Here is a 527638-nt window from a genome sequence, read left to right as displayed (position 1 = left end):
TCCTTGGTCTAGGTGCTACTTCCTAGACATCATTTGTCATGAAAGAGTTGTACTCTTATACCATGAAATCCACCCAAACTTGGTGGTTGAATGAATTCTAGAAATCTAAAGGGTTCTTCAACCTAAGATACCAATGCCTGGTATCTGTCAGGTTGTCTAGCTGCCTTTTCTCAGTTCTAGGAGCTCCAAAAAACTCCTCTACGTCCCTCAGTGTCTGTTGTACTTATCTGTTGGTTCTACCACTAGTGGTGGGAGGCTCAATCAACTCCTCCCTCTAATCCTGTTGTTCCATCTACTGAGAACTGTCTGGATTTCTTCCTTCTAAGTAAATATTGTTACTGGTCACTGTACTCGATCTAGGTGTATGTCCTCCTTCCTGTCCTCCTTGTTGCCCCTGCTGCTCCTGGTCTAGTGGAACATCCATTGAATGGCCTTCTGTTGGAATCTCTGAGAGAAAGCTCTTTCCATGAACTTTGCATCTCGTCTCACTACAATATTCCTGTTGCTAGGAATGTAGTTTTTTATGACTTTGAGGTCTCGCTATATTCTACGAGATACCCCTTTCTGCAGTTTGATCCAGTTTAATGCGCTTCTCATCCGGAATGGCACAATATTCCACACTTCTTAATATCCTAAGATGACTGACTTTTGGCTTCTTCCCTATGAATACTCCTTCGGGCATTTTCTTCCCCAATGCTTTATGAGGAGTTCTATTCTAGATATACATAAAAACTTAGCTAGATCCTGATCATACAATATAGCTTTGGCTGCCACAACAATAGTTTTGTTTTTCCGCTCTGCTACTCCATTCTGCTCCATATTATACGGAATTGTCCACTCTCTTTTGATGCCCTCCTTTGTGCAAAAATATGTGAAGTCTTTGTCCATATATTCAAAACCATTATCTGAAGACAATTCCTATCTTTTTTTCCTTGTCATGTTTTCAACAAGAACCTTAAACTCTCTGAATCAATCAAAGACCTCATGTAATGACCCTTAATTAATATAGAGAGCACAAGAATATTAGCATGCATACGATGCATGCATATGATAGCTACATATGCATGCATCACACTAGTAACTATATTCTAAATTAACTAAAAATATTAAATATCCTGACACTCCTTCAAATAGAAAAGTCGCATTCACCCATCAGCACACATATTAATTAATGCATCAAGATTAATGAGAAATTACCAATGATATTAAGTTAAGAAGTATAAATTAAAAGGGTTATAAAAGAAATAGATGTAAAAATTAAGTGAAATCTTAAAAAAGGTTATATAATTATCTACCCCAAAATTTTAATAAAGTATATTAATAAATTATTAAAAGGATAAATTAAACCAAAATAAAGTTCCTATGTATGAACTTAGGACATTTTAATTAAACAAATAAAATCTTTAATCAAGATAAAAACACACATGTCAATATATCTTTAAAAGAAAGATAAGACTCATGTTACATTCAAGAGGTGTCACCAGAAAGAGAAGGCGGTGGGCTCGCTGGTCGAGAGAGCGAGCACCACCAAGGAAAAGTACATAAGGAGAGGCCGAAGTTGAAGACGGGGGAGAAGAAACAGGTAGAAAATTTGTACACAGTTTATCATCAGGAACAATTGAGCCTTGCTTGTTCTGAGGTTTCTGGGCACGGGGGAACAGTCTGCTTCGATTGAGAAGCTTACTGGACTGAGTATCGAGTTTATGCTCAGTTTGGTTGGGTGGTTTCGGTCTTTTGGTAATAGAAGTGGGAAGCAAGCGCAGTTTCAGGCACCATCAACCGCCAGAATACAGGTAGGTACTCCATACCAAACTGAGTAATTCAGTTATATGAATGTTGGATAAGTCATTTAAGCTGCAAACAGGTTTGAAGAAAACACATATTATGTTTTAAAACTTTACATTTCTGGTTAAATATTTCAGAGCCTTACACCTTATCCTTGGTCTTTAGGAAATAGATCCAAGTTTTTCTAGAGTGATCATCAATGAAAGTTATGAAGTATCCATCACCACTAAGAGCTCTTGTGGACATTGGACCACAGATATCTAAGTGTATCAATCCCAATACACATTCTACTCTATTGTTACTTTTGGAAAAAGTTGCTTTAGCATACTTCCCTAGTACGCATCCTCGGCATAAGTCATCATGCTCACTACTAAGAGTCGGTACTCCTGTAATAGTCTCTCTAAGCATCCTCAATTCTCCATGGTGTAAGTGTCTCATTCACCTGTGTCATAATCCATTTCGTTCATTTTCACCATTATAGCTGCTACATATCAGTTCCATTGGAGACTCAAGTTGAAACCTATACAATTTTTTGCTTCGATTCTCAATTTGTCTCTTCTTCTTCCAGATTAAATGCTTGACATATACTTTATTTCCTATGAAGTATACCTCATATCCCTTATCATGTAACTGGGACACTGAAATCAAATTCATTCATAATCTTGGAACATGAAGAACATTGGTGGCTCGGATGTTGGTCCCTGCTTCCATCTGAAATTCTATGGTGCCTCTCCCAACTGGAGTACATTTCATTCTTTTCCCATAGTAATCTGGAAGTCCATGTGTTCGTCTTTATAGCTCAAGAAATGTTCTCGTACTCCATTCATATGAGATGAAGCCCCTCTATCAATGTACCAAACATCTTTTGACGTTGAATTTTCCAGCCATGCAAATTCTTCTTCTAGTCTGGTAGATAATTCTAAAACACTTTGAGTATCCATCTTTGTGATATTTTCAACCGATTTCTGACACTACCCTGCCCCAACAACTGCTCCAGGAAAAAATTGCGTCCCATCTTTGTTGAATCTTTGTTGTGCTATTCCTTCTGCTATTGACAAATTTCGATCAGAAAATATTACCTCTCTATCGACTCACTCAGAGAGAGATTTACAACAAAAATTTAGTCTTCTTGGCTTGAACTGTGCAAACCCCTTGGGGATTTGAATTACTAGCCCCTGCAAGAATTTTGAATTCCTTTCTTCCTTCAATGTTGGGTCTTCTGGCTCTTTTCTCCTTGCTTTACCTTTGCTCGATACCATGTGAAAATTTCTAAATAGAAATCCAACCACAGAGATTAATATTATTTCTTCTACTTATTAACTCATAAATAAGTTATTCACAGTGTTCTTACGTAAAATATTGAAATAAATTCTACTGCATCCCTCACAATTAAAAATACTACGGAAAGTAAATGCAAAGAAAAATACTGGCACAATTACAATCACAATAACACAGATATTTTGGACAATCATCCCGGGAAAAACCCAATGTGGGAAAATCGATGTAGCAGATAAGATTTTATTTATTATTCTTCAACAAAATATCATATACAAGTTAATGCCAATAGAAAAAAAGTGAGAAAATTTACAGACGCTTCCTAACAAATCTCTGATCCTGGAGAAGTACTCATTTTCCCTTTGAATCCCCATGCATCCCTCTGCGTCAATTTTCCCATGCTGGCCGAACGTAAAACTGCCCATGCAGTCCCAACATCAAACTACCTTTGCACTACCTCTTTATGCATCATAGCTTCTACGTTGTCTCTTCCTGCTTTGCGTCTTCTTGCCTTTCACTCTTGACTGATGTTGATGCCCTCTCTTTCTTTCACACCTGCAACTCTCCCTCTGATTTGATTTTCTCTTGCCGAACTTTGACCAGTGAGAAAATCGATCTTACTCAAGTAACTGAGTATCTGCCTCTAGTGTGTTCTCCAAGTGACCATCAAGCCTCCTATTATAATCCTCTCGTTGATCAATCAACAGCCCAAATTAGATCCTAAGCAATGGTTAGGATCATATTGACTTGATCTTCGCCTTCTTCTAGAAGTTTCACCCACATTTTAGATTAATACTGTCGATCTAGATTTTCATTGATGTCAATATGGAAATATTTTGCATAGTAAATAATAATGTGAAGCAAAGCAGGGCAGATCCCTGAATCAATAGGAGCAGGAAGAGTTCATCGGAAGCCATTAAACAAGAGCTATCGAAAGAAGAGCTATCAGATCAGTGTATCAAAAGTCATAGGAATAAAGAGAAACCACAGGAGCGACGAGCCAAGACAATTTAGATCTATCACATATGCCAAGAGTAAGAGCCATATCGGAGGAAGTAATAAAACATGGGAACCCTTTTTGTAGACATTATCGGTGGTTCTATTATATTAAGTTATGTAAACACTACTCAAACCCCTGATTACGATATGAGTTGCGGACCCACTAGACCATTATATTACACCTTAATGAAATATCGCATCCACATTGGAAGTTATGTATCACAAAGGAATTCCACTTGAAAACTATGATTGCATTATCATTACGGACCCACTGCACCATTGGAATACAACTCAATATCATATCGCATCCATCGCATAATTGCAAACCAACCATTATATTCACATAAACATGTTCCATTCAAAACGTCGATTGCGATATAATACGCGGACCCGATAGCTCCATTAAAATATACCTTTATGTAATATCGTGTCCAGGTATCGGGGAAGTTATGCAAATCATAAGGGTTGTCACCATGGACCACCGATTGCGATAAGACTTGTGAACCCTACCGTCGATTGCAATAAGACTTGTGAATCCTACCGCTGATTGCGATAAGACTTGTGAACCCAACCGCCGATTGTGATATTAGCTGTGGACCTGACGGATCTATTGACGATGGTTTAATATTATATCGCGTCTGTTTCATCGGTAGTATGAATATCAGCCATGTTACATCGGTGATGTTAAGAGTTGCGATTGCGTGACCTTTGAAAGTTGCGATTGCGATTGATGATGTGGATGTGGGACCTCTTTGGGTACGGTCTCTCCTATGAAATCTTCCATAAATAAAATAAGTTTATGAGTAATTGGATGAATATCCATAAGTCGGTCTCTCCTTTAAATGAATGTGTCTTTTGAGTATTGGGGAAACGCGTATAAATACAAGTTATAAAACCTCACCTCAAGCATCTATTAGGCATTGAAACAGAGAAGAATTAAAGAAGTTCACAACTCATGAACTTGAAAATATAGAGGAAATCAAAGGTCGAGAAGCCAAAGGTCTAGTAGATGATGAAGGTGCAGTAGAAGCCGAAGGCTGAGCAAAGAAGGAAGAAGAAGACAGAGCGGGAGGAAAATCTTTTGAACTGATTCATCTTGGAAGGTTCGGACCCAAAGTGAAGCCATAGTGCAGACAAGAAACCTGTTGCAAAGACTACAAGGACAGGATTTTGTAAAGAAGTCCTTGGAAGCAGTATATTACAATCAAACATTTCTTGACAGAATAAATCTATAGGGTCGAAGCCCTTGGGGTTGGTGCCTCAGAATTGGAAGGATTGGTGTCCTTGGAGTTGGTGCTCCTAAATTCAAGGTTGGTGCCTTGGTAAGATAGGGTCGGAGCCCTAAAGGTGGAGCCTCATCAAAGTCCAAGTTGGTGCTTGGAAAATCTCATTAGATATTGTTTTAAATCTTTTTCTATATTTAATAAAATCATTTCTTTGATTAAAATTGTAAACAATATAAACTGGTAATAATAACAATTGAAGATAAATATTGATTCACCCCCCCCCAGTATTTCCAACAATTGGTATCAGAGCCAACTTCTTTAGAATCATCCTAACAGCTGGAAGAAGGATTCTTAGTTACAATGAAGAATCAAGAAATGACAGCAGGAAGGCTTCCCTTGTTTGATGGTACTAATTTTGGTTTTTGGAAAAAGAGAATATTTACTACTTAATTTCCCTTGGACCTGAAGTTTGGAATGTTGTTCTGAATGGGTAAAATGCCCCTCCCACTCTTCCTACTGATCAAGATGAAAGGAAAGCATACATTGCCAATGCCAAAGCTCTAAATTCCATTACCAGTGGAATTATTGATTCTGAGTTTATGAAAGTCTTGAATTGTGACTCGGCCAAAGAAGTATGGGATAAACTGGTTAGCTTATATGATGGGGACTCCAAGGTTAAGAAGGAAAAGCTTCAAACTTATAGGAGGTAGTTTGAAAGTCTGAAAATGGATGATGAAGAACATATTGCATCATACTCCCTCCAGTAGCTGAAGTAGACAACTCTCTTAAAGGATTGGGAGAAAATATTGAAGAAAGCATTGTTGTTCAAAAGGTATTAAAATCTCTCCCAGACAGTTTTGACTCCAAAATGAGTGCTATAGAAGAAATGAAGGAATTATACACTCTCAAAATGGATGAACTTCATGGAATCCTCACTACATATGAGATGTGAAAAGGAATCCAAAGTTCCAAAAATGTAGCATTCAAAGCCTCAAAATAAAAAAAGGGAAAAGGATGGAATACCAGCAGTGATGACTCCAATGTTGAATCCGAATTGGCGCAATTTGTATGAAGACTAAAGAAAGGATCCAAGCTAAAAGGTAAGCATCCTCTTATTTGTTTCAACTTTGGACGAATAGGCCATTACGCTGAAAAATGTCCTCATAAGCATGATGGTGATAATGAGGAAGGAAGGATATAAAAAAGAAAGGATTTACTAAGAAGAATTTCCTCTCTAAACAAGATGCACCTGATGAGGATGAATATGTGGTCATCAACAAGAAATCATCCAAAGATATCTTCCATCACAAAGAAAGTAATGATGAATTAGATGAAGAGAATGACTATGCTAGAAGCAAGGAAGTACTATTTATGGCATTCACTAAAGATGATTAACCAAATAGGAAAACGAGGAAGATACAAATGATTATTGAAAAGTACCATTGAAGAAAATGAGGAGTTGTGAAAGAAGGTTATATGTCTTAAAACGGACAAAGAGGAAGCTAAAAGAGGGAGGACATTATATGTGAAAGACATGAAGCTGAAATAGTATCTCCCAAAAAGGAAGTAGAACAAATCAAAAGAATTTTGCAAAGTTCTCAAACACTCGATCACATTTTCAACACCAGAAATATCAAAGTGACAAGGCTAGAATCAGTTTTTCATCAAGTGCCAAGGATAATACAAGAATCTATGCTGAAGTACTTTGCAAAATCCAAAAGAAGAAAAATTATCTCATCAAAGGTCCGACTCAAATCCAAAGAATGAAGAAAGAGAAACTCCAGGGAAGAAGGTTTATTCAAATCATTGCTATTATAACAAGTACCAAACTATCTTTCTTGGACAGTGTTATTATTGTAAAAATTTTGTTCATCAAGCTAAACATTGCATGGCTCGTAAGAATGAAGCACCAAGATTGAAGAATCAGACAAACAAACCATGTAGTCTCAAAGGGCAAGGACAAATCAAGACCTTCAACTCTTTTGATCCTTTGGCCAAATTTGATCCAATTGCTTATTATGCAATGATAATGGACATAGCAAACAAAATTGCCCCCTCAAAAATAAAGAAGAAAAAGATGAAAATCCCAATATGGATAAATGTGATCTGGCTTTATGTGCTCAAAGTGAAGAAAATCTTTGGTTTGTGGATAGTGGGTGCTCTAGACCTATGACAAGAGACAAAAGGAAGTTTGTCTCATTAAACAAAAAGGAAGGAAATGTATCCTTTGGGAGTGGGTCTACCAAAATTGCTGGAAAAGGAACTGTTACCCTTATTAATGTAAAGGAAAGGCTCAAAATGCTTTGCTAGTAGATGGGCTCAAACACAATCTCTTGAGTGTTAGCCAAATCTGTGATCAAGGACATAGTGTTGTCTTCGGCACTAAAAATTGTGAAATAAGGAACGCTTCCTCAAGAGAACTTGTGGAAAAAGGAGTTAGAACATTAGATAATGTATACATTCTGAACAAAATTCAAGAAAATAAATGTTATTTATGTCAAACAAGTGAAAGTTGGTTGTGGCATAAACGACTGTGGCATACAAGTTTTGATAAATTGATGAATATCATAAAAATCAATGGAGTAAGGGAAATTCCAAATATGTGAAAACTAGATCAAGTTGTATGTGTCCCATGTCAACATGACAAGCAAACTAGAACCAACCACAAGAAAAATGAGTTCTCCACATCAAAACCTCTAGAGATCATTCATGCAAATTTATGTGGACCAACCAGAACTCCAACAATCCAAGGAGAAAGGTAATTTTCTTTACTTGTTGATGACTATACTAGAGTGATGTGGGCATATTTCATAAAATATAAATCTGAATCATTTGAATGTTTTAAGAATATTAAAGCTCTTGTAGAAAATGAAAAGGATTCCAAAATTAAATGTCTTAGAACAGAGAGAGGAGGAGAATTCACATCGAAATAATTTGATGAATTCTGTAAGGAACATGGAATCAAAAGATAGCTCTCTGTTGCTAGAACACCTAAACAAAATGGGGTAGTTGAAAGGAGAAACCGAACTGTTCAAGAAATGGCCAGAACTATGCTACTAGTAGTTGACTTGCAGCCAAAATTTGGAAGGAAGCAGTCGGGACAACAGTTTATACCTTGAATCGAAGTCAATTAAGACCAAATAACGAGAAGAATCCTTATGAATTATGGAAAGGAAGACCTTATTCAGTAAAATAATTCGGGATTTTTGGAATCAAATGCTTCATAAAGATCAATGACGACTCACCAGGAAAATTTGATTCTCAGGTTGACAAAGGAATATTTCTTGGGTATTCTACCAGAAGAAAAGCTTACAACTGCTACAATAATCGACTACAAAAATAGTGGAAAGTATTGATGTGAAGATTGATGAAGGACTTCCAGACAGGAAAATTGAAGATCATGAAATTGATCCCTTTATTGAAGAAAGTGAAGAATAACCTGAAAAGGAAGAAAAAGATCAAGAAAAACAAAAAGAAAAAGAATCATCTCAAACTCCTTTAAAAGTGAAAATCCTCCAAAAGAATCACCCAGAAGAGCAGATTATTGGCAATGTAGATGAAGGAATACAAACCTGAAGAAGGATGACAAGTACACCAAAGAGAAATGATGTTGCTCTCCTATCTATGATAGAACCAGAAACTTTTACTCAAGCAAGTAAGGATCCTCATTGGGTGGAAGCCATGGGAGAAGAAATGTATCAAACTGAGAAAAATGAGACATGCGGTAGGTGCCTCGTCCAAAGGATAAAAATATAATTGGAACTAAGTGGGTGTTCAAAAACAAAATGAATGAAGATGGACAAATCATCATAAATAAGGCAAGACTTGTCTGTAAAGGTTATTCACAAATTGAAGGAATCGATTTTGAAGAAACCTTTGCATCGGTAGCTTATATGGAAGCTATAAGGATGTTCTTGGAATTTGCATGCTCAAAAGGATTCAAATTCTATCAAATGGATGTAAAATCGACATTTCTGAATGGGGAACTCAAGGAAGAAGTCTACATGGAGCAACCAGAAGGTTTTGATCTAGCAGAAGGAAAAGATTTGTATGTAAGTTGAAAAAGGCATTATACGGTTTGAAACAAGCTCCTAAAGCATGGTACGCAAGATTGGATCACTATCTACAACAACAAAACTTCAAAAAGGGGGTGGCAGGAAGTAATCTCTACATGAAGATGGATGAGGATAAATTACTAATCACCCTTGTATATGTTGATGATCTGATTTTTGCTAGCAATAATGATGAAATGAGCCATGAGTTTGCTCAAAATATGTCAAAAGAATTCGAAATGTCAATGATTGGTGAGCTATCCTACTTCCTTGGACTACAAGTATCACAAACCACAGTAGGCATGTTTATCTCTCAAACAAAATATCTCAAAGATATGCTTAAAAGATATGGAATGGAAGAATGTGCACCTATGAGCACATCGATGACCACAAACTGCAAACTAAGCAAATATGATGATTCCCCCGGTAGATGCAACTCTTTACAGGTCAATAATTGGAGTTCTCTTATACTTAACGGCTACAAGGCCCGACATTATGCAAGCAGTGGGAATGGTGGGAAGATTTCAATCAACTCCTAAGCAATCCCACATGTTGGCTGTGAAAAGAATTCTCAGATACTTGAAAGGAACCCCTAACTTTGGTCTTTGGTATCCCAAAAGCACAAATACTACAGTGACAACTTATACCGATGTTGATTGGGCTGGAAGCATGGATGATCGTAAAAGCACCAATGGAAATGAATTTTTTATGGGAGATTGCCTAGTAGCTTGGCTCAGCAAAAAACAATCATCTATATCTCTCTCTACAGCTGAAGCTGAATATATAGCTGCAACTGACTGTTGTACACAAATACTATGGATGAAGGAAGCTTTGAAGGATGTCAACATAGAAACTAAACAACCAATCACCATCCATTATGATAACAAGTGCTATTAGTCTTAGTAAAAATCCAATGATGCACTCAAAAACCAAACATATACCAATCAAGTATCATTTTCTCCTTGAACAGGTGGCTGAACAAAACATCAAGTTGGAATATATCAATACCAAGGAACAGATTGTAGATATTTTCACCAAACCTCTTCCTCGAGAAGCATTTGAACATCTCTGTCAAAAGATGGGGGTTATTGCTTTAGCATCATACTAAATAAGATTCCACATAACATGGGGAGAAGTTTGACAGGGAGAGCATTTTGACAGGGAGAGTCCTTGTGCACTCCTTTGCCATTGATGTCAAAGGGGGAGAGAAGAAGAATATTACCACCAATGTCAAAGGGGGAGATTGTTGATATAGATTTTCATTGATGTCAATATGGAAATATTCTGAATAGTAAATAATAATGTGAAGCCAAGCAAAGCAGATCCATGAAGCAACAGGAGCAAGAAGAGTTCATTGAAATCCATCAAAGAAGAGCTATCAGAAGAGAGCTATCAGAGTAGTTTATCAAAATTCATAGGAGTAAAGAGAAACCACAGGAGTGATGAGCCAAGCCAATGCAGAACTATCGCATGTGCCAAGAGTAAGATCCATAACGGAGGAAGTAATAAACCATGAGAACCCTTTTGATAGTATATAATATCGACATAAATGTTATTGGAAGTTCTATTATATTAAGTTATGTAAACACTGCTCAAACCCTCGATTACATTATGAGTTGTGGATCCCTAGACCATTATATTACACCTTAATGAAATATTGCATACACATTGGAAGTTATGTATCACAAAGGAATGCCACTTGAAATTTGTGATTGCGATATCATTATTGACCCGTTGCACCATTGCAATACAACTCAATATCATATCGCATCCATTGCATAATCGCAAACCAACCATTATACTCACATAAACATGTTCCATTCAAAACACTGATTGTGATATAATACACGGACCTGATAGCTCCATTAAAATATACCTTTATGTAGTATCGTGTCCAGGTATTGAGGAAGTTATCCAAATCATAAGGGTTGTCACCGCCGAGCCACCGATTGCAATAAGACTTGTGAACCCGACCGTCGATTCTGATAAGACTTGTGAACCCGACCGTCGATTGCGATATTAGATGTTGACCAGATGGATCTATTAATGATGGTTTAATATTATATCACGTTTGTTTCAACGGTAGTATGAATATCGGCCATGTTACATAGTGATGTTAAGAGTTGCAATTGCGGGACCTCCGAAAGTTGTGATTGTGATTGATGACATGGATGTGGGACCTCTTTTGGTACGGTCTCTCCTATGAAATATTCTATAAATAAAACAATTTTATGAGTAATTGGATGAATATCCATAAGTTGGCCTCTCCTTTCAAATGAATGTGTCTTTTGAGTATTGGGGAAACCCATATAAATACAAGTTATAAAACCTCACCTTAAGCATTGATTGGGCATCAGCACAGAGAAGAATTAAAGAAGTTCACAACTCATGAACTTGAAAAGACAGAGGAAGCTGAAGGTCAAGAAGTCGAAGGTCTAGCAGACGATGAAGGTGCAGTAGAAGCCAAACGCTGAGTGAAGAACAAAGCAAAAGACAGATCGGGAGGAAAATATTTTGAACTAATTCTTCTTGGAAGATTTGGACCCAAAGTGAAGCCATAGCGCAGACAAGTGACCTATTGCAAAGACTACAAGGACAAGATTTTGTAAAGAAGTCCTTGGAAGCAATATATTACAATCAAAACATTTCTTGAGCCCTTGGGGTTGGTGCCTCAGAATTGGAAGGATTGGTGTCCTTGGAGTTGGTGCTCCTAAATCCAAGGTTGTTGCCTTGGTAAGATAGGGTCGGAGCCCTAAAGGTTGGAGCCTTATCAAATTCCAAGTTGGTGCTTGGAAAAACTCATTAGATATTGTATTCAATCTTTTTCTATATTTAACAAAATCATTTCTTTGATTAAAATTGTAAATAATCTAAACTAGTAATAATAACAATTGAAAAGAAATACTAATTCACCCCCCTCTTAGTATTTCCAACAAATACCCATTAATTATTTTAATTTCCTAAGTTTAGACTTAGGGTCCCATTAAAAATAATTAATTATTTTACTAAAATTGTCTCCAGGCGGAATATCCCAAAACGATTTCTAGGTATTGGAGAATGCATGTGTCTAAGCTTCCCTGCAAAATTTGAGACTTAGAGCACATCCGATGTTACCATAATTTAACACGAAATAAGTATGTTTTTTGTTAATTTGGACATTGCAACTCACTAGGTGTTATGTATGGTACTTGGAACATTATTGATTTCATGTTTATGTTTAGTATTGGGAAATGAATTTTAATATCAAATTCCATGTATATTCTACCTATCCTCTTTGGTTAGAAATCCCTACCCTTCCAATGGATATGATCATGTTTGTTGATTTGTTTGCCTATAGGTTTGGTAAAGTTTTCATCCTTGACAACCAATATAATTCATTCATAACTAACTCATGGGTGTGTGTGGAAATATGCTTGCAACAAAAGATTCCTCTTTTCATTTCAACTTGCACTATTGATGTAGTCAAACATCAAAAATATTGGTATCAATGTGTTGAATTCCTTGGTATCAAAAATCTTGCTTGCAAACTCTGGAAAATCCATAGTTCCCTCTTCCCAAGCCCAAGCACAAGGATTGTACAAGAAATGGTGCAAGTGTGACACCCTCTTCTCAAGACAAAATGGCGGGGCTTCCTATGTGGCCTCAAAGTTGGGTGTTAGTGGAAGTAGTTCTTTAGGGTGTGCAAGCACTAGAGGATATGGTTCCTCAAGTAGAGGTATAGGTTCAAGGGTAGATGGAAGTATTTTTGGTGGTTCTGATGGTGACCTTGATGGTTAGGCTATGGTGGATTAAGCGTCGATGTAGATGATTAAACAATTTACTACCATCATTCTAGTGTTTAAGTAATTTAATACTTGATTCCTAGTACTTCATTTGTGATTAGGTGACCACACTTACCTTGACCTTCATATCTTGAGAACTTGGAAATTGTTATGCATCAAGGGTCCAATAGGATGGATATTAAGCAATATTGGCAAGTCAATTCTCAAAAGAAAAATGGGTTTTCCACCCTCACTTATGCGTAGGAGCCAATGAAGCCCTTAACAATGAATGAAATCCTATAAGGATGTGATTATTCACTTACCAAATCATTGAATTCCCAAGGGTTTTGAGATGGCCAACCAATATAGTAGATTAGGACTTCATTTTCCTTTAGAATGAAGCTTAGGAATTATTTGTTTCAAGCAATTTGTTAGAGGATATGTATTACATTAGTGTCATTTGAATGTGGGCATATGACATGAGATCAAGTCAATGGAATTCAAGCTTCAAAATTGAATTAATTAGTATGAAAATGGACCTTCCAAGCTTTAGAGATTTATCAAGGAAGTGGAGTAGTCGTGGTTTCACTTTATTCATCTTTCAATATTTCATGATTGATTCTAGGTCAAACCCTAAGGATTGATGTGTTTGGCCCACTCTTTTAATCCATGTTTCGGTTGTTAGTTTTCATGTAGTGTATTCCCATAATCTCAATTATGGGAGGTGTCACTTGTTGGATTGAATGGCCTTGTCCCTTTCAACTAAAAAATGGATGGTGGGAAGGATTTTTAATATGGTGAAGTGGAATCAAGATTGTAGTAGATGTAAGGGTTCAATGATAAGTGGTTTTGAGAAGCAGGATTGGTGTTGATGCAAGGTAATGCTTCAACCTTTGCACCCTCACTAGAGAAAAAATCATCTATACTATGGGATTGGTTCACTTGGGAAAAAAAATAGTGTAGGATCCACTTGATTGTTGTTATGGATCTCAAGAGGAGATATCTATTCCTAGCAAAATTCACCTAGTGGATTTGTTGATGGAGGTGACTAAATCAAACCATATTTCAATTCAAACCTTTATTTCTTTATGAAAATCAATTAATACATATCCATCATCAATTTTCAAACTAAATGTGTCAAATTTAGAATCTAAGGATTCCCAACCTATTTTTCATCAATTTTGGAACCTTTCTATGCAACTACTATGCACACAAAGGTGAATCCTTTGGTGGGACATTGTTGTATGTTGTAATGTGAAGTTTGTGAGAGGTTAGGGTTGGACGATGGCTTGCAAAAGGATAAAAGAGTTTTAGGTATCTTAATATAACATAGAGAGTTTACACGTTTCTCTAAGAGGACATTCATAATGTTTCTCATTGATCTGTAAACTAGTGTGGATATTCCACTGAACAATATATCACAACAAACCTACTAAATATATAATGGAAATACAAGATCTACACTATGAAGAGTATTTTTTTCTTATAATTTTGGATTCGTTAATTAATGTGTTATCTTTATGCATGCAATATATGAAATATGGAAAAAAGGGAACAAACACAAATATAATCACTTACAACCATAATAACACAAGATACAAACTAGGAAAACCTTACAAGAGAAAACCCAAACTAAAAGTTGAGGTTTCTCTGCTCTCTCTTTCTCCAAATGGAAATGGATGCAAGTACAAAGAATTGATATTTGTGACCCTTGGTCTGCAAAAACACACAAACTCTCTTTGTTTGCATTCTCTCTATCTACTCTCAGTTACTTTTTTCATCTATGGAATAAAAATGACTCAAATAGAATGAAACCCTTTTTCATTCTAGTGGTCCGGTTACCGTAACGAATAAATTTCATACTCAGTTGAATATTCAAAACATTGTAATGAGTAATAAAAAATTATAATTGAAATATATATAAAATATGAATGAATATAAGCTCGCCAACAAGATTGGAAAAATAAATGAATAAAATACTTTATTCCCTTCATGTCTCCAACATTGTATTTATCAAAACATAGCAGACATGTAGTTAACTCCTCCCTTTGTGCTTATTTAGTCTCATGTTTTTTGTCGAGATGTGAAAATAATCCCATAGCTTTCCTCATCTACAAACCATTAGTCGTTTGCATTATTAGAATTCCAATCGAAATGATACAAAATAATACATGCCTCGGCCTCATAGACAAAAAGCACATTATAAACGCTTTATATATCATTGTGCTGACGCCCATGAATGTCATTTAGACTTAATACAATGTAGTTCATAGGCGTTGAAAAGTGTAAATAGGTTCTGTCTTCATAATGACGTGTAATTGTGATTTTATGTAATTGATGAATATAAGAAAAAATAAATTATTATTGTAATGTTGTCTCATGGGTTCATGAGAAAGGAACTTTATTTTTAGTAATCGCTCGCATTACAAGCCTTTAGGTTTTGTCATCTAGTCATAAAATTCAAATTGATTCAATGTCATGTATGAAGGACCCTTCTTGGGCATGTCACATTTTGTATGAGTCATTAGATAAGTATAAATAGCCCTCCAAGACAAGCACAAGCATCTCCCTTCAAGTCGACTTCAAAAGGAATAACAATATCTCTCCAAATGACATGTCAGCCTAGTTGTATGACAAGTTGGCTTATTATCATGGAAAACAACTATAAATAGGACACTCAGCCTCATTTTAGAGCAAAGATTTTTGGTTATGTTCTAAAGTTAGTAAGTAGTGTGAAGGTTAGCGAAAGGAAGCCTCCTATCCAGCATCAAGAAAGAAATAAGAGCGAAGTTGGCTTGGGTACCATTTGGATATGTTTTAGGACATACATTCGAAGAAATAAGAGGACACTTGTTGTAGCAAGAACCGGGAAGAATAATAGTCCTCTTTGGGCAATCGAGTTGGAAGAAGTCAAGACAAGGTAACTGAGTCAAGCTAGAATAAGACCCTATCCAAAGCGAATAAAGTGAAGGCATAAGATAAGGTCTTGTGCACAAGATAGGGTTTTTGAAATAGGATTGCATACCTAATTCAAGGATGCTAAAGCTTTGAAGCGAAAGGAGGTCAAAGTGGAAGAGGATCTGAGAAAGGGGAAGGAGAAGAAAGTTAACTATCGTTTTATAAGGATCTCATCAAGGGAACTTGTGTCTTGGTATTGGAGTGGAAAATAGGTCAAGGGTCTTGGTCTTGGTATTTGTCAATCGGAATCTCTATAAGAAGAAGAATTTGTTCAAGTTTTCCTCTCAAGTGGGAGAGGTTTTGGACCTAGATGATAGCCTATATTCTTTGTCTCTTGTCTCTTTGTGGATTATGAATTGGTAGTTGTTTGATGAATAAGAACACTAATAACCTAAGAAAAAGAAGATCTTAATCTAAAGAAGTAAAACTCACTCACAATCAGTTACTAATAGAATAGAAATCACTTAATTTCTATGCCCTGGATTTCTCAACATGGTTTCAGAGCTAAGGTGACTAAGTCAAGGAAGGGCATCTTATCAAGGGACACTCAAGGATAAAATATCAAGGAATGCATCAAAGAAGATATCATCTTGAATTCAAGATCTATGAAGAAAAATCATCAAGAAGTCATCATTGATCTTCATCAACAAGACTTCGCCATCAAAAGGGATCTCCCTCTCTGTGAGATCAAGGATAATTATTGAAGAAAATTGTCTTCATCAAAGAGAAATATTATATTCTCTATATCATCGTCAACATAAAGGAAACAACAAGGAGAAAGAGGATCCTATCAAGTAAGTATATTTATGTCCACATCTAAATATGTCAAAATATATTTTTGCAATGAAAGCAACTAAATGGTTGGGGCTTCAAACTATCTTGCATGGAAGAAAATGACAAATCTGAATCTCATTGAAAATGAGGTTATGGAACATGTTAAAGGATCTATTACGAAACCAAGAAAGGAATATCCTCAAGCTCTTTCCAAGTATATGAAAGGGGAAGTTAGGGCTCAAAGGATTCTCATAGAAACCATCAAGGATCCCCTAATCCCATATGTATCTAAACTCGAAACTTGAAAAGAAATCTATGAAAAACCGGTAAAGTTATATTCCGTAAGAAATATTGGAGAAGTCACCTAATTAAGGAAATAAATATAAAATTTGAAAATGTCAAGGGAAGATGGAATAGCCTCCTACTTTATGAGGATATCTGAAATCCAGGATCAACTACAAGATATGGGAGAAGTCATGTCTGATAGAGAAATGACAACAATGGTATTAAATGCACTACCAAAAGAGTATTACTTCAAGTATTTATGGGAAGAAAGAAGATACTCCATTCTAGGATCTATGGTCACTGTGAAATATTGGAGAATATAGACTAAAGCACAAATTTGATGTGGGAGCAAGAAAGAAAAATCAAGCTTATGCTGCAATGACAAAAAGAAAGGGAAAAATTTGATAGTTTGGTCCTTGGAAAAGGAATAAGAACATGGCTAAAATACAATGTTATGGGTGTAAATAATATGGGCACTATAAGATAGATTGTTCTAAGCTCAATAAGGAAAATAAAAAAATAGGAAGAGAAGAAGCTCACATCACCAAGGAAGTGGAGGAACCTGAAAAGAAGAAATCCAAGAAGGAGGAACTAATAGATCTCCACTATTAAGATAGTCTTCCTCACCTAAGTTATTTTCAAGTTCCTAAGTATTCTTTTGTATGATATGGCTATCATGATTCACTAAATGGGATGCATCAAGGCATCATAGAAGCATTGAAATCAAGAGCTCGGGACATCATCATAGAGAAGCATGAAAGATGGCTAGAATCGATGGAAGTCAAGGATATAGCTCTTGGAAATATCATTGGAAACATAAGTGGCAAGGTCATCTAGTTCAAGGTTCATCATAAGATCATTTAAAAGGAAACATCTATTGATGGGGGTACTTTAGATCCTCAAATATTCTCTGATAGAATCTTCATTGAAAGGTTCAGCGATCATGAGGGGAAGCAAGTGTTTCATCAAGAATTCCAAACTTGTGGAATTCATGAGATGAAGACATAAAAGTGAAGCGGATCAAGGGATTGAAGTTCTTTCAATCAAGGAAGTTGTTGCAGGAAGTCTGGATGACCCAAAGAAAATATGAGATATGTGTGCTTACACTTGATATTCTGTAACTCATGAACCAATGCTTTATCTTAAGAGCATTATCAAAGTAAAGGATATCCTCCCTCAAATGGATGTAGGAATGCATGGGCCACACATTCACTAGATGAAATCAATATAATATGACCTCATATGAAGTATAAGGTGGTTGACCACAATTGAGGAACTCGGATTGGAAGCTCTTGGGGATAAAATGTGTGAAGAAAGGAAGGAAGAGATCGTGGAATATGTAACGTGGTAAAGGCAATCAACATCCGAAAGACCTAGAATATTTGATTAGGATATCTCCATGGGAGATATGAAGACATTGATGGAATCTAAAAAAGAAAGAGACCCTTGGAAATATATATCTTTAGGATATGTTTCGATATGTATGTAGGATGTTGATGCAAACTAGAAGATGTCATGATGAAAGAGCATCACAAAGGTAATGTTTATTTTAATATCTATTCCTTTATTTTTGAACAAATATATGGATGGGTTTATGGAGGGATGCCAAGGGAAGATCTATGGATGTCTTCCACCACTGATGCACATGTAGTAGGATGAAAGATCCTTAAGGAAACATGGCATGAAGAAGGCAACATGGAATGAAGGAAGTCCAAATATGAAATGATGAATCACTTTCTGATGATGACATGGTTGACTCATGAATTAAAGTGATGGATGGTCCATGCCCTATGAAGAAGTCCCAAATATGAAGACTCTTAGATAATGAAAAGAATTCATGACATCATAAGGAGGAGTTCTTCAAGCAATTGGTTGTCCCATCATCTCCACCTAAGGAGCTGATGTAGCTCCCTAATTAAGAGGGAGCATGGAAACAAGTTTCTTACTTGGAAGAAACTTGCAATCGAAATTCCAAATCTAAGAGGGAGCTTAGGTACATTCCTTCTGTATGAATGAGTACATTTGTTTGTTGGAATAGATATGTCCTCCTTAATTAAGAGGGAGCGATAGATGCATCATTCTTATATTCACCCGGGAAGACAGAATGGAGAATTGGGTAAACATCCGGCATCTGATGCTCTTTGAGTATGAGTTAGGGCATCCAAGATAAGAGTAGTCGTAGAGGACCGATATTCTTTGAGGACTGGGAATCCAAGATAAGAATAGTCCTAGTGGAACACACCCTGAGAACCTGGGTGGGGTATGTTTCGAGAGAGACAATGATGAGGGTGTCTATACATCATTGGTCTTGCCAGCATTATGCTCAAATCTTATGGAGAGATAGAGTTGTTAGTCAATGCCTTTCTATGTGGCAATGTTGGTTGATATGATTCTATACAGATGGGTTACCAATCCGACTCTTCTTATGAGAAATTCTTCAAATTGACAATGACAAAGTACCATTATGAATACATCCCTAGTTAAGAGGGAGTGTTGAAAAGTGTAACTAGGTTCGGTCTTCGTAATGACATGTGTAATTGTGATTCTATGTAATTGATGAAAAGAAAAAAAATAAAATTATTATTGTAATGCTTGTCTTATGGTTTTCATGAGCAAGGAATTTTATTTTTAATAATGGCTCCCATTGTGAGCCTTTAGGTTTTTTCATCTAGTCATAAAAGTCAAATTGATTCAATGTCATATATGAAGGACCCTTCTTGGGCATGCTACATTTTGTATGAGACATTAGATAAGTATAAATAGCCCTCCAATACAAGAAAAATCATTGCCCTTCAAGTCAGCTTCAAAAGGAATAACAATATCTCTCCAAATGACACGTCGACCCAGCTGGATGACAATTCGGCCTATTACCATTGCCAACAACTATAATTAGGCCACTCAGCCTCATTTTAGAGTAGATATTTTCAATTGTGTTATGAAGTTAGTAAGTAGTGCAAAGGTCAACAAAAGGAAGCCTCCTATCCATCATGAACAAAGAAAGAAGATCGAAGTTGTCTTGGGTATCATTTGGATATGTTTTGGGTCTCTTTTAGGACACACATGAAAAGAAAGAAGATGACACTAGTTGCGTAAAGTACCGAGAAGAATAATAGTCCTCATTGGGTAGTCGAGTTGGAAGAAGGTCAAGCCAAGAAGGGAGTCGAGTCATGCTAGAAGAATACCCTATCTAAAGTGAAGAAAGTGAAGGCATAAGATAAGTGTTGATCAATGGTTGTCATTGATGTCAACCCAAGCAACACCATGGGCTACCCCAATCTTGCATGGGAATTTTTACTTGAAAACTCATATTATTTTTCATCAAATATCTTCTCGATGGATTCTACTCGTCAAGATGTTTCCATTGATATATGGTATGCCTCCCAGTTCTTCACAGTTTGAGAGTTATCTGCGTTTGAAGTCGAAAACCCCCATTAGTGGGCTAAAACCCCAAGGGTTGAGACATCACCTTATTCCCCAACGATTGTCAATATATGACAGGGATTCTCACCATAATCTCACCTCGTATAAGTTGAATAAATTGAAAATCCAAAGATAGTAAACCAATCATTGACTTTACTCTCGGGTAGGACCATATGCACTAAGCCAATCATTGACTTCAAAATTTTAGTGGACAAATATTAATAAGCATTAGTAATTAATTAAATTAAGGGTAATTATGAAAGCATCATCTTAGGAAGCATTTTAAATTAATTCTATCCCATAAAAAGTATCCCTCCTACCTTAACAAATACTATCTCTTCCCATAAGGCTCACGACCTCCCTTCCTTAGTACACAAGACAAATCAATTTAATAAGTTAATTCCTATATGAAACCCTCTCTAATATCTAACGGTCACCTATAATGTCCCTTCCTAAACCTTAACGTCATCCTTACCAACCAGCATATGACTATAAAAACAAACCCTTATCACCACTTGAGAGACAAGCTTTTGAACGAATAATCTAAGGTATTATCTCTCTGAAATTATTCGGTCACCCTGAGGAGCAATTAACGTAGGCATCTAAAATTCAATAGGGGTCAAGGTTTGGTTCGGTTGAGGATTTATTTCATGGGCAGTTACCTTGCAAAGGAGAACGAAGATCCATACTTCCGGACCTGTCATATAGACCTGTAGCAAGTATTCTACTTCGGATCTGTGGTGAAGGTTGCCTTACATAAGAAGAAAGAAGAACATCAAGAAGCATAAGCAAGAGTAATTCTGTAATTTTCTTTTGTATATTCCCTATTAAGTCATGGTCTATGTCCTTCTTACTTTGTATTTAAATAGAGCCTTATGCTGAAGTAAAATTATAAGTGCGGACACAAACAATTCCTCTAGCCCAATAGAGGGTTTAGCCACAACCGAGACATTCTATGGAAGATTTCCTTAGGTTAGAACCAATTAAGAGGGCCTACCTCTCAGTACTCTTATCCCATTTGGTGATGACCTTGCTCGCTCACTTCATCTATCTCCCGTTTCCTTCTTCAAACACCTGAAACAAGTAAACAACAAGAAACAACAACCGTGATAATAGACAAATTGTAATTCAACTTACTTAACAAGTCAAGAAACATTAACCCATAAACATGTGAGATGACACATTATGTAGGAAATCAATTGATAGTTTCATATATATTAAATCAAGAAGAGATTACAACCATTGTCTTGACGTTGTTGTTCTCCTCCGATAGAACCAGGTTCCCACACACTTCCATTAGCATTCCATGATGGCCTCAACAACGATAGTTTTAAGGCTTTTCCCTTTAGGCTTCACGCTAAACAAAATTCACACTTCTCCCTCACACACAACTAGAGAGCTACAACTATGAATAACTTGTTGTTTACTCCAAACTTAATTAGCACTAGCACACCAACATTAACACTAGCTTGTGCTTGGGAAAAATGAAGGTTTATATAGCATGAATGGATGGGAGATGGTTCCTCTTCTCATGGGAGAAGGTCTTATCTCTTGAGGTAGTTCCATCCTTATAGGGGAAAGGAGCCCAAACTAACATCCTTGACTCCATCTGGCTCAACCATTTACCAGACTTCTGTTACAAAGCTTCTAGAGCTGGAAGCTTTGGCTCCTTATTTAAAAACTTTCCAAAAGAGGATCGATGCGACCAAAAGAAATCTCAGTCGCTACAGTCGGCGCTAGGGACAATGTTAATCCCTACATATAAGTGTGAGGAGGACAAGGGTCATTAGCATCGGTCTTGTAAACTGGGAAAAACATAAGATTTTTGGGAAATGATGCAAAAGGAATTGATCTACTCATGAAGAGGGACACAATGGAAGTTTCTTCATGAACGGGAATTATGTAGGGGTTCACTATAGAGGTCCTCCAAGATCATGGAACGTGGAGTACAGGAACAGTGACACAATGCCGTGTAAAATATGCCCCCTAAAGCGTGAAGACCGAACTAGAATGAGGGATGAAATTCTTTATGAATCAGTGCGGGGAACCGGAGTCTGCCATCGGAAAACCTGCAAGAAAGTACATATACATATACATAACTGAAAACTTTGTCAAATGATACATGAATTGTGGAATGGATGTAGCCATCCAGAGAATGATCATGTGAATGGATCCAGGCATGGGCACATCCATATGATAAAGAGAATCATATCAAAACCAAGGTATGGTTGCAACCATCCAATAATGAGAAGGATCACATATGATAACTCATGGTATGATCACAACCATCCATCTAAGAAAGACATGTCTATCAACATAACCATGTCACATCACCTTGCAACCTGAACCTTTGTAATCTGAGCCTAGGGTCTTGCGCTCCAACACGACCCGATCAAAGTACAAATTCTAACATGTGAATAGATGTGTTGACATCGAACATGCTAGAAAATTGCTTGATTACCAGTCGATGATGTAAATTGTTAACAAGCGCGAGAGAAACCACCAATAATGATAATGGTCCTCAAGGTATTATCCACACAATTCACAGAATGTAATAGAGGAACTGAATTCGAACACATGTGAAATCACCCGATCAAAAGCCAATGATGTGAACTTGTCATTGAGTGCGAAGAACTTGCCATTAGGGCATGCAAGCTCTAAGGTACTGGAAGGGAGTCTCTCAGTCAACTTCTTGGATAATGAGCTGAAGTCAACAGGAAGCGACCATGTCGAAGGAGGGCCATAATGTATCCCACATCATCGACACGAGACAAAGGGATGCAAAATGATTTGGATGATACAGAGAATTAGGGGTAAGTGTAACTGCAGAAGGACAACTCTTGAACATATCGGTGACACGACTAGAAGTTTGGCAGCTTTTGGATCCATAGGATCGGTGGTCATGATGACATGGCAGAGATCAAATGGAAGGCAAAAATGAATGGCCCAACCCAAGAAGGTCAATGATAAAAAGGAGGATATCCCATCCCGACATGAAGCAGAAAGTGTCATGTTCAAGAGTGAGTTGCCGACACAACTAATTAGATTTCCAAATTTCCCCCCACCATTCTTGGCAGGTACCCCAATTATTTTTTTAATCACAAGATTGAAGGGGATAGCATATGCTTGCACTGTAAGTTCATCCTTCGGACGAATCAGACTAGCAAGTTTAACGAGCCCTAGGAAGGATAAGCTCATGTTCGTCATGGAGACGAATCTGATGTCGTTTAGTATTTTAACGATTCTGACAAAGGTGTAACTCGGTATCTTTTTCATGTTTAGAGAGTTTGAAAAAGACACAGAAAAGACAACTCCACATGGTCCCTTTTCGTACATTTGTGTCTCTCGAGCCCGAAAAAGTAGAAAATAATTCTTGAGAGGACCGCTTGACCATTTCAGTAAAGGAGTAGTTTTTCCTAAATAGTTCATCCCAGCTCGAAAAAGGGGTAAACGTATATTGGGTGCATGACGTTTCGCATCCATTAACGAGTTCGAAATGACAAGGGCTCAGCTATCTTTTCGTGTTTAAAGGGTCGGAAAAGAGCTTGAAAGTGGACCCCCCATTTTATTCTCTTTTACGAGTCAAAAGGGAAAAATACTCGGAAATCTTTTCATTTGAGTTTTACGAGTCAAGAAAAGAACTAAAACGTGACTCGGCATCATCATCGAACATCCATCACCTGTTGTTGCACAAAAGGGTAAAGTGCATTATCCAATTCTTGAGGCAAAATAGGTCAAAATACTTAAAAAACCCTAATATTTCATGAAAAACTGAATAAAAGGGAGGAAAAGTAAATATTTTTTACCATTTACCATTTTACCTTGCTGTGAAAAAATTTTCACCCACTTTTGCCCTAATTTTTCCGGAGCAGATTGCGGGAGATCTGGGAGGTCATTCGTTGAGCCGCTAGTTGCAGGTAAGAGCCAAGTCCCTAAGCTCCATTTCTATACTATTTATTCCTGTTTTCATCCATTTTTTGGATTTCTAAGGGAGGTTTTGGAAAAAAAATAAAAAAATAAAAAATCACCTTCGGTCAGCACGAGTTTTGGGCATGGAATCGCGCTGGTCGAGGGTAATTAAAACGCCCAACCGCGCCGTCGGCGCAACTGTTTTTAAAACAGGCACGCTGATGCCGTGAACAAGGAAAAAATCATTTTCCTCTTAAAACCACCATTTGAATCCAAATTTTACTTGCCAAAAATGATTATTGACTTGAATACATGGTTTTTGCAGGAAAGAATCATCGAAAATGGTAGACTGGAAAGAACGTAAGCATGAAGATGTGGACACCCAGGCACTAAATGATCCAAATTGCCTGAACACTTTGAGGAACTGTGGGCTCCTCAAGTTCTTTCTCACACCAGGGATGCGGGCTCAACCTAAGCTGCTTCAATACCTGATTAGTCTCTGGGACATAAATCGGGAAATATTCATCATTGGTGACCAGGAGCTGGAGTTAGAAACTTCAGACATATATTTCATCACAGGACTGTCCTGGAGAGGGGAACCAGTCAACCTATATGGGTCATGACCGATTGGGGCAAGCATATCCATGCTACTTGCTGAACATTTCCCTGAAGCCCTCAAATCCAAGAGCGGCAAGATTGAGATTGCCACTGTGCGAGATCTGACACTAAGAGTGCTATTGTTGACTATCAACAGAGTGGTGGGGTCCCAAGCAGTGCACGAGACTAACAAGTCGAAATTTCTATATGTTATCGACTGTACAGCACCAACGATCTTCAATTGGGTGGAAGCCATGAAGATCAACATAAAACGCCAGCTGACAAAAGCTAAGGCGGGGAATCTGAAGCAATTTTGCTTTAGATCTATACTAGTGACCTTTTTCTTGGAACGGGTGTCGCTGTTCCAGTACCAGCTAATTGAGGTAGATCCGTCGATGCCATGAGACCCACGGATGGCCCGTTGGAGTCGTTTGATGCCTAGGATCACTAGGGGCCAGCATATGTCCTACATGCCCACCTTCTTTTCATGGCTATGACGACAGTTGATCGTAGTGGAGGATTGGCCATACAACGGTATCGAATTCCGCGGAGATCCGGACATGCCACTACCAGATGGCGAAGATTTTGACAACGAAGGTAAAAAATCAATTTTTAGTTTTGTGATTTTTTTAATTGTTTTTTATATATATGTATTTATAACATTTTGTTTTATCAATGCAGATGTTGGACCAGAGCGTCCTGCTGGGATGTCCCCGATAGCCAGGCACATCACTCACCAGTTTGATGTTGCTCCTTATCAGGAGGGGAGTGACAATGAGGAGGAGATCGTGAGGAACCTTGAGGGGTTGACTCATGGTATCCCAGAGTATGCCCGAGTGGGAGACATCCCGAGCCAATACTAGAGGCATGCGGTGGGAGTATCAGACCGGATCCGTCAATTGATGACTCGTGTTGCACGAGCAATTTCATGTTACCACGATCACCATGCTGATTAGTTCCTAGGTCCAGCATTTACATTTTTTAGGCCTACGTGCCACGGATATATGAGGCTTGCGAGCTGCCAATGTTATTTGAACACACATATTATTTTTTGGGGTTTTGATGTATCAAACATTATCACCAGATTATATATATGTGTGTTGTATTTTCTTGTTTACTATGGTACAAATGGTTTGTTTTGGCTTTTCACATTTTTCATAAATGTTTATCCAACACATAATTAGCTAATGCATCTGTCAATGTACTCATGCATCTAGGAATATGATGATATGTAATGTAATAAAAATTCCTTTCCAATAGACGAATACGTAGATACATTCTCAATATTTGAAGGTTTCTGACAGAATATTGCTCATTGAGTTGAAGGACAACAAGCTGTGAATCCAGGTTGACAACCAATTCCCAAATGTCAAGAGCAATGGCTTCTGACAATAATTCAATGACTGCGTTGTATTCAACAATGTTATTAGTTGTGCGACCTAAAAAAATACCTTGAAGATCAATCAACTCACCATGGGTATCATAAATGGCCCATGTTGTGGAGGATAGATTCTGGGTACTACGGCAAGCACCATTAGCGAAACCGATGTGAGGAGTGACAGACATCTGCAAAGCAAAGAAAACATAGTAAACAGGAAAGCTTCTTGAAAACTAACACACCAAACCACACTGCACAAAAATGGATGACTCACTAATGTACATAAGTAACCATGCAAGATGAACTAAGCATAGTACCTTTTAGAGAGAGTCCATGCTGGGACTCGGGTAATCAATCAACACATATGAACACCAGATTTTTACCATTAACATGACGAGTAAGCATCAACTCGGTCAAATAATAGAGTAGAACTCATATTAGGGTTTTCCCCCATGCCCCCTAGGCAAGGGAGGGTTACGATTCAGATGGCAACTCCATTGCAATAATGGGAAATTGATAAAATCTCAGGGAGGGAGAAAAATATTGAATCCATGAAGGGATAAAGGTGCCCTTAGTGGAGAAGAGAACTTCTTAAGAAACATAGACATGGTCGTTGAGCTAGGAAAGAACGAGGAACGATGATGAGTATCATTCCAAGGTGGTTCCTCAAGAGACATTACTTCCATGATACTCTCGTCAGCAAGAAAAGTCTCGGCTAAGGGATCAGGATATTCTGAAGCACCAAGCCACGGGGATTGAGAATACGTATCGAGAGAAGTCTTCGAAACAGGAGAATCAGAGGATACAAAACTTGAGGCTGAAACAATTTCCACGTAATTGATTTCGGAAAGACTAAGTGGCATAACCTCGCCCCAGCTATCAAAAAGATCTGGCGAAGGAGTGACCTAAGGATATTTTACCGAGAGCAAGTTGATAGAGGCAACATGAGGAGGTGGGAGCAAAAAAATTCCCATGAAGGTAGAATCTTTAAAAATACTTGCCCCCACACTCTCATAAGGAGCACCAGTGTGCTTGACATACGGAACATTGGCATTCGAGAAGGAAGACGCAAAGAAGGATAGTTGGTCAACTATGATGATATTCCCTTGATGGGGAAAAGAATCATGCGAAATAGGGAGGAGGCTAAAACATGCATGGCATGGGTCCAGCTCCATCCGAGTAGAAGATTATAATTGAGATTAGCGTCAACAATCTCTACCTCGACGTGTACTGTCTTTCCCTCCAAAGTAATGGCAAGGTTGGGTAAGACACTGAAGGGTCATGAATCGCGCTCATCGAAACCTTCCAATGTGTTAGGGGATTGTTTCAAAGTAGGAGAGTCAATTGCCTTCCAGCAAGCGACCGACATGATGCAGGTAGAAGCACATTCATCAATAACATTCATATGAATTGTGTTCTCATTAATGATTACCTGAATGAGAAAGGCAATCTGATGAGGTAGGTACGGAATGTGGTTCTCTAGATCAAAACATATCAAATTAGAATCGGTAGGATCAATACCCCCAATAGCTGACAGCAAGGATTTCCGCTGAGATGGACAACTTTGGAGTACCTCGAGAGCAGACATAGTTGATGGAACCTGAGCCAAATCATCAACAATATTATAGTGCTAAGTGACTCGAGCGTTGGGATTGTACGAGGATTTCCTTGGTACACCTCAAGAAGGTGGTCGAATGGCGAAATCAGGGTTAGGGTGCTCGATATGAAGAGGAACAGAACTCGGGGTAGAAGAAGAAGGGGTGGCCACTTTCTCTTTCCCGACTGTCGGAATAGGAGTTTGGTAATATTTTGATCTAGTAGCCACATTAATACGTGTACTCATCATGAACACTTGAGATCCTGAGGAAGCAGATGATTGAGGTTGGTCTACCATTTGAGTATGCTGAGATGGAAAAGGCTCTTTTAGGACAGATGGGGTCCTTAGTATAATGATCCTCCTACCAAATCAGGCACGAATACTTAGGCTTCCATTGTGAAGAATCATCGGCAGACAACTTAGGAGGACCCTATTTTGAGGCATCAGCTTTACCCTTTCCTTTGCCTTTCTTCTTACCTTTCAAGGATTTTTCCACTGTGGTAGACTGAACAACGTGGACCTCTGAGGTTTTACCAGGGCCAAGTGGATTTTGGGAGGAACTATTGGAAGCAATGTTCGAGGCCAACTTCTATTTGGAAGAATATTTGATAGGGGTCTGGGACACTAAACTAATTACTCCATCAACATGAAGTGTAGCCTATGACTTCGATGTCGTGGGATTAGATGAGGGTCGCAGAGCATCAGGTAATAACTCATACAAAGTGCTAGACTAAGAATAAACGAGATCTAAGTACTGGGCACGAAAAATTGCTTATTCTTCAGTAAAGCATCCACCAATAGCTATATTGCCAGCAATTGGAGCGATGAATGACTTGGTAAACCATTCAGTGAGCAACTGGTCAACAATCTCAAAATTGATCAGGCGATGTCTACATCTCCGTTCATAGATGTGATCAGAGATGTGTGTCGTAGTATCTTGCTTAAGCGATGTGAGAAAATAGGTGCCAATTTCATATCGAATCGACAACTGGAAATGCATCAAGAAGACCATGACTAAAGAGTTGAAGTCATGGTAAGTACTTCGAGGAAGCTCGATGTACCACTTGGCTACAGCACCTGTGAGGGTTCGTTGGAAAAGACAGAGACGAATAGAATCATCAACGTAGGAATTTGAAGAGCACCAGAGGTGATATGTCATCACATGGGCTTGAGGATCTTCTTTTGTTTTACCATTGAACTTAGGACAATCGCTTAGGATATTGGATGGAACTAGAGGCTAGTATGGCGAATGAAGAATTGGATCATTCGTGAGTCGAGACACATCTCACAACTCTAGCGTGGCCAAGAACATAAATTGCGTATTAAAATGCATTGGAAGTCGATAACAGGGTCCAGCTGGAGGAGCCCATCCCTGCTGGTAAGGATTTTGGCCCCATAGTGGAGGGTTTTGGCCATATGGCATTTGATTCTACCCCCACTATAGGTTACCTTGGTTGTAGGGAGGATTTTGACCTTGAACACCTTGAAATTGTCCAGTCATAGGTTGTTGATAAGCAACATATGGGTTAAGAGGCTATTGAGCCTGTTGACCTTGGACATATGGATATTTCACCTATTGTCCCTGAACATACGGGTTTTGAACCTGTTTCCCCTGAACAAGAGGATTCTCTGACCTGTTGTCCTAGGACATAAGGATTGTACACTTTCTGCCCTTGGAAATAGGGATTATGTACCTGCTGCCCTTGGACAAAAGGATTCTGGTCCTGTTGCCCTAGGACATTAGGATTTTCGGCCTGTTATTGCAGTACTTGACCCTCACCTTGTCCTTGCAAGGGTTGACCCTATTGATATGTATATAAGGGTTTTTATTGCTTGGGTTGGCCCTGCTACTGCAAGGATTGACCTTGCGGTTACAAAGGCTATCCTTGCGGATGTAGAGGTTGGCCCTGCGAAGACATATGCTGGGAAGTTTGCGGAGCATACTGCATCTATTGTTGCACGGTTTATTGCAACTGTTGCGAGGGTTACCCCTGTGGTTGTTGCAGTTGGTACTGGACATTGCTTGATCTAGTAGGACCAGCAAGATTTTGGATAATACCAGAAGAAGGTTGGTTCATGCCCACCATGTGAGCCTATGAGCTACTCACATTGGTGGTGCCTGAAACCATAAAAACACTCAGATTCTGCCCCCCAGGTAGTGGCATAGCTTGTCCACTTACTGGAGAGATTGAAGAACTGACAGTAACGTTCTTCGAGACTGTCAGTTGAACTGGACGGGTGACTAGGACGGATGAGACAAGAGGGTTCGGAATGGTGGGTTGCATCGGGACTGAGGTAATGGCCCGTTGGGAGGTCGGGTTCGCAATGAATGAACCTGTTGTAGGCATGGCACTGAACGCTCAAACAGGGTTGTGATAAAGTGATGAGGCACTAGGTGTACCTGAGACCAATTCTACCAAAGTCACATAATTAGGCAGTAAATCCCGATACACACTGATGGGAATGATCACTGTATAGGGGAAACCTTCAAGAGGAAATTGATGTTCTCCCTCTTCGATAGTGTGTGGAGTAGAAACCTCTGAGTCATCCAGAGAGGTAACTGGAGCATCGCCTTCAGGTTCCATAGCTAGGAACAAACGACGATGAACGACCGAAGATGTATGAGGGGATAATTCCAAAGGAACACCCAGCTAATCGTACGGACTGTACAGACATTGTGGTGATATCACAACAGGTTCGAACAAAGGATTCAAAAGGTATATAACCAGTCCAAGCTCATCGTCAGTAGTCGGCAAACTCTCAAGAGTCTGGACAAGATTGTCCAAAGATTCCGATCCAATATCAGCAGGTGACCTAATATCTGAAGTAGGCGGAGGATGAGATGACAAAGGTTGAATGCTCAGAACAATTCCGAGTTCAACACCTTGGTCCTCAAGTGACTCTGGTAATTCAGGAAAAGGCTCCTCAGACAATCTTTCAGACGGAGGAGAGGAAGAGGAACTAGGTGAACCAGATGGTTCAGCCACGATGACCTTGTCTTAGTTAATAGGAAAAGAGAGATAAACTTCAAGGCTTTAAAATGTTCTTTAGGGAAAACTCACGATTTGGTCTAGAAAATACTAACAGGATGTTATAAGATTGTGGGAAATCAATTTTTTAAGACGCATAAATAAAATGGTTCTCTTTCAAGTTTTAAGATGAAAAAGAAGCAAAGATGACTCTATCACTTTCGATTGGAGATGAGCTCGAAAGGACAAGCACTCGAAATATATTTTAAGTTTAATGAGTCAAAAAGATCAAATGACTACTCTGGATGATCTAGGTAAAAAGGATTACCAAGCAACCATGAACTACATAATACCTCCCGGCGAATCGAGAAGTACGGGCAGGCAATCTCCCCGAATGTTGTGTTTGGTGTATCACGTTTGCAAGGCGGTAGACTCGGCTTCCTATGGATAAAGGATTGCAGCCTAGAGGGGTCTCCCATTATATACTCGACGGTATGGGGAGCACAAATCTGTACTAGCGTTGTCTAGTGCTGAAGCTAACGACAACTGCTAGGTTTAAAGACGTCGGAACACGTCTCTAGCCTAGACCTTCTAGATGTGATTGTTAGGTTTCAAATGCACCTTAGGTTAATTGAGTTCATTTTAAAGTTTATCTTGAATTATGTCTCAGTTTTCAGGCCTTAGTGATGTGACTCAGAAAACCCTAAATGCAGCTAAATGAGACAAGACCCTTTCAATTCGATGAATTGTCTACACTAGAGAGGGTAGAAAATACAATCAAATGCAAACAAACCAAGCAACTGAAAGAAAAATGATTTTTCACTACTTCACTTTTCGAGAAAATAAACTAATGAAAAATACATTCCAATTCCTAATTTCCTAACAAGTACACTCTAACAATCCTTTCAAAAGCAAAGAGAATTCTTTTTCTTTTCAAATGCCAATGCAATCCTAGCCTTCAATGATGCTAACTACCATAACATATTGATGCAGCAAACTAGAATTTTGTACTTTTCATGAAATGACAAAATGAATTTCTCATAAAACACTTCAATGAAAAAGACTTCAATGAAAAAGTTTCGAGGCAATCGACTCTCAAGCAAATGAAAAATACGAAAAGTGAATCTCTTTCAAACTAATGAAACAGCGACTTTACCAAAAACAAGACAAGAAATGTGATCTCTGCTAGAAAAGAGATGTTTAGACAAGCAAAAGAAAACTTTTCAAAGTTGTGTAATGGAGGTCAAAGCCGTAGAAGGACCATAAACAAGAATGCAAGGAGTAAATGCACCAACAACTTGACTCACTGAGTTCACAATCAAATGAATGAATGGAAATCTACATGCCCTAGTGCCACTAACCATCCAATGACCCAAGAAATCAAGCGCAAAAATGGCAAACCAACAAGCAAACAAACCAAATGAAAATGAGCTTTCTAGTCAAGGAGAAGACAGTCTAAACAGCTTACAGGGTAAAAATCATGAGAGAAAAACACACTAGCCAAGATCTGGGGTAAACCCTAATCTTCACTTACAGGCATCAGTGTGACTTCCTAACTGACAACAAGCACCAGAAGGGGGTCGACGTGACTGTTTCTCAACATATCATGTTGATCGGCACGACTGTCAGCGAATTAAGCGCGCTGAGCAAGGATGCAAAGAAAAAAATAAAAATTTTCAAAAGTTGGGACCAAACTTGCTACTATGAATTTCAAACCCAAAGCAGTAAGCAAAGAAAAGAAAACAGAACTAAAGGGAAATGGAGAAACTAGAAAAGTTCACACAAAACCATGAAATTCCAAGCAAACAAACAGAAGGATTGGTTCCCCAGTGGAGTCGCCAATTTGTGGTGAAGTAAAATTATAAGTGTGGACACAAACAATTCCTCTAGCTCGATAGTGGGTCTAGCCACAACCAAGACATTCTATGGAATATTTCCTTAGGTTAGAACCAATTAAGAGGGCCTACCTCTTAGTACGTTTATCTTGTTTGGTAATGACCTTGCTTGCTTGCTTCAGTGATCTCCTGTTTCCTTCTTCGAACACCTGAAACAAGTAAACAACAAAAAACAACAACTGTGATAATAGAAAAATTGTAATTCAAATTACTTAACAAGTCAAGAAACATTAACCCATAAACATGTGAGATGACACATTATGTAGGAAATCAATCAATAATTGCATATATACTAAATCAAGAAGAGATTACAACCACTGTCTTGACATTGTTGTTATCCTTTGACAAAACCAGGTTTCCACACACTTCCATTAGCACTCCATGATGGCCTCAACAATGATAGCTTTAAGGCTCTTCCCTTTAGGCTTCATATTAAACCAAATTCACACTTCTCCCTCACACACAACTAGAGAGCTACAACTATGAATAGCTTGTTGTTTACTCCAAACTTAATTAGCACTAGCACACCAAAATTAACACTAGCTTGTGCTTGAAAAAAATGGAGGTTTATATAGCATGAATGGATGGGAGATGGTTCCTCTTCTCATGGGAGGTGGTCTTATCTCTTGAGGTAGTTCCATCCTTATAGGGGAAAGGAGCCGAAACTGACATCCTCGACTCCATCCAGCTCAACCACTTATCAAACTTTCATTACGAAGCTTCGGCTCCTTATTTAAAAACTTTCCAAAAGAGGATTGGCACGAATAAAACAAATCTCAGTCACTCTAGTCGGCACTAGGGATAGTGTTAATCCCTACATATCAATGCGAGGAGGACAAGGGTCATTAGCGTCGGTCTTGTAAACTCGGAAAAACAAAATATTTTTGGGAAATGATGCAAAAGGGAATTGTTCTGCCCATGAAGAGGGACACAATGGGAGTTTCTTCATGAAGGAGAAGCATGTAGGGGTTCACTATATAATATCTAGCTCAAGACAAAGGTTTAGGTCCTAGTGTGTCAGTTAGTCAAAGAAAATCATTGTAATATCATTGCAATGTGGAACATTGTCCCTGGTAATGGAGTCCACACTTTTGTATTTACTTTTGTCTTTATAGGGTGGAAGAGAAGTGCTAGGCAGGTGCATGAAGTCCCCTACAGGTTGGAGCCTATGAACACTTCAGGAAGGTAGGTTGTTCTAGGGTGTTGGGGCATCCATTCAGTTGATTACTGAAGAAACCAGGGCGTTGGGGCGTCCTTCCAGTGGGAGCTGGAGAAGAATAATTTTATAGAATTCTAGGAAGTTGTTGCTTTCATTTCAGTTCAGGCTGAAGATTAACGAATTTATTAGAAAATCGCTCAGTGGTTTTTGACCGGGAGGGGGTTTCCCACCTAAAATTTTTGTGCCTACTATGTTCTTTTATTTACTATTATTACTGCATAAACATTAATAATAATTGAAGATTAACTAATGCTCTAAAAAGATTTAAAAGTGTTAATTGCTAAGGAATACTGGTTCACCACCCGCCCCCCCCCCCCCCCCCCCAGTATTTCCAACAATTGGTATCAGAGCTTGGTTCCTTCAATATCAGTCTAACCACTGGAAGGAGATCATGGAGTATACTAATAATAGATTTCCTTTGTTCAATGGAAATAACTATGCACTAAAGATCTTATTATCAATGGGCTTATCGAGTCTGCTTATCTTAAGGTATTGAGTTGCAAAACTTCTAAAGAGGTATGGGGCAAGCTTGAAAATATATATGCAGGTGACTCAAAGGTGAAAGAAGAAAAGCTTCAAATTTTCAGGGCAAAATTTGAGCAACTCAAAATGAGGGAAGATGAAGATATTGCTGCATACTTTCAGCGTGTTGATGAAACAAAAAATACATTGGAAGTTTTGGGAGAACCTGTTGAAACGAAAATTGTTGTCTGAAATATCCTCAGAACCTTACTAGCAAGATTTAACCCTAAGTTATATGTCTTGGAAGATAGATCGAATCTAACCAATCTCAGCATAGATGGAATTTTTACGGCATATTAAATGAGGATTGAAGAAGAGGATGGCACATCTCACTTAGAAACAACATTTTCCGCATCCAATAAGAATAGTAAGGACAAGCAAACTCCAAAAGGAAAAACTTGCAATTGTAAGGATGAGGAAAAGGAAGAAGTTGAAGAAGAATTCTCAGATAAAGAGTTTGCATATTTCACATGGAAAATGAGAACATATACGGTAAAATTCAAAGGCGAGCTTCCATTAATATGTTTTGATTGTGGTGAGGTTGGGCATTTTGCAGCTAAATGTCCTCACAAAAATGAGGTTGTTACAAAGGAAAGAAAAGTCCTAGGAAGTTCAACAAGAAAGGCAAGAAGAAATGGTTTAAGAAAAGTTTATTCTCCAAAGAAGATAGCTCCTCATCCGAAGAAGACAGTGATAATGAAGAAGAATTCAATGGAAGAGTATTGTTTATGGCCAAGCACAATAAGAAAGAGGCACCTGACGAAGAAGGAGACGAAGAAGAAGAAATGACTGAGGTTGAATTTCAAAACAAAGTGATCAGGGTTATCAAAGAGCTCAAGGCCAAGAAGAAGCATGTCAACACTCTTGAAGACGAATTAAAGACAGAAAGGGAACAGGTCCTAAATCTTAAAATCAAGGTTGAAGAATACAAACGAATTGAAGAATCGCTCAGGAAAGAATTAAAGGAAAGCAACAAGGAAAGAGAAGCATTGGAAGCTAAAATTGTTTCTTTATGAAAGGAAGTAAAAAATGGAAAAACTATTCAAAACTATGCCAACAGCTCAAAGACTTTGGATGAACTCATCAGCAACCAATGATCATGCAATGACAAGGCTGGTCTTGGTTACAATTTAAAATTCGAAAATGAGTCAAGTCCTTCTATGACAACTAAAGAAGATGGATATGAAAATCCTACCAAGCAGGTAGATCTTCCAGCTAGATTGAGAGATCAAGGCTCATAGGAAGAACCTTGGAAGACAATTCCTCGAAGAAGATTTCCTCCCAAGTATCAACCTATCTTTTATGGTCATTGTTATTCATGTGGAAGGTTTGGACATAGAGCTGCAGAATGTCGCATGTATGTTTGGAATGAATATAATTCCAGGAGATCTCTCAGAAATGGATATTCCAAAACTCAACAGAATATCAACAGATTTGATCATTTGAGAGATGATGTCGAATGTTACAAATGTAACAATTTTGGACACTTGGCCAAAGATTGCAGACTTGGAAGTTCTTCAAAAGAATTCTTGCAAAATCAGAATGAACAAGTATGGAAAAGGAAAACTGAAAGGTGTGCTCTCGCTCTCAAGGCTCAAAGCAACAGAAACGTATGGTATGTTGACAGTGGTTTCTCAATGCATATGACTGGAGATAGAAATAAGTTCATATCCTTGAAATAAAAGAAGGATGGAACAATGTCTTTTGGAAATGACGGGTCTTCAAACACCAAAGGAGCAGGTACGGTCACTCTTGGAAGAAAGGATGCATTAGCAAGGGATGTGTTGCTAGTTGAAAATATGAATCACAATTTGCTCAGTGTTGGAAATATGTGTGATCAAGGATACACGATGTTATTCAACTCGAAGAAATGTGAAATTAGGAAAGGAAAGTTTACTAAAATTGTGGCTACAGCCAGCAGAGCTCCAAACGACATATATATTTTGGATGAGACACCTAAAGGGTGTTTCTTAGCAAAATAAGATGAGAGTTGGTTATGGCACAAATGAATGGGACATATAAATTTCAACAATTTGGTCAAGATCAGCAAAAAGGAAGTAGTTAGAGAAATGCTAAAAATCTCAAAACCTACCAATATGATATGTGAATCTTGTTGGCACAGCAAACAGACAAAAGTCGAGTTCAAGACAAAGGAACATTTTGCGTCACGTCCATTGGAATTAATACATATTGATTTATGTGGTCCTATGAGAACAAAAGGTTTAGACGATGAATTATACTTTATGTTAATGATAGATGATTACACCAGAATGACAGCCATCAGTTTCCTGAAGAAAAAGTCTGAGGCATTCGAATGTTTCAAAATCTACAAGGAATTGGTCGAAAATGAAACCGATTTGAAGATCAAATGTCTAAGATCAGATAATGGCGGAGAATTCACATCCAAATCATTTCAGCAATATTGTGATGAACATGGAATAAAAAGGCAATTCTCAACAGCCAGAACACCACAACAGAATGGAGTAGCTGAAAGAAAAAACAGAACCATACAGGAAATGGCTAGAACCATGTTAAAAGACTCAAACTTAGACGATAAATTATGGGTTCAAGCAATTGATACTGCCATATTCATTATAAACAGAGGCCTGCTCAGGAACAATTGTAACATGACTCCATACGAACTATGGAAAGGAAGACCAGCTAACGTCAAATACTTCAAAATATTTGGAATTAAATGCTACATCAAAAGAGAAGACCAAAAATTGGGCAAGTTCAATTCGTTTGTTGATGAAGGTATTTTCATTGGTTATAAAAGAAAGGCTTATAGATGCTACAATCTACGGCAAAACAAATAGTTGAAAGTACAAATGTTACTTTTGACGAAGACTGTGTTCTAAAGGATAACAATGAGATCGTCTCTTCAACAAAATCTAAGGGGCTTGAGGTAGAATCTATGAAGAATGAAGAAGAAGCTCTAGAACAATACCAAACAAATAAGGAAGCACCTGTCAACCAAGAAGAAATAAGAAATGATCAGCAGGATGTACAAGAAGTTTCTCTAAAAGGTTCAAAAGAATGGTATCAAAATAATCACCCGTGAAATCAAATCATCAACAACATAAATGAAGGAATTGGAACCAGAAGAAGTCGACAGATTCGTTCATCACAACAAGCCCATCTTTCCCTTTTAGTGACTTTTGAGCCTAGCAATTTTGAGGAAGCTAGTTAAAATGAACACTGGGTAGCAGTTATGAATGAAGAACTAGATCAAATTGAGAAGAACGACACTTGGGAATTGGTTCCACAACCAAAGGATAAAAATGTTATTGGAACTAAATGGGTCTTATAAACAAATTGAATGAGGATGGATAGGCTACCAGGAATAAGGCAAGATTAGTCTGCAAAGGATATCCACAAGTTGAGGGAATCAATTTTGAAGAAACATTTGCTCCCGTTGCCAGAATGGAATCTATCAGGATGTTTCTCACTTATGCATGCTCAAGAAAAATCAAGGTCTACCAAATGGATTTTAAGTCAACCTTTCTAAATGGTGAATTGGAAGAAGAAGTTTACATTTCTGCTCACTGACAAAGAAAACTACGTTTGCAGATTAAAGAAGGCACTATATGGTCTCAAGCAAGCTCCTAGGCTTGGTATGATCGTCTTGATAGGTACCTACATCAACAATGATTCAAGAAAGGAAGCGCTGAAAACAATCTCTATGTGAAATTAGATCAATATAACCTAACGATTATCGAAGTATATGTGGATGATATAATCTTTGGAAGCAATGATGACAGATTAAGTAAAGACTTTGCCACAAAAATGAAAAGTGAGTTTGAAATGTCTATGCTTGGCGAGCTGACATACTTTTTGGGGCTTCAAATTTCTCAGCAAGATAAAGGAATATTCATATATCAAAACAAGTACATCAAGGAAATGCTCAAAAAATTCCAAATGGAAGATTGCAAGTCAGTCATTACCCCCATGATAACAAGTTTCAAGTTAAGCTTAGAAGATTCGTCAAAGGATGTGGACCAAAGATTGTATAGATCCATGATTGATAGTCTCCTATATGTGACAGCCTCCCGACCTGATGTGATCCAGGTAGTTGGACAAGTAGCAAGATTCCAAGCAACACCAAAAGAATCTCATATTATTGTTGTTAAAAGAATTCTTCGAAATCTTAAGGGCACCGCAAAATATGGTCTATGGTATCCCAAAGGAAATGATCTAGTTATCCAAGCTTATACAGATGCAGATTGGGCAGGAAGTGTTGATGATCATAAGAGTACCAATGAAGCAGTGTTCTATCTAGGTGGTTGTATTGTTTCATGGTTAAGTAAAAAGCAGTCTTCAATCTTGTTATCCACAACAGAAGAAGAATATGTTGCGATAGCAGCTTATTGTACACAAGTTCTCTATATGAAGTAAACTTTGCAAGATCTTCAAGTCAAGTTTGATGAGCCTATTCCCATATTTTGTGATAACACCAACGCCATCAGTATCTCCAAGAATCTTGTGATGCATTCCAAAACGAAGCACATTCTAATTAAATATCATTTCGTTAGAGAGCAGGTCGTCGAAAGGAATATCAAGATTGAATATGTTGGCACGAAGGAACAAATCGTTGACATCTTTACCAAACCATTACCTCATGAAGCATTTGAGTATCTTCACCAAAATCTTGGGATTCTCCCAAGTTTTCATTAGACTCTTTCTCTTATCTACTCGAGTAGAAAGGGGGAGTGGAGGTGTGTACAGGTCCGCAGGATGGTTGTTTGTCAGGGGGAGTTACCCTTTGCCATTGATGACAAAGGGGGAGAGAAGGCAGTAGGAAGAGGTGTCATGATCGCAGGGGAAGTACTTGTGTTGCCATCAATGCCAAAGGGGGAGTTGTTGTTCAGTGGTTGTCATTGATGTCAACCCAAGCAGTACCATGGGCTAGCACTGATATTGCATGGGAATTTTGACTTGACAACTCATATTATTTTGCATCAAAGATCTTCTGGATGAATTCTACTCGTTGATTTGTTTCCGTCGATATATGGTACGCCTCCCAGTTCTTCAAAGTTTGAGAGCTATCTGCGTTTGAAGTCGACAACCCCCATCAGTGGGCTAAAACCCCAGGGGTTGAGACATCACCTTATTCCCCAACGATTGTCAATATATGATAGGGATTCTCACCGTAATCTCACCTTGTATAAGTTGAATAAATTGAAAATCCAAAGATAGTAAACCAATCATTGACTTTACTCTCGGGTAGGACCATATCCACTAAACCAACTATTGACTTCAAAATTTTAGTGGCCAAATATTAATAAGCATTAGTAATTAATTAAATTAAGGGTAATTATGAAAGCATCATCTTAGGAAGCATTTTAAATTAATTATATCCCATAAAAAGTATCCCTCCTACCTTAACAAATACTATCTCTTCCCATAAGGCTCACGACCTCCCTTCCTTAGCACACAAGACAAATAAATTTAATATTTTAATAAGTTAATTCCTATATGAAACCCTCTCTAATATCTAACGGTCACCTATAAAGTCCCTTCCTAAACCTTAACGTCATCCTTACAAACCAACGTATGACTATAAAAAAAAAAACCCTTATCAATACTTCAGAGACAAGATTTTGAATGAATAATCTAAGGAATTATCTCTCTGAAGTTATTCGGTCACTGTGAGGAGCACTTAACGTTGGCATCTAAAAATTCAATAGGGGTCAGGGTTTGGTTTGGTTTAGGATTTATTTCATGGGAAGTTACCTTGCAAAGGAGAACACAGATCCATACTTTCAGCCATGTCATATAGACCTGTATCAAGTATTCTACTTCGAATTTGTGGTGGAGGTTGCCTTACATAAGAAGAACGAAGAACAACAAGAAGGATAAGCAAGAGTAAGTCTGTAATTTCCTTTCGTATATTCCCTTTTAACTCACGGTCTAGGTCCTTCCTACTTTGTATTTAAATAGAGCATGTAAAGTCACCTTTTATGTCTTGGACCTGAGGTATAAAAGAACCAAAAGGGTTGATCTCTTATTGGTTTAGGCCCATACTTAGGTTAGTTTTGAGTTTTTTTTTTTTAAGTCTAGTTTAGGCTAGTACCATGTCTGGTTGGGGCTAGTGTTTAGGCCTGTTTGTAAAAGAATGTCCAGCTTCAATGGTTCAGCGCTATAGCATCTTTCAAGTCTCAAATTGACCACAACATTAAGGTAACATTGCAATATCTTAGGCTTATTTCATTTAAGTTTCAGATCTATATTTATACCTTGTGTTCAGACCTGGTTAGGGCTCATTTCAGATTTGTGGATAAGGCATATCATCAAGGTAAGTAGTAAGGATTGCAGTTTTAAGAGCCGGTTTTAGGACTGTATAATATCTAGCTCATGTCAGCTATGGTGTCATCAAAGGGATCAAGTGTAGGTTTGTCTAGTGTCTAGCAAAAGTTTTAGGATCACCCAAGAAGAGTGAAGTCTGAGCATCATTAAGATTTCAGTGCCATCAAGAAAAGAGACAGGTATGTATTGTTATATTTCTTTTGTTGCATATCTATTTCTGCTAACATAAATTTTTAGTATGTTTATTACTATTGTACTAATTCTCTTTGCAGGCAGAGGTAAGTATCATTGAAGGGTATTTTTGTTATTTTTGGGATTGGGTCTTCGTTTGGGCTTGTTTCATTGCAGGTTTAACATAATTCAAGCACCCTCAACTGCTGCAATAGAACAATTGCATGAAGATAATGTTTACCAATGACATCAAGTAAGGCAGCAAGACATCAAACCGTGAGACCTACAGGATTGTCTTCAGTTCAGTACAACTTCATCATCAAGGACAGTATAAACATATTATTAAAGGACAGATTGTTGCGGGACAGTGCAAAATATTGGCATCTCTCAGTGTTGTAGTACATCAGATACATCGGTTTCATCACCAAGTTTAAAATCAGCAACAAGGCAGAAGAGACAGGTCATTAAACAAGTCATTGTATAAACATTGTAAGTCTTGTAAGTAGTTTGTCCAAGAGTCGGTGTATTTGTCAAACATTATACGTCATTGTAAATGGGTCAATATCCCCTGTAAGGGAGCCCACATTTGTAAGGAATTTGTGTCATTGCCTAGAGTTGAAGAAGGCAAATTTGTTTTGGGAAAAGGGCTTTGGTTTGTTGTTGGGACAATTGTTCTTAGTTTGTCGGGACAAAGGTTTAGGTCCTAGTGTGTCAATTAGTCAAATAAAATCATTGTAATATCATTGTAACATGGATCATTGTCCCTGGCAACGGAGTCCACACTTTTGTATTTACTTTTATCTTTATAGGGTGGCAAGGAGGTGCTAGGCAGGTGCATGAATTCGCCTACAGGTTGGAGCCTATGAACACTTCAGGTTGGTAGGTTGGTCCAGGGTGTTGGGGCATCCATTCAGTTGATTACTTAAGAAACCAGGGCGTTGGGGCGTCCTTTCAGTGGGAGCTGCAAACGAATGCTTTTATAAAATTCTAGAAAGTTGTTGCTTTCATTTTAGTTGGGGCTGAAAATTAAAGAATTTATTAGAAAAGAGTTTGGTGGTTTTTGACCCGGAGGGGGTTTTCCACCTAAATTTTTTGTGCCTACTGTGTTCTTTTATTTACTGTTATCACTACATAAACATTAATAATAATTGAAGACTAACTAATGCTATCAAATTATTTATAAGTACTAATTGCTAAGGAATACTGATTCACCCCCCCCCCAGTATTTCCAACAATAAGGTTTTGTGCATAAGCTAGGGCTTCTGAAATGGATTGCAGACCTAATTCAAGGAGGTAGAAGGTTTGAAGTAGAAGGAGGTCGAAGTGGAAGAGAAGTCGAGAAAAGGGAAGGAGTACAAAGTTGACTATCGTTGTCTTAAGGATCTCATCCAGGGAACTTGTGTCTTGGTCTTGGAGTGGCAAATAGGTCAAGGGTCTTGGTCTTGGTATTCATCAATTGGAATCTCTATAAGAAGAAGAATTTGTTTGAGTTTTCCTCTCCAGTGGGAGAGGTTTTGGCCCTGGTTGATAGCCTATATTATGTGTCTCTTGTCACTTTATGGTTTATGTATTGATAGTTGCTTGATGAAGAATAAAACTAATAACCTAAGAAAAAGAAGATCCTAATCTAAAGAAGTAAAAAATCACTCACAAGCGGTTAGTTACAAATAGAAGAGAAATCTCTTAATTACTATGCCCTAGATTTCTCAACAATAGGTATGTTATTAGCATCACTACTTTTTATGTCCATACCCACTATTGAGGGTACTACAATAATTCTATTAGAGTTTCTAGATGGAGCTCGAATAGATCATCATAATGGTGCAGAAGATGGATGAGAAGATTCTAAAGATATAGAGGGTCAATGATAGGACTAAAATAGTACATAGGGCCCATAATGGTGCAGAAGATGGACGAGAAGATTGTAAAGATATAGAGGGTCAATGATTGGACTAAACTGGTACAGAGGTCCCATAATGGTGCAAAAGGCCAATGAGAAGAGATCAGAGGTGCAAATGGCATTTCTTCTTTATTTTAAGGAGAAACGATGTTCTTTTTGCTTCCTCTATGCAAACTAAAATGTCGGTATCTAAGACCTCAGGTGGACTAACCATTTCCTCCTTATCTTGGTCATCTAAACCCTTCAACCATCCAATAATTATTTCTCTTATTCACTGCAACAGTGCCAATTGATATTTATGAGAACCCTTTAATGGTAGCCTAACGTGGTTTTGACCAGTTGATCAAAAAACGCAGCAGAAAACAGATCTAGTGGTGGCCTTTCGGGAGGGAGCTATGGTGGTGGTCATGGAATGTTGTTGGAGTTGGTGGTAGTGGTGGTTGTGGTGGCCCGCTAGGCGACAGTTGTGGCAACATTTTTCTTTTCTTCTTTGTTTTAATCATATTATTAATTTGTTTTTTTTTTTATTTATTATTATTCTTTTTTAATATATATATATATTCAGTATTTTTTTTTGTTGCTCTTCTTTTTCAAATGGAAAAAGGCTTAATTTTCTTTTGTTGCTTCATCACAAAATTCATCACTAGAGAAACTCCAAAAAAATTGAGTGTTGTTAAACCCTGACCAAAGGCCTGGTGATCAAAAAACACGACTTTGATACCAAAATAATGAAAAGAGTTCATACTCAGTCAAATATTCGGGATATTCGACACATGTAAATATTCAGTATATGACAAGTAATATATTTGCATAAGAATGTTTGAATGTACAACTAATATATGGTTCCAAATGAGGGCCTTTCTTATCTACTAGGAAAACTGTCTATTCACAAATAGTCATGTCCTTTAGGACATGTCTCTTCAATATGCTAATCAATTATTATTTATTAATCATATATTATGTTCATAACAATTAAAACATAACTCGATAGCCTACCAGTGGTTAAGTTTGAATCATTCAACTCCTTCATGATCACAGGGATAACCCATTTCCCATGAATAATTGGGGCTAGCATGGTAGCCTCTCGATTCATGGTGGTCTAAACAGGAAGGTCAACTTTTGGGTGGCATAACTTTTGCATGTGGACTTTGTTTGAGGTATTTCCTGTGTTGTTGGAGGTATTCGTGTGTATAGTAGTGGCAAGGGGCGTAACACTTAAGAGGAAAAATTTTGACCTCCCCCCTTCCCTCCCCCCAAACAAAAACATTGTTTAATACCCCCAATTACTTCTGGAATATTTCAAACCCCAATTTGCAAAACTAAGACCGGCCAATAAAAACCATCCTCTGAGTTGATTCCTTCACTTGTTCCACTCCAAAAGCATCAAGATGGATGAAAATTGATATAATGATCCAATCCAGATCATACCTCCCCATTTTGGGAAGATCTTGGTCACCTAAAGCTTCTATTGAATGAGGTGAGAATATTTTTCCTCCACCTCCCAGGTGTACAATTTAGCCTTGCTTGGAAGATGTCATTTCAACCCAATCTACCAAAGGCCATGCTACTTCTGTCATGTAGTTTTGGACCTATTCTTCAAAATTGTATCCTTTGTCAAATCTCCCTGAGCATCTATGGCTAAGTCCTCTATAAAAGGAAGGACTTGTTCCTCTTCCTGATTTAGCACGGAAGGCTCATATCTACATCACCATAGAGTAAATGTGCATGTATGGGGATAGGTTGAGTCTAAGGCATTATCTCCCACCTTCTTTAGTATCTCAAATGGACCATATCATAGAGCCTTCATTTTCTTACCAGGACCCTAAAAGCTCTCCTTGTTCAATTGCAATCATACCGAGTCTCCCACCTTGAATGACTTCTCTATTATGTGGTGATCTTGCACGACCTTGTAATTTCGTGTGAATTCTATATATGGATTTGCTTCATATTCTTGAAAAAAAAATCTCCTCTTAAGGCATCCCCTCTAAGATCCCCCATCACTCCATGTTACCCATATGAAACATCCAAAGGTGAAGGTGGTAAATATCTAAAATGAGTTTCGAGTGGGGATTTACCAATAGAAGTGTGGACTGCTCTATTGTAAGAGTATTGTATATATACCATATTTTCATCCCAAGTCTTCAAATGTTTTTAATTGTAACCCCACAAAATTATTACCAAATTCCTTTTGATTACTTCTATTTGTCCGTCTGTTTGTGGATAAATGTTGTAGACCTCTTCAACTATGTTTCCATATTCTCCCACAATGTAGTCCAAAATGCACTAAGAAATCTTGTGTCCCTCTCTGAAATGATGTTCCTTGGCATCCCAAAGTGTGCCCAAACCTATCCAAAGAACAAGTTCAATGCTTCCTATCTGTTAATGGTCTGTTTACAGGGCATTAGAATGCAGATCTTATTGAACTTATCACTACCACAAATAGGTAGCCATGTCCCTTTATGTTTGTTGGTATACCTCCCACAAGGTCAATGGAAATGCTTTTCCAAGGATGAGTTGGTACAAGCAATTGATGATATAGACCATGTTTCTTGTTACTAGGCTTGCTGGTACAACAAAGCATGCATCCTCCTATGAACCTAGCTACCTCTTCTTACATCCTGGGTCAATACATACCTCTGCAAGTTGGCCATTGTCTTCCATACACGAAAATTCCTTGCAACCTTAGAGGTGTCAACCTTTCTGATCAGTTGCATCCGCACACCATTAGAAACACAACTAATCTAACCTATAAAGTAACCCATTCTTAATATGGTAATCAACTGTGTTGTCACCATCATGCACATGACTTTGTTTTTGCAACTGTTGAAACACCTCCTTGAAGTCATTTTCCTCTATGTATGCCTCTTTACGCATCATTGGTGAAAGGATCCATGTGCATAAGAGCTCCCAAAGTTGTGATATTTGATGTAGGTGGCCTTAAAAGCATTTCAACCAATTTTTTTGTGCTACACTTCTTGTACTTCATCACCAAATGAAACTATTGCAAAAGCCCCATCCACTTGTAATGTTTGGTCTCTTGTAACTTACTCTAACCCTGCAAGTACTGTAGTGGTTGGTGATTTTTGTGGATTACTATTTCCTTTCCCATTAGATAGTGTTTCCACTTCTTCACAGCTTGCACCAAGGCATAGAGATCCTTGTCATAAGTAGGGTATTTGAGAATTGCCCATGAAATATTTCAAAATGGTAGCATACGAGCCTTCCTTCTTGCATTAAAACTGCTCCCATAGCATACCCACTTGCATTTTTCTCCACTTTGAAGGGCCATTGCAAGTTCGATAATGCCAAAATTGATGCTTGAATGATCTTCTTCTTTAAACCATCAAAGTCCCTCTATTGACCATTTACCCACTTAAAACTCTTGCCACTCTCTATTATGGCATGGAGCAGTGTTGCTATGGCTGAAAATGAGGCTATGAATTTACTTATGTATTATGTTGTCCCAATGAAACTATTGACCTCAGAAACATTAGTAGGCACTAGTAATTTCATATGGCCTCCATCTTGATAGTATTTATCGTAAACTCTCCTCCACCTATCACATACCCTAAACACACCACGAATTGTTATGCAAACTAACACTTCTTGAGAATTTCCAACATTTGGTGCTTCTTCAATGTCTCTAGCACTTACATCAAATGTGAAATGTGCTCCTCCTAGGTAGCATGGTATACCAATATATCATCCAAATAAAAAATAACAAATAAATCTATAAAATGACGCAGTACATCATTCATTAACCTCATAAATGTAGCTAGTGCAGTTCAAATGCATATGTCATGACTAGGCACTCAAAAAAACTATGTCTTCTTTTGAAGGTGATCTTCAGGGCATCTTCTTCTCTGGCCTGAACCTAGTGATATCATGACTTTAAGTCCATCTTGGTGAAGTATTTGGCTTGCTATAACTGATCCAACTAATCATCTATCCTAGGTAGGGGGTATACATTTTGTAGTGTAATTTTGTTTAAAGCCCTATAATCAATGCACATACTCCAAGTCACATCTTTCTTAGGCAAAATTATAATAGCTCATCCACATGGTGAGGTACTTTATTGAATAACACCTTGTTCCAATAGTTTCTATAATTGTTTCTTCACGTCATTTGCCTCTATAACGAATTACCTACACATCCCAATGTTTAGAAACAAAGAGTTTGGAAATAACTAGATATCGTGCTCCACTTCCCTCTTAGGTGGTATCCCTTTGGGCTCCTAGAACACATCCCTATACGCCAGTATCAACTCTTCCAATTTTTTTTATGTTCCTTAGTATGCCTCTCTAGGGATGACTTAGCTCTCATGGACTCTTCCACAAACGAATTTTCTCTTCAAAATAACAAAAACATATTTCTTTTTAGAACTAATCAACTTTTTGGCTTAGTTAGCACTTACTAGTGAGATCTTTGACTTTCCCTTGTACACGTAGATGGTGAATGGTTTTTCATCCTTGATGGTACAGTGGTCGTTGGCTCACCACATGAAGACCACATCCCACATGCATATAGGGAGTCTCAAATACAACACCACATACATCTAATGAAACTACATCAAATTCTACTTCATCAATAAAGTCAACATTGATAGCAAATTTGATCATGCACTTTTTGGTTACTTTTAACTTTGCCTCTTTGTTGACTCGTCCCAATGCATATGGGCTAAGATGGTCATGAGTCTCCATTCCCAGTTCTTGACCAAATTTGTTGCGACGAGATTCGCCTGTGATCCCGAGTCAAACAGAGAATCAATTTTCGTTGTCTTGACCTATATTTTATATGGAAGAGTCAGGTCATTTCTTTCTTTCCCTATTGTCGAAGGTTACTTGGATTCACCTTCTTCTACGTTGATATACAAACAATTTTTTAATTTGTCTGAGTTACTTTTCACCTCATTACTCCACTCTACAACCATGAGATTTTTCAACTTTCCATCTTTCTTTTTGTTCTTCATGTTGAGTTTTGGATGCAACTTCCCACACTTCTCCTCTATATGACCATCAAAGTGGCAGTAGTTGCAATGGTTGTTGGGATATTTGCACTAGTGTGTTGTAATTGTTGTCTTTTTATCTTTTCCCCCTTTCCACTGTTTCTTCCCCTCCATTGAAGTTTCATGGTGCTCCTTCTTCTTTGACTCACTTGACTTCCCTTTCTTCTAGCCTTTGTTATCTAGGTATTGTTCTTGTGCTCAACCATTGTCCATCGTTCTAAGTTTGAATAACATCACTTGCTTCTGCAAATGGCTATGTAGACCTCTAGATACTTGAGGAGTATGTTTGGGTTTTTTGGGGAGATATGCAACATTATGGCCATCTTTCTAATTTATGTGGTAGACTCCCATACACTCTACCCCTGTCTCTCCTTGAAGTTATGTGACCAGATCCACTAGTCGTCCACATACCCAATAGGGTAAAACTATGACCTTATGAATGTTTTGAAATCCTCCCACTTAGTCACTGGAGGATTTCCCTCCAAACTCAAGGATTTTGTGTGTGTTTCCCACCAAGTCAAGGCATGGCCCTCTAATTTTAGAAGAGCAAATGAAACTCTATGTTCTTCCTCTATGTGGTGAACACTAAAATAAACATCTAACTATTAAACCCATTGATTTAACTTCAAAGTATCAATCACATCTTGATATGGCTTAATTTCAACCTTCACTTCCATTTTAAATAGGCACTATGAATGGTTCATGGCACGAGTTGGATTGTTCCTTTTTGGGTTCTTTCTTAGATTCCCTCTCTAGTTCTTCTTGATCCCTCAATTTCCCCTCAAATCTAATATTTGAGTTGCAACCTCCATCTTCTCCAATTTCCAACTTGTTAGTCAAAGCCACCATAAGGAGAATCATGTTATGATTGATATCTATGACATATTCTTTCAACCTTGAGAACCTCTCCTCTGCAGGATCTCGATGGATATTAAAGGTTTGTTGGCCGTAGCTAGGATTTTACGACTTTCTACCAATAATTACTTGGATCCCCTACAATTTCCCACAAAATACCTAAAGACGCTCTAATACCAATATGATTTGTAAACTAACGTGGATATTCCACTAGACAGGTCGTCGAAATGGATCTACTAAAGATATAATGAAAACTCAAAATCTACACTATCAGGGCTAATTTTTCCTTAGATTCTTAGATTCGTTAATTATTGTGTTATGCTTATGCATGCAATATATGTAATATGGAAAATAGAGAATAGACACAAATACAATCACTCGGCCATAATAACACAAGATATATCCTAGGAAGCCCTAAAAGGAGAAAACCCAACTAGAAGATGAGGTTGCCCTACTCTCTCTAAATGGAAATGGATGCAAGTACAAAGAAGTGAGACAACTGGCATATGGGATGCTATAGTACATAAACCATCTTTTTATGCTCTCTCTACCTACTCTTAGCTACCCTGTTCATCCATGGAACAAATGCAGTGAAAAGAATGGAACCCATTTTCGTCCTAATGGCTCAGTGATAACACAACTCGATAGCCTATTATTTGTTAATTTTGTCTCCAAGTCTTAACTAGAGATGCAATATTGACTCTTCTAGAGTCTTCCTCGTCATTATCAGATGGCTAGCCCCTTTCCTATGAATAATGGGGGCTAACATGGATACCAATAATTACTTGTATCCCCTACAATTTCCCACAAAATACCTAAAGACACATGCTCTGATACCAATATGATTTGTAAACTAACGGGGATATTCCACTGGACAGTTCGTCGGAATGTATCTACTAAAGATATAATGAAAACTCAAAATCTACACTATGAGGGTTAATTTTTCCTTAGATTCCTAAATTCGTTAATTATTGTGTTATGCTACCATGCTCTCCATGGAACAAAATGCAGTGAATAGAATGGAACCCATTTTCCTCCTAATGGCTCAGTTATAACACAACTCGATAGCCTATTATTTGTTAATTTTGACTCCAACTCTTAACTAGAGTTACAATATTGGCTCTTCTAGAGTCTTCCTCATCATGATCACATGGGTAGCCCCTTTTCCATGAATAATGGGGGCTAACATGGATACCAATAATTACTTGGATCCCCTACAATTTCCCACAAAATACCTAAAGACACATGCTTTGATACCAATATGATTTGTAAACTAACGTGGATATTCCACTGGATAGTTCATCGAAATGGATCTATTAAATATATAATGAAAACCCAAAATCTACACTATGAGGGCTAATTTTTCCTTAGATTCTTAAATTCGTTAATTATTGTGTTATGGTTATGCATGCAATATATGTAATATGGAAAATAGAGAATAGACACATACAATCACTCATGACCATAATAACAAAAGATATGTCCTAGGAAGACCTTATAGGGGAAAACACAACTAGAAGATGAGGTTACTCTACTCTATCTCTAAATGGAAATGGATGCAAGTACAAAGAAGTGAGACATCTGGCCTGTGGGATGCTATAGTACACAAACCATATTTTTTTGCTCTCTATCTACTCTTAGCTACCCTGCTCATCCATGGAACAAAATGTAGTGAATAGAATGGAACCCATTTTCCTCCTAATGGCTCAGTTATAACACAACTCGATAGCCTATTATTTGTTAATTTTCACTCCAACACTTAACAAGAGTTACAATATTGACTCTTCTGGAGTCTTCCTCATCATGATCACATGACTAGCCCCTTTTCTATGAATAATGGGGGTTAACATGGCACCCTCTTAAATCATGGTGGTCAAAATAAGAAGGTCAACTTCTGGGTGGCATAACTTTTGTATATGAATATCGTTTGAGGTTTTCCTTATGCCATTGGAAAGATATTTGTATGTAGAATAGCACTAGCCATTGTGTCACTTAAGAAACAAAGTTTTACCCCCAAAAAGAGTCATTTAATGTCTCAAAGTACTTCCAAAAGGTTTTAGACCCCAATTTTTCAACCTAGCACCCATCAATAAAAATGGTCATGTAAGTTGATTCCTCCACTTTTCCACTCTGAAAGCATCAAGATGGATGGAGAATAATATGTTGATCCAATCCATATCACTCACCACGAGGAGGGTATGAAATTGGATATGGAAGTGAGACAAAGAGATGATTATATAGATCGAAGAGTCAGGGTTCATTCTTGTCATCAAGAGTGGGATGAGGGGTCCAAGTTTTATATTGACTCCCTGACATAGAAGGTGACCAAAAACAAGGTGCTTAGACTTCATCAATCAAATGATTCTCTTGTTGAGGATCCATCACAGGTTCGTGATATCTCTAGTTTTCATTTCCAGTCTAGTTTTGCTCCTTCTGGTTTGATGGATGGTGTGGTTGCTACTTGGGATGCTTGTTGCAAAGCTATCCATTAAAACGTCTCTCACGGTGACAAGGACGGGTTGGATCAAAACTTTTTTAGGGATAAGTTCTTTTTTTCCTTTAACCTCTATGCAAAGTAGTAAGACACCTAAGTTTTATTGTTTGCCTTATGATTTTTGTAAGGTTGTGTGAACTCCAATGGTGATGATTTATATAGTCCAACTTCAGAGACATTTGCCTCTAATGGCCTTTCTAAGCTTCTTAATCAAGGGTTGATTAAGCTCATCCCCAAAAAATTTGTGAGATACCTTTAGGGGTTGTGGTCTATCACCTTACAATTGTTTAAAAATTATACCTAAGGCCTTGAGTATGAGCATTTAGTTAGTTGCTAGGCTTATAATTTGACTAGAGTACATTGTGTTTGTTAAAGGGAGATTCATTCTCGATATTATGGTTTCAACTTGGGAGGATATGAAGTGAACCCAAAACACTAGTAAGTGGTTCCCTATGTTGAAGATTGACTTCATTAAGTCTTATGATTGAGTTGATCGATCCTTGAGGCTTTCATTGATTGCTATTTGGGATTGGTGCCTTTAGAGACTATAGAGTGAGTTACATATTTGGTATCATAAGGACCTCCCCTTTAAAGGAAGTCAACTATGGTTGGATGCATCCTTCAAGCATCACATGTGAGTCATGTTTTTAATTAGTGCCACAACAAGACCAAGTTCAATGGTTTAAGCAACTCTTCATGAAATTCTTGTGGTCAAAGTATGCAGGATGAGGAATGCCTATGGTTCCTTGGGATGTTTATAGTATGCCTAAGGGTGAATGGATCTTACCTTAATTTATACCACTTCTCAAAACAATATTTTTTGTATTTAAGTGCGTTGTGTGGTGTTTGAAGGGTTCAACACCTTGACATGTTCTATTTTGACACTGGGTGAGGTAAGCATAACATATGCGCCGAGTTCGTGGGACATTTAATATGTGACATTACTTTCACTCTCCACCTCTTTCAAGTTTTGAGTTCGCTAATGTTCACAAGCATTTACTCTGCTTGGAGGGTTGTAACAAGGTTAGTTCCATGGCATTGGGAGGACAATTGAGTCAATTGGGATTCAACTTGCTAGTCAATTTGGAGTTGGAGGTAGTAGGAGGTTTGTATTGCAAAGATGTTGTACTTTTAGGAACATAAGCTAGAAGAGCATCTACATTTGGTGTGACCTATGGGATCTTAATGCATGCTCTTGGAATGAGTAAAGTCTTCTTGAGTAGGAGCACAAGCTTCTCATCACTAATTGTCTCTCGAGGATGGAGTTGCATGCCCTAATTACAGAATCCAAATTACTTAATACGAACATTGATATGCCAAGGCTATTCTGAAAAAGATTGTCAATGTAGTTTTGATCCATTATTGCGAGATTATTCCCATCACTTGCATTTAGTTTTTCATTTAAAACATCCTCTTTCCTTGGTTCTTAATACTCGTTCGATATCTAAGGACCCAAAGAAACGTTGAGTATCACAGTATTTGTGTTAACTTCTAAATTCCAAATCTGATTTTTGTTCCTAGTAATTTTTTATAACCCAACAAACTTATTTCTGCAATTACTAAATAAAACTCATTGGAATTTTTAACTCAGAAAATTAAATAGCGGAAGCAAACACAAGAACTCAATCACATAGAAAATCCTCCTCACACTAAATTTCGCTTAATTTCTCAAAACAATGAGGGCTCCCTACTCAGAATGGCCCATTGAAAAAATTAAAAGTTACAACAATTTTTCTGAAATAAATTACACATTTGGCCCATACAACCCTCAGAAAATTCCGAGATACAAACCCCCAACAAACAACCCTGCTCCACGAACCTGTACAACCCCTTGTGCAAGTTTAAACTCAACTTGTGTGTGTCATACGACTGGATCTGATGCATGTGTGAGGCCATGGCTTCTCCAAATCGACCTCTTTCCACAGGTGGCAAAGCCCTGCAGAAATCAGTTGTACAATCAGCGCTAGGGAACTTCCTTGTTGCAAATATATATCGTCAATTTTCCTCTCTTGGCCTTGAGTGTCACACTCAATGAGAAAATCACCCTCTCAAAATAGTGACTTTCTCCTCTCTCCTCTCTCCTCCTTTTAGGTTTGCTCTTGTAATTTATCATTGAAATAAATCCCTAATCTTAATCTCAAAATAGTGACTTTCTCCTCTCCTCTTTTTAGGTTTGCTCTTGTAATTTATCATTGAACTAAATCCCTAATCTTAATCTCCAAAGTGATGGATGGTTGGGATTAAATCTTAAACCACTTGAGATCAACAATTGAAATTAAAACAAATTCACTAATGTAATTAAAATCGCATTTCCTTAATTTTCCTTGCTCAATAGCAAATATTAGTTAATTAAATTAATTAATGTGTTTTTCCTAAGTGAGACTCCGGCTAAATCATAAAGACAACTTAACAAATTGAGCAATTTCACTAAGAAGGCTTTGGACGGTTCCTCATGCTTGACACAACCAAAGCAGAAATATCTATCCACTGTTACAGACATCAACAGTTTGGATATACAAAATTTTGTATAAGTTGAAAGCATTTGTTTGGCTTGTCATTTATTAAGGGATTCAATATAAGGTTAGGTTGGCCAATATTGGTCTCTCAAATGGCCTTTATTTTGTTTTTTTAGTGCCTAGAAACATTTAGGTATATCCTCTAGGACTACCGGTTTGCTAGGCGTTGTTAGAGTTGATTTGAGGATCATCATTTGATGCTTATTCAAAGCAGGGTTCATTAGTGAGCAACATTGTATGGGAATGGTTGCGCTCTTGTTTCTACTGGTTTTTATCGGCTTTGGCATAACTTGAGGATAGTGGCAATATTTGTTTTGTGGAAACTGACATGTAAAATTGTTTCAGAACAAGTCCATTCTTTGTCTACTTTCAATTCGATATGGAATGATGATATTGATTATTAGTGGTTGGCAAAAGGAGCTTTGTTAGTTTCTGAACAAGTCCACTCTTTGTCTACTTTCAATTTGATATGGAATGATGATATTGATTATTAGTGGTTAGCAAAAGGTGCTTTGTTGATCAAAGATGACCAATCTTTGGATCGCACAAAGTACTCTACTTTTATCTCTGCTTCACTAACTCTACCGAAGAGATTATAAATCTCAATATATATACCATTCCCTTTCTTGTTTTTGCACCACTGTAAATATAAGACATTTCTCAAAAAAATGTCTACTTATTGCCACAATGCAATACCGTACAGCATTGCATGCCCCACGGAATATTTTCCTTGCTTCTTAAAAAGGGCCACCATTCATAGTTAAGAGAACATAATTATTCTTTCTTCCGACTTCATACAAGTTTTTACCTTGGTTCATTCCATATCATTCCATAGTTCATTCCATCTTAAGAATCCCGTCAAATTCATCAACAGTCGACCTAACCCAAGCCACCTTACCTCCCTACCTGAACTGATTTCAACAAACCATACAAGCTATCTATCCTTACAAGCCATACATCCAAGCTAGTTAACCCCATACCCCCCTATCCATCTCACTAGACCTACTACCAATAGATATTCTCCCTATCTTATACATACCAATGGATAAAAGCATGTGCATATTCTTGTTCAGTCCCAGGCAGTAGGGTAAGCAAACCATTCAACCAGCATTATCTCTTGCAAACAGTAAGTGAATACCACATGACTAATCAATTTGGAATCCAGAACCAATGAACTGTTTAGAGAGAAATTACAGGAGACACTTGTTAACATTAACAATTATCTCCTATTATCAGTTATCAATCTTGCACAAGGATATTTTCTCAATTTAGTATCTTCCATAAAAATACATGCTATGAAACCATAAACTCTCCTGCCAATATACATTGATCCCAGTTAATATTAAATAAGGGACTGTAAACATTTTAAATAAAACAAAACCATTGCCAATATATAAAGATATTAGTTGCCTGACCTATCTGAACATGATAGAAAGTATACAGGATATAAAGATGATACAGAGCACAAAAGGTTTGATGTCTTAATATATGTATTTTTTCTTCAAATAAATTACATATTTGAGGACATCAGACTGGCAAATTCCAAACTTTCAATCAACCCATACACCATCATATCATAAGTGTATTACCATAAATTGGTTAAAGTATAGTCGTCATTTTATATCAAGTACAGACTCCACCACACTCTTCAGTGACTGAATAACTTGTAACAGATCAGATTTTTTGTGAGCAGCAGATACGAACAATTGAATACCAGCTGGCAGTTTGCAGTTGTCTAGCAAAGATCGTTTAGGCACAGTCAACAGTACTGCCTCATCCTCCAACATCTGCACATCATCAATAATGAATTTAAAAGATTAGCATAAGGGAAATTTCATTTACTCAATCAAAAGCATTTAAAAACAGAGTGACACAAATGCCAACCAAATGAAACCATACATACATGATCAACAATCTCCTGAAGCAACATTGAGTCACTCTTAAATGAACCAGATGTATTTTCCAGTTGTAGAAAGACCAACGGTGACAAGGCATTACTCATAACTTTTAGACCCCGTACTTGTGACAAACCTGCAACTTTATGTTGAAGTGTGAGAATATTGCATGAAATTTAAGTTGATAATACAAATATTAGAGTGATAACAATAGAAAAGAAATAAAATTGCAAGTAATGTCAAAAGAAAGGTTTTCACAAAGGGGGTTTGTTGGATAGGGTCTCCACTCTCAAGCCAATAGCTTCATTGAGGAACCCTCAACTGATCTCACAGGCTCCAAACCATGGGTAATGCCGTATATACTGCTCTATGTCAGATATTCCTGGATAGTAGTGCGATTAAGTTAAACTTGACTGCTCAAGAAACTTTATGGAAAAATTGGAAATGATCAAGGGATGATCCTTACGGAAACTTGGTCACAATATGCTCTCGATCATAATAGTCTAAATCGGTATTGGAACCTTCAAGATCATCAAAGAATATCAATTGGGCATTGCTAAGGTATCTGGAACAACGTGAAGATATCTGGAAGATGCAAGTTTCTTTTAAATCCAGTTTTCTGTGATAGCTTGTGCTTCATAACAATATAGCCATAAAAGATCAGCTATGTCACAATGGCCTTACAGATGGATGTTATGTAGTTTGCAACAAATAAAAAATGTAAGCATGTTATGTGGAACTGGGAGGTTGCCAGTGTTTTGGGCATGGATTGCTTGAGAGTATGGCATTCTTTTTGTCATCCCCTTCGTTGGAAATGGTTGCTTTCACAGGATAGTTAAATGATCTGAGAATAGATGGTGTCAAGCAATCTTTCATGGCGCATTTACTCTATTCCAGTTGGAAAAGTTAGCAACTATTAGGTTCGACTTGTCCATGCAGATCTTAGACAGGGCGGGTAGTTTTAGGAAAGAAGTAGGATCCTTATATGTTGGAGCAATACAGACATGCTTGTCCTCTTACCTTATGTCAGAAGGGGGCACTTATGTGACCACCATTTGGGTCCCCGATGTATCATCATTGATCTCTCTTTATTGTTCAGTAATGTAATATTAGATGCATTTCTCAAAATAATAAATAAACAAATGCATGGGATTCTATTTTCATTGGCAACAAAAATAGACATAACGGTTTGCCTGATAGGGGAAGCAAAACCCTTCCAAAAAGATTGCTGGTGGACCTAGCAGACTCTTTCAAAGTTCTGCTGCGAACCACATTGTTAGAAGGTTTTGGATAAAGTAAAGTTTATAAAGGTTAACAGAAACCATAGCAGTACCTAAGAAGGGGAAAGATGCTATGTCTCGTCAGCATGCACGACTTTTGGTATTATTCTGGACCAAAAAGGAACAAACCATTACACAGAGTGGAAGAGAAAACCCAAGAGGGAAGAGTGTGTTATGCATTAGTACTTTCTATGGCAGAGAATTTTATAAATATGCAGCAGAAGGTTCAAGAATTTTCAATAACAACCAGGACAAAAAGTCGACAAACAAACAAACATTAAAAAGAATAAATACAAAGGAACAAATAGAATGAGAATGCACACATGAAGAAAATCAAGAATCATAGTAAGAACAATATGCGTGGATCTACATATCTTAGTGTTGTATTTGTTGAAATGGTGGTGTAATTATCACATATGGCCATGGGCAACCTCACTTTGTAATAATTATTATTGTTTATGAGGGTGTTTTTAGGGTTCACCCTAAAGCCAACCTAGTCAACACCCATTTATCATAGTCCAAGGTGGTTAAGGGAAACCTAGTCATTATCGAGTCTGTAGCCCCTCTTGGGAGGGCACCCTACCCAAGGCTACAGCAGAGTGCTCCCCCTCCCCTTCTCCTTCATTCTTGAATCGTGCTCCTTGCCCTTTAAGAGCACTCCCTACCACTATGGGGAGCATTCCCTGCATGCTCCTAGGAAGGTGAAAACGAGCATTTTTTCTTGCTTGTGAGAACCAAGCAAGATTCCAAAAGGTTGCTTAATACATGGATAGAGTTCTTTGATGGATCGAAATAGTCACCTATTGCATTTGCTCTCATTCTATTTCTAATTTCATCCATTTCACTCATCTTTGCTAGGGTTTTGAGTGGGCTTCTTGCCCATTGTTGAGAAGCAAGTTACTTAGAACTTGGAAGGGAGATTGAAGTTTGCCATTTCTAATAGCTTGGAAGGGAGATTGAAAGTTGTCGTAGTTACATTCAACGACCATTGGAGAGCTAAAGAGGTAGGTGTTAAAACTCATTCTTGTTTGTTTCTTCCTTGTTGTAAACTAGTATATTCCATCTGTTGTTAACTACTATAACTTTTATCTTAAATAGTTTGATTTCTTCTCCTCCTTTTTCATTGTTCTCCTTCCCTATCATTCTATTGCAGGCAAAGTCACTTTTTTCGCCAAATTTTAAGGATCAAATTGGAAATTCAACATATTTAATCAACAGTCATAAAAATCCAATGGCTCATCTAGTCCATCGTTCAATTGTATGGTTGCCTTCAGAAATTTGATCACAGGTGCTCTTTCGCAGGAATGGTTGTCATCGCCAGGATGCCTCTACGCACTAACATATCTTGGAATGATTGCCTCACATACATTATTTTATATTTATTAAATTTAATAAGTACTTTTTTATTATCCTATATAAAAATTTGCAATATATATATATATATATATATATTCATTCAAATTTCATAGCGAATTTTATCAAAGACTTGTGAGTTTCTATTGAATGTCATTGTTGTTGAATTCGAACACGAATAGAAACTAGGTAACTAAGATTACAAGCAACAAGCTATTCTCAAGAAGTATGATGAGTATGTGATTTATCCTTTTGGTACCATTTTCTATTATGATGGTGGTGTTGGGAAATCAAATTTCCCAAAATACTAGTGATGACAAGGAAGAAGTAAGAAATAATACATACCATGGAGAGGAGGGAGAAATGGAAGCAAATGATGATCATGAAACTAACAATGATTATGGAAAAATAAGATAAGATAATTTTATTAATGTCCAAGATCAATGGGACTAAAGGATACATCCAGTACGAGTCCAATGTGCGAATGCAAACGCAACTCCTAGAAAATGCCAAAGCTAAATCTAGGATAAAATGGAGTAAAGAAGCAAGCCTCATAAACATGTATAGAACTAAGTTGCACAGAGTGCTGAAACGTTTCAGAGTTTCCAAAACGGGTACGTTTAGAAATGTCACCTCCCAAAAATGTAAACGTCAGTCGAAACGTTGTCTAAAATGTCATGTATGTATATATATAAAAAAATAAATTTATAAATAAATGAATAACACATTATCGTGCAAGAAAAAATGGAATAATACCCATAGATGACAATTTAGAAGGAATTCCAAGCCTATATTAATTCTCATAGATGATTACATGATGGTCAAGTTTCGGGGGAGTTTCAGCTAAGTTTCAGAGTTTCGGGTATGGTTACAATGCGAAACGTTGGGTTCCTAGAAGTTTTGTGCAACATAGGTATAGAACCAAATCAAAGGCCCCTAGTGATGTAGAAAACTAAGTGAATAAGTTCAGGGCTGGAGTTTGGTGACGTCAAGAATGCCAAAGTTTGATACCTGACGGGGAGGAGGGTGACAATGGCGTTGGCTCGCTATCGAAGTCCTTTGGATCCAACTAGGTGTCTGGATGCATGATCCTAGGGGGAATGTAGTTGTGAAGGATACTCCTAACATCCAAAGCCAAAAAAAAAAAAAAAGCTCTAGATAAGTCTATAGTTGCTCTGCCAGGGTTGGGGAGGACTCTAGAACTAATCCCTCTGACGCTCTGGGTGTTGTTCAACACCTTTGAAACAATTTCGAGGAAACTAGTTGGCCTCCCAAAGGGGTCGCTGAGGGGAGACCCGAGGTCTCATTGTTCTACTATCTGAAATACTCTGGAACTCAGATATTATGAATATAAACCATTAATAGTTAAAATAATGATTAGTATATTGAAGAGGCATGTGTCAGAAGACAACCATTTACGAAGGGGTACCAACCTAGATATATATATGGGACCCTCGGTTGTAACTAAATCATATTATTCATATTCTCATTCATACATTATATATATATATATATATATATATATATATACACACACATATACTTGTATCCTCAATGGATGTCTTCATATTCCAAGTGTTCTGAAGATTATTGTGAAGTACGAACTTTGTTTGTAACGCTTGGTATCAAAGTTGTTCGATCCTCTAGTCACTCAATCGTTGCACAGAGCCAATCTGATCCAGTCTTTGGCCATTGAAAAAATAAAATAAAGAGAAAAAAAGAAAAGAAAAAAGGTAATATATATATAAAAGAAAAATGAAAAAAAAAACGATAGAATTTCTTTTATTAAAGGGGTATTATTAGTATAAAAAAAGGGTATAATTATCATAGAAGGAAAAGGTAGTTATAAAAGTTAAAAGAGAGTTGATTTGAAAAAAGGGGTAATTAATTAAAAAGAAGGGAATGTTTCATTAAAAAAGGGATATTTTTAGGTCATAAATAATAATAAGAATAATAATAAAGTAAAAAGAGAAAATATTCTTATATTCTCAAAGCTCATATAAAAATGAAAAAAAGGAGAAAAAAGAAAGTAAAAAAGGATTTTGATGGACAGTCTGAAGGATCATGTGGTTCCTCAAGTGAGAGGAAACATAGATGCATATTAGATGTCGACAGCTCTAACCACTCTCCATCAGAGTATCAATGAGAGCAGGAAGATGGTACTCAAAGAACAATTGAAGAATATCAAGATGACAAAGGTTGAAAGTGTAGTTCATTATCTTGGTAGGGTCAAACAAGTACGTGATGATTTGACTGCTATTAGTGAGACAGTTGCACCCACAGAATTAGTCAGGATAGCTATAGCAGGACTTCCTGAGTCTTGGGAGGTTTTTGGAGAAGTTGTTACCTCTAGGAAGAATCTTCCCAATTGGGATAAATTCTGGGATGATTGTGTACAGCATGAGATACGAAACAGTGGCAGTGGTGGGGTGAAGATAGCAGATGAGTAGGATGTAGCCTTGACAGCGAGGGGGAAGAATAAAGGAAAGGCCAGGAAAGGGGCCTCAATAGATGGGGCTAAGGGAAGGGAGAAGAAGAAGAAGAAGAAGAAAGATATGCATATGTCCAAAGTCAAATGTTGGGCATGTCAAAAGATGGGACACTATGCTTCTACATGTCCTGAGAGGAAGAACAAGGGAAAGAAGGGTACTGCAGCCTCAACAAAGGTGGAGCAGTTTGCTTCACAGTTTGACCAGGACTTTGCATTTATTACTTCTACATCTAATAGGAGTACATCATCCGATGTGTGGTATATAGACAGTGGGGCTTCCCGCCATATGACAGGTGCACGGGAGTTCTTTTCAGAGGGTGCTACAAGGGGCAGCAACATAGTAAATAGGACAGCAATGACATTGCGCAGCAATGGCACAATGGGACAGCAGCAACAACAAGGTGTAGCAAGCACATGGTGGCAAGCATGGCGCTGCAAACACATTGGGACAGCTAGGCTATGATGCTTGGTGGAGCATGGTAAATGGGACAGCAAGCAATTATGGTACAACAATGAGATGCAACATGATGGGCACAATGAGGTACAGGATGAGGCAGCGCTAGTGGGTGCAGCAAGATGTTGCAGTATAAGAAGGTGCAACATAAGGCGCAACAGTATGATAATGAGGTCCAGCATAGTGATGATGGGAGCAGCATGGTGCAACACAGTGAGGAGCAGCATGATGACGAGGTGCAGCGCTATGATGAATGATGAAGTCACCTGGGAGAATCAGTTGAAGCAACATGTCTTCAACTGAGCTCAACTACCTTATGTATCATCTACTTAGAGATGATCTATGCTCTTATTTAGATAAGTCAAAGTGTTGACTTCTGTTGTGAATGTACTCTCTCTCTCTCTCTCTCTCTCTCTCTCTCTCTCTGTGTTGAACTATTGAAGAACATATAAGAAGAATTGATCAAGGGTTTCCCCACATTGGGGTTTGTCCCTGGCTAGCGCCACATCTTGTGTCCTCTTGTCTTGGCTTGTCTTCTGTGATTTATGTTTATGTTCTATTTGCAATTTACTATTATGTTGATGTGATTGCTAATCTAGAAAAGATATTGAGCGAACTGTGAAAATTGAAATAAATTTCTCTAAGCATAGAGCATACCTAAAATTAACATGGTATCAAAGCTGAGGTGAAGATAAAGCCCAAGCAAGAGTGAAAGAGCAATCATCAAAGACAGTTGGGAAAGGACAAAAGACTCAATGGGTTCCTCATCCCTCTTCAAATTCACCAAAGGTGAAGACGAAGCAAAGAATATTATCAGAATGGCACAGCGGAAGCATCTGATGGCCTACCTAGAGATCACTTCAATGGGAAGTCTGGATCTAAGGGTGGAAGGAAAGGCAGATGCCTTGCTTGCTATAAGTTCGACCATTATGCGAAAGAGTGTCCGAATGATAGGGACACATCACTTGATGATGATAACAATCATTCCAAGGACGTCTTCAATGATCGGAGGAATGACAGGTAATGCAAGTCATCAAGGAAACGACTGACTCTTCAAAGAAAGAAAGGAACTCTAGGTATGAAGAATCGATTGTTATTTCTGACAAGATAAAGCAGCATTATCTTATATTGGTCCTCTCCTCCAGACTCTTTGGGAATCTGTCTTATTAATTATAGTACTTCAAGGCACTTCATCGGATAGAAGGGTGCACTCTCTAATTTGGTAGAGATGGAAACAATCATGAGATTTTACTTGGAGGCAATGCCACCTATCCCGGAAAGAGTGTAGGGAATGTTACCCCTCAATTGAATGAGGGTAACTCGATTCATTTACGAGAATCTCTTTATGTACCCGATCACAAGAAGAACCTGGTGTCCATTTCGGTAATGGAAGTCAAAGGTTTCAGGGTGGCATTCATCAATGGAAAGGTACGTGTTTGAAAATGAAATTTTCAAAGATGCTTTTACTCATGGGTTAAGGGTTGGCAATTTGTATCTAGTTGCAAGAAGTCCATTGGGGACCATGTCAGTTGACACATCTCATCTATAGCACTAGAGGTCTACTTTATGGGGCCCTACCCGACGTGAGTTAGATGGTGACAAAGATGCCTGAATTCAAAAAGAGCATGAAGGTACATGTCTAAGATGTACCGAAGTAAAATCTTACATGGGGACCATTCCCCTCATGTCGCAGGTCTACAGGTTTGGAACAACCCGAGGGGTTTGAGATTCATGATCGGGAATCTCATGTATGAAGGTGGAAGAAAGCCCTCTATGGCTTGAAGCAAAACACCATGGGCATAGTATGAGAGGATTGATAGTTGTCTGATGAAGCTGAGATTCACTAGGAGTGAACCCGATCCAAACCATTGCTTGAAGGTTGTGGATGATAGACCTCTCATACCGGCACCTTCTAAGGACGACCTCTTTCTAACAGGTGTAGACCCTCTCATTTGCAAAAGTAAGAGGGAGTTGGATTCCAGATTTGGAATGGTAAACTACAAGCCTATGACTACGTCAATGGAGCTTAACTTTCAGAAGTTATGTGGTAGTGATGTCGGACCAAATTTGGGAAATGCCTCTAAGTTCCATAAACTCATTCGCATTAATGTTCTTGGTGAACTTTTGTCCAGATACATGTTTTGCAGTTAGCATGTTGGGCTCATATTTTGGTTGAGCCTCATTGGATTGCTGACAAGAATCTTCTCATATATCTTCGGGGCACAATCCCTCATGGATTGAGATTCGCTGCCGGAAATATGAAGCTGCATAATTATTCGAATGTTGACTGGGCAGGAAGTGTGAAGGATCTCAAGAGCACTTCTGAGTTCTGATTCTCTTTGGGTTTTGCTCGATATCCTGGATGAGCAGGAAGCAGAAGATGGTTTCTTTGGGCACCGTTGAGACCAAATACATAGCTACGAGTATGACCTCATGTGAAGCTGCTTGGTTGCGGAAGCTCTTCAGTGAGTTATTTATACACATGACGGATACCGCCATGATCTTTTGTGTCAACCAAAGGGCGATTCGATTGTTGAGGAATCTCGTATTCTATGATTGCTCTAGCATATAGACATCAGATACTACCTTATCTAGGATATGGTACATCAATGAGCAAGAAGGCTCCATCGCATTGGGATTGATGTGCAAGTCGCAAACATTCTGTCGAAGCCCCGAGGAAAGGTCAAATTTGTGACTTTCCAGAACAACTTGGAGTCGTTGAGAGACCCTCTTATGAGGGTCTTGCACGATGCATGCATTGAGCTATAGGAGCTCCGGGGGGCTTGGGGTACTTCTTGGAGTGACAAGCGACCATAGGGCGACTCACCCTCCCCTAGTGGTGCGTTGTGTACAGGGTGAAAGGTTCATCCTTCCCCTGTGATACCAAGTGGCAACTTATGGACAAGATGAGTAGTTCTCCTATCGAGGCATCCTACCCATGTAGTCTGGGACTCATGGGAAGTACCTCTCATCTGGCCAATGAGTAGGGAAATGGGGTTAGGTGTGAAAATTCTATCAATCCAACAACTGATTTATTTTTCCTACTTATTCCACAATAAGTTATTTATGAAATTACTTTAATAAACATTAAACTAAATATTGTTGTAGATATCACACTATAATTCAGAAACAAACATATGCACAAGCATTAACACATTGACATAGATATTTTGGACAACAGTCCCCGAAAACCCCAATGTGGGAAAACCGGTGCAACAAGCGAGGATTTTATTATTCAGCAATTCTTCTGTACAACAGGGTGCCAAACTGGCATACCCACAGAGACATAATTCTCCAGCACTTCTCCCAATCCCAGTGTCAGCCCAACTGACCTCTGCGTGGCTCTCAAACCCTCTGTGTCATCCCCTGCTTGACTGTGTCAACCTTGGGCCTCTTTGCATCACTCACGCAGGCCCAGCAAGTGACTACGCAATCTTCTGCTGCCTCTGCTTCTGCCTGAAAAGCCCTACATTTGCCTATCCTGCCTCAACACTGATCTCCAGTGGCTGATCCCGCTTCTCTGCTCCATACTTGCTGCCTCCTGACTGCTCACTAGACCACTGGTTCAATTTCTCAGCTAATCCCGCTCCAGAAATTGAACTCACTGGTCTCCCTCAGTGTGTTCTCTAGGTGACCCTCAAGCCTCTTCTTATACTTTTCTCGTTAGCAAATCAACAGTCGAGATTAAGTCCTTAATCAACGGCTAAGATTAGATTTGGCTTGATCCATGACTTTTGGACCATTCTATCTCCCAAATTGTTCAGAATCTCCCCAAACCCTTTCTAGCTATTGGAGATCTCATGTGCCTTAGCCTCTCCACCAATTTTCGTGGCTAGAGCACATCCGATGCTACCCCAAATCAACATTAGGGACCATAGTACTACTATCGATGGACGTATCGTTGTATCTACTGTACTCCCTATGCTAGGATGACCTCCATTGATCTGAGATCAATGAAACTAATTTGGGATCAATATGAGTGGTTTGAGACTCTCTTTTGATATTGAACTGGGATCAATGAAACTGACTTCGGGTCAGTAAGAGTGACATAACTCACTCTCTTTTGGAACTGATCTGGGATCTGTAAGAGTGGTATGACACACTCTTCATATGGAACTGACTTCGAGTCAGTAGAGAATGGTATGAGACATTCTCAATCAATTCTTCTTCTTCATGGTTCAGCAGAGCATAGCAATACAGGGCACTGGTAGAGATAGTACAGTCTAGCAAATGGATCAACGGATGGAGTTCTCCCTAGTTGAGAAGGAGTGTTAAAATTGGCAACTAGGGCCAAACTCCATGTGGGTCATCTTATTTATGGCAGCTGATATTTTTCTTGGACTCCTCTCATCGAAAGGTGTAGGATTGATCTAAAGATCATCCGATTCTGATAAGTATTCATGGAGTTATGAATTTATTTGTGTTATAAGACAATTCATCAAGGTTGGCCAACAACCAAATAACCCACAGATGTGCTCAATGTTCTAGTATAAAAGGAGGTGACTTGATAGTCATTTCTACACACTTCACTCTTGATTTCTCTCCACTTGTTATGGGTTTTAGTGGCAAGAGAAATCTAGAGAGGAAGCCATAGAGACAGGAGGAAAGGAGGTTGTCCTAGTCGCAACAAGGAGACAGGCCAGCGAGATTTTGAAGGGACGTTGGAGGTCAGCTTCAAGTGATCGAGCGCTGGAAGGAGGGTTTATCTACGCCGCTAGGAAAAGCCTTCTATAGGCTGTCTAAGGAACCCTCATACACTGCCCTAACCTTGTTGTTCTAAAGCCTACTCACGCTGCCCATACATGCCCTAGACGCAGTCCTATGGTGCCCTAGACACGAGCCTAATGTGGTTGTCCTAGACCCTAGACACAGTCACTAAATGAGGACTGTTAGAGAGGCCAAGTTTGGAAAGAAGAATTGTAGATTGGTTGAGGGCAACAAGAGGTAAGGTAAGCCTGTTTCGAAAGGTTGTTAGTATGCAGCGGAGGTTTGTGGTAGGCCACAGGCCTAGCCACTCCAAGACATGCCAGCATGGAAGTGTTAGGGGCTGCCATATGCCCAGAACAACAGCATGAGGAGGCAGCCATCTACCTTGACTAGGCCGCAGTTCATTAGGTTGCTCAAGGTATGTTTTAGGCATGATTGTTGGGACAGCAGCTACAACAATATGACTGGGACAACAACAATACCATTGGGACAGCAGTATGGTAAGCTAGGTGTAGCAATGCCACATAGGAGCAGCAAAAGCACATTGGGACAGCAATGGCAAGCATGGTGTTGCAAGGGATAACAGCATGGTAAATAGGACAGCAATGGCACAATGGGATAACAACAACAGCAAGGTGCAACAAACACATGGTGGCAACCATGGTGCTGCAAACACATTGGGACAGCTAGGCTATGATGCTTGGTGGAGCATGGTAAATGGGACAACAAGGACATGGTGCTTGGTGGAGCATGGTACATGGGACAGCAAGCAATTATGGTACAACAATGAGATGCAGCATAATGGGCACGGTGAGGTACAAGATGAGGCAACATTGGTGGGTGCAGCAAGATGATAAGGTACAACAAAATGTTACAATACAGGAAGGTGCAGCATAAGGCGCAGCAGTATGATGACGAGGTCCAGCATAGTAATGATGGGTGCAGCATGGTGCAACACAGTGAGGTGTAGCATGATGACGAGGTGCAACACTATGATGGGTGATGAAGTCACCTAGGAGAATCAATTGAAGCAGCATGTCTTCATCTGAGCTCAGCTACCTTATATACCATTTAGATAGAGATGATCTATGTTCTTATTTAGATAAGTCAAAGTGTTGACTTCCGTTGTAAATGTACTATCTCTCTCTCTGTGCTGAACTATTGAAGAACATATAAGAAGAATTGATCAAGGGTTTCCCCACATTGGGGTTTGTCCCTGGCTAGTGCCACATCTTGCGTCCTCTTGTCTTGGCTTGTCTTCTGCGATTTATGTTTATGTTCTATCTGCAATTTACTATTATGTTGATGCGATTGCTAATGTGCAAAAGATATTGAGCTAACTATGAAAATTGAAATAAATTGCTCTAAGCATAGAACATACCTAAAATTAACAAGATTGTACTAGGAGATGACTGCACTGTGAGAGTTATTGGTGTGGGGACTGTGACCTTTGAGAGGGAGTCTTTGCCTCCTTTGAAGGTCATGGATGTTTTGTATGTTCTGAGGATGAAGAAGGAACTTGATTTCAATGTCTGCTATGGAGGAGAAGGGGTCTGACATCACCTTCTCAAGAGGGTAGGTATTGACACATCCCAGGGGAGCTTCCATTACTTCGATCAAAGTGATTGGAGTCCTCTCTGGGAAACTATACAAGTTCAATTTTCAATCAACAGGTGCATTGGTGAGAGCACATCTGGTAGCACTCACACTAGTACCACCAGCAGTAGAGACTTGTGCGAGTTATGGCACCGGAGGATGGCGCATATGCATCATGGAGCTTTGAGAGTACTGAGGGAGATCACTACTGGAGTCCCTGATTTCAGTGTCGAGCATTACGAGGTCTGCAGAGGGTTTGCTTTGGGAAAGTACACCATGTTACCATTCCCAGCGAGCGACAACAGATCTACAGGTATACTAGACTTGATTCATACTGATGTTAGTGGTCGTATGTTTCATGTGTCTTTGCGTGATTATGAGTCTTATGTTATATTCATTGATGACTACTCTAGGAGGACTTGGATATATTTCTTGAAGACCAAGGGTTAGGTCTTCAATCGCTTTAAAGAGTTCAAAGCTCTTGTGGAGAAGCAAACAGGTAGGAAGATTCGGGTCTTGAGGTCAGACAATGGTGGTGAGTAAACGGATGGTGGGTTTTCTGACTTCTATGCACGGGAGGGCATTAGGAGAGAGTTCACAGTTCCTTACAAACCCCAGCAGAATGGGGTGTCTGAAAGGAAGAACAGAGTTATTGTTGGGGCTGCTAGAGCGATGATTCATGATCAGCGGTTGCATTTGCTTTTGTGGGCTGAGGCCTACAATACTATTGTTTATCTTCAGAACGGGAGTCTTCACAGAGTATTGGGGAATATGACTTCGAAGGAGGCTTTCACTGGAGAGAAGCCTCATGTGGGACATCTTCGTATCTTTGGATGTCTCACATATTCTTATATCCCCAAGGAGCAGAGGAAGATGCTGGAACCCATGGCAGAGAACAGTATCTTTATGGGTCACAGCGAGACTTTGAAGGCCTATTGGATCTTCATTCCTTCTAAACGGAGAGTGGTGATTAGGAGGGATGTGAAGTTCGAGGAGGAGAGGACCTATCGGAGATCACAGGAGTATGACGAGAGAGAGTCACAGACTTCTCCTCAGCAAGGAGGTCAAGTACAGGGAGCAGGATCTCAAGGTTCTAGATCGATTGGTGCAGGAGATACTTCAGCGTCAGTGACATCTAGGGCACCAGTGGCGAGTTCACCGAGCACTTCTTTAGGGAGTCCCTGGTTGAGAGGGAGTGAGGAACTCCTCCTTGGTTAAGAGGGAGCGAGGATCTCCTCCCTGGTTGAGAGGGAGTGAGGAACTCCTCCTTGGTTAAGAGGGAGCAAGGATCTCCTCCCTGGTTGAGAGGGAGTGAGGGTGGACATCGTGTTCTCCATGTGTCATGTACTATGGCCAGGACTAACAGTCGTAAGCCTAGTGCATGAACACTGGTAGGGAGAATGGTGGATTGGATAAGCATTTGGGACCGATATTCTTTGAAGATTTGTACTATGACCAAGACTAACCGTCGTAAGTCAAGTACATTGATCTAAGATAAGAATAGTCCTGAGGACCGACATTTCCTAGTGTCAAGTATTGTGACAGTGGATTAGGAAATGGTCCTGTGAGGACATACCCACTGAACACCTGCGTGGGGTATGTGCCTTGAGAGGTGATGGTGTCCAAATTTGTTGCTCCCAGCATTGTGCTCTAATCTAGTGGAGAGATCGAGTGTCTTTGCTTGGTGAACACCCGGGTGGGGTATGTGCCTTGAGAGGTGGTGGTGTCCAAATTTGTTGCTCCCAACATTGTGCTCTAATCTAGTGGAGAGATAGAGTGTATTTACCTAGGACATTGATGTTTTGACAATGCTGGCTATGATGATGTAAAATATTATTGATGCTTATCAATCTAGATCCTTCCTTATATGAATATTTCAACTTGAGAGTATCATGTTGTGTCATTATGAATACCTCCCTAGCTAAGAGAGAGTGTTGAAGATGTAACTAGTGTCGATCTTCATAATGTAGTATCATCAATGTATTCGTTAAATTCATTATTATTGTTTTATTTTTGGTCAAAGCAAGTTCTTCATGCTTATAGAGTCAAAGAGTCGAAAAGAATTTATTACAAGTCAAAAACAAAAATATATTTGAGTCAAGTCCCATTTGAACTTTTTGTAAGAAAAGAGAGAATTTTATTTTGATTCAAAGTCGACCAAAATAGTCAAAGTCGACCCTCCTTGGGAACAAGTTGGCCTTGGCCTCCAAGGGCCATCCACTCAACCTCCTGGGCAGATATATATATAGAGGACATTTCAACCTATTGGCACATCAATCAAGCACAATTCAAGGAGCAATTTTCTGAACTAGCAAAGGAGAAAGGGAGCCAAATTAAAGGAGAAAAGATCTAGCATATGTGGAGGATAATTCCTGAAAAAGAGGACTACTTTCGAGGCAACGACAGACATATTTTCATCCTTCTAGTATGGACCCAAAATTTAAGGACGTTGACCAGAAGAGGACTAAAATTTCAAGAAGAAGATCAAATTTGGACCAGTTTTGACCTGTGTTGACTTTGATGCTTGGAGGTGACTTGGAGGAGGGTTGGACTTGATGTTTTGGTGGCAGTTTTGGTCTTGGGTCTTGGATATCTCATTTTGATTTGATTCTATAAGAGAACGATTGTTGGGTTTTGCCCTAGCTTGGAGCCTAATTTCTGATGTCTCTTATCTCTCTATGATCTTTATGTTTTGAACATTTGTATAATCGTTGATGAAGAACATTTAAGAAGTAATAAGAAGCCATTAATCATTCACAAGTAATTATCAAGAAGAGGAATCAAGTTTTAATCTACACTATACATGGTTTCTCAACACCCATCTAAGTAATTTGTTGGTTGATGATTTATGGTGGGTTGGTTAAGCCCTGGAAGTTGTTATAGCTATGTGATCAGATGGTTGTATCGTTCGGTGGTAAAGGATAACTAGTGATTGAGGGCAAATGAGAGCCTGATGGACTAGGCCTCAACCTAAGTTGCACAAAACGGGGAAACGGGTACGAGTTTCTGAAACGGGAAGCGATACGAAACGCGACCTCCCCAAATTTTGGAAACGGGGAAACGCGAATATATATATATATATATATATATATCTTGAAAATATTTAAATATATATATATATATATTTGCAATCATAAAGCATAAATGATACATTATAATTTATTACACTTAAATATTAAGATTTAATTTACATCACATTTACTCATGAATGATCACATAATGAAAATAAAAATATCGGAATATGCAAAAGCAATGTTTATTATATATCCAAATCTCAAAATCAGCCTTTATTTATATTAATATATGAGGCTGCAAGTACAATAAAGACTATAAGGCTGCAAGAGAGAGATCCAAATCAGGATTTTCTGCATCCACATCCCATTCTTTAGAAGGACCACTGTTGTATTGGGAGTCTCCTCCTACATAGTCGAACGACCTTAGTGTTCTTGATTAAATACACGTTTCATACCCTAGTACCCTACATGATCTTGATTATTGGGAGTTTCCCCTGCATAGAGGGCTTGATTCTCTTGATTAAATACAAGTTCCATACCTTAGTACATGATAAAATCCAATGGAAACATTACAATCCCCCCAATCCTGAAATCCTGAAAAACAAATAAGTCTGTTGGATTTTGAGTGAGATCTAAAATTCTACTTTCTCCATATGAAATCCAATGAGGGCGAAACCACTCTCAAACATCCTGAGTCATTTCATGGTAATGTTAAAAATTTAAGTAAAAGGATGAAAATGAAAAATAAAGGAGAATATCACTTTTACTTTAAGAATTTAACATTACCATGAACTGCATATGCCTTAAACTTCCTGATGAACTGCATATCAACACTAGGGCAAAAATTCACTTTTATAACTTTAGACACACATCTAGAAGTCACTAACATACCCTAAAAGTAAATAAAAAAACAAATTAAATTAAAAAAAAAAAAAAAAAACACAACTTAATGAGGAAACATGGGTCGTACGGCCCTGAAACGCGTTTCCGGCCGCACTGGCCATGTTTCCTTTTCGGGAAATGTGGCAGTACGACTAAAAACGCGTTTCACGGCCGTACCAAACGCGTTTCCGCGTTTCGTACTCGTTTCCGTACGGAAACGGACCTCTATGCCACGTTTCCTGCAACATAGGCCTCAACCCAAGTTACTAACTATGTATTATAGCTTTGTATAGGGGTTGTAAAGTGCCATGATCCTTGGTACAAGGCCCTATGATTTTCTTAGGGTTGAACTGATAAGAACATGTTTTGGGCCATAAATTCTTGTGTATTGTCATTGATCCAACAGTTGTTATAATTTTGTTGTGCAAGTTATTTTGAAGTTAGGCATTGCTAGTGTGTTTATGCTTCTAGTTAAGACATAGATCAGAGCTAGGGTGTGTGGGATTTTTAACATGGGATCAAAGCTTCTTTGAAGGGTAGTGGGATCAGAGTGTGCACAAGTGTAAGCTCTAGGAAGTAGTTGTGAGACTGTTGCAGGAAGCAGCAATGTTTCCAAGACAGTTGGCCAAACATGGAGCAAAAGGTTCAACTAAGAACATGGAGATGCAGTCTTGACTGGTTTGGTGATGAGATAGGGTGGGAGTTCTAGTGGATTGGTGGAGAAATCGGTGCACAACAGTATGTTGAGTGGCAGGTTGTCGACACCATTGATGGTCTTCCGTTGGCATGTGAAAGTATGTTGAGACAATTCAGGTGCCTTGGTAAAGACTGCTTTGGCATGGACGAGGTAGCTTTGTGTGGATGGCAGGTTATCGTGAGATAGTACCTTCATTGGGCTGCAGAGTTGCACATCTGACAGTGGAGCCATGTGCATATTGATGGAAAATGTAACAAAATTCAGTCTTCATAATTGTCATTGTACTTATGTCATTATATATTTCATGTAAGAAGCAAAAGAAAGAAAAAGAAATGTAATTTACAAGCATGGGTTTCATGCTCAAGTCAAATTGCTTTCTAGGTCAAGCATGTTCTTAATGCTTCTAGGATTTTCTAAGTCAAAGGTATATTTTTCATGAGTCAAATTATTGTACTAGAGTCAAGTGCCATTTGGACTTTGAAAAGCAAATGGAAAACAAATTTTATTTGAGTCAAAAATGTCAATTTTGTCCCCACAAGACCAAGTCAGCCCTAGAAGGGACCCATTCGACCTCCTAGATGTGTATAAATAAAGGACAATCCGACCACATTTAGAGCATCTCAAGCAAGTTTCGATTTATGTGCCAAGAAGAGAAAAATACAAATTAACAAGTGAAAGAAGTCAAGGGAGAGAGCGGAGATCAAGAAAGAAGAAGAAAAGAACTTTATGCCCTAAATCTCTCACACGTGGGAAGTTGCAAGGGTTATTGTAGGGACCAAAATTGCAGACCTACTGCAGATCCGAAATTCGGTTGTAGGAACCGAAAATTTCAGATTTAACTAGATTTGGAAGGCTTTGACTTGTTAGAAGAGCATGGAAGGAAGGTTGACTTGGGTCTTGTGATTCGTCTTGGTCTGGGTGCTAGGGTCTTGGATTTCTCATTTGATCTGATTCTATAAGAAGAGAAGTTTTTACTGGGATTTACCCTTGGAGCGGTTTTTCCCTGGCTTGGAGCCTACATCTTGTGTTCATTGTCTTTTTGTGATCTTCATGGGTTACAGTTTTGGTAATTGTTTGTTGAAAAGCATAATAAAAGTACTAAGAAGCCAACATAATTTTGCAAGCAATTATCAAGTAAGGAGAGATAACCACAATTGTTGCCCTATTGAATTTTCAACACATATGAGGTATTTGACCTAGGAGGATGAGGACACTTGCACGAGACTGACCTTGAAAGTATTGGAAAATTCAAAGTGGTATCTCATTAAACCAATTTTCCTTTAACCTTAATATTTGCTTGTGAACTTAGTTAGTCTTCTTGTGTTCTTTATTTAACTCTTTGTCATCAAACAAATATCAAAAACAGAAATAATAACAACAGAGGACACATGAATTAGGCTCTCAGCTAAGGCAAAACCCCTTCAAGTAGGAAACCCAGCAAACTCTTCTCTTCTTATAGAATATGCTTCAATTGAGACAACAAAGAACCAAACCCTATGTTGCACAAAACTTCAAGGAACTCGACGCTTCAAGCCGTACCCTACCCGAAACGACGAAACTTGGCCGAAACTCTGCTGAAACTCGACCATCATGTAATTATCTATTAGAGTTAATATAGACTTTTTTTCCTTCTAAATTGTCATCTATGGGTCTTAATCCTTTTTTTCTTGCAAGATAATGTGTTATTCACTTATTTATATATATATATATATATACATATATGACGTTTCGGCTTACGTTTCGACAAACATTTCCATTTTTGGGAGGTGACATTTCTAAACGCACCCGTTAAACCCTAGACCAAGTCCTCATCCAAGTACCAAGTCAGCCCTTCCAATCAAGTCGTCCTTGATCTAGTACTAACCAGCTTCAAACTACTACTTCTACCAACTTCAATATTGCTTCTTCGACCTGCACTTTTGTTCTACCATTTCTGCCTTGTCGTTGTTGTAGAAACCCTAATCCAATTTCGTCTTGAAACCTTCCTTGAGCAAGACAACTCCTCCCAAGGTCAATGAGGTCAAGATAGAGTATTCTTCCTTCCAACAACAAGAGATTGCACTTCATCCTACTGCAAATTAGATCTGCAATTTTGGCCTCCTTTGTAGTTGTAGAAACCCTATACTTTCACACCTGTGTGAGAGAGATAGTCCAAAACCAAGTCTTCTTATTCTTCTAGACCTTCGCTCTTCTTGTTTTTTTGCTTCCCAGCTATAGATCGAAATTTTTCCTTAAGATCGAACTTCTTGGTGATTGAGTCACAAATGAGGTCGAACAGCTCCTTTATATAGCCTTTCCAAGTGGTCAAATTCCCTCCTTTAGGCCGACTTGAAGTTGTTAGCGCTGACTTGTACTTTTGGGGTTTCCAGGACCTTTTAGACTCAAAAATAATTCTTTTCTCACTTACATTTTGCTCGGAAGGGTCTTATAAACATGAGGTTGACTTTGTTGCCTCATGACAATAAATCCTAAGACCTAACAAACCCTAGAAGCATGAAGAACATATTTTTACCTAGAAGACCATCAACAAGAAGCATGAAACCCATGCTTTGATAATAACTTTTTCTTTTATTCTTTTGCTTGTTACATAAGATACATATTGAAATGAGTACAACAACAATTATGAAGACCGAAACTAGTTACATTTTCAACAGAAAGGACACAAGTTCAATTGCAACACTTTTAGAGAAGGAAAGCAAAGTGAGCCATGAGGAGGTTCTATAGTCTCGAAGGGCATCTGGCTTCAAAGGGACACTGTGAAGGAGAATCAGCGACCCAATGGAAGTTGAACCAAGCAAAAGAGTGGAATCTTCAAAGCAATACAGGAAAGTCACATACCATACTAGGACAGTCATGGTGGTGCAAGAAAAGTCATAGCCCATGCGAGAACAATTATGGTGCACGCAAGGAAAGTCATGGTACATGCAAGGACAATCATAAGCCATGCAAGGAAAGTCATGATCATGCAAAAGGAAGATGTGGTGCATGCAAGGACAGTAGTGGCCATGCAAGGAAAGGTCATGTAGTTGGAGATTTCAATGAGTATGGTATCTTTGAAGAGTCAGGTCTTCCAAAAGGACATAGATGAGGATCAAATTCAAATGCAGGGCCACTTCTAGGTAGGGGTGGAAACACCTTACTAAGAGGGAGTATTAAAATTTGGGTAGCTTGGAAGGTATTTCCAAGTGGATAAAACACACAAAAAGAGAGTTTATGAGCAAAGTACCCAAGTTTGGGGTTTTGACTCAAAGGAGAGGGCTTAGAAACCAAGTAAATGAATTTAATATTCTATTTATTTGTTAAGCGGTGAAGTGTGGTATCTTGACAGACAAAGAGGGCTCCTAAGTCACCTAATGGAAAAGAATAAATATGGAGCCAAAGGAGAGGCTAACCACAAGTGGAGAAGGACATTTCATCTTGTGTAGAGAGGCTAAAATAGACCTAGCCGCAAATCTAAGGAAAAAGGACAAGTCGCAAGAGAAAACGACAGTTGAAAGGGGAGTCTTTTGTTTTGGTATACTAAAGGAGCCGCAGCCAAGGAAGAAGACAAACTGAGTTCTGTTGATAGAAGAAGGCCAAGTTGAGGTATGTTTTGTGAGCTAGAACAAGGAAACTGAAGTCTGTTAGAGGGCCACAGGCCACAGAGGACTGCAAGTTGCAGGGTCGAGGGTCGAAGGCCACAGGGACGCAAGTCGCAATGCTAAGGGTCACAGGGCTACAAGCAGTAGGGCCAAGGGTCACATGCCTATAACAGCAAATTGGCAAGGCCAAAGTCCATTGAAAAGGAAGTCGAGGAAAGATCAAAGGAAATTGAGGCCTGTTGTGAAGACTGAAAGCCTAGAAGAGTGAACCGAGATCTGGACAAAGCTTGTAGAGGTTGGCTAAGTAGGAAATAAGGTTGCTAACAAGCGTTGGTAGAGGCTAGTTTGAAGGCTGAGGTGCTAAGGAGGCCTACCAAAGATCTCGTTAGGGTGGCAGCAAGATTAGCAAGTGGATGAATGTGTTAAAGGAGCAGTCTACTAGTGGACAACAAGGCTACAAGCAAGTGGAACAAAGGTTTAAAGGAGAAGACCTTGTGGACAGCAAGGTACTATGGGCTAAAGGACCATGACCAAGTAAGTAGTTTGTTGGGTGACGATTTATGGTGGGCCGATTAAGCCTTAATATTTGTTACAGTTGTGTGATTAGATAGTTGTATGGTTTGGTGGCAAAGGACAGCTAGTGTTTGAATGCAGAAAAGAGCCTGATGGACTAGGCCTCAACCCTAGTTGTATTTGGTCAAAGGACTGACTATGTATTATTGTTGAAATTTCCTTGCACCCTAGGTTGGGTATATACTCTCGCTAAAAACACAAACACACTAGAAATGGTCAACAATAAAGTACTTTGCATAGCGGAATATAACAGCTAACAAATCAACAACAGTACACAATATTTTTGGCCCAAATCACATTCCTTATTAGTCCATCAATAAGAAAACCTTAGGGCTCTCATACCATGGATCGTGGCCCTTTAGAAACCCTGATACAATGCTATAGTACAAAATATACAAGTATGTATTTCGACTAGATACCCTAGGGCTGAGGCTTAATTCGTCAGGTCCCCATCTGCCCAACTATAAATACAAATCATTGTCCTTCGCCTACAAATCACAATCAGTACAATCAACAAGATTTGACTTACCTGGGCTTCCTCTTTCTAGCCCTCGGTACACTACAGACTTGTTGTACCTTGTTGTAGCCCAATTCCTTTTGTTGCTACAAACTTCTTTTAACACGTGGTTTTCTCCTTTAGACCACAGTCAGCCTTGCTTCCCACCAGACAGACTTCTTGCCTTGTTGTTCAACTGTTGCTCTTACTATTTAATCTCCAACAAGTTGCTTAAGTTGGGATGATCCTTTAGCCCATGGACCAGCTCCTTTTCAACTCGGAAGCCTCTTGTAGGTTTTGTTCAACCTAACTAGCCCTTATCGCAGCCTGCCTTCCACAAACCTCAATGTCCAAACAAACCCTCCACCGTTCCATACTGGTTGTGGTTGCCCCAACAGGCCCTGTGACCTACGCCCTACTTAATCTAAGCTTCATTCTCTCTAACCAGACCCTCAGCGACCTTTTAGGCACTAGCCCCCTCCACAGATACCTCAAACATAGCTTGACAGCCTCTACTTTTTGGCCTTCGATTTTCCTTAGCCAACCACAGAACTCGGCCTACTTATCTAGCTCTACTAGCCCTCGAACTATGGTTCAGTTCTCCTTCACTAGGTCTCGACCTCATCCAACATACTTTTTTTTTCCCTAAACTATGACCAGGGCCTCTCTAGCTCAGATTGCAACTCTTATAGGAATCTATCTGGTCAATGTTGCACCAAATATTCGTTTCGCAGTCAACACATTGAACCAGTTTATGATGGAGCCCAGGAGGGTGCACTGGGTGGTTGTGAAACATGTTTTACAGTAGGCGGGGATGGAGTTAGGTTGGTCGGTTGTCTAGACTCAGACTGGGCAGGCAATCCTAGAGATAGGAAGAGTACATCTGGATCAGTTGTTTTATGTTGGGTTCCACAATGGGTGTCGTGGTTCAACAGGAAACAGAGATCAGTGGCACTAAGTTCCTCAAAGGATGAGTACATTGCAGCAACTCAAGCCAGTTGCAATGCTATTTGGCTTCGCAAGATGTTGTGTGGCTTATTTTGTCAAGGGTTAAGACCAACTACGATATACTATGATAATTAGAGTTGTGTTAAACTCACAAAGGATCCATTATTTCATGACTCGTCAAAGCATATTGAGATCAAATACCACTTCATCCTGGATTATGTTTAGAGAGGGTAAGTGAAACTAGAGTACATACCCACTCATGAACAGGTTGCAGACATTCTCACCAAGTCCTTGCCAAGGGGCAAACATGTCTATTTCAAGGACAAGAGGGAGTGGTGAGGAACACCTTCCTCAATAAGAGAGAGTGTTGAAAAAGGTACCAAGGAGGTGTTTCCTAGTGCTTTTAGCCTTTGGCATGGGAAAACATGAGAACCCACCTTTTTAGTGTGAATTTATGAGTTATTAAAGTTATGTGACCCTTTAGTCACTTTATGAGGTACAAAAAGTACATTGTAGTGTATAATATTGAAGTGACTTTATGAAAAAAAGTACATAGTACAAAAACAAGTTATTAAAGTGACTACAATGGCTCATTAATGAAGGGGAAAACATAAGAGGGGTTCAATGGGAGATTAGATCTCCACCCTTGATCAATGATATCTGAGATCTAATCTCAGCCCTTGATGCTAGGGATAGACCTTCACATCATTATGATACTAAAAAGGAGGCAAAAGGCAAAGAGTTAATTCATTCTTCATGTGCAAGTGTTGGAGAAGTGAAGAAGAGAAGAGGACAAGGTTGAGATATCGAAGTGTTCTTCAAGGAGAGACCTACTGCAGCAAGGAGAAGTCAACTACAGCAGGAATTCCTAAGTTGTGACACTGCCATGAATAACAAGGAAAAGGGAAGAGGCTCCAGCACTGAAATCGAGGAAGCTACAGCAGTCCTATCAATCCAAAAATCGAGGATCTTCAGCACAAATTTCGAGGGTGGAAATCATTAGTTTCAGGCACGAATTTCAGTGAAGAATTTGTTGCACTGACAGGATCGAAATTCGAGCAGTTACCAAAGCTCTATCTGTGCATTTTTGAAGGAGATATTCCTTAAATGAGAACGTGAATTTCGAGGGAGAAAAACTACTATAAGAGGCACGAAATTTGAGATGTTGTGTGCTTAGCAGTGGCATGAATTTCCAAATCTGCAAAGTTCGTACAGTGGTCTGATTTTCAAGGCAGAGAGTGTTGGACCTGTAGCACGCATTTCCAAAACAGTTGTACAAATTTCTAGGAAGATTGGCACGATTTTCATGGAAGAGATAAGTACCCTTGATTTGCATTTATTGTTGTGTAAATTCTCTGAGATAAGCAAATAAAATCCCCTTCTAACTGGTTTTCCCTTCAAGGTTTTTCCATGGTCTGTGGTTGACCAAAAACTAGTGTCCAAAATTGTGTTTATGTTTATGAATTGTTTATCAGCTGAAAGTGAAAGTGAAATGTAGAGCTAGCTCTTTAGTGTTTCAGACTTCAGTTGCAGTTTAATATTCATGTTTAAATCAGCAAATGGACCAAGGGGTTGGGCATTGAACATGATATGTAAAACAAATTGAAATTGGGGTGGGCTATAGGAACTAAAATTTCTACATGAAGATATTGTCTCTCGATCAACCTACCATGCACACGGAACTACCTTGCCCATGCCAAAGCATGGCCTTGCCAAGGCACCTAAACTGTCTCAACATACTTTGACAAGTCAACGAAAGTCCAGCATCAGCTACCTCCCACACAATATACTGTTGTGCACCAAGTTCTCCACCAATCTACCAGAACTCCCATCCGATCTCACCACCAAACCAGTCAATACCACATTTCCATGTTCTCAGTTCAACCTTTGACTCCATGTCTAGGCCACATAGTTGCCTCCTACAACAATCTCACAGCTCCCTCCTAGAGCTGACACCTGCGCACACTTTCATCTAGTTACCCTTCAAAGTAGCTCTGATCCCATGATGAAATTTCCTTACACCCTAGGTCAGGTCTATGCCATAGCTATGGACACAAACACACTAGAGATACCCAACAATAAAGTACTTTGCACAGCAAAATATAACAACAAACAAGTCAACAATAGTACACAATATTTTTGGCCCTAATCATGTTCCTTATTAGTCCATCAATAAGAAAAGCTTAAGGCTCCTGTACCAGGGATCATGGCCCTTTAGAAACCCTGTTACAATGCTATAGTACACAATATACGAGTTTGTCCTTCGACTAGATACCCTAGGGTTGAGGCCTAATCCATCAAGTCCCATCTGCCCAACTACAAATACAAATGGTTGTCCTTTGCCTACAAATCACAATCAGTACAATCAACAATATCTGACTTACCTGGGCTTGCTCCTTTTAGGCCACGGTACACTACAACCTTGTTGTACCTTGTTATAGCCCACTTCCTTCTACTACTACAAAATTCTTCTAGCATATGCTTTGCTCCTTTAGACCACAGTTGTTGGAATATTCACCAGTACTAAGAGGGAATGTGAATTAGTATTGGGCACTTTTTAACAATTTTAATATATCATGTGAACATTAAACAGTGAAGAACACTATTCAATAATGCATAGCATCATAGACAGTACACAAGAGAGTGGAAACCCTTCCTAGAGAAAAACCAGCTTTTAATATAAGACTTAAAGATTATATCAACAGTGAGATCCAACTTCCAAGATTCATCAACGATAACTGGAAGGAGGCTCCAACTCCTTGGTTTATCAGAGCTAGCTGAGAGGATGCTCCAACACCCTGGTTTTATCAGTGCTAACTAAAAGGATGCTCCAACACCCTAGTTTTATCAGCTTCAACTGAAAGGATGCTCCAACACTTTGCAAGCTCCAACTTGTCCTATAACCACCCTACCACCCTTAAGTGTTCTCAAGCTCCAACCAGAAGAAGACTCCAATCTTCGCCTTGCACCACCCTGCCACCCTACTCAGCAAACCACCACTTTACCTGAAAGAGACTCCAATCTCTGCCTTGCACCACCTTGCCACCCTACCCAACAAGCCACCGCTTGCTCTTAAGCATCCGACCTTCAATTCATCACAGTGAACCATGCTTCATATATTTTTAGACTAGATCCACCTCTGCTCAAAATCAACATAAACAACATCAAAGCAATCTATTGACTCTGTCAATCTGTAATATTGGCACAACGTCGTCAGCAGCAATATCCGTGCTAACAATTCAATGTTTCACTTTTCAGGGTTATTTTGGCTTTCCATTTGAAAGCATTTTACTTCATTTTAAGCAAAATACAATTTCATTTCTTAAAGAGAAAATACTTGGAAGGCACTCGTTGTTTATGTATTTCATGCTTATCTTATAATTTTTATTCTCCTTATCAGTCGAGCAACTCAAGTTCCTCTCCCGTTGGTCGAGTCACTAACATACCTCTCCTTATCAGTCGAGCAACTCAAGTTCCTCTCCTGCTGGTCGAGTCACTAACGTACCTCTCCTTATCAGTCGAGCAACTCAAGTTCCTCTCCCTTGGTCGAGCCTGCTTACACATCCTCACTCTAAAGCCTAACCCTCAAAGAAAAGGTAAAGTGTCGTTCTGTCCGATTATTCATTCATTTCAGCGCTCCGGGGCAAATATCAATTTGTTGCCTATAAATCTTAAAGAGATAATCTATTTAACTCTAACAATTCTCTTAGAAACTCACATCCTTTTTAAATTAACTTTTCATTAGGGACCACCCCCCTTAGCTAACCTAGGAGATAGCTCAAACGGAGAGAGTTCGGATTAGTGTGAAAGCCCCTTCTCTGAGTTCCCTACCACCTTGTGGGGTTGCAGGCTTTTCTCACTGACTTGTAGGTAGGTGTAGGTGGTAGGGTCAACACCTTGAACTTGAAAAATCGTGACGTATCTATCCTCGAATATCCACGAATTTCAATCAGCAACTATCCATGCACATCAGCAGATTTAGCAACAAGTAGACAGGTGTTAATATGGAGGGGCAAAAGTATGGTGGTATCTAGTAGAACGCAATGAAAATGGCGGCTGATGGAGTGGTTGTAATGTTGACAGTGCAGTCGCTGAGAAGAAGGGAATGCCAGAAGGCTAATGGGAGTGGAGCGGGTTGGCAAAGTGGCACACTACAATGTTGGAAATGTTCCTTGCAGCGGTGGTTCTGCAGCCAATCGGTGTTGGCGGCCATGCAACCTATCGGGCGACGGTTGGAGGCTAATGATGGACATCAGTTGATGCGGAGGCAAGGACATGGTTGCGGCCTGGTGAAGCAATAGCGGGTTGGCTAAGGTGATAGTTGGATGACAAGCAAGCTATCAGTGGCCAGCAGAGGAGGTGGCGAACAACTCTAATACCAAATGTTATGAACAATGTTCATATACAATGCAAAATACTCAGAAGATCTGAAATATATAAATGTCCATGATAGGAAAAATATATTTACATAAGAGATGTACAGAAAATATGAGATGATGTTGTTGTTGCAAATGAGAGCCCACTTATATACCTAGGCAGGTGCCCCTTCATGAATGGTCATGTCCTTAGAGACACGACTCTTCTATACTAAGCACTAATTAATCATCATTATGGTATATATATATATATATATATATATATATATATATCATCAAGGCCCAGAGTTCTCCATATTGCTAAGAGGTGCTTCATTATTAATAAGAGTTTGTGTTGAAATGGTCCAGAGAGAATCAAGGCCTACATTGCTCCCCCAGTCAGAAGGTTTTGATCATATTGCCAATAGGTGCTTGGCTAGTGGGTAGAGTGAATGCCTTTAGCATCGGGGAAGTGTATTACCATTCAATTAGCAAGCAGGAATGGTATTTTCTCAGGGTTTCACCATAGGTCAAAGGTGTTGAACAAGTTCCAAGTGATGACTTGAATAATTAGAGACCTAGGACTAGTCAGTGGATCCCAGAAGGCCAAAAACAAAGGATTTTGACTAGTGGGTGACTAGATGATACTGATGTAGCATGTTTTCCACATGAAGTGGATAGATACATCAACATAGCAAGCTCATTCAATCGTTTCTAGAGAAGAATAAATTTTCAACAAGGTGGACATTTGAAGAATTCAAGATACATACATCCCTAGCTAAGAGGAAATGTTGATTTTTGACAGCTACGGTCGCTATTCAAATCAGCAATTTATAAGAAATTAAACTTATTATTTACAAGTTCATGTAGGCTCCACACTGTCAGGTTGGCCCCACCAGTTGAATGGGTTCAACCTTTGGTCAAAACCCACATGATTTGACCACTATAAATAGACCATTCGACCTCCTCCATTTGGCATCAAATCAATTTGGATCATCAAGGCCCAGAGTTCTCCATTCACATGTGCAAAGGAGAGAGGAGATCTAAAGTTGACCAGCAAAGTTTGACCAATTTTAGAGTTAGTTTCATCAATGTTGACCAAGTCTATATCTAATATGCTTGAATGCATCTTTGACTGCTCTGCTTGACTGAAATTTTGGAGGGTTGACCGAACTTCTTTTTCGTTGAGTAGACTGCAAAGTTGACCAAATTTCTGAAGCACAAAAATTTTTTTGAGGCATAGGCATTGAGAAGTCAAGCTTTGGACCAACTACCAAATGAGGCAGAGATTAATTTTTCAGGCATCAGGAGACACATAGGTTCATTCCGTACATTGCATAGGAGGCAGAAATTAAGTAATAAATAATAATTAAAAAAAAAAATTGAGTGGAAGTTGTATGGTGTAGGAGCGACTAAAGAGAAATTTTTAAAAAATAAATTACAACTTTGTAAGTGAGGAACCAAAGGACAAACGCTGAAGACAAAAATTAAATTTAAAAAAAAATGTGGGCCCTGAGTGACCTATAAGACTGTCAACCCCCCTAGTGGCTAGTCTATCAAGTACTAGCATCCATTGCCATCACGCTGCGAGGTTTGCAACATGTTGGGTAAAGGAAAATGCCAGTAGGACCATGGAGCCACTAGTCGTCAACAGGAGTGGATGCTACAACGGCAGACATAGGAGTCACAGTAGCCATCAGGGCAGAGAGAGACACGTTAAAGCCCGCAAAGGAAGTGACCGCCAAAGAATAAACTAAAAAGCCACCAACAGCTTTGGGACAGTTGTAGGTAGCTAAGGATTTGTTAGCATGTTCCAAAAGCACAAAGGCAACCAATAAAATTCATCATAGGTTATGGACATGAGCCGTCAAGTAGACACCAGAAGTGTACAACCACCACCGTAGGAGGTTGTACATGACCATACAATGTTGCATAGCAACCTATAATTGCACAACAATTATACAAGCAGTGTACAAGAGTGCAAAATTGGTGGGTACAAAGGATAATATCAGGTTTTCCAACGTGATTAGTGGAGGTCAACGATCATAACAAGAGGACATCTAACTAGTTGGGGGATTGGCAAGAGAGTAATTACATGGGTGTTTTAAAGGACCAAGACACAGACCCATCAGGGAGATCCTAGAAGATCTACAAACCAATAATTTATTCTTGTGGGTGCTTGAAGGCCTAGGCACACATCAGTTGATCAGAACAAATATGGTAGCGACCAGTGTTATTGGATGGAACATTAAATTTCCAACCCTATAAATCAAGGGTTACCTTGCTACTGAAGGAGAATAACCGTTAGGAGATTGTGGATAAGAAGAGCCCATGACCAACAGATCCAACACAATTGGAAACACACAAAAAGGACATTAGAGCTCAACTTTTCATCATAGATGTCGTGAAGGATTGTTCGATTCTTCACTTGGCAGAAAAGAAGACGGCCAAGGAGACATATAAAGCTCTAGTAGACCCATTCCAAAGCAACAACACGAATAGGAAGATGATCTTGAGAAATAAGCTCAGATCCATACAGATATCAAAGTCTGATAACGTTACCAATTACTTCACAAGGACTACCCAAACACAGGATTAGATGCAACCATTGGGGAGAATGTGGAGGGCGTATATCTCATGAATGTGGTACTAAATGGTCTTCCCAAGTCATGGCAACCATTTTTCAAAGCAATCTGCACCCGAAAGCACCTTCTTAAATGGGAGAGGCTTTGGGATAACTGCATCCAAGAAGAGACTCGCGAAGAGTCTAAGGTCAGCAAGCAAGAAGATGAAGAGGAGAACTTGGCCTTGGCTGATATGGCCAATAATGGTAAAGGAAAGGGTTCCAAAGGTAACAGTGAGGGGGAAACCTTTCAGCCAAGGAAGAAAAAGGTCCTGACTAAGGTCAAGTGCTTCAGTTTCCACAAGAGTGGGCACTATACATCAATGTTGCACTAATCGTTATCAGGATTAATTCGGTGCGGGGAAAAAATCGGAAAAATTCATAAAAATCGGGAAAAATTGGTAAAAATCAGGAAAAAATCGTAACATACAAATATATTCTTTTTTTTTCAATTTTTTTAATATCTAAAGCGTCTACAACGTAAAATAAATACATTGACAAATAAATATGATAAAAGAACTAATATATAAGATGTTTAATATCATTTCTAGTGCCACATCACACATAACAATCTAAGTCACCTGACACGGGGATTCGGGATTCGTAGGATACGGGGATTCGAGTGTTGGATTTGAACACGTTGACCCCCGAGACAGGGCACGTAGGATTCGTTATATATTATTTTGTTAAATATATAGATATATATATAGTAAAAATTAGATATTTCTTACACAAATTGTAATTAATGATACAAATTCATTGATTTCAAACATAGATCTTCATCTATAGCATGCATAGTAGATACAAAATTCAAATACATTAGATATCATTTTTGGGATTCAACTGCGTTAAGTCATTCAAATACATGTCAGTGGTCACATAAATCTTGATTCATAAATGAAAGACAACTTACAACTACAAGATAGTAAGATAAAGACACTGACAGTTGTAGTTTTCTCATTAAGTCATGAAATCAAAATGTGTTACATAGGTAGTGTTGGTAGCCTAGTGCAATGCCAATGGCAAATAGAAATAAAAAATATAAAACAACTACAGGTATACAAGCCTCAAGGCAACAGGTAGTCGTCAATCCTCAGAGTCATCATCAGAATCAGCATCAATGTCCTCATCATCATGGTCACCACTGCTCTCATCTGCATCCTCCTCCTCCCCTGTATCCATAGTCACCTCTGCATCTGCTGGTGTGGAGGATGACCCCTCTAAGATATCACTGTCATCAAATCTAACAAGCTCTAGCACTAGATCATTGAGATCCATGTTGGCCAATGCCAACTCAACACTGTTGTCCAGACCCATATCATCAGGAAATACATCCCACATCTTTGTATTTCCCCTCAACCACTCTTCCCTCCAATGTTTTAAAACTCCGACTCGGCTGAGGGTCGACTCCGACTCGGTATCAACTCGGCCGGCTCGATTTCAATGACTCGGTCATTGTAAAAAATACATTAAATATTTATTTTTTATAAAAACACATAATTTTCAAGATTTTCATTCATGTTTGCAAACACACAGCATTAGAATATAGATAGAAGACAACATATGATCAAAGTAGGCTCATGAATATATCCATTATATCAAAATGGCACCCAATGCATTGTCCAATACATACACGATGATGATATAGAGATCAAAACAAAAACACATAACCAAGGAGGCTATAAATGGCCTCTACAACAAAAGTCTGTGACCACTAGTACTGGCTACTGCTAGAGTTGCCAACATCATCTGGCTCAGTGTTACTTGGAAGTTGGGAGCAGGAGCGAAAGTGGGGAGCGAGAGCGAAAACAAGAGCGGGAGCGACATTTTCAGAAGCTCCTGGTTTGGGAGCGAATCCCAGAGGAGTTCGACAACCAATGTCACTAACATCAAGGTACATAGAGGGATTGGTGCTCTTGATTAAATACGAGTTCCATACCCTAATACATGACAAAATTCAATGGAAACATTGCAATCCTCCAATCCTGAAATCCTGAAAAACTGATAAATCTGCTGGATTTTGAATGAAATCTAAAATTCTACTTTCTCCATATGAAATCCAATGAGGCCGAAACCACTCTCAAACATCCTGAGTCATTTCATGGTAATGTTAAAAATTTAAGTAAAAGGATGAAAATGAAGATTAAGGAGAATGTCACTTTTACTTTAAGAATTTAACATTACCATGAAATTTGAATAGCATATCAATAGTAGAGAGCATTTGAGTGTGTTAAATAGGGTTTGGGAGGGGGAAATGGACCCCAAATAACATTTAACTAATTCATAAAACACATTGGAGTTCAAACCAATCAGCAAACACTTCAAAATTTCATTAAAAAAATGTCAAATCGCTATTTTGATGGGGTTACAGGCCACTGGTTATGACTCGGCCGAATCAATACAGAAACGGCCGAGTTGGCCGAGTCAGCCATGACTCGGCCAGTCGAACCGTTCCAAGGGTCGGGTCACAGCAGAGGGTAATGGCTCGAATCAACCCAGCCGTTTCGGTATCGAAACGGCCGTTTCTTAAAACAATGCTTCCCTCTGCCTCTAAATAAGACGAAGGTTGGTGTGCACATACACCATTGTCTCTGCCTTGGACTACTCAAGCCTGCTCTTCTTCACACTATACAAATTCCCATATGTGCTCCAATTCCTCTCGCAACAAAAGGATGAAGTCACCTGAGAGAGGAGCCTCATGGCTAATTGCTGAAGAGGAGGGCTTGTTGCCCCATGATTTGCCCACCAAGAATAGGGCTTCTTAGTCCCCCTGTCTCTAATCACATCATATCCTGCAAATCGACCAGTGCCAGTGGAAAACTCTGCAAATGCATCCTCCACCTCATCAAGCAATGCTCTATCCTGAAAAACCTGCCTGAATGCCTCTTTCCTCCCCTGTGAGATTTCACCATCCATGTGAGGAGGGAATCTGCAAGAAGGTCCACCATTAAGCCACTCATGGCTGTAGTATTTTGGGTTCAATCAGTGAGCCAAACAATGTAAAGGTGTACAATTCTTGTCCCATCTAGTGACAAGAATATCATATATAGTATCACAGAAGGCCTCTTGTGATGTCTCATACTCGGGGCACTCACTCTGTAGAGTAATGCTCCTCACAGACTCAATCATGGAATCCCATCCCTCATAAACCTCTCCTAGGATGGGTGTGTCTGTATCTGCAAATCGAAGCAAAGAAATGATAGTGTCCATGATCTAAATAATTAGATCTACCCTCTCCCACCAAGCATCATCTAGCACTGTGTCCTTCACTCTTTTAGAGGCGGCTACTTGATCTGTCTTTCTCCAAAAAGACCAAAACTCAGAAATAACCATGGACCCAAGAGTGGTCTTGACCTCCCTCAACCTCTTCAACATCATGAATGAAGAAGCAAACCGTGCATCAACAATCTTCTACAATGATATATTGGTGTACTCCTTGTAGATAGTGAGGGCATTTGTATGATTTTGCACAAAATTACAGATATGTCATGCATCCTCAATAATGTTACCAATCCAAAGCACATCAGAAGCAATGGATTTCAGTGCTAAGTTCAATGAATGGACAATGCAAGGTGTCCAAAACACTTGTGGATATTCAGCTTCCACAATCATGCCAGCAGCCTTGCAAACAGGTGCATTATCTGTAATGATTTTCACACAAGAATCAACACCTACATCTTCAATAACTTTAATAAATAACTCACCAATAAATTGTGCATCCTTGTATTCTCCATGTGTATCCACTGCTTTCAAGAAAATTGGACCATTCAAGGAAGACACCATGAATTTGATGATTGGGTGTCATGCTGGATCTGTCCATCCATCAGAAACAATGCTAACCCCATATGTTGGCCATGATGCTACAACAGGATCAAGCATTTTTTGCACCTCTTTTTTTTCCTTCGTCAACAATGTGGCTCTAAGCTTCTCTGAACCAAGAAGCACATACCATGATGGAGACCCGTGAGTTAGAGCTCGACACATCTCAATAAATAGAGGTGAGCGTGCAACATTAAATGATATGAAGTTTTGATAGAAAAAGAAGGCAATGGTGAGATCAAGCTCTTCCCGTTTCTCTTTTTGAAAAATCTTGTCCATTGGACCAAGTGTAATTGCTCTTCTTTTTGCTGCTTGTCCCCCAATAGAACTCTCAAATGGAAATTTGGTGGTGCCTTTCCTCAAAAATGGAAGGGGGTCTTCATTCTTGGTTTTCCTTCATTTTGCAGCCACATTTTCCATACCAACAGTGGACTCCTTTTCCATTTCTTTCCTCTTTTGTAAAGGAACAGCGTTACAAGCTCCAATTCCACAACCTGGTAAAGCCAACAAATGGCCTTTCACACAAAAATATGTGCTTTTGAAAGAAATGTGACAAAGGTTGCATCTCCATTGCACATTGCCTCCTCCCTTCCCCTTGGTGCTTGTCCCATCCTCTCTTGTGACATATTTCCACAAGGGATATTTCTCAATGTTGTCTTTAGGTCCTCCTCTTCCCTCAACATTACTAGCAGCAGACTCTGGTGATATTGGGGGAGGAGGGGCATCCCCAATGGATACATTCTTCCCCTTCCTTTGTCCCCTAACTGCTGCCTTTGATTGAGCCATGAATACTGTAAAAAAAAAAACAAAACATGCACAAATTTGTAAAACAAATCATATACAAACTGTCGTAATAGAAATGCAAAAAATAGCGCTGAAATGCACTTACCTGGTGCTTGAATCTCCTTGTCGAACGCTCCACACCCTTAGCTCCTTGCTCCAAACCCTTAGCTCCTTGCCCACAACTCAAAGTATGCAAAACTGAAAGAGAAATAAGGTGAAAAACATAAGTAACAACGTGTTTTTAAAGTGCGCGAATTTCATTTTAGGGGATTCGAATCCCAGAACGGGACACGACGTGTCCGTACGGGATTCATACGCGGATTTCATTTTAGGGGATTTGAATACCAGAATCGGGACACAATGTGTCCGTACGAGATTCGTACGAATCCCGTATGGACACATCGTGTCCCATTCTGGGATTCGAATTCCTAGCGAATCGTGTCCGATTCGCATGATTCAGACTCGTGGGGGGTTTCAAACGAATCTGGTTACTTAGATAACAGTGAATCATGTCCTCAATAGTAAGTCCTGACTCATGACTCCCAACTTAGCCTCAAAATATCAACAAAAAATATAATAATGTATCTCATATCATGAGTCATAATGTCATATACAATGAAATGAACCAAATAACTAAAGTCTAATACTACTAATTTCCTTTGCCCCTCTAGATGTAGATGTTGGTGGAGTTGGCAGTAGACTCTGTTGTGCTCTAGACACTGAAAACTAGGAGCTACATGAGGTAGACAATGTCCTCTACTGGTGACGGGGGTAGCTTGGGTCACCTCCTCCTCCTCATAAAAAAATTAGGTATATATAAATATAAATATATATATATATATATATTCAAAAAATCGCGATTTTTTCATAAAAATCACTGAAAAAAATTTGCGACTTAATCGACCGATAATATCGTCGATTTGAAAAAATCGCGATTAGTGCAACACTGCTATACATCATAGAGTCTAGAGAAGAAGAAGGGGAAGGGGAAGTCACAACAGACAGCAGTATTACTAGAGGTTCATCACGATCAGTTTGCAGCAAAGTTTGAGAATGACTTCTCATTTGTCTCCTATATATCTACTAGCACTATCACAAGGAGTGCTTAGTGGCTAGATAGTGGTGCATGATGTCATATGACAAAGGCACAAGAGTTATTTAACATTTTGACAGAGACTGACTCAGATTTACATGTGGAGCTTGCTAATCACACCAAGTATGCAGTGAAGCGGGTTAGAACTATTAAGTTTCAACTAGAGTCAAGAGGCATGTTGGAATCCAAAGGCATGTTATTCATACCAGGACTAAAGAAGAACTTGTTGTCAGTATCAATAATGGAGAACAAAGTATTTGAGGTTAGAGTCAAGAATGATTAGGTTCTCATTGATCTAGAGATTCTAGCCCAAACATAACATTGGCCATCGGAGTTAGAGAGAGAAACTTATACAAATTGACGGGAAAACCTATTCAGACATTGAGGAATGCTCAGGAACATGTGGAGGCTCGAAGAAGCACATGCGGGGAGAGCAGGCCCCTGAAGAAGGACAATGTACTAGGACCAGAGGGACAATCAGTTCCAGGTGGTTCATTAAGAAATACATCCCTCACTAAGAGGGAGTGTTGATTTTTGTGGCTCAAGCAGGTGCTTTTTCACAGGCCTAAGTCTCTATGCATGCGGAAGCCGCATAACACACCCCTAACCTTACCAATTGCTTTAGTGATTAAAGTATTTTATTTTTACAAGATAAAGGAGTTAATCTAATGAAATGTAAAGATTTTTTTTGCATTAGTGAAATAGACGAATCTCAATCGTTGACCTCAAGTGAGATGAGAACTAATCTCAACCGTCAATAACTTTGGAAATTAGGTTAGTGGATTCAGTAATAACTCAAGCTTAGCTATGGGAGAAGACACACAACAAAATTGAGTGAGTATAAGACATTGAGAGAAGGACATCTTAGTGATTGAGTAGAAAAGGACTTCCATTCAAGTGTATTGGGTCTAAGGAAGGTGGAAGGAGCAGCAAGGGAGATCCAGATCAGCCAGGACATATCTAGGCCTTGATCAATTGCATCAGATTCAGGTCATTGTTGTATATGTAAATTCCTTAGAGTGCCATTATCTTTGTAAGGGAGCCCTAGTAGGCTTTGGAGTTATTCTTAATGAGGAACTGTTTGATTGGGAAAAAAAATTGTGTAATGTTTGGTTGAGATTGATTGTCATTTTGCTTATGTTGTTTAAGTTTTTTAAAGATCCTAGTCATTATTTTATTTGAAGGATTTGTAATTTTCTAGGTAGTAAATCAGTCAAGTGCTAGGGTTAGAAATTAACAGAACCTACTCTTAGAATATATTCAAGATTTCTCAAGAGTATTTGAGTTAGGTATCCATAAACCCATTTTCAAACTATATTCAATCGTTATTTGGTGAATTCACGCTCTATCAGATATATTTGAGTTTGGCATACATAAACCCATTCTCTTTTGTATTTAAACCAAGGTTGACCCTATATTGAGTTGGGTCTCTATAAATTCCCTCTCCCATTTGTATTTCATCATTCTCTATGGTATGATGCTCAAGTTAAGTAAGGAGTTGAAACTTTTAATCATGGTGTATCTTCATAGACAACAATGATTGACCTCACTTTTGTTAATTCTCATGCAAACCTAACACTTGGCAATCCATTGACCTAGCAGATTATAAATTCTACCAAATAATTGCACAGTTAAGTTCTCAACATTAATTAGCAGAAGCAAAAACATAACCAATCTCACAAAAATGACACAACAGGTTTTGCCTAATCAAATCAGTTATTCATTAAAATGTTTCCAAAACCTACTTGGGCTATAATCCTAGGATAATATCCCAACTGAGGAAATCACATGTACAACAATTGGATCTGATCTAGTTTATCAAGCCCTCCTTGGCGAATCGATATCTCCTTGCTTCCCTCTTCCTCAGACCCAACACACTAAAGTATCACACTACTCACTAAGATGCCTCTCAATATTCTGTTTGTTATATGGTGTGCCTTCTCCTTCTCCTTAACCTTGTCTTCATAATTTTTTGTTGAGCTAAATCCCTAAGACTAATCTCCAAAGTGATTGACAATCGAAATTAGATCTCGCCTCACTCGAGATCAACAATTAGATTTAAACATAATCATTAAAGAAAATAGTTTACTTTTCCTAATATTTCTTTAGCTCAGTTAGCCAACATAATGATTGTGCTTTTCCTAAGTTAAAACTAAGGCTAAGATACAAATGCAACTTGCTCACAGTAGAGATAGTGTCTAAGAAGATCTTGGGTGACTTTTGCACCCTTAGAAATTTAGGCCGCTATAAAAGTACCTAGCCGAGCTACAAACAACAACAGCATTCTAATCATAATTATTGATTGTTTGTGTGTTTTTCGGATTTGGCATAGAGTCAAACCTAGTCAAGACTCGTTTATTATATTCCTAGGTGGTTAAGACTAACCTAGTCAATATATGAGCATATAACCCATCTTGGAGAGGGCATCCTACACACTCAAGACTCACTTGTAATATCATCTTGAGCTATTGCAGTTTGCTCTCTTATACAAGTACCTCATTCTTTTAGCCTATGGGCAACATATCTAACATTACGCTCTCTTTCATGGTGTGATCTATTGTTCAAAGATTCTCTCTCAAGTGTTGTCCTCTAGTGTTATTGGGTAATTTCTCTATAAAGGTGCACTTGTTGGTTTCTTATATTGCACACTAGAGTATATTTTTCTGTTACACTGGTGCTGGTTTACCTTCTCTTTGTGTAGATTTAGAGTCTTCTGATTTAGGGCTGCTAGTCAGATCCATTTGATCCTTTCTCTCTTATGGATCTCAACAGCATTTTCTAAGCATGCTTTAGAAGATAAATAATGAGGTGATGCCATGTGCATATTTGCTGTTCGTAAAAACTTTATAATAACAGGAATATGAATTTTTTGAGCCTTTCCTCACCATAAGGCCTTGGAATTTTCCTTCTACGTAGCTATAATTCCCACCCCATGCTCCCACATCATACAACTATTTTCCTATTTTTCTACTGAAGAGAGGAGATATTTACAAACCTTTCCATAGAAGAGTAACATTTTCTTGTAGTCAGATTTCTACTGAAGAGAGGAGATAAGTACAAACCGTTCCATAGAAGAGTAACATTTTCTTGTAATCTGACAAGAAGCTCATGACTTTCTTCCAAAACATCAATTGCTTTAATAGCAGCACTTGCTAGATAAGGTGGCAAGGATGCGGAAAAGCAGTAACCTGCACCACTGAGACGCTGCAATACAGATGTAAGATCCCATGTTAGTTAAAAACATACGAGGAAAACAAAATTCAGCATCTTTGGATTGTATTGAATATCTACACAAAAACTAGAAATGCTCAATTTATTCTTTTATGCACTCTCATGAATAGGATATGCTATACTTAACATTTGGTCCATTTCTTTTTAAGTTCCCCATAAAACAGAAAAATATCAGCAAGCTAGAGAACATCAAGGATTTCCAGCAATGTGGAGAATTCATCAGCAAGCAACAATGTAGAAACAAGAAATGTTCACGATGATACAAATAAAATGAAAGCATCATACCATGCCATATTTCAATAATAATGATAAAGTACAATGTGAATGTGACACCTACCACACTCTATCCATATAAATATTTCCACCTGGATTGAGGGACAGCAAGTCAGTTCCAAACTCCATCTAGGAGTCAAATTATTCAAAACATTGTGGAAGAAGGAACCAATGTTATCAGATCCAGACTGAAACCAGTCAAACTGGCTGGTCTAACAATTTTGGTGCCTAAACCAGCCTCACCGGTGGCACAGAACTGCAAAAGGCCAGTTCGGTACCAAACCAGCCTTTTTCCACCCAACTGAGCAGTTTTGTACAATGCAACCAAGAACCCTCTAGACATAATTTAAGAAAAAGTAATTTATAAGTAGGGCAGCCTAATATTCAACCCTAGGGCCCTAATAATGCTATGTAACTAATAGTAATGTTAAATTCTTAAAGTAAAACTGACATTCTAAATTTTGTAAATTACCCTAAGTTACCAGGATTCGGATACGGATACCGATTCAGATATGGATCCGGATCCACTTGATTTTTGAAAAGCTAGGATTCGGATATGGAAAGGAAACGGCGAGTATGATTAATATAAATATATTTTTATAATAAAAATTTTGATATTAATGTCCAAATTTATTGTGATCACTATCCATCAACAACAATAGAGTTTATATTATTATTATTATTATTATTATCCAGTTTTAAAGTCACAGCCAAGCCAGACACCAAATTGGTGTATGAGACCCCCTTGTTTGTGGGACAAGGGACCCACCTCTGTGTAGCGATTTCACTGCTAAGTCTACAAAGGCATACATACTCTACCCCCTCTAGTTTTGAACCTGTGACCTCATAGGAGGAAACACATACTCTTAACCATCAGACCCACTCAAGCTGAATTGTGTAGATGAATTTCATGAAAAAACATACAATACTTCATAATTAAAGTAGTATTAATTATTTTATAAAAAATAAATTATAAACTATAATATATTACAAAACTATTTAAATGAAAAATTATAATAATTTAATAGTATAATACACATATTACTTTATATGAATTAAATTATAAGCTTATAATATATAAAAGTTTAATATAAAATATAATCTACAAATTTTAAAACTTGTACATAACAAATTTGATATATTTTAAATAATTTTAATTTATAATATATATGGACAATAAAGTAACAAATTTTTTATATTTTGAATAATTAATTTATAATATATATACACAAGAAAATTACTTTATAAAATTATAACATTTCTAAACTAATATAAATAAAGTATAACATATTTAAAAAGTTTTAATTAAGTTAATGTGAATAAAATATAGCATAGCTATAAAAGTATAATTAAATTAATATAAATAAAATATAGCATATTTATAATTAAATTATAATATTATAACATATCTAAAATATAAACACCATATAATTATACGTGTTCTTTTATAACATTTCCAAACTAATGTCAATAACATATAACAGATTTATAAAGTTATAATTAAGTTAATGTAAATAAAATATAACATATTTATCATTAAATTAATATTATAACATATCCAAAATATAATATGAATTCAAATGTGTAAAACTACATATGCCTCGCACATAAATAAAAAACCCAGTAGCGGCGTCATACTACCAAGTCTGTAGATGCCAAAACCAATGATATTAATACCAATTGCATCATTCTGGTCGTCTTATTCGTTGCACGTGCACATATTGTCTGAGCTTCTAGCGAGCAGCTATCAGGGTTAGAGTGCAATGCATTGTCGACTTATAGCAAATTGCCAGGTCAAGGCATTACCAAGATATTTTCACTCGTTAAAAACTGTTTTCTACCGTATCCAAGTGAATCCAGATCTGAATCCGTTTCTGATCCGGGGATCCGTGAATCCATTTCCAAGGGTGGATGGATCCGGTAACATAGAAATTACCATTAATTGAGTAAGGATGTTTGAGAGTGGTTCTGACCTCATTGGATTTCATATGGAGAGAGTAGAATTTTAGATCCCACTCAAATCCCAGTAGACTTAATAGTTTCTAGGATTTCAAGATTGGGGGATAGCAATATTTCCATTGGATTTTGTTGTGGAAGAAGGAACCAACGTTATCAAATCCAGGCTGAAACCAGTGAAACTGGCTAGTCTAACAATTTTGGTGCCTAAACTAGCCTGACCGGTGGCACAAAACTTCGAACCAACATTTTTCCACAAAACTGGGTAGTTTTGTACAATGCAACCAAGAACCCTCTAGACATAATTAACTTTTAAGAAAAAGTAATTTATAAGTAGGGCAGCTTAATATTCAACCCTAAGGCCCTACTAATGCTATGTAACTAATAGTAACTAGTTGGTTCGAAACGTGTCGACAAATGATTCTCTATGTGATTTTGCTTAAATCATCCTCACAATCAAAGTATGGATCACAGAAATCTAAACTCTTTAATAATTTCCCTGCACGGAGAAGCCACTACAAAAAAGGTTCATCATTTCAAAAGGGCATGCATGCAGGTCTCGAAGTTGAAGTCAAATCTAGCGTTTCTAAGGCGTTGCAGGGATTCCTCGGTTATTCCGGCATTTGCCCGGATTAAGCATAACCTTAATATCCCTAGTAATCTTGGCATTTTTCTGAAAGCTAGCTTAGGATTGGTTAGAGCTGAGATTTGTAAAGTAAGAAAAAGTCTCAACCTAGTATCCCGGTCCCTTCTGGCTTCGCATTTGGAACTTTCTAGTTTTTTCACCGCGTCCCTCTGGGCAAGGATAGATGCATGTTCTGCTCTGAAATCTCAGCGCTTGGAGGAGTTACTCAAGCAGCAGCAATCCGCTAAATTTCTCAAACTCTCCAGGTGTTACACTTCATCCCAGGGTTTTGATCCTCCATCAAGCAGCCAGGTTTCGAAGAACCAGGTTTCGGCCCTCCGTTCTTGGGTCTCGGGCTTTCCCCTGAAGATCTACGCGGATTCACATGGCCCCAGCGATTTGGAAATCTATCTGGTGGATAGATCTCCATCCCTGCTGTCCAGCATGGATCGGGATGTATCGAGCACCTCGGCCTTACCTGCTCGACAACGAAAGAACGGTGAGAGCTTGCTAGCTCATGCAGATATAGCGGTTTTCGGTGAGCCTCCAGGTGAGAATCCCTTGTGCGTGCCTTATTTGAGTGTTGTCTCAAGTTCTTATGGTAATAATAAGGTTTACAATAATAGGAACGTGATAAACCAAGGCTAGGTTTGTAGTAATAGGTGCAGCATAAACATGGACGTGAATAAGGATGGTAATAAAAATAATAACTTTGAAAATAATGGTATTAATTATAATAATTATAATATCAACGTCGATAATAATAATAATAACAATAATGATATTAATAATAATAATATTGTGTACGATAATAATAATAATAATAATAAGGTGTACGATATAGAACAGAATCTGAATAATGATAACATTAATAATAATAATAGGGGAGGAAATAATAATATTAATATCGATAATAATAATAATAATAGTAGCAGCCTTGATCCTGGGAGTAATTCTCGCCCTCTGCCTCCTAGCAATAAAGTGGTCAATCTCTCTAGCTTTTCCTTTCCCCCGTCTGTTTTCAGTCTCTTAAGTAAGGGTCTTAATTTTGCCTTAGCTCCGAAGAAAATTCCGGTTGAAGACATCATCTACAGCGTGGAATTTGTTATTAAGAACCTTCCTGATAAAACCCAGGACACGATTAGGCAAGATTGTGTCGTGGCCCTTAGGAAGGCAAAACCACCCCGAAGTAATATCAGCAAAGCAGAGTTTGAGGCTCTAAAAACCTTAAACCAGAACCACGATATTGTTGTCCTTAAAGCCGATAAAGGAGGGGCAGCAGTCATCCTTAACAAGGATGATTACCGCTCCAAGATGTTGGATCATCTTAGCAATAATGGAAGCTACAAAAAGCTTCCCAAGAATCCTTTAAAGAAGGTTTCAAGGGCAGTTGCTCTTGCTATCAAGTCCTGTAATTCTACTGATTCTTTATCCCAGAAGCTCATAGAAAGCAACCCCATCACCCCTAGGATCTATGGCCTTCCAAAGATCCACAAAGAGGGGGTTCCCTTAAGACCTATTGTCAATACCATCGATGATCCTACTTACCTTCTTGCAAAACTCCTTGCCTTAAAGCTTAGACCATTGGTTGGTCACACAGAGTCCTTCGTCAAAGACTCTGCGTCGTTTGTTGATGATCTTAAGAAGGTAAAGCTTGACCTAGATGATATTTTGGTTAGTTTCGACGTGGTTTCCCTTTATACTTGTATTCCCATCAATGAGGCCATGGAGGTTATCAACAGGCTCATGGACCCAGATACCGCTCGGTTAGTTGAGTTGTGTCTTACTTCCACCTTTTTCAGCTTCGAAGGAGAGTTCTATGAGCAAACCTGTGGGGTGGCCATGGGCTCCCCCCTATCCCCGATCGTCGCAAATCTTTTTATGGAGGATTTCGAGTCTAGAGCTTTGTCCTCAGCCCGTCTCTTACCAAAGCTTTGGAAGCGATTTGTAGATGACACTGGTGTCGTTTGGTCTCATGGTCATGATGAGTTGGATCTCTTCTTCCATCATCTCAATGAGCAATCCTCCGCCATTAAGTTCACTATGGAAAAGGAAGTCAACGGTTGTCTTCCCTTCCTTGATGTTCTCATCTCTAAGAATAATGATGGTTCCTTCTCCCACCAGGTATTTCGAAAAAAGACTCATACTGATCAATATCTCCATGCTAGCGCTCATCATTTCCCTGCCAGTTCTCAACACGCTTGCTACTCGTGCATTAAGAATCTCTGATGAGAAAAACTTGGCAAAGGAGAAGGCTCATCTCCTAGATGTCTTCGTTAAAAATGGTTACAGTAGACACCTAGGTCAGAAAAGCTTTCCTCAATGTTCGGAAGGAGCACTTTGTCCATAAAGATCCTAAAGACCAGATCCTGGGGGTACACCTCCCCTACATCCAAGGAACCACTGATTGGATCGCCAGGATTCTTAAGAAGCACAATATTCCCTCGACCTTTAGACCTCTTAACACCATCCATAGCTCTCTTAGATCTGTTAAAGATCTTGTCGACCCTAAAGACATGAAAGGGGTCTATGTCATTCCCTGTTCCTGTGGGACCCCATACATTGGTGAAACTGATCGTTCTATTAATTAGAGGATTAGTAAACACTCAGCAGACTTGAAGCATGGAAGGGCCAAGTCCTCAACCCTTGCAGAGCATGCCGAGAAAACTAAACATCATGTATGTATCGAAGAGGCTCAAGTTATCGCAAGAGTTGCGCAGTTTCACCATCGTAAATTTAGGGAAGCCCTTGAGATCAAGAAAAGACCTATGAATCTCAATAGGGATGACGGCTGGAATATTAGTAGGTGTTGGATCCCAACCCTTTTACCTTAGCCTCTTCTTCGCCTGACCCCTCTGTATTTTTTTAGATGTAAGCTGTTTTCTTATGATAACAATGGTTTAGTGTTAAATTTGGACAACTAGGTCCAAACTCCATGTTCTGATGCTCAGATTAAGAGGCTAATATTTTTGTTGGATTCCTCTTTCTGAGAGGTGTAAAATCCATATAAAAATAGTCTTAATCCGATGAGCAGAACTTATATTTTGAATTTATTATTCTTAATAAATTATATGTGCAAAGGTCAGCCAGTTTTGTAATGTAGGCTCACATGCCCAACAGATGTGTCACACACCCTCATTGATGGATATATATATACAGGAAAAGTTGGAGAGAATTTGATCACACAAACAACTCACATCTTCCTCTCTCATCCTAAAAAGTACGAGCTACCTGGAGGACGAATTTCAGCCACACGTGGGAAGGACGAAGAGGATTTTTTTTGCTGCTAGGGTTTCGCAGAAGTTTGACCAGCGTTGACTTTGGTCAACGCTTGGTCCAAACAAGCTGAAAACTTGTGGGAGGTTCGATTTTTGAAGGCCATACTACCTGGCACAAAAATCGAGGTCAAAGGGTTGACCGTTTTGCTGCTGCGTTGACTTTTAGCTTGCTGCCCCTGCGTTGACTTTTCAGGACAGCGTTGACTTTTGTAGAACTGACTTGGGTTGACTCATCTACTGGTTGGAGGGTTGTTGTGACACATGCTGGGCTGGCTGACCAAAGGAGACTTTGCTGGTTGAAGCATCCTGTTGACCGCCGAAACAAACACATACATTTTTCTTGTTTCTGATTTGTCTTCTGTAAGATCTGCTTATATGTTCTATCTGCATTTTGCTTATCTACTTGTATGATTGCTGTGAGAAAAGTGAAATTGCTCTTAGCATAGAACATCTACAAAACTTTACATGGTATCAGAGCTGAGGTGAAGACAAACTCTATCTATAGCAATCATCATCGAAGGAAATGGATTCCTCTAAGCTTGAATTCAGGGAGAATGACAAGCTGACTGGAAGTGATGACTTCCATGCCTGGAAGATGTTATTAGATCTCAAATTAGAAGATCATGATCTCCTAGATCATGTGACAGGGAAGATTCAAGAACCTCCATCAAATGCCTCTGCTGTTGTTAAACACAAGTATAAGAAGGGAGAAATCAGAGCAAAAAAACTGCTGATCAGGGAATCCATTAATAAGAGTCTGGTTGCCTACATATCTGAACTAGGCACATCCAAGGAGATGTATGACAAACTGATACTTATGTTCCGAGTAAACAATGTGAACCAAGTGCTATTCCTCAAGAACAAGTTGAAGAATATGAAGAAGGGCCGAGACGAGTCTATTCAAACTTTCTTTATGAAGTTGACCGAAACCAGGAACAATCTGCTAGCTATTGGGGAGACAATAGCTGATCGTGAGATGGTTCTCACCGCACTTGGAGGACTTCCATATGAATGGCAAGTATTCACAACTACCATTCTCAACAATAATACCATCCCTAACTTTGATGAGCTTCTGTCTAGATGTATGCAAGAAGAAACAAGGATGAAGGAATTTGATAATGAAAGAAATGCTGCCTATGTTGCTCATTCCCGAAAGAAGAACTCTGGTGGTTCCAAGGACAAAGGAAGGACTAAGACTCAAAAGAAGAAGGGTAAATGTTTCACCTGCCATAGGACTGGACACTATGCTAGAGAATGCCCCTTCCAGAAGAATTCTCCCGATAGTGACGACAACAACAACAACCGAAGGAATGGGAATCAAAGAAATGACAAATCCAAAGGAAAGAGGAAGGCTCACTTTGAAGGAAACCATCCACCTTCTAAAAGGACCAGAAATACCAGGTATGAGGAGTCTAATGTTGTTGATAAAAGAAATGAGTATATTCTAATATCTGCTCTCTCAGCTGCATCTCCGCCCGACACTATGGATGTCTGGCTAATCGATAGTGGTGCCTCAAGACACATCACCGGATTCAAGGAAGCACTTTCTGACATGGTTGAAAGGGATACTAATCTAGAAATTACCCTTGGGGATAATGCCACTTATCCTGTGAAAGGGACCGGGACTGTGACCCTCCACTTGTCTCAAGGACAAGTCCTCCATCTACAAGATGTACTCTATGTACCCAAATTGAAGAAGAACCTTGTGTCTGTATCTGCCATGGAAGACAAAGGATTCAATGTAACTTTCTCTGATGGAAAGGTACTCATGTGGAAGAAGAGCTTCAAGGAAGCTATCTCAATTGGTTTTAGAGTTGGTACACTCTACCAGGTTGGAGGGAGTCCGTTGGGAGCTATGACTTGTGATACTATCCGTCAAACCGAACTATGGCACCGAAGATTTGGACACCTTCATTACAAGGCTCTTCCCGAAGCAAGGAAGGTGGTGACAGGGATGCCTGATTTTGGAAATAATCATAAAGGTGTATGTAAGGGCTGTGCTGAAGGAAAACATACAAGGGGACCTTTCCCCTCAAGTGTCACAAAGACATCTGAGATATTGCAACTGGTCCATTCTGATCTTTCCGGTATGTTGCCTGTAACATCCCTGGGGGGATGTTCTTACTATATGACATTTACTGATGACTTCTCTCGCAAAACCTGGATATACTTCTTGAAGAAGAAGGATGAAGCTTTCATGTGGTTCCGTACCTTCAAAGCCTTGGTGGAAAATATGACCGGAAAGAAGATCAAGATTTTGAGGACTGACAATGGCACTGAATATGAGTCAAATGAGTTCAAAGACTTTTGCAGAGAAGCTGGCATTAAGAGGGAGACTACCACTGCATATACTCCTGAGCAGAATGGTGTTGCTGAACGCAAGAATAGGACTATTGTGGAAGCTGCCCGTGCCATGCTATGTGACCAGGGTCTTCCAAAGTTTCTGTGGGGAGAAGCTGCAAATACTGCTGTGTACATTCAAAACCGATGCCCTCATTCCGCTTTGGACTCCAAAACTCCCGAAGAGGTTTTCTCTGGTAAGAAACCTGATGTCTCACATTTTAGAATTTTTGGATGTCCTGTCTATTTTCATGTGCCGAAAGAAAAGAGAAGTAAGCTGGACGCTACTGGGAAGAAAGGAATGTTTGTGGGCTACAGTGAGACTTCTAAGGCATATAGAGTCTATGTACCTGGTCAAAGGGAAGTAGAGATAAGCCATGATGTCACTTTTGACGAAGATGCTTCCCTGAAGAAAGTAGTAGATCTTCCTAGATCTGAAGAAAACCATGAAGAAAGACCTGGAAATCTGGAAGAACCCCAGGATGAGACTATGCCTGATGTTGAAGAGCCAATGGACCCTATTGATCCTTCCCCTTCTCTAGGAAAGAGGCCATCATGGCTCAGGGACACCCTCGAAGATGCTGAGGGTCATGCTGCCCCAAGGGGAACATTCCGAGAAAGCAAGAAGCCGTGTAGATACCAAGGGTATCTAGCTGCCATGAGTACTATTAATACAATCTGAACCTGGATCTTTTGAAGAAGCCATCAAGCATCAAGTCTGGAAGGATGCTATGCATGAAGAATATGAGGCTATTATGAAGAATGATGTCTGGGATGTGGTCCCGAGACCGAAGGACAAATCTGTTGTCACCGCTAAATGGCTCTACAAGATTAAACATGGATCTGATGGGAGTGCTGAAAAGTTTAAGGCAAGATTTGTTGCCCGTGGCTTCTCTCAAAAGGAAGGAATTGACTATGACGATATATTTGCACCTGTGGCTCGATATACCACCATCCGATCCATCATAGCCCTTGCTGCTATGCAAGGATGGAGTCTTCATCAGATGGATGTCAAGACTGCTTTTCTGCATGGTGCAATAAAGGAAGAGGTGTATGTAGAACAACCTCTGGGATTTGAAGTTCAAGATCGAGACACTTATGTCTGCAGGTTGAAGAAAGCCCTCTATGGGTTAAAGCAAGCACCCAGAGCTTGGTATGAGAGGATGGATAGTTACTTGATGAAGCTGGGCTTCACTCGAAGCAATGCTGATCCAAACCTTTACTTTAAGGTTGAGGAAGGAAAGCCTCTCATTCTAGTGCTGTATGTGGACGACCTCTTCCTGACAAGTGATGACCCTCTCATTCATCAATGTAAGAGGGAGCTTGCTGCTGAGTTCGAGATGAAAGACCTAGGACTGATGCACTATTTCCTAGGCCAGGAGGTCTGGCAGAGACCTGGAGAGATTTTCCTTTCTCAAGGAAAGTATATTGTGAAGCTTCTGGAAAGATTTGGGATGGTGGACTGTAAGTCCGTGTCGACACCAATGGAACTCAACTTTAAGAAGTTGAGTGGCAGCGCTGCAGGGCCTATCTTGGTCAATCCTACTGAGTATCGTCAACTCATAGGAGCTTTGATGTTCTTAGTGAACACCCGTCCGGACATATGTTTTGCAGTGAATACTTTGAGTCAACAGATGGTTGAGCCTCATCATTTTCACTGGGTTGGTGCCAAGAATCTTTTGAGATATCTTCGGGGCACGATAAACCATGGGCTAAGATACACTGCCGGGAGTGTGATACTCCGGGGATATACTGATGCCGATTGGGCTGGCAGTGTGGTGGATCGTAAGAGCACATCTGGATGCTGTTTCAATCTTGGTTCTGCTTCGATCTCATGGATGAGCAGGAAGCAGAAGTCGATGGCTTTGAGCACCGCGGAGGCCGAATACATTGCTGCTAGTATGGCCTGTTGTGAAGCAGTTTGGTTGAGGAAGCTCTTTAGAGAGCTGTTCCAACATGTGCTAGATACCACTGTAATACTCTGTGATAATCAGAGTGGGATTCGTATGACTGAGAATTCTGTGTTCCACGACCGATCCAAGCATATTGATATCAGGTACCACTTTATCCGGGATATGGTACAGCGAGGCGCCGTAAGGCTCGATCATATAGGAACTGATGAGCAGGTCGCGGATATTCTCAATAAGCCCCTGGGGAAGGTCAAGTTCCTAACCTTCCGTGAGAGTCTTGGTGTCGTGGAAAGACCCTATGATGTGGGTCATGTTGGACAATGAGCTCTGGGAGCTCTGGGGGGCTTTGGGGATAGCTTCTCGGAGCTATAAGCACTCATAATGCTTCTGCCCCACCCTTGTGATTATTGAGCTGGTTCGCCACTCATTTAATCTGTGCCCCGTATGCATCCTACCCATTGAGTTCAGGGCTCATGGGAAGTACCTCTCATTTGGCCAATGAGGTGTGGAAAAGCTAGAGACTATTAGCAAAGACTGATGGACGCATCAGAGATTGCCGTACTCTCTATCTAGGATGGCATGGTCCAACCACTTGATCTGGGATCAAGATTTGTGAGGTCTGGGACCTCTGGACTGATTATGTCAGTCGGGGAATGATGTCTTTGTGACTGACCCACTTCTGTTCTGAAATAAAGAAGCCAGCAAAGCAAGTTTCGGCGGGATGACTCACGATGTTAATTGCACTAATAGATGGAGTTCTCCCTAGTTGAGAGGGAGTGTTAAATTTGGACAACTAGGTCCAAACTCCATGTTCTGATGCTCAGATTAAGAGGCTAATATTTTTGTTGGATTCCTCTTTCTGAGAGGTGTAAAATCCATATAAAAATAGTCTTAATCCGATGAGCAGAACTTATATTTTGAATTTATTATTCTTAATAAATTATATGTGCAAAGGTCAGCCAGTTTTGTAATGTAGGCTCACATGCCCAATAGATGTGTCACACACCCTCATTGATGGATATATATATACAGGAAAAGTTGGAGAGAATTTGATCACACAAACAACTCACATCTTCCTCTCTCATCCTAAAAAGTACGAGCTACCTGGAGGACGAATTTCAGCCACACGTGGGAAGGACGAAGAGGATTTTTTCTGCTGCTAGGGTTTCTGCTGCTAGGGTTTCGCAGAAGTTTGACCAGCGTTGACTTTGGTCAACGCTTGGTCCAAACAAGCTGAAAACTTGTGGGAGGTTCGATTTTTGAAGGCCATACTACCTGGCACAAAAATCGAGGTCAAAGGGTTGACCGTTTTGCTGCTGCGTTGACTTTTAGCTTGCTGCCCCTGCGTTGACTTTTCAGGACAGCGTTGACTTTTGTAGAACTGACTTGGGTTGGCTCATCTACTGGTTGGAGGGTTGTTGTGACACATGCTGGGCTGGCTGACCAAAGGAGACTTTGCTGGTTGAAGCATCCTGTTGACCGCCGAAACAAACACATACATTTTTCTTGTTTCTGATTTGTCTTCTGTAAGATCTGCTTATATGTTCTATCTGCATTTTGCTTATCTACTTGTATGATTGCTGTGAGAAAAGTGAAATTGCTCTTAGCATAGAACATCTACAAAACTTTACATTTAGTAATAATAATATCGCTCTTTTAATAACATTAGTCTCTTTATTAATTAATAATCTTTAATTATTCACCCTAGACCAGTATTATTAGTAATTAAGTCTCTTTTAATATAGCGAGTATCATCAAACAACAAAGTAGCAATTGTAATATTATTCATATTACTCATATATTAGAAAATTTACCCTAGGCTAATATTATTAATAATATTAATTTGAAATTAATATAATAGTATTACTATTAGCAATAACAATATTTTAATAAAAATTTGATGTATTGAACCATGGTCTCTTTAATTATGATTAGAAATTATAATACTATTTGAATAATTTAACGAACCTTGACCCTTTACCCTAGGCCCTGGTAATCTAGACGTTAAGGGTCTTTTTAACGGTTGCCCGTTCATATAGTCGTTGAAGGACCTGCGTGTACTATTTAACTGATCACTCAAAATTGTTCCTCAACTTGTCATGACGATGAACCACACTAGTTGGTTGGAAACGCGTCGACAAATGATTCTCTATTTGATTTTGTTGAAATCATTCTCACAATAAAAGTGACATTCTAAATTTTTTAAATTACTATTAATTGAGTAAGGATGTTTGAGAGTGGTTCTGACCTCATGGGATTTCATATGGAGAGAGTAGAATTTTAGATCCCACTCAAATCCCAATAGACTTAACAGTTTCTAAGATTTCAAGATTGGGGGGATTGCAATATTTCCATTGGATTCTAGTGTGTACAAGGGCATACATCTAGCATTTAATCAAGAGAACCCAATTATCTATGTACCCTGATATTACTAGCATTCACTGTTGAACTCCTCTATCATGACCCTAGTAAAAATGTACCCATCACCCAGAGAAAATCTCAATTTAAAATGTATAATTTTTTCTATCTTATTTTAATAGGGTGGTATTGATGATCAGGATCCCAATATAGGCAATGATTTTGATGATATGTAGGTATTTGCTGTAGCATGATTTTTTTGGACACTAGAGGCCATCTGGAGCCCCTTTGTTGATGTATTTTTGGTTCAATAATGTATTGCACTAAATGTTATTTTGGTTATATGCACTCTTAGTGGGAAGTGGGGGCCACCCAAGAGGAATACACACCCCTTGGGAAAGGCGTACTTGTGGAACAGAGAGAAGGAGAGAGGTCGATGTATGGGACCCACGCGGTGAAAGGGGAGCTCAAGGATAAATAGGAGAAGAAGACTTCATTTGGGGGATTTTGAACCTTTAACAAACAAACTCATCTAGTACGCTTGAGCTGTTGAGCCAAGTCTACAACTGTTCTTCAGCACATGAGATTTATGAGGGGAAATCTCAACTCTTTCTTTGGTGGACTTCAAGTGCCACTCAAGGGGAGCCATTGTTGCATTGTGGAGTTGTTCCGAAGGGCTTTCTATAGGTGAACTAATGTTGTTCTAGAGCAGACTAGGTGCAGAAAGGGACCATGCACTCTTCAGGGGAGTGAGCTACAGAGCAGCACTATTTCTGGGAATTTAGGAGCATATTCCTTGGGGGTCTAACAACATTTTTGCAGAGGTTTGACTAGAGGTTGGAGGGGCTATACTACAAGCCGAATTTTCTTCTCTTGGGCTTGCGTAAAAGTGACTGGACTGGGCCTGCTGTTGAATTTTGATTAACATGTTCTTTGCATAGGACAATTACTTCAATCTTCCATATAGCCCAATTATCAATCCATTTCTTATAGTAGCAATCACATCAATTATTATCACATTGAGAGTAACTGAGGAAAGAACATAAATAAATAATGCAGAGGACAAGCCAAGACAAGAGGACACATGAATATGGCTCAAGCTAGGGAAAACCCCCATGATCAGCAAAGAGAGAGAGAGAGAGAGAAAGTAAAATAAACGGTCAAGATTGACTTGCCAATTTGAACATCCAAAGGCACACTGTTAATTTTAGTTAACAATGGTATGTTCTACCCTTAGCACAATTTACTTCAATGTTCCTTTAGTAGCCCAATAACAATTTCCAATTTCCAATAGCAATCACAACAATCACATTGACAATAAAGGCAAATAAAACATAAAGTAAACTGCAAAAGACAAGCCAAGACAAGAAGAGGACACCAAATTTGGTGGATGCCAAGGGAAAACCCCAATGTGGGGAAAACCCTTTGATCAATTATTCTTATTATTAAATCAAATGTTCAGCAGAGAGAGAGAGTACAAAAGTCAAATAGACTTGCCCAATACAAAGTCAAAACAGCCCTGTATATTTCTGCAATCAAACTTCAGCCCTAACCAGAAAGTCAACGTTGGTCAAAAAAGCAATCAAACACCTCCTTTGAAGCTTGGTCACAGGAAGTCAAACTTGGTCTCCAACAATAGTCAAAGTCAACTCAAACAGAGAAAATTTCTAGTCAAACTCGATCAACCTGCAGTCAACTCTATTGTCAAACAAGCCTGCGAACAACACAGGTCAAACAGCCTAGAAAACCTCGATTTCTATGCCAGTCAATGCGGCCTAAGAAAATCGAACTTCCGCCCCAAACCGCAATCAACACTGTTCAAAATCACCTCGATCAATGCTAGTCAAACTGTCTGAAATTCTGCAATTTCAGTTTTGCCATTTCGCACAAAAATTTTGTTCTCCTACCCGCACATGTGAGAGAGAGAGAGGTTGCCCAAGTTGTATGAACCAATCTGATGAAGAGAGAGAGAAGAATTTGTGAGTGATGGACGTCCAATGAGGTGTGAGGTCTCTTGTATTTATACACTTCGTTGTGGGTGAAGAGACACATCCATTGGGCTTCTTGAGCCTACAAAATGATGAAGTCGACGTGATCAATTTGCCAATGTGTGGGCATAAATTCAAAATCACACCTTTGCTTGTCCGAATGAGATGATCTTTATATCAATCTTGGACCTCTTGAAAAGAGGAATCAAATGCAATCATCATCTCCATCAAATGAGTTGTCCCAAGGTGGAATTTGGCCCTCGTTGTCAATTTTAACACTCCCTCTCAACTAGGGAGAATTTCACCTGCCAATCCATATGTCGTCATGTACCATCTTTGTCATCTCATCACTACATTGTTAAACCATGAAGTAATAATGAAGAAGAATCAATCAAGAGTGAGTCACAAGACCTTACCACTCTCCATTGAAAAAATTCAGCTCAGAAGTAGAACCTCAAATGATCCTAGATCAAGTTGTTGAACACCATGCATCCTAGACATAGGGAGTATGGTAGTACATGGTGCATCCATCAGTAGTGCTATGGTCCCTATCCACATTTCCCAACTCATTGGCCAAATGAGTGGTATTTACCATGAGTACCGAACTCCATGGGTAGGATGTATGTTGAGGCATCAGCAAGAGAAGGTGAACCACTCATCCTATGCATGTGTCAATCCGTAGGGGAAGGTGAACCACTCACCCTACACGCATGTATCTAGAAAGGGAAGGTGAACCACTCACCCTACACGCATGTATCTAGTAAGGGAAGGTGAACCACTCACCCTACACACGTCACCATGGGGTATCACAGAGGAAGGTGAACCACTCACCCTATACATAGAGCACCAGATTGGGGAAGGTGAACCACTCACCCTACACACAACGCACCACATTGGGGAAGGTGAACCACTCACCCTATGGTCGCACATAGCTCCAAGAAGTACCCCAAGGCCCCAGGAGCTCCCAGAGCTCAGTGTCCAACTCAATATGGACCCTCATGGGAGAGTCTTTCCACGACTCCTGGTCTCTCTCAGAAGGTTAAGAATTTGATCTTCCCCAAGGGCTTCGTTAGGATATCTACGACCTGCTCATCAAACCTGATGTGTTGGAGCCTTATTTCTCCCCGTTGTACCATATCTCAAATAAAGTGGTACTTGATATCAATGTGCTTGGAGCGGTCATAGAACAGGAGATTCTCTGAAAGGAAAATCCCACTCTGTTTGTCGCGGAAGATCACGGTGGTATCCAGATCATGCTCAAATAGCTCACTGAAGTGCTTCCTCACCCAAACAGATTCACAACAGGACATACTTGCTGCAATGTATTCGGACTCAACGGTGCTTACTGTAACCAATTTCTGCTTCCTGCTCATACAAGAAATTGAAGCAGACCCCAATGAGAAACAACATCCAAGTGTGCTCTTACAATCCACCACACTGCCAACCCAGTCAGCATTTGTATATCCATGCAGCCTCAAATTTCCGGCAGTGTATCTCAGTCCATAATAGATTGTGCCCCGGAGATATCTCAAGAGATTCTTAGCAGCAATCCAATGTATGTGATGAGGCTCGACCATAAATTGATTCAACGTGTTCACAGAGAAGCATATCTCAGGACATGAGTTTACCAAAAACATCAGAGCCCCCACAAGTTGTCTATATTCGGAAGGGTTCGCTAATTCGGGCCCAGCAACACTTCCACATAGCTTCTTGAAGTTGAGTTCCATTGGAGTAGACATGGACTTGCAATTGACCATCCCACATCTCTCAAGTAGCTTCAAAATGTATTTTCCCTGATAAAGGAAAATCTCACTTGGATTTTGCCAGACCTCCAGGCCTAGGAAGTAGTGCATCAGTCCTAAGTCCTTCATTTCGAACTCGAAAGCCAACTCCCTTTTGCATTGATAAATGAGAGGGTATGCACCTATCAGAAAGAGATCATCCACATAAAGGACTAAAATGAGAGGCCAGTCATTCTCAACCTTGAAATATAGGTTAGGGTCAGCATCGCTCCTTGTAAATCCCAGCTTCATTAGATAGCTATCAATCCTCTCATACCAAGCCCTAGGGGCTTACTTCAACCCTTGGAGGGCTTTCTTCAACCTGCATATGTGTGTCCTTCAATCCTGCACATCGAACCCCTCAGGTTGTTCCCAGTAGACTTCCTCCTTAAGCGAGCCATGCAACAAAGCAGTCTTAATGTCCATTTGGGGTAGCCTCCATCCTTGAGACGCAGCAAGAGCTATAATCAAATGGATAGTGATATATCGGGCAACTGGTGCAAATATATCATCATAGTCAACCACTTCCTTTCGAGAGAAGCCTCAAGCAACAAACCTGGGCTTGTATTTTTCAGCACTTCCATCAGCTCCATGCTTGATTTTGTAAAGCCATTTAGAGGTGACCACAGATTTGTCCTTGGGTCTAGGAACCACATCACAGACATCATTCTTCATGATGGAATCGTACACCTCATTCATCGCATCCTTCCACACTTGGTGTTTCATGGCTTCTTCGAACGTACAAGGCTCAGATTGAACAATGGTAATCATGGCAGCAAGGTATCCTTGATACCTGGTGGGCTCCAAACTTTCACGAAATGTCCCTCTTGGAGCAATATGCTCCTCAACATCTTCGAGAGTGTCTTTGAGCCACAACGATCTTTTCCTTAAGGTAGAGGCATCACTAGGAGGTGGATCAATGGGATCCATTGGACCTTCAACATCGAGCATAGGCTCATCGGACGAAGGTTCTTCCTGCTTTCCTATAGCATCATCATTTTCTTTTCCCGGAATGGGGAGATCTTTGGCTTTCCCAAGAGTAGTGTCTTCATCGAATGTGACATCATGGCTTACTTACACATCTCATTGACGAGGAACATAAATTCTATATGCCTTTAAGTTTTCATTGTAGCCCACAAAATTTCCTTTCTTCCGCATGCTCCCAACTTGTTTCTTTTCTCTTTAGGCACATTAAAATATACAGGACAACCAAATATTCTAAAATGAGAAACATTAGGTTTCTTACCTGTGAAAACTTCTTCAGGTGTTTTGAAATTCAATGCTTGATGTGGATACCTATTTTGAACATATAAGGCGGTATTTGCAACTTCTCCCCATAAGAATTTCAGTAGAACTAGATCATGAAGCATGGCACAAGTGGCTTCCATGATCGTTCGATTCTTTCTTTCGGCAACTTCATTTTGCTCGGGTGTGTATGCAACGGTTGTCTCCCTCTTAATGCCTACAATAGTCATTGAATTCATTTGATTCATATTTGGTCCCATTGTCGGTCCTCAATATTTTGATCTTCTTCCCTGTTTGATTCTCCACCAAGGCTTTGAAAGCACGAAACCATTTGAATACTTCATCCTTCTTCAAGAAATAAATCCATGTTTTGCGAGAGAAGTCATCCACAAAATTAGCATACTTTAAGTACCCTCCTAATTATGTTACTGGAAACATACCAGATAGGTCAGAATGGACAAGTTGAAGAATATCAGAAGTTTGACTCTCGCTTGAGGGGAATGGTCTCCTTGTAAGTTTCCCAGTTGCATAACCCTGACAAACACCTTCATGATTCATGTTGAAATCGGGCATACCTGTGACCATCTTCTTTACCCTAGAGGTAAGGCATTGTAATGAAGGTGGGCAAATCTTCAGTGCCATAATTCAGATTGAAGAGAAGTGTCACAAGACATGGTTCCCAAAGGACTTCCTCCAACTTGATAAAGACCATCAACCCTAAATCCAAGTGTAAATACATCTTTAAGGTTTCTTTGCCAATGACATACCTTTCCATCAACGAATCCTACCTTGAAGCCTTTATCTTCCATCACAGAAATAGATACTGGGTACTTCTTCAAATCGGCCACATACAATACTTCTTGTAGATGGATGGTTTGACCTTGATTCAAGTGAAGAGTGAAAGTACCTATTCCTTTCATGGGATAGGTGGCATTATCTCCAAGTATGATTTGCAAGTTAGTCTTCTTCTCAACCAAATTCGAGAGAGCCTTGAGGCTCCACTAACAATCAGCTAATGATCCAATGTATCTGGAGGAGAGGCAGTAGATAAAGCGGAAATAAGATAAAATTCATTTTGTTTTTCTACAACATTACTTTCCTCATACCTGGAATTTCTTGATCCTTTGGGAGAATGACCATTTCCATATCAAGCAGCGAGAGCATTCCTCTTTCCTTTGTTGTTGAACCTGTTGTTCCTTTGATTGTTGTTGCCTTTGTAGTTGGTGTGGTTGTTGTTGTCATCATCCCTTGGACTATCCTTCTTGTGAGGACACTCTAGCATAATGGCCAAACCTATTGCAATTGTAACATCTTCCCCTTCTTCCTTCTTTGAATCTCGGCTTAAATCCTTGACCTTGTCTTCTTGGACAAGCGTTGTTCTTCCTTTTAGCATGAGCAGAGAAAGCGGCATGATTATTTCCATTTGAGAGCTTATCTCTTTCCATCATCCTTATTTCTTCTTGAATGCATCTAGCCAATAATTCATTAAAACCCAGAATCCTATCATTGTTGAGGATGGTCATGTTAAACACATCCCATTCTCTTGTAAAACCTCCAAGTGCAATAAGAGTGAGCTCCCTGTCACCAACAACTTCTCCAATAGATAGAAGATCATTCTTGATTTCGGTAATCCTCATGAAGTAGGATTGAATGGACTCTCCTCTATCCATCTTGATGTCTTCAAACTTGTTCTTGAGAAAGAGAACATGACTTGCATTGTTTACTTTGAACATCCCAACCAGCATGTCATACATCTCCTTAGATGTTTCCAAATCAGAAATATAAGCAACCAATGGCTTGTGAATGGAATCTACAATAATTTTCTTAGCTTTGACCTCACCTTTCTTGTACTTTGTTTTTGCAGCAGCGGGTGCATTTGAAGGAGGCTCCACCACTCTTCCCTTTACATTGTCCATAGCATCATTCTCTTCCAAAGTCAAATCCAGAGATATCTTCCATGCATGATAGTCAGGTTTGTCCTTAAGTTTATCCTCGGATTTGAAGTATGATGTAGTCATCATTGAAGCTAGCTCAAAATTTTTGTCCAACAACTTTTCTTAGTGATTACTTTTCTCACTCTTGCTTGGGCTTTATCTTCACCTGGCCTTTGATACCATATTAATTTTAGCTAACAATGGTATGTTCTATGCTTAGCACAATTTACTTCGATGTTCCTTTAGGAACCCAATAACAATTTCCAATAGCAATCACAATAATCACATTGACGGTAAAGGCAGATAGAACATAAATAAACTACAGAAAACAAGCCAAGACAAGAAGACACCAGATTTCGCGGATGCCAGGGAAAAACCCCAACGTGGGGAAAACCCTTTGATCAATTCTTCTTATTATTAAATCAAATGTTCAGCAGAAAGAGAGAGTACGAAAGTCAAATAGACTTGCCCAATACAACGTCAAAACAGCCATGTAAATTTTTGCAACCAAACTTCAACCCTAACCAGAAAGTCAGCATTGGTCAAAACAACAGCGAAACACCTCCTTTGAAGCTTAATCAAAGGTAGACAAACTCGGTCTCTAGCAGTGGTCAAAGTCCACTCAAAACAGTCACAAAAGTTCTAGTCAAACTCAGTCAACCTGCGGCCAACTCTATAGTCAAACAGGCATGCGGTCAACATTAGTCAAACAGGCCAGAAAACCTCGATTTTTGTGCCAGTCAAAGCGGCCTATGAAAATTGAAAGTCTGCCCCAAAAACTGCATTCAAAACATTTCAAAAGCACCTCGGTCAACGCTGGTCAAAGTGTCTGAAATTCTACAATTTTGGGTCTGCAATTTAGCCTAGAAATTTTGTCCTCCTAGTCTCACATGAGAGAGAGAGAGAGAGGTTGCCCAAGCTATATGAACCAATCTGATGAAGAGAGAGAGAAGAATGTGTGAGTGATGGATGTCTAAATGAGGTGTGAGGTCCCTTGTATTTATACACTTCGTTGTGGGTGAAGAGACACATCCAATGGGCTTCTTGAGCCTACATGTCTGGTCATAAATTCAAAATCACACTTCTGCTAGTCCAAATGAGATGATCTTTATATCAAACTTGGACCTTTCGAAAAGAGGAATCCAATGCAATCACCATTCCATCAAATGAACTGTCCCTAGTTGGAATTTGGCCCTAGTTGCCAATTTTAACACACACCCCTTAGATCAATAGATAGCCCAATCACAATAGAAATTTTGAAGCAGTCAAGTTGTTTCTGATGTCATACAGTTGAAGAGGCTTGGACTGGTTAAGTCTGCTTGCAAATAATATCATTTTTGTACATGCCCTTGCTGCTCCTCATTAGGGCTTGTGGCATACAACCCTCATAAACACATCCACAACATCCAAATGTTGTGAGCTCTATTCAAGTCAATTTGTCCTTCTTCTAGTTTGAGTCTTCACTTAATTCACCACACAAACTTGCATGCCAACCAACTTTCATGAAGATGAGTCTGTAGTTAACCTAGGTTCATGATCATCCTCTCGTCCCTCTGATCAACAAGATAATTCTTGCAGCTAGCATGAGGTGCACCCCTTGAGAATGTGACCCACCAAGGAGAGAATTTTCACACCACAAGCTCACACCCAAACCCTCCTTATGCTTGCGGTCATCCTCCATGACAGGTCAGATATGTGATAGGAGATAAGGGAGCCCAGATCAGTACTCGTATAAACCCAAACTTGCCTTTAGCAGACTCTGCCTCCAGCCTAAGGAACTCAACCCATTAGGCAGCCCAAACAAGACGTCAAACTCTCCCTTCCTTCTTCATTACAGCTAACCTTCCTTCTGCGGCCATTTCAGAGAGAGAAATGTGTGATATGTTGTGTGTAAATGAGGTTGTAGGCACCTCTATATATACAACTCGTTGGGGTCAAGAGATCTGACCATTGGGCTTGATGAGCCCACATAGAGTTGAGGGCGACCTTGATAATTTACATGTGAGAGAACATAAATTCAAAAATAATTTTTTCTTTGACCAAATTTGATGATCTTTAGGTTGATTTAGAGGAATTTAATGCAATAATATTCTTCATTAAATGAGTTGTCCAAAGTGGAATTTGACCATAGTTGCCAATTTTAACACCTACGCAGTCGTTTGTGAAGGCCTCTCATTGTGGGGGCTTGATCCAGGATTTTGGGGCTCAATTCGCTTGGGGACATAAGGAGGCTATTGGGTGAGATTACTAAGCATTTTGAAAGTCTTGGGCAGCAGTATTTCCTAGTGGTTCGAATCATTGTGCTGATTGAGGAGCACGCCATAGTTGGGGATAATTTCAGAGGTTGGACCTAGGCCCAACCCTTTCTTGGCCTTTGTAGGTTTGTTGAGGAGAGGCCAAGGCTAATTTCTCATAATATTCTAAGCACTCTAGAGGGGCTAAACGATAGTCCCTTTCCAGCCAGTAGTTGCAGATTTCTAGGGCCAGCACAGAAATTGAAGAGGAAGTGCTTCTTAGCATCCCGGCAACACAATTTCTCACCTGGGCTTTGTCAAGCTTGCTTTAGCTAGCCTAGGTGCACACATTTCATATAGATTTTGTACTTTCTTCTCATATAATAAAATGGCTCAGTTCTGCGTAGTTTTTGGCTGAATTTGTGGGTGTCTAATTGCATGTTAAATCTTATGTGTTGCATGTGGAATTTTGCTTTGTTTATCACTGTCATTTCCTAGTAGGAATATTACAGTGGAATCAGAGCTCCAGTCTTGGCTCAGTCCTGGGGACACTTCTATGACCACAGAGGAAAAGTGTAACATTACGTACCGGAGGCAAAGATACAGGAGTCGGGAGAGGCAGTTGGAGATCACACCTGATGCTGAGATCCTAGAACAGGAGGTAGAGGAAATAGGCATGGTGGAGCCCAAGAGCAAAGAGGAGGCAGCATTTGATAGCCTCTTGAGGGCCCTAAATGACTTGGCCAGGGGACAGAAGGAGATGTTGGAAGAGATTAAGCAACAAAACTGGGACAAGGGCATTCACCAAGATTTCTTGTTTGGGGAAACTTCAGGGGCTTCCCACCAGTATGACCATCATTCCCCCTTGACTCACCCACACGCTTTTAGTGGGCCAACCAAGACTACATTGCCCACATTTTTGCCCTCAGGAGCAGGTGAGCAGGTTGGTCAAGATGATATGCCTATGGGAGAATATTTTCGGGAGTGGCAGTCTATGGGGGAGGATTTTCGAGCTGCGCTATCCTTCCAGGATTTCTGCCAGCTCAAGCAGAATGACAAGGGCAAGGGCATAGGGGCTCAGGCATGTAGAATTCGGAGTTGCAACATACTATTGGGAGGATGTATCTCCCCACTTTTGATGGGTCATCCAAGTGCACGGCTAGGGCATGGGTAGAGAAGTTGGACACATACTTTCAGCTTAGTCGGATGACTGAGGTGGAAGCCATCAAAATGGCTACCTTACACTTGGAGGGGGCAACACATGATTGGTGGTTCCATGGGTTGACCACACTAGGGCATGCTAGCGTGACTTCCTACGAGGACTTCACATGGAGGGTTGTGGAGCATTTTGATAGGAGGGATCCAGAGGCACATTTCAGAGAGCTGACACAGCTCACGCAGATAGGCAACCCCGAGCACTACATATTGGAGTTTTTGAGCGTATCAGTGATGGTGTCAGACTTGTCAGATGCCAAGAGGGTCTATACCTTTGTTAAGGGCTTGATTGAGCCTCTATGTGGGCTAGTGAGGTCCCGCAAATCCACCACTTTACAGGAGGCAGTATCTTGCGCCAGCGATTTGCAGGATGCAATTACCAAGGCTAGGGTACTAGCTCCACCATGACCTTCTTACCCACAAAGGGGTCGTGACACTAGGCCTCCTCCATAGCAAGACATTCAGGAGCATGGGTAGTTCGACGATGAGACCTAGAGAGACCTCTGTAGGAGGAAGTTGTGCTTCACTTGCCAAGAGCCATGGGCACCAAGGCACAGGTGTACCAAGGGAAAGGCACACTACATAGAGGTGTTTTCTGATAGTGAGCCAAAGGATGATGTAGAGCAGGAGATGGGCGTTGGTGATGATGAACCACAGGTGACAAGAGGAGGAGGAGGAGGAGGCCCACCACCCCCACCAGGAGGAGTTCCTTTCTTGCCTGCAGTAGGAGTTATCGCTTCACTTTGGGGAGTGTCAAAGTACCTCACTTTGAGGATCAGGGGCACTTTGCAGCGACAACGTGTTTCAGTGCTAGTAGACAGTCTGGCAACCTACAATATCGTAGATGCCCAGATGGTGGAGAGGAGGGGCATACACACAGAGTCCTTTGAGGGCTTCTTCGTCTTGGTGTCAGGAGACCATACCATGTAATGTACTAGATACGTTTCCGAGATGACAGTGGTGATGGGGAACTATTCGATGACAAACCATTTCTTTGTCGTTGATGTTCCTGACACCAATGTGGTGCTTGGTGTTCAGTAGCTCTACCCTCTGGGGCGCGTTACCACTGATTGGCAGAAATTGGAGATGCAGTTCACAGGGCTAGATGGAAGCTAGTTTTGTTGAGAGGCATGCACTCATATCCCCCAATAGACAGTGTCAACGCACAGGATGGAGGCAGACTTGAGACAAGGCGATATAGAGTGGGTTGTAGATCTCAGGATATCTAATGCAGGGGGCGGGCCCAAACCACCACACTCAAACATCTAGGCCATTCTATACAAGTACCCAACCGTGTTTAGAGACATCCCACCGAGGTGACCACCTGACAGGGGTACAAGCAATCATCACGACCCCATATAGACATCCCAAGGCCTATCGGGATGAGATTGAGCGAGCTATCCAAGAGTTTTTGGCATTGGGGTACATTAGGCCCAACACTAGTCCCTTCGCTTTATCAGTTGTTCTGGTGAAGAAGAAGCATGGTACGTTGTGGATGTGCATTGACTACAAAGCTCTTAATAAGAAGACGTTGAAGAACCATCACATCATCCCCCGCATATATGAGCTTATGGATGAGCTTAGAGGAGCCAAGTACTTCTCTAAGATAGACTTACGTTTGGGATACCATCAAATTCGGGTGAGAGATCAGGATATCCCTAAGACAACTTTAAGGTGTTAAAATGGCCACTTCGAGTTTTTAGTTATGCTGTTTGGGCTGACAAATGTACCTACTACTTTCTAGTCTTGCATGAACCATGTGTTCCACAAGCAGTTGCACAGGTTCATGTGGGTGTTCTTTGAAAGCATATTGATTTACATCATTACATGGGAGGAGAACCTACAACATTTAGAGGAGTTTCTATGTATTTTGGGGGGGGCGGCAGTTTTATACAAAGTTGTCCAACTGTCAGATTGGGTTGACTGAGATGCTCTACTTGGGGCACATTATTGGAGAGGATGGAGTGCGAGTGCATGAGGAGAATATTAGAGCCATCTGGGACTAGCCAGTTCCCCGAAATGTGACTGAGTTGAGGGGATTTGTGGGCATTTTCACATACTATAGGAAGTTCGTACAGGGCTTCTCACAGCTAGCAACACCCCTCACAGACTTGACTAAGAAGGTGGCATTTGCATGGGTGGACAGGATACAGGCAGCATTTGAGCACCTCAAGAAGATGATGAGCAGTTGTCCGTTGTTGGCTTTGCCTGATTTTACACAGCCATTCACCTTGGAGGGTGATGCATCAGGTGAGGGCATTGATGTAGTGTTGTCACAGGGAGGCCACCCGATAGCTTCTGAGAGTCAAAAGCTTCTCAATCATGAGAGGTTGTACTCTATCTACAACAAGGAGATGTTGGCCATTATGCATGCATTGCCCAAATTCTGACAGTACTTGGTGGGAAAGTTGAAACAGGTTCAAAGTGAAAGACTAATCATAACAATGCTCACCACTTCTTGGAGCAAAAGGGCCTCAATGAGAAGCAACAGAAGTGGGTCAACAAGATTCAGATCTATGATTTTGACATAGAATATGTCAAGGGAAAGTAGAACATAGTGGCAAATGCCATATCTAAGACTCTCGCAACACTTTCACTCATGAGCATCTGCCATGATTGGAAGGCGCAGCTTTTCATGGAGTACTCCAAGGATCGACAAGCATGTGAGATCTTGAATGGTACTCATGGGGATGAGCGCTACCAGTGATGGATGATGTCATTTACTAAAAGGGGTGCATATATCTAGTACCTGGTTCACAGTTGAGGGGGAAGATTCTCATGCAACACATGATTCGCCACTATCAAGACATTAGGGGTTCCTGAAGACTTACAGGACAGTTAGGGAGCGCTTCACTTGGAGGGGCCTCAAGGGGGATGTGTTGAGGCATGTGTAGGAGTGTGAGGCCTGCTAAAGGAACAAGGGGGAGTTGACTCATCCCGTTGGGTTACTGCAGTCACTTCCCATTCTTGAGAGGAACTGGAAGAGCATTTCGATCGACTTCATCACAAGACTTCCCATGGTGTTAGGTTGTGATTGTATATATGTAGTGGTGGACCGGTTGACGAAGTATGCCCACTTCTTTGCTATTCCCACCAGGTAAACTACTTGGCAAGTTGTGTAGCTATTCTTCAAGGATATTTTCAGGTTGCATGGTCTCCCCAACACCATAGTCAGTGAACGGGATAGTCACTTCATGGGGGCATTTTGGCAGGAGCTCTTCAGGTTGGTGGGCACAGAGCTCACTCCCAGTGTCTGCTACCACCCTCAGGCAGATGCATAGACCGAGATAGTTAATAAGTGGTTGGAGAAGTATTTGCAGAACTATGTGACAGGACAGCAGCGAGCTTGGATGAGATGGTTGCACCCGGGAGAGTATTGCTACAATACTACCTACCATATGTTTATTGGTATGTCACCTTTTCGTGCTTTGTATTGATATGATGCGTTATCTTTCACTGACCTTGTTTATTGAGACAGCAGGGCCCCAAGGGCCAAAGATTGGATACAAGAGAACCAAAACATCCTTAATGCTCTCAAAGACAATTTGCAAATACTCCAAAATCAGCAAAAAACTTATGCAAACAAGCAGAGGGTTGAAAGACATTTTGAGGTGGGGGACTTGGTTTTCTTGTGTCTCCAACCATACAAATAGACCACGCTGAAGCAAAAGGGGGCCGAGAAGTTACAACCACGTTTCTACGGGCCCCACAGGGTGATCAAGAGGATTGGAGAGGTGGCATATGAGTTGGAGCTTCCACTTGGAAGCAAGGTACACAATGTCTTTCATATCTCATACCTCAAGAAGGTATCGGGACAACATGTGACAACAGCTACCGAGCTACCCTCGTTGCATGATGATAGGCATTTGGTTCTTGAGCCTGAGGCTATTTTGGATACCAGAGAGAGGAAATTCAGGAGCAGAGTTATTAAGGAATTTTTAATGAGTTGGAAAAACTTGTCTCGTGAAGATACCACTTGGGAGGGTGAACAGATAGTCCAACACCCATTACTACAGTTGGTTGAGGGCAAGCAACATTTTGGCGGGGAGGACTGTGATATTCCACTTAGCAAATATTGCTAAGTGAAAAGAAATTTGCTCAATTTTGACATTTTTGGCTCACAACTTAGGAAGAGTGGGTTAGGAGGACCCAACTTGGCAATTTTTATTTGATGTGGCTCCAACATAGGAGAAAGGAAGGAAAATCAAACTTCTAGTGGGAAGTGGGGGCCACCCAAGAGGAACACGCAGCCCTTAGAGAAAGGAGTACTTGTGGAAGAGAGAGAGGGAAAGAGGTCGATGTATGGGGCCCACTTGGTGAAGGGGAAGCTCAAGGATAAATAGGACAAGAAGACTTCATTTGGGAGATTTTGAACCTTTAACAAACAAACTCACCTATGCTTGATTTGTTGAGCCAAGTCTACAAGTGTTGTTCAACACATGAGATTTCCAAGGGGAAATCCCAACTCTTTTTTCGGTGGACTTCGAGTGCCACCCAAGGGGAGCCATTGTTGCATTGTGGAGTTATTTCGAAGGGTTTTCTACAGGTGAACTCAGGTTATTCTGGAGCAAACTAAGCGCAGAAAGGGACCATGCACTTTTGAGGCGAGTGAGCTACAGAGCAGCACTATTTCCAGGAATTTAGGAGCATATTCCCTGGGGGTCTAACAACATTTTTGCAGAGGTTTGACTGGAAGTTGTAGGGGCTATACTAAAAGCCTAATTTTCTTCTCCTGGGCTTGTGCAAAAGTAACTAGACTGGGCCTTCACAGTCATTTGTGAAGGCCACTAGTTGTGGGGGCTTGAACCGGGATTTTGGGGCTGAGTTGGCTTGGAGATATAAGGCAATATTGGGTGAGATTACCCAGCGTTTTGGAGGTCTTGAGCAGCAGTATTTCTTGGTGGTTCGAATTACCCAGCTGATTGAGGAGCATACCATAATTCGGGGTAATTTCGGAGGTTGGAACTAGGCCCAACCCTTTCTGGGTCTTTGTGGGTTTGTTGAGGAGAGGCCAAGTCTAATTTCTCAGAACCTTCTGAGCACTCTAGAGGGGCCAAACAGCAGTCTCTTTCCAGCCAGCAGTTGTAGATTTCTAGGGCCAGAGCAAAATATGAACAGGAAGTGCTTCCTAGCATTCGGGCAACACAATTTCTCACCTGGGGTTTGTCAAGCTTGCCTTAGCAAGCCCGGGTGCACACATTTCATACAGATTTTGTACTTTCCTCTCATATAATAAAATGGCTCATTCTGTTCAGTTTTTGGCTGAATTTGTGGGTATCTCATTGCATGTTAAATTTCATGTGTTGCACTTAGAATTTTTCTTTGTTTATCACTGTCATTTCCTAGTAGGAATATTACACCTTTTGCTAAGGCTAGATATACCTGTCCTTTCAATGAACGTATTCTTGGAGTGTTTAGACATACTTAAAAGTACAGGAGCTATTTCAGTTAAACGTACAATTAAAAAAGCAGCTCATGGGTTATAACCCTGGTCCCACTATAAACAAAGAATATGTCAGAAAATAAAGATTTCAAACATAAAAGCACCTTACAGCAAAGGTCACTCTTATAGATGCTAGGAGTTGTGATTTCCGAGGTCAAACTATCACAAGGACCTTTTTGTTCTCCTTTAGAAAAATGTGAGCCGACATACTTTGTATTATAATTTATTGTTAATGCAAGAAGCAATTTTTCCAAAAAGTAATGCATAACACTATCTTCTGAGCTCTATTACCAGAGTGACCTATGTCTAAGGAAGCTCACTAAAAATGAAGGCATTAGCTATTAGAATTTAATGCAGTATTTCTTGCAAGCAACCCCATCAAGAGTATAAACATCAATAGTTTTGGATGAGACAATTTCTGCAGCAAGAAATATACTGATGGTTACACCTCCTTGAAAACATTTTGCTGGAATCCGCCACTATATAAACATTGAATTACCTGAACCTTCCTTTTCGATTTTTCCTTTTCATCAACTTAGATTCATTATGCAATTCCAGACTGCAGAACTGAGGGAAGATGAAAGTCAGATGATTCACAAAATAAGCATACCTGGTGATCAACAACTTTTGCACTTCCTGTACAAAAGCCTCCAGTAGTTGCCAAAGCATATCCCATACCAGCAGTTATAATATCAACTTTTTGAATCTGCATTCAGAATGTAACAGATATCATTTGGCACCAAAGCACTTGACTAGGACCACAATACATATACCGATTGAATTCTACTCTGGATTATAGTGTATACCGGAATTCCATAATGTTCTGTAAGACCTCTTCCAGTTTTACCCAGCACACCAAATGAGTTGCTTTCATCAACCAATACTCTGAACTTATACTTCTCTTTCAATCTTATAATTTCATCCAAGGGAACCATTTGACCTGAATTCTGCAATAAAATCAAGCAAACAAATTTCTCTAGCAGCAGAGCAACAAAATAATTAAAACAATTGCCTAAGTGAAAAAAACAGGTGAATTTCTAGGAATATTTCAGGAAAGACTATAGCAGTGCTTAATCAACAAACAAAGGTTTTATACTAGTTATACTATTAGCATTTTGGACAATGTGAATGTGATGAGCTTATTCCTTCCAAAGACTGAGTTCTCACAAATGACAAGAATATAGTGAATACTAAAGGACAAGATTGAGAAATAGCTAATCAATAAAGAACATTCAAAAGCTATGACAAAGAACGGATAATGTTAAGAGTAGTACCACTCAATAACTTTAGTCTTTCTGTTTAGAAGTCATTAATGTTTATCACACAAAATGTGTTAGAGCCATGTGACCAATGCAATGCAATGTTAGATATTGACGTTAGATGTTAGGAGTGTCATTAATATGTCATCTATGGTGATTCAATGAGGGTGAGAGAGATGTAGCATTGAATTGCAACATTATCAATGAAAATATTTCTTTTCTTTTCTCTCCACCATCCATGCAGCTTATTCTGCCACATGGTATCAAAGTACCACAAGACCCTCAGAGGCAATAATGAGTATTGTTGAGCCGAAGTTCATCAAAAATTATTCACATTTGGCATAAAGGGAAAGAGACACCATAAGAAATTGAAATGGAAGTTACGAACATGGAAAACCAGAAAGATTTTAAATTAAAGGAAAAGGCTATAAGGGTGTACAACATTGTTTTACAAAACTCAAATGAGATTATTGAATGGTAGATTTTGTTGCGTGAATCACAAAGCACAATTCATGGCAGACAGACCAAGAAGCAGTGAAATTTGGTTGCGTATAGGATAAATGATGGTCAGGAAAAGAATAAACAATTGGCCTGGGACACCCCAACACAGGTGTCAAAACACATCCTGCAGAAAGATGCAGCGAATGTGTCAATACAAGACTCTTAACTTGGAAAAGAGCAAAGCACAAAGAACAGGACCAAAGAGAAGTAGAAAACTTGCCAAGAAATTCATAGGTGCACACATCTACACACAAAACAAGCAAAGAAACAGATTTTTTCCAGTAAATAATAACACCCAGAAAAATTGCGGCATGCCTGCAACACATCTAGGGTGTGGAATCATAACACAAACACATGGAAAAAGAGAGGCTCATTTGTTTCTAATGCAAGCATGCATTATGGCAAGAAATACATGATGTACACATCATGTCCAATCAAACACTAACCCAAACAAAAGAACTACTATAAAAATAAACAAAAATGATCTATAATTCTCTAATCTCCTATGAGAAAGCATCATTAAATAAGCAAGTCAACAGAAGAAAATACAAGAAGCAGGAGCTCTGGGAATTATAGTGGTAAATACATCTTGAGCACAAGACACGATGTAATAGTGAGATCTCAGTGATTGGGTGGAAAATGACATTCATCCAAGTGTACGGGGTTCGAAGAGTACAAGGGGCAGCAAGGCAAGGATCTAGATCAACAAGTAAGAAGGACAGGTGTAAGATACCAGATTGTAACGATGTTCATTTTGTTAAAAATTTCTGAGCTTTTGTTTTGGATTTTCAATGATAAATTTCTTCAAAAATATTGTCTACACTCTGTTGTAGGTGCACTTCATAATTTTTATTTCTTGAGTAATGCCTTCAGTATTTATATGTACCAATCAACTTCCAAAAGACAAACATGCATTCCATTTATCAACTCAGAAATTTAAATTACCACTAATAAGTGACAATATAACTCAGAATAGTTTTTCTCATTGAAAATTTGAATACATAGCGAAGGAATCAGAGATTTGGAACCTAATATTTAGCGACAGCCATTAGCAAAGGTACACGGCTACCCCAGCAACGAGACAAGCATAGGATACTCTTACCAGTCAAATAAAATGAGTGCAGACTCCTCTAGTTAAGGAACTCGGCCCCTATTCAGCATATACCTTCAGTCACCAGCAAGTATAGTCCAACAAAACTCATCCAGGGTATGAGAATGATACTTCATCCCTTTTCCAGCAGAGCAAATCATTCAATAAAGGCCCAAATTTGGCACTTCGACCTCTAGAAATTAATGCCTTCAACTCACTGATTCGAATCTCCCTCTTTAAGTAAGATTTGAAAAGATTCTAACTTGGTAACTTGACCCTCCATCGTTTTCCCTTCAACCTAAAAGATGCAATAGAAAAAATACCCAATAAGTTAATAAATCAACTAATAACACCTGAGTACCTCAGTATGTCTTGTAAATCTTGTTCTCCATTGAAACTCAATGGTGATATCTATATGATTTCACTCTCAAATCCAACTAGGGTGTATAATTTCAACATCGAAGTCAGCTATGGTGGCTAGGGTTCCAAAGCCCTAATCTTCTCCTTAAGAATACTCTCCAAGAGCTCCTCTCCAAAACTCAAATACATGAATGAGGAGAGTCTACTCATTTTACTTCTTTTATAAACTTAGGGTCACCATTTTGCCTTCCTTTTTATTAAATTAGCTTTTATAAAGTCACTTTGTGATATTTCACTTTATAAATTTAATGTGACCTTTCACTTGCCTAGACAATATCACCCTTTCTCCTTTTTAGACTTTATAATGTTTTCCTTAGGTGATTTAAGTCCCCTTTATTAAATATTTCCCTGCTTTAGCCTATGGGAACCACATTAAGCTAGCAGACTCCGTCATAAGCTTCCTAAGTTTTTCAGGGACATTATTGTCCTCCCTACCAAGATTATGTTATGTAAAAAATTAATAGTTTTGTAATTATAGATTAATTAGGCAAAAGGGCAGGACCAGAAGATCATGCCCTTTCACCAAGAGGCACCCGAGGCAGTATATAAACCAGGGGGCCTTTTATGTAACAATGATCATTCAAGTTATTCATAAAAAATATATGGTTATTTAAATTACTGAGCATAGTTGCTCCATCTAGTATCAGAGCAGGTTCAATCCTCTAGTCGGGGTCCATAAAGATTGTGCTAAATTGTTCCATAAAACAGTCTTCCGTCCACTATTCCACACTAGGCCCACTCAATCATTCCCTATTTTGTCACTATCTTGTTGTCACCTCATTCTCACATTTTCCATTGTTCCTTCCCGCTGGAAACATTGTCGTCTCCCCTGTACTTCGGCCATTTCTTCCAACCTCTATCTTGTCGTCTGCAATGTTATTCCCCAATCTTCTTTTGTCACCATGTCGTGATTTCGGTTGGTCCGCTCACATATGGTCTGTAGGTCACTTGCCGCTGCCAAAATCTTGTCCCAGTTCGTCTACCTGTCGACATCCTGCAATCTTGTGTGCTTCATTGTTTTTGTTTCCATCTGCCACAATCCACTAGTCGGGTCCCCATCGTATTCATCGTAATCAACTAACATACGTCACCTGTGGTCAACTGTAGCATCTTTTGAAATCAACAAATTATACGTTTGGAAATCAATGACGATGGTTGATTTTAATTAAAAACTGATAGATCATGAGAATACGGTTACCGGACATTCTAATGAAATCAAGGAGCTCCAGGATACAACGAAGAGAATAGAGAATCAGCTCGAGCAGAATCACAATGAATTTAAAAAGGATCGTGCAATTCTTTCAAATAAGTTGGATCGAAATCATAATGCAGCATTACTAGCTCATAATCAAGCAATGGTGATGTTGAACTGTATTTGTGAAAAGTTGAAAATTACACCTGATCAACTACCCTAGAATAATGAAGCTACTCAACATCCAGATTCTTCGGATACATCAAACTCATCAGACTCACATCAGATCCCCAGGTCTCCAAAAGCATCTTCTATGCCCAATCAACAAAATAGTAACACAAATTTACAAAATATGCAATGCTAGAATCAATACTCAAATATGCAGATCTTGAATCAATACCCCTTCTTCACTCCACCAGCTGCTACATATCAACAAAGAGCAAAACTTGAGCTCTCCAAATTTAACGGTAACGAGAAATATAATGTTGCATGGTTGAAAAAAGGAGAAGTATTCTTCAAAATTTACGATATTGACAATGATGATGAAAAGATCAGGCATGCATCCATGCAAATGGAAGGCAAAACATATAATTGGTGTATGTGGTGGAAAAAAACAACACAAGTTATCAGTTGGAAGAAATTCAAAAATGCATTCTTTAAGAGGTTCCAAGGTGTCAAAGAAGAAGAGTTCTTCGCAACACTCACCAAGCTGCAACAAAAAGGAGATGTGGACGAATACATTAGAGAATGGGAAACTCTAGCTACACGAGTACCTGGGTTGTCAGAGACTCGTCTTATTCAATAATACATCATGGGACTTAAACCACATCTCCAGGTGGAGCTTAAACTTCATGACATCACTTCTATAGAAGAAGCAAGACAGGAATAAAAAGCTACAGAAAAGAAGCTCGAAGGGATACAGTGTCCAAAAGTTGAAAGAGTATATTCGAGATGAAGATTTCCCCAAACTATTAACACGGATAATACAAAATATGTTCCACCACATCTACGTGAAGGAGGAAAAACTAATTTGGAAAAGCAAATAATGAAAGAAGGTAAGTGCAAACGTTGTGGCGAAAAATGGGATTCTAAACATAAATGTGCTGAGTGAAAAGAGACTAAGATCATGTATACATCTGAAGCAACCAATGATTCAAATAGTGAAGAATCATACGTAGAAGAAGTTGAATATTCTCCACAATTTTCTCCAAAATCAGATAACGAGAATATTCCACTAGTGTCATTATCGGCCATGACAGGTATATCTCAACCCCAAACAATAAAGTTAAAAGGACATATCAAAAAGAGCAATGCAATGATTCTAACAGATACCAGCAACATCGACAGCTTTTTGAACTCAAATATGGCAAAAAGGCTCAACATTTTCTCATATTCCATGCCCAACATGAAAGTGATGGTAGCTGACGAAAAGAAAATTGAAAAAGAAGGAAAATGACATAAAGTCAAATTGCAGATTCAAGACTACAATCTAGAATCTTTATTCTACATTGTACCATTAGGAGGAGTGGATGTCGTCCTAGGTATCCAATGGCCACAAACCCTATGCACTTACTCTACCAACTATCAAAAGCAATTTATAAAGATTAGAATCAAATTGTATCGTCATACTAGATGATGAAGCTGATATGGAAGGGAGCACCAGCGTATGTAGTGCAGTGTCATCAAATGGAGATGTTGGCTTTAGCCTTTAACATTAGTTAGCGAAGAAACACTTGAAGTTCAAGAGCTACCACCTGAAATTCAAAAACTAATTCAAAAACAAAAAAAGGTGTTCCAAGATCTTCCTATGAAGATGCAACCTAAAAGAGAAATCCAACACATAATCAAAGTCAAATCAGGGTCAAACCTTGTCAATATCAAGCCCTATAGATATCCACATCATCAAAAAACTGAAATCGAACGATTAGTCCAAGATCATTTGAAGTGTGGAATCATCTCAAAGAGTAGAAGCCCCCCTTGTGATGCTCCAGTGGTTCTAGTCCGAAAGGACGGATCCTTTAGACTATGTGTAGATTATCGAGGACTGAACAAGGTAATGATTAAGAACAAGTTTTTGATCCCCTTTATAGATGAAAACCTAGATGAACTTCATGGAGCAAAATATTTTTCAAAATTGGACTTGATATCAAGAAAATACCAAATTAGAATAAGGCTAGACATAGCAAAGACTGCTTTTCGAACACATGAAGGTCATTCTGAATTTCAGGTAATGCCCTTCGGATTAACTAATGCTCTAGCAACCCTCCAAGCTACCATGAATGAGGTATTTCGTCCGTATTTAAGGAAGTTTGTGTTAGTGTTCTTTGACGATATTCTAATTTATAATAAAACCTGGAAGGAGCATCTACAACATCTGGAGCAAGTTTTCACTATATTAGAAGAACATCAGTTCTATGCAAAGATGTCCAAGTGCACCTTTGGAAAAGAAGAGGTAGAGTACCTCGGACACAATATCCAAGGAAGGAGTAAAAGTAGATCCTAATAAGATTAGGGCTATAAAAGAATGGCCCAAACCAGTTAGCATTTCCAAATTAAGAGGATTTTTAGGGTTGACTAGGTACTATCGAAGGTTTATTAAAAGTTATGCCCATGTAATCGCACCCCTAACAAACATTCTAAAAAAGAACTCATTTCGATGGGATGATGAGGTAGAAAAGTGTTTTGAAGAATTAAAGCAAATTATACCTAATGCACCTGTATTGGCAACTCTAGACTTTTCCAAGCCATTTGTAATTGAACGTGATGCTTCAGGATTTGGCATAGGAGCAGTGTTAATGCAGGATGGTCACCCAATCACGTCTAAAAGCAAGAAGCTCAACAAGCGAGAACATCTCAAGTCTACATACAACAAGGAAATGCTCGCCATTATGCACGCATTAGCCAAGTGGAGACAATATCTATTGGGAAGTAAATTCTTAATATGAACAAACCATAATAGTCTTCAACACCTCCTCCAGCAGAAAACACTCTCTACAGAACAACAAAAATGGATCGAAAAAATTGTTGCCTTCGACATGGATATATTACATAAGAAAGGGAAAGACAACGTAGTAGCTGATGCTTTGTCCAGGAAAGACAAAGAATCATCATTACTTGCAATTTCAGTTGTTGTCCCAGAATGGCTTAACGAAATTCGAAGTGAGTATGCAAAAGATCCCAAAACAAGAGTTATAATCAAAAAGCCTCCTCATAATTCAAAATATGAATGGAAAATAGAATTTTGTGGTTCAAGGGGAGAATTTACCTAAGCCCAAATTCTAAATTTACAGCCAACGTTCTCAAAGAGTCCCATGATTCACTATTAGTGGGACATGTGGGTTTATTTAAAACCTACTATAATGCACACCAATCATTTTTATGGAAGGGAATGAATAATCATATTCAAAAATATGTAGAAGAATGCAATAAATGTTAGAGAAATAAAAATGAGAACATTATGACCCCCGGGTTGCTCCATCCCTTAAATGTTCCAAATCAGAAGTAGGAGGAAATATCAATGGAATTTATCGAATGATTACATGTGTCTAATAGCAAGGACAAAATTCTCATAGTAGTCGACAGACTCACTAAGTATGCACACTTCATTGGAATGAGGAAATCAAACTCAGCAAAACAAATCGTCGAGATATTTTGCAAGAATGTCTACAAATTACATGGGTTTCCCAAGGTCATTGTTAGCGATAGAGACACCAAATTCAAAATTAATTTCGGGAAAGAATTTTTCAAAGATATAGTAACCTACCTCAACATGAGTTCAGCATACCATCCTCAAACAAATGGTCAAACAGATGTTGTCAATAAATGTTTAAAAGCCTACCTATATTGTTATGCAACAGACAAACAAAATAAGTGGGCTCAATGATTACATCTCGCCAAATGGTGGTACAATTCCACTTACCACACTTTAGCAAAAATGACTCCATTTCAAGCTTTGTACGGTTACAAACCTCCTAAATGGAAGGACCTTGCCATTATGGAGACAAAAAGTCCAATAGTTAAAGTTCAATTAGAAGAAACCCAAAAGGTCGTCCAAGCACTAAAGTAAAATTTAAATATTGCAAGAAATCATTTTAAGTAGTAGGCTGACTAAAACAAAGAAGAGAGAGAATTTGAAGTTGGAGAATGCATATTTGTTAAACGTCAGCCTTACAAGCAGTTATCCTTAAAACAAAAGGGAAAAAACAAATTGGCACCAAAATTCTATGGACCATACCAGATTTAACAAAAAGATCAGCCAAGTAGCATTTAGCTCAAGTCTTCATGATAAAAGTCGTGTTCACAACATTTTCCATGTATCTTACCTTAAAAAGGCACTTGGCAAACACTTATCAGCACAAACAACACTTTCGACAATAGATGACGAAGGGAGAATCATTTTAGAACCAAAAAGTTTCGTCTCCACAAGGGAAAAGAAGTTGCAATCACAAGTAATCAAGGAATACATGATTAAGTGGAAAGACCTACCAAAAGAAGAAGCTTTTTGGGAGACAGAAGTATCTCATCAACAACACTTGTCGTTACATATGCTTTGAGGACAAAGCATCTTTTCGAGAGGAAGGAAATGTTATGTAAAAAATTAATAGTTTTGTAATTATAGATTAATTAGGCAAAAGAGCACGAACAGAAGATCATGCCCTTTGACGAAGAGGCACCCAAGGCGGTATATAAGCCAGGGCCCTTCTACGTAACAATGATCATTCAAGTTATTAATAAAAAAAATCTATTTTTGTCAATTATTGAGCATAGTTGCTCCACATTACTTGCCCTCAAGAAATTCCAATTCAAGATGTTTGAGCACCTATTCACCTTCCCAGGTAGCATCTTCTACCAACAAATCTTTCCACTTTACCAAGTACTCCTTGATTGTCCTGTTCCATAGCTTCCTCTCCCTTGTATCTAGGATCTTTTCAAGAACCAAGATCAATTCTCCTTCCTCATCCAATGGTGGGAGTTCTGTGGAAATAACAACATGTTGCCCCAAGGCCTTTTTGAGGCACGAGACATGAAAGACGTGAATTTTACATCCTTTTGGAAGCTCGAGTTCATAGGCCACTTCTCCTACTCGTCTCAAAATCTTGAATGGCCCATAGAACCTGGGTTTTAGGGTTTTTCCCCCTTTGTTTTCAGTGATGATTGTCTGTGGGGCTGAAGACGGAGGTACACCATATCTCCCACTTCAAAGTTGCGCTCCACCCTATGCTTGTCTGCATACAGTTTTTGTTGATTCTGAGCCATATGTAGATTGTCCTTGAGAATTTTTAAAATGTCCTGGCTCTCCTTAATCCAGCCTCTAGCCAGTGGTGCCCAATTGTCCCCAAATATCCTGCCTACAAATGTTGGAGCGTCATACCCATATAATGCTTTGAAGGGAGTCATGCCAATGGACATGTGGAAAGTGGTATTGTAGCAATGCTCTCCCAGATGCAACCACTTTACCCATGCCTTTTGTTGGTTAGTTACATAATTCCTAAGATACCCTTCTAAACAATTGTTGACTATCTTTGTTTGCCCATCAGTCTGTGGGTGGTAGCTGGTGCTCAGAGTTACCTCAGTCCCCACAAGTCTGAAAAGCTCCTGCTAGAAGCCGCCCATGAACCTGCTATCTCTATCACTGACAATGGTTTTCAGTAACCCATGTAATCTGAATACCTCCTTGAAAAATAGCTTGGCCACCTACAAAGCTAAATATTTTGATGATATGGCAAAGAAATGAGCAAGTTTTGTGAGTCGATCTACCACCACATATATGCAATCTTTGCCCTACACCAGAGGTAAGCCAATGATAAAGTCCATGGAAACGCTCTCCCATTTCTGCTTCGAGATTTTTTAAGGGTTGCAGTAAACCTGCTGAATGAGTGTGTTATGTCTTGTTTTGCTGGCAAATGTTGTACTCCCTCACAAATCTCAGCACATTCATCTTGAGGCCTTTCTAGGTGAACCTCTCCCTAATCTTCCTGTAGGTATTTAGATATCTTGGATGTCCTGCAAAGGGTGAGTTGTGAGTTGCCTACAGAATTCTCTCTTTGAGTTTTGATTCAAGCACGAGATAGATCTAGCCCTTGTAGTAAATAATGCCATTCATAACCCAATACTTATCATCACAGATCAACCCCTTGAGTATCTCACAACCAAATTTATTCTTTGAATACTCTACCAACAACAGCGACTTCCAATCTTTTTCCATCTCTATGAGTGAGAAAGTGGGTGGCATCCTCGATAGAGCGTCAGTCACTATGTTGTTTTTACCCTTCACGTACTCTATCTCGAAGTCATCCTCCTACAACTTACTTATCCACTTTTGTTGCCTCTCACTCAATTATTTTTGTTCCATGAGGAACCTCAGGCTGTTGTGCTATGTTTTTACCTTAAATCAGTTCCCCACCAGATACTACCTAAATTTGGCCAATGCATGCATTATGGCCAACATCTCCTTGTCATAGATCGAATAGTGCAACTCATAATCTCTGAGCTTGCGACTTTCGAACACTATGGGGTGTTGATTCTACATAAGAACTGCTCCTATCCCTGTCCTCGAAGCGTCGCATTCCAGCACGAATGGTTGGGTGAAATCTGGTAAAGCAAGCACAGGGCATGTGCTCATCACCTCCTTCATCCTCTCGAATGTTTCCTATGCATTTTCTGACCAGATGAAAGCTCCCTTCTTGGTGAGGTCAGCAAGGGGAGTTGTTAACTACGAAAGCCCCTTAACAAATTTCCTATAATAAGTACATCGACCAAGGAAGCTCTTCAATTCTGTAACATTCTTTGGGGTGGGCCACTCAATGATTGCCCATATTTCCCCTGATGCACCTATACCCCACCATGACAAATCACATGCTAAAGATAGAGCATATCAGTCATGCCAAATTCACACTTGGAATCCTTTGCATATAACTCCTCCAAAATTCCCAACACCTCGTCCAAGTGCCTCAAGTGGTCTTCCCATGTCTTGTTGTAGACCAATATGTCATCAAAGAAGACCAACAAGTACTTCCGCAACTGCTTATTGAACACATGGTTCATATAGGATTGGAAAGATGCAGGAGCATTGGTTAGCCCAAATGGCATAACCAAAAACTTGTAGTGTGCATAGTGGCACCTAAAAGTTGTCTTTGAGATGTCTTTGAGATGTCTTACTCCTGAACATAAATCTAATGATAGACAAAACAAAGATCAATCTTCAAAAATATTTAGTCCCTTTCAAGTCATCGATCCTGGGAATAGGATATTGGTTCTTAATTGTTTTCTTGTTGAGAACCTAGTAGTCTATACACATCCACAAGGTGTCGTCCTTCTTCTTAGCCATCACTACCAAAGAAGCAAACGGACTAGAGCTTGATCAGATATGGCCCAACCTCAACAACTCCTTTATGGCCTTCTCTATCTCATCTTTATAAACCTTGGGATGTTGAAAAGGAATGGTTATTACTACCTGCACACCCTCCTCGAGCAACCTCTGTCTAGTGGTCTACCTAGAGGAATGTCAGCAAAAACTTTTTGATGTTTACAAAGTAATCCTTGAATGTCATCTTAGTGTTGTCGTGGCTGCTCTGCCTGCTTGTTATCTGTAATAAGGCACTCTACTACCCACTCAATATTGCCTCACCTCAAGACTGTCTCCATGTGGTTAGATGAAACTAGCTTTGGTGGGAACTGATGCATGGCCCTCAAAACTACCCTCCTACCATCTACAGGGTCATTAAAATCCATTTACATGTTCCACTGGTTCGTGGTATACTTCTCGATGTAGTAAAGCCACTGACAACCCAACACCACATTAGTGTCTGGTACATCCATCACAAAGAAGTCCTTTGTCACTGTATAGTTACCCATGGTGAGTTGTAATTTGGGGATGTATCTGTTACAGTCCATTTGATGTTTCCTGGGAATGACAATTATAAATCCATCGAACTCCTGAGTAGGAATCCCTCTCTGCTCCACCATCTCTGCATCTATAAAATTGTGGGAAGCCCCATTGTCAATCAATATTGTCACCTTGTGCCCTGCTATAACCCCTCTGACTCTGAAGGTGTGATATCTAGGGAATCCTAACATAGAGGCAATAGTAGGAGCTTTTCCCTCTGCATGTGAAGACTTGCCCCCAGCTGTCTGGTGCATCTATCCCTGTACTGGCTCCTCATCCCCATCATCACTATCACTTTACGAATATACCTCAATGTAGTCGCCTTTCCAGCACACTTGTGCCCTGGTGCCCATGGCTCCTGACAGCTGAAACAAAGTTTCTTCTTCCTTAGCTCTTTATGGGTCTCCTCATCCATCTTCGGCTTCCTGATAAACTCCTTCTAAAAGGGCTTGACTTCTTTTCCCATTTGGGGGAAGGAAGGTTAGGAGTGAATTTATTCTTGGAAGCGACAATTAGTAAGTACCTAGTTTTGTTGATAGTCACACGAAAAGTGGTGGGTTCAAAGCCTTTGACCCATCCACGTAGAGGTTTTGCCAACCCCTCTACAAAAATCATCACCAATCTGGCCTCTAAGATGTCTGTGACCATGACTGCCATCCTCTAAAACTCTGCAATATAAGCCTTCGGACTACCTGTCTGCTTGAGTTGTGCCAGCTCTCTAAAATGAAGCTTTGAAATTTGAATCCTTCTTCTCAAACCACTCAATAAGTCTTTGAGTTAACTTTGTGTATGAGGTGATGTTGCTATGGCCCATAGTCACCAACACATGGTACCAACTCTCATGGGCCTCACCATCCAAGTGCAAGGTGGCTAGTTTGATAGCTTCCTCCTTTGTCATCTAATGCAGCGAAAAGTCCAATATCTGTACCCATGATCAACAACCCATCAAAACAGGGGATGGTCACCTTCCCTAACGTTTTTTATAGCTCTCGATTCTCCCTTGGGACCCTCTAAAATGGTTTAGGCCTGCGCTTCAACTGAAGGTGCCAGAAATCAATAAAATTCATAGCAGCACGGAAATCCCATCCCAGAGCTTGGTACTGCTCCATATAATCTGCATAAGGGATCCCAAAATTAGCCTGCTCTATTACGTCCTTTATTGCCTCCTATACAAACTGAGGCATATTGGGTCTAGACATTTTACTAGCAGTGTGTGAATGGCTCTACAAATGTGTACCTCCTTCAAACAATTGAAACGTCTAGTGGGACATCACCTCTAATTGAGTGTTTTGAGCAATGTAAAAGTTAATTTCTTGTATTCACTTGGACTCCAGGCATTTTTTGGACGTCAAGTCACCTTTTTGTAAGGATCAAATTGGGGGGGAGGTGTTGAGAGCCTCATCTATAAATACAAGGCTCGCTCTCCTCCCAAATTGTTTTGAATTGTTGAGATCATTATGCCATAAAGAGAATATTTTCATGAAAAAGCTTTGGTGTTGACATTGGAGTCCCTTTTTCTTGGTTGTTCTAAATAATTTTCAAAGACAAATTTTTTATTAATTCAAGACTACTACAAGGCTAGCAAGATTGATCCATTTAAAGGGCAACTTTGTCACTTGGAGACGGATGTCTAGGGTTTTTTTCTCTCACTTCCCTCATGTTGGTCGAAGGTAAGAATTAAATCTCCTTCTTAGGCTATAACTAAGGTTTCTCAACAAGGGTTTCATTTTATTTCATGTTGTAATTGACCTTGTGGTTGAAGGATTTCCCCTTGAGAAGGATCCCTTCAAGTAGGACTTGGTTTCATATCTTGTTTTGATTAGACAAAGAGGTAATTCAACTTATGAGGTTCTACCTCTTTGCCCTAATCCACAAGCATTGGGCAACCAACTTAAGAGGGGCATCTATCTTGACCCTAATAGCACTACTGGAGATAGTGGAAATAAGGCACTTAAGCCCTAATCCAACAACCAACCAATTTTTACAATCATCCTTTTATTTATTTATATTGTTCAAAAAAAACTAAAAAGAGGAAGATAGAAGAACAAAATAAATAAATAAACAAAGAAAAAAAAATTAACCATCAAAAATAGCAAGTAATCCATCGATTTCTCGTCTAGGAAAAAGTTAACAGACTACATTTTTTAGTCTAGGCTTTTTTCTTGGAAATAGTGCCATAATGAAGCTCCAAAGGCCTAAGGAAAACAACCCTCTTATTTTGAGCAATTCAAGATCATCTATATTTGAGAGTTTTGGAGGTGTTTTACTTTTCATTAATCTGTTATTTATCTTCAGCAATATATATAAGAATAACAGTGAGGCTGCTTGCTTAGGGCCTTGTGAAATGTTGTCTCTAACCCATCCAACGCCCTTATTACATTTTTGAAGTGACTTCATTGCATATCATCCATATTTGTTAGTGTTTAAAGTTGTCCTAAATGCTACAACAGATTTTACTTTGCTTAGGACATCTTTACGTTTTGACCCTAAGGTGATTGGAACCCTTTTGGATCAGATTGTTGTACCTTACTTGCATTTTCTTCATAGTTTGGCTGTATTTTCACTCTTATTCAGTCCTCTGGCTCAAGCACCCAAGGATCTATCATCCTAGTGTGCTTTCCACACTTCTAGGTTGCTTTAAGGACACTCCAAATCTGGTTTTCTGCATTTTTTGTATTATCTTGCAGATCTGGAAGTGTAGGACAGCAGCGAGCCTGTCCCCATCAGGTGCAAATCAAGCAATAATCAAGTGTAAATCATCTCACTTGAATTTTGTACCTTTACCTCACTCTTAAGCTTCCAACATAACTAGTCATTGAATATTTTGAGTGAATTTTGCTTGTTGTTTTGTATTTTCTGCAGTAGAATATCATATATCAGACTTAGCATTTATTCTATTTTAACTCCTAACCTTCATCATATTGAATGTTTATAGGCACTAGTCTTGTAGGATTGTTGGTGAAAACAGTGTAGATTGGGATACCCCTCATGGCATTTTAGGAGTTGGCCTAAAGTGAGGAGAGTCCGTTGAGGTGACAGTGGGTGCATCTCATGTGCTTACCATTTAACACTTTGACCAAACCTCGTTAAGGCTGCTAATTCAGGTGGTAATAAGTTGCATGCAAGTCGAATGGCACTCTAATCATAACATCTCAACTCAATGGGATCACTTTGTAACAGTCCAATTCACACTCTTCCAAGCCCTATTGTATCCATAGAACTCCATGCATTTCGCTTCACAAGAAGAAAGAGAGGTGGCTTCAACTCCTTCATACATCAAGTATTACACCTCAACCAAGATGAAACACATAGCCTACAATGGATTTCCTAAGAAGTATCTCTTGCCCAAACAAAGTCTATAGAACCAACAAGTGACACTTTTTCTCCTTTAGCATAATGAATACCAAAATTATAAGCACCCTTAAGGTATCTCAAGATTTTATCAGTTTCCTTTTAATGAATTTCATGAGGTTTTTGCATGAATCTCAAAGCCAAACTGACAACAAAAGAGAAATCAAACCTATTGTGAGTTAAATAAATCAAGCTACCAACAGTTGGCAATAAGAATGGCATCAACAAGAGGAGTTGAACTTTCAACAATCAGCTAAACTCCAAACAGAAATGGTATAGGAGAATTTAAAGTCACTCAAATCTTAAATCTGTCAAGCAAATCCAAAGCATACTTAGCGTATAAAAAAAATTCCATCGCACAATTACCAAACTTATAAGCCATGAAAATAATGCAGTAGACTGAAATCTATCATCGCAAATGTGTTTTTATAATCAAGAATCAAAAGACCACTAATACTACTAAATTCAAACCATTGGCTACAATTAGGACACCATAATTAATGAATTAGACATATAATTTAGGGTCATACTTGTTGAGAATTCAATAGGGCAGTAAGTATGTTAATTCTCTTTTCTTGGTAACTGTTTGTGTTACCTTTTTCTTTATTAAGTTGTTCCTTATTACTACAGTGTGAGATACATCAAACAGCTATCAAAAGTTCAAAACAATAAGAACAGTGACACAGCATATAGGCTGCAAGCCAGGGCCAAAAGCCCTCCTCTTGAAGGGAAAACCCTTAAATCTCTTCTCTTCTTATAGATCTTTCAATTGACGAATACCAAGACCTAGTGACTCAGACAAATACCCTCCCAGATCAAGATCAACTTGGCCTCCCACTGCAAGGACTTCGACCTCCTACTGTAAATCCAAAATTCTGTCTTCCGACAACAGCTGCAACTGTTGCTTCTCCTCTTAGAGACTTCAATCTCCTTCGTATAGCCTTCTCTTCCCTTCACTTGCCTTTTCTTGAGACTTAGGGCTAGTGAGACACCCTAAGCGACCTTCACTTGCCTTCCCTTCTCTCTTTCTTCCAAAATCAAACTAGAGATAGTCCTAGCACAGAAAACCTAACTTCATCTTTCACAAGAGAGAGAACTAGCCCAAGCACTTTGACTTCTTTGACTTCCTCTTCATACCTTCTTTTACCTTTCTTCTTCCTATTCTTCGCATAGAATGAGATGAGTGAGTGTGTCTAATGGAGGATGAGTGGCTCTTCATGTAGCCTGACTTGACAGCTTCTAGGCTGACTTGATCTTGGAGGTATTTCGACACTTTAAAGACAAAACAATTTTTTCTTTACAAGATACAATGTCCCATAGGATCTTCAATATATGACAATGACTCTTAAACCTAGGACAAACCCTAGGAGCACTCAATGGGTGCTTGATCTATAAAGTAAAAAAACTTGAGCATGAAACCCATGCTCCAATAGTAATAATTTCTTTTCATTTTATTATTTACAAGAGTACATTTCATACTTATGAAGACCGAACCTAGTTACACATTTTTCAACAATACTTGCATCTTCTAGAACCAACTAATTCCATGTCCCTCTTTTCATAACAAGCCCTATGTGTTTGTTTAAGAAAATAAAAGGACTTGGGGGAACCAATAACATCATTCAAATTGGTCACTCTTCAACTAAGCGACTGCAAGCAAAAGGTATCTACTCCACCAAAGTTTCCCAAGTTCTACACTTAACCCAACTATTGTTGCAAGTGCAGATATACATCCACAAGCATAAGCATAAGGGCTATGTTAGCTACCTGCTTTCACTAAACTGGCAAGCCACCATTAAATGATGACAAAATCCATACAAGGACTTCTTCAACTTCCAGAATAAACTTGAAGTTTCAGAGATTTCTTCACAAAGATCTGTTAAAATATCTATTCCAGCAACCTAGGTAAACTAATTTCTTATGATTTCCTTGTTGAAATATTAATTTAGATTGAATTCTTCCGCTCATAGAATAAAATAAACTTGTTGGAAATTTAACTGTAAATAGAAAAATCAATGAAAATTACAGGAAACCAATCTCCAAAATAGACAGAATTTTCTTCCCTTCAATATCAGCTTTTCATTAAACTTACTCCAAACTTCAAGGGCTACCAAATTGGGAAAATAACCCACTAAGAAAGCAAGAAAAAATTACAGCAAAACCTGGCTATTCTAGTGCATCATCCAACATGTCCAGCCTTGCCAAAACTTGCTGTAAAAACCCTCCTGCTGTTATTGAAATCTGTCCCAAAAAATTGTACGGGCACCCTTATTGTTTGTTGGGTTGTCCAACCTCTTACAGTTTCCTTTGCACCTATTGTGTGCGACCACTTCTATCTCTGATCGTTGTGTTAATCTCCTTTTGCTACTCACACTATTTCCTTTTTTCCCCTTTAGACTTGCAAACTTAGTGAAAATCCTTTATCATTCTCTCCTCTATGTTTTTATATGTGTCTTTTCCTTTCACTTTGTCTTTCTTTTATAACATTGTGTTGATGACCGAGTCTCCATAACCCTAATCTCTCAATGAGATTGATGGTTGAGATTAAATCCCAATTGTCTGTGGATATTAAATCTAAATCGATAATGTAAATAATTTAAATTTTATTAGACATTAAACGACTCACTAATAAAAGACTCTTCACTTTGATAATTAACATTAATTAAAGTGAATTACAAAATAGAAAGCACCTTTGTAGATCACTTCCACACATCCGACAATAGACTTGTGTGGAAGTACTTGTCCAATGCTACAACCATCAACACTCCCTCTTAGCAAGCAATTAACTTCAAGAAGAGCCACCTTGGACTAGGTTTCTCTAGTCTTGGCACAATGTTCGACACATCATCCTCCACTATGGCATTCCTCCAAACACGTTGGTCTATTGTTTCTAAATGATGTTTTTATTAGTGCTATATAGCGCGAAAACTTCTTCAAAGAGTTGCTCTCCTTGGATGCACTCCTAGGACCTTCCATATGCTCCTAAGCATCTCTCAATGTCTGCATGAACCATCTAGGTCTCCTTACAAAAATAGGTGCTGATCTATCCTCCTTACATGAAGGTTGACTTCCTGAACTAGAAACTGCTAATCTATACTCAACCTTAAAAGCTTCCTACTTCTCATCCTCTATGAGTGGTAAAGTCACATGTGACTTCTTGGATGCAAGGTCCTCCTCAAACTTCACATCTTGGCTCACCCCAATCCTCTGTTGTGCTAGAATGGAAATCCTATAAGCCTACAAAGTCTCACTATATCCCATAAACACGCCCTTTTTGTTGGAGGTCACCATCTTGGTCCTCTTCTCTTCTGGTACATGTATATACACTAGACAACCAAAGATATGTAAGTGGATCACCTCTGGCTTCACACCAATGAATGCTTCCTCTGGTTTCTTGTCCTACAAGATCCTATGAGGACTCCTATTCTAGATGTAGACTGTCATAATGCATGCCTTCGTCCAAAGGAACATGGTAAAATCTCTCTATTCCTGCCTCCTTAAAAAAATCTTGAAATCATTAGAGGTATACTTGTTGAGAAATCATAATGCATGTAGATTTAGGGTAGATTTCTCTTTCATGATAATTACTCGTGAGTGTTTGTTGGATTTTTATTATTATGTTATGTTCTTTTTCATCAAGCAATTACCAAAATGCACATGAAAAGCACAAAGAAACAAAAGAACACAAGATGTAGGCTCTCCAAGCCAGGGCCTGTTACCCACCACTTCGTGGGTGATATCCCCAGGAGAAATTTTTCTCCATGATGAGCCTCAGCTAGCAGCGAACAACCCCTTGCAGCCTCCTACTAGTTAGCTGTGCCATTTCTCTGCTACCCGAGCCAGCCATGTGGTCCCTTACCTACCTATATTGATCATATGTTTGAAGGTGGGCCTCCCGAATCTAAAGGTATGTCTTATCATTTGGTAATTGAGTATTGGGTTTATTTATCATGGATACTTCTAGGTATGGATTGATGGGAGGATTTGGCGGGAAGAGTGGGCTTAGTATGTGCTCTTATCCCCTTGATCTCTTTTAGTTGTTACCCTTGGATCTTAGTCCCGTGGGATCTCCTTTATTGACCATTTGGTTCTAGGGTGGTACTACTTGGGAAACCTTGACTTTGGGTGTGTGGTCCCGCTCCTTCACTCGCACATATTACTCCCTTTACCCACACATATTACCCCCATTCATCATTTCTCCCACCTGGGTCCACATTCCCATTCTGGGTCGACATAGGGCTAGCCTCCCTATCCCCTTGCCCCCACCTTGGGTCAAGCCTGGAATGATGCCCCGAAGGTTTTAGCAATTAAAAGAAAAAGAAAAAGCATAATTGGCCACATTTAACAAGTAGTTGTACCACAAAATGCAAAAGATGGTCAGGACAAAATAATCAACACATGGGCAAAAGCCAATGCATGATCTCTACCCCAATCCATGGCCATCACCCTGGTTCCATAGGCCCTAGATGAGCCTCCTTTATCATTCAAGAACCCATGATTGTCCCAACCCCTAGAGGGCAATGAACCGCCCTACCTAAAAGGGGGTAATCACTGCTATATCTTACACATCATGCTCTTGTCCTTTGAGCCCCGGGCAGTTAATTAAAAACATTCATAAAAGGCAAAAGGTATATAAAGAAGGGTGGAAAAATCAAGGTCAAGGCACCTCATGTACCATGATTGCTCCCTCCTACACATTACATACCCAGGTGTGGGCTCCCACTTATCTAGCTACCCCTATGCCCCACTATGTGGCCCAAGATTGCCCCTCTCATTCCCTATTCCAATCCACTTATTTGTCACTTGCCACCCCCATTAGAGGGATGTACCTTGGACATAATATCCCAATTAAGGGTTGAAACTACCCAATAAGGTACTTGGCTAACCCCCTTTGAAGCTTGGAGACACTAGCACATGCCAAACCCACTACAGAAGGGCATGCCATTATGAAGTGCCCACGTTGTTATCCATGATTTGTAAGCTCTTTTACTCTATTATTTTAATGACTGGTTGTATTGGAAGCCTAGGGTACGCATTGGATCTTATGCAGGATTATAGGTGTTTTGCATTTGGGTTTGGTCTCCCTATATTGGGTCCTAACCCCCAGAGGTCTACATTGGCACATGTAGGGTGTGCATAGAGAGCCATTGGCCTCCATAGCAACAGACAGCAATCCACCGATCTTCATGTATGCTCAGAGATTACTAGCGATCCACTTTTGGGATGATGATGATATGCTTGGTACATTATGCCTAGCAGGCCCTTTTAGATGTGCATTCAAACCTACACCTTGTATCTCGTAGGGATGACGAATATAAAGATGGACATCATAAAGATTGGGACGTGGATGCAGAATGTCTAGACTTAGAGCTCTCTCTTTTTGCTCTTGATATTAGTGTTAGTGGTGATGCAAGTGCAAGTGGAAGTACTATTAGAGTGCCACTTCTACTGAACAAGCATCTTGTTCTATCGTTGTTGATGAGGATGAGGATTTTTATTGAAATGTTAATGTAGCCAATAATTGTCTTTAGCTCATGTTTTATTTCATTTTTACCACATATGGCCTGATGTATAAAGGTTGATTTTGGAGCCTTCAATGTAAAGCCTCATCTATAAAGGCTAATTTTGGATTTTTGCATCATGTAATCATCTATTGGAGTTAATATAGACTTGGTTTTCCTTCTAAAACATCATTTATATGTCTCATTCTTTCTTTTCTTGCAAGATAATGTGTTATTAACTCATTTATAAAAAAATATATATATAATTTTATATGTGTGTGTGCGTGTGATGTTTCAACCAACATTTCCATTTTCTAGGGTTACGTTTCATGCCGTACCCATTTCGGAAACTTCTAGACGTTTCAGTGTTTCGTGCAACTTAGGTCCTGCTCCATAAAACTCATAAATAGCTTCCATGCTAATGTCATATGGCGAGAAGCACCATTGTCCATGTACCATGCACTCCTAGAAACTATGCTAGTAGAAAGGCAAGAAACAAATGAGAAATCCTTCTCAAATTTTGCAACAAACTCGTTCATTTGAGTTTCTGTTGAGGCTACTATCTCCTTCTACTATGAATTTCCTTTTCCCTTCTTCTTATCTAGACATTATGATGCATAATGTCCTTGCTTATGACATATAAAGCACTTAATCTTACTCAAACCTTCCTTCTTCCCCATCTATTAGGCTAACTCCTTAATCTTTCATTTACCAAAGCCCTTTCATCTGCCCTTCCTTATCTGCCTGACAAGGGTCGTGTTCTTGTCACCTTTCATGCCTACTAGCTTCAGACTCCTCTAGAATCTCTTCCTAGACAATCATCTCAAACCCTCTCAAAAGTGAGAAGGTTCTTCCATGCACAAATACCCTAAACAAGTAGTTCCCAAGGCTTTGACAATCCATTCACTGCCTTATTTACAAATTCTAGGTCACCTCCCCAACTGCTGCAAGCTAATCACGGATCTAAGTGATCTTCATGAGGTAACAGATAACTAAGTCTGATCTAGACATTTGCATAGATCTAAGCTTATTCCTTAAGACCCAATTCCTATTTATCTTCTCGGTCTAGCAAAGAATTACTAGGGCTCAAACATCTCCTTGGTTGTCTTCTTCTCAGACAAGTGAGGAATCAGATGATCCTTCGCTGCAGCCAAGATTACCACATGGCTCTAATCTCCCCCTCATGAGCCGCCAATTGTTGTGGATCTGTCGGTGAAGGAACTACTTTGTCAACAATCTTCCAAAGATCATTTTCCTTCAAAAGCAAAGTAACTCTCGCTTTCCAGGACATGAAGTTTGAAGTTCTATAAAATCCATCTTTAAACATGAGACTAGCTACTACCATCTTCCAGATCTAAACATAATTGGCCTACAAATGTGCTTATATCGTCAAAAACCCAATAAAAAATAATTACTAGTCACCAAATATATTAGATCTGCTTGTTGTATGATCATATCTACACTAGATCTATCTATTGGCCACTCAAATTTGCAAGATATACATGTATACCCAGACATGCACTAGATCTTTCTCCTAGTCACTCGGATTTGCAAGATATACATGTATACCCAAATTTGCGCTGGACCCATCTCTTGGTCACTCAAATATGTAAGATCTACTTGTATTCCAAGATCTGCTATAGATCTGTATTCCTATATCTGCTATAGATTTGTCTGTTGGAAACTCATATTCACAAGATCTGCCTACTATAGACCCAGATCTGCAGTCATTGCCTTCAGATTTACTGTTTAAACCTTCAAATTTGTTGTTGTAGCTACTTAGGAATTGACTTCTCTCAAAGATTGGGGTCTAATACCATGTTAAAATCTCTACTCCAACAACCTACGTAAATTAATTCCTTATGATTACCTTACTAGAAAATTAATTTAGATTTGACTTCTTCCACTCATAGAATAAAATACATTTGCTGATAATTTAACTAGAAAATAAAAAAATCAATGGAAATTACAGGAAACCAATCTACAAAATACAAGCTGAAATTTCTTCCCTGCAAGTATCAGCTTTTGATTGAACTTACAACAAGCTTACAAGGGTTCCCAAATTGGGAAAATAATCCACTAAGAAAACGAAGAAAAATTGCAACAAAACCTTATTGTTCTATTGCATCATCCAGCCTATAAAGCATATCAAAACCTGTTGTAAAACGTGTTATCAAAACCAGATCAGTCATCAACCCGATAGACCCTCCCAAACCAGGAACCGGTCGGAAGCTGACCAAAACTAATAAAAAAACCGATTGACCAAAAGTACATCAAATAATCAAATTTTAAAGAAAAACATATATATGCATGTGCATCCATATAAAATTATAAATTCAAACCATTTATACTCAAATATGACAAATTTCTCATTTATATAGCAAGAGTGCATAATACCAAAATAGCACATAGTGCAATACATCTTTGAAACAAAATACATCAAGATACACACTCTAAATGGTCTCTAGGGTCCAAAAATAAGCATAGTTCTAAACTGCAATACTACTAGTATTAATCAAAATCATCATCCTCATCCTCCCCCTCATCTTCATCCTTAGGATTAGAGTTGCGGGGGAGTGCTCCCCCCCCTTCGAACCCGCTCTCAATCCGCACTTCGGGCGGGAGCGGCTCGGGAGCAGGTCGAGAGAGCGCTCCCGAACAGGAGCGATTTCGGGAGCGTGCTCCCGATAAAAAAAATTCCGCTCCTTGCCAAAATCAGGGGCGAGTTCGGGAGCATCGCTCCAGTCGCTCCCGGAGCAAAAATTAAAGCTCGGGAGCGATCGCTCCTGATCGCTCCCGAGCTTTTAATTTTCGCTCCAGGAGCAATTCGCGCGAAAAAAATTCTGCGGACGCGAACCAAAAAAAAAAAAATTGTTTTAAAACGACTTGGGGGGAAAAAAAATATTTCATTGTGACTTGAATGAGTTGAGGAGAGCAAAGGAGCGAGGAGCGAGCGCCGAGGAGCAAGGAGCAAGCCTGCAAGGAGGTTAGTAACTTAGTAATTTAGTATTTTAAACCTTAGTTAGGTAGTAATTTAATAATTTAGTTTAGTTTAGTTAGTTAAATTTAGTTTAGTTTAGTTTATTTAGTAAAAAAATCATGAATCTAAATAAATTAAATTAATTTTCTCATTCCTATTCCCATTCCCATTCCCATTAAATTTTGCAGATTCAAAAGCCTACAAATATCAAACATCATGGACCTGGCTATATTTCTTGGCATTTTCCTCTTCTTGGTCCCTTTTCTAGTTATTATGGTGCTGGAGAGTAGGAAACGAAGGGGCCAAAATGAAAAGGGGGATGAAGAAGCTAGAGAATGTGGATTTGATGAAAACCCCGGTGAGGAGGAGGGTGAACATCACTCTCAAAAAACTAAACAAGACCAAACCCCATTGTGGAAATATGTTAATAGACCTAAAGCAGGGAAAGGGGGTGGAACCACTAAATTTCATTGCCCCCATTGCAACAATAATTACACAGGTTCATACACCCGTGCGAGAAAACACCTCTGCGGGAAAAGGCCATGGGATGGAGATAAACAAATAGGAATCAAAACTTGTGCAGCTGTGTCAATAGCAGATAGAGCCAAATACATAAGGGAAGAGGAGGAAGCCCAATACAAATCTAAAAAATCAAGGGGTTTCTTTGAACCAAGCTCACAATCACAAGCACCAAGAACTCCTTCAGCATCCTCCCAAGGCAGTGGATATGGAGGCACAGGGTCACCAGCTTTAAGGCGTAGAACCATATCAGATTTCCATGATGAGGGTGTAGGAATGATGTGGATTCAAAGGTTTATAGGTTTCTCTATGCATGTGGGATACCATTCAATGTTCTTCGCTCACCTTATTGGCACGAAATGGTTTCTGCCATAAATGATGCCTCTAAAGGATACAAGAGCCCTGGGTATGACAAGGCAAGAACCGTTGGACTTGATCATGAAAAAGCAAAAATATCACATTCTTTGAATAGAATGACAAGTTCTTGGACTGAACATGGGGTGTCCATTGTATCTGATGGATGGACAAATGTAAAAGGCAAGCCATTGATAAGTGCTCTCGATGTGTCTGTTAGTGGTGCCATCTTTCTAAATGCATATGATTACTCAGACAAGTTCAAGACCGCCATCAACATTATAGAAGCATTACTTGAAACAATTGACCTTATTGAGCCATACAATGTCATCCAATTCATCACTGATAATGCTCCTAATTGTAAGGCAGCGGGAGCAATTATTGAGGATAAATACCCCAACATATTTTGGTCCGGGTGTTTGGTTCACACATTGAACCTTCTGATGCATGATGTTGTCAAGAACAAAAATGCACAATACAAATGGATTGGTGATTTGTACAAGAAAGGCAAACAAATGATAAAATTTATTACAAATCATAGCAATACCCATGGCCTTTTCTGCAATCACTCAAGATTGGAGTTGTTGAAGATTGCGAAGACCAAATTTGGTAGTTATTACCTCACCTTCAGGCGCCTTTTGAAGGTAAGAGAGTCATTGGCTAGCATGGTATCAAGTCCACATTGGCAGGTATTAAAGGAAAGGGCTACAAATGCAACTGACAAGTGAGGTTTTGAATTGGTGGAGGAGGCCACTCTTGATGGTATGTTTTGGTCAAGTGTGAGGCAAGCATTGGATTTCACCAAGCCCATTTATCACATGATTCGGTTTGCAGATACAGATAAACCAGTGATTGGTGAGGTGTATGAGCAGATCGATACCATGTTGGGGCAAATAAAAGATATTTTTCATAACAAAGATCCCGACTTGTACAAAGTGATTCACAATTGTGTGTGTACGGTGGAATAAACTTAATCTTCCACTACATTGCTTGGCGTATATCCTTACGCCAAAATACTACTCTACATCTTGGTTGGGCCAACCTGCACCAAGGGGTGGGATTAGGACCAAACCCCATTTAGATGCAGAGGTAACTAGAGGATATTTGGAAGCATTAAAAAAGTTGATACTTGACAGGGAGGAATGTGCAGCTGTGCACCTTGAAATAGGCAGATACTTCAGTGGCACTAGTTTGTTTGGTAACTTCCATGCAATGGAAGATAGAGACAGATTTGATTCTCTCACATGGTGGGAAACATATGACGGCCAGGGACTTTTGCCAAAATTGGCAAAAAAAGTTCTATCACAGGTTGTAACTACTTCTGCAGAGAGGTGTTGGAGCACCTACAGCTTCATACATAATGTTAAAAGAAACGGACTCAATGAAAACCGGGCAGAAAGCTTGGTTTATGTGCACTACAACTTGAGGTTGTTGAGTCATTACTGTGATCGGGCTTATGAGGATCCCACATATAAAATTTGGGACAACCACCCAGAGGATGACAATTTGGAGGATGGCACTATAAATCTTGAAGAACTAGAAGAGGACCTTATAAGGGATGAAGACGAAGCAGCTACAACAGCCATGCCACCTCCACCATCCAGTAGCAGTGCTCGAGTTCTGAGTCTTGTTCCTTTGCTGTCGCCACTTCCATCTACACCCTCACGTGGAGGGCATGTGCCTTCTAGTTCTGGTCGTCGATCTGTGCGGGAGACTCCTAGAAGACCACCACGACCTGCTCATACAGGAGACTCTCGTGGCAAGGTCCACATGTAGATTTACAGTTTACTTGTCCTTTCTAGTTTCTATTTGTTTTCATCACTGTTGAGTCTTGAGTCCTTGACTCTTGACTCTTGACTCTTTCATATCATAATGATATTTTTTGTAAAAATATATGACTGTGACAATGAAAGTTTGAAGTTTGAAGTTGCCAAGTTGGCAATTATAACTCATTGGTAATGAATGTGAATTATAACATTTCATTTCATGTTAACAGTTAGAACTTAGAACTTAGAAATATCTAAGATATTATTTCTTGTAATGGTTTAACTTAGCTTACAAGTACAACTTTGGTGATCAATGATGATAAATGTTATATATTAAATTTTCAATTTTAAAAGCTTGAAGTTGAAACATTAAGATTGAATTTGATGAATCATGATTCACGAGACTCAATATGTTGCAATTGTAATATGTATGTTACTAACTTGTGGACATGGTTGATGAAGATTATAACTTCTAGATGATTAATGTGATATGGTTCAATGATCAATCTATGTTTTTTTATGTTTTTTATATCTAATTCATCATTCTACATGTTTTTGTTGACATATATGTATCAAAAATTAGAAAATATAAAAAATATATATATTTTTAAAAAATCGCTCCGGGATTCGCTCCCAAACCAGGAGCTTCTGAAAATGTCGCTCCCACTCCCGTTTTCACTCCCGCTCCCCGCTTTCGCTCCCGTTCCCAAGTAACATTGCTTAGGATTAGTAGACCGAGAATCTATAGTGAGATTTCAACTTGATTCACCTGGCCTTGAAGGTGGGGTGGGTTCAAGTCCATCCAACAGAAAATTTCATTGTCAAATGTTGGCTCCTGTGTCTCCACAACCCACTCAAATGATAAATCAAAGTCATCCAAAATTATGTTGCTTGATTTCGTTGTCTTGTTCAGCAACTGGTTTTGCCTCAACCTGAGGTTGTACCGAACATTGTAGGAAACACTAAAAGGGGGGGTGAACCAGTGTTTCACTTCAATTAGTTAATTAACTTCACATAGCATTAATTATCATTAGAATTAGATCAAAACATGTATTAGCAACACCCATTCAACAATGCACAACATCTAGACAGTACATGAGATTTTTAGGTGGAAACCCTTCTGGGAGAAATAAAACCACAAAACGCCTTTAATATAGATCTTCAATGATTACATCAACAGGAAACTCCAACTTCCAAGATACTCCAGCAACTAGAAGAATGCTCCAACCTAAGTCACCAAGTTCGTGTTCGAGTTCGAGTTCGGCGACCTTGAAATTTGAATAAAGTTCAGCAACTAAAATTTTGCCGATAAAGTTCAACATAAAATTTGACATATAGAAATTCGAAAGAAAAAAAATGTATATATATAAAAAAAATCAATTTAAAGTCAAATTCAAAGTCCATAATGCACATTGCAAAGACATAAGATTATTGCTCAAACATTTAAATCATTTCGACATAATTTTATAAACCATGAAAGCGAGTGCCAAATTCCAATAAAGAACCAAGTTCCAACTTCCATACATAGTAAACAAGGTGAGAAATTCATCATAGACATTGGCAATTTGGCACACATATCAAATTCAACAAAACCATGGGCCATATCAGATTTCATATATTGAAAAACAATCTGATAAAAAAGTATTCAAAATATATAAACTCGAAAGTTTAAAGTAGCTTGGCAGTTTTAGAAAATTGTTCATGCAAAAAGTAAACTAGAAATCTAAAACAGGAACACAAGTTTTATTCTTGATGTTCCTATGGCCCACTTGTTATATCAAAAAGTTCTATATCATCAAGAGCAGTAGGAGTTGTGAATCCGCTAGATGCTTCAACATTAGATTCATCAGTCAATTCCCTGTCAATGTCACTATCAATGTACAAATCAGCTTCATCCATTGATGCATTTGGAACAGGATCGATCCACGAAGTAGAGGAATTGGATGAATCTTTAGCCACATTCTTCAATGCCAACTACAAGTTACTACGAACATAAACAAGATCTTCTAATCTTCTAGATAAAAATCTATTTCTTTTCTTGGAATGAATGTGGTCAAAGGAACTCCAATTCCTTTCACACTCTGATGCACTTGATCCCTGGCTTAAGATGCGAATTGCAAAATTTTGCAATTATGGTGCCCCTGAACCATAAAATTCCCACCATACTACTGGATCACTTCTGCTCCTATCATACTTTGTTGATTGTGTTCCAAATAACCCTTCTTCTAACCTGTATTCCCTCAACTGACTTCTGATCAAACCTACAATTTTTGGATCTGGATTTAGCTTCTCAATAGCCTGGATAAGTCCATTCATGATTTCTTCATCCCTATGTCTTGGTAACCCAAACAATCTAGGGTCCAAATAGCATGTTGCGGCATGTAATGGACTATGCATCATCTTCCATCCTTGATCAATTAAATCCCATATCTCCTCGTAATCAGCTTCCACATTATTAAAAGCAGTTGCAATGGTCTCTTTGCAACGATCAATGCTTTCATAAACAAAACCCATACAGGGTTTGTCACCATCAACCATGCGGAGTACATTAACAATTGGGCCATAAATTTTTAAAACCTTGTTTGCATTTTCCCAAAAGCCATTATTGAGCACTATTTGTTCAACATTTTTCCCCTTAGTTTCTTTTGAAAGGGTAGATCTCTCCCACTCAGTGTTGCAAAAAACAGCTCTTAGGCTCGCCTTTTCCTCAACAACTCTTTTCAGAGTAATATAAAAAGTGGCAAACCTTGTATCACAAGGCCTCAACAACTCTTTTGATGCATTCTTCCTGTATATGCTCAAAGTGAGACGATGGTTGATGATGAAGTTTGCAATTCTTTTCGCTCTTCGGATTGTCTCATTGACCCAAAGAAATTTGGCTAAGTCATGCAACATTAAATCCAAGCAGTGAGCTGCACAAGGGGTCCAATAAATCTGATTATACTTTTCCATAATCAGCTTCCCTGCACCAACACAATTTGATGCATTATCTGTAATAACATGGACAACATTTTCCTCCCCAACCTCTTGAATCGCTTCATCCAAAATTCCAAAAATAAATTCTGATGTCTTCACTTGATCCATTGCATTTACTGCCTTCAAGAAAAGTACCCCTTGAGGACTCTAAACAAGCACATTGATCAATGGGCGATGACACAAATCTAACCAACCATCACTCAAAATTGTGCATCTTGTAAGCTTCCAAGACTCTTTAATCTCAACCAACTTTCCTATCACTCTGTCTTTTGTTTTCTTTAGCAAAGTTGTCCTTAAAGCTTCAGATCCGGGAGGAACATAGCCCTTCCCAAAATCAATGGCCTTTTTGATTACATTTTTAAAATATGGACTCCTCGCCTCATTAAAGGGAGTTGCACATGCATAAAAGAATTCTGCAACAGTATCATCAACTTCTTGTTTCTCAACAGGTTTCCAAAATTGATTTAATGTTTTGGTTCCACCTGTTTTTGCTTGAGTAGAACTTGATCCACCAATGTTTGAGATTGAATTAATGGTGTTGGAGGAAGACATGGCAATCTCCCTCTCAATTCGCTGCCTCTTATTTACCCTTTTCTCCTTTTGCATCTTTGAATTGGAATGGTCTTTCTGCACTGTGGCTTTTTGTTCATCAGAGATCTTAGTGCAGGCTTCAACACCACCTCCACTTCCATTGCTAATACCGAGAAGGTGATCCACTGCTCTAGTTAAAGTGCCAGTGAAATCATGTCCACACAGCTGACATGAAAGATTATAACCATCTTTTTTGACAAAATTCCAAGCTACAGCAGTTGATTTTGGGGGTGCCATTGAAATTTGAAGGTTTTGAACCTCTGATTGTTGAAAACTGGTGAAGGCTTGAAGTCTGAAATGTCTGCAATTTTTTTTGAATTTACATTTTCATTAGTTTTATTTTTTTGCAGAATAAAATTATGAAAATTTGAAACTATATTTTATAAAAAAAAAAAATTATCAATTCAAAATTCAGCCTGAGCCTCTTTAAATACTGATAAATTGTATTTAAGTTTTAACTGATAAAAACTAGTAAATTTTATTGAATTGATAAAAAAAATGTGTATTTTAATTTTTGACTTACCTGGACAGTGGAGGCTGGACAGTCTGGACAGTGCGGCTTGCTGGAAACTTGAGGCAGCTTGAAAGTTGAAGGCTCACTGCTCTTAGGCTTTGTCAGGACTCAGAACTTCAAAAAAAAAAATTGAGCTATCTCACAGTCACCACTACTCAGATTTCACAATTATAATTTATACCAATCAATGATATTGATTGCAGCCTGCAGGGTTTGAGGAGAGGAGTCAAGACAGATCAATATCAACACAGGTTACCGAAACATAATAAAAAAAAAATCATCACAGCCTACAGCCTACAGGTTTATCAAATCACTGAACTTTGATTAGCCCAGGTCTCATCATTGAACACTGATTATCTCATTAAAATCCCTTCATTGATCTTTTGTAAAACATAGAAACATGCATTCATTTCTATAAACTTACAGTGTAAAGTCTGTAATGTTTATGTGCCACGGCCCACTGTGCACTGTGCAGGCAGCAGGAGTCAAGACTAGCGGCTAGCCGAGCTGTGTATCAGTATGTCGGCGCGTTGGTGCTGCACGAAAACTCCACAAGTCGTCGATGTTGTCAATGCCACAAGCCACGGCCCACAACCCGTCGAAAAAGCCGTCTGAATCCTGTTGAAAACCCTGTTGAACGATGAAAACCCGTGGCCCGTCACTGTATGTTGCTCACGCAGACTGGTAGTGGTCACTGGGTCAGTGGTCGTCGGTCGCTCGGTGGTAGTGTGTCGCTTTATGATTTTGCAAACAATGAAACCAAAACCAAAACTTGCCCGCAATTCATTTCAAATTTTTTTTAAAACAGGAAAAAAAATCAAACCAAAACAAATTTAATCGAACCAAAACGAATTTAATCGATTTTGTTCGCCTTTAAATTCGAGTTCACCTTTCTGTTCGAGTTCGCCATAAAGTTCGGCGAACTTGAACGAATAAGTTCGAACTCGTTTGCAATTCGGCGAATTTCGAATTTATTCATTCAAATTCGCCGAACCTAGTGACTGAGGCTCCAATGCCCTTATTTACCAACTCCAACTGGAAGGATACTCTAATGCCTTGGTTTTATCAGCTCCTACTGAAAGGATGCTCCAACACCTTGCACAGGCTCCAACCTACCCTAGCACCACCTAGCTGCCCTAAAGTGTTCAGACTCCAACCTAAAGGAGACTCCACTCCCCACCTTGCACCACCCTATCACCATATTCAACAAACCACCACATGCCCTAAAGGCTCTGAGTCTCCAACCTTCTATTCACCACAGTGGAGCACAATTTCATCTCATTTTCAAATTGGATCCACCTGTGCTTAATATCAACTTAAAAATATCAACCAGCTCTCTCTGCTTACCAGAAAGATCAGACCCTAGCAGCAAATCCCACTCTAACCAGCAGCACCAAGATCAATCTTGCTCAATAGCTTTCTCTGCTCAGCACACACACATTCCATAGCAATTCTGCTCAACTCCAGTATCAAACCCTAGGCAGCAACCTTGCTCAACAATATTCTCATTAGCAATGGTCAACAGCATATGAATAAAACCCTAGCAACTTCTTGACAACAGTCTGACCAGCAATGATACAAAATACACCAACTGCTCAATACTTCATCAAATCCTAACAATGGCATATGATAACGTCAGTAACATAACTACACTATATAGCCAACACAATCTCTGCAGTGGCAGATCAACAAGACAACTTCACTGCACATGTGTTTAATCAATCATCATGTAAATGCAAGGCAATTTTACAAGGTAAACCCTCTGGAATGCTTCAGCAACAAGTGGTCATTAGCTCTGATATAGAATGATCAAAACAATTTGGTTCTGTCCCTGCTTATATATACATTCTGCTCCTTGTATACTTTTATTAACAACTACTTGAACATAACATGTCTCATACCTCAAGATGCTTGATATGAAGAGTGTCATTGACTGCCAAGTGTTGCACCTGAAGATGCCCCTGAAGATTGCGCAGCACTCAATAACCTACTTCTTTATGATGATCTTCTTACTCTGCTATAGGAATTAATCAATTGTACTGCCCAGAAAAAAGTCACGGACTTACTGGGTATGCCTCTGAGAGATCAGTTCTGAAATGGCTTGATTGAATTCCCTGACTATGGTCAATACTCATGTTGTCACTGATAGTTCCAAACTTCACCTCTGCTACAGGAATCGAGTGTCATTACTGTAGCCTTCCCTTGAAGATGCCTCAGCAATGGTTTTCTGATGAAAGAAGTCCTTTTTTGCCTTCTGTCAAGATTGGGTCTTTTCTGCCAGTATTTGCTCCAGATTCATCCATTGAGATGCCTCTAATAACTATTCATTGTGATCTTCAACAACGCCCAAAAACTCTTACAACTGTTACAAATTTTCCTTCGAAATTCAGTGAAATATGCCAAGGAATGCTCTTAAAACAGAGCCAAATGGTTCCTCAAATGATGATGTATTTAGCCTCAGATTGATCTTGCATTAAGCCTCAGGAAGGCCGAGTTTAGGCCTCAGATTTGCCCTTCGGACCTGCATTAGAAAGGGGCCTTAGAGAAAGAGCGAATTACCTCACATTTTGCGCAAATATACCCACGAAATGCCTCAGAAAGTAGTGTGAATTAGGATTCAGAGATTTGTGCCGAGGAGACCAGAATTAAGCCATAGAATGACTGCCTTGGACAATCGAAATTCTGCCTGAAGTGAGGCAAACCAATGCATAGTAAACCCTACTTAAACCCTGTGAAAAACCATTCATCAAAGGCAAAAATAATTCACCCAAACTGTCTCAAAATTTAACTGCTTCTTCAGATGAGCGTCACAAAGGCCTCAGAAACTGCAGCTGATCTTTCAAATCATGTGCATGAGCTTGTGTCCTTTGGAGGGCTAACGAGCCCTATATATATAATGGATAAACAAACATCTAGGAGGGGTACGACATGCTCAAGGGTATGGGGCCGACCCTCCAAAATTTAAATTTGAAATCAATTTTTGAATCATTTTGGAGAAAAAAGTAATTTATTTTTTAGAAGCCGACTTGATTTCCAATTTAAATCAATTTACCCTTGACAAAGACCTCTTTTGCAAGTGATTTTAACTAGGATAGGACCATCAAATTTATTTTTTTTTTCTTGAAATAAAATGCCACATACAATAAGCTGCTTATAGCATCTCCTTTGGAGCTGCTTGACCACAAAATGGAGTTCCGACTTTGACGAGGCATATCTCCTCAACTATGAGGAGTTATGGAGTGCGCCACCTACCGTTGGAATCAGCACAAGGAGAATTAAATGAAGATGGTCTTGAGCCCAACCATACTGATCTTCCCAATCAATTTCCTCAATGAAAGCAGGGCTTCTTCTTGCTGCTGCTTGGGTTGACATCAATGAACCAAATTCCAACAAAGATGAGCTATGTCATTCAACTGTTTTGGCTACAAAAGATTCCTCTTCTTGGTGTGCATCCACTCAAAAACATTCCAATTTTGTTCACACCCCAAAGCACTACATGTTTTGTTGAAGAAAGCGTAACTAGGTTCAGTCTCCATAGATGTAATTTTGATCTTTGTACTTGTAAAAGAAAAAAAATATTACTTTTGTAAATTATAGAAACGAGTTTCTTGCTCATTGCATGGGTCTAGCACATGTCAAAGTGCTATAGGGTAGTCAAAGAGTCAAAAGAAAATATTGAAGACCCTTAAGGGCATGCTACACCATGTATATTTATGTATTAGAGTCCAAGAAATACCTCCAAGCAAAGTCACAAGCCTCCTCCACATGTCGGCAGCATAAAAGGAAGCAATCCAAATTATAGAGATCACGTCGGCCTCGAGTCATCAAGTCGGCCTTAAGTCGGCCTAATAGGAGGGGCAGACTCCTATATAAAGGGTCATACAACATCACAAAAGAACCATCATCTCATCTCTGAAATCAGCAAAGAAGGAAGACGAGTAAAGGGTATAAGAAGGACGAAGAAAGGTGTCTCTAGTGCAGCGAAGAAGGAAGGAAGAAAACCAAGTTTTATAGGGCTGTCTTAAGGCCTATTACAGTCACACGTGTGAAGGCAGGGAGGCTCTCTCTGCTGTCATAACAGCCCTCCTATTGCGTTCATGCAAAGAGAATTGGTTGGGCTAGGAAAGAGTGCCTATTAGGCTTCTTACTCAAGCGAAGGAGGAGACTACTCAAGCGAAGGAAAGAGGAGTCAAGCACCATTTCGTGAAGAAATCCTCTCACACGTGCGAAGAATTAGGGCCACACTGCTGCCACATCAGATCTGCAACTATATCAAAAGAAAGAGCTTGATTGGATAAAGTATAAGGTCCTCTTCCTAAGTGAGAAAGTCTACAAAGGAACAAAGAGAAATATCTCTTCTAAGGCAAGCATAACTAGGGTTGCTATCAGTTGCCGGAAGAAGAACATAGTGAGAGGACGAAGTGCTGGAAGGAGGAGGACAAAGTGCTGCAAAAGGAAGTGATCTCGGATCAAAGGAAAAAGGCTTGACTTGTGCTTGGAGGATCTTCTTGTCAAGGGTCTAGGGTTTGGCATTTGTCAATTGAAGCTTCAATAAGAGAAATTTGAAGGGTTTTCCTCTTTAGGAGAAAGAGGTTTTGCCCTAACTAAGAGCCAACATCTTCTGTTCTTGTCTCGTGTTTTTGGTAATTGTTTGATGAAGTTAGAGAACATACAATAATAATAATAAGAAGAAGATCATGTTAACAAGAAAAGTAAAAGTACTTCACAAATTGTTATCATTGCTAGAAGAATCTCATCATAACTCAGATGCCCTAGATTCTTCAACATGGTATCAGAGCTAAGGTGACACATCAAGGAAGGGCATCTCAAGAACACATACAAGGTTGAAGCATCAGATCTACAAGCTAAGGGTTTCAAATCCATAAAAGACAAGGAGGTCTACCATCTACCATTCTAGATCCATCAAGAAGGACTACAAAGAAAGAAGAAGAGCCTTTCATATAAAGGCACCTACAAGAAGATCCATTCAAAGAAGAATTTACATCAAGATACATCATCTTCAAGAAAAGGAAAGCACTCCAATTCAAGCCTCACACACTAAGAAGTCTTCATCACCAAGCAATCTCTTTCAAAGCACCTTGAAGGAGGCAATTTGAAGATCTCTAATATCCAAGAAGACAAATCATCAAATCTTCAAGGAAGTAGCAAGACTTCTTCATCACCAACAATATCAAGTAAGTATTTGTATGTCCTCTTCTAAACATATCACAATGTCTTTTTGCAAGGAAAGCAACAAATTGGTTGGGACTGCTAATTTCCTTGCATGGAAAAAGAGGACTGATTTACTTCTCAAGGAGAATGAACTTCTAGACCACATCAAAGGGAGTATCACTATCCCTGCTAAGGAACAAACTCAAGCCCTAGCAAAGTATAATAAGGATGAAACAAGGGCTCAAAGAGTTCTAATAGAATCCATCAAGGACTCTCTCATTCCTTATGTTTCCAAACTTGAAACATTGATAAACTAGTGGAACTATTCTCAGTTAGCACAGTTGGAGAAGTGATATCATTGCGTAATGAATTGTATAAGATGAAGATATCCAAGGAAGGAATAGCTCCCTACTTCATGAAAATCTCTGAGATGAGAGATCAACTACAAGAGCTAGGAGAAGTTATGTCTGATAGAGAAATGACAATTGTAGTACTCAATGCTCTACCTAAGGAATGGGGCAACTTCACATCAAGTATATATGCCAAGAAGGAAGCTACCCCACTAAATGAACTTTGGTCTCTATGCAAAATTGAGGAGACTAGACTCAAAGCCAAAGATGATGTGGGATCAAAGGAGCAAGCATTTGCTACTATGGCCAAGAGAAGAGGAAAATTTGGCAAGTTTGGTCCACGAAGGAAGGGTAACAGAGATATGTCCAAAGTCCAATGCTTTGGCTGTCAAGAATATGGACACTATAAGAGGGATTGTCCCAAATTTAAGAAGGACAACAATAAGAGGAAACGAGAAGAAGCTCACATTACCCAAGAAGTGAAAGAAGAAGAGAAGAAGCAGAAAAAGGAGGACCCTCCAGATCTCTACTATGATTAAAGTCAACTTCTTCACATAAGTCTTCTTTCAAGGTTTTGGGTATCATAGGAACATGTAAAAATAGGATAGAATGCATGGTTTATGAAAATTGGCATCTTCAGGAATATAGGAGCATTATGTAGAGATAGCTCAGATAAAGATATTCATGTAGGAAGGATGTAGCTATTGAATGACCTCATCAATGCAGAAAGGAATGATCATGATCAAATCTTAGAAGGCCACTATTATCAACAAGAAGGAGCATTTGCAGGATGAGGACTACTAGGATCCTCCGGTGGAATCTTCAATAGAAGGTTCATGACTTTCAGGAAAAGCAGATGTCTCGATAGGAATTCCACTCATATGGATTCAAGAAAGGATGATATGCAGGCAAGAAAAGATGAAGCAAAACAAAGGGAATTGAGGCAATCTCAATCTAGGAAGCTGTCAAAGGAAGCTGAGATGATCAAGAAAAGAACTAAGATGAGGTATATATGCATCTATGTTTTCAGTTTAAAAGTCATGTCATCATATGTATTAATGAGCATGAGGAATGGCTCTAAAAACATGGTCAAGAATGGCAAAGATCTCTTTCATTAATAATATGCTCAAAGGCATGATTCACACACCAATAAAGGTCAACATGAGAAATGTCCTCATAAGGAGTATGAGGTGGTTGACTAAACAACATATGAAGAAGCATATGGGAAAAGAGATCAGAGATGAAAGGACACCATGGTCACTAGGAATCATCATCTGACAGATTTGTTAAAGACATCTCCCAGAAGAAGGCACGAGAACTCTAACAAAGGAAGAAAAAGATCAAAGGACCCTTGACACCTAGAAAGGCCTTGGAGATATGAAAATGCACGATACTGATTCAAGCCAACAAGATTACTTGATGGAAAGACATCTAGCAAGGTACTAATTAATTTAATTGAGTAATATCTGGATGAAGTCATGCAGGGCATACTAGAACAAAAAGTTGTAAAGTGCAAGTACAACTAAGCATTCATATGATGAATGGAAATTCCAGAAAGAAGCATGATGAAAAAGAAGTAGCTATATGAAAAAATTTCCAGACATGTACCAAGAAGGCCACTTTCCATGAAGAAAGGAAGGACATGACAAACCAAGAAGGAAAGTGATCAATGGCTGATGCCCTACAAGGAAGAAGCACGACAAAATTCATGACATCAAGAAAAGAAATTGATCAAGCAGTTGAAGGACCCACGAAGAAGAAGTTGTTGATGTAAGAAGAGTCCCTAGTTCAGAAGGAGCTCGGTCAAGTCCCTGGTCAGAGGGAGCTTGGATACATTCCTTCACAGGAATGGGCTTATCTACCCTAGTTGAGAGGGAGAGATAGACACAACATTCTTTTCTTCACTTGGGAAGAAAGAATGGAAGGATTGGGTAATCATCTGGCATTCGATGCTCTTTGACGATGTATAGGGCCTCCAAGATAAGAGTAAGCAAGAGGACCGATATTCGTTGAGGGTTGGGAACCCAAGATAAGAATAGCCCTCGAAGTTCATACTCAGTGAACACCCTGGTGGGTATGTACCTTGAGAGATAATGATGAAGGTGTCTATAGTCATTGGTCTCGCCAACATTGTGCTCTGATCTAATGAGAGATAGAGCTATCAGGCAAAGCCTTGTTGTGGAAACAATGTTGGTTTCTATGATGCTATAACAGATGGATTGCCAATCCGATTTCTATTATGTGAATTCTTCCGATTGAAAATGGCCAAACATCTTAAGTGTAACTAGGTTTGGTCTTCATAAATGTAATTTTGATTTTTGTAATTGTAAAGGAAAAGAAATATTATTTTTGTAAATTATAGAAATTAGTTTCTTACTCATTGCATAGGTGTAGCACATGTCAAAGTGCTATAGGGTAGTCAAAGAGTCAAAAGAAAATATTGAAGACCCTTAAGGGCATGCTAAACCATGTATAATACAGAAATGCCTCCAAGCAAAGTCACAAGCCTCCTCTATATGTCGGCATCATAAAAGGAAGCAATCTGAACTATAGAGATCAAGTCGGCCTCAAGTTGGCCTAATAGGAGGGGTAGACTCCTATATAAAGGGTCATACGACATCACAAAAGAACCATCATCTCATCTATGAAATTAGCGAAGAAGGAAGATGAGTAAAGGGTATAAGAAGGACGAAGAAAGGTGTCTCTAGTGCAGCAAAGAAGGAAGGAAGAAAACCGAGTTTTATAGGGTCGTCTTAAGGCCTATATGCGAAGGAAGGGAGGCTCTCTCTGAGGACATAACAGGCCTCCTATTGCAGTCATACAAAGAGAATTGGTTAGGCTAAGAAAGAGTGCCTATTAGCCCTCTTACTCAAGCGAAGAAGGAGACAACTCAAGTGAAGGAAAGAGAAGGAGTCAAGCACCATTTTGTGAAGAAATCCACTCACGCGTGCGAAGAATTAGGGCCACACTGCTGCCACATCAGATCTGCAACTATATCAAAAGAAAGAGCTCGATTGGATAAAGTATAAGGTCCTCTTCCTAAATGAGAAAGTCTACAAAGGAACAAAGAGAAATATCTCTTCTAAGGCAAGCATAACTAGGGTTGCTATCAGTTGCCGGAAGAAGAACATAGTGAGAGGACGAAGTACCAGAAGGAGGACAAAGTGCTGCAAAAGGAAGTGATCTCAGATCAAAGGAAAAAGGCTTGACTTGTGCTTAGAGGATCTTCTTGTCAAGGGTCTAGGGTTTGGCATTTGTCAATTGAAGCTTCAATAAGAGAAATTTGAAGAAGGGTTTTCCTCTCTAGGAGAGAGGTTTTGCCCTAGCTGAGAGCCAACATATTGTGTTCTTGTCTCTTGTGTTTTTGGTAATGGTTTGATGAAGTTAGAGAGCATACAATAATAATAACAAGAAGAAGATCATGTTAACAAATTGTTATCATTGCTAGAAGACTCTCATCATAACTCAGATGCCCTAGATTCTTCAACATGTTTGGCTCAATGTCCAAATTGCAAATCTTTACAAATCAAGGAATTGGCTACCAAATTGTTGCCACCAATAAGCTACAATAACAGTTTAAGGAAAATAACTATTAGCAAATGACTTTTAAGGTTTGATACTTGGACTGAATCCTTTTAATGAGCAAGATAATTTCAAAACTTTGACAGTGTTAATCAATGTTGTCATTGATGTCAATATGGCATTGGCCGAGATGGCAGATATTCTTGTTATGCTTAATGAATATCGTGAAACCCTAGAATGAGATGATAAGGTTGAAGACAATAGATGCTTGGTTCCATATGATGATGTCGTAACTCTTGTTTGATAAGAATGTTATCAATTAATATGTCAAGTCACTGACGAAGAAGTCTTAAGAAGTGCCAAGTCCCAAGTATTTAGAAGCCCTTGATGACATATGGAGGACTACATTTGATGATGTCATATTCTTGATGAATGACCATAATTGATGATGGCACTTGATGAGGTCTTGATAACATGGTTGGAGATCATTTGATGGTTGGAAGATTATTTTGGAGTTCTCCTAATGATGTTGCACTATGACTACACTAATATATGATGACATTGTTCATGCGTCATGCTACATGGATGTTGCACTCCTACATAATGACTCTATGATCCTATGATGACATTGATAACAATGAAGAAGCCACGTTGTCCCAAACATTCCTCATGTTATCCCAAAATTTTTATGCATAAAATTTAAGGACAATCACAAAGAAAAATTATTTTGACAACCTTGGAGGAATCCTTTCAAAATGGATCCTAGACCATCATAAAGAGGATTTTTTCCTCTTTCTAACGAGCCTTTATTTGCCCCGAAACTCCCAATAGTTTGTGAGATATTGAATTTTTAAGTTAAAGAAATTATTCCTAGCAGTGAGCCGACCTACACTCAGTCATACAAGTCAGCCTAACTTCAAATAGACGTGTCCCTTCAGTTATAAACGAAATATCTATAAATAGACATCTAAACACTTCATTTTGATAAGCAATTCAGGCAAGAATTCAGAGATACGAAGTATAGAAGAAGACAGAAGACCGAGGAGACCTACACTCAGTCATACAAGTCAGCCTCACTTCAAATAGATATGTCCCTACAGTTATAAATGAAATATCTATAAATAGACATCTAAACACTTCATTTTGATAAGCAATTCAAGCAAGAATTCAAAGATACGAAGTATAGAAGAAGACAGAAGGCCGAGGAGAACAAGGAGACTATTGTTTAGGATGAAAAAAAGGATAATTCTGTTTGGGCATAAAATCTTGGTTGAAATTGTCGTAGTTGTCATAGTCGAAGCTGTTGTAGTTGTCGTGGTCGAAGCTGCCGTAGTTGCTATGGTCGAAGCTGCCATAGTTACCGTGGTCGAAGCTGCCATAGTTACCGTGGTCGGAACTGCCGTAGTTGCCATGGTCGAAGTTGTCATAGTTGACGTGGTCGAAGCTGCCGTAGTTGACATGGTCGAAGCTGTCGTAGTTGACATGGTCGAAGCTACCATAGTTACCATAGTCGAAGCTGTCGTAGTTGTCGTGGTCGAAGTTGTCATAGTTGTTGTGGTTGAAACTGTTGTGGTCGAAGTTGTCATAGTTGTCATGGTCGAAGTGTTGATTTATTGGGATTGGACAAATAGAGCTTGTTGAAGTCTTCTCTTCAGAACATAATAGGGCAGAGTTGGAGAACTTTGTGAAGCAGCATATTGAAGATTTGTGGAGATCATTAAAGACCATGATGCATTGAAGCCATTATGAGGTGACCTTGAATAATTTTTGTTTGGGTAACATGAAGAGCAGTGGTGACACCTTCATGTGAAGAACAAGGTTGTCATTAATGATGTGACGTGGAGACTAAGTGAAGGCGTAGCTGAAGATTGATAGGGCTTGTTGAAGAAAACATTGGGAGCCATGAAGTATAACCAAACATACCTTGACAAAGTGACGCTATAGGGTTGGATCCCTTGGGGTTGGTGCCTCAAAATTGACAAGGTTGGTGCCTTGGAAAGTCCAAGTTGGTGCTTGCAAATATAGGATTGGTGTCCTTGGAGTTGGTGCTCCTAAACTCAAGGTTGGTGCCTTGGATAAGATAGGGTTGGAACCCTAGAGGATTGGAGTCCTCAAGAAACCAGATCAGAGCCTGAACCAAATATAGGGTTGGAGCCCTTAAGGTTGGTGCCTCAAAATTGACAAGTTTGGAGCCTTGGAAGTCCAAGTCAATGCTTGGCAAATACAGGTTGGACCCTGGAAGATTGAAGATCGATGTCTTCACCTAGGGTTGGAGCCCTACATATATTGTACTTGATTTATTGAAGAAATTAATAAAAGCATTTATTCTTATTGTTCATTTTGTGTTCTAAATATAAGTGATCTAATTGGTAAAAGTAACAATTGAAAAGAAATAATGATTCACCCCCCTCTTAGTATTTCCAACAATTGGAATCAGAGCCAGTACCTTCGCTCAAAGCCTAACAGCTTGAAGGTTGATCATTAGAACACAAATGGCAAAGCCAAGGAAGAAAGTCTCCAATCCTCCGAAAGATGTGTCTCCTCAACCATCGAAATTGATGTCAATCAATTTGTGAAGGCTCCATTGTTCAATAGAAACTTTGATATATGGGAAGCAAGAATGAGGAATTTCTTAAAGACTCAAGGCATTGGAGTTTAGAAATTGGTGATTGTTGATAGCATGATGGATGGAGAATCCAAGGAACATAATACAAGAGCAATGAAAGCAATCTTGAATGGGCTACCTGATTCTATGAAGGCCAATTTTGAAAAATATTCGTCAACAAAAGGCATATGGGATAAACTTCATGATCTTCACTCAAAAGGAGCATTGACAATGATCTCTAGTCAAGAAAATGATGGAAAACAAGAAGGAAATCCAGAGCCCATCAAGGAAGCTGAAGATAAGAGTGATAACATCAAGGCTAAAGAAGATCTAGAAGATGAACAAAATGAAGAAGATTTTGAAGAATATCTCTTCACTAAACTTATGGCTACCATGGAAGAGATTAACAATTTGAAAAAGGAAAATGAGGAACTTAAGAAGAAAGTGCAATTTGGTGACCAGGACAAGACAAAGAAGGAAGTTGACCTTGTCAAGCTTCAAGTACAAGAAAAAGATGAGGAGCTCACCAAGATTAAGGAAGAATTTCATCAAAACAAGAGAAAGCATCATGAAAAAGTCATATCCATGACAAATCAATTGGATAAGGCAAAGAAATGGGAAGATACCTTGTCAAGACATCTTGAACAAAGGCACAAAATCTTGAACAAACTTGAAGCAGAGATTGGTCAATACAAGGAAGAGGTCTCCTCCCTTAGATCTCAACTACAAGAAGCAAGGAAACAAGCACAAGGAGCTGAGAAGGTTATGGAAGATTTCACATTCATAGAAGGACAAGTTGATGAAGAAGAAAAGGAGAGAAACACCATGATATGCCAGCTAGAAGAAAAGGATGATGACATCACCAAGTTAAAATTAGAAATCACTTCTCTTAAGGCCCAATTGTCTGAGGCAACCAAGATGATGGAAGAAATGAAAAAGCAACTAGTTATGAAAGATGAAGATTGTGAAAAGTTGAAAGGAGAAATTGTCTTTCTTAGAAAGGAAGTTGACTTGCTGAATAAGAACTTGAAAAGTTCTCAAACCCTAGATGACATCTTAAATCATCAAAGGTCTCCCCTTGATAAATCAGGTCTTGGCTATGTAGGTGAATCCTCAACAAAGAATGATGAAAACCCTAATGCTTCAAACAACAAGGATGTGAGGAAGCCTGGAAGAAATGTTTATGCTCCCAGTTCCAGCAAAGGCAAGGAGAAGAGTCAAGACAACTATGGAAGAAACATTCCTCCAAGAAGAAATGCAAATGGTGTCAAGCATCCAAGAAGAAATGGTTATCATCAAAGGATCCCAAGGCAAAAAGACTTCAGAAGTACATCAAGGAAACCTTCTTCTCCCAGGTACCAAAGTATATTTCTTGGTTATTGCTATTCTTGTACAAACTTTGGGCACATGGCAAAAGATTGCAGGGCATATCACAAAGATAATTATAATGTTCCCCGTCAATATCCGAGAAGCAATTTTGCAAGAAGTCATGAATTCTTATTCATGAACAACATAGAGTGCTTCAAGTGTCATAACATTGGACATATGGCACGTAATTGTAACTTGACTTGGGCACCTACTCAAGATAGAACTATGCCAAAAAAGAAATTTACACAAGTATGGAGAAGGAAGCAAATACAATCTGAAAATCTCTTGAACTCTCTAGCCAACAACACATGTTGTTGACCTGATCTTCGACAATCTAAGCATTTGATGGGGAAACTTTGCCAAAAGGAATACCATGCATATAGTTAGGGGGAGCTTATGATGATTAGGCATTCTTACAGAAGCCATCCGTGAATGAGTCTTATGAAATCCTTGATGAGCTATATGGACAATCATTCTTTGATAGATCATCTCTCAGGAACACTCCTTGAAGAATATAATCCTTATTCATCCGATGGATTATTATTGAAGATCTCTTCCACTTGATCATTAGCAGGTAATCTTTCATGAGGGGGAGTTGGTTCATCATATGAAGGAATTTAAGCACATCTATCATGGACCACATTGCCAGAAAGAAGAGCACCATGACAGGGGGAGTAACATACCTATGAAGAACTACTATTCATAAAGAAAAGAAGCAACTTGACAGGGGGAGTACTTGGGCACCCCGTTTGCCATTGATGTCAAAGGGGGAGAGAATGTTGGAAGGGAAAAAAATATTGTCATCAATGACAAAGGGGGAGATTGTTAATCAATGTTGTCATTGATGTCAATATGGCATTGTCCGAGATGGTGAATATTCTTGATTTGCCTAATGAATATCGTGAAACCCTAGAATGAGATGATAAGGTTGAAGACAATAGATAACTGGTTCCATATGATGATGTCGTAACTCTTGTTTGATAAGAATGTCATCAATTAATATGTCAAGTCACTAATGAAGAAGTCTTAAGAAGTGCCAAGTGCCAAGTATTTAGAAGCCCTAAATGACATATCGAGGACTACATTTGATGATGTCATATTCTTGATGAATGACCACAATTGATGATGGCACTTGATGAGGTCTTGATAACATGGTTGGAGATCATTTGATGGTTGGAAGATTATTTTGGAGTTCTCCTAATGATGTTGCACTATGACTGCACTAGTATATGATGACATTGTTCATGCGTCATGCTACATGGATGTTGCACTCCTACATAATGACTCTATGATCCTATGATGACATTGATAACAATGAAGAAGCCAAAGAATGAAGAAGCCACGCTGTCCCAAACATTCCTCATGCTGTCCCAAACTTTTTATGCATAAAATTTAAGGACAATCACAAAGAAAAATTATTTTGGACACCTTGGAGGAATCCTTTCAAAATGGATCCTAGACCATCTTAAAGAGGATTTTTTCCTCTTTCTAACGAGCCTTTATTTGCCCCAAAACTCCCAATAGTTTGTGAGATATTGAATTTTTAAGTTAAGGAAATTATTCCTAGCAGTGAGCTGACCTACACTCAGTCATACAAGTCGGCCTCACTTCAAATAGACATGTCCCTTCAGTTATAAACGAAATATCTATAAATAGACATCTAAACACTTCATTTTGATAAGCAATTCGGGAAGGACTTCAGAGATACAAAGTATACAAGAAGACAAAAGGCCGAGGAGAACGAGGAGACTATTGTTTAGGACAAAAAAAAGGATAATTCTGTTTGGGCATAAAATCTTGGTTGAAGCTGTCGTAGTTGCCGTAGTCGAAGTTGCCATGGTTGTCGTAGTTGTCGTGGTCGAAGTTTCCATAGTTACCGTGGTCAAAACTATCGTAGTTGCCGTGGTCGAAGTTGTCGTAGTTGCTGTGGTCGAAGCTATTGTAGCTGCCGTGGTCGAAGCTACCGTAGTTTCTGTGGTTGAAGTTGTCGTAGTTGCCATGGACGAAGCTACCGTAGTTGTTGTGCTTGAAACTATTGTGGTCGAAGTTGTCATAGTTGTCATGGTCGAAGTGTTGATTTATTGGGATTGGACAAATAGAGCTTGTTGAAGTCTTCCCTTGAGAACATAATAGGGCAGAGTTGGAGAAATTTGTGAAGCAACATATTAAAGATTTGTGGAGATCATTGAAGACCATGATGCATTGAAACCATTATGAGGTGACCTTGAAGAACTTTTGTTTAGGTAACATGAAGAGCAGTGGTGACACCTTCATGTGAAGAACAAGGTTGTCATTGATGATGTGACGTGGAGACTAAGTGAAGGCATAGCTGAAGATTGATAGGGCTTGTTGAAGAAAACATTGGGAGCCGTGAAGTATAGCCAAACATACCTTGACAAAGTGAAGCTATAGGGTTGGATCCCTTGGGGTTGGTGCCTCAAAATTGAAAAGGTTGGTGCCTTGGAAATTCCAAGTTGGTGCTTGGCAAATATAGGATTGGTGTCCTTAGAGTTGGTGCTCCTAAACTCAAGGTTGGTGCATTGGATAAGATAGGGTTGGAGACCAAGAGGATCAGAGCCCTCAAGAAACCAGGTCGGAGCCTGAACCAGATATAGGGTTGGAGCCCTTGAGGTTGGTGCCTCAAAATTAACAAGGTTGGATCCTTGGAAGTCCAAGTCAATGCTTGGCAAATACAGGTTGGAGCCTGGGAGATTGAAGATCGGTGTCTTCACCTCGGGTTGGATCCCTACATATATTGTACTTGATTTATTGAAGAAATTAATAAAAGCATTTATTCTTATTGTTCATTTTGTGTTCTAAATATAAGTGATCTAATTGGTAAAACTAACAATTGAAAAGAAATATTGATTCACCCCCCTCTCAGAAATTCCAACAGTCCTTACCTGGTGGTTTCTTTGGTCTACTTCTGATAGCCATTGACATGGCAAAGGTACCAATACTCTCATTGAAATTGAAGAGTTAGCTATATTTTTAGTCCTGAGTCCTAGAATTTTGGATCATGAGCTCAATGGATTTGTACAATCCCTCTTTTACCTCCCCATCTACTTCAAAATCTTTACCGTAAGGTACCTTCAAACTTCAAAAGACAAAAAACATTCATCAATTGATTTTGAATGTTTGGCAAAGCTTTTCTAAATTCTAATAAGTAATAAAACTTATTAACCTTAAAAAGATTAAAATTCCATACCTTGGATTTAAATAATAGCCAACTGCATGAAAGGTCAGTTGTTTATTTCATCATTCATCAATGATACTCCATAGAGGAAGATACTTTTGTCTTTTATCCCCATATGTTGCCTTTATTGCCTCTTTGGCATGATTCATGGCCTCATAAACAAAACCCATCGCGGGTTTATCACCACCCATCATTTGTAACACTCTCACAAGAGGCTCAATAAATAGCAATATCTCTTCTTCCTTTCTCCAAAAATATTTTTCAAACGCTTTGTCAACCACCTCTTTCCCTTCAACCTTTTTGCTTCACTCAAATTCATTCCATTCATCACAAGCAAACATCTTCCGCAAGTTGCCTTTTTGTTAAACAAGGGAGTGCAACGAAAGCAAGTTTGTTGCAAATCATGCAATGGCTGACCAAACATGCTCTTTACCCTCAGTGTGTTTCCTCATAAAGTTGAAAACCTGAGAGTGGTGGTAGATGTATCTAGTGACGGATATTGCGTCTTTCAAACACTTTTTCACCCAATCAATTTTACCAATGTCCTCAAGCAGGAGGTTCAAACAATGGGTTGCACATGGAGTCCACCAAATGGTGGGGTGCTTTTCCTCCAACATCCTTGCAGCTACAACATAGTTGTAGGCATTATCTATGATCACTGGTACACCTACTCAATTTTACCAATATCCTCAAGCATGAGGTCTAAACAATGGGTTGTGTTGACCACTACGTGTCAACAACCCATACCAGTACACCCCCTTTTTTCACAAAAGGGATAGCACTCGATAGATGTGTCTGTGTCGTCCAGCTATCATCATTAGCTTGACTTCCAAAATATTACGTAAACCCTTTTTGCATGTGTATAATGTAAATAATCTTAGCAGATATGTGTCATATATGTAACGACCTAGGTAAACCTACTTTTCTAATGATGATCTCCATTCTGAGAAGTTTTTTGTCTCACCGATCCATTCTTGAATGGTCGGCAGAGTTTTCCTCCAGTCTTACCACAAAGCTGGAATGGATTTTGTCGCTAGGACCTTATGCGAGTCCTAGTGTTCTCGATCGAGTCTATGTGTGATTTGGGAATGATCCTAACTATTTGGTTAGGTTATTTTATTACAAATTGTTTGATCTGTTGAATTATATTTGTGTCCCAGAAATGGGTGGTCCGTGAGGGTCTTTTACAAATGGGTTTTCCACCTTATGGTGTAAAAAATATGAAAATCATGATGTAAAGTGTCTTGAGGGTTAGAAAAATAATTTATCCCCTCATAGGTTAATTAATTAAATTTTCTAGCCAAAAATTAATTAAAATCATAAGCCAGAAAGTTAATTAATTTTAGGTCATAGGTAAATTTAAATTCTCCAAAGGCAAAATTCGTCGGTCCTTAAAAAATAAACTTTAAAAGGTCCCGAGACTAAGGTAAATTAATTATTTTGCTAAATTTTAAACCTTTGATCCCTGGGGTTAAGTCAAAGTCAAATTTTTTGGGAAATTAACTCAAAAAAATTATTTTTGAGTTAATTAAAATGCATTTAATTAAAAATTTCGAATTTCCCAAAAAATTTAAATATTTCGAAGGATGGGATTAAAAGAAAATTTAATCTTCATCAACGGTCGAGATTTCTTTAACAAAGATCACTCAAACTAGCCGTTGGAGGATTTATCTTTAAATAGGATGTCATTTGTGAGTTTTGAGTCATGTGCCTAGCGAAAAGCTCTGGTGTAATCTTTTTCTGGATAATAAAGAAAGACTTTGGGGTTAATTTTTGTTGGTGTTACTCTTCATGGGAATGTTATAAAATGTTTTTTATTTCATGCATATTTTTTCTAAAGCCATTGATGATAGCTTCGGAAGAGTGATTTGAGTACAGGTATCTTGCTCAGTTGTTGAGGTTTGAATAATAATCTAAATTTTGAACATAATAGCAAGTATCTCTATTTGTTTAAATTTTATTATTATTTTCTCGCTCTATTTTGATGGTTGGATTGAGTTTTGCAGAGAAATATTGATTTTTGGATCCCATTAGTGGAAGTTTTCAGTTGGACCAGCCAACTCCCGATCCATGTTTTATGAAGAGTTCAGCTAAATTAGCTCTAGGCTTATCATAAGATTTTATTGGTGATACACAAAGGGTTTTGAGTTAACACCTCCTTTAAAATTTAAAAATTTTAATTCTTTTTTTTTGTGCGGCATAAAGATAGATCTAGCTTATTAGAGCCTGTAGTTTGTAAATTTTGTAATTATTTTTCTAACGTAGATTTTTCTAGGTTTTAGTTTTTATCATTGTATATATCGTTTGGGTGTTTTCTTGTTGTCATGCAACTACAGATCTGAGGAAGAAATTTGTGTAGAGTCTAGATCTAGACCCTGGAGGGTAAGATCTGGATCTCTGGGGTTTATCAACATAATTTTCCAGAGATATTATTCAAATTTTTTGCAGTCCAAGGGTTTAAAATTTCTTGGATCTGGAAATTTTCACAAAGGGTTTTGAGTTAGCACCTCCTTTAAAATTTAAAAATTTAATTTTTTGTGTGGAAAATTGATAGATCTGGCTATTGAGAGCCTTAGATTATCAGATCTGGGAGCGGAGTTGGACTCATACTCCTCAGATCTGATAGATCTACCATTTTTGTGCATAGATCTGTAATTTTTTTGGTTTCTGACTTGGGTTTTTGAGGTTTTATTTATTTTTGTATATCTGGGTTCTGGGTTGTTTTTTTCTTTATTTTTATGACTTTGTGTTTTGATTTTTTTATTTTCATTTTTTATTTCATTCAAAAAATATTTAAAAAACATTAAAAATCTAAAAAATTAAAAAAATTCAATTTTTTTGGGTGACTTTGATTGCTAATGAAATAAATCAAAAGCAGAGCTTAAGCCCTCACATTTAAAAAAAGAAAAAAGAAAAAAGGCCTATGGCCCAAAAAAATTTAGATTTAATTAAGTACTTTTCATTTATTTATTTTTTTGGTCACATTAAAAAATTTAATTGCCACATTAAACTTTGCCTCATAACCTTAGCGCATTAAACTTACCTAAGGGATAATTAAATTCTAATTTAAAGTTCCTCGTGTCTTTTGTGTTAAGTGTAAAATTTTAAATTTTGTGGTAGTGATTTCTATATTGTCAAGTGCGATTAATGTTTTAAAATCATTGACTATAGAAGAAAGATAATTAATTCCATATCTGGGTTATTGAAGAAAATCATTTTTAATCTAGATAATTCTTCATGGGATTTAATTGCTAGAATATGTTGCAGTTTTGGGCGTTTACATTTAATCATCATGATCGTCACTTTCACCACATTTAAAAATTGCTCTGGTAACTTGTTTTTATCTATTTTATGGTTAATTGAATATAAGGCACTAGTCTAAAATCATTTTTATCTTGTGGTTGTGTCTTATTTTATTATATCTATCCATCTCAATTAACCAGGACTCATTTACATTCATCATGTCCATCTTTGAGTCTCCTAGAGCCTGTGTTTCACAGACTATCCTTATTCATTCACCCCAAGGACTACCCCCTTTGACATGTCTAGGAGAGAGTCTAAATGAAGTGAGTAAGGATTAGAGTGATAGCCCTTACTCTGAGCCTTCTCGCAGTGCCTAGACACCTTGTGCGACAATAGGCTGCAAATGGAGTCCACCAAATGGCAAGTTGTTTTTCCTCCAACATCCTTCCAATTGCAACATAGTTGTAGGCATTACCCGTGATCACTTGTACAACATTGTCAACCCCTACTACTTCATCCTATTGAAGAAAGTGTAACTAGGTTCGGTCTTCAAAATGACACGTAATTATGACTAATGTAAATTCTGTAATAAAGAGAACAAAATTTTGTAATACTTGCATCATGGGTTTCATGAGCAAGGAGTTTTTATTATAGGTCAAAGACTTCTTCATGTCTTTAGGGGTTTGTCATCTTGTCATAAATGTATAATTTAGAGTCATGTATGTGAAGTGTTGTTACACTTGTAAAGAAGTCAAAATGTCTATGTAAAAGTCCTCCAATCTAGAGAAGCACAATCATCCTATGTCGGCTTCAATATATATATATATATGATGAAGACTTCATGCCGGCTTCGAATGGAGACACACCCTTTGGATAAATATCGGCCTCAATATAAATATATTTATAAATGACATGTCGCCTTGCTTATGAGACACGTCGGTTCACAAAGGACAGGTCAGCTTAAATATAGTCACCAACAACTATATATAGGAGCCTCTACCCTCGCATTTCCACAGTCAGACAGATTCAATATATCTCTGAGATTTCGGATCGGTATAACAGAGATAAAATGTGGATCATCCACAACAAACTTCTTGGCATATTTCCAAGGTTCTCAGTGGTCAAGACAACAGGGAATTCGGTTATCACAGTGATTACAATAGAGACTAATTTGGGGTGACATTACAGTGACATCATCCTCACTTTCTCATGAATATATTCATTGTAATACAGATGGACAATGGTACAGTTTGGATAAGGCTCAGTGTTGTACTCAGTGATGCTCGGTGCTATATCTCAGTGATAACAGGTGTTGTGCTCGGTGGTGACATGATGATTAGTGATGCTTGGTGCTACATGATGCAACTAGGAGTTACATGGTGCAACTCGATGCTAGTAACCGTATGAAGAAATTGAAGAATCATGGAAGAAGGATGATTGTGTCTTGGCCTGGGATTGGTAACAAACGTCAAGGGTCATGGTCTTGGTCTTGGTCTTGGTACTTGTCAATTGGAATCTCTATAAGAAGAATTTTGTGTGGGTTTTCCTCTCAAAGAGTGAAAGGTTTTGGCCCTGGCAAAAAACCAACATCTTGTGTTCTTGTCTCTTTTGTTTTGGTAACTATTTGATGAAATAAGAAGACACACTCTAATAATAATAAGAGAAGATTGTGCTAATGAGAAAAAGTAAAAAGTAACTCACAAATAGTTATCATACTGAGAAGAATCTTATTAACCTAATTTCCCTAGATTCTTCAACATGGTGTCAAAGCTAAGGTGTTGAAGCTAATGGAAGGGCATAAAAGAGACATTCAAGGATCAAGTTTCAAGAAAGGCTTCTAAAGTTATGGTTACAGTCTAAGGAAAAGAAGGGCATCAAAGTCAAGGTAACAATGACATCAAGCTCAGATCACAGCATTAATGTCTCAGCACAATCACAGTAGTTCAAAGGCTCTACAATACATACCTTTATAATTAGACGATGTACCACAGATGTGCCAAATAGTGATTGGTTCAACCTAGATAATAGTACACAGAACTTGGACAAAGTTTCGATGCTAAATCACAATGCACAGAAGTGGATTACAATAAGGATAATAAAACAAAGTTTTGGTGACATATTAGAGTATGGTTCAGTGCTGAAGTTATCAACACAAAAAGGACATCAATATCATCATAGTCACATGTTCTTGATCCTACATTTTGGTGATACAATCTCGATGGAATCCTGGTAAGAGTCTCGATGCTATCTCAGTCAAGCATAAGGGCACAAGTAATCTCGGTTCAGTGCAGAATGGTACAAATAATGCCACAATAATATGCCTCAAGGATCTACAAATCAAAGTATCTAGGATTCTATACCAGCAAGAAGGATTAAACTCTATAACAAGACCACAAGGATCTACAATGTATAGAGAAACAAAATCACATCAACTCGAAGATCACCCAGAGGAAGCATCAGTGCATCTTCAACGTGATCAAGGTGAAGATTTCATCTTCACTTGCCAAGTAAGTATTTTTCATTCTATAATCAAGTTTGGTTAAATGACTTCGTGTTTGCAAGGAGATCTATAAATTGGTTGGGTCATCGAAATTCCTTGCATGAGAAAGGAGGATAGATATAGTCCCCGAAAGAGAAGTCATTGATATATATGGAAAAGTCTTTGAAGGTCAAGCATTGTTTGAATGCATCAAAGGACTCATGAAATTACAATGAAATCAGTCAAAGGTTCTCTCATCCCTATGAAATGCTTGAAGATATATTCTCTAGAAATGTAGAAAAGAAGGTCATATCTTTTAGACCTGATCTACACAAAAGGAAAGGTATCAAAGAATGAAGGGATATCTTCACAAGATCTCAATTAAGAGATCTGGGGGATATGATAAGAAGATAATCATAATTTATAAGTAGAACTTCGGCGTAAATCACATAAAGAGAGACATTTGTCAACGTGTTTCGAACCAACCAGTGTGGTTCATCGTCAGGACAAGTTAATTGTTCTTTAATACACTAACTGATAAGCAAGGTAACAAGTGTCCTTGGGACAAGAAAGTTACCTCATTTAACAACTTGTGGTATCTATGCAAGATAGAAAAAGGACAAGTTGTGGGCAAAAGTGTTAAAGGCTAAAGGACTCAAACATTTGTAGAAAGGAAAGGGAAGTTTCGTCCTCAAGCAAGACAGAACAGTATAGCTAAGATTCAACGCTATGGAAAGATTATGGAAAGAAAGCTCATATCACCGAAAAGATGGAGGTAGCTGAAAAGGACCAAGGAAAGAGGGAGTAACAGATCTCTACTATGTTTGAGATGGTCTCCTTCACAAAAGGGTCTTATCATAAGCTCCTAAATCTTTTGTTATGGATATGACCATGATAAATAATAAGATGCATTACGGCATCATGAAAGCATTGGAAGCAAGAGCTCGTGATATCACCATGGGGAATCATGAAGGACAGAAGGATCAAAAATCCATGGCAGTCAAACATGAAGGATATAGCTCTTGGGAACCTCATTGGACATTGAAGGAAAGGAAGAAGTCATCAAGGCTCATCATACATCAAGTCAAAAAGGAAACATCTACCAGATGGGGATATGCAAGATCCTCAAGATTCTCTGATGGAATCCTCATCGAAGGGTTCATTAATATAGAAAGGAAGCAAGTGTTTCATCAAAAACTCCAACTTGTGGAATTCATGGATGATGTTATGATGACGTAAGAGTTGAATCAGATCAAGGGGTTGAAGACACTTTAATCAAGAAAGTTGTTGAAAGAAGCATAGATGATCTAAAGCTAAAATGAGGTATGTATGCTTGTATTTAATATTATAATGTCATGTAGTATGGTTGCAGGTAACATGGATCACTACTTCTATCTTGAGAAGCATGATCAAAGGCAAAAGGGATCTCCTCCTATAATAGGTTGTCAAAAGGCATGAATCACACTAGATGAAATCAACATAATATGTCCTCATATGAAGTATCAGGAGGTTGAATACAATTAAGGAACTCTGATTGGAAGCTCCTGGGAAAAGAATGTGTGAAGAAAGAAAGGAAGAGATCGTGAGATATGCAACCATGATGAAGGCTATCAACATCTAAAAGACCGAGAAGATTTGACTAGGAAATCTTTCGGAAAGATATGAAGACTCTAATAAAAAGATGGAGACCCTTGACAATGGATATCTTTGGGAGATGTGTCAACATGTATGCAAGATGTTGATACCTACAGGAAGATGTCATGATGAAGAGCCATCTTGTAAGGTACTATTTGATTTGATGTTATGTTTTGATTTCTTGAATAATATCTGGATGAGTTCATGCAGGGCTACTGGAACAAGAGTTGTAAGCGCAAGTACAACTAGCATTCATGTGGTGAATGGAAATTCCTAAAAGAAGCATGATGAGAAAGAAGTAGCCATATGAAGAAGGTTCCAAATATGTACCAAGAAAGCCACTTTCCATGAAGAAAGGAATGACATGACGAACCAAGGAGGAAAGTGATCGATGGCTAATGCCCTACAAGGAAGAAGCTTGAATAAATTTCATGACATCAAGGAAAGAAATTGATCAAGCAGTTGAAGGACCCACGAAGAAGAAGTTGCTGATGAAAAGAGTCCCCAGTTGAGAGGGAGCTCTGACAAGTCCCTAATTAAGAGGGAGCTTGGGCAAGTCCTTGATCAGAGGGAGCTTGGGTACATTCCTTTACAGGAATGGGCATATCTTCCCTAGTTGAGAGGGAGAGATAGACACAACATTCTTGTCTTCACTTGGGAAGAAAGAATGGAGGATTGGGTAATCATCTTGCATCTGATGCTCTTTGAGGATGTCTAGGCATCCATGACAAGAGTAGGCAAGAGGGCCGATATTCTTTGAGGGTTGGGAACCCAAGATAAGAATAGTCCTAGAAGGTCATACTCAATGAACACTCGGGCGGGTACGTACCTTGAGTGACAATGATGAAGGTGTCTATAGTCATTGGTCTCGCCAACATTGTGCTCTGATCTAATGAAAGATAGAGCTATCAATCAAGGCCTTGTTGTGGAAACAATATTGGTTACTATGATGCTATACAGATGGGTTACCAATCTGATTCTTCTTATGAGAAATTCTTCAGATTGAGAATGACCAAGTACCATTATGAATACATCCCTAGTTAAGAGGGAGTGTTGAAGAAAGTGCAACTAGGTTCGGTCTTCATAATGACATGTAATTATGATTGACGTAAATTCCGTAATAAAGAGAACAAAATTTTGTAATACTTGCATCATGGGTTTCATGAGCAAGGAGTTTTTATTATAGGTCAAAGACTTTTTATCGATGTCTTTAGGGGTTTGTCATCATGTTATAAATGTATAATTTAGAGTCACGTATATGAAGTGTTGTTACACTTGTAATGAAGTCAAAATGTCTATGTAAAAGTCCTCCAATCTAGACAAGCACGGTCATCCTATGCTGGCTTCAATATATATATATGATGAAGACTTCATGTCGGCTTCGAATGGAGATACACCCTTTGGATAAATATCGGTCTCAATATATATATATATATATATATAAATATATAAGTGACATATTGGCTTGCTTATGAGACATGTCAGTTCACAAAGGACAAGTTGGCTTAAATATAGGCACCAACAACTATATATAGGAGCATGTACCCTCGCATTTCCACAGTGATACAGATTCAATATATCTTTGAGATTTCGGATGGGTACAGCAGAGATAAAATGTGGATCATCCACAGCAAACTTCTCAGCATATTTTCTGAGGTTCTTGGTGGTCAAGACAACAGGGAATTCGGTTATCACAGTGATTACAGTGCAGACTAATTTGGGGTGACATTACAATGACATCGTCCTCACTTTCTCAAGCATATATTCACTGTAATACGGATGGACAGTGGTACAGTTTGGATAAGGTCTCGGTGTTGTACTCAGTGATGCTCGATGCTAGATCTCGGTGATACCAAGTGATGTGCTCAGTAGTGACATGATGATCAGTGATGCTAGGTGCTACATGATGCAACTAGGAGTTACATGGTGCAACTCGGTGCTAGTAACAATATGAAGAAATCGAAGAATCAAGGAAGAAGGATGACTGTGTCTTGGTCTGGGAGTGGCAACATAGGTCAAGGGTCATGGTCTTGGTATTCGTCAATTGGAATCTCTATAAGAAGAATTTTGTGCGGGTTTTCCTCTCAAAGAGTGAGAGGTTTTGGCTCGGGCAGAAATCCAACATCTTGTGTTCTTGTCTCTTTTGTTTTGGTAACTATTTGATGAAGTAAGAAAACACACTCTAATAATAATAACAAGAGAAGATTGTGCTAATGAGAAAAAGTAAAAAATACCTCACAGATAGTTATCATTGTGAGAAGAATCTTATTAACTTAATTTCCCTAGATTCTTCAACACATCCAAAAGACATAATAGTAATTGTGCATCCTTGCCCTGCTCAGATGCATCCATGGATTTCGAAAACATGGTGCCTTTTGGGCAAGCAATTAAGAAATTTAAAATGGTGTGGGATCTTCCATCAGTCCATCCATCAGACATAATTGTGCACCCTATTTTGGTCCATGAGTGCTTGAACTCTGTAAGGTACTCTTTTATTCTTTGGACCTCATTTTGTAAAAGTGACCCCCTAATATCATGAAAACTAGGGCCTTTGAAGCTCGAACCACATGCAGCTATAGCATCAATCATAGGTTCATAATATGGAGAATTAGCAGCGCTGAAAGGAATGCATGCATCATACCATCTAGCAATGCACTTCCAAATAGCATCCCTCTCTATTCCCTGCACATGCCCTTTTCAAACTCGAAAAACTAGGGCCAGAAGCATGCTCATCTCTAAGTTTAACAGGGAAACTAGAGGAATCATCAAAACTTCGGATATGCACTTCAAGATTAGGGTCCATGAAAGGAGAATCTTCTTTACTTTTGCCCAAGTCCTTTCTAACTTTCGTGTTCTTGCTCTTTTCTAATAGGAAGGCTTCAAGCAAACCCATCATATAACTTTTTAAGTCATTAGAAACTTTCTCACAAGGTTCTACTTGGCCTCTCAAATAAGCTAAGTGTTCCTTAATCCTATGGATCCCTTAGTCCTATGTATCCCCCCACCTTTAATGACCTTCCCACAATAGTTGCAAAAAAATTTCCCATCATCATTCAAATGGCAATCTAACCATGCCGGATCATTCTTACTTTTAGGGGCCAATGCAACCTCTACAACAACAAATAAAAATTTGAATACAAAGCCCTAGCAATTCCTACTTTTTAGGGGGGGGAATAAAAAAATAAAAATTAAGAGAGAAATACAAGAAAAATTAAAATAGAAATTTTCATAACAAACCCTACCAATTCTTACTTTCTAGGAGAAAAAATTAAGAGAGATACAAAGAAAAATTTAAGTAGAGATCTGCATAAAAAGCCCTAGCTTTTTTTAATTTTTAGGGAATCAAATAGCATTTTTTAACAAACAAACAAAAAGCTTAGTTGTCTTGGCATACCTGAAGAAGCCTTCCAAAAGTTGGCAACAATAGCAGCTCCAAAAAGAAACTCCGAAAAACAACCCAAAAACCCCCTCAGTCACCTCCAAAAAAAGCTAAAAGCCATCCCACAATCTTTGACAAAAAATATCTTGAACCAGCTATGAATCTTTCCAATAAACACTCTCCAGCTTTGCCCTTCAACCAACTCTCCAAATCTGCGCAAGAACCTCTTGAGAACAGCCCTAGAAAATAGCAAATATCTCTCCAAAACCCACTCAAAAATCTCAGCTCAAGAAATACAAGAAGCTCGAATGAATAGTGTGAGTGAGGGGGAGGGTCTTTAAATAACTTTCAGAGGGGCCTGGGTTTCCTTTTTTGTGAGCCAACTAAGAGAGAAAATAAAAAATAAAAACAAAAATTATGTTTTGGCCCCACGGGATGTGTCATGTGCAGCTATACAAAACCAGCCAGTTTGGTACACGGTCTGGTTAACCGGTCCAAACCGGTTTGGCCCTCCAACCGGTCGGACCGGCCAACTCTGACCGGTCCAGTTCAGTTCTGATACCATTGGTTGTAAAAACCCTTCTGCTACTACTGAAATCTGTCCCAAAAATTTGTACAACCGCCCTTCTCTTTTGTTGGGTTGTATGGCCACCTAAAGCTGCCTTTGCATCTGTTGTGTACAACCCATTCAAATTCTGAGAGCTAGGTTAATTTCCTTTACTTGCTCACACTGTTTCCTCTTTTCTCCTTTGGACTTGCACACTTAATGAATATTCTTTAGCACTCTCTTACTTATGTTCTCCTAACGCTCTCTTTGTCTTTTCCTTTCACTTTGTCTTCCTTTTATAACATTGAGTTGATGACAAAGTCTCCATCACCCTAATCTCTCAATGAGATTGACGGTTGACATTAACTCCCAATCAACGATGGAAATTATATCTAAATCACTAATGTAAATATTTTACATATTATCAGGTATTAATCAACTCACTAACAAAAGACTATTCACTTTAATAATTAACTTTAATTAAAGTGAATTACAAAATTGAAAGGACATTTTTGGATGGCTTCCATACGTCCATCACTAGACCTGTGAGGAAGTTCCTGTATGATGCTATAAACATCAACATGAAATATGGACATGAAAGGAGAACTAATAAAAAAAACAAGCTAATGCAACTTTGGTGTCCTCTAAAATTGTTGGACTTGTGTCAATTAGAATGTAGTCTTATTGAATACAAAAAGAAGATGGGCAATCTATACCATACAACCTGAACAATTTTAAGCATAAAATTGAGAGACTCAAAAACATGCAGGTAGATAAAAACTAAAACAGTTTAGGCAGTAAAAGAACTAGGAGGAAGTCCACATTTAAAAGAAATGATAGTGTAATACAAATCAGCTATTTCTCAGATCCATTATTAATAAGTCCTAATCCTTGGCACAACATACCTGATAAATAGCTTCTACTACTATAAATCGCCGGTTCAAAACCTTTTTAACTCGTTTGTCTTCCAACGCAATCTCTTCTAAGATATTTTGCAAGGATTTCATATCATTATGTTTGAACAGTTTCACAGTGCTTCTTGAAAGAAAAAGTCCATTTTGAATTCCCCAATGCACACCTTCATCACTGCACAAAAGGGTTGCCAGCAAGAACACACGAAAAGATGAAGCTCAATCACATAACAGTTTCATATATGATCTCTTCAAATACAGTATCACAATCTTCATACCTTAAAGAGTATTCTGATTCCCTAGTTTACACTGTTTGAAATTCGAGTATGGAAGTAAGTATAAACTTGATAACTTCATTGTAGAGAGATGCTGTCCCTTTAATTAATTGTTCATACAAGAGAAATAATAGGCACATTTTTCTGAAACAGCTTTTGCACTTAAAATACACCATGCAGAGAAGGTATTATTGTACACTAGTGATGTGCACAACTGCTTCCTGGTAAATAATCCCAATCTTGAGGTTTCCATTTCCTTTATCATCTCATCGAATTTCGGGGTGATGATGAACATGATTGTTTAATCATCATGAAAAACACAATATGTCATAACAGAGTAGGACACTGGAGAAGGTGGCATAGGAATAAGGACAAACACTCACGCAATAATTATATCTCCTCGCTTACAAAATGCTGGAATTACACTAGCGGTAGTTGCAAGCCCATATGAATAGAGAATTGAATCTGGAGTTCCCAAAAATTTTGAAATTCTGGCTTCACAGTCAAGATGGACATCTGCCAAAAAATCCAGAGACGATACTAAGTAAAAACAAATAAATAGAATCTCACTTTCCTTTCCCCCTCCTCTCTAGAATGACACACCAACATCCATGTACTAGAATGAGATGTTACAAACATTCTGATTTTATTGACCAGTTGAAAAATACTCCCTCCTTCTCACTTCCAAATAAAATGCTAAACAAAATCTCAACTCCCATAAAGGGAGGATCTATTTATCACAATTAAAATTGCCATGTAATTCTTACCAATAGTTCCATAAAAGCCACGAGGACCACAAGATCCCACTCCATATTTTTTCAAAGCTGTATTGCATGCCTCCTGAAACAAATTTATGGAATTAATGAATCTTGCATCTCTTAGCAGGAATGTGATTACTTCTAAATAGACAAACAAAACTCAGGTTAGGTCTTTTGTCATTTACTCACTGTTATCTTCCCTTCTCCTATTAGCCCAAGATAGTTCGCTGACGCTAGATTAATAACTTCTTTACCACTGACTATGGTACGTGGTCCTGCATCACTACATCAGCCAAAAGATTTCCAAATAAAAATTATTATATATAACATGACAACTTTTCAAACTGAATTGCCTATTTCAGAGAAATCAAGCCAGAGCAAATTAACTACCAATAATCTCAAGCTATAGGAGAAAATCCTATTGTGTGGAGTTAATAAACACTGAACAAGTGTTCTCTGTGAGACTAAGCAAACAAAGTTAAACAGAGCCTAGGAATGAAGCAGCCTTAATCATTAGGATATGGATACTCATGCAAATAAGGATACCGATATGGATGTGAATACAGGGAGAGATATGGATGCATCAACATTGTCAAAAAATTGGGTATAATAGAGCTGGAAAAAACATATACAGAAAGACACAATATATGTAGAATAATTGGTTTAATATATGAAACTAATTCTAAATGACATCCACAAAGAAGCAGAGTCAGTTGTCAAAACAATCCTACATACCCTATAAAAAGGGATTTCATGCATGAACATTGATGCAGTTTTATGTAGTTTTAACCAGTGAAGTTGTAAAATGACCATTGAATCAATGGGAAATAGAGTTTGCCTAGCATATCTCACTATTGCCATATCAAATGTTCCCTGTCAAACAAGATTCAAAAATAGTTGGATAACTTATTAAATTTCTTTTAGACACAAGGCTGTCAATTCACATGTATGTGTATATCAAATTTCTCACATAAAGGAAGCTCCAGTAGATGGGAACCATTGCAGCACAGACTGACATATATACAGTTGTCTAGTTGTTGAAATCACTGTGAATGGTGATCTGTTCAATATGCTTCTGTGTTCTCTTTGTTGTTGCCTTTCCTGGAGAATATGGCATGGGCAGCCATCACAGAAGTGTTGAATTTTCTACAGGATGCACAGTAGAAACCAATCTTCTGATGTGATAATTATTACCTAATGATCTTCAAACAATTTATCTCATGCCACTGATATCATTGAGCAATTATACACAGAAAATCTCAACAGTAAATGCAGTGGAAACAGTAAAGATCATAAAGAAACAACCATGCACAATAGAGACAATATTTTTTCCCTAGGAAACACAAACTTGAGAGAAAACCCAGCAACTTTTCTTAGGAGAAATTATTCTTCAGTAATGTTTACGAATCAATAATTTGTCTAGAAATCTATGTCAATACCCAAGTCAAAACACTAGACAAATCTGGTCAAACTTCCCAAAACAATCAGAAGTCAATGCTGGTCAAAACACCCAAAATCTGTAGTCACGGACCTGCAGCCAGCTTTGTGGTCAAATTCGGCACTGCAGCTCCTATGGTCAACCGTGGTTGACTGCGGTCAAATTCAGCCCTGTTCTATGGTCAGTGCCCAGTTAAATAGTTCGGTCAAACAGCAGATAAACTTGGTCAACAGAAGAATCAATTCTTGGTCAATCATCTCGATCAAAGATAATCAAAAGTGTCCTTCTCCTCACATGCAACTGTCCAAGAAAGAGAAATAGGCCTCAAAAAACAGATCAGACTTGCTTCTTCATTGGTGGAGAAAATGAGCCATCATATCTTCTATTTATACTTGTCGAAATTGTTGAGAAATCAAGGGCAGCTAGATTAGGGTGATTTCTCTTACTTTGATGACTGCTTGTGATGTTCTATTACTCAACAAGATGTACCTGTAGTTAGCTTCTTCTTTACTTGATTATTATAGTGTTCTTTTATCATCAAACATCTACCAAACTACGAAGATCAATAGAACAAGAGGACACAAGATATAGGCTACTAGCGAGGGCCAAGACCTCTCCTCTTGAGAGGAAAACCCACAAGAATTCTTCTCTTCTGATACTCTTCAAATGACGAATTCCAAGACCTAAGACCCTTGACAAAGACCCCTCCAAGACCAAGTCAACTTCTCCTTTGATGAGACTTCTCTTCCACCAAGTTAACCCAAGTCAAACTAGCTTCACACTTCAGATTTCAGCTTCTACTTCATATTTTCAGTCACTGCTTCAGGTCTGCAATTTTCGGCCTCTATTGCAGAAACCCTAACTCGCATGTGTGGGAAATGATGGTGAATTTTGCCTTCTCTCTCCTTCGCTGGGTTTTCTCTTCTTTCCTTCATAACTCGGCCTTCAAACTTTATCTCTTTTGTCCCAAACATCAACTTCTCTTGGCAGGTCTGCAATTCAATCTTGCTGTGATGAGATGATGCCCTAGTTCCTCGCATGTGTGAGATAATGTGGCCCAAAACAGTCCTAAAAACTTCGCTTTCTCTTCTTCACTCACCTTTGTGATCTCTCTTTTGTCCTTTTTATTGAGCTTCTTGAATGATCTTGGATGTCTCCTAATGAGATCGAGTTCTTCCTTATATATAGGCTCCTTGTGGAGGTTGAATGGCCCTTATGAATTGGACTTGTGTCTGCTAGGCCAACTCCTTATCTTGTAGGCCGACTTGGTCTTGGAAGGACTTTATGACACAAATAAATTCTTCTTACATGATACAAGATGCCCAATAGGATCTTTTACAATTGACAATGACTCTTTGACTCCTATACTTTATGACAACGCCCTAGAAGCACTCAATGGGTTCTTGACCTATAAATAAATGACCTTGAGCATGAAACCCATGCTACAAAATAACAATAATAAATTTTCTCTCTTTGCATCAAATACATAAAATCATGATTACTTAAGACATTATGAAGACCGAACCTAGTTACATATTTCAACAGAAATGGGTGTGACACTGCAAGGGACACGTCCCTTCACTTGGCAGGCCAACTTGACTTTTTTGGGGCGACTTGCACTCAAAAATAAATTTTTATTTTAACTTTCTTAGGCCGACTAGGAGACCTCTTGGGCATGCGGGAATACCTCCCGATGCTACACAAAAATCAACACTCCCTCTTAGCAAGAGAGATATTCTCCTTAGCTACAACAGATTTCCCCTTAGCAAAAATTTCTCCTCCACAAGGAAAGATCATGGGCTTGCTATGTTGATGCATGTTTCCGGATTACTCCATCTTGGAGTAGTCAATGTGACTCCTCATATACACGTTTATAAATCACTCCATCCTAGAGTAGGCAATATGAGTATCCTAGGCCATTTACCTCTAGCCAAATCAGCACGGCCTGGCCAAAGTCCTTTGTGGCTCCTTAGGTAAATGTATCAATCTCCTCGAGTCAAAATAGCATGACCTATCCAAATTCCTTCATGGCTTCTCAAGAGAGGATCTGTTCCTGGACCATTCACCCCTAACCAAATCAACATGCCCAAGCCAAAGTCATTTATGGCATTTCAAGTGAATTTCATCCATCTCCTCTAGTCAAATCAGCATGACCTAGCTAAATTCCTTCATGGCTTCTCAGGAGAAGATCTATCCAATCTGATAATGCCTTAGGCCATTCACCCCTGACCAAATTAGCATGGTCCAACCAAAGTCCTTCGTGGCTTCTAAGGTGAATGTATCCATCTACCCTGGTCAAATCAACATGGTCCAGCCAAGTACGTCTAGTTGCTCAGGAGATCGTCTGCCCGATCCTACAAAGACATCAACACTCCCTCACAACGAGGGATATATTCGGCATCATGCCAAGCTTGCCTCTAAAGTATGCAAACTTTGCTCTAGACAGAGGCTTGGTGAGAATATCATCAATCTACTCGTCTGTGAATATATATTGGAGCTTCATTGCTCCCTTCTACACCATGTCTCGAATAAAGTGACCTGATCAAATAATGTTGCAAGAAGCTTCCCAAACCACTTTGCTTCACACCTTGTGGCAATTGTTGTGATATACTCTACCTTTATTATGCTAAGTGCGACAGAAGTCTGATTCCTGCTAAACAAGGATATCATAGTTGGTCCCAAGTTGAAGTAGTACACTGAAGTTCTCTTTCTATCATCTACACTCTCGGCACAATCTGAATATGTAAATCCCTGCAGCTTCACTTCACCACCTGAGAAATATCTCAAACCATGTCCAATTGTACCACGCAGGCACCTCCACACATGCTTTGTTGCAACCCAATGTATCTACCTCAGCTCAACCATATACTGACTCAAGGTGTTGAATGCAAAGCAAGTATCAAGCCTAGTGTTAACCAAGTACATTAAGGATCCAATAAATTGCTTGTACATCATGGGAACCACCAAATCTGAATCTAAAGTGGAATCACTCAGCTTCTTCAGATTGGTCATCATAGGTGTAGCCATGGACTTGTAATCCTCATACTGAATCTCCTCAAAATCTAAACAATGTACTTCCATGTTCGAGGAAAATTTCACCAGATCTCTGCCACACCTCCAACCCCGAGAAAGAATGCATCAAGCCAAGATTCTTTGTCTCAAACTCCAAGGTCAACTCCCTCTGACATTGAAGCAAATCCTTTTGTATGTCACGTAATCATGTCCTTCTGTTGTATGGTATGGTCCCTTCAAAGAGGGCACGCTACTCCTAGAGACCTACTATCTGTGAGCATCTCAACCCATGGCATTCTCTTGAAAGTTTGCTCGTTCCACTCTGCTTGATTGTTTGCCTCCTCGGAACTAGAATCTCTTTCGGTCATCTAGCATGATCCTAGATGTCCTAGCAATCTATATAATCTCTCCCTCTCGAATACCAATCAATCTTGTTGAGTCTATGCTTGAGCCCTTAGGTCATATAAGAACCTTACCATTTGGTAACTGGAGCAAAAATTTCCTTTTAGTCCACTCCCTCTTTTAGGAGAACCCTCTTGCCACAAATTTCTCGATGTTGCCAACTGCTGCATGAATCATTGCATTGGTACAATGTACCCATTCTTCCTTTCTACAAAACTCCATTTAGGAGGCCATGGAAGAAAAAATCATAACCAAGCAAAAAATACAAGGACAAGAAGCTGAACACAAGATAAAAATAATAATAATAATCGAGGGAAAAAATATGAAGTACTTATCTCTGGATTAAGGAAGAAATTGTTGAGGATTGTAGGAACTTTGTCAACCACCTCTTGATCCCTGCCTCCTTGAAGAAATCACTTAAGTCCATCTACAATCTCATCAACTTTAGATTCCATTGTCTTCTTCTAAGATGGATGCTCGTCCTTGTTATCAACATCAGTTGCTGATACGTGCTATTTATCTTTCCTTTTCCTTGCATGAGCTACAAGGACTACGGTTACTCCATTCTGAGAACTCTGCAAGCTATTCCTGGACAGAAATCTAACCTCCTCTTGGACACCATCATCCCATAGCTTATCAACCTTGGGCAGCTCAGTCCGTGCATAAAGACCCTGCACAAATTGATCTCATGAAGAAGGAAATCCATTAAGAACCATTGTCACAACCTTTGCATCAGTTACATTATCCTCAATGGCTCTAAGCTCATCTCTCAACCGAGATACTCTCATAAGATAAGAGAATTAAATTTGATCTAGTCATCATGACATTTCAAAGACGATTTCTCAAGGTTAACTTCCTACTAGTGTTGTTGTTCTCATATAATCCTATCATAGCATCATATACTTCCTTGGAAGTCTTCAATGCACCAACATGAGGAATCAAAATGTACTTTATGGAATCTACCAAGATTCTCTTAGCCTTGGTTTCATCCTTCTTATGCTTACCTTTCTCCTCAGCTCCCTCTAGCTCTGCAATAACTTCCTTCTGAAGATTGGTAACACTATTCAACTTGTCTTCCATTCTGATACTTAGCACCATTTGGCAAGAGATCTAAAATCTAGTCAAGTTGTTGAACACTTGTCTCAAAGGCTGACTTCAATGGATACTTTTTCAACAAAGCTCTGATACCATGTTGAATTTTCTACATGATGCATAGTAGAAACCAATCTTCTGATCTAATAATTACTACCTAATGATCTTCAAAAAATTTATCTCATGCCACTGATATCATTGAGCAACTATACAAAAAAAATCTCAACTGAAAATGCAGCAGAAACAATAAAGATCATAAAGAGACAACCATGCACAACAGCAGTGTTGCAATAATCGCAATCGGGATTAAATCGGCGAGGGTCTGAAATCGGTAAAATCGGGAAAAAATCGGTAAAAATCAGCAAAAGATCGGCAAATACCAAAAAAAAAACATTTTTTCGATTTTTTTAATAACTAAAGCATCCACAACATAAAATAAATGCATTGACACATAATATGAAAAGAGAACTAATATATAAGACGTGTAATATGTATAGTGCTACATCACACATAAGAGTGAATCATGTTCTAAATACTAAGTCCTAAGTCCTGAATCAACCTCAAAATATCAAAAAAAATATAATAATGTATTTCATATCATGAGTCATAATATCACATACAATGAAATGAACCAAATAACTTGTACTACTAATTTCCTCTGCCCCTCTTGTGAGAAAATATAATAGCTTTCCCTCTAGATGAAGAAAGCCCTGGGGCTAGCAGTGGACTTTGTTGTGCTATAGAAGCTGAAGAACTAGGAGCTATAGGAGGTAGACCACTTCCTATACTGGTGACCATGGTAGGTGGTGTCACCTCCTCCACCTGTTTTTCCTCCTCCTCCTCTGCAACTGTTACTCCCTCCACTACCTCCTCCTCTAACCAATCAGGGGCCAACTCATGATAGACCTCTCGGCCTCAACCCCACATCAAGTGTCCTCTCAAGTTACCTCAACCACAATCGGAGATTGTAGTAGACGTAGACCATGTCATTAAGGCATTGGGACTCCAACATGTATAAGGGTCATAAATTAATAAATTATAAATAATAAATTAATAGTTATAAAAAAATTGAAATAATAAATTATATTGTTTATTATTTAATGAATTCAAAAAATTAATAGAAAAAATTTATTATTTAACCTGTTGTGTTTCTTAGTGTGTATTTTTTCAAATACACTTCAGTTGCAGTCGCGTCCGGAGGAGCTACATGTTTGGCTCAACACTTGAATGGCAAGCCTTTGGAGATTGGGTAGTCTGCCACCATAGCTTCTCCACCATGCATCTACAACACGAAAGATAAACAAAAGAAAAAAATTGAAATTTGAAAGTTGAAGCAAAGTATGAAGAGACAATAAAATTTGAAACAAACTAAAGCTTACCTACCATTTTTGTCTTCCTATCCACAATAGCCATGTCAAAGCTAAATGTGCCACCTGCCATCATGTATATCTCCATTTCCTTGGATATTTTTGCACGTACTGTTGGATATGGCACCATCTTCTTAACACAAGTGAAGAATCCATCCATGACCTCAGCATCAAATAAGTAACCACAGGAGTAAGAAAATGTGGTGTTCAAGTAGATCCCTGCAGCATGAATGGGACAATGGAGTGTATTGTTCCATCGCTCATCAATCACTTCCCATATCAGTTTTTATTTCTCAAACTGTTATGTAAAAATTAGTTAGATTAGATTTATTATTTAATTTTCAGTTAAATTAGACGAAAGGGCACAATCACAAGATCATGCCCTTTCCCCAAAGGGTGTCCATGGCGATATACAACCCCATTTGTAAACACTCATCATCTGTAATTTCGTCTTTTAATAAATATTTATATAAATAAGTTTGTTGTCAAGAAATTTCTGCATTATCTGGTATCAGAGCGGTTGTTTTCTCGGCAGATAGCTGCACAGCTCACTATGCCTATCATACTAGGCTCACTCATCTTTCTGATTCACTATACGTCAATTCCTTGGACCCCGCATTCACCCACGCCCCACACTATTCTTGCGCATACGTTAAAATCCCATCCTCTGCAATCTGCTGTCCAGGCTTATTCAGACGCGTGCCACTGCCTCCATCCATACCACCGTTCCTACCGCACATCATTAGTGGCTCCACCGTTCCCTATATACACCGTCGTTCAAATCTGTGGTAACAGTCCTCAAGTTCTGAACCGTCTGGAAGTCCTTCAGTCATCTTCATTGTTCATCGTGACTGTCGGGGTAGTGATATATATTTATATCAGTGGTCTCCTTCTCTTGCGGTGGACGTATAACCAGCCGTGACCAATTTCAGGGACGCGACTGTCCGTTTTCAAATTATATAACATACGTTTAAATATTACATATATAATTAAACGTTTATATATATATATATATATATATATATATATATATATATATATTATAAAATATAATTATATATGTAAGTTATATATAATACATAACTATAATTTAATTATAAGTTATAAAGTTATATATAACATTATTTAAAAAAAAAAATTAAGCTGGCAGATAAATACACACCCCCGCAAACCCGCTCAATGTCGACAATGACAATGGCGGATTTCCAAAAAAAATTGTTGGACTCGGAGCATAAGATAAATAGCAACCACGATGAGGTCAATAAAAGATTAGATGAATTCAAGATCAAGCTCGAGGGGCAGGCTGACAATATCAAAAAACAAGCTGACAATATTAAAAATCAGGATGACAAAATAAAAAATCTTCAGGATACGACAAATCGAATAGAAATAAAGATGGAAAATCAACATGCCCAAACAAAAGTAGACATCAGAGAGGCCTTAACAATGCTGAAAATTCTGTGTAAAAGGTCGAATTGTACACCCGAACAACTACTAAAAGAAAGTGAAGAGAATCAAGAACACATCTCATCAGATTCTACAAAGTCAACAAACTCTCATGAAAAAGTTGAATCCCCAAAAATATCAGCGACACCCCACCAAGTAGTGAGTAACACAACGTTTACAAACAAGCAACTCTGGGATAATTTTACCAATCAACACCCTTTTTTCTCTCAACCATTAGCAACATACCAGCGAAGGGCAAAAGTCGAGATGCCTAAATTCGATGGAAACGAAAAAAAACAATGTTGCATGGATAAATAAAGCAGAAGAGTACTTTGAGATATATGACATCAATGACGATGACGAAAAGCTCAGGCATGCATCCATGAAAATGGAAGGAGAAGCATATAACTGGTATATGTGGTGGAAAAAAACAACACACGTCATTAGCTGGAGAAAATTTAAAGATGCCTTCTTTAAAAGATTCCAAGGTGTAAGAGAAGAAGAGTTCTTTTCAAAACTCATCAAGTTATGACAAAAAGGAAGTGTGGAAGAATACACTCAAGAATGGGAGACCTTAGTAACACGAGTACCTGGGTTATCAGAATCTCGTTTGATTCAATCATACATCTCAGGACTCAAAACCCATTTACAAGTAGAACTTGAGATGCATGACATTTCATCAATAGAAGTAGCAAGACGAAAAGCAAAAATAGTCGAAAAGAAATTCGAACAAATATTTTGGTCAAAATCCGAAAAAACATATTCAAGACGAAGAACACCTCAGTATGCGGACGCAAAAAATACAAAATATGTTCCACCACATTGACGTGAATATGAAAAATCTAATGTGGAAATGCAAAGGATAAAAGAGCGTAAATGCAAGCGCTGTGGTGAGAAGTGGGACCCCAAGCATAGGTGTGCTAAAGGAAAAGAACCAAAGAACCTATATAATTGTGAAGCAACCAATGATTCAAACAGTGAAGATTCTGACATAGAAGAAACAGAAGATGCCCCAGAATTCTCACAAGAATTAGATGACGAAAGAATTCCGCAAGTGTCATTATTAGCCATGACAGGTATATCACAACCTCAAACCTTAACGTTAAAAGGACACATAAACAAGAACAACGTAGTGGTTCTCATCGACTCTGGTAGCACACACAAGTTTTTAGATGCAACTGTGGCAAAGAGACTCAATATTTTTTCATTTCCCTTACCAAACATGAAGGTGATGGTAGCTAACGGTAAGAAGATTGAAAAGGTGGGGAAATGCCATAAGGTTAAATTACAGATTCAAGACTTCAGTTTAGAATCTCTGTTTTTCACAGTACCATTAGGAGGAGTAGATGTAGTCTTAGGTATCCAGTGGTTACGAACTTTAAGTACTTATGCCGCCAACCACCAAGTACAGTTTATAGAATTCAAATGGGGAGGTCAGAAGTACAAATTACACGGATTCCAAGCACCAGAAAATCAAATTGTATCATCATCACAGATGATGAAGATGATTCGAAAGGGAGCACCCGCTTATGTAGTACAATATCATCAGTTAGAAATGTTATCTACAAATATGACCAGTGAAGAGTCACCAGAGATACAAGCTCTTATTAGGAAACATGAAAAAGTATTTCAAGACCTACCTATGAAGATGTCGCCTAATAGGGAAATTGAGCATACAATAGAAGTCAAGGCACGATCAGACCCGGTCAACATCAAGCCATACCGATATCCACATCACCAAAAGACAGAAATCGAGAGATTAATCCAAGGCCTCTTAAAGTGTGGAATCATCTCGAAAAGTAAAAGTCCTTACGCTGCTCCAGTGGTGTTGGTAAGGAAGAAAGATGGGTCATTCAGGCTATGTATTGACTATAGGGGATTAAACAAAATAGCAATTAAAAACAAGTTCCCAATCCCCTTTATCGACGAAATGTTGGATGAGCTACATGGCGCAAGGTATTTCTCAAAATTGGACTTAAGATCAGGCTACTATCAAATTAAAATCAGATTAGAGGAAATACCAAAAACGGCATTCCGAACACACGAAGGTCACTATGAATTTAAAGTAATGCCGTTTGGATTGACCAATGCACCAGCAACGTTTCAAGCAACCATGAACGAGTTATTTCACCCACATCTTAGAAATTTTGTGTTAGTATTTTTTGACAATATTCTAATTTACAGTAAAACTTGGAAGGAGCACTTGCAACATTTGGACAAAATTCTTACACTACTTAAAGAACACCAATTTTACGCAAAAAAAATCCAAATGCACCTTCGGAAAGGAAGAAGTAGAATACCTTGGACACATTATATCCCATGAAGGCATAAAGGTGGACCCTAACAAAATCAAAGCTATAAAAGAATGGGCCAAACCTGCTAATATATCCAAGCTAAGAGGGTTCTTAGGTTTGACTGGATATTATCGAAGATTTATTAAAAACTATGCACATATAACTGCACCTCTAACAAATCTTTTAAAAAAGAATTTGTTTCTATGGGATGAGGAAGCAGGAAGGTGTTTTGAAAAATTAAAGGAAATTATGTCTAATGCTCCCGTATTAGCAACACCAGATTTTTCTAAACCATTTATCATTGTGTGTGATGCTTCCAGATTTGGTATAGGAGCAATATTAATGAAACAAGGACATCCAATAGCTTTTGAAAGTAGGAAGCTCAACAAAAGAGAACGCCTCAAATCCACATACAACAAAGAAATGCTCGCTATCATGCACGCACTAGCTAAGTGGAGGCAATATCTTTTGGGAAGTAAGTTTTCTATTCGAACAGACCATAACAGTCTCCAGCATCTCCAAAAAAAAAACTTTCCGAAGAACAACAAAAATGGATTGAAAAAATTGCCGCTTTTGACTTGGAAATACTACATAAAAGAGGTAAAGACAATGTAGTAGCAGATGCCTTATCCAGGAAAGATGAAGAACCAACACTACTTGCAATTTCGGTTGTTGTCCCTGAGTGGCTTAACGAAATTCGAAGTGAGTATGCCAAGGATCCAAAAATAACGGCAATAATCAATAACCTTCCCAACAACTCAAAATTTGAGTGGAAGAATGATATCCTATGGTATAAGGGACGAATCTATCTAAATACAAATTCCAAGTTTAAGTTTAAGATACTCAAGGAATTACATGACTCACCGTCAGCTGGACATGTAGGATTCTTTAAGACTTACTACAATGCACGTCAATCCTTCTTTTGGAAGGGAATGAATCGTGATATTCAGAAGTATGTAGCAGAATGTGACACATGTCAAAGGAATAAAAGTGAAAATATTACGACACCAGGATTACTTCACCCTTTAAACATTCCAAATCAAAAATGGGAAGAAATCTCGATGGACTTTATCGAAAGATTACCAGTATTTGAAGGCAAGGACAAGATTTTCGTAGTAGTCGACAGACTCACCAAATATGCTCACTTTATGGCAATAAAGAGGTCATACTCAGCAAAAGAAATCACTGAAATATTTTGCAAAAATATATATAAGTTACATGCTTTTCCGAAAGTCATTGTGAGTGATAGAGATGCCAAATTCAAAGGTAATTTCTGGAAGGAATTGTTCAGCCATATAGGAACCTACCTAAATATGATTTCCGCTTATCACCCTCAAACAGATGGCCAAACAGAGGTTGTCAATAAATGTTTGGAGGCCCACCTACGTTGCTACGCTGCAGAAAAACAAAATAAGTGGGCTCAATGGTTACATCTTGCTGAGTGGTGGTACAATTCCACTTATCATACATCAGCAAAAATGATACCATTTCAAGCTCTACCTGTTGTTAAAGATCAACTAGAAGAAACCCAAAAATCGTCCAAATATTAAAAGAAAACTTGAATAATGCAAGGAATCGTATGAAGCAACAAGCAGACCGTAACAGAACCGAAAGAAAGTTTGAAGTTGGAGAATGGGTATTTGTTAAGCTCCAACCATACAAACAATTATCCTTAAAACAGAAAGGAAAAAACAAATTAGCACCAAAGTTTTATGGACCTTATCAGATCAACAAAAAGATTAGCCAAGTTGTGTATGGGTTAAGCCTTCAGAGAAGTCGTGTTCACAATGTCTTCCACGTATCTTGCCTTAAAAGGGCACTAGGTAACAATCAAACAGCGCAAACAACGCTTCCATCCTTAGATGATGAGGGAAGAGTCATTTTAGAACCAGAAGGTATTTTGTCTACTAGAGAAAGAAAGCTTCGATATCGTACTATCAAGGAATATCTGATCAAGTGGAAGGACTTACCCGAAGAAGAAGCTTCTTGGGAGAATGAAGCATTTTGTCAACAACATCCGTCGTTACGTATGCTTTGAGGACAAAGCATTCTTTCGAGAGGAAGGCAATGTTATGTAAAAATTAGTTAGATTAGATTTATTATTTAATTTTCAGTTAAATTAGACAAAAGGGCACGATCATAAGATCATGCCCTTTCCCCAAAGGGTGTCCGTGGCGGTATATAAGCCAGGAACCCCATTTGTAAACACTCATCATCTGTAATTTCGACTTTTAATAAAATATTTATATAAAAAAGTCTGTTGTCAAGAAATTTCTGCATTACAAACCCCACATACCCCTTATCGTCATAATAGATGTGAATGGATTCTTTGGCCCTATCCATGGCCTCATACAAGTAGCCCATTGCAGGCTTGTCTCCATCAACAAATCAAAGAACCTTTACCAAAGGTTCAGTGATGCTACACACCTCCTGCACTCTCGCCCAAAAGCTTTCTTAGTATGAAACTAGCCTGCAAATGGCCTCTCCCTCTGGTTTGTGGCTATATGGAAAAGCACGCCACCCCTCTAAAAGAAACATTCTCTTCACATCCCACATAGAATTCAAGAGGTATTGTACAGATATGAAACTAGTGGCAAACCGTGTAATGGCAGGCACACCAACCCCTTGTTGTTGGTGAATTTTCTCATCATATGAAACACAAATGCATGAGTATATATAAATTTTGTAATGATTTTCGATGATTCAACAATATCCTTGACAAAAGGAATTTTTCCCATGTCCTCCAACATCAAGTCAATGCGCTGTGCAGCACAAGAGGTCCAAAATAAGTTAGGATGCCTCTCCACAAGCATCCTGCCAGTAGCAACATAATTTGCAGCATTGTTCGTTATGACTTGCACAACATGTTGTGGACCCCCCTCTTGAATGAACACGTCCAACAAATCACAGAATAACCGTGCATCTTTGATATGTGCAGATGCATCAATAGATTTCATAAACATTGTCCCCTTAGGACAATCAACAAAGAAGTTAATAAGGGTTCTACCCTTTTGATTGGTCCAACCATCTGACACCACAGTCCATCCTATGTCTGCCGATACGCCCTCTAAAGTCATCATAGTAAGGGGCCTTGTACCCCGGGACAATAATAGCAATAGCATCAATCTATGGCTGGAAAAATGGATTGTTCTTGGCAATGCTAAAAGGAATCCAAAGAAGACACCTGCCCAACAGCTTGTCAGCTTCTTCCTTCTCCTTTTTTCTAAGAGCTGACGTGATAGATGGTTGTGGACCAAGTGTGGGGTTCATCATAGTAAGGGGCCTTGTACCCCGGGACAATAATAGCAATAGCATCAATCTATGGCTGGAAAAATGGATTGTTCTTGGCAATGCTAAAAGGAATCCAAAGAAGACACCTGCCCAACAGCTTGTCAGCTTCTTCCTTCTCCTTTTTTCTAAGAGCTGACGTGATAGATTGTTGTGGACCAAGTGTGGGGTTCTAAGAACAAAAAATGATGAGGCAATTGTGGGGTTGACTACAAATGTTGATGCTGAAGAAGAACCAGTACCACTCTCACGGTCACCTCCCAATCCCACCACTCCACACCCTGCCATTTGACTCTTTAGAGTTGCCTTGGTCACTTTGGTTGTCTTTATTTCTTCCAATGGTTTGAGGGCTCTGCAGATGATTTTTGGATTTGTATTTGTGCAAGGCCCTGCTTCATGTCCAGGAATTTGTGCAAGGTAGAACTTCACTCTGTATACCCCCCTTGTCATATGACACCCACATAACTTGCAACTCAAATTTGATCTATCAAACCCTCCATCAGGTTCACCAAATTCCCACAGAGGGTCCAATTCCCTTGGCATGTTTGTAACTTTGTTGAGCTCTTGAGTTTGAATGTAAGATTGAAGTTTGAACCTAGGGAACAAGAAGAATTTCAAGTTAAACAAATGAAATTTAAATTTAAATACAACATTTTGAAATTTTGACAAAAAAACCCTCAACTCAATGCAACAATAATGGAAAAAAAGAGCACATTCAAACCCAAGCAAAAATCGTGGAAAAAAACTAGGACACAAGAAGAATTTAAACAAATAAAACTAACAATCAAGATTTTACATTTTTGACAACAACAACAAAAAAAACCCTCTCCGCTAAATGCAACGAAAATGACAAAAAAAACACACTCATATCCAACCAAAAAAATGGAAAATATATGGGTGACAAAAACCCAAGGAAAAACAAGGAAAAAAAAAATAGGGCCAAATTTGATGCCCATACATGAAAACCACTACCTGCTGAAGAAACTTGGTCCAAACTCAAATTTTTTTTGCTTGAGATGCTAAATTCATTCACTTTTCTCTTCTCTTGCTCTTGTAGATGAGTTCTCCTCCTCCTTAGCTCTCACTCATGCCCTCTAATCGCAAAATGTGAAAAAAAAAAACCAAAAAACTCTTTTAAAAACTCATTGTTTCCATCGTCCACAATTTTTTGCCATCAGATCACGCTTTTTTCAAGTTGAAAAAATCGTCGATTTATTTGAGCGATTAAATCAGCCATGTGAAAAAAATCATGATTTTCACAACACTGCAAAACAGAGACAGTATTTACCCTGGGAAACCCAAACTTAGGAGAAAACCTAGCTACTTTTCTTATGAAAAATTACTCTTCAACAAGGTTCACAAATCAATAATTTGTCAAGAAATTTGTGCCAATGCCCAAGTCAAAATACCAGACAAATCTGGTCAAGCTCCAGCGAGCCAAGGGTGATCAAACTACCCAAAATAATCAAAAGTCAACACTAGTCAAACTGCCCAAAATCTATAGTCAAACTCGGACCAACGTTCTATTGGGAAATGTAACTACGTTCAGTCTTCATAATTGTACTTGAAGTCTAAATGTAATATATTTATCAAAAGGAATTTTATGATTATTGAAATTGACTTATTAAAGCATGGGCTTCATGCTTGGGTCATTTGTATTAGTTCAAGCCTCCATTGTAGACTTTAGGTTATTTGTCAAAGTCATTTATTGTTTGACTCCTCCATCAAGTCATCCCCTTCAGCAAAGTAATCGACTCGGCCTCTTCAAAGTCCTCAAGAAACTCTTCATTAAAGGACACATCTCTTCATAATACATGTCGGCTCGTTTTAGGATGGACAAACCATTATATATACCCGTCTAGGATCTTCGCATTTCACCAAGTCAAAGCTCGCAATCACAGAGAAATTCCGGTGATTAGAGAGAGGAAGTTTCAGTATATCTCAGAGGGAGTTTCATTGAAACCTCAGAGACAGTTTCGGTGTTGATTAGAATGAGAAGTTCGCGTCTCAGTGAGACATACCCTCATTGTTGTCACAATTAGGGGAATGCAGATTGCTCAGTCTACCACAGTTTAGTTCCTTGGTGTAACTATAATATGGTGGGCTCTATGCCACCACAAAATTAAAGTCTATCGTTACTATGACCTCAAAGATATTGCAACGATTATGTATTCGATGGTAACACAGTGAAAGAAGAAGGGTGACTTGATGGAGGTAGTCTTAAATGTAAGGATCTTGGTCGTCTCATCTTTGAAACTACTAAAGGAAGAATTTGTAACTAGGTTTTCCCCTCGAGGGGGGTTTTGCCCTAGCAGCGTGCCTATATCTTGTGTTCTCTTCTTTTGTTGTTTGGAATTAGTCTTGATGATAAGAAAGGATAATTAAGAAATCTAACACAAATAATGAAAACATCACAAGTTAATGTCATAATAATGGAAAATCGTTTTAACTGCCAACTTATGGATTTTCCAACATGGTATCAGTGTTATGGTCATGGTTAAGGTAGTTTGAAGAAGGGATGTTATGAGCTAATAAGATTGCAGTGAACATATAAAAGAATGAAGGAGAAATAAGTCAGATATGCTTATGAATGTTTATGAATTCCTAGATATGTGTGTTGACCTGGTTATTAATAGTCATAAATGGAAGTCCTTGTCTGAGATTCTAGGATGATGATATTTGGAAATCTAGGGTTTTGCAGCTAAACCCTAGTAGTAGTGAAGTTCTCAAGTATGTGTGATATAAAAATATGAGATCTATTGAGATTGTGAAAATGGAAATTCTAGGGTGTTGAAATTGAACCTTAGTAGAAGTAAAAATCTCTGATGTATGATGACAATATGATAATTTGAGATTTTTGTAAGATTGTTGAAATCTAAGTTTTGGTTGGGATTGATGGTTGATCGGAAATCTAGGGTTTGCAACTAACCCTAGTGGAAGTTGGTCATGTGAATGACTAAGATGTGATTGGTTTTGATTAATTCCTTTGTATGAAATCTAGGATTTGTATGAAACCCTAGTGAGAAGTATAACATATGAATTTTGAAAAGTTGTTGGATGCTTTATATTTGTCTCAATTGTTTCTAGGGTTTCCTATATGTTGTAGTAAGGTATGTTATGCCTTTGGAAGAAACATTAAAACCCTAGATGTAATGAAAGTTGATTATGACGTAGTCTAGGGTTTATGAATAAGTCCCTAGCAAGATGTTGAAGAATAGTTGTCTCTTGTTTGTAGTTAAGTTTGGGTATTTGATATGTATAAAGTTGAAATGCTTTCATGATTCTGATATGGCTAACTTCATGCTTCTATAGATTTGGTTGTACTTTCTATCTAAGTTGCGCAAGTACACAATCTTTAATACGGTGAAGATGCTCGTTGATGTGATAAGCATGATGAGGATAATAATAACTCTAATGAAATGGTTGGAAGCCACAAAAGATTCTCCCATGACGAAAAGAAGAAGTTGATCTCCCTGAGAAACCCTGGGAAGCCTGAATAGAAGAGATCTCGCTAAGATTAAGAGAGAGTGCAGATGAAGAGATGATTTCTGGTTGAGAGGGAGGGCATAGCTTGGTTTTGATTAATCAATTTTGGAGGATATGTTACTGCATGAGAAGTAGTAAAGGAGAGTATATGATTAAGGAATCTTTTGTCAAAGATTCGGTTGATAGTCCCACTCATAGTTTTAAAATTCGGCCGTTTCGAAACCGAAACGGCCGAGTTGATCCGTTTCGTTGCCGTCAGGAGTGACTCGGTAGAAGAAACGGCTCGTTTGGCCGAGTCATGGCTGACTCGGCCAACTCGGCCGTTTCCATACTGACTCGGCCGAGTCACAAACAGTGGCCCGTAACCCCAGTAAAACAACGATTTTTTTTAAGGTGTTTGCTGATTGGTTTGGACTCCAATGTGTTTTATGAATTAGTTAAATGTTCTTTGGGGTCCATTTCCCCCTCCCAAACCCTATTTAACACACTCAAATGCTCTGTACTATTGATATGCTATTCAAATTTCATGGTAATGTTAAATTCTTAAAGTAAAAGTGGCATTCTCCTTAATCTTCATTTTCATCCTTTTACTTAAATTTTTAACATTACCATGAAATGACTCAGGATGTTTGAGAGTGGTTTCGGCCTCATTGGATTTCATATGGAGAAAGTAGAATTTTAGATTTCATTCAAAATCCAGCAGACTTATCAGTTTTTTAGGATTTCAGGATTGGAGGATTTCAATGTTTCCATTGAATTTTGTCATGTATTAGGGTATGGAACTCGTATTTAATCAAGAGCACCAATCCCTCTATGTACCTTGATGTTAGTGACATTGGTTGTCGAACTCCTCTGGGATTCGCTCCCAAACCAGGAGCTTCTGAAAATGTCGCTCCCGCTCTTATTTTCGCTCTCGCTCCCCACTTTCGCTCCTGCTCCCAAGTAACACTGAGCCAGATGATGTTGGCAACTCTAGCAGTAGCCACTAGCCAGTAGTACTAGTCACAAACTTTTGTTGTAGAGGCCATTTATAGGCTCCTTGGTTATGTGTTTTTGTTTTGATCTCTATATCATCATCGTGTATGTATTGGACAATGCACTGTGTGCCATTTTGATATAATGGATATATTCATGAGCCTACTTTGATCATATGTTTTCTTCTATCTATATTCTAATGTTGTGTGTTTGGAAACATGAATGAAAATTTTTAAAATTATGTGTTTTTATAAAAAATAAATACTTAATGTATTTTTTACAACGACCGAGTCACTAGAATCGAGTCGGCCGAGTCGATACCGAGTCGGAGTCGACCCTTGGCCGAGTCGGAGTCGGAGTCAAAGTTTTAAAACTATGGTCCCACTGAGTTGAGAAGCAACATCTAGAACGACCCCAGAGGTTTGTATTTGATTATGTACATGTGAAAGTATATTATTGATTGGGGTTGTGTTTGTACAGGTAAATCTCTCGAAGGTTTTGTATAGCATGCTGGTTAACAATCAGTTTGATCGAGAGAGATTTATGGTCCTTGATCTGCTGGATCAAGGGATGTTGAGGCCTTGTGAGTGAAGCATTGCCTGGGAGGACATCTGGCCAACACTTTGTGTTGATGTCTAGGTCCTAAAGTTGGAAAGGTGGCGTTGGTCATTGAACTCGGACACGCACCTGGATTTTTGGGTTGATGGTTAGCAAGTAAGCCTCATGGTACCTAGAGTGGCTGAAAGCTCGAGTCCATCTTAGTCCCACTCGAATAGATTGCCCTGGTCAAGAATCTAGTAAATGGCATTGCGGTGCCTAAATTGTTGAAAGACCAATGTATAGACTGTGCTGGTCAGGAATCTAGTCCATGGCATTGCAGTGTCTAAACTTCTTCATATATGATGTGGTTTGAGATCTTCCATGTACCTCGTTGGTTATATGTAAAAATGAATACCTCCCTAGCTAAGAGGGAGTGTTGGAAAATGTAACTAGGTTTGGTCTTCATAATTATACTTAAAGTGTAAGTGTAATATATTTGTCAAAAGGAATTTGATTATTATTGAAATTGACTTATTAAAGCATGGGTTTCATGCTTGGGTCATTTGTATTAGTTCAAGCCTTCTTGTAGGCTTTAGGTTATTTGTCAAATTCATTTATTGTTTGACTCCTCCAACAAGTCATCCCCTTCAGCAAAGTAATTTACTTGGGGCCTCTTAAAAGTCCTCAAGAAAGTCTTCATCAAAGTCTTCAAGTTGGCCTCAAAAGAATTATTATCAAAAGAACTCATGTCAGCTCAATTAAAGGACACCTCTTCATAATAAATGTCAGCTCATTTTAGGACGGACAAACCATTATATATACGCGCCTAGAATCTTCGCATTTCACCAATTCAGAGCTTGCAATCACAGAGAAATTTCGATGATCACAGAGAGGAAGTTTCGGTATATCTCAGAGGAAGTTTCATTGAAATATCAGAGACGGTTTCGATGCTGATTACAGTGAGAAGTTCGAGTCTCAATGAGACATACCCTCGTTGTTGTCATAGTTAAGGGAATGCAGATTGTTCAGTCTACCACAGTTCGGTGCCTTGGTGTAACTATAGTATGGTGCACTCGGTGCCACCACAGAATTAAAGTCTATCGTTGCTATGACCTCAGAGATATCGCAGTGATGATGTATTCAGCGGTAACACAGTGAAAGAAGAAGGGTGACTTGATGGAGGTAGTCTCGAATGTAAGGATCTTGGTCGTCTCATCTTTGAATCTACTAAAAGAAGAATTTCTGACTGGGTTTTCCCCTCAGGGGGGTTTTGTCTCGGTAGTGTGCCTATATCTTGTGTTCTCTTCTTTTGTTGTTTGGCAATAATCTTGATGATAAGAAAAGATAATTAAGAAATCTAACACTAATAATGAAAACATCACAAGTTAAAGTCATAATAAGGGAAAATCGTTTTAACTCCCAACCTATGGATTTTCCAACATGGTATTAGAGTTATGGTCATGGTCAAGGTAGTTTGAAGAAGGGCAGTTTTGGGCTAATAAGCAGTGTTGTGAACATCGCGATGTTTTTAAAAAATCGCGCTTTTTCTGCTTGCCGATTAAATCAAGGGATTTTTAGGCATTTTTTTTTTTTTTTTGAAAAATCATGAAAAAGTCACGATTCGACGGGAAAACATCACTCGGGTCTGGGACAGCGCGTTTTAAAAGCAATTTCTTGGTTTTTATTTCTCATTTTCTGCAGACAGCAAGCTTGTTTGAGAGCTGAGGAGGAGAGGAAGGTGACTACTAGGGCAGAGGAGGAGAAAAACGGAAGATTTTAGCATCCCAAGAAAAACAAATTCGTATTTGGACCAAATTTCTTCGGCAAACCGTGTTTTCCAGGTATGGGCACCAAATTTTGCCAATTTTTTTTTGGTTTTTTTCCTGTTTTTGCTTGGATTTCTATAATCCATTGATTATCAATGATTTTTGAGTGGATTTGATTGTGTTTTTTTTCATTTTTGTTGCATAGAGTGGAGAGGGTTCATTTTAGTCAAAAATGCAAAAACTTGATTGTTAGATTTATTAGTTTAATTTCTTCTTGTGCTCTATTTTTTTGCATCATTTTTCTTTGGGTTTGAATGTGCATTTTTTCTATTATTGTTGCATTGAGTTGAGATTTTTTTTTTGGTCAAAAATTCAATGTGTTGTGTCATGTATGTAATTTTTTTTTATTTTTTTAACTTGCAATTCTTCTTGTGCCATAGGTTCAACTTCAAACTTCATCTTACATTAAAACTCAAGAGTTCAACCAAGTTACAAACATGCCAAGGAAATTGGACCCTCTGTGGGAATTTGGTGAACCTGATGGAGGGTTTGATAGATCAAACTTGTCTTGCAAGTTGTGTGGGCATCATATGACAGGGGGGGTTTATAGATTGAAGTATCACCTGGCAAAAATCCCTGGACATGAGGTAGGGCCTTGCAAAAATACAAATCCGGAAATCATCCGAAGAGCCCTCAGATCATTGGAAGAATTAGAGCAAGCCAAACTGTCCAAGTCAAATCTAAGGAATCAACTAGCAGGGAATAGAATGTTAGGAAGTGAATATGAAAGTGGCACTGGTTCTACTTCAGCGTCAATATCTACAACCAACCCTGTAGCTACCTCATCATATTTTGTTCCTAGAACCACGCCTGGTTCACAACCATCCATCTCTTCAATGCTTAAAAAAAGGGAGAAAGAAGAAGACGACAAGGTGTTGGGCAAGTTTCTTCATTGGAGTGATATTCCTTTCAGCGTTGCAAGGAATAATCCATTTTCCAGCCTGCTGTTGATGTTATTGCAATTGTTGGCCGAGGGTACAAAGTTCCTTCTTATGATGACTTTAGAGGCCGCATTCTTAAAGATGAAAAGGTTGACTGCACCAAAATATTGGAGGAGATTAGGGCATCACGGGCACACACAGGATGCACTGTGATGTCAGATGGTTGGACCGATCAAAAGAGGAGAAGCCTTTTAAACTCCTTGATTAATTGTCCAAGGGGACAATGTTTATGAAATCTGTTGATACATCTGCACATATCAAAGATGCAAAATTATTATGTGATTTGTTGGATGTGTTTATTTTAGAGGTGGGTGCAAAACATGTTGTCTCATGATATGACTCATGATATGAGATAAATTATTATAATTTTTGTTGATATTTTGAGGCTGAGTTGGGACTCGGGAGTCAGGACTTACTATTCAAGACATGATTCACTGTTATGTGTGATGTAGCACTAGAAATGATATTACACATCTTATATATTAGTTCTTTTATCATATTTATGTGTCAATGTATTTATTTTATGTTCTTGATGCTTTAGATATTAAAAATTTTGGAAAAAAATGAATATTTTTGTATTTGCCGATTTTTCCCCGATTTTTTCCCTTTGCCGATTTAATCTTGATCGCGATGTTCGCAACACTGCTAATAAGTTTACAGTGAGCATATTAAAGAATGAAGGAGAAAGAAGTCAGATCATTTTTAAGAATACTCAAAGGAATGACTTCATTATAAACTGTATATAAGTAACAGTGAAAACAAGAGAGACGGTTTTGATGATATAACAAGTTTGGATCTTTTCATAATGGATTCAGAGTATTTTCGATGAAGACACAGTGTTGAAGGATCAGTATTGACATTTCAATGAAGACACAATAAAGATATAACATCACTATGCATTTCAGTAATGGTTTAGGTGATACTACAGTGACAGGATCTCGGTATAGTAACTCATCCATCTTTGAAGCAGTCTCAGTGAGTCAATTTCAGTGCTCTAACAAAGGGGATCAAGCTCGGATATGATAGGAGTAAGTCTTGGTATCATTACAAGAAATGCGGATCAGATATCACTATACAAATTTCGGTGCAATTATAATGTGAAGAGTTGCTCAAGACAATTTTGGTGACACCTCAGTGAGAGGTTCAGTGTAATCTCAGAGAGGATGCTTCAGGAGCTCAAATTAGGCACAGTAGAAGGATCTTGGTACTACCACAGGCAGAAGAAGAAGGGTCTCGGTGCTAACTCAGTCACCATGTTAACACAGTCTCGGTGTTACCTTTGTTCAACACTATTACAGTAACCTCAATTCAGTAAATCACATGACCACAATAACCTCAACTTAGTGATATTTCAATGGTGCTAGTGCAGTGAATAGGACTTGGTTCTATCACAGTAGTATAAGTTTCGGTAGTATGAACATATTTCAATATTGTTACAGTGGTGCCTATCACAGAGAATAAGTCTTGGTAAAACTACAATGATGCCTATCATAAGAAGTATCACTACAATGGTACTTATCATGGTCATAAGGAGAATTCGGGCTCAAGTAATATATGGTCAAAGTACTATAAGAGCTAAGGCATTGTTATGGTTATTGATATATGTAAGATCGAAACAATGAAGTAGAATATATTGTTCCCTGTAGAGATATATCAAGGATCTGAGATGATGATACTAGCACAAGGAACCAGCTTGAAGGAAAACATTTGCTTTGTCCTCAAAGAGTTTGAAGAGAGCTACCGAAGACATGGTTTCCCAAGAAACAAAGGTATGCTTTAAATACATTGATTTTTTTATATTGAAAGGATTATTTATTTGAAAATATATTACTAACATTGTTATGTCTAGTTATATTGAATCATAATATTTCTTATTTTGGGTGATTCATCTCTTGATAAATATAGCCACCTCACTCATATTCTTAACTGATTTTGTAGAAGCCTAGACAGGTTCTAGAAAACCCTAACCTAAGGGTATGCTAATGTGAATGTCTGAAACCCTAAACTGCTAAGGCATATTGTGAAATGTTGTTTGAAGTTTTATTGATGATGTCATGCTTGAGATCTTGGTATGACCAGGAAAACCTAACTTTTACAGTTGAAAGATAAGGTCAAAAATCCCGAACCTTTGAAGTTTTGGTAATGTTGGGTTTGCTATGTTTCTACATTGAAACCCTAAATAACTAGGGTTTGGTGGAATGTGTAAGCAAGGCCCTTATAATGTCTTAGAAATGATTTCCTTGCTATGGGTGTGTTTGTCTGATCAAACCCTAGTCTAATCAAGTTTGGTATATGTCTAATTTCTATTGATATTAGTGAAGTTGGGTTTGACTAACACATGATATGAAATGTCTTTGCATGATGATGAAACCCTGGGTATATATAGATATGTCCTTTTGGTCGAAACCCTAGCTTGGTCTAGGTCATATGTATTAATGTTGTAAGACATATGATATGCTTATGAATTCCTAGATATGTGTGTTGACCTGGTTATTGATGGTCATAAATGAGAGTCCTTGTTTGAGATTCTAGGATGATGATATTTGGAAATCTAGGGTTTTGCAACTAAACCCTAGTAGTAGTGAAATTCTAAAGTATGTGAGATATAAAAATATGAGATCTAGTAAGATTGTAAAAATGAAAAAACTAGGGTATTGAAATTGAACCTTAGTAGAAGTAAAAATCTCTTATGTATGATAACAATATGATAATTTGAGATTTTTGTAAGATTGTTGAAAATCTGAGTTTTGGTTGGGACTAATGGTTGATCGGAAATCTAGGGTTTCCAACTAACCCTAGTTGAAGTTGGTCATGTTAATGACTAAGCTGTAATTGGTTTTGATTGATTCCTTTGTATGAAATCTAGGATTGTATGAAACCCTAGTGAGAAGCCTAACATATGAATTTTGAAAAGTCGTTGGATGCTTTATATTTGTCTCAATTGTTTCTACGGTTTGCTATATGTTGTAGTAAGGTATGCTATGCCTTTGGAAGAAACATTGAAACCCTAGATGTAATGAAAGTTGATTATGATGTAGTCTAGGTTTTATGAATAAGTCCCTACTCCTAGCAAGATGTTGAAGAATAGTTGTCTCTTATTTGTAATTAAGTTTGGGTATCTGATATGTATAAAGTTGAAATGCTTCCGTGATTCTGATATGGCTAACTTCATGCTTCTATACATTTGGTCGTACTTTCTATCTAAGTTGTTCAGGTACACAATCTTCAATACGGTGAAGATACTCGTTGATGTGATAAGCATGATGAGGATAATGATAACTTTGATGAAATGGTTGGAAGCCACGAAAGATTCTCCGATGACAAAAAGAAGAAGTTGATCTCCATGAGGAAGCTTGAAAAGAAGAGATCTCCCTAAGATTAAGAGGGAGTCTGGATGAAGAGATGCTTTCTGGTTGAGAGGGAGTGCATAGCTTGGTTTTGATTAATAAATTTTGGAGGATATGTTACTGCATGAGAAGTAGGAAAGGAAAGTATATGATTGAGGAATCTTCTATCAAAGATTCAGTTGATAGTCCTACTAAGTTGAGAAGCAACATCTAGAATGACCCCAGAGGTTTGTATTTGATTATGTACATGTGAAAGTATATTATTGATTGGGGTTGTGTTTGTACAGGTAAATCTCTCGAAGGTTTTTTATAGCATGTTAGTTACCAATCAATTTGATCGGGAGAGATTTATGGTCTTTGATCTACTGGATCAAGGGGTGTTGAGGCTTTGTAAGTGAAGCATTGCCTGGGAGGACATCTGGCCGGCACTTTGTGTTGATGTCTAGGTCTCAAAGTTGGAAAGGTGGCGTTGGTCGTTGAACTCTGACACGCACCTGGATTTCTGGGTTGATGGTTAGCAAGTAACCCTGATGGTACCTAGAGAGGCTAAAAGCATGAGTCCATCTTAGTCCCACTCGAATAGATTGCCCTGGTCAAGAATCTGGTCCATGGCATTGCGGTGCCTAAATTGGCAAAAGACCAATGGATAGATTGCCCTGGTCAGGAATCTAGTCCATGGCATTGCGGTGTTTAAACTTATTCATATATGATGTGGTTCAAGATCTTCCATGTACCTCTTTGGTTATATGTAAATATGAATACCTCCCTAGTTAAGAGGGAGTGTTGGAAAATGTAACTAGGTTCAGTCTTCATAATTGTACTTGAAGTGTAAATATAATATATTTGTCAAAAGGAATTTTATTATTATTGAATTGACTTATTAAAGCATGGGTTTCATGCTTGGGTCATTTGTATTAGTTCAAGCCTCCTTGTAGGGTTTAGGTTATTTGTCAAAGTCAATTATTGTTTGACTCCTCCATCAAGTCATCCCCTTCAGCAAAGTAATCTACTCGGCCTCTTCAAAGTCCTCTCATTTTAGGACGGACAAACCACAATATATACCCACCTAGGATCTTCGCATTTCACCAATTCAGAACGCGCAATCACAGAAAAATTTCGGTGATCACAGGGAGTTTCAGTGAAATCTCAGAGACAGTTTCGGTGCTGATTACAGTGAGAAGTTTGGGTCTCAGTGAGACATACCCTCATTGCTGTCACAGTTAAGGGAATGCGGATTGTTCAATCTACCACAGTTCGGTGCCTTGGTGTAACTACAGTATGGTGGGCTCGGTGCCACCACAGAATTAAAGTCTATTGTTGCTATGACCTCAGAGATATTGCAGTGATGATGTATTCGATGGTAACACAGTGAAAGGAAGAAGGATGACTTCAAGGAGGTAGTCTCGAATGCAAGGGTCTTGGTCGTCTCATCTTTGAATCTACTGAAGGAAGAATTTGTTACTGGGTTTTCCCCTCGAGGGGGGCTTTGCCCTGGCAGTGTGCCTGTATCTTGTGTTCTCTTCTTTTGTTGTTTGGCATTAATTTTGATGATAAAAAAGGATAATTAAGAAATCTAACACTAAGAATGAAAACATCACAAGTTAATGTCATAATAAGGGAAAATCGTTTTAACTGCCAACCTATGGTTTTTCCAACAGGTTCAACTGTGCAGTCAAATTCAGCCCTGCAGCTCCTGCAATAAACTGCGGTCAATTGTGGTTGAGTGCAGTCAAATTCAGGCATGTTCTGCTGTCAATGCCCAGTCAAATAGTTTGGTCAAACATCAGATAAACTCGGTCAACAGAATAGTTAATGCTTGGTCAAACAGCTCGGTCAAAGATAGTCAAAAGTGTCCTCCTCCACACTTGCAGCTGTCCAAGAGAGAGAAATAGGCCTCAGAAAACATCATATCTTCTATTTATACTTGTCGAAATGGGTGTGACACCCCAACGGACACATCCCCTTCACTAGGCAGGACGACTTGACTTTTCTGGGCCGACTTGCAATCAAAAATAATTTTTTTTAATTTTCTTGGGCCGACTAAGGGACCTCTTTGGCATATGCAGGAATACCTCCCGATGCGGCACAAAGATCAACAAGAAATACCAGGAATGGATTCCATATGGATCTCTTACAGATCCATGTTGTCTCCCTTCAGAATATGGATCCATCAGCAGAACTTGCCTAATATCTTGCTATTGCCCCATCAAATGTTTTCTGGTCGGCAAGCACCAAAAATATTATGATAGATTTCTTTAAACATGAGTTTATAAATTGGCATGCATGTACATGAAATCCTTGCACAAAGGGAACTCTAAATGATGTGCGGCATTATAGCAGATACCAAATCTAATGACATAATCAGTCGTCTATTTGTTGAAATTGCCATGAATGTTGATTTATTTAATGTTTCTGTGTTCTCTTTCTTTTTTCATTTTGGGGAATACAGCACAGGAATCCATCCTAGACGTAACTGGATGGAATAATTATCCTCCATCCATGTTGTACTCCTTCCAGATATGGATCTATGAAGAATCTAAGGCATAGTTGAGAACAATGTGAATCCAACTCATAACCAAGCATACCCAGGTAGAAATGGGGAATGTTCCAGTAAATTCATAAGCAACCAAAAACCACAGGTTAAAATACAGTGTTCCAAAAACTTACATTGTTGGCCTGGCAGTTTAGTACCATTAAGACCATTAAAAACAAAAACACTAAGCAGGTAAGTATGTGGTCTATGGGCTGTTTCACTTTCCAGATGTCTGAGAGTAGATTAACTTCAAATATTTTTGCCAAATATATTGAAGTAAAAAACAAATTTTGTGAAGTATCTCACAAGGTATATAAGCAACTCCCATATATATATATATTGTTGGTCAAGTCTTGAAATTATCTAACTTTAATCTTGCGACAAATACAATTAACAAAATATTATGTAAAAGTTAAATGCTACTATCCAAACTATATTTAAAACTTCCTGTGCAAGATGGCCCTAAGACATCATAAGTGGTACAATAAATACTTCAGGAAAATAAATATTTCAATTATGACAAGGAAGCTTGAAAACGCCATTCTACATTTCAGATATTACATTTTTATCTTTATAAATGTGGTAGACCATATTCTAGGAAAATATAAATGGTCCAAAACCCATTCTGGTGAAAAGAAACTTTTGAACTTAGACATCTCTCCACATTTATACAGCTCAAATAAGCTACTGTACTTTTTACCTTTCTAAAACTGGAGGCTCCATCTCCATCTCCTTTGTAATGGCTGGATGTAGTGGCTCAGGGACCCATTCATCACACAGCTGATCAATTTCCTGAAGACAAAATGAATTCAAGAGCTAAATCCAGAGTAAGACCTGATAGATACAAAATGTTTTATAAAATCTATCACCTTCAAGTGGTTCCAAATTATGAATTTAGTTAATCTGATACAGCAACATACTTTACTGTCAAGTAGAATCTGCGACCTCCTAGGTTAATGTAACTGTTACATTACGGTTACCATCTCTGGGAAGAAAGTATAATATATTTGATGCCATGATTAGAACCAAATATTTGATCTTGTAAGATCACATTTGATCAATGACTAGAATTACAATGGGTTAGAACATTATATTTATGCACCAATTTGTCAGTTGGATTGCCATCAGTTAAATTGACAATCAATAAATATTTTCTTTTTAATGTTAAAAACAGTTCCATGAATTTGGGGGGTAGGGGAGCAAAGGAGGAAGTTGTTTGAAGTTGTAGGCCATCCACCCCCAAGGGACTTCAAATTTACTTTAAACCTTCATAGACTTTAAGTGGATATGCTGAAGTGCCGAAAATTAGCTATAGGGAAGTTGGGAAACTTCGATTACAATTTACAAGAAACGCTGTCACTGCAAGCGCAGTCGAAGCTTTGCACCAGAAGGAACATCTGGATGTTATTCTTCCGCAGCCGGGATCTCTGTGCATGTCTTCCCACTCCTCTGGTTATTACAGCAGAGAGCTTCCAAGTTTTTCTCTCTGAATTTCCTGATGTTGGTCGCATCTTGTTGACGAAATCTCCATCATCCCTCAGTGCCCTTGAGGTAGCAACTGTCCACACCATCTTTTTAACTTAATATAAGTAAATGTAAATTAAAAATAATACAACTCCAAAATGGAGGTTGACTAACTGACAGGGCTAGGTTGAAGTTGGCCAACTAGAAGATGAATAGGGTTAAGTTTCTTCAATGACCAAACAACAAAGGCATTTTTTATGTTTCTTCCTTTCTTCCCAATTCTTTCAGTACCTGAAGAAACAGGTTGAACTGGTTCTAACCTTAACCAGCCTGCTTGGGGCCCACAAACTGGACCAAACAGGTAGAGGCAACTGGTTCAGAATGGTCTAAGACAAAAACTGGTCAGTTCAGTTCGAAGTTTGAACAGGACAGTTCCAATAATTATGGTTCTAATCTACTTGTGGAAACTAGTTGATCAGAAACTATAACTTTATACTCACTAGATATAACCTTTAAAGTCTATTAGACCAAAATAGATTTTCTCATCATGAGCTACATAGCATTTATCCCCTGTCCTAACACATCAACATACTAAAACAACCATGAAACTTCCTCAATACGTGAGAAAAATCAGATGCACAATCATAAATTTAGGAGGGTGATGGTAAACCTTATATTATCACAGTAATGAAAATAAAGTACCATACCTCAGCTTTGCAAAAGGCTCTACATCAAGTCCAAACTTAGCTAGGGCATCCACAATCACTACAAATCCTAACCAGCAATAACAAGCCCTAGCAAAGCATCCCACCAAGCTACACAAGAATCTCCAAGGAGCTCAACAAGAAGCTAACATCACACCAACTATTCAACTGCAAGCGCTTGCATCACACAACCTTCACTTGCATCTGACAAGCCAAGTAACCATAGCACATGCATCCCACAAGCACCATCCTTGTTACAAGAGTAAATACATGTTATTCCAAGATCCTTCACATAGCTAGTATCACACCAACAAACAGTTTCTATGACATGCTCTCTAAGAGTGATTCAATACAAAGACACTCTCCTCCCTTCATATATAGCATAGGCGAGGGAGGCCAACAATAAAACATGGACTAAATCCATAAATAAACCCTAGGCTAAGTAAACAACAAAGTCCCAAGTGGAGTGCTACACTAAGCATGAATGCCACATGGTAAACTAGGGTTTGCACAACCCCCAAGATGATGCACCCTACAAGTGTAGCTGCCAACATGTCAAGTGCTCCTCTAAACAAGATGTTGTGTCGTCCAACAATGGCTCCTCAACTAAGCATTCCTCCATAACATATGTAAAAGGTGGCTCCAATTCTCCTAGGGCTTTGTGCCTAGCCTCTAAGTGCATAATACCCTCCTTCAAGGTGTGTCTCCTTACCATTGATCCCAAGGATGAGTCTCAACCTATTATAGTAGATCACTCCTTTCCACATTATGATGCTAGTTCTTTTTGGATGTACTTTATTCAGTGGTTCCATTTTCAAGGAAAGCTTGAGCCACTCTTAGTATCTTTAATCAATCAACATGTTTCAGCGGATTGAACTTCTGTATCTCTACCAGAGGCCACCTTCACTAGGTTGTGGAACCATATTAGTGTGGGAGATATCACATTTAGGAGGGGGGAATTATAGGTGGCATATTCATTATATGGTCCACGTGCAGCATTATGGGGTAAGTTATGATGTAATTCTCTCTCTTTGGGACAATTCTTCAAAAATTGGTGGGGAGTAGGGGGGAGCTCTTGTGCATAGGGCCAACATTAATTTGAGTTGGGTGTCTATACACCCACAATCTATTGTATTCAAGAAAGTTATATTAAAATTGGCTATCCATAAACCCTCTCCCAGTTGTATTCGATTTAGATATCCATACACCCACTTCCAAATTTATTCAAGTTGGATATCCATGAACCCACACTCACTTGTATCCTAGTTGGTGTCCATAAACCCACTCTCAATTGTATTGTATTCTGTTGAGCAGAGCACCACAAACCTCTGCTTACCTTTGCTTCCTATTGTACTAAGAAATTGTTGCGGACCCAACATTGAAAATTCCACCTAATGTACTCTTTCGATCGAATGGACTCCCTACCCAATCTACTTTTGTGAAGCCACACAGCTTTACTCCCTCTATCCGTTTGTACCATAATCCATACTGGGTAATACCTCTAAGGTAACGTAAAACATGTTTTGTTGCCTTCCAATACAATTTGGGTTGCCTAACCATAGCTTGGCTCAGCTCGTTGACTGCATAGCACATACCTAGTCATGTGTTCACAAGATATATCAATGAACCCACTAACTGTCGATAAATGGTAGCATCAACCTCTTCACCTAAAGTGGCATTCTCCTTCCTCTAGTTGGTCGCTAGAGGTGTCTCCATGGGCTTACAACTCTCCATGCGAAATCTCTACAGTATCTTGGTGGCATACTTTCCTTGAGACACAAACAATTCCCCATCACCTTGCCATACTTCTAGCCCAAGGAAGTAGTGCATGAGACCCATGTCTTACATCTCAAACCGACCTATCAATAATTGTTAAATTTGGCAACTAGCGCCAAACATCACTTTGGACAGCTCTTATGAGGCAGCTAATGTTTTTCTTGGATTCCTCTTTCCAAGAGGTGTAGGATTGATCTAAAGATCATCCCATTCTGACATGTACAAATCAAGTTATGAATTTATTTTGATTATGGACAAATTGTCAAGGTCGGCCAGCAAACTCATGTAGGCTCAAAAGCCCAATAGTCACGTCTATTCATCCTCAACGTTTGCCTATAAATACATGACACCTCATCCTCATTTGGACACACATCACTCTCATTCATCTTTCTCTCTCTTATCTTGATTGGGTACAAATTTCTGAGCTTCTCCCTCTCTCCACACGTTCGAAGGAAGGTCTGATTTTCTAGCTGCTACGTTGACCAGATTTGACAGAAATTTCAAGGGGCCAAAATTTCAGGAGACTGAAATTTCAGGAGGCTGACTTTGACCAACGTTGACACTATTTGACTGCGGTTTTGTGAGGGAGACTTCCGTTTGGGCAGGCCGTAATTCTGGGCACAGAAACCTGGGTTGTTTGACCTCAATGTTGACCAATGTTGACAGCCCTAGTTCTGGTTGTTGCTTTGACTTTTGTTGACAGGTTTTGACTAGTTATTTTCGGACTATTTTGGGCTACATTATCTTGTTGTTGGAGGCCGAGTTGACTAAGGTTGACCGAGCTATTTTGGAGGTCTATTTCAGCCCTGTTGACCAACGTTGACTTCTGGTTAGGGATTTTTGTTTCTGATGTTTTAACTGATCAGATTGAGCAAGTGAATATTGTAAATTGTACTCTCTCTGTGCTGAACTTTTGAAGAATTATAAGAAGAATTGATCAAGGGTTTCCCCAAATTGGGGTTTGTCCCTGGTTGGTGCCATATCTTGTGTCCTTTTGTGTTGGCTTGTCTTCTACTGTTATTGTTTATGTTCTATCTGCATTTTACTATCATGATGATGTGATTGTTGAACTGCATATTGATATTGGGCTAATAAAGAAATTGAAGTAAAATTGCTCTAAGCATATAACATACCATTGTTATCCTAAAATTAACAATATTAAATCATCAACATATAAAACAATGATAAGCAATTTACCTTCTACCAATATATGATAGAGGTTCGCATCTGCTTCACTTTTGGTGAAGCCCAATCCAATGTAATAACAATCAATTTGAGTGTACCAAGCTCGGGGTGCTTGTATGAGACCGTATAATGCTCGTCTAAGTCTACACACATGAGACTTCTGATCAAAGGTCTCAAAACCATTTGGTTGCTCTATGTACACTTCCTCCTCAATAGCACCATTGAGACATGTTGTTGTTACATCCATTTAGTGGATCTTCCACCCCATCTATGTGGCCAATGCAAGGATTGATTTAATGGATGATTACCTTGCTACGAGAGCAAAGGTTTCCTCATGGTCAATTCCCTTAACTTGAGAGAATCCTTTGGCCACAGATTTGACCTTATACTTCTCTATGCTTTCGTCTACTGCATGCTTAATTTTGAAGATCCATCTCGAACCCACAATTGATTTATTTGTCGGTCTTGGGATCACTTCCCAAACATTGTTCTTTGTGATGGATTCGTATTCTCCACCATTGCATCAACCCAAATTGGTTGCCCAAATGCTTCCTCAAAAGAGGATGGCTCAATCTCTACAAGCTCAATCATTAGAGACATGTAGTCAGTGTACCTCTTAGGTGACCTCCTTTTCCTGCAAAGATTTGTAGGAGCTCCCACATTCTCCCTCGCATCTTGCACCAGTCTTTTAGCTTCCCTGGTTCTTTTCCTACCTTCTCTAGATGGTTCTGCTTGAGTGTATATCTCCACTTTGCCTCCTCTCTACTCCTCCATTTGTGGCTGCTCCACAACTTCCTGAGGCTCCTCCTTTGGAGCTAAAAGCTCCTCTTCTGGTGGGATTTGAAGCTCCCTCTCAAGAGAGCATCTCATTGCTTTCTCCTCATCAAACTTTACATCCCTTCGCACAACTGTCATTCTGAGGGAAGGTAAGTACACCCGGTAATTGTGTGGAGTTTCGGTGTAACCCACAAAAACTCCCAACTTTGTTGTCGGCTCAAGTTTCTTCCTCGAATCTTTGGAGACATGGCAATAAACAAAGGCTCCAAAAATTCTGAAATGAGACACATCCAGCTTTCTCCCCGAGAAGGCCTCCTCCGGTGTAATCATACCAAGAATCCGATGAGGACTCTGATTCTGCAAGTAGATTGTTGTGTTACATGCCACTGCCATCAAATGCAAAGGCAGGCCTTGGCCATGTAGCATAGCTCTCGCAGCTCCCACAATGTTCTGGTTCTTTCTCTCAGTTATCAGTTCTCTTCGAATTCCTTCTTTGACACAAAATTCCTTGAAGTCATTCGAAACATACTCACCTCCATTATCGCTCCTGAGAGACTTCACCTTCTTGTCGGTCTCTTTCTCAACTAGTGCCTTGAATTCTACAAATTTTGAGAATGTCTCATCCTTCTTCCGCATGAAGAAGATCCAACACTTTCTTGAGAAATCATCAATAAAAATAACATAATATTTATGTCTAGCAGTGGAGGTTGTCGAGAAGGGTCCAAAAACATCAGAGTGGACTCTCTCCAATACTGCATTTGCTTTGTTGTCTCAATCATGGAATGTGGATTTTACATACTTCCTAAGGTACAACCCTGGCAGACATCCCGCTTCTCAAGTGATCCTTTACGAAGGCCAGTGGTTATTCACTGCATAATTTTAAGCGCGCCATGGTGCAAATGACCAAATCTTATGTGCCATAGTTCACCGACATCTCAACTCTGCACTTTCTCTGGCCTACTACTTAATGCAACACAATCTTCCACATTAAGTTTATACAGGTTCTTCACACGAACCTCGATTTTCTCACCTGCTTAATGGCTATGTGTCTCAGTAAGGGTTTCCCTTTACTGAAGATTACATCATAGCCACAGACTTCCAAAACTACTATAGAGATGAGGTTCTTCTTCGGGCCTGGTACAAACATCACATGTTTGAGGTGAAGATGGGATCTCAACTCCCTCTTAATGCTTATTGTACCAATCCTGGTAGCACTATATCTCCCGTCATCCCCAAGCTCAATATGCATTTGGAGATCTTTCTCCTCCAAGTCACAGAAAAACTCTCTACACCCTGTCATGTGGAACGAAGCACCTGAGTCCTTTCATTGCACAATAACTCAAAGAACACAATTTAGCAATGAGCAGTAACTCAGAGAACACAGATGTTTTGAACTTCATATTATAGAAACACATGGAAATTTACAAGTGCCTTGAGCTGAGGATCGTCCTCCCTTTTATAGGATGAGCTCCCGAGGTACTGCTCAAGCTTAGGATTCTTGTCAATCCCCAAAGGGATTTGGCCTATCCATAAAATCTTAATGATATGATACAAAGTGGAGACTCCGACCGAGGGAACCCACGAAAGCAATAATACATGTACTAAAAGGTTTTATACAATAGATATTCCATCAAAGGAATTTACGAAAGTAATCATATTTGTACTAAATGTTGATACACAATGGATATTCCAATTTCTTAAAACCCACGAAACAAAAACTAGGTACAACGATTATTAACACTGAGGATATTCTTTTAAGGTGAACCCTCGAAAGCCTAAAATAAAGCAAACTAGGTACAATGATTATTGGCACAGAGGAGATTCTTTTAAGGAGAACCCTCGAAAGCCTAAAATCTCTTTGAAGATTTGGTTACCAGCGTTTGGGGCTATGGTCAGAGTCATAGTCAGGATCAGAATTATAATCAGACTCATATTAGTCAATATATTTGTCAAGACTTAACCCAGGAAGTTGTTGTAACCATGATGGTTCCCTTCCGAAGCTAGCTGAGAAGGCTGAGAAACTCATGAATGGATCTAGCTTATCTGGGGGAATTCTGACTTCTCCAAAATAGTCAATTCCAGTAGTAAAAGTATGTCCTGCAGGAGAAGTACTATCTTGGTTGATCTCAATGTAGGTGCCTTTATATAACAAATCAAATTCAAATATATCATATCTCTCTGCCCCATCTTGCATGTCATTATACAAAATAGAAAGGGAAAACTGCTGGCAGAGCTTGCCTTGATCTTCTCTTCTGGGAACAAATGAAACAAGTAGGAGATTCATCCAACTACTCCAATGACTAAATGGAGATATAATATCTTCACAATACATGATTATTGAAACTCTCTCATAAGCACGGGCATACTGGAGAATGGCATAATAATCTATCCATCTCAAATTATGATCAAAAATATTAATATATACTAGCCTGTGATATGGATATCTTACTACACCAAAATAAGCACGGTTATTGTTAATAGGTGCTAATGGAATATCATAGATGTGTCTTGTATCTGAGGCCCAAAACCATTTCTCAAGAATGATCTTCTGGATTTCCATAGGTAAAGACAAAAAAAATTCCAAAAGGCAATCCATACAAAATGAATAATGGTAGGCAAAGCATAATGTAACTTGAGATTTTTTCTGGGCGGAGGATGAACATTCACCAAATTCAAATTTTTTAACTGCATATACCGTCTGTGTAATTGCTTCTTCTCTGGTCATTAAATCTGCAAGATAATTCTCTTTACCGACTTTATATATGATATCAAAATCATATCCATCTAGCCATAAGGCCCATCTTAGAACTCTAGAATTACCTTGTTCAAGCAATCTTTTGTTTTTGCAGCACTCCCTTCAGGTGCCTGAGATCTGTCTTAACAATGAAATGGACACTTTTAAGGAATAACCTGAAACTGTTTATACCTTTCATTATTGCTAGAACTTCTTTATGAGAGGAAGGATAATTCTTTTCAGCATCCGAGAATGTGCCTGAGGCATATGCACACACTTCTTCCTTTTCCCCATGTTTCTGCAATAAAATTGTTGCCCAACAATAATCTCAGGCATTTGTTTCGAGAATAAATGGTAGGTCACGGTAGGGAAGAGCCAATGGTGGTAAATGTTTGATTTTTTGCTTTATATTCCTGATGGCTTTGGTCATCTAGTCATTACAACTACCACCCTTTAATCTTTGTATCGGCAGCTTGCTCCGGGTAAAATTGTCGAATGTAATTCAAACATCCTAAAAATCTTTGCACAGTCTTAACATCTGGCAAATAACCTAGAAAATTGATAAAGAATTTAATACATGTGGTTGTAATTCTATGTTGCCTTGAGATATGGTTAAACCCAAATACTCAATCCGAGTTTGCACAATGATGAACTTATCTGGGGAGGCAGAAAGAACCAGACCATGTATGAAGACAACTTGATAAAATATTTCTAGATGTCCTTTATGTTCACTAATATCTTTGTTGAAAACTAACAAATCATCTATGTAGACAATAATAAAAGAATAGTCTCTGAAAATGTCTTATATTCTTTTTTGGAATTCTAAAAAAAGCATAACAGTCCATTGAAACTGTCCTCCAAGTACCACAAATGTTGTTTTATATCTATCCTCAGGATTAATGCCAATTTGCCAAAACCCACTTTTACGGTCAAACTTACTGAACACATTTGCTTTGGCGATCTTTGATAGCAACAGTTCTTTCATAGCCGTTGAATTTTTATTTTAACCATGGTGTGTAAGTATGAGGGACCGTGCATTAAAATATTTTTTACATAAGATTTTTTATAATTCAACCCTCAAAGGGAGAAATACCTGTTTGGCTTAGACCCTCAAATTACATATCCATTTCAGCGACACAATATGATCTAGTAGACCAAGTGATTTGTAATAAAATAATTTAGCAAATTAGCTTAAATTATTCCCAAATCACTCTTACATAAGGCTCGACTAGAACACTAGGACTCACCTAAGACTTTGATGAAAATTTCCACCCTAGATTTGGGGTGAGGTTGAAGGGAAAAACTTTGCTGACCATTCGTGTTTAGAAACATAGATGAGTCAGTGAGACGAAAAATCTCCTAAGATAAAATTATCGCCAAAATAATAGGCTTACCTAGGTTGTTACATACATTCATAGTCTTACTAGCATCATTTACATTACATAACTTGCAAAATGGGTTTACAATGACACAATGTTGATGGTTGATGATCTTGATCTTGATCTTTTGAAAAATAGGTACATCTACTTCCTCGGAACTTCAACAAAAATGAGTGCAACACCCTCCTTGGCACACACATCCTTGAAGGCATTGAAGATATATTCTTCGCCATTGTCACTCCTTAATGCTTTGATCTTCTTCCTAGTCTGGTTCTCTACCAAGGCCTGAAACTCCATGAACTTGGAGAAGACCTCCTCCTTCCTCATAAAGAAGATCCAGGTTTTCCAAGAATATTTATTCTATGAAAGTGACATAATACTTGTGTCTCATGAGGGATGGAGAAGAGAAGGGCCCACATTCGTCTGAATGTACCAGCTCCAAAATCCCTTTGTCTGTGTTGTCTTGACCCTAAAAGTAAGACTTGGCATACTTGCCAAGTGTGCACCCCTTGCACACATCATGTTGGTCAAATGTGCAATGTGGTAGTCCTGTGGTTATTTGCTAAAGGATCTTCAGTGCCCTATCATGCAAATGCCCCGTGCATTTGTGCCAAAGCTCCCCCATGTCTCTGCTCTGCACACTTCTAGCCTTGCTGCTAAAGGTTGCGCATGTCTCAACCTACAACCTGTAAAGATTCTTCATCCTCACACCAATCTGCTTCATGGATCCAGAAGCTAAGTGTTTGACATAAGCCTTACCTATGCTAAAAATGACATCATAACCCTTGTCCTCTAAGGTAGCAACAAAAGTAAGGTTCTCCTTAAGGCCTAGAACATAGAGGACATCCCTAAGATGGAGAGAGCTACTAGACTCCCTCTCAAAACTGACAGTACCTACTACCCCTAGTCAAGTACTTTCCAGCATCTCCTAGCTAAATGTGAAACTGCATGTCCTTCTCCTTCACTTAGCGAAAATATTCCTTGTTCCCAATCATGCGTAAGGATGCTCCAGAATCAATGTACCATATGTTGTTGCCTATTGAGCTTGCCATACAAGCTATCAATGAGAAGTCTTTCTCGAACTAAGAAGAAAATGCATCTACCTTAGCGAATGCAGTCACATCGTCCTTACTAGACCCCTTCTTCTGACTAGGACACTTAGTGGCATAGTGCCCAAACTGGTGGCAGGAGAAGCATTTCATCTTGCTCAAATCTTTCTTCTTCTTCTTGCCCTTCTAACTGACTCAACCTTTCCTTAGCTCTTCTTGCCCTTGGCTTTGCTTAATTTGCCTGCCAAGGCAAAGTTCTCCTCGTCCTTTGTCTTTGTTGAACCCCTTGCTCTCGTCCCTCTCTGGATTTCTTCTTAGATGCAGTCTCCCCACAGCGTTTCCCAGTTGGGAAGATTCTCTCTACCACTGGCTACATCCTAGAAATTCTCCCAAGACTTATGAAGTCTCAATAGCACAAGACTCACAAGGTCTCTATCCCAAACCTGAATGAACTTGGAAAGGTATGTAATGATCCTCCTCGCCTTAGTGTCATTCTTGTTATGTTGGATCAACTGTTGGGGACCTGCGGGCACAATTTGGAGGTTCTTTGCAAAATCTAGCACCCCATTAACTTAAAACACTATTGAGATCCACTCCCTCCATGAGCAAAAGTTAGAGGCTCCCTCTAAATAATGATCTTCCCTTAGTCTTTGGAATGGCATACTACTCATCCAAAAATTGCTCTTCAAAACTCTAGCATAAGCATATTGACTAATTTGCGCTCTTCACTGACTGAACAATTCTAGTGTTGGTTTTTATATAGAGCGTAGCTCTGATACCAAGTTAATTTTCTTGAAACTTTGCACACTACTTGGATGAATAACTGAAAACAAGGCAATTGAAAACTGAAACCAAATTTACTTTCACTCAAATATAGAGTTTCTTAACTTTGAACATGCTACGGAAAATAGTTGAGATAAAAACACATGCACACAAAATTGACACGCTTATTTTACCCAGGAAACCCAAAAGGGAAAACCTGCTTTCTTTGTTGTAGTATTTTATTGATTGTTCTTTGAGCAAACGAATCTATTACAATTCATGTTGTTACTCAACCAGCAATTTGTCACTGAGAAAGCGTTAGGCTTCTCCTCACTATTCTCAGTTCTACAATTGCTCTCAGCCCTGCTCTTGATCTCGGCCCTGCATAATTGATCTCTGCTAAAGATAGTCTCAAACTGCTCTACGAATCCTGATCCCTTGCTCCACAACCCATGGACACTCTAGCTCCTAAATCCTTGCGCACTTAGGGCCCATAAATCTATGCTCACTATTGATCCTCAACTAATGCGCATTCCTTAATAAAGAATTGATCTATTATCTTGTGCCTTCGTCCTTCTCTTTACAGATAGAATTTAATGCATGTAAGGAGGCCTAATCGAATGTTAGTTGACACTAGTGTCACGAGTTTCCTTTGCTAGCTAATTGGAGAAAGTCCCAGTTATACTTGGACTAGCTCTCAATTAACTAGCTCAAATTCCTCCTTAATTTACTCTAGTTGTGATAGTGAGTTAACTAAGAACTCAACTCGTTCTCTCTCCAATCAACATTGAAGTCTTAACTCGCTCTAACTCAACTTGTCACTGCCACCCATCATATAGTCTACTGTCTAACTGAAGAAGACTCCAATTAACTAAAGTTCCAAGACTACGCATGCAAACTTGATGATTGTTGTCGCCCAAAGTGTACACCAAGGGCCACAACGCTCAAGACAAAGGTTGTCACTGTAAACTTTGTCCACTCCATTCTAGCTATCTCTTAGGCAAGCTAAGGGGGGTAGTCCCTAAGAGGTGAAAGATGGATGATGAAGGAAAACTTGTTGGGAACCAACAAGTTCTAGGAGATGCACTGAAAGTTATCTTATTAACTTGACTTAAATTAGATGCAAGCAAGATTAATTGAGCAATGTTTAAGATATTCAATTAAATTTAGACAAACTAGATTTAAAATTATGAGACCAGTGTCTTTAAATACAATGCTCAGAAAGAAAAGACTTGCAAGATAAATGATTCACCAAGTAACAAGATGACAAATGTTGCTTTAGATGGATGATCGACTAACTTATATGAAATGCAAGATGAAACAAGATGTTAAAGACTTAAGCACTTAGGTTACGATTTACTCTGAGAAAATTGGAAGATTTAAAAGCCCCAAAACCCTTATCACAAAAAGCCCAAAAAGAACTTTAGTCACACCTTTATTAAATTTAATGTGATAAATGATTTCATAAAAAATTAAAATCCTTTTTAAAAGGGCAACTCAAAATTAAAATTATTTTTAAAAGGGCAACTCTTTAAAAGAAAAATTTAATGTGGCAAATGTTTAATAAGGAAATCAAAATTAATTTTTTTAAAGGGCAAAAAGCCACTTTTAAAAAATTAAATTGAAATATGTTTTAGGTTAAATGAGTTAAAAGTGAGGGTGAGTTTTTTATGTGGATCGAAAAGGCAGCAAGGAGGAACGCGAGGAGGGAGAGCGATGAGCTCACGTAGGCAGGGAAAAAGGTTTGATGAGCTGCGAGGAGGGACGAAGAATGGAGCTGCCAAAATGTTGGTCGAGAGAGAAACGAGCAGTAAGGAGATGAGGAATAGGAACGCGGGTTAGGAAAAGCGAGCAACGATAGATTAAGCAGCAGGCGAGGGTTCTGAAGTCAAGGGAAAGAAGCTCGCGCGGAGAAAGTAAGGATCAAAGGCAAAGGATTGGAGTTGTGAACTGAGGATAAAGGCAAAGGAGGAAATGAGGATGAGTTGTCACAGGGCAACAGAGGCAAAGAAATGAAACAGGCTGGCAGAGGAGAAGGGACACGAAGAAAGAGGAAAGAGCAGCGCGCTGAGGGTAAAACGTAGAGGGTGATGAGGGTTTTGAAAGAGACCAAAGAGAAAAAACACAGAGAGAAAGGAGGGAAAAACATATGCAAAAAAGAAACGCATGCAAAGGAGAGGGCTCTGCCTTAGGGATTTTAGAAAAATCAGAAAACAAAAACCCCTGCAAAAGTTCAGAAAATTTTCCCATAATTTTTTTTCAAGTAGAACCAAATCTGAGAACAAAAAAAATAATAATAATAATAATAGTAAATAATTTGATGATCTTGACAGAAAATTTCGTACAAAAAAATTGTATTTTGAGACAAGATCTTGCCCTCCAAGGCTAGATTAGATCTGTCTCAAATCTTGAAAATTTGTCTGAATACCCTCAAATATACACCTGCACAAATGAAAAACAAAAACCCAAGACCTAATACCTAAGTTGCAAGATGAGGGGAAACGGGTACGAGTTTCCGAAACGGGTACGGGTACGAAACGTGACCCCCCCCCCCCAAATTTTGGAAATGGGGAAACGCAATATATAGATTGGGACATTTATGAAATATTATGTACAATCATAAAGCATACATGATACATTATAATTTATTGCATTTAAAGTTTAAACATTATGATTAAATTGTCCAAATCTGCTTGTGAAATCTCCTTTGCTCAATGTTGAAAACGCCCTAGCTGAAACCATTGCTCTCTTCCTCTTCTCCTTGCTAAAATCGTCTATCTCCAAGTGAAATGATTTGCTCAATTCGTGTGATGACGGAATGAAGCGAGACTCTGTTTATAACATGCGAGAGCCATCTAGAAGCATCCAAAAGATTTTTTATTCGCCAAAAAGAAAAAGAAAAAAAAAGGAAAAAAAACACCACTTAAAAGGCAGAAACGTGATCGTACGACTTGGATATGCGTTTCAAGTTGTACTGGGCCACGTTTCCCCCATGTGAAACATGGCAGTACCGCCTGGAACATGTTTCTAGGCCGTACCAAACACGTTTCCGCATTTCCATATCAATTCTGCCTAGAAACGGGCTGAAGACCAGGATTTCTTGCAACATAGCAGCATACTATGTATACATATGTAGTCATTATAATGTGGTGGTCAATCTCAACGCGCCATTACAAAATAGTCTCACCTCGACCATGTTTTGAACAAATCAAGGTCTTGAACCATACTAATGAAATGAGATAGAACCATTGATGTGCCCAAGCAGACTTCTGCCAAAATTGAAGTATGATATCGAACTTTCGTCAGGTTTAACATAAATTGCAATTCAGCGAAGTGTCGCCAATGAATGAGCCTTGCATTTCTACCTGCGTGTCTACCTAACTACCAATCACATAACAAAGATCTGTCTATGCATGACCAATTACATGTACGCATTTTATTGAGACATATCTGATAATAAAGCACTGTGTTAGCATAGGTGTCCCAATCAAGCGACAACGACCCTGTTGATTGTAAATGTCGCAACCAATTCAATGTGCTATATGACATTTATCAACCCGTCTTGGTCATGCTTGCTCCACCACTCGAATTGGATACCATCTAAATAGGGACTAAATTGTTATTGTAACGGATCCATAGATTATAAATGAGCCATAATCCACAAACACAAACGACTTTAGAACACAAAAATTATATTGTCATACCCATCCTTGAAACTGGAACTTAAAACATTGCAATAAGGATTCTCTGTTATTTATTCAAGCTTTTCTTTTGCCAAAATGACAATGATTCCATGGTTTGTACTTCCAATGATAATGTAACTACTGCATGGTCTACATAAGTTGAACTGTCTAGCTACCTTATAGAAATTTTGACGACAGTTTATCATTCTTTCTTCACTCAATGTTGAAAGCCTGAGTGTACCCTTCCATATTATTGCTTTGAAGCTTAGTAACGATTTGGATTTCTTTACAATGGGACTGTGGCAATCAATGGATCCGCCTTTGATACATAGAATTCAAGCTTCTAATAAAGAACTCGGACTAGTGATTCGAATTATAACTGCAATCGGACCAGTGTTTCAAACTCTAATTGCAACTGAAAAGTAGTGTAATAGGAACTCATCCTTTGATCTCAATCATGCCAAAGTGTCACATGTAAGCTTCAAACATCCACCAATTGCTAGTCAAAATATCATGATAAATTTTGAACAAGACTAAATATGGGTGAGGACAACTTCATGCCAAAACATTAGAATAGTATGCCAACGTCAACAAACTATAATTACATCCTTGATCAGGAACAACTTGATCATATATTTTCGACCACCAAAACAAAATTTCATTGTAGAAATTAGACACTTTTCTTTCAAGTGTTTCTTCAATAACTGCTCTTACCATCAAGCTCTGATACCATTTGAATTTTCTATAATGATGAACAGTAGAAACTAATATTCTGATTTGATAATTACTTCCTAATGATCTTCAATTAATTTTATCTTATCCCATTGAGCTATTATACACAAAAAATCTCAACAGTAATGTAGTGAAACAATATGATCATAAAGAGATTGTTGATTTTTAATGTACCTTGGACAAGTGGTTTCCCATGGGTTAGTCTCTACCTAGGAAAAAGTATCCAAAATAATTATTTTCCTAAGTGTGACTATATAAAGTGAAAGTGACTTTATAAGTGGTAAAGTCAATGTTAAATTATAAAGTGAAAAGTGACTTTAGACATAAAGTACAATGTGGGCACTTTATTTAATGGGTGAGTAAACAAAAGGGGAAAAGAAAAGAGAGACTACATTCATTCTTCATGAGCAGATTGGAGAAAGGAGACTGAGAGTTGAAGAAAAGTTCCGAACGAGAAATTTGTTGAAGCAAGCTGAAGGAGTGATTTCTAAGCAAAGTTGGGCATGGAAATCAAGGCATAGAAGACAACAGAAGGTATAGTACGAACAACATTGAACGCTGTGAAATGCACACCATTCGAGAGAAGTTTTTGTTTTTTTTTGGAAAAAAAATCTGTATAGCAGTACAGAAATCCATATAGTTTGTACAGTTGTATCTATACAATACACATTTTTCAGCTTCAAGTGGGCCAAGAAATCGAGGCAAAGTGGGCACGGTTTTCAAGGAGTTTTGGGCTGAAGAGATAGGTTGTATTTTGATGTTTTGTTTTGTCTGCAAATGTATTTTTCTTGAACTTGAAAGATAAATAAATTTGAAGAGCTCTCTAACAGGTTTTCCTCAGAAAAGATTGAGGGGTTTTGCTTGGGTCTAAGTTGACCAAAAATCTGTGTATTTTTATGCGTGTATTTTGACCAAAAGCAAGAAGGCTCCATCGCATTGGGACTAATGTGCAGGTCGCATACATTCTGTCGAAGCCCCGAGGAAAGGTCAAATTTGTGACTTTCCAGAACGACTTGGAGTCGTTGAGAGATCCTCTTATGAGGGTCCTGTATGATGCATGCATTGAGCTCTGGGAGCTCCGAGGGGATTGGGGTACTTCATGGAGCAACAAGCGACCATAGGGCGACTCACCGTCCCCTAATGGTGCGTTGTGTTCAGGGTGAACTGTTCAGCCTTTCCCTGTGATACCCCGTGGCGACTTATGGACAGGATGAGTGGTTCTCCTGTCGAGGCATCCTACCCATGCAGTCTAGGACTCATGGGAAGTACCTCTCATTTGACCAATGAGTAGGGAAATAGCGTTGGGGACCATAGTAGTACCGATCGACGCATCGTGTATCTACCGTACTTCCTATGCTAGGATGACCGACATTGATCTGGGATCAATTAGAACTGACTTTGAGTCAGTAAGAGTGATATAGCTCACTCTCTCTTGGAACTGATCTTGGATCAGTATGAGTGGTTTGAGACACTCTCTTTTGATATTGATCTGGGATCAATAAATCTGACTTCGGGTCAGTATGAGTGGTTTGAGACACTCTCTTGTGATATTGATCTAGGATCAATTGGAACTGACTTCGGGTCAGTAAGAGTGATATAACTCACTCTCTTTTGGAACTAATCTGGGATCAATATGAGTGGTATGACACACTCTCTTCATATGGGACTGACTTCGGGTCAGTAGAGAATGGTATGAGACACTCTTAATCAATTCTTCTTCTTCATGGTTCAGCAGAGCAGTGCAAGGCACTGATGGCAGAGATAGTACAGTTTGGCAGATGGATCAGGAAATGGAGTTCTCACTAGTTGAGAGGGAGTGTTAAAATTGGCAACTAGGGCCAAACTCCATGTGGGTCATCTTATTTATGGCAACTGATATTTTTCTTGGACTCCTCTCATCAAGAGGTGTAGGATTGATCTAAAGATCATCCGATTCCGATAAGTATTCATAAAGATATGAATTTATTTGTGTTATGGGACAATTCATCAAAGTCTGCCAGCAACCAAATAACCCCCACGTGTGCTCAACATTTTAGTATAAAAGGAAGTGGCATGAGAGTCATTAGGACACACACTTCACTCTTGATTTCTCTCCACTTGTTTTGGGTTTTAGTGGAAGAGAAATCTAAGAGGATGAAGCCCTAGACACAGGAGGAAAGGAGGCTAAACAAGGAGCCCTAACCTCAATCTAGCCGCGGTCAAGAAGAGATCTAAAACTGCCCTAGCTGCATTCCTAAAGGGGATGGTCTACCCACAGTCCAAGAGAGAAGATCCCTGCTTCTATACACAGCCTAAAGGATGCCTAGCCGCAGTCCAAGCATGGAGATACAACACGGTGGAGGAGGCTTATACACACCGCCCTGATACGCAGGTCTATCCTGCCCTAGCCGCAGGTCTATGATGCCCTAGCCGAAGGCCATTTCAAGTGATTGTCTTAAGGCTGAGACAAATCTGAGAGGTTTATTCTAGGGCCGAGAGGGCAAGTTGCTAGGTCGAGTAGAGGAGGAGCGAAACGCTGGTAATTGGGTGACTGTTTGGGCACATTTTGGAGGAGGCTGAAAGCTACAACAAGTTGTTGCTAGGCCACAGGCCATAGCAAGCAGTTGGAGGTATTCTAGGGCTGCGTTGAGGTGGACAAAACCTTAAGAGGACAACGTGGCATGGGAGGAGCCTCTCCAAGGTAGGCTGCAACCCTTGAGGGCTAGTTTTGTTGACTGTGTGTTGGGTTAAGGGCAATTGTACATGCCCTAACCAGAATTGCAGGAGCAACAATGCAAACAGTGGTGACAACAATGTTTTTGTGGAGGACCATTGGGTCAAAGTGTTGACCAGAATCGGATCATGACATAAACCTGTACATGCCCTAGCCAACAGCTAAGGCAGTGTGGCAGCATGACAAAAGTAGTGTCCATCATTATGCAGGAGGTGGGCAAAATTCAAGGATATGCAACATTATGGTTGGATACTACAGCAGTTGATGCAACAAGTTTAGAAACAGCCTATGGATGCAACAACATATCTAGATGCAGCACAGTGTTAGAGACAATAGTGTAGTGTAGCATAATAATGATGATGCAACTCGATGATGGAAGCTTGTGATGAAGAGCAGCTTAATGACAGTGGTGCAGCATGATGATACTTTGCAGTATACATTGAGCACAGTGATGGGTACGGTCATGACTAGTGAAGCATGATGAGATGCAGCATAGTGATGATGGGTGCAGATGGTGCAGCACAATGAGGTGCAAAATGATGATGATGTGCCACACAATGATAGGTGCAGCATGGTGATGGAGTCACCTTGGAGAATCAGTTGAAGCAACATGTCTTCAACAAAGTTCAACTACCTCATGTTTCATCTTCTTAGACATGATCTATGTTGTTATTTAGATAAGTCAAAGTGTTGACATCTGTTGTAAATGTACTATCTCTCTCTTTCTCTTTGTTGAACTATTGAAGAACATATAAGAAGAATTGATCAAGGGTTTCCCCACATTGGGGTTTGTCCCTGGCTAGCGCCACATCTTGTGTCCTCTTGTCTTGGCTTGTCTTTTGAGATTTATGTTTATGTTCTATTATGTTGATGTGATTGCTAATCTGGAAAAGATATTGAGCTAACTGTGAAAATTCAAATAAATTGCTCTAAGCATAGAACATACCTAAAATTAACAAGTTTTAAATATTTTAGTTGCTCATTTCTTAATTAATTCTGAGTGTGAATTATTTACTTGAATTATTAGATATTTCTTTCATATTTAGTTTTGAGAATTTTTATGTAATTGTGATCAACATTTTTATTAATACTCTATTGTGAACTTGTGGAAAATTGTACATCTTTCGGATCTTAAAATTGAGTATTTTGAGCACCTGGTTAATTGGGATTTTTCATTAAAGTACTTAACGTTTAGCTTAAAGTAAATCGTAACCAAAGTGCTTAAGTCTTTAACATCTTGTCTCATCTTGCATTTCATCTAAGTTAGTTGATCATCCATCTAAAGCAACATTTGTCATCTTGTTACTTGGTGAATCATTTATCTTGCAAGTCTTTTCTTTCTTAGCATTGTATTTGAAGGCATTGATCTCATAATTTTGAATCTAGTTTGTCTAAATTTAATTCAATATCTTAAACATTTCTCAATTAATCTTGGTTGCATCTTACTATGCAGAGACTGGTACGGTCCAAATTTGGCAATGTTAAAAGTTTGTAATCTGAAAGAAAAACAGGTTATGGTCGTCGTTCCAAGAGCTCGAGTGGTTAGTTTTTATTTTATTTGTGACATGTTTGGCTAGCGCAAGTCACACAGCACCCGAACAACAAATTTATTGAATTGAATTAGTAGTAAGACTGGCATGTCAAATCACATAGGCCACACAAGCTCGTTGTTAGTCAAAGTATTGACACACGTCAACCTTACATACCAAGTTGCATCACTTATGAACCGAGACCCACCCCTTTACGTTTAAAAGTCGATTGAGTTATAATATATTGAATTAGAGTGATAGTTCTTTCAAGCATCACCCAAGCAATGACGAGATTACACGATTAATAAATGGATAGTTGAACATAATCACTAGCTAATGTTGACCAATATGGAAACATATATGCAGGGTAATGGAAGTTACATGATTGCAGTCTGTTGGTCATGTCTTCTATCAAAATACATTTCGAAAGCAAAACCGTGACCAGTTGTTGGATCGAGTGTCATTCTCTCTGTCAAAATATTAGATCAAAACTGATAGCATAGTGGGGATCATTATGTAGCAGAATTGGTAATGAAAGCTAGTTACAAGGCAGAGGGCAGCCTAGTACAAGAGTTGGAATACTTAGGGTTTGTAAACACTAGAGCAAGATTTGGGGTGTTGGATGCAAGTGGAGATCCAAGGGTAGACTTGGTGTTGATGCTAGCCTTTGGTGCGGCTAGATAACTCAATAAATGGCTTAATAATCTGCAAGATGAAAAAACCCTAGCCCTTGCAGGAAATGCAAGAAAAAAGTCGCATGCATTAACAATTGATGTTGAGGACAAGGATGAGCATTTCAAACTTGATAAAGATTGCAGGCGGATTTTAGTGATTTCTGCAAGGAGGGAAGAATCAAAAGGGAGTTGACAATTCCCTACAACACTAAGGAGTTTCCCTATTAATCAAGAGATAAGTACTTCATATTTTCTCCCTTGATTATTATTGTTTTCTATTCCTTGATCAGCCTCTTGTCCTTGTACTTTTTGCTTGATTATGATTTTTCTTCCATAACCTCCTCCATTCCCTTGTACTTTTTGCTTGATTATGATTTTTCTTCCATAACCTCCTAAATGGAGGGAAGAATGGGTACATTATGGTAACTACCAATGCAATGATTCATGCAACAGTGGGCATCATCAAGAAGTTTGTGATGGGAAGGTTCTTCCAAAATGAGGCAATGCACTACAAGAAGATTTTTGCTCCTGTCATCGATGGTCGAGAATGATCAATGTTCGAAAGGAAGGATTGTACAGATTGTAAGGACATCCAGGATCATGCCAGATGACCAGAGGAGCTTCTAGTTTAGAGGGAGCAGTAATAGTAGAAGGACTTGCTTACGTGACAGAGGGAGAATAATAGCATAATGACTTGCTGACATGACAAAGAAATCAGCCAAAAGGACATGGTTGGGTCACTTCACCTGAGACATGGTGCAGAGAGGAGCAGTAAAGCTCTAGCACATATCCAAAGATGAGCAGATCATGGAAATACTTCAAAGACGAGCTTGGTACGATGTTGAATGTCTCCTGCATTGAGAGGGAGTGATGAGGTCTTTGAAGGATTGGGCAGACCATCCCCTGAAGCCATAAAGGCCTTTGACCAGGGGAGATGGATACATTCACTTTTAAAGCCAGAAGGACTTGGCTAGGTTATAAAGGACTTTGACTAGAGGAGATAGATGTAATTCACTTGAAAAGCCATAAAGGACTTCGGCTGGGTGATGGACCAACGGAAGATTCTCTCCTGAGAAGCCAAAAGAACTTGTCTGGTTCATAAAGGACTTTGACAAGAGGAGATTAATACATTAACCTATGGAGCCATAAAGGACTTTAGCTAGAGATAAAAGGCCATGGATACTCACATTGCCTACTCCAGAATGGAGTGAACTGTAGAGGTGCATGTGAGGAGTTACAGTCCACTCCAGGATGGAGTTGATAATATCGTTGAGATATCGACGATATTCAGAAATACCGCGATATTTTCTACAAAACGAAATATCACCAAGAAAATACCGCAATATTTTCGTACTTGAAAATGTCACGATATTTCCGAAATATCGCGCGATGACCTAATTTATCACCAGGCAAGTTGGGTTGCGGCTAGAAAAGAGAACTTTTGGGTTTTCTTTGCTCATTTTGCTTTCTAGTCTTGGAGAAGGAAGGGGAAGAGATTTGTGGTGGTTTTCAAGGAGGGATTGAGGATCAAACAGTGATTATCTCCACTGAATTGAATTTTTTGTGGATCAAAGATTCACGAATAGTGAGACAAACTTCATTTCTTCCATTAACAGGTAGGTTTTCAAAAACCCCTATGTTAATGATTTTTTTTCATAGATTTAGGGTTATGCTTGCTTGCCTCTTTGCCTATGAACATTTTGCCTCTTTGTTTTTTTTTCCATTTGCTATGATTTACATGGCCATGAGCTAATGCAAAGGTTTTCTCCATATTTCGATTACAAGCTTCATTTAATTTAACTTTCTTATGCACCCTCTTATTGCCATTTTTCATTGCAAATAATATAGTAAAAAAATATTTTCTAAAATGAGGTGGTTGTTATTTTTTGTGAATGGGGGTTTAATGCCAAATTTTTGTTTTTTTGGTGCCTTAGGTTTGAATTAATTAACTACAAATATGACAAAAGCCTTGGACCCACCCATTTGGGAGTATGGGAACTTGATGGGGGACAAATCGGGCATATCTAACATCCAAATTGTGTGGGGACAAGATGACAAGAGGGGTTATGCAATTGAAATACCATTTGGCTAGACTCCTTGGACATGATGTTTGGCTTTGTAAGGAATCTAGTGTTGTAGCATTTTTTGGTTTTGATAAAGTAGAATAAAATAGTCAAAACATAAAAAATATTTTGAAAAAATGTTAAGTTAGGATATGGACATAACAATATAAAATAGAATGTTTCTGAAAATATCCTGATAATGATGTCCATATCAAAGAAAATGTTAGGTTAGATGTCCTAAAAAATCAAGAAAAAAAGAAAATGTTAGGTTAGAAAGAAAAGAAAACAAATAAACTCTGAAAGTGAGCAAGTCAAACTGCAAAATAATGGTTGTGTGCAGCTTGTTATAAATGCCACAACCCATGACAGTCAAACTGTTTAATCTTGACTGCTTCATGCTTTAAATTTGATGTTATAGTTAGAGAATAAAGATCTGGCCAAACTGTTTAATCTTGGCAGATCAGTAGTTAGGTAGAGAATAATAAGGTGCTCATCAGTTTAATCTGAGCCCTTGGATGTTATAAGGTTAGAATTAGATAGTTTGCTTTTGTAAAATAAAAAGAAAGGAAAAGGGTTTGCTAGCTTAAATGCACCCATTAAGTGAAGAAAAATGATAGGATAAGCAAAGGGTAAGTAGAAGAAAGGTTGCAGAAGTATGATAATTCATTGGACAAAATGTACATTTATCATGTTTTACCATATGTTTCTATGTCCATGATGCAATTACACAAAGCAAATGAAGGTCTACAAGATCAATTAATTAACTTCCCTCATCCCCATTCATTCTTATATTTACTAATTTCCCCTTCCCACCTTCATACAGTTCATATTCATTCATTTTCCATAAAAAACCCCTTTTCCTAAGGTTAAAATCCTTTTTGCCTAGGAAAAGTGAAAACCCCATGTTAAATCCCCTTTTACCCAAAAACCCACAAAAAGTTGTTTAGCCTAAGTATATATATATATATGTGTGTGTGTGTGTGTGTGAAGGCAAATAACTTATTAAAAAGCATCATACTTAGTGTATTTCCCCTTTCCACTCATATTTCATATTAACTCTAACTTATAGTATTAAACCCCTAAAAGTTCCATTTCCTGTATATATTAACTCCCTTTATTAAAATACCTCGAAACCATTAGTTTTATTATAAAAACTATGTATTTAATAAAACATCACATCGGCGGATCGCAAGCCTTTCAACATGAATGCACTCTCCCCACATTGCGATATGCAATTGCGATGGACCCAAACTCGGACCCGACGCAATATATTTCATAACTCATTGCCATTTCGCATCCGCCCTCATCACAACTCCCGACAACAATAACCCTCCGTCGTTGCGATCTCCGATATGTGATAGAAACCCGAACCCGATATCATTTATCCGCCCGAATTCATAATTTTTCAAATCTGCCATACCATGTTTTGTGAAGAATTTCTTTGTTAAAAGGTTTTTACGATTTTAACAAAGAAATAGCCTAAACCTCCATTTAACCGCTAATCTCAGTTTTAACCCATAATAAAGCCATTGCCACCATAATTAATCGTTGGGACCATCCGCGCTGCTCTTTTGCTCCACCACTGTCCGATCACGTCCATTCAAATCCAACGACCCTCAGTGATTTCGAGTTGGCTCTATGTCCGAACATTACCTGCCCGAAAAGCGGTATACCATTGACCTCCCTTTGCTACGTGTTAGGCTCAGATTGTTTTGAGTGACCCCTCCCAAAACCGCCTGCGCCCGATAGAGTGGTGCGAAGAAAACCAAAATGACCCCCCGCATAACGACAAAATGACCACTGTTCACTTTGCCCCATATTTCAAAAAGAAAGTCGTTTTTCAGTTTAAACGCAAAAATCACCATTTTTCCTTTGTTTCGCCTGTTTTCACAGAAAACCCTCCATAAGCCTCTGCGACCAATAAAGCCATTGTTTTACCTTCCGATACGCTCTAGACTCCTTCTAATATCCTTTCAAGCTCAATAAAGCCATTGATGTCCTCCTCTGTCACCTATGTTTTCTTAACAATTTCTGTGTTTTGCAGGTAAAAACCCCTGTTCCAAGCTTACAAAGAAAAAGCCTACATACAGTTTGAAGACAAATATGAAGATCATATCAAATTATTTTACCATGTGACATAAAATCTAAAACGATTTACTATTGAAAAACACAATAAAAACCTAAAATGCATAGTAAAGGTAAAAAGAACACAGTAAAGGCTACTCAGCAGGGTCAAAGGATATTCACAAAGTTTAAAGAGTATCAGATGAAAGATCAAATGAAGGAATTAACCAGCGTAAAGGATACAAACAATCAAGCAGCTTAAAGGGAAAAATATCAAACAACAAAGCCAGCACAACTTGAATAAAAGGGACAGCAAGAAGCAGTTCAATAGCTTCCCCTATCTTCTTATATGAAGATCTTTCCTTTCCTAGAATAAATCTTAAACAGTTTTAGGATATTTCCTTAGTTTCATTATTGTATAAATAACTCTCTCCTCGAGTTATTATGGGTTCGAAGTTCAAGATTCATTAGTCATCGCTTGTTAAGTAGTGACTGTTCATTCTACTTTGAACCTGGTTGCACCTTTGAAGGGAGCTTTCTAGACACTTGATGTACTCAGTCTTTTTGGAACTTTAATACAAAGCAGAGGATTCTGAATTTGGTTTTACACAGTTTGTGTTATCCTGTAAGTTTTTCTAGTTATCAATCATTATTTTTTTCTTCATATGCTTATGACTTATAGAGATATCTAGGTAGGAATAATTCAGTCTCAATTAATTCCTATAAGCTCCTGAAGTGATCATCTATTAAGAGAATGGATTAATGAACTGTCTGTTTAGCTAATCCCCTCTAATCAATAAATCATCAGCATCTTTTGTAAGCTTAAGTATACTGCCTTGAATCTTTGGAACGTAGTTCAGAAGGTTTTCACACTTATGATTGTTCTGTTTTACAGTCTAGAAACTGTGATAATCATATTATTTTCTATCTTCTTCTCACCACTATTTTTTATCTATATCACTATGTAAAGCTTTATAGCAGCCCTTTGCTGAAATATTAATATAACCCAAAGGATTAAGTATTTCAATTCTACATCTATCTTCATTCATTGGTCTTCCAAAATTAAAACCAAAAACCCCAAAACAATTATTTTAGATGCTCTGGCATTGGTAGCTGACCTACTACTATCTTAGAGGTACAACATCTAGTACGGAGCTTATACAAAAAAGCTCTTAAGGCAATTGATCAAAAAGACAGAAAGAAGGAAGAGGCAGAAAGGAACAAGGTTGAACATGCAGGTAGATCTTTCGGGATATTTTCTTTCGATTTTGACGCCGAGGGTAGTGGGAGGGGCTCCACAGCGTCACCTGTTAGTGCTAATGTTACTGGGAGTGGGAGGTCATCATTTTATGTTCCACAAATAGGGCATGGAGCGCAACCTTCCATAAAATCAGTTGTTAAAAAAAAGGAAAAGCAAGAAGCAAATAGAGTTATGGGGAGGTGTCTTTTCTAGAGCGACTTACCTCTCAGCATCACCAAAACCAATCCATTTTGGTAGCCAATGTGTCATGCTATTGTTGTTGTGGGTACAAAAGTGTTACATATTAGGAGTTACGAGGGCCAATCCTTCAAGCGGGAAAGCAGGACATCAACTCTAGATTGGCGGAGTTGAAACAGACATGGGAGGCGTCTGGATGCACAGTGATGTCTAATGGTTGGACAGATAGGAAGGGTAGGACCCTTCTAAATTTCTTAGTACATTGTCCTAAAGGTACCATGTTTATTAAATTAATGGATGCATTAGCACATATAAAAGATGCAACATTGATATGTGAGTTGTTAGATGGATTCATCTGGGAGATTGGTGTGCAGAATGTGGTGCAAGTCATAACAAATAATGCAGTTAATTATGTGTTTGTCGACAGGATGCTTATGGAGAGGCCCTGCACATTGTTTTGTACTCCATGTGCAGCACATTGTATCGCTTTGTTGCTTGAGGATATGGGGGAACTCTCCTTCATCGAGGAGGTGATTGATATGGCTAGGAGCATCCCCAAGTTTATATATAACCATGCTTTTGCTCTTAGACCTCATGAGGAGATACACAAGAAAAAAGGAGTTGCGGCATCCTGCAGTCACACGTTTTGCCACCAACTTTATTACTCTCCAGTTTTTGCTTCAATGCCAGTTTGAGTTGAAGCAAATGTTTGTTTCTGATGAGTGTCATGATTGTAGATACAACAGGAGACAGGACGGGAGAGCAATTGCAAAAATGTTGTACACTGACACATTTTGGCAGGGAGTAGAAGAAGTGTACTCAGTTAGTGAACCTAAAGTAAAGGTTCTGAGATTGGTAGATGGGAACAAACCTGCAATGGCTTATTTGTATGAGGCCATGGATAGGGCCAAGGAGGCCATTTGTGCTTATTATGCAGACAAGGGTTTTGTTTGGCTTGATAGATAGATGATGCTATGGGATGTGATTGATAGTCGGTGGACAGGGATGCTTCATCGACACCCATTCATGTAGCAGTGCTCTTCCTCAATCCCGCATTTTCATACAAATGCAGCTTTGATTTTGATGGCGAGGTGATGGAAGTGCTCTTTTACCACTCAAACTAGCAGGGATCCTAGAGGGGCACTTGCTCGATGGACAAGGAAGCTAAAGCCCACAGTCACCACAGCTAAAACTTCCTACTCTTTACGGACTTTCACCGATGAGAGGAGACTCGATATATAGAGAATCACTTATGAAGGATAGATCAACTAAGATGGATGTGAAGTGATCTCGATGACCCTTTCCTAGGAGAGACTCAAGAGTGGGACTTGCTTGCTTCTTAAGCAAGGTGCAAGGTTCTCTAGGATAGGGGAATAGGGATTTGAGGGATTGACTTAGGGAATGTGACTTGCAAAGGAGCTTCCTAAACCCTAAAATTCTTGTGGAACTTGGTTTCCCAAGTGGTTTTTTGAAGAGTTGACTTTGATAAGATATGGGACCACACAGGACCAAGTGGACCCAAGTTAGGTCAAGAGGAGGGAGTTTAGCAACCAATGATGAGCTTGACCTAAACAAGGAAGAGAAGGGGATCAAAGAAAGGATCTTCACTTAAAGGTGCTAAAATGATCCCTATGAGGTACTAGCCTAGGGAAACCTAGAGCAAAAATTGGTCTCAAGGCTAGGGCTTGGGATATCTCACAATCCCACCGTCGAAATTCCTTCAAATTTGGAGGAGACCTAGGAGACACACCAGCGCAGAAATGCCCAAGAGATCGAAGTTTTTCTATGGGTAGTTTGTCGGGAAAATGATGCCCTAGGATCCCCAATGTGGCTAGACCTAGAATAAAGAAGAAAAGGTGAAGAAAAATGGTTCTTAAAGTGATCACCTTATGGTAGACCAGTGCCTAATCCTTTGGGGAGATTGGAGTCAAGAAGAATAATGAGAATGAACTTCGTTTCTAGGTCAAGGAGGCTTCAAGGACTACTTCGCTTAGCATTAGGGCAAAAGAGAGTGACCTTAAAGCTTTATACTTCGTTTTGCAAGATGAGATGGCTTATCAAGATGAATTCAACCATAGAATTATCCCTAGGAAAATTTGTTCAACATACATGGCCCATACATAGAGAGATACTATCTAGAAACAATAATTCCACAATTTCGCAATAATGCATGCAACAATTAGCCCTAGTATAGTGAAAATCCCATTATCAATGTGTGTGACAAAGTAAAAGAAAGAATAGCGTTAAATGTGTACTTGCATGTACGAGAATATATCCAACCATCATCAAATAGCCAATCAAGAAGCTCCAAGACAAGAATAGATAATCCAAACATCAAAATTCATTCCATGCTCCAAAATTTCATCCACCAAGAAGGAATAGCGAAAATCTCTAAAGAGATACAAGTCCAAACCAAGTGATGATTATAAATGAACATTCATCACTTGTATTTATACACCTCTAAGGATTTCGATTTAGTTATTTAAGCCCACATTAGCCCCTAGGATAAAATAATGTGCAAAATAACTAACTTTTAGGGACAAGCCCCCCAAACTAGCTCATAAACATAATAATAAGCCTCTCAAGAAGTCAAATGATCAATAATACATGTCATTGGGCCTTCTAAGAAACCTAGTGAAGTCCATAAGTGCGATAATGATGAATAGGACTCCCAAGGGGTTGGCCCCTTGTTCTTCACATAATAAACATGTGGTGCTCCCAATGTGTGTGGGGGCACACAAGTAACCTCATGGGTCTCCAAGTAGATCGAAGATGCATGTAGACCATCTATAAGGGCTCAGATGATGGTGTAAGTGATGCCACATCAGCATACAAATCCTGGGTCATCTCCCAAGTGCATGGTACAACTGTGGGGTCCATTGGGCATGGTGAACTAGGTGCATATTCCTCGTCCAATAGGTGAATCTCGAGCAATCTCTAAACATCTCTAGGGATTCATGGAGTGTTGTCTACTACTCTGGAGGCCCATGGCTCTCTACACATGCTCTCACGTGCCAATGTATCTCTTTGGAGGGTTAGGACCCCGTATAGGAAGACCAAACCCAAAATGGAGACCATCTACAATCCTGCATAAGATCCAATTTGTCCCCTAACCTTCCAGTACAACAAGTCATCAAAAGAAATTAAGTTAAATAGCTTACAAACCATGGACAGGAGGTGGGCATTTCATAATGGCATGCCCTTCAATAGTGGGTTTTTCCATGTGCTAATGTCTCCAAGCTCCAAATGGGGTTAACCAGGTACCCTATTAGGTGGTTTCTACCTTTAAAGGGGAAAGTATGTCGAAGGTACATCCTTCAAAGGGTGGTAGCCTGTGATAAAGAAATGAATGAAATAGGGAATAAAAGGGGCAACCCTTGGCCTTGTGCTAAGGTACAAGGGTAACTAATAAAAGGGAAGCCCACACTTGGGTATATAATGTATAGGAGGCAGCAATCATGGTGCATGAGATACCCCGGCTTTGATTTTTCCACCCTTCTTTGTAAGCCTTTTTCCTCTTATGATTTTCCTTTGGTTAACTGCTCAGAGCTCAAAGAATGAGAGCATGATGTGTAAAGTATAGCAGTGGATACCCCCTTTAAGGTGGGGCACTTCATTACCCACCAGGGGTTGGGACAATCATGGGTTCCTAAATGATAGAGGAGGCTCATCTACGGCCTATAGGAACTAGGGTGATGGCCATGGAATGCGTTAGAGCTCAGTCATGGATTTTGCCCAGGTGCTAAATTCTTTTGTCTCGACCATCTTTTGCATTTTATGGTACAATTTCCTATTGAATGTGGCCAATTATGCTTTTTCTTTTCATTTTTAGCTACATCAACCTCCGGGGCATCGTTCCATGCCTGACCCAAGGTGTGGGTAAGGGGAAGCAGAGGCTAACCTTATGTGGACCAGGTGAAGGAATGTGGACCCAAGTGGGAAGAATGATGAAATGGGGTTATAATGAATGGAGGGGGAGTGCTATATGTGGATGAGGGAGCAAGACCACGCAACCAAAATCAGGGTTTCCCATGAAGTACCATCCGTAGAACCCAAAGGTGAATAAAAGAGATCCCACGGGACTAAGGTCCAAGGGTAACATCCAAAAGAGGTCTAGGGGACAAGATCATGGACCTAGTCCACTCTTTCCGTTGAATCTCCCCATCAATTCATGCCCAAAAGTTTCCATGATAGGTAAACTATAATACTCAATTACCAAATGACAAGGCATACCTTTAGGTTTGGGAGGTCCACCTTCAAACATATGATCATGACAGATGGGTGAGGGACCACATGGCTAGCTCAGGTGGCGGAGAAGTGGCATAACGAGCTAGTTAGTGGCTGCAAGGGGCTACTAGCTACCGGCTGAGGACCATTTTGGAGAAAAAAAATCTCCTATGGATATCATCCACAAAATGGTGGATAACAGGCTCCATTCCTATATTCATAGGACGGTACCTAATCCTGAGCTTTATAGCAAAATCAATCGCGAGATATAGTTTTATCGGAATTGTGTTGGCCTATTTGGCATTGATGATGCTATTAGGAAAAGGACCCTCTTCATGCCACGTAAGTGACAATTCATGACTCATTAGAATTTTCAATTTATAATTTACTTATTTATAATTCTAGATTTTTAAAATTCAATCATGTAATTTTTATTTGAAAGTTTAATTATGTTTTAAGTTTTTAACTTTTTTATTTCTTTATTTTGTTGTAGATATTTGGTGGCGAATTTATGGTGCAAGGGCACCAAATTTGCAGAAATTGGCCATAAGAATCCTAAGTCAAACATGTAGCTCTTCGGGGTGTGAGCGCAATTGGAGTGTATTTGAGAAAATACACTCAAAAAAGTGCAACAAGTATAACTTTGAGCTTCAACCTTCAGTTGAGCAATTACATTTATTGTAATTTTAATTTATGACCCTCAAGTGTCAAGAGTCAAGACTCGTTAGTTTTTTTGACACTCTTATAGGTTGGAGTTCTCACACCTCAATGACTTAATGTATGTGCATTACCATCTTCGACTTCAAGTGAAGCAAATAGAAACACCAATGGATCTGAATGCCATTTCCATAGACAATATTGATGTATTGTCTTAGTGGAGGGTGGAGTCTGAGGTGCCCATCTTGGAGGAGTCACCTGCATGGTTAGAGCCAGAGGAACCATTAGAACAGGGGCAGAAAGAGGAGGACTCGGGGGAGAAGCAACACAAGGAGGAGCAGGAGGAAGAGGAGGAGGAGACTGTGGGAGCATCAATGTCAACACGATATGCTATAGATATAGGAGAGCACAACTCCATACCCAATAATCCTTATTTGACATTAGGTGCAAGGTCAGGGCCTTCCACTTCTAGGGCAGGATCAAGCCCTTCTACTGCTAGGGGCAGGCCTAGCAAACAACCCATCATGTTTTCCCGTAAATGGGGGAGAGGGCATTGATCTCAAATAGTTGGATGCTAGTTTTATTTGTTTTGCTATATATAACTCATGATGATGAGATACTTTTATGTATGTGATGTTATTTTGTATTGGTTCTCCACATTTGGGTCCTTGATTGGTCAATTATCAGGGATCAGCGGGATTTGGTATTGCCTTTGACGTACCACTTTTATTTTACATCCACTACACCATATATCTCAATGCTTTCTTCATATATATGTGTGAATGTGTTTATTTCATCTTGTTATTGCTTTATATGTTTAAAAATCTGAAGAAAAAAATGAATATATTATGCATTTTTTATGTTTGCCGATATTTTCGCCGATAAGATGTATTCAAGACCCTCGCCGATATTTTGTCGATACCGATATTTTCAACACTTATCTATAGACATGCATCAACATGGCAAGCTAATGAAATTTTCTTATGGAGGAGAAATTTCAACCAAGGGAAAGTGTATTGCAGACAGGGAGAATACCTCCCTTGCTAAGAGGGAGTGTTGATTTTTGTGTAGCATCGGGAGCTATTCCCACATGCCAAGAAGCCTCCTATGTTGGTCTAGAAGATTTATGAGAATAAAAATTTTAATTTTAATTTGTGCGCTTCATGTAAGCTCCAAAATGGACAAGTCGTCCCAGATCATGAAGGGACATGTCCCTTGGGGTACGTGCACCCATTCGACTCATATATATATACAATGTGACATCCTCATTTGATCACTCATAACAACACAACATATCCTTTCAAGTAGCCGAAGAAAAGAGGACGCATTGACCATAGAAAGCTGCCCAAAAGTCTCACTGTTGACCAGCGTTGACTTCTGTACTTTAGCCGGTTTGACTAGCTAGTATTTGACCAGATTTAACTGGTATCTTAGACTTGGAGTTTGGCACAGATTTCTAGACAATTTTTGTAATTGTAAACCTTGCTGCAGAACAATTTCTCATAACAAGAAAAGTTGTTGGGTTTTTCCAAAGGTTAGGTTTCCCACGGTAAATTTGTTGTCTCTATTGTGCATGGTTCTCTTTATGATCTTACTATTTTCCCTGTATTACTGTTGAGATTTTTTGTCTATAATTGTTCAATGACATCAGTGGCATAAGATAAAATTAATTGAAGATCATTAGGAAGTAATTATCCGATCAGAAGATTGGTTTCTACTGTTCATCATTGTAGAAAATTCAACACAACTCAGTGTAATGAAGACTTAGCCATCCCTTTTCGGTGGCCAGTTAGTTGTTTTAATTGTTTTGAGAATTATTATGTTTGTTTGCTCTCATTTGATTAAAACTTTGATCTGAAACTATTATTCAGTGAGACTCAGATATCTGCCTCATTGATATTTTTCTTTCCTCCCCATGCACATTAAGGCACCATTCAGACAGAAATCAACTTAGATACAAGTATATATTGCTGGTTTTAATGTTAAAGCTGCTGATAAGAGCAAATCTTAGCTCAAATTCACTGATTTTAACGTGTCTCGCATGCAAATTCAAACATTATTATTGTAGATCACCAAATAATTCATGCAGGTCTGGAGATATTTATTGCTGGTTTAAAGGATTCAATATCAGATCCGAGCTTCTATTTCATTAATTTGGAAAGCGAAGTTGCACATTTGGAGGTGGAATAGTGGATCACCCTAGGGACACCCTCCAAACTAGCATGCACTAGTTCAAAGTGAGAGACAAATCAGCTCCAAATGTCAAAGTGCATTAAGACTACTCCAAACTATCCACAAAAGAAAAGTGTGAATTGCTCAAGAGATCCAAAATTCCAAGTGTGATGATGATGAGAGATCAAATGAAATGATCTCTAATATATATGTGACTAAGACCAAGTTTAACCTACGAGACCCTCAAACAATAAAATAATGGGTAATCACTAATCAAGGTCACAAGCCAACCTTGTAGCCAATGTAAAAACAAGATAAATCTCCAACAAGAGGGTCGAAACATTGATGTCATGCTATCGTAGGCCCATTTAGGGCATGCGTTGAGCTCCATGAGTACCATGACCAATGTAGAGGGCTCCTAAAAACGAGTTGTAGGAGTTGGCAGCTAGATTTCTCTACAAATCATCTTGTACCATCCAAATGTGGTTTTGGGGCACAAAATTGGGTCTCATGGTTCTCCAAGTGATGAATAAGCCTGATTCTGATCCAACATTGAGGGCACTAAAGATGGTGCCAGCCCTTCCATATCTAAAGGCATGAGACAAATCTCAACTCGGCCCTGGATCAACTACCACACCATGTAATTACTGCTAAGCCAGTTGGGTGCATATTGGTCCAGATGCATTATCCCGTGAATAATAAAGCAAATGCAGATCCATTGTGGGTGTTGAAGATGTCCATGGCTATGAATGATGCTCTATAACTATACGGAGTCTCATGGCTCTCAACGCATCACCTATGGGTGTCAATATTTCCCTTTAGAGAATCTAGAACCTAGTTAAGTTGCCCGGACCTATAGATCGAACCACTTGCCAATTACACACAATATCCAATGCTGCAACTTTCACCATTAGGTACATTAATCATTATTTCATCTAAGTAAACCAAGCTCGAAAGAAATGGGCAAAATAACACTTCATACGGGGCTTCTCTTGCAAAATTGAGGCCTTGGTCACATAATAGTGTTACCTCTATAGGTAGGAGTGGTTAATAGACGCCCCTATTGGGTGTTCTCAACCCTCGAAGGGAAGTGATATGTCCTTGGTCCACCCTTCAATCAATAGGTTCCATGTGAATAATGATGGAACAAAGGGGAAAAAACTCCATGGCCAAGTGTCATGGTCAAAGGGACCAGATATGATGGAGTACCTCATCCTAGGTGTATAAATATGAGAAGGGAGTAATCATTGATACATGAGTTACCTTGGCCTTTATTTTTCCACCCCTCTATATTGCCTTTTATTTCTTGATTTTTTCCTTGTATTACTACTCATAGCTCTAGGAATGAGAGCTCGTTTGTATGGAGTATAGTAGTTATTACCCCTTTTGGAATGTGGCAGTTCATCGCCCATCAGGGCTTGGGACATGCAAGGGTTCCTTGTCTTCTATGAGATAGGGCAACATTGGCCTAGGAACTAGGTGATGGCATATGATAAAGGTAGAGTTCATGCTTATCTTTTGCCCGTGCGCTAATTTTGTAAGTCTCGACCATCTTTTGCATTTTGATTTTTCTTTTTTTTCTTGTGGTCATCATATGCTCTTTCATTTTCTTTTAGTTGCACCAACCTCCCAAGGTGCATTTTCAGGCCCTACCCAGGTATAAGGATGTGTGGGTGCCAAATCCTAAAGAACCAATGGTCAGTTGACCCAAAGAAGAGAGGTGGAATAGGGGCTCATAATGTAAGATGGAAAGTGGTAAGTATGGAATAGGGATAGATGGGGCTACATTATCTCAATCACGATTTTCCAAGTAGTGCCTCTTCATAAAGCCATGGACCATTAGGGGAGGTCCGACTAGACTAGGATTGAAAATTAACCCCCCATTTAACGTGAGCGAACAAGACTACGGCGTAGGCATTTTATTCTTCCAAGTTACCCCATAATCCATGCCAAAATGCCCAAATACAAACAAGCATAAGCACTTGATTGCATAATGAATTAAGTACCTTTTGATGATAAGGCCACCTTCCAACATGTGCTCTTGACAAATGGACAAGGAGACATATGAATAATGCAGGTGGTGGAGATATGAATGACACGTAACATCAACTACAAGGTGGTTGTTGGTGGCTTTTGGCTACTACCTGGAAGAGATGAATAGGAGAAAGGCTTCTCCTAGAGGTCACCCAATTTAGGTGGGTAAGAAGGTTCATTTTAATGATGATCAAATCTTTGATTGGACATTCCTTGTCACTAGATGAAACAAGAATTGGATAGATCTCATGTTGTTGGTTCTATTGTGTTGAATTTGACTGGAAATTGTCAAGGCTTCATTGTCCCCAAATTTCAAGAGTTACATAAGGAAGTATTATGCTACAAGATTAAACAAGAAGATCCTTTGTTTCTATCCTTATAAACAAGAGAACAATCATAGTATGAGAAGTTGAGGGAAATGTGTCTTGTAAAGTTGTTTTTGTGGGTCATAGAAATAGCTTGCTTAAAGGGAATGTCTTTGTAAAGTCCAAAATAGGGGGGTTCAACTATGAAAATGATTTCAAATCCTTGGCTAATAAGAATGTGTTCTTAAATGCTTTGAGAAGGTTTGAGGCATAAATTATGTTTCATTGATAGTGCGGACATGGTGATAAAGGGGTGTCTAAAGATATCTTCCCTAGTTCTGGAGAAGTGAAGAATACCAAGACAGAAAACTCAAAGACAAACTCCAGTCTCAGAAAGAACCTCATTTTTGTGTTTTGGACATTGAAAATAATTGTGCTAAGCCAACCTATCAAAATGAAGTGGGGCCAACCTATATAAATGATTTTGAGATAAACTTGAAATACATAAAAGAGGGCTGACATAAATTAATGTTTTGAACCATTTTCAAATGCATACAAAGGAACAGGGCCAACCCTTGTTTGAGTTGATTCATTTGACTTGCAAAAGGGGTATATTCTTGAAGTGTGACATGTCCACATTTTGAGGTGTGACTTGGGGGCTTTATAGGTGGAGCATTTGCCATGAAAGCCCTACGTCACAATTTGTACTCTGGAGGCCCACTTAGCCACAAATGGAGGATACTTTCGGTTTAATTTGCACGACTTATGGAGCAAGCAATTTTGAAGAGCCTTTAGGGGCTAGATCTTATGCAATAAGGCCCCTTATCATTTATGTAGATGGGTCACCTTTGAGGGATTGTGCCCCTTCTTTGGGGGTTTTTATATACATTTTGTACATGTGACTTGAAGAGCTATTTTACCCCCTCCATATGCTAGGGGATTTCACTTGGAAAAATATTATTGTCAAAGGAAGTTGAGTCTCTCTCCAAATAAATAGAGAGACACTTTATCTCAGTTTCCCATGGTTCGATTGGGAAAGAAATCCCTTTGGAAGTCAAAAAATTCTGAAATTTAAATTGGCTATGAATGGGTGAGTTGAGCGATCTCTTGGAGAGGCTGAAGATGTAACTAGTTTCAGTCCTCATAATATATATATATATATATATATATGTCATTGATGTATTTATTATAATTTTTTCAAGTGTGTTCTTCATGCTAGAGTAGAAAAGAAGTTGTTTTTGAGTTAAAAAAAAATTATTTTGTATCACATCCCATTTGCACATCCAAAAGAAAGAGAATTTGAATGTCTATTATGAGTCATAAGAAAACAAATTGACCAAGTTGGCCCTCCTTGGACAAGTTGGCCTAGCCCTCCTAGTGGCACCTATTCGACCCTCCTAGACAACAATATATAAGAGACAAGTTCGATCTACTTGGAGCTCATTCATTCATCACAACAAGAAATACATCTGAACCCAATGAATGAAAAGAAGAAGCCAAGTCAAAGGAAAGAGAAGACAAGAAAAAATACTAGAAGAATATTCCCACTTGATCGAATCTTTGACTAGTACCAGCCCGCATGTGTGGAAGGACGAATTTTTGTGTAAGAGGCCGAAAATTTTGGGGTAGTTACAAGCCGAAATTCGGCCCTAGTTGCAGGACCGAATCTCCTAAGTTTGACCATATTTGAAGCAGTTTGACCAGTGTTAATTTTGACTTTTGGAGGTGACTTGAAGGAGGGTTTGACTTGGCATCTTTGGTGGCAGTTTGGTCTTGGTCTTGGATTGGATATTTCTCATTTTGATCTGATTCTATAAGGAAAGGATTGTTGGGTTTTCCCCTTGTGGGTTTTGCTCTGGTTACTAGCCTAATTTTTGGTGTCTCTTGTTTCATTGTGATCTCTATCTTTCTTGAATGATTGAACAAACGTATAATTGTTAGATGAAGAAGACATGAGAAGTAATAAGAAGACATATAATATTCACAAGTAATTATCAAGAAAAGAAATTAGTGACTAGATTACATTGCACTTGGTTTTTCAACATGGTATCAGAGCTAAGGTGAAGGAAGAGAGACTGAAAATCACACCTTTGAAGACATCATTGTAGCAACTCTCTCTCACTTGAAGACATCTTTGAAGATATTCTTGAAGCAGCTCTCTCTCTCACTTTCAAGTAGGTATTCTTCTATTCTCTATGTCCAATACTTATGATCTAATGGCATCTATTTGTAAGCAATGCAACAAGCTTGAAGGAGCATCCAATTTCAAAGCTTAAAAGAAGAGGATTGATCTAGTCCTTATAGAAAATGAAGTCATGCAATTTGTTGAACGCAAAGTTCTAGCACCAGATAAAAACAATGCTCAAGAAGTGGCCAAATATAATAAGGGAGAAGTGAGAGCTCAAAGGATTCTCTTTGAATCCATCAAAGATCACCTCATCACTTTTGTCTCAAAATTGTCTACATCCAAGGAAATTTATGATACTTTGGTGAACTTGTACTCCATCAACACAACAAGTCATAAAATATCTAAGAAATCAACTCTATAGAACAAGGATGATGAAGGAGCACAACATGGCTTCATATTTTATGAAGATGTCAAAAATTAGAGATCCACTTCAAGGGATTGGTGAAACCATATCTGATTCTAAAATGATCACCATTGTAATCAATTCTTTACTTGAAACTTGGGATGGTTTTCCTGGAGGCATTTATGCTAGAAAGGAAACTCCTACTTTTGAAGAAATATGAGTATCTTGCACTCTAGAGGAATCAAGACTAAAGGCTAAAAGCAATACTCAACCTTATAATGAAGATTCCCAAGCCTTCGCAGCTAGATCAAAGAAGAAATTTGGATTTCAAAACAAAAATGTCGGTAATAGATCTCAAGGAAATAAAGATATGTGCAAAGTCCAATGTTATGGATGTCGTAAATATGGAGACTACACGAAAGATTGTCCTAAGAACAATAAGAGGAAGGAAAGACATGAAGCATCAACAGCTTAAGATGAAGAATCTCCAAGAAACCCAAAGAATTATGGGCATCTTGCACTCTAAAGGAATCAAGACTAAAGGTTAAAAGCAATACTCAACCTTATAATGAAGATTCTCAAGCCTTTGCAACTAGAGCAAAGAATAAATTTGGATTTCAAAACAAAAATGTCAATAACAGATGTTGAGAAATCTAGGGGCAACTAAATAGATGATTTCTCCTACTTTGATAACTACTTGTGATGTATTTTTACTTAATTTGATTAGCTTCTTCTTTCACTTGATTAATATTAGAGTTCTCTATCATCAAACAGCAACCAAACAAATAAGACAAGAGGACACAAGATATAGGCTATAAGCCAGGGCCAAAACCTCTCATCTTGAGAGGAAAACCCACAAGAACTCTTCAATCCTTATAGAAATTCAAATGATGAATTCCAGGACCTAAGACCCTTGTGAAAGTCCCCTCCAAGACCAAGTCAATCCTTACTCCTTAACGAGCTTTCCTTCCAGCAACTTCTGCAACTTTGACCCCAGCAGTTTCTTCTGCAACTTTGATCCCTAGCAACTTCTTCTGCAAAAAAACCTAGTTCTTGCACGTTTGGAAAAGATGGTGATTTCTTCCTCTTTTCTTCCTCACTTGAACTGATCCTTTGGAAATCAACTTGCAAAGTATGCCAATTGATGCCCTAACTCAACTTCTGCAATTCAGTCTTAGCTACTGCAATAGGTGCCCTAGTTTTCTCGCACGTGTGAAGGAAATAGCCCAAAAACAGTCCCAAAATTTCACTTTCTTCTTCCTCTTCTAGTCTTCTAGTCTTGACCATCTATAGAAAGAATTGATCATTTGAAGTAGCCTCGTTGACTATAAAAAGGTCTAGTAAAAATATCAATTAATTGGAGAATGCAATCGCATGATGAAAACTCTTATGTCTCCAAGAAAAGAAGACAATCTCGTCATGAAGATTCAAGGGAAACTAACAAGTCTTTCAAAGAAGTAAGGATTACAGGAATATGATAAAGGCAGCCAAGACCTTGGTGGATACAGGAAGAACAAAACAAAGAAGAAGTCAATCATTAAAACAATGGTCTTTTTGTTTTTGTCAAAAAAAATCTAGCTTGCAACATGTTAGAAATCTCATGAAGATTCATGTCAAAAAGAGTTAAACTTTTGATTAGATGTCCGCTCCAAATTAAAATGAAGCTGAGAATGAGCCAGTGATACTAATATACATAGGCAATGACTAGTGCAAGAGCATTTCAGTATATTAGAAAGCAAACTTTTCCAAGTCAATGGCAAGACTCTGACAACAGATGGAAGAAACATAGTAAAATAAAAGGACATTCGTAAATATAGGAGGAGAAGGCAGTTTCAAGTATGCATTCATTAAATAAATCAAGAGCTAGCATACACTAGTTGGCAACATGAAAGCACTTAAGAAGATTCTCTCGTTGAAAAGAATGTAGCTCACATTTGCCTCAATTGGAAGGGTAATTCTAGATTTGTGAAGCATATGGAAAAGGGTATCTTATGATTATAGAAGACCTCATACTTTGGATGATTCAAATAAAATTCGTAAAGTTGAAAGAACAAGGTATTGCTCTCGAGATTGAAGTAGAATGTGACATGGAGAATCTTACTACTTGGGACTCGACAGAAAACTGATGAGACCTTCCTTGGTAAAAGGAAGCTTATAATCAAGATCCTCCAAAAATTTAGAATGATAAATTGTAGACCTATGGCAACTTCTATAAGTTGGAGAATCTCAGTATTGTTGATTCATCATTATACCAGCAGTTGATTGGTTCCTTGATACATTTCATTCTAGGGTACATTGATTGGGCTAGCAATGCTAATGTTGAGAAAGGGTACTACTGGTGGTTGTTTCTGCTTAGGATTTACTATGATTTCTTAAAAGAACATAAAGCAGGATTCGATTGAGGAAGCAGAAGATATGGAAGTTTGTGCAAGCAGTTTGGCTTCGTAAAATGTTTGATGGATTTATTGATGACGCACTGAATTCGACCATGATACTTTACTCTATGAATATTGTCAGAGAACCTAGTTTTCATGGAAGGTCGAAATCACATTATGATTCAAGATATGACGTAGATGGGAGCCAAGAAGCTACAACAAGATCTCCACAAATGAACGGGTAGCTAATGTAAGGGAAGTATGAATACTTCTGAGACAAGCTTAGGCTTGTGGGTTACTCCTACCAGATTGAGAGGGAGTGAGGTTGGACATGTTAAAAAAATGTGTAACTAGGTTCGGTCTTCATTAGTATGAAATGTATTCTTGTATATATAAAATGAAAAAGAAATTATTATTACTATTGGAGAATGGGTTTCATGATCAAGTTTTTTTATTTTATAGGTCAAGCACCCATTGAGTGCTTTTAGGGTTTGTCCTAGGTATAAGAGTCACTGTCATATATGGGAGACCCTATGGGCAAATTGTAAATTGTAAAAGAAAATTTATTTGTCTTGAAAATGTCAAATTACCTCCAAGATCAAGTCGCCCTACATGAAGAGCCACGTCCACCCTTGAAGGAAGCCTATATATAAGAGGAACGCGTCCTCCATTTGGATCATTCACTCACTCATCGCTCATTCGAAGAAGGAAGCAATAGAACGACGAAAAAGGAAGTGCGAAGAAGAAGAACAAGAAAAGTCGAAGTGTATTGTGTCTCTCTACTTTCTTTTAGGAATGCGAAGTTAAGGTTTCTGCAATGGGCAAGTCTAAAGTTCGATTTTGAAGCAAAGAAGAGCAAGAAGGCAAGCGAAGGTCTCTTAGGATTTCCTACTAGCCCTAAGACTAAAATCAAGGAAAGCGAGGTCAAGGGAAGAGCAGTTAGAGGGAGATCAAAGTCTCCTACAGAAGCAGCAGCAGAGGCAGCATTGTTGGGGGCAGAATTTTGGATTTACTGGGGAGGTCAAAGATATTTCAACAGGAGGCCTAGGAAGACTTGATCTTGGAGAGTATTTTTCTGAGTCTAGGTCATGGTATTTGCCAATTGAAAGATCTGAAAGATAAGAAGAGATTTTACGAGTTTTCCCCTCAAGAGGAGGGGTTTTGGCCCTGGTTTGTGGCCTACATACTATGTCATTGTTATCACTGTTTTGGTAGTTGTTTGATGTATTGCACTCGAAATAAGAAAGATCAAAGCTAATCAGTAAAAAAGACTACACAAGCAGTTATCAAGTTAAGAGAATTAACATATACATTGCCCTATTGAATTCTCAACATGACATTCTCCTTGTGTCATGTACTGTCGCTAGTACCAACAATCATAAGTCAAGTACATGGACACGGATAGGGAGAATGGTGGATTGGATAAGCATCTTGGACAGATATTCTTGAGTCATGTACTGTGGTTGATTAGGATTAACAACATAAGTCAAGTACATGGACTCAGTTAAAGAATGGTCTAATGGACTGAAATTTCCTTGTGACAAGTAGGAAATGGTCATATGGAGGGGATACTCAGGTGAACCTAGGTAAAGTATGTGCTGGAAGAGGTAGTGTGGTGTCTTATTAAATGCCTCCCAACATTGTGCTCTGATCTAGTGGAGAGATAGAGCTTACTTGTTAAGGCCTTTGTAAATTGACAATGTTGGTTATGATGATGTTATCATTAATGATGCTTATCAATATGGATCCTCTCTTATAAGAATATTTCAACTTGAGAATAAGTCATTATGAATACCTCCCTAGTTAAAAGGGAGTATTGAAGGTGTAACTATATATATAATATATATATCATTGATATATTAAGTATATTTTTGTCAAGCATGTTCTTCATGATAGAGTCAAAAAGAATTTGTTTTTGAGTCAAAAGAAAATTATTTTGTATCACGTCCCATTTGGACACTTATAAGAAAGAGAATTTGAATTTTTAGTGAGTAATAAGTCCACAAAATGACCAAGTTGTTGAAGAATCTAGGGCATTCAGAAATTAGGGTGATTCTTCGTTACATGATAATAATCTGTGAAGCATTTATACAATTTTATCTTAGCTTAATGTTTCCTTCATTATTAGTGTGTATATGTTTACTTCATCAAACTGCTATCAAATAAAAAGAGAAAAGAACACAAATATTTGGCTTTCTGCTAGGTCCAAAACTTCTCCCTCTTGAAAAGGAAAACCCACGCAAAATTCTTCTTATAGAGATTCCATTGACGAATACCAAGTCCATGACCCTTGACACAATCTGCCTCTCCAAGACCAAGACATCTATCCTTTTCTCCATCACTGTTGAGATCTCCATCATTGCTTTACTACTGCATTATTGAGATCCTCACTGCTTTTGTATCATTGACAACATTGCTATTGCATCTTACTGCTCCAGCGATTACCACCGAGGTGATCTCTATGCCTTCATCGAGAGCATGATCTTCAGGAACAAGATCAGTCGCACCTTACTGTAGATTGAGATGATGTGTAGCATTAAGAGATCATGATCTTCGTTATCATCATTGTGTCGAGACTTGACTATCATGGTTATTATTATTCCTTTTTATCATACCACGACCGCAACCCTTTCCATTATATATAACCTCGTTACTGCTCCTCGATATGCATAGATTAATCATGATCACAGTCATTACCGAAACATTATTACGCTAAGACAATATTCATATGATAGTATATATATGATGAGACTGATCCATTCATAGTTGACTGCGTATGAATAAGTGTCAAGATAATACGTTGTAGTGAGAGCATCAATGTACGTATATTCTAAGGCTGCCAGAAGACTGAGTACTCATCACTGTAATGCTGAGACTGTGCCTCTTGTTTACCCATGCGAAAATTACAATGATGTCATACCATCCATAGTCCTGATCAATTGTCTTCCTGGAATGCGAGGTCTTCTTCCTTCCATCCGAGAGCTAGTCTTCCTGCACCTTATACCCATCCGAGGTGCAGACAGACTCTCCTTACCCTAATGCGAATTTGTTCCAAAATCACATAAGGAATTATGAGTTCTATCCCTCCTTATTTGCAGAGACCTACACCCATCTTCACACGAAATTTCAGAGAGAGATCTGAAACTGTGATCTACCTTTTGTTGATACCTTGACGGGGTATTTATAGTAATGTGTGCTCTTATTTGAGCCGACATGAGCCCATGAACCATTGTGTCTCTTACCGAAGCCAACATGACTTTCATTAAAAAAAATATTTCATAGTTGGAGCTAACATGAAGACCTCTTCATTGTTTTCCTTGCAGATTTCGGTGTGCTTACTCTTGGAGGATTTTTCTTAGTCTTGGAGGGTTGATACACAACTTTGAGGACTTGTCTACATTTAAATAGGCTCAAGAAGATCTTTCATTACATGACATGACTCTTTGACAAATAAATAAAATCCTAAAGACATCAATAAGAAGTCTTTGATCTAATGACACTACTTGCTCATGAAACCCATGAAGCAAGATATACAAAAATAATTTATTCTCTTTATTACATCATTTACAAAGATCATGTCATTATGAAGACCGAACCTAGTTACTCTTTCAACACTCCCTCTTAACTAGGGAGGTATTCATAATGGTACTTGGTCATTCTCAATCTGAAGAATTTCTCATAAGAAGAATCGGATTTGCAATCCATCTGTTATAACATCATTTCAACCAACATTGTTTCCATATAGCAAGGCCTTGACTAACAACTCCATCTCTCTCTTAGATCAAAGCACAATGTTGGCGAGACCAATGACTGATAGACACACATCATCATTGTCTCTCTTAGGGTCATACCCACCCGGGTGTTCTCCGAGTATGCCCTACTAGGACTATTCTCATCTTGGGTTCCCAACCCTCAAGAATATCGGTCCTCTTGCCCACTCTTGTCTTGGATGCCCTACCACATCCTCAAAGAGTGTCGAATGCCAGATGATTACACAATCCTCCATTCTTTCTTCCAAACTAAAGACAAGAATGTCGTGTCTAACTCTCCCTCTTAACCAAGGACGAGTTCCAAGTTTCTTCTTTACTCAGAAACTTGCTCGAGTTCCTTTACTCATAGGAACCTCCCAGAGCTCCCTCTTACCCAAGGACTCTATCATTAGTGCTTTATAGGGTCTTCTAGTTGATTGATGATCCAAGACTTCGATGTCATCAATTTCTTCACAAGTAGGGTTCAGCCATCCATCACCTTCCTACGTCATGTCATTCCTTCTTTCCCGGAAAATATCCTCCTTGGCTTTACATCTGGGGCTTCCTTCACATGGCCATCTATCTTCACCTTTTCTTCAACGGTGATTCACAAGGTACTTAGTTGTGATATCCTTCACAACTCTCCTTATCTTGGGCCTGCACACATACCCAAAATTTCCAAGAGGTCAGACACCACAAACAAATCACATATTACCTTTTTGGTGATGGCCTTTTCTAGTGACATCGTCTTGTAGGTATCAACATCCTGCATACATGTTGACATATCTTCCAATGATATCTATTGTCAAGGGTCTTCATCTTTTCAAACTTCCGTCAAAGTGATCTGGAATTTATCCAGGACAAAGAATGAAAGGTATTACAGACTCATGTGCATGGATGTGCCTATGTTACTTATGCAACGGATCGATAAGATTGCTAGAATACATAGACACTGAGGCAATCAGAGAAAACATAACAGTCAAACATGTAAACAAAACAAGTTTAATAAGGAGTTCACCCAATGCTCCTGGGCTACGTCTCCTGGTCCAGCCTTTCAGTGGTGGCCTCTCTATTATGTTTTCAAGCAAAGTTTTTACAACAGTGAGCTCGATTCAAGACTCACTAAACAGAATGAAGTCAGTAGGAATGGAGTGCACAAACTCTCATTACTGAAACTCAACCTCTGAGAGTCACAGTGGGATGACAGGCCTATGCCAAGGAGTTTGCTTGAACCTCTCAAGCCTTCAATGGAGTACATAGACTTTCTGACTCTCTCTGGCTCTGTCTGGCTCGATGCTACCTTCAGGTCAGCTCGGCTTTTACTCTCTGTCCTCTGCTATTAGCTTCTTGCGTCTCTGTGTGTTGCCTGTCTCTGCTTCTATCAGTTCATGGCTTTAAATCCAGTGTGTTCTTTGACTGCTCGTTTCCGCTTCCCAGCCTTCTGGTCTCCTTTCCTCTGTCAGTTCGAATTCCTCTGCTCTGTGTCATCAACAGTGGGTAACACCTCGCAGGGAGGTGGCCACCTGTTTGCTAACGAACTGGGTGTCAGATTCCCTGAATCATATTCGAATGGTTGTTAAATCTGTTTGCTTCAAGATCGCCCGCAAACACAAATCGTTTGCCAACTCATCATCCACGTCGGACTTCAAATCCCCTGTCATCTTGCTTTTTGACCTGTCAAATCCAGTCAGTCATCAGGACATATCTCCACCGTCGATCTGGACCCCCCAGATCCTACGGTCATCCTTCATATCGGGCGGACAAGTCGCACGACGTTTACCCGTCCGATGCAGGCGGTTTTCTCTCTCTTCCGCCGGACACATGTCGCTTGATGTGTGGCATCAGGCGGGACTCAATCAAAACTGCTTACCGCCTCGAAGCCTTCCAATATCCTGCCGGTTTGAGAAATCCCACGCTACGGAACCGAAACAGTGACTTTTCCGTTTTTCATAGCAATTTCGGGTCCGCCCGCTTTATGGCTTTCCTTCATTGAGGGGGACGCCCTACGATACGCGATTATCGCTAATTGCGTATCAGAATCCACCTCTTTTTGTTGATCTAGCCTCCGGCTTTGCCAATTTTGTGCCATTGCGCTTTACCATGGGCCAACGATCTACGCACTCAACCACGGGTCCTCGTTGCTCCGCTCTGGCCACAACTACAATTGTTATGAGGATTCCTTCTGATAGCTTCGATCTTTTCTAGGACTTGAATCTTTTAGCATAATTCGAAACAATAATGAAAACTTAGAGAGTTTTTAGGATCTAATTCGGATCACAGCCTTCCCACTGAAAAATCTTTTGGACCACCAAAAGTTGGTTTTCTTTCAAGCATCAATCAAGTGAGAGTATGCTTCCTCGCTGTTGGGCTCCAAAAATGGCACTCATTACCATACATTTTTCACTTATGCTTCCATTATTTCGCTCACTATTCATCACCTTGTCACTCCATTTTCCCTACTATTCATCGTTAATGGGTCTCATTTATATTTTCCAAATATTGTTTATTTTTAAGCATTTTTGAGAGAAATTCTTGATTAAATATTAGAAAATAATATGTTTTACTTTATATATGGAAAGTGGGTTGTTTTGGTGACATGTGTAGGTTCCAAGGAAGCTTCCAAGGCATCTTTATGTGGCCATGAATGATCAAATTCGAATTTGAAAAGATAAGCTTCATGGAGGAGATCATGGAGGATAGGGTTATGTGTCATCATTGGTTGAGAAATATGTGGGTCAAAGGAGAGAATAGTGGGTCTACATTTATGAGGTTGTTATCATAGTTTTTGTATAAATAGGAGTACCTCCTCCATTCCAAAAGGAGAGGACTCTTAGAGCATTGTATCCAATTGATGATGGAATAGAATAAGGCTTCATTTTTCATATATTTCCATTATGTAGTTTTAGAATGTAGGATATGAATTTATGTAGTTTTAGATATAAGTTTTCTTAATGTAGTATATGGAATAATTTGTCTTGTTCTTAAGAGAATTGAGCTCACTCTAAAAGGATGAGAGAAACATTTTATTTCATATTAGATCTTGTTTCATTTCATTGTTTAGATGTTTAAGGATTTGATTGGTGAATGAGTTTTGAATTAGAATCTTATCAGCATGTGAGAGAACAACCAAGGGTCTAAGTTAGACTCTCTCTCCATTTGATTTGCATGATAATTAAAATTCATTCTTTTGCTTTTATGTTTCAAGTATCATATGAGGAGATACCAAGAGTCTAAGTTAGGCTCTCTCTCCAATGATTTATATGGTAATTGAAATTCATTCTTTTGTTTTTATGTTTCAAGTCATTTCATTTCTTATGCTCATGAATGACTCTTAGTTTAGTTTGGATTAGTACATGAGAGGACAATCAAGAGACTAAGTTAGTCTCTCTCTCTACTTGAATCTAAACAATAACTAAGTTCATTCTCTTGTTTTCATTTTAAGTTTTTAGTTTCATATGATACTGTAGGGAAGGACAACCAGGACCTCCTTAGTTAGGAGCCTCTTCCCTTGCATATTGTATTGAATCTTAAATAATTTGGTTAGACATAGAGTTAGTTGCCTACTCCTGCATATATTGTGCTAGCATCATCACAAGTTTACGAGTTTCCCTGGTCGATAATTTATGCAGCAATTTAAGTCCAATAAATTGCCCAACACTCGCTTGCTCAATTTCTATCCATTTCGCACTGCTTGGCTTTGAACCTTTGAGTCCGATCCTGAGGTATTCAACATCCCCTCTGCGTGTAGTTCTTAGCTTCTTGTCCAGAACTGTATCTTCCTACAACTCATTAAGATATTCAGGTAACAGATCATCAATAGAAGGCAATTGACTCTGCTCTTCGGGATCTTCAATTAATGAAGGTTCAAATAGTCTCAAGCTGTCTGCATTAACAACTGAGTAGATGTGCATGTAAGCTGGTAGATCAAGGTGAAAAGCATTCTCACCAATTTTCTCAAGTATCTTGAAAGGTACATACCTTATTGGCTTCAGCTTCTTACCTTCACCTTGCATTCTGTCTTTGTTGATATACAGCCAGACTTGATCACCAACTTGGAAACTATGCTCCATCCGATGCTTGTCATGCCTTGCCTTGTACTTGGCTTGGCTCTTTTCCAGCTGTTCCTATACTGCCTGGTGAATCTCTTGGATTTGTTCAATGAACTTGGTTGCCTTGTCCACATCACTGTGTCCATCAACTGCTATGTCTTTACCAAAGACAAAATCCAAGGGAGACCTTGGTGTGAAACCAAAACAGGTCTCGAAAGAAGATCTGTGTAGAAGAATGTTTAGCTCGGTTGTAAGCATGCTGCACATAACATAAATGTTCATCCCAGAGTTTGGGATGCTTGCTGCAATAGCCTCTAAGCAACTGGATCACTGTCATGTTGACCACTTCTGTTTGGCCATCTGTTTGCGAGTGAAAAGTTGTGCTCTTCTTCAGCCTGGTGTCCATCAATTCCCACAAACTTGACCAAAATTTCCCAACAAATCGGGTATCTCGATCAGATATTATGGAAGTGGGTAATCCAAAATGAACCCATACATGCTAAAAGAACAACTTTGCAGTTTGTTCAGCTATAATATGTTTGTTACAAGGTATTAAAATACACATTTTGCTGAACCTATCCACAACAACATATAAATAGTCATGACCTTTCCTAGATTTAGGCAGTCCTCCAACAAATTCCATGGAAACACTTTCCCAAGGATGAGAAAGAACTGGTAGCGGAGTGTACAAGCCTAGTTTTTTATCGCTGGGCTTGCTTTTAGCACACATGGTACACCCTCTTACATATCTAGAAACTGTCTCATTCATTTTTGGCCAATAACAAAATCTTCGCAGCTATGCAACCGTTTTACTTACACCAAAGTGACCTGATATTAGAGAAGTGTGTGCTTCTCGAATTATCTTTACTCTTTCAGTTTGTGGAATGCATAGCTTCCCACAATAATACAAGAGTTGGTCCTTAATATGATAATCCAATTCTTCTACTCGTTTGCCTTGACTTAAAGTTGCATATACATCTTTAAAATCTATATCTTGAGCATACTGTTCAATGTAGCTTTCATGCAATACTGAATTATGTTGAAGTATATTAGATGCATTTATAATTGGTCTAGATAACATATCTGCAACTTTATTGTGTATGCCCTTTTTATATTTGATGACTAAATGAAACTGTTGTAGAAAACCCATCCATCTATCGCGTCTTGATTGCTGCAACTTAGTTTGGGAGTGTAGATATTGAAGTGGTTGATGATCAATATGGATAACTGTCTCTTTGCCCATTAAGTAATGTTTCCACTTTTTCACACTCTATACTAATGCATACAATTCTTTATCATATGTGGGATAGTTAACTACTGCAGAGTTAAATGTCTCAGAATGATAACATATGGGTTTACCGTTCTGCATCAACACTGCTCCCATGGCATAGTCACTGGCATCTCTTTCAATTTCAAATGGTCTTTGAAGATCAGGCAGTGCTAGTACTGGTGTTGTACTAATCTTTTCTTTCAAGGTGTCTAAGGCTTTCTGTTGTTTGCCTCCCCACTGAAACACCTTGTTCAACCTTGTTAAAGCATGTAAGGGAGCTGCAATTAAGGAAAAGTTAGAAATGAACTTTCTCCCATATTGTGCTGCTCCTAAGAAACTTCTACTTCTGTAGCAGTTTTGGGTTTAGGCCAGTTTATAATGACTGCAACCTTAGAGGGATCTATCTTCAATTCACCACCCCCTACAATATGTCCCAAATAATTCAAAGATGTTTTGCCAAATTCACATTTTGAGAGTTTAACATAAAGTTTTTCTCTTTTCAAAACATCTAGTGTCTGCTTAACATGCTTTAAATGTTCTTCCCACATTTTGCTAAATATAAGAATGTCATCCAGATATACAATAACAAAATCATCAAGAAAAAGTCTGAGTACATCATTCATTACTCTCATGAAAGTAGCAAGAGCATTAGTTAAGCCGAAAGGCATAACCAGCCACTCATACAATCCCTGCTTTGTTTTGAAAGCAGTCTTCCATGCATCTTGCTCTGCAACTTTGACCTGATGATAGCCACTATGCAAGTCTAACTTGGAAAAATAAACAGCTTCTTTCAACTGATCTAATAGATCATCTATGCGAGGAAGGGGATAACGATTTTTTATTGTTATCTTATTCAGTGCTCGGTAATCAATGCACATTCTCCACGAGCCATCTTTCTTTTTCACCAAAACAATTGGAGACCCACATGGTGATGTGCTAGGTCTGATGAACCCGTTCTTGAGCAGCTCCAGTACCTGCTTCTTGATTTTTGCATTCTCTAAAGCGGACAACCTGTACATTCCAATGTTAGGCAATGGAGCATCTTGCTGCAAATTAATATCATGCACTATTTCCTTTTTGGGTGGCAGACCTATAGGTTCTTGAAACAATACATCATATTCTGAAACAACTTTTTCTAAATCAGTTTGCTATTTAGCATCACAGCCCTCAAATACATTGGTTTTATCAAGTTTCTTTTCCTTTACAACCATCAGTAAAAATTGTTTGCATGAATTTACAATTCGTGTCATCTGCCCTGAGTTTATGACAGTATAATTATTCTTGAGCTTATGAGCTCTTACAATATATTCGATTCCATCTTAAAGGAGTAGATACTTGTTCTCAGCTCTATAGAAAATAGCTTCTATCATCCAAGTAAGGACTTCCTAAAACAATTCCACATATATCCAAAGGAACTATATCTAACTCAACCTCATCTACAAATGCTGACCCAAAAGAAAACTTAAGTTTACATTATCTAGTCACTTGTAGCTTTGCTTTATCACATAGCCAACCCAATGGATATGGTTTCTTGTGAGGTGTGTTTAGTAATCCCAACTTCTTTACAGTTGCTTCAGAAATTAAATTTACTTGAGAGCCACTATCAAACAAAGTATCAATCTTTTGATGATTGGAAATAACTCGAATATGAAAATGCTCACGTATTTTCTCTCATTTTCTTCATTATCAGTAGATTGTGCAGAATTACTAGTAGATGCTTCAGAATGTTTACCTTTTATACCTGTGGTTGTGATTGTTGCTTCATCTCCTGAGTCTGACCCCAAATCCTTTTGAATAGCTGCAGCAGTCTTCTTCTTCTTGCCCTCGAACTTCTTAGGTTTCAGCTCCGGATGCAAAATCCAGTGGTGTTCATCGTCATGCCCATCCTTCTTATAGTGAGTGCATGAGGACTTGCTCTTCTGTACAGTGTTTGTCTTCCTCTCTTTCCATTTTTGTTTTCTTTTCTCCTTATTTTTGCTTGCAGTGGGTTGGGATGATCCTCCAACTTCTGGGTTCCCATTCTTACCTCTAGCTTCTAGATGCGTAGCCTGAACGGATACCTCATCTATGCTAGTGGGATTAAACATGAGGATAGTGTGTCTCATGTAGTTGTGTAGACCACCTATATACTTCAACAGAGTCTCAAGTGAGTCTAAAGAAATTCCTAGAATCAAAGCTCTTTTCCTAAATTCTTGAATGTAACCTTGTACACTTTGCCCTTTTAGTTGTCGAAGAGTTTGCCAGCTCATCATGGTTTGTTGCATGTAGGCTAGTGGCTAGAATTGTTTTTTAATTGCAGAAACAAAAACACTCCAGACAGAAAGAATCTTACCATGTTTCTTCATGTCATCTTGTGTCCTGTCTTCCCACCATACCAAGGCAGTGCCTCCAAGGCATAAGCTAGCCAGCTGAATCTTACTCTTGTCTAAGTCAATGCTCTGCACTCTGCAATAAACATCAATCTGTCTGATCCAATTATCCAACTTCTCTGCATTCAACTCTCCATCATATATTGGTAAATCAAATTTAACATCTAATTTAATCAAAGATGTCTTCTTTTTATTTTCGGGGCTATTAGGAGGCGTGAGAAATTTTTCTTCTTTCCCTTTGCCTTTAGAGTGGTCATAGAGGGGAGATTCTTCTACTCCTTTGTCTTGTTTGGAGCTTGACAAATCCTCATCTCTATGTTTCTTAAAGTCCCTATACATTTCCTCCACCATGGATCTCAGGGCCATAAAACTATCCATGAACTGGGGGTCTGATTCTAAGGGATTTTCTTCCGACATTTTCCTCTTAGAATAGACTCTTCCAATTTCCGGGTTAGTTTCAGCCAATTCTCCTTCTCCTAATTTTAGCTTTGATCTAGTTAGCATTCAAAAACAAAATCCAGCACAAGCTTGTCTAACCTTAATAAACCTAAGCTTTGATACCACTTGATCTAGAATTTATCCATGACAAAGAATGAAAGGTATTACAGACTCAAGTGCATGGATGTGCCTATGTTACTTATGCAACGAATCGATAAGATTGCTAGAATACATAGACATTGAGGCAATCAGAGAAAACATAACAATCAAACATGTAAACAAAACAAGTTTAATAAGGAGTTCACCCAATGCTCCTGGGCTACGTCTCTTGGTCCAGCCTTTCAGTGGTGGCCTCTCTATTATGTTTTCAAGCAGAGTTTTTACAACAGTGAGCTCGATTCGAGACTCACTAAACAGAATGAAGTCAGTAGGAATGGAGTGCACAGACTCTCCTTACTGAAACTCGACCTCTGAGGGTCACAGTAGTATGACAGGCCTATGCCGAGGAGTTTGCTTGAACCTCTCAAGCCTTCAATGGAGTACACAGACTCTTTGACTCTCTCTGGCTCTGTCTGGCTCGATGTTGCCTTCAGGTTAGCTTGGCTTCTACTCTCTGTTCTCTGCTATTAGCTTCTTACGTCTCTGTGTGTTGCATGTCTCTGCTTCTGTCAGTTCATGGCTTTAAAGCCAGTCTGTTCTTTGACTGCTCGTTTCCGCTTCCCGGCCTTCTGGCTTCTTTTCCTCTGTCCGTCTGAATTCCTCAGCTTTGCGTCATCATCACTAGGTAAGGCCTCGCAAGGAAGTGGCCACCTGTTTGCTGACGAACTGGGTGTCAGATTCCATGAATCATATTCGAATGGCCGTTAAATTTGTTTGCTTCAAGATCGCCCGCGAACATGAATCGTTTGCCAATTCATCATCCACGTTGGACTTCAAATCCCCTGTCATCTTGCTTTTTGACCTGTCAAATCCAGTCAGTCATCAGGACGTATCTCCGCCGTCGATCTGGACCCCCCAGATCCTATGGTCATCCTTCATATTGGTCGAACAAGTTGCACGACATTTACCCGTCCGATGCGGGCAGGTTTCTCTGTCTTCCGTTGGACGCGTGTCGCTCGATGTGTGGCATCGGGCAGGACTCAGTGAAAACTGCTTACCGCCTCAAAGCCTTCCGATATCCTACCGATCTGGGGAATCCCACGCTGCGGAACCGAAACAGTTACTTTTCCGTTTTTCATAGCGATTTCGGGTCCGGGGGCTTCGAGGCTTTCCTTCACTGAGGGGGACGCCCTGCGATACGCGATTAGCATATCAAAATCCACCTCTGTTTCTTGATCTGGCCTCCGGTTTTTCCAGTTTTGTGCCATTGCGCTTTACCATGGGCCAACGGTTTGCGCGCTCGACCGAGGGTCCTCGTTGCTCCGCTCTGGCCACAACTGCAATTGTTATGAGGATTCCTTCTGATAGCTTCGATCTTTTCTAGGACTTGAATCTTTTAGCATAATTCGAAACAGTCATGAAAACTTAGAGAGTTTTTAGGATCCAATTCGGATCACAGAGTCTTCACATCATTCCGGGAGATTTTCTAGTCAAGTCTTCCTGATCCTCTGGATGTTGATTGCCTTCATCATGGGTGCATAATCCACGATCTCTTCCATCCTCACATCTTTCATTCCCAGGAGCATTCAATCAAAGTTCTTCAATTGTAATCAAATACCTCATACTTTATATGAGGACATATTATGTTGATTTCATCTAATGTGACTTAAGTCTTTCAACATCCTTTCAAAGGAGGAGATCTTTTCCCTTTTGATCATACTCGATCCATGTTACCTGCAACCATATGACATGACATTACAATATTAAACAAATACAAGCATACATACCTCATTATTCCTTCAGGCCTCTTTCAGTATCTTTCTTGATTGAATAGATCTTCAATCCCTTGATCTACTTCATCATGTCATCAATCCTTCATCCAAAAGTTGGAATTCCTAATGAAGCTTTTGCTGCCTTCCCAAACTAGGGGATCCTCCGCTGAGGTTTCTATCAGAAACTCTTCAGGATCTAGTATATCCCTATCTGGCAAATGTTCCCTTTGACCTCGATGACTTCTTCCTTTCCTTGATATTCAATGAAATTCCCAAGAGCTATGTTCTCCATGATTCATACGAGCTCTTTTTTCCATGATGCCATGATGCATCTTCTTAGCATGATCATATCTACAAGGACTTCTAATAGAATCCTTTTGAGAGGGACACCATCTCATTGATAATGGAGATCTATTACTCCCTCTTTCCCTGATCCTTTCTTCAGCTTCCTCCACCCTTTCGACGATATGAGCTCCTCTTCCATAGCATTGTTCTGTCTTGTCAACCTTTATTTTCTTTTCTACACTTATTTGATTCCTTTCAGCTTGTCCTTCTCTATCTGGCATAGAGACCACAAATTGTTGGTTGAAGTAACCTTCTTGTTCATAGACAATTGTTACCTTGCTTAATGATGATTATCTATTCATCATTTTCCTAGATATCTCAATTGAGATCTCATGAAGATATTTCTTCATTCTTTGGCACCTTCTGCACTGCATTTCAGAGAGTATATCCTCTAGCATTTCATGTATCCTTCTTATGTCTTCTTTCTTACTTTATGGAACCTTAAGAGTTCTCATGACTTCAAAGGAGACCTTGATGTACTGACTTCTCTAAGGATAATGACCATCCTTCTCATTTCATGCAAGACCCTTGATGACCCATCTAATATATAGGTCTTCTTACAATCATGAAGTCATAAAAACAAACTTGATTATAAAATGAAAAAGGTACTTACTAGATTGTGAACATGAAATCTTCACCTTGATCAAGTTGGCAGTAGTTGGTGCTTCCTTCGACTGAGATTTTTGATATGTAAATTCCCTCCTTTGCCTTCGAGCTATCTTGATTTATGTAATTGGGCTACATAAGGAACCTTGTAACATGCAGCATTGACTTGAGGTTGTCTGTCGAACATCTTCATCCTTCATCGAGTTTAGTGCATACAAATTATGACTGAAGTATAGTGAGACCTATTGACCATTACGTGTCAACGACCCATAGCAATACACACCTTTTTTTCGCAAAAGAGATAACACTTGATCGATGTGTCTGTGTCGTCCAGCTATCATCATCAGCTTGACTTCCAAAATGTTATGTAAACCTTTTCTGCATGTGTATAATGTAAATAATCTCAGTAGATCTGTGTCATGTATGTAACGACCTAGGTAAACCTACTTTTTCAGTGACGATCTCCATTCTGGAAGGTTTTTTGTCTCACCGATCCATTCTCAGATGGTTGGCAGAGTTTTCCTCTAGTGTTACCCCAAAGCTAAAATGGATTTTGTCACTAAGATCTTAGGCGAGTCCTAGTGTTCTAGATCGAGTCTATGTAAAAGTGATTTGGGAATAATCCTAACTATTTGGTTAGGTTATTTTATTACAAATTGCTTGGTCTGTTGGATTATATTTGTGTCGCAGAAATGGGTGGTCCGTGAGGGTCTATTACAAATAGATTTTCCCCCTTATAATGTAAAAAATATGAAAATCATGATGTAAAGTGTCTTGAGGGTTGGAAAAATAATTTATCCCCTCATAGATTAATTAATTAAATTTTCTGGCCAAAAATTAATTAAAATCGTAAGCCAGAAATTTAATTAATTCTAGGTCCTAGGTAAATTTAAATTCTCCAATGGCAAAATTTGTTGGTCCTAAAAAATTAGATTTTAAAAGGTCCTAAGACTAAGGTAAATTAATTATTTTGCTAAATTTTAAACCTTTAATCCCTGGGGATTAAGTCAAAATCAAATTTTTGGGGAAATTAAGTCAAACATTCTATTTTTTAGTTAATTAAAATGCATTTAATTAAAAAATTCGAATTTCCCCAAAAATATTTCGACGGATGAAATTAAAAGAAATTTTAATCTTCATCAACGATCGAGATTGCTTTGACGAGGATCACTCGAACTAGCTGTTGGAGGATTTATCTTTAAATAGGAAGTCATTTGTCAGTTGATCCATCCGACCTTTGAGTTGTGTGTGCTTAGCACAAAGCTCTTGTGTAATCTTATTCTGGATAATAAAGAAAAACTTCGGGGCTAAATTCCGTTTGTGTTACTCTTCATGGAGATATTGTAAGATGTGTTGTTTTCATGCATAATTTTTTCAAAAGCCATTGATGATAGCTTCTAAAGAGTGATTTGAGTACAAGTATCCTGCTCAGTCGTTGGGGTTTAAATAATAATCTAAATTTTGAACATAATAGCAGGTATCTCTATTTGTCTGAGTTCTATTATTATTTTCTTGCTTTATTTTTAATGGTTGGATAGAGTTTTGCAGGGAAATCTTGATTTTAGATCCTCGGGCGTTAGGGGAAGTTTTTAGTTGGACCAGCTAACTCCCGATCTGTGTTCCCAGAAGAGCCCAGCTAACTTAGCTCCGAGCTTATCATAAGATTTTTTTTGTTGGTGATGCGTGAAGGGTTTCGAGTTAACACCTTTAAAATTTAAAAATCTCTTAATTTATGTGCAACATAATGGTACATCTGACTGATTAGAGCCTGCCGTTTGTAAATTTTGTAATTATTTTTCTAACGTGGGTTTTTCCTGGATTTTAGTTGTTGTCATTGTATATATCGTTTGGGTGTTTTCTTATTGTCATGCAGGTACAGATCTGAGGAAGAAATTTGTGTAGAGTCCAGATCTAAGCCCTGGAGAGTAAGATCTGGATCTCTGGGGTTTATCAACATAATTTTCCAGGGATATTATTCAAAAAAAAAATTACAGTCCGAGGGTTTGAAAATTTTAAATCAGAAAATTTTTATAGGGGTTTCAAGGAAATTTGAAGCAAAAGGATTCAACATTTTAATCAAAAAATTTCTGAAATTTTTTAGTTTGTGGGTTACCATTTCTTCGCTGATTGGTTTTTTCGATTTGCTGCCTGGGTTTTTGGGTTTGCTGGAAAATTCAAAATATTTTAAGAAATCCCTCCATAGCTCCATTGCTGCCGCTGCCCTCGAAACTCCATTAAAGTTGCAGCCCTTTCCCTCTTTGCCTCTCCTTAAACCTGCAACGTTCCCTCACTCACGTTTCCCTTCCTGTCATCGTCCTGCAAGCCCGCGTTTCCTCCTTACTCAATCTGCACCCTTTCTCCCGTAGCCCTTCCCTCCTCCATCCAACACTACACTCGTTCCATTCTGTTGACCTGCAGCTTCTCTCCATTTCGCCGCCGTCAAGCTCTACCTGCACAACAAACCCAATACATTTCAATTTCCCCTTTTCTTTTTTATTTCTTTATGCAATAGGTTTAGTTCTTTAGTTCTTTTAAACCAAGTTTCATTTTTTCATTTTTTTTTTTTTTACTTTGGTTACATTCATTTTAAAATTGTGATTTTCTTTTTGTTTCTCAATTTGTTTTATTTTTTATTTGATTTCATTTTTCATTTTAGTTTCTCAAAAAAAAAATCTTCATTTATTTTAACTTCTGATTCCCTTTTTTTTTCTATTTCCTTTCTTTTACTTTTATTTTGATTTTCATTTAAAAATATTCAAAAAAAAATAACAAAACAAAAAATAATAATAAATCTAATTTTTTTTTTTATTTTGGTGACTTTGAAATTGAGAATGAAATAAATTAAAGGAGGATTTGCACTTTCACATTAAAAATTTTAATGTGGCCTATGGCCTATTAAAAAAAAATTAACCCTTTGATTTGTTTTACTTCTGTCACATTAAAAAGTTTTGATTTCTTCATTTACCGCATTCAATTAATTGCCTAAGGAATAATTCATTTGTTAAACTAAAGTTCCTTGGCGTCCTTTCGTGCTAGTAATTTCCCTATTCTCAAGGTGCAATTAATGTTTTAAAATTCATTGACTATTGGAGAATGATAAAATGTTCTAGATCTGGATTATTAATGAAAATCATTTTAAATCTGGAATCAGTGTTGATCATTTAAACTTCATAATTCTTCACAGAATTTAATTGCTAGAATATCTTGCATGATAAATTTTTGAGCATTCGCATTTGATCGTTCATGATTGTCACTATTCGTCACATTTATAAATTGCTCTGGATAACTTGTTTTTATTTAGTCTATGGTTAATTGAATATTAAGGCACTAGTCTATATTCATTTCTATCTTGTGGTTGTGTCTTAGTCATATTAGTGTTTGATCTATTCATCTCAATTAACCAGGACTCATTTGCATTCGTCAAGTTGTCCATCTTTAAGTCTCCTAGAGCTTGTGTTTCACAAGGTATCCTCATTCATTCACCCCGGGGACTACCCCCCTTGACTTGTCTAGGAGAGAGTCTAAACAGAGTAAGGATTAGAGTGACAGCCCTTACTCTAAGCGTTGTCGCAGTGCCTAGAGACTTTATGCGACAACAAGACCCATTACTTTGATATGATTCTGAAATGATTGAGATCATTGTGGTATGACATAGACCAAAACTGTGGGAGTCACCAAGGATGTTGCCATGAATCTTGAGATCTAACTACTTCATCCTTTTGACTATTGTCCTTCAGGGCCCTTGCTGTTGTAGACTATTGTTGTAGGCTGCCTTCTTTGATCTAGGTCTTGATCTTTGAATCCCTTGATCTAGTGTTTGATCAAGATGTTCTTGACATTCTTTTGCTTGAACCTTGATCTCTGCATGTCTCTCTTCAACCCTCTTTTAGACTTCAGAAACCATCCCTCTGATACCATGTTGAAGAATCTAGGGCATTCAGAAATTAGGGTGATTCTTCATTACAAGATAACAATCTGTGAAGTATTTATACAATTTTATTTTAACTTAATGTTTCCTTCATTATTAGTGTGCATATGTTTACTTCATCAAACTGCTATCAAATAAAAAGAGACAAGAACACAAATATTTGGCTTTCTGCTAGGGCCAAAACCTCTCCCTCTTAGAGAGGAAAACCCACGCAAAATTCTTCTTATAGAGATTCCATTGACGAATACCAAGACCATGACCCTTGACACAATCTGCCTCTCCAAGACCAAGACATCAATCCTTTTCTCCATCACTGTTGAGATCTCCATCATTTCTTTACTGTTGCATTATTGAGATCCTCACTGCTTCTGTATCATTGACAACATTGCTACTGCATCATGACTTCTCCAAAGATTACCACCGAGGTGATCTTTATGCCTTCATCAAGAACATGATCTTCGGGAACAAGATCAGTTGCACCTTACTGTAGATTGAGATGATGTGTAGCATTAAGAGATCATGATCTTCGTTATCATCATTGTGTCGAGACTTGACTATCATGGTTATTACTGTTCCTTTTTATCATACCACGACTACAACCCTTTCCATTATATATAACCTTCGTTACTGCTCCTCGATATGCATAGATTGATCATGATCACAGTCATTACCAAAACATTATTACACTGAGACAATAATCATGACTATATATATATGTTGAGACTGATCCATTCATAGGTGACTGTGTATGAATTAGTGTCAAGATAATACGTTGTAGTGAGAGCATCGATGTACGTATATTCTAAGGCTGACAAGAGACTGAGTACTCATCATTGTAATGCCGAGACTGTGCCTCTTGTTTACCCATGCGAAAATTACAGTGATGCCATACCATCCGTAGTCCTAATCAATTGTCTTCCTGGAATGTGAGGTCTTCTTCCTTCCATCCAAGAGCTAGTCTTCCTGCACCTTATACCCATCCGAGGTGCAGTCAGACTCTCCTTGCGCTAATGCGGATCTGTTCCGAAATCACATAAGGAATTGCTAGTTCTGTCCCTCCTTATTTGCGGAGACCTACACCCATCTTCACATGAAATTTCAAACAGAGATCCGAAACTATGATATGCCTTTTGTTGATACCTTGACGGGGTATTTATAGTAATGTGTGCTCTTATTTGAGCCGACGTGAGCCCATGAACTATTGTCTCTTACCGAAGCCAACATGACTTTTATTAATGTATCTAATTCATAGTTGGAGCCAACATGAAGACTTCTTCATTGTTTTGCTTGCAGATTTCGGTGTGCTTGCTCTTGGAGGATTTTTCTTGGTCTTGGAGGGTTGATACACAACTTTGAGGACTTGTCTACATTTACATAGGCTCAAGAAGAGCTTTCATTACATGACATGACTCTTTGACAAATAAATAAAATCCTAAAGACATCAAGAAGAAGTCTTTGACCTAATGACACTACTTGCTCATGAAACCCATGAAGCAAGATATACAAAAATAATTTATTCTCTTTATTACATCATTTACAAAGATCATGTCATTATGAAGACCAAACCTAGTTACTCTTTCAACACAAGTCGACCTAGCCCTCCTAGTGGCACCTATTCGACCTTCCTAGACAACTATACATAAGAGAAAAGGTCAATCTACTTGGAGCTCATTCATCCATCACTACAAGAAATACATCTCAACCCAACGAAGGAGAAGAAGAAGCCAAGTCAAGGGAGAGAGAAAACAGACAAAAGACTAGAAGAATATTCCCTCTTGGCCCAATCTTTGACTAGTACAAGCTTGCCCATGTGGAAGGACGAATTTGTGTGTAAGAGGTTGAACATTCTGAGGTAGTTGCAAGCTGAAATTCGGCCCTAGTTGCAGGTCTGAATCTCTGAACCAAAAGAAGGAGAAGAAGAAGCCAAGTCAAAGGAGAGAGAAGACAAGACAAAAGACTAGAAGAATTTGCTTTTTAGTCAAAATAAAATTATTTTGTATCATGTCCCATTTGGACATTTAAAAGAAAGAGAATTTGAATTTTTAGTATGAGTCATAAGTCCACAAAATGACCAAGTCGGCCCTCCTTGGACAAGTCAGCCTAGCCCTCCAAGTGGCACCTATTCGACCCTCCTGGACAGCTATATATAAGAAACAAGTTTGACCTACTTGGAGCTCATTCATTCAACACAACAAAAAATACATCTGAACCTAGCGAAGGAGAAGAAGAAGCCAAGTCAAAGGAGAGAGAAGACAAGACAAAAGACTAGAAGAATATTCCCTCTTGACCGAATCTTTGACTAGTACCAACTCGCATGTGTGGAAGGACAAATTTTCTGTGTAAGAGGCCAAAAATTCTGAGGTAGTTGCAGGCCGAAATTCAACCCTAGTTGCAAGTCTGAATCTCTGAAGTTTGACCATATTTAAAGCAATTTGACCAATGTTGACTTTGACTTTTGGAGGTGACTTGAAGGAGGGTTTGACGTAGTATCTTTGGTGGCAGTTTGGTCTTGGATTGGATATCTCTCATTTTGATCTCATTCTATAAAGGATTGTTGGGTTTTCCCTTGGCTACTAGCCTAATTTCTGGTGTCTCTTGTTTCATTGTGATCTCTACCTTTCTTGAATAATTGAACAAACGTATAATTGCTTGATGAAGAAGACAAGAAGTAATAAGACATCTAATATTCACAAGTAATTATCAAGAAGAGAAATTAAGTGACTAGATTACATTGCACTTGGTTTCTCAACAAGAGAGGCCTTGTTGATGAGGATAGTTCTCTTTTCATGGATGATTATTGGTGAACTTTGATAGATGCATGATAAATTGAGTAATCTATCTTTCTTTATCTTGTTTAAGATGATAGATGATGGTTTATAAATATTCACAAAAGTAAATGTTGGTATTTTTATCTCATTATGTTCCTTGGACAAGATTTTCATGGAGTTCTTTGAGGTGATCTTTGGGGATTGTAGAAGGCATAGGTCAAACCTCTAAGTGACACAAGTGGGTGTCCCTTAGACTTTGAACCTAAATCCATTCCAATTCCTCTTCCACTTTGTTTATTGTGTAACTCTATATGCCCCAAAAATATATTGGCAAGCTAAGGCATTGATCTTCCATCCTCCATCCCATATTTTTTCTTTTAAAATGCTTTAAAATGTTTTGCGAGGGTTCGCTTTTCAGAATCACTTACTAATCTCTTGATTGTGTGTGTTTGGGGACCTTTTTTGAGCTTATATATAGTTTGACCTAACCCTTGCAATCGACCAATGGACTCTTTAAACTCAGGTCCTAAAATTACCTTCAAAACCCTAGTAATAATATCTTAGGGAGAACCCCCCTTGAGCCGAAGGAGGGTTGGCGATAAGTGAGATGAGGGTTGGTGAGGTTATAGTTGGCCCCTTCTAAATTACACAAGGTCTTGCAATTGAGCTTTAGGACTTTATCACGAGAAGTGAAAGAATATCATGATCATATTTTCCCATCCATTATTTTTATGTTGCACTGAATATAAATGTATTGTACAAGTTGTAGCCAAAAACATGGCTTTTGCATGATGGGTTTCAATTTGAATTTTTGGTGATTTAAATATTGTATTTTCGGCAACAACATTACTCCAAGCAATCCATGTCAAGAAAACAAGAAATGCTACATTTCAAAGGGATGACCCTAGTGGTTACTGCGGATGTTTTTCTCATTTTTGGGGTCATCTCAACTTTTACATATTGTCAATGGGTTTCCAAGAGTCATTCAAGTTGAGTGCTTCCACCATCCCAACCTCAAGCATTGTGAAAACAATCAAATAGTAGTGACTTGAATTAGATACTAAATATTTGAATAAATTCCCATATCTTCTTAATCAGAAATATCAATCTAATCTCTTTACAAAACCAAATTGTTTTATGGTGGTTTTCAACACAGCTATAAAAGTTTGCAAAACCTATTGAGAACGGAATGTTTTTTAAGTCTTAACATAATCATCATTAACAAAAAATATAAGGAAGAGGGGTCGCAGGAGGGGGAGGGATTCTCTTTAATCCCGATGGAATCATTGTGGACAAGTATGCATGGGGTCTAGGCATCAAGACCAACAATCAAGCGGAAGTTTACAACTTGTATATGGGGCTCCTCCTAGCCATGAAGAGGGAAATAAAAAGCATCATAATCCTAGGAGACTCCTATCTGATTATTAGGCACCTCAGAAACTCCTCCCTTGCCCAGGAAAATCACCTAAGCCAAACTCTTCTTCGTGCTCAGAGCATCCTTTCCTCCTTTGAAACCTCTCAAGCTTGGCATATCCTCAGAAACCTTAACGCTGAAGCAGATCTGATGGCCAATAAAGCCTATCATTTGTCAGAAGGAATTTTGGAAATCAATGGGGTCTCTAGCCCTTGCCCTATACCCTAACTCCAGTCTCCTTTATGTTTGGTCCCCCCTTACCCCCCCTAATCCTCTCCCCCATACACGGTATAACAAGAATGTTTTATCAGCCTATGTCACTCCCCACTCGTCAGAGGATTGATTCTATGTCCTTTCCCGTACGTCTGTTCAATGCCACCTCTCCTCTCTCCCCTGCAGTGAGGCCAATTCCCCCTCCACATGATGTCATAATACCCAAATTTGCATATAAGAGTGAGACTTCTCACGTCGACTTCATTCTTCAAGGTTTATTGCAGGTGCTCGAGGTTGGTTTCCATGCGAGGCCTCTCTCACTTCATGCAGCATTTACTCCCCATGGCCCTGAAGAGACAGCCCATCTACTTGATCTCCCATCTGCAAATCATGATCGATCTCTCTCCTCAAAGGGAAATGATGAGATCGTATTGGGATCCTGGTGGCTCAGGCTGGTTTCTGCAAGACAGGAGTTATAAATCCCAGTTGAATTCCCACCCCCCTCATCCTGTTGGTAATTTCCACCCCTAGTTGATCGAAGTACTGCTTGTCGAGTGTTGAGAATTTGATCGGGGTTCTGCTTGTCGAGTGTTGAGAATTTGGTCGGGGTTCTGGGGTGCGAGTTCTCAATCTATCCTCGCGACTGGACTTGCTCCCTCCCTTTCCAGCAGCCCTCCAATTTGCTCGGGCCAGCTTTGGAAAGATCATCTCAAGAGGGAATTCTTTGGCATACTGCTCCTCGGCCCTGTCCTATCATTTTGAAGATGGATTCATGTTCCTGGGGTAGCAGACGCCCTTGCTCTGGCTAGGTGTCGGGGAAGGAGGCACTGTGTCATGCCTTGGATCGACTACAGAGTTCTTCACCTCCCCCAACTCTGTTGTTATGCCTGCAATGTGCAAAAGAATTGGCCGAGATTAAAGAGAAGCTTTCTGACATTAAGGACCTGGTGTATCGACAAAGCGTGGTGGCATATGAAAACTCGGAAGACATTGATGTGAAAGGGAAACAAGTTGGCAAGCTAGAGGACGAGGTAGCTGCGCTAAGAACCATGATTGAAGACATACAACTGCGGCTGTCAAAGACGGGGTCTCCCCAGGAAGAACAAAGCAATTCTGAAGTCTAGAATTCGGGCATTGACCTGAACCACCCAACCGACCCTATGGGCTAACTACTCCTTGCTATGTCTGGTTTCTTTTGTATCATTTTGCTATCTCAATTTTGCCGAATATATACCAGTAGGCTAAATAAGAGTATTGCGTCAATTACAAATTTTTGTAATGGTCATGAACATCTGGGCTTTGTAAATCATGATGGAAACGGCAAAGTAGAAGCCCAAGGGCAAATTCAAATGTAATTCACCCATGTATCTTGCTGCAACTGGGTGCAGAATTAATATATCAAGTACTCATTGTTGTTAAAAAAAACAATAAATATGAGGAAGAAAAGCTGCTATAGTGACAGGTCTCTGTCTCATATACCCTTGATGGACCTTATTGCAAATGAAAATAGTTACATTTGAGTTCCTAAAGCTAAACTGCATTTTTCTCATCTCTAGCGACCAATAATGGAATGTCATTCAGCCCTTTGTTAAATTGTTTGAGCTTTTTAAAAATTAGCAAGTGTAAGGGTTGTGCACAATACTATAGTATAGCTTGTTGTGCTTACAAGCTTTAAGCAACTAATATTTATTGTGAATTCTGAATTTTTAATATTATTTTGACATTATTGCTGTCCCCAACCCACCATCCCCTGAAAAATTTGAGGGTGTGCTCTAGCCGTCCCAAGGACACATCGTTATTATCTATCTATATTTATACAGTAAGCATGTCATCTTCCTTAGCTTTGATCAAACTGCTGGACAAGCTCAGTAACTTGATTCAAGAGTCCATTTAATGTCGGTTAACAAGATTATTGAGCACAGCTAAATCACATAAAGCTAACTTTAATTTAAATAATTTCAGCCCAATATATTTGACTGGACTAATCATAACACGTCATAACTAAGCTACATATGTAGTCAATATCATATTATTTTGAAGTCCAAATGCAGGAATTTTATTGTGTATATGATAAAAGATTATGTGAAAAAACAGAAATTAAAACAAGTTTTTGTTTGCCAATTAAGACCATTTTTCTTTTCCATTATAAGAGTCACAGCTAAAATTGAAATTTTTTTAATTAAACACTACATTCAAATTAAGATGTACATGGATGTTTTCTCTTTTACCTTTTTCATTTGTCACAGTCAAAAAAGGTCTAATTTTTCATTGCAATTTTTCTGGATCACAATTTCAATTTTGATTTACAAGCAATGTCACTTTGGGTCAGAACAGCGTTTGAGGCAATGAGGCAACAAATGCCACTAACTTCTAAGTTTCTAACTTGATCTTCTGAATCCAATATCAGAAATCTACGTTTTCAAATAAATATCTGAAAACTGTTGTATATGAGTCCCAAGAGATTAAAAATCACAATAGTATAAAAAGTTCCCTCCTAAAATGAACAAGGATGCCACCAAAAAAAGTCATGACAAACCTTTCTTGTAAGAGGGCGTTTTTGAGGCTGGTAACTCTTTTGAAACAGCAGGAAAACAATCACTGCCACAAGTAAAGCTTCCACAACTAAATGCCCTGCAATATAGACAACATATATATATAGAGAATATCTCTCAAGATATGCCATTCAAAAAGAGTACCACCAAGAGATTTTTCAAATACAATAGATATCATGTAAATGTAAGCATTGACGTTGAACTTTACCATCAAAATGAACTCCAAAGACAACTGCTCCAGAAAAGGGGGCATCCAATGCCCCAATCAGATGATTCATTAAATCCATTATGCCTATCCGTAATCCACCGCTCATCTTATCTCATAAGTCCAGGTCCAGAACCTTTACTTCTTGCTATGTTATCAATTCTCAGCAAGGGTCATGCGAAAGTCTGACGTCCCTGCCTACTTTTCAAAAGGAAGAACATTGTACTTATATCGACATAAATATAACATCAAAATCAAGGTAACATCAACTATTCATAAATATAACCTTGAAATCAAGAGCATGGATTATTCAAATCTAGAGTAATGTTTGCATTGCACTATCTTTTAAATTGCCTTCACATTCTACTTTGGATTTTGAAATAATTGATATTATACAAAGGTATACATTCCTCGATAAACACAAGTAACAAATACTGACAAAAAGAGTAGATTAGAAAGGGCCTTTCTTAATTTGTGAAAGAGATGTAATTGTATACATTGTACAATCCTAATATATCAAGTACAAAGCCATCAAGTGCTCTTGGTTAAGAAAGATAATAGAACATGGATTATTCAAAACTGAAGTAGTCTTTCCATTTCACTCTCATTTTAAATTGCCTTCGCATTCTACTTTGGGTTTCGAAATAATTGATATTATCCAAAGGTATAAATTCTTCAATAAACACAAATAATAAATACTGAAAAAATTAGTAGAAAAGAAGGGGTCTTTCTTGATTTGTGAAAGAGATATATACAATCCTATTATATCAAATACAAATCCATCAAGTGTTCTTGGGTAAGAAAAATAGTCAGAACTAATTAAATACTTTTAACTGATTGTATTGGATTTAGGGAAGAATGAACCCCAAAAAAGCTTGAAAAATGATGTTATCTATTTGACAAAGTAACACAACCAGATAGACTCTTCCAAGACACAGCGATCATAGACAATGTATATGACACTGATGTTAATGAGGTTGTGGCCCTGCAAATGTAGTTTTCTCTATGACTTACAAACAAAAGATCAACCTTATGCATCTAAAATTATAAGAGAATTGATATTAAATATCAAGTACACAAGTTTTTAATAGGACTGATTTTCATGATTTCCTATAGATAGCTGCTGCATGTGGAAATGTCTATCATGTATATATCAATTGCATGGTCCTCCCTCGACAAACTATAAGTTCATTATAATTTTCACCTTATCCTCTATGACCACAGAAATACTAAATAAGGATCTAGCACACCTTGTAAAGAATATGAAAAAACTGATAAGGGAAGACCAAAAAATGCCATGAAGTGCTTGATTACATAAATCAAGACATGTCTCTATATATTCAAATACTTCACAACCCCACAGGTTAGCTCAAAAGATTGAACCATCCACTCAATGCATGTCGCTGACAAGGAGGCCATAGGTCACACAGCCCACAGGTTCAAATCTGGTCGAGTCTCCTAGGGTTACTGTGCAATAGATACAAAAACTAATTTCTAAAACTGATAAGTACTTCCAATGATATGTATATATTCTTTAACATTTCCAGTTAATAAAGAAATTATACTTCAGAAATTCAACCATAAAAGCAGTAGGACAGTAGAGATCACACAAAGACAACACAAGATTTACCCTGGGAAAACCCAATTGGGGGAAAAACCCAACAACCTTTTCCTTAGAGAAATTATTCAATTCAACAAGAGATACAACTGACCTTTTCCAGTCAAAACAAAGTCAAACAGACCAGCAATAGAACCCTGGTCAAACTGTCTTCTGCCCAAGTCAAACTGCTGCCCAAGAGACTTCGCCTGATCTGCTCTGCTAGGGCTGAATTTCGGCCTTCTTCTGCACCAAGAAAATCTCAGTCCTGTTGCCCAGATAAGCCCAGAAAACTCGTTGTGTCTTCTACACGTGCAAGGTCAGCAGAAGATAAAAACTCCACACATGTGAGGTCAAATGTGAGAGAGAGAGAGAGAGCTCGGTAAACTGCTAATTTCAGCCTTTTTGTCTTTGTCTCTTTCGCATGAATGAGCAGAAGATAATTTATTGTGTGATGATCCGAATTGTGTCTTGCGGAGGAGGACAAGTGATGCATATATAGTGTTCTAGGAGGCTGAATGGGTGCCCCTACAAGTTGGGCCAACTTGACTTGATGGAGGGCCGACTTGGTCATCTTGGACCCAAAATTCAAAATTTTCTCTTTTGAAACCGACATGAAGAACATGTCTTGAATTTATTATTACATATTTACATGGAGGGCTAAAATATTAATTCTGAAGACCAACCATAGCTACAAAAAATCAACACTTCCTCTTGGCTAGGGTGGTATTAATAATGACTTCTTCAGATGTTCTCTTGTTGAAAAATTTCTCTAACAAAAGGTTGAATGAGCTAGCTATATTGATGTATCCATCCACTACATGTGGAAACCATCATGCATCAGCATCATGCTCAACAAGTCATCACTTGGGGCAATTCACCAATTATCCAAGTTGTCACTTGGAACCTGGTCAGTACCTGTGACCTTAGGTGAAATCCTGGACTATTACCATTCCTGTACATTTATTGAATGGTAATTTTGTTGACCGATGCTATAAGGCACTCACTCAATCCACTAGCCAAGTAACCTTTGGCAATATGGTCAAGTGACCCCTAACCAAGGGAGCACTCCAAGCCTTGATGCTCTCTGGGTCATTCTCCCCAGCCACATTACATTGCCCTAGTCAATAACCTTGACCTGGTCAATACCCTTGACCCTAGGGAGAATGTATGCCCCTTGATGCTACAACATCAACACTTCCTCTGACTGAGAGAAGCATTCTCAACTAATCTAAACTTGTCCCTAAAGTATACAAACTTCACTCTGGGACAGAGGCTTTGTGCGAATATGCCCAATCTGATTTTGTATATCCCTACAATTGTACTTCTCTATTCACATCTAGTTGTACCATGTTGGTACCTCAACACATGTTGTGCCATGGTTGCTTTCTGGTCACCCTAACTGGGTGCTCCCTCTGCTACTATTGCTCCATCTGTCACGTGAGTCTTACTCCTCAAAGCCCTAAGGTAATTTTGTTAACTAGAGCAATTGTCTCCTCATTGTCCTCTCCCTCTTTCTGGGAGAAACCTCACTTTGTAATTTTCTATTTTGCCATCTACCAAATTCTTGATCTTGTAAATCCACTTGGAAATCATTATTGACTTTCCACATATCTCGACATAATGACATCCTTCAAACTTGCTAGCCTACCAACTCCCTTAAAACTAGGAGCTCTTCCAGTCATGATAGAAGTACAACTTCTCCCTCTTGAGCACAAATCACTAATCCTTGGAGAATCCTCTTGCCACAAACATTGCTTTGTTCTTCCTAATGCTTTCATCTGCTGCCAAAGCCTTGGCAGCCTTTATAATGTATCTGCAACCCTCATTAGGAGGTCATGGAAGAAACGATTATGCCCCAGCGAAAGAATCAAAGACAAGAGGCTAACAAAATAATAAAGCAATAATTAAGGAAAAGAGAAGTAAAATAATTATTGTTTGAGAATTCTAGGGAATCGTCAACTCCTTCTTACTCCTAGCTTACTTGCAGAAATCACTAAAATCTATTTGCAAATTTGTCAACCTAGAAAGACATGTTCACGTCCTTATCATCAACTACTAATGCTTTAGTAGTGACATTCTTGGATTTCTTCTAATGTGGATGCTCATCATCATCACTATTTGTTGTTGAAGCTTGTTGCTTGCCCTTCCTCTTCTTATCATTCTTCCCTCCAGTGCATTGATTTTTATAATGACCAAACTTGTGGCAACGAAAACATTGAATATCCTTCTTTACTTGAGGTGGTCTTCTACCTACATTCCTTTGAAACTTTCCAAAATTTCTCCTTCCTTTGCCATTTTTAGAGTGGGTTGTAAACGCTTAAGAGTCACCATCTTGAGGTCTTGGAATCTTCCCCTTTGAGACAAGTCTAGATTCCTCTTGAGTACATGAGGTCCATAATTCCTCAAAACTTGGAATTTCCTTTCTGCCACAAATACTAGATGCAAATGAATCCCATGAGTCAGGCAAACCATTAAGTGTTGTAGTCACAAGTTCTATATCAGGAATAACTTCATCAATAGCTTGAAGTTGATCTCTCAATTGAGAGATCCTCATGAAATATGAAGCCACAATATCATCCTTTGTCATTTTAACATCACGAAGTTCATTCTTCAAACTCATTTTCTTACCAATGTTGTTAATGGTATACAATCCAACTGCGAGATCATTCATCTTCTTTGAAGAATCCAAACCTGAAACATATGGAATCAAATGATCTTTGTTACATTCCACAATAATCCTCATGGCTATGATTTCATTCCTCTTGTATCTCTTTTTCCCTTCATCATCTTGTGGTTTAGTAACCTTGGCCTTCACATGATCCAAAACATCATTTTCTACCAAAATAAGATCAATCATTGTCTCCCATGCCCTGAAGTATGTAGCACCTTCCAACTTGTTTTATGTCTTAGTATAGAACCCATGGTCATAGATCTGGTCTAAAAAATAAATTTGCAGAAGTAGATAAATTCAAAAGTGATCTCAACGTCCTCTTCCCTTCACCAAAGCTCTAATACCATGTTTATTTTTCAAGTGCAATAGATACAAGGACAAATTTCTGAAACAGATAATTACTTCCAATGATATGTATATATTCTTTAGCACTTCCACTTAATATTTCATAAATTCAACCATCAAAAGCAATAGGACAATAGAGATCACACAAACATAACACAAGATTTACCTAGGGAAAACCCACTTGGGGAAAAAACCCAACAGCCTTTTCCTTAGAGAAATTATTCAGTTCAACAAGAGATACATTTGATCTTTTCCAACCAAAACAAAGTGATACAGACCAGCAATAGAATACTGGTCAAACTGTCTTCTACCCAAGTCATACTGCTGCCCAAGAAACTCGGCCTGATCTTCTTTGCTAGGGTTGAATTTCGGTGTTCTTCTGCACCCAAAAAATCCTGGTCATGTTGCCCAAATATGCCCAGAAAACTCGTCCTGTCTCCCACACATGCAAGGTCAATAGAAGAGAGAAACTCCACACGTGCGAGGTCAAACGAGAGAGGGAGAGAGAGAACTCGGTCAAGTGCTAATTTCGGCCTTCTTGTCTTTGTCTCTTTCGCATGAATGCGCAGAAGATATTTTGTTGTGTGATGATCCGAATTGTGTCTTGTGGAGGAGGACGAGTGATGCATATTTAGCATTATGGGAGTCTAAATGGTTGCCTCTAAAAGTTGGGCCGATTTGATCATCTTGGAGCAAAAAATTCACAATTTAAAACTCATTTTCTCTTTTGAAACCAACATGAAGAACATGCGTTGAATTTATTATTACATATATTTGGAGGGCTAAAATATCAATTATGAAGACCTGCCATAGCTACAAAAAATAAATAGTACTGAGAGGGGGGTGAATCAATATTGTGCACTCTTTAACAATTTTAATTATATCATGTAAACATTAAACTATTAGCAACACCATTCAACAATGCACAACATCAAAGACAATACACATGAGATTTTTTGGTGGAAACCCTTCCGAAAGAAAAAACACCAAACACTTTTAATGTAGGTCTTAAAGATTACATCAATAGGAAGCTTTAACTTTCAAGATTTACCCACTGCAACTGGAAGGAGTTTCCAACCCCCTAGTTTTATCAACTCCAACTGAAAGGATGCTCCAACACCCTGATTTACTAGCTCCAATTAGAAAAGGGCTCTAACCCCCTGGTTTTATCAGTTCCAAGTAAAAGGATGCTCCAACACTCTACAAGCTCCAACTCGTCCTAGCACCACCCTAAAGTGTTCTCAGGCTCCAACTTGAAGGAGACTTCAATCTTCGCTTTCACCACGCTGCCACCCCTGAGATAGAAGATAAAAGAATAAGATAGATCACACTGAATACGTTGCTCAAACACTATATTTGATGATTGAACTACATAACCACTATTGTCAATACTATTGTTGCATTGCCTCTGCTTTTGTCCAACTATCATAATATTGTCACATTTTTGTTGTTAATGCCATTGTTGTCACTGATGTCACCAAAAAGATAACTCTCCTCAACGCAACCCTGATCACTTCATGTAACCAAGGCACTTGCAACATGCTCATTGATTTCCAAAACATATTATGGCCATCAAATATCAATCAAAACAACTTCAAACATGTCTAGTTGCATCTGATTCTCAACCCTGATCGCCCAGCATCTTTCGGTTTTCAATTTGAATTAATAATGACTTAAATAATCCAAAATCACTATATAGAACCATGTATTCAATTAAACGTTCCACAAATATATTCTTTCCAGGCACCCACCAGATGACTTGCCAGATTCCAGCAAAGGCCACCAGAAACTGTTAAAAGTGAGACAATTTGCCAGTAAATGAAAAATAAAAAAATTATGTCTCTTAGTGAGATCAAACATGTGACAATCAACAACCCATGTACATACCTCACGCCCTGGTTACTCGTTATACTTTACCACACAACGTTCATAGACTAATTTGTTTTTCGCATGATTGAACTGACTCCATATAGAGGCTTAGAACCTGATTATGTTGTTATTCCACTATTTGTAGTCGAATTGTGGACTAACATTAATATTCACCATTGTTGCAGACTTTCGGCCTTCACTATGTAACTAAGCCACAGACTTTGGCCTTCGCTAATGAATTCCACTAAGTCACTGACCTTTCAACTTCCGCTATTTTTGGATAGATGTAGAACTCAGGCTTCAATATTTCGGAATCCACCAAATTGTAATCAATCTTTCTACCTTTGTTATTTTAGAAAGTGGACATTCAACCTCTGCCTTTGTTATTTTAGAGAGTGGACATTCAACCTCTGCCTTTGTTGTCAAATAATAAGCTCCACCTTTGATATATATATATACCCAATCTAGTTAAGCTCCCTTATGTGAAATCCAAGTATTAAACTCTAACAATTAAACTCCACCATGGATAGACAAGACTCTTCACTAAAGGTTCAACTCTACCTCTGCCAAAGGTTTAATTTTGCTTATACTATTGTAACCAAGTTTCAATCGCACCATTTATGGTGGCATGCACAACCTCTCGTCGTGCCAATCACAAAGCAGGATATGTTGTATATGAATGGAATGTCATAGCCCCAATTAGATGTCAACAAAACCAACCTAACCACGTGATCATGGAGTGTTGAATGTATTTACTTCACGTGTGTTGAAATCACGACATGCATCAAGCAAAACTCTTTAGCAGTGCATGGAACTCAAACTTAGTTTTGTGACCAAACCATAAGAAAAGGATCAACCTCAAACCCGATATCAAAACTTGTGTTGCCTTTGCTTGCACTAGTTTGTTCCACAATTAGTATTTTGCAACAGAACATAAACTTTGCACTCAAACTCGCAAAACAATTCATATGTAAAGAAATTAACTTTTTCATTTGATTTGATAATTCAATCGAGCGCTTGCATACATATATATATCTGGTTCACAATTCATGAGAGTCGACCTTGGACTGACTACCAAAAAAAATTCGAGCCAACGGTTGAGTCAAAGCCATCAACTCAAATCACGATCTCAACCGAAATGAGTTAATTAGTTTTAGTAAATAACAACCAACGAAGACCATTGTCGAAACCCCAATGTAACCATAATTTGTGTTACCATTGAACATGCGCATTTTTAATAAATGTTTGTGCTTTAGAAGGGCCAACCATGGAGGAACCACTTAATGTGCAACCTACCATTGGAAATGGCATGACAAGAACTATTAGATGATGACGGTCTTGCTCACAAATTCATTGTTCTTCTCATTCAATTTCCTCATCAAATGCGGGGCATCATGACCACACCACAAGAGCTTCCTTCTAGGGCTTCTTGTCCATTGGAGCTTCCAATTAATGCAATCCATTGACGTATATTAAGAGAGTTCAAATGCTGAGAAAAAGTAAAGAAAATGTTATATAAAACACATACCCTAAAGGGTAATAGAGATATATTATTTGCTTCTATTAAGTCAATCCACTAATTCACTAACAAAGTTAGCAATGTAGTGATGCAGGGGCATTATCCATGACGAAAAAAAATTATATTGTTGTAGCCCACATAGTTTCAAGTTTTTGCATGGTTTAATGCCCAAAACCCATCATGAGCATATATGACTTATATGAAATTCATTTTGCATTTAACTTGAAACAAGGACTACTATACTTCTCAAATTTTGCACAGTTAATAAGAGAGAAAATATGTAAGCACAACCACAAAAAAAATTTACACATGTACACTGTTGTTTTTGGTCAACTGGCCCTGGAAAAACCAACAAGGGGAAAACAAGTTCTAAGTGAGTCTTTATATTGCTTTTAAGGAGACTTGTACATAAAGAGAAAAATCACTTATCTCCCTTATAGTCTTGTTGAAGCCACTGCCAGGTCACCTTGAAAATCAAGCCCTCTCCTCAGTGAACTCAACCTGAGTAAGTTTAGTTTTCTATGCACTAGCATTTAGTTGTTTCGATGCCAAAGTGAGCCTAAAATCTAGTGATTTTTTGCCACTTATACCACTGTTGACAACGTCACATTGTGCACTCAAGGCAATCCAAAAATCATGCTCACAGGGGGCTAATACTTGGTCTAAACAACCCAAGAAAACTCGACCTGCCTTGTCCTTATTTCACTGCCAAACTCGGCACAAAAAGCAGACTGTTATTTGCCTTGAAGCTCAATCTAACTATTTGCCAACAACACTGATAACCAACATGCAAGCTCGGCCTCTATACACAACAAACTCGGCCTATACAATGCCTCATATTTCGACCTAGAAGCAACTAATACCTAGCATAAATTTCGACTTGGAACTCGACCTAAATGCATCAGCAAACTCAACAGAACTCTTGGTGTGTAATCCTGGAAACTCGTGCCTAAACTCTCTACTAGAAATTCGAGTTGATAGTGGAATTAGAAGTTCGAGCCCTTCTCCTTGTGCTGAGCAATTTTCTCCTCCCTTCAAGCTACTCTCTAGCTCTCCTCTGCTAGCTCAAGTGCTCCTTTTCCTCATACACTCTCCTTGACCTTCTCAATATCACACATGAGAATCATAGGCAAAAACCCTTGTCCTTTTCCTTTTGTCTTTCATTTGTGAGGAAAACCTAACCTTAGAGATTATTTCCCTCTCTTGAGCCTTCCTCATGTTGTCCCACTAACTTAAAGAACTAGAAACCTTTTTACTATTTTGTACCTTGTGCACTTTTTTCTCTCGTAAAGTGAGTTTTAAAACATAAAAGTCACTTTAATATTATAAAGTGCACTATGTACATTTCACATAAAGTCACTTTATAACACATGTGACTTTAATAAATTAAAATACATGGTACCTAACCCATAACAAGGTGATTTTGCTCCAGGACATTAATAAACTGATAATGTCCCTAGACAAAAAGATTAAATAAACTTGTTACTTCCGACCATTACTTCTCTAATTCACAAACAATCAAGGGGTGACAGCCCAAGACGCAGTGGATCCAAATCAACTTCTTAAAGCATATATTCAAGACTATGCAAGATTGGATGAGAACACTCAAGCAGTTATGACCTTCAATGAATACAGCGACTTCAGGTATAGGAATAGTCCCCGGGGGCAGCTTAATGTGGAACTGGCAAGCAATGTGAGTAAACTTCCTCTACCCTCATTTGATGGATCATCTATATGTATAGCAAGGGCATGTGTGCAAAAATTGGACACCTACTTTAGGCTCAATCCTATGGCTGAAGCAGACACAATCCAATTTGCCACATTACATTTAGAAGGGGAAGCGCATGAGTGGTGGTATCATGGTCTAGTAACTCTGGGGCATGCCAACATCACTTCTTATGACGATTTTACACAAAGGCTGATAGAAAGATTCAATCGAAAGAACCCAGACATCCACTTTAGAGAATTGGCACTACTCAAGAAAACAAGGTCACGTGAAGAGTTTATTGTAGAATTTGAATGTATCACAGTCATGGTGACAGATATATTCGATGAGTGACTAGTCATGCTTTTCACTAAAACATTACCTGAACCCCTACAAGGGTGGGTCAAGGCATTCAATCCCGCCACTCTTCAAGAAGCTATAGGAGACTCGAGACATGGGAAATGTAGCCGCTAAAGCTAAGGCTCCATCCAAGCCTTTCATTCCTCCAAAAGATAAGGAGAAGAAGCCCTTTCAACGTGATGGGCCCAGAAAGGACAAGCTAGATGAAGAAACACGAAGCGAACTCAGGCAGAAGAAGCTATGTTTCAATTGCAAGGAGCCATGGGAACTAGGTCACCGTTGTTTAGGTAAGTGAAAAATTCGCTACATCGAAGTAGTCTCTAATGATGAGGAAGAAGGAGAGGAACCCACTTCGAATGTTGAAGAATAACCACCGCAAAAAGAAGCAAAGGAAGAAGAAAAACCTAACAGATCCAAGGAAAAACCACCACGAGAGGAAAGGCCCAGCGAATAAGATAAGACACGACCACTAGTTAAGATTGCAACCCTTTCAAGCACACCCAAGTATAACACCTTTAGGGTCAGGGGAGTCATCAAGGAAAAGAAGAATGTTGTAGCCGATGCACTCTCCAAGAAACCAGTAGCATGTGCCCTTATGGAACTCACAGAAGATTAGAAGGCACACTTCTCAGCAGAGTATGCCAAGAACCAATTTACTTGCGCCCTAATCGACAAGATCATACAGGATGACAAGTACAAAATAGTTGATAGAGTCATTTATTATAAAGACAGGATATACTCAATTCCTGAATCTACAATCAAGGAGAAGTAATTGACAAGATCATCCAGGATGACAGGTACAAAATAGTTGATGGAGTCATTTATTATAAAGACAAGATTTACCTGGTTCCTGAATCTACACTCAGGGAGAAGATTTTGAAGGTTACACATGATATTCCTTCAGTTGGGCATCAAGGATTCTTCAAGACATATCGATAGATTCGGGAACGATTCTCATGGAAAGGGCTCAAGGAAGATGTGATGAAATACATCAAGGAATGCATGACATGCCAACAAAATAAGGTTGATCATACACATCCTACAAGTCTTCTCCAACCCCTACCAATCCTAAAACAAAATGAGAGAGCATCTCCATGGATTTCAGCACAGGGTTACCCAAAGCACAAGGTAGGGACTACATCTACACAATGGGAATTGAATTGACCCCTAGCACTAGCTATCACCCTCAAATCGACAATCAAACAGAAAAAGTGAGTAAGTGCATTGAAGGGTATCTATGCAACTATGTGACAAGTTAGTAAAAGGCATGGATTAAGTGGTTGTACCTCTATTGAATTACCACCATTAGAAGAAGAATGGCAACTGGAACTAATTCCAGAAACAATCATGGTTGTGCGGGAAAAGTGTTGAGAAACCAATGCTAGTAGAGTTAGGGTTAGATTTCTCTTTCTTGATAATTACTTCTAAATTATGTCGACTTCTTTTACTTCTTTGTTATATTATCTTTCATCAAGCAATTACCAAATTATGTGTGTAAGAAGATCACAAAAACACAAGACACAAGATGTAGGCACTTTGTCGGGGCAAAACCCTTATTTAGAGGAAAACCTAGTCAAAATATCTTCCTTCAATAGTTTTCTTGAGACTCTTCAACCTAAACACAGACCCCCTCCAACCACCAAGTCAATCTCTCTTCCAGCAACTTCGACCCAGAATTTCGACCTAGAAGCAGCAGCACTTCGACCCAGCAAATGGCAGCAGCAACAACAACAGCTTCGACTAGACAAGAAAAACTTCAATCTCCTTGAGAAATCCAAACGAGAGAGATAGATAGCCCAAAATTTTGATTTTCTCTTTTCCTTCCTCTTTCTCTAACTTCGCACTTCTTTTTGGCCTCCTTCTAGATATCGAACTTATGAGTGAGTTAGTGAGTGCTCCAAATGAATTCAATCTGCTTGTATATATAGGCTTGAAGTGAAGTCAAATTGCTATGTTTGAGACAGACTTGGTGTGGAGGTGTCAAATACCTAATTTGACTCAATATTAAATCTTTTTACATGATTCAAAGGCCCAAGAAGGGTCTCTATATACAATGACTATATTGACTCAATATAAATCCTAGGAGTCCACAATGGGGACTTTGACTAATAAAAGATGGCCCAATCATGAAACCCATGCTTTAATAAGTCATTGTAATAATAATAAAAAAAAATATTTTTCATTCTTTTGACAAGTACATTACATAATGACTCAAATACATTTATGAAGACCGAACCTAGTTACATTTTTCAACACTCCCTCTTAACTAGGGAGGTATTCATAATAACATATACAAGTACAAGGAAGATCTCAAACCATATGAACAATGAAGAGTTTAGGCACCGCAATGCCATGGACTAAATTCCTGATCAAGACAATCTATCCAAAGTCCTCCAACAATTTAGGCACTCACGATGCCATAGACTAGATTCATAACCAGGGCAATCTATCCGGGTGGGACTAAGATGGACTAAAGCTTTCAGCCTCTCTACGTACCATTAGGCTTACTAACTAACCATCAACCAGGGACCCATGTGCATATCCGAGGTCAGAGCTCCATGACCAACACCACCGTCACTACTTTGGGATCCAGACATCAACACATAGTGTCAGCCAGGTGTCCTCCCAGGCAATGTGTCTCACACACAAAGCCTCAACAAATCTCTTCTAAACTTTTATCATTATCAACAATGATCAACAATATCAACTAAACTAAGCATGCTTCTAAGATATTCAAACTTCTTATTAGGAAGAGAATTTGTTAGTATATTAGCTACTTGATCGTTTGTCGGGACATACTGTAGCTTCATGATCCCATCCTGCACCATGTCCTAATGTAGTGGAACTTATTGTTGATATGCTTCGTCCTAGAATGAAACACAGGATGTCCAGACATCTTGATGCAACTTTGATTATCACAGTTTATCACAGTAGGATCCAGAGTCTTCACAAACAAATCTGTCAGAAGCTTCCTCAACCATACAGCCTCCTTTCCTACTTCACATGCAGCTGCATACTTTGCCTCAACACTACTCAAAGCAACAAGATCTTGCTTTCTACTCATCCATGAGATCATGGCAGATCCCAAACTAAAGCATCCACCTGTACAGCTTCTTCCATTAGTCTCACTGCCACCCTAATCAAAATCTGTGAAGCCAATCAGCTTGACTTCATTGCTATTGTACTTTAGGCAGTGATGTATAGTGCCACGAAGATATCTTAATATATGCTTGGAAAGCTATCCAATGATCATGACCAGGCTCCAACTGAAACTGACTAAGAATGTTCACAACAAAGCATATATCCAACCTAGTATTTACCAAATACATCAAAGAACCCACCAACTGATGATAGGAGGTAGGATCTACGAGGCTTGAGTCAGAGCCCCTCAACTTCTTGAGATTAGTGATCATAGGAGTAGTCATGGGCTTGGAATCCATCATCCCAAATTTCTACAACAACTTGATGATATACTTTCCTTGCCCCAAATATATCTCCCCAGGCTTTTGCCATACTTCGCAGACCTCAGTAATAGTGCATCAATCCCAGATCCTTCATCTCAAATTCGGCTGTTAGCATCTTCTTGCATTCTTGTATCCTTCACTCCACACATGTAATGAATAGATCAGCCACATATAGTAGAATAATGATTGGCTCATTATCCACAACCTTGATGTAGAGATTTGGATCAACAGTGCTTTTCACGAACCCAATTCTTAGAAGGTATGCATCCATTCTTGCATACCATGCCCTGGGAGCCTACTTCAAACCATATAGGGCCTTCTTGAGACTACAGACAAGAGTGTCTTTGCTATTTACTTCAACGCCTTCAGGTTGTTCAATGTATACTTCCTCATCAATGGTCCCATTCAGAAATGTTGTCTTTACATCCATTTGATGGATATTCCATCCCATTGTAGCAGCCAATGAAACCAAAGGTTTCTTCATAATCTATGCCTTCCTTTTGAGAGAAACCCCTTGCAACAAATCTAGCTTTGTATTTGTCTATACTTCCATCAACAGCATGCTTGATCTTGTAGATCCATTTGGAGGTGACAATCGATTTGTCACTAGGTCTAGGAGAAATTTCCCAAACCCCATAATTCATGATGGATTGATATTCTTCCTACATTGCCTCCTTCCATACTTCTTGATGAGCTGCTTCTTCAAATGTAGATGTTTCAGCTTCAATCAGTTTTGTCATATATGTAGCATATCCAGAATATATTTTCGGCCTTTTACTTTCTCTAAGGGTTCCTTTCGTAGCTCCATGTCCTTCAGCATCTTCAAGAGTAGCTTTTAACCAATTTGGCTTCTTCCTTGTCTTCGGTATGATCACAACTTGAATAGGATCATTTGGTCCTTCTTCTTCTTCTTGAAATGTAGATGGATTGTCGTGTTGTACTTATTCTTCAAATATAGGTATATCTTCGTCATCAGAATCAATATGAATGTCCTTGGATCTTTTTGTAGGCATGATTTTCATCAAATATAACATCCTTACTTACTTCAATATGTCTTCCTTCCTTGATGTCAATTTTGTATGCCTTTGATGAGAGACTATAGCCAATGAAGATCCCTTTGATGCTTGTAGAATCGAACTTCTTTCGTTTTTCCTTTGGAATGTGGATATATGCAAGACTCCCAAAGATTCAAAGATGGTCCACACTTGGTTTCTTTCCTGTGAATGCTTCCTCATGTGTCATATTCTCAAGAATTCTATGAGGACTTCTATTTTGAATATATATGGTTGTCATTGTTGCTTCTACCCATAGAAATTTTGGTAAGTCTTGATCAAGAAGCATTGTTCGTATACCTTCTTCAATTGTCATATTTTTCTTTCAGCCACTCCATTTTGTTCGCGATAGTAGGTAACAGTAAGCTCCCTCTTAATTCCTGCGTCTTTACAATATGCAATCAATTCTTTAGAAGTGTATTCCCCACCATTTTCAAATCTGTCTTTATTTTTCTTTCAGTTAGGGTTCCCACTTCAGATCTAAACTCCTTGAATTTTTCAAATACTTCACCCTTTTTCTTGAGAAAGTAGAGCTATGTCTTTCTAGAGTGATCATCAAATCGTAAAGATGACCTCCAAGTGATTTGTCAGACATAGGCCCACACACACCAGAATGAATGAGGTCTAATATCTCTTTCGACCTTGTTTCACTATTTGAAAATGGTTTTCTTGTATGTTTACCCAAAGAACATACCTTGCAAACTCCTTCACGATCTTCTTTGATATCGAGGATGCCATGAACAAGTTGATTAAGAGTTGGAATAACCTTGTAGTGAAGATGACCACATCTTTTATATCATAGCTCAATGGGATTGATTTCCATATGAACTAGGGCTTGAGGAGGTGGTGTAATGACTCTATACAAGCTTCCTTCACGAACTCCAATAACCCTAGCTTTATCAATACTTGAATCTTTTCCCCAAACCAAGACCTTTCCATCAACAAAAGCAACTCTATCCCCTTTATCTTCTAAGCAAGAAATTGAAAGCAATTTCTTTTTCAAACCTGGAACATATAGTATATTGTTGAGGTCTAGTTTAGCTCCATTCTCCAGCTTCAAAGATGTTGATCCTAGGCCTCTAACAGCATAGCTTTTGTTGTCTCCCAATTCCACTACATGAGAAGATGGTTCCTTTGATAGAGTTTGAAGTTGTTTACTTTCCCCTGTCATATGCCTTGATGCTCCACTGTCAATGATCCATGCATTATCATCATTAAGTGAACCTGTAAATGTAGCTAAGAACCCTTGGCTTTTAACCTTGTTGAATAAGTAGTTGAAGATCTTCTTGATCCAGCTTCCTGCAATATTTAATCCCATTCTTATCATAGAGGGAGTAATCATTTCCTTTAAGCCAATGAAGTGATCTTCAATCTTCTTTGACCTTAGCTCTGATACCATGTTGGGAAATCAATACCAGTAGAGTTAGGGTTAGATTCCTCTTTCTTGATAATTACTTTTGAATTGTGTTGGCTTCTTTTACTTCTTTGTTATATTACCTTTCGTCAAGCAATTACCAAATTAAGCACTCTGCCAGGGCAAAACCCCTATCTAGCACAAGAACCCCTATATGGGAAGAACAGTATTATTGTCTCTTGTTCTGGTTGCAGGGAAAATCACTCTATTGAAAACAATGAAATTTGTAGAAGATTTTGGGAACAGTTTGTTTATATTTTTTGATGTCTGGACAAGGTTTCATTGGAGGTGAGCGAAGTCCCTTACAACCATCGCTGGAAATTAGACTTGCAAAGTTTTGAGTAACTACTTGCCTTCACATGGATCTTCTATAACAAGAAATCGCCTTAAGAAGGAAGTGGATTACACACAAATTCAGGAGTCTTTGTTCTAGAGATTCCAAAGAAGTTCGAAGTTGTTACTATGAAAGTAGAACGAATGACCTAAAATACGCTCGCTGGAGCTGGGTACAGTTTGTGGAGATAGAACGCATGGGACAGAAACCCTAGTTTATAGATGTAAACCTACGTAATAACTAGACGTATAATCAACCCTTGTTGTAGTGAACATAACGCCATTTTGATCTACGCAATTTTAAATCAGTCAGCAAACGAAGTGTGCTGAAGGTTGCGTGGGTTTTGCTTTGCAACAAACGCTAATCAACCAATAAATTAATTTGAGCGGAAACGCTCACAACTGAGGCAAGCTAGATTAATTAGTTTAATGTAACAAGAGTATTCTTGAAGTGCGTTTGGAATTAATGAATTCATTAGTCTTCCCTGTTGGATTCTAGAATTAGGAATTAAAGTGATGCTAGATTGATGTCTTATTGGAACAGTCAATGAAATCAATACTATTTGTTGAATTGAATTATAATACCTTGCTATATTGTTACTGTGGTCATATTCTTTATTAAAAATGTTTATTTTTTATAAATTGAAAGGGAAATTGTGAATTAAATCCTGAATGTGCAAGAAAACTAGGGCAAAATAACCTTAATACGTTACAATTTATTAGGGCCGCATACATATATACAGTGAACATTTGAGTGACACATACTTACAAGTATACATTTAATTCCAGCGAGCCCCTTGGCTAGATCAGTTCAAACGTCAGTACCTCTTAGCTCATTAAGACCGCAAGTATATTTGATGGTGAGCGTAGATACAATCATCCAAGTCATAGAACCCGCACCAAGTCTAAATCTTTATACATTTATATTTGACAGGCTTCAGAATTTAATATAGTGAAGCCTTTCAAGTTGGATAAGGGCCTATCCACTCAAAGATATATCAAAACATTATTAATCCACAATAGAGTTCCTAAACAACCTGCTTCAGATGTGACTTTGAATTGACTGTGATTTTTTGCAGAACTTCCACGAAACCAAACTCACAAGAAACATACAAACCCCTCGCTCAACATGCCTCCTAGAGATTACGCTATTTTCCTCGAGGCCGAGGTTGAAACTCAGAGCAAAGATTATTCAGATAACCATTAGATTCATAACACCTTGGAAGATCATTATGTCACAGATTTATAGAGTTTTGGAGAACAAACGGATCCCATAATTTAGGGAAAATATGTGAAGCCAACCTAGATTTTGAGATTGATTTTGATTAAAATTCAAAACTTTAATTTAATTTAAATTAAAGTAAATTTTTTCTATTTTGATATATAAATATTTTGGTGATCCCAAAAATAAGTTTAACCCTTCATTTTAATAATGTTTCTGGAAGAAATTAATGTGTGATCTTAGTGCATTAAGCAGGTTCAATCCCTAGAAAGAATTGGCTTTATTTCTTTGTTCTTCCAATCATTCCTAATATAGTCATTACGCTTTGGACATCAACAAATTGAATTTGAAAGTTTAAGAGCTAGCTTCCAAACTAGCTATTTGAAGGGATGGAATAATCAAATGTGTGGGATAACCATAACCTTACCTTCCTAGCCCATCTTATGACGTATATACCACGAACTATTGTTGCTCTTTGAATCTTACCCCCGCCCCTGCTGCCCTTTCCTCTCAAGCCGGAAACGATGAACATCTGAGAATATGAACACGCACAAGTAAGCGTGATGAAAACCACACGATGGAAATTCAGAGATGCTTGGATTTGAACCAAGACAAAGAAAGCAAACCAGCTATCATCTCTCAGAACGAGAACCGATTCCAAAGAAGTATTATGGGTTGTAGATAAATAGAAACATTGTTAGGTAGGTTCTTTGGGTGGCCCAGTCAGCAACATACGTTAAGTTGTTGCCTTCCAATAATGGATATTCAAACTAGAGTCATTCCATACATCCTCGAGCAAATCTAATTAAGTTCATGCATCATTCATCTATACCAAAGAATTTTACAATAAAATTGGTAAGTTTGTCATTAGAATTCAAAAAAATTGCAGTGTATTAAATGAAATTGTCTTGAACCTATATATTTTTTAAAACCCCACATGTAATACAAGTGAAAACATAACCATTGTGAGATAAAGTTATATCTTCTTGTGTATAAAGGCAAGATACTCAAAATGCTAATGGAAGATTATTCATTAGAAAACCCTTAAGTGTATGTTCAATCCTTAATCCCAATAGTGTAATGCCAATAAAAATAACTTTTGGAAACAAACCAGTGCATGTGACACTTGTTCCTTTAAACCATGAAATGAAATAACAATTGAATGTAATGCTTAGGAAAATTGCCTAAAATGACAAATCAGATTTTAATGACTGATTGTGCCAAATCAAATGTTATTATTAATTTTGTGACTATGTTGATCATCTATCAGGCAACCTGAAAGCTTTCAAATGAGAATCGATAGAACTATGATTTCAATACATTTTCTGCCTCAGAACCATATACATGACTCACACGATGGAATTCAATCCCTTAGATTTCAATTTGATGCACATTCGATTAATGATTCCACGGGTCCAATGTTATATCAAATCTGTAATTCTAGCTTTTGGAAACCTTGGCAATACTGTGTAACTTGATTATCGAAGGAATGTAAGCTAAATTGTGAAAAATTACGAACCTAGATAAGATAAGATAAGATAATTGTATTTATGTCCAGCTAATGACCACAAAGTAGGTCAAAGGAATTGTTGAGTACAATGATGTCTATACAAAGCGAGAGAACCAAACGGTCTCCTATAAAAGATACAATGCATAAAGTAAATCAACATCTGGCCCTAGGGGAGAGGATCCAGGAGCTAATAGGTCTGAGGATCAAACCAATCTCTCCTAACATCCGACGCGGAATGAATAACACTGAAGAAACTCAACAAAGTTTGTTGGCCGGATGAACAGCTGGTGACAAGCGCGGACTGTCCACTAAATCGTTTCCTGGGGGGATTCGTGCGCTGCTTAATGCTTCAGGACCTAGTCCGTCTCCCAGGAACGGATCTGAGACAGATCTGTTGCTGAGATCTCGTGTGGCAAGGTGAGGTCCCACGAATACTCACTGATCTGGAGTCTGGATACGTACTAGTATCAATCGATCTCTTGGTGCCCTTATTTGAAGGTAGTACCCTGAAAAATGTCGTGATCCTCTGTGTGGGGTCTGGTTTGATGGGAGGCTAAAGAATATGCGCTCGGAACCTGAGAGCCTCCTACATATATAGGGCCAAACATCTCTGATCGAGATACCTGAAAAAGTCGACGAAGATCCGAGAATCTCTGAACAAGCAATGAAACCTTCCTCTGATCCTGTAGTAGACAAGGCATCCAAGAATGAAGTGCACCTCGGTCTCCACTTCCTCTAAGTGACATACCTGGCATAGTCTGTTTAGTCTATCCACCTGGTGGTCCGTCTCTACCCGAAGTCTATGAGGACCTACTCTAAATTGGCCTAGAGGAATGCGAAGAGCATGCATCCAGTGGTGAAACATATACTAGGGTCGAACAATGAGCCCATCTCTCAACTCTAAGAAGTGCTCAACATAGAAGGCCATCTTTGGGTGCAACCCTCTAGATGGCCTGGACGAACTGCCTGTAGATGTCCTCCCCGATGATCTTGTTTAGTTCCTGTCTAGTAGGTAAAAGGTGACTAGGAGCATCTAAGGAATATCGGAAAGGAGGGAGATGATCCAACTGAATTCCCACTGACTCTAAGAGATTTGAAACTCCTGTAAACCAACATCTGGCTCGGCCTAAGGGAGTAGAACGGGCAATAGTCTCAGAAAAGCAATATGCCAAGTAAGGATAACGGTCCCTACTCTTTATCGAGTCTGCAAAGCCTTGGACACGATGCAAGAATGAAACCAATCTGAAGACCGTCTCAAGCCGAAAGGGCTGAGCTCCAAACTCTGCAAGGATGATGTGTTGCGATATTGTCAATTTACACCTAATGATGCGATGGAAAAGAAGAATCTAGACTCTCTTAGCTGAACCCCAATCTGACTCAAGTAAAGACGGTCCCCAAATCTCTGAGCCATATAGAATAGTGGGACAGATCAAGGTGTCCATGAGGCTCATCTTGGACGAGATGTCCTGGAAGTGATGTCGAAAGCATTGTCTCTCGAGAAGGACTAAGGATCCATATCCTTTGTTGATCCGAGGTTGAAGTGTTAGTCGCAAACAGAAGCGAGGACCTAAGAATTGCACCCCCAAGTAAGTATACGTGCTAGTGATCTCAATCTCCTCTCCTCTAAATAGAAAGTGAAGGCATGAGGTTTTCTTCACCCCATTAAAGATCATAACCTTGGTTTTACCCAAGTATACGTGTTGGTGATCTCAATCTCCTCCCCTCTGAATAGAAAGTGAAGGTATGAGGTTTTCTTCACCCCGTTGAAGATCATAACCTTGGTCTTACCCAGGTTAACTGTCAACTGTCGATGATCACAAAACAAAGCTAAGGCATCCAGCTACCTCTGTAATCCTTTTGGGGATGAGGAGAGGAGGACCACGTCGTCAGCAAAGAGTAAAATAGATATCAGAACCTAGTGAAGAAGGCAGCCATCAGTGCCCTAGATATGCTCGTGTAGAAATGCTTCCAACTCATCAATATAAATCCCAAACAAGGTAGGGAACAGTGGACAACCCTGTTTAACCCCAATAGTGCTTCGGATGAAATCAGACATCCCATGGGCCGTGTGAAGGCGACCAAGAACAGACTCATATAGGCGCATAATAGCGGTCAATAGGGTTGCAGAGATGCCAATATCTCTGAATCTTTGGAGCAAGGCCTCCCTCAGAACAAAGTCAAAAGCTTTCCGAAAGTCTACGAAACAACAGTAGACTTTTGAAGAGCGATGCCGTGCCTCCTCAATCACGGCGCGAAAGGTGAATATGTGGTCAATGGTCTGATGAACCGATCGAAACCCTACCTATCCCCTAGCTCTGAGTTGTCTCTACTCGAGGTCACTGGAGAGCTTCCTATGTAGAACAATAGCATACAACTTCGAGAACGTGTGGCCCACCATGATCGTTCTATAGTTATTAGGATTTGAGTTGGAACCTGATTTGTGGATCGGATGGATGATGTGGTGTGACCATGTCGGTGGAAAACCTTCACAGACTACGTGGTTGAAGAGATTAGCCAAGTAGCTAACCAAAGCACGAAAACTGTGCTTAAAGAACTTTGCTTGGTAGCCTTCCTCATCGGCTGCTCTATTCATCACCCACGTGGCCTCTCTAATATCTCTATCTGAGAATAGGTAACAGGAAGAGGGTGGGGAGGCAACATGAATTTGGGCCTGCTCGGGAATATCATAAAGGTTGGAAGTGTGAGAGAACATGGATGTAGGGTCGAGGTCAGGTGGAGGAGGGGAGCGTCGGGGAAGGATGGTACGCCAAAATTGTTTAGGGGAGTGGGCAAGGAGAGAAGAAAGTTCCCATATTCTATGAGAGACAAAGCGTCGTTTCTTGTGGCGAAGGAGACAACGATAAGAAGCTTTGAGGTCGGAATAGAAGGGTTGAGAGTGGGTGATAGCATATCAAAGTTCTCGATGTAGAGTCTTGCATTCGTCATCGTACCACTTGTTCATTGGGCAAGATTCAACTGTAGGGGAGATGGAAGTGGAACGAGTGGAGTGGGAGAAGGATTTCAGTGCTGCTTCCCAAATGGCAGATGAAAGACAAGTGTATTTAGTGGAAGCAAAATCAAGCAAGGAGAAGTGGGTCATCGATGGGAGCATCTTATGTAGGGTAGAGGAGAAGATGCCAGGGTCTCCTTTGTCAAATTAGAGGGTAGTTCGAGGTGGGCCCCAAGGGGAGGGATGGGGTGGAAAGGGAGGTTCAAACCGGAGAGAGAAGGAAAGAAGTGCATGATCAGCAAGGGGGGTGGGGGAGACTGAGAAATAGCGAATAAAAGGGAGTAAGTTATGGCTAGCAAGTACATAATCAACTACACTCGCATTCCTGCCATATGGCCGGCATGTGAAAAAGCGAGAATCTGAGAAACAGGGGAGACCATTTAGAATCAACAACTCCTTGGATTCCCCCAACTGCAATCAATGTTTACCATAAACTGTAGTGGGCCCCAAAGCATCATCTGACATCCGGTGAAGCCCTACTGAATCTAGATCTATCCCCTAAGTACAAAACACATCCTTTGATCGGTCGTGGAGAGGGATCTAGAGATCTCTAGTGCGAGCATTGAAGTCACCTAGGAGGATGACTTCCCCAACAGTAGAGTATTGGGTGATGTCGGTGTACAAATCTATAAAGGGGTCCCCATTTGAGCCATTATGGACGGCAAATGGTGAAAAGGCTGGGGGAGTAACAAACTGCAATGTAGATGCCCCTCGGAGGAGAGACTCTGACGCTAATCCGAATCCACATAAACCTGGCAAACTCATCTTCGGCTACCAAAGATACCCTGTTCCGAAGTGAGTCACTAGCCAAACAAGCAACTCCACCTGATCCTCTAACCCCTCTTGAGCTCCTTGTCTCCTGCCTGCAAACTGAGATCCAATGGTAACCTGCAATATCTAGGAGGGGTCGAACAGGGCTCGCATGAGTCTCGAGCACGAAGAGAATGTCCGTTGATTCAAGAGCGTCATACAAGAGTCTTGGCGATGACCAGAAAGATCCATTGCCATTCCAACAACGGATAGAAATACCTGTACCCTGTCGCCCCCCCAAGCGGGCCCGTTATTTGGAACCTCCAGTTCAGGGTCCCCAACCAGGTGGGAAGGAGTCCCGAATGATTGCCCGAAGATTCCTGATAACTGCCAATTTCCCTGCCTGTTGTGCTACCATAACCTGTTCTCTGGATTGTTTAAGTTCTACAACCTATGCTCGAGTGAGGTCCTCATCCAAGAAAATCCTGTTGGGAAGAGAAAACAACTTCCTCTTAGCCCTGAGGGCGCGAAGTTGATCAGATGCAGTCTAAAACTTGAGGAAGAGAGTGGAGTCATAGCCAACCAGGCTCTGTCTAAAACTATATCAGGGAGGCTAAGGGTGTCCCAAAGGAACCTAGCCCCCACTTCCATAGGATCCGGAGAGGGGTGGAGTAAGGGGAGACCTCTCAACCTTGAGATTCAATTTTCTTGCCCGTTTGTTGCGTTCTTCCATTAGTTTTGCTTGCGCCACCTCCTCAACTGTTGCAAGAGGGGTAGGAGTTTTATCCTTCGCTCAAACGACTTGTACCCAAGAATTGATGTGTGTATCGGTTTCTTGTTTGAAGGTGGCTTGTTGGGATTGGATTTCTTCTTGCTTGCTTTTAAGGTCAAGAATTTATGCATGCAATGCACCATTTGGAGGTTTGAGAATTTCCTGCTCTTTGGTTTCATGTAACATCTTCTTAAGGGATAAATTATCCCCCTCCACCTCTAAAACTCTAGCAGAGAGGGTGTGTATTTTTGAATGGAGCTGCTTGTTTTCAGTTTCAAGAAATTCCATTTTTTTCGCAACATTTATTTTCCCTGAGCTGTCCAGAATGAGAAATCGAACTCCATGGCTATATCGGTCGGGCTGACTACCACTTGCTCTCGCTGGTTTTCAACAGCGGATAATTCAGCAAGGCTAAACATGTCATCTTGACACAACTCGTCTTGTTACACAGATCCAATCCCTGGATTTGAAACCCATTCTTTTGTCTCTGTCTGTTCCTCAGCAGTAAGATTCATCAAAAGATTTAGGGAAGACCCGTCTACAGCCATCTTAGTCTCAGAGTGACTGTCAAATTTAGTGGGCAGATTCCGTCAAACACTTGACATGCATCATCAGGCTCCTGTTCTATTTCAGTATTAATAATAGCAGTAACGTTCATATGGCTGTTTCAGTGCTGCTGTGTATGTCCAAAGCCAGAGTGATGCGATGGTGACGGTGAACAGATGTGCTGGTGAACAGATGTGCTGGTGAACAGATGTGCTGCTGTCGAATGAGAAGAAACAGGAACACAGACCGCACCTTGGAGTGGGTGAGCGGAATCGATGACTGAATATATTAGTATTATAACAGCGAGAGAAAATGACTGAATATATTAGTATTATAACAGCGAGTGGAATCGATGACTGAATATAGGTCCAGGTATCTAGATTCTAGAGCCGCTGACGGAATGCACTGTTGGCATCTGATATGTCTCTGTTAACGTCGGATATGGTGCCCCTGCTGGTAATTAAATTAGAAAATACCCTTCAGTACATACCCTTCAGTACAGGGGCCAAGTCAGTTTCCAGTTGCAAAAGCGTATACCAGGTAGTATTCTCCACAGTAATACATCATTGGCTCACTGCTCAGCTTTTAATCAAACCCAGAATATTTATATACCAGCAAAGAAAGTTCGTGGGGCTCAAACTTGGCACGCAGAGGCTCTTCTCGTCTGTTCCTATGCCAACTCATTTCACAAATCTGAGCTTCCTTCCCCACTGTATCCACGTTCAGTCACCGAAAGCCACGAAATTGCTAGAAAGGTCTGCGGAGAGAGATGCTTCCGTGAAGGTTCCTTCACTGTAAAATATCTGCATCTTTGCCCTACTATTCCCAAACCTAAATTTATTGTCTTTAAAATTACAACTAGGTCTACGAAAGCTGTTTTTACAAAATTCTACACAACATGTCATTAATCAAGAAAAGATGATCATACCTGTGACTCATATTTAGAACTGGCTGGAGAGGATTTTCTTTCATCCAGAAATTTTAGAGGAAATTACAAATTCTAATGAGCTTCATCTACCACGCGTATAACTGTACACGCAAATTCCTTTCAGATTTACAAAACGTTATACGAAACACCTCCAAAGGCAATGGCTGAGCAACCCCAACAATCATTAGAGAAACCAAATGTTTAATTCTGGTCAAATTTTATGAAGAAAATTTAATTCAATCCCTCCCCCGACCTCTAAACAGAAATGTGCAGACTTTTAACCAGTAATAATTTATTTGAAAAAAAAAATCAAACAGGCATTACCCATGGGGAATAAACCAGTCTCGCTACAATCAATATTTCTACATATGGAACCATAAAATTACCGATTTGCAGAAGAAAAATAAATAAATAAATAAATAATAATAGAAAAATAACCTGAGTATCCTGACGTGGTTGATTATTAGTCTTGCCCAAGCCTTTCGTGAGTTTCCGGATCCAAATCCTGTCAAACTTGCGTGGGAAAACTCGGAAACTGGCCCTATTGCCCTCTGCGGGTAGTATGTAAATCCAATGTGCTGGAAGAGTCCAATGGAATAGTCCGTTGGTGTTTTTCTTGGCAAGATTACTCTACGAGACCACCCGAACTTACAATCTGTTGAGGCACATCAACCCTCTGTCGAGAAATCCCGCGACCTCGACTGTTTCACGCAGTATGGCTTTGGTCGAGGGCGTGCTGCGGGATCTTTATTGCGTCAAACACAAAAAGGAAAGGGTTGGTGCCGAGCTCACCCACTTCGTGACCGTTCGCAGCTTCCTTCGCTCGGGTACAAGATATCGAATTGGTCTTGGTGTAGAGTCGTCGTCGTCGACTTGGTACCGTGACACCCATTTTGAAATAAATTGAAACATACGATGTTTTTTTAACGAGTATTAACTTTATTTTTTTTTATGATATGGAAAGAAGGAAATAAATTATTTTAACGTCCACGCAGCTAAAAATAGCATATGGAACAGATTGTTTCTTCATCTATTTGATGTATTCGGCCCTTTTTCTGTAAAGCTTCAAAATAAATGCTCCCAGCTTCTCGACAAACCCCTCGCTAAATAGATTATCCAAAGAGCTAGTTGTCAGCGTATCTGCATAACTTTCCCTATTGTCTTTGAAGGCCTCACATTCTACAATAAAATGTTTTTTTGTTTCCACTTTTCCACTTTTCTGGAAGAACAAAAAATTTGGTAGAAATTTTTGGAAATCCAGGTTATAGTTGTTAAACTTGAGAATGTTTTATAGATTTTTGAAGTTGTTAAATTCATTTACACCATATATGATCATATTTTTGAAAAAAAAAATGACTAAATTTCAGGGAGAAATGGTCATCCAAGTGAAATTATCGCCTCATTAGAATATATATATATATATATATATATCATAACTTAGTTCTCAAATCAGTTGTGGCATTGTTATTATTGGTCGTTATTTGCAAATGCACGTTGACTTAACATACCACTTGAAATTACCTATTGATAGTCCATAAGTGGACAGGCTTTCTATAACCACCCTTCCCCCATTTACCCAGTTTCATTGGCCTGTCAGGGTAAACGTTAGAGGGACGGTTGCTAGGATATGACCCAACCTCCTAAATCTCATTAAGGAAGTGGGGCTGACTATTGAAGACAAACTAACATCTCATAACATCCTACAGGGATTACAGCTCACTCAGAGACTGAGTAACCACCCCAGGTGGCCAAACCCTGAGTTGGTGTTGTCGCCAGCAACAACCCCCCTTTTTATTTAGTTTTATTACTAATACTAAATAAATGGGGACCCTTCTAAAAATAAAAAGTAGCACTTATATTCCCCTTTGAATAAAACATATTATCATAAACTTAGGAAAACACCCGCAAAATCCAAAAGAACTTAAGTTTTATGATAAGTTCTGAATAAAATCGTTCTCTCAACAATAAAACATCACATCGCAAAGGGTAATGGAGAACATCATATAAGCAAACTTTCGAAATTGTGAAAACGTGATGCGAGATCGCATGCCTTAAAGACCCATCGTGCATCGCAGCTTTCATATGCCGCAAGTATCACCTAAGGTAAAATATCCTGACCCAGCAATATGCGATAGGGCATCTCGCAAATTGCATCTCGTAGAAACATGAGGTGATAAATGATTGTTAACAAAACAGATTAGTGATATCGCGATCTGCGATATTGTGAAGCAAATCGCAAAATCGCTTTATCGCAGATCTGCAGGGCTCATCGTTCAATAAAAATTCTCTTAATCTGATACCAAGTTATGGGCATTAATGTCAATTTAATGGTTAGTTGATGATCATTTATGAGATAAGATTTAGATTTGATCGAAAGGTTGTTTCACGTAGGGTGATATATTTGATATAATTTCGGCATTAAGAGCTTTCCTGTCACCTTATCTCTTACCATTATTTTTTCCTTACTTGTAATTTTGCAGGAGCGGAAAGCAAAATAATATATGCAACAGTGTTCAGAGCGTAATGGGAAAGAAGAGAAAAGATCCGGTTGCTGAGGACAAAGAGATTACGCCCTTATACACAGACACCACCTGCAACAAAGATGTCGGCATAACTACCTGGGAATGCATGTACAGTCTGCTCGAAGAAGAAAGTCCCAGAGTTATGGAGGTTAAAGCAACAGCAGACTCACGCGGGTTGTCTGAGGCATCAATCATAGAACTTGCATGTTCATTCTTGCACTGAATAGCGGCAAGACCTAAGATTCTTCCATACACAGAAATGGTTAAGTGGGTATTGGACAATGTTGATATATCAGACAGGCAATTCAAGTCTCGAGACGAAGACCTCATTGGGTCATTCACTCCACAAGATTTAAGGCTTATGTATCATTTACCAGAACCGTGCAGGAGTCGAAACTAGCGCTTGGGAAGCTCGAATCGGGAAAAAAACGCAGTTTCCGATGCACAATTAGTGTCGTGCTAGGCTTGGCAAAACCCCTCGAGAAGGAAAGCCCCTGAGCGCTTAGTCGCATGTAAGCCAAGAAAATCGTAGGGAAAAACGCTAAAGGCTAAAAGCGAGACCCACGCTCCAAAACCGGCGGTATTTATCAGAGACCGCTCAAGGATTTCTCCTAAAGGCAGAACATCTACAGACAAGCCAGAGACAAAAAGCTAAAGAAAGAGCAGAGTCCATCAAGAAGTTAACCAAATTGAATTGGGATTCTTACTTGCAATACTTGGTTAAACCGCACAATCAATGCATGACTCTCAAATGCCTTACGAACTCTGTCGAGAAGATAGCGCCAGCACTTGCTGATTCTGTTTTCGCATGGCAACTAAAATCGGAGGTCGGCCAACCGGCACTCCTCAAGCCAATGCTGAATGCTTGCGATTTCAAAGAACAGATACATAGATAATTAATTTCCAGATTCAATTTTTGTTTTAGTTTTGATTTATTTTTGCCTTAGATGAGGACAGTCATTTAAACCTCCTCCTATATTTTTGTAATAAATTATTTTTAGTATTTAATTAGTAGTATTTTAACCCCTCTCATCCATTTAGAAAGGGGTCCTGAAATTTGTCAAAAACGTTTCCTCAGAACATGCACTTCTGCACCCTCGGAGGAGGTTTTGATGAATGAATGGAACGAGATTTATTGATATCTGTGTTTAATGTCTGCTACTGAAATGCACTTTGTACTCTTAGTAGATGTTGAATTAGGAAGAGATAATTCTATATTGTTGAAGCTCATGAGTAGAACTTGTTATCAATGGTACTTTTATCTCTTAATGGTTTCTGCTTATGTGTTAAAGTGATATTTATGTTCAGCTATTTATATATGAAGGCTTGAATGTTTGAGTTATCATTTGGCACTTTTGCACGGTGATGACTATTCTGTTTATGCTTAATATATGAATGACTTATTATGCGATATGCTTCTCACAATTGTTTCGCTTAACTTTTTATATGAAACAATTCATTTTTATCGAATTCTTTTCTCGTAGCAATTGAATGATCTTTATTACCAATTGCTGTTAGAAATTATTTTAGATCGCATAACTAAAAAGTTAAATCCCGGGTTAGTTTTAGAATAGATATTTCTGTTCATTAGAATACAATTGCATGTTTTAAATTAGACTTAGATTAAAAGCATTTTACTTAGAAATCATTAGAAAGGAAATATCAATTCTCATCACACACACAAATTGGGAAACTGGTCCCATTATCCCCAGTCGGACCCACCATCTCAAACAGAAAAGGAGTTGCTTTCAAGGTCCGGACCGGGTGGGTATCCCCCTTGTTGTAGACCCGATTTTCGAGGCTTCAACATATTTGGCGCTAGAAGGAGGGCCACCGAACTGTGAATGGCTAGTAAATCCAAATCTAAATACCATTGTGAGAGTAAATCGCCCTCAACATCTCCCCTGACTTCTCCATCGCACTCTGAATCTTTAAATCTTGAGTGAGAAGTCGATAAAACAATAACCACTGCCACAAACCTGAACATTTCAGATAAATCCACTGTTGAACCTCCTGAAGTTGAGTCTTTGATTCATAAACTTCAAGGATTTTCCATATCACTACAAAAGTCTGAAATATCTCAAGGTAGTGTGACTTTGCAATACAATCCTTCTCATCCTCTTACCAGATTGCAGAGTGAAAAGTTTGGTATCGAATCAACTGAATTACATCTACCTAAAAGGAAAAGAGCAAGGAAGTCACCTAAAGGATCTGATAGTGAGACTCTTTCATCTTCATCATCCATTTCAACTTCTTCACTGCGAAGTCAACCATCCACCCCTCCACTTCAAATTGTTGTCCACCAGAGCACTGGAACTTCAACATCTACTTCTCAACCATCTGGGACTGTAATATCCTCATCTTCCCAACCATAAGGAACTTCGTCCGCGCTTTCCTCTGTTAGTAGTTCAACGATGGCTCAAATCCCATGGAATAGTCCAGGGGTAGTCTTAATGCCTGCACCCTTGAGTCAATTACCGGCCCATCCTGAATAAATGGCTACCTAAGTTTAATCCTGAAGCGGGCATGCTAGCAGAAGAACACATAAACAACTTTATGTTATCGATAAATTTAAATGGTGTTACTAATGAAGATGTTGTTGTTCGACTCTTCCCTTACACTTTACAAGGAGCAGCCAGATCCTGGTATTTTTCATTACCATCAGGATCCATCACTAGTTGGGACATTTTCCAAGAGCAATTCTTGACTAAGTTCGGTGATGATAGATCTACAGCAACACTGATCAATGATCTATCGAATCTAAAGACTGAGTCAAGAGAACTTATCAAAGATTTTAACTCGCGTTTCAACAAGCTTTTGAATAAAATTCTGACCGCTTCCAAGCCTAGCGAAGAAGTTCGAAGTGAATGGTATATATCTGCTTTACCATCAAACATAGCGATCTTTGTTGATAGGGCTGCTAAGACAACATTGGCTGAAAACATGAAAGAAGCAATAGTGGTAGAAAAACGTATTTTAGCTTTATAAAGAAAAACATTGTCAATAAAAGAAATAAGAAGGTTACTTTTAGAGATGATCCTAAGAAAAAGCAATCAAAAGACCCATGTGATTTAGAAGGATTGCAGAAAGACCTAAAAACCATGTCTAACGAAATGGTTGACATTAAGAGACAAGTAGCAGAGACTTCTTCTAAAAAGCACTACAAGCCTTATAGAAAAAATCCTTCAACTGATTCAAAGCCGCCCAATCCTATAACGAATGCAGAATTAGAAGGAGAAGAAGAGAAAGTTTCTAACGAGGAACCTACTGATGAAGATGAAGTTGTTGAAGCACAGGGAATGTGGGTCTTCATCTTTCCCGACAAAGAGGATCAAAAGGCATCACCAGTCAGTACCAGAAGTAGAAATCAACTCAATCCTCCACAACCTAGTCCTAAATAGAAGAGCGTAAGCTCGACATCCAAAGATAAAGTCGCAAGTAAGAAATCATCACCAAAAGCGACTCAAACAAGCCCAGTCCAATCCGATTCACCAACTCCATCTAAAACATTGATTGTTTATGATGAGATGGAGTATAATATCGTTGAAGACATGAAGAAGACTAGGGCTAACATTACTTTTCATGAATTGAGCAAACTGAAACATCAGCAAAAGCTACTTTTGAAATAGTTACACGCAATACCTGTTGCACCTCTGCCTGCCGGTGTAATCTCGCAAGATTCTCATGAGATGGGAAGGCCTCCAACCAATATGGCAAATAAAGTTGATCTGAATGATATCGCTTTAATTAGAGGCAAGTCAAAATCTCATACTCCCCCATTTCTTCTTACTTATGAAATTTTCAATAAAAATTGGCACAATTGTTTGATAGATTCAGGAGCTTCATCTAATATTTTGCGTAAAACAATATGTGCAAAGTTAAACGTCCAACCTCCAAAATCTGCAGTACGCATAGTTCAGCTGGACCGATCGCAGGTTGAAGTAATCGGTGAACTAAATCAAGTTACCATAAGGTTGTCATCTAATCCAAAGGCATGTCAAGTCATTGATATTCTAGCTGCAGACATTCCCGAATTTTATGGCTTAATTGTTAGTAGGGATTGGTCTGAAAAGCTTCATGGATACTTTGTGACCGATTGGTCACATATGTGGCTCCCTTACAATGGTAAATCAAATCAAATAAAGGTTGAGCGAGAAAGACACCAAAAATACGTAGTAACGAAATTGGAAGGAGAAGATGAACCTGTAGCATACAACAACAATATAATTGGCAACTATTATGTTGCCTCTTTGTTAGGAAATTTCAATGCTCATACTTCGCCTTAGAACATTTTGTTTTGTCTTAAGTAGAAAACTTTTCTCAAACAGATAGTTCTAAATGTGTTAATATACAGATAGTCCTGTAAATAAATCTTTATTTTGGAAATTATTTTTTGATGGTTCTAAGTCTAACGATGGAGCAGGAGGATGATGTATATTAGTTAGTCCATAGGGAAACAAAACAAACTATGCTAACATGTAGACTCGAGTTTGATTGCACAAACAACACTGCAAAGTACGAAGCTTTAGTACAAGGACTATACAAGGCAATCGAATTAGATATCAAGTATCTACAAGTCTTCGGAGACTCTGAGATTGTTATTATACAGGTACGAAATACTATACATTGTCTATCAGGTCATTTAAAGCATTATAAATCTTTAGTGCAAGATCTGACTGAACATTTTATAGCATTTAATATTTCACCTATTCCCAGACTCCAAAATGCTAGTGCTACCCTCCTGGCAAACATAGCTTCCAAGCTCATTCCCTCAGAAAACTATAGCCCAGACAGATTCTCAATCGAATTGATCTTTAGGCCCTCGATCCCTGATAATGTTACAAATTGGAGAATTTTCAACAATGATCCTGATATTGTAAGCTTCCTAACATCATAAGGATCTTACACTAATCAGATAATTGATGAGGACCAACATGACAAACAGTTACAACAAGAAAGCACTAATAATGCTATACCAAATAGTCAAGTTGGAATACCTATACGATTTGAAAGATCGATTTAAGAGATCTACCAATTCAAAACTTCAAAGTTCTACTCTAAACTATGAGTTAGTAAATCTGGGAACTGATACCAAGTCATAGAATATCAACCTAGGTCTTGGCCTAACCCCTGAAGAAAAATTAGCCTTTGTTCGTCTCCTGAAACAATACAAAAGTGTCTTTGCCTGGAACTACGATGACCTTAAGACTTACGACACTTCAATCATTCAGCATACTATCCCAATGATAGCTGATGAAAAACCTGTCCAATAAAGCTGAGAAAGATCCATCCTAATCTGGAAAGCTAGATTAAATCCGAGCTCAATAAATTCTTGAAAGCCAAAATTATTTTTCCCGTTCGACATTCTAGATGGGTTTCCAACTTGGTTCCCGTCAGAAAGAAAAACGGGGATATTAGAATTTGTATTAACTTTTGAAATCTTAACAAAGCCTGCCAAAAGGATAATTTTCCCCTGCCTCCTATGGAACAAATATTGCAAGCGGTTGCAGGATCAAAATTAATGTCCTTTTTAGATGGTTTCTTTGGCTACAACCAGGTTCTGGTCCATCCTGACGATCAGCTAAAAACCATGTTCAAAACCAAATGTGGTACTTACGCATATCAAAAGATGCCTTTTGGGCTGATTAACGTTGGCACCACATTTCAAAGGGCCATGGACATCACATTTAAGGGATTAGTAAACAAATCAGTGGTGATTTACTTGGATGACATAACAGTATATTCTAAAAAACACGGTAATCACCTAAGAGACTTAACGCAGATCTTCCAACGTTACCAAAGGTATGGGATCTCACTTAACCCAAAAAAGTCCTTTTTTGCATTAAGTGAAAGAAAATTTATTGGATTTATAGTGTCAAAATCTAGAATCCATATTGATCCCGATAAAATTAAGGAGATTTCCGAAATACCCTTGCCTCATAATAAGAAAGCCATGCAATCATTCCTTGGCCAAATTAATTTTGTTAAAATATTTGTTCCAGACTTCTCAAGGATTGCGTCACCATTACAAGCAATGATCAAGAAGAATTCACTCTTTAAATGGGGCCAAGAGGAATATGAAGTGTTTAATCTGATTAAGCAAGCGATTGTTAATGCCCCATCCTTATCGACTCCAAATTTTTCTGATCCTTTCATTTTGTATACATTTGCCTCTGATAAATCATATGCTGCGATACTCACTCAAGCCAATCAAGACAAGGCAGAAGCCTCAATTGTCTTCTTTAGTTCAAATCTGCAAGGGGCTGAATTAAATTATTATGACGTTGAGAAAAAAGCTTATGCTGTTTTCAAAGTGATCAAGCATTTTAGACCATTTCTTCTTAAAACCCATACAAAAATCATAGTAGCGTTTCCAGCGGTAAGAAATCTCTTAGTATAGAAAGACGTGGGTGAAAAGATAGCAAATTAGGTTACTGCCTTACAAGAATATAACGCTGAGATTAAGCTAGCAAATATTGTAAAAGGTCAAGGTCTTTGCAAAATGTTGGCTGGAGCATCGCTTATTTCTGAAATACCATCTCTGAATCAAGAAGTACAAATGTATGAGGTAAGCCTAAACGATATTGAATCAGTATATGATAATGTCATATTTTATCTAAAGAACAGATATGCTCCTTCAAATCTGGATTATACAAAGAAAAGAGCTTTAAGATTGAAGGCTAAGCAGTATCAACTCGTAAACGATGTACTTTTTAGGATGAATTATGATTATGTTCTACTTCGATGCCTTGAGAAATCTAAAGCTAAAAAGGTGTTGCAGGAACTCCATGATGGACCAGCAGGTGGACATTATGTGGGAGATGCTACAGCACATAAAATTTTGCGTGCAGGATACTATTGGCCTACACTATTTAAAGATGCGCATAGCTATGTAAGGAAATGTCAAGTTTGTCAAACTACTGCTGGAAGACAAAAGAAACCATCATTGCCTTTGCAACCAGTCAATATCGATCAACCCTTTGATCAATGGGGATTGGATATAATAGGTGAGATCGTTCCTCACTCTTCTAAATAGCACAGGTATATCCTTACGGCTGCAAATTATTTTTACTGAATGGGTAGAAGCAGTTCCTCTCAAGACAGTTAATGCTGAACACATCATTTATTTCATAGATCAGTTCATAATCACCAGGTTTGGTTTACCCTCTGCTTTAATGTTTGATAATGCATCATATTTTTTCTAGCAATGCTATGACTGAATTCGCACTTAAAATAGGTTTTAAGCTTAAATATGCTGCCAATTATTACCCACAAGGTAGCGAGTTGGCCGAATCAACAAATAAAAACTTAATCAGAATCATTAAGCGAACCATTGATCAGAATCATAAAAATTGGCACAAATCTTTGATGTATGCTCTGTGGGCAGACCGAATAACACAGAAAGCTTCCATTGGCACTTCGCCCTTTAATTTAGTTTATGGGAAAGAAGTAGTTCTCCCAACTCATCTAGCAATTCCTTCTTTGGCCTTAGTTCAATTTATTGACGAAACACCAACTTCATCTTTACAACTAAGACAACTGCAGATCCTTAAGCTAGAAGAGCAACGAGAACAAGCTAAAATAACACACGCTCATCATCAAGCATTAGTGAAGGCTTCCTTTGATTCAAGCATGGTATCTAGGAAGGATTTTCAAATTGGAGATTTAGTTTTAAAATGGGATAAGGCTCACGAAGAAAAAGGCAAACATTCAAAATTCCAATGAATGTGGCTTGGCCCATTCCAAATTGTGGAAATCATAGGTCCATCCACTTTCATGTTGCAAGATTTAGCAGGGAAAAGAGAATCTTTACCTATTAATGGACAGATCCTTAAAAAATACTTTCCATAGAAGATGACCTCTTCTATTTTTGTAAATTATCGTTTATAGCTTTATTTCGATAATAAAACAATTTGTAAATGGTTACGTTTGGAATTCATGAAAAAGACTAGTGTTTCTTTTAGATTTTGTTTTTCGCTTGTATATATAGAATTGATTTGGAAAAGTGATCATTATTATTGAAAGATACAGTCAAATGCTATAAGCCTGGAAATGTTACTAGTTTCAACCTTGTGAATTTTGATAAAAGGCAACCTTTAGTCGGAATTTGTTTTATATCAGTCAATGAAAAGCATCAATAACAAAACAATGATTCTCTGTAGAAAAGCTCTTTCCAAAAACTCTATAATTGTCGTCCAGAGCTATTCTTAAGGAACCAATGACTTCCTCCCCACCTAGGGAATTACGAATTTCAATGAACAATCTAATGATACACTATAAACTTAAAGAATAAGAGGTCTCATCACGAGCCAACTTATCATGATCATAGATATTATAACTTTCTGACATTGCCAAAAGAGCATACTAAAACAGGGCAATGACTCAATATTATTGCAATCAAAAGATAAGGGGTCTCATCACGAGCCAGCTTGTTCAACAAAGTTATAAATCAAGTGAATGGCACTGTCATAATTTGGCTACCAAACCAAGACATTGTTCTTTAAGAATTAAAAGAAAACAAAAACAACAAGTGTGGATATGGATTTATCTTTGAAAATTGTATATTTCTCCAAGTAGGATACAGGATCATTGTTGGGTAACAGGTAACCCTGTCGAGGCTATGAACGCCTGCTGGCAGCAGAGGCTCTACCTACGACAAATGAGCATACTTAAAACTGATCTATAGAGAAGTCTTTGTTTTTATCTTTATAAACCAAGTAGTGGCTGATGTAAATACAATGAATAGCTTTGGAAGTAAATAATCAAAATTAACATAGAAGAAACAAACTACCATTAACAGCTGAAATCATGATGCACTTTATGTTTCTATAATAAAGTTTGATTTTCCAGAAAACTGTTCTATTTTGGAAGTTTAGAAAATTCAAAAAATAATCAGAGATAGCTAGTTCTTCCAAGTGAATCGCCAATTGTTGTGGCCAGCAACAACCCCCCTTTTTATTTAGTTTTATTACTAATACTAAATAAATGGGGACCCTTCTAAAAATAAAAAGTAGCACTTATATTCCCCTTTGAATAAAACATACTATCATAAACTTAGAAAAACACCCGCAAAATCCAAAAGAACTTAAGTTTTATGATAAGTTCCAAATAAAATCATTCTCTCAACAATAAAACATCGCATCGCAAAGGGTAATGGAGGACATCATATAAGCAAACTTTCGAAATTACAAAAACGCGATGCGAGATCGCATGCCTTAAAGACCCATCGCACATCGCAGCTTTTATATGCCGCAAGTATCACCTAAGGTAAAATATCTCGACATAGCAATATGTGATAGGGCATCTCGCAAATCGCACCTCGCAGAAGCATGAGGTGATAAATGATTGTTAACAAAACGGATTAGCGATATCGCGATCTGCGATATTGCGAAGCAAATTGCAAAACTGCTTTATCGCAGATCTGCAGGGCTCATCGTTCAATAAAAAATTTCTCGTAATCCGATACCAAGTTATGGACATTAATGTCAATTTAATGATTAGTTGATGGTTATTTATGAGATAAGATTTAGATCTGATCGAAAGGTTGTTTCACGTAAGGTGATATATTTGATATAATTTCGGCATTAAGATCTTTCCCGTCACCTTATCTCTTACCATTATTCTTTCCTTACTTGTAAATTTGCAGGAGCGGAAAGCAGAATAATATACGCAACAATGTTTAGAGCGTAATGGGAAAGAAGGGAAAAGCTCCGGTTGTTGAGGACAAAGAGATGACACCCTTATACACAGACACCACCTGCAACAGAGATGCCGACATAACTACTTGGGAAGGCATGTACAGTCTGCTCGAAGAAGAAAGTCCTAGAGTTATGGAGGTTAAAGCAATAGCAGACTCACACAGGTTGTCTGAGGCATCAATCGTAGAACTTGCATGTTCATTCTTGCATCTGATAGCGGCAAGACCTAAGATTCTTCCATACACAGACATGGTTAAGTGGGTACTCGACAATGCTGATATATTAGATAGGCAATTCAAGTCTCGAGACCAAGACCTCATTGGGTCATTCACTCCACAAGATTTAAGGCTTATGTATCATCTACCAAAACCGTGCAGGAGGTGAAACTAGCGCCTGGGAAGCCCGGATTTGGAAAAGGAGGTAGTTTCCAATGTAATCGCGCATCGCTAGGCAAAACCCCTCGAGAAGGAAAGCCCCTGAGTGCTCAATCGCATGTAAGCCAAGAAAACTATAGGGAAAAACGCTAAAGGCTAAAGGCGAGACCCACGCTCCAAAACCGGTGGTATTTATCAGAGACCGCTCAAGGATTTCTCCCAAAGGCACAACATCTGCAAATAAGCCAGAGACAAAAAGCTGAAGAAAGAGTAGATTCCATCAAGAAGCTAACAAGTTGAGTTGGGATTAGTACTGACAATACTTGGTTAAACCGCTCAGTCAATGCATGACTCTCAAATGCCTTACGAACTCTATGGAGAAGATAGCGCCAGCACTTGCCGATTCTATTTTCGCAGGGCAACTAAAATCGGAGGTTGGCCAACTGACGCTCCTCAAGCCAATGTTGAATGCTTGTGATTTCAGAGAACAGATACATAGATAGTTAATTTCCAGATTCAGTTTTAGTTTTAGTTTTGATTTATTTTTGCCTTAGATGAGGACGGTCATTTAAACCTCCTCCTATATTTTTGTAATAAACTATTTTTAGTATTTAGTTAGTAGTATTTTAACCCCTCTCATGCATTTAGAGAGGGGTCCTGAAATTTTTCAAAAACGTTTCCTCAGAACATGCACTTCTGCACCCTCGGAGGAGGTTTTGATGAATGAATGGAACGAGATTTATTGATATCTGTGTTTAATGTCTGCTACTGAAATGCACTTTTGTACTCTTAGTAGATGTTGAATTAGGAAGAGATAAATCTATATTGTTGAAGCTCATGAGTAGAACTTGTTATCAATGGTACTTTTATCTCTTAATGATTTCTGCTTATGTGTTAAAGTGATATTTATGTTCAGTTATTTATATATGAAGGCTTGAATGTTTGAGTTATCATTTGGCACTTTTGTATGGTGATGACTATTCTGTTTATGCTTAATATATGAATGACTTATTATGCGATATGCTTCTCACAATTGTTTCGCCTAACTTTTTATACGAAACAATTCATTTTTATCGAATTCTTTTCTCGTAGCAATTGAATGATCTTTATTACCAATTGCTGTTAGAAATTATTTTAGATCGCATAACTAAAAAGTTAAATCATGGGTTAGTTTTAGAATAGATATTTCTGTTCATTAGAATACAATTGCATGTTTTAAATTAGACTTAGATTAAAAGCATTTTACTTAGAAATCATTAGAAAGGAAATATCAATTCTCATCACACACACACAAATTGGGAAATTGGTCCCATTATCCCCAGTCAAACCCACCATCCCAAACGGAAAAGGAGTTGCTTTCAAGGTTCGGACCGGGTGGGTACCCCCCTTGTTGTAGACTCGATTTTCGGGGCTTCAATAGTTGGACACCCTTTTCTCTAACCTGGGTCCCCAACTACACCCACAGCAAGGCCTCCATGCGATTGGAAGCCTCCGACCGCATGCACAAGCCTGCATCCATGCGGTTGTAACCCAAATTTTCCAGTTAGGAGCATGTGGTCCTGAGATTTCAGCCTAGATTCCAAGTCAGCCTCCAGACCACTGCCCATAACTTCTTATAACTTCTCAAAATCAATAATTACATTACAATAATGCTATACACACAAATTTGAAGGTAGAACTAGACCTAGATTACCTAGAACATCACAGGAATTTCGTCAAACACATGGCAAACATGTAAGCTACATGTCATGAATGCATAAACGGTCATAAAAGTTTGAGATTCATTTAAGAATTGTCGAGAAGGCCCTGTGCCCTATCGACATCGCTGCAATAACGCTTATTAGTCCATTTATCCATCAACCGATCAATAGTTAAACAATTCATGACTAGAGCCATAAAGATACACATCATATAACAACATATAATCAAAAAATAACCGTCACATAAACCATGGTAACTCAACGATAATATGACCAACACATTGTCAATAATTATACATGAATCACAATAGAAGAATAACTCTTATTAACATGGGAAAACACCAACCAAGTCAGGGACTTCCATGTACCACCCCACCATAGATTGGGTTGAATCAAATCTCTCTTTCAACCAATCACCACAATGCCATACTCCAAGCGTGAATGTGGGATCTCATGGAATAAATCAAACAAAACCAAACCAGGGTTTCCAGAGGCTAAACCCCTTCAACCCTCAACCAGTGATTCCACCCCATGATCGAACATCACTAACACCACCCAAGTCGATCTCTACCCAAGTTGTACAAGGCTCTAGGAACTAGTAACTCAACCCACAGCCTTCCAGGGCTCCAGAGCGTTTGTCTAACCCGTCTCCAGAACTAGTAACTCAACCCACCAAGGGCTTCACAACATTTGTCCAACCTAGGCTCCAAGACTAGTAACTCAACCCAAGTTGTTATAGGGCTTCCGGAGCTTTTGTTCCAACCAACGGCCATAAGGAATTACAAACACCAATAAAAAAAACAAGAAGTGGAAAAACCCACAACACTGTGGTTATCCAAGAAATGGAAAGGCTAGGCTAAAACCATCGTCAATCCAAGCAATCCTCCATAACAGTGAGAGAACGTAATCAGAAAACCACATGCATCTACCATGCATCAAGGAAATCATACGTGCAACTTGTTACCTGTAAAGCAATCCAGTTGTGGTTGATGATCCACTTGTTCCCTTGCACTTTCCTGCTTTCCTTATCTTCTTTCTCCAAATCCAAGTATGTCAAAGGGCTCCAAGGGTGCTCCAAGAAAACTCTAAGTGTGCAATAGTATGAGAGAAAGAGAGAATAGAGAGAGAGCTCCAAGCTAAAACTTACAAAACATTGTGAATTAATCCTCATAAGCCTTTTTATCATTGAGACCTTTATTTTCTTTATTTTTCCTTCATTTTCCTTAATTTTCCTTCAATTTCCTCTTCATGCAATTTTATGACCTTTCACCTCCCTTTTCTCCTATTTTCCATTATTTCATAATTAAAATGTTAATTATTTCCACTTTGCCTTTGCCAAATTCCATAGCCATAAATTAGTCACAAGTGATCCCCATCACTATGTTTTACCCAACATTCATCTTGGAATACGTGTACCATGACCTTGGTTATTATTTTTATTTACATAGGAAATTAACCAAGGGTTGTTACACTTTCACTCTTGCAAGATGTCTCTTAGTTTTGGACATGTTTCCTTGTGTCCAAAGAAGACAAACTCTTAACCAAACAAGAGTAGTTTTACGACATACTCCAAACCATGTGTGTGTGTGTATTGGGGGCGAGAAGGGGGGGTTATTTATTTATTTATTTAATATTATTAAAAGTTACCCTGTTGGGGGTGGATGAACAAAGAGAAGGGGAGTTTGAGGGGGTATTGCTCGCCACCCCACCAACTCCCACGAACATTACAGAAACGGACGGCATGGCATGCCACTCTCATGCACCATAAGTGCGTCTTCAATGCAATTTAAGATGCTTTGACCTCTCAATTTGTCTTGACCCTTCTTCTTAGTTATGTGTTTGAGAATTCCAGGGTTATCCATCGTTGCAGAGGATTTTTACAGACAATCTTGCAAGCCCGGTCCTTAATTGTGTTGTTGGTACCTCCTATAATGTGTGGCAGTCTCTAGTAGGCATTATAGGTTGGAAAGCAAGTTCGAAGCCACCTTACAAACAAGATTCCCACTAGGAACAACCTTATATTTCTAAAAGTTCATAGTTCCTACTGCTACAAGGCAGTAGCTCTAAAATTCAGGGCTTCTAGCATGAGGGAGAAAATAAACCATTTCGCAGTACCTGGCTTGGACAAGAACCTTCAACAGGCATACCACTCAAGCGTTGGTTCGCGGTTGGTCGCCTCCCACTTCCCCACGTTGAAATTTGAGGTAATTTTGTGCCTATAGTTATTCTGGTTCTGCTTCATCATTTGGATAAATTGTTGGGTGTCTATAATTTTTCAACTCCTTTATTGAATTAAGGATATGGTGTGTTTCTTTGGCTCTTTCCATTCAAATGTGTTCCTTTTGTATCTACTTCAAGTTGTTTGGCTACAAACCTCTAGTTTGCCTCTCTTGGCTTTTGCTCTCTCATGGCTTAGGAATTGTTTGGTTAGAAGTACTTTACCTTTTTCCACTTCCCCTACAAACACACAAGAGGTTCTATGGGCCCCATGATTGTAACACCCTCCTCCGACATATACCCAAGAAACCGGCTAATCGAGGTAAACGTGCGATGAGAGGCCACTATGATATGATTTGACCTCCTAAGTCACATTAAGGAAGTGGAACCAATGGAAACACACCACAAAAAACATCCAACATCATCAACAACACCCTCAGAGGACAAGTCAGCCACTCAAACAGCCTGTCCTTGGGTCCCACTATTGTTTTAGGTCTCGTGGGCCATGGTCGCTCTCATGCTATGCGCAAGGGAGCAGCCAACAACCTAAAGTCACTCTCATAGGCCTGCCTACCATCGACTGTGGACCAAAATTGCCAATGTTGTGTCAGCAACTCCGGCATTTAAACCACTTTTTCAGCCTCAAAGCCCAGGTCACAGCCCAAAATTGATCTGTCTCTTAAAATCAGTAAGATAACATGGAAATGACAGTACTAAAGCAAATACTTGTTCAAGACCTTGATTGGACCCCTACTAGCCATGAAAGACATTTCGTCAAACATATTGCAAATGTGTAATCTACAGGTGTAATTAACAGTTATGAGCATAGGGGTCTCATACTTATCTAAGAATCGCTAAGAACCATTGATGCCTCAATACATCAACTACCATTCCATCCATTAGGTCATAGATACATTGATCATTCAGTTATAAGTAAAAACTTGATGAGAGCCACACATGGTTGTTGTCATAAAACACATACATAATCAACATAACAACAACAAAAAATACTCATGAAAGTACAGTCATATAGACCACATATAATCCATCACGCTCATAGAAATACAAGGAGAAATACCATTCATTATTGATGCAAATTCCAAAACTGAGATGGGACTTCCACGTTCCACCCAACCGTAGAATGGCTAAGCCAAATCTCTCTTTAGTCATTCACCATGTGCCATATTCCAAGCATGAATGTGGGATCTCATATAACACATCAATCAAAATTCATCCAGGGTTTCTAGAGGCCATCCACATCAAGCCATCAAACAATGATTCCACCTCACAGTCAGACATCACAAAACCATCATCATATTGGTCTTCATCCAAGCCTTCCAGGGCTTCTAGAGCATTTATTCCAACCTGTTGGAAATAATACTGAGGGGGGGGGGGGGGGGGGGGGAATCAGTATTATCAAGTAAAATATTTCCTTTTCAATTCCAGATGATATACGCTACTTCTCTTAATAAAAACCACGTATATACACAACTATAGATAAAGAAACCCGCGTATACAAAGCAGACTTATAATTTGATTTATCTTTCAGATGTCAGTTATTAATCTGTGATTCAGAAGCAATTAACCAGTAACCAGAAACAGTAAAGCAGAGCAGAAAGACAATCGCACACAAGAACACAAGATATAAGGTGGAAACCCAATGTGGGTGAAAACCACCTGCTGCAATTCGTCTCTATCTTTTCTTTAATTAGAAACTTCTTTTTACAAATGTACTGGTGCAGTCCTTTTACCAGTACGCAGGCTGCAACCTGCAGAGAGCTACAACTCTCTCTCATTTTCCAGCTTCTCCTGGAAGGGAGCTACAACCCCCTTTGCTCTTGCACTGGCCAAGATACTACTACGTAGGTGCTGGCCTACAGAAGGCTACAACCTTCTCTTTCTTTCAAGGACCATGTTTCATAAATTTTCAGACTGGATCCACAAATAACATCAATCAACCATCAAGAAGTTCTGCATCAACCAATCACCTTTTCACCAAAACTAAATCAACATAAACACCTCTCTGACGACTGTACCCAGATCACAGTAACAGTACCACACACCAAAACTGAACCTAGAACACTGCAGCAATAAACAGAAGCAGCAAAAACACAACTCAAAATGTATACGCTACTTTAATGGCCTGAAACCTGCGTGCATACGCTTCTGCGTATGGAACAACCTGCGTATACGTTGTTTTCCTTCACTGAACCTGCGTATATACGCGCCTTAGCTGAACTGAACCTGTGTACAGATCTAAAAACATAATTCACTCTTTCAAGTATTCAGGCACTGATTAACTCAGATTATCAGATTTATAGATCACGCATGTGCCAGATATAACAGATCAAAATCATGCAAAGATATTATCATTCAAGCCAAGAGATTATGACCCATCAATATAACTTATCCTTCTTTTCGCTAAGGTTCCTCCTTCATTCAGGTTCAGATCTGATCCACAATGCTAATCACCAATATTTCAGATCTCGTATATTATCAGATATTCAATAATAATTCAGATGATACCTTGTCACATGATCTCCTTCCTCTTTTATAGTTTTAGGCCTTCCACAATACCACGGTCCAAAACCATAATAAACCAATACCAAGGGCCCAAAACCTGGGGTCAACACTTCTGACGAGATACCTTGGTCCAAAACCATAGGTTCAAATTCCAAGGACTAACAACCATGGACCAAAAATAAGTTTCCCACCATGTACGCGCTTTTCTGTGCATAAAAGTGCGTGTATACGCATATGCGACTTCTGAACGTATAACCTGCGTGTATACGCGTCTTCGGCAAGGTGAACCTGCGTATACAAGATTTCCTTCATTCTGAGCGCCTGAACTGAGGTCTGACACCAAAGTGAGTTGCCATCAAGGACAACACCTGTACCAAAATGCCAACACAACCAAGGCTTCCAGGACTATTAACTCAACCCACAGTTGTTGTCGGGTTTCCAGAGTGTTTGTCCAACCAAGGCTTCTAGGAATAATAACTCAACCCACCAAGGGCTTCCGAATCGTTTTTCCAACCAAGGCTTCTAGGGCTAGTAACTCAACCCAAGTTGTTACAGGGCTTCTAGAGCGTTTTTCCAACCAGGGCTTCCAGGAACTAATAACTCAACCCAAGGTAAGGAAACATGAGAACCAACTAAAAACAAACAATGAAAATAAACCCACAATCACCATGGCTATCTAGGAAATGGCAAGACTAGGCAATCCACTGTCAATCCAGATAATCCTCCATGCCAATGACATATCACAACCAAGAAACCACATGCATGGGTCATGCATGCCAAAACTAGTGAAGAAATCATACATGCAACTCAATAACTGCAAGCAAATCTGATGTAGCTGTTGATCCCGATGCCTCCTTGTGCTTTCCTGATTTTCCTTCGCCTTCTTGCTCCATGAATCCAAGTATGCCACACCTCCAAGAGTGCTCCAAGAAAACTCTAAGTGTCCAAGAGTATGAGAGAGAGAATAATGAGAAAGAGCTCCAACACTGAACTGACAAAATGTTACCAACTGATCCTCAAAATCCTTTTTATGAATGAGGCCTCTATTTTCTTCATTTTCCATTATTCTCCTTCATTTTCCTCCTCACATGCAACCTGTGACCTTTCACCTTCCTTTTCTCCTAATTTCCATTATTTTCATAAATAAATGTGCTAAAAATGCCATTTTTCCTTTCCAAAGCCTTAGCCATTGCCTTTGTCAATTTCCTTAGCCATAACTAACCAAATGAGCACCCCCCTAGGATGTCTTGCCCAACATTCATCTTGGAATAAGTATCCCATTGACCATGGTTATTGTTTTTAACTTTTATTACATGGAACTTTCACCAGGGTTGTTACAGAACCCTCCCCCTTGGGGGACACCGTCTTCGGTGTTCAACCACACATACACCTCAACAACCCGTTGAAGAAAACGCACTGCTCATGGAGCTTTATAACGTAGCTCGATGCAGTATTTACAATGAAAGATCCACTCAAGAGAAAAACATCATGACAAGATGACAACATATCGCATAATGGAGCTTTATAATACAACTCATTACGGTATTTATAATGATCATCCCGCTGAGTGCCAACTCATATAACATCATAACATCATGATAAAAGAACCACATGATAACATAATAACATGACACCCGTATCGCATAGTGGAGATTTATAACATAGCTTGTTACGGTATTTACATCCATACACGGGTGTACATTTAGCAACATCATCAAACTATAGATACCAAAACATATGCCAAATCATATACCAAAGCATATATCAAAACATATACTAAACACCATGTCTAAGCATATATTAAGACATCATATAGCATATATCAACAACCATAAATAAAATACCAAACCATCATAAGCAAATACTAAACCAACATAAGCAAATACTAAACCACCATAAGGCATATACCACACCAACTGGCAAACAAGGAAGGATACATGGCCCGCGTTTGATCCGCCATCTCCCATGTAGCTTCATTGGGCCAAAAGTGCTTCCATTGCACTTTAACTTGCTCGATTGCTCGGTTCTAGAGCATGAGCACCTTTTTATGTAATATACACTGAGGCTCCAACTGGAATTCTCCATCTGGTTCCACCTGCAATACAGACTAGTCAATTACATATCAACATCTTTAACATACTTCTTAAGCAACGAGACATGGAAAACATCATGGACTTTCATTGTGCAAGTCGATAGGCTATTGGCCCAATCCTCTCAATAATGCTGAAGGGTCCACAAAACCGTGGTGCCAGCTTGGCACATGAGCTAATCCACAAGGAGCTCTTCTTGGTTTGATGCGCAAATACACTTGTTCCCCAACCTGAAACTCTTTGAACAACCTGTTCCTATCTGCATAACTCTTCTGCCTATCCTATGTTGCCTTTAGATTCTTCTTGATTACCTGCATTTCCTATTCCATGTCTGCCAACATATCTGGTCCAATCAATACCCTGCTAATTGAATCACTCCAACTAATAGGAGTGGGAGTGTTACAACCTGCTCATACAGTGCCTCAAAAGGACTCATCCTTAATGACTCTTGATAACCGTTGTTGTATGCGAACTCTACCAAAGGGAGATACTCTTCCCACTTCCATTGTTGATGCATCACATACATCCTCAACATGTCCTCTAATATCTTGTTGACCCTCTATGTCTGTCCATCTATCTGCAGATGATAAGTTGTTCTTAAGGCCAACTTTTCAAAACTTGGAAGTGAACTTCGCATCCCTGTCTGATACAATCTTCTTTGGAACACCGTGTAGGCTAACCACATCTTTGATGAATACCTGTGCCACATCACTAGTTGAGAATGTATACTTCACCGGAATGAAGTGTGCAAAATTTGTCAACCTGTCCAAAGTGACCATGATGGAATCATGCTGCTTCACTGTCTTCGGCAACCTTGTGATGAAGTCCATGGAAATGACCTCCCATTTCCATTTTGGAATCGTGATCGACTATAACAGTCCACCTGGATGTTTACACTCTACTTTCACTCGCTCACAATCAAAACATCCAGCCACAAACTCTGCTACATCCCTCTTCAAATTCAATCGAAAGTAAGATCTCTTCAAATTCTAGCCACAAACTCTACTACATCCCTCTTCACAACCGAAAGTAAGATCTCTTCACTGCTGTCAGTGTCTTCTGGTAACCGAACTTAACATGGTTTCACATGATACTCCCTCAAGATCACCTTCTTGAGATCACTGTCATTTGGCACATATATCCTATCTCAGAACCTGACCAATCCATCTATTGTAAGACAGTAGTCCAAGTCCTGTGCACCTAAACCTGTACCACTACCTGTACCTGTACATGTACCATCACATGTAACTTTACTTGTACTATGTTGCAACATGTGCGCAATCATATCTGACATCCTTTTGTTCTGCCCGCAAGATCCTGTCCTGTAAATCTATCCCATAAGAGCTCATAGTTGTTAGTGATTAACATGTACTCGCCTGCTAAGAGCATCTGACGCTCTGTTCTCCTTGTCTTTGATGTATCTGATCTCAAAGTTGAACTCGTTGATCATGGCCAACCACCGAGCCTTCCTACCATTCAGATTTGGTTGGTCAAATAGATACCTCAACCCACTGTGATCACTCATCAATGTGAACCTCCTACCCAGAAGATAGTGTCTCCACATCTTCAGTGCATGTATAATTGCTGCCAACTCAAGATCATGCATGGGATAGTTTTGCTCATGCTCATTTAGTTTCCACGATTCATAGCACACTACTTGTCCATCTTGCACAAGGACTCCACCAAGTCCTCTCTTGCACGCATCTGTGCACACAACAAACTCTTTGTCCAGGTCTATAATCTTCAACATTGGTGCATGTGTTAACAACTCCTTGAGTTGTTCAAAACTAGCCTCACATTCCTCTGTCCATTCAAATTTCTTACCTTCTCTTTGCAAAGATGTGAGAGGATAACCAATATGCAAGAAGTTCCTTGTGAACCTCCTGTAGTAACTTGCCAAACCCATGAAGGATCTCACTTCATCCACATTCTTAGGAGCTACCCACTCCATGATGGCTCTTATCTTTTCTGGATCTACTGCAATTTCTTCCTTGGAGACAACATGCCACAAGTAATGTACCTCTGTCTAAAAGAAACTACATTTGTTAAGCTTAGCATACAATTGATGCTCTCTCAACAATTTCAACACTATTGCTAGATGCTCAACATGCTCTTTTTCATTTTTAGAATATACCAGTATATCATTAATGAACATAATAACAAACTTATCCATTATTCAATACATTATTCATCAAGCACATGAATGTACTTGGAGCATTAGTTAAGCAAAATGGAACTACAACAAACTCATAATGCCCATACATGGTCCTAAGCACAGTCTTGTAAATGTCTTCTTCCTTGATGCATACCTGATGATATCCGGATCTCGAGTCAATCTTTGAGAACATTGTTGCTCCCTTCAGCGTATCAAACAAGTCATCAATCCTCCGCAAAGGGTACATGTTCTTGATAGTCACTTTGTTCAACTGCCTGTAATCAATGCATAATCTGAGAATACCATCTTTCTTCTTTACAAAAAAGACTGGTGCGCCCCATGGTGATACACTTGGCCTAGTTTATCCCTTGTCCAACATTTCCTTCAGTTGTAGCTTCAGTTCTACGAACTCAGGTGTGCTCATCCTGTAAGGTGCTTTTGATGTTGGAGCTGCCCCTGGCACTAACTCAATAGAAAATTCTACCTCCTTGTTAGGTGGAAACTCTGTAATGTCCTCAAGAAATACATCCTTGAACTGCTGTAAAATTGGGTACTTGTTCAACACATTTGCATTCTCAACCTCCTTACCCTTATCACTAGAAATGTGCACTATGAATAGCTTGCACCCTTTTCTATGGCTACGCTTTGCTTGCATAGTTGTCACCATCCTAAATGACGTGGCCTTCTTCTTACCTTGTAAAACTCTTGGTTCTTTATTGTCAACAACACACTCAATAGCTTTGTTGTCATAGTAGTCTACCTTGGTTTTTGTAGATACAACCAATCCATGCCCAATAACATATTGTATGGACCCAACGATAATACATTCAAATGTGTTGCAGTAGGCATACCATTTAAGTCAGATGCACAAGCTCTTATCCAATGATGCACTCACTTATTTGTACTTGTAGCCATCTGAACTAACCAAGACTCTGCATGCAACTCCTTATTCAAACCACACTTATCCACCAATTTAGGACTAACATAACTACAATTAGATCCAGTGTCAATCAAAATAGAAATAACTTGATCACAAATCTTACCATCCATCTCGATGATAAATGCCTGATGCTCTGTCCATTTGTTATCCAAGGCTGCATAGATACGTGGAATACTCTGACCAACATCTCCAACAATATGTGCCTCCTATGCATTGTATATCTGAGGTCTACCACCCTGATTCTGCGGACAATCTCTCATGCGATGATCTTTGCCATAAGTCTAACACTCTATAGGCTTCCAGCCTCCATCCTTATTCTTTTCTTCATATCAATGTCCCTGTCCTCTATCTAAGGCATTGAACCTCTTAGGTGGTGCGACATTCTCCTTGTTATATGTACCATGTGGCCTTACTCGCTTTTTATCCCATTTTCCTTTATTCTTTACATTACCTCTCCAGCTTACCTTAGTTTCAGTGTTGCGCTTCGATTTTCCATAACAATGCTTCAACTTTCGAATGGCTTCCTCCAAAGATCTAGGCTCATCGAACTCAATCTTGTCTTTAGATGCAATTGGTAACCCACTAATGAACCTATGAATCTTGTCCTTCTTCTCTGTGAGGTAAGGAACATATCTCAGTAACTCTAAGAACTTACTAATGTACTTGTCATCTGTCATGGAACCCATCTTTAGTTCATAGAATTCTTTTGGTTTGTCATCAAAGTACCTTTCTGAAAAGTACTTCTTCTTAAATAGTTTCTCAAACTCACTCCAAGAAAAATATTCTTCATTAATACACCTGACATTCTTCACATCTTCCCACCAAATGTCTGCTTTACCTTTGAGACTGAAGGTAACTACTCTAGCTTTCATGTTCTCTGAATAATCATGCAACTTGAAGAACTTCTTCATGCCAAGAAACCATGCCTCTGCATCCCATGGTTTCTTCATTTCCCCATCAAAAGTAGGTGGCTTTGCTTTCTTAAATTCATCCGGAAAGTATCCCCTATCACTCCTCTTGTAAGGATGATACCGATGACGATCATAGTAGCTATCTGAATCAGAACTAGAATCATACATGTGTTTGTCCCTTCTCCTCTCCAGAGTGTCCAACAATCTGCCATCTTGGATTGTGTCGTCTCTATCTCATCGGTGACCGCCATGCGATCTACTGCCATATGCCCCATTAGTTTTGTTCTCCTGCTCGTGATTGATCCAAAGCGGCCCTTGTTGCTGCAAATCCGATAAGCTCTGAAGTATGACTACATTTACCTCTGCTAGCTTTTTGTTGGGTGTGGAGCCTGATTATCTTCTATAGTACCGGCATTTTGGACCCCAGTTCAAAATGGGGCGGCAACGCCACCTGTAAAATGATCGCTGAGCCCCCCCCTGGCGGGGGGTTTCGGGGGCAGCGCCCCCGAAGCTAAAAACAGCTGTAAAATTGCCTTGTAAAAGTATAGTAATTTCTAGTCAATCTGGGCTGTTCATTAGGCGGATGATCTGACGGTAGAACTTATGTTTAGTTTAGGGTTTTTTGCCCTAGAAGGCAACCCCTCTCTTTATATGAGGGCATTGTATTTGAGGCTGATATAGATGTGTATTCGGTGAGCGAGAAACATAGAGGTGAGATTGTGAGAGAAAACAGAGGATATTATAACGGTTTTGCTGTAGGTTATATCTCTTCATTTTGCTGGATAATAGAAAGGAAGGACTGGCTGTTCGGGGTGGACGTAGCCCAAACTGGGTGAACCACGTATATCTGTGTCTCTCTTGTTTTGTGCGTTTTCTGTGTTTATATTTCTGCAATATTTTATGTGTTCCATTGCTCCGTAATATATAATTTTCTAACACTTTTCCTGTGACTATATGATTTTATCATTGACTACCTTACAACTCCTTATCTCTTCCTTTAAGCTTCTCAGTGTCACTGCCAAATCGGAAGAGTTCCCAACACCATACTTCTCCTCGGATTCATAGGGAGAGTCTTTGTAGGCAACCATGTTTCTAGCCATTTGATGTTTCTTCCTGCAAGGTATATCATGTATGCTAAACCAAATCACAATAAACCAACATACCTTAGTATAGCTCGGGGAGGATACCTTGTCAACAAGGTCAACATATTAGCATGATACATGCATAACATAATCATAATGATATATAAAAATAGTACATAAGCATATAACCATGCAACTGTCATCCTAGCTAGGGTCCAGTCATCAATGCATGACCTCAACAATAACACACACCACGACTTCATGCATGACAACCACCATCATTACGTCACTATAAACTTGACCACATGTAAACATGAGCATGCATAAGTGATGCACAACCATCCACATATATGCATAAACACATATGACTAAGCATGAATGAATAATATTTGAAATCAAACCTACAAGAATGATACATGCAACTATGCATACAAGAATGTAACCAAACATGTAAGAATGTAACCAGGCATACTGCAACGATACATGTAAGTGACATAAATCGACATTTAACCAGTCACACACTCACAACGATGCATTCCCCAAGCACACCTCAAATTTCACATGACGACATCACTACCACCATGAACAACATCATGCAAATGCACCAAGCACATGGAATGCAAGTGTGAGAGACACACATGCAACTAACATGCATGCATGACCAATACATTGACCATCTAGTATGAGGGGTGAACCATGCTCTTATACCACTTTGTAACACCCTCCTCCCACATCTACCCAAGCAATCGGCCAATGGGGGTAAACGTGCGATGAGAGACCACTATGATATGATTCGACCTCCTAAGTCACATTAAGGAAGTGGAACCGATAGAAACACACCATAGAGACATCCAAGATCATCAACAAAACTCTTACAGGGCAAGTCAGCCACTCAAATAGCCTGTCTCCGTGTTCCACTGTTGTTTTAGGTCTCTTGGGCCATGGTCGCTCTCATGCTATGGGCAAGGAAGTGGCCAACAACCTAAAGTCGCTCTCATAGGCTTGCTTGTCAGCGGCTGTGGACCATAATTGCTAGTGTTGTGCCAACGAACTCGGGATTTAAGCCATTTTTTCAGGCTTAGAGCCCAGGTCACTGCCCAAAATTGATCCATCTCTTCAAATCAGTAAGATAACATGGAAATGATAGTACTAAAGCAAATAATTGTTCAAGACCTTGAATAGACCCCTACTAGCCATGACAGACATTTCATCAAACATATTCCAAATGTGTAATCTACATGTGTAATTAATAGTTTTGAGCATAGGGGTCTCATACTTAGCTGAGAATTGCTAAGAACCATTGATGCCTCAATGCATCAACTACCATTCCATCCATTAGGTCATAGATACATTGATCATTCAATTATAAGTAAAAACATGATGAGAGCCACACATGGCTGCTGTCATAAAACACATACATAACCAGCATAATAGCAGCAGAAAATACTCATGAAAGTACAATCATATAGACCACATATAATCCATCAAAATGCTCATAGAAATACAAGGAGAAATACCATTCATTAATGATGCAAAATCCAAACCCAGGATGGGACTTCCACGTTCCACTCAACTGTAGAATGGCTTAGTCAAATCTCTCTTCATCCATTCACCCCCGTGCCATATTCCAAGCATGAATGTGGGATCTCATAGAACACATCAATCAAAACTCATTCAGGGCTTCCAGAGGCCATCCACCTCAACCCATCAAACGATGATTCCACCTCATGGTCAGACATCACAAAGACATCATTAGATTGGTCTCCATCCAAGCCTTCCAGGGCTTCTAGAGCGTTTGTTCCAACCAAGGCTTTCAGGACTAGTAACTCAAGCCACAACAACGGTTGGGAACAGGTCCCCTAAGGTCAATTTTGGGGTTAAAAACCCAATTTTTGGGGCTAAAGACCCAAATTTTGTATAAAGAATGTAAAGTCTCTGCATTTTGTGGTCGCGGAGCGCGAAGATGTAAAGAGTCAAAAAGGGTTTCCACCCTTAGTTTAGGTAACTTGTGTCGGCTTGATGAGATCCACCCTTGGTTTGCAGACCATGGGAATGTATAAAAAGGGAGAGTCTTAGAAGAGTCTAAGCAGTTCTAAGTAAGTTTTTGGGCAATTGATTGATGTAATGGGTTTGTGAGAGCTAAGAGAGAAGAGTCTTAGCGTAGGAAAGAGGCTCTGCAGCTGTGTGCACAAAGGCCTAGGGTAGAAGTTTGCAACTGAGTGCGCGGACCCCTGCAGCTGTGTGCGCAGGGAAGTTAGAGTCTGTACTGAAGATCTGAACCATCAATAAAGAGAATTATTCTGGAGATATTTGTGTATGAGCTATTTTACTTATGTTATGAATATATGCAGTTGTGTTATGTTGAATATTGGGTTTATGATTTAATGTTGTATTGATGCGCGAATCTGTGTGTTTACTTTGTCATATGAACGCAAGTAAGAATATCTATTTACGCGAAGATAATCATAATGCATGTTGAAGTTATCCAATACTTAAGCTAATCTGGGAAGACAAAGAAGTAAGGGTAACTATAGAGGTGCGTAAGCATTTGAATTTCCTATTTAAGGTACGCGAAGGACGATCACAGACCTTCGCAAAGGTCTCAAAGCCGAGTAAGAGAAGTGCATGATTAGCCCTAAAGGGCTCATCGGTCTGCGCGAGGGAGGGGTTAGGTATAAAACAACATCACAACTATCTCAAGGTGTGGAAACTTGATTCCTGCATCCCCCCATACTGCTTTGGGTGAGACTTCAGTCCGCGTTCCACGGATTCATGCCGAAAAGGCCAATAGTGTAGGGATTTGCTTGGCTAATTATCGCTGAACCTGGGTCAGGGCCCATCAAGCCAACACATGGTTTCGTTGTCAAGATCGGGATCTGAATAACAAGATGTGTGATGTTGCATCACTTGAATCCAACTAAGAAGGAGATCAAAGACTCGTTGGATAGAAAGATCCACGAATTCATGACACAAGAGAACAAGAATCCGCGATTAACGAAATAACAGTGGTTAGATAGATACCTGTACACGTAGATACACAAGATCTTCTTATGTTCCTTCTTGATCGAGTTGTACGAGTGGATCACGAAATTGGAAGACGACCAAGGAAGGTGGAGGCATGATGGTCCAATAGTCTAGACCCCAGAGTTAGTGCGGAGACTAGAAGCCTCTGAAGATAAGATTGCACACTTTGTTGATCATTGGCTCGATCATATCATAGGAGGATTCGTAATAGATTTCATGGTCGATATCTCGGTTAGTTACAATGAAGCATATCGCCTCTTTTTCAAGGGGCCGCGAGGTAAGTATTTAAAATCGTTAAATACCTGGATTAAGATTCTCTTGTGTGAAAAGGAGGTTATGCAACTACCTTGATGTTTGGGGCTACACAAAGTGGAAGGACATTATGGAATAAAGGGAAAAGAGGCCTTGAATACAACCCATTAATTGAACATCCTCTAAGTGACGGCGAGGAAGCAGCACAGACGTCTCTACATAGCGTTGTTCAGTTGATAAAGCAAGGGTTCCCGTGAATACGCCATCCACCCACACCGCTTCCATCTTCACCTCTGCCACATACACCTTCACCTACATCACCGCCACCGTCGCCATCGTTCAATATGGCGAACTCAGTAAAGCTAGTTGTTTTCAAGAGCGTGGGAAATGAAGATCTGGACTAGTTTTGGTTCATCGTGAACGCTGTATGGGAAGCTCAGGGTATCACAGATGATCAAATGAAGAAAGCAATGTTGGTTAGTACTTTGTAGGATTGCACGCTAACGTTGTACATTAAGTACTGCACTGATAACTTGATGTCCGCATTGGAAGATATCCAAACTGCGTTGAATAAGGAATTCAATAGACCTACTTCTGAAGCGCAATCAATTATGGGATTCAAAGAGATCACGATGAAGCTTGGTGAGACACCCTGGGATCTGGATCAGAGATTGAAGTGTACAATCCGCAAAGCTAACATGAATCTGACTAATGGGCAACACCGCAAATGGTTTGTGGCTTCGCTCTTGCCTCATCTAATGGTTTCATTGTCACATCAAAAGATTGGGACCCAGGCGGAAGCCCTAGAAATTGCGCTGAGATTGCATGAGACACCGATGCAAGATGATAATCAAGGGGTCCAATAGATTCATGCAATGTTGTAGAACCTTTTCCTAGAAATGCAGAGTCTAAAGAAAGATAGAATATCTATGATCGAGGTGCGCGAAGAAGTTTGTTGCCTGAAGTGCAAGAGCCAGGGGCATGACAAAGATCACTGTCCAGTTTTAGCAAATTATGTTGCAGCAGGGCGACCAATGTCTCTGAGGCCGAAATCTCTAGCAGGGCCAAGTACAAGGCCCGCGCTATGGTGTGATATCTGTCAGGTAGTTGGAAAACATGTGACAGACAATTGCCATTTGCTGCAGAAATTCGTACAAACACCGCAACAACTCTTCTGCAACTTTTGTCAATCAGTGGGTCATGATGAGTGCAATTGTTGTAGTTACGAATTAATGATGGATAGAACACCTGCATATAGGGTGCAGGCAGAAACCCGGCATCCGGACCAAGGCGCTGGGGGAGCGTGAGGCGAGTATCAGGGTTGTGGATGAGGTCGAGGTGGAGGAGCACCTAGTAGAGGTCAGGGGTAGGTCATTTATTACAACTGTGGGGGACCAAGACACTACGTGCGAGACTTCCCGAATCCGACACGTCTATCATGCCGATATAGTACTCAGTTTGACAATGCAACAGAGGATTACCCTATATTATTAGCTAAGATATGTGAAAAGGGGGCACAACCTCAACAACCGACTCAAAACCTGCAGATGATGAGGGTTGAGCCTCACGAGGAAGATCCTAAGGTAAATATTGTGCTGCGGAGTGAAGCGACGATTGGTGAAGATAAGGGGAAGCAGCCTGAAGAATGTGAGTGGGTCCGCAAATTGCCAGAAAAAGAGACCGAGTTTGATCTAGAACACGCAAGAGAAACATTTATGGAAGTGAAGAAAAGATTTGTTAAGGTCTCTACCTCAGGAAGTCAGGAGAAGCCGACTGAAGAAATGGGCCCCTCCATGATTACTACTTTCTTAGAAACCTGTATGAAGCTCTTGCGCGATAGCAAGGTTGTGAAGGGACTATATGAGCTGATCAATAGGTGCACTGGGAAGGAAAAAACTACTGACAGACCGCACGTAGTGAGGAAGATTGGCAGCCATAAGGCGAGAATGGGGTGTGAGATGAGGCTCATTGGGCAAATAGGAGAATATGAGATGGATCAAGTTATTTTAGATCTGGGGTAGGATGCGAATGTTTTGCCGAAATAGACATGGGAAAGGATGGGGAGACCTACACCACAGTGGTCTCCGATTCAGTTAAGAATGTTGAATCAACAGAAAATCATCCCCATGGGAAGATTGCAAGGAGTAACGATTGATATTAAGGGCGCGAGTGCATTAGCTGATTTTGAAGTAATATAGATTGTGGATGACAACAATCCCTACCCCGCGCTCCTTGGGATCAATTGGGCCACTGACATGAATGGGGTAATCAATTTGAAGAAGCGTAAGATAATATTTGAGAAGAAATCGCTCGTGTAGTGGTGCCCCTGGACCCTGCAGAAGGACCGCGCTATACTGAACTGGTCCGCGATTATGAAAGTGATGATGATTTGGACCAGATTTACAAGATAACAACGCGAGATCAGGATTGGGTGAATTTGATAGTAGATGGGAATATTGTATCAGACCGCGAAAATTCCTACACATCAGATTCAGATGAAGAGTTGGAGCACTGGTAGAATCGACTACATGAAGTATCTATGCTGTGCTGTAACATGATGACTAAGTTGTTGCACTATGTATCGTCAGAGGTAAGAAATATGCCTCACTACGATGGTTTAATTAATGTTGATAACTTCCTCGATGCATTCGAGAGAGAAGTGCCAAAGAAGCATCGCTTCCAGGCCTTGGATTGGGCGCTGCGTGCTACGCCTGCGAGATGGTGGGGCACGAACAAGGATAGTTTTGATGATTGGCGAGTGTACAAAAAGATGATGAGAGTGCAGTTTGGTCACCCACAAGTGCGGCTAACAGAAAAATATGATGGGAGGAATGACTAGCGCGACCATTTAGCCAGATGGACTGAAGTGCATGGGCCGGAGCCTCAATCGTAGTGGGTACATCTGTTTTATCATACCTTGGATGTTAAACCAATGAATTGGTACTTGGAGACAAAGCTCCACCATGGAACTAAAGAATGGGATGTTTTGTGCCAAGGATTTTTGATGATGTTCAACTTTGAGGATGGATTTGAATGTATTGATGAAGCATTGCAGGAGGTCAAGGCAGCAATCTTCAGGATACTGTAGGATCCTCTCGATTTGATTCAACCCGATTGGACTACCCAGCTGAGCCACGCGCTGGAGTGCTACAATGTGACAACGGAAGAAGAAGACGAAGATCCGAGGAAGATTAATATTCCAGAGATTGAAGGTCACCGCGAAGTTGAAGGACCGCAACTAGAGAATCCAGACATCACTGCGCCGCTCAAAAATAAACAGGTAAACATTGGCACAGAAGCAGAGCCAAAGTTTGAAAATATTGGGGACAACTGGGATAATGCAACAGTAGATAAGGTCGTTGAATTTCTGCGTGAATATCAGGATCTGTTCCCTACGAAGTTTTCAGATCTGAAAGGGATAATAGGGGACTTGGGTGTCATGAAGATCACTCTAAAACCGGATGTGAAGCCAGTTAAGCAAAGGCCTTACTGCCTCAACCCGAAGTATAAAGAAAGGGTCTGCTTGGAGTTGGATAAAATGCTTGTAGTAGGCATCATTGAACCAGTAGAAGAGTCTGATTGGGTAAGCCCAATGGTAGTTCAGGACAAGAAACAAAAGGATGAGATATAGATATGCGTAGATCTTAGGAAGTTGAATGACACTTGTGTGCATGATCCTTTCCCAACTCCATTCACCGATGAGGTGTTGGATAATGTTGGTGGCCAGGAAGCATATTCGTTTACTGATGGGTTCTCAGGGTACCATCAGATCAAGATCACGCCGGAGGATAGAAGTAAGATGACCTTTGCAACTGAATGGGGATGCTTCCAGTATACTATGATGCCTTTTGGGCTGAAGAATGCGCCGACGATCTTCTCGCGTGTAGTCATCACAACGTTCAAATATTTCATTCACAAATTTTTGGAGGTATACTTTGACGATTGGACAGTGTTTGGATTGGTAAAGCGCCATGTAGCAAGTCTACGCTTGATGCTGGATACATGCCGGAGGTACCAGATCACACTCAATCTGAAGAAATGTTTGTTCTGTGTCCCTTTTGGGATCTTGCTGGGTCACGTGGTATGCAGACAAGGCTTGATGGTAGACCCTGTGAAGATCGCGATTATAATCAATTTGGAGGCACCAAGAAGTGTGAAACAGCTGCGCGCGACGTTGGGGCATACAGGGTACTATAGAAAGTTCATCAAAGCTATGCCCAGATTACCACGCTGATGGAGAAACTGTTAAAAAAGGATGCTACATTCTGCTAGAATGAGGAATGTCAGAGGAGATTAGACGTGTTAAAAGAGAAAATGGTCATTGCGCCGATCCTAGTCTTCTTGGATTGGAAGAAGGAATTTCATGTGCATGTGGATGCGTCATGTATTGCGCTGGGAGCAGTACTGACACATGATGGTGAGGGAGAATTGGATCATCCTATAGCGTTCACAAGTAGGAAGTTATCTAAATCTGAGAAGAATTATTCAACGACAGAGCGCAAAGGTCTGGCTATGGTATACGCGCTCTAGAAGTTCAGGCACTACTTTCTAGGTGGACACTTTAAGATGTATACAAACCATTATGCATTGAAGTACTTGGTGAACAAGCCTGTATAGGGGGGGAAATATGCAGATGGTTGTCGCTGTTTCAGGAATATGATTTTGAGGTTATTGTGAAACCAGGACGGTTGAATGCCGGTTCGGATCATCCGTTGCACATTGAAATAGGAGAGGAGCCTACTAATTTGGAGGAAGGACTACCTGACACACAACTCTTTGTGGTGCGCATCGCAGAAAGTCACTTTCAAGATATTATATACTTCTTGATGACGAGAACGACTCCAGAAGGATATATTAGCCAACAAAAGAAGGAATTCGTGGTGCGCGCGACAGACTTTTCTGTCATTACAGGACACTTGTATAAAATGGGATAAGATGAAATATTGCGACGTTATGTGCTAGAATTTGAACGAAATAGCATCCTCACTGAGGCTCATGCAAGAGCCACAGGAGGACATACAACAACGATTAATATTCTATGTGTTGGGTTGTGGTGGCTGACACTGCATAAGGATTCAAAAGCATATTGTAGGGCATGTGATGCACGCCAAAGGATTGACAGACCATGGCGGAGGGATGAGCTGCCTTTGAATCCGCAGGTATCATTACATCGATTCGAGAAGTGGGCAATTGACTTTGTAGGACCAATTCATCCTTCAGGAAAGAAGACGGGTGCGCAGTACATCATCACCGCGACTAAGTATTTAATCAAATGGGTGGAGGCGTAGCCTGTGAAGGACTGTACAAGCACAACAACAACAAAAATCATCTTTGAGTACGTGCTGATGAGGTTTGGTTGTCTGAAAATTTTGATGAGCGATTGCAGTACGGATTTTCATAATGAAACAATCAGTGCCTTGACGAAGGAATTTCAGGTTTACCATCAGAAGAGTACGCCATATCACCTGCAGGCTAATGGAATGGTAGAAGCGTTTAATAAGATATTGGAGAGCGCACTGACGAATGTTTGCAATGCCCAAAGAAATGACTGGGATGTTTGTGTACCCGCGGTGCCATGGGCTTATAGAACAACTTGTCAGAAGCTGACTGGACAGATGCCTTTCAGGCTGGTTTATGGCGTTGAAGTTGTAATGCCAATGGAATACATTGTACCTAGTCTATGCATAGTGATATTCATAGGAATAGAGGATCACGGAGCCTTGGAAGAAAGGCTTGCGCAGCTAACAGAACTGGAAGAAGATAGGTTTTTGGATGGATTCCATCAACAAGTTCAAAAGGAGCGCGAAAAGGCATGGCACGATCGACACATCAAACTGCGCACCTTCAAGGTAAATGATTTAGTGTTATTATATGACAACAAGTTTAATAAATTTCCAGGAAAATTTCGAATGCATTGGCTAGGGCCCTATGTCATCAAGGAGATTACCGATGGTGGAGCAGTTCAGTTGGTGAAGTTGAATGGAGAGCCATTTCCAGGGAAGGTGAATGGTAGCCGATTGAAGCCATACACCGGGGATCTGACCAGATGACTATATGGTGGAAGCATAGTCTTAGCGCTCCAGGCAGCTGAAAGGAGGCACAAGACTATAAACTACACTGCCCGGGTTGTAGAGCTGCGCGATTGGGGAACTGCGCGGAATGGAGGGTTGTCACAGTGTCAGCAAAAGTGCGAAGGGAGTTGCGCTATTGAAAGAGAGACCGTGGAGAGACAGTGGGAAAATGACTAAACGAAGTGGGGGGACGATAATTAAGTCAGAATTTAAGAGCAATATTTTTGAAGATCTGTTGCCACTCTAGCATTTATAAACAGATTTTGGGGGGAACGGTCGGATTCGAATTCGAAATTGCCTATAAATTACATATGGCTACCCAATGAAAAACACTTGGCATTTTGAGAATTGAGGTGTTGATCTATCAAGCGTGCATGAACCTTGACTATTTCAAGGCTTTAGTAGCGAGTTGAGTGTTTGAGAAATTGTTGTACGAGACTGAGGAGCTCTTAATTGGCATCATGTCAGCACCCGTGGAGACTGCAATTGTTGAATAAGCGATGGCAACTGAGGGAGCTGCCCTAGAGGTAGCGAGTGTAGAGGTACCTGCAGAAGTCCCTAAATTGCCGAGGCCTACACCGACCAGAGAGGGTCCAAAACCAAAGAAGGATCAACAGAGAGCGGCACAGTTGGTGCGCGCGTCTCTTAGAAAACACCCATAGAAAGAAAAGACCACAGCACAGGAGAAGGGCAAGGTAGTAAACATAGAACCTGATGAGGACATAGAAGTCGTTATGGGCATGGAAGACGTTGATATGGGGGCATAAGACATTAACGTTGAGGGGGCTTACCCTTTATATTAGCTGCGAGAATACATCCCTCCACACCGAGGCAAGGTGAAGGTCCCAAAGGACCTCGATGAGAGCAAAATCACACTTTTCACACTGTTGCTTCTAGAGAAGATCACATTTGAAGGTCCACACCTGGCGTGCATCCCCCATTTAAAGGTGGAGGATTAGGATTTGGTAGATACAGAGCGCTTCCCCACTTGGCAACCGATACATTCATGCACCGTGTCTTCTATAAAGACTCTAGTGTGACCGCGCTGGAGCCGAGACAATGGATAAAAGGGGTGGACAAGGTAGGATTGTTGAACCTGCTATGGGTGCTGCATTACAAACACGTGCCCATAACTTTGATAGTGATCAAACAACTGTTATGCTTGGTGCACGATGGGTGCCTGTGGTTAGGAGAACTGATACCGATCACTGACATGTTGATCCACAGGATCACTTTGCTCCCACATTCAGGCTTGAATCCGGCCATGGCATTTGGCAGAAAGACGGGTGAGCGCAACCTCGCCGAATGAATGAAGGACAAGTTCAAGCTTGCCAAGAAGCTGCGTGGATACTCCATTTCCAGCATAACTGACCCCGCGGTTAAAGTAGCCACCTAGATCCTGGCGGGGAAAATAATGAGGAAGTGTCGTGCAGATGAAGTGCCGACACCGATTGTGTCTTTAGTGGCCCAGTGTGCGAAGGGTGTACAATTTAACTAGGCATGCTACCTCTGCAGTGAGTTCCTCGCGAATTGCAAAGAAGCGCAAGACCAAAGCAAGACCTTCCATTATGCATGGCTACTGCTATCAATTGTACTGGTTGCGTGGGATTTACTGGAGGACAGTCAATTTCCTCCAATTGCAGCAGAGCTGCCAGAAGCAGCGAAGTTTGCTTCACTCTGGGCCACGAAGGACCCCCAAAGGGTCAAGGACAGTAAGATATTTTGGGTCCTCATGGAATCAATCATCCGTACCGCAAGTCACGGCTGTCACCAACTGTGTTTGAGCATTTGTCTGAATATATGGAGTTCAAGGTGAACCTCCACTGCGTTTCCATCAAAGCGCGGAAGGATCCCAGACAAAAATGGTATGATCTTCCATACCTAATGACGGATGATGCAATTGTTATGGTCCTAGAGAGTTGGCTAGTGGAGTGGCACACGGCCTCAGACTTATCAGCTGGGTCTAGTAGGTCTGTCGCGAAGCAAAAGAAAGAAGAGGCCAGGTTAAAGATGGAGCAGTTGGCTGAAAGAAGGAGGAGGAAGCCAAGGACAAAGCCAAAGTAGAGTGCACTGCCAAAAAGCAGGTAGAAGGGGAGGAAGAAGAGGAAGAGCGTGACTTTGATAGGAGTCAGAAGTCGCCTTCTCCGCATACAGAGGAGGAGTGACGCTTAGAACAGGGAGGAGCAGACTCGGAGACTACTCCATTCCGGGTTAAGCGCACAAGGGAGTAGGAGAAAGTAGGGCCACAGAAGAAGTCCAAGGCCAACAAATCATCCCTTGACCCAATCACCTTGACAGAGGGTGACTTGAATGACATTGACGATACAGTGAGGGACGCGACTGTGAAACTGCTGCAACAGTTCGAGGAGCAGCAGAAATAGGCCTTGGTTGCCATTACGAGTTTGTGCGAGCTGCAGATCCAGGCCACTCAGGTGCAAACCAGTGTAGCATGGGGCAGCGCGACGACAATAAGTTTGGTGCCTCAAACCTTAGATGCAGCAGAGATGGTCCACTCAATGGATCCCGGGCCATCACGCTGCCCGATGGAGAATTGACCGCAGAAACATAGGCTGAGAGGGTCGCTGTTAGCGCTCTCAAGAAAGTCAGGTTAAACTTGGTCGCGCTTCCAAGTGAAGCCCTTCACACCCTACAAGACGGTGTGATCGCGGAGCTTCAGGCTCGGGAACAATGCGCCTTGAATGTTATCAGTGAGCATAAGGTGAACAATGCCCAAATGTTCGTAGAAAAGATGTCTGTGATTGATATTCTTAAGAAGATCACAGAGAAGAATGAGTGCACAACAATTGTGGTGGCTGAGGCATGCCGGACTATTCCAGAGTTGAACATCCCAAAAGATGCGCTAGTTGACGCAAGAATCCGGAAGCTCACAGCAGGTGTGCGCGGCGCATGAACAGAGCTAGCTAAGGCTCAGTTTGAACTGAACCTTAAGATCATAGAACTTGAGTTGAGGGCCCAACTTTCAACTCCACCATAAGTCAGAGAGCAACGTGAGACCAATGTGAAAGATGTCATTGCAGTTGTTGATACCACAGTGAAGGATTGCACTGCACTCGAAGTAGTTGCCAATCTGCAGGAAGATCCCAACCTGCAGAGGCTAGAAACTGAGGCACAGGAACTGCAGCAGAGGTACGACGAGGTTAAAGTGACGACGCGCACCGTTGCCATCACGCAGAGGTTGGCGAAGCTGTAGGAAGCAAAGGCACTCAAGGAATAGGTGGACACAAAACAGTGCAAAGAGGCAGTATTGAAGGCCAGGCTGGGGCCTTGGCTAGACGAAGCATATGTGCTCACGACCACCATTCAAGGCAAACTGGCTAGTCTACAGGAAACATAGCAGAAAATACAAGTAGACAACACAGGACCAACGACAGAGCAGTTGGTAGAGTAGGTGAAGCAGGTGGCGACGCAGTGTACCACCGAGGTTGCAGTAGTCCAAGTAGAGCTGGGAGGTCTTCGCGAAAAGATCTCTGCACCGGCCGAGTGACTCGGGGCAAGTCACCAGATTTGTGTTGGGGGCCTATTGGGAACAGGTCCCCTAGGGTGAGCTAAAGGCCCAAGTTTTTTATAAAGAATGTAAAGTCTCTGCATTTTGTGGTCGCAGAGTGCGAAGATGTAAATAGTAAAAAATGGTTTCCATCGTTAGTTTAGGTAACTTGTGTAGGCATGATGAGATCCACGCTTGGTTCGCGGACCATGGGAATGTATAAAAAGGGAGAGTCTTAGAAGAGTGGGGCAATTGATTAATGTAATGGGTCTGTGAGAGCTAAGAGTCTTAGCATAGGACAGAGGCTCTACAGCTATGTGCGAAGAGGCCTAGGGTAGAAGTCCGCAGCTGAGTGCATAGACCCTTGCAGTTGTGTGCACAGGGAAGTTAGAGTCTGTACTGAAGATCTGAACCATCAATAAAGATAATTATTCTGGAGATATCTGTGTATGAGCTATTTTACTTATGTTATGAATATATGTGGTTGAATATTGGGTTTATGATTTAATGTTGTATTGATGCGCGAATCAATGTGTTTTACTTTTTCATATGAATGCAAGTAAGAATATCTGTTTACGTGAAGATAATCATAATGCATGTTGAAGTTATCGAATACTTAAGCTAATCTGGGTAGACACAGAAGTAATGGTAATTACATAGGCGCGTAAGCGTCTGAATTTCCTATTTAAGGTACGCGAAGGACAATCCCAGACCTTCGTGAAGGTCTTGAAGCCGAGTAAGAGAAGTGCATTGATAAGCCCTAAAGGGATCATCTGTCTACGTGAAGGAAGGGTTAGGGTATAAACGACATCAAAACTATCTCAAGGTGTGGAAACTTGGTTCCTGTATCCCCCCATACTACTTCGAGTGAGACTTCAGTCCACGCTCTGCGGATTGATGCCGAAAGGGCCAGTAGTGTAGGGATTTTCTTGGCTAATTAATGTTGAACCTATGTCAGGGCCCATCAAGCCAACAACTATTGTCGGGCTTCTAGAACGTTTGTCCAACCAAGGGTTCTAGGACTAGTAACTCAACCCACTAAGAGCTTCCAGAGCGTTTGTATAGCCAAGGCTTTCAGGACTAGTAACTCAACCCAAGTTGTTACAAGGCTTCCAGAGCATTTGTCCAACCAGGGCTTCCAGGAACTAATAAATCAACCAAAGTTAAGGAAACATGAGAGCCAACCAAAAATAAACAATGAAAATAAACCCACAATCACCATGGCTATCCAGGAAATGACAAGGCTAGGCAATCCTCTGTCAATCTAGGCAATCCTCCATGCCAATGATAAATCACATCCAAGAAACCACATGCATGTGCTATTCATGCCAAAACTAGTGAAGAAATCATACATGCAACTTGGTACCTGCAAGCAAATATGATGTATCTGTTGATCCCGATGATTGCTTGCGCATTCTTGCTTTTCCTTTACCTTCTTACTCCAAGAATCCAAGTATGCCACACCCTCCAAGAGTGCTCCAAGAAAATTCTAAGTGTCCAAGAGTATGAGAGAGAGAATAATGAGAGAGAGCCCCAACACTCAACTGACAAAATGCTACCAACTGATCCTCATAAGCCTTTTTATGAATGTGGCCTCGATTTTCTTCATTTTCCATTATTTTCCTTCATTTTCCTCCTCACATGCAACCTGTGACCTTTCACCTCCCTTTTCTCCTAATTTCCATTATTTTCATAAATAAATGTGCCAAAAATGTCATTTTTCCTTTCCAAAGCCTTAGCCATTGTCTTTGCCAATTTCTTTAGCCATAAACAACCAAATGAACACCCCCCTAGGATGTCTTTCCCAACATTCAGCTTGCAATAAGTGTCCCATCAACCATGGTTATTGTTTTTAACTTTTATTACATGGGATTTTCACAAGAGTTGTTACAATGAAATTGGATAAATGGAAGGTTTGACATCCTTGTAGGTTGTGAGAGCTCTCTGATATCTCATGTGAAGTATGTTGGGTTAGGATTTTAGGATGTTGCATTTGGGGTCTTCCTAGGAATTATATTGTTTGGTTGTTTTCTTTTCCCACCATGCCAAGACAACGTGGTCGTAGTTGTTAGGGTGTAGGGGAGTAAGGCTAAACCAGTAGGCATCACTTTGAGATTCAGGCCCAAGAGACAGTCATGGCTTACCATGATGCGACATCTCCCAACACTTAGGCAGATATTCATATGCTTAACAAGATTTCCCACTGAGAACAACATTTTTTTTCAGACTCTAAGCTCATAGGTGAAGTTTCTCATTGGATCTTGAACCTTGGGCATACGAGGGGGAGAGAAATGGGTACATGCACTTGGTCACCCTTCATTGGTAGTTGAAGACTTTATTGGGACAAGTCCTCAAGGAAAAGTGTGATGATAAAAATGAAATTATCTCATTTCTCAACGACCTTCAAAGGAATCGATGGAGGATACAAGATACCCTTGATCGTTTGGAGGCTTACCTAACACACATGGAGAAGCATATACAGTGTGAATTCAAGCTTCTGATACCCCCAGGCACTAGACCAAAGAACCCTGCTCCGGTAACATTTGCCAACTCTTAGATGACTTCCTGTTGTGTTATGAATTTGTTGGTTTTTTTTTTGGGCATCTCTTGTTTTTAATGCCATGGTCCTTTTTGTCTGATGTAAAAAATTTGGCAAACTAACTACTTGCCAACAAATATAGCAAGAGTGAGGCTAGTAAAAACTCAAAAATTTGTAGACATCGCTATAATATTTTGCCTATATTGAAATCTTTCGACTTACAAAAAAACAATATTCTTCAAAGTTAACTTACTTAAAGTCTTAATAAAAGTTCCTAGATCCAGGTGCTTCCTTGTCAATGGTGCCCTGTTAGCCTAAGCAAGAAACCTTTCACTTTTGAAATGATTGTGACCACCACATGGCAGCCATGTGTCATAACATTTCTCCAAGTGTTTTGTTCTCGAGTTAATACTACCTGTCCAATTCATTCCCTTCACATCTGCATTGTGATATTCTTCCTAACCATTTTAATGCTTCAGTAATGTCCCTACTTTTTATACGAATTGTGTGTTCTTCACATACATTCCTCTATGTAGATATTTGAAGAGGACAGGCTCAGGATTTTCACTGCTCCCTCCACCATTGCTATGAAAAATCATTTCGCAAATTTCTTGGAATTCCATATCACCTCCATTGTCTGAGAGAGAGGTCAAGCTTGTTGGGGTGGAAGAGGTGATGGGCGCCCTCCTAACATTCCTTGGCTGGGTGACCAAATGGAGTCATTTGATCCAAACATCCCTTAACACATTTGGAGCAAAGTAGCCACCTTGGAAGTGGAGCAATGCAAAATATTAGGCGATGGCCACTAGGCTATCCAAATTTGTGGGAACAACATCTATGGACAATGGAGCTAGCAATAGCTGGAGCTAAAATACAGATGGTCGAAACAAATACGTATATCAGTAGAACCAAAATCTCTCTTTGCAACCTCTTTAGATCCATCTCCATTAAATTTTCGTCGGCTCCTGCAATCTCTACATCCTCAAGCTCTCTAGAAAGGTATGAAGACCAACATCCAACCCACCAACATGGTTCTCCTTGTCCCACCAACATGGTTCTCGGTGAAGGGAAACGTAGAGGCTCGTCAAACCAAGTGTCTTCAGGTCAATAGTTTCTGGCAAAGGAGAGTAGCTCGAAGCAAGCCCTGATCAACGTTGTCCAACTTGTCAATGAGGTGCCCTCTCTACAAGACACCAAAACCTATGTGATCAGGTGCCCAGTATTTAGCTCAAAAATCAAAGTTCTCTGAATTTCTCAAACCCTGAATGACAACGTTCGTCCCAACGATACGATCCTAACGCAACTTGTTTCACTCAAAACTGAGTTCATCTGAGGAAGATATCGAGTTCTGTCTGCTTTACCAAACAGAGGAATTTTTGAAAAAAAATGTACAGTCATCGCATAGTCAGCAGTCTGTACTACTGACGTGTTAAGTGACTGGGTAGGTCAACGAATTGGTCAAAGTCCAATAAGGTTTCGCCAAGTGCCATGTTGTGGTTAGTCTGTAGGTTGGTGGTGTGGCTTGTTTTTATTGGTCAGAGGTGGACTAATGAGGAGGGGACAAGTGGCAAGCCTGGAGGTCACCACATGTCCCTCCCCAAGGTCCGCATATATTAGAGCATAGTAAAATTTTATGGCAGGTGGGGGGTTGAACCTGGGACCTGCACTACACAAACCACATGCCTTACTGTTCTACTGTTGCGTTGTGACTTAATAGTCATAGGTCGCATGTTATATTTAAAGTTTGTAATTTTTGCGGTTGGGGGCAGGAGGGAGCCAGCCTGCAGGCCAACCCCCTCCCATGTGAACACAATATCTAACCTCGACAGCTCTGGTTAATAGTTATCCAAAAACCGCAACACTTACCATAACCACTGACATTTAATGTCATCACATGTGACCTCTACCACCTAAACTGTGGGTTAACGACATACCAGAACCACGCAATTAACGCTAATCACGATTATCCATTAATTAATCTCCACTTAACATTTAATTAATCTACAGTTAAATTGGCAGAGAAATTGGCGGATCCGATAAATTCGGAGATTCCTCTTGTTTTGGTGGGACTAACTGGAGTTCTCTAGTTTTAAAGGAGTTTTCCTAGGGAAAACAATTTCTACCATAACTTTTGCAAAATTCGACCAATTTGGGATCAGGAGAAGGTATTCCTAGATGATTTAGATGTTCTGAGCACATTGAAGCGGGTTTCAAGAGTAGTAGAGCATTGTAAACAACACTTTTTCCATTTTGAGATAATATATAGGCCCAAACCATGGAAGCTGGACCAAGGAGATGTAGCCCAGGAGGGGAAAACTCCATCAAACAAGGTGTGAAGTGTTAATTTTGATGGTTTGATGTACATTTGATTGTTGTTGTTCAACACTTTACTTTTATGTTAATTTTTCTCATGAACTTAACATAAAACTTGACAAAGTTACCTATTTTTCATTCACAAACACCATAAGGAAACCTATGCACATGAAGCAATTGACAAGCAGTTGTTTTTAATTCTTAAGTTGAAATTAACACAACAAAACTAACATTCAACAATAGATCAAGTTGGTATAGGAGCAAAAGGTTATTTGCTTGATTGCTTGAGTTTTGTGCAAGTAGGGTTTTAATGGTTGCAAATTTGTGATGCTTACAAGATTAAAGTTGCAGAGAGGAGAAGGGAAACTATTGGTTGCAACTCCTTAGGTAATGCCCAAAAGAAGGAGATCCACAAGGCCATAATCTCCACCCAAAGTTCCAATTCCAGCTGCACTTGAAGCACCTCAAGTTTTACCTTCAATTTAGATTGAGGAGGTACAAGTAGTACAAGAAGCTGAGCTTGAATCCAAAGCCATCATGTATGGAGTAGGAGAGACTGAAGATCTTTTGAGAAGAGGAAGCATTCAAGAAATATTTCTATGACTTAACTAACATGGTTAGAGTCCTCTATGAAAAGAGGAATACTATAATGGCTGGAGAGAGTTCTAAGTCCCCACATGGAGATGGAAGCTCAGGAGATAAAAAAAAATATGAGAAGAATGATTCAAAGGGTAGTGGAGGAAATCCTCCTCCATCTAAACCATCTTCATCATCTTCCTCGTCGTATTCATCATCACATACAACATCATCTTCCACTTCCACCACAAAAAATGTTCATACTCATTCAAAAATCCCAAAGGAAAAAACTCCCTTACTCAAATTGGACATTAAGTGTGAACTTCCCATGTACAATGGTGAGGTGAATGCATAAAAGTTAGACAATTGGATTCGACAATTGGAGGTTTATTGTAGAATTCAGAACCTTCAAGAAGATGACATAAAAATCCAGTTGGTTTCACTGAGGCTAGAAGGACCAGCATTAATTTGGTGGGAAGTAAAGACTCAAGAGGAAATGCAAAATCATGGTAAGATATCCATTTCTTGGGTTGAATTTTTTCTGCAATTAAAAGATGGTTTTATCCTTTAGCCTATATGCAAAAATCCATTATGAGTTGGAAAAATATTAGGTAAATTAACGGCCAAACAGTTCAAGACTTTACCAAGGAGTTTAGGAAGAGGGCTTTGTTGTTAGAAGTAAATTTGAATTCCCAAGATACATTGTTGAAATATATTGGGGGTTTACATTCCTATTTAAAACATACTATCCTTATGTTCAATCCAAAAAATTTGGATGAGGTATGTGTTCAAGCCACGCACCTTGAAGCATGAGGAAAGAACATTCAAGAAGAGGGTAATAAGAAGAAGCCATTCAAGGGTAAGGAGAAAGAGAAGGGTGGAAAATGGAAAGGAAAGAAGAATGCAAGTGTGAAGAAATAAGGGGAGAAAACTATATGCCAACATTGTTCCAAAGTGGGGCATGATGAAACCCATTGTTGGAAATTACATCCCAAACTAAGGCCTAAGAAACCAAGCAATAAGGGAAAACAAAAGATGACCGCTACCACACAACATGATCTTGGATTTGATTCTGGTAATGAGACCAAGATTTCAGCCATGGTCACAAAAGGAAAAGAAGCTATTGCAAGCACTAGTTCCTCACATAGTCACAACAACACTCCAAATGAAGAATCAAGGATAGAATTGTTCCATGTAAGGGTAATTTCAAATCATACAAAGATTGATGCATTATTTGATAGTGGGTCACAATTGAACTTAATTTCAAAAGACTTGGTCAAAAATCTTAACCTTGAAACTGTACCTCATCATAAGCCATATCCATTGTGTTGGATAGTCAATAATTCAAATTTACAGGTTACAAGGAAATGCTTATTCAGGTTTGCCATTACTGAAAAATTCTTTGATGAAGTTGAGTTAGATATAGTTCCACTTGACATCTCAGGAATCATTTTGGGAAGCCCATATTTGTATGATAGAAAAGCAATATTTTATCGCCATGAGAACAAATGCCAATTTTTGAGGAATGGAGTGGAGTATATTGTGAGAGCCCATTGCAAAAAGTTAAACATTTATTTGGTTAATGTAGGGCAGATGAAGAGACTAGTAAATGCAAGTAAAAATTTTGTGCTTCTCATGATCAAGAAAAAGAATGATATTGATTATGAATCTTTTGAAGGTTGTGATGATAAGTTAAAATCTCATTTTTTTGATGTGGTAAGCAAGCATGACGAGAAGTTTCGGAACCAAAGGGATTACCTCCCAAGAGGAGAATTCAACATGAGATACAACTGCAACATGATGTTCCACTTCCAAACATTGGCATGTATTGCATGTCGATCATGGACAGTATGGAAATCAAGAAGCAAATTCAAGAATTGTTGAAAAAAGGTATCATACGCCCATCTACTTCACCATGTGGTTCACCCATTGTCTTGGTGCCAAAGAAGGATGGGACTTGGTGCATGTGTGTGGATTTCTGTGCATTGAACAAAATAACGGTAAAGAATCGTTATCCACTCCCAAGAATTGATGATTTGCTTGATCAATTGAGGTATGCAAAGTATTTAATTAAGTTAGACTTACAAAGTGGTTATCATAAAGTTAGAATAACTGAAGAGGACATTTGGAAAACCGCATTTAAAACTAAACAAGGATTGTTTGAGTGGCTTGTTATGCCTTTCGGTCTTACAAATGCTCCAACTACTTTCATGAGAGTTATGAATGATGTATTGAGACCATTTCTAGATGATTTTGTCATTGTTTACTTAGATGATATTCTCATATTCAGCAAATCTAGAGATGAACATGTCATGCATGTGAACAAAGTACTTGATGTCTTGAGAAAAGAACAATTGTTTTTAAAGATGTCAAAGTGTGAATTTGGCAAGACTTCTTTAGTGTATTTGGGACACATTGTTGGAGGAGGTAATTGAAGATAGACCCCTCTAAGGTTGAAGTCATTCTGAATTGGCCCAAGCCCGATACAGTTACAGAGGTAAGAAGCTTTCTTGGGGCAACACAATATTGGAGGAAATTTATTGCTAATTTTTATTCCATTGCAACTCCATTACATGCATTGATTAGTGTCAAGAAAGTATTCCATTGGGGAGATGTAGAACAAAAATAATTTGATCCTTTAAAACAAAAGATCAGTTCAGGACCGGTATTAGCTCTTCTGGTTCTTAGACAACCATTTGAGATTCAAACGGATGCTAGTGATTATGCCATGGGGTAAGTTCTTATGCAGCATGGTAAGCCCATTTCATTTCATTCTGAAATTTTTAATGGTGTTGTGACTAACTATCCCACTTATGACAAAGAACTTTACGCATTGGTACAAAGTGTCAAAAAATGGAAACACTACTTGATGGGGAAGGAAACCATTATCTATATCGACCATCAAATATTACAGTACTTACAATCACAGTCAAATTTGTAGCAATCACGACGCTTTAGATGGATGGGTTTTCTACAACAGTTTCATTTGGTTATCAAGTACAAAAAGGGGATCTACAATAAGGTAACTTTCATTTCTAGGCCTATTGTAAATTTATCTATTTTACTCAGGCACAATTATGTTTTACATGAAAGTTGAATTGAGCAATATGCATATGATAATGACTTTCAAGATGTGTATGCAAGCTTGAGGCAAGGAAACCAAATTGAAGAGTTAGATTACCATGTACATAATAGTTTGTTGTATCACTTGGGCAAGTTATGTATTCCACAGGGAGAAAGAAACAATATCATAAGGGAGGCGCACACTTCATTGATTGTTGGACACTTTGGTGTAGGCAAGACAGTAGCGAATCTCCAAAGGTATTGTTATTGGCCACACATGTTTGATAATGTATCTCGTTTCATTAGAGGATGTTCTTTGTGTGCAACAAGTAAGCCTAGAAATAAGAAACTAGGATTGTACACTCCACTTCCGGTACCTTCATGTCCATGGGAGAGTATCTCAATGGATTTTGTAGGAGGTCTTCCATTGTCAAGGAAAGGTCATGATTACTTGTATGTAGTTGTAGACAGGTTCAGCAAGATGTGTATTCTAACACCATGTAAAAATCAAATTACAGCTGAACAAACAACTCATCTTTTCTTTCAAAATATTTGGGTTCATTTTGGTCTTCCTACTTCCATTGTAAGTGATCGAGATTCTCGATTTGTTGGGAATTTTTGGTCAAATTTGTGGGACATGATGGACACTAAGTTGAAGAAGAGTACAACCTTTCATCCGAAAACAGATGGAAAAACCAAGGTGGTCAACAAGACAGTCATTCATCTTCTTAGAGGATATTGTAGTAAACATCCCAAGTTGTGGGATGAACAGTTGCATTACATACAACATGCATACAATAGGGCAAAGCATTCTTCCACAAACACATCGCCATTTGAGGCATGTTTTGGGTACTTTCCAAGATCGCCATTGGACTTCATCTTTGAGAAATATGTCGCCATCGATGGTCATAGTGACATCGATAAGGCAAGGAAGTTCATTGAGCAAATTCAGTTGATACATCACACAGTGCAAGAACAACTTGAAAATATTCAGAGAAGCTACAAGGCAAGGCATGACAAACACCATGTCGACCATAAATTTCAAGTTGGAGATGAAGTTTGGTTTTATATTAGCAAAAAGATACTTCAAGGGGAAGGTAAAAATCTTAAGCCAATATGTTATGGTCCTTTTAAAATTCTGGAAAAGATTGGTAACAATGCATTTAAGCTAGGTTTGCCTCCTTATATGCTAATATACTATGTTGTTAATGTTAAGAATTTGAGATTGTTTGAGCCTCCTTTGTTTGATGATCAAGGAGAGCATGTTTAGCTTCCATCAATAGATGATTCCTCACCAGAATATCTAAATGAATTTAAGCAAGATCTCATACTTGACAGAAGACCTAGAACTTGGAAGAGAGGGAATGTTGAATACCTTAGAGTGGGACTCAAGGGACAAAAACCTTCTAAGGCCAAATGGTTGTAGATCAAGAAGGTGAGGGAGCTGTACCCTCACCTGCTGAACAATTGATAGTATCTATTGGGGTCCAAAAGGCTTCCAGTGGTGAGGAATGATCAGGTGCTCAATATTTACCTCAAAAATAAAAGTTCTCATAATTTATCAAAACATGAACGACCGCGTCCGTCTTGGCGATACAATCCCAACGCAACTCGTTTCACTCAAAATTGAGTTTGTATGAGGAAGATATCACGTTCTGTTCGCTTTGCTAAATAGAGGAAATTTTGAAGAAAAAAAAGTTCAGCCACCGCACAGTCAATAGTCCATATTGCTTACATGGCAGGTGACTGGGTAGGTCAACAAGTTGGTCAAATTCCAATAAGGTTTCACCAAGTATCATGTTGTGGTTAGTTTGCAGGTTCATGATATGGCTTGTTTTTATTGGTCAGAGGTGGACCAATGAGGAGGGGACCCGCCACGTGTCCCTCCCCAAAGGTCCGCATATATCGATGTGTAGTAAAATTTTGTGGCAGGCCAGGGGGTCAAACCCGGGACTTGCATTGCACAAACCACATTCCTTATAGTTCTACCACTGCATTGTGACTTAATAATCATAGGTCGCATGTTATATTTAAAGTTTATAATGTTTGCAGCCGGGGGGAGGAGGGATCCAACCCGCAGGCCAACCCCCTCCCATGTGAACACAATCTCTAACCCCGGTGGCTACAGTTATCGGTTAACCAAAAAACGCAACACTTACCATAACCACTGACATTTGATGCCATCACATGTGACCTCTACCACCAAAACTGCGGGTTAATGGCACACCATAACTGCATAATTAGCGCTAATCACGATTATCCATTAACTAATATCCACTTAACATTTAATTAATCCGCAGTTAACTTGGCAGAGAAATTGGCGGATCCGATAAATTTAGAGATTCCTCCAGTTTTGGTGGGACTAACTGGAGTTCTCCAGTTTTAAAGGAGTTTTCCTAGGGAAAACATTTTCTGCCATAACTTTTACAAAATTCGACCAAATTGGGATTAGGAAAAGGTGTTCCTAGATGATTCAGATGTTTTGAGCACATTGAAGTAGGTTTCATGAGCAGTAGAGCATTATAAACAACATTTTTTCTCCATTTTGAGCTAATATAGAGGCCCAAGCCATGGAAGCTGGACCAAGGAGATGTAGCCCAAGAGGCGTGAACTCCTTCATTAAAACACTGCGTTAGGTGTTCATTTTGATGGTTTGTTGTACATTTGATTGTTGTTGTTCAACACTTTACTTTTATGTTATTTTTCTCATGAACTTAACATAAAATTTGACAAATTTACCTATTTTTCATTCACAAACACCATAAGGAAACCTATGCACATTAAGCAATTGACAAGCAGTTGTTTTTAATTCTGAAGTTGAAATTAGCACAACAAAATTAACATTCAACAACAAATCACTATGGTTTCCTCCTAATGGAAGAAACTCCATATGAATAAGCTCTTGACAATGTGAGAGTCAACAATGCAGGTCCCAACAAAGAGAAGCAATCTACTTCAAGCTCCAAGGGCAAGCAAGTGGTATAAACAAGTTTTCTATCCTATTTAATTTCTACAGTCATTCCTCTATTCTTTAAAAGGCATATGTCTTGATAGTCATACATGTAGACATTTTGGCAGAAACTTTTCTTGTAATCCTTCTTTTGATTTTTGTATGGTCCATGACATTGTATCTGTCTTCTATTTTCCTTAAAATACCATCTGGTTTCTCCTTATGGGGCAAATGGTCCACATATAACTATCATAAGTTAGGCCTCAGTGCCAAGCCTCACAATGACTCTCTTATTGTAATCTATGTACCATAGTTTTGCTAATACTAAGTTTGTTACTTGCCTACAAAAAAAAAGTGTTAGTAAAAATACTAAAACTGTAACTATGTTTAAAAAATTCTCTAATTAAAAGAAAAAGATGACTTATTGCAAAATCTTATCAAGAGAGACATTGTCATTACAATAACACTTGCTTTATATCGATTTACTTTTACTTATAAAACAAGTGTTAATGTAGTAGCGATGTTGATAAAAAACAAGTATTATTGTAGTAGCAATGTCTCTATCGATAAGGTTTTACATTGAGTCGAGTCCTTTGTATGGAGATTGTTTCATGTGGTTCGAAGTAGTGTGGAGACTTGGTTAATTGGATATTATATTGACATGCAGCCTCATAAATAATTCTAGGAAGATATAAAATCCTCCAAAATTACTAAAATTGCATGACCAAGCACCCAAGAAACAAATCTATATAATTTTAAATAATTATTGCATTTAATAAAAATAGATAAACATATCATGTCACTATAAATAAAAGTTAAATTTCATAACTATATGTCCATCAATGCAATTTGGGAGAGTATCAATGTTACAACGTTATACATTGTAACTAAATCTATAAATGTCTTGATTATAATTCAACTCATAGAGATTACAAAGCAATATGATCATGTGTACAATCCAACATCCTTTTCCATACTTGAGATAAGTTAAACGAGCATAAATTCCTTGCCATGCCTTTTCACATGTCTCCACACATATATCAATCTCTCAACTTCTGAGTTTGATTAAGTAGATTTTTTTAGTAAATTTCCTCCTGGACTTGTCTTCCTTTTAAAGGGAGGTCAAAATTGTCACCAGTTTGTGTCAATAACATCTGCAGAGCCAATTGAATTCATATTGACATCACAAGTATAGATAAAGGTATTGTATTTGTTTGCCTTTTACAAGTTCTTCACCATTTCTTTATCTCTTGGCTGGCTTCTTCCTTTTGATGATTTCAACTTGTTTCCAAAAGAGCTAGTCTTGCATAAATTTGTAGCTTCTTTGATATGTTTTGCTTTCTTGAAGATTTCCACTTCAAATCATGAAGCAGTTCATGTACGTTGTTATTTTTTTCTACTTGTGGATTTCACTCAAATATCTCCCAAGTAATGTCACATATTGCAATCCATTTTTCTTCTCATGATAAACTTGGGTAGCAACGACATTTGGTGCTTCTTTGACCAAAGTTCACTAATTGTTGACACAATCCATACATAGGTACAAGTCTCTTCTTTTTATTATTCATCTTTCATTTACACCTACAAGATAGAAAAAAATGGTTTATAGTTTCTTATTGTCTCATACATTGGATCAAAAAATGTATCACAATAAAGATAAAAAAGGCATAGAATGCAACATTTGCATAAACAAGGAATAATGTAACAAATGCTTATATATCCAGAATAATGTTGAAGCCTTGTCACTAGTAATCACAAAGTATGCCTAAGCGTTAGAAGTTTGAAGAGTGAAGTTGCAGTGCTAAGGGATTAGGGAGAAGTTAAAGGCAAGGTATTGCTTCAAAGGTTCTCTATGCAAGGTATTTCTTATAAGAATCCATTTCAAACCTTTTGGATTGCTTGGGATGGGCTTACAACACTCTGTCATGAGTTTTAGAAATTTGGGGGTAAAAGCCTCTGTCTTTACCTAGTCACCTGGAGTGGCAAGAGCCATGACCAAATGCTTAATTGGAAGTCGGGGGGGGGGGGGGCGGCGCCTACATGTGGGAAGAGTTGATTATCACAGTATTAGGATATTGGGACCTGGATGTAGGGTGTTACCAACAAATATCAAGCATGAGTTCCCCACATTCACAAAACCCCTTTTTTGTCAATGGATCATGTATCGACCATTGGTGCAGAAGTATTAGAAATTGGGGATTTCCCCTTTAACCTTGGAAAATGGATATTACAGAGAAATTTGGAAAGTTCAAAGACTATAGTCCTTTGTTGTTGTGCATTGGTCACATGGACAATAGGAGCCTAGTTGAAAAGGGTTTGGGATTTTGGCCATAAAGTGTCGACCTTTTGCCTTTCGGTGATTTGGAGAATGTAACGAAGTATAATAGATAAAATTCCTTGATGTAAATAGAACCCACATTACCTATCACTTAACAGGAAGTTTGAAAGCCATTATTTGACTGGCTCAAGTGTTGGGTAATGGGGTTTTGGAGGTTAGGTGTGGGGCGATGGAGCTCTAGTTATCATGATTTCCTTTTGATACCAATGATGCCCAAAAAAAGTGTTGGGCATGGGATGATGGTTAGTGACATGGCATGCATATATGGTGTTGACATCCCATACTAGTTGACATGCCACGCGCATGTGGTAAGTGACATGTCCTGGTGATGTGTGAGGAAGCAAGTTTTTAAATATGTGGCATGTTGACATGGTACTGACATGGCAAGTCCATGTGGCATGATTATGTGGATAAAAGTGTGTAGTGGCACCGACGTGGAAACAGAGGTGGAGTTGACATGGATATCAAAGATTGGGATGTTGGGTATCAGGCGTCAAATAATATTGGATCCTCAAGAATCTGAAATACTAATAGATCTTAACAAACCCATTGATCAACAAGAATATATTTGTAAATTGCATTTTGTTTATTGGATTAAGGAAGTGTTGAGAACATAGTTTCCCCATGTTTTGATAGTGGGTTGTTGGACCACTTAACCACTAGATGGAACATTAGTTAATGGAGGGGTGTCAGGTGTCAGGCTATCACAAGGTTGTGATCTTCATATTAGGTTGACCCCCCTACAATACTAACATTACTCAAAACCCATTATCTTCCAGGCAACAATCTTCTTATTAGTTGGTGGTGGCGTAACAAAGATTGGTCTTTCAAAATTTTGTGTCAAGAGGTTGGAACGAGACTATCAAGGTTTTCCTTTAAAAACTATCAAATCGGATATGAATGTCAATGTAGCATATTGGATGAAGTGATGAAGGTTGCCATGTGCTAGTGATGTGGTTTTACACCATGGTGACATGGGGTCAAGGGATGCCATGTGTATACAATGTGGAATTAGTATGGCATTCAGAGGATGATCTTCAAGCGCACATAACTTTAGATCCATAGCTCGGGTTTGGATGAATTTTACATCGATGGAAAGCTCTTGATAAGCAAAAGACGAAGGTGGTTTCAAAAATAAGTTTCGAGTTGATTGAAGGAATAGGAAATTTGATAACCTCGTTTCCTTAAGGTAACGTATGAGTTTGGGTCTAGTTACTCTACATCCTTAATCAAGTATTTAGGGGGTCATGTATGTTACAATTAAGTAGGAATATGACACTTCCTTATATTAATTTAAATATGCACATATCAATATTATGTCCAAAAAGTGTTCAAATTGAAAGAATATTTCATCTACCATAGAATCAAAAATTATATCAACACTACATAGGATTCTGTCAACACCCCATCTATGAAGACCATATAAAAAAATACTCTAATTAGGGAAGTGAAAACTCTACTCAAAAGGGAAAAATTACTTTACGAGTAAGTATATAAATAATTTTGTAAGTTTGTTAATTCACTAAAATAGTTATTTCATTGTGACAAAAAGATTGGTAATCTATCAACTACTTCTATAAGTCTATGGAACAACTAACCACACAACGTCCTTACTAGTTGCTCATGGAAGCCTTTGCAGATAACCTTGCAAATTTGTTATCAACATTGAAGAAGTATCAACTTCTAAAGTAGCTAAAATATCTTATTACTTAGCCATTATTGTAAAATAATGGAAGATACAAATATAAACATATGATTAAGATTTTTAGTTGAGATCGCCTTTAGAACTATGAATGTGATTTGTAGGTTAAACCATGTCATCATCTTAAACATTTTTGTGTGATGTTAGAGACAAGTTTCTTCTATCAATGTTCACCAACAATGAGTTTATATTAGTAGGTTGATATAAGACATGAGATAGTGTAGCTTACAATGTTTTCATAACCCATAGATGGAATATGCACAAGCATTGCACAAATTATATAAAATACCCTAAAAAACAAGCAAACCCTTTGACTAACAGAAAAACTTGTCTAGTCATAGGAATATCGAGGATAAAAGGGAGTTTGATGTCTTTATCACACATCCCCTATAGTAAGCAATGAAAATACTTCGAAATTATAATGAAGGTTACAATGCAAATAAAGTGATGTGATGCATTCATAGCTAAAAGATGGGTATTAAAACCACCCAACTCTCAAGTACCTTTGTATATAGTCTTATTGAAGGTTGTCGAGGCTCTTAAATAGAGAGGATTGAATTGGACATGTGCGGTTGGATTATTTTATTTATCAGACAAGTTTGTTTTATCTTGGTCTATCTTGGTGTGAGAGAAGATTGTTGTGCAAAGTCCTCCATTGTGGGAATTTGCAAATTATGTTGGAAGTGGGCTCTTAATTTTAGCTCTATGGGCATTTGTGAATTATGTAGGAATTGGGATTTCTCTTCTTGGATTACTAGAACCTCCATGCTATTGGCTTGAATTTAGGCAATCATAAGACTTATTTGAGTTTGGACTAGTGGTGATTCACGCCCATTCTTTAGAACAATTTCGAAAAAGAGGAGGATATTGAAGCATGATCACCCTTCTCATCTGATGCTTTTCAACTACACTGAATTCTAAGGAGGAGGGATAGAGTTCATGCTAAGAACCAAGTAGCTATCTCCCTTGGAATAATAGTGTCTAATGAAGATGTTGCTAAAAAAATGGGGCATAAAGAGTTGTTATTAAACATTGTAACCCCAAAAAAATAAAAATCAAAAAATCGAGAAGCTAGAGGTTGGCTATTTTTTGTTTTATCAATTGGTCCAATGTCTAGCTAGGAGTTATTTGAGCTATCACATCCAAGGATGTCAATTAGGCATATCCCTAAAATGGCAAGAGGTGAAGAAATAATCGAACAAGCACTAGGGGATTTGAAAATGCAACATGTTGATAAGGAGGCCAAGCAATGAACAAAATCCATTCAAGAACAGTATGAACTCTATATGAATTGTGTTAGTTCATGAGACCATTTGAATTAATAATGTCATAATGGGATACAAAGAGAACTTTTTTGAATGGGTACACTAGTGAATTCTATATGAAGTATCCACAAGAATTCATGTAAATTGAGAAAAAAAATCTTGCGTAAAAAGTGGAGAACACATTTTGACATTTGAATCATGCACTAAGGGTATCACATTCATACATCAATGAAAATTTCACTTAATGATTGAAGTTCAAATAGAAATTTATTTATGAAAATTATTAAGAATGGTGAATAATCATTGATTATATTCTACTTTGAAGATGAATTAAAATGAAACTATAGACCCAAAGAAAAATTATGAAGAACATTAACAATGCTAATTTGTTATTTAATATGTTTTAGGTTAAAGATTAATTAAAATTCAACAATGGACACAATGAGAAGATTATATGGATAAATATTAATTATAGAAATTTGAAATGATATGCATTGGGTTTAATATTGTCACCTTAAGGGATGTTTAGTAAAAAGTTATCATGCCCAAAGGTATGAGTAAAGACCAAAGGAAATGCTACATCCCTAGAAAACCAAGGATTTCACATATTTATCCCAAGACAATGACCTCGGTAATCCCTTCAACAATTTCCGCATAATTATTATAACTATGGTTATTATTGGGTGTACACTTATGTTTTTATTATTAATACTATATGTTTTCATATGTAGCACATGGTGCATCCACAAAGCGATTTTAGTAACATAAGATAGTTTCTTCCTCGTGCATTATATAATTCAATGGATCATTACATGAAATTAACAAAGGATGGATTTTAGAATCTTGTATGACAACATTTATTTGAGTCATATAATTTTGCTCCATCTTGTATAAATGAGTGTAATAAGCAATGTTGTTGCTTAGTACTCGCCTCTTATGCAAAAAGTAATTGATAGTAGAAGTTATTGCAGCTAGGATAAAAATAATGTTACTACTATGAAAAAAATTGTCTATATTTATAGCGATATTTTAACATATTTTTCTAGGTAGATTACTATGTTGAGTAGCAAAATTACTTGTATACCTGCTATTTTAAATGGAATGAGAAGAAAATCAACTTTTATATTGATCCTATGCATTCAAATGTTGTTATAGAGGTAGATGAAGTTGTTTTGTAAATAGAATTTTAAAATCTATAGGTTATAAATAAATTAAATTAAATCACTATAACATTTTTAAGACGGATCTAGGCTCCTTATTATTAATTATTATTTTTAAATGCAATTTGTATATTATTGTTCGATTATTATATTAACAAAAATGCAATATAAAAAATTAAATCCTGCTTACTTAACAAATTTGAAATAAAATTTAACAACGTCTTTTCAAAATTATAAAATTCTATGATAATTTCACAATGTGGACCAAACCATATATAGTTTTTAAAAAACATCATTGTAGTGGGAGGAATCTCAAAGACTCCAATTATTCTCGATGGAAAATTCATTGGAATTTTATACATTTAAATATGTTACATTAGAGAACAATACCATGGTAAAAACCATGGGTTAAAGAATACAACAGAAAAAACGATGGGTGGTCAAACCCAGAGTGTGATAGTTTAATTTAACTTTATAATTTTATAGTTAAAATTATAATTATTGATTTTATTCTTTTATTTTTATAATTTTAGTTATGCATAGATTTGCGCCTCTTATCTTTTTATTTAATTCCAATTTTAAATTTCCCTTGATGGGGGTCACAAGTCACAGGGCCTTGGGGATTGTGGATGGGGTTTGTCACTCTACGAGTCCTCTCGATAGTTAGTGGATTAATATGAGGTAGTCAGGTTGCATACACACTCGTGTGAAGCTCAAAGCCATCGCATGATGGCATTTAATGGTTATCAGACTAGTCATGTTGCTCATTGGATTTTTGTGCATGCGAGGAGGTTGGTGGCATGTTCGTTGATGACAGATGGATCAACATAAAAAGGTGGGGAGAATGCTCGATAGGTTGTATGGTTGTGTGCTAATGGAGGATCATAAATACGAGAGCAAGGCTCTCTGTCTTAGCTCAGAGGTGGAAGGAAGAATCCGACTAGAAATTTTCCCTTAGATCAATTGAGAGCAAGAACCTCAGTGCAAGGTTATCTGGAAAACAAGAGTTGAGTTGCGTGGTGGGAGACTTCTCAAGAAGTAAACCATTTGGTCTCATAGTTGTTGTAGGTCATCCACACCAAGTATAAAGTTTTAGGTTTGATTGTTAAATTCATTTTGGTTAATTGTGTAATTTCAATTTTTACTTTTTTTGTGTATGCTGGAGAGGAGGGGTTGTCTCACAAGGTGCATCGTGGTTTTTCTTTATCGTTTAAATCTTGGAAGCTAGGAAGATTGGTAGTTGGTTGGTTGCGGGTGAATCATTACCTTGGGAACTTGAGTGTTGTGTGTGCTTTGGCTTCTGATTGTGCATGGGTTTGGAATTTTCGATAAAAAGACCAGATTAATGGGACAATTATCTGTGTGGCTCCGGTATTTCAAGAATTTTTTGCATTCTAGAATGAGTTCCACTTGAATCTCTTGGGGAGGTCAAAGGGCTTCACCTTCTCCGAGGTCGGGCTGGGTAGTGGCGAAGTGTGTGAAAATTCGATTACCCGAACCACCACTTTAGCAACTTATTAAGTTCCTCCTATTTGTTAATTACTGAACAAAATTATTTACTGTTTCCTACAATAGACACCGAAACTAATACACTGCAGTCTTCACCAATTAAGTTATAAGCGGAAACAAGAAAATGAGCAAGAAAGAAATATACAACAAATTACACCGTTTTTTGGGACAAAAGTCCCCGGAAAAACCCAATGTGGAAAAATCGGTGCAACAACTGAGGGTTTTATTATTAAGCAGTAGTTCTTTCTGAATACAATCTCTAGATGTCTTGTTGGCTATCCAGTACAAAGAATATCACTGACAAAAGAATAGTGAGAAGTACCTCACACTATCACAGGCAATCCGTTTGATCCAGCCACATAATGGCTTACCCTTTGTTGCCTCTGCACTGTCACTGCATCAGCCCAACATCACAGTGTCTAGGGACAATGTCACTCCCTCTGCTGATCGATTTTCCTCCCAAGAAATTTGATTTCCACCTCTCGGTCTCTCATCCCATCTTCTGGCTTTAGAAATCGATTCCTCCAGCAAAAAGTACAAACCTCCTCAAGACTTCATGTTACCTCTGTGTCAACCTACGCTGGCCAGCTTAACCTCTGTGTTGCCTCTCCTGGATCTCTCCCTACCTCCTCTTTTGAGTATTCTCGGATGAGGAGAAATATCCAATCGGAACTATTCCTGCCCCTCACTGCAAAAAAATCACTTTGAATTCTCTTCCTGGCAACTGTTGTGCTTCAGAAATTCAATCTTCTGATCTCCACTCGTCCAGATTCCCCTCAAGCCTCCTCTTATAATCCTTCTGTTGAGAACCAACAACCCTGATTAGATCGTAATCAATGGCTCAGATCATTTTGGATTGATCCTTGTCTTCTTTTAGAAGTTTCACCCACAGGTAGATTAATACCCTTTAATTATTTTAATTTCCTAAGTTTAGAGTTAGGGACCCATTAAAAATAATTAATTATTTTAATAAAGTGGTCTTCGAGTATAATTTCCCAAAACGATTTCTGGGTATTGTGGAATGCACGTGTCCAAGCCTCCCTGCAAATTTTGAGTCTTAGATCACATCCGATGCTACCATAAATCAAAACTCCCTCTTAGCGAGGAATGTGCTCTAGTAATGCTACATGCTTAAGCATCACCCAGAGTCTGTAACATCTCCATTGCGCTGCTGGCGTCTGACATCTCTACCCATCGACTACTACTTATATGTTGCATTTGTACTATTGCTGACACTACCACTGCCAACACTACGTCTGTACTACAACTCCCTCTCAAATTATGCATTTGTGCTGGCGTTGGCCCTGCCACTGCCAACACCGCATCTGCACTGCAACCTTCTCCAGTTGCTGCTACTACTGCATTGATAACGGAAAATCGTCCAAAATTACTAAACTAGTGTTCAACATGATGCATATGTTGCTAGAGTTCTCACTGCTGCTAGTCTCTGCATTGACCCTCTGAAGACGTTGCACTGCTGTTGGCTCTACTCTGTGTCAACTTCATTGCTGCTAAGTCTAGCTTTGCGCTGCTTAGTCTTTGGCGTTCCTAGCCACTGCAACTGTCACTCTGACACTCGTCTGCATCAACTGACACTGGTGAATCCTGCTACTACTGATATGGGTTCCCGTAGAAAGGTATTGATCCAAGAGGTGGACTCCTCGAGGATCTTTCCCATTTGTAGTTCTTTCGAACTACAATTCTATATCACCCCACCTCTGGGTGATGATGGAAAACTCCTCCTCCTTGATCTGTGTGGATGCAGCCTTCAAATCATGCTTCTCTTCCTTGTCCTTCTTCTTGAGAGGACACTGTGTAGCGTAGTGACGAAGTTCACCACATCGGAAGCACTTGATCTTCAAAACATCTTTTTTCTTCTTCCATTGCTTCTGCTGCCCCTTAGATGTAAGGGATACATTTTCATCCTCCTCCTTCAGCTTTGTCCCACTGTTACTACTACTATTGTCAAGTTTTCACTTGACTAAGTCTCTCCTCATCTCTTCCTGTTGAAGAGCGGCCCACATTCCTTCCCAATATGGCAATATTTTTCTGCCCAAAATGCTCTGGACAAACAATTGCCATTCTTATGAGCCTGAATTTAAAGCTAGCCTCACCATCTCGGTAGGATGAGGTTTTGGCCCCATAGATGCCAACGTGTCACAGGTCTCCTGAAGCTTTGCAAGGAACAGAGCAATGCATTCTCCCTTCTACATCTGCATGGATCTCATCTTCTGTTCCAAGTACATCTTTCGCTGCTTGGAAGATCCCTGATATGGTGTGGACAAGGCATCCCACATCTCCTTGGTACTCCCTTTGCCTAAGATGTGACATACTACATGATCCTTCACTCTCTCAAGGATCATCTGCTTGGCCTTCGCCATCTCTCCCTTGTACTTTTTGAGTGGATTTGGATTCGCGGGCTCAACGACTACACTATCAACATAGATCTTGAGAAAATGTTCATATAGAAGGCATGACATCCTCGCCTTCCAGATCACATAGTTGGATGCACCATCCAATTGATCCTCATATCTCAACCCATTGGATGTTCTCTGCCAATCAAAAAAGTCGAATGACCTCCTCTCTCCTTTGCATTGTTGTTGGTCTAACCTACTCCTTGCCGGAGTCAGTAGATCTGCTGCCCCTTACTGTTGCTCAACAAATGAGAATTTGAATTCCCTGGCTAGGAATTCTCTGAGGAAGAAATTCCCTCAAGTGTCTCTCTTCTTCCTTCTGACATTTTTTTTGCCAAGCAAATGTTGTAGAAAAATGCCTCCCACCTAAAGCCTGCTCTGCCCTAAATCCACTTCTACACTTCTCCCTCTGTCGCTGACAAATTTTGATCTGGAAATCCTACCTCTCTGTCGACTCACTTAGAGATATTTTCTACGAAAATATTTCCCTCTAGGCCTGGACTGCGCAATCCTTCTAGGGATTCGATTTGCTGCTTATATAACACTTCAACTTCCCTTCTTCTCTTCAACACTAGACTCTTTTGACTCTGCTCTCTTGCTTCACCTGCAGCTCTGATACCATGTGAAAATTCGATTATCTGAATCACCATGACAACAACTGATTAAGTTCCTCATTTTTGTTAATTACTAAACAAAATTATTTATTGTTTCCTACAATAAACACCGAAACTAATACACTACAATCTTCACTAATTAAATTATAAGTAGAAACAAGAAATTGAGCAAGAAAGAAATACACAACACATTGCATCGTTTTTTTTGGACAAAGTCCTCGGAAGAACCCAGTGCGGGAAAATCGATGCAACAATTGAGGGTTTTATTATTAAGCAGTAGTTCTTTCTGAATACAATCTCTGGATGCCTTGCTAGCTATCCAGTACAAAGAATATCATTAACAAAATAATAGTGAGAAACACCTCACACTATCACAGGCGATCTGACTGATCCAGCCATAGAATGGATTGCCGCTTGCTGCCTCTGCGCAGTCACTGCGTCAGCCCAGCGTCACAATGTCTAGGGACAACATCACTCCCTCTGTTGATCAATTTGCCTCCCAAGAACTTCTATTTACACCTCCCGGTCTCACAACTTGGGTTCCAACTTCAGAAATCGATTCCTCCAACAAAAATATGGACCTCCTCAAGGTTCTACGCTACCTCTCTCGGATCCCTCTCTGCCTCTTCTGCTAAGTATTCCCGATTAGGAGAAATCTCCAACCGAAACTATCCCTACCGCTCACTGCAAAGGATCACTTCGAATTCTCTTCCCGACAATTGTTGTGCTTCAGAAATTCAATCTTCTGATCTCCACTTGATGTGTTTTCCAAATGCCCCTCAAGCCTCCTCTTATAATCCTTATGTTGAGAACCAACAACCCGCATTAGATCCTAATCAATGGTTTAGATCATTTTGGATTTATCCTCGTTTTCTTCTAGATGTTTCACCCACATTTAGATTAATACCCTTTAATTATTTTAATTTCTTAAGTTTCAACTTGGGGACTCATTAAAAATAATTAATTTCTTTAATCAAATTGTCTTTGGGTGGAATTTCCCAAAACAATTTTTGGGTATTATGGAATGCATGTGTCCAAGCCTCCCTGCAAATTTTTAGGCTTAGAGCACATTCGATGCTACCATAAATCAGCAAAGTAAATATTTTTTTGCATAATTTGGTGGTCTCTATGGTGGTTGGAGGGGGCTTCCCTGGCAAGAGATTTTTTTATTTGGGGTATTCAAAGTCTACGGCCCCAAGGGTTATAAGGAGGCATCCCTAAGTGTCTTGGTAGACTAGCTAGTGTAGCGGAAGCACTTGTTTTCTTGGTCAAGAATTCCAGAGGGAGATCTTGAAGATGCACCCTTAGCGAGGCTAGGCACATCATGGGTTAGAGAGAGGGATTCTTAGGCAAGATCGCAACATAATGAACAAGGTCGTGGATAAATTGTTTACCTTCCTTCTCTTAGTCTTTCTCATCAGTGATGGATGCTCCCTTGTTAACAAACAATGTGAATTTTATTTAGAAACTGAGTAACTCTTTGGACTAGCTCAACAGGGCTCAACAAGATGATCACAATGAAATTCTAGATTGCATGAATAACATTTAGCGAAACCTGTGGGAGATGCATGATAGATTGGTTAATATGTGGAGAGGGAAGCGACACATCCAGGGAAGGATAATCTGTATAAAATCGAGGTTGGTTCACATGGAAGGGCATATTGATTGTGACTTCAATCCCCCACCGTCCCTTGCCTCAGGCCCAAATCACCCTGTCCTGGTAAATTTTGAAGATGCTTGATGATCGTTCGTTGTCTTTTGGTCTTACTAGTTTTTTGGCACTTTTTTCCCATCAGTTTATGTAAACCTGTGTCATTTTGGAGTTTTTCTTTGTATCTCAATACACATTTATTGGCCAGTAAATCTTTTAAGAAAGAGGCCAATAGGTTTTTGAAAAATTCAATTGGAAAATCTTATCTTCTTAATCGATAGAAAACCTCGATTCACAAAAAAATAAAAATTAATAAATTAATTTTATTTTTGTGTAATTTTACCGAGTCAAAATGTTTATAGGACAAGACAGGACATTACAACATCTCTTCCATACTAGGCTAGAGAGCGCCTCTCTTGTTTTTAATTTTTTTAATGTAATATTTTTTTTAAAATCAAATATTTGCAAGACTATTTTCCAAAGCTTTTGCTTTTATCATGTAATTAATTTATTTTAACTTTAAGGAAAATTGGAGAAAACTATTAACAAGTATTTTGATTATTTAATGTAAATTAAAAAGATAAACATAACCCACTCCCATCTGCAATTATATTCATGTAGAACTTTAGGTTCTACACGGTGAAACAAGATTATCTAGAATGACCAAAACCTACATGGCCATTCGTGATATCTATCGTTAATGGCGGATCAATTGGTAAGTGTGTGAGTTGGCTTAACTTGCATTTTGTACAACTATCCACCCCATCCTACCCATTAACACTAAGCTAAGTTGTTGTATACATGAGTTGGATTCATGTTGAGAAAAAAATACATTTTTTTTTAGGAACTCGGGAAACATTGAAATGGTCCTATGGAATAAATTCCCCTTTTTAATTTGTAATCTTGCAAATATTATAACAAGTGCAATGTGCAACATTGTTGCTTAGTACCCACCTCTTATACAAAAAGTAAATGATAACATAAGTTATTGTAGTTAGGAGAAAAAAAATACTACAACCATGTAAACAAATTTCTAGATTTATAGTGATTTTTTAACATTTTTTTCTAGGTAGATTAATATGTTGAGAAACAGAGTTAATTTTATACCTGCTTTGTTAAATGGAATGAGAAGCAAATCAATTGTTATATTGATACTATGCTTATGAAGTTGTTTTATAAATAAAATGTTAAATTCTGTATGTTATAAATAAATCAAATTAATGGTAAAATTATCTTCCCACCTACACTATTCTATTACCAACATCATACAAGGTTTGGTTGTGCTTGGATGTCCTCTGGAATTTTTTTTCTTTTCTTTTTAATCTTTGTAGGTGGTTCTCACTCTCAACCCCTCCCTATATGATTTGAACTAATAAACTAAATAATAAATAAACCAACTCATTGACACTTCATAATTTGAACTATTTTATATATAATATATATATATTTTTCTATAAAATAAATTTTAAATTAAAAAAAGAAAAAACAAACAAACAAACAAACAAACAAACAATTTTTTAAATAAAATTATAATTATGAATGATTGAGATTACATAATTTAAAAGTTCTAAGGCTTTTAAATCCCTACCACTTCTCAAGGAATTTAGCAAAACAAAATATCGAAGCAATATCCTGTCTTCCACCCTTTTTGGCCAAAAGCATTAATGCATAACAAAATCCAAATTCGAAGCAAGTGCAAGCAAAAGCGTAGACACATGCATAAATAAATGCGGTGCAAATAAGACCGGTTATGTTTTGTACAAAGATGGTGGATGGATGAATGTACAAGATGGAAATTAAAATAAAATAATATAATACTAGCAATTGCACCGAGAGGTGCAAAGGAACGCTGAGAGGAGGAGTGGGGGAATGTGGAAAGAAACTGGCTCTTTGTGCGACACGTCATGCTACATCATCGATGTCACCTTATGGGGTGCACAATGGCACACTGAAGGGAAAGAACTTTCTAACCTCTGCACCTCAGGAACCACTCCAGTCCTTGCAATCAAAGGGGGTCGTGTCAACGGAGATGTTTTATTATGTGGAAGGTGAGTGAGCGATGGTAATAGTGTTGTGGTTTGGGTGATGCAGGTGTCTGAATTGAATTTAAGTGCTTACCATCAAAAGTGATCAAAGGAGTTGAAGAAATTGTTAGCCGAAAGTTGAAGCACATAGATAAACAATAGTGAGGTAAGCAAACATACACAAGGACTTACACAAGGGTTCTTGATTCTCACTTTTGTGCATCATTGTGAAATGTGTTGTATGAAATACTTGTAAGTGGTGCAACCATGAATTTGTATATATATATATTTTCTTTTCATGGGTGGAACTATGAAAAAAATCATAAAATGCTTCTCCATCATCATCATAATAGACAAGCATTCCATGAAATCCATTACTATGAGTTTGTCCCTACACACATTGTCATATGCACACATGATGGTCTTTCAAAAGCTCCTTTTATAAATAATTCCAAGCCTTTGTATCTGGTTAAGGGTTCAATGTTCTTGAAGTACTTAATGACCCCCTTCTTCCTATTACCTTTATTTTGTGATTGGAGATTAAGGTTTTGCTTGAACTATCATTCCCAAATCTAACGCCACTTCATTTTCCAAATTGATTGAAATCAACGTGATACCATGATCTAACCTTTTTTCTCATCCTCTTTTGTGGGGGCAATTTTCTTTATGTTGATTTTGAATAGTTTCTTTCTCTTTGCTAGATTTTCATCTAAAGTTTTGTTGAAATAATCACCAAGTCAATGTAATACCATTAGCCACCCCTTCATTTGGGCTTCATAATTCCCTCCATTTTTTTTACAAGTTTTCCTTTGATATCTTCAACATTTCTCATTATCTTAACCTCATAAGTTTACATTTATACTTTGTACTTCTTCATAATTGTATGAAATAAAGTGGCATTCTCTTTTTAATATATTAATCTTATTGCATTACACTCTTCATTGAACTATGAATGTGATTTAAATTCTTTAATGTTACTTTTTGTTTATTTAAGGCTTTAGCTTTGTCACTTTCCCATATTATTTTGAATCTCCTCCATTAAGTTTTTGCATAGATCTACTTTTTCATTCATGATTAAGTATGAATTAAAGATTGGACAAACACAATACATCAGTTAATAGAATAGTAAATGTTATATATGTTGGAATATACATTTTTTGATCTAATATGCTCTATAGACTAGGCTAAAATACAAATCATTAATATGAAATGTTGAAATCGACACTATTGGATTTGAAATGTTGAGATATATGCCATTATACAATATTTATTTTAAGCATAGTCTAAGTCTTCTACATTTTGGTCCTTTACCTGGAATAGTTTCCAATTAATTTGGGTGAAATCCGACAAGGATTTATTGAAATCGCAAGATTGATATTTGTAGTTTACACAATCGAGTGTTATTGGTGTTTTTAAGGGCATTGAATGCATTTATGCATTGAAAAATGCATTTTAAACAACAAAAAATTATAATCTAGCCAAAGTTTGTATCATTGGATTATGATGGAAAAAACAAAACATAGAATAATAAGGCTATGTCTATATTTAGGATCTGACAATGTGTATCATAACATATAAATCTTTTATTATTTTATTGCATAAATTAAAAAACATACACAACATTTTTTATTTTACTACAATAAATATTTTGTATTCTACTACTTAGTAAATATTTTTTTATTCTACTCGTGAGTACATATTCATTGTAAAAAAAATATGGACTTGTAGGAAATGGATATAACTTTCCTACCCCTTTTAAACAATTTCCCCAAAATTTGTATTATATTTTCTTTTGTATTTGGTAGAATCAATAATTGGAATAAGTTTGTATTCGTTTAGCACAAGGTTGATTCCATCCACTAATCTATAACCTTCAAGCGTACCCAACATAACCTCACACACAACATACATAATTAGTTGAGATTAGAATCAACCACATAAAAAACATTATTTTAATAGTGCACTCTATTTCCAAATGATCTACACCTAAAAGCTCTAAAATATATAGTATTCAATATTATGAACTACAAATATTGCACAATGTCCATAAAACCACCAACAATAAGATAATTTCCACATAATAATAATTGATATTTTTTTCTAAACCTAGGTAAAATAAATATTAACTTTTTTTCTTTCTCTATTAAACAATAAATATATTATAAGAATTAAACAATAAATAGATTATAAAAATTAAGCAACTTATAGACACATTCCTTTTTCTAATTTACAAGCTGAGTTAGTAGCAATGAGTAGCTTATAAAAATTAAGGACATACGTTTTTTCTAATTTACAGGAAAATGAAGTAAATCAAAATTGATATCATACCGTAATAATAATATATTTTTATTTTTATTTTTTACAATTCAAGATACTTTACTTTATTGCCATATACCTGTATAAGTATACATGCTCGCTACATTTCTAGGAAAATATATCATATGCGCGGTGGAGTTCATTATAAGTATAACAAAACTGGGTCTCAATGTGGAGATAATCCCAAAAATCGAAACCAAAATCGATACCATCATAAAGCAAACCGAATGATGTGCATGGTGCAGTGGTTGGGGCTGCGGCTTATTCGCCCCCGACCCATGTTCGATCTCGATTGCGATGCTGCTTGGCAGCGATTTGTATTATCGTGATATATATTGACATATGTTGATTGATGTGACGGATATCTGCCTTGTATATATGTATAAATGTTGTACAATGGACCTAATAAATGCTTCTTCAGGGGACTAGCCACCCCCATTTTAAAATGTATATATGTATAAATGTTGTACAATGGGCCTAATAAATGCTTCTTCAGAGGACTAGCCACCCCATTTAAAAAAAAAAAGCAAACCGAATCAACACCAAAAAAACACATCATTCTTTCGATCCTTCAACTACCTGCCATCGGTCATATAACAGACCCACATACATAAACAGCGAGATGAGGAAAAAATCAAAGGAGTACATACATCAAAACACATACATGCCAGAATTAAGGGCATAAGGAAAATATCCAAAACTACTCGAACCTAACATGTTGGAACCGAACCTAACCCAAGACATCACCATCAATGGCCGAAAAATGTCACGATAGGAGTACATACATCAAAACACATGCACGCTAGAATTAAAGGCATAAGGAAAATATCCAAACCTACTCGAACCTAACCCAACACATCACCATCAATAATTTCACTGTAGAAGGCCAAAAAATGTCATGAGAGGAGTACATACATCAAAACACATACATGCTAGAATTAAAGGCATAAGGAAAATATCCAAACCTACTCGAACCTAACATAAGGGAACCGAACCTAACCCAACACATCACCATCAACAATTTCACTATGAAAGGCCAAAAAATGTCACGAGGTGATCAACACGCGTCTCATTGGATGGACAAGTGTATTAACTGGTCAAGGCTTTCCATGTAGAATGAGTCATTAGGATTTGTAGATTTCAGGCTGGATAATTTAGTGCCCCAAAGTAATAGAGAAGGGAGGACTTGAAGTGCTACGCTGAAAATCATCCTACTTTGTCCCCAATTTGCTTCATTGAGAGAGTTGCTATGGTTTATGGAGACTCCACCTAATTCGTGGTCTCAGACCTATCAATGATGTAGTAGGCCCGCCTCTTCTCTCTACTCTGGAAATTTCAACCACAAGTAGAGGATCCTTTGGTGTAGGTTTGATAGCAACATTGTTGCAACATAAAATGATATGCTGGTGAATGGAAACTTTGAAGAGGCAGGGATTGAGAATAGAACATCAAGGGCAAGCACGTTGGATTCGTTGCCTGGGTGGAATATAGAAGGCACAGTGGAATATGAAAATGATAGGGAGAGGAAGGGCAACATGTACTTGGTCGTCCCTGATGGTAAGCATGTCGTGAGGCTGGGCAATGAGGCCCATATCAACTCTCATATAAGTCTTCATATAAAATCCACATATGTTTTCGCATTTATCACAACGTGAACTGCGCAAATGGAATCGTTCAACGTTTATGTGCCTCTATCGACTCTGAACGTGGATTTGCAGACTTTGTATAATACTTATGGTTGGGATGCCTATGCCTGGGCTTTTCAGGTGCGAACTGACAATGTTGAGGTTATTTTCCAAAATTCTGGTTTGGAAGAAGATCCAACTTGCGGTCCCATTCTTGACGCCATCACCTTGAAACATATTTCTACTCTTGAAAAACTCTGAGACAATTTTGTGGTTAATGGAGATTTCGCGGAGGGGTCATGGATGTTGCCAATGAGACATCAGGGGTTCTTTTGCCAACAAATTGGATGTTTGAATTGAGGCTTCTGTGATCCATAACATTTATAAGAAATATTTCGGTGTAAATCACATGCAGAAAATATCTGTCGACGCGTTTCGAACCAACAAGTGTGGTTCATCATCAAGACAAGTTGAAGAAAGAGATCCAGCCTAGCATGTTAAATAGTATGAGCAGAGCTTCCTATGAATATTACTTTATATTTATTTATATATACATATAATTTATACATATAAGAAAGGTCCTTTATATAACTAATTCCCATTTAAATACTAAATAACTTATAATTTTTAATTATTAAACAATACCTATTTAACTAACCATTAACACCATTTAAATTATTTTATATATTTATATATTTTTATTGGTCACCTAATATAACTAATGTCCATTAAATTATAATAATTTTTTATGACCTTGGTTTCAAAGTCAAAAGTAGCCGTTGGTCAAGTTAGCCGTTGGAGGCTCGCTCAGAGTATTTAACATGCTAAGCTGGATTTGTTTCTTCAATTTGCCCTGGTGATGAACCACACTTCTTGATTCGAAACGCGTCGACAGATATTTTCTACATATAATTTACGCCGAAATATTTTTTATAAAAAAATCTAGATGTGGAAACATCATCTTTATGAGGATGGATCATACAGTCGAGCAAGATGGTGCGATATACCGACTTTAATCACTACAAAGTTCTTGAGGGTAAGTGAGCCATCGAGTTTCTTTCCGGCAAAGAAGGTATTATTTCGCAAATGGTGGAGACAGATCTCGACAATAAATATATGATGAGTTTTCTTTTGGGATATGCCAGCGATGGCTGCCAGGAACCGTTGGTGGTCTTGGTTTTTACCAGAGATCAGTCGGATGGTTTCCACTACAATAATCCTACGGCAAACGACATCTATGAGGCTAATAATGTGACCTTTGCAAAAAAGGTCGAACGAACCCACATTGCATTCCACAACTTATATCATAATACAAGGGTTGTAGATAAGAGTTCTTTGTGTGGCCATGTGATTGATTCAGTAAAGCTCATTGATATATAGAAGTCTAGTGTTGTTGCAAGCTTTTATGGATTCTTTGTTTCCCTGCTACTTCTAGTGAACGCATTGACGATAACATTCGCACTAGCCAATCTGTAAATTAATGTAGGAAATAAAATATTCAGAAATCATTTGTTGCTTGCGACGTAGCAAAAGTGAAAATATAGTGGAATGTAGTGTGTGTTATGGTTATTATCACTTTTGACAAAAGTGTTGTTTAGTGGTAGTGTTTCTCTAAAGTTGAAAGGGAAAGGACCGCATTCAACTTTGGAATTAACTAGTGAGGGATAGATGCTTGAATTGTAATTATTATGGAAGTCGTGCTACGAAACTATAGATGATGATGCTATTTGTTTTTTAAAAGGTTTGACAACAATTGTCACTTCCTATCAAGAAATGGGTAATACTTTCTCTCTGCATGTTAGCATGGATAATCAATTGTTCTTCCTGTGGTTTAAATTGAAATAAATTGTGTTGTCGAAAGAATCCTTTGAATTCCTTAGCTCACTGGTTGTAAGTAATTTAGGAGAACGGCGGTTAGAAGCTGCAACAATGGTTTCGGCTGACCGTGGTGTTGTTTGCATTGACGAATTTGATAAGATGAGTGATCAAGATTGTGTGTCCATCCACGTGGTTATGGAGCAACATGAACAATTGCTCATGTTGGCATTCACGCATCACTTAATGCACTTTGTAGTGTAGTTGGTGTTGCAAATCATATATGGTCTGAAAATTTCTAACACGAAATTCTACTGTAGTAATTGATTTATTTCTCCTATTTTTTTCTACAATAAGTTATTTACAAAACCCTTCCGTAAACATTAAAATAAATTCCACTGCTATTATCACATCATAGCATAGAAAAAAATAACAGTGATATACAAGCACAACGATCAATCACATCAACACAACTATTTTTGGAAAATTTTCCCTGAAAAAACCTGATGCGGGAAAGCTGGTGCAACAGATGAGGGTTTATTTATTAATCTTCAGCAACAATCTCTTTACAAATAACGATTCAATAAAATATTGAGACACTTCTGAGAGAAACACCAGAGACAAATTTTCTCCTCCTCTTGGAGAAGTTTTGACACCCTGGAGACTATCTACCTTCCTTTATGTCACTTCTGTGTCAGTGTGCGTGAGCATTGCATCTCCAACTGCGTTGTCTCTCTGTCCCTCCCTCTGTGCTATCTCTCAAATGCTCTGTGTCACCTCTTCCTCAGTCTTTCACTGACTCTGATGCCCTCGTCTTCCTTCACCCTGCAACTCTTCCTCTGAAATCGAACTTCTTCTCCTTGAGAATCGATTTCCCTCGGGTTACTGAGTATTTTCCCGGTGTGTCTCCAAATGACTCTCAAGTCTTCTCTTATACTTTTCCTGTTGATGAATCAACGACCGAGATTAAGTCCCTAATCAACGACTAAGATTAAAATAGACTTGATCCTCGTCTCTTAGAAGCTTCTCACCCATATCTTTATTAATACCCATTAATATTTTTATTTTCCTAAGTTTAGACTTAGGAACCCCATTAAAAATATTAATTATTTTAATAACTCATCATTCGGGTGGAATTTCTCCAAACGATTTTTGGGTCTTGGAGATCTCATGAATTCTAGCCCCACACAAAATTTCGGAGCTAGATCACATTCGATGGCACCCAAAATCAACATATGGCACACTAAATTTTTGCCCTAATTCTTAACCCTTAACCCTTAACCCTTCATTATTGCAATTGCATAATGGATTGAATTTTCAAGGTAGGTTCCTTCTTTTGCACATGACAAAGCATTCTCCACTTGATATTCAATATTCTTGGGTGAGATATGGGTATCGTATATAATTTGTTTGCATTCCCTGGTGATTGTGTTTTCTGAATACCTTTCATTCTAACAGTATCTTAATAATTATAATTTCATTTGTCCAATACGACCGCTCACTCACTCCAACCAGGAATATTAGCCTTCCAAATTCTTCACTTTCTTGTTTTGATCTGGTTTTTATTGTTTTTTATCAAATGGACCCTGATGTCGAATATATGAGCATGTTCTACGCATGCATCATTATCGCTCTCCAGGCGAAGATGGTGGTGAGAATACACTTTTCTAAAATGATGAAGACCTTTTATTCATTGCACCTAATAAAATTTCCCTCGGAAGACTGCTGAAATGATATCCCTTTGGATGTTAATTCTGAAGTTATGGTGGTGGTTGATGAAAATTCAAGATAGAGGGAAGAAGATGGCAGCGCCTAACCAGCATACCATAAGGTATTCAATGCGCCGAGAGATGCAGGGGAGATAGCTCGCTAACACGCGAATTCTCCTTTCTTATTTAGTGGCGAGTTTCCGAATTCGCGTGTTAGCGGACTATCTCCCGTGCATCTCTCGACGCATTGAAACCTTATGGTATGCTGGTTAGGCGCTGCCGGAAGAAGATGATCCACAGTGGGCAACATACATTTTTGTGAAATACAATTGTTTGTTGCATGGCGAGCGAAAGACGAGGCATTCCAAAAGTGATAACCTCACTGTTAAATTCTTAAAGAAATACATTCACTATGTTAAGAGCAGTCATCAATCCGTGTTGATGGATGAGGTGTTCTTTTATATCTTGAACTTGTATATTTATTTGTCTTGTGATTCTGTCTTACTATATTTTGATTGCATATGTGAAATTGTATTATCTTGATGGACAACTGTGTTTATCTTGTGATAACCTACAGGATCAGAACATATTGCATCCGCGTATGTTGAGATGTGTAATGCAAGTTCAGAAGCTAAGGTCAGATAACCGACATGCTTGCCATTTGAATTTGTTTGTTTTACGAAGGTATGGGTTCTCTTGGATATTCTTGATGAAATTTATTTTATGTTTGTGCATCAGTCTGGAGGAGGGACATTAGCAATCCCTGGATGTTCGTTGGAGAGTATAATTCGTCTTTCAACAACTCATGCCAAGATGAAATTGAGGAATTAGGTGTGAAAGCTTCATCTGCTATCTTGGTTGGTTTTTCAGAGTTGTGCGTACCTGTGTTAAATAGATTGGTTGGTTTTTCAGAGTTGTGCGTACCTGTGTTAAATAGATACTCGTGCCAGGAAAACAAAGGCAAATGGTGAGAGAATGACAAAACCTCTATATGTCAAATTTTAATTGCAGGGAGGAGGAGGAAAATGAAGACATCTTATTGGTTGCGGTGAACAGTGTCTGCTCACCCCAACCTGGCAGATAAGACGCTTTTCGACATCATAAGAAACAAATTAATTATGATACAAATCAAATAGGGTATTTGGCATATATGTACATAGTACAATTGAAGTGTCAATTGGAGTTGGTATTTTTTTAATTTAACAAATGCATTTTAAAGCATATAAAATTATTCATTTCAATGGAGTTGGTATTTTTTTAATTTAACAAATGCATTTTAAAGCATATAAAATTATTCATTTCAATGTCCTTGTTTAATAAGAAAATTGGAATACAATTTAAAAAAAAAGAAAAATATTTTTATAATTATCGAATATTTGATTTAATATTTAAATATTTTAAAATTATTATAAAATTATAGTAAAATTGTTTTATTTAAAACTAATTAAAGTTAATCTATTTTGACTAAAAAGAAATTGCAATATAATAATAATAATAATAATAATAATTTGTTAAGCTTGGTTGGTCCTTCTTTTTCTATTTATAATCAACAAATTTACACCACATATATGAGATAGGTGGCCTTAACTTGCCCAGTGGGAAACCAAGCCTGTTGGCCACCTAAGCCATCCAAAAACAATAAAGTATTAGTCGTTTTAACCAAGCTAAATAAGTATAAGTTTCATGATAAGATTTTATATGTCTATCTAACATAAGCATTCATATTTAAAAGTAAATGGTATCCGTAAAAATAAAAAAAGCCCAGGTAACTAACTATTCCTGTTGTTCTTTTGAGGCTGACTCGACCGGTGCCGGGTCCTTGGCTAAGTCACCATGCATCTTAGCTAGCTCAATGATGCAAGGGATGTGCCTTTAAATTTTGTCCAGGCGGACGTCTTGTTTGTGAAGCTGGAATTGAATTGTCTGCAAATCTTTTTTATAGTTAGGCATGTCCTGGAGAGTCTGTGCCATCCCCACTGGTAATTGCTCCATTGCTTTCCCCATAAGTTTCTTCATGAGCCAATATAGATACAGGGTATGTTTGAACTGAGTTATTCTGCCTCTAGTATTCTCAGGGTCTAGAATTATAGCCTGCCAGTTCTTCATCTCCTCCTTGGATTCGCATTCCTGTTTAATTCCCCCCTCCCATTCTTCCAATAGCTTGCGGATGCCAACATCCGTTCTGTCACTATAGGCTGCCACAACTTCACTAATGAGGTGTTCTACCGGTTTACTGCCTCGTCTTGGTTCCAAGGTGGTCGAGTCATTTGCCTGTGTAGACTCCCGCCCACGTCTTCCGTGTCCTCTTCCTCTTGTTAGTCAAGCCATCTCTGCTCTGTCCACTCCCTATTCACAAGCACGAAGAGTTAACCTCTGGTGTTGCAATTCAATACCACCGTTATGCTTATTCTGTGGTCTATCCCTAATGCTTGCAGAAACAGACTCCGGATGGTTGAAAACCCGTTCATGTGGCGTTCTCTATCATGTTGCTCTATGTTACTTGCCTCATACCTCTCATGCATAGTTCAGTTGCCCCACCCCTCGTGCAGCCAAACATAATTGCCTTTCCCCGGGTGAGCCTTTCCACTCTCCTATGTCCAATCAAGGGTTTCCCATCGAGGTTGGGCCTTCCCATGCCCCTCTGCCCAGTTAAGTTGCGCCACTCCTCTGTGTTCTCTCATGCCTACACTTCCCCATTGCATTACTTCTGCCTCACCACCCGCATATTTATATAAATTTCCTCGACTACTCTCGAGAGGAGCGCCCCATTTACAAACCCAGTCAACACTCACGACTCCCAAAACCCGCCCACTAAGCAATACCATAGTCACCCTCAGCCTTGTGTTGGTCTCCCCGGCTATCCCCCAGTTCCCCTCCCCTGGCTTCTCCTGAATCCCCCATCCATAAACAACAAGAGTTGCCATAGTAAGGGGATTGCATGGCTAAGAAACATACCTGAAAATGCTCCACTGTTGTCGACAATGGTAGCTCTGCTTGCTTGCTCCAATGATCCACCTCCCACTAGCGTTCGCAACAATGCGATTATCCCTGCCCCAACTTCCTTTTACTCCACACTCTATCCTGCCATATCGATTCACCTGTCCTTCCTTACATGCATCGCCTCCCCCCTCGTCCTGGCCATACCTGCCACCTCTCCCATCTCCTCTGTCAGTCTGCATGCAGGGGGCCACCGCACCCATCGCCATGAGCGTGTGTGGGGGGGGCGGATGGTACCTTTCCATTAAGCCTCATTACTACCATTCATGTCTGATTTCCCTTCCTGCCTCGAGCATGCACCCCGATCGGGGGCTAATAATAATAATAATAAATGAAAGATCCATTAAAACTTGTAGACAACTAAAATCATCTAATAAAAGTCATGAATTAGTTAGTTTATAGTGCAAATTAAATAGGTTATTCAAAGTATAAGTGCATAGTACAGTTGTAAGTGCCACTTGAAATTACAATGTAATTTTTAGATTTTGTAGTTTTTAATTATTTTTTTCAATCTTAGAAATACATTTTAAAGGAGATAAAATTAGTCATTTCAGTATCCTCATCCAACCACAATTTTGAAATAAAATTTTGAAATTTTTTTATTTATTATTATTATCAAAAATTTAATTTAATATTTATATATTTCAAAACTATGGTGCTATTTTGACTCCAAAGTAATTACAATATACTCCGTGGCATAGGGAGGTATAATAATTAAGGGGGGGGGGGTTGATTTAAGTTGAATCATAACTCAACATCGTATGAATTTGTCTTGGAATAGTGAGAAAAGATGGGTTATTAAGACTCTAGCATGAATTCATAAATCAAATAACTTTTTAGCCACGTGTATGTAAATTATTAACCAATAAGAACAAGTTATGAACCATTAATAAATTTGATGATACTATGGAAAATCATTTCCAATAAATGAAAAATTATATATGAGTCGTATAAGATTCTTCTCAGTAGATTCTAACAAATAACAATATCTAGCTTGGAGTATAAAATTTTCCGTTGCTTCAAAGTAATGAAAAAGTTCATTTGTTCCCTGTTTTTTTTATCAATTGGCATTCAAAACTAGAATGATAATCCTCTTGCGTTGATGAAGAATAGGAACTTTCTTTGCTTGTGGTGGATTCCTTGTTAATCTATTATTTTAGGTATGATTGCCATAAACAGAGGTTGCTCAATAATTGAGAAATGGGTGGCAATTGAGAAATGGGTGGAGCTCTGGGAATTTCCATAATGTGTTGACACTTGTAAAGTTTAGAGGTAATATATACATTCTATCTTTTTACTTTTAACATAAATAGGTAGTTAATTTTGAATATTTCTCAAGTTTGCATATAAGTTCTTGAGTTTTGCTGATTGTCCTACCTATCAAGCTAAGTAACTTTCTCTATTTGGAAATTCTTTTGTTTTCATAAATCATTTAAATAAATTGGTAATGGCATTGTTTGTTTCAATAATTGAATATTTGGTTTGTTGTCTTTTTCAATGATATTTAAAGTTGTATCTCATAACTCTATACAATTTTTTTGTTTCTTTAACTATTTTTTTTTACACAGTCACAATTATCGAACTACATGTTTAAGGGTACTTAGAAATTAAATTGATCTTCATTTGACTCTTTTTTCCAAAGAAAAAATCTGTAATTCTATTAAAAAATAAAATTACATTTTGTATGTGCTTACTCACGCAGAGTAGCCCACCTACTTGTACTCACAACATGCAAAAAAAATGCCCAAACCAAAATTACATTTACCCAGATAAATTGAGTTTCTCTTTTTTACTTTTTCTCTTTTGAACTTTTTGCCAACCCTCAGAATTTGGATTGGCAATTACAATTGTCATTTCTTCTCCTTCTAATTTTAATGGCACTTCTTTGTTTGAGTCAGAACTCTCAGATGGATGTGTTTGCTTTGTTCCACCTGCTCCTTGGCTGCTGCATATTTGCTCATCTTGTTTTCCTGGAGCATGGATCACCACTAAATCTTTGGATTTCTCGTCGTGACTTACAAGTTCATTATGCTTCTTTTCTCTCTCCTCCACTTGGGAGCCTTGTTGATTATGCTCTTGTGCTTGTTGATGATTCTCGTCCATTTCTTTGTCTTCATCTTCTTATGAAAGCCGATTTAGAAATTGCCATCCCTTTCACTTTTGTGATACTTTCTTTGTCCTTTTTTTGTTGCTTGAGGGCATGTATTCTGCAAGTGCCCTGTCTGGTGACAAATTTGACACCTGAAAGTCATATTTTCGAAATCTAATAAATAAGTCCACTTAAAATCTTTATGAACCAAATGGATGTGATATGGTAGGCCTTTAATAAGGTCTATCTCAACGCGAATCCTAGCAAAGGTAAAAATACCATTTTCCATTCTTTCTTGATCCGTCTTCAAAAATCCCCCAATCTGTTTCAAATACCTTCTAAAATTGGTCGTGCTATAGGGGAGAGGGAGGTTGTGTAGTCTCATCCATACTGACATCTTTGTAACCACCATTGTTGTTGCATCAAAAGATACAAACCATGGAGATACGAAGAGACTCGCCCTTCCCTAAAACCATTGTACCTCTTTTAAAACAAATTCTAGATCTTCTTAATTATCGAATTGAACCACAAAAAACCCCTTCAAACATAGGTAAATATCACATTTATTGGTCCAATTGGTGAAGACCCACTGATGTATATCTTTGGACTTGGGATATAAACCATTAAATCGACATATAAGAGGTATAGCTTAAAGGGATGTGAAAATACCACTTACTTTTGGCAAGTTTATTGACATATCTTGTTCTTTTTCCATTTTTTCAACGAGGTAAAGACCTGGGATTGACAGATTTGGGGTTTGTCAGTCTAGTGTAGCCGCTTTCCCTCTCACGACATCTTGAAATGAGGCTGGATCCCTAGGGTTTTGGCAGATGAAGTTGATCCAGATGGGGTACTCATTCCTAGATCTCCACCCTACAACCTCAAGTTTATGATAATTATGGAGTTGCAATCCATGCCATAATCTTTCAATTAGATTGAATCTTGTAACGATTTGCCTTCACGAATAAAAAATAGAATACTTGTTCGTATACCCAACTTACATTGAACCTTATTTTCCATATCTATCACTAGATCTCAAGGCTAAACCCTTGAAAGGTGTGATTTTCCAATTGGGGTTTTCACAAAGATTTGGAAAGACTCCTCTAGATCGATATTTGCTTTCTAAAGAAAATGCCTTTGCGCAAAAAAAGGGAGAGTGTAATGACACCACCCCACATTTACTCGCGTTTACAAGCCCTCTGGGTAAATGTGAAGCAGAGTGCCACTATGACATGACCCAACCTGTTATGAAACCAACTCACAAAAAGATAGAAAAGATAGATCGACGCCTTAGAAATAAGCCTCTTCGAGGGGGCAACCTCCTTTGCATTCCACAAACGAACAATTCTTGGATGATACAAATGACAGGGCCTCCTTTCTATATATAGGAGTCTAAGGGGTCATAATATAATCAGAGCTGACAAAATAATAATAATGTAAGGGCACAACAATAGCAATAGTGGGATTCTATGGGGCACAATAATAAAAATATGGGGACTACATGGGCACAACAATATAATAAGGGGATTGTACTAATAACAATAAGGGGTTACACTAGTAGTATAGGGACCTAACCTCCTAGTTCCAGTTAAGGAAGTGGGGCCTACCAACTAACAAAAAATTGACATCCTACAGGGAACACAGACCACCCAAGAGGTGAAGAAACACCCCAGGTGGTGAATCCCTGAGCTGGAACCTTGTTTCAATAACCTAGACCTATAACCACACCCTTGATACTATTTGCATGCAGTTGTGAGCCCCCAACCACACTCACAAACCTTCCTCCATGCGGTTATGATCCCAAATCTCTAGTTCAGAGCATGCAATCCTGGGATCTGAGCCACTTTTCTAGGTTAGTATCTAGACCACTACCCATAACTTATTGTAACTTTCTAGAATCACATTTAACATGACGACAATGCTAATCATTCAAACTGGAAGCCAAAACTTGACCTAGATTGACTAGAACATACTACACATTTCGTCAAACACATGGTAAACATGTAAGCTACAGGTCATGAATACGCATATGAGTGTAAATATCTATACTTTAGATTAAAATCACCGAGATGGTATAATTCCCTCTCAAGTAGCTGCAACAACACTTGTTATCCCATGCATTCGACAACCATTCATTAACTTATCAAAGCATAATAAGAGCCATAGTCAGAGCACATCATGAACCATGCTTATAGCCAACATATAACCAAAATATTAACCATGAAAAAACGACCATCAAATCAACATAATAACAAGTAAAAATGCTCATAAATCACAATAGGAAAATGACTCTTATTAGCATATGCAAAAGGCAAACACGTTAAGGACTTCAACATACCACACGACCATAGATTGAGCTGAACCAAATGTTTCTTTCGGCTAATCACCCTCGTGCCATATTCCAAGCATGAATGTGGGATCTCATGGAATAAAACAAGACATAAACAACCAAGGGAATCCAAATATTAAACCACCTCCACCCTCAAACTACCACGATCTCTCCAAAACCGATCAAGAGATCATAAACCAAATAAGCTTGGATGCCTCAGAATTTCTTCACCATATCTTGAGGAATTTTCCTTTATCCACCCACCTGTTGAGGGATTCTGGGAGAAAACCATCTTCACCCCATCCCTTGGGAATTTTCTTGAGACCACCTCACCCAGTTCCAAAAATTTATGACAATCTAAAGCTCAACCAAGAATGAATCCCATCACACCATGGTTATCCAAGAAATGGCAAGGCAAGGCTGTAACCACTATCAATCTTGGAAAATACCCATGCCAATGACAACAAATGAACCAAATAAACAAATGCATGAACCGTGAATTCACACCTTAGCTCACACATGCAACTTATTACCTTCAAAATTCTCCTATTGAATTTATTGATCCAACCTTATCCTTGCTGTCGTTTGCTTTTGATTGCTTGTTCTTTTCCTTCCTTTGCTTGCTTGCTTGCTTTCTCCTCTTGGTTCTCTCTCTCTCTCTCTGAAACTAATTCCAAATTCAAACTAACAAAAAGTTGTGAATTGATCCTCATAAGCCTTTTCATCATTGATGTCTCATTTTTCTTCATTTTTCCTCTAATTTCCCTCTCATGTAAATTTGTGCCTCTTCACCTTCCTTTTCTCCTATTTTCCTTTATTCTCATAAATAAATGCCAATTAATGTCTCTTTTCCTTTACCAATGCCTTTTCCAATTTCCTTAGCCATTAATAAACCAAAAGTGATGCCCATTGTAGTGCTTTTCCCAACATTTAGCTTGGAATACATGTCCCATAACATTGGTCTTATTTTTCCTTTATTAACCTTTATTACATGAAATTTTAACCCAAGGTTGTTACGAACCCCTCTTCCCTATGACACCTATAACCAACTAATCGTTGAAAACAAAACATACTGCTTATGTAGCTTTATAACACAACTTGATGCAATATTTTCAACGAACAACTACTGAAACCATGACCAACATGACAAACATGACAATCATACCGCTTATTGGAGCTTTATAACACATTGTGATATTACAACCATACACATATATACATACATGTACCAAAACTCATCTGCTTGACCTAGAAAATAATGAAGGATACAAATCCCACATATGATCAGCCATCTCCCATGTAGCTTCAGTGGGCCCAAAGTGCTTCCACTACACTTTAACTTGCTTTATTGCCCGGTTCCAGAGAATGAGTTGTTTTTGTTGCAATATGCATTGAGGCTGTAGTTGTAATTCTCCCAATGGTTCCACCTAGAATATAAACCTATCAATCACACTGTCAATATCCTAGACATACTTCTTAAGTAATGAAACATGGAAAACATCATGGAATTTCACTACTAAAGGCAATGCAAGTCAGTAGGCCACTAGTACATATGATCCCTAACCTGAAACTCCTTAAATACCGTGTGTTGCTTTGCATAACTCTTCTGTGTATCTAGTGTTGCCTTTAAATTCCTATTAATAACCTTTGTTTCTTGTTCCATCTTTGACAACATGTCTAGTCCAATCAGTACCATGTACACTGGATCACTCTAGGTGATAGGAGTATTACAACTTCGCCCGTAAAGAACGTCAAAAAGACTCATCTTCAAGGATTCCTTATACCCATTATTATAAGCAAACTCTACTAGTGGAAGATACTCCTCTGTAACAACCTCCTCCCACATTTACCCAAGTTAACCAACCTACCAGGGTAAACATGTGATGAAGAGTTACTATGGTATGATTGAACCTCCTAGATCACCTTAAGGAAGTGGAATCGACAAACTAAAACCTTAGTGACTTCCCTCAAGTGTTTTAGGACCCCCAAGGGCTAAACCATCCTTCCAAGTCCCCAAGCCCTGAGTTAAACCCCCTTTTCAGTGTCTTGGACTCCCAAACGCTAACACAACACTACTAGAATTTCAATGTAACCCTCTAGTCGCATGCATGATGCATACAATGGAGGGTTGCAGTCTTTTTCACCTGGTTTTGTACATGCAATCGCAACATTTGAGCCACTTTTTCAAGGCTAGTCTCCAATCCACTGCCCAGAAATTGACACAACTTTTTAGAATGCTAAATGACACAAGGACAAAGCCTTTAAGACAAAACTTAATAAATGAATTTACCTAGCAAGTCCTAACCATGAAATACACTCTGTCAAACACATCATGAACATGAAATCTATAGGTCATAATCACATATATGAACTTAGGGGTCTCATACTTATCTGGAGATTGTTAAGAAGGTCTGATGCCCTCTCATAATAGCTCCATTGTCATCTATTAGGTCATACATTCATTAACCATTCATTTACTAATCAAAATATGATGACATCCATAACTAAGTTATGTCAGGAAACCATGCTTATAACCAACAAAATAAAAATGATAGAACAACCATTAAAGCCACATAATAATAAGTATAAATACTCATGAAATATAAGAGGAAAATAACTCTTATTAACATATGCAAAAGCTAACCAAGTCAGAGACTTCCATGTACCACCTAACCATAGATTGGGTTGAACCAAATCGTTATTTAAGCCAAGCACCCCCGTGCCATATTCCAGTCATGAATGTCGGACTCACCACAAAAATAGCTAAGGCTTCCTCGGGCTTTACCATGTATCCTACCATTACCGATACATGGGTTCTTATGCCTGAAACCCTTGTCTATTCAACGAGGCTTTGTCGTGTATCCCGCCATTACTGGTCAAGGGATTCTTAGGCCTCAACAATAAACATACACTACTAGGCTTTACCGCAATCCCGTCATATACCGATCAAGGGATCACTAGGCCCTAAACAAGCATGGATGCCTCTAGATCTCTCCACATAAACCATGAGGAATTTTACTTTCTCCACCCTTAGGATTTACCGTGTATCTAGGCATTATCGGTCAAGGGATACCTCAACCTTTGGGAATTTTCCTGAGACCACCCCACTGAGTTTCAAAACCTTGCGACAATCCAGATCAACCAAGTAAAATAACCCCATCACACCATGGTTATCCGGAAATGGCAAGGCTACAACCACCGTCACACTTGTTAAAACCCGTGCCAATGATAGCAATAAAACCAAATACACACATGCATATACCATGCATGCCAAAAATAGCAAGGAAATCATACATGCAACATGTTACTTGCAAGTATTCGTGTTGTAGTTGCTTGTTCCAACCTTTTCCTTGATTGATCCTTGATTTCCTTTGATTTCTTGCCCTTCCTTTGCTTTTCTTGCTACAGTTCTAGAGTGCTCCAAGAATTCTCTAAGTGTGCAAGAGTATGTGGGAGAGAGAGAATAGAGAGAGATCCAAAACTGAACTGGCAAAAGTTGTGAACTCATCCTCTAAGCTTTTTTATCGTTGAGGCCTCTAATTTCTCCATTTCTCCATTATTTTCCTTCAATTTCCTCCTCACATGCAACTTGTGACCTTTCACCTTCCTTTTCTCTTAATTTCCATTATTTTCATAAATAAAATGCCAATTAATGCCTCTTTTCCTTTTTAATGTCTTTGCCATTGCGTTTTCCAATTTCCTTTAGCCATCATAAACCTGATGAACACCCACTAGGATGTTTTTCCCAACATTCAGCTTGGAATACATGTCCCATGACCTTGGTATACTCTCCCAACATTCAGCTTGGAATACTCTCCCCCTTAGGGGAACGCTGACCTCAGTGTTCAATGACACCTACAACCAACAAACCGTTGAAAACCAAAACATACTGCCCATGGAGTATTTACAATGAACTTGCTGAAAACAAAAACCAACATAACCAACATAACAACCATACCACTTATTGGAGCTTTATAACATAACACATTGCGATATTTACATCCATGTATATATACATATACAAAAATTATTTCCCTCAACTGGAAAACAATGAAGGAAGCAAGGCCCACAATTGATCAGCCATCTCCCATGTAGCTTCATCGAGACCAAAGTGCTTCAACTACACTTTAACTTGCTCGATTGCTTGGTTTCAGATTATCAACATCTTTCTTTGCAAAATACATTGAGGTTCCGGCTAAAATTCTCCTTTTGGTTCCACCTAAAATATAAACCAATCAATCACATGATCAACATCTTTCACATATATTTTAATGAATGAAACATGGACAACATCATGGACTTCCACTATCGGTGGTAGTGCAAGTCTGCATGCCACTGGTCCAATCCTCTCAAGAATCTCGAAAGGTCTGAAATACCGAGGTGCCAACTTCACACACGACCCAAACCTCAAGGAGATTTTCTTGGGCTTGATGTGCAAGTACACATGCTCCCCAACCTGAAACTCCTTGAATTCCCTGTGCTAATCTGCATAACTCTTTTGTCTATCCTGTGTTGCCTTTATATTCTTCTTGATAACCTACATTTCCTATTCCATTTCTCCCAACATATCCGGTCCTATCAATACTTTGTTCACTGGATCCCTCTAGTTGATGGGAGTATTACAACTCCTCCCATAAAGTGCTTCAAACATACTCATCCTTAGTGACTCCTGATACCCATTATTGTAAGACAACTCAACTAGTGGAAGATACTCTTCCCACTTTTGTTGCTCATGCATAAAATACATCCTCAACATGTCCTCCAAATTCTTGTTGACCCTCTCTATTTTTCCATATGTTTATGGATGATAAGTTTTACTGAAGGCCAACTATATACCCAAACTTGCAAATAACTATTTCGAGAACCTGGAAGTGACCTTGGCATCTCTGTTAGATACAATATTCTTTAAAACAACATGCAACTTACTATATCCTTGATGAATACACATGTTACCTCACTAGCCGAATTAGTAGACTTCATTGGAATGAAGTGCACCACCTTACTTAACCTGTCCACCACAACCATGATAGAATCATGTTGTATAGATGTCCTCGACATACTTATATTGAAATCCATGGAAATGACCTCACATTTCCATTTCATAATCATAATCGGTTGTAGTAAACCACATGGATGCTTGTACTCTGCTTTTACCCATTGACAATCTAAGCACCTAGCCACAAACTCTGCCACCTCTTTCTCAGATTCAGTCAGTAGTAGAACTTCTTCATCGCTTTCAATGTCTTCTAATACCCTAGATGACTTGAATACGACTTAATGTGAAATTCCTTCAAGATAAGCTTCTTGAGCTCATTGTTGTCTGACACATAGATCTTGTCCCTAAACCTGATTGAACCATCTGTTGTAAGATGATAATCCACATCCTTTTTACCTGTACCTTGTTGTAACCTATGCCTAAGCTCCCTATACGTGTCATCTATTTGTCTTGCCTATAAGATCTGATCCTGTAAATTCGTCCCATATGAATTCTTAGCTTCTATATGATTCACCTGCACTCTTCTGCTAAGAGCATTTGCAACCCTATTTTCCTCTCCCTTAATGTACCTGATCTCGTAGTCAAACTCATTGATTGTCGCCAACCATATAGCTTATCTGGAATTGAGGTTCCGTTGGTCAAATAAATATCTCAATCCACTGTGATCAATCATGAAGATGAACAACCTGCTAAGAAGATAATGTCTCCACATCTTCAAAGCATGGATGATCATTGCAACTTAAGATCACGCGTCACATAATTATACTCATGCTCATTCAGTTTCCTTGATTCATAACACACTACCTATCCTTCCTGCATCAAGACTCCACCAAGTCCTCTCTTGCAAGCATCTGTACACACCACAAACTCTTTATCTGGATCTGCAATATTGAGAACTGGAGCATTGGTAAGCAATTGCTTCAACTGTTAAAAACTTGTTGCACATTCCTCTGTTCATTCAAATTTCTTCCCCTTTCTCTGCAATGATGTAATAAGATATGCAATCCATGAGAAGTTCCTAATGAACCTCCTGTAGTAACATGTTAACCCCATAAATGACCTTACCTCATACACATTCCTAGGAGCTTCCCATTCCATGATAGCCCTTATTTTTTCTGGATCCACTGCTATGCCTTCCTTGGAGATAACATTCCCTAAGTAATGTACCTTTGTTTGAAATAAACCACATTTGATAAGTTTAGCATACAACTAATGCTCTCTTAGAAATCTAAACACCGTTGCTAAGTGTTATGTATACTCTTCCTCATTCTTAGAATGTATCAAGATGCCATCAATGAATACAATCACAAAGTTGTCTAGATAGGGACACAACACACTATTCATCAAGCACATAAAAGTAGCCGGAGCATTAATCAAACCAAAAGGAACTACAACAAACTCATAATGCCCATACAAGGTCTGGAAAGCAGCCTTGTAAATATCCTCTTCATTGATGTGTACTTGATGGTATCCTGGTCTCAGATCAATCTTCGAGAACATTGTTTTTCCCTTCAACTGATCAAGCAAGTCATTGATCCTCGACAATGATTACATGTTCTGAATTGTCACCTTGTTCAATTGCTTGTATTCAATGAAAGTATTGCCTTTCTTCTTTATAAACAATGTCGGTGCACCCCAAGGTGACATGCTTAGCCTAATGTATCCCTTGTCAAGCATTTCCTTCAACTGAAACTTCAATTCTACTAACGCTAGAGTGCTTATCCTGTAAGGTGCCTTTGATGATGGTGCTACCCCTGGTACCAACTCAATAGAAAATTCCACTTCCTGGTGAGGCAGCAACTCTGAAATGTCTGATGGAAACACATCTTGAAATTGCTATAAAACCAGGTACCTGTTCAAAAATTATGAATCCTCAAAATCCTTACCTTTATCACTGGAGACATGAACTCCAAATTACACACATTCTTTCATGTGACTGCCCTTTGCCTGTATATCTGTAACCATTTTGATTGATGTTACCTTCTTCTTACCCTGCAAGATTATTTGTTCTCCATTGTCATCCAGGCACTCAATAGAATTTTCATAACAATCCACCTTAGTCCTATAAAGATACAACCAATCCATTCCCGTAAGCATATTGTATGATCCCAACAAAAGTACATTTAGATGCATTGATATAGGCATACCATTCAACTCAAATCCACAAGCTCTTACCTAATGAAGAACTCTTTTCTTTGTACCTGTAGCCAATCTGCACTAACAAAGTTTTTGCATGCACTTCTTTTCTCTAACCACATTTATCCACCAAGTCATGATTAACATAACTATAATTAGATCCAGGGTCAATCAAAATAGAAACAACTTGATCACAAAGCTTATCGTCCATCTCGATAATAGATGCCTAGTGATCCACCTGCTTGTTGTCAAAAGCCGCATAGATCTAAGGAATGATCTACCCTACATCCCCAACTATCATCAATCCCATCTTTACCTCATACAACTCCTTGGCCTTACTATCATAGTACCTTTATGACAAATATTTATTCCTGAAAAGTCTCTTTAATTCATGCCAACTCAACTCTTATGTCCTGATGTCTCTAACACATTTCACATGTTCCCATCAGATGCATTCTTTCCCTTTGAGGCTGAAGATAACTATTATGGCCTTCATTTTCTCTGTGTAATCATGCATCTCAGAGAAATTCTTCATCCCAAGCAACCATGCCTTTGCATCTTTCGGTTTCTTCAAATCTCCATCCAAGGTATGCGACTTGGATTTCTCTAACTCATCTGGAAAATATCCCTTATCATTCCTCTTGCAAGGATGATAACAATGATGACCATGATACCTGTCAAAACCAGAACTAGAATAGAACCTATGTCCATCACCTCTCCTATCCGGTGTATCCAAGAACCTACCATCTTTGACCATGTCATCTTTATCCCACTTGCACCCAACAAGAGACCAACTACAATATTCCCCATTCGTCCTTTCCTCTTTTCCATAATTGGCCCATGGGTGTCCATCCCTCTGAAAGTCTAACAAACTATGAAGGATAACTGCATTGACCTCTGCTTGTTTCTCCTATGCCTTGGCAAGTCTCTCACGTGATTGAATGATCCTGTCATTATCTACTTTGCAACTCCTTATCTTTGCTTTCAAACCTCTCAATGTGTTTTCTATGTGAGGGGAGTACTCATATTGTGGTTTCTCATCTAACTTGTAGGGAGAGTCTCGAGAATTGTAATCCACCATTTTGCTATTCATCTTTTCCTTCTACCTCCTGCAAGCATACCATGTCAAGTAAACCAAGTATAAACAAAATCAACATACCTTAGCATAGTTTAGGGGAGGATATCTCATCTGTAAGATCAACAAGATTAACATGATATATGTATATTCATAATTACATCAACATACCAACATCATAAATGATGACCCCAACTGCATACCATGACCTGAGGCATGACTATCATAACCATAACACTACATGCATAGTCATCCATATATACACTGACATGCATAGAAAATACATATACAACTGACAAGCGTTCATGAGAAACACATCCCAATAACAACATCAACAACCTATACATGACAACGCAATGGTAACAATGACCACCACCATGTATACTTAACAAGCACATATATAACCTGCATGGATGCACGATAAACACATTCCACCCATCCAGTCTAAGAGTTGAACCATGTTCTGATACCACTCTGTAACACCCTCCTCTCACATTTACCCAAGTTAACTGACCTACCAGGGTAAACATGTGACAAAGAGTTACTATGATATGATTCAACCTCCTAGATCACCTTAAGAAATTGGAATCAACAAACAAAAACCTTATTGACTTCCCTCAAGTGCTACAAGACCCCCAAGGGTTAAACCACCCTTCCAGGTGCCCAAGCCTTGAGTTAAACCCCTTTTTCAATACCTTGGACTCCTAGTTGTTGACACAACGTTGTCAGAATTCGATTGTAACCCTCTAGTCGCATGCATGATGCCTATAAGGGAGCGACTGCAGTCTTTTTCACCTTACCATAGACTGGGTTGAACCAAATATTTCTTTCAGCCAATCACCCTTGTGCCATATTCTAAGCATGAATGTGGGATTCACAACAAAACCAACCATGGCTTCCTTAGTATTTACTGTGTATCCCACCATTACAGGTCAAGGGATTCCTATTCCTGAAACCCTCATCTAGACAACTAGGATTTATCGTGTATTCCACCATTACTGGTCAAGGGATTCCTAGGTCCAAACAATAAACATACACTACCGGGTTTTACCGAAATCCCACCATATACTGGTCAAGGGATCACTAGGCCCTAAACAAGCATGGATGCCTCCAGATCTCTCCACCTAAATTGTTAGGAATTTTCCCATCTCCACCCTCAAGATTTACCATGTATTGAACCTGTTAGCGCTTGAAATTTCACCTCAGGCTGAGAAAGGTAAACTTCAAGGCAACATCAAACCACTTAGCCTCGTAGCTAGCCCTACGGGGCAGGAGAGGGCTCTCTCCGGTCTATCTCAGTAAAGATCTTCAATGGGCGAGATGACCAATAGGAAAACACTGATTTTAGGCTAGTAAACTGATCAAGAGGTTTAAATTTGGGATTTTTAAAGTTTTGGTGGAAAATTGGGGAATGGCAATTTCGGGTGCGGGGATTGGACACAGTTTTCGCAGGGAGTTCTTTGGGGCGAGGTAGGAAACAATATTGATGCCTTTGATAGAGGTGGATGGATGAGAATGACCGATGAGGAGTTAAGGAGAGCAAGCAATAACCTTGAATTCCCCTTAAACAGTTGAAAACATTGATATTAAGCAAACTTAAAAGCAGAGCATGACAGTCATGAGTTCTACTTTAACACTTCATTTGCCTAATTTGCAGAAGGAAAAGTAAGGAAATGATTCACATAACACACTTACAAGTACAAAGAGAAACACACCATCAATACATGTGACCACAAGAATCCCAAAAAGGACTGCAAAACCCTGGTCTTCCTTTGCCAAAAATTGCAGAGATACAATGAATAATACAATAAGAGCTTCTCCCTCAAGAGTCCAACCATGAAAATGAGCAAGAAAGTACATAATATAGGCCATCTAACATCTTTCCCTGCCTCTAGGGGTCGAGCTCATCCTTCTAGGAGCTGTTTCAACCAATTCTAAACTAAGCACTGAAAACTAGGCAGTCAAAACAACTTGCCTCTATAAGCTAGGAAACCAATTCATTCATTTAATTTTCACCTATCTCATGAATGAATCTTCCAGAAGAGATACATAAGTGTAAAAGTGTCATAAATTTACATCATTTACAACAAGAAGGATAAAAATCAACTCCAAAAAGTCAAACACAATCAAAACTGCGTTTTGCTGAGCTGTAGGCTGAAATCCTGAGCAATTTGCCTAACGGGTCGCGCGCCTTTGAGAGCACTTTTGGGGCACTTCCAGGTGTCCAAATGGGGCAAGAGTAGGCTTGTTGGAAAGGTCTGGATGTCTAATTTCCAACCCAAGTGGAATTTCTGAATTTGGTGGTCATTTACCCCTCCAAAATTGCAATCTCCCAAGACTGCTTTCTGTGTGTCAAAAATGTGGCAGAAAGTCATTTTTTGCTTGTTTTTTGACTTTCTGGAGGCCCAAAACTTCATAAAATCTCTTGGCAATGGGTGAGAATGTGTAAATTTTCATGAAAAATCCAGAAATGCTGAGTTTTCCCGGAACGGAGTAGCCAAATGAAAGGGTCGCGCGGGGGGTGAGACCCGTTGAGGGGACAAAACCTGTTTTTTGCCTGAAAAAACCAAAATGACCCAAAAATGCTCAAAATTTCTTGGAATTTGTGTTGGGGCTGAGCTATTTAGTGCCATGCTCCTTCAAGGAAGCCTCGGCCAAGATATGGAGGGGGTCAGACCTTTTTCTTGGTTTTTATGCTTTGGCCAACCGCCTTTGGAGCACTTTCATCTTCGCCTTGTACACGTGCATCCGTGCCCAATAATGATTCTTCATGTTTCTAAGCAATTTCTTGTCTTGGTTGGCCTTGGCCAACAGCCTCTCCAAATGAGCATTGAGCTGGATAAGCATAGACTCTCGCTCAACGGGTACTAAATCACCGGGTCTTCTTCGATTCAAGTTGCGGTCACTACGAATCCTCCACAACTCATCAAGAGTTTGCTCATCCTCCAACTGCTTGTTGCGCTGCTCTAAATAGGTGATCGTCCACTGTGCCCTCTCTAACTTCTGCTGCAACAAGCGGTTCTCGGCCTCCTTTTGCTGAATGACCTCATGAAGCTCCGTGGTAGGAGAGCGGGTATCAAGATCAATGATATCAATGTCAGGATCACCGGTCATTCCCTCCTCGATCATGGGCTGCTTGCCCCTTTGTGCTGCCTGTGCTGCTGAAGAAGGCGAGGCCCCTTCCACCTGATGTGGAGATAGCACTCGCTGAGCTGATGAAGAAGGCGAGACCCCTTCCACCTGATGTGGAGATAATACTCGCCGAGCTACTGCAAATAAGGTCCTTTGGCCTCTCTGATAAGTGACCAATGGAGAAGAGCTGACATATCTAGTCATGGGGATGTCATGCTGCTGTGATGGTCCTCCCTCCTCATGAACAACCTCAGGATGTGGTGGTGGTGCTGTGAAAAGCTCACGAGAGATAAACTCCTCCCATGAGATGCCCTGCTGAGCCAACTGATGTATGACCACAAGCTGAATCAAACCATAATGATAGAGGCTCCTATACTGCTGTGCTGGGCTCTTCCTCTGCATCAAGGGCACCATCCTCTCAATGTTCCGGCACAAGAAAACAGGGATGTTCATCATCCGTACCCGTGTGAAATGCATCAACAGGCGAATATGGTACGAATATACCTGTGAAAATCTGCCCTCACAGGTGAAATAGCGCATGATAAGTCTCATCAATGGAGCATACTCATTCCTCAAAAATCTGAAAGGAAATACACCCGTCACTTGTCTCATGAATGCAGGTTTAATGTAAGGCTCAAACTGAACATTGTCCAATATTTTGCGCTTGTTCCACACCTCTCCGACATTAGGTATCCCTGTGGCTTGAGCAATCACCTCGGGTGTCAATGTAAAATCCACCCCGGCAAGGTTCACATGTCCATCATGCAAATGCAAAACAAATAAGCGAGCCAACTCCCTGTGATGCTGAATCCGAGAGATCCTCTCGCAAAACTCATAGCAAGACATATAACGGAAGCATGATACTGCCATTGGACAAGCCTGCAAATTGGTCAAAGAGGTGGGCTCCTCTCTCCTATGATGACCGCCCTTTCCACCCTTGTGAGGCCTCCTCTGTACCTCAAAATCTAAAACTGACTCATGGTCATCACTTTGCTCATAATTGGTTTCGGTTTCTGACATTGTTTTAGGAGCAAAGTGGCTGAAATGTACTGTTGTTTCTGCTTTGAAAACTGCTGATTAAAATGCTGTTTTAAGGGGACAAGAAGCACAAGGGAAATGTTAGGGAAGGGATACTTTAAAGGGAAATTGGGAATAATAATGAAACAGGGAGTTTAGGGGAAGAATTATTGCATATACATCATTATACAATTTGATTTACAAGGATATTATGAAAGGTAGGGTTAGGGTGTAATTTTTTGATTTCTTGGGAAGAGGGGTAGGGTTTAGGGCTTTTCACATATTTGGAAGGGAAATTTACATAGAATGATAAGGAATATGAAATGGGAGATAGAAGAAAAATGAGAACAATGGGATACCTCAAAACAACATATAAAACCCTAGCAATTTGACAACTTCAAACCAAAAGCACAATGGAGACTTTCACTTGCAAATGGAGACTTTTACAAATACAATCTCAACCTTCTTGAACTGTAGCAAGCAATAATTTTTTATGATGGAGGGCCTACCTTGCAAAATTTGGAAATTTGTGGTTCCTTGGCAAGTTTGCTGGCAGTTTTGGCAGAGAGAGTGCTAACGGGTCGCGCGCCACACCCAACGGGTCGCGCGCGCCTGACGGGTCGCACCCGTATAAAATTTGCACTGGCGGAGGCACTCTGATGGGTCGCGCTCACCCAACAGGTCGCGCGCAAGGCTCAACGGGTCACGCTTTTGCAGGAGGCTTTTGGAGGCCTTCCCGGTGTCAGAATCAGGTGCAGGATAGCTCGTTGGAAAGGTCTTTGAGTCTAATTTCCAACAAAACTATAATTTTTCAATTTGGAGTTCATTTTCCCTATCAAAAATCAAATCTCCCAAGACTGGTCAAAAAGTGCCAAATGAGGCTGCCTCAAGGAAGAGTGCTGTTGCAGTCAACTTTTGAATGCCTTCCTCAACCCCAAATTGAGCTCATGATAGCTCATTGGAAAGCTATTTGTGTCTAGTTATCATTTTACCCATCAAAAAAATCATTTGGCCAACAAAGGTAGGAGAAAACTTGATTTTCCCAAGGTCACTTCAGAGGTGTCTTTGATTCTCCTGAGGCAACGGTATTCTTGACATTTCTCTCAAACCATGACACCTGTGCAAAAAGTGAAAGATGTTTTTCTTCCTTGGAATATTTTGGACAGAAACCTCTCTCAGTTTCCCAAAATTCATCTTTTATTTCTCTAAAACATCTTTTGAGTGAAACTTATCCCGATGTGTGAAACAAGGAATTTTGTCGAAATGGAGCGAAATGAAGGGGATAGGGGGCTTCTAAATTCTTGGGGAAATTTTTGGGAGTGGGGAGGGATGTTAGGAAGTAGGGGAAAGTGGAATCTCAGAGATTGAGTGAGGGGAAGGGGTCCAAAAGGGAAAAACACAAGCCCAACCTAGAAAATTGCCAGGTTGTAGCTAGAAACTAGGGTTTGTGCAAAAATGAGGATTTTGGGGGATCTCAGTGATTGGAAGCATTTGATAAGGTACATGAAGGATAGGGGAAGGTGTATGAACATTTGGAAACAAGTTTTGCCGATGATTTGACCATCTAAGAGAAATTGCCTTCAAAACCCTAGGAGAGGGAAATGACCTTGCCTAGGTGCAACTGAAGCATGAACAAGGTGTAAAATGACTCATTAGACACTGAGATGATAATGAAAACCCTATGAATGATGATAAAATCAGCAGAATGATGACATGGACTGACATTTGGACAACTTTAGAAGGAGTGAAGGCAAACCCTAGACCTAATGCCTAGTGACCAAATTTTGCTTGAAGACTCTTTGAAATGACAAAATTTGACCTTGACACTTCAAAATCACTTTGTAAGAGCATGTTTGATCACTGGAGGAAGGCTGGAAAGACTGACACTAACAGAACCATTACCGATCAATGAATTCCTAGGCCTTTGGTAATTTTCCTGAGACCACTCCACTTAGTTTTGAAACCCTTCGACAATCTAGCTCAACCAAGTAGGAAAACCCCATCACACCATGGTTATTCGAAAACGGCAAGGCAAGGTTGAAACCACTATCACACCTAGAAAAACCCATGTCAATGACAACAAGAGAACCAAATACACACATGCATATACCATGCAGGGCAAAACTAGCAAGGAAATCATACATGTAACCTGTTACTCGCAAGTATTCTCGTTGTAACTGCTTGATCCAACATTTTCCTTGTTTGATCCTTCTTTCCTTTGATTTCTTGCCCTCCTTTACTTTTCTTGCTCCAATGCTACAGTGCTCCAAGAATTCTCTAAGTGTGCAAGAGTATGAGAGAGGGAGAAAGAATAGAGAGAGAGCTCCAAAACCGTAATGATAAAAGTTGTGAATTGATCCTTCGAAGCCTTTTTATCAACGGGGCCTTTAATTTCTTCATTTTCCACTATTTTTCTTCAATTTCCTCCTCACATGAAACATGTGACCTTTTACCTTCTTTTTGTCTTAATTTCCATTATTTTCACAAATAAAATGTCAATTAATGTCTCTTTGCCTTTTTAATTTCTTTGCCAATTTCTTTTAACCATAATAAACCAAATGAACACCCACTAAGATGTTTTTCCCAACATTCAACTTGGAATATGTGTCCCATGAGCTTGGTCTTATTTTTTTTCTTTATTAACTTTATTACATGGATTTTTAACGAGGGTTGTTACATCCTCCCACTTTCACTGTTCATGCATGACATACATCCTCAAAATGTCCTCGAGAATCATTTTAACCCTTTCTGTATGTCCATCTATCCATGAATGATAGGTTGTATCAAAAGCCAACTCTATCCCCAAACCTGCAAACAACTCTTTCAAAAACCTGGAAGTGAACTTGGCATCTCTATTTGATATTATCTTCTTGGGAACGCCATGCAATATCGCTATCTCCCTGATTAAAATCTAAGCTACCTCACTGGTTGAATTAGTAGACTTATTTGCAATGAAGTGAGGTAACTTATTTAACATGTCAACCACAACCATGTTGGAATCATGTTGTCTGAATTTCCTCGACAAACCTGTAATGAAGTCCATGGAAATGACCTCCCATTTCGTCTCTAGAATAAGAATCAGTTGTAATAAACCACATGGATGCTTATATTATGCTTTTACCTGTCGACAATCCAAACATCTAGCGAGAAAATCAACCACCTCTTTCTTCAGGTTTGGCCAATGATAAAATTCCTTAACTGTTGCCAATGCGTTCTTCTATCCTGGGTGACTTGAATACGTCTTGAAATGAAACTCCCTCAAGATAAGCTTCTTAAGGTCACTATCATTTGGTACATAAATACTATTCCTGAATCTGACCAAGCCATCTTCTATGAGATGATACTCCTCATCCCTATTACCTTCACCATGCTGCTATAACATGTGCATCAACCACTGATACCTATCATTAGGTTGCCTTGCGTACAACATCCAATCATGTAAGTTTGTCCCATAAGAACTCATTGTTGCAATGTGATTCACCTGTACTCTTCTACTTAGAGCATCTGCAACCTTGTTCCCTTTGATGTAGATCTCGAAGTCAAAGTAACTAAGGGTAGCCAACCATCTAGCTTGCATGGCATTCAAACTGGGTTGATCAAACAAGTACATCAACCCACTATGATCACTCATCAAGACGAACCTCCTACCAAGAAGATATTGTCTCCATATCTTCAAGGCATGAATAATAGCTTCCAACCCAAGATCGTGAATCACATATTTTTTCTCATGCTCATTTGAATTCCTTGACTCATAACATACCACCCATCCTTCTTTCATCAAGACTCCACCAAGTCCTCTATTGTAAGCATCTGTACAAACCAAAAAATCTTTACATGTATCTGCAATCTTCAAGACTAGAGCATTTGTAAGCAAATGCTTCAACTACTCAAAACTAGTTGCACACTCCTCAATCGATTCAAACTTCTTTCCTTTTTGTTGCAAAGATGTAATAGGTTAGGCAATCTGTGAGAAGTTCCTAATGAATCTCCTGTAATAACTTGCTAGTCTCATGAATGATTTGACCTCATCCACATTCCTAAGAGCTACCAACTCCATGATGGCTCTGATATTTTTCGGGTCCACTACTATACGTTCCTTGGAAATAAGATGTCCCAAGTAATGAACTTCAGTTTGAAATAGATTGGACTTACTAAGCTTGGCATACAACTGATGCTCTCTCCAAAACCTTAACACTGTTGCTAGGTGTTTTGCATGCTCTTCTTCATTCTTAGAATATATCAATATTTCATCAATGAATACTATCACAAACTTGTCTATATTATGACGCAACACACTATTCATCAAACACATGAAAGTAGCTGGAGAATTAGTAAGACCAAATAAAACCAATACAAACTCATAATGTCCATACCTGGTACGAAATGCAGTGCTGTAAATTTTTTATTCTTTGATGCATACTTGATGATATCTTGATCTCAAGTAAATATTTAAGAACATTGTTGCTCCCTTCAACTAGACAAATAAGTCATGAATTGATCTGAAATTAAAATTGAGTGTTTCATGTAAAGTTTCGCAAAGCAATTTATGTCTTATGGGCAACGGAATGATATTGCAAAAACATACAAACTAAGTTAATTTTTGCAAAATTTAACAATAAAAAATAGACAACGTGTAGCGCCACAACACAATAATTTGATGACGAAGTTCACCGCTCGCGCTACATATCTCGGTCAAGCTTCCAATGGTGGACCTTTATACTATATGCTCAAATTTGAAGTTACATCAACATACAATGCTCATATTGCGAAAATAACACTTCCATTGTGTCCAGAACACCCAACAACCCGTGTGTAGGCTCTTCTTGGGCTCAAAAAGGCTGAAAAATGGGCAAGTTAGGCCTCCTTCTCCATTTCCTTATTAATTGTCTTGCATATTCGACCTCCCTTCAAAATTGGTAACCAAAATTCATTTTTGGCATACTGTAAAGGAACTTTTTTAGCAATTATAAGTGGCACATTCGCCCATGAAACTCGTTGTGTCGAGTGCAAAATGTTGAACGCTTAACCATTTTTTTAAATACCTGGGCTAAGCCCCCTATGAGCTTTGCTCCCCTGGCTCCTTGGCGTCATATGGTCATGGGCCATGGGGGTGAGCGGTATGCCACGTGCCCAAGCCCCCGGTCTTGACCCCACCAGTCACATGTTAACTGCCAGTGCTGAGCCTTATCTCTCTGCACCTTTTTCCATAGCCTTGACTCCTTTCGCAGGTGGTTTCATTTGTTACCGGAACCATGGGCTGGGATGTGGGTAGGGTGCCACACGTCCCACCACTCCCAATGTTTGTCGTCGATCATATAATTACCATAACACCTAGGGATGGGCCGGTTAGGTGTGCCCACCAACCCGCCCCCCCACCCCCCAAACTGCTCCAACTTTTGATTTTAAATAAAATTCATTGACTATGTTATAACAAGAACCAACATCGCACATTGGTAGAATGATCAGTTTGTAACATGGAGGTTGTTGAAGACCAAAATTGTTCCTTTTTGACACCTTCCTTAAACTCCATTAACTCCATTTCCTCCCTTTTTGACCATAAAAATCTCAATAAGGTGTCAACTTACAAGGTTATTGGCAAACATAGGTACTTAATCATCTTTTATTCATAGTTTCATATTTTCCTTATTATTTGATTTAATACTTGCATAAGCCACCAAATTGCATCAATTCTGCTGCTAATAATCGATTTTGTAGCTTACTTGAAGAATCTATAGGTTCTAAAACATTAGTTGAGGAAAAGAATGTATTGACAAGTAGTTGGAAACCTTCATAATGATATCCACCTATCCCCATGAACCAAAAAGATGATAGGGATTTCGTATGAGTAGGATAATGTGGAAGTTAACCCAGCGGAAGAGGAGCCAAAGACAAATCAGGCGAGCGAGGAGATCAATGATAAGGATGAAGCTAACATTTTCCCTCATATTTGCTTCTCCGATAACAAATCATGAAGAATCACTATTTCATGTTATCTTATGTTATTTATAGAGCTTTTGTCTAGTAGGATAGGCTTAGAAATCTCCAAATAGTTTAATGAAGGAGGTTATAAAACCTTCCTCTCGGTACGACGATGACACTGACTGGTTATTATTTTTAAACTCTTTGTAATTGATTAATTAAGCTCTTGATTCCACTGTGTTGTGCATACAAATGTGTGGTTAACCTTTGTTGATCTCTGCATACCTACACTCACGGGAGGCACCCTAGGAGATGTAAGGTTTCATTTTTATTTAAGTTTTTTATAAGATTAAGTTATCACAGTGAATATAATTTTTATTTTTAGCGAATACCTATGACAGTGAGGATAGAGTTTGTAATAGAGTTTGTTGAAGATTTCTTTCATAGATCTAATCATTTCGTTGTGTGAAGGATGAAGAAAATAATCAAAAGGGATCTATTATGCACATGTAAATTTTGAAGAGTAGAATCATTTAATTTTCAATTGCAATTAGAAGTATAATTTAATTCAAGGCTTTATCATTATGATTTAGATTTGCAAGTGTGATATTTTATTTCTGCACTTAAGATTAGTTTCATTTATGTTAGTGTGAAGTAGATCTAGATTTGCTAGTGTGATATTTTATGTTTGTACTTAAAATTAGTTTCATTTATGTTGGTGTGAAGTATATTTAGATTGGTTAATGTGATATTTAGTTCCGAATTTAAGATTAGTTTTAGTTTTGTCACGTGTGATACTTTTCTTTCATGCAAGAGTGATAATATTTTTATTTTGAGTGATCCTTAGATAAAACACATGCATAAAAACATCCTAATTCAATTCAGAAATTGCTCACCTAATAAGGAATCCTAGTACAAATGGCACACATACACTTCATCAGTTTCCAAGCCCTGTTTGATAATTTATGAAGTAATTTAAGCTCAATTAAATTACCAAACATTTTGGCGCCATTGGCGGGGAAGTGTATACATGAATTTTTTTTAGGAGTCTTTTTCATTTAAAATAATAATAATAAATGATAAAAGATATTTATGCATAGGGAAAGAGATTATAGGGGTAGGTTTATAATTAGAGGCATGAGTTCAATTCCAACATCACCACTTACCCCACTAAGACCTCGTAGTGCCACACCGTCCACTGAAACTCATATTCCTTCATTTGCAAGTAAAATTAGACTTCCTGAGGTACATAGATCTGAGATCCAATCGAAAGATTCACCAACTTCTTCTACTGAAGTCATAGTACACGAACCTTTATCCCCAATAGAAGATGTAATCTTTCTAGCTTCAACTGGAGAACCAATTCTAGGACAAGAATTGGAAGTCCTTAGTGAAGAAGAAGAAAAAACTTATTTTATTCCATTAATAGAAGAACCAGAAAAAGAGCTAGAAAATCCAATTGAAGAACCCTATATTAGCTATGAGGAATCTACAATGGAAGGGGAAGGAGAAGTACATAATGTGAATGATGAAAATATAATTGGAGGTGGAAGAGGTGGAAGAGGTAGAGGAGGAAATAGAGGAGGAGGTGGTAGAGGAGATCCAAAACCTTTTGTGTTTCCCATCTTAGATGAAGACACCATAATTACAATGAAGAATATCTCACCCTCCATCCTCCTTAATTTCCATGGAGTAAGACATGAAGATCTTGAAACATTTATTTTTGAGTTTGAAGCTTTGTGTAGATCTTATGACTACTTGCTTGATTCTCAAAAATTGAAATTGTTTCCAGCCACTCTTCAAGATGGAGCACTTAAATAGTTTATGGGATTAGGAACATATACCATAAGAATGTGGGAAGAAATGAAAAATGCGTTCTTAGACAAATACACAGATTATTGTATGCCTCATAACCTTAAAGATGAATTCTTTAAAATGATGCAAAAAGAGGATGAAAATCTTGAAGACTTGGTTGAAATCTTTGCTTATAATGTTAAAAGAGCTAAAAAGCATAATCTAGATAAAGAAACTTTGAAATCTCTTTTGCTAAAAGCCATTAGCAATGAGTGGTTAGATCTTCTCAATTTAATGGGAAAATGAGATGTTTCTTAGTTATCATTTAGAGAAATTTGTGAATTATGTACATACATTTCAAGAGGAAAGGCTAGAACCGGGAAAAATCCAAGAGACCCTATTATGTCTAGGATTAATAAATCTGCAACTGGGACAATAAGTAGAGCAGAAATAGACAATTTTCTTGATAACTTCAAAACAAATATCTTAGGGAGTATAAGTGAACAAATAGATACCCTTAAGATTCAAAATAAGCAAAAATCTGAAATGTTGCATTATTAATTTTTTGTCCTATATGCAGAAAAAACATGCTCTAAGAGAATGTACTCTTCATAGTGTAGAAATATGTGCTATTTGTGCAGAAATTCATATCACAAAGGAATGTCCTTCAATCCTTGGACTTAAATTAGTTTAGCAAAATGAAGTTGAAACAAGTCAAGCAAAGTCACTTTGTTTTATTGGTAAAAGACAATGGCCACCACAACAACCAAACATAGTACAAGGTCTTAATCCTCAATACCAATCATTTGCACAACCTCAGAAAAATTGGAATACTCCAATTCCGTGGCAAAATTGGCCACCTCAAAATCCATTATGGATGCAAGGTTGGCAGTATCGTCCTAGGAATCCTCAATATAATCAATTTCAACAACCATTTATTCCATATCAATCTCCATATTATCCTCCTCAATCAAACTCATTTCCACAATCTCATATTCAAACTCATCCATGTAATCAATCACTTCCATTAACATCCACATCATACCGCCAAAAAACGAATCAATTAACTGCTGAGCCACTTCCAAATCCGAATAATAAAAATTCACAACCTGTTTATAATATAGAAGGTCAAAATTTCTAAGCTTGCATGATAACTCCTAGATCTAAATAATGTCCAACTTAGGTCTATTAGAGTTTTGGAAAAGAAGTTGCCATTTGTTGTTATTCAGGAATTTGAAGAGGATGAACCCCTTGAGAAAGAAACATCTCTTAATCAAGAAGAAATTCCTAAGAAAAAAAGCATCCCTATACATGATACTTCAATAAAATCAACTCCCATTACAGAACAACCTTCTGTTTCTGTTCAAAATCCACCTTTTCCAGAAAGGCTGAATATATTATATGTTAGATGAACTGAAGAATGTTTTCATCAAAATTCCTTTGTTACTGATCTGAATTTGAAACTACTTGAAATTTGTTTGCAAGGTATTCAATTCAGAATTAAACATGTTTAAAATATTTCCATGTCTTGCAGAAAGAAAACACATGAAATTTTCAGCTGTTCATGACCCATTTAAGCATAGCAGAGTTATTTCCTTTTACTATTTAACACATTAAAATGAATTTGATCTGCAAAATAAATCAACCACAAATGCAAAAGAAGTTGATAAAGCAGTTCACCCCCTCCAGGGCTACGTCTGCTGGGTCCAAAGCTCTCAACCGGGCTTGTCCTTGTTTTCATTAAATGCTCAAATTGAAAATACAGCTGAATAGAAGCATCTACAGGAGAAATAGATGGAAAAAATGGATTCAGAACACTTGAATCCTTCAGGATTGACTATTGGATCACTTCCAATGGATACCTGCAACCCTATATAGTCTTCACAAAACTGGGCCCTAGTGGCTCCTAGAACTTTCACGGCTCCAAAACCTCTGCAAATGACCTCAGGTGGCTATAATACCTGCACCAATAGCTTCATAAGGTCGAAAATACCCAAAATAAAAAAAAAATTCGTCCAAAACCGACTTTCCTAGCCAAAGTTATGGCCATTTAAAGTTTCTCCAGTTTGCCCCTGGAAAAACTCCAGCTAACTTTAGTTAACTCCAGATAGCTCTGCCAATTATGGCGGGTCCGCCAAATTTGGCGCTCCTGCCAAAATTCTGCCAACTTAACTGCAGTTACATTTAATGTTTGGGTGGTTGCCTTGGATTTCGTGCAGGCAGATTATTCCTTTTTTATTTTTATTTTGAAAAATTAAAATTTCTAAGGTTATGGACAAATTCTTCTTTTTGCCATAACTTCCTCATACGGCGACCGTTTTTCGAACCGTTTGCGGTGCCGGAATCGGGAAGATGAGCAATTTCCAGTCATTTAACTTTGAACCAGTTCTAAGCACTCTAAATTTTGAGCATTTTACGACACTTAGGACATGAACACTTGATCACGCCTCCCCATTGGGAAGCTTTTGGACCCCAAAAGCCTTCAACTACCTGTTAAAGAGGTGAGGGTACAACTCCCTCACTCTGTCCACCTCCATCCACTTTGCCTTGTTCGGTTTACTGCCTTTGAAACCAACCCGAACATAATCTACACTGCCCCTCCTTGAAGTGCGTGTCCTTCTGTCAAGGATTGTATCTTCTTTCAGCTCATCTAAGAATTCTGGCGAGAAATCTTCTATAGATGGCAGCTGAACAACACTTTCATGATCAGCAATCAAAGGAGGTTCATACAAACGTAAGTTCTCCACATTGACAACATAATACATTTGCATGTAGGAAGGCAAATCTAATTGAAAAACATTATTTCCAACCTTCTTGAGGATTTTGAATGGACCATAACGAATAGGCTTCAGCTTTTTACCATCTCCTTGCATCCTTTCCTTACTAATATACAGCCATACCTCATCTCCTTCTTGAAACTTGTGATCGACTCTATGCTTGGCGTGTCTTTCCTTGTACTTTCCTTGACTCTTCTCAAGCTATTCTTGAATTTGCTGATGTATTTGCTGAATTCTTTCAATCAATGAACGAGCTTTGTCAATGTCACTATGTCCCTCAATGGCGACATCTTTCTCAAGAATGAAATCAAAAGGTGATTTTGGCAAGTAACCAAAACAAGCTTCAAACGGTGAGGTGTTTGTGGAAGAGTGCTTGGCACGATTGTAAGCATGCTGTATGTAGTGCAAATGTTCATCCCAAAGCTTGGGATGCTTGCTGCAATAACCTCTCAAGAGGTGCACAATGGTTCTGTTCACAACTTCGGTTTGTCCATCTGTTTGCGGATGGAAAACAATACTTTTCTTCAACTTTGTGTCCATCATCTCCCATAGGTTGGACCAAAAATTCCCCACAAATCTGGAATCCCTGCCACTAATAATGGAAGTAGGCAAACCAAAGTGAATCCATACATGATGAAAAAATAATTCAGCAGTTTGTTCAGCAGTTATAGTTTTCTTACAAGGCATAAGTATACACATTTTGCTGAAACGATCAACTACTACATATAAATAATCATGCTGCTTTCGAGATTTTGGCAAAACTCCTACAAAATCCATAGAGATGCTCTCCCATGGTCTAGAAGGTACCGGCAAAGGAGTATACAAACGAAGCTTCCTGTTGCTAGGCTTGCTTATAGCACATAATGAACAACCTCTTATGAACCTTGAAACAGAATCTACCATGCGAGGCCAATAGCAATACCTCTGTAGATGTGCAACTGTTTTGCTCACACCAAAATGGCCAGCAATAAGAGAAGAATGAGCTTCTCTTATGACATTTATCCTCTCCCCCTGTGGTATACACAACTTGCCCAAATGAAACAACAAATTGTTATGCATGTGATAGTCATTTTCCTCTACATGATTTCCTTTACTCAAGTTAGCATACACATCTTTAAAGTCATCATCAGATGCATATTGTTCTATGTAACTATCATGTACAATGGAATCATTCTTAAGTAAAGTAACAACACCAATAATAGGCCTTGAAAGCATATCAACAACCTTATTCAAAGTACCTTTCTTATACCTTATTACCAAATGGAACTGTTGCAAGAAGCCCATCCATCTGAAGTGTCGTGACTGTTGTAACTTGCTTTGTGATTGCAAGTACTATAAGGGCTGATGGTCAGTATGTATAACAGTTTCTTTGCCCATCAAGTAGTGTTTCCACTTTTTGACGCTTTGTACCAACGCATACAACTCCTTATCATGTGTAGGATAATTTACAACAGCACCATTAAAAGTTTCAGAATGGAAAGCAATAGGCTTACCATGCTGTAGAAGAACTGCACCCATAGCATAATCACTAGCATCAGTTTGTATCTCAAATGGCTGTCTCAAATCCGGTAATGCAAGGATTGGAGCTGAACTAATCTTCTCTTTCAAAGATTCGAAAGCTTTTTGCTGCTTGCCTCCCCATTGGAAAGCATGCTTCACACTTGTCACTGCATGCATAAGAGCTGCTATAGAAGAGAAGTTAGAGATAAACTTCCTCCAATATTGAGCTGCACCCAAAAAGCTTCTTACCTCTGTTATGGATTTGGGAGTAGGCCACTTCACAATAGCCTCAATCTTAGTAGGATCAATTCTCAAAGCACCTCCTCCTACTATGTGTCCCAAATAAACCAAAGAAGTCTTTCCAAATTCACACTTTGACATTTAAAGAAATAACTGATTCTTCTTCAAAACATCAAGTACTTTTCTAACATGCATGACATGATCTTCTCTAGACTTGCTGAAAATTAAGATGTCATCTAAGTAGACAATAACGAAATTATCAAGAAAAGGACGCAAGACATCATCCATTACCCGCATGAAAGTTGGAGGTGCATTGCACAAACCAAACGGCATCACAAGCCACTCAAAGAGTCCTTGTTTGGTTTTAAAGGCTGTCTTCCAAATGTCACTTTCTTCAATTCTTACTTGATGATATCCACTACGCAAGTCTAGCTTAGTGAAATATCAGGCATCTTTCTGCTGGTCTAGCAAATCATCTATCCTTGGGAGTGGGTAACGATTCTTTACCGTTATCTTGTTCAAGGCCCTGAAATCAACACACATACGCCAAGTGCCATCTTTCTTTGGAATCAATACAATCGGTGACCCACATGGCAAAGTACTTGGCCTTATGAAACCCTTGTCCAACAAGTCCTTGATTTGCTTCTTTATTTCAGCATTCTCTATAATAGACATGCGGTACATGCCTATGTTTGGAAGAGGACAATCTGGATGCAAATGGATTTCATGCTGAATCTCCCTCTTAGGAGGCAAACCTGTTGGCTCCTGAAACATCTCATGATATGCATCAACTACATCATACAGATCTGATTTAAGATTTGGATCACAATTTTCAAATGACTCATGATTCACATCAACCTTGGGCTTAATCATAAGAAGAACAAAATTCTTACTTGAATTGACCAGCCTTTTTACCTGTCCTGCATTCATCATCGCTATATTTGTCTTCTTGCGATGATCTCTAACAATGAACTCCTTGCCATCTTTGAAAAGATGATATTTGTTTTCATGGCGATGAAAGATAACTTTCCTGTCAAACAAGTAAGGACTTCCCAAAACAATTCCTGCTATATCAAAAGGTACCACATCAAGTTCAACTGTGTCAATAAAATGTGCAGTAATTGCAAAGCGCAATGTGCACTTTCTTGAAACTTGTAAATTTGCATCCTTGCAAATCCATCCAAGTGGATATGGCTTCGAATGTGGAACGGTCTCAAGTTTAAGCTGCTTGACCAAGTCCTCTAATATAAGGTTTGCTTGTGACCCACTATCAAAAAGTGTGTCAATTTTAGTATGTTTTGAAATCACCCTCACATGAAACAGTTCAATTCTTTCTTCCTCATTAGGAGCTTGTACATGGCAGTTTGAGGTACTAGTGCTGGCTTGAGTTTCAATTTCTTTTTCCTTCAAGTTTTTCAAACCCATGGCTGCAATTTTGGTTTCATCACCTGAATCTTCCCCTAAATCTTGTGGTGTAGATGTAGTAGCAGCAGTTTTCTGTTTCCCTTTGGATTTGTTAAATTGAGGACTTTTTTCAGGATGTAATTTCCAATAGTTTTTCTCCTCATGACCTGGTTTAGAACAGTGTTTACAGATCACTTTCTCACTCTCCTGTTTGACAGATGCATTCTTTTTGCCCTTTCCCTTAGAGGTTTTCTCTTTGTTTTTCCCCTTGGGGGGCTTGTTTCTACCGTCTTCAAATGTGTTTTTTCCCCTTGCCTCTAAATGGGTAGCTTGGACACAAACCTCGTCCAGGCTAGTAGGGTTAAACATCAAGATGGTGTGTCTAAGGTAGCTATGCAAGCCACCAATGTATTTCAGCAAGGTTTCCTGGGTCTGCAAATCTACCCCTAACAAGAGAGCTCTTCTCCTGAATTCTTGGGTGTAGTCTTGGACACCCTGACCCTTAAGTTGTCTGAAATTTTGCCAATTCATAATGGCTTTCTGCATGTGAGCAAGAGGATAAAACTATTTTTTAATGGCTAATAGAAATTCAGGCCATGTTAAGGTAACCTTACCAATTTTTTTGATCTCCTCTTTAGTCTTGGCCTCCCACCAGACCAATGCTGCTCCTTCCATTCTCAAAGAAGCCAACTGAATCTTTGTGGCATCATCATGCATATTCTGGATCCTCAAGTAAACTTCCAACTGCCTAATCCAGTTGTCAAGCTTTTCTGCATTCACTTCACCATTAAACATAGGTAATTCGAATTTTACATCAAGCTTCAAAAAAGGACTTTTTCCAGAGGATCTATGCTTATGAACAGAAGAAGACGAAGATGAAGAGGAAGAAGGTGAAGATGGGGGTGGTGGATCACCATTTCCTCCATGTCCTTTCTTGGAATGATCATCATCCTTCTTACCTCCTGAAGATCCCTCTCCTTCATGTGGATGTTTGGACCCTTCTCCAGCCAATTTCTCATTTCTTTCTTGGTACAATATCCTCACCATTTCAGTGAGGTCCAAGAAAGCCTTTCTGAAGACTCTTTCTTCTTCTCTTGGATCTGTCTCTATAGGAATTTCTCCTTCATGTTCAGACATCCTTGAAGCTTCTGCTGAGACTCTTGAGGGTGAAATTGAAGGTGGAGGTGATGGCTCTCTGGCCTTCCTTGACTGAGGATTCTCTCGTTCTCTAGTCAACTGTCCTTCCCCTCTTTTAAGTTTCAACCTGGTAAGCATCAATACTTTGCAAGACAGTTAGAAGATCTTTGCACAAAACCCTGGGCTCTGATACCAACTTGATCTGAATTTGAAACTACTTGAAATTTGTTTGCAAGGTATTCAATTCAGAATTAAACATGTTTAAAAGATTTCCATGTCTTGCAGAAAGAAAACACATGAAATTTTCAGCTGTTCATGACCCATTTAAGCATAGCAGAGTTATTTCCTTTTACTATTTAACACATTAAAATGAATTTGATCTGCAAAATAAATCAACCAAAAATGCAAAAGAAGTTGATAAAGCAGTTCACCCCCTCCAGGGCTACGTCTGCTGGGTCCAAAGCTCCCAACCGGGCTTGTCCTTGTTTTTATTAAATGCTCAAATTGAAAATACAGCTGAATAGAAGCATCTACAGGAGAAATAGATGGAAAAAATGGATTCAGAACACTTGAATCCTTCAGGATTGACTATTGGATCACCTCCAATGGATACCTGCAACCCTATACAGTCTTCACAAAACTGGGCCCTCGTGGCTCCTAGAACTTTCACGGCTCCAAAACCTCTGCAAATGACCTCAGATGGCTATAAGACCTGCACCAATAGCTTCAAAAGGTCGAAAATACCCAAAATAAAAAAAAATTCATCCAAAACCGACTTTCCTAGCCAAAGTTATGGCCATTTAAAGTTTCTCCAGTTTGCCCCTAGAAAAACTCCAGCTAACTTTAGTTAACTCCAGATAGCTCCGCCAATTATGGCGGGTCCGCCAAATTTGGCGCTCCTGCCAAAATTCCGCCAACTTAACTGCAGTTACATTTAATGTTTGGGTGGTTGCCTCGGATTTCGTGCAGGCGGAATATTCCTTTTTTAATTTTTTTTTTGAAAAATTAAAATTTCTAATGTTATGGACAAATTCTTCTTTTTGCCATAACTTCCTCATACGGCGACCGTTTTTCGAACCGTTTGTGGTGCCGGAATCGGGAAGACGAGAAATTTTTAGTCATTTAAGTTTGAACCAGTTCTAAGTACTTTAAATTTTGAGCATTTTACGACACTTAGGACATGAGCACCTGATCAGTTACAAGCTATAAGGGAAATACTAATATTTGCAAAGATAATAAGGGAGTTAAGCATTAAAAAACCAGGAAGAAAAAGAAGAGAAGTTAAGAAAATTCAGTTAGCTGGAAAAATTACAGATATTATTAAGGGAAAACCAACAGTTCAGAAATATCTAGATCTAGGTAGCCCCATTGTAAAAAGACACATTAATGGTGTCAAGATTCCAAACACATTGATCGATTTAGGAGAAGTTACCAATATCATGAGTTAACAAACTATGAACCGATTAAAACTTTCTAATCTTCAATACACGCCAACATTACTACAATTAGTAGATATATATGTTATCAAACCAAATGGTGTATTAGAAGATGTATTTGTCTCCTTAGATTATTGGGAATATATCATTGATTTTATTATTTTAACTCCCAAGAATAATTTAGGAGGACACCCATTGGTTCTACGTAGACCATGGTTAGCTACAACCGATGCTTTTATAAGTTGTAGATCTGGTGATATGTTTATTTCTGATGGAAACACTACTAAGAAATTGACACTATATCCTCCTGCAAAAACAACAATAGAAGTAGAAAGTGAAGTTTGGATAGATGATGATAACAAATACTTTGATATACAAACAATATTTTCTACTTCACAAATAGATGAAGAGGATCAATTTTTAAATCTAATGAATAATAATTATTCTTCTTCATATTGTGAACAAGAAAAAAATTTCAAGAACAATGCAATGTTGAATATTTATCATCTCATCAAATGGCTTCACATTCTATGGAAACAATTGGCAACTCTTTAATAGAAATCTTTCCACGAAAAACTTTGAATATTAATGATAATTTGGAAGAATCCCAAAAGAAATAATTGATAAAGATGTTACAAGAACATTCCTTTGCTTATGCATGGGAATACATTGATATGAAAGGAATTGATCCTAATACTTGTATGCATCATATCTATATTGAAGAAAATGCCATACCAGTTCGACAACCCTGAAGGAGGATGAATCCAAATCTAAGGGAAATTGTTAGGGAAGAGTTACAAAAAGTATTGAATGTGAATTTCATTTACCCAATATCAGATAGTCAGTGGGTCTCACCATTAGTGATTATTCTAAAGAAAAATGGAAAATGGAGAGTATGCTTCGATAATAGGGAATTGAATAAAGCTACCCTTAAAGATCATTATCCGCTTCCCTTTATAGATCAAGTCCTTGATACATTGGTAGGGAAACCATATTTTTCATTCTTGGATGGTTTTAGTGGATATAACCAAATACAAGTAGCTCCGAGGATTAAGACAAAACAACTTTTACCTATCCATGGGGACCTTGTGCTTATTGATTACTTCATTTTGGATTATGTAATTCACCCGCAACATTCCAAAGGGAAATTCTAGGCAAATTTTCTGATATAATTCATGATTGTGTGGAAGTTTACATGGATGATTTTACTGTCTATGGTAATTCTTTTGAGGAAGCTCTTGAAAATTTAGAAAAAAATACCATTAGATGTAAAGAAACAAGTCTTTCATTAAGCCATGAAAAATGTTTTATGATCTTCGTCGAGGGAATTGTTTTAGGTCACCACATTTCAGGAGATGGAATTAAACTGGATGCATCTAAAGTAGAAGTTATTTCCAAATTATTAGTTCATGCTTGTCAAAAATATGCTAGAAGTTTTCCTGGTTTTACAGGTTATTACAGAAGATTCATAAGAAACTTCACAAAGATAGCCTATCCACTTTTCAAATTACTTACAAAAGACTCTGAATTAATTTGGAAATCTAATCGCCAAAAAGCTTTTAAAACATTGAAAGAAAATATCTCTGAAGCACCCATCTTAAGAGGATCAAATTGGAGTCTCCCTTTTCATATTTCAACCGATGCTTCAGATATAGCCTTAGGATTTGTTTTGGGACAAAATTATTTGACACATCATGCCATTTATTACACGATTAAAAATTTGACTCCAGTAGAGTTGAATTATCTTGTGACAGAAAAAGAGTTTTTAGCTGTTGTACATGCCATTAATAAGCTTCAACATTATGTCACTGGTTATGAAACTTTTGTTCACACAAATAGCTCTACAATTGGATATTTAATGAATAAATCAATTACTAATGGTAGAGTTACAAGATGGCTATTATTATTACAAGTATTCAATATTACTATTTTGGATAGGCCTAGAAAGGAGAATACAATTGCTGGTTTTATATCTAGAATCCAAAATGATAATAAGGATGTTCTTGTGAAAGATAAGTTTCTTGATAAATATATTTTTGTAGCATCTATTAAATCTCCTTGGTTTGCAAATATTTCTAACTATTTTACCACAAGAAATTTACCTTCATATTTGTCTCCTTAGGAGAAAAGGAAAGTTATTCAAACCAGTGCATCTTATTCATGGATGAATGGAGAATTGTACAAAACAGGGCTTGATTTAACCATTCCAAGATGTGTCAAAGAAGATGAAGTACCAGAAATATTAAAGGCTTGTCACGATGAACCATGTGGACGACACTTTGTTGATAAAAGGACTGCCTATAAAATCCTTCTCTTAGGATATTATTGCCATTCTCTTTTTAAAGATACCAAAGAATATGTTAAGAGATGTGATAGTTGTCAGACAATGGGAAATCACGTTCCTTCAGATGATATGCCTCTACAACCTCAGGTATGTATTGAACCTTTTGAAAAGTGGGCTTTGGATTTTGTTGGTCACCATCAAGACAAAAAAGTTACATTCTTGTTTGTACATATTATGTCACAAAATGGGTAGAAGCTAAAGCAATTCCTTTTTCTATTGAAAATTTTGTAGTTTCATTTTTTTTTAGTATATTTTCACTCGTTTTGGTGTCCCAAGAGAAATTCTGACATATCAAGGTACTCAATTTACATCCAAGTTGGTGCAAAATATAACGAAGGAATACAAATTCAAACATCGGAAACCCACCCCATATCATCCACCAGCAAATGGACAAGTTGAAGCTACTAATAAAGTACTTGAAGCAATTCTTACCAAAATTGTACATCTGCATAGAAGGGATTGGGCAGAAAATCTTCCAGAAGCTTTATGGGCATATCATACTACATGGAGAAACACAACAGGGCATACTCCTTATGAACTTGTTTATGGGAAGCAAGTCATGTTTCCTATTGAGTTCCAAATAAAGACCTTCAAAACAACAGTCAAATTGGGTCTTGACCTATTAGAAGCCCAAAAAACAAAGAATGGAGCAATTGAATGAACTTGATGAGATACGATGAGATGTTATTCATAGAACCAACATAGTTCAACAAAAAATATCCAGATGGCATGATAAGTTTATCAAAGATAGGAATTTCCAGCTGGGTGATTGGGCATTACTTTTGTATTCTAAATTTGAAGATTTTCAAGGAAAACTTCAAACCCATTGGCTTGGTCCTTATGAAATTGAAACACTCTTTGATAATGGTGCAGTCAGAATTCAGACCATGGATGAAGAAAAAGTAACTTTCCTTGTAAATTGTCATAGATTATGAAAATATCATAAACCATTGACAAACGAGGAATTCATAAGAAATTTGCAAGATAATCTTGATTTGAAGTTGGTCAGGGAAGATTCTTCTTCCTCTCCAACTTAGCCTTCTACTCTATTTTTCATAATATATATATAATAAAAAAAAATTGTATAAACATGAAAACCAACATTGTTGGCATGTTTATATAGAAAATATAAGTTGAAAACCAAGAATTCTTGGCAGCCTATATTTTCTTTTAATTTCCCTATTCTTGTCCCATTTCTTTTATTCCTCTTTTGCATAAATAAGATAACTACAAAATTGTCAATAATCTGCAGCTCTCATGAAATTCTGCAGCTGACTTGACAGATTACAGCCAAAGCAACCTGAATGGAGATCATAGCCAAAGCAACCTGAGCAACCTACAAAAAGAGAAAATTAGTAAGGAAAAATGAAAGGTATGTAAATATTAGTTAAATAATAAAGGAAAAACATTGAGTTATGATATAAATAGATGATTATTTGTAAATGACTGTTGTCACTGCCATTTCACATAATCATTATCCTTGTCATGACATGACATTGGTTCTTATGATCCAATCTACAATTTCTAATAATCATATCTTGTTATAAGATTTGAATGAGTCATTAAACCTTCCCATTATTCGAATTTACTCCACTTCCTCCGTATATCATCCCATTTCTCCCATACATTATCCCATTTCCTTCGCATTATATCCCACTTCCTTCGGATCTATTTCATTTTTCTCTGTCGAAAACATCAACTGCTACCCAAATCTCATCCTTGCTACACTCCATAATCCTATCAAAAAGGGTAATTAAGGACTGAAACTTTCTCAACATGGGAGTTATTGTGCATTCTGAGCCGAATGGGACCAAGTTTCTTGAAGCCTATCCATAGGTGAAGTAGCAATTGCAACAAGCACGATGGTTACAGTTCTTTGAGAAGTTTGATGGGCATGACAAGGAGGTCACAAAGTCATTTGCTTGGGCCTATGATGGGATAGAAGCAAAAATTGGAGATATCAAGTTGGCCTTGACAGAGTTGTTTATGGCAGAAGCTACAGGATTACCAAGAATAGGGGAAATTTGGTTTAAAAACTGGAAAATCAAAGAAAAAGGTTGGGAAATGTTCCTTAAAAACCCAAGTACGGACATCTCCATTTTCAAGAAAGGAATTATAGCAACAACTTTAAAAAGTAAATGAAGAAATTTATTGTTAATCATTCAAAAGTTTATAACTTATGATGGTAGGTTTGGGAATATGTTTTTCTATCATGCTCAGTTGATGATGCATTTTATTGATGGAAACAAAATCAATTTTCCATATTTCCTTCTCTATTGACAATGCTCTATATCATCACGGGTTAGTAAATTTTTTAATGGAAACTCATTTGAGGAGTAAAGGGGATAATTGGGAGTATTTTCTAGTTCGAAATCATTTTAAGGAAGTTGAGCAAGATGAACCCAATTCCAAAATAAGAAGAAGCTGACAAAAATTTCCCTGCACAAGAAATACCACAAGATTCTGATGATGAAATCCCTCTTGCAAATGTTTTAAAGAATCTTAGAAAGAAGAAATCAGTCAGTACAAATTAAGGCCCAACAAAACAAGAACAAAGCAAGACAAAATTAGCAAGAAAAAGCATTCTCTCACTGCTGAAAAACCATCAAGAAGAAATGCATGACTTATGAAATCAACCATTAAACAATGTCTAGGTTTTGTTGATTTAGAAGAAGAAGAGGAACCAAGAATACCATCGCCAATTGCAAATACAACAAGAAAGACTCCATAAATCAACCCTATACAACAAGAAATCTATGATTTTATAGAATCTCTTAAACAGAAAACCCAAGGAAAAGTTGTTGATTTATCCTCAAATCAAGAAGAAATTCTAAGTGAAGAAGTTCATTTCAGCCCTCTAGAAGAATCTAGAATTGAAAATTCTCTTAAACAAAAAATTTATGAACTGGAAGTGTTAAACAAGTATATGAAGCACAAGCATAAAGCAATTAAGGTACGAAATGACATTCAAAGGACCCAAAACGATAATATTCTCCTACATCTTTGCCACTCGTACAAGAAAAAAAAGAAGTTAAAAGTTAAAAATAAACTTCTCAAGAGTAAAATCAGGAGTTTGGAGTGCAGGATTTTAATGAAGAAACCAAGGATGGAAACCAGAACCAGAAAAGTAGAGAATACTAATTTAGATGCTCTTGCTCAAGACTCGGAGGTAGCTCAATGACAAAATGGGTCACAAAAATTTTAAATTTTGTGAATGAGGACATGCAATATCTTTTGTGTGGGGAATATTGAAAACCAAAATTGTTCCTTTTTGATGCCTTCCTTAAACTCCATTCACTCCATTTCCTCCCTTTTTGACCATAAAAATCTCAATAAGGTCTCATCTTACAAGGTTATGGGCAAAAGCAAGTACTTAATCATATTTTATTCATAGTTTCATAGTTTCCTTATTATTTGATTTAATATTTGCATAAGCTACCTAATTGCATCAATTATGTAGCTGATGATTGATTATGTAGCTTACTTGAAGAATATGTAGGTTCTGAAACATCAGTTGAGCAGGGATGTCGTATGAGCAGGTCAACGTGGAACTCAACCCAGTGGAAAAGGAGCCAAAGATGAATCAGGCGAGCAAGGAGATCGATGATAAGCATGAAGTTCAAATTTTGCCTCATGATTTGCTTCTCCGATAGCAAATTATGAAGAACTACTATTTCATGTTATCTTATGTTCTTTTTAGAGATTTTGTCAAGTAAGATAGGCTTAGAAATCTCCAAATAGTTTAATGAAGGAGGTTATAAAACCTTCCTCTTGGCATGCCGATGACATAGACCGATTATTATTTTTAAAATTCTTTGCAATTGATTAATTAAGCGCTTGATTCCAATGTGTTGTGTATACAAATTTGTGGTCAAACTTTGCTAATCTCTGCATATCTACACTCACGGGAGGACCCCCTGGGAGTTATAAGGTTTCATTTTTATTTAAGTTTTTTGTTTCATAGGATTAAATTATCACAATGAATATAATTTTGATTTCTAGAGAATTCTTGTGACAACGAGGATAGAGTTTGCTAAAATATTTCTTTCATAGATCTAATCATTTCGTTGTGTGAAGGATGAAGAAAATAATCGAAAGGGATCTATTATGTACATGATCCAAGTGGATCTTCAGATACAATGGCATGGAAATCAAAGTGATCAGAAGGAAGTCAACATAGGATTAGAGTGTAGATCTCGTCATCCTGATTCCAACAGTGCAAACGATACTTCAATCCGAGTCCGAATGATGAAGTTATCGTACAAAGAAAGATGCTTTAATCCTTAAGAAAATGAGGATTTTCCATTGAAAATGGGTCTTAAGCCTTTAAGGCCAAATCAAAATCGGAGCTTGCATAGAGGCGGACTTAAGAGGGATGCAGTGGAACCCCTGATCGCCGATCTTCAATCAAATTGGATTGGTGGACCGGAGGCAATCAGATCGGAGGACTTATTGTATACATATCGACGAACAGGCAGAGCGATTGGTGATAAACTGATCGGCGGAAACATTATCGGGACACCCGGGATGATATATGAGCGGGATCGATGCGATCGGTTGACGCTGATATTGGCAATCGATGATCGACAGTTGGCATTTCCCCGTGAACAGGACCTTGGAAACAACGATACGCCAATTGCGATAGTAGGGTGGACCCAATAATAATATAAGCCGATTCTATATTTTCTGAAGTCTGGGTAAATGGTTTTGGGGCAGATTTTTAGTGTTTTCGGGATTTTTGAGGTCTTATTGCCTCAAAGATAAAAATACCATTTAAGGAGGCAATTACGGCCGCCGATCATTCCCGGATATTGGCCTCCATTGTAAACCAGGACAAACCCCGATTTGAATGGGATCCTGTCCAAAGAATCCATTATAAAGCCACGATCATTGGAAATCGTAAAGGGAGAAGGCAATTTGTTGTAGCACACTGTTTTGTTGGCAGGAGGCCGAGAGCGCTATTTGTCTGTGTTTAGACAGTTTTATACGACTCCAGTCCCTTTCATTGCTACGGACGCTTTGGTACTGTTTACCTCTCCATCTCAGGCATCCATTTCACAAGCCATCTTGCAGATTGGAGGTATAAGCCTCTTGTGGACAGTTGATGATTGTAATTCTCTTTTCTTTCATGCCATTTAATAAGAAAGGCCTCCCCATTGTTGAGCTAGGCCCAAAGATGTAGTCCGAATTGGACGAACTTCGTTATCAAGCCTTGGTGTCTTCTTTTGTGCCTTTTTTGTGTTTACTTCTTCTTTTCTTATGTGCACATTTTTGTGTTAAGCTGCAATTTTACATGTGATTCTTTTCTATACATCTATAAGCAAAAACATCCTGGATCAAGTGGTATCAGAGCAGGGCTTTTTAGATGTGAATTGCATGTTTGTATGCTAACAAAAAGTAGGCTTCAAAGAGGCAAAGGGAATCTAGAACCTTTTGATCTAGAAGCAGGGCGTGCATCTCGAAGAAGAAACATGGCTGAAGATGAAGCTCATATTGAAGAGGAGCGCAATTTCAGAAAGAATTTCTATTCAATGGTAGAAAATATCAGTCATCTGGTTTTAAGACTAGAAAAAGCAAAGGAGAGAAATCTAGAAGGACAAGGTTCAACACATGGGAATGGTGGAGAAGAACCCCCTCCTTCTCCTTCTGGTAGTGAAGGCTCTCCTTCCTCTCACCACCATAATCAGAGAAATCCAAAGGATGCATCTAAGAAACCCTTTTTTAAATTAGATGTTAAATTTGATATTCTTGTGTTTAATGGTGAAAGTAACGCAGAGAAGCTTAATAATTGGATCAAGCAGATTGAGGTTTACTGCAGGATACAACAAATCGTAGAGGATGAGGCGAAAATCCAGTTGGCCTCTCTACGACTGGGCAACACAACTCTCGTTTGGTGGGAGAGCAAATTGCAGAGTAGTAAAAATGTGGGTAAGCTCTTTTCCTCATGGTCTGATTTTACTTCTGCATTAAAGGAACAGTTTTATCCCTTAGGATACAAACAGAAAGCTTTGATGAATTGGCAATATTTAAGGCAAGGCAAAGGGCAGGATGTTCAGAGTTTTACAGAAGAGTTTAGGAAGCAAGCATTGAATTTGGGTATTGCACTTGATGCACCTGAAGTTGTAACTAAGTATATTGGCTCACTGCATAGTTGTATTAGGCATTCATTGTTATTGTATGAACCAACCACTATTGATTCAGCCAGCATGAAAGTAATTCATATTGAGAACAGGGGCAAGAATGAAAGAGAGGATCAGTCCATAGAGCCACCATTCAAACCTCCCAATGGCAAATCCAAAGTGAAATGGAAAGGGAAGGAGAAGAAAATAGTAGCAACCAAAGAAGGAGAGCGACCCTATTGCAATCACTGCAAAAAGGAAGGCCATGATGACGATCACTGTTGGAAGCAGAACCCAGAAAAACGTCCAAAGAAGTATGGAGGAAAAGGGAAGAAGAAAACAGTTCCAGTGGCACAACAAAACCTTGGATCAAATTCGGGAGATGAAGCACTGGTCACAACAGTGGGAACAAAAGGTACCCTTACACCTCCTGTTAATTCTAAATCACATGAAAGCACCAGTTCTGTAGATGAGTCCCTTTCGAATGATAGAAAAAATGTTATGGAATGATTTTCTTCTTCCTCTTCACAATCTATGTAGAATAATTTCTTCTCAGCACACTTATGACCTTTAGTGTATTTGCTATCACAACTGTAACAAAGCCCTTTTGCTCTTTTTTCTTCCAATTTTTGTGGTGTCAACCTTATAGGTTGTGGAAGACTAGGGGCAACAACACTTTCGTCTTTATAGTTGTGAGTGGTATGCTTCCTGGTTACCATAATTTTGCTTTCCATTTTTCTTGCTAACATGAATGCCTTCTCTAATGAATCAGGTTCCCAAAGGCGAACATCATGTTGGATATTATCCTTTAAAGACCCTATGAAAACATCAATCCTATGCTCCTTTGGAATATCTTTTACCCTTATGTTCAATTTTTGGAACTCCTCAATGTGCTCCATTATTGAACCCTTTTGTTGAGACTTATCAATTGGCTAAAAAAAGTGTTGCTTTTTGTATCCTCATAATGTGCTATCAATTCTTTTGTAAAAATTTCCCAAGTGATAAATTGTTTATGAGAGCAAAGCCATTGATACCATACAAACTGATTTGGTTCCAAATATAAAGTTGCCATACGTACCTTTTGTGTGTTTTGCACATTATTGAGATCGAAGAATTGCTCCATCTGTAATATCCATGTGGCGAGATCCTTGCCATCAAACTTCCTCATATCGATTTTTGGAATATGGTGAGTCTTCGATCCAACATTAGAGTCTATGGAGTCATGATTAACATTTCTTTTGTTCTCATCATGAGTTTCCTTTAGTACCCTTTCACCCGTAGTGACCATTTCTTGTAGCAACTTATTCATATTTATCTTCAATTCTTCCATCTTATAATCCATGCCATCAATTTTAGCTTCTACACCTTTCTTTAAACAATCCATCTTAGCTTCTACACCTTTCTTTAAACCATCCATCTTAGCTTCTACATCTTTCCTTAAACCATCCATCTTAGATTTTGTTGCTTTTTGTGCAAGTGACACTTGTTGCACTTGTTCTTGTAATTTTGATATATCATATAGCATTTCTTCTTCTTCTTCATGAGTCATGCTAGAGCTTTCAGGTTCCTTACTAGGTGTTTGCATTTTCTTTCCTCGGGGCATCAGTTACCGATAATAATTCTCTATTATCCCCTTTGAATTCCTTTAAAATAAATTTTCAAACCAAGCTTAAGCAAAAATTTAAGAAAATCTACACACCTTTTTTCACTTTGTAGGAGCTTGATATTGCCTCTGATGTATCTCTGTACTTTCCAATCATCTAGTTCTAAGTTTGTGACCTGCAGTAGCCCTTTGTGTCCTCTTTCCAATGCCACAAGTCTGACCCAAATTGGATTCTCCAAGGAAGAGTTACGCGAAATCTCCCACAGTGACTTGATTATAGACTAGTTCAGTAGAGCGAACTTGCACGACGTGCCACGAGTCACTGTTTTGACCTTTGGATCTAAAAGATGCATACAAGAAACTACAGTCAGTCCTCTTTCTATAACTTCTTAGGAAATTTCAATCTGATCCCGAGAGAGAAAGTTATGACGATTTTTCCCAGGTCACCTATTTGGAATGTAATTCAGGAGTTTGCAAAAAGACCAACTTCCTCAGATCATATCTCCGCAAATATAGCGCGAAAAGCTCTGAAATCCAGACCCAAGGTTCAGCACAATATCTTCTCAAATGGGATTTTTTTGCAACTTTTGAAACGTCGCAGAAAAAAAGCTATAGCGAAAATGCCATGATGACCTGTTTGGAGTAGCGAAACCCTAGAATCCAAAGCTCTGATACCAAATGTTATGAAACCAGCTCAAGAAAAGATCGAAAAGATAGATCAAAAGCCTTAGAATTCAGCCTCTTCGAGGGGGCAACCTCCTTTACATTACATAAATGAACAATTCTTGGATGATTCAAATGACAAAACCTCCTTTCTATATATAGGAGTCTAAGGAGTCACAATATAATCCAGCCGACCTAACAATAATAATATAAAGCCACAAAAATAACAATAGAGGGATTCTATGGGGCACAGTAATAACAATATGGGGGCAATAGGGGCACAACAATATTAATAAGGGGTATAACTACAATAGTAATGGGGTAATCACTAGTATTATAGGGACCCAACATGCCCCTCTCCTTCAAAAAAGTGTTGTCCTCAACGCTTGAGTAGTTCTGGATACTTCTGCATAAAATTCTCATCCTCCCATGTGGAATCTTCAGCGGATAAGTTCTTCCACTTGATAAGATACTCTGAAATTGATCGATTTCGTAGCTGTCGAGTTCTTGTTTCTGTGACTGCTTCCGGTTCCAATATAATTTTTCCTTCCTCGTCAAGTTCTGGCAATATTGTTTGAACTGGGAGCTTTTCGCCTATAACCTTCTTTAAACATGAAACATGGAAAACTGGGTGCAATCGAGAAGCTGTAGGAAGCTCCAATGCCATAGTACCAATCTTTTGCAACACCTTGTATGGACCATAATACTTTGGTGATAATTTATTATCCTTCTTAACTTGCTTGAGGGACATTTGCTTATATGGTTGTAGCCGTAGGAATACCCAATCACCTACATCAAAACTTCTTTCACTGCGATGTTGATCTGCCTGTTGTTTCATTCTATTCTGTGCCAACACGAGGTTATCCTTTAAGAGTTGGAGGACTTGTTGTTGATGTTCGATGTGATGTTCCACTGCCTGAACCTTAGAATTTTCTCTTAAATATGATGTGATGGATGGTGGTTGATACCCATAAAGTGCCATAAATGGGGTCATTTTTGTTGCTGTATGGAAGGAAGTGTTATACCACCATTCAGCCAGAGGCAACCATTTGACCCATTGTGTCTGTTTATCAGATACAAAGCAACGAAGATATCCTTCCAAACATTTGTTTACTATCTCAGTTTGCCCATCAGATTGAGGATGATAAGATGAGCTATGAGCTAACTGAGTACCAAGACAAGAAAATAATTCTGTCCAAAAATTTCCAGTGAAAATGGGATCTCTGTCACTTACAATAATCTTTGGGTTTCCATGTAGCTTTTGAATTGTTTCCATAAATGCAGTAGAAACTGTACTGGCTTTAAATGGATGTGATAATGCACAAAAGTGTGCATACTTGGTAAGTCTGTCAACTACCACCATGATGACACTCTTTCCCTCAGACTTGGGTAAACCTGTGATAAAATCCATTGAAACCTCCTCCCAACATTGGCTTGGAATGGATAAAGGTTGTAATAGACCCGGTGTCTTAATTGTTTCAACTTTATTTTGTTGGCAAACCAAACATTCCGCCACAAACTTTTGAATATCTGATTTAAGGCCATCCCAAAAAAATTCCTTCTTAACCCTGTGGTAAGTTTTTAAAAATCCTGAGTGCCCTCCTAAGGGAGAAGTGTGCAATTCCATAAGAATCTTTTGTTTTAGCTGGGAATTCTTACAGAGGTATAAGCGATCTTTGTACCATAACGAATCATTTTGCCAGCTAAATGTATCAGACGTACTGGAATCTTGTTGTAACTTTCGAATAAGTGCCCACACTTCTTCGTCATTCTTCCATTCCTCCCTTGCTTCGTTTATCCAATCTGGTTGGATAATAGAAATGGCGCACAACAATGCTTCCACATCCTCATCCTTTCTTGAGAGTGCATCTGCCACCACATTTTGCTTCCCTTTTTTGTAGATGATTTCAAAGTCATAACCCAACATCTTTGTGACCCACTTTTGTTGCTCTTCAGAGGATAATCTTTGTTCTAAAAAGTATTTAAGGCTATCATGATCCGTTTTTACCTTGAAGTGTCTTCCCATTAGGTAGGGTCGCCATTTCTTAAGTGCATGGAGTATTGCCAACATTTCCTTCTCATAAATAGCTTTGCTTAAAAACTTTCCCTTGATTGGACGACTTTCAAAAGCAATGGGTCTTTCATCTTGCATTAGAACAACACCAATTCCATTTCCTGAAGCATCACATTCCACAATAAAGGTTTTTGTGAAGTCCGGTGTAGCTAAGACCGGTGCTTGGCACATTGCCTCTTTAAGATGTTCAAAGGCCTTTGTTGCTTCCGGAGTCCATGAAAATGCATCTTTCTTCAATAATGTTGTTAGAGGTGCTGCTATTCTCCCATAATTCTTAACAAACTTGCGATAATACCCTGTCAACCCGAGAAATCCTCGCAGATGCTTTATGGATGTGGGGATTTTCCATTCCTTAATGGCTTTAATTTTGCTAGGGTCTACCTTAACTCCTTCATGAGATACAATATGACCCAGATATTCCACCTCCTGGACTCCAAAGAAACATTTGGATCTTTTTGCATATAATTGTTTCTCCTCCAATAGTTGTAGCACCCTGTCAACATGTTCAACATGATCCTTCCAAGACTTGCTGTAGATTAGTATATCATCAAAAAATACTAACACAAATTTTCTAAGGAATGGTTTGAAAATTGAATTCATCAAACCTTGAAATGTTGAAGGTGCATTGGTAAGGCCAAAAGGCATGACCAAAAATTCATAATGACCCTCATGAGTTCTAAATGTTGTTTTCGGAATGTCTTCAGTCTTCATTCTGATTTGATGATATCCTGAACGAAGATCCAACTTGGTGAAGTAAATTGATCCATGCAATTCATCCAGTAATTCATCAATGACAGGAATGGGGAACTTATCTTTAATAGTGAGCTTGTTGAGCTCCCTATAATCCGGACACATGCGCCATGATCCATCCTTCTTGTGCACCAATACTACTGGAGCAGAGAAAGAACTTTGACTCAGTTGAATTATACCAGCCTCTAGCATTTCTGCAACCATACGTTCAATTTCACTCTTTTGGACATAGGGATATCTGTACGGCCTGATGTTTGGAGGAACACTTCCTGGAATCAGATGAATAGCATGATCATGATCACGCATAGGTGGGAGACCTTTGGGAGTCTCAAATACCTTGGAATGATTGTCCAAGACTTTTTGGAGATCTGGAGAAATAGATGATTCCGATGTGGAAACATCTAGCGAACATAATTGTGCAATTACACCTCTTTGCTCCTTTTTTAGAAGCTTTGTCATACCATTAGAGCTGATTATCTTTCCTGGTTTCCCTGCAATACCCCTTAATTCAACTTCCTTTCCTTCCGTAGAAAATTTGATGAAAAGTTCTTGAAAATTAAAAGCTATTGTACCCAAGGATTGTAGCCATTGGACTCCTAGTACAACATCAGCACCTCCCATTGGAATGGAAAGCATTGGGCTAGTCAATACATATTCTCCCATGGATAGCTTGATATTATGGCACTTTCCAGAGCAATTTATTGTTCCTCCATTTGCAATCATCACTTGACACTCTGGTGCTGGATATAGGAAGCAATTCAATTCTTTTGCTACCTTACAATGAATAAAATTGTGGGTGCTTCCTGAATCAATCAACACTATTACCTTTTTCTTCTTGATTTGTCCTTCTATCTTGATGGTTTGAGGAGTGGTAATTCCCGCCAATGCATTACAAGATATGGTCGGATTTATTTGTTCTTCATCTAGGCTTTGTTCCTGGAGTATATCCTCTTCTTTTGACCTTTCTTGCTCCTTTTCTTCTTCCTCTTCACAATCTATGTAGAATAATTTCTTCTCAGCACACTTATGACCTTTAGTGTATTTTCTATCACAACTGTAACAAAGCCCTTTTGCTCCTTTTTCTTCCAATTTTGTGGTGTCAACCTTATAGGTTGTGGAAGACTAGGGGCAACAACACTTCCGTCTTTATAGTTGTGAGTGGTATGCTTCCTGGTTGCCATAATTTTGCTTTCCATTTTTCTTGCTAACCTGAATGCCTTCTCTAATGAATCAGGTTCCCAAAGGCGAACATCATGTTGGATATTATCCTTTAAAGACCCTATGAACACATCAATCCTATGCTCCTCTGGAATATCTTTTACCCTTATGTTCAATTTTTGGAACTCCTCAATGTGCTCCATTATTGAACCCTTTTGTTGAGACTTATCAATTGGCTAAAAAAAGTGTTGCTTTTTGTATCCTCATAATGTGCTATCAATTCTTCCGTAAAAATTGCCCAAGTGATAAATTGTTTACGAGAGCAAAGCCATTGATACCATACAAACTGATTTGGTTCCAAATATAATGTTTCCATACGTACCTTTTGTGTGTTTTGCACATTATTGAGATCGAAGAATTGCTCCATCTGTAATATCCATGTGGCGGGATCCTTGCCATCAAACTTCCTCATATCGATTTTTGGAATATGGTGAGTCTTCGATCCAACATTAGAGTCTATGGAATCATGATTAACATTTCTTTTGTTCTCATCATGAGTTTCCTTTAGTACCCTTTCACCCTTAGTGACCATTTCTTGTAGCAACTTATTCATATTTATCTTCAATTCTTCCATCTTATCATCCATGCCATCAATTTTAGCTTCTACGCCTTTCTTTAAACAATCCATCTTAGCTTCTACACCTTTATTTAAACCATCCATCTTAGCTTCTACATCTTTCCTTAAACCATCCATCTTAGATTCTATTGCCTTTTGTGCAAGTGACACTTGTTGCACTTGTTCTTGTAATTTTGATATATCATATAGCATTTCTTCTTCTTCTTCATGAGTCATGCTAGAGCTTTCAGGTTCCTTACTAGGTGTTTGCATTTTCTTTCCTCGGGGCATCAGTTACCGATAATAATGCTCTATTATGCCCTTTGAATTCCTTCAAAATAAATTTTCAAACCAAACTTAAGCAAAAATTTAAGAAAATCTACACACCTTTTTTCACTTTGTAGGAGCTCGATATTGCCTCTGATGTATCTCTGTACTTTCCGATCATCTAGTTCTAAATTTGTGACCTACAGTAGCCCTTTGTGTCCTCTTTCCAATGCCACAAGTCTGACCCAAATTGGATTCTCCAAGGAAGAGTTATGCGAAATCTCCCACAGTGACTTGATTATAGACTAGTTCAGTAGAGCGAACTTGTACGATGTGCCACGAGTCACTGTTTCGACCTTTGGATCTGAAAAATGCATACAAGAAACTACAATCCGTCCTCTTTCTGTAACTTCTTACGAAATTTCAATCTGATCCCTAGAGAGAAAGTTATGACGATTTTCCCCAGGTCACCTATTTGGAATGTAATTCAGGAGTCTGCAAAAAGACCAACTTCCTCAGATCATATCTCCGCAAATATAGCACGAAAAGCTCTGAAATTCAGACCCAAGGTTCAGCGTAATTTCTTCTCAAATGGGTTTTTTTTGTAACTTCTGAAACATTGCAGAAAAAAAGTTATAGTGAAAATTCCACGATGACCTGTTTGGAGCAGCGAAACCCTAGAATCCAAAGCTCTGATACCAAATGTTATGAAACCAGCTCAAGAAAAGATAGATCAATGCCTTAGAATTCAGCCTCTTCGAGGGGAAACCTCCTTTACATTACATAAATGAACAATTCTTGGATGATTCAAATGACAAAACCTCCTTTCTATATATAGGAGTCTAAGGAGTCACAATATAATCCAGCCGACCTAACAATAATAATATAAAGCCACAAAAATAACAATAGAGGGATTCTATGGGGCACAATAATAAAAATATGGGGGCAATAGGGGCACAAAAATATTAATAAGGGGTATAACTACAATAGTAATGGGGTAATCACTAGTATTATAGGGACCCAACAAAAAAATTGAATTATTTCATATCAGAGTTGTAGTAAATCATACCAAGGTTGAAACTCTATTTGACACTGGGTCCCAAGCAAACTTAATTGCAGAATCCCTGGTAAAGAAGCTTGGCTTAGAGACAAAACCACACCCAAAACCTTACCCGTTATGATGGATACATGATAAAACAAAATTGAATGTAACCCAGCAGTGCAAGGTCAAATTTGTGATTGCGTCTAAGCTAGTAGACGAAGTAGAGTTGGATGTTATACCACTAGATATCTGTGGCATGGTATTGGGGAGCCCATACCTGTACGACAAAAAAGCAGTATTTTTCCGCCATGAGAATAAATATCACATCACCAAGGATGGGGTAGAATACATAGTGCAGGCTCATCAAAATAAGATTAATGCCAACCTCATAAGCACTGGGCAGATGAAACGACTGGTGAATTCCAATAAAACATGCATGCTTATGGCTGTAAGGGAGAGAGAGGCCGATTTCGCTGATGCGTTCCAAGGCTGTGATGGGAAGCATAAAAAAGAATTAATGGAATTTATTTCTGATTATAATGAACTGCTTCAGGGGCCGAAGGCACTACCTTCGAAGAGGGAAATCCAACACGAAATCCATCTATTGCATGATGACCCTCTGTCAAATATTGGTATGTACAGGATGTCGACGATTGAAATGGAGGAGATCAAGAGGCAAGTGCAGGAATTTCTGGACCAAGGCGTCATTAGGCCGAGCTCCTCTCCATGTGGTTCACCGATTGTTCTAGTGCCAAAGAAAGACGATAGCTGGAGGATGTGCGTGGAATACCGCGTGCTCAACAAGATATTGGTGAAAAATTGCTATCCCCTCCCATGCATAGATGATTTATTAGGTCATTTAAAAAGTGCTGTTTATTTCACAAAGTTGGATTTGTGCAGTGGCTATCACCAGGTCCGAATTGCAGAGCAGGACGTGAGGAAAACCGCTTTCAAGGCCAAGCAGGGGTTGTTCGAATGGATGGTGATGCTATTCAGGCTTTGCAACACTCCAACCACCTTTATGTGGGTTATGAATGATATATTTCAGCCTTTCATTGATGATTTTGTTCTCGTGTATTTAGATGATATACTAGTTTTTAGCAAAAGTTGGTTTGAACATGTGAGTCATGTAAAGAAAGTGCTTGATGTGCTGAAGAAGGAAAAACTCTTTGTAAAATTGTCAAAGTGTGAGTTCGGGAAAACCTCTTTGGGTTACCTAGGTCATATTGTTGGTCATGGTCAGTTAAAAATTGATCCCTCTAAAGTTGAAGCAATTGTAAATTGGCCTAAGCCTACTAGTGTAACCGAGGTCCGTAGCTTTTTAGGTGCAGTCCAGTATTGGAGGAGATTTATTGCTAATTTCTCTATTATTGTAGCACCTTTGCACACCTTGATAAGTGTGAAACAGGTCTTCCAATGGGGAGGAAGACAACAGAAGTCCTTTGAAACATTGAAGGAAAAAATTAGCACCACGCTAGTCTTAGCCTTACCCGATCTCCAACAGCCATTTGAGATTGAAACCGATCCCAACGGTTATGCCATGGGAGCTGTACTGATGCAATAAAAGAAGCCAATTTGTTACCATTCTGAGAAGCTTTCTCAAGCTGTGATAAACTATCCCACCTATGACAAGGATCTTTATGCCTTGGTGAAGAGTTTGAAAAAGTGGAAACACTACCTAATTGGCAAGGAGACCATCATCCATACAGATCATCAGCCCTTGCAGTACCTTCAGTCACAAAACAAGTTGCAGCAATCTTGTCATTTCAAGTGGATGGGCGTTCTTCATCAGTTTCATCTGGTAATAAAGTATAAGAAGGGCACTAACAATAAAGTGGTCGATATGCTATCTCGCCCTCCTATTTTTGCTTCTGTTATTTTGCATAATGCTTCGTTATCTTTTGAAAGTTATGTTGAACAATATGCTAAGGATGATGACTTTAAGGAGGTTTATGTAAAAATAACCCATGGTTCACAGGTGGACAACTATCACTTATGGGGAAATTGTTGTATCACCTTGGTAAATTGTGTATTCCCACAGGAGAAAGAGTACATGTAATTCGACAGGCCCACACCTCTCTTGTGTCTGGACACTTTGGTGTTGAAAAGACTTTATGCCATGTACAAAGATTTTGTTTTTGGCCTCATATGAAAAACATTGTGACTCACTATGTAAAGGGTTGTGTGATGTGTTCTGTTTCAAAGCCCTCTAATAGAAAACTTGGGCTCTACACCACTCCCTATTCTAAGTCGTCCTTGGGAAAGTGTGTCAATGGACTTTGTATGAGGTTTACCTTTGTCTAGGAAGGGTCATGACTATTTGTATGTCACCGTTGACCATTTGAACAAGATGTGTATTCTTATGCCTTGTAAAAAGCAGATTACTACAGAGTAGACTGCTTCTCTTTTCTTATAGCATGTTTAGGTCCACTTTGGATTACCCACATTAATTGTGTCAGATCGAGACTCTCGCTTCCTTGGAGAGTTTTGGACCAGCTTGTGGAGGATGATGGACACCAAATTGAAAAGAATCATGGAATTTCACCCGTAGACCGACAAACAAACAAAGGTTGTTAACCGTACCGTGGTACACTTATTACGAGGCTATTGTGGGAAACTTCCCAAGTTGTGGGATGAACATCTCCCCTATATACAACATTCCTACAACCGAGCAGTGCATTCATCTACGTAACGTTCACCATTTGAGACATGTTTTGGTTACCTGCCAAAGGACCCTTTTGATATGGTCTTTGGAAGGGAAGATGGCTCCAGTGGATGTATAATAGGGACAAAGCTCAGTAGTTTATTCAACGAATGCAATTGATTCACCAAGCAGTACAAGAGAAGTTGGAGAAAAGTCAAGCCCGTTACAAGGCTCGACATGATAAACACTGAGTCGACCATCAATTCCAAGTGGGTGACAAGGTGTGGTTCCACATCAGCAAAGACAAGATGAAGGGAGAAGGAAAGAAGTTGCGGCCAATTCGGTATGGACCATTCACCATATTGGAGAAGATTGGGAACAATGCATTTCATCTTGACTTGCCGGTATATATGTAGATTTACTCAGTAGTGAATGTGGAGAACCTAAAGTTGTATGAACCACCTTTGATCATGGACACTAACGAGGTGGGCACAGTTCCTACAGTCAATGATTTTGCACTAGAATATCTCGATGAGTTGCCCAAAGACATCATCCTCGACAAAAGAACGAGGACTTCACGGTGAGGAGATGTAGAATACTTTTGAGTTGGATTCAAGGGAATGCATCCCAGAAAGGCCAGATGGTTGGAGAAAGAGAAAGTGAGAGAACAGTTCCCTCACTTGCCAATTGACTAATGAAAAGCTTTTGGCGGTCCAAAAGCTCCTCAATGGGGAGGATTAATCCAGGTGGATCTTCAGATACAATGGCATGGAAATCAAAGTGATCAGAAGGAAGTCAACATAGGATTAGAGTGTAGATCTCATCATCCTGATTCCAACGACGTAAACGGTACTGCAATCCGAGTCCGGATGATGAAGTTATCACACAAAGAAGGATGCTTTAATCCTTAAGAAAATGAGGACTTTCCTTTGAAAATGGGTCTTAAGCCTTTAAGGCCAAATCACAATTGAAGGTTGCATAGAGGTGGACTTAAGAGGGGTGCAGTGGAACCCCCGATCGCTGATCTCCGATCAAATCAGATCGGCAGACTGGAGGCAACCAAATCGGAGGACTTATTGTATACATATCGGCGAACAGGTAGAGCGATCGGTAGAACCATTATCGGGACACCCAGGGCGATATATGAGTGGGACTGATGCGATCGAACGACGCTGATATCGGTGATCGGTGATCGACCGTCAGCATTTCCCTGTGAATAGGACCTTGGCAACAACGATATGCCGATTGCGATAGCAGGGCAGAACCGATAATAATATAAGCCCGATTCTATATTTTCTAAAGTCTGGGTAAATGGTTTTGGGACAGATTTTTAGTGTTTTCAGATTTTTAAGGTCTTATCGCCTCAATGATAAAAAGACCATTTAAGGAGGCAGTTAAGCCCGTTGATCATTCCCCGACGCTGGCCTCCATTATGAACCAAGACAAGCCCCGATTTGAATGGGATCCTGTCCAAAGAATCCATTATAAAGCCAAGATCATTGGAAATTGCAAAGGGAGAAGGCAGTTTGTTGCAACACACTGTTTCGTTGGCAGGAGGCCGAGAGTGCTATTTGTCTGTGTTTAGACAATTTTATATGACTCCAACCCCTTTAATTGCTACAGACTCTTTGGTGTTGTTTACCTCTCCATCTCAAGCATCCATTTCACAGGCCATCTTGTAGATTGGAGGTATAAGCCTCTTGTGGACAATTGATGATTGTAATTCTCTTTTCTTTCATGCCATTTAATAAGAAAGGCCTCCCCATTGTTGAGCTAGGCCCAAAAACGTAGCCTGAATTGGACTAACTCCATTATCAAGCCTTGGTGTCTTCTTTTGTGCCTTTTTTGTGTTTACTTCTTCTTTTCTTATGTGCACATTTTTGTGTTAAGCTGCAATTTTACATGTGATTCTTTTCTATACATCTATAAGCGAAAACATCGTGGATCGGTACATGTAAATTTTTAAGAGTAGAATCATTTAAATTTGAATTGCAATTAGAAGTATAATTTCTTTCAAGGATTTATGAGTATCGTTTACATTTGCGAGTGTGATATTTTATTTATGCACTTAATATTAGTTTCATTTCTATTAGTGTGAAGTAGATCTAGATTTGCTAGTGTGATATTTTATTTATGTACTTAATATTAGTTTCATTTATGTCGGTGTGAAGTAGATTTAGATTTGTTAATGTGATATTTATTTCCGCATTTAAGATTAGTTTTATTTTTGTCAAGTGTGATACTTTTCTTTCATGCAAGAGTGATGATATTTTTATTTTGAGTCATCCTTAGATAAAAACATGTGCATAAAAACATCCTAATTCAATTCAGAAATTTCTCACCTAATAAGGAATCCTAGTACAAATGGTGCACATACACTTCATTAGTTTACAAGCCCTGGTCAATAATTTATGAAGTAATTTAAGCTCAATTAAATTATCAAACATAGGTCACGGGGTCGAACTTGACTGAGGCTCACCCGATGCATAAACTAAATTTTGGCCTCATTCGGAGTGCCACGTGGCACCGTGTGATCAGGCCATGTGTCTCTCCATGATTGGCCCGAACAAAATCACCTCTAGCCAATCAAAATGTTACGTGTCATGTCCTGATTGATTATGTACTGCTCAGTCATCCTATTGATGTCAGCATATGGACTGCCATGTGGCATTTGTACACTACCCAGTCAACCCTACAAGTTGATTTATTTATTTTTTGCCAAAAACTTCAGATCGCAATAACTTCCTCATACAATGTCAGATTGATGCAATTCAACCATCGTTGGAATCATGATGACAAGATCTATGGTTTGGAACTAGTTTTGGGATATTTTGAGCACTTTCATTTTTGAGCATATTTTTTATCCCATGGATCATTCCTCCCCACTAGAAGATTTTGGACCTCCAAAAGTCTATTTTTACTCAAGTGAGAGTACAACCCCCTGGCTTTCCCAATTTATATCCAGCTTGATTTACTTGGATTGGTACCTTTGATCCCCACTCGAAGATACTCCACATTACCTCAACGATAAACCCTTATCCTCCTATCAAGAATTAAGTCTTCCTGTAACTCATTTAAATATTCAGGAGAAAAATATTCTATAGATGGAATCTAAATATTCTCTTCTTCATCATCAATCATTGGAGGCTCATACAATCTCAAGTTTTCCACATTCACAACAGAGTAATTTTTCATGTAAGGTGGAAAATCTAATTGGAAATCGTTGTTACCAATCTTCTCCAAGATTTTGAAAGGACCGTATCTGATTGGCTTGAGTTTTTTACCTTCACCTTGCAGTATTTCCTTGCTAATGTACAACCAAACTTAATATCCCACTTGGAAATCATGATCAACCCGATGCTTGTCATGTCTTGCTTTGTACTCTGTTTTCTTTTCTCTAGCTGTTCTTGTATCCTTTTATGCACTAGCTAAACTTGTTCAATGAAATGCTTGGCTTTGTCCACATCAATATGTCCATCTACTGCAATATCTTTATCAAAGATGAAATCCAAAGGATACTTTTGCAAATAACGCAAACAAGCCTCAAATGGAGATATTTGTGTAGATAAATGATTGACACGATTATAAGCATGCTAGATGTAATGCAAATGCTCATCCCAAAGTTTAGGATGCTTACCAAAATATCCTCGAAGGAGATGCACTACTATTTTTTTCACTACCTCTATCTGGTCATCGACTTGTGGATGAAATGCAGTACCCTTCTTCAACTTTGTGTCCGTGAGTTCCCATAAACTTGACCAGAACTTCCCGACAAATCGAGAATCTTGATCATAAATAATAGAAGTGGGTAATCCAAAGTGAACCCATACATTTTGGAAGAACATCTTTGCGGTTTGTTCAGTCGTTACCTATTTCTTACATGGCATCAACACACACATTTTGTTGAAACGAACCACAACAACATATAGATAATCATGACCTTTCCTATACATTGGTAGTCCCCAACAAAATCCATAGAAATACTTTCCCAAGGACAAGAAGGAATACGAAGCGGAGTGTACAAACCCAATTTCCTATTGCTTGGCTTGTTAGTAGCACACATGGAACAACCTTCACATATCTTGAAATAGTTTTATTCATGCTAGGCCAATAACAATACCTCTAAATTTGAGCAACTATTTTGCCTACATCAAAGTGGCTAGCAATAATAGAAGTGTGGGCTTCCGTTATGACAATGACTCTTTCACCCTGTGGAACACATAACCTACCAAGATGATACAACAACTTGTTATGAACATGATAATCCAACTCTTCAACATGATTGCCTTGACTCAAAGTTGCATAAGAATCTTTAAAGCCTTCATCTTGAGCATATTGTTCAATATAACTTTCATGGATGATTGAGTTATACCTAAGAATAACAAATGCATTAACAATAGGCCTTGATAACATATCTGCAGGTTTGTTGTATATACCTTTCTTATACCTGAAATGTTTAGCTTGTTGTAGCTTGGTTTGCGATTGTAAATATCTCAAAGGTTGATGGTCAATACGAATAATCATTTCTTTACCCATCAAATAATGCTTCCACTTCTTCACGCTTTATACTAATGCATACAACTCTTTATTATAAGTTGGATAATTAATTATTGCATTGGTAAAGGTTTCATAATGATAATTGTTATAGGCCATTTTGTCGCATCTGATCAATAGGCCTTCAATTGGATCAATCAACATCCCTTGACTTCCTTTTCATCATCCTTGCACAAATCCCTAAGCACGACTCATTATAATCACTAAGTTTCTGCCTAAAAACGCCTTGTTTCAGTCATTTTAAGGACCAACGCACCTTGGTCTCTTACTAGCCAATGTTGACTACTAGGTTCCCCTACTCTATATATGCACTGATCACCAATAGGTTGCTTAGTGTTGGAGGTGCATTGATTCTAGAAATTCAAGAAAAAGAGAAATAATCTTGAACCTTCCTCTTCCAGAAGCTTCGAGGATCTGTTGTAACCATTTACCTCAATTAAAATCCTTGAATCCTATCCTATCCTAGCTTGGAGTTTTTATCCCTTGAGCTCATCCTCCCATCAAGAGTGGATCTCAAGCCCAAATTCGTAAAAGGATAAGAATTCATGAACTACCTCCTTCACCTATATATTTACTGTGAGCCATATGCAAGGGGTTGGCTTTTGGAGAGTGATTCTAGCCTTATGTTGATGATGTGAGAGATATATTTCCATGCATTAGGGTGATTAGAGGTGCACTTTGTGACAAGGAAATGACAAGTCAACTTGGAGGAACACCTATTTTTGGTTGTAACTCACTCAATTCATATTAATGTGAAGAGTTCTTTGTTTTCCTATATATGATGTTATGGTTTCATATATTTCAATACCATGTTGATCTATTGAATAAAGTGATTAGATGATGTTGCATATATTTCGTGGATCTTTGGCTTGTGTTATCTGACTGTGTAGGTTCTAATTATAGCGATAAGAGCTAGGATTGGAGCATTTAAGCCAAGGAAGGAGGGAAGCATATGACAGATTACATGTATGCTTCATCATGTTATATATTTACATTAAGGAAAACATTAATCCATTTGTCTTTCTATTGTTCTAGGTTAGTCCACCAGAGCTAGGGAAGATCCTTCTGTCCGTAGTCGTAGATTCCACATAACAAATTGGGGACCATATTGGGGATCAGTGTATTCCCTTGGTCGTTTATTTCTCCATTGTGCTGGTCTTACCTCTTCTTTAAACCTTTACTGTCTTATTCATTCAAGAACAAACCTAGGAATACCTTTCATTGAGTCTCAATTACAACCCTTGTGTAAGAACCTTGCATCCATAGACTAATGCACCCTCTAGTCTTCTGATAGAGCGTTGCACCCCAGTTGAGCCTTCTCTTTGTCTACATTGCATAGCACTGGTGCCTCCTTTGCACCTGTGTTGGCCCTTGTTCATGCACATGTTCTCTTTTGCCTTGATTTTCTCTTTGATCAGCCTTGTTCCAGCCGCTTTTCCTTGAGTCTTTGAGTGTCTTGTGGTCCCTCTGAAGCCTCCAATTGGTTTGATTTTGTGAGAGTATCTTAGGTAAGTATTTTTATATAGATTTTCCTTTGTTCTTATCATTAGGTCATTTGCAAACTGATTTTGTTTTATCATTGAGTGCTTAGATGAATTGGTGTTCTAGTCATAGTTCTAGACGCTTGTTTGAATTAGCGATTAGACTTTGCATCTTAGTTTTCTTCATTTTAGAAAGTTAAGTGACTTGAAAAGAAAAATCTTTGCATTGGAATTTAGGGTTGTGTGTGTGCATCAAAATTGGAACAACTGCATTAAAAAAGGAATTGCATTTTGCACATTGTTTGTTGCATACTCTTTATCTCTTCCTTTCCTTAGATATATTTTCATTGAATGAGAAATATTTCATTTCTTATGCTAGTTTACATTTTAGGATATTTATGTGACATTCGCGGTGAGCCCCAAAAATAAAACTTAATTGAAGATAAACATTAAAATTTATTGAATCAACCTAAGGAGCATTTGTAACATTAACACAAACATTTAGAGGTCTATGCTAGAGACATGTTCTGATGTCGTTAAACGTAGGAGCTATCGTTGTTTGCCAGTGTTGTATCCCGGGCGTGAAATCTTGTTCCATGTTCGTGAGTGTATAGGATCACTCTCAACGTACCTTTGGGTATATTGGATGACGCTCCACATACGTAAAGTATATGGGAACGCTCTCATCGAACGATTATGCATTATAAAACACTACTATGGACTACAGTTCCATGTAATGTCGAGTATATTTTGGAAGTCCCCTATACGTTGATATCCTTGCCATAGGTAACCGAGTTAGCCGTGTTGTGTACCGTGATACAATGAACACAACATTCGTGGATATTTCCTGCACGTACATTAAGTCCTTGGTTTGCCAAGGTGTATATTGCAAATCATGGTTGCTTGGTAATCTTTTATGCCTAGATTACCCTCTTTTTGATTTATTTTTGTGTTGATTTCTAAAATTTATTATCCAACATGGGAGAAAAAAATCCCCCACTTCGTCGTTCACGTAGAATGCAAAATAAGCCTCCTCTTGCACCAGAGGCTACTCCTGGTCGTTGTAAGAAGCATAAGAAAACGAAAACTACCGAATCGGGAAATTTGGGAACTAATTCTGGTCCTCCTCCTGAATTTTATCAAACAAAATCATCTTTCCCTTTTATTACTAAGCCCAAGATCAACTCTACTCTTGTTGGTGAATCTGACATAATAAAAACATAAGTCCCTGAAACCTTATTGCCTTAGTTTATTGAACCTGACTTTCCTAACTCAGATACTTTTCCTGAGGTTTTTGAACCTGAGGAACCTCAACCATCTTTACCTGTTACTTCATATCCTTCTCCTTCTCTTCCTTTGTCTTAGACAAAACCTCCAACCATAAATCTTGGACTTGACGATGAACCTCTTCCATATGGACTTGTGAGTATTGGAGAGATCCCCCAAGAGGAGCATTGTCCATCTACTCCTATTCTTTGGAGTGCACTCCTTTTTTATCAAAATAATCCTCTTCCTCCTCTTTAGACTCCAACACAAACTCCTTTACCTAATTCTTTTGACTTGCCCACAAATTTCTCGTGGCAATCTTCATTGGGATTGTTAACCATGATTGGATCCGATTTGACTTCCCAACCTGTCTCTACCACTATGGTTGAGACATCAAATTTTGTTTCCTCATCCATGTTTGCAACATCACTAGAGGCACATTTGTATGGTGGCCAATCCATCCCACCTCGTTATCATTCTTTATCTAGTACCTTCTCTAGTGAAACTTCCAGTCCTCGAACCTCTCCCATGTCATCCATTTTTGTAATTCCATCTATCAATTCTCTTATGAATTCTACTCAACCTGCTCCTTCTACTCCGCCTACACCTAAAATTGAACAGTAGGTTGGACCTTATGTTAGTGGGCAAGGTTATCTTCAATAGACTAACTCTCCTTATGTTGGGTGCCCTCCATCTGGATTGCAGTTGCCTCCATCATCCCCTCCTCCTATGGCAGGGGGGAAACCTGTTGTTGGTATACCTAAAATTGGTAATCAACCTTATTATAATCCTCCTTATCCTAGGATGGCTACTAGTTTTTGGAAACCTACTTTTCCCATCCAACTTGGTTTATTTTGGGACCAATTGTTGAATCCTCAACTTGTGTCATCTTCATCTTAAATTCCTACCCATCAATATGTACCTCAACAAGCTCAAATACATGTAAGACAACCTTTATATGTTGTTATCACGTCTCAACCTATTCCGTCGGTATTTGGTACCCCTCAGGTTCCACTTATCCAACCTTTACAAGGCACCTTACAGTCTTAACTACTTGGGCAAGGTACTCTTGAAATTCCAGTAGGTCAGACTATGTATAGCATGGCATAACCCCAATTGAACCCACTTTATGTCAAGATGATGCAAAATCCCATAGGGAAATAATATAGACCTTATCAAGGTGTTCCTCAAGTGCCTTTTCAAGGCCAACATATCCAAACCCATCCATTCCAGCCTTTACAGAGTTATCTTGGAGCTGGTCAACAAGGTTACTCATATCATGGTTACCAGAATCCTCCTTATTCTAGTGCCCATGTTGCTCTTTATCAAAGCCCTACTTATCTAGGAATGCAGGTACATGTTTCTTAGCATATTCCTTCTTATCCAGGCTATCCTCCACTAGATTTTAATGTACAGTTACCTTTTATGGCGACTCTCAAATAGCCAAACTTGACTCAACTCACCAATGATCCCATCGCTCATTTTCCTTGGTGTCTGATAATTCCTACCAAATTTCCCTCTGATATCCCAAATTTTAGTGGGAATCCCAGAGAATACTCGTCGACCCATGTCATGACGTATCATCTGTGGTGTTCATCGAACTCCCTTAATGATGATTCCATATAATTACATATTTTCCAATGTACTCTTACAAGTACCATAACTAAATGGTACATTGAGTTACCTAGAGCTTAATTCTACGATTTCAGTTCTTTAGCTACCACCTTGCTCACGCATTTCCATTTACCCATCTAGTATGAAACTGGAACAAAATTTTTGACCAACTTTAAACAAACTAAAGTCACTCACATTTCAGATCACATTCATGAGTGGTGAAATTGTCACTGTTTGGTTAAGAGCTATGTTCCAAATCAATTGTTAGCAGAGTGGTTCATTAAATCCCTGTTTCTATCTATCACAAAGGATGTAGCTAAAGGAAAAGTTGTGATTGAAGAGAAAGTAATTGCTCATGCTTAGTATTTGGACCTCATCTATACCCAATCTAGCACGCTCTATGAAAAGATATCAAACACTCTGAGACCTTCGAACGTTGTTCCTCCCACTCTTGGTAAATAATCTCATGTTGCTGATGGCATCATTGGTTTTTCTAGTGTGTAGACGGTGAGTAAACCAATTGGTGCTTCTCTCACTGCTTCTGCCCAAAACCCTTCATCCAATTGATCAGGTGCTAAAAGAAATCTCAAAATTCAAAGTTGTCGGATCAGTGTGGAACTTGAACGACCACGTAGTTCTCGTCACCTTGAATTTAGCACAACTCGTTTCACACAAAATAGAAACCATATGCTCCCATAATCATGTTCTGTTCATTTTCCCAAACAGTTGATTCTTTGCAAAATGTGATAGTCCAATCACCAGTTCGTACTACTAACGTGGCACTCATTGTGTATGCTGAGGTGGTAGGGTTGACTGGTCAATGGGCCTTTGGAAAATCATGTGGTTCCAAGTGGCATGATGTTATTGGGTTCATTTGGTGAAATTCTATTAGATGGGTGGTGGCTAACCACAGGCTGCCACATGGCCCAGCTAGAGGCTGCCACATGGCCCAGCTAGAGGCTGCCATGTGGCAACCCAGGGACCACCAAAATTTTGTTTAAGGTCTGGGCAACAGCAGCGGGGTCGAACCCGCGACCTCCAAGCATTAAGACCAAGCCTTCTATGACCGCGCCACACATAATAGTTCTTAATAGACTATGGTGTTGACATATATTTAACGTTTATGTCCGTGCCATTCTGGGGAAAGGGCCAGCCCTTGGGCATGTGCCACCCACGGGACCACCATCTAAGCAGAGTGGGGGTTCGGCCGACGGTGGTAGGCCTTTGGCCTTAGCCTCGGGCACATGGCCCCCGTGTGGCAAAAAAAAATCAGATTTAAGGCCTCATAGGAAATTTAATGCGTCCGGCAATTTCACCCAGAAATCGGTGAAATCAACGTTCCGTTAGCAAAATTTGGGGTGAATTTGTAAGATGGTGCTGGATTTTGGGGAAATTACGGTGTGATTAGTAGAAAGACTCGGGGAAGCGATAACTTCTTCATTTTTTGACCAAATCAAGGGCAGAAAGAGGCTAGACAGACATTTTTGGGCATTCTAGAGCCATTGGAACAAGATTCAAAGCTATGTGAGCATTGTAAACTGATGTATTCACGATTTTGAGCTTAATAGAGAGGGCCAAGCCATTGAAATTTGGACCAAGGAGACATAGTCCAAGCGGGGTGAACTCCTTCATCATGTGCTATTGTGATACTATTTTGGTGATGTTCATGTCTGTTATATGTTGTTGTTTTCTCATTTGTTTATGTTAATTTGTACATGAAATTTACATAAAAACACTAAAAAAAACTCATGTTTAAACTTGCAATTAACCTCATGAATCCTTAAGAAATTTTAACATATTTCGAAAAGGAATTTAGTACAACAAAACTAACTTTCCCATTCAGATCACAAATCATCCTGTGGATTCTTCTTCTGAGATACATGCCATTTCAAATGATAAAGGCAAATGTCAATAGCAACTAGGAAGCAAGAAGAAAGGAAAATGAAAAAAGAAGAAAGATTCTTCACTATAGGATAAAGAAACAAATCAATCCTCTGATGAGAAACGAAAACCTCGCTACCCATGCTTGATTTGCAACAAGGATAACTTTACTCGTGACTATCCTCATCGCAAGTGAATCAATTTATGAAATCCTCCACTTCTCCCGCAGTGTTAATCGACCCGTTTCCCAATCAAGAGACACATATGGTTGCCCGGGACCCATCTTCCTCTAACACAGTTTTAATTATTTCCTCCACTAAGCATAAATATGATGTTATGGTAGCTACTTGAAACAGGGATTATGGTAATGCGAATCCCCTTAACGGTCAGGCTACTGATCAACCCACCAGTTAGACATCACCTCCATCTGATCCTTCTCCACCCACAATTCCTACAAAGTTAATTGTTAATCCTCTGAAGGGTGTTATTCATAAATCTGCTTTCAACCCTCATGCCAGGGCTTCTCAAAATTATAATGTAGTTGAAGACCTGTCTTAGTCTCCATTAACTATGTTAACCCTTGAGGTGTTGCAAAATTTCCCTGCCCATAAAAAGGATTTGGTTTCGGCTGTGGGATGTGTGGATCCTTTGGATTCTAATATAGTTATTTTCAGGCATGAAAACTATACCCCTCTCCTTCCAGCTCAATTGGCCTTAATCATTCAGGTCTTCGTCTATGGTAAGAACATCCATAGTTCTATTGTGGATGAGGGAGCCTTAACCTGCATCATGTCTATGTCTTGCTAGAAAGCGATTATTTCTCCTCAACTGAGTCAGTGGCCTACCACGCTGAAAGCTTTTGATGGGAGAACATATAAGCCTTGTGGTATTCTCAATTCCTTACAAGTAGAATTAGGGGGAAACTTTGTATCCATAGAAGTGGAAGTTATTGATGGACCTCTTGATTATAATCTTATATTGGGTCGCACGTGGGTTTACGCCATGATCGTGTTCGTTTTGACTTATTTTTGTATGATCGCCTTCCCTCATAAGGGTGGGATTGTGGCCATTGACCGACTCATCTTTTTTTCCTCTGATTCTCATGTTACTGGAAGTGTCCCACTTGTAGGGGAAACTCTACATTCTTAACATCATGTCGGGGTTGAACCACTGAAGGATTCCTCACTCATGGGAACCTTTTCGCTTGCTCCACCTTCGCTTCCCAACAAGTCATCTTCGATTGCTTATATCAATATTATATCATCTTCTACTATTCATACTAATCCATGGCATGGATCAAAAGCCATCTACTCGGCTTGTGTGGCTCACACCTTCTCTTCGATCAATTGGGTTGATCAATCATTGGATTATGGCATGTCTTTTGATCCATTCTCTCGTATATTTTGTACCAATGAGAGCATCATGGAGATCATGATGCTAGATGATGCGCCATGGGACGATCATCAACATCGTTCCTCTATACCATATTACATTGAGGATAATATCAGTGATGTGTATCTACCCAATATCATAAGGTCTTTTACGAATTTTGTTTCTATCCACGAAGTCGATTCTGAAAAGAATCTCTCGAATGTCGAAGAGATGATACCTATTGATATCTCTATTAAACCGACTATTTTTGAAAATATACAAATTGGTGCATCTTACTCTCTTTATGAGATTGAGACCTATAAACCCTATTTCAAGAGTTTCGTGATGTCTTTGCTTGGACCTATGAGGGAATGCCAGGTATCAACCCAAATATAGTGGTGCATGAGATTAAAACGTATCCTGGTGCTAAACCAGTCTGGCAGCACCTCCGTTCAATCCATCCAAAGAAGGCTGCCACGATAGAGAGTGAAGTTGAAAAACTCATTTGTGTTGGTTTCATCTACACCGTTCTTCTGATTGATTGTGTGTCAAATATTGTCCCTGCCATGAAGAAACAAGGGACAATCCATGTATGTGTTGATTAACAGGACGTGAATCAGGCTTTTACGAAGGACAATTACCCAACCCCGTTGATCGACTAGATTGTTGATGACTGCGCCAATTGTGAAATCTATTCATTCATGGATGGTTTCTCCAAATATAATCAAATCAACATTCTCCCAAAGGATCAACCTAAAACTACATTTAGTTGTCCCTGGGCTACATTTTCCTACCGGAAACTCCCATTTGTTGTAAAGAATGTTGGGGACACGTTTCAACACGAAATGGATTATGATTTTCATGATATTAAACACATCGTGAAACCTTATTTGGACGATCTCCCCACTCATTTTAAGTATCGGGTTAATCACTCGATGCATGTTAGGGCCATTATCTTACAGTGTAAACACTATAATGTTCGATTGAATCCACACAAATGTGTGTTCTGTGTTAGTTCTGGTCGACTTATTGATTTTTTTTATTTCAAAACATGGAATTTGTATCGATCCTCTAAAAGTACATGCAATCATCGACCTGCTTGCACCTTCTTCGCTCATTCAGCTTCAACGACTTCAAGGGAAAGATAACTTTCTGCAAAGGTTTGTCCCTAATTATGCTGAGTTGACCAAAGGATTCACTTGCCTTCTTAAGAAATGGGTTCCCTTCCATTGGGACAATGCTGCTCAGAAAGCGTTTGATGCCCTGAAAGATGTATTGGTTCGGGCATCTCTCTTATATCCCCTTGATTATCAACGCGACTATTTATTATATCTCGTTGCTGCCATTTCTACTATAGCAATGGCATTGGTCCAAGATGATGTAGGGATAAAATACCCCATATATTATCTGAGTGGGAATCTCAACGATACCGAAATCAAGTATACCCACGTAGAAAAGTTGGCTTTGGTGGTCGTTCAAGTCGTTCAAAGGTTTCGCCATTACATCTTTCTCCGGAAAACTATGGTTGTTTCAGACTGAAACCCTCTGACATACATTTTTTACGCCAATTTTTGGGGGAGGTACTCTAAATGGATCTTTATCTTATAATATTTTGACCAGGAATTCATCAAATCCAAGTCAAAGAAATCCTTGGTTTTCACTGAGCTTATGTGCGACCTTCCTTCCCCTGATTCTAAATTAACATCTAATGATTCTATCCCTAACGAGTCGTTGTTTTTGATTTCTTCATTTGACCCATGGTATGGAGACATTCTGATTTATCTCCAGACCCAGAATTTTCAGTCTGATACCTCTCGCTCCGAGCAACGACGTATTCGATACCAAGCCAAGAATTACATCATTATTGGTGACACCCTTTATCGATGCAGTATTGATACGATTTTATGAAGGTGCCTCACGCATGAGGAGGTCGAGAAAGTCCTTAATGAATGCCACTCGGGGGCATGTGGTGATCATTTATCTGGTTATGCCACCGCGTAAAAGATCTTACGCACTGGTTACTTTTGTCCTACCATTTTTCGAGACTATATTCTCGTTGTGTAGAAGTGTCATGCATGCCAAATTTATGATTGTAAGACTCATGCTCCACCTACTCCATTGCATCCTGTTATTGCCGTCGGACCCTTTGTGAAATGGTGTATCGTATTTATGACATGTAACCCTCACTTGATGGGGGGCATGGTTATATCATTGTCACAATAGATTATTTTACTAAATGGGTCAAGGCAATGCCTACATTAACAACACTGGCGAAATGACTGCATATTTACTTTTTAATCACCTTATCCCAAGGTTTTGTGTTCCACAAGCCATAGTTACAGATCAGAGAAAGCATTTCCATAATCATATGATGACTGAACTAATTGCCAAGCTAGGACTTTCCCATGAAAGTTACACTATCTACTATCCTAAGGCCAATGGACAGGTTGAGGCTATTAATAAAGTTCTCAAAACTATGTTTCATCACATCGTAGGGGTCCATAAATTGGACCCCTACGATGATGGCTTGTGGGCATATCGAATCTCAATAAGTACTGCTACTGGATTTACACCCTTTTAATTGGTTTATGGTTTGGAAGCTATCCTTCCAATCGAATGTGAGATTCCTTCACTGAAACTAGTTGTTGAAATTCTTCCTCCCATTTCTGTAGAAGAGGAACATCTTTTACATCTGACTTGATCAGATGAGACATGGTGCAATGCCACTATAATTAATGAAGCTCATGAAAGACGTATAAATGCATAATACAACAAAAGTGTCAAGCCTCGTGTCTTCTTAGAAGGAGACCTTGTTATTTTATATGACCTAGAATATGATAAGTTATGATCAAGAAAGTTCTAACCTATGTGGTCAGGACCATATATTCTCAAGCGTGTTCTTGCCAAAGGGGCCTATGAGTTAGTTGATTTTGATGGAATTCCACTGGCACAGCCTAGGAATGGGTTGTACCTAAAGAAATAATATGCTTGATCTCATGCGTAGTAACATTGTGTACATACTGTCTATAGGTGTGTTGAGTGTGTTTGCGATGTGTATCTCTAGAGTTTCCTAAGGTTTCTATTGATCCCTTTTACGTTTGGATTGTATATGTTGACATCCCTTGAACCATATTTGGGTTATGCTGATGGTGCTAGTCATAGTACCCCGAACCTATCCTATACAATGTGGGCTATCTTTTCTCTAAATGGAGAGTTAGTGAGTCTACAAGGGATTTGTATTGGTCACTCTACCAAAAACATCGTTGAGTATAACGTAGTGGTCAAGCTACTATCTAATGTTATTTCACATGGTATCCGCCCATTTAGTCATTAGGCTTGACTCATAGCTTGTGGTACTACAACTTGCTAATGTTTATTCAGTTAGAAGTCCTACCATCTTGCGTATGTTTTTAAGGGTTCATCTTCTAGAAAGACATTTTTATTTCATACAATATGAACACATTTCTAGAAATATAAACACATTGATAGATGCACTTTCTAATCATGTTTTAGATAAACATTTGAAATTAATATAAATAAATTTCAATACATCACGTCATTGAAAGCATAATAGGAACAAGGAAACATTGAAGATATATATATATATATATATATATACAAACACTATCGTAGTGCCTAGTTGTATTGGTCATTTATTGTGCAAGATAGCTCATGTAATGGCTTGTTATCATGAGCACTTTTATTAGTCTACTTAGATATTTGCATGTAGTCTTTTATATGGATTGTGTAGACATATGTGTCTCAGGCACAAATTTTGTAAAACCAAACTATATATATATATATATATATATATATATATATATATATACGAGCTATCTTGCGCAGTAAACGACCAATACGATAGTGTGTTGCTGAAGTTGCATTGAAATCTGGTCGATCACAGTCTCATACATCGCATGTGTCAACCCCTCCATGTGGTGCTCCACCTCTACTAGGCTCTTGGCTACATGAAGATCCTGTAGTGCATCCCGTCCTACTACAACAACCTATGCTGGTTCTACTGCCACCTGTGTCTGTTCTCTTGCACAGCGGAGATATGAAGCAGCCATTGATCAAACAAGCCCAATATCTGCATGAACAAATCAATAATTTAAGTGTGGGAAACATCAAAAACACAAAAAAATATAAAACTTTCAAAAATTCAAATGGTCGAAAAATATTACCTATAACATCCCATCACTCTCCCTTACGAAGCATGAGTTGAGGGTCGTCACAAAAATCCATCCCTACGTACGGGTAATCATTGATCAATGAAATGTTTGCGTAGCCATCCTAGGAAGGCTGGTGAGAAGTTGATCGCCAAAGAGCCTGCATGTCAGGACATATGATCTATCCACCTCCTCATCCATGGAACCTGCGCATCAATGGGCTCAAGTGTAATCTGTTGAGATTGTAGTAATGGAACCCATTCTAGGAAAAAAGAGACTAAGATGGAACTATATCCAAAGTTTTTCAACTTTCCCTCTCTTTCTTTAGACAATTGTTCTTTCATATTGACCAACACTCCCTCACTCTAGTTGAAGAGTTGGATCCAAACACTCCACACCGTACTACATGTATGATCTGCTAGCTACATGAAGTGTTGAGATACCCGCCAATCTGGCAATGAAGAATAAGATAATCCTTAAAGGCATATGGGTTACATAGTTTATGCTAATATTTCCATCTCTAGTTGGCTTGGATCGAGGTCTACAGTAAGTAGTGATATAATATTTCATCATTTCTCCACCCCTTCTCCAACCTAGGAGAGAGATGGGGGCACCTCTCCTGGATAAACCTGTCATAAAATATATGTCCTCTACTGTTATCTCGAGCAAATGTTCCCCAAAACTAACTGCATGTGCTTGAACATACCATGCATGAACAATATATGCTAGTAATTCCATCTGTTGCCTCATACCAGGAAGCTAAAATAATTTCAACAATCCATAATCCTTTAGTGCCTGGATGGTAGCAATATCATTAGTTCCATTTAAATCCCATTCTTCATGTTCTCTTTCTCTCTAGATAAAATCCATTTTGTGCTAATGAAGACTTGGAACATTAAGAATAGAATCATTAGGATACTTTCCATGCAATAAAGCTTAAAATTTTTGAAGGAAAACTGGGAAACATTTTTTGAATTTTCACCCAACAAACCCCCAAGAGGAGAGACAATGCATTGCACCCCTTCCCTAGGGTGTACCTTCACTTAGGTGCAAAGCAACTTTCGACCATTTGGGCCTACGTTGGTCCCAGGGAAATTTTTTTAAACCCCAAGGCCCTAAAGAATACCTAAAACTTGCATGAAAACACAAGGACCATGAGTTGAAAGAGAAATGTATTAGCTCTTACTTGGAAGTGATGACGCTTGAAACGATCCACCAGATTGAGAGAAATCAGCTGCAAAAGATCGAGGGAAAAAACTACTCAGAACTCTCACTGTTGAAGGTAAATGTGAAATGGTAAATATGAATATTCATTTTGAATATTTATGGTTGTTTCTTCCATTATTTTATTCACATTTAATGTTTTTACCTAGTAACAACCTATTTTTACCATGAAACAAGTATTTTTAATCCTTTTTGTGATGTTCTAAGCAGGTCAAAAATTGTTTGACGGATTTTGTCGTGTTTTGAATATATTATTTTGACCGCAGAGCACACTTTTATCGCTTTTTCGGGCTTCATAAACCTATGAAAAAGGAACCCTCTAGAGTCCTCTTTCAACTCTTTTTAGACTCCCAAAATATGAAAATATTATCGAGCACTTGTCTTTTCGACCTTGTTAAAGTAAATGAAAAGATGTTTACTTAGTATAAGTTTAACCCTTTTCCAAAATGAGATAGGCTACTTACGAAAAAAAATACCTTATTCAAACATTGCTAAGAGGTTCTCTTGGGTATTATTTTCTGCCTTTTTGGACCTAAGGGACTATCTATGAAAATGAACATCTGGAGTTTTCTTTTCCACCTCTTTTTCAAACTCTCTAAACATGAAAAATATGTCGGGTTATACCTTCACTGGACTCGTAAAAACATCAAACAATGATGGAATTGTCATTCATGACGAGGTTGAATCACTCCTTCTCTAGGTTCGTTAAATATTCTCAGAGGGATTCATCTGAAGGATGAAATTACATATCAAGCATATGTTATCCTCCTCAATATTGCTAAAAAATAAAGAGGTATTGTCCAGTATGGTTGGGGAATTTTGGGAAAATAGGGTTCTCCATTTTTTAATGGCAGCGAGTCGCTCTTGAACACGACACTCTTCCACTTCATCTCTGTGGTTGTTGGATTGGGAAATCTAGTTTTCTTTTGGCTTATCAGACCATTTCAAAGCCTTCATTTTTGGTTTTAGGTCAATGCTACCAACTCCATTTCAGTGTCGTTATTGTGTTCAAGAGAAGTCATTCAGTCAATATATGCTACAATACTCTTAAGCCTTCATTCCATATATGCCTTTCCTAATCCAGTTCTGTATCAACATCATTTTGATAATTTTGTCTCAAATCATCATACCTATTTCATGTCATTGATGGGGGTTACATTAAGGCCCTCCTACGATAGGTCACTTCTTATTGACATCAGCTCATTCTCTAGGAAGTTGACTTAAAAACACCCCTTGGTACCTTGGTGCTTACATACATCAATGGCAAGTTTCCTTGCTCTAGATGATATGTTTACATCATTGGCCTTCGACCGAAATATTATGTGTGGTGTTTGAAATCAATTCATTTATTCACACCATACAGATTGTACTAGAGTACCTTGAGAGTCATTAACATCATTAGTGGTCTCTCGCGTATGTTAATGATGTACATCATTGGCTGGTAATCAGATGGTGTCTACCATGTTTTACTCCAACTCATTGATTCACATGGTTAGACTCATACATTGATTGGTCATGTGAACGAGATAGAAGACCTCAAATCTAGTTTCATCCATCCGGGCTGCGATTTCAGGAGTAATACAAGATCACAATCAATGATGACTATGATCATACAAGCATTCATCTAGTCATGGGTCCACCGTCAATCATTTGTGGGCATGTATTTTGATCATTATACATGTAATGTTAGCTTATGTGCTGAGTATGGGTATGCCTCCCTCAATAAAGATGTCATGATGTAAATGTATTGTAATAGATGATGATCTCATTGGTTGTTCTTGATCTCGATTTGTCACAAGGTAAAGCACTTCAGTCATTAGCTATCATTTCTGACTTTTCACTTTAGGGGGCAATATGTTATAGTCCATTTTGTCACATCTGATCAATAGTCCTTCCACTGGATCAATAAACATCCTTTGACCTCATTTTCATCGTCCTTGCATAAATCCCTAAGCATGACTCATTCTAATCCCCGAGTTTCTGCCTAAAAACACCTTTGTTTCAGTCATTTTAAGGACCAATGTACCTTGGTCTCTTACTGGCCAGTGTTGAATACCAGGTTGCCCTATTCTGCACCTGCACTGATCACCAGTGGGTTGCTCAGTGTTGGGGGTGCACCGATTCTAGAAATTTGGGAAAAAGAGAAAGAATCTTGAAGCTTCCTCTTCCAAAAGCTTCCAGGATATGTTGTAATCATTTACCTCAAATAAAAGTCTTGAATCCTATCTTATCCTTCCTTGGAGTTTTTATACCTTATCCCTTGAGCTCATCCTCCCATCAAGAGTGGATCTCAATCCCAGATTGGTAAAAGGATAAGAATTCACGAACTACATCCTTCACCTATATATTTACTTCCATCCAAAAGCAAGTGGTTAGCTTTTAGAGAGTGATTCTACCCTTATGTTGTTGATGTTAGAGATACATTTCCAATCTTTAGGGTGATTAGAGGTGGACTTTGTGACAAGGAAAGGACAAGTCAACTTGGAGGAGCTCTTTTATAATATCAACACTGATGTTTGGTTGTAACTCACTCCATTTCTATTAATGCAAAGAGTTATTTGTTTTCCTATATATGATGTTATGGTTTCGTATATTTCAATACCATGTTGATCTATTGAATAAAGTGATTAGATGATGCTGCATAGATTTTGTGGATCGTTGGCTTGTGTTATCTGTCTGTGTAGGTTCTAATTATAGCGACCAGAGCTAGGATTGGAGCATTCAAGCCAAGGAAGGATCGAAGCATACAACAAATTCCAGGTAGGCCTCATCTCGTTGTTTATTTAATTTAAGGAAAACATTAGTCCCTTTGTCTTTCTGTTGTCCTAGGTCAGTCCACCAGGCCTAGGGAAGATACTTATGTCCACAGTTGTATATTCTGCATAACAATAACATATTTCCTTACCATGCTACTTCAAAACTAGTCCCATAATGTATTCTCTTGCATCAGTTCGAATTTCAAAATGGCTACTTAAAATTTGGAAGTGTTAGAATTGGTGTTGTATTGATTTTCTCTTTCAAAGTGTCAAAGGCTTTCTACTACTTTCCTCCCCACTAAAATACATGTTTCACACTTGTCAAAGCATGTAATGGTGTTGCAATGAATGAGAAGTTAGCGATAAATTTTGTCCAATATTGGGTCGCTCCCAAAAATATCCTAACTTCTGCTACATTCTTGGGTTTAGGCCAATTCACAGTAAAATCAACTTTTTAGGGATCGATCTTCAATTCACGCCTGCCTACAATATGACCCAAACAAACCATAGAGGTTTTCCCAAATTCACACTTAGACACCTCCATATACAACTTTTCCTTTTTCAATACATATAAAACTTGTTTCACATGCTTAACATTCTCTTCAAGAGTCTTACTAAAAATTAAAATATCAGATAAGTAGACTATGACAAAATCATTAAGGAATGGTCACAACACATCATTTATTACTCTCATGTATGTGGCAGGAGCATTGCAAAGCCAAAATGACATAACTAACCATTCAAACAAACCTTGTTTTGTCTTAATAGCAGTTTTCCAAATATCATCTTCAACAATCCTTATCTGATGATATCGCTTCTCAAATATAACTTAGTAAAATAAACAATTTCCTTTAACCAATCTAGCAAATCATTAATGCGAGGAAGATGATAATGATTATTACCTTGATTTTGTTCAAAGCTTGGAAATCCACACACATGATCCATGTACCAACTTTCTTTAGAACCAAAACAATAGGAGACACATAAGGATATGTGTTAGATATGTGACCTCTTTGTCAAGCAACTCTTGAATTTGCTTCTTGATCTTTGCATTCTCCAAAACTGACATTATATACATGCCAATATTTGGAAGTGGTGCATCCTACTACAAGTGAATCTCACGTTGGATTCCTCTTTTTAGAGGTAACCCTTCAGGTTCTTGAAATATCTTGTCATAAGTGTTAACAAATTCAACCAATTCATGCTTGAGTTTAGAATCACATCCTATGAAGCTTCAAATTCAGTAGTATCTTTAGCTTTAATCATCAACAACACAAAATTCTTACTAGCATTTACAAGCCTTTTCATATGACCAGCAATAACAAGAGATAATTTCATCTTCTTGCGATGTGCTCTAACGATATACTCAACTCCATATTTAAAAATATGATATTTGTTCTCATGACAATAGAATATGGATTTTTAGTCATACAAATATGGACTCCCTAAAGAATCCCACAAATATCAAGTGGTACAACATCAAGCTCTACCTCATCTATAAAATTAGCGGTGATGGCGAATTTGAGTTTACATTTTCTTATCACTTGTAATTTGGCATCATCACACACCCAAACCAAAGGGCAAGGTTTTGTATGAGGTGTAGTTTTTAAATTAAGTTTCTTGACAATTTCTTCAGAAATAAGATCGACTTAGGATTCACTATCAAATAATGTATCAACATTTGTATGTTTTGTAATAAGCTTGATATGGAAAAGCTCACTTCTTTTTTTTTATCATTTTGAGGTTTAATAGGCTTACTAGAAGAAATAGTACTTGCATTCAAAATTATACCTTTCATTCCCATGGTTGTGATTTTGGTTTCATCGCTTGAATTAGATCTAAGATCTTGTTGAGTTGTAGCAGCAGTCTTTTGTTTCCCCTTGTTATTGAACTTCTTTGGTCTCATTTATGGATGTAATTTCCAACAATGGTCTTCATCGTGGCCATCGTTTGAACAATGTTTACAGGTAAGTTTCTCTCCCTCTTTCTTTTTTGTAGAATTATTTTTGCCTTTTTGTTTAAACTTACCCTTTCCTTTGTCTCGAGATTTAAAAGGTTTCTTGATAGTCTCTTGAGGAACATTCTTTCCTCTTGATTCTAAATGAGTTTCCTAAACACGTACTTCATCTAGATTGGTGGGATTAAAAATAAGTATAGTATGTCTAAAAGAAGTATGTAATCCATCTATATATTTAAGGAGAGTATCTTGTGAAGACAAATCAACACCCAAGATTAAAGCTCTTCTTAAAAATTCTTGTGTGTAACTTTGGACAATCTAACCTTTAACTTTTATAAAAAATTTCCAATCCATAATTGCTTATTGCATGTAAGCTAATGGATAACATTTCCTTCTTAATGCAGCTATAAAATTATTCCAAGAAGAGATAATTTACCACTTTTCTTCAAATCTTATTGAGTTTTGGCCTCCCACCAGCTGAGGGTTGCACTTTCCAAGTGAAGAGAAGCAAGTTGGATCTTAGTAACATCATCATCAATCTTTTGAATCCATGTAATAGACTTCAATTTTTGAATTGAGGCTTCTGTGATCCATATCAAGTTTACGAGAGATTTTTCGGCATAAATCACATGATATTTCATTTGTCGACGCATTTTGAACCAACCAGTGTGGTTCATCGCCAGGACAAGTTGAAGAATTAGATCCAGCTTTGCATGTTAAATAGTCAGAGCAAAGCCTCCAACGGCTAAATTTGACTAGGGATCAGTTAGTTGGACCAGGGTCATAAAAATAAGTTAATTAATAAATTAAAATGGAAGTTAGTTATATTAAGTGACCTCACCTTTAATTTATATATATATATCTATATATATATATATATATATATATATATATATAAAAGTAATTTTAATTGGTTGTTAAGTTAATAGTAAGTTAAAAAAGGTATTAACTATTTAAAAAATACATAAAAATATAAATATTAGAATAAGAAAATAATATTAAGTTAATTGAATATCTAATTGTTAAATTAACCTAGAGGATAAAAAAAAATAGATAAATTTAAATTACCTAGATTTAAATTAATTGTTTATATGAATATACCTAAAGGTTTAAACGACCTTATAAAAAATTATATATATATATATATATATATATATATATATATATAAAATAAAAATATTAGAATAAGCCAAGGGTTGGAAAGAATAAAAATATTTTTAATAAATTAGATAAAATAATTGTATATCTAAATGTTGGATTAACTTATTATTATACAAGAATTATAATTATCTAACAGTTAAAATAATTAGACGAGTCAAAAAACAAGGGGGCGAGGGCGAGGAAGAAAGCGACTAGGAAGAGAGTGCTGGGACCCAACAACTACTGATCTTCCAGCCATCCTCTCTATTGAGATTGCTCGACCTCTTTTCAATCTTAAGTGCTTCCCTAAATTTTCGATGATGGAACTACGGAACTCTAGCAATAACACTAGCCTCCTCAATACAAACATGATGTTTGGTTTTTTCCGCATGCTTAGCTAAAGTGGAAGACTTGGTTCTCCTATGTTTAAGGTCAGCTATGTGCTCACTAATCCTTTGATTAATGGAGCAACCAGTCTCACCAATAGAGGGGGTCCCACAGGAATAAGGGATAATATATACCCCTTTCATATCTTTAGGGTCGATAGGATCCTTCGCTGATCTGAGGGACTTATGAATGGTGTTAAGGGGCCTAAAGGTCACGGGGACACTATGTATCTTGAGAATCCTTGCAATCTTATCAGTGGTCCCCTGAACAAACGGAAGATGGACACCTGGAATCTGTTCCTTTAGTTCCGTTTTAGCTAGAGAATTCTTGGCAGCTTTTAGGAAAGCCTTCTGACCCATGTATCTACTATAACCATTCTCAACAAAAACATCAAGGAGATGGGATTTTTCCTTCTCAAAACTCTTTTTATCTAAGATCCTTAGGGCCCGAGTAGCAAGGGTATTGAGAACACTCATCTTCTGAGCTGGGAAATGGTGGGAACTAGCATGAAGATACTGCTCCGTATGCGTTTTCTTTCAAAAAACTTAGTGGGAGAGGGAACCATCACTATGCTTAGAAATAAGAATATCAAGGAAAGGGAGGAAACCATCAACTTCCTGCTCCTTAGTGAACTTAATGGCCGAGGATTGATTGTTGAGATGATTGAAGAAGAGATCTAATTCCTCTTGGCCGTGAGACCAGATGACATTGGAACATAGAAGTATCAGCAGAGAACACCAATGTCATCTGGTCTCACGACCAAGAGGAATTAGATCTCTTCTTCAATCATTTCAACAATCAATCCTCTGCCATTAAGTTCACCAAGGAGCAAGAAGTTGATGGTTGCCTCCCTTTCCTTGATATTCTTATTTCTAAGAATAGTGATGGTTCCCTCTCCCACCAAGTTTTTCGAAAGAAAACACATACGGAGCAGTATCTTCATGCCAGTTCCCACCATTTCCTGGCTCAGAAGATGGGTGTTCTCAATACCCTTGCTACTCGGGCCCTAAGGATCTCGGATAAAAGGAGTTTTGAGAAGGATAAATCCCATCTCCTTGATGTCTTTGTTGAGAATGGTTATAGTAGATACATGGGTCAGAAGGCTTTCCTAAAAGCTGCCAAGAATTGTCTAGCTAAAAGGGAATCGAAGGAACGGATTCCAGGTGTCCATCTTTCATTTGTTTAGGGGACCACTGATAAGATTGCAAGGATTCTCAAGATACATAGTGTCCCCGTGACCTTTAGGCCCCTTAACACCATTCATAAGTCCCTCAGATCAATGAAGGATCCTATTGACCCTAAAGATATGAAAGGGGTATATATTATCCCTTGTTCCTGTGGGACCCCCTATATTGGTGAGACTGGTCATTCCATTAATCAAAGGATTAGTGAGCACACAGCTAACCTTAAACATAGGAGAACCAAGTCTTCCACTTTAGCTGAGCATGTGGAAATAACCAAACATCATGTTTGTATTGAGGAGGCTAGTGTTATTGCTAGAGTTTCACAGTTCCATCATCAGAAATTTAGGGAAGCACTTGAGATTGAAAAGAGGCCAAGCAATCTCAATAGAGAGGATGGCTGGAAGATTAGTAGTTGTTGGGTCCCAGCACTCTCTTCCTAGTCGCTTTCTTCCTCCCCCCCCCCAACTCGTTTTTTGACTCATCTAATTATTTTAACTGTTAGATAATTATAATTCTTGTATAATAATAAGTTAATTTAACATTTAGATATGCAATTATTTTATTTGATTTTTTAAAAATATTTTTATTCTTTCCAACCCTTGGCTTATTCTAATATTTTTATACTATTAATACCTTTTATAACTAATTATTATCTTAATTAAATTAGGTTATTTTATATATATATATATATATATATATATATCTATATATCTATCTATATATATATATATATATATATATATATATATATATATATATATATATATATATATATATATATATATATATATATATATATATTTATAAATTTAATTTTTTATAAGGTCGTTTAAACCTTTAGGTATATTCATATAAACAATTAATTTAAATATGGGTAATTTAAATTTATTTTTTATTTTATTTATTTTTATCCTCTAGGTTAATTTAACAATTAGATATTCAATTAACTTAATATTATTTTCTTATTCTAATATTTATATTTTTATGTATTTTTTAAATAGTTAATACCTTTTTTAACTAACTATTAACTTAACAACCAATTAAAATTACTTTATATATTATATATATATTTATAAATTAAAGGTGAGGTCACTTAATATAACTAACTTCCATTTTAATTTATTAATTAACTTATTTTTATGACTCTGGTCCAACTAACTGATCCCCAGTCAAATTTAGCCGTTGGTCAATTTAGTCGTTGGAGGCTCTGCTCTGACTATTTAACATGCAAAGCTGGATCTGATTCTTCAACTTGTCCTGACGATGAACCACACTGGTTGGTTCGAAACGCGTCGACAAATGAAATATCATGTGATTTACACTGAAAAATCTCTCGTAGACTTCAATTTGACGAACCCAATTATCCAACTTTGCTACATTGTACATATGCAATTCAAACTTGACATCAAGCTTTATCAAAGGAGACTTAACATGTTTGGAGATGAAGGAGGAATAGGTCTATGTGATGAAGGAGGTGACGATGGAGGTGTAGATGGAGTTTAAGGAGGAGGTGGAGGCTTGCTCCCATCACCGCCATTACCTTTTGGTTGATTATAACTTTTTCCTTGCAAGCTTGTTGTCCTATAATTGTACAACACTTTCACCATCTTAGTCATATCATAGAAATCATTTCTAAAAGCTCTCACATCCTTAGACATCTTTGGTCCTTGTCCTTCTTCATGAGCCACAACTTGTGGAGTTTGTGGCTTCCTTGAACCAATTTGAGGGTTTGGTTCTTCAAGCACTCCTTCTCCTCTTTTCAATTTAGACATTGTAGTCATTGAAGAAAAACACTTGCAAAAACTATCAAAATTAAAATTAAAATTGAAGATTTCATGTAAAGTTTTGCAAGCTAGTTTATGTCTTGTGGGCAATGGATAGATATTGCAAAAACACACAAACTAAGTTAATTTTTGCAGATTTTAATACTAAAAAATAAACAACATGGAAAATCACAACACAACAACTTGATGACAGAGTTCACCCCTCCCGGGCTACATCTTCGGGTCCAACTTCCAATGGTGTCCCTTCATATTATATGCTCAAATTTGCAATTAAATCAACATAAAATGCTCAAATTGCAAAAATAACACTGCCATTGTGTCCAAAACACCCAAAACCCCTTTTCTAGGTTTTTCTTGGGTTCAAAAAGGTTGGAAAATGGCCAAGTTAGGTCGCCTTCTCCATTTACCTGTTAATTGTTCTGCATATTCGACCTCCCTACAAAATTGGTGACCAAAATTAGCTTTTGGCGAATTTTCAAGGCAAATTTTTAGCAATTACAAGTGGCGCATTTGGTCCATGAAACTTGTCGTGTCAGGTGTAAAATGTCAAGTAGTTAACCATTTTTTTAAGTACATGGTTCGAGCCCCCTCCGAGCTATGCACCCCTAGTTCCTCGAAGCCATATGGTCATGGGACATAGGGGAAAGCAGTATGCCACATGCCCCAACCCTGGGTCTCGACCCGCTAGTTACATGGTAACTGTTAGCGCCCATCCTTATCTCTCTACACCTTTTGTCGTAGCTTTGACTCCTTTCGTGGGTGGTTTCATTCGTTATTAGAACCATGGGTTGGGGTGTGGGCAGGGTTCCACTCGCCCCACCCCTCCCACCATTCATTGTCCACCATATACTACCATAGCACCGATGCCTGACTGACCCTCCCCCCCAAAAAAACGACTCCAACGTTTAACTTAAATAAAATCCGTCGATCGTGTTATAACATGAACCAGAATGGCATAGTGGTAGAATGGTTGGTTTGTAACATGAAGGTTACAAAGGTGAACCCCTCGAAGGCTCACCCAACACATAAACCAATTTTAGCCTCATCCATAGTGCTACATGGCGCCTTGTGATTAGGCCATGTGTCACTCCATGATTGGCCCAAACCAAATCACCTATAACCAATCAAAACATGCAACTTGCCTCTGTACGACTGGGCGACGTGTCATGTATTGATTAGATATGTACTACTCAGTCATCATGCTGATGTCAACACCAAATCAGCATACGAGCTACCACGTGGCATCCATACATTGCACAGTCAACCTTGCAAGTTGAATTTTCTTGTTGTTTGCCAAAAAATCCAAAATGTGATAACTTCCTCATACGATGTCGGATTGAGGTGATTCAAGCATCATTGGAATAAAAATGAAGATATCTATCATTTTGCACTAGTTTCGAGAGATTTTGTGTGCTTTCATTTTTTAGCATATTTTTTATCCCCTTGATCATAAATATGCGGAAAAGGGTACCAGTTCTTGAACTGCCTGTAATATATACACAACCTGAGAGTACTTTCCTTCTTCTTTACAAACAACACTGGTACACCCGAAGGCGACACACTCGACCTAATGTATCCTTTATATAGTATTTCCTTAAGTTGCAACTTCAATTCCACTAACTCTAGAGTGATCATCCTGTAAGGTGCCTTTGATGCTGGTGTTGCTCCTGGTGCCAACTCAATAGAGAAATCCACTTCCCTATTAGGCGGTAAATCTAAAATCTATGCTGGAAATACATCCTTAAATTATTGCAAAACTGGATACCTATTCAAGACTTAAACATCGTCAACATCCTTCCCCTTGTCACTGGAGACATGAACTGCAAACAATACACACCGTTTCCTGCAATTGTGCTTAGCTTGCATAGTTGTAACCATTCTCATTGATGTATGCTTCTTCTTATCCTGCAAGATTCTCCTCTCTCCATCGTCATCCAAGCAATCAATAGCCTTCTCGTAACAATCTACCTTAGTCATGTTAAGGTACAACCAATCGATGCCCAAAATCATATTGTACAAACCCAAAGGAAGCACATTTAGATGTGATGATGTAGGCATACCCAATGATGAACTATTTTCTTGGTACCTATAGCTAAATACACCAACCAAGACTCTGCATGCACTTCTTTTCTCAAGCCACACTTATCCACTAGGTCAGGATTAACATAACTATAATTATATCCAGGATCAATCAAAATGGAAACAACTCGATCACAAAGATTACCTTCCATGTCAATAATGGATGCCTGGTGATCCGCCTGTTTGTTATCAAAATCTTCATAAATCCGAGGAATGCTATGACCAACATCCCCAATGGTTTGTGCCTCCTGAGCAGTGTAGATATGAGGTCTACCACCTGTTGAAGCCCCGAAAATCGGGTCTACAACAAGGGGGATACCCGCCCGGTCTGGACCTTGGTTGGCAGCTCCTTTTCTGTTTGGTATAGCGGGTCCGACTGGGGATATGGGACCAGTTTCCCAGTTTATGTGTGTGTGTGAGAAAGATGGATATTTCTATTTCTAACAGTTTCTAAATGTAATACTTCTACTCTAATTCTAAGCTAATAATAAGGAAATTATATTATAATAAGCAGAAATATGTAAATCTACACTAACCCGGGGTGTAACCTTTCCTTTATGTGATCTAAAATGATTTCAAACAACAACTGGTAATAAAGATCATTCAGCTGTTATGAGAAAAGAATTCAATAAAGATGAACCACTTCGTATAAAAAGTTAGACGAAACAGTTTTGAAAAACTTATTGCATAATAAGCTATTCATACACTAAGCATACATAAATAGCTATCACCGAACAAAAGTGCCAAATGATAACTCAGGCATTCATACATCAATATATAAATAACTGAACATGAAAATCACTTTAACACAAGGCAGAAATAGTTAAGAGATAGAAATACCATTTATAACTAGTCCTACTCATGAGCTTCAAGCGATAACGATTTATCTCTTCTTGATCAAATATTCACTAAGAGTACAAAAGTGCAATATCAGTAGCAGATATCAAATGCAAACATCAATAAATCCTGTTCCATTCATTCATCAAAACCTCCTGAGAGGGTACAAAAGTGCATGTTCTGGGGATAAGTTTTTGATAAATTTCAGGACCCTTCTCTAAATGCATGAGAGGGGTTTAAATACTACTAACTAAATCTAAAAATAAATTATTACAAAAATATAGGATGCGGTTTAAATGACCGTCCTCTTTTCAAGAAAATAAAACAAAATTAAAACTAAAATTGAATCTAAAATTAAACTACTTTTGTATTTGGTCCTTGAAATCGCACGCATGCAACATCTGTTTGAGAAGAGTCAGTTGGACGACTTCCGATTTTAGCTGAGCTGAGAAAATAGAATCGACGAGAGCTGGTGCCATCTTTTCGGCTGAATTGATGATGCACTTAAGAGTCATCCACTGGCTATGTGGCTTTACCAAATAAGCCCAGTAATAATCCCAGTTCAACTTGGTTAACCCTTGGATTACTTGTGCCTTTTCTTGGGCCTTCTATTTCCAATCTGTCTGTAGTGTTGTTTTCTTGCAATTTTCGGAGCTTGCAAGTGACTGGGCAATTAGCAGCTTTATTTTTCGAGAAATTTTTTTCAATCAGAAACTGCCTCCGTTTCTTGATCCATATTTCCTTGATGCATTTTTTGCCTTTTACGCTTTTTCCTTCCAGCAGATATAAAGTTCAAAATTTGTAAAAGTAATACTTCCGTGAACTCTTGACTTTGAGTCTTAAACTGTCTGTTTTTGATATCTTTGCTGTCCAGTATCACCATGTCCGTGTATGGGAGAATTTTGGTCTTGCTGCTATCCGGTGTAAGAATGAGCAGGCTAACTTTGTGATGGATGCCTCAGATGAACTGTTTGAGCCCGCGGTAGCAGTAACTTCCATTACTCTGGGATTCTCCTCTTCAAGCAGATTATACATGCCTTCCCACGTAGCAATTCCCGCGTCTCTGTTACATGCCATTTCTGTATACAAGGGCGCCATTTCCTTTTCTTCTGAGCTCGGGGCTTTGTTTTTCTTTCCCATTTTAACCTGCGTATTGCTTTGTATCGTCCTCTGTTCTCTATTTCTGCAATTCACAAGTGAAAATGAATGACAAGGAAGGGTGATGGGAAAGTTTTTTTAAATGCTGAAGACACATCAAATATACCACCTTACGTGAGATGATTTTTCGATAAGCACGAACCCATATTCCATTAATAACTGGCAACTACCTCATTTATTAGCATTAAAGCGCATAACGAGGTGTTAGCTTATGGGCAATACTTTTCTTGAATAACGTGCTCGAAAGATCTGCGATGAAGCGATTTTTCAATTTGCTTTGCAATATCGCAGATTGCAACATCGCGAAATGATAACATCGCAGAATCGTAACATCGCAAAGTTGGTCGCTCGTGATATCGCATTATCGCATTGTCACTGTATTGCGAGATCGCAATATCACAATATCACAGATCGTAGGAATGTTATGTATGACAATCTTTGTTAACTTGTTTTCTGCGAAATGCGATTTTGCGATCGGCGTCATCGCATATCGGCAAATTAAAGTGTTTCGTTGTAAATTGTGCTGTATGCGATGCGATATTTCATTATCGCACATCACAATCTCGCAATGTTTAAAATTCATCTCATAAGGAGGTATCTCGTTATCTTTTTGCGATGCGATATTCCTAAGGAAAGATTTGTGTCTTACCTTATCATAAAACTTAGATTTTTTTTTGAATTTTCAAAGGGGGCTTCCTAAGCTTATGATGGTCATTTTATTCGAAAAAGGAAATTTAAACACTACTTTGATTTTTTAAATTTTTTGCTCAGGGTCCCCACTTATCTAGTATTAGGAATTACACTAAATAAGAAGGGGGGTTGTTGCTGGCCACAACAATTGGCGATTCACTTGGAAGAACCAGTTATCTCTGCTGCTTTTTGAATTTTCAAAACTTCCAAAACATAAAATTTTCCAGAAAGTTAAACTTTATTATAGAAAGATAAAGTACATTATGCTTTAACTTGTCAATGACATTTTGTTTCAACTATTTTCAACTTTGATTATTTGTTGCCTCAAGCTAGTCCTTGTATTTACATTAGTCATTACTTGGCTTGTAAAGATAAAACAAAGTCTTCTCTGTAAACCAGTTTTAAATATGTTCATTTGTCGTAGGTAGAGCCTTTGTTGCCAGCAGGCGTTTATAGCCTCAACAGGGTTACCTGTTATCCATAAATGATCCTGTATCCTACTTAAAGAAACCTACAATTCCCAAAGAAGAATCCATATCCACACTTTCTGATTTCATTTTCTTTTTTATTCTTAAAGAGCAATGTCTTGGTTTGGTAGCCAATTCATGACACAGTCATTCACTGATTTATATCTTTGCTGAACAAGCTGGCTCGTGATGAGACCCCTTGTCTTTTGATTTTAACAATCTCGAGTCATTACCCTATTGTGGTATGCGGTATTGGCAAAGTCAGCAAGTTATAACATCTATGATCATGATAAGCCGGCTTGTGATGAGACCTCTCACTCTTTAAGATAAAATGTATCCTTGGATTGTTCCTCTGAAAGTTGTGATTTCCTTAGTAGGGAGGAAGTCATTGTTTCCTTAAGATAGCTCTGGACGATAATAATAGAGTTTTCAGAAATAGCTATTCTACAAAGAATCTTTATTTTGTTATTGATACCTTTCATTGCACTGATATAAAACAATTTCTCACTAAAGGTTGTTTTCATCAAATTTTATGAAGTTGAAACTAGTATCATATCTAGGCTAGAGTTTTTTAACTATATCTTTCAATAATAAAGATCAATTTTCCAAAAAAATTGCTATTTATACAAGCGAAAGATCAAAATTTGAAAGAGAATTGGTGTCTTTTTCGTAAATGCCTATTGTAACCATTCACAACAACTTTTATTATGAAAAGAAAACAACTACTCTACAAAATAGAAGAATAATCTTCTATGGAAAATATTTCCTAAGAATCTGACCATTAATAGGTAGAGAATCTTTTTTTCCTGTTAAATCTTGTAACATGAAGGTAGATGGACCTATGACTTCTATGATCTGAAAAGGACCAAGCCACATTCTTTGAAATTTTGTATGTTTTCCCTTTTCCTCATGAGCCTTGTCCCATTTTAAAACTAAATCTCCCATATGAAAATATTTTCTGGATATCATATTGGAATCAAAAGAGGCCTTTACCAATGCTTGATGATGAGCGTGAGTAATCTTAGCCCGTTCTCGTTGTTCTTCTAATTTAATTAATTCCAGCTGCCTAAGTTGTAAAGAGGAAGATGGTGCTTCATCAATGTATTGAACCAAAGCTAAAGAGGGAAAGGGCAGATGTGTTGGAAGAACAACTTCTTTCCCATAAACTAAATTAAAGGGAGAAGTGCCGATAGAGGCTTTTTGTGTTATTCGATCTGCCCATAAAGCATATATTAAAGACTTATGCCAATTTTTATGATTTTGGTCAATGGTTAGATTAATGATTCTAATTAAGTTCTTATTTGTAGATTTAGCTAACCCATTCCCTTGTGGATAATAATTGGCTGAGTATTTAAGCTTGAAACCCCTTTTGAGTGCAAATTCAGTCATTGCATTTCCAGAAAAGTATGATTTATTATCAAACATTAAAGTGTAAGGCAATCCAAACCTGGTGATTATGAACTGATCTATGAATTCAATGATATTTTCAACATTAGCCATCTTGAGTGGAACTACTTCTACCCATTTAGTAAAGTAATCTTTCGCTGTCAGGATGTATCTATGTTGTTTAGAAGAGTGAGGAACGATCTCACCTATTATGTCCAATCCCCACTGATCGAAAGGCTGTTCGATGATAACTGGTTGCAGTGGCAAGGATGGTTTCTTTTGTCTCCCAGCAGCGGTTTGACAAACTTGGCATTTCCTTACGTAGTTGTGTGCGTCTTTGAATAATGTGGGCTAGTAATAGCCTGCGCGTAAGATCTTATGAGTAGTGGTGTCTCCAGCGTAGTGTCCGCCTGCTAGCCCATCGTGGAGTTCTTGCAAGACTTTTTCAGCTTCAGATTTCTCAAGACATCTAAGGAGAACAGAATCATAATTTATTCTAAAAAGAACGTCATTCACGAGTTGATATTGTTTGGCTTTTAACCTCAAGGCTCTTTTCTTGGTATGATCGAGGTTTGAAGGGGCATATCCATTCTTTAGATAATAAATAATATCAACATATAATGACTTAGCATCGTTTAGGCTTACCTCGTACACTTGTACCTCTTCAGATGGATTTTTAGGGATTAGCGATGCTCTTGCCAGCATTTTGCAAAAGCCTTGACCTTTTACAATATTTGCTGGTTTGATTTCTACGTCGTATTCCTGTAAGGCAGTAACCCAGTTTTCCCTTTTCTCACCCACATCCTTCTGTACTAGAAGATCTCTTACCGCTGGAAACGGTACTATGATCTTGGTATGTGTTTTGAGTAAAAAAGGTCTGAAATATTTAATTGCTTTAAAAACAACATAAGCTTGTTTCTCCACATCTGAATAATTTAATTCAACACCTTGTAAATTGGAACTGAAAAAAGCAATTGGGGCTTCCGCCTTTTCTTGATTTGCTTGAGTGAGTATCGCAACATATGATTTATCTGAGGCAAATGTATACAATATAAAAGGATCGGAAAAATTTGGAGTTGCTAAAGATGGATCATTGATAATTTCTTGTTTGATCAGATTAAATGCTTCATGTTCATCTTGGCCCCATTTAAAGTTTGCATTATTTTTAATCATAGCTTGTAAAGGAGACACGATTCTTGAAAAATCTGGAACAAATCTCTTTACAAAGTTAATCTGGCCAAGGAATGATTGCATGGCTTTCTTGTTGTGAGGTAGGGGCACTGCGGAAATTTCCTTGATTCTGTCAGGATCAATGTGAATTCCATATTTTGACACTATGAATCCTAGAAGCTTTCCTTCACTTAATGTGAAAAAAGATTTTTTCTGTTTAAGTGAAATTCCATACCTTAAACAACGTTGGAAGATTTGTTTTAAATCCCTGAGATGGTTGTTTCGTTTCTTGGAATAAACAGTGATGTTAGCCAAATAGATTACCATTGACTTATTGACTAACCCTTTGAATGCGATGTCCATGGCTCTTTGAAATGTGGCACCCTCGTTTATCAAACCAAATGGCATATTTTGATATGCGTATGTGCCCCACTTAGTTCTGAATGTCGTTTTTAATTGATCGCCGGGATGTACCAACACTTGATTGTATCCTGAGAATCCATCCAAGAATGAAATTAATTCTGAGCCCGCAACTACCTGCAGTATTTGTTCCATGGGAGGTAAAGGAAAATTATCCTTTGGTAGGGCTTGTTAATGTTTCAAAAGTCAATGCAGATTCTGATATCTCCGTTTTTCTTTCTAACAGGTACCATATTGGAGACCCATTTAGAATGTCTAACGGGAAAGATTATTTGGGCTTTCAATAACTTGTTGAGTTCAATTTTGATCTGATTTTCTAAATTTGGATGGATCTTTCTCAACTTTTGTTGGACAGGTTTTTCATTATCAATCATTGGGATATTATGTTGGATGATGGAGGTGTCGTATGTTTTGAGTTCATCATAATTCCAGGCAAAGACACTTTTGTATTGTTTCAACAGACATATATATGCTAATTTTTGTTCAGGGGCTAGGCCAAGGCCTAGGTTGATATTCTACGGTTTGGCATCAGTTCCTAGATTTACTAATTCATAATTCAAAGTTGAACTTTGGAGTTTTGAATTGGTAGATATTTTGAATCGATCTTTCAAATCATAAAGGTCTTCTAATTTGACTACTGATTTAGGTATAGCATTGTTAGTACTATCCTGTTGCAATTGTTGGTCATGTTGGTCTTCGTCAATTATTTGATTGGTGTAGGATCCTTCAGATGTGAGAAAACTCACGATATCAAGACCATCGTTGAAAATCCTCCAATTGGTAATGTTATCAGGGATAGATGGTCTAAAAATTAACTCAATTAAAAATCGGTCAGGGCTAAAATCTTCTAAAGGAATGAGCTTGGAAGCTACGTTGGCTAAGAGGTCTGCGCTAGCATTCTGGAGTCTGGGGATTGATGAAATATTAAATGCTATAAAATGTTCAGTCAGGTCTTGAACTAAAGATTAATAATGCTTTAAATGACCTGATAAACAATGTATAGTATTACATACCTGTTTGATTATGACTTCAGAATCTCCGAAAACTTGTAGGTATTTGATGTCTAATCTGATTGCTTTGTATAACCCTTGGACTAGAGCCTCGTATTCTGCAGTATTGTTGGTGCACTCAAATTCGAGTCTGCAAGTTAGCATGGTTTTATCTCCCTCTGGGCTTACTAACACGCATCCTGCTCCTGCTCCTTTGTTAGACTTAGAACCATAAAAAAATAGTTTCCAAAACAAAGATTTATTTACAGGACTATCTATAAAATTAATGCATTTAGAACTATCTGTTTGAGAAAAATTTTCTACTTGAGATAAAACAAAATGTTCTAAGTAAGGTGAAGTATGAGCATTAAAATTTCCTAGGAAAGAATCTACTGAATAGTTGCCAATGATGTTAGAATTATATGCTACTGGTTCGTTTTCTCCCTCAAGTTCCGTTACTATGTATTTCTGATGTCGTTCGCGCTCAACTTTTATTTGATTTGGTTTACCATTATAAGGCAGCCACATGTGCGACCAGTCAGTTGCAAAGTATCCATGAAGTTTTTCTGACCAGTCTCTGCTAAGAATTAAGCCATAAAATTCAGGAATATCAGCAACTAAAATGTCAATAACTTGACATACCTTTGGATTGGATGACAATGTTATGGTAACTTGATTTAATTCGCCAATCACTTCAACTTGCGATCGATCTAATTGGACTATGCGTACAACGGATTTCTGTGGTTGAACGTTCAATTTTGTGCAAATTGATCTTGGTAAAATATTTGATGAAGCTCCAGAATCCACTAAGCAATTATGCACATTTTTATTGAAAATTTCATAAGTAAGGAGAAATGGGGGAGTATGTGATCTCGATCTTCCTCCAATTAATGCGATATCGTTTGGATCAACTTTATTCATCGTACTAGTTGGAGGTCTTCCCATATCATGGGAAGCTTGAGAGATTACAGCAGCTGGTAAAGGTGCAACTGGCACAGCATGTAATTCTTTCAAAAGTACCTTTTGCTGGTGTTTTAACTTGCTCAATTGAAAAAGAGTAATATTGGCCCTAGTCTTTTTCATGTCTTCTATGATATTATACTCCATTTCATCCGAAACGATTAGCGTTTTAGATGGAGTAGATGTGTCTATTTGGACTGGGATGGTTTGAGTCGCTTTAGGTGATGTTTTCTTGGCTGTGACTTTATCCTTAGACATTGAGCTTGCGCTCTTTGGCTTAGGTGTAGGTTGAGGAGGATCAAGTTGAGTTTTGCTGCGAGTACTAATCGGGAATGCCTCTTGATCTTCTTCATTTGGGAGGATGAAATCCCACATACCTTGTAACTCTACAACTTCTTCTTCATCGATATGTTCTTCGGTAGTGTTTTCCTCTTCTTCTTCTCCTGACTCAGCTTTTGATATATCGTTAGGGGATTTGGAATCAGTTGAAGGATTTCTTTTAAAAGCCCTGTATGGCTTTTTAGAAGAAGTTTCTGCCACTTGTTTCTTGATGTAGACCATTTCGTTAGACATGGTCTTCAAAACTTTTTGTAGTCCTTCTAAATCAAATGGATCTTTCAGTTGTTTTTTATTGGGATCTTCTTTGAAAGACACCTTCTTAGGCTTTCATTCTTCTATCGCGTTTTTCTTTTCTAGGGCCGTAATACGTTTCTCTACTGCTATCGCTTCTTTCATATTATCAACTAAGGTTGTTTTGTTAGCCCTATCAACAAAGATTGCTAAGTTTGATGGTAAAGCAGTAATGTACCATTCACTTCGCACTTCTTCACTAGGCTGAGAAGCAGTAGGTATTTTATAATTTGATTGAAACATAACTTGAAATCTTTGATAGGTTCTCTTGACTCGGCCCTAAGATTAGATAAGTCATTGATCAGTGTCGCTGTAGACCTGTCATCACCAAACTTGGTCAGGAGTTGTTCTTGGAAGATGTCCCAACTGGTTATAGATCCAGAAGGTAACGAGAAATACCATGATCCAGCTGTTCGTTGCAAAGTATAAGGGAAAATTCGAACAACAACATCCTCATTAACAACTCCATTGAGATTTATAGATAACATAAAGTTATTTATATGCTATTCCGCTAGCATGCCTGCCTCAGGGTTAAACTTAGGCAGCCATTTTTCAGGATGGGCCGGTAACTGACTCAAAGGTGTGGGCATTAAGACTGCCCCTGGGTTATTCCATGGAGTTTGGGCCATTGCTGAACTACTAACAGAGGAAAGTGTAGAGGATGATCCCAGTGGTTGAGAAGATGAGGATATTATGACTCCAGATGGTTGAGAAGGAGTTGAGGAAGTTGCAATAGGCTGATGGACGACGATCTGAAGTGGAGGAGTGGATGGTTGACTTCACAGTGAAGAGGTTGAGATGGATGATGCTGATGAAAGAGTCTCACTATCAGATCCTTTAGGAGACTTCCTTGCTCTCTTCCTAGTAGGTAAAGGTAATTCAGTTGGCTGAACACCAAACTTTTAGCTTTTTAACCTGGTAAGAGGATGAGTAGGGTTATATTGCGAAGTCACGCTGCCTTGAGATTTATCTGAATTTTGAGGAGATATAGAAAATCTCTGAAGTTTTTGAATCAAAGATTCAACTTCAGGAGGTTCAATAGTAGATTGTTCTGAAATATCAGGGTTTGTAGCAGCGGCTGTTGCTCTAGCGACTTCTAATTCTAGATTTAAGGTTTCTGAATGCAATGGAGAAGTCGGAGGAGATGGTGAGGGCGATTTACTCTCAGAATGGTATTTAGATTTGGATTTTCTTACCATTCACAGTTCGTGGCCCTCCTTCTAGCGCCAAATATGTTGAAGCCCCGAAAATCGGGTCTACAACAAGGGGGATACCCGCCCGGTTCGGACCTTGGTTGGTAGCTCCTTTTCCGTTTGGTATAGCAGGTTCGACTGGGGATATGGGACCAGTTTCCCAATTTATGTGTGTGTGTGAGAAAGATGGATATTTCTGTTTCTAAAAATTTCTAAATGGAATACTTCTACTCTAATTCTAATCTAATAATAAGGAAACTATATTATAATAAGCAGAAATATGTAAATCTACACTAACCCGGGGTGTAATCTTTCCTTTATGCGATCTAAAATGTTTTCAAACAACAACTGGTAATAAAGATCATTCAACTATTATGAGAAAAGAATTCAATAAAGATGAACCACTTCGTATAAAAAGTTAGACTAAACAGTTGTGAAAAACTTATCGCATAATAAGCTATTCATACACTAAGCATAAATAAATAGCCATCACCGTACAAAAGTGCCAAATGATAACTCAGGCATTCATACATCAATATATAAATAACTGAACATGAAAATCACTTTAACACAAGGCATAAATAGTTAAGAGATAGAAATACCATTTATAACTAGTCCTACTCATGAGCTTCAAGCGATAACGATTTATCTCTTCTTGATCAAATATCCACTAAGAGTACAAAAGTGCAATATCGGTAGCAGATATCAAATGCAAACATCAATAAATCCTGTTCCATTCATTCATCAAAACCTCTTGAGAGGGTACAAAAGTGCATGTTCTAGGGATAAGTTTTTGATAAGTTTCAGGACCCTTCTCTAAATGCATGAGAGGGGTTTAAATACTACCAACTAAATCTAAAAATAAATTATTACAAAAATATAGGATGCGGTTTAAATGACCATCCTCTTTTCAGGAAAATAAAACAAAATTAAAACTAAAAGTGAATCTAAAATTAAACTACTTCTGTATTTGGTCCTTGAAATCGCACGCATGCAACATCTGTTTGAGAAGAGTCGGTTGGTCGACTTTCGATTTTAGCTGAGCTGAGTGTTAGAGTCGGTCTAGTAGCCCTCCATCAGCGATCAAAGCTCTTTGCATTTGCATAAATAGGTGTCTCATCAGTGTCATTCTTTGCATTCCGTTAGGCATGCCATAACCCTGATGGAGGAGCTGGTGTCTTTATTCCCCTCTTGGCACTGCTGGATCAAGTTGTTTCAGTCATTAAACTGTTCAAGGTTACTTGTCTTTGTCTTTAGGTCAAAATTTTTAGGTCTAGGGTTGAGGTCAAATTTGTCTTCAAGGTCATGTCTCTGAAGGTCAATAAGTGCCCAACAAGCCAGAGGGATGATTTTCAAAGTGTTTCTTCGAAAGATTCTATCTTGTACAGTTAATTTTCACCTTGGATTTAAAAACCCTGTTTTTAAAGCCAAGGTCATTTCTCAAAATTTTGTAAAAATTGTAAAAATTCAAAATGATTCAAAGGACAACATGTAACCCTGGCTCCCTTGTCAAGATCCCTCAGATGCTATCCCTGCAAAAATTATCAAAGAAAAGCATCAAATCAATCAGTTTCAGGACAAAAGGAAACCAAAAAGTCAAGTTTATAAAGTGTCATGGAAAAAACATTATAAAGTGGGTTATGACATGAAATTAATTCAAACAAGGCTATAAAAGCCCTAATCTCCCTCCATCAAGCCTCATTGTGCATTCAAGTGATAGAGCAATTGTTTCCAAGAGAGTTTGAGCGAATTGTGTGAGTTGGGAAGGCGCGCGACCCGTTGAACCAGGCGCGCGACCCGTTGGAGGCGCGCGACCCGTCAGGCGCCCTGTGCCAGTGTTAAATTATAACGCGCGCGACCCGTTGAAGGCGCGCGACCCGTTGGGTGTGGCGCGCGACCTGTCAGCACTCTCTCTGCCAAAACTACCAGCAAACTTGCCAAGGAACCACAAATTGCCAAATTTTGCAAGCATTCTAATCAGCAGTTTACAAAGCAGAAACATCAATATATTTCAGCCACTTTGCTCCTAAAACAATGTCAGAAACCGAAACCAATTATGAGCAAAGTGATGACCATGCATCAGCTTCAAAGTTTGAGGAACAGAGGAGGCCTCACAAGGGTGGAAAGGGCGGTCATCATAGGAGAGAGGAGCCCACCTCTTTGACCGATTTGCAAGCTTGTCCAATGGCAGTATCATGTTTCCGTTATATGTCTTGTTATGAGTTTTGCGAGAGGATCTCTCGGATTCAGCATCACAGGGAGTTGGCTCGCTTATTTTTTTTGAATTTGCATGATGGACATGTGAACCTTGCTGGGGTGGATTTTACATTGACACCCGAGATGATTGCTCAAGCCACAGGGATACCGAATGTCGGAGAGGTGTGGAACAAGCGCAGGATGTTGGACAGTGTTCAGTTTGAGCCTTTCATTAGACCTGCATTCATGAGACATTTGACGGGTGTATTTCCCTTCAGATTTTTGAGGAGTGAGTATGCTCCCATGATGAGGCTTATCATGCTCTTTTTCACCTGTGAGGGCAGATTTTCACAGATATATTCGTACCATATTCGCCTGATGATGCATTTCACACGGGTACGGATGATGAACATACTTGTTTTCATGTGCCAGAACATTGAGAGGATGGTGCCCTTGATGCAGAGGAAGAGCCCAACACAACAGTATAGGAGCCTCTATCATTACGGTTTGATTCATCTTGTGGTCAGACATCAGTTGGCTCAGTAGGGCATCACATGGGAGGAGTTCATCTCTCGTGAGTTCTTTACAGCACCACCACCACATCTGGAGATTGTTCATGAGGAGGGAGGACCATCACAGCAGCATGATATCCCCGGGACTAGATATGTCAGCTCTTCTCCATTGGTCACTTATCAGAGAGGCCAAAGGGCCTTATTTGCAGCAGCTCGGCGAGTATTTTCTCCACATCAGGTGGAAGGGGTCTCGCCTTCTTCATCAGCTCAGCGAGTGCTATCTCCACATCAGGTGGAAGGGGCCTCGCCTTCTTTAGCAGCACAGGCAGCATAGAGGGGCAAGCAGCCCATGATCGAGGAGGGAATGACCGGTGATCCCGACATTGATATCATTGATCTTGATACCCGCTCTCCTACCACGGGGTTTCATGAGGTCATTCAGCAAAAGGAGGCTGAGAACCACTTGTTGCAGTAGAAGTTAGAGATGGCATAGTGGACGCTCACCTATTTAGAGCAGCACAACAAGCAGTTGGAGGATGAGCAAACTCTTGATCAGTTGTGGAGGATTCGTAGTGACCGCAACTTGAATCGAAGAAGACCCGGTGATTTAGTACCCGTTGAGCGAGAGTCTATGCTTATGCAGCTCAATTCCAATTTGGAGAGGCTGTTGGCCAAGGCCAACCAAGATAAGGAATTTCTTAGAAACATGAAGAATCATTATTGGGCACGGATGCACGTGTACAAGGCAAAGATGAAAGTGCTCCAAAGGCGGTTGGCCAAAGCACAAAAACAAAGAAAAAGGTCCGACCCCCTCCACATCTTGGCCGAGGCTTCCTTGAAGGAGCATGGTACTAAATAGCTCAGCCCCAACACAAATTCCAACAAATTTTGAGCATTTTTGGGTCATTTTGGTTTTTTCAGGCCAAAAACAGGTTTTGTCCCCTCAACGGGTCTCACCCCCCGCGCGACCCTTTCATTTGGCTACTCCGTTCCAGGAAAACTCAGCATTTCTGGATTTGTCATGAAAAGTTACACATGCTCACCCATTTCCAAGAGATTTTATGAAGTTTTGGGCCTCCAGAAAGTCAAAAAACAAGTAAAAAATGACTTTCTGCCACATTTTTGACACACAGAAAGCAATCTTGGGAGATTGCAATTTTGGAGGGGTAAATGACCACCAAATTCAGAAATTCCACTTGGGTTGGAAAGTAGACATCCATAGCTTTCTAAAAAGCCTACTCTTGCCCCATTTGGACACCTGGCAGTGCCCCAAAAGTGCTCTCAAAGGCGCGCGACCCGTTCAGGAATGGCGCGCGACCCATCAGGCAAATTGCTCAGGATTTTAGCCTACAGCTCAGCAAAACGCAGTTTTGACTATGTTTGAATTTTTGGAGTTGATTTTTATCCTCCTTGTTGTAAATGATGTAATTTTATGACACTTTTACACTTATGTATCTCTTCTAGAAGATTCATTCACGAGACAGGTGAAAATTAAATGAATGAATTGGTTTCCTAGTTTATAGAGGCAAGTTGTTTTGACTGCCTAGTTTTCAGTGCTTAGTTTAGAATTGGTTGAAACAGCTCCTAGGATAGTGAGCTCGACCCCTAGAGGCAGGGAAAGATGTTAGATGATCTATATTATGTACTCTCTTGCTCATTTTCATGGTTGGACTCTTGAGGGATAAGTTCTTATTATATTACTCACTGTATCTCTGCAATTTTTGGCAAAGGAAGACCAGGGTTTTGCAGTCCTTTTTGGGATTCTTGTGGTCACATGTATTGATGGTGTGTTTCTCTTTGTACTTGTAAGTGTGTTATGTGAATCATTTCCTTACTTTTCCTTTTTCAAATTAGGCAAATGAAGTGTTAAAGTAGAATTCATGACTGTCATGCTCTGCTTTTAAGTTTTCTTAATATCAATGTTTTCAACTGTTTAAGGGGAATTCAAGGTTATTTCTTGCTCTCCTTAACTCCTCACCAGTCATTCTCATACATCCATCTCTATCAAAGGCATCAATACTATTTCCTACCTTGCCCCAAAGAACTCCCTGCGAAAACTGTGTCCAATCCCTGCACCCGAAATTGCCATTCCCCAATTTTCCACCAAAACTTTAAAAATCCCAAATTAAACCTCTTGATCAGTTTACTAGCCTAAAATCAATGTTTCCCTATTGGTCATCTCGCCCATTGAAGATCTTTACTGAGATAGACCGGAGAGAGCCCTCTCCTGCCCTGTAGGGCTAGCTACGAGGCTAAGTGGTTTGATGTTGCCTTGGAGTTTACCTTTCTCAGCCTGAGGTGAAATTTCAAGCGCTAACACTGAGAAAACAGAATCGACGAGAGCTGGCGCCATCTTTTCAGCCGAATTGATGATGCACTTAAGAGTCATCCACTGGCTATGTGGCTTTACCAAGTAAGCCCAATAATAATCCCAGTTCAACTTGGTCAACCCTTGGATTGCTTGTGCCTTTTCTTGGGCCTTTTGTTTCCAATCTGCCTGTAGTGTTGTTTTCTTGCAATTTTCGGAGCTTGTAGGTGACTGAGCAATTAGCAGCTTTCTTTTTCGAGAATTTTTTTTCAATCGGAAACTGCCTCCGTTTCTTGATCCGGATTTCCTTGATGCATTTTTCTCCTTTTACGCTTTTTCCTTCCAGCAGATATAAAGTTCAAAATTTGTAAAAATAATACTTCCGTGAACTCTTGACTTTGAGTCTTAAACTGTCTGTTTCTGATATCTTTGCTGTCCAATATCCACTTCACCATGTCCATGTATGGGAGAATTTTGGGTCTTGTTGCTATCCGATGTAAGAATGAGTAGGATACTCTATGATGGATGCCTCAGATGAACTGTTTGAGCCCGCGATAGCAACAACTTCCATTACTATGGGATTCTCCTCTTCAAGCAGATTATACATGCCTTCCCATGTAGCAATTCCCGCGTCTTTGTTACATGCAGTGTCTGTATACAAGGGTGCCATTTCCTTTTCTTATGAGCTCAGGGCTTTTCTCTTCTTTCCCATTTTAACCTGCGTATTGCTTTGTATCGTCCTTTGTTCTCCATTTCTGCAATTCACAAGTGAAAATGAATGACAAGGAAGGGTGATGGGAAAGTTTTTTTAAATGATGAAGACACATCAAATATACCACCTTACATGAGATGGTTTTTCGATAAGCACGAACCCATATTCCATTAATAACTGCCAACTACCTCATTTATTAGCATTAAAGTGCATAACCAGGTGTTAGCTTATGGAAAATACTTTTCTTGAATAACGTGCTCGAAAGATCTGCGATGAAGCGATTTTGTGATTTGCTTCGCAATATCACAGATTGCAGCATCGCGAAATGATAACATCGCAGAATCATAACATCACAAATTTGGTCGCTCGTGATATCACATTATCGCATTGTCGCTGTATCGCGAGATCGCAATATCGCAATATCGCAGGAATGTATGTATGACAATCTTTGTTAACATGTTTTCTGCGAAATGCGATTTTGCGATCGGCGTCATCGCATATCGACAAATTAAAGTGTTTCGTTGTAAATTGCATTGTATGCGATGCGATATTTCATTATCGTACATCGCAATCTCGCAATGTTTAAAATTCAGCTCATAAGGAGGTATCCCATTATATTTTTGCGATGCGATATTCCTAAGGAAAGATTTGTGTCTTACCTTATCATAAAACTTAGATTTTTTTTTGAATTTTCAAGGGGGGCTTCCTAAGCTTATGATGGTAATTTTGTTCGAAAAAGGAAATTTAAACACTACTTTAATTTTTTAAAATTTTTGCTAAGGGTCCCCACTTATTTAGTATTAGGAATTACACTAAATAAGAAGGGGGGTTGTTGCTGGCCACAACACCACCCTGATACAATGGACAATTATTCTTGCAATGATCCTTGCCACAAATCGAACACTGTAATGGTTCGCTACCACTACCCTTATTTTGCTTCTCTATGGGCTGAGATCCATGTCCCTTCTCTACTACATTAAACTTCTTGTAAGGAGCCACATTTTATTTCTCACCTGCATCTTGAGGTCATTCTCTCTTTGGAGGCCATTTTCTGTTGGTATTGTCATTACCTTTCCAAACACATTTAGGCTTAGTCTTGCACTTCGACTACTCATAATAGTGCTTCAACTTCCCAATGACTTTGTGCAATAACCGAGGCTCAACAGACTCAATCTGGTCCTTGAATGCTAATGGAAGTCCACTGATGAATATTTGAACCTTCGTCTTCTCATCCTTGAGGTAAGGCACATACCTCAACAACTCTAAAAACTTAGTCGTGTACTCTTCATCTATCATAGACCCCATCTTCAATTCATAGAACTCCTTAGCCTTACCATCATAGTATCTCTCTGACAAGTACTTCTTCCTAAAGAGTCTTTTGAACTCATGCCAACTCAACTCCCTTGTCGTGATTCCTCTAACACGCTTCACGTATTCCCACCAAATATTTTCCTTTCACTTAAGACTGAAAATAACTATCATGGCTTTCAAGTTCCCGCATAATCATGCAACTCAAACAACTTCTTCATCCCAAGCAACCATACTTCTACATCTTCTAGTTTTTTCAACTCTCCATCGAATGTAGGAGGCTTGGCTTTCTTGAACTCAATTGGAAAGTATCCCCTATCACTCCTTCTGTAAGGATGATAGTAATGATGACCATGTTGTTTATCTGCTCCAAAACTGGAATAGAACCTGTTAGCGCTTGAAATTTCACCTCAGGCTGAGAAACGTAAACTCCAAGGCAACATCAAACCACTTAGCCTCGTAGCTAGCCCTACGGGGCAGGAGAGGGCTCTCTCCGGTCTATCTCAGTAAAGATCTTCAATGGGCGAGATGACCAATAGGGAAACACTGATTTTAGGCTAGTAAACTGATCAAAAGGGTTGATTTGGGGTTTTTAGGGTTTTTGGTGGCAAATTGAGGAGATGGCAATTTTGGGTGCGGGGATTGGACACAGTTTCTGCAGGGGGTTCTTTGGGGCGAGATAGGAGACAATATTGATGCCTTAGATTGAGGTGAATGAATGAGAAAGACAGGTGAGGAGCTAAGGAGAGCAAACAATAACTTTGAATTCTCCTTAAACAGTAGAAAACATTGAAATTAAACAAACTTAAAAGCAGAGCATGACAGTCATGAGTTCTACTTTAACACTTCATTTGCTTAATGTGCAGAAGGAAAGAAAGGAAATGATTTCACATAACACACTTACAAGTACATAGAGAAACACACCATCAATACATGTAACCACAAGAATCCCAAAAAGGACTGCAAAACCCTGGTCTTCCTTAGCCAAAAATTGCTGAGATACAGTGAATAATACAATGATAGCTTCTCCCTCAAGAGTCCAACCATGAAAATGAGCAAGAAAGTACATAATATAGATCATCTAACCTCTTTCCCTGCCTCCATGGGTCGATCTCACTATCCTAGGAGCTGTTTCAACCACTTCTAAACTAAGCACTACAAACTAGGCAGTCAAAACAACTTGCCTCTATAAGCTAGGAAACCAATTCATTCATTTAATTTTCACCTTTTTCATGAATGAATCTTCTAGAAGAGGTACATAAGAGTAAAAGTGTCATAAAATTACATTAATTACATCAAAGAGCATAATAATCCCCCCCAAAAAGTCAAACAAGGTCAAACTGCGTTTTTCTGAGCTGTACACTGAAATCTGGAGAAGTTTGCCTGACGGGTCGTGCGCCTCTGCCTGACAGGTCGCGCGCATTTGGGGCCACTTTTGGGGCACTTACAGGTGTCCAAATTGGGCAAGAGTAGGCTTTTTGGAAAGGTCTATGAGTCTACTTTCCAACCCAACTAGAATTTCTGAATTTGGTGGTCATTTGCCCCTCCAAAATTGCAATCTCCCAAGACTGCTTTCTGTGTCTCAAAAATGTGGCAGAAAGTCATTTTTTGCTTGTTTTTTGACTTTCTGGAGGCCCAAAACTTCATAAAATCTCAAGTCCATTGATGAGAATATGTAACTTCCCATGAAAAATCTAGAAATGCTGTGTTTTTGCAAAATGGAGTTGCCATGATGTAGGGTCGCGCGGGGGGTGAGACCCGTTAATGGACAAAAACCTGTAAATTGCCTGAAAAATCAAAATTGACCCAAAATTTTCAAAATTTCTTGGGATTTGTGCTGTGGTTGGGCTATTTAGTGCCTTGGTCCTTCAGTGAAGCCTCGACCAAGATATGGAGGGGATCGGGCCTCTTTCTCCTTTTTTGTGCCTTGGCCAACCGCCTTTGGAACATCTTCATCTTTGCCTTGCACACGTGCATTCTTGCCCAATAATGGTTCTTCATGTTCCTCAACAATTCCTTCTCTTGGTTGGCCTTAGCCAACAGCCTCTCCAAATGTGCATTTACCCGGATGAGCAAGGACTCTCGGTCAGCGGGCAATAGATCACCAGGTCTTCTCCGGTTCAAAATGCGGTCACTACGAATCCTCCATAGCTCATCAAGTGCTTGCTCATCCTCCAATTGTTTGTTGCGCTGCTCGAGGTATGTGATGGTCCATTGTGCCCCCTCTAATCTCCTCTGCAAGGCATCATTTTCAGCTCTGAGGTGCTGAATCCGAGAGATCCTCTCACAAAACTCATAGCAAGACATGTACTGGAAACATGAGACTGCCATAGGACAAGCTTGTAAATCTGTCAAAGAGGTGGGCTCCTCTCGCCTATGATGACCACCCTTACCACCCTTATGAGGCCTCCTTTGTATCTCAATCTCTGAAGCTGATGCCTGGTCATCACTCTGCTCATAGGTTTCGGTTTCTGACATTGTTTAAGGAGCAGAGTGGCCAAAATGTACTGCTATTTCTGCTTTGTAAAATGCTGATTTGTATGCTGTTTCAAGGGGGACAAGGAGCATGAAGGGAATGTTAGGGGAGGGACACTTTTAAAGGGAAAATGGGAATAAATATATAACACAGGGATTTAATGAAAAAACATTGCCAAAAATCATTGCACATGCATCATCATATACATTGTTTACATGGGTAATGAGAGATAGGGTTAGGGCTTAATTTTTCATTTTTTAGGGAAGAGGGGTAGGGTTTGGATTTTTCTTTACAAATTTAAAAGGGAAATTTATATAGAAGGATAAGGAAAATGACATGGGAAATGGGGAAAATGATTACAAGGGGAATACCCTTCAAACAGCATAAAACCCTAGGCAAATTTTACAAATTTAAAATGCAGCAACATGGAGCTTTTATCTTGCACAATGAGAACTTTCAACATGAATTCATGATGACTTCGACCATAACAAGCAGCAATTTTTAAGTTGGAGGGCCTACCTCAGGCAATTTAGCGATTTGTTGGCTCCTTGGATGAATTTGCAGGCGATTTTGAAAGGAGGACGCTGACGGGTCGCGCGCCTCACCCAACGGGTCACGCTCCTCTGACGGGTCGCGCCCGTTATAAGTTTACACTGCTGGAATGGCACTGACGGGTCGCGCGCCTCTGACGGGTCGCGCGCCTGGCCTGACGGGTCGCGCGCCTGTCCAGCTCCCAAATTCGCTCAAACTTTCACTCAATCGTTCTTGCAAACAACTTGGATGCACAATGAGGGTCGATGGAGGGAGATTGGGCCTTTATAGCTTTGATTTGAAATAATTTCATGCCCAAACCCACTTTATAATGTTTCTCTTTGACACTTTATAAAATTGACCATTTTGGTTTCCTTTATCCTGAAATTGACTCATTTAATGCTTTTGCTTGATATTTTTTGCAGGGACATCATCTGAGGGATCTTGGCAAGGGAGCCAGGGTTTCACACTGTCTTTGGAAACTTTTTGAAATTTCATCACTTTTTACAAAAAATTGAAAATGACCTTGGCTTTAAAAACAGAGTTTTTAAATCCAAGGTGAACATTAACTGTACAAGATTGAAATTTGCGAAGAAACATCTTTAAAATCATCCCTTTGGCTTGCTGAGCACTTATTTACCTTTAGGGACATGACCTTGTAAACCATCTTGACCAAAACCCTAGACCTAGGAATTTGACCTCAAGACAAGACAAGACAAGCTTGAAAGTGACTAAGGACTGAAATGACCAGATCCAGCAATGCCAAGAGGGGGACAAAAACACCAGCTCCTCCATCAGGGTTATGGCATGCCTAATGGGATGCAAAAATTGACACTGATGAGACACCTACTTATGCACATGCAAAGAGCTTTGATCGCTGATGGAGGGCTACAAGACCGACTCTAACAGAACCCATAACCACTACCTCTCTTGTGAGGTGTATCCATCCATCTGCCACCTCTTATGGTGTCATTCTTGTCCAACCTATGCTCTCCATGAGGCCTGCTACCATATGCCCCATTAGTCCTCTCTTCATGTCCATAATTTATCCTTGGATATCCCTATCTCTGCAAATCTGATAAGCTCTGAAGGATGACTACATTGACCCCGACTTACTTTTTCTGGGCCCTGGCAAACCTTTCTTGTGAGTGAATTATGGTATCATTATCTGCCTTGCAACTTATGATCCCTGCCTTTAGACTTCTCAAGGTATCTACTATGTCAGGATAATACTCTATGTTGCTCAACTAATCTATAAGGAGAGTCACATGAACTTTAATCCACTATTTTTCTTGTCATCTCTAATCCACTATCTCCTGCAAACATACCATGTCAAATAAACCAAATATAAACGTAATCAAACATACCTCAATGAAGTTCAGGGGAGGCTATTTTGTCTACACAATCAATACAGATTATATATATATATATATATATATATATATATATATATATATATAAACTCTTTGGAGATGATGAAAAACCATGTAATTATCCATGTTATATAACATGACATTCAATGCATAGCCCAAACTTTTGATGACACACCAATCCTTGACCACTTGTTAGGAATTAGCACAAATAAAATAATTTAGTGCAAATAACTTAATCCAATGTTACCAATTTACACAAAATAAACCATGGGCAATAACTTTGCACCTTTCACATGTATCTGTGGACTAGAAATAAGGTATTTCCAAAGTCATCTTGGTTAGAAAAGGTATATTAGGTAAATTTATGGGAAGAGAATAAAGGGGAGACCTAAAGGAGAATTCTCAAATCTATTAAAGGAGACTCGACTAGTTGATTAGACTATGGCTAAGAGTTCTTTATTTATTTATTTATTTTTATCTTGTCCAACTAGCAAATGAAACAGTGGCTAGGAGTCTTCATTTATTGGCAAAACCTTCTTTTCAGAGGGATTCTTACTACTTTGGTTTGCATGCACTTTTCCTTTCTTTTCTTTTGATTATTCTTTATTTATTCTCATCCTTTTTTCTTTAGATATGCATTTTTCTCTTAGGACTTCAAAAGGGTCGGTGGGGGGGAGAGGGGGGGTGAGGGGACCATAGAGAGTAGTCATACATTTTTTTTTTCATGACCTATTTAGCTCTTTTTGGCTCAATTTAACTAAGTTTCACACTTTTCACATATTCTTTTTCTTCATTTTTTGACCCTTTTGATAACATTTGATGAGTTTCCCATAACTAAGGGGGTGTTAATTTTATGGATTAATAAAGGGAAATCAACAAAAAGTGTTAAGTATGAAGATAATGTGACTATGCTACCTGACCTGAATTCCTAGTTGTACTTAATGGCTAATGTTAAGACACACTTATCCAAAGGAAATTACGTATCGACATCAATTGATATAGTAATGAGGTAACATATTTACTTAGTTATAGGTGCTAGAGTATGAATTTAATGCCAAGTAAAATCCTCAAGCAAGTCAAAACTAAAGCATCACTTCTAAGTGAGGGAATCCACATAATGAAACCATACCAATCGTACCCTAAAGTATCATGTGACATCACCTAACAGAATCGATCTTGAGAGACCTAGTCACCATGAATGACATACCATTGAATCCATGAAGATGTATAAGCACAAGAATTTAGTGGATGGGATGGAGAAACATGACCAAGAGGTAACAACTCACACCTAATTCAGCGTGTCTTTTGGGGAGTTTCCTAAAGGGAAACACTAGGTATAGATGCCGTCCCTTGAAGGATTGTATGATCCTTCTCCAACACTTTAGAGACGATATCTAGCCCCATTTGATGACTACTCTAGGAATCAGATCCAACATGTTGACCACCTTTTGAGGAGTTTTGATGTTATGATGTATCCAACACTATCGATGACTCTCTCATCTCCCTCTAGAGCTTGATAGTGTTGCTTATAAGATTGATGTACCCTAGAGATGACAAGATGCCCATAGGGTGGCATTACACCTTCTTGATGGATGTTCCCTTGTTTCTGAGCCAATTTGAGGATGATGATGACTTGAGATCCCTTTGGAGGGGATGGTATACGTCTCTAGATGATGACATCATGCCCTAGCCTTATGCCATCCCCTTCATTTGGCTTATATTGATGACATTGGTTTAGTTCATGGTGATGTCTTGTTGAGGCAACCTTTGCTTGATGTTAGATACTGTTTGATGCGGAGATGTGGATTTTGGTGAGGGGAACTTTATTTTGTCATCCATGGCACATTTTAATAGAGAAATTCACTTTTGGAGGATGACATCACCTTTGGTGCATATTTTCTCACACATTTTGATTTAAAAGAGGATTTTTTTTATGTTTTATATTGAGATAATTGTCTTTGAGGTTGATTTTTTACCTACTTAGCTTGCAATCACATATTTTATCATTTTTAGCGTTGTTTGTCAATTACTGGACTAAATCGAATTGGTTTACCTTATATAAATAAAGGGAAGTAGATTTAATGTCGATTCATTGTTGTAACAACCCTGGTTAAAATTCCTTGTAATAAAGTAAATAAAGGCAAAATAGTAACCACAGATGATGGGACACTTATTCCAAGTTGAATGTTGGGAAAAATCCTAGTGATGGGGATCAATTGGGATTGTTTATGGCTAAGGAAATTGGCAAAGGCAATGGCTAAGGCTTTGGAAAGGAAAAAAAGGCATTTTGGCACATTTATTTATGAAAATAATGGAAATTAGGGGGAAAGGGACATGAAAGGTCACAGGTTGCATGTGAGGAGGAAAAGGAAGGAAAATAATGGAAAATGAAGAAAATAAAGGCCTCATTCATAAAAAGGCTTATGAGGATTAGTTGGTAACCTTTTGTCAGTTCAGTTTTGGAGCTCTCCCATTACTCTCTCTCTCTCATACTCTTGGAGACTTAGAGTTTTCTTGGAGCACTCTTGGAGGTATGGCATACTTGGATTCTTGGAGCAAGAAGGCAAAGGAAGTGTAGGAAAGTGCAATAAGGCATCGGGATCAACAACTACATCATATTTTCTTCCAGCTACCAAGTTGCATGCATGTTTTCTTCACTAGTTTTGGCATGCATGGAATATGCATGTGGTTTGTTGGTTGTGATCTATCATTGTCATGGAGGATGGCCGGGATTGATAGTGGATTGCCTAGCCTTGCCATTTCCTGGATAGGCATGGTGATTGTGGGTTTATTTTCATTGATTTGTTTTGGTTGGTTCTCATGTTTCCTTAACTTGGGTTGAGTTATTAGTCCTGGAGCCTTGGTTGGAAAAATGCTCTAGAGCCCTTGGTGGGTTGAGTTACTAGTCCTGGAGACTTGGTTGGACAAACGCTCTGGAACCCTGTAAAATATGTGGGTTGAGTTAATATTCCTAGAGCCTTGGTTGGAAAAACACTCCAGAGCCTTGGAAGGCTTGCATAGAGACTGATCTGATGATGGTTTTGTGATGTCTGAATGTGAGGTGGAATTATTATTTGATGGATTGACATGGATAACCTCTGGAAGCCCTGGATGAGTTTTGATTGATGTGTTCTATGAGATCCCACATTCATGCTTGGAATATGGCATGAGGGTGAATGGCTAAAGAGGTATTTGGATCAACCATTCTACAGTCGGGTGGAACGTGGAAGTCCTATCTCGAGTTTGGATTTGCATCATTAATGAAAGGTTATTTCTCCTTGTATTTCCATGAGAATTTTGATGGATTATATGTCGTCTATATGTCTATACTTTCATGAGTATTTCTGTTGCTATTATGTTGGTTATGTATGTTTTTTATGACAACAACTATGTATGGATTTCACCATGTTTTTACTTGTAATTGAATAATCAACGTATCTATGACTTAATGGATGGAATGACAATTAATGTGTTGAGGCATCAATGGTTCTTAGTGATTGTCAGCTAAATATGAGACCCCTATGCTCAGATATGTTATTTACACCTTTAGGTTACATATTCGTGATATGGTTTAAGAAATGCTTATCATGGCTAGTAGCGGTCCAATCAAGGTCTTAAACAAGTATTTGCTTTAGTATTATCATTTCCATGTTATTTTATTGTTTTGAAGAGACGATTCAATTTTGGGTAGTGACCTAGGTTATGGGCCTGAAAAAGTGGCTCAAATCTTGGGGACGCTGGCATAGCACTGGAAAAAAGAGTCTCTAGACATTGGTAGGCAAGCCTGTGAGAGCGAATGGAAGTCCTTGGACATTGTCATGCCCATAACATGAGAGCGACTAGGGGTTAAGTTGTCCAAAAGCTTAGTGGGACCCAAGGGCAAGCTGCTGAAGTGTTGGATTGGTTCATGAGGGTCTTGATATTGATGTTGAATGGTTGTATGATGTGTTTGCATTAGTTTCACTTCCTTAACATGACTTGGGAGGTCGAATCATATCATAGTGGTCTCTCGTTGCATGTTTACTTTGGCTAGTTGGTTGCTTGGGTAGATGTGGGAGGAGGGTGTTACGTAGTGGTATCAAAGCATGGTTCACCCCTCGGACTGGATGGGATATGTGTTGGTCATGCATCCATGTCAGTTGCATGTGTGTCTCTCATAGTTACATTCCATGTGTTTGTTGCATTTTCATGATGTGTGTTATCTATGATAACACTTAGGAATAGTTTGTGAAGTCAATTGATCAAATTAGCTAGGGTTTTCAAAATTTCTCAAACAAAGTTCATGATCATAGAGTTTTTGGTAATCATGTCATGATGTGGGGTCCATATAAGTTCAAAAAGGGTTAATCATAAAGGTTTAATTCCAAACTTCCATGTGTGTCGGGCTTATTTGCTCATGATTGACATTTTGATAGTTTTGCATAAATTCGTAGCAACTCTAGTTAGGTAAACTGAGGGTTTGCTATGAAAGTTCCTGACACTTCCGTAGTGAATCTGTCTCTTCGAATACCTGTCCCACTATAGAATTGTGTTGAAGTACACAACTATGTTAAATGATGGAGTAACGGTCCTTTTTGTTTGAAAAGCGTGATTGGTCAGTCTTATGGTGGGTCACGGATGCACTTTATCAATCTTTTATCCATTTTCCCTACATATTGACACCGTGTAGCTTCTTGTTGCTAACTCGTTTATTTGTATTTAACTTTTCTGCCATAAGCTTCACATTGTCATAGGAGTTGGTTTGTCATCTCTCACACAAGTCTTATTGTTTCTAGGTTGAGTCCGTTGTTGTCAAGATGTCTTTAGGTTGATTTGTAGGTGGCAAGAAGGTGATAAGGAGGGGCCCCACATGTTGCAACCATGGCACATAGAAAACAATATAAAGGAGGTTCAGTGATGCGTTATGAGCCCGTGGACATGAAATTGTTGGAGGAAGACCCCTACCTTCATTCGAGCATTTACTAGCATGGGATGCCTACGCTTTTGCCAAAATCTACAAGGTTTCCATGCACAGATTGCCAAATATTTTGTTGTAAACTTCACTGGAACATAAACAAAATTTGGTCTTCTGGACTTTGTAGTGTCCCCTGACACAACTTCCTGTGCTACAGAGATCCCTAGATTAGGAGAAATGTGGTTTAAAGAACAGAAGATCAAGCTGCAAAACTGTGATGAATTTCTCAAGGAGGAACACAAAGGGATCGATATGACTACAGACATTCCCAAAACTTGCCCTAAAGAACATTTTTCCAAGATCTTAATGATCATCTAGAAGTACTTCACATGTGAAGGAAAATTTAACATGGTGTATCAGTATCATTTTATATTTCTACTTCATTTCACAGGTAAGAAGCCTTTAGACATTTCATTTTATCTGTTTAGAAGTTTTGGAGAGATGGCATACAAGGTCCAAGCCAAACCTGATGCAAGTGACACCTCTATTTTTCACCATGGCCTCATTAAACTGCTGGTTGTAGAAGAGATAAATAGGTTAAACAGAGATTGGCTTACCTTCTTATTTTTGAGTGGATATGAGTTAGATACAACCACCCCTTCTAGGAGAACTCCAAAGTCTAAATCAACAACCCCTAAATAAGAGAAGCAACCATAGTTAGACCAACCTATAGTAAACGATTCCACAAGCACCGAGAGGAGGATGACTGGAAGATAGAGTAAAGAACAGAGTAAAAGGAAGGGTAAGTTAACTGATATCCTAGAGGCCATTGAGATTGAAGAAAGCCCAATTGAACAGCCTATAGAAGTGACCAAGACTGAAACTAAAAAGAAGAGCAAGAGGGTTAAGAAGCTGGAACTCTAATAAGAAGAACATTGTTTTATATTTAGGCCAAGGAAACCTATTACAAGGTCAATGTAGTAAACTGAAAAGATGCCAAATGTGCGTTTAGAAAAGACAAAGCCATCAAAGAAAAGGAAAGGCAAGGAGCCTGTACAAGAAAAAAGTGAAATAGATATTCTGCAAGAAAAATTGAGAGAGGCTAGACAAGAAGTCATTAATTCCAAACTTGAGTTTGAGGTGTGGCAAAGGGAGGTGTCAAAGCATATAGATTTCTATGGTGAAACTGCAGAAAAATAAAAGAATATGATGAGGAGGACTTTGCCTTTGCATAGAATGTTGAAACACATGTACAAAAGGAACAATTGGCTGCAAGCAGACAAGAATAAGCTACAGGGACAAGTAAAAGCATTAGAAATTGAAATTGAAATGATCAAAGCTAGGCTCTTAAAGAGAAATCTCAAGATTATTGCAAAAATAGATGCTACTCCTTGATTATGGTGAAACTTTAAATTTTGTATTTACTATGTTTAACCAATAATTTCAGCCTTATGTATAGTTGAACAAGGTATTAGAAGTAATAAGGAGGTGCAAGAAACCATGAAAAATCAAAAACAGAAATTTGAAATTTCGTAGCAACTCCCCATAGTTAAGTTGAAAATTTGCTACGAAACTGCTATAGCTTTTCATGGAGGAGAAGGAAAACTAAAAACACAACAAAGGGAGTTCTAAGGGCATGTATTTAGCTTAAAAACATCAAGGAAAACCTCAGAACTTGCAGAAAGAGTAGAGGGGTAGCAGAAAGGTGTTTTTTGAATTTGCTACTGAAGTTTGCTACGAAACTGTCAAAACTCTGTTTTTCTGCATTTTGGAAGTTTTTGGACATCAAACAGTGAGGCAGCTAGATGGATTACAAGTCATGAAAGTGTCCACATCAACTCCTACTTTTTAGGGAGACAGGTCAGCAAGTCAACCAAGTCAACATCCACGTGGCATGAGACACATCATTAGCTCCAGCGCATTCAGAAAATCAGTTGGGTTCGATAAGCTCTATCAACATAATTTGGTTGAGTTCATTAATTTTGGAAGAGTCCTGCTTGTATACAAATTGTGCAAGATCGAAATCCATAGGATATCTCAATAAGTGTCAAGTAGGATAAGGTCTCTAAATTGATTGATCGAATCTAGCCCCAAGTGACAGATTTTTGTAATTAATGATATGATGGTGGTCTTAATCTATATATTTGTAGTTTCTTGACTCTGAAGGGGTTGATCGATAATGTGAGAAGTTGACCCTATGTAAACTTTTGATCCAGCTAATATATATTGCAACAGCTCTGATTTTATACCTAAGATTCATGTTATGGCTTTATGTGTTCTTTTCATGTTTTCTATGTTTCTATCAGTGTTCATACTATTTTGATTACTTGGAATTCATGTCAAGTGCTCCAAATTCCTTCATTTTCTATGTATGACTATGAATACTTATTTGACATCGGTTTTAAAGCCAGAAATGCCTCAGTTTCGATTAAACATTGTTGTTTTCCAATGCTTTTATTTTATTTGACTCCATGCCCAATGGTGGCGGCCATCACATTCTCCTTCACCTGTAAAAAAAAGAAATCAAAGATAGCCATTTGTAGTTTTGAGTTGATTAAAGTGAATTTGATAAAGTGTTTTGAGAGAGCCCTCTCAGATTGGAAGGGTTAACTTCCAGTCAAAGTGGTTTGAAATATTTACTCTTGGTTGAAGGTTGACATAGCCCAGCCTACCTAACCTAGTGATAACAATTTGGATAATTGTTGTAGTGATGTTGTCATGTAGAGTTGATGTGTTTTATTGTGGGATGCATCATTATGAGTGTATGACTAGTTATATGTTGTTTTATGTCATTTACATGTATCATTTGGTATGCTTGGTTACATTCTTGTATGTTCGATCACATGTATCATTCTTGTATGCTTGGTTATCTTCTTGCACACATGGTTACATGTTGTTACAAGTGTTGTTTGTTTATGCTTGATTATATGTGTTTATGTGTGTGGTCCATATTTGTACTTCTGTATTATCCGCGTGTAGGATGGTGTATTGTCTACATTGTGGTTGTGCATTGTCTACATACATTGGTACGGTTTATGTCATCATGCATAAGGTCATGGTATGTGTGGTTATGTATTTCTTATGCATACTCATGGTTGCATGTGGTCAAATGTACAGTGATGTAGTGGTTGTTTTCATGCATGAGGTCGTCCTGTGTGTTGTTGTTAAGGTCATGCATTGATGAGTGGACCCTAGCTAGAATGACGGTTGCATGGTTATATGCTTAGGTGTTATGTTTCTATCCGTTGTCATGATTATGTTATACATGTATCATGCTGATTTGTTGATCTTGCAGACAAGGTATCCTCCTCGAGCTATGCTAAGGTACATTGATTTATTATGATTTGGTTTGGCTAACATGATATACCTTGCAGGAAGAAATATCAAATGGCTAGCAAGATGGTTGACTACAAAGACTCTCCCTATGAATCAGAATAGAAGTATGGCTAGCAATATGTTTGGAAGTGTGAATTGAACACCAAGCATACCTATGTTCTTCTTGTTTCTCAGGGAAAAAAGTTAACCCCCCCCAACCTGCTCCTACCACCCCTATTGTTTTATGTATTTTCAACCATTAAAATTTGTTGTAATCTATTTCCTTGTTTATCCATGAAATATCCTTTTGTTTCCCCTTGTTTAACATCAATTTAAGGCTATTTTTGTTATTGTTGTTATAAATTTTGGATGTTGTAATTGTGCTACTAGAAACCCTATCTTATAACAACAAATGGTAATTTAAAGGTAGCATGTGCTTGGGAAACTATTTGTGCCTCTCTAGTACTTTCTAAGCCCTGTAGATTTAGCTATAGGGTCCTTTGAACTCATTTCCTTGGAATTACATCTCATCTCACACAGAGCCATACTTTTCGAACATTATCCTTGGGTGATTTTACATGAAAAACCCTTATAGGGTAATTAGCATGGGAGTACTTGAGTCATCTAATCTCTAATATATGCTAGGGAAGCCTCCTTTATGCATATACTATCCAACCACAAAATAATAGGGGAACAGTCACTAAGGTGACAATGGTTATTGACCCCAGTGTTGCACTAATATGGAGTGCTTAGTGAGGCTTTGCGCTAGGGTGCTAAATTTTCCAATAACATTAACCATTGGTTTTCTCAATGAATGAATTGGTTGTTTCAGCTAACATCAAAATTTTAAAAATTGATATTTTGAGTTTAATGTTTTCTATGGTTTCAAATTGTGATCATTCAATAAGAACAATGTGAGGCTAGATATAAACATTTAAGACATGAATTAGAGTTGTTCAATATCTTAGTACTGTTAGGATCCAAGAAACTCTCCTAGGTTGTAGCTCGGAGATGCCTGGTAACATATAAATTCAACTATTGTTGCAGGTTTAATGGAAGGAATGATGGTTTGTTCAAGCCAGATAACCACTTCTACTTTGTTTCACTCCAGACATGCGTGAACACCCCCAGACTACAAGGCTTTAGACCACCAAATGCTCACAGTTTAGATATTGGGTGAATATGGAGAATACTAACCACACCAGCAGATGCACAAGACCATGTGATGGCCGGCTGCAACTAGTAAAGAAGCTTGTAAATCTATTCTACTAATGCACAGACAGGATGACAACTCTCTTGCATCAGATAGAAAGAAACCTGAGTAACCTATTCAGTGATACATTCAACAATCTAACACAGATAAGATGACAGTTATCTAGTGCTAAACCTCAAAAGATCAAGAACACAACATATCAAGCACAAACTTAGAATAGAGGAAAATGGAAAGTGAGCAGTTAACAACAAAAGAAGCTTGTATTAGCTGAAAATGAAGACGAGACGCTGCAAGTGACAAAATATCTATAGTCTCTAGAAGTTGAACCTTACATCAAATTCCAACCACCAACCCTAATTACACACTACAACAAAACCAGTGATTTGCGCCAGATTTAGCGCCAGATTTTAGTGCATTTTTTTTGTAATTGTGATGAGCAACCTGGCGCTAAATCTGGCTCTATTGTACAATTTTTAAAGCGTCCTTTTTTGCCCCTGATTTTGCATCCTTTTTCACGCTAGATTTTGCATCATTTTTTACACCAAACTATGCATCATTTTTTGCGTCAAATTTTGAACCAAGATTTGCATCTTATTTTATGACAGGTTTTGCTTCTAGTTTTGTGTCATTTTTTGCATCTATTTTTCATTCTCTTTTGCTTCCTATTTTGTGTCATTCTTTGCTTCCATTTTTGCACCATCATTTGCATCAAGTTTACACTGTATTTTGAATCCAATTTAACGTCTTTTTATGCATCCATTTTGTGTCAGTTTTTGCATCTAGTCTTACGCCAGGTTTTGTATCTAGTCTTACACTAGTTTTTGCTTCTATTTTTGCACCAGCTTTGGTGCCTATCTTTGCACCATGTGTTGAATTTGATTTAGCACCAAATTTTGCATCCATTTTTGTGCCCATTTTTGCATCTTTTTTTGGACCATTTTTTACATCCACATTTACGTTTGATTTGTCTCCATTTTTCCCATCTCATTTTGCACCATATTTTGCGTCATTTGTTTCATCCAATTTTGCATCATTTTTAACACCATCTCTTGCATCTAATGTTACATCATTTTGAGCATCCAAATTTGCATTTATATTTGCATCTTATGTTGAGTCATGTGTTGTGTCCACCTTTGCATCTTATTTTGTGTCTAATGGTACATTCAATTTAGAGTCATTTTTTACGTCTACTTTTGTATTTGTTTTTGCACCAAGTTTTGCACCCAATTTTAAGCTATTTTATGCCCCTTTTTGCACCATTTTTTTGTGTCTACTTGTGTCCAATGTTGCACCATTATTTACACCGACTTTTTCATCCAATTTTGCATTTTTTTGGTGTCTAGTTTTACATCGTTTTCACCATCCAAATTTGCATCTTTTTTTGCCTCATTTTGTGTCCGCATTTGCATATAATTTTGTGTCTGAGTTCGAGCCTAAATTTGCATGCGATTAGGAATCATTTTTTACATCCAATATGGCATCCTTGGTTTCACCTTTTTTCAGCCCCATTTTGCATCTTGTTTTATGTCTTTTCTTACATCTTTTTTTTTTCCTTTTTTGCACCCAAGTTTGCATCCCAAATTTACACCATTATTTGCATCATCATTTGGCATATTAATTTGTAACGTTTTTTGCTTCTTTTTAACGCTCAACTTTGCATCTTATTTTACATCTAGTTGTTGTCTTTTTTTGCATCTAATTTGGTGCCCATTTATGTGTCCTTGTTTTTGCCCAATTTGATATCCTTTTGTATGCCATGTTTTGTTCCCTTCTTTGTGTCAACTATTGCACAATTTTTCACTTCTAATTTAAAACACTTTGTATGTCAATTGTTTGCATTTTGTATTAATTCCTAGTTTAACATCCAATTTTACTTTCAATTTTGCATCCATGGTTACATCCGCATTTGACTTCTTATATAGAGTATATTTTTCTTTACATATATGACCCCCTTTATAGATTCATAGTGAAATATATGATAGTTTCTAAATATCATTAAAGCAGATATCACAATTCAAAATCATTTGTAAAGAAATTTAAGAGAAATTGACAACATCCATCCAAAAAAATAACAATGTGTCATTAACAATTTTCAAAACATGTATAAAATAGCAACATAATACTAATAAAATTAGTATTATTTTTAATCAAAACAAGTAAAATTCAAATATGATTAACAAATCAAAATATTTCATGAATATCGTTATTCTACGATAAATTAACAACATACATAAATCAAACTCATCGTATGATTACAAAATCAAAATGTCTCATTGATATAGGGTAAATTCACAACACCCATCTAAACATAACAATGCCATTCTACACAATAATTTCTTCATAAAAAACAATGCATGTGCATGCCTAGCTACCACCACCAAGATCATCCTCATGATCATCTTGACCATCCTCATTACTCTGATCCACATCATCACCAACACTGCAACTATCATCATCATCTCCTCCTTCACCACCATCATCCTCATCCTCATCCTCATCATCTCCTGATATATGTTGAACATAATTTGGATCATCGTCTTGGCAATCATTACCTATAGCATTCTGACAAAAAAAATCAATATTACATGTTAGTATTAATTACATAACACAACGCATGTTTTTGTTATACAATGTTAACCATAAAATGAGGTAAGATATAATATCTAATAGTACTAAAAAATAAAATGAAAATATGGTTTAAAAGTATATTGGAAATCCAACTAAGAATACATACCATAGAGTCCATCCAAACAACAAATTCAACCCATCTCTTTTGCTGCAGCACCTCCTTTTCCAAATGATTTGGAGGTCTTCCATATTTTAGTTCCTATCAATCAGTAAATAGGGAGAAATTAGATAACAATGACTTTCTTCTAGTACACAATTTATTAAAAAAATATCACATGTTTAATATACTTACAAAGGTTGTTATCAGTGCTTTTAAACCTTTCTGGCCACTACGATGAGTGACTTTTGTCTTGGTTAACCTCGCCTTGGATGCCTTGTCCTTAAACATAAACCAATTCAATTTATTTTCACACAAATACATGTCGAAGATACTTATAAGTATTAATACATTCTAAATAATGTTTAATGAAAAATTCAATACTTGAATGCTTTCATTGCCGGCTTTTCTTTGTGCATCCAACTTCTCATATGATTTTACAAGTTCTTTCCATACTTTAAAAGGTATGTCAATAGGTCTTTGTTTCAGTCTTTGATCTTGAGGTATTTTTTTTTAATTTTTCTTGTTTGGTTAAAAATTTTGGTTAAAAAAAACCGAACAAGTAATTCACATCAATGGCATGGGGACTCTATGGATATGTGTAAAAAAATGGCTATAAAGAAAACATCCAAAAAACATATGAGCTCTCCCTTTGATGGTCACTTGGGGCATATGGCTGGAAACGAACAACTCCATTTTTGAAAATCAAGGACAATCCTTTCTCAAAGTCCTTCCTAATATTTGCTCCAAATGTCTTAAAATGAAAAACAAAATTCAAACGTCATCCTTAAACATCTCCCTTAAATATAACGTTGGACCATAAATTCTTCACTTTTATTGTTATCGGCTCTGGAATGATTTTTCTATATGCAATTATATAATGAAATATGTGGCACTAATGAAAAAACATTGAGTTTCATTTTTCATAATCACAAACAATGAAAAAAGAATCACACGTAACTAGCATCATTTTGGAAATTTTATATTTATTAAAAATCTTTAACATGTTTTCCTCCCATATCTCATAAAAAGGTGTGAAATTTTTTATATACTCTCCAATAAGCACTACAACAAAACCAGTGATTTGGAGGTTTTACACTAAGTTTTTCAACATCGAGCTTACTAGGGCTTGCACCACCGGGGTTATTAGTAAGAATCTCATGAGGTTTGCATAGCCATGATTATTAGAATCAAAATAGTAGGATTTGCACTAAAAAACAGTTCATAGAGCTTTCCTGCTGGGGAGAAAATCACAAGTTCAACTTCTGAAGTGCAGAGCACCGAGAGCTCGTAAGCTTTCTTCAGCAATCCACCTACGTTTGGAAAATGTAGCCTGCCTGCTGGCGATGTTCTCAATCCTCTTCCTCTGCATCTTTCCCCTCACTATTCTTGTATGTCCTCTTTCGTTTTTCCCTCCAAACAAACCCTCTCAAATTGAGAAAGCAGAACAACTCACTCGATGAGAATCCGAATCCAATTATCGCTTCTAACAATAACCCAATACGATACCAGAAGTGATTACACAAAACCTCATTGACTCTTCATTTGTTTGGAAAAGAGCCAAGCATATACTTCTGACGAGGGTTTCCGTCTCAAGTATGGCTCGCAGGACGTCGCTTAGTCAATTGCGAGAAAAGTTTTCCACCTGCCTGTCACATACGGTTTGTCACACTATATATTAAAATAAGGTTGATCATACTAACAATAAGGTTGTATAGTTTAAAAGGAGGGCTCTCCCGACTGCATTTGGTTGGTTTATAGAAAAGATTGCTGGAATGTGTAATGTGAATGCTCTGCTAACTGTTTTTTAAGCATTTGGAAGTATTAAAACCCCCTAGGATAATTAATGTAAGACCTGTTAATTAATGTGTAAAGATGGCTATTGTCCTTGGGCTACCTTAGCTATTCGTGTTTAGTGATCTGTGGTATTATGACTCCTCAAGTCACTATTAAACCATGAGAACCATGCCCAGGCAGACTAGTGTGACATTGTGGATGAGAACCAAAACTAGACTCCTATAACCTCCTTTTTCATCCTTTAAATTGCAGAATTAACTGACTGTTCTAGTAATCGTTCTTGAGCACCTGAAGATGCGCACCCTAAATAATAAGAATAATACCCTGTAACATATGAATAGTCCATCCTGTGCATGTAGGATATGCACATGAGGTCCAATAAAATCACTAACCAGAATACCAAGTGTTATTAAAGCCTCTACAGGGTAATTGCAATAGTTCTTCATTTCTTATTACAAGAGTTTCCAATAGATAGGTTTTGAAATAGCTAAATTAGTTCCATAGACATTGGTTACATAAAATTATAAGTTCCAATGCTCGAGGAGAAGTCTTAGCTTACCCATAATCTCCCTACATATACTTGTACAAAATTTGTATTGATCCCACCATATCAGAAGGCCATATACTCTGCCCATTGTTTTCTTCTATATTTTGTGTTTTTTCAAATATACCATTTCAATTGCTTCACTTGACAACTTTGTTTATTAGACAAACACAATGTCAGTCTTGTCAAATATTAGCTTCTTTTTATAGAGCTCTACCCTTATTTTCTGGCTTACCTCTTCTAGTATTCGAGGTTACGATCTTCATGACATTGTAAAAGACAAAAAAACGTTTTATTGACTTCTGGTGTTGGAATTATAGCATCATGCTTTGTTCCCTAAAGCCTTCACAACCTTTTTAGATGTTTGGGGCCTTTCGAGTCCTAACAAGGATTTTTCCGACTGCTTCCAAGTTCCGTCTGCACAATCCTTGATAGACTTATTTGTTTTTTAGTTATCTGGGTGCACGATAATCCCATTCACATGGTTTTTCATGCTTCTGCTAAATTGTCATCCACAAGTGATGTTTTCCACCAAGAAAAGCATGTGTTATTTTGGGCTTGATGATTAGGCATGGAATAAGGGGCACCGGTTCAGCCTCTCTTCTCGATGCATATTCTGGTAAGAAAATGGGACAAATTTTCTTGTGAATGAAAATTGCAATCCCTGTAGTCTTGAAAATGCAAACCTTGACTATAATGGGGCCTCTAGATGGAAATAGGGCAATATGTGTTCTCCTTATGCAACATCGACATATCAGTGATTTTCAGTTTGCCCGATTCTCAGGTGGGTGATATGAATTCCTTGTATATGGCTGTTGACAATCAAGTGACCCTTGCATGTTTACCCCCCATGATGTACATTCAGTTGTAACCTAGCTTGGAGATTAAGCTAATCCAAATCCACATGTTTTTAGCATACATTTGCTAAAGAACCTTTCAACTTGTAGATAATTCACTATATCTCATCCACATGTAGTCAACTTACTGAAGATTAATTAACTTGCACATTCTCTTGTTGAAGAGAATTTGTGCTCGTCCATGCATGAGCTAGATTGGAAATATTCTGGAAAGCTCCTAGTAGTCTCTGTCCATGCATTCTGATTTCTGTCTCATGAAGGTGTCAGATCTGCGTTAGCTATCCAAGACTTCGGTTCATCCTTTGACTTTGTTAAATTCAAACTTCATCTTATAATTTTTAATACTATGTATTGGGAAGTGTTCTCTCTCTGATCTGATTTGTGCAAAACTAAGAAACAACTATGAGAAATTACTAATTAGCCTAAGGTCACAGCTAATTACTCCTCTGTTTGGACTGTCTTTTCTCCAGTCAGGAGGGTGTCCCTCGTGTTCATGCACTTTCAGCACTTGGAAGCATATGCTTGGTCAATATGAGTGATCAGCACAGAAAGTAGTTTTCATTGATATATGTGTAAGCATCCAAGGACACAAGAAACTTATAAGATCAAATAATATGCAAAATCCCAGTCCACGACCACCAAATATGAAAGAAGAAAAGATGGTTGTGCACTTTTAAGTGATAAAAAATCTTCAAAGTACAGGCACTTAGGTCATTCACACTACTGCAACATACAACACTGTTCAACCATTGAATTTGGAGAGCTGTAAAGAAACTGCATGGTCAAACTCCATCACTGTATTAGTCAAAAGATTGTTTGCATCATGGAGATAAAATATGAGAATGATTGCAATAGTATGCACTGCACAGAGATGTAGGCAGCAATGAGAGAAAGGAAGGATGGAAGAGAACGTTGACTGCTCACTGAGAAAACTCTAGAAAATAATGCCATTCAGTGTTCTCTTATAGCTCCCCAAATTCCCAAAGGTGGGTGGCCTATTCATGCAAAATCTAACTGTTGTTGAGTGGCTGAAGTGAGGAAAATGCTGCAAAATTGCCCGATAACAACCATAAATATGGCTTCCACTAAACCATTGCAATAAGTGGCTTGATCTCTTCATAAGTAAACAAAAACTCATGCAATCAGCTAGAATTCCATTACTAACTAATTTGTCTCAACAAATAAGAATTCCAAATCAGCTTTCTTGTTCAATAATAAAGTTCCATCTCACATGTAAAGTTGCAAACTAATCAACGGGGTCAACTTTGTCAAAAATACAAAATAAACATTTCCCAAACTTCAAGTTTTCCAAATTTAACAAAGAGGAATTTTAAAATCACCCAAATTAAGTTAGGCAGCTCCTTTGCACCTCCTTTCTAAAAATGGTGCCAAGCCGCCCACTGAAAATAGAACTGGAGTCATGAAAAACCACTTTTAGCTAACTACCAGATGTACCGAAGGAAGGGCACCTAGGGTATTCCTGATAGGATTTCCTTATACCTCATAGGCAAACAACCATTGTCCCTTCTATAGATGAGCAGAATAAGTGCTTGGTTCTCTACACTAAATAAAGACAAAGTATAGTACTTATTGCTGACAAAATAGGATTTAAATCACGGTTCAATTGCTTGACATTCAGCTGGTCACAGAATTGTAGAGTGCATAATCATAAGTGATGTTGCGAGCCTCATTGCTCAAAGTCTAAGGGTCTTGCGAGCCATAATCACATCCATGTATGGCATATCTTGTGATTATGGCATTTTATGAGGTCAATTCTTGTGAAGACATTTCAGTTTATAATAAATTTTGAACCTCAATAGAGTTTTGGCAAGACCTGGCTGAGCTAGGACATCAACCATCGAATTTGGAGAGCTGTAAAGAAACTGCATGGTCAAACTCCATCACTGTATTAGTCAAAAGATTGTTTGCATCATGGAGATAAAATATGAGAATGATTGCAATAGTATGCACTGCACAGAGATGTAGGCAGCAATGAGAGAAAGGAAGGATGGAAGAGAACGTTGACTGCTCACTGAGAAAACTCTAGAAAATAATGCCATTCAGTGTTCTCTTATAGCTCCCCAAATTCCCAAAGGTGGGTGGCCTATTCATGCAAAATCTAACTGTTGTTGAGTGGCTGAAGTGAGGAAAATGCTGCAAAATTGCTCGATAACAACCATAAATATGGCTTCCACTAAACCATTGCAATAAGTGGCTTGATCTCTTCATAAGTAAACAAAAACTCATGCAATCAGCTAGAATTCCATTACTAACTAATTTGTCTCAACAAATAAGAATTCCAAATCAGCTTTCTTGTTCAATAATAAAGTTCCATCTCACATGTAAAGTTGCAAACTAATCAACGGGGTCAACTTTGTCAAAAATACAAAATAAACATTTCCCAAACTTCAAGTTTTCCAAATTTAACAAAGAGGAATTTTAAAATCACCCAAATTAAGTTAGGCAGCTCCTTTGCACCTCCTTTCTAAAAATGGTGCCAAGCCGCCCACTGAAAATAGAACTGGAGTCATGAAAAACCACTTTTAGCTAACTACCAGATGTACCGAAGGAAGGGCACCTAGGGTATTCCTGATAGGATTTCCTTATACCTCATAGGCAAACAACCATTGTCCCTTCTATAGATGAGCAGAATAAGTGCTTCGTTCTCTACACTAAATAAAGACAAAGTATAGTACTTATTGCTGACAAAATAGGATTTAAATCGCGGTTCAATTGCTTGACATTCAGCTGGTCACAGAATTGTAGAGTGCATAATCATAAGTGATGTTGCGAGCCTCATTGCTCAAAGTCTAAGGGTCTTGCGAGCCATAATCACAGCCATGTATGGCATATTTTGTGATTATGGCATTTTATGAGGTCAATTCTTGTGAAGACATTTCAGTTTATAATAAATTTTGAACCTCAACAGAGTTTTGGCAAGACCTGGCTGAGCTAGGACATCAACCATCGAATTTGGAGAGCTGTAAAGAAACTGCATGGTCAAACTCCATCACTGTATTAGTCAAAAGATTGTTTGCATCATGGAGATAAAATATGAGAATGATTGCAATAGTATGCACTGCACAGAGATGTAGGTAGCAATGAGAGAAAGGAAGGATGGAAGAGAACGTTGACTGCTCACTGAGAAAACTCTAGAAAATAATGCCATTCAGTGTTCTCTTATAGCTCCCCAAATTCCCAAAGGTGGGTGGCCTATTCATGCAAAATCTAACTGTTGTTGAGTGGCTGAAGTGAGGAAAATGCTGCAAAATTGCCCGATAACAACCATAAATATGGCTTCCACTAAACCATTGCAATAAGTGGCTTGATCTCTTCATAAGTAAACAAAAACTCATGCAATCAGCTAGAATTCCATTACTAACTAATTTGTCTCAACAAATAAGAATTCCAAATCAGCTTTCTTGTTCAATAATAAAGTTCCATCTCACATGTAAAGTTGCAAACTAATCAACGGGGTCAACTTTGTCAAAAATACAAAATAAACATTTCCCAAACTTCAAGTTTTCCAAATTTAACAAAGAGGAATTTTAAAATCACCCAAATTAAGTTAGGCAGCTCCTTTGCACCTCCTTTCTAAAAATGGTGCCAAGCCGCCCACTGAAAATAGAACTGGAGTCATGAAAAACCACTTTTAGCTAACTACCAGATGTACCGAAGGAAGGGAACCTAGGGTATTCCTGATAGGATTTCCTTATACCTCATAGGCAAACAACCATTGTCCCTTCTATAGATGAGCAGAATAAGTGCTTCGTTCTCTACACTAAATAAAGACAAAGTATAGTACTTATTGCTGACAAAATAGGATTTAAATCGCGGTTCAATTGCTTGACATTCAGCTGGTCACAGAATTGTAGAGTGCATAATCATAAGTGATGTTGCGAGCCTCATTGCTCAAAGTCTAAGGGTCTTGCGAGCCATAATCACAGCCATGTATGGCATATCTTGTGATTATGGCATTTTATGAGGTCAATTCTTGTGAAGACATTTCAGTTTATAATAAATTTTGAACCTCAACAGAGTTTTGGCAAGACCTGGCTGAGCTAGGACATCAACCATCGAATTTGGAGAGCTGTAAAGAAACTGCATGGTCAAACTCCATCACTATATTAGTCAAAAGATTGTTTGCATCATGGAGATAAAATATGAGAATGATTGCAATAGTATGCACTGCACAGAGATGTAGGCAGCAATGAGAGAAAGGAAGGATGGAAGAGAACGTTGACTGCTCACTGAGAAAACTCTAGAAAATAATGCCATTCAGTGTTCTCTTATAGCTCCCCAAATTCCCAAAGGTGGGTGGCCTATTCATGCAAAATCTAACTGTTGTTGAGTGGCTGAAGTGAGGAAAATGCTGCAAAATTGCCCGATAACAACCATAAATATGGCTTCCACTAAACCATTGCAATAAGTGGCTTGATCTCTTCATAAGTAAACAAAAACTCATGCAATCAGCTAGAATTCCATTACTAACTAATTTGTCTCAACAAATAAGAATTCCAAATCAGCTTTCTTGTTCAATAATAAAGTTCCATCTCACATGTAAAGTTGCAAACTAATCAACGGGGTCAACTTTGTCAAAAATACAAAATAAACATTTCCCAAACTTCAAGTTTTCCAAATTTAACAAAGAGGAATTTTAAAATCACGCAAATTAAGTTAGGCAGCTCCTTTGCACCTCCTTTCTAAAAATGGTGCCAAGCCGCCCACTGAAAATAGAACTGGAGTCATGAAAAACCACTTTTAGCTAACTACCAGATGTACCGAAGGAAGGGCACCTAGGGTATTCCTGATAGGATTTCCTTATACCTCATAGGCAAACAACCATTGTCCCTTCTATAGATGAGCATAATAAGTGCTTGGTTCTCTACACTAAATAAAGACAAAGTATAGTACTTATTGCTGACAAAATAGGATTTAAATCGCGGTTCAATTGCTTGACATTCAGCTGGTCACAGAATTGTAGAGTGCATAATCATAAGTGATGTTGCGAGCCTCATTGCTCAAAGTCTAAGGGTCTTGCGAGCCATAATCACAGCCATGTATGGCATATCTTGTGATTATGGCATTTTATGAGGTCAATTCTTGTGAAGACATTTCAGTTTATAATAAATTTTGAACCTCAACAGAGTTTTGGCAAGACCTGGCTGAGCTAGGACATCAACAACACAGCTGATATGAATGACATAATCTAGCCTCAAGAGGGAGCCTCTTTTGTTTCATCACTCTAACAATCTATGAAGTGGTGGAAAGCATAACAACTTCCCCTTGAATATGACACCTAAACTGAGTACAAATCCTAAATGATGCATCCCTTGGTGCATGTCTCTCAAAGTATCGATATTTCAAATGTTGAAAGCTCTTGTGCCCATTTGATATGCATTCGATTGCAGTTCCCCTGAAGAAAGAATCTTATAAAGGAGAGGCCATGGCCAATATGTTAGCCATATCCATTGGAGTTGCCATTGCTTGACAACTTTAGTGTGATCAGTCCCACCATGATTCACATGGCCTTCTACTCAACACTGGCTGTTGCTATTGTAAGAGTCTTCAAGCTCGTTGAACCCATAGTATTGATAAGTGTATTCTTTGGGTCTCTGGTTTTCAAATTCTGCCTATGTTTTCCTCTCAGTATCATTATTTCAAATGCTGAAAGCTCTAATTCCCATTGCTGTGTATTTGATTGTGGTTTCCCTGAAGAAAGAAGCTTATAAAGGTGAGCCCGAGGCCAATATGTTGTCCATATCCATTGGAGTTACTATTTCAGCTTATGGGGAGGCCAAGATGAATGCATGGGAGGTGATTCTCCAGTTAAGTGCAGTTGCATGTGAGACTACCCAATTGGTTCTCATACAAATTCCACGAACATCAAAAGGGATTAAGTTGAATCCCATCACATCTTTGTTGCTCCTTGTTGCCTTGTTTTTCTCAGCACCCCCTGGGCCTTAGTAGAATACCCATTTCTGATAATCAGGGTCTCTTCCTTTGATTTGGATTACATGACATTTCTGCTTGTGCCTTGGCTCTTAATCTTGCAGTGTTTCTTCTGATAGGAAAGACTTCAGCCTTGACTATGAATGTTGCTGGTCTTGTCAAGGACTGGCTGCTCATAACATAATCTTTGTCTGTAATAAATGAAAAGGTTACAGTCATAAACTTGAGTGGGTGTGGACTGGCTTTTCTGGCTGTCTGTTACTATAATCATTTGAAACTTCAAGCTCTCAAGTCCAATTACAACCAACCAAAGTACCTCAGCAGTGCAGCTGATGCCAATGATGAAGGAGAAGGTTTGATAATGACGAGTGGGAGATTCTCAATCAGAGATTCAAAACCAGTAGAGAAAAATCAAACTCAAGCTTCAGGATTAGGTATTTAGATCATTAATATTGTTTTGTGCTAGAGATTACTGTTCTTGGATTGGCTCCTCTATGCCCAGATCTATTTGCAGGGAACAGGCCAGTCATTCACAGTGAAGAAGATAATGACAAGATTAGTGTATAATGATGGACATGATGGTGCCATGGTGCCAACCTAAATCTCAAGTAAGGAGACATCTGTTCATCAATTTGTCAAGAAGCATGGCCTACAATTCAATTGCTCTAAGCCTATCACTTCTTCCACCTGTCAAATAAATTGTTTCCTGTTTGTTTAGTTGACTATGGTTCTAATAAATATACTATTGTTTGATGTAAAAAGACAAAACAAAACAAAAAATATGGAAAGTTGTGACCCCATTTTCTAACTACAAATTGAAATCGGATTACCATAGTGACCACCTCTGCTTATTAGAATCAAAAAGGGGGTGGGTTATGCACAATCCTCCGTATCATTTGCTATTACCAGAGATAATTAAAGCCACCCTAAACTCAAGTCTTAACTATGCTGATAGGGTGTTTGGGGAGGGGGATCCCTTACCAACCCACTATAATCTGCACAAACGCATCCTAAGAACATATGCAAAATCAACCCTTCAATGAAATGATCCAAGAATATAGGTACTCAAACATTGATTTTATCAAAGAAAAATACAAGACAGAAAGAAAAGATCATAACAAGGATTAGAAGAGTCTAAGAATAGTGCTCACTATCTACAGAGCCAAGACGAATGCAGAAGAGTTCTTCCTTCAGTTCCCCATCTGAGAAATCAGTTGCATGCCAGACCCAAGTTTTATCACTACCTGCGTGCTCCTGAAGTGACATTGGGGAATGAACTGCAAGGCAAAAAAAAAAAAAAAAAAAACATAATCCAGATAATAAGGATCAACACAAATTCTCGGCACAGAAAGCCTCTTAAAACTTGGACGTAAGATAAGCTATTACAATCTCAGGGGGGAAATTACACCAAAAAAAAAAACAAACAAACAAATTTACATACTTAAATGGTTTGCACATATTTTCAATGTCTTGGATTGCCTCATGACCATCCAAACCTTTGTAGTATCCTTGTGCTTAAGAAACTTTACTGTTCCTACACCACGCTCCTTCCATTGATTCCCATCCTTGTCAAACCTGTACAGCTTCGCCTTCCTGCAGGGTCAAACATATAAAAAAGAATGGGAATATTAATAAACAATGAAACTGCATTAGGATCATTTTAAGAGCCCATGGCATCCATTAGAAGTAACGTCCGCAATATCCCACCATATCAAATGCATTCAAAGATAAATTACCAACGACTTATTAAAAACACAGGAGATATTCCTTAACATTACCGAAAAGGATCCCACAAAAAAGCTTAATAATAACATCAAACATGTAAGAATACAAATCATCAACTATTTAATAACAAAAGAATGCTCATCCCATACATCCCCATAAAGTACAGAAATGATCAACAGCCTGTTCAAAACATCATAGAAAGTCAACGAAAACAGTTGACAGAAGACCAAAACAGACATATGCCTGAATCATACCACCTCACAACATAAAAAAACAAATCACCCTAATGCCAATAACCAAAAGACAGATTATCAAATAGGCCCAATTCAGTATTCAATGGCTAATCCAAAAACCAAAAAATACGAAACCCCGTATGCTTAACAATAACAAATGACCATCACACCCCCCACTAAACTAGAATAACAGAGAAACCATCATAGATTCTTCAAAGACATTGAAAAAAGGATGGCCTATAAAAAGACTCGTCAAAATACAAAACCCCAATGATAACAAATAAACCATCAAATGCATCCCCGAAAAAATCTTCATCGGCAGCCTATCAACATAGGAAAACAATTATTACAGACCATAATGAGATCAAAAAATGCTGATCAAAATATCAATGGGACATCAAAACAACAAGAAACTCACAAAATACACAGAAAATCAAAACCCTAATTACCCGATAAAACAAACCATAGCCCGCTAAATGCATCTACCATAGAGTTTCTTCAGCACCCCATTGAAATGACAAATCCGATCATCATCAACAGGCGAACAAAACATCGAGAACCCGATAAAAACAGATCTTACTAAAAAGGAGAAAAATTAGAAGTAAATAACTGCCCAAATGCATCTTCCTTATAGTCAAGGTCCCATTTATGTGCACAGGAAAAGGGCCACCGAAGAGGCCATGAAAACAACTTTCAACTGAGAAAACAAAATCATGAAATAGCCATGAATTAAGAAATTTACATGTCAAGAAGAACATCCTCCTCTTCTTCGCCCGTGGTGACAGTAACCTCCTCAAGCTTAACAATGGGTGCAACCTGAGCTCCAGTGTCCTCTTCCTTTCCGGCATCATCCTCGTTCTCTCTCGAATCGTCATCTACTGCCCGTGTAAGAGCAGGATCCTTCTGAGTTCCAGCCATCTCAATACCAGATAGTACACAGAGGGAGGGCTCGAATGAAATCGATGGATCCAAAATATGCCAGAAACTCGCCCAATATCAGACACGAATGCGAAACCCCGAGGATTTTGGACAAACGATTTAACTGTGCAAAAATGCTTCGAAGGCAAAGGGAAATGAGGTCGACGGAGAGAAAACACTCTATATAAGGGTTTTTGAGGTCGATGGAGAGAAAACACTCTATATAAGGGTTTTGAAGAGGGAAGGCCGGTAGCTGTTAAAGATTGAGAGTAAAAGTAGCATCGTTAAAGATAATATAATAAATTATTACAGGGATGGTTGGGGGGTTTCAAAGGGAGAGAAGGCCATGGAATAACCCCTAAATCATCTCCAACATGAGAGGCCTACTTCATTCATGTTGTCATGTTAGGACCAGAGGTTGTTGTGCGTTTTTTGTTTTCGCAATTTTGAACTCTTTCCTCGGTGATATATTATTGTGTTTATTGTAATAATAATGGGATGGGGTTGAGGGGTTTGTAAATGAGATAAATATGGAAAAGTAATTAGAAATATTGGTTTTAAAATATTATAATAAGTATTGTTGTGGTTGATCCATGATAAGTTGTAGGGTAGTTGGTTTGTATGGGGTTTAGTTGTTACGAGGTCTTAAGTTCAAATGTCATGGGGAGGGGTTGAGAATGGTAGTCATTTTGGGGGCATCAAAACTATTCTAAGGGGCATCTTCCACTGAGCTTTACACAATCTTCGATGTTGAGGATGAAAATAATATGAATATGCCAAGCTCACTCTACAGCCTAGTATGGTTACAGCCATGTTTGTCCATCATTCCAAGGGGCATCTTCCACTGAGCTTTACACAATCCTCAATGTTGAAAATGAAAATAATATGAATATGCCAAGCTCACTCTACAGCCTAGTATGGTTACAGCGATGTTTTTCCATCATCAAAGTTGAAATTTTGCTAGTGTCGGCCAAAATAAATTAAAAAAAAAAAATTTAAAAAAAAAATACAAAACATTTAAATAATGTTTGCTCATAAAAAATAATTGCCAATGAAGAAATTGGATCCCTCTCCGCTCATATTATATCTATATTTAAGATGGGTCTATGCTAGTGGATAACACAAAAATCACAAAGTGAAGAAGAGTTTAATTTCAAGTCAAAGCAAAACTTTGGGACTAGCGCAATTCATCTAACTTCTATTGAAATGCGATATTTATACGTGTAATGTGATCTATATATATATATATATATTTATAGTGTAATTGCTATTATGTTGTTAAATGGTTGTTTAATTAATGTTGGTTATTCGATGGCAAGATGGTTTTGTAACTCTTAATGATGTAATTGTTCATCTTCTTGGTTGTAGTGTGCCATGTTGTTGACATACAAATATTGTAATGGAGCAAAAAAAAAATGACAGTAAAGCATAGTTGGAAGTTATAAGTTTATCCTTCTGGAAAAGAAAAATTGTGGAGTTAAAGAACCACTTCTAGGAAATCAATTTCCATCACATCCATAGGGAGCTAAATACAACTGTAGATTCTCTCTAAAAAATAATTATTTGTCTGGAGACAGGTTACATATATTATGATGAATTAGTTGGCAACCCAGTTCAAAGTTCTCATTCGATGCCCATATACTAATATGGATCAGCTTTAAGTCAAATTTTCAATTAGCTATCAACTAGCTTACTATAAATTTCAAGTGAGTCTACATTCAACTTTCAATTAGCCTCAAATACAATGTCTTTCTTTTTCTCTTGACAGGGGCCTCTTCATGGTTGTATAATACACTTTCGGGAATTTTTGGTTACAGGCTAATGTCATTTCTAGTCACTGTCTTCGTTTTTCTCATAGTAGGGCCCTCTTCGTGGTTGTATAATACACTTTCTACAATTTTTGGTTGCATGCTATTGTCATTTCTAGTCAGTCTTATAATTTGCAGAAGAAAAAAAAATTGTAAAACCCTGGTTTTACAACAACTTCTTTTTCTCTTCTTCTGGGTCGTGATGCCTTGTCTTCTGGCAACCCATTGTAATGACAGAAGTTACAATCTTTTTGTCAATGTTTGTGCTTTTTTTCTTCCTCGTGAATAACAAAAGGGTCCTTTTTTCTATAGTAATAAGAAGAAGAAGAATAAGAAGAAAGATATTGTAATGGTTATGTCATGGTTGGCATTCCTAAATATAAGCAGATATAGGATAAGCATGCATGCATATTAGAACTTGGTGCGCATGGATGGAATTCAATGTGCCAAATGATGTAGATGTTTCACAAGCATGGGGTGTGACATTTCAACCCTAGTTATCAATAGTGATGAGAGGCCACCAAGGACAATACCCCTTGGACCCTATAATAAGTGTTGCACATTTTGGTGTTAGGAGTGGAAGGGTAAGCTTGGTTCGAGGAGGTTGGTTATGGGATGTTTTTTGGTGCACATGAGGTTGTGCATCAACTACCATGGCTACACTTGAATTAGTGGGTCTTTACAAAAATAAAGTGGGAGAGTTAAGTTTTGTGAACAAAAGTAGCCTATGGGTGATATTTGCATTGATCACTTGTGTTAGGAACCTTTTTAGGCAAGTTAACTAATACTTGGAAGGTGTGAACCATGTAATTGAAATAATTCAATAATGTCCTCCTTCCTTCAAATGAAGCAACAAAGCCAAGAACGTGACTATCAAATAAATATTAGCCCTCTATTGAGCCCTTGTTGCACATTTACAAATTGCTCAGACATTGATGTCATGGTGTTTCACACTAAGTATATCTAAGATTACATGTGATAGTATATGCCTCATTTTAGTACTAACAACTTCATTAGTTTTGTTCTTATATATTACATACTTTTTTTATTTGTGGTTGTTATGTATGTGATGTTTATAATAATTACAAAACTAACTATGTGAAAGCATCCCTAACATAAATTTTCATTTGGCACTAATAATATTTTCCTTACAACCCCCTTCCTTCATTGGCGGTGGGAAGGAAGCTGATCCTTCCTTCCCCCCACACCCCCCTTCCTTCCTTTGTAAAGAGAGGTAAGAGCAAGAGTTGGAAAGATGCCGGAAAGAATGCCTACCTTTGGTAGTTGTGTTGTCGTATCGAGAGAAAGAAAGTCAGTTACCTGTCGTCCTCCCTTCGGTAGATGAATGCCTACCTTTGGTAGTTACCTTCGGTAGGAGAGAAAGAAAGTCGGTTACCTACGCTTCGCTTCGGTTGCCGTATCGAGAGAAAGAAAGTCGGTTACCTACGCTTTGCTTCGGTTCGGTAGGAGAGAAAGTCGGTATGAGTACTTTGGGTGTTGTTGGTTGTTCTTTTTTTTTGAACAACTGTTACTTGTTTGAAGAAAGAAGTCTATCTTACTCTGAAAGAGGTAAGGGGCGGCACCGCAGGAGAACGGAACGCTCTCCGGAGGAGCCATCAAAGGTACGAGTTCAAGAAAAAAGATAAGCGGTAAGCGATCATAGGGCGAGGATAGGGGAAGGCATGCTTGAGGGCTGTCCGGGCGAGGGTGGGGTACGGGTAGGGAGAGGGGGGAAAGGACAGGGGAATAAGAGAAAGGAGAAAAGAAAAAAGAATAAGAGAGAGGAAATAAGGGAAAGGAGAAAGCAGTCGACATTAAATTCAACAACTAAAAAGAGGCTCTTTGAGCCATGGCTAGCTCTCAGAGAATTTCATTCTCTTCGAGCTCTATACATATTATACTCGTCTAGACATATGATACTCGCATCTCTACGTTTCACTTCTTTACTCTCTTCTCTACCGAGATAAAGATCTAGATCTAGTATAACTTAGCCATTCCAATAGCCAATAGTATTTAGTCCTATTTAGTACCCTTCTAATAGTCCCCTTGGCATAGTAGGTAGATATTGATTCCTTGTCCATGCATGAAGTTCCATAGCAAGAGATTAGACCCACTTCACCATTGACCTTAGCATATGGAAGGAAGGAGGTGTAGATGCCAGTCATAAGGCCAGGAGGTGCCCTTCTAGATAAGCCCATAGCCGATTATAGAGGAATCCCCTGTTTCATCGCAGATTGATGCTTAATATTAAATTTGCCAGAATGTTCCTTGCTCTCGACACGACACTGGTGAATAAGAAGCGGGGGGGGCTTGACAAAGCACCCAACCCCTACTTTAGCCCATTGATCGGTGAGGCATCCAACCCTTCACCTTCTCTCTTTGACCCTGCAGCGCTTAACTACGGTACTCTCTCACTTCGCCTAGCTAGGTTGTTTCTAAACTTGACCTTGCCTAGCCGGGTTGTGAGCCTAACAATTGGTTGGTCGGGGGAATGGTTCAGGGGATAGCTAGTTCGCCCTTACCTCGTTCTACTCTTTATTGGCGAATACAGACCCTGCCGACGAGCTGGGACAAGAGCTCCTAAACATGCATATATAAGGACAGGTTGAGACTAGGGAATGTTTGGGCATAAGACTCCATGTGATAGTACTCCTATGGTAGTATATCCATGATAAATATTTCCAACATCTCATGATTGTTTTATTTGGTACTTCGAGGTAGTCGTACAGCATTTGGAGGCAGTTGTTGAACATGTAAGGCAATTGAAATACTATTTATGACCACACATAAGTGGATTGAATCCACCTCATTTCTATAGTTAACAAATTTGCATAGCGGCTCAAGCACGACTATTCACTATCTTAACAAAAGACAGGTTAACACCAATTCTACATAAGATCCACATACTGTGATTGTAATTAGAATTTCATTTATGTGCATCCATAAAATCATCTCATTAACACCACATGCAGTGCATTTAAAACTCAAGAAAATTCTCTCATATGCTAAGGAATTTATAACATAGAGGGTAAGAAACCAACATACAGAACAGTCCACGCAAGTGAGTCAAACTAGATCAAAAGAGAGAACGACACTTGGAAAACAGAGCACCGCTACCCAACCTAGAAATGACTCTTCAGTTCACCACCGAGTCGAGGTTCTTGCCATGGATCAACCGCCTCCAATTGATCTATGCAATGGGTATTTAATACCTTCTTTCATGATATGGTTTCCATTAGCGGTGTCTCGCTTTTATGGATCTTTTTATCCATTTGCGTAGGCTTATCTCATAAAAGCTCACCTTTCTCTCCCATGAGGATTTTCCTCATAGAAGATTGCCTTTCTCTCCCGCACAACTTTTATGTTTTTCTCAATGGATATTTATCTCCAATCCATCCAACTTATCTAGAATTAAATCGAGAAGCTTTACCATGAAAGAATTATCCTTTCCCATTCACCAATGTGATTTGGCAAGAATCTCATCTCTTGGTGTCTCGCTTTTCCAAGTGATTAATTTATTAATAATGTATTTACTTTTTATATTACACATCATACCTAGCTTTTCTCAGCTTAGGTTTGCAAAGTTTGACACACAAGGGAGGGGTGTTACATTTTGGATCCCTCTCTTTCCTTAAGATCCCTCCAACTGCAGCTAGAGTTCTTAGATGACTGTAAGGAGGAAGCCCCTATTGGAAAGGGACAGACAGTTTGAAGGTGTCTATCTTGTTGGTAATTCCTATATTGAAAAGTTGTATTTTCATAGTCCAGGGGTTGGGAATACACAATTCCCATCCACTTGAGCTCAATTTTATCTCGCAAAACTTCATTGGGATCTACCTAAACACATATGCAAACATAGGTGAAAATGCCTTTCAAAAGTCTTTCCCTGTCTACTTTGACGAATCTTCCAATAAAATTGCCCACTTTTTCTAAGAGATCTAGATGGGTAAAGTGAATGGGAAAACTGGGAATCTTACCCATACTAGAGTAGTCATCGGCAACATAGTGAGAGGATTGAAGTTGGGAAACCATGGCTTCACTAGAAGACCAACTCATCCCCAAAACCATGGACCTTGGTCAAGGATTTTTTTCTTATCCTCAAGACATTTGAAGATCACCACAAAAAAACATGGGTCTACATCCACCCAAACCGGCGTTCATCCAATCCTATCATAATCGAACAGAAAAACGCTACTTTTTCAATAGAAAATGGGGAATAAAAGTATCACCCAAGGATAATGACCATCGCATCAAGCGCTCAATCATAAGGGAGGAGCAATAATTTGACAATCACACGTCCTTGATTTCTGTTGATTTAACTTTGAACACTCACGTAATATTCTCTTGCTTGGCGAATTAAACACCACTGCATGGAATGGACGAGGATTGAGTCGAACCCTGGATGAAGCCCACTTCATTCTCATCTAAACACAAACTATATATACGTCAAAGCTATTACAATAGATTCTGACTGTCAACACCTCGAGGTTCTGTTTATATGTGGCTACCTTTTATGGTTACTATTGAATGTGTGATTGGCAATAGTAATGGCAACTTAGGGCTGCCAAATTTCCTTCGATTGCCTCACTACATCCTAACGCAAATAGTTGTTCAATGCCTTGGTTGTCTTTCAAAACTGGTAGGCAGCGTCTTCTTTGATATTTCTCGATGGTTTTAATTCCACTACAATCACAACTTTCATTTACATAAACTTCGTGTTTTCGCACGAGCGACGATTGTTCCAAGGTGAAATGTCACTTGGATGGTTTCAATGTTGTTGACCCATCATAACTAACTAACGGATATGCCCATTACAATTTTATACCACCCCATTATCAATATCAATTATGCATGGGAACCAATTAAAGCAAATTTTCACATTAATTTTATATGAGCATGAGAACATGTGTTAACAAGCAGCCCATAAAGCCTCATTTTGAATGCCATAGTCACTTAGAAGGAATTCCTCTTGTAGTAGCATCCTCCCTACTAAACTTTGCTAGTGCTAACATTAGAACCACCATTACAACAAGATATCTTTCTAGTGTTGACAACACCATTATAGTAAGATACCTCAAGAGAGACAGAAAATTTAAAAAGTATGATAGTAATACGTATCCAGAAGATGGTATTGAAACTAGTAATTGTTCACGAATCCATAAGATTGTAAGGTCATTCTCATTATCATAATCATTGTCATCATCATCACCATCATCCTTGTCATTGTTATTGCCATCATTACATTATCATCATAATCACCATTCATGCCATCATCATCATCATTATGGACATTGTTTGCAATTGTTCATAATTGTAGATGTTGTAAGAAATATCATCAACCCAAAAAATGTGATCAGTGCTAGAAAATGGTTGTTTAGGACACATTGATATACGTAAGAGAAATAACAACTCTATTTTTGACAGATGATTGATGATGATGATCATCACCACCATTATTATCGTCATTGTCATTTTTATCATCCCCATCATCATCATTAATGTAATTTCTATCGACATTATTGTAATCATGCATCATCATCATTCATGCCATTATTGTTTTTGATGATGACCTAGATGAAAATGATGATCATGAAACCAAAGATAATGCTTATGAATATGACAATGACAACATCTAAAATTGGGAAGATTCGCCAACGTCATTAGCATCGTCATCATCATAATCATTGCCATCATCATCATTGTCATTGTAACCACTATCGTCTTTATCATCATAATCACAATTCATGTCATCACCATCATCTTCATTTTCATCATTGTCAATATTATTGACATTGTCATCAATTGTTCATAATTGTCAATGCCATAAGGAATATCATCAATGCAGAAAATATGATGAGTGTTGGAAAAGGGATGCAAAAGCGAACATAGAAATGGGGGCAACAATAGAAGTAAAATTGGATGAAAAGTGGATACAACATAAGTAGATGCACAACAACATGAAAAACCTGACACAAAAGTGGATGCAAAAGTAGATGCAGTTGTCAATGCAAACTTGGATGCAAACATGAAGGCAAAAGTGGAAGCAAACATGGGTCCAATGGTAGGTGTAAAACTTGGCACAAATTGTGGTGAAACAAATGTGGATGCAACAACGGAAACAAAAGTATATGCAAAAATGGATGAAACAAAAGTGGATGCAATAGGGGACGCAAACGTGGAAGCAAATGTGGTTGCAATGGTAGGCGCAAGATATGGTGCAACAAAAGTGGATGTAACAATAGACAAAAAATATGCAAAATAAGATGCAAAAATGGATGTAAAAGTGGAAGAAAACATTGATGCAACAGGCAAAACAAAATTGGATGCAAAAAATGGATATAATGTAAGTAGATGCAAAAGTAGATACAAAACGAGATGCAAAACCCAATGCATAAACCTGACATAAAAGTGGATGCAAAAATAGATGCAATATTTGATGCAAAAGAGGATGTGAACATGGATGCAAAATTGGAAGCAAACGTGGATACAACAGTGAGTGCAAAACATGGTGCAAATTGTGGCATAACAAAAGTGGATGTAATGATAGATGCAAAAAAAGAATCAAAGTATGATGCAAATGAAGATGTAAAAAGGGATGCAAAAAGTGAAATTTAAAATGGGTGCAACAGTGGATGCAAAATTGTGTGCAAAAGTGGATGCAATAGAAGTCGATGCAAAAGTAGATGCAAAACGAGACACAAAACCCGATGCAAATCCCGGTCCAAAATTGGATACAAAAAGGGATGCAAAAATAGATGTAGTAGTTGATGAAAACCTAGACGCAAATGAGGATGCAAACGTGGATGCAAAATTATAATCAAAAGTGGGTGCAAAAGGAGGTGCCAAACTAGGCGCTAATTGTGGCACAAAAATATTAGATGCAATAGTGGGTACAATAATAGATGCAAAAGAGGATGTAAATATGGATGCCAAACAAGAGGGAAAAGTGGATGCAACAAAAGTAGATGCAAAATTTTATGCAAAACTAGACACAAAACACGATGTAAAACTTGGCGCAAAAGGGATGCACAAATGGATGAAAAAATGGATGCAAAAAATGATTTAAAAAAGGATGCAAAAAAGGATGCGAAAGTCGATGCAAAAGTTGATGCAAGTGTAGGTGCAAAAAGTGGATGCAAATGAGGATGCAAAAGTATGTCAAACAAAATTAGGTGCCAAACTTGATGCAAAACCTGGAACAAAACCCGGTGTAAAGGATGACACAAAACTTGGCATAAAATTTGGTGCAAAACGTGGTGCAAAACCTATTGCAATACCTGGTGCTAAACTTGGTGTAAGATTTGGTGCAAAACTTGATGCAAATTTTGTGTCAAGTTTTGCACCATATTTGATAAATGGATGCAAATAGCACCAAAAATGGGCTCTAGATGCAAAAAAAGAAGTAAAAAGGGACGCTAATCGCTGGTTTTGTTGTAGTGACATCTCGTTTCTGGGTATTTATAGATTTACATTACAAGGGCACTTGGCCATTTAGGTATGGAGGGGTCATAATTGACCACCAATTGCATTTAACTGTCTGATGGAGTCTTTAACTGTGTTTGCTTTCTTCAGTGAGTGAATCTGATTTGTTCAGGTGTTGTGCTATCTTCTTAGGCAGTTGGAGTGCTCGTACCAGTGGATTTCCATAACTGATAAATGCAGCTATAGGGTCGTGTTCTGTCCTTTTCACCCTTGGCCATGCCTTCTATTAAATATGGTTGTTGAGAGGTTTGACAACAACTGGTAATGGAAAGCTGGTCATCTTCCTTCTTCAAGCAAATGGAATGGTGGAGGACGTGGAATGCCTGGGCGAGTGGACAAGTTGGATGATCCGAAAGAATGGTTGTCGGATTGAGGAAACGGATGGCGGAGATGGTTCGACAGAGGCTATAAGCCGAGGTGAGAGTGGGGTGAATCTGGGCTATTAGATCTTAGGCGAACAGATCGAATGGTGATCGGGAAATGGAGTCGCGCGGGCGTTAGCGAGCGAAAGCGGTTTAGTTGGGCGATGATGGTATTGATCACACCGCTTTCAGGCGTAAAGTGGTAAAAGGACGGGACCGCACGATTCCACTCAGTGGTTGACACGTAGCGGCGGATGAGAGAGAAAAACCACTCTCATCACGTGCTAACGTTCAATCAATTTGCTGGCGTGATAAGTGCGAAGGCCATTAGATCTCAGCGGAGATGATTTGATGACATGGATTTGTCGAATAGGTCACCTTTATCGGGTGCGACCGGGGCCGTTGGATCGGCGGGATGATCAACGGTAGGGATGAAACACAATGAGTTATGAAAGCGTGAAGACACATGGGATGGTTTTATGGAGGATTTTGGCTTTGCGCTCAGGGCTAAGGCCAAAGGGGGTCAATCTGTCGGGTTTTAGAAGAAAAATAGGAAAACAGAGGTGATGGAGGGAAAGTGGGATGGAAAGAAAAGGGAAAATGACCCATGAGGGGTCCCTTTGAAGACACCATAGCACAGACCAGATTCTCCTCTGACCTTGGAAAATTAGCGTTGCATAGCAGAGCTAACACTGGCTCCTTCTGGGGATGAGATCCTCCCTATGAGGTCTCAAGAACCGTAGACCACTGCCTTCTACATAAAAACAAGAACATTGCCTAGTATTCCATTGGGCATGGAGTCTAATTAAGTCTACCTAATAAGAACAACATATTTACAATGTGAAGGCCTTAAGACCTTTAAACAACATAAACTTTCAGAAATCGCACATTAACTGGGCCATCAAAAACTGTCTTTCCTTCCATACTTTGCAGCATGAAAGTGTTGTTCCCCTGGATTTGAGTAATGATAAAAGGTCCAGTCCAGAGAGCATCGAACTTCTTATGGTTTCCTTTCTTCTCCTTCAATGCATCCCACTTAAGAACCAAGTCTCCAACTTAAAAACTGTCTATCTTTGCCTTTCTGTCAAAGGTTTTCTTTATCCTCTTTTGATGTGCTGCAGGCTTTTCAACCAGGTGCTCTTTGATTTGATGAACTTCAGCCAGGTCACTAATCCTCTTAGCCATGTCATTTTCCTCATCTTGTTCTTACTGCAAGAACTTAGCCATAGTGAGGGTCAACTGGATTTGGAATACAGCCTCAGTGCCATATACCAGCGTGAATGGAGAGTTCCCGGTGGATTTCTTGGTAGTCACCCTATCAGCCCACAAAGCATACTTCAGTTTGGAATCCCAGTTCATTTTTTTGTCTTCTAGCAGCTTCTTGATTATCCTTATCAGGCTCTTATTGGATGATTCTGCTAGACCATTACCTTGAGGGTAATATGAGGTGGAATGAACTACCTTAATGCCCATTGAGTCACACATGTCCACAAACTCTTTTTCTCTGAAGGCTGCTGTAGCCATCTGTAATAATTTACGTGGACAACCAAACCTGGTGAAAATGTTTTTTGTCAAGAATTTCATGACCACATGATGATCAACTTTCCTAGTAGGGATGGTCTCAATCCATTAGTAAAGTAGTCTGTGGCTATTAGGATCCATCTGTGCTGGCCACTGGAGTGTGGATTAATTTCCCCTATGAAATCCAAGCCCCATTGCTGGAAAGGGCCATTGGCATGTATTGGCTTCAAGGGCAGAGACTTCAACTGTTGTTTTCCTTCAAACCTCTGGCACCTGTCACAAGATTTTACAAATAAAAAGACATCAAAAAACAAGGTGGGCCAATAATACCCAGCTCTAAGAATCTTGTGGGCTGTGGTTTTCCAATAGTGATGTCCTCCACATATGCTGGAATGAAACTGATGCATGACCTCCATGGATTGTTCTTTGTCCAGACACCTTAGAAGGATTCCAGATGGATCCCTCCAATACAACAAGCTTTCATGAATGCAATACTTGGCTGCCCTGAGCTTAATAGTCCTAGCTTGGCTTGAACTTAGGCCTGGAGGGACTTCTAGCTTCAGTAAAAATTGAACTATTATAGAATACCATTCACAAGAAGCTAGATTTTCAGCCAATGACTGGCCATGTTCTATTGTTGGTTCTTATGTCTATCCATCCCCTGAATTTGTGCCTATCTAATTCATGTCCAGTATCCTGCAATTTTCTTCAGCCATCAGCTTGGCAAGGCCCTGACCTCTGACAAGCTTGGTGGGCTTTAATTCTATGTTGAACTCAATAAGCTTTACAATCCATTTAGCCCTCTTCCATCAACATCTGGCTACGTTATGACATCCTTTACTAAGCAGAGGGCACATATGCGATTACCTTAGAGTGCAGAATGTATGTCCTGAAAGATTTCAAGGATTTGATTAGAGCATATGCCTGTTTCTCGATTATATCATACCTCAGTTTAGCATCCCTTAATGTTTTGCTAAATAATGCCACTGAATGTTCTGAACCCTCATCATCTTTCTGTAATAGGACTGTTGCAAGGGTGTCACCAGAAGCAAAGGAGAAGATATGGAACTCCTTGCTATAGTCTGGGCTGAATAAAGTGGGAGCTTCCGTAATGGCTCTTTTGATGGCTTCAAAAGATCTTCTTGCTGCACCGGTCCATTTGATCTCTGATCCCTTTTTTAGCATGGAGGTGATATGTTTTACCAGTTCTGCAAAATTAGGAATGAACCTCCTTATGAAATTTATTTTTCCCAAAAAGGATTGGATGTCCTTTTTTAATCTTGAGACAGACAAAGTCTGTATTGCTTTCACTCTTTCTGGGTCAATTTCGACACCTGCAGTAGAAACAATGTGTCCTAGTAGCTTTCCCTCCTCTAAAGAAAATTGTGACTTTTTAGGATTCACTGATATCCCAAACCTTCTGCACTTCAGGAACACTTTCTTCAAATGCTGCAAATGGTCTCGATGACTGCTGGAGTATACTGTTATATCATTTAGGTAGACAAGGACAAACTTATCCTTTTCTCCCACAAATGCTATATCGATAGCTCTCTGAAAGGTGGCTCTAGCATTCATCAGCCCAAAGGGAATCTTGGAGTACATAATAGTGCCCCAAGGAGTGGTGAATGCAGTGTTTTCTTGGTCATCTGGATGTACATCAACTTGGCTATACCCTGAAAATCCATCCAACATCACTTTGGCTCCTGAGACTTTTTGCAGCAAATGCTCCATCTTGGGCAGAGGATAATTGTCTTTCTTAGAGCATTTGTTCAGGTTCCTGAAATCAACACACAACCTAATTTCTCCACTTTTCTTCCTCACCACTACCAAATTGGCTACCCACTTTGAATATCTCAGGGGAACTATGATTTTGGTAGCCAACAACTTCTTGTTTTCTTTTTCAATCAGGGGAGGAGCAAAGAATTTATTGGTCTCAGCTTCTGCTTGAAAGGGATGGTGTATTTCTGCAATGGGATCTTATGCTGGATGATCTTTTTGTCATAAGTTTTAAGGTCATTGTACTCGCAGGCAAAGACATCAACAAACTGCTTCATGAAGGTGCAATATTCAAAACTTTGGGCGGCAAATAAATGGCTAGACAACTTTATATACTTTCGGTGATCTGGACTCCCTATGTTATGCCTATGGACCGCAGACTGATCTTATTTTTGGGTAATCTTACGAGGCACATCATTCTAGTCAAATAGCTTCTCTAGAGGCACTAACCCTCCAATTATATGATTGCTAGGTAACTAGACAATGCTATCTCCGGCCAATTTTGTTCTTTAGCTATGGTTGGGGACTTTCCTCCAAGGCTTCATTCTCTTGGTCAATTTGCATTTTTGAGAATTCATCAATGACTTGCAGAAACCTATTTACTTCATCATCATCCTAAAAAACTTTCCAATGATGGACATTATCAGGCAAGGAGGGTCTATATTTTATCTGGACTTCATAAACCAATCTTGGGGGCATGGGAGGGATGAACATGCTAGCAGACACAACAAGGGAATCAGAAAGATGATTTTTGACTCTAGGGATATATGAGATAAAAAAACTATCAAAGGATTCTTTGAGTCTCCATACCTCATCTCTGTATGCTTTCAACCTTGGGTGCCTTGTTTGGAATGTTTTGTTCACTTTCTGGATGATGAGATCAGCATCTCCAAACACCTTTATATCTCTGATCCCTCTGTCTTTGGTAGCGTTTAAGCCCAATAGTAGAGCCTCATACTCTGCTATATTGTTTGTGACCTGAAAGGTCAGCTTGAAAGACAGATGTGTGCTTTCTTGTTTTCGAGACACTAGCACCGCTCCTGCTCCTGCAGTCTCCTTTGAACAGGCTCCATCAAAGAACATATCCCAAGCTTGTGTCCCTTCCTCTTCCATGGCCTGGCCTACCTTTTTCTTGAGTTGCATCGGGGCCTTATGAGATTCTTCTATTTGGAGAATACATGCTCCATATTCGGTGTCCACAGCGTAAATGGGATGATTAGTGGGGCTCTTCTCATCACTGATGATATAAGCCAGCTGGGATTCCCTGTATAGTCTTCTGCTTTCTCCTCCAAAAACTAGGACAGTGGCATAAGATAAGTCATTTTGTAATGTTCCATCCAACCTCTTAATCCACCCTCTGGACAGTAGCATATCAAACTTTGGGGGAACATTTGCTACCACAATATCCATCATCATGCTCTTCAAGGGTAGCTGAGTTAGGGTGATAGCTAAGTCTTTAAACAACCCCATACATTTCACTTTCCTTGAATCAAAGGAGAATAAATCATGATAAGGTCTGGTAATGTCAAGGCCTAACTCTTCCATGACAGCTTTGGGCATCAGATTATGGCTAGCCCCAGTGTCCAGTAGACAGTTATGGAGGATTTTGTCATGAATGGTCAAGGAGACATAAAATGATGGAGAATTATCATTAGAAGATTCAGTCATTGGGCTAAGCACAACTCCAGGTTTATCATCCTGTAAGTTCACATAGTCAGTGGAGGCTTGTGTGGATTTCAGCTCAAGGGCATCAAGGATGGGCCTTCTAAAGACCTCACTCTTTACAAGTTCTATCAGAGGTACAAATATTTTCAACTTCTGGACTTCTGATTCAAAACTAAAAGGGGAAGGGGACTTGTCAGGGCCTCTTACCTCTTGAGCTGGTGCTTTGAGGATGATGGGATCAACTGTTGGTCTCTTCTGTTTGCTGATTTGTTGTTCTGTGGGGACAACAGCTCTTTGGGCAAGATTCTCTTTGACATTACTCGTTCTTGACCTCAAATTATATCTTTGCTGGTCTTCAGTCTGTAGAACAGCTTCTCTGTCCCACTCTTGACTGGTCTGGTCATGGAGTAATGATTCTTCGTAGGCAACTAATGTCAAAAAGGCAACACTGCCCTTCTCTTCCATGTAGTGAATCTCATCCTCTTCATCAAATTGTTCCTCCTCCATGACTACGCTTTGGAAATGAGTCTTAACCCTTTGTTCTTCACTAGCCTCATTGCCCCTCTAAATGGTCTGCAATTGTTCATTTGCTCTTCTGAATGGATTTGTAGTTCTAGGAGAAAATGTATTAGGTAGCCTTGCTTTCCCAGAACTCTACTCAACCTTTAGTTTGGAGATTTCAGCAGCCAATGACTCAATCATTTGAGTCATTTTGTCTATTTTGGGCTCTAAAGATGAAGCAGAGGAAGAAGAAGCCTCACCTCTCTACCTCCTTCTATCAGCATGACCTTTGAGTTTTTCTGCAGCCATGATATTGGATTCCACCTCTAAGGCTGCATCTTGCATTTCAGCTAGAGTGGCACATCTTCTTTCTCTTAATAGCAGGCAGAAATCAGAATCAAAAGCATTGGCATAGGTGAGTTTAGCAGAGGTGGGGGTAGGCTTCACTTCAGCTGGTATCTTGCTATACATACAATTGAATCTTTTATTGAAATCAGACAATGACTCCCAATTTTCTCTTTTCAGGTTGCCAAACTCAGTATGGTAATATAACAGGTCTTTCTTATCCCCCCAATGCTTTAAAAACACATCATCTAATGCTTCAATGTCTGCTATAGACCTAGGGGTCAGTTCTCTGAACCATTTTCTAGCCTCTCCATCAAGGCTTTGGACAAATACTCTCATCCACACATCATCTTCACTGATATCTAGGTTATCAGCATAGCGATAAAAATACTCAAGGTGTTCTTCGGTTGTTACTCTCTCTGTACTAGTGAACTTAGGCATGTATTTATGGTATTCTCCTGCAGGCATGGAATTTAAAGGAACAGGTAGGACCAGGGGTCCATACCTAGTAGCTATGATTCTATCCATTTTGGTAGGTGCTTGTTGGCTTGCCATGACTGGGATGGATGGAAGGGTACTGGTTGTTTGGATGACAGAAGGCTGAGAAATGAATGACAGCGCAAAAGGAAACTGATGAACTATAGGGGAGGTTTTCTTTAGACTGAGATTCAAAGGGGAACTTAATGGACAAGGAGCTTTATGAATCTCTGAGAATATTTCTTCACTAAAAGTACTAGGCTCTATATTTTCAACGTATACATGCTCAGTTACAAGCCTCTCTTACAGAGATACATAAGGTTGTTTAGGCTTACCTGATCCCGATGCTCCTTTCTGTGATGTTCTTCTCTGCTTGACAATCTTCTCAGGGTCAGGCACTGGGTTAGCTGGTGACTTCTAAGGATTTCTTCGAGTATGCCTCACAAATTGAGCTAGAACTGTAAAGTGGAGTCACCAAAGGTTGGTCCTCCAGTAGATTCGCCAGATAGATTATTACAACCGAAAAATGTGTCCAGACTTTGTCTATCATCAAAGCTGGATCTGTGTCGTTATCCCAGGGAAGCTGAGCTTCAATCTCCTCTCCCTAGCAATGGTGCCAATTATGTTAGGATTCCAAGAAACTCTCCTAGGTTGTAGCTCGGGGATGCCTGGTAACATATAAATTCAACTATTGTTGCAGGTTTAATGGAAGGAATGATGGTTTGTTCAAGCCAAATAACCACTTCTACTTTGTTTCACTCCAAACATGTATGAACACCCCCAAACTACAAGGCTTTAGACCACCAAATGCTCACAGTTTAGATATTGGGTGAATATGGAGAATACTAACCACACCAGCAGATGCACAAGACCATGTGATGGCCGGCTGCAACTAGTAAAGAAGCTTGTAAACCTATTCTACTAATGCACAGATAGGATGATAGCTCTCTTGCATCAGATAGAAAGAAACTTGAGTAACCTATTCAGTGATACATTCAACAATCTAACATAGATAAGATGACAGTTATCTAGTGCTAAACCTCAAAAGATCAAGAACACAACATATCAAGCACAAGCTTAGAACAGAGGAAAATGAAAGTGAGCAGTTAACAACAAAAGAAGCTTGTATTAGTTGAAAATGAAGACAAGACGCTGCAAGTGACAAAATATCTATAGTCTCCAGAAGTTGAACCTTACATCAAATGCCAACCACCAACCCTGATTACATCTTGTTTCTGGGTATTTATAGATTTACATTACAAGGGAACTTGGCTATTTAGGTATGGAGGGGTCATAATTGACCACCAATTGCATTTAACTCTCTGATGGAGTCTCTGACTGTGTTTTCTTGCTTCAGTGAGTGAATCTAATTTGTTCAGGTGCTGTGCTGTCCTCTTAGGTAGTTGGAGTGCTCGTACCAGTGGATTTCCATAACTGATAAATGCAGCTACAGGGTTGTGCTCTGTCCTTTTCTCCCTTGGCCATGCCTTCTGTTAAATATGGTTGTTGAGAGGTTTGACAATGACTGGTAATGGAAAGCTAGTCATCTTCCTTCTTCAGGCAAACGGAATGGTGGAGGACGTGGAATGCATGGGCGAGTGGACGAGTTGGATGAGCGGAAAGAATGGCCGTCGGATCAAGGAAACGGACGGCGGAGATGGCTCGACGGAGGCTATCAACTGAGGTGAGGGCGAGGTGAATCTGGGCCATTAGATCTTAGGCAAATAGATCGAACAGTGATTGGGCAACGAAGTCGCGCGAGCATTAGCGGGTGGCATCAGTTTAGTTGGGCGGTGATGGTGATCACACCGCTTTCGGGCGTAAAGCGGTAAAAGGACGGGACCGCACGATTCCACTTAGTGGTTGAAACGCAGAGGCGAATGAGAGAGAAAAACCACTCTCATCGCGCACTAACGTTCAATCAATTTGCTGGTGCGATAAGTGCGAAGGCCATAAGATCTCAGCGGAGATGATCTGACAGTAGGGATTTGTGGAGTAGGTCGCCTTTATCGGGTGCGATCGGGGCCATTGGATCAGCGGGTTGATCAATGGTAGGGATGAAGCGCGATGAGTTATGAAAGAGTGAAGACACATGGGATGATTTTATGGAGGATTTGGGCTTTGCGCTCAGGGATAAGTCCAAAGGGGATCAATCTATCGGGTTTTAGGAGAGAAATAGGAAACAGAGGTGATAGAGGGAAAGTGGGATGGAAAGGAAAGGGAAAATGACTAATGAGGGGTCCCTTTGAAGACACCATAGCACAGACCAGATTCTCCTCTGACTTTGGAAAATCAGCGTTGCATAGCAGAGCTAACAAGTACTACTGTGGAAAGATCCATATTTACTCAAATAATGAAACCATTTCCCTATATTTTGAGCGTGAAATAATATAAATAGCTAAGAGGGGAAACCCTATTAAGTCATATTGTTATTTCCATCTCACCCAAAAGTTCCTTCTAAGGATGGATATGATATGTAAGATCTATAAGGTGGTGAAAGAAACATGTTCTCCAATACTTATATCTCAGGATACCATATATCGAGTCCAGAGGAAAGGAGGCTTTAAAATGAAATTAAAAGATTTTAAAGTATTTAGGATAATGTTTTAAAGGTTCAATTCATGCTTATAAAGCATGCAACTCAAAGCTCGGGTCACCCTCCATATGAATTTGGTGATTGATAGCATCGACTCCGATGACATACATGCAATAAGGTTAACCAAGGAGCAGACCCCCGACGTTGAAAGGTCAATGCCCATCCAACAATCGTGATCCATTCTGGCGCCTAACAAAGAGTGCGTTTGATCCATAGTGTAGCCCACCATAACGGGGTGGGGACCACCTGCTAGGCAGTCTTCTCTCATTGGCTTGGCGATGCTAAAGGTATCAGGTAAAAGGTAAATGGTAAAGGTTATGGATAGCCCATCTACTTCCCCTAAGCCCATCCTCCGTCACCCCGGACCAATCCTCGATCGTCACGTGTCTCCCTCCGCCTGAGCCCATCCTCCACCACCTAGGAAATTATCCTTGTCCTTCACGTAAATGCCCAAAACCTTAAAATTACCACCTGACAATGATCTTTTAGTCCTAGTTAAGAGAATATTATATTTGGACCACAGTGCAGGATTCACCTCTTTGCACACTCCCAAAGGTCAAGGACACCTTCCAAAGTCATTTCAAATCCTCCTTGCGAGCTTTAGGTAACTCGATACCTCAATCTCCTTGTTTGTTACCTTTTTTTACTCAGAAGAATGAAGCACGTGACACTTGCAACTCCCAACACCCATGAGGTCAAAAGCACTGGTGTCAGGCCTTTAACGGACACCGAAATCCAAATAGCTGACCCTGTCTGTCCCTTCCCACTTACAGATCTCCGCTATGAGATGTTTTCCGACCATGTAAGGAATGAGGACCCTTTTAGGGTTGTTAAATCTGGATTGTATTACCAAATTTCTCCTCCAGTTCACCACCTCCCTAAGTTTGTAACTTGGCTAGCCGACTCCTATCAAAAGGATAAGAACCGCTTCATTTCTACTTCAGGAGTTGTAATCCTCAAGATAAATCCCCTCTTAATCCAAAGAGATTTGAATTTCCTTGAGTCCTCCACTATGCACACGTTCACATATACTTCCCTAGCCATCCATTTCACAGTGCTTCCAGCCGCAGAGCAGTAATTTCGCCCTCAAATATCCAAGTCCATTTGACTCTCTTTTAGGAATTGGTCTAACCCGTTTTAGCCGCAATTGCTTGTCTAATGGACAAAGCCTTGAAAATAAATAGGGCTGCTTTGGGATGTTTACATAAAATGAAGCAACCTGGGTGTCAACTCAATATCCCAGGATATCTTTCAGTGACCATTTGCTTCCAACTCAGCTATTTCAGGGTCTCCTCTTATTTCCACTACTACTCATTGTTGTTCTACTTGTTCCTATACACTCACATCGAAGAGTTTCAATGCCTTCACTTGGATGTGTTTTCCCCTAACAAAGAGCGAAATTCAGTCTTCGACTGGAATATCTCAGTGAGAAAGAGACTTGGTTTGGGTGGGTACTCTCATTTCATTTCGTCTTTCATGGCCATTGCTTACCAAATCATCCATGGGGTCCCACCTCCCATATTCTTCCCAGAGAAAAAGGAGCTCCTCCAACTCAACAAGGAAGCTGCCATTGGAGACTGGTACCAATATGAGGATCACACAAAAATTTGTGTTTATGGATGTGAACTCCCTCCATGTCATCTGCCAGTATTTCTGCCTATGAGGATCTTCGCCCTCGATTTCATCAGACAAGTCCTCATTGTAGACCTACTCCACTTTGTACCGGCAAAGAAAGGCTACATTTTTAAAATGGGAGAGCCAGTAGGCCCTTTTATGATAAGTACCATACATGCCTTCAAAATATTTGAGGCCCTACTCGAAGCCATGGAGTTTGAAAAGGGACAAATTTGGAATTACGATCCCCGAGGCATCTTTGCTCGAAAAAGAGAAAAGATTAAATCTTCAACTCATGTACATGATCTTAAGCACAAGGTTGAATGGAAAGTTAACTTTGATTTCTGGCCTCTTAATACAGAGATGGAGACCCAATCCCCAGTCAACATGGACAAAACACATAAGAGGACTTCCAACACATAAGGGACAACTAACATGGAAGAGGGACATGTTCATAAAAAGGCAAGAACGCAAGAGCCCGAACAAGGACTAGAAAAAGAACGAGAACATGAATAAGAGGAGGAAGAACAATGTATACAACTAGAAACACAAGTGTCTGATAGCCCAAGTTTCCATATCAATCTAGAAATACCGCTAGTTGCTTCATCTACATCCTCGATTGAGGTAGTTTTCTTGGAGTTGGAGGATAGTATTTATGCTGCAAGAACAAGTTGGTCGCAAGGGAAGTCCATCCAAGTGAGAAACAAGAAAGCAAAAGAAAAGTTGCACCACGAGATGGCCTCTAAGATTATTCCTTGTCACACTAGAGTACTAGCCACAATGGACCTAGAGAAAGAGGAGATGAAGATAAGATTGAAACATCCCTCAATCCAAATCCTGCCTTCTCGCCCTCAGTTCCAGGATTTGGATGTATCTTTGGATTTAAATAGTTTCCCCTTGGCACATAAAGTCAATTTACAAGGTTGGAGAAATGTTTTATAATGGCATTAACAAGAACTAGATGACCATTGACCGGGCTCAAACTTATATAGAGAAGATCTCTAACAAGGTAAAGACGGAGAAGATCAAGTCCCGGGTGATTTTTATACAAAAGGAAGCATATAAAGAGTTAATCATGAAGATGGGGGTGGATCCTGAGGATAAGGAAGCAGTAGCAGTTGTCTTACAGAGCACTCAGAAAGAGAACCGAGAGTTAAGGTGACAATTAAACATGCCTGGAGGCGAGCACATTAAAACTCCTGAGTTGATTCAGATTGAAAAGGAGGAGGCCCTAATGTAGGAGTTGACCGAGAGAAAGAATAGAGTTACTGCCTTGGATCAAACAGTGACTGATTTACAAAATAGAATCGTTTCTCATGTCTGTATGATAGTAGTGCCTGAAAACCCCACCAATTGCCTCACTCAGGCATTAACCGAGCTACAACTATCTGAAGGGGAGTTAATGAAGGCTCAGAGTGACTTAGATGCTACCAGAGCTCAAGTAGCTCAGAAAGAGAAGTTGCTCCAAGCTTCAATTGCCAATGCAGACAAGCTCACTAGAGATCTACAGAGTGCCACTCAAGAAAACAAGGAACTAAGGGCCCAGCTCAAAGGAAACATGGCTCTCATTGAGACTAGGCAGTTGATATGGGATAAGATCATTTACGAGATCAACCTTAGTTGGGAACAAATAGCCTTGATACAGGACCAAAAGAATCTCAGTGCAGAATGTGCTCCTTCTCTCCTCAATGGCAAACAAGAAAGCATTACCAACTCTTAGTATGCTAAGAAATACATTCATTTCCTAACTGAGAGGTCAATTTATGAGCTAAGGCCACTGGATATAGTTGATAGAATGGGTGCGGTGGTAGATATTTCTAAAGTAATTTCGAAGGAAGAAGGCAGAGTTCAAGAAGAACAGAGTCTTACGAGGCTACAAAAAGAGATGGCAACTTTAGATGAGGAATTCAACAAGCTTCTTGAAGCTGGGTTACCTAATTTGTGGGGGGGAAATGGAGAGTTGTTCATGCGAGAGCTATATAACTAAAAAATGATTGAGATCAAAAGTAAGATTGGAGCAGCCCTTGAGAAGACTTTGGTTCTCAAAGGAATAACTATAATGAATTTCCTTGAGAAAGAGTTTCACCTTCTTGAGTTGGTTAAAAGTACCTTTCACCGCAAATTGGACTATTCAGGGGTGATCCATCTCCGGCTCAACTATAGACAGTTCAACTCTATTCCTCCACCTCCTCCATCCATGTGGCAATGATGTGAACAATTTTCCAACCCCCCACTACTTCAGATGGTTCATCCTCGTGTTCCAATGGCTTCCCATCAAGCATATTCATCATCTCGCAGGTCCTGAGGACCACTCAGATCATGCCAGCAATGGCATTTTATTTTACTTTCAAATTTTTTTTACTTTATGATTTTTCTATATTTTGTTAAAAGACATTATGTATCGGTTAGGATAGTTGTGCCCGCACACACGCTAAAATTGTGAAGCATGTTTTGTGATGATGTGTGAGATCAAGAAAGAATATTTCTTTAATGACCTATGTTTAAAAGGGCATGTATACATATGATCTCCACGAATGAAGAAAGGTTCAAAATTTTGGAAAGAAAAACTCTATGTTATTTTTGGGAACGTTTTTGCTTCTTTGATGAATGTATTACTCAGATTATTAATGACAATCAATGATGATTCCTTCGTTCCAGGATTACAGTATGTCTTCTCTCTGTTGTAATTTCATAATGTTCATGTTCCTCTCAGATTCTGCGTTATGTAGTT

The 527638-nt window shown here is 38.7% G+C and overlaps 1 protein-coding gene, 1 long non-coding RNA gene and 1 pseudogene across 4 annotated transcripts; 1 reads left to right on the top strand and 2 right to left on the bottom strand.

Annotated features, from left to right (window-relative positions):
- Nucleotides 1-55164: 55164 nt before the first annotated feature.
- Nucleotides 55165-303394, bottom strand: LOC149203441 (long chain base biosynthesis protein 1b-like). 3 transcript variants are annotated; one of them, XM_089403433.1, is made up of 13 exons: nucleotides 302958-303394; nucleotides 277453-277650; nucleotides 277229-277323; nucleotides 211346-211437; nucleotides 182848-182941; nucleotides 182668-182740; nucleotides 182284-182416; nucleotides 181620-181800; nucleotides 123126-123266; nucleotides 122930-123025; nucleotides 93571-93712; nucleotides 55772-55899; nucleotides 55165-55655 (listed from the first exon to the last, which is right to left on the bottom strand). In XM_089403433.1, exons 2-13 carry the CDS (start codon nucleotides 277556-277558, stop codon nucleotides 55482-55484), a joined length of 1455 nt encoding a protein of 484 aa, XP_089259559.1. In that variant the 5' UTR covers nucleotides 277559-277650; nucleotides 302958-303394; the 3' UTR covers nucleotides 55165-55481. The 3 variants fall into 3 exon arrangements, with proteins under 3 accessions (XP_089259559.1, XP_089259560.1, XP_089259561.1); XM_089403434.1 differs by having other exon boundaries at nucleotides 277453-277647; XM_089403435.1 differs by lacking the exon at nucleotides 302958-303394 and adding an exon at nucleotides 302520-302630 and having other exon boundaries at nucleotides 277453-277647.
- A 68023-nt stretch (nucleotides 303395-371417) lies between these two features.
- Nucleotides 371418-373118, top strand: LOC149203440 (protein DUF642 L-GALACTONO-1,4-LACTONE-RESPONSIVE GENE 2-like; annotated as a pseudogene).
- A 119079-nt stretch (nucleotides 373119-492197) lies between these two features.
- On the bottom strand, nucleotides 492198-504727 carry LOC149203439 (uncharacterized). Its single transcript, XR_016253622.1, has 4 exons — nucleotides 504585-504727; nucleotides 492930-493016; nucleotides 492744-492836; nucleotides 492198-492571 (listed from the first exon to the last, which is right to left on the bottom strand). It is a non-coding gene; the product is annotated as an uncharacterized LOC149203439 (long non-coding RNA).
- Nucleotides 504728-527638: the final 22911 nt, after the last annotated feature.

This window comes from Pinus tabuliformis, chromosome 2_1, assembly GCF_031772625.1.
Source record: "Pinus tabuliformis cultivar Carrire ecotype Pingquan chromosome 2_1, CPIR1, whole genome shotgun sequence".
Lineage (NCBI taxonomy): Eukaryota > Viridiplantae > Streptophyta > Pinopsida > Pinales > Pinaceae > Pinus > Pinus tabuliformis.
This window is presented reverse-complemented; position numbering and strand designations above follow the sequence as displayed.

Coding starts and splice junctions, on each gene's coding strand:
- LOC149203441 (XM_089403433.1), bottom strand. CDS start 277,558: ATGAGCGGTGGATTACGGATAGGCATAATGGATTTAATGAATCATCTG. Junction 182,417..182,667: donor TGGCTTTTATGGAACTATTG/GTAAGAATTACA, acceptor ATTTTTTGGCAG/ATGTCCATCTTGACTGTGAA. Junction 55,656..55,771: donor TTCAGGAGATTGTTGATCAT/GTATGTATGGTT, acceptor GATGATGTGCAG/ATGTTGGAGGATGAGGCAGT.